This window comes from Lynx rufus, unplaced genomic scaffold (assembly GCF_022079265.1).
Source record: "Lynx rufus isolate CCGP_SWC_20201006 ecotype Redwood Valley unplaced genomic scaffold, mLynRuf1.p SCAF_6, whole genome shotgun sequence".
Taxonomy (NCBI): domain Eukaryota; kingdom Metazoa; phylum Chordata; class Mammalia; order Carnivora; family Felidae; genus Lynx; species Lynx rufus.
In genome coordinates this window covers 6,400,660-6,890,000 of record NW_025814878.1, presented here as the reverse complement: position 1 = coordinate 6,890,000, position 489,341 = coordinate 6,400,660, and the positions used below count along the sequence as shown (strand labels likewise).

Below are 489,341 nucleotides of genomic sequence, written 5' to 3'. Positions count from 1 at the left end.
TGCTGTGTTCTCCACAGACAGATCTCTTTCCTAATAAGGGAAAAGTTCCTTATGATCTGGAGGCCAGGGGCCACATTTTCTGCATCTACAGAAATGATGCCCATATTCCATGGTGCAAAGTGTTACAGTCAATCCTTATAAACCCTTTGCTAAATGAATTTTCTTTATTTTTAGTAAGCGTTTTTGAGTGCTTGTCATTCAAAAATCTTATGTGTGATCCCTATCCTATCTCAGAGATAAGGAAACTGAGGCTCAAAGAGGCTGAGTCACTAATGTGAGGTCCCTTGGTAAGATCTCAGTCAGATTCACACAGAGGCGGGTAACTCCAGAGCCTGTGCTCTTAAGGACTTCACTGTATGCCCGTGTCTTACTGGTTTGTTCAATTAAAGATATGCTGAGCACCTTCTGTGTGCCAAACTCTGTTCCAGGTGTTGTAGAGACAGCAGCAACCACACACAGCAGACCTGGACTCTCACAGGGGTTATTCTAGTGCAGGGAGTCTGAGAGTACACGTGGAGAAGGGGGAAGGAGAGTGGGAGAAAGAGAAAGAGGAGTGGAACCGCCCACTCCCGCAGTAACTCCAGGCGTCACTGTTTAAGGGAGTGTCACTGTTTTCCGAAGCAGCCGCACCATTTTGCATTCTGCCAACAAAGTATGTGGGTCCCAACATCTCTGCATCCTTGGCTACGATTGGTACTATCTGACTTTCGTTTCTAATTACAGCCATGATGAGACTCATTTTCAATTTCTAACGTAATTAACTTCTTTTTTTTTAATTTTTAATTTTTTTTTTTTTTGAGAGAGAGACAGAGACAGAGTGTGAGTGGGGGAGGGGCAGAGAGAGAGAGGAAGACACAGAATCGGAAGCAGGCTCCAGGCTCCGAGCTGTCATCACAGAGCCCGATGTGGGGCTTGAACTCAAGAACGTTGAGATCAGACCCGAGCTGGGTCGGATGCTTAAGCGACTGAGCCACCCAGGAACCCCAGACATAATTAACTTCTAAAACACTATTGGATTATGTCACAAATCAACCAGATTAAGAAAAAACGAGCCCTTGATGTCAGCAGGAGAACTCCTCTGTGGCTCCGTGGGGACAGTGGCTGCTCAGGCCCTCAGTGTCCAGGATACCCTCCAGCTATTCGGAGGAAGTTTCCCAGATGGTCTTTCAATGATCAGTTGGGCTACTTTTCATTGCAAGACACACATCTTCCTCCCTGCTGGGCCCATGGTGGGAAAAAAAAAAAAAACAAAAAAAAAAAAACAGGGAAAACACTAACTGTTAAGAGACAGCCAACTGAGAGGTATGTGTTTATTTTCTTTATTTTCTACAAATTTACATTTGACAAGGGTGACCTCTCATTAAGGCAAAAGTAGATCACCAGTGCATTAGAGCTTTACCAGAAAAAAAAAAAAAAGTTACTTCTTCTTAAGTGACTTAAATCAGATCTGGAGTCACTTTTAAATTAATGTAAAATAATAAATTTTTTTATATTGGCCCTACATTTTTCCATCTTAAGTGCAATTTTTACTTTTTAAAGCACATTTTCCAACTCGTATGCATATTTGACAACAGGGCCTAAAATACATAAACAGTGTGTAACATGTAAGTGGTGCATCCATTTCGCAACTGGGTTACCTACAGTACAGAACGTAAGTGTAAGAGCTAACACCCCCGCACAGCCATCTCAGCTAATGCACATTCCTGAAGACTTCTCTGGCCACCACTGTGGATCTATAATAGGAACGAGGAATTGACTATACATTTGGACTTGCCCATTTTTGGTATGACTAAAGAACTGCCTTTAACTCAGTAACACAACCGAGCATATTTGTGTTAAAGATTAAGAAAGGAATAAAGTGGGGGCGCCTGGGTGGCTCAGTCGGTGTGATCTCATGGTTCTTTAGTTCAGGTTCTGCGTAGGGCTCTGTGCTGACAGTGTGGAGCCTGCTTGGGATCTCTCTCTCTCTCTCTCTCTCTCTCTCTCTCTCTGCCTCTCCACCACTCTCTTGCTCTCTCAAAATAAACAAACTTTTTTTTTTTTTAAAAGAAAGGAGTAAAGTGAGATTAAAATCTTGGCCTCATGCCACTTTAAACTATGAAAGAACATTAATAAGATGTAACTGAAAAGTTCTTACCTGAAGAATTCTTTAGGCAGTAGTTTTATAAAACTCTTGTTTCACGGTTTTTCACTTAGTGCTTTGATCTCGTAACTATTTTTCTCATTAGGAACTCCCACTGACTCCAATTTAAATAAATATGGTTTGTTTTGAGACCGGCTTCCATAGAAAGGGACTGCTGAGAGGCCTGTAACGCACTTGGTATCGCAAAGTCCTTCCACATTTTCTTTTTGTCAGAGTATCTCACGTTCTTGTTCCAACAACATTTGCGACTTTCAACATGATACCATCTTAAAATCGTTCTGAAAAATAACTTGTGCTTTCATTTGAAGAGCTCACAGCACTTGGTTTTATTAATACAACACCTCCTTGTTCCATCCCTTCCAATAGCCATTAAAGTACAAAGTGTTAACTTTCAGTTTGCTAAGGTTAAGAAAGTTAAAAACCTTTTGTGTGGTAAAAAAAATCTTTAAGGTGATCTCTAGACTGCGAGTTCTCAAAACGTGGTCCTCCGTCAAACTGCAGATTTACTGGAAAGGCAAATTCGCAAGCCCCACGTGAATCTATTGAACCAGAAACTTGGGGGTTGAGCCCAAACAATTAGTTTTAACGAGTCCTCCAGGCGATTCTCTTCCTAACCACTGATTCAGGCCAAGCCATTTATTTCACAATTGAGGCATCTGAGCCTAAAACTGTTAGTGTCAAAATGAGAATTGGATTCCAAATCTCTTGCAGACTTCAAAGGTGTGAAACACATCCAGACAAATCTCAACTCCTTTTCCCCTTGACACTACTTGGGTTAGCTACATCTAGTTGAGTTACAGGTTCCAAACAAAGCTGGTTCAGGAAAGGGAACTCGGTGACCATTGTTTTCAAAATCCTGCCCCAATTCCCTATATTCTCTACACTTCAACTTTCATATTTTGTTATACAGTAAAAAGAGTATTGAATTTGGACGCTAGGGAATTCAGTTCTAGTTGCCTCTAGCAGCTACGTACCTTCAGATAAATCACCTACCTTCTCTCTTATGCTTGCATTTCTATAAAAATAAGATAGTTGTTTACATAAAATTGTATTAGAATTTAAGATTCTCTCTAGCTCAGAAATTTCATGATTCTCTGACCATGACTTAAAAAATTTTTTTTAAAGTAATCTCTACATCCAATATGGGGCTCAAATTCACAACCCAAGATCGAGAGTTCCATACTCCACTGAGCCAGGTGCCCCTCTGACCGTGACTTCTAAATAATTTTTCTCATTGTCACCATGCCAGATGGAAAAAATACATTCCCTGGTGACTGATCAGAAAATCCAAATTCCCAATGCTTTGACTTCACTTTTCCTCCATCCTAGGTCTGTATTCTTTAAAATAGCTAATGTGCTACTGTTGTTCAAATGCCAAACTATGATTTGGTTGTGGTCATCAAAGCAGAATTTAAAGAAGGAATCATAAAAGTAATCAAAAGAAAAGGACTGACCAACAACACTTGATATTTTAACTTTCCCAAGAATGGGGATTTAGCATGCATAGAAGTTCAGTCTGAATTAATATTTGCATAGTTTACTTTCTGGATTTGACCATAGTTCAAAAATAGCGAGAACATTTTTTTTAAATGCTTGAAGTAAATAGTGTTAGAATATAGGTTAAGACTCTGGCAATTGGCAAGATACTTTTCAGTTTGCCCGTGTGGTATCATATGTTCACAGACATGGCATTCAATACATAGGTGCCATTACAGACCTACGCAAAACAGCTTGCAACTTTATTTAAACTGAAATGGAACAGTCCAGAAAGTGAACCCACCTGGACTGCCAAAAGTCCCAGCACCAGGGAGAGGGTTATCTGGTCCGAGACCATAATTACATCGACCTCTGATCATATTTTAAACCAGGACGCTGTACAGAACATCGACGTCTGGAGTGTTGATGTATTTCTTAGACTTCATATCAAGAAGAAAGCATCATTAATAAATCCCTTACAGTGTCTTTTCCTCTCTTAATGATTCTCCAAATAATCTCTATTTAACAGAAAAAGTTCACTTTCTAAGAAAAGGCCAAAGAGAGCTGCATTACGAAGATCTTTCCACCCATCAGCAAGACATTGTCTCCTAACTTTGACATGAGTCTAAAGTCATAAAATTCATTCTGAGTTTTTAATTTCTGTGTAAGGATGCTTTTTGAAGGATATGAACCTTAACAATTAGACACAGAAATACAGATGTTTTGAGCTCCTAAACTAAATTTGAAAGTATGTGAGAAAAAGGAAGAGGGGGAAATAACAGTACTTCAGGAAATTTCCCAAGTTGTTTCATTACAACAAGCTCCAGCAATTTATAGAGAAGAAAAACTGTGAAATCAATATCACTAGGATTAAATTAACTTCTTTTGTTAATAGTCACATGAAACTACTTCTACATTTTATTTTCTTATAGAAAAAAAAGGAAGTACAAAAGAAGTTTAATTCACTTAGTGACTTCATCCAAAGATGGTGGGCATTAAGAAAAAAAAAAAGCACAATATTTTACTGGTGACATTACATAGAGATTAGTTAAGCAAAGAAAACTAGCTATAAAGAAAATAGAAAACAAGTAATTTTTTAATGTAGGAATATCATATACTTTCAAAATATGGTTTTTAAATTTGTTTTTATTTATTTTGAGACAGAGAGAGGCAGAGAGAGAGAGAGAGAGAGAGAGAGCAAGCTCACGTGCACACAAGCGGGGGTGGGGCGGGCAGAGAAAGAATCCGAAGCAAGCTCCATGCCCAGTGCAGAGCCCAATGTGGGGCTTGATCCTACAACCAAAATATCATGACCTGAGCCTAAATCAAAAGTCAGACACTTAGCCGACTAAGCCAACCAGGCATCCCTTGAAATATGTTTTTTAAATAGGAAAAAACAAACAAACAAAAAAAGACAGAGAATGAACTGAGTATTTAAATCCATTGAAATATTCCCTAATTGGACCTTGTGCATATAAATTGTGTATCAAAATATTGTGTATCATGCCTATCCCTCACTCCTCTTACTGGATGCAACCAAATCCCATGCCCCACATGTGGATTAGACTGGCATAGGCACCATTGCCCCCACCCCCACCTCCCTAATGGCATCCCTTTCCAAGGTAAGGTCAATTCAGAATGTTCAGGTTGGACCAGACTCAGGTCAGTCTGGGGGATTTCAGGGAAGGACAACCCACTAAAGAAAGCCTCCTCCCCATCCCGGGGAAAGTTCCCTTGGGTACTGTTTTCCTGTCAAGTCTTATATTTGCACTGACTTCTGTTGTTCTTGGGCTCTGTACAAAGAGACTTCAGTTTTGGATGAAACCGTTGGCTTAAAAAAATACTTCAGGGGGAAAAAATATCATTGAACCACAGAGTTAAGGAGGACCTTAGAAGTCATAGTTCCCGACCCCCCTCAGCCTCCTCAGCAGCAGCTTTCAAAATGTTATCTCTCTCCTTCCGCCCTTGTGCCAGCAGCCACCCCCAGGACCTTGCTCTCCGAGAATTTTCTCTCCTACTTCACCAAGACAGTAGGGATACCTTCACCACTGGGAAGGTATCCCTGCAGGTGCCTTCATCCTTTAGCAGCATGAGCCCATCTAATCCCAAGGGTGATTCTCTGTTTCACAAAAATGTCTCAGAGAGGTTATGTAATTTGCCAGCATCACAGATCATCTTTTCATTTATACATTCCCCTTCTATGTCTAAAAAGAAGCATCCCAGAGTTAATAACACTGTGCTGTATAATCAAAGTTTGCTAAGAGAATGGAATTTAAACGTTCTCACCATAAAAAAAGTAAATATGCGAGGTGACGGATGTGCTCTGTTAAGTGACTCAACGTGGGGAGTCACAATGTGTATACATCAACTCAGCGTTTGTACACTTCAAATATGTTACAATTTTAGCTGCCATTTATCAATTTTATCCCAGCAAAAGCTAAAAAAAAAAATGAAATGAAATGAAATGAAATGAAATGAAATGCAGCACCCCTGTCCTTCCTCCCAGCTCATGCTCCACCCAAATACCTGGCAGCTCTTGTCTTTTCATGTTTGCACCCCCAGAGCCTACCCCCTGTACTGGGCTATGTAATGTGTTATGTAACATTTGCTATATGCATTTGTTATATAAGCACTTAATATTTGTTGAATGAATCAATAATTAAGTCATCTGACCCAGATTATCACAGAGTCTTTCTTGAAACTCTTTCTTCTTTTGCCTTTCAAAACAATGTCTTGCTTTTCCCAGTTGGCCATTTTACTAACAAGTGTTCTTTCTCAGTCTCCTGCATTGGTCTTTTCCTCCACCAGCAATATATGTTCTTTCTGCTGCGTTCCAGAGAGATCTCATCCATTCCAATCGCTTCTCTTATCACTCACAAATTGAAGACTTCCCAGTCCATACCCACCATCCCAATCCCTTGCTTAAGCAGATGTCTGCAATTTCCAAAATATACCTTGACATTGATAATGCATAATTACACCAAGTCCAGTTCGCAATCCTGCCCTCCGAACTCCAAATCTACTGCAGTCTCATGTGTGTTACCAGCAGCCTCAATCGGCTGCCCAAATTAGAACCTCAAAACATTGCCTTCTATTCTCCGCTGACTTTGTAAACCATTAGAAACAGGAGAAAATGGGGGGCATGGGAAAGAGGGACTGAGAATTTTGTGTTCCACCTTATACCACCACTCCTCTTTGAACTTTGCACATATAGCAAGTGTGCAAAACGTTTCACACACTCCAATTGAGAGGCGAGGAAAAATGTAGTCTTTAGTTTGTCTTTTTCCTAAGTCTGGTAAATAGAAAAGCAAATTAAAAGCATAATCCGATCCAATAATCTAAAGACTATTTAGGGAAGGCCACGTCTTTCTTGGGGAAAAGGGTCTCGTCTCTCAAGAAGCCTCCCCCTCTTCTGCTTCTTTCTTGACAAGCTGTCCAGGTATATAGGAACCAAGGTGTGAGACAGATGTGTCTTTGAGGTTTGGGGGGAGATACTGGGGTTCAGAGCATGATTCCAGAGTTCCTTGTCATCCTAGGTGTCGGTGGAATAAGTGATGGGGTCCTCTTGGCTTGGTCTGGACCAGAAGGCCTCTGTGGCTAATTCCACCTCACCTGGGCTCCCACCAGCTACCTTCCCTGAGCTGAGTGCTCTGGGCTACATCTAGCCCTGGCCAGGTTACCTTGCCATACCTCAGCATTAGCTTCATTCCTGCCCAGGAACTGAGGCTGAACCTCAGAAAGTATCCACACCGCCATGTTTTTCTGAAGCCACAAACTAGCAAGACTGGGGCTAGGTTATACTCTTGGTATAACCCACCGATTTAATGGACCCTTACCCTCTCAGAGCCTTGGCCTGACGTTTGGCTCTCCACACCCCCCTACCCTTTCACACACTCTGTCTCCCTTTTCTTCCCACCATCCCTAGGGCCAGAAAATGGGTGGCCTTTTCTTTCCCTTCCCCCATCCTGTCCTCTTCCTTTCTGACTCCATCTATAACTGGGGGCAGGAGTTTCTCCCGGATACTGTGAGAGAATCTCTCAGCTCACTTCTCCAAGCTAACTTGTTGGTATGCTAAAAAAGGAATTAAAAGAATTTGGATAATACTTTCTCAACATAACCTGGCAACCTGATATAAATTAAAGCTGACGAAGTGAACTTTATCTGGCAGGCTAAGGGGTTTTGATCGATTCTAAGGGCAATATGAAGAGTCACTGACTGTTAGAAACATAATTACATGTTTTCCTTCAAAGATCAATTTGGCTGCCATGTAGACAGTGAATTAGACACCAGTGTCTCCCAGATTTTTCATCCATGACATCTACAGAAAATGGTAATACTATAAAGCACAACAGCGGAACAGAAAGAAGTGGCCCCAGATCCTGCCCAGCTGCCATGAGGGCTGAGGGGATAAACACACTTGGAGTCCACGTAGCCACTGATGAAGTACAAATCTGGAAGGCAGGAAGCCAGTTAAAAGGCAACTAACTGCAATAATTCATACAAGAGATGATAACTGTCTAAATGGTTCATGGTGGTGGATAAAGGGAGAAGGAAATGGATTTGAGGGATGGCAGTCAAACAGAAGAAGGACATTATATTTGCTTGGACAGCGTGGTAAAATGTGGTGCCAATTCATGGAGATTGGAAAGAGTTTCCAAAGTAGTGGGGAAAAGGTTGATGTTCTTGCGAAGTCTGAAGAAAGACATTACTAGGGGGCAGAGAAGTTGCTGATAAGATTACTTAGAAGTTCTAAGTTATACAAGACCCCAGAGATTCATGTTAGCCAACCTGCTCATTTTACAGATAATAATAATTCTTACTATTTACTGAGTACCTCCTCCCACGTTTTAGGCAATGATCTAGTTGCACTACAAATACCGTGCCATAAATTCACAACTGACTCTGTGAGATAGCTGTTATTATTAAGAGTGAGGCAATGAAATCCCTAGGAGATAAGAAACTTGCCTGGACAATTCAGAAATTCAATCACAGAGCCAAGATTCAGATCCTGAACTCTCTGTTGCCAACACCACTTATTTTCCTACATCCTATATCTCCCTAAAGAGAATACAATTTATTTTTAAAACTTGCAAATTTGTGTATGTTTTACAACTTCCAAAATGCTTCCATTTTATGTCTAAAGTCATAGAACCGCTTAATAGCGAGCCAGGATTACATCCGGGGTTCTGCCTCATCTTCAAGTTTCTTTCCATAACCCATGCCTTTCCCTTCCTAAGCAAAATGCATGATCAGAAAAAACGAGACTGTTCATTTGTGACCCACGGAGGCTCAACATTTTAACTTTGACAGCCACTTATATATGCCTAACCTCCTCCGCTAACACTGTGTCACCATGCTATCTCAGAGACTTCGCGTTTCTGGGTTTCAGCATCCCTCTGTGTCGTGGAATCCCCATATTTTGTACTATCAAGAGTATCATGTGGAGGTAAAGGATGGGGAAATGTGGACAACCTCCAATCTTCCCCAAACGAGTTCAGATACAGACCATTACTTCTTCGAGTTCAATTCTAGTAGCCACAGTTGTAAGACTTTGAAAATGCATTTAATTCAATTTAAACACAGCTGTAAGACTTTGAAAATGCATTTAATTCAATTTAAACCTGATGTCTTTTCCTTCTTATGGTGAGAGACATAGAATAACTCTCTCCATTACGAAGGATTGCACATGTGATCAAATGCCCAAACACACTCAGGATGATGTCATTTCTATGTTCAACTTAGCCATGCCCTAGCCCAAGGGGAATGACTCTCTTACTCATTATAAAAAGTTACAACTTTCTACCTGGGTTAAGATACGCTTGGTGATATGATTTCATTTTTACCCTGACATTTCTAAAACATTAGGCTTTTGCTAAGTTAAGCTTCTTAATGATGTATGTTGTTGGTATAAACAGACGCCAACCTTACCACCAGCACTGTCAAATTCCTCAGATGCCTCAGCACAATTAAGAGAACTAAGCTGTTGCAAGGCAATTGAGTTGTATGGATTAATGTGTAATCCCGAAGAGCTAGAATATCCATCCCAAGGTGAACTTTGTTTTGCTACTGTGGGGGAGAAAAGTCAGATGGTTCAGGGAGAAATTCCAAAGCATAGGCTTTTGTCTACAGGCTTAGTGTTTTGGTAACCGAGTATCTAACACTCCTGAATTCTTCAGCTACAGCCAGAACACTCTGGGAAACCCATTCTATCCCTAGGCCTGGCACTACACCAAAAGTGCTCTTCTGAGAGCAGAGAGATGGGTATCCTTATGCAATTTCTTCTAGAGTTTAAATTGGCAACTGTTTCTACAATTATCACTATTTATTTTCTGGGAAGGAGAAAGTTTTTCTGTTTGTCTTTGTTTCACGTCAGCAAAAAATGCTCTACAATATTCTAACCATGTATAAGGTTAGCAAATCAAAGTAAAAAAAAAAAAGCTATAATTATGGCTCTGAATAAAATGCTTTCTGTATCTTACTACTATGTAACAATTCTATAAAGGACTGAAAAATAAAATGTATTCCCCACATTTAAAGGCAGGGTTAATGCAAAGAAGTCATCTTCATAGGGTGACTATAACGTTAGTTCTGTAAGTCAACGTGACTGAGTCATGGCATGCACAGATATCTGGTCAAACGTTATTCTGTGTGTTTCCGTGAGGGTGTTTTTTCAGATGCTGTTGACATTTAAATGGTAGACTAAGTAAAGCATATTATTCCCCCTAATGTGGGTGGGCCTCAACCAATCAGTTGAAGACCTGCACAGAAAAAAATTGCTGGTTCTTTCCTGAAGAAGAGGGGATTTCTCCTGCCTAACTGCTTTTTTTTTTTTAATTAAAAACAAATTTTTTAAATGCTTTTATTCATTTTTGAAGGAGATAGAGAGAGAGAGAGAGAGAGAGAGAGAGAGAGCACGCGCGCACGAGCAGGGGAGGAGCAGAGAGAGAGGGAAACCCAGAATCCGAAGCAGGCTCCAAGCTTTGAGCTGTCAGCACAGAGCCCGACGCAGGGCTCGAACTCACGAGCCGCGAGATCATGACCTGAGCCGAAGTCGGACGCTGAACCGACTGAGCCACCCAGGTGCCCTTCCTGCCTAGTTGTTTCTGAGCAAGGACACTGGTTTTTTTTTCCTGCCATCAGACTCAAATTGAAACATCACCTCCTCCTTTAAAGTTTTTCAACCAATTCCCCACAAATTAGAGTCTACTCTGCAGCCCACCCATTCAATACCTCTGCTTTCAGGCTCTTCGGGTGACTCCAACTTGAGAGCCTTTTAAGGTTCTGCAGTACGAGTTAGCTCGTTGCTGACTGACTCCCACCCACAGCAGACACCTAGCTTTCAATGTTCCCTAATCGAAGTCAGTTACAACTCACCTGTTCACTGTTCAGTTCCCACAGTCATTTAGAATCATCTACGGGTATCTCCCCTCTTCTTATGTTTGTCTTTGAGTTTTATGGGTTTTTTTTCCCCAGACATAAACACATGTATTAATCTACTGAATTTAGGCAGAATTTCCAGGGCTATAATCATCATATACAAAAAACTGCCTGCGGGCTACGAATGGGTGTGTGGTTTCTTCGGGGGGTGATGAAATGTTCTAAAACTGATGATGTTTATTTTTGCACAGTTCTGTGAACTTATTAAATGCCACTGAATTTTACACTTTAAATAGGTGAACTGTATGAATCTTAAGCTATATGTCAGTAAAGCTATTATATTTTTCAAAGAACTGTCCATGGAGCTGAAATTCTTAACCTATATATACCAAGGAGTGAAACTATATATACCAAGTTGAAACACAGATGAGTGGTCACCTTAATGAATCAGCAAAAAGAATTATAATTCAACGTCTCTTCTATAATTCATCAAAACTCCCAAGAAAAACATGACTAACCATTTCTGTACACTTTTGTGACTGTAATACCAGATAAATATTTCAGTTTGAAAATGTGAACTCACAATGAATGAAATCAGGAGAGGCAAATTCGTACCATCTATCAATGTAATAATATAAAACGTAGGGTGCTGGAGTAGGTTTGTTTTAGGTGTCAAAATCTTAAACGGCTGTCAAAATAGCATTTTGTGGCAAACACTTTCGAACAAACTTTACTGAATGATATTTTCAGATCTTGCTGTATAAGCCAGCTGTTAGCTATCGGGGGAAAGCATCTTGTAACTTGAGGACATGTCAAAACCAGAAGGCATATTCAGTTCTTATTTCTCCGTCAATTAAATTGCTGCCAGGAAGTAGAAGAGCGTCCAGGAAAATTTCAATCAGGTACCAGAAATCTACAGGGATAGCTTTGTGTTTCAGTAACCGCTTTGTGGATACAATGAGGGGAAATGACCCACTAGAAGAATAACATCTGGAGTTGTCCCAATGCATTACTCCAGACCTGGCCAGTTAAATGTCATGAGAATGATGATACCATCAGTTAAAAATATGTTTCCATTTAGGTGCCAAATGAGGTTGGACACAGTATTATATTGTGCAGCATGGAACATTTGCTCTCCTATCATCATGGAAAGTGGTATTTATTTTTTAGTTTGTGTTTTTATGACTGGCTGATACTATGTTCTTACTTTGTGGGTCAAAACCTCACTACCCCAGAAACAAAACAATAACCCCCAAGCCCAGCACTAAACACACCACTTGGCCCCGAGTCAAGTGGAAAGCAAGCTAAGATGGACGCCCATGACCGGCTTCCAGCTGGTGGCACATTCACTACATCATGTGAACTTGATGTGGTCACAAGATCTCTGACCTTTAGTTTCCTCACTTATTAAATGGGTATAGTTGTGCCAGCCTGACTCACAGAATGAGGTCGAGGAACAATAAGATAATGCATGTGAATGTGGTCTGTCAACTCCAAAGTACTGGAAGTCTGAATTATCATTTTAAGTGGACAGACGTATGTAGGAGAAAAAAAAAAGAAGAAGAAATAAGAAGTGGAACATGGCCAACGAAGGAAATTCTCTCCTCCAGTTCTAACAATTTTAAGATAAGAGAGATACTTGCATAGTGTCCACGAGGGAAACTCTCTCGATGGCTGGTTTCTACATTCAATACCCATCAACAGTGACTCACTCAGTTTCAGATGCGCTGAAGTGGTTCCCTGAATGCAGGTTGCTTCAGAATCCACAAAAAAGCACTTGCAAATCTTTGGACATAATTTGACCATGGCCACAACAAGCAAGTCCGCTTACAGCCAACACTACAGAAAGTAATTTCTCTTACCCGGTTCTGAACTGCCTGACACTACCCATGCAGCACCTTCAGGGGCGTGTTGAGGAGATGAGGTGCTTCTCGCTTGTGGAGAGTTTGGGTACCTCAGTCATGTGAGAAAAGGTTTCTTGAGTCAACAACCGGCATGCTGGGCAGGGTACCAGGGGAAGGCTTACCCAGGCCTAGGAGACATGACTACACAGTTTAAAACCAGGCACTAGAGAACTGAACTTAAATTTTGCAGAAACACAGAACAGATTTGCTTTATCAAATACAATCATAGTCAAGTAGCTATTACATTTAACGTTCGTTTGGCTTTTGATGACTAAACCGTGATGCCTTCAACAATGGTGGACTTATTTAATTGCGCCAACTTGTCCCTTGAGAACATTCTTTAGGAAATGGAAGAAATAATGGCATTGGTATATTCTGTATCTGCTGCTGGAGTCCTGTGTGAGGCAGTCCTACTCCAGATGGTCAGAGCCTCAGGGGGAGCCCCGGTGGCCCCTTGAGTTAAAGGACCATGCTCTCCTGGGAGAGCCCAGCAGCCGATGCCATAGCTTAACTTGGGATGGAGGAGGGAGATCAGAAGAAGGTGACAAGATCAATGTAGTGAAATATTAATAACAAGTAGAACTGTCTGCACACAAACCTTAGCTCTCCCTCTCTCTCTTAACAACTCAGCTTCCCATCACTTTTACCCTGCTGGCCCTCCACCACTATTGGTACCTTTGATTCAAAGGAGCAATCTTCGCCAGGATAAAAATGTCAGAAGTGGACAAGGGATCTCCCACACAGTGCTTTTGAGCAGAGAGAGTTCCTCTTACCCTCTTAGGAAGACTTCTTGCAGTAAAGAAATAAGTGCATGAATTCGAGCCCCATCTACTTCATTTCCACGTATTACCCAGATGCCCGTGAGCAGGTCACTTACCGTCTCCAAGCTTCACTTTCCTCACCCATAAACAGGAGTCTGCAGGTAATAATATCCATCTTAGAGGGCTCTGTGTGTGTGTTGTGTGTATACATTAAATAAATAACATCATAGAAGGCAAGTACTCAGTGTGTCTTAAGAGTTATTGTTCTTGTATTTATTAATGGGTTTTGTATTAGGGGATTATTTTTCAGGAAAAAATCAAACAGGGTGTTAGAGAAGAGTTATGGTTTCAAACGTGAAGAAAAGTGATTTATTAAAAGTGGGAGGGAATCAACATTAGCTTTGTCAAGAGAGCTCTGTATCTCAAACAATCAGCTTCTTGTTCATTGTCAAATTCAGTGGAAGTACACAAAGTCCTAGAGACCTGATAATAATTAAGAATATTCATAGGCTTCTTCCTAAGGCTCCTTTTAATCACTGATTCAATATTTGGGTGGTCTTTCAATTGGCCACTTTTGTTGTTTTATATAGGCTCTCATCCTCAACCTGGAATACGTGGGTTAGAACTTCTAAATTAGAACATTAACTGCAACAGTTGTCTTTTTATGTTCTGATTTTAATAATGAGATGTGATTATTTGAGAGAAACCTTTCAAAAACTGAATACTGTTTCAAAATCTGCTTATTTACATTACTCGTGGAACTTTCTGTGGCACGCTGTGTTCAGTAGGAAACATCTGTCTTTGGAGCTTTCATCACTGAGAGGTGGTTTACTACTGGGCTTGGCATGCCTGGGTGCACAAAGATAATTCCCCAGCAGGGACGGGCCCATGCACATGGGTCCTGTGACAGCCACAGCCATATCCTCAAGGGAACACTTGTGCTCACGAGCACAGAACATACAGAGGTGTGGTCCAAGTGGAAATGCCCCCTGAGTTTCCAAGGAAAGTGTCTGTGAGCAGTAAGAGGTGAGCCTGTTGCTAGGACAGACCTTTCGGTATTTTGGTGATACTGTAACACTGGGGGCTCTTGTTGAAGTGAACTCAGGTCCTTTGAGGGATGAGCACATTGGGAAATTCTAATTAATCAGAGTGTTAACTTCCCATTGACATCTCTTTTCCATGGAACTCCTATGTGAGGAGTACAATGAGAGCCTCTTCTGTTTTGCTTGAGTAGATCTGGCCTTCCTCTATCAGACTACCAAGTGAAATCCTCTATTTGTAATCTATAGTATCTCACAGAGACCCAGGATTTTAGGGGGAAAAATCCATAAAACTACAAAGCTCAAAACCAGAAGGCAAACCTCCCCAAATATAGACCAACACGCAGTAGATGGGTTTTTTTTTCCATCTCTATATGTTGCTAGCTTTTAATTGAATGGGTTGACTGAAATTTCCCAGTGTTATTGCCCACCCAACTCCCCGGAGCAGCACTTGATGAGAAAATACAATACCCCTCTCTACTTGGAGAAGGGTGCCGCTTGCTGTAGAGAGCTGTGGCTGGCCCCAACCTGCTCCAGAGTCACGGCTGTGCCTCTCTCTCCAGCTCCACATTCAGTGCCCGCACACTGGGAGCCTGAAATCCACTACTATGAGAGTATTTACACCACAGAAATAGGCATATGCTACAAATTTGGGCTTGATTTTCCTTTAGACAGCTGGACGCTGAGCACTGACAGACAGCCTGGTTCTAAGCCTCCTTCGTAAAACTGATGCCATGCAAAGTGTGCTGGCCACAATGAGGCGGTCTAGACAGCTGCAACCAAGTGTTGTGTAAAGAACCAAGCAAGGGCCACTTAGCATTCAGGAACTGCCACCTAGAATTGGAATATCAAAGCTGCTTACTGAAGAAAAAGCACCACAGTGAGGGATGGGTTATTTCTTTCCCTTCTATATATGTGTATATGTGGGATTTCTTTTCAAACTAACGCTTGTCTTTTATAGTTGTTCCTATTTGATTTTATGTCTTGAATTTAAATCATTTTTCAAGATACTTTCAATATTTTATTTGGAACATGATTCTACTAGGCAACCTGTTATTCAACCTGGGTGAAAGCACTTGCAACTATAAAACCCAATATGAACATAAAATATTATTAGCATTTTCACGTGAATCTGACAAATAATTCCATTGATATTCACATCTGGATCATTGATACAGTGTTGAAAAGGGCAGTCGGGTTTCCCGGGTGCAAGGACTTGAAGGCGGATGGAGTAAGAGGAAGCCAGAGAGCAAAGGAGCAGGCAGAGTGAGGGGAGGGACAGGAGCATCATGAAAAGGGTTTACAAGCTACTTATCAGTGGGGACACACGCCTGCTGAAGACAAACTCTGTGGAAGGTACAGAATCATCCCTCTGAAGGAGGCCACCCAGAGCATTCATGCAGACCGTCTTCCTCCAGTGGTTGGAGCTTGCCCCTGGGGATTACAACTCCCCGGCATTTCCAGGCTGTGGGGCAACTTTCCAAACAACTTCGGAGAAAGCCTGTTGCAGCACAGCAGGAGACTGTCCTCACATGAAGCGAACCAGCAGTGACACACACAGAAATTGTGCACAGCTTCAGGCCGAGGTGGACCGAGGGAATGTGACACAGGGCACTATGGGCACCCGCTACAGACAGGGATTGAGGGGCACGCTCTGAGAATTGTTCATTAATTCAATAACTCTTTACTGAATTATTTAGCAACTGATTAGATCATCACATATTTACTCAGCACCTACTATTTTCCAGGCACTGTTTTAAGGCCTGGGGATGCAACAGTAAATGAAACAAAGTCCTTGCCCTCAATAAACTTATAATGCAGGAGAGGAAGACAGACTATTTTTATAAGTAATAGTATAATGCCAGTCAGTGATTTGTGCTAGGAAAAAAATTTTTTAAGTTTATTTATTTCTTATTTATTTTTGAAAAGATAGTGAGGGCAGGAGAGGGGAAGAGAGAAAGGGAGAATCTCAAGCAGGCTCCACGCTGTCAGTGCAGAGCCTGACGGGGGGCCTGAACTCATAAAACTGTGAGATCATGACCTGAGCTGAAATCAAGAGTCACACACTCAACTGACTGAGCCACCCAGGTGCCCCCTCACAATTTTTTATTTAAATAAAAAAAAAAGCAAAGGACTGGGAGGTGATGGACCCAGGGTAGGAGCAGGGAGTGTTATTTAGAAAGGGTGGTAAGGGAGGGCTCTCGGATGAGGGACCGTTTGACCGAATCTTGCATGAAGTGACACAGGGGCATGCAGGCATTCTGGGGAATGGCTTTTCAGGCAGAGGGAACAGTCGGCACGAAGGTCTGGAATCAGGAACAACCCTGATGTTTAAAGGACCGCCGACGGGTGCTGCGTTAAGCAAGGCATCCAGGGCAAAATGAGAGGGATGCTCCCTGCTGTGTCAAGCTAAGTGTCGACTGGGAGAGACTACCATTAACTTAAAAAACAATCACACAGATGAACACAAACGTATACATCCACATAACTGGATTTGTGTTTTCAAATGATTGCCCTGGCTACTGTAAGAAAGACTGGCAGGGCCCATCTCCCATGTGACACTGTCTATCGTGCTATGCTTTACTTCTCACCATTAATAATCTCAGCATAGCTCTGGATGCTTAGGGTGCTTCCTGACAATCTGCTTCACAACATGCTTCTTAGAAACATTTCAATTTGTAAAAACTGGAACCACCTGTACCCTATCCTCCACCCCTGCATGGAAAAGCTAACGAGAACCTAGCTAACCCAAAGCTCACAGATAGTACTGACTTCCAACATCATGCCAACGACTAACCCAAGATTCAAGACCCAGGGTGGTTTGGTGGAAAGAACACAGACATGGATTTAAATTCACCCACGTTCCAATTCCAGCTCTAATGATTACTAACTGTGTGGCTTTAAACAAGCTATTATTTCCTCACATATGAAAGGAGAATAATAATGCCTACTCTGGAGCAATCTGGGGATTAAATCAGATCACATACACAAAGCACTTGATTCATAACAGAGTCTGGAAAATGGATTACTATTATTATATTGATCATATGCTGGAAACCCTGTGATTTGTATGTTTTTGTCTCAGCTACAAAAAGTATTAAAATAGTACACGTGGAATTGAAGCTCAGTAAACAAACTGAAAGGAACCTGTCAATAGATCTGGTAAACCAGTTTAGGCCAATTAGTACAAAGACCAGTATTTAGTATTTGTAAGTAACTGTTGGGGTAATGAGACGGGGATTCAGTAGAAAGTAAAAGTCAACAGCATGTGGATGATTTCCTGGAAAAGTGTCTTTCCAGATCTCCTTTAAAGAGAGGTCAGACTGACAATGAAACAGATGCAGAAGCCCGAAGCCTAGGAATAAAGGTTCTACAAGGTCCTATCCCCAAATGGGAAACGCATTTTGATGATCCAGCAAGAAATTCTCGTTAGTGCAGGAACACATGCCTGCCATCTGTCAGGGAGGCTGTAATCGCATCACTGACTCCCACACAGCAAGCAGAACCATAATCATGCTTTACTAGGTTGCAGAGATCACAGGAGCAAGCATGCCCTCTTAGCCCCAGGACAGGCACCACCCTGCAAGGTAAGTAACTCACAGCTGCGCCTGGGTCTACTTGAGGATGGGCAGTTTGAGACAGCTACACAGGGACCTCCCCGAACCCGCAGGAAGTCAGCCCCAGGCAGAAGCTCCCATACTAATGAAGGGAAGCTGGGTACTGTGTGCAACTACATCACTGTATCTTGGGCACCAAACTTAATCACATTAGACTCACGCACCATAACAGCAATGCATATGCGTACATAGTACTGTGTGGCTTTCAAATCATTCTGATATACACATTTTCATTACAATCCTTATACCAACCCCCAGGAAGGTTACTGTTGCCCTTGTTTTAGAGTTGGGGTCACTGATCCACAGAAAAACATTAACTGGTTCAACCCAGGACCCACATGAAATAGATCCCGAGTCAGGGATTTTATCCTGGAGCACCTGACACCAAGTTTTGTCTTTGTGGCTGCACATTCCATAGTTTTAGATCTCTCACTTCTCAGTGTGATCCCACACTAGTATTACAGCTGACTGGGGGCAGTGGAAAACATGTGTTTTACCCATGACTCTGGCTGAGGCCCCATCAGAGAGCAAGTAGCCCAGAGAATCAGTCCAAACAAGCCAAGTGGTCATCGATCCAGAACTCAAGTTGCCAGATCTAAGGAAGTGTGTTCTGTAAGTGAGATCTCAGCCAACCCAGTAATTTCTCGAAAGCTAAGGTGATCCTGGCAAATGACTTCAGTGAGAGAGAAGGCCTCTTCCTCTCTCTCAGTAAAGCATAAGGTGTGGGTTGAGCAGTATAATTTGGAGATCTCTTTGAACCTATTAATAGAATTGAAGCAAATCATCCAAACTTTGCCTGAGGGTCTGGTCTTCAACTTTCATGTACGAAGTCTTAACCAAAACTTTCGTTGGAGGCTTTGGCTCTCATTTTGTAAACTCTACTATTCTTGTAACTTGTTGTACTAGTTAACGGAAATGTGTGATGCAGAAACGGTCGTTACAATTTGAGAGAAATGTGAAGCATTTCCTTTGGTAGCCACCGTCTCTCCGTCATGAACCTTAATAAACATGTAAGCTCCTGGAGGGCAGGCATTCTCATCTGTTTGGATCGCTAATACAGTCCCAATGCCTGGTATGTATTGGAAGCTCAATAACTATTTGTTGAATGAATTAATGAATGAATGGCAATGATGTGGGGGGGGGGCATTTTGCACTGCATTTTAGAGAAAGAGTCATTTCTTTGGAAGGAGAACTAAAAACAGATTCTCTCATTGTAAAGTACCATGATTATCTTGGTAAAACAACATTAAGTATCTTCCCCTCTCCCTGATAACAGGAGCTACAGCTAAGATATAACTTATTAATTGCTTTTCTAATAGCATGTAGGTTTCAAAATTACTACAAGGTTATGCATACAACAGATAAAATATGTGAAGTGTGAAAAGTACTAATTATGTACGCAATGGTTTCCGATAAGGGTCAAGATGCCACACCACAGGTCAACACAAGGGATTGTGATCTCATATCCTATGTGACTTTTCTGTAAAGGGAAAACCTGCTTATATTATCTGAGCCCAGAACCTAAATCCATTTTACAGGTAAACACAAAGTATTTTTCTCCATTTTAATATATATGGGATTCTCTAGGAATACAAGTATCATGTAACTTGAGGGAAGACTGAGGCTTGTGTTTGGAAATATACCAAAAGTAAATGACCACTGAAGAAAATCACCATCAAAAAATGCTTCTAGCATTGGAGGCATCAGTAAGAGACCACCTATATCAGTTTGCTTTTGTAACTGCTGTATTCGCAGTGATGCTAAATTAACATGCAAATGTACTTATTTAGACTTTCACTTCCATTCATGAAGAATTACTGGCTACAGTAATTATCCTCCTACTATGCACAAAGTGAAAACCGAACAAACTATATGAAACAACTGTTTTCAGACTTGGACAACTGGCAGTACTAGTCAGACTGTGATCCCTGAAAGGAGAGATCAAATAAGGTTAGGGCTCTAGATGCCGAGCTTACTGCCTGGAGGGTGTTTCCAAGCCACAGCCTGGAGCCAAGGTGTCTTAATGGGGTAAGATCAGGGTTAAGGAGGCCAGGGTAGCTAGAGTTTGTGAGGCAGAGGACAGGCAAGGAGGAAGCAGCACTGAGAGAAGGAGAGAGAGATTCCAAGATCTGCGAAAGAGTTCTCTTGAAACTCTTGACTAAATACTGATGATAAATAAGATTACTTACATGGAAAAAAGACATTAGATGGGATTGACAGCAGACAGACAATGCAGAAACAAAGATATGTAAACTTGAAGCAACAGTATCTTTCTAAAATGAAGCACAAAGAAAAGAAAAACTGGAAAAAATACAGAGTATCAGTGACCTATGGAACAACATCAAGTGGTCTAAAGATAATAACGATAGTACCAGATAGAATGAATGGGAGAAATAGAGAAAATATGTAAAGAAATAGTGGCTGGGATTGTCAAAATTTGATGAAATCTATAAACTCTCAAATTTAGGATTCTCCAGGATTTCAAAGTAGAATAAACATAAAGAAACCAAACTAGGAGACATCATAAAATCAGTGATAAACAGAAAATATTAAAAACTCTGGAGGACAAATGGTAGGACACATTACATACAGAGGAACAAAGACAAAAATTATAGCAGACTTCTTATCAGAAACTTTGCAGGTCAGAAAGCAATGGAGTAACACCTTAAGTACTGAAGATAAAACTTTCTATCAAGAACTTTATACCCAGAGAAAATAGCCATCAAAAACGAGAGCAAAGTAAGTCTTATTCGGGCATACCGAAGCTGAAAGGATTCATCACCAGAAGAATGTACTACAAGCAACATGAAAGGAAGTCTTTAAGACATAAGGAAAATAATATCAAATGAAAATCTGGACCTACACAAAGGAATGAAGAGTATGGAAACCTCTTTTCAATGCCTGGTAACGTATTAAAAAAAGTTTCCTTTTCCTCATTTCCAATCTTCTTAAAATATAAATGACTAGGGAGCCTGAGTGGCTCAGTAGGTTAAGCATCTGACTCTTGATTTTGGCTCAGGTCACGATCTCACAGTTTGTGAGTTCAAGCCCCGCATCAGGCTCTGTGCTGATGGCACAGAGCTTACTTGGGATTCTCTATCTCTCCTCTCTCTGCCCCTACCCCACTGTGCTCTCTCTCTCAAAATAAAAAAAGATAAACTTTAAATAAATAAATAAATAAATAAATAAATAAATAAATAAATAAATAAGAATGACTATTTTAAACCACAATAACAATATGTATCATGGGGCATATATAACAAAAGTAGCACAGTGTATGACAACACTGTGTACAGAACAGTAATGCAAAAGACAGGAGGAAGAAAATGGAGACACTCCATCATAAGGTACTTACATTCTATGTGCAATAGTATAATGTTATTTGAAGGTAGACTGTAAACCTTGGTGCAACCACTAAAAAAATAAAACGTATCAAAAAATCAAGAAATAAGATAAAACGTATCACTGATCAGCCAACAGTGAGGAAAAAATAAAATCATAAAAAACAATAACTGATTAAACCATAAGAGACTCTTAAAAACTGAGAATAAACTGAAGGTTGATGGTGGGTGGCAGGGAGGGGAAAGTGGGTGATGGGCATTGAGAAGGGCATCTGTTGGGATGAGCACTGGGTGTTGTATGGAAACCAATTTGACAATAAATTTCGTATTAAAAAAAAATATGGACTCAGAAAAAAAATCCAAAAGAAAGCAGGAAGCAAGAAAAAAGGGGAACAAAAATCAAACTGGACAAATAGAAAATAAATAACAAGGTGGTAGATTTAATCCCAACCATATCAATATTTACACTAAATGCAAATAGCCTAAACATTCCAATTAAAAGACAGAGATTGTCAGGTTAAAAAAAAAAAAAAAAAAACAAGACTGAACTACAGAGCTGTTTATGACAAAAGCACTTTAAATATAAGGAAACAAAAAAATAGAAAGGGAAGGAAAACTTCCAGACTCATTCTATGAAGCCAGTATTACTTTGATTCCTAAACCAGAGACCCAGTAAAAAAAGAGAACTACAGGCCAATATCCCTGATGAATATGGATGCAAAAATTCTCAATAAGATACTAGCAAATCGAATTCAACAGTTTATAAAAAGAATTATTCACCATGATCAAGTGGGATTCATTCCTGGGATGCAGGGCTGGTTCAACATTCGCAAATCAATCAACATGATACATCACATTAATAAAAGAAAAGATAAGAACCATATGATCCTGTCAATCGATGCAGAAAAAGCATTTGACAAAATTCAGCATCCTTTCTTAATAAAAACCCTCGAGAAAGTCGGGATAGAAGGAACATACTTAAACATCATAAAAGCCATTTATGAAAAGCCCACAGCTAACATCATCCTCAACGGGGAAAAACTGAGAGCTTTTCCCCTGAGATCAGGAACACGACAGGGATGCCCACTCTCACCGCTGTTGTTTAACATAGTGCTGGAAGTTCTAGCATCAGCAATCAGACAACAAAAGAAATCAAAGGCATCAAAATCGGCAAAGATGAAGTCAAGCTTTCACTTTTTGCAGATGATATGATATTATACATGGAAAATCCGATAAACTCCACCAAAAGTCTGCTACAACTGATACATGAATTCAGCAAAGTTGCAGGATACAAAATCAATGTACAGAAATCAGTTGCATTCTTACACACTAATAATGAAGCAACAGAAAGACAAATAAAGAAACTGATCCCATTCACAATTGCACCAAGAAGCATAAAATACCTAGGAATAAATCTAACCAAAGATGTACAAGATCTGTATGCTGAAAACTATAGAAAGCTTATGAAGGAAATTGAAGAAGATATAAAGCAATGGAAAAACATTCCATGCTCATGGGTTGGAAGAATAAATATTGTCAAAATGTCAATACTACCCAAAGCTATCTACGCATTCAATGCAATCCCAATCAAAATTGCACCAGCATTCTTCTCGAAACTAGAACAAGCAATCCTAAAATTCATATGGAACCAAAAAAGGCCCCAAATAGCCAAAGTAATTTTGAAGAAGAAGACCAAAGCAGGAGGTATCACAACCCCAGACTTTAGCTTCTACTACAAAGCTGTAATCATCTAGACAGCATGGTATTGGCACAAAAACAGACACACAGACCAATGGAATAGAATAGAAACCCCAGAACTAGACCCACAAACGTATGGCCAACTAATCTTTGACAAAGCAGGAAAGAATATCCAATGGAAAAAAGACAGTCTCTTTAACAAATGGTGCTGGGAGAACTGGACAGCAACATGCAGAAGAATGAAACTAGACCACTTTCTCACACCATTCACAAAAATAAACTCAAAATGGATAAAGGACCTGAATGTGAGACAGGAAGCCATCAAAACCCTAGACGAGAAAGCAGGAAAAGACCTCTCTGTCCTCAGCCGCAGCAATTTCTTACTTGACACATCCCCAAAGGCAAGGGAATTAAAAGCAAAAATGAACTAATGGGACCTCATGAAGATAAAAAGTTTCTGCACAGCAAAGGAAACAATCAACAAAACTAAAAGGCAACCAACAGAATGGGAAAAGATATTTGCAAATGACATATCGGACAAAGGGCTAGTATCCAAAATCTATAAAGAGCTCACCAAACTCCACACCCGAAAAACAAATAATCCAGTGAAGAAATAGGCAGAAAACATGAATAGATATTTCTCTAAAGAAGACATCCAGATGGCCAACAGGCACATAAAAAGATGCTCAACGTCGCTCCTCATCAGGGAAATACACATCAAAACCACACTCAGATTCACCTCATGCCTGTCAGAGTGGCCAAAATGAACAAATCAGGAGACTATAGATGCTGGAGAGGATGTGGAGAAACGGGAACCCTCTTGCACTGTTGGTGGGAATGCAAACTGGTGCAGCCGCTCTGGAAAACAGTGTGGAGGTTCCTCAAAAAATTAAAAATAGATCTACCCTATGACCCAGCAACAGCACTGCTAGGAATTTACCCAAGGGATACAGGAGTGCTGATGCATAGGGGCACTTGTACCCCAATGTTTATAGCAGCACTCTCAACAATAGCCAAATTATGGAAAGAGCCTAAATGTCCATCAACTGATGAATGGATAAAGAAATTGTGGTTTATATACACAATGGAATACTATGTGGCAGTGAGAAAGAACGAAATATGGCCCTTTGTAGCAACGTGGATGGAACTGGAGAGTGTGATGCTAAGTGAAATAAGCCATACAGAGAAAGACAGATACCATATGGTTTCACTCTTATGTGGATCCTGAGAAACTTAACAGAAACCCATTGGGGAGGGGAAGGAAAAAAAAAAAAAGAGGTTAGAGTGGGAGAGAGCCAAAGCATAAGAGACTCTTAAAAACTGAGAACAAACTGAGGGTTGATGGGGGGTGGGAGGGAGGGGAGGGTGGGTGATGGGTATTGAGAAGGGCACCTGTTGGGATGAGTACTGGGTGTTGTATGGAAACCAATTTGACAATAAATTTCATATATTAAAAAAAAATAAAAATAAAAATAAAAAATAAATATAAGGAAACATATGAATTAAAAGGATGGAAAAAGATACACCATGAAAACATTAACCAAAAAAAGTTGAAGGGGATATATTAATATCAGCAAAGTAAACTTCAGAACAAAAAATATTCCCAGGAATACAAAGGGCACGTTTCTGAGCGACAAAGATGCCAATTCATCAAGATGACATGGAATCTTAAATGCTGATGCTCCTAGTAACAAAACAGCATAATACATGAAAACTGACAGAACTAAAAGAAGTAAAATAATTTGAGATTTCAACACTACTTTCTCAGTAATTGATGGGACAAATAAGCAGGAAGCCAGTAAGAAAACAGAAGATTTGAACAACACTATAAACAGAGTTGACTACTGTTTATAGAACACTCCACATTAGCATAGAACATTCAAAGATAAATGATATCCTGGGCCATAAAACAAATACATTTATTTAGCCCTTAATTCAAAATATCAAATATAAAGACAAAGTATTGGAAATATTCAGTTGAATATTGTTTTTATTTATAAATCTGAATGTATTCATTATAACAAGAAGCAAACATCTAACTACTTGTGCCTTCTTTTATAGCAACTGAGTCTCTATATTGAATTGCTTTTTATTTTTCTTATATATTATTTATAAGGTATCAAACAGAATTGTGTGAAATTATCTGTGTAAACTACTAAGAAATTTCACCTCATGACAGAGACGTATTACAAAGTGGTTACAAAAAGTGGCACGGGGCATACTAGAGTAGAGTCACTGGTCTGGAGCAAAAATGAGAACGTGCTGATGCCCCTCTGGTCGTCACCAACAGTCTGGTAGAAAAGCAGCAGTGAAATAGACTGTCCCATAGGTACAGGCTACAATTTCTTCCACTTGCCCAAATGATATTCTAAGGTACATTTCTATTAATTTGTATTTTGTGGGTAGAAAAGTCACAGTTAAAAAGGAATTAGTAATACCACCAATGGGATCTAAACAAAATAGAGTACAGTGGTGTCATTACCCTCCTAGATATGGAAGCCATATTCTTGTTAATGTAGCCAGCAGTTGTAGCTAATTATTTTAGAAGCCTCTTCATATGGCTCCTATCACATTTATAGTTCGTAAGTCTCCCATACGTAAAATGAGTGAAACACTTGGGAGTTTTTTTAGTGCAGATGAAAACTTTGCATTTACTTATTCCTGTTAGATTGCATCTCATTAACTTGTGAATCCTAGTTCTAGTCGACTGAGAAACTTTTGAATATTAGTTCTGATGAGCTTCTTAAAGTTGCCTCCTATCCCCCATTTTTGTGGCGGGGGCGGGGGGGACATCTGATTAGCATGTCTTTAGGCAGAAGGTAAACTGTCTCTGACATATTCACATTCATGCTTTTTAATCAAGCAGTACTGTTTTGCTAAAAGGCTCCAATATATTTAGCCCTATGGATTCCAACACTGAGAGTTCCTAGAAGTCTCAGCGAGTGTTGTCTCTCTGCTCTGTGCCCAGCTCCCTGTACCACTGAGGCTGGAGGTCTGCAGCCCACAACCTGCAAACTCTTGTCAGCATTTTTGTTGATTGTATGTTTATTTGTTTTACAGAGAGAGAGAGTGGGGATGGGTGGTGGGGCAGAGAGAGAGGATCCCAAGCAGACTCCACGCCCAGTGCAGAGCCTGAGGTGGGGCTCAATCCCACAACCCTGGGATCATGACCTGAGCCAAAATCAAAAGCTGGAAACCCAACCAGCTGAGCCACCCAGGTGCCCCTCTCACCAGCTCTCTCATTAGGTCTGTCAGAAACAAGCACTAATCTGAAGCGGAGAGAGAAGCCTTTTGTTTTAGTGGCAGCTACTGGCAGTTTTAGGCAGTTGCTGAAGCATCGGGAAGACGGAAGCTACTTGGGCAGCACAGGAAGTGACCGCTTCTCTAATGGTGGCAGCCTGGTACAGAAGACCTCTCCGGAACATCCAGAAGCAACAGTGAAACAGCAGGCGTTGTCTCCAGATCATGGGCTTAGATCACCCCAGGGATATTTCCAACTTCTGATCTGTGACCATCACCTCTTATTCCTTGTTGTTCTTCCAACACTTCCTCTTCATTCTTCCGCCCTTCCAATACATGTGAAACCAACTTCCTGTACAAAATCTGTTCTATTTGAAACACCCAGAGTGGTCTCTGCTTTTCAGTTTGGACTCTGATTGATATAGCGACCTTTGAACAATATTCTCAAAATCAATCACTTTTCAGGGAAAAAAATCATTCAGTGGGCAATTATGACATGCCAGGCACTTTGTTAAGCACTGAAAACACAAACTCAAGTTAAGATATGATCCCTAGGGGCGCCTGGGTGGCTCCGTCGGTTGAGCGTCCGACTTCGGCTCAGGTCACGATCTCACAGTCTGTGAGTTCAAGCCCCACATCAGGCTCTGTGCTGACAGCTGGGAGCCTGGAGCCTGCTTCGGATTCTGTGTCTCCCTCTCTCTCTGTCCCTCCCCCACTCACGCTCCGTCTCTCTCCCTCTCTCAAAAATAAACATTAAAAAAAAAAAAAAGGTATGATCCCTACCCTAAAGGAGATTTTACTATGGCCAGTGAGAAAGAAAAGTAAATAGGTGGTTACAGCTACTAGATGCATGTTAAATTAGAAATATGTGTAGGATTTGGAACATGGAAAAGGAGTATCTAAATAAAAATGGTGGACTTGGGAAGTGAACCAGGAGTAGGCAATGCTCGTGAAGGTTAAGTAAGACAGACATCAGTGAAGAAAGTGGGAAGGGCATTCTAGGTAGGTGCAATGTTGCTATGAACTACCATGAAACTTGGGGAGGGTTAGGTTCTGAATGTCCTGTTCTGAATAACTGGATTCCACAGACATACACAGAGTAAACAAGGGAACAATCACCCACTGAGGAGCCCCTGCCTTCCATGAACTGCAACACTGTTCAAGCCCTGGTTTTCTACTCTTGTTCTGACATCAACTCATTCGAGAGCTTTCCTGAAGGCCTTTAGAAAACATACTATGATATATTCATTTATACTCCTGCAAACATACAAACACCACTGGAAGAGCTTTCCGTCTGTAAGGAAAGATTTTCATTAATCCCACCAAAAATTGCCCATGTTTGTAGAATAAAGTCAGTATTTCTAGCCTACCTCTGTTACAGGTGCTACACAAATTAATAAGGAAACTACTAACAATCCTGTGGCCTGCAATTTATTATCTGTTTTCATCTAAATGGGATGATTTTAATGTGGGCACCCTTGAAGATGGAGAATAGACCTCTTTTGCTGCTTATAAAATTCAAAGATTAAGAAACAATGGCAATGGGATAAAACAAGCATTGTTTTAACTACAGTATTTTGTAAGATGAAGATTTTTCATTTGGTTATAAATCCCTTCAGGCCACGAACTCTGTTCATTAATTCAACAGGTATTTAACTGACAGCCATTTCATGCCAGGCCTACTCAGGTGCTTGTAGTAGAATACTTTAATTCTTGAACAAAACAGTAACCTTAATTTTTATCCAGTTTAGGGGTTTGCAAATCTTTTTTTAAAAATATTTATCGTTACTTTTGGCCTTACACCTCTTTCATCAAACGAAAGTGCACACACAAGCCCAGTAAATCTAGTAGACACAAAGAATATTCTCCATTGGGGCAGGTGGTGTGGGAGCCCAGACCCCCAGCAGCATGTGCCCACTGCCCCTACCCTACCCAGTGGTCCCCAAGAGTAGCCACAGTCACACCAAGACTTCATAGAGAACAATCTGAAAACCACTAATGTATGTATGCAACCCCTCAATTTATAGATAAGGAACTGAGCACCAGACTGACACAGATTGCTGTCCGAGGCACACAAGTAGTGAGTGGTGAACCCACCCAGAACAGAGTCTGTGACGACTGAGGTCCATGGAATCCCAGATTCAGCAGGGCCAAGTCTAAAGGGATTCGAACTTCAAGCCTGACCAAAAGGAACACAGGTTATATATAAGAAAGTAAGAATTTTTTAAATTAAAAATATAAGGTATTTTGTGGGGTGCCTGGGTGGCTCAGTCAGTTGAGTCTCGGATTCTTGATTTCAGCTCAAGTCATAATCCCAGGGTTGTGGGATCGACCCCCACGTCGGGCTTCCTGCCGAATATGGAGCCTGCTTAGGATTCTCTCTCCCCCTCTTTCCTCTCCCCCGCTCTCTGAAATTAAAACAATACATATAAGACAGAAAAAATACATAAGATATTTTGTATGTTGTAACTTATATCTGGATCCTGAGACTCATTTATATGTTTTCATCATATATGTAAGAAGACCTTAAAAAAATGTAGTGAGCACATAGGTTTTTAGGAATTAAGTTAGAAAAACGAATCCACAGCTAGTATCATCCTAAATGGGGAAAGTCTGAAAGCTTTTCCTCTATAGTCAGGAACAAGACAGGGATGTCCACTCACCACTTTTATTCTACGTAGTACTGGAAATCTAATCATAGCAACCAGACAACAAAAAGAAATAAAAGGCATCCAAATCAGCAAGGAAGAAGTAAAACTTGTACTATTTGCAAATGACATGATATTTCATATAGAAAGCCTGAAAGACTCCACCAAAAAACCCCAAAAAACAAACAAAAAAAAAAAACCTGTTAGAACTGACATATGAATTCAGGAAAGTCACAGGATACAAAATCAATGTACAGAAATTTGTTGCATTTCTATACACCAATTATAAAGCAGCTGAAAGAGAAACTAAGGAATCAGGATGCCTGACTGGCTCAGTTGGGCTCTTGGACTCTTGATTTCAGCTCAGGTCATGATCTCATGGTTTGTGAGATCAAGCCCCGTGTCAGGGTACAGAGCCTGCTTGGGATTCTCTCTCTCTCCACTCTCTCTGCCCCTGCCCCCAAATGAGTATGCATGAACACACTCGATCTCTCTCTCTCTCTCTCAAAATAAATAAACATTTTTGGGGGTCTGGGTGGCTCAGTCAGTTGAACATCCAACTTTGGCTCAGGTCATGATCTCACAGTTCAAGCCCCGTGTTGGGCTCTGCAGATTCTGTGCCCCCCCCCACCCCTCCTCCACTCGCACTCTGTCTCTCTCACAAAAATAAATAAAAACCTAAAAAAAAATTAAAAATAGGGGTGCCTGGGGCGCCTGGGTGGCGCAGTCGGTTAAGCGTCCGACTTCAGCCAGGTCACGATCTCGCGGTCCGTGAGTTCGAGCCCCGCGTCGGGCTCTGGGCTGATGGCTCAGAGCCTGGAGCCTGTTTCCGATTCTGTGTCTCCCTCTCTCTCTGCCCCTCCCCCGTTCATGCTCTGTCTCTCTCTGTCACAAAAATAAATAAATGTTGAAAAAAAAAATTAAAAAAAAAAAAATAGGGGTGCCTGGGTGGTTTAGTCAGTTAAACATCCAACTTCAGCTCAGATCATGATCTCACGGTTTGTGGGTTTGAGCCCCACATCGGGCTCTGTGCTCACAGTTCAGAGCCTGGACCCTGTTTTGGATTCTGTGTCTCCCTCTCTTTCTGCCCCTCCTCTGCTCATGCTGTGCCTCTCTCTCTCTCTCAAAAATAAAATAAACATTAAAAAAATTAAAAAATAAATAAACATTAAAAAAAAGAAATTAAGGAACCAATCCCATTTACAATTGCACCAAAAACAATAAGAAACCTAGGAATGAACCTAACCAAAAAGGTGAAAGACCTGTGCTCTGAACACTATAAAACACTGATGAAAGAAATGGAAGAAGACACAAAGAAATGGAAAGACATTCCATGCTCATGAACTGGAAGAACAAACACGGTTAAAATATCTATACCACTGAAAGCAATCTCCAAATCGCCAAAGTAACCTTGAAAAAGAAAAGCAGAGACGGAGGCATCACAATTTCAGACTTCAAGTTATATTACAATGCTTTAGTTATCAAGACAGTATGGTACTGGTACAAAAACAGACACATAGATCAATGGAACAGAATAGAAAACTCAGAAATGAGCCCAGAGCTACATGGTCAACTAATCTTCGACAAAGCAGGAAAGAATATCCAACGGGAAAAAGAATGTCTCTTCAACAAACAGTGTTGGGAAAACTCGACAGCAACATGCAAAAGAATGAAACTGGACCACTTTCTTTTTTTTTTTTTTTAATGTTTATTTTTGAGAGAGACAGAGAGAGAGCAAGAACAAGTGTGAGCAGGGGAGGGGCAAGAGAGAGAGGGAGAGAGAAAATCACCAACAGGCCCCACACTGTCAACACAGAACTCACATGGGGCTCAATCTCACAAACTGTGAAATTATGATCTGAGCTGAAATCAAGAGTTGGACACTTAACTGACTAAGCCACCCAGGCACCCTGAAACTGGACCACTTTCTTATGCCATACACAAAAGTAAATCCAAAATGGATTCAAGACATAAATGTGAGGGGCGCCTGGGTGGCTTGGTCGGTTAAGCGTCCGACTTCGGCTCAGGTCATGATCTCGCGGTCCGTGAGTTCGAGCCCCACATCAGGCTCTGTGCTGACAGCTCAGAGCCTGGAGCCTGTTTCAGATACTGTGTCTCCCTCTCTCTCTGCCCCTCCCCTGTTCATGCTCTGTCTCTGTCTCAAAAATAAATAACCGTTAAAAAAAAAATTTAAAGACATAAATGTGAGATGTGAAACCATAAAAATACCAGAAGAGAATATAGGCAGTAACTTCTCTAACATCAGCCATAACAACTTCCTCCTAGATATGTCTCCTGAGGCAATGGAAACAAAATAGAAAACTATTGGGACTACATCAAAATAAAAAGCTTCTGCACAGCAAAGGAAACAATCAACAAAACTAAAAGGCAACCTAGGGAATGGGAGAAGACATTTGCAAATGACATATCTGCTAAAGGGTTAGTACCCAAAATATATAAAGAATTTATAAAAATCAACACCCAAAAAATGAATAGTCCAATTAAAAATGGTCAGAATACATGAATAAACATTTTTCCAAAGAATACATCCAGATGGCCAACACACACATGAAAAGATCCCCAACATCACTTACCATCAGGAAAATACAAATCAAAAACTACAATGAGACATCACCGCACACCTGTCAGAATGGCTAAAATCAGCAACACAAGAAACTAGAGGTGTTGGTGAAGATGTAGAGAAAGGGGAACCCTCTTGAACTGTTGGTGGGAATGCAAACTGGTGCAGCCACTGTGGAAAACAGTATGGAGGTTCCTCAGAACATTAAAAATAGAACTACCCTATGATCCAGCAATCACATTTCTAGGTATTTACCCAAAGAATACAAAAATACTAATTCAAAGTGATACTTGCACCCTGATGTTTATAGCAGCATTATCTACAACAGCCAAATTAAGGAAACAGTCCCAGTGTCCATCGATTGATGAATGGATAAAGAAATGGTATATATATGCATGCCATGGGATGCTACTCAGCCATAAAAAAGAATAAAATCTTGCCATTTGCGATCACACGGATGGAGCCAGAGAGTATTATGCTAAGCAAAATAGTCAGAAAAAGACAAATACCGTATGATTTCACTTATATGTGGAATTTAATAAACCAAACAAGCTAAGGGGGAAAAAACAGAGAGTGAGGCAAGCCAAGAAACAGAGTCTTAACTATAGAAAACAAACTGATGGTTATCAGAAGGGAAGTGGGCGGGGGGTATGGGTTAAATAGGTAATGGGTATTAAGGAGTGCACTTGCTGTGATGAGCACAGGGTGTTGTATGGAAGTGTAGAATCACTATATTGTACAACTGAAACTAATATACTGTATACTGAGAGTAATCTAAATAAAAACTTTAAAAAATAAGTTAGAAAAACCAAGCATATGTTTCATCTTACCCATAACTTATTGGTGATTAAACGGTATATCATCTCTGGTTGGTCTCAGGGAAATTTACCAAATTTGTGGATTATAAGAATGGTTGAACATGTTTTCTAATTTGGAGGTGGATGAAGTTGCATCAAAAATGTAAAAGCAGGGCACCTGGGTGGCTCAGTCGGTTAAGCATCCGACTTCGGCTCAGGTCATAATCTCGCAGTTGGTGAGTTTGCCCCACATCGGGCTCTGTGCTGACAGCTCAGAGCCTGGAGCGTGTTTCAGATTCTGTGTCTCCCTCTCTCTCTGACCCTCCCCCATTCATGCTCTGTCTCTCTCTGCCTCAAAAATAAATTAACGTTAAAAAAAATTATTTTTAAATGTAAAAGCAATTTAAAAACTTTTATTGTATGATATGATTAGAGATTTACTTTGGAAGTATTTCCATGTGCTGAAACTTGCTCCATGTAGTAAAGCTTTCATAAAATTTGAATTATGCAAGCATATGAGCTAGAATTGCAATTATATGTAATTGACTTTGCCAATGTAATTGAAGTGCGTGGCCTTACTATTTAATTTACAAATCTGTGCACAATTAGTTTTCTGTGATCTTTTTGATCTCTTTTTATAATGCTATACTTCTTCTCTAAGTTATGTGAAATCCAAAAGCCTATTACTAAGGGCATTTGTAGATTAGTACACATCTCTGACACCCTTAATAAAATAACCATTCCCTTGCCTTTCTGGCTCTTGGTCTGACTGATTAGGCAACGGCTCTAGTGAAGAGAGCCAAATTGGTTCTCTACTTAAAAGAGAAATTACCTTCTTCTTCATAATTATCTGTACTCTCATTGTAATCCTCAACCACCACCACCACCACCACTATAAGGCAAAGCAAAGATTAAATATTTCTCTGTTCATTCCATAAAAAAGGCTTCACAAATACATATTTACTATCCTCCAGAAAATAATACCTTAAGTGGAATATATATTTATTATCTGCCTGAACCTGTCAACATTAGCCAAATCTTTAACGCCTCTAATTTATGCCCAGATACAGTACTTGAAATTTTAAATAACAGTTCCAAAAACCAAAAGCTTTTTGACCACATGTATACCACAGGGAAAGGATTTCCTAAATTCTGGCCAAATGTTGACGTCTTAACAATGTACCAGAATCAAATAATTACTAGAACTTCTAGGTCTTTATCTTAGGCACATGCTCTTCAGTGATTTCAGTTGATCATAACATGATCATTGTCTCATGGGGCCATCAAGGATTGGCTGGGAGGAGTCTCTGTCATTTGTTTGGAGCTGTTAAGGAGTTGGCATGTTGCAGCTTGTCTTTTTTTTCCCTCCACTTCTCTTGTTAAAGTCTTAAAGTCCTGTTAAAATGTTAAAGCAACTGCTCTCTCTTCATCGGCTATAAGATTTTATGCAGCTATCTTTTATCCCTTGAGTGTGGTCATTAGACCCTTGATTATCAGAAACAGAGATTTAACAGGCCATGTTAAGAAAAATGGGAACACACAGAGATATGTGAGTGCCAGATCTTAAAAGCTGTGAGAATATGAGGCACATCTTGAGGCAACTCTCCTCTCTACCTCTCTCATAGCTCATATGGTCTTTCAAAGGAAGAACCATTGCTTTAATCTGTGTGTCTACTCTATCCTTTTGTGAATTTACTCTGCATTCCCTAGAAATAATTTTGAAGGGAACCAGTCTGGTTGGCTTAGCTAATTATCCTCCTATAGGGCAAAGTCCTTCCCATCTGGCCTTGGGTTGGGTGCTCAATGTTGATCCCATCAGAGCTGACCCCTGAATACTTAGAGTCACATACTACTTAGGCAGTGACCAGGGTGGTTTCTGCTATTAAAAAACAAAAACAAAACAAAAACGCATGGTAGCAGGCACTGTAATTAACCTGCCCAATACATGTGTAATCAGAAGGTCCATGTGCCTCACCCTTGCTTAGCTAAGAAAAGATCTTGCAGAAGCCCAATGCTTCCTCCTTTTTGCACACCAAACTGGTATATCCTAAGCTTTGGGCTTTTACTGAGCTTTGGCAAAACCTGACTCTGCTTTACTTCGAATGATCCATTCAGAGCTACCTTCTTTGTCCAGTTACTCAATTGTGGTTTGAATAATTCACTGGAATTTGGGTCTCAATGTTCTAGCCCTCTCAAATTCCACTGATTTATCTATGTAGTTAAAAATAATTATACTTATGCGTTTAATAAATAGATCAGACTGCTTAACAACATTCTCTCCTCCATTCAGAAATTTGAAGGGTAGACTGCCCGCTTTTGGCTAACTTCAATGATGTCAATTTGGGGAACGGATTCTACAAACTTCAAGTTCTGATTCTCAGCTTTTAGAATGTCTTTAAATTTACCATCTGAACAAATAATAATCATCAAGATTTCAGAAAGATTAAAAACAAAATATATTTAAACTTTTCTAATCATTTTCTCCCTCAGTCTTTTCAGACTCTTGCTAACTGCAGTGAGTTACTTCAGGACTAAAGATGCTGTCCCGAATTGTTCAATGTCTGCTCAGTTAAAAAGGACATCGGAAAAAATGACCTTGCACACTCATTAATGGGAGTTAGGAAGTAACATTTCCTATTCATTATATTACCACTATTTTCCTTAAAAATGTGCGGTTAAATATGTGGTATTTCTCAGCTCCAAGAAAACTAAAGCTGACATAAAATAAACTGAGAGTTAAAAATAGATCCAGTATTGTGGGGTCAACAAAGCCTGTTATTATTCCGATCTGATGATAGCACCACCGCACTCAAACCCTATGCATCTGTCTCTATCTAATACGTACACATATTTACTCTGAGGAAATGGCAAAGCTCAGCTCAGCCAAGAGCAGTAATGTAAACAGCACTGCACCTACTCTCAGCAGGAATAGTTTGCACACCTGTCTTTCTTGGAAATGTTTCAGCTGGTTGTTTTCTCAGGTTCATGTACAATTTCATTAGGCCCTGGAAACACCTTCACTGTGTCAACTGTGCTGGCCATTAGAGAGAAGGGGAGAAAGAGAAAGAATATTATTCATTAGGTTTGGTTTTCTAAGTGCTTGTTCCACATAAGACACAAATATGTAAACTTGTAATCATAAAATAACATATCACATACTACAGAGAGTTGGAACCGTATTAAGGAGGCAAAGAAAAGGAATCCTAACGCAGCCTGGGGAGGAGAAAGGAAAGGAGTCAGGGAGGGCTTTCTGGAAGCAGTGACCACTGAGTGGGGAAAGAAGAGCAGGAGTGAGGTAGAAGGAAACACATTCTCTACAGAGAACACAGCCGTAAAAAGGACTTGGGGATAAAGAACTCTTCTTAAAGTCTTTAAAGTCTTCTGTGTGGGGTTCTGGGAGTACAACAGGGAGTTTAATATTCTAAAACATAAAGTGTGAGTTAAGCAAGGATTGAGAGATGAGGCTAGTGAGATAAGCAAGACTAAAATCACATAGAGCCTTACACACCACTGCGTTGGGAAAAGGCTGCTGTGTTAGGAAAAGCTGTTCAATGTGATGTAATAAAAACTAATCATTGTGGACTCATGAGAGCTTATCCAAGAAACATCCTGTCACTTTAATACCCAGGCAGGATATTAAAGATATTTTCATATTGAGAACCTTTCGCTAATTCTCATGTCTGTGACACTGAGGTCTACTCTTTCATCTTCAAATTTGAGCTACTTAGGTCTAGTGGCAATTCTTTAAGAGTGCAGAAAAAGGAAGTGCAAACTATAAAAAATGTTGTAATTTTTTTTTTAAAAAACAAAATAATCAAAAGAGACCACTTAACTGTTGCTTTCTGAGCTGCAAAGATCCTGACAGACTTAGGAGGCTGAACTGAAGAAAAGTCCTATTTGTCTTAACCAATGTTTTCTTCAAATATGAGGGGCTGCATGTGTTGCCATAAGTGCTCATAAGGATCAACTGGTCAGAGTCACCAGTGACCGAACTGCATCCTCAGAATCCTTGTAAGTAATCCCCACCCCCAGTTCCCTCCTCAGCTCCAAGGAGGCAAGTCCAGTGGGCAAACTCTCCTTCGGCCCCTTTGTCTGTGTGAATGTTGCTTATGCTCCCTAGCAAACAGAAAGGGTGAACTGGGCTCACTGATTTCTACTTTTTTTTTTTTTTTTTTTTTGAGACAGGAAAAGAGCACAAGCAGAGGAAAGGGGCAGAGGGAAGAGAGAGAATCCCAAGCAGACTTCATGCTCAGCGCTGAGCCCGACATGGAGCTAAATCCCATGACCCTGAAATCATGACCTGAGCCTAAAGCAAGAGTCAGATATTCAACCAACTGAGCCACTCAGGTGCCCCTGATTTCTACTTTTATAAAGGTCAAGGAGTCTGGGGCACCTGGTTGGCTCAGTCAGTGGAGCATGTGACTCTTGATCTCAGGGTTGTGAGTTCAAGCCCCACACTGGGCATAGAGATTACTTTAAAATAAAAAAAATCTTGGGGCGCCTGGGTGGCGCAGTCGGTTAAGCATCCGGCTTCAGCCAGGTCACGATCTCCCAGTCTGGGAGTTCGAGTCCTGCGTCGGGCTCTGGGCTGATGGCTCAGAGCCTGGAGCCTGTTTCCGATTCTGTGCCTCCCTCTCTCTCTGCCCCTCGCCCGTTCATGCTCTGTCTCTCTCTGTCCCAAAAATAAATAAACGTTGAAAAAAATATTTTATAAAAAAAAAATTAAAAAAATCTTTTTTTTAATTAAAAACAATTTTTTTTTAATTTTTTTTTTCAACGTTTATTTATTTTTGGGACAGAGAGAGACAGAGCATGAACGGGCGAGGGGCAGAGAGAGAGGGAGACACAGAATCGGAAACAGGCTCCAGGCTCTGAGCCATCAGCCCAGAGCCTGACGCGGGGCTCGAACTCACGGACCGCGAGATCGTGACCTGGCTGAAGTCGGACGCTCAACCGACTGCGCCACCCAGGCGCCCCTAAAAACAATTTTTTTAATGTTTGTTTATTTTTGAGAGAAAGAGCAGAGCACAAGTGGGGGAGGGGTAGAGAAAGAGGGAGACACAGAATCTGAAGCAGGCTCCAGGCTCTGAGCCATCAGCACAGAGCCTGACGCAGGACTCAAACCCACAAACTGCAAGATCATAACCTGAGTCAACTTCTGATGCTTAACCAACTGAGCCACCAAGCACCCCCAAAATAAAAAAATATTTTAAAAAACATTAAAAATAAAGGTCAAGGAGTCTTATAAAGAGGGTGACCAGATGTCCTGCTTTACCAGGCACAATCCCAGCTTATGTCTGTACTGTCAACCTAAATACCAATAGGGGTTCTTTTCACTCTCAAAAATGTCTCTGTTTGGGGGCACCTGGGTGGCTCAGTTGGTTGAGCATCTGACTCTTGATTTCGGTTCAGGTCATGATCTCACAGTTGGTCTTTGAGCCCTGAGTCAGAGTGCGCTCACAGCACAAAGCCTGCTTGGGATTCATTCTCTCTCTCTCTCTCTCTCTCTCTCTCAAAAATAAACAAATAAAACATAAAGAATGTCTATGTTTAGATAATAAATTATATGGTCCCCCTACCTCTAACCAGCTTCAGCAGGAATTCAACGTGTGCTTCTGAGCCTCTTCCATTTATTCCACATGAGCAGCTGGTCTGATGGAACTCCAGCAAATTCCTGTGAAATACAACAATTTGAGCAGCATCTCAAAAATGAGAGGTAAGAGTTTGAGCTATAATTTATATGTTCCAGGAACCTTCAGAAAAAAATCCAGAATTACATTTAATAAACATAAATGCTTGCTACACTCCTCTGTTAAATAAATACTTAATGTTTGAAAACATAAGGAATGTCCATCTACAACCTCAAGTGAAGATGGTCAAGGAACTCGGGAAACCAAGGGCAAAGGGTTTCAGGAAAGCAGAACTGGGAGGGGCCATCAGAAGCACCATTCCTGAGGATGGTGCATCTGGTCCGAGTGGGCAGCGTGTTCCAAATAATGCTTCCCTGGTCCTCTTCGGCCATTGAACAGCACGTTCCGCAGTTTCTGATCTCTTGGCTCTCCCTCCTTCCCCCACTCAGAGTCTTTTTCAGAGGATTTTGAACTTTTTTTCATTTTTTTAAATGTAAGAAATGACTCTGTTGAGGTATGACTGACACAGAACGAACTGCATATGCTGAAGTGTACAACTTAATTACTTTTGACGTACATTTGCTTCCATCACGATAATGAACATACCCATGATCCCCCAAATTCCTACCCCTGGTATGTCCTCCAGTCAGCCCCTCTTGGTCCCCAACTCCCATCCCCAGGCATCTTTCATTTGGCTTAAAAAAAACAAAAGAAACAAACAAATAAAACTTTCAAAAAGTGATTCTTCTCAAATACTTTTTTAATTGCTTAATTTAAACCTCCTGAAGATCTACGGTTTCTTGCTAATCCATGTGAAATGTACACAGCAATCTGCTTAGTTGTCTGGCACACTTTTCACATTAAAAAATAAATAAATAAAATGCAAGAAAATTCCAAGACAGCAAAGAACGTATTTGGCTTGCTTAACAAGCATACGGAAAAGAAGCATTTGCTTTAGCTTAAAGCCATTAAAAGCATTCTTTCCTATGGAAAAGTGAATGCCAGGAACAGCGAGACACTGAAATGGTCCAAGTTTTTATTAAAAAGTGAGAGATGGCATTGCTAAAGGAAATACACACTCAGATAATAGAAATAAATCATATTTCACCCAAGTGGAATGCCTTCTGTTTCCACAAAGGTGTCAAGGAAGTTATTGAGCAACTTCCAATACTTTATCTAACAAACTGGTAACTTTGGCTTTGGGAAAAAAAAATGCTCGAAGTTTATTCTTGGTTTGGATTGCATTTGCTCTAGGCTAAAAAAACAAAAAAACAAAAAAAAAAACAAAACAACAACAACAACAACAAAAACAACCAACCTAACCAACCTTTTCTTTTTAATGATGGGAGACTTCAGGAAAAGCACAGTTCTGAATGTCTTAGATTCTTCCATTAAGTAACTACGTGAGTCTTCGAGTCATTTCAATTAGGCTTCTTATGGTATAATGAAGAATCTTCAAAGCCCCTTCAAGCTCTCACTTTTACAGTGTAACCTTTTCAGGAATATCTTTGTCCAACAAAGGGGTGAGGGGTGGTTCAGACTCGCCCTCGAGTAGAAAGAAAAGAAAAACCAGGTTCCCTTCCCATAGCACTACTCACTATAGCTGTTACAGTGGCTATTGCTGTATAGCTATTCTAGAGCTCTGACTGACTTAAATAGAAAATAAAGTCATTAAAGATCAAAAACATGAACCGAAGGAATAAAGAACTATGTCACAGAAATGGTCCTAGGAGAAAACAGCCCAGGGCGGCCGGTGACGTGCCGTCTTGTGGCCACGACCATTACGCCAGAGAAAAACCCTTCTGAAGTCTCCGTGACTGTCACCAGCTCCCAGTTCGGTTTCCTAATCCTGTGTTTCCCAGCCTTTGGCATGCCACAGCACTACAGAAAATTATGGGTTTTTAAATTTTTTTTAATGTTTATTTATTTTTGAAAGAGAGAGACACAGAGAGACAGAGCATGAGCAGGGGAGGGGCAGAGAGAGAGAGAGGGAGAAAAAGAATCCGAAGCAGGCTCCAGGCTCTGAGCTGTCAGCACAGAGCCCGACATGGGGCTCGAACTCACGAACTGTGAGATCACGACCCGAGCCCAAGTCGGACGCTCAACCGACTGAGCCACCCAGGCGCCACAGAAAATTACGGTTTTACAGTACACTGAGGTAAAGGAGGATGCTGGAGGCCTGGGGAGACAAGTCCGGGAGCTTTGACTACCCCAGTCCCTCCACGCATTTCCAAAGACTGAAGAATTCCATATCTCAACACTCCTGGGACCTGGCCACTGTCTCCCACTGTGTCACAGCACTCTGCAGTTGTGTCTACTTGGCTGACCCAACCTAGGTTATATTCCCTAGCTGCAGGAGGCTAGGAAAGCAAGTATCAGTTTTCACATTTATTCTATAATAAGAGGCAGGGCCCATAAATAAGGGAATTCCCCAAACAGATGCAGGCAGGTGAGGCGGGGAAGGGGAAGTGGTGGGTGTCGGGAAGAGCTGCCAAAAACCTATTCATGTACGCAAATTTATTTCAGAGGACCTGGCCCAGACCAATTGCGGCCATCTGACAGAAGGAAATCTTTTTGGGCTTAGAAACATGATTTCAAGAGAGCTTGATACCTCATAATTCTGAGATCTGCCTGCCTCCCTTGGAGCAACTCAAAATAGCAACACTAAATTTGATGAGCCCATTCTTTCACAGTAATAATTCCGTGCTGCATTCCACAAATAGTATTGCCCACAGGCCCAGGAGAAGGTGCCCCTGCTTTAGAGGGTCCTGTTCTGGCCCTTCTCTGGCCACACCTCTCCCCTTCACGTGAGGTGACCAGGGGACCATTCAACTTCACCTGATGTCCCCATTCTGGGTGCATACCACCCACCCTTTCTAGACTATGTTCTGGGCATCCAGGATCCAGAATTAACTGACCAAATGACCCTGAGCCCGCTTCCAGGGCCAATACAAGTTTTTTCCCAAGGGAGAAAACACTGCACACACTCAGGACCGGAGGGTGGCCGATGGGTGACTCTTTGGGGCGAGCACACGTGTAATTGGAACATGTGGGCTGGGGGGTCTGCACTTATGTGTGAGGCCCTGACAGCGAAGGACAGAGCCAGAGTGGAAAGAGACGGGGAGTGCAGGTGGAGGGCCTCTGTCTCTGTTCTTGTCCCAGACCTTACATCTTCTTTACCTACTCAAAAGTCAAGACAGGCCACCGCCTGCCCTCAAAGCCAGATCATCTACGTCGTGGGGCCTTCCTCTGTTCAGAACTTGGGAGATCATTAGCCCCGTTCAGAACTGAAAAACCAAAGAGACTGAGTCACCCCCATGCCCCAGCTAACCGGGATAGGGTTCAAGCCTTCTGATATCCATATGACCAACTGCCTCTCCTGACAGGCCAGGGCACAGCGCTCTGGGAGGGAGGTCCACAACACTGGGGTTACCTCAAAGTATAAGGAAGTGGAAAGGGCACTCACCAGGACCAAAGACAGGCTGGGACAACATGAGGGGCAACAGTAGTCCCCGAGCCTGAGATCCTGAAACCACTCATTTCCACATGAGTCCCTTCCTCATCCTATAGCTAAGAAACCGTATGTTTCCCGTCGGGCCTACCATGCTAGCATCAGCCTCTGTCACTCTGCTTCCTACGGGGACAGTCAGAACCGGCGTAACCCGCCACAGCCAGTGTCATCATTTATTCTGGCCTCTGGGAGGCGCAGTGCTACATCTACGTCACCCCACGTGGGACAGGACTGAGGCTGGGCACCTGATCCCAAGCCAGCCAATTCAACAGCTTCCCAGCGTCCAAGTGATTTCTCCCTTAGAAAAACGTAACTGATAGGGAGCCTCAGCCAGTGATGGTCTGATATGGCACGAGGGCTGGCAGCCGGGCTGGCCGATGCGCAAGATGAAAAAGCAGAGAAAGTACATTCGTTGAGGAGAAGGCATCTGATACACAGAGAGAAACAGAAGCAAGAGACCGTGTGTCCCCGGAGAGACTGAGGGAGCACTTTCAGGCTCCTCATGGCTCTCCGGGCTTCAATCTGGTGGAAATAACTGCAGTTTCAGTTATTTTTCCTCCTGAAATTTTTCCTCCCGTGCACGGAGCCAATGGGATTTCTGTAACCTTAAACACACTGTAAGACAAAAACAAACAAAAACACCTGATTTCACTTGAGCACACTGGTATGTGTCTTAGCGTGAAGCCGGACGAAACCTAAGCAGAAATCTCTACAGTTCAAGATCACTTTTTAAGAACCCATTCACAAAAATAAACATGCCTGACATCTGTCATTCAGGTTCCACAACCATGTGGCATCATGAACCACACAGCCCCATGAGGACTTTTGGCCCCATGCCCCTTGCTCAGAGGATGGCTGAGTCGTCCGCCTTCCAACCCTGACTCTCCTTGAAATGCCATCTATACCTCCACACTGAGCTTCGTACCCACATCTCCCCCACTTACCCTTACTCAACCACCATGAGAGAGAATGGAGTCCAACCCTAGCGTGGCTCCTTGGGGCCTGGCTCTGTGACACACCAGGCATCAGGCACATGGCACCAGCCAGTTCTTGAAGAACTGCCCAGGGCAACCATTTCCCACACTGTGCCCTGTTCTGCTTTAATCCTCAAACTTCTATACTTTTGATATATGTCCTGTTCTGGCCCTTATACTTACACCAAGCACTATCCTTCTGGATACATCCTTGGCTTCTCAACATCTGTAACTGAGGTTTATGTCGGCTACTCTCGTCTGAACACCCTTAACAAACCCCCATCTCAGTAGTGATCTGCACCTTCCTTGCAGATCAGAAAGCAGGTACCCACCACCAGACTTCACACTTCCACAGGCATAAAACTGGAAATCGTTTGGCTAATGTAATAAATTCATCACTGCAAAACTGTAGAGAATCAAAACCCTGCGAGTCACAGCTGTACTGAACACATTTCACACCAAACTTCAAAATCCCATCAGACACACAGTTTACATAAATTCACCTTTTAAATATAAGCTGTCACAATGGTGTTCACAGAAGCAACAGTCCAGGGAAAATGTCATTATGTGCGGTGGAAGGTCTTAATCTGACTGGGCAGCGAGTGAAATTATCCACAAAGACTAATTCTCCAGAGAAGGTCCCTAAGGACCTGAGTAAAGCAACCAAAGAGAATTCTTTTTCCTGGAAGAGAAGCTAAACATAAAATGTCCAATCTCTAACGAAGGGCATACCTCTCCTTAGCAGTGTAAAAACTGATTCAAGCATTATATAGTTAAACAAACTGCCTCCAAAAACCATTATTTCTCTTCCCGCTTTTCAACTTAGGTCTTCAGAAAGCTGCCAGTCATGCTTATCTGGGAACTCAAATTTTACTGTAACACAATGACCACCTGAAAGCAATGGAGGTTTCTGCCATATCAATACAGCTGAAGCTCTTTGATGTTATCCAGACGAGGGTAGCTCTCACCCCTGCGTCTTTGTTCATGCCATCAACCCTGCCCCTGCCTGCTTTGCCCCTCCTGGCTTCCCACTGAAATCCCAACTCTTCTTCAAGGCCCAGCTCAAATTCCTCCCCATTGCGCAGTGAACTTTCTCACAGCTCTGAATTCTGATGTGCTTACTACCCATATCACTAATTTGGTGTCTGTTATATATTGCAAGATATTGCTGATCTCCTAAAAAGTCAACTTTCTCATTCTATTTAGCCTCCTTGGAGCTCTGATACGTAGTAGCATCTTGCTGATGAACTGCTAAGCAATACAAGACCCTTAAATATTAAAGAAAGACTCAATTCAATACACCGCAAATACATAAAGCTGAAATAGATACGTACACTGGAGAAAGATTTTTTAAAAACAAGACTTGAAATAAATTGGGTTTGTTCAAATCCTACTGTTGGATTTGGGATGGCCCCATAAAGTGGCTATCATCCGGGGCATCCCCAGTCTTAGGTCTGGCTGAACAGGGGCAGTCTGGACAAGCATAGTTGAAAGAAAAACTCTGATTGTGGTCCAGAAGAGCCTAGGGTTTGAACACCAAGTCCAAGATTCACGGTGTATCTAACAAATGGAAAACCAAAGGTACGAAAGAATGCAATGTGTAGAATAGTTCAAGGTAATTGTTTCAAAATTAAAGTTGTAAACAGCTGGAAAATTCTACAGAAACTCTTTTATGTGGTGCCTAGGGCATGACTTTGGGATAAAATGGAGACTTAAAGCAACCATACAAGGCTGAGCAACGATTCTTAAATACTAACACTCAAGGAACTAGAACACCCTATTCTACAGAACTCACATTCCCTCCCCCTGGGGGTATATCCCTTTATTCCCGAATTCTCTGTGCAGCCGTAACTCTTAATTTCTCTTGGTATATCTCTAGAGTATAGCATAACACCTGGAACCTTGTATGTTCTCAGTAATGGTATATTTAACTCAAAAATTAGCTGCTTTGTTCACAGTTATATGCTTAGTACCTTAAAAAGTAACTGACAGTAGACTCGATATTTGTTGAATTAATGGGAATGAATGAATTGGTAAATGGATGCTTGCTTGCCAATGTGCCAGACACTCTCTAGGTGTTGGAAAACATGGGCTTTCCCTCTCGTAGGTTAAAGGAATTAAAGTCTCATGATATAATTTATTCATTGTCAAGTGAATATGGGAAGGATGAGGGTACCTCATTAAGCAGAAATGAATATGAAATGACCACTGAATCATCTTAGACTAAATGCTCCAGCTAATCTCGTGCTGTAAACAATGAAATAAAAGACTACCAGTCGCCAATCCACTGCAGACACCGAGAGTCTAAAGTACTGCTGTTTGCTATGCAAGGCAATCAAATTTTAGGCGTGGAAACGCTGGGCTCCTTGTCATAGCTCACTCCCCCAATATTTGTGAGAACCAAACACCTCTCCTAATAACAAACACATGCCATAAGAATCAGGTCGAAAACCACCCCCCCCCAGCACCCACAGCCTGACCACAAAAACACATGTGCCTCTCATTACATCTGTATCACTGGTAAAAAGGTCACTGTCCGTCCAGCTTACACCGTGACACAGACAACAGCCTTTAACCTCATCTTCTAAAGATGCAATCTTCAGCACACGTGTGTGCACTGCACTTATGTACACATAACACACGTGTACACACACACATGCACACACCACAATGTGGCTCCTAAAGGCAAGAGTTTAATACTTACTTCCCTGAAGACCAACAGTTTAAAGACTATCAAATTCGGGGATATCGGCTAATTGCTCATTTAGCAAACCATTCATTTCTTCTTTCTTCATTCATTAAACATTTATTGAGCCTCTACTCCTGAAAGTATTTTTCTAGGTATTGCAGAAAATTCAAAGATAAAAAGAGACCCGTTCCTTATCTTCAAGGATACCGCCTTCAGTTTGGGAAAAGAGACCATCAAAATCACTGTGGAGTGAGGTCTATGCTAACACAGAGAAGTCAAGGAGGCACTGTGATTGCACCGGACAGGAATGATGTGCTTTCCAGCGGGTGTCACACTAATTCTTACAACAGCCCTATGAAATAGGTGTTCTGTCTGTTTTCCCAGTTTTAAAAAGGAAACTTGAGGAATCTAAGTATTTGTTCCAAGTCACACAGCCAGCAAGTAGCAGAACCAGGATTTTAATCTAGTTGTATTTGACTCATGAGTGTGTTGCCTGGAGTATTGGGGCACGGCTTCACTGAGGAGATAAAAATTCCATTAAATATTGAAAGATTAATGGGGTGCCTGGGCGGCTCGATAGGTTCAAAGTCCAACTCTTGACTTCAGCTCAACTGCTTCATTCCAACTGCTTGACTCACAGTTCATGGGATCCAGCCCCACGTCAGGCTCTGTGCTGACAACATGGAACCTGCTTAGGATTCTCTCTCTCCCTCTCGCTCTGCCCTTACGCTACTTGCACACGTTCTGCCTCTCTCCCTCTCTCTCTCTCTCTCTCTCAAAAATAAATAAGCTTAAAAAATAACATTAACTTAAAAGTCATTTAGCAGCCAGAACCACGAATGGATCCAAAGGCACCACGAGCAGCAGGAACAGCGTATTTGCAGCCTCCTCACGGGAGAATATATAAGGACCAACAAGTAGACCAGTGTAGTCGGGCAAAGGACAAGGTAAATGACTGCATTTCATCCGGATCACTTCCTGACTTCTTTCGGAAGTTCTTATTCTGGATCAAATATACCATCTCCTCCGTGACCAATCTGCGTCTGCAAACATGTGTCCACTGCCAACCAGAGGAATTCTGTCACCGCCCCCCCCCCCTTTGCTGGCAGCTTAGATAGTGTTTATTTTTCATCAATACCTCATTAGCCTCACTGTGAGGAATTCGGGTTCATCAAAGCAGCATTACCAACATTTACAGCAGTTTTTAAACATAATTTCTCAGTGTGGAAGAGGAACGACATAGTTGTGGAATGTTTTTATTTCATGAGCACAGAACTTCTATAATTGCTTCTCCTTTGGACTGTGGTTGAAGATACCTCCCTGTTTTTCCATTCAAACAGTAAACACTTCCTTTGACTTCCTGGACTTCCCGAGTAAGAAGATAAATAATGGTGACTCTTACACATTTCATTGTAAGGAACTGCATTTCGAAGCTCGTTGCCAACGCTGTGTCATACATCTCCATCTCCATATTACATGACTTTCCAGCGTGATTCTTTGCCTGATGCTCCAATTCGATCACCATCCCATCCCCTTCCCAGGGGTTGGTCTGTCTCTGGCTATTTTCCAAGAGTACAGATTGGGTATAGGTGGAGCCTGTGATAGCCCAAGTCAACTCTGCGTCTATATCAGTATCTCTCCTCATTGACTATGAGCTCTTTGAGGGCTGGGTCCACCTCTTGTTCACCGTTGTATCCCCAGTGTCTGCCACAGTACCTAGTACTTAGTAGGATGTTGGTATTGTTTGTTAAATAAATGATTCAAAAAATCATCCCCAAATGGTTCTTTGACCATGGCTGTGTTTGCCAAAAAGTTACGTTATTAGCACATTGAAAGAACGAATAGGATAATTAACTTAGGGCAGACTCAGACAGGGAAAAGGCCAGTTTTGTCAGGGACGGATGAAAGAGAATTGTGCTTGGACAAAATTTTATAATACATGACTACTCCTGAGTCTCACTTCCCCATGCAGTGTGCCAATTCTCTGCCCTTACATCAGTGTCTTTGTGCGGCTCAAATCAGGGCTGACAGCTATACCCCCTCCAAAGTACCTGACCTTCCTGAGTTGCTTTCTTCTCTTCAGTTTCCCCATCAATACTCTGCGTTGACCCACTGCCCCACTCTCAGCTGGGCGGTGAGGAAGATGGGATGCTAACAGACACATGACGTGCTGGAAGATAGAGGACAAGCAAGGCCCCTGTGGACCGGATTTGGGGTATCAGGAGACTCTGCAGAGTAGTCAGTAACTGTTCCCAAAGCAAGTGGGGAGTAAGGGTCCCCAAATATCCTACATGCTAATGAGGCTAAGTGGTGAGAAGCAGGATTGAAACAAGTTGCCCAAATGCCCCCGTGGTGGTTGTTCACTCACTCTTCTCCAAGCAGACAGAGGAAGAGATAGTCTCACGACTATGGGGCAGCAAATCTGTGGCTGAGAAGCAATGCGGTTGTGGCTGCTGAGTCAAGGAATCCCCCAAACTGTAAAAAAAATGATGCTAGCAATGAGGATCTTGCCATTCATCATATACTTTCGGGTGAACCAAAAACATCAGAAGTGTGCTCTCTCTGAGCCAGGAGCAAGCAGCTGCTCCAAAACAGAAGTGGATGCGTAGCCTTGCCAAGTAGAGCAAAGCCGGCCAGGCTCAGGCTCAGCCCAACCTGGCCAGCGACAAGGATGGGGTACTGGGTGCAGTGGTAGTCAAAGGTACCAAGACCGTGGCGACATGCACAGGCCCAGAAAACGCAGGGACTGTGGGCCCGACACCCATCCAATGGCACGAGGGACTTGAGGGAGGAAGTAGCACCAGAGCTTAGGCACTGATGCCAGAGCAAGCAGTCATGGGAGAAAAAAGCCACCCCACTTTGCCCACAGGCTGACCTCCCCTCCATTCTCGAATCCTTGAATTCCCAGAGGGATAGCAGTGCTCTCCTGGCTGCTGTTGCTCTAGCTCCTAACACACACACACTGGACTCTGTCCACATTCTTACAGGGGGAAACAGTGCCTGATTTCAACTAACGGATTCTGGACACTAGGGAAGTGAAACTAAAGTGATTTTGTGGGTGAGGGCCTCTGGGTCGATTTGATGTATTATTGTGGCTTCCACATCTGAATGTATATGGAGCTGATGTGTTACATATTTGCATTCCCCTACTCCTGAAGTATCAGAGTGTTTCCCCTATTCAGGGTCTGTGACACCTGGAGAGGTGCTAATGGAACATCATCCTCACCACCCCACCCCCACCACCACAACAAAGTAGCTTGGGTAGTCCAGTAGAAGCACTATAAAATCCTACAAGGGGGAGGTTAGGGCTTACTCGTGCCATTTCCCAGTGCAACATCACCACCTGTACTAGGCAGTCTGGTACACTTCTTTTAAAAATAAAGCATCTGAAAACTATAAAACGTTGATAAAAGAAACTGAAGATGACACCAACAAATGGAAAGATACTCCATGCTCATGAATGGGAATAATCAATATTGCTAAAATGTCCATACTACTCAAAGAAATCTATAAATTCAATACAATTCTCATCAAAGTAACAGCATTTCCATAGAACTAGAACAAATAATGCTAAAATGTATGAAATCACAAAAGATCCTGAATACCCAAAGCAATCTTGAGAAAGAAGAACAAAGCTGCAGATATCACAATTCCAGATTTTAAGAATACACTAAAAAGCTATAGTAATCAAAACAGTATGATACTGCGATAAAAAAGAGACATAGATGAACAGAACAGAACAAAGAGACCAAAATAAACCCACGCTTATATCATCAATTAACCTGTGACAAAGGAGGCAAGAATATACAATGGGAAAAGGCAGCTTCTTCAGCAAATGGTGCTGGGAAAACTGGACGGCTACATGTAGAATGAAACTGAACCACTTTCTAACACAATACACAAAAATAAACTCAAAATGAACTGAAGGTCTAAATGTGAGACCTGAAACCATAAAAATACTAGAAAAGAACACAGGCAGTAATTTCTCTGACATCGGTCATAGCTACATTTTTCTAGATGTGATTCCTAAGGCAAGGGGGAGAAAAAGCAAAAATAAACTACTGGGACTCTATCAAAATTAAAAAAAAAAAAGCTTTTTTGGGGCACCTGGGTGGCTCAGTTGGTTGAGTGTCAGACTTCTGCTCAGGTCATGATCTTGTGGTCCTTGAGTTCGAGCCCTACCTCAGGCTCTCTGCTGTCAGCCTGTCAGTGCAGAGCCCACTTCAGATCCTCTGCCCCAGTCTCTCTGCCCCTCCTCTGCTAGCACTCTCCCAAAAATAAATAAATATTTTCTAAAAAAAAAGCTTTTTCACAGGAAAGGAAAACATCACCAAAACAAAAAGGCAACCTACTGAATGGAAGAAGGTATTTAGAAATCATTCATCCAATAATTGGTTAATATCCAAAATGCATAAATAACTTATCAACTCAACACCAAAAAAGAAAAAAAAAATTTGATAAAAACTGGGCAGAGGACCTGAATAGACCTTTTTCCAAAGAAGGCATACAGATAGCCAACAGACACATGAAAAGATGCTCAACATCACTAATCATCAGGAAAACGCAAATCAAAACCACAATGAGCCACAACTTTATACCTATCAGAATGGCTAAAATAAAAAAAAGATAAGACATAAGAAGTGTTGGTAAGAATGTGGAGAAAAGGGAGTCCTTGTGCACTATTGGTGAGAATGCAAATTGGAGCAGCCACTGTGGAAAACAGTATGGAGGCTCCACCAAAAATTAAAAATAGAATTACCATATGATCCAGTGATTCTACTACTGGGTATTTACCCAAAGAAAATGAAAACACTAATTTGAAAAGATATATACACCCCTATGTTTATTGCAGCATTATTTAGAATAGCCAAGATATGGAAGCAGCCCAAGTGTCCATCAATAGATGAATGGATAAGGAAGATGCGGTACGTACACAGATGCCCGCACACACACCACTGGAATGCTATGCAGCCATAAAAAAGGGTGAGATCTTGCCATCTGTGACAACATGGGTGGACCTAGAAGGTATTATGCTAAGTGAAATGAGTCAGACTGAGAAAGCAAATACCATATGATTTCACTCATTTGTGAAATCTAAAAAAGCCACAATGAATAAGCAAACAAAAAAAAAGGAGAATGAGATCTATAAATTCAGAGAACAAACTGATGGTTGCCAGAGAGAAGAGGGGTTAGGGCAAAATGGGTGAAGGCGAGTGGGAGATACAGGCTTCCAGTTATGGAATTACTAAGTCACAAGAATAAAAGGTATAGAATAGGGAATACAGTCAATGATATTGCAATAGCACTCTTTGGTAACAGACGGTAGCTACACTTGTGATGAGGCATACCATAATACATAGAGAAGTTGAATCACTATGTTGTACACCTGTAACTAATGTAGTATTATATGTCAACTAGAGTCAAACTTAAAACCTTAAGTCAATTAAATTAAAGAGTAGCTATTAACCTCCTACTAATCTCTTGGTGAAATTGTAGGTCTTATGATATTCCCATTTGGAGTTGAGTCAACTCAGATTCAATGAATAACACAATGGGAAGGGCCCAACAAGCCTTACTTATGAAGTAGAAATGGTATATTCAAGAACAGAGCTGCCCTGGCTTTAGTGGCATCTTGGGTTTATGTGACAAAGTGGCAGCAACACTTTAAGGAAAATTTCATCCCTCCACTCTGCCATTTGAAGTAAAACTCACTGGCTCAAAGGATACCTCAATTTACAGAGGTTCTCTTAAATACCTAGGCCTGGTTCAATGATGGTTTGTCTAAGCTGAAACCCAATAGTATCTACTGGGCTGTTACGGCTACTCAAACCCAGTGTCAGGTATGCAGAACTGAAAATAGATGAGGTTGCTTCATTCAGTGGGCAGAACTCAAGGCAGTCCTCACAGCTCTAGCCAACAATCCATTTAATGAAATGTGCTATATTTTTATTGACTCTTGGTTCTTGCCAATGGCTTAGCTATCTGGTCTGCCACCGGAAGACTACAGCAGACAGATTAAAGACACCCTTCTTTGTGGGGTGAACTGTGGAAACAAGTCATGGTTATTAATCATGTAGTTTCCATAGGGGCCCATTTTCTGATAAGACTAACTAGAATCAAGTTGCTGATCAAGACTGCACCATTCAGATTGCCACTTAGATCCATCACTGCACTGGATACGGCAATGCATCCACCATCATAGGCTAGGCACGCAACAAAAAGTGATGCAGAAGCTAACACTGTGACTTCAACTCCTGCCAAAGTCGGTCCATTTGTCTTCTGGTAAAAGAAGCCATACTACATGGGATTATTAACCCCTTCTGCTCCTGGTAAATTGACTATGTCAGACCTTGACTTCCTCCAAGGGATACTATTGAACCTCACCACTGCTGACACTTTTTCAGAGTACAGTGTTGCTGTTCTAGTCTAATCAGTCAACTACGATCACATCCTTATGACTCTGGAAATTAAACTGTGTCATTTTTTTCTGCTTTCTGGATCCATACAACCTTTTGTTGTAAAGACCACCCAACAAGGGCCAATAGGTCAAGATATTTGATGGATATGCCATGCTCCCTCCAACCCACAGGTCTCAGATTGTTAAGCACTGGACTAGCCTCCTCAAAAAATCATTTCAAAAAGATTCTGACTCAAAAAAATGCTCTTTAATACTTCCTGGTCCACAAGTAAGTAAGGTAGTTTGGCCATTAAATGCAGCAATCCCCAAAAAGGATTCGCCCTGGGTAGTGATCAAAAAGCAAGGGGTTACACATGATGAGACACCTCACACCTGTCAGAATGGCTAAAATTAATAACACAAGAAACAACAAGTGTTGGTGAGGATGCAGAGAAAGAGGAACCTTCTTGTACTGTTGGTGGGAATGCAAACTGGTGCACTCTGGAAAATATGGAGGTTCCTCAGAAAGTTAAAAATAGAACTACCCTACTATCCAGCAATTACACTACTAGGTGTTTACCCAAAGAATACAAAAATACAGATTCAAAGGGGTACCCATACCTCAATGTTTATAACAACATTATCAACAGTAGCCAAATTATGGAAAAAGCCCAAATGTCCACTGACTGATGAATGGGTAAAAAGGATATGATGTACACACACACACACACACACACACACACACACACACACACACGTACAATGGAATATTACTCAGCCATCAAAAGGAATGAAACCTTGCCCTATGCAACAACATGGGTGGACCTAGAATCTATTATGCTAAGTGAAAAAAAATCAGGCAGAGAAAGACAAACACCATCTGATTTTACTCACATGTGGAACTTAAGAAACAAAACAGATGAGTATATGGAAAGAGGGGGAAAAGAGAGAGGGAGACAAACCAGAAGAGATTCTTTATGATAGAGATAGAGGGTTGATGGAGGGAAGTGGGTGGAGGATGGACTAAATGGGTGATGGGTATACAGGAGGGCACCTGTGTTGAGCACTGGATGTTATATGTAAGTGATGAATCACTAAGTTCTACTCCTGAAAACAACCTTACACCATATATAAAGTAGAACTTAAATAAAAATTTGAAAAGAAAGACAGAAAGGTAATATATACCTTTCACAATATACCTATTGTGAAAATCCAACATTCCACCCTAACCATTTCTGAGCATGACATGTCTTTCACCCCTAACAGCAACCTCAGGCCAGCCTGTTTGGTATATCCTCTGAGTGGCAATCCCACCAAAAGGGGACCCACAATATCCAAACCTAAATCTGATTCAGCTACCTGAATTCTCTTATTGAATTACGATGGTCTTAGATCATGAAGACAATGACCACCTGGTTGGGTACACTGAGTTCCCACACAGGCTGGGAAGAGAACATAATTGGTCTCTGCAAATTTATAAAGAATGCTCTTGTTCCACTTGTACCTAATTTTTCAAGACAAAAAGTTTGGGTTCAATTAGGGAATGACTGGGGTAGGGGGATGTGCCATTATAGCCACAGACATGGAAAGCACTGATTTTGTGGCCATGGAGGGAAAGTAACAGTCCAGGTAGGGAATACATCAGAACCTTATTCCCAGTGGAAGGATATCCTATGGTGCACTCTCTCATACAAATGTGCCTTTGGTGATTTAGGTCACCATTACATAGGTTTTGTTAAATCATGGGGGTAGACATGGAGGGGAGGAATGATTAATGCTCTCTTAGTGCCCTATATCCAACACTATAGCCTAATAAAACAACCATATGGCCCATCTGAGTCAAGCAGCAGCATCTGCAGCATCTAACACATTGCTGGATTTATCCTTCCCATCCATGGGCTTTAAAAACAGAAAGGCTCATGTGGACATGGCTGGTCATCAACTATCCTACTGGGCCTGACAACACAGGATACCCCTTTACTGGGAATATGACTGACTTCTTGGCCCATCTATTGCCATCTGTAACTATTCAGTAGGTTGGTCTAAACTCCCTTGTAATGGATAACAGAGTGGTCTTAGACTATATCCTGGCTATATGGGGGGGGGGGAACATCCACTGATTCCCCCTAGGACTTATTTGCAGTTGACTGAGTCCTGGGGAGATGGTTGAGGTGAATACTGCAAGTATCAGTCTTGTTCCCCATAACCTTAATGAAATACTATATGAAACAAAACTAATGAATTTGGCTCTAGCATCTGTTAGATTAATCAGAATAGACAATATAGTGGCATACTTAGGTGAAAATTTGCCAAAAGTTAAGATAGTATAGGACCAAGGGGTTGCTTATTAGGAGAGATGGTGCTTGGAGGCGTTCTCACACTCCTGAGAGTGCCAAGAATGCAAGGCACTCTCTTTATTCAGATCATTCTCAGAGTCATATTCTCAGTGAGCAACCTTCAGGGTGAGGTCCTGTCTCCCTCCATATAAAAGAGTGATCTTGCTTCCTGCTTGCTATAAAGTGGTGGGCTCCTCAAGCTCAGTATTCTCCAGCTCTGACTCAAACCCACTGCCTATGTAGGATCCACCTGGACCCTCCACATTGCTCCCTGTGGGACTTGGGAGACAAAGGAATGGGCACAAACATCCTGATGCCATGCTGCTTACTGTGCCATGAGTAATATGGTCCTTTGTTTCTGATCCTGGAGTTTCATGTCTTCTGCCATTATCCACAAAACTATACCAGGCTAACATTAACTTGAAGGGAGAGTTAAACCTCAAATCATCACAGTTTTGTTTTTTTTTAGTTTATTTCTTTGTTTTGAGAGACAAAGAAGGTGAGTGAAGGAGGGGCAGAGAGAGAGGCAGAGAGAGAATCCCAAGCAGGCTCTGCACTGTCAGTGCAGAGCCCAACAGGGGGCTTGAACTCACACACTGTGAGATCATGACCTGAGCCAAAACCAAGAATTGGATGCTTAACTGACTGAGCCACCCAGGCACCCAAAATCATCATAGTTCTTGACACTAGTTAAGGGCAGGGGTAGGAGGAAATGGGTTGACATTCACTGAAGTGAGTGACCATACTGACATGGTATTCCTTTAGGAGCCTTTGCATTTTAAAAGGTGACAGGCTGAAGAGAGATCATTCTTATTAACCTTAAAAAAAAAAGTATGTCTAATAATAAAATTGCTACTACACATCAAGTAGACAGATGGAAGACACTTCCCCACTGGCCTTCTGCTTCCAGGACTGAGAGGGCTGTTTAAGCATCACTCAAATAATACAGAGTAGGTCATCACAGAAGGCAATGTAGGCAACTGAAAAAGCGTGAGTTATGAATTTGGACAGGTCCAGCTTTATATCCTGGCTTTGTCATTACCACTGGAAACTAAGGTACATTATTTAAGGCCTCAGAATCTCCTGTATCTTCATCAATACAACAGGAATATTAACACCAATCTCACGCAGATCAAATAAATTAGATGTCATATAAATCACCTAGCCCTGAGCCTGATGACTGCCCCTTCCCTCACTTAGTCTACCTCTACAGACCAGGTGCCCCACCTCACAGGTGCCTGAGCTCACAGCTTGTCTCTTTCAGTCATTCATAGCCACCCCTCCTACCCAAATTCATGAGGCAATTTATTCCTCATCAGCACAGAAGGCCTCTTCTTCACAGGTCCATGCTGAGGCTCCACCCATTTTACTGTCTCTGTCTGAGACACGTTGATGCTCATGTCACAGACACGCATGCCAGGGACTTTCCCTGGTCTGATGGTGGCAGCCCCTTATCTTCAGTCTTCCTCCTGCAGCTGCTGGTTCTGAGTCTGGAGGCCACAGGACAGAAAAACAAAGCTGTAAAAGGCCTATGCTGGCCTGAAGGGGTTGGATTCACCTTTCTGCAGCCCAACAACTATTGCCAAATGGAAAAATATGCGGCACTCAGCCCTCCTTACCGGAGCCCCTCCTCTCTGCTCCCCACCTCCTCCCCTCCCACTTCCTGGTAGAGGAGCCCAGCCTAGTATTCCAGTGAGTACGCCAGGGAGGAGCCAGAATCCTCCAGCTGCTGCTTTGAATTACACTTGTTTCTCATGTCTGTCTCCTTAACCAAGTTGTTAAGTTCCTGGGGATTCTAATTTACTTACCTCTCCTCGGTAATGCTTAGTATAGCACTTTGCACGTCCTAGGCACCATGCAAACCTGAAACTGTGTTGACCTTAACAGCTTTTGACCTGCCGTCCCAGGAAATACGGACTTGGAAGAGACCTCCAGAGGCCACTGATGTCATTTGGGAACAGGCAGGCAAAATGTTCCTTGTGTTCCAGCAGAAGGAACTGTAGCCTGGAGTGGGCAACTGACAATAGGAAGGGACGTGAGGCAAGGCCTGGCCTGGGATCCTCTGGTTTTTAAATTATGCTAAACTATGATTTACCTTGACAACTGCTGAATTTACAAGAACAAATCTTCCCAGAAAACACTACAAAGAACATCCATAATAGCATTTGCAAGAAATGCATTAAAAGACATTCGTCAGTGAAAAGAGAGGCTACAGCTGCCCAGAAAAGCCTGAATAACTTTGCAAAGGCCCAGAATAGAAAAGTTACTTCTTTTCCCTAAAATGAAGCCAAGAGCCAACTGGCACTCTACACTGAGACCTCCTCCTAGGGCCTCCTTCCTTTAGGCCAAAGAGGAGCTTTGTAAGAAGCAAGTAATGAATGTTTATATTTATATATTTTTTTCAAATCTAAACAATGCTTTTTATCCTCAGGTTTCACCCGCTTTTCTCACTTTTTCTTGTATTTCTTATTTCCAACAGAGATAATAGTGAGGAAGAGACCACATGAGCCTTTCCTTGACTATACCACCTCAGTCTGGGATTAGAATAAATTCCAAACTCCTTTGCTTCATTTTTACTCCATGTTACTTTTTCCATAGGTAGTGGTTAGAAACCATAAATCCATAAATTTGCTAATGGTCTGGCATTTTCTTCTTCGTCATAAAATATATTACTAACAAGGTTAATTTCACCCATTGGGTATTTTTATCGTGTATATATATTTTACCTCTGAGTCATAAGAAAATAATACACCAGACAAAAGATACATTCCCTGAGGCAAATGACAAGGATTATTTTATACACAGAATTCATTTTGAGTTGGGCCAGCCCACTGCAAATTTTAATTATTCCCTTTTGTAGACCATTTGAAGCCTATTTCTACGAGTATATTATGTAATCCTCTGATTTTAAACCTGGAAAAAAATGTTAGAATTAATCACTTTCAACCATCTACTTTTCCAAAAGGAGACCCTGAGGCTTGGATGTGACATTACTTGCATGAAGCCTCCTTGCAAGGTAATGTCAAAAGCAAAGCAGGAAACCAGATTCCTCCATTTTTAAGCAGTTGTTTCTGAGAAAATCAAAATAAGTAGCATTCAGTAAAAATGTGTTATTAATGCCTTGCATGTAGTGTCTGTTGGCCTTCAGTAAGTATCTGTTTACTGAGTACATGATTCATGGTAATTCAAAAAAATCACTGATGATAAATAAATGAGGGAGAAGAGACAAATGTCCTGTGCAGATGAATTCCAAGTAATTTACATAGATATTCCGCCCTCAAGGAGGTGAAGCATAACTCCCTACTCCTTGAAACTATGGGCTGCTCATAGTGACTTCCTTTCCAAAGAGGACAGTGTGAAAAGGTGGAGGAGCTAGGATAACTTCACTGTGGAGAAACTGACAAATACTACCTCAGCAAGATGACCAAGGTCAACACCAACAGTGATAAGTCATGATGGCAGTGTGTACCAACAACATGATGTCGTAAGAATGGTACTTCACATTTGTGGTCTTCCTTCTGAAGAACTAGGCCCCAATCTAGTCATGAGAAAAACAAAGTGAATCACAATTGAAGGGCATTCTAGAAAATACCTCACTAGTACTCTTCAAAACTCTCTAAAACTAGGACAGTCTGAAAAACTGTCCAGCCAAGGAGAGCCTAGGAGATGGCCACTAAATTTAATGAGGCATCCTGGGTAGAATCCTGGAACAGGAAAAAAGACATTAGGTAAAAACTAATGAGATCTGAAAAAAGTAAGAACTTAAGTAAATAATAATAGTATTGATATTGGTTCATTAATTGTAACAAACGCACTATATTAATAATGTAAGGTGTTGATAATAGGGGATTAAGAAAACTAGAATACACAATGCATGAGGACAGGCATCTTTGTTTTGTTCACTGATGTTTCCCAAGTTCAGAGAAGAGTGATACATGGTAAGACCTCAACAAATATTTGTAAAATAAATGAAGAAAGCTTTAGGGTAAGAAATGACCCTTTTTAAAAAACATATATTATATGAAATGAGATCTAAAATGCTATAGCTGATTTTTCAAAATAAATATACCAAAACTTAAACACTCATATGATCATGGGCCCTCTAAAGTAGTACTCTTGGCAGGCACATACTTAATGCAATCCTGCTGTTATTCCTCCAAATGGTTTTAGAATTCCTCACTTGGAATCCATTAGCCCTCACAGAATCAAGTCCAAACATGAAAAATGAGACCTTCATGATCTAGGCCCTGCCAAGCTCTCAATACTCATTACTATTCATTCCCCTCTAACAGTTTCATCTAAACCACTTCCCTTGAGACACATGTCCTCCTTCCTAAATCTTCTCCCCTTCACCCATCCACTGAAAAAGTTCTGATTCCTCCTTAAGACCCTGGCCTGAGGGATACAGTCTCTGAAAACCTCTTCCTTACTGTCACATCACTATCAACCCAAGAGAGAATTAATCTTTTTTGGGGAACCTACCTCTTTTCCTTACTATTGCCCTTATGATGAGCTGTGTTTATGTGCTTATCTTTGTTTTCCATATTAGCCTGTGAGCTTCTCAAAGGCAGGGACCTCGTACATCTCATCTCCATATCCGCAGCTACCTACAGAGCTGCTAACTCAGTAAGTGCCTACTGAACTGAATGGAATGGAACAGAACTGTAATTAAATCCAGAGTCGTATGACACAATGTCTTTTAATAACCTCAGTGGTGGCAAATCTTAATGCTTTGAGGATGAATATATGATTGAAAAAAGATCAAAGCCATCTAGAACCCGGTTTGATAAACAAAGTGAGTAATCACACTGAGTAATGCTATTTTAAACAAAGAAGGTTTCTAAATAACGAGATTAATGTCCTTATATGTCTCATAAGGTAAATAGGTTTAAAAATCAGTCTTAGTAATCTTATCACTAAGTCTGTGCCTACCTCAAAATGCTTTCATATGCAGATAATAGAAGCTAGTTATTGCAAGGATTTGTCCCTTCATTTGTTAAACAATGTGCTTTTAAGAAAATGTACTAAAAAAAAAAAAAAGAAAGAAAAGAAATGAAAACATACTCAGCATCTGTGAGGACATATCTACCCAGTCTCTACACAAGTCAGACTGTGATAAATGACAAAGATGTGAACACTATACTTTAGGAACACAGATTCTGGAGCAGGTCTTTTTTTATTTGGCACCAGTTTAAGATTTTATCATTTTATTTTGTTGTGGTAAGAACGGTTAACATGAAATCTACCCTCTTAAAAAAATTTTTAAGTGTACAGTACAATATTGTTGACTATAGGTCCAAAGCTGTAGAGCAGATCTCTAGAACATATTCCTCTTGTTTAACTGAAGCTTTATGCCCATTTCCTTCTCCCTCTAGTTTCTGGCAAGTGCCATTCCACTTTTCAATTCTATAAATTTGATTTTAGATAACTCACATAAGTGGAATCATGAAGTATTTGTCTTTCTGTGATTGGCTTATTTCGTTTCACATAATGTCCTCAAAGTTCACCCATGTTGGGACACCTAGCTGGCTCAGTCAGCAGAGCATGTGACTCTTGATCTTGGGGTTGTATGTTCAAGCCTCACATTGGGTGTAGAGATCACTTAACAATAAAATCTTTAAAAAATAAATATTTTTTAAAAGTTCATCCATGTGGTTACATACTGCAGAATTTTTCTTAAGGATGAATAATATACCATTGTATTTATTAACAAATTTTCTTTACCCATTCATCTGTCAATGGACATTTATGCTGCTTCCACATCTTGGCTATGGTGGATAGAATGAACGAGGGAATAGTTCATTTTGTTTGAGAAGGTATTAAAAAAGCATTCTCACTGAATTGTTGTCTTTGGCCACCTTTAGTGCTGGAATGGCTAGGGTGCAGTTGATATGGTATATGGTGGGAGACAGAATTGGAAAGGAAGGTTTAGGCCAGATTGTGACAGCCTTTACTGCTAGTCTATGGTGTCATTCTATTTTTTAAAATGTGAAATCTTTGGAAGTTTCTAAGTTCAAGGCAAGTACAAGCCCTATGTTTCAGAAAGGTGACCCTATTGGCTGCATGGAGGACAGACTGAGATGTTCAAAGTAAGGGATGAGACTAGAGAAGCATGAGAAGAAGACCCTCAGACATGGTATTCATCTGGGCCAGTGATTCTCACATTATTGGTCTCAAGACCCCTTTACCCTCTTAAAAATTACTGATGACATCAAGGAGCTTTCATTTACATGGGTTATATTTATCTATTTTTACTGTGTTACAAATTAAAATTGAATTCTAATTATTTATTTTCGAAAGAGAGAGAGAGAGAGAGAGAGAGAGAGAGAGACATAGCATGACTGGGGGAGGGCAGAGAGAAAGAGGGAAACACAGAATCCAAAGTAGGCTCCAGGCTCTCAGCTGTCTGCACAGAGCCAGATGTGGGGCTTGAACTCATGAACCATGAGATCATGACCTGAGCCAAAGTAGGATGCTTAATCAACTGAGCCACCCAGGCGCCCCTAATATTGAGGAATTCTAAAACACAAGATTGCATAAGCACATATTCCATTAGCCATCAGAGATGTTTCTGGTTTCTGTAGCTTCTGAAAAATGCCACTCTACACTCCTTTTTTAACAAAATTTTTATTTTTTATTTTTTGAGAGAGCACAGGTGTGCACGTGCACCTGTGTGTGAGCAGGGGAGGGACAGAGGAAGAGGAGAGAAAGAATCCCAAGCAGGCTCCACAACCAGCACTGGACTCAGGGCTCCATAGATCTCAGGACCTGAGCTGAAATCAAGAGTCAGATGCTTAACCAACCCAGCCACCCAGCCACCCAGCTACTTTCTACTCCCTAAAGAATGAGAGTGAATGAAGAAAATGTTTCACTCTTACAATGAAAATATTCTGATCTCACAGATCCCCTGAAAGGGTTACCCCAGGGATCTCAAGAGCATACTTTCAGATCCACCGACCTAGGCAACAGGACCAAGGCAAGAGACAACAGGAAAGAAAAAAACACAGATTATATTTCAGAGGTAAGACCAAGTAGATGTTGGTGACAGATTGAGTTGGTAATGGGGTTAAGTGCAGTGGTTTGAGAACAAATGAAGGAGAGGGAAGCCTAAGAATGAATCAGATTGGTATCTTGGAACACTAGGTGGATGGTGATTCTTTCCCCCAATCCCTCTCACATTTATATATGTGGTTCATAAAATAAAATTTGTATGTGCTTACATAATATTTAACAGTGTCCCTTAACTTTGTATTAAGAGGTACAAACTTCCAGTTATAAGTCATGGGATGAAAAGTACAGCCTAGGGAATATAGTCAAGGATACTGTAATAACTTTGTATGGTGACGGATGATAACTACCCTTATCTTGTTATTTTGTAATGTATATAAATGTTGAGTGACCATACTGTATACTTGAAACTAATATTTTTGTGTCAACTATACTTCAACTAAAATTTTTAAAAGTGTCCCTTTATTTTCCTTACCTTCCTATTGAGATTCTTGAGCAGACTCAGGACATTCTAACTCTGGACACTGTATGAATCTCTTCCTCCCACCAACAGTCCCTACTAAGCACTCAGTATAAATGCTGTGTGAATGAATAGGCATTGACTAAGTGAACTGAGTCTAGTTAATTAAATATTCTGAGCCCTCAGATAAACATAAAAATGCAAATGTCTACTCTTAAACAATGAATCACCTTTTAAATATTTATTGAAATTATTTTCCTAAGGGGACAAGCTTCAACCCTGCCAGTCCAAGAACAATAGCACTACATCAGCTTCACTCTAAGAAACACCCACCATTTAACTGCCTTTAAGTAGGGCATGTCCATTTAATTAGTGTTAAGTCTAATTAACAAGATTTCAACACAGAACAAGGCAAAAGTCAACTTTTTATTTCCCGAACTACTGAATCAATTGCTGATGATTCTGACTCAACCTGAACTCATTTTTTTAAATATAATTTCATTCCAAAGTCTTTATGAACCCTTCTGTTTTCAGCCCATTCACTTCAATAGATGTGTTCAGTTTGCCATTTGATTTCAATCAGCCACTTCATTACATTTTTTCTGACCTGTAACTGTTGCAACAAACCCAGACACATTCCCAGAATCCCACACTAAGTCTCAGGAGATGATATGGTAATTAACGTTTTTAAACCTCGCTTTTTTCTCAGAACATGCAGAGCTGTCGTAAGACCTTACCTCACTCACGTCCAGTTTTGTTCTCCAACTCTGCATGGACTGCTCCTGCCATGCCCATGGGTCTTCTCTTCCCTGATCAGCTTGAGCACATCATTCTTCTGTGCCTTTCCTTGTGCTGTTCCTCTCATCTGGTTTGCTTTTCCCTCCCTCCTCTTCCTTTCTTTCAAGGTATAGCTCAATCATCCCATCCTATAGGAAGTCTTCCCCCCTCTCTCTGGCCTGGTTTAATCGCTCACTTCCCAAAGCCCCATTCATGTTCATAGTATTTCTCTAGGAGTTTCATGCCGTTTACACTATGACTCATGAGGCTGTGGGCTGCTTTTATCCATAATGCCATGCGTATAATCAACCCTTCATAATTGTTGCTTGAATAGAACTGAACGCCCAGCAAAGATAATAGGAGAGAGAGGCTTGAACCTCATAACCCAGCTCACATGCAAGAGCTTCCCAAGTTCCTAGTCCACATTTGATCTCGTCAATAAGAAAAGGCTTCTCTGTAGCATTTAGCATGTATTCTCAAATATGTCATCATAGTTTAAGAATTATTAAATTTCCAGTTCACCTTCTCAGAGTGGGTAATAAGGAAGCTTTTAACTGGAGAAAAAATGAGATGTGATCCAGAACAATGAGTGGGATAACCATGGATCTCCAAGTACTTCCCACCTTGGCATTTCTCCTACCTGCTGTCCAAGCACTGTACCCTGCTTTATGAGTGAACGTATGAGGTGTATTACTGTCCCTAAGATTACAGCTTATTCGAACTAATCTCTAAGCTTAATTGACTTCCCCCATTCTTTCGCTTCTTCCTTCAACACCAAGTTCATGTGGTCTTCCTTCCACATTTTCCTGACAAGAATCAGAAAATATTAGTACCTGAACTTCTATTTCCATTGATCACAGCCTTAATTAACAGACGGGAGAGACTGAGGCTAAATAGGTTACGTGACTTGTCTAAACCCACACAGCTGCCACAGAATCTGAGTCACTTGGACTTGTGATGCTACCCCCCTTTCGCCATTTCCACTTCAATATTTACTCACCTTATTCTTCTCTCAGCCACGCTATCTGATGAGAGTCTTTTCATGCTGGATAGAGACAATTCCCACTAAATGGGCACAGGATCGTGTCAGTGTGAATCAACAGAAAATATGTGGCATTTGGAGCTAAACCTATGCAGGCTCTACCACTCTGACCTTGGGCAATTTATATCCTCATCAGTAAAACGGGGCTAAACATAAGTGGGACTTAGTGGGGTGTCAGACGTTTGGACTAGCCATGGAGAAAATCAACACCTACCACAGCCTGCTGTGTGGGTGAGGACAAGTGCCCTATGCAGGATGGCCTGGAGAGGGTAGGCTGAATCTGGATGGCCCCCTTTCAGTTCTGAACAGTTCCTTCATTCTGGGATCCGGGGTAATGTCTACTGAAGTAAAACACCAGCTGGTTTTTAAGAAGGGAAACATTTATGCTGCCTCTGCATACAGTCATAAGAAAAAACAACCGATAGCTTTCCAACAATCTAGTCCAAAACATAAAAATTAAAAACTAGCTCTCTGCCAAAATGCTTCAAAATATTCTTGAAGAGTTCAAAACTCTAAAGCCTAACCTTACGGTCAAGGGCATCAACCTCCCAATGCAGCTATTTTCGCCCTCTTACCCTGTCCAAAGGCCACATTTCCTTCTTGACCAGTTATTATATCCTTTAACCCTTACCTCTGGGTCCCTATGCATGGGATTCAACTTTTTATCATTCCAAAGCAAAGCTAAGCACAAAGGCTGCTCACTGAACCAGGGCCAGAGTATGTCATAGGCCTATTTTTTATAAAAAGTACTCCCTTTTATTATAAAACAGAAAAGGGAGCCCTAAGTATGGTGTGTGTTTTGTGTGTTTACGTTCACACAGTTAAAAGAATGGAATGAGAGTAAACCTTTAACAGTGGAAACCTTAGAAGGCTGGGTTCAGAAATGGGCAGAGATGAAATGATTGCTTCGTTCTTTAAATACCTCTAATGTTTTGAACTGTACCAGTCAGCATGTAGTTGTTTCTACATCTTATAAAATGAAGAAAATAATTCTTTTTTTAATGCATGCCTTTCAGTTTTTAACAAAATGAGTGTCGGTTGTTGTTATTTTCATTCCCAACTAGTCTTCACTTTCCAAAAAACAAAAACAGTTTAGAAAATTGGGGACAATTTAATCTTAGATTTACTAAATTAGCAATAAACTTCAAGTTCTCAAAAGTCTGATGGTAAGACTATTCAGTTCCCCATTTTCTTTTGATTTACAGATGTAACTCTGTACAGATTCACTTTCTTTGATCAATAGTCAATTGATCAGAGTGAAAAATAATTCCACATCTCAAAAGGTGACCAAATCAAAGTGTTTTGGGGTTTTTTTTTGTTTGTTTCTTTTTGAGATTAACTACTGATCGTTCCCTATACAGCTTCTTTGGAGGCTGTAGTAGACAGTGTTGGTGACTTGTCCTGTCCCCTTACCAGGCAGGTGCCCCCAGTGAGTAAGTGCTGGCTCAAAGCTGCACCCTTCTCTGGAGAACTGTCCTTACCAAGAACTCTCTAGGGGGTTAAGTGCCTCCCGCCACTGCCCACTGGGTAGGGCACAGCCACTGGCTGAGCTAAAAAAAACATACTCCACTTGCTTCAAGGTGAGATTACCCTGGAGTACCATTCACAATCCAGAGCTATCCATGGGCACTTCATCAAAAGCCATGTCTTTGCTTTTTTTTTTTTTTTTTTTTTGCCATTTCCTCACTTCCTTACAAGTTTCTCTCTCAATAAATTACTTGTACTAGATAAATAAATCACTCTCATTTCAGGGAGTGCTTTGGGAGATGCTAATGAGAATATTTATATAATTATAAATACATTTATAGTTGACATATACATTTATATAATTCATACAATTTATATAATGATTTCATATAAATTTCATATAGTTTATAGTCAACTGAGACCTACATTTTTTAAAAAACTTAACAAATTATTATAAAGAAACAGCCAGCTCGCCACTCCCCATATTCAGGTATGATGAAATCCAAAATTCTGTCCAGGTTGACAGCAAGATCTACTGCTTGGAAGCATAGAAATCAGGATAAAATGCAATTATTATGTATGGCATACATGGTAGGTGTTTAAGACACACTTAACAACTGAAGAATTTTTTGCCAAAATTTACTTGATTAGAAAGAAAGAATGAATGAATGAATGAATGAATTCAAGAATGAAACTGACAAATGAATGTCTGTAAAAATGTTCTTGAGGCTTTTATGTGATTTTTTGGATCCTAGACTACCCACTTAACATATAGGGGTAACTATACAGTTTTGGGGAATGGAAAAGGGAGTTTGGGCCACATGCCAATGTTCAACCAGTCACTGCAAATTGCAATGTGATCCTGACACTATTATCCTGTCCTGTAGCCCAGAGGAAAGGGTGGAGCCTGGGGGTCCCAAAAGAATCCTTTACCTCTGAATGGAACTGGAAGGCAGGGCTGACAGCTACAGAAAATAATGAAAATACACATAAAAATGTATTAATGTCTTAACTGAGCTTTTCTAAATCTTAGCTGACAAACAGATTAATAGAAGCAACTAGAGAGAAAAAAACTGGCAAACTGGCCAATTACTCAAATAGAATCTATTTGTAATTCACAGGGTAAGTTGGAATTTTCCTTCTTTCAGGAGAATCTATTTTATAGCATGATCTTAATCCAGAATAAGTACATGTAAATAGAATTTTAAGATATAAAAACAAATAATATCCTTACCAACTATGGACTCAGAGTCATAATGCTAAAAACCAAAAGGAAACTGTATTACATCACTTTCTGTGAAGAATTCAAGCAAATAATAGAAATGTAGTTTCATCATTCTACAATATACAAAGAGGTCAATCCTATTTTAAGTACTCTATGAACTCCAATCATAAAACAAATTATATTTTGAAATAGTTATTCAGTGGAGGTGCCTGGGTGGCTCAGTTGGTTAAGCATCCAATTTCTGCTCAGGTGATGCTCTCATGGTCGTGAGTTCAAGCCCCACGTTGGGCTCACTGCTGTCAGCGCAGACAGAGCATGCTTCAGATCCTCTGTCCCCCTCTCTTTCTGCCCCTCCCCAGCTTATGCTCTCTCTCTCAAAAATAAATGAACATTTAAAATAGTTATCCATGACTTGAACATCTGAAGAGCATGTCTACATTTAAATGTTCAGTCCAAGAGAATATATACTTTTTCCCGTGAGGTTGCTGTTGTTTGAACAATTCAGGAGAGCTTCTTTTAGAATTACCTCCACAGGCTACAAGATATTCTTTTGAAAATTTTCAGTGGGGAAAAATCTTTGCCCTTTGAGGTTGGATTTGAACCTTCCAAAACAGCCAGCACCTATTTTCAGACAAGTTTGAGGAAAACTGAATAGTAGGGCTGGATCATTAAGGCAATTACAGGTGTGTGATAACTGACAAGAACACTCAAACATAAAACAAGGAAACATGAAGGTGCTTGCTATATTCTGGTCTTCCACCTCCTGGCCCAGGTGTCTAACTCTGGGTGTCATCATAGTGTTTTTCAGTGGGACACTAAAATCGGTTGAACTTTTCTTATAACCCTGAAGTTCAGATGTCAGGATATAAATTTAATCATATAATAACAAGGCTCTCAGCAGTAGTCCCTCAGTGGCATTAGCTTGAAGATTGACTCCCTGTAGCCTGTGCTTGTCAATCATGTTACCATACATCTTTTGGTGGCAGTGATGAATGGTAAGAGTGTGGACCCTGGAGTCAAGCTGCTGGGGTTGAAATCCTTGTTCCAATACTTAATATTAAGGCCAGTTATTTCACCTCTCTGGGCTTCAATGCCATCATCTGCCAAATAAAGAGAGTAACTGTACCTTCCTCATACAGTTGTTATGTAGATTAAGTAATTTAACACATTTGCAGTTCTTAGAAGAGTGCCTGCTACATAGTCAACACTAAATTAGTACAGTATTAGCTGTAATTATTTTGTGTGGTGGCTACAACAGGCAAAGAATGAGAAGCTAGCCTTATTTAAAAACAAAAAAAAAAAAACAAAAAACAGCCCTTTACTGATTCAACCGCTATACTCTTCTAATTTAAGTCAGAGAACCTTAAGAGGATGGAAAGCCATATAATGATTCACAGGGCTCTGAATATAAAGGACACAGATAGCCCTTGAGAGGCATTTTCAAGCACCGTAACTATAGATCCCAGTGTAATTTTAGGAACTTCCAAAGACATGGTGTTAATGCTGTCACCAGAAAGTGTTGGCTGTTACACTGTATTTTATTGAATATATGATGCCAGCAGATTGAAACAAGCATCTGTTTCAGAGATACTAATATGAAAAAAATGTGTGCCTAAGAATCAATGACATATGGTAACAAGTTTCCAAGAGGACATGTAGCTGTCCTCTTCCAGGTGAGTCCTAATCCTGAAAAGGGAAGCCTTCCCAGGATGCAGTGTGACAAAGGGGACACCTGAGCTTTGTGTTCAGAAGTGAGAATGGGAAAGCCCCCCAGGGAAGACCATGGTTTATACGAGGTGAAGAAAACATAGAAGAATGTGGACAGTTTCGAGTTCCTAATGCAGGTGTTAAAAACTACCCAAGTGAATTCTGAAATTCAGAACTATTTTCCCATCTGTGGAAAGAGTACACTGTTCCCGTCAAAAGTGAACCACCCACCCAAGAGGGATGAACTCCCGAACTTGTCTTTCCACGTTGCCCTCTGGGTTTCTGGTAGCTCGGGGTTTGGACTGCAACCATAATTACCCTCACCTGGGCCGGCTGGTCTAGCGTCCTCTAATAGGACCAGAGCCAAAATACTCTGTAAATAGCATTAATAAATGAAACGGGTCAGTAGGCCTCAAAGGCCCAGATCCCCTTTGTAATTTATATTCGAATTCAACAAATATTAGTGAAAGAATCTGGACTAAGTGCAAAATATTGTTTAAAATGGGACCAGGTGCAGAGTGTTTTGCTCTAAGGGATGAGAAAGATACTCAAATTTGGCATCCACCTGGAATTCAGGGGATGAAAGGAACATGAACTGGGAGTGGGAAATAAGAGAGAGGAAGAAGGTTTACATCTGTAAAACAGTCTAATTTTCTTAGCGTCTTGGACTGTCCTAGAAAGAACTTTACACAGAAGTGTAGGGAAGCCTGCCTTCTGGTAATCCACTATGATCCATCCATCATAAACTTAAAAGAAACTGAAAAAGTGGTTCTAAGTTTCTTTGCATAGCACACTCTCTCTACTCCACCAGCTCATGGGTCTAATTTGCAAAACGTACCATATTCCCTATGCAAGAATGTGACTTTTCAATCTATCTTCTCAAATGATTTGGAAGCATTTTTGCATAAAGTTTAGTCAGTGGAGCAAGCCCCTGAGTGGACCTACTGCTTTTTTGCAGATAATAATTATCATTCAAGTCTGATTCATTTCGTAGTATAACACCTGGGAGGTAAGCAGCAGCATAATTTATCCTTATTTTTAAAATTAGGATTGGAAAAAAATATATCTTATTTTTACCCACTAAAAACAACTTACTGGATGCCTGGGTGGTTCAGTGGGTTGAGCGTCCTACTCTTGATCTTGGCTCAGGTCACAACCTTGTGGTTCATGGGTTCGCACCCTGTGTCGGGTGGTGCAGATCAGATTCTATCTCTCCTTCTCTCTGCACTGCCCACCCCCCACTTGTGTGCGCTTGCTCTCACTCTCACTCTCAAAAAAACAAACTTAAAAAAAATAACTTTTTAGAGCAATTAACAGTTGAGTTATATTTCAGTACTTTCATAGTTATTTAGTAATAATATTGCTCATACCCTCTTACAAGTAACTCTAAATTGTTTAATGTCTTCCATTAAGATCTGGATCAAACGTTACTCGAATGAGATCACTGAACATCTGGGACTTGGAAATATTACATTTACACAAAGATTTTTAGAAACTAAGATTGGCATATATTACAGCAGGAATTGGCAGGGATCTATCAGGAGACCATCTCCAGTCATCATTTACCTAACTTAAATCTTACTTGTGCTTCCATCTTATATATTTTTAAAAGGCAACTGTCCAAAATGTAGAAATGAATGTTTGGTTGAATTGTCTCTAGTCTCTGTCATAACTAAACCATCAATGTCATCGTTAATATTCCTGTATTGCATGTTCTCACTGACGAACCCAGGCGGCAATATTTTCACAGCTGGTCGCCTCTGACTTATTGATTATCTTTCAAGCTGATGACCCTGTAGCAGTGAATCTGAAGTCTTCTCTACCACTCCCACTCTTCCTGGCATTTTTCTGAAATGCCAGAGCTCCGAAGATGATGCCATTGTCTACATATCTAAAAGATGGCAATGACAAAGCACGTGACGTCATGTAAACTATGTTATTTTGACTTCTAACTTTTCCTTAAATATAAATCCTGGCTAAGGCTGCCAAGAGGTTTGGCAAAGGTCAACCTGGTTCTATTCTCCCTCAGTGGGTGAAACCGGAAGTCCTTGGCCTTAAAAATTCTTGTGGTCTCCACAGACAGCTCCTCCTTTCTAAATCAAGTTCATCTTCAGTGTTTACTCAAATGTGTTTGGCCCACTCATACTTCTTTTAATGAGAATGCAGTTCCCTGCCAGAAGTCCCATTTGGATCATTTACTTTTTCTTTGTTGATCATATCAAGCAAATCATTACAAATAATAATACTGTAATAACATAGTTCTTTCCAGGAAATGTCTTCTTGCTGATGACATCTAAGACTGGATATTATTAAAATCTGACTTTTTTTTTTCATCCTGACTACACTGCAATGTAACACCTCTTGAAGGGAGACAAAGTGGGGAGATTTTCTGGCAGCTGATCAGCGTTTCAGGTTGGCGGTCAGATGAAAGCTCTGACAGAACTCTTTCCAAGGATCTGCTGTGCATGCTCAAGTTCTTTGTTCTATGTTGACTCAGGCTGTTTTATAAAATACCTCTGTAAAGACAGGCCATTGGGGAAGTTCAGAACTAAACAAAAAAATAATAATTTCATTTGTTTTTCATTTTCTGAACATGTATAATCCGAATAACCTTATTATCCCTTAATAGCAAATTAATGCAAACTTTACCAAACTTAATGCAAAAGCCTTATAAAAAGTTGCATTTTGAAATAAAAGCATTTGCCTCCATCTTGTATCTCGTCTACTCATATCCCATCTGTTCTGATATTCTACAAAAGAGATTCTCCAGAATTAAAGAAGGAAACAGTGCTGGTTTTGATGAACCACACAAAATCTTTCCAAAGTAATATTTGTTTCCACCAGGACTCTGTACAGCACACTTAGTAAATCACTTTCCAAAAAAAGTGGCAAGAAGTACTTCTTTGGCAGTAGATGGATAACAATAACAAAAAAAGGTAGTGTCTATGGGAAAAAACATTTAATCTTAATGTTAGGATGTATTTGGCCACAATTATAGAATACCAACTAAAAAACAAAAAATAATATACAAGAATTTCTATTTCACTTAAACCAGAAGCCTGTTAAAGGGTTCACAGCACAGCTCAACAATGTCAGAACTCTGAGTCAATAATATCTATTGAATACTCCATCTACTGATTCTTTTCTTCAACATGCCTTTCTATTTTCCACTGGCCCATGTGCTAGCCAGGGTGGCACCTGCTGGTCCTGGGCCCAGTACCTGCAAGGTTCTATGCTTGATTCAAACAAAATGCAAGGTAAGGTCTTTGTAGTTATGTTAACTTCCTCTTTATCAAGAAAAGGCCCACATAAAGGAAACCAAACTAAAACAGTCTAACACAACAGTCAGGCAGTCACTTGACCGTCACCGACTACATCCATCTAGGTATGAACTCTTACAAAGTTAAAGCTGAAAAAGAATTTTCTGGACAGTTATTTAGTGGCTCATAAAATTGATTTGAAGGCTGGAGGACTAAGATTGGAAACTAGAAAAAATCAAAGGAATCCACAACCAGGGTCACGTAAGAGGAACCACTTGACCGTAAAGGCACCGCCAGAGTGCAAGTACAAGGCACAGCCCCTGCCAGATGAATCTGAAATCACCATTTCATTGCACCACTGGCCCCATGCTCACATCTACCATGAACTCACTACCTGTGAAGCCCCGTTCTAAGCAAGTTGACTTTGTCTCACTTAATTCTCAGGATGACACCCTAAAGAGAGTAATTGTCCCACTTTACAGGTGAAAATACTGAGGCTCACAGAGACGGAGCACCATGCCTCAGGTTACAGAGCTGCTATGTGAGGGACTAGCGTTCAAACCCAAGCAACCTGGCCCCTCCACGTTATCTGCCCTTCAAAGTCTAGGTAGGAGCCTCTGAGTTTCTGAGCCAATGGTCTATATCCCAACCGCCAAGAAAAGCATATATATGACCTTTATGGCTTCCAAAACTCATGTATGGCCAATTCTCTAACATGGGAAGAGAGATCAAACACTGGCAAAGAAAAATTTACAAATACCACTTCAAAGACTACAAAGAGAGACAAGAAAGAAGTAAAATAAGTGTAACGTCAAAACCTGGAAAGAAATATCCTAATTATTCTCAGGGTATAATTTCCTACATTCAGCTATATTCAGAATGTTTGTTTCAGCCTAGGAAAAACTCAGTATTTTGTTATAATTTATGGGAAGACAAATTAAAGTCAAGCGTTATATTTTTCCTTTTGCTCTCTTTAAATTATGTCAAGAAAACTCTGATAAAAGATAGCTTGTCTAATGTCAGTCCTCAGATCAGTGGAGATAAAAATGTCCTTACTTCATCCTACTTCTTAATATCTACATGATTTTCAAGAAATCATATACTCAAGCATGAACTCAGAGTTTTATTAAACACAAAAGAAGGAAAACCAAAGCAGACCAAAACAAAATAACTTTGGATAATTTTATTCTCCTCTATATCCTTAGCAATGGAGTACAAGGGGTGGGGGGCAATATCCATTTTAGTAAGGCAGGGGTAAGCTAGCCAAGCTGAGGTCATCTTTCTTTCTAATGGATATACAAAAATAGTTGTGGCCCGACTCATCTTTGTATCTCCCCTTAGCACCCTGAAATGTGGTCCATCTCAGTTTATACTCCAATAGTGGTACAGAGAAGACCCTATTGTCAATGTTGACAATGATCAACTCTAAGGAATAGTGACTACAACTTACTATTTTGCTCCCAAATATAGAGAAAAAGAAACTGTGCTGTTCCCAAATTACTTCTTGGATTTATGTAAGCAATATCTAATAACCACTACAATATATACAAGGGTGAAAGAGTGATGTACTTTGATAGCAGGGGTGGAAACAAAAGCAGGGAAAATGGAAATTTTAAACTCCTTAGAAATAGAGCCCTATTCTATTCATGTGGATTTCAAATCATAAGAACAAAATTTTAAAGGAAACTCTAATGTCTTCTTTGATAAAAGTATATAACTAGGCATCTAAAGTATATAAATGTCTAGTATTTTTGCTTCAGAAAAAAAAATCTGGCTTGATAAAATTCAAAAAGTGAATTATTTTATTTTATTCAATTCAATTCTCTTATTTTATTTTATCCTATTCTGTTCTATTCTTTTTTTTTTTTTTTTTTGAGAGAGAGAGAGAGAAAGAATGCATGAGCAGGACAGAGGCAGAAGGAGAGGAAGAGAAAGAATCTTAAACAGGCTCCAAGTCCAGAGCAGAGCCCAATACAGGGCTCAATCTCACAACCGTGAGATCGTGACCTGAGCCAAAATCAAGAGACTGATGCTTAACCAAATGAACCACCGAGGTGCCCCCATATTGTGAATTTTAAGGGACACACGCCACAGGAGTTGGCTCAGATAAGAACAAGAAAATAAAACTAAGAACACATCTCAAAGACCAATTCTGCTCTCGTATTTCATTTCTCATATTTTGTACACATCTATTCTCAATTTCCTGAAATGTCATCACTCTCCATTTAATAAACAAATGATAAAGAAAGCTCAAGTCATGAAATCAGTGGCACAACAATCTTCATTTGATTTGTTTTTCAATCCCACAGTTAGCTCTAAAGGCCATTTTGATTTAAAGCCTAGAAGTCAATGACTTTTTGAGAAGTTTCCTGTTTTCTTTCTTCATACAACCATATGAATGATAAGAATTTGTGGCTAATTCTAAACATAAAGCCTTTCTGCATTTAAATATTTCCACTGGTTTTAGTTTTCACCATAGGACTCTGACTCTCAAAATATCATTTCTTTTATAATTCCACAAATGTAAATTTTCCTGAATTTGCTTCTTGACAGCTTTCCAATAGGCAAAATGTGCAACTGACTTTATTGTTTTTCTAATAACATGCGCAGTTAGGGCAAAAGAATCTCATTCATCTCTGACTGTTCCTAATACTTGTTTTTTATTTGTAAGGATAAATACTCTGACAGGAAGTTTTTGGTGACTGGGAGAGACATAATGTTATTTCTATTTAAACTGACTTTCATTAAGAAAACTCCATACTGAGTTAAACCAGCCTATTATCCTGTCCCTGACAGGAATGTATTCTGGAAAGCCACGATCATGTTCCATGAAGTTAAACTCAAAAGGTCAAAAATGTACTCAGAAAAACTAGTTTTTCCTCAATAATTACAATCATCCATAAATTCAATCTCTTTGTAGTTTAACAGGGAGAACTTTCTGAGGAAATATGTTCCATGAACTTACTCTTCACCTAGTAAAATCATCCTTGTTTGTTCTAAAATGACTTAGTTGAGCATTCAAGGCTGCCCTCTAAACTTTTCTGATATTTGAAAACTTGTTTCAAATATTTTCTTTATAAGGAACACTTTTTACCTTCTGTTAGGAAGAATGATGGATTAAACAAGTTTTATTTTCTCTCCTTACTTTCTGTATTTTTATGTACTTCTACAAATCACTAAATGCAGTTGGACCCTTGAACAACATGGGAGGGGGTTAAGGGTGCCAACCCCCTGCCCAGTTGAAAATTCACATATAACTTTTAACTCCCCCAAAACTTAACTACTAAGAGCCTACTGTTGACCAGAAGCATTGTTAAAAACAAAAACAGTCGATTAACACATATTTTGCATGGTATAGCTATTATATAATGTATTCCTACCATAAAGCAAGCCAGAGGAAAAAAAATGTTATCAGAGAAAGTCATAAGTAAAGAGAAAATACACTCACAGTACTGTGAAACCCCAGGTAAGTGGACTTGTACACTGCAAGCCCATGTTGTTCAAGGGTCAACCACTCTTTGTTTTAAAGATGTTCACTAGGGATATTGAGTGTGTAGACATGTTATCAGATCTTACTGATCCTTGATTTCTTAATCAGAAAAATGAGAAGACTCTAACATGGGATAGAGATCATCTCTAAAATAACCTTCTACAGTTAAGCTGAACTTCGGAAGAAAAGTCATGGTGCAAACTCCACTGCAGTCTTGCCCTGCGCTTCAACCAAAACCTAGTTAACGTCAAGGTCACGCCTAAGTAAACATAAATCCAAAATGTCTTGCTCAGTTGAATTATCTGTTTTCTTCAAGTTCCTTAATCAGGTTCAATAAAAGTTGCCAAAGTCATAGACAAAATCAATTTTCCTTCTGCCTTTGGCCCTGAAACCTGTACCGTTCCTCTGTGGCATCCATCCAGAGCTGTCATGCTGGTGAAGGCACAACTGGCAGAAGTTTCTGTATGGTCTGAACTTACAAAATGACCAAAATGACCTCTTTCGTGTCGAAAAAAAATCCTGAAATACATCAATAAGAATTACTTTACGCAGTACATTAAACATGGAGACTTTTGTGGGGCGCCTGGGTGGCGCAGTCGGTTAAGCGTCCGACTTCAGCCAGGTCACGATCTCGCGGTCCGTGAGTTCGAGCCCCGCGTCAGGCTCTGGGCTGATGGCTCAGAGCCTGGAGCCTGTTTCTGATTCTGTGTCTCCCTCTCTCTCTGCCCCTCCCCCGTTCATGCTCTGTCTCTCTCTGTCCCAAAAATAAATAAACGTTGAAAAAAAAACATGGAGACTTTTGCAAAAACTGGTATTTGTTTTTAAGAGGTGTAATTAAGTTCACCTTCAAATTATGCAAAATAAATATTTCAAGTGGTAATATTAAGATTTATTTTAATGATATAATGGAGAACTAATACCATGTAAAACAATATTTATACAGTTAACAATCTACTAGGTAGTGCATTAAATGTTTAATGAACTTTTTAGGCAACCTGATTTATTTCTGTTACTAGGTAGAAGCTTTGTTCCTCTTAACAGCCATTGTTGGCTCTATACACATCACTTACAGGGTAACTAACTTTATGACAATGCAGAACAATCATCTAATACTATAACAAATTTAAATTAAAGGATCTCATAAATTATAGCAAAATAAATTCCAGATGGATCAAAGACGTAAAGGTAAACAAAGAGAAGAAACAAAGAAAGCCTTAAAAAAAACTTCATAGTAAAGAAAGTGTTTTTAAAAATGACTCAAAATACAGAAACCATGACATAAAAAACTGCTAAACTCAGCTACATAAAAGCAATACTAAAATGGAAAATACTTGCAATTCTTAACACTGACAAAGGGCTTATTTCCCTCACATACCAAAATTTCCTAGAATCAATAAGAAAAAAAAGTACCCCAAAAATGGGTAAAGGATATTACCAGACAGATCACAGAAAGGGAAATACAAATACCTTTTAAACATATGAAAGGATATTCTACTCCACTTGAAATAAAGGAAATGCTAGTTCAAATTTTACTGAGATACTTTTCTTCAAAGGTCAGATTTGTACAGATGAAACATTCAATGACAGGACATACTTGTACATTCTCATACGTCACTGACGGGAATGTCATCAATACCTCTACAAAGCGAGTTTGGTAATAACTACTAACATTTACAATTTGCATATCTTTAACCTAGCCAATTATACACACACACACACACACACACACGCACGCACGCACACACACACACACACACACACATCCTACATACAAACTCACACCTCTGTAAAATAATATAGTCTTAAGGTTATTCATTAACTACAGTAAAATTTGAAGTAGCAAAATAACAAGAGTAGCTTAAAAGTTGGCTGATCTAAAAAATTATGACACTTAGGGCACCTACATGGCTCAGTAGATTAAGCATCAAACTTCGGCTGAGGTTACGATCTCACAGTTTGTGTTTGAGCCTCGTATCCGGCTCTGAGCTGTCAGCACAGAGCCTGGAGCCTACTTCAGATTCTGTGTCTCTCCCTCTCTCTGTCCCTCCCCTGCTCATGCTCTGTCTCTGTCTCTCTCTCTCCCTCTCAAAAATAAACTTAAAAAAAATTATTATACTCTATACAGTGGAATAGAATGCTAAAGACCTTTCTAAAGAAAGGATTAGGAAGCTCCTTATGTTCTCATGAGCAGCAAAAATTAAGATATATTTTCAGGTTAAGAAAAGCAAAATGCAGAATATCATTTGGGTAAAAATGGGGGCAAGGGAACCACACATGTAATCACCTGAATATCAAAGATTATCTCTGGAAAGACATTCAAGAAACTAGTAATGGTTGCCTCTAGCAAGGGGAACTGGGTGGGTGGGGAACACAAGGAAAGTGTAACTTTTCAGAAGTTGTGGGATCAAGTGAGTACTTATTGTTTACATAGCACTGCCAGGCACTGTGGCACAGGGTTTCTGCCATTGTGAAGATACAGTCTTTTAGAGAGAAAGCTAGCAGATATGATCCATTAAAGAACCATGTATTCGAACGCTTGGCCCTAATCATAAATGCAACTGACATACAGAGGAACTGGAGACAGAACAGAAACGCTTGTGAGCCGGCCTGGAGACTCAGTCTTCCAGGCAGAGGCAAGAGCACAAAGGTGTGGGGTCCAGCCTGCCTGTGCCAGGAATTTGATTAGTAGGAAGCAATTTTGCTTTTCTTTCTTTCCCCCACTTTCTTTCTTTTTTTCTTTCTCTCCTTCTTTCTCTTTCTTTCTCCTTCTCTCTCCACACCCCATTTTTCCCCTTTCTGCTGCTACTGCTGCTTTCTCCTCCTCTTCTTCTTCCTCCTCCTCCTTCTATTTGAAAATGGGGTTCTTACCATTCACATTTCATGACCATGGATCTTTCAGGCACTTTAATGATAGGCAAGGACACCAACTTTCAGTGATCTTGCCAGTACATTCCCAGGTATAGAATGTACCCTTTTCCTTTGTTTTCATCAAGTGTTTATCCAATGAGCATGATATCATCCTTATACACCTAAAGCACTGGATGTGGCCAACTGATGTATATGTATATGATGTATATGTATATGTGTATATATATATATATATATATATATATATATATATATGATAACAAATTGATTACAAAGCAAATATAAGGAAATGTCCATATTTATAATATCAAGTTTACTTCCACAGCAATAGGAGTGCAATGGGAACTTTCTAGTTCTCTCTCTCTCTCTCTCTCATAACCTATTGTAAACAGGAAATTTAATTAAAATGCATGAATTTTATTTTTTTTTAATTTTTTTTAATTTTTTTTTTTTAATTTATTTTGGAGACAGAGAGAGGCAGAGCATGAGCAGGGGAGGGGCAGAGAGAGAGGGAGACACAGAATCTGAAGCAGGCTCCAGGCTCTGCGCTGTCAGCACAGAGCCTGACGCGGGGCTCAAACTCACGGACTGTGAGATCATGACCTGAGCCGAAGCTGGACGCTTAACCGACTGAGCCACCCAGGCGCCCCAAAATGCATGAATTTTATACACGAACACTGAAAGTTACAGAATTAAAATTTCAGCAGATTAGAGTGGCAAACTTCTGGGTTTTACCTTTTTTCATCAGAAAGTTTCTCCCATTTTCCCACAGTTCTGAACTGAAAATTCTTAAAAACTGCCCAAGTCTGTCACAGACACACACACACAGCTTGCTTCCTACTCTGGAAGTCTTCCCTGTGCCTTTGGCTGGAAAGTACAGAGGAATCAAAGCATTTCCTCAAACAATGGAAGCCAACATAAATGCACTTATTCTAAGAAACAATAGAAATGAAATTTCCACTGGGATCAAATTCAACAGAGCTGATTAGCATTTCTTTCATGCTAAATATTTGGCTTAGATGTCAGGTTAGGGGTTAGTAGAGGTGAATCCATTAGCCGTTATATTAAACATGAACATTCACCAAAGAGTAATTAACTTGTGTTTTACTTCTTCAAATGTCCTTTCTCATTCTTAATGATTGTATTAAGTATCCTATCTTGGACACAATTTTTGTTTGGTTTTCACATTTTTCCAGTTTGACAGTAAGAGGCTTATTCTAGAACAATTAAGAAACCAGACCACCCACCAACCGCCAACTGGCAATATTTTGTTGCATTTTATGTTGGGTTTTTACTCCATCTTCAGAAGCATTTATATCCTCTTAATGAAAAGACTCTTGTAGTGGTTGTTTCTATTCAGTATTTAACCTAAGTAGACAGGAGTGGGAACCTCAGAAAATACCAAAAGATATATGTTCTCTGGAAAAGATCACTAACCTTGTTATGCACCCAGTATTAGGCAATTAAAACTTTTATCATCTTTTCAATAAATCTGGTACTTAAAACAAAACCTCAGTCTGTTGCTATGATAAAGTTAGACCTAATCATGGGTTCTTGTGGGTTGCAGAGTTATATCACCTTTATTGTACATATTTTTGTTTTGTTTTGTTTTGATCTTGACTGTCTGTTCACTCTTTTCTTCCCCTGGCCATTTTGCCCAATGTACTCACTTCAAATGCCAGCAGTTACCTGTGCTTCTATTTATCTTCTTTCTTCTCTTTCTTAATTCACCTGTCACCTTCTATCCCTCTTTTTATAAATGAGGCCCCAAATTTCTGACTTCATAATTTGGCTTCAATGTCTTCTACTGGCTTGCTTCACCTTCTCCCAATCTCCAAATGCTTCTTCAGGTTTTTACACCTCTGCTTCTTTTTTTTTTACTCTAACAATACAAATCCCTCATTTTTGGCCATCACTGTCCCCAGTGAGACTGCCCTAGTACAGCCCTCCCCCTTGCACAACAATCACAGAATCGGGAAACATCCATCCTGGAAACTTGCTTCAACAGGGCACTCAATGCTCCACCTTCCACTGGACTGTGTTCACTGAGGTCCAATATATATGCCATATTCACTGTTGTATCCCCAGCAACCAATACAATGTCACACACATCAGCTTCTCAATCAACAAATGTCCACTGAATGAACTTGTAAGATAGTAACAGAAGTTATTTCTGCCCATTTTCCCACATAACTAAACCAACAATTTTGATTTATTGAGAAGATGCAGATTACCTTCTCTGATACTTATTTTCCTGCTTTGCAGACATAGCTCCATTGGGTAGTACAGAATACTCACACAGGGAACTTCATAGGTCATCTAGACCTCAGAAAGTGGCCTTTTACGTGAGAAAACTGTCTGATGGAAACCATGAAACTACTCTCTAAGACTATGATGAAATTCCAAGATCGCCAATTTTATAGAAAGATAAATTAGAGAAGGCTCAGAAGACTGACTTAAAAATAATCAAGAAGTTAAAAAATAAGAAATATAGGGGCACCTGGGTGGCTCAGTTGGTTAAGCGTCCAACTCTTGGCCTCAGCTCAGGTCTTGATCTCAGGGTCATGAGTCTGAGCCCTGCGTTGGGCTCTGTGCTGGGTGTAAAGCCTACCTGAAAAAAATCAGAAGAAGCATAATTAGTCTGGGATGCTGTGAGAATGCCTATTATATTCTATCCCTAAAATTTCTTTTCTCTTAAACCAGCTTTCGTAAGATTCTAAAACTTGCCATGAAACATTCCCTAGGACAAAGATGTATAGGTAAGTGTACTACTGTGGAAAGGGTTCATAATAATGTGTTCCCTGAGGAAAGACTTATCAAAACAGCATGGATAATACAATTCTGTTTCTGTAAAATTAGAAAGAGAGAAATATCTGGAAGACTTGTTATTATTTTTTTAAATATTTATTTGTGAGAGAAAGAGAGAGAGAGAATGAGCAGGGGAGGGGCAGAGAGAGAGAGAGAGAGAGAGAGAAAGAATCCCAAGCAGGCTCTGCGCTGTCGGCACAGAACCCAATGTGGGGCTCGAACTCACAAACTGTGAGATCATGACCTGAGCTAAAATCGAGTCAGACCCTTAACTGACTGAGCCACCCAGGTACCCCTCGAAATTTTTAAATTGATATATAATACACATACAGTAGAATGCACAAATCTCGTACAGCCTGATGAATTTTTACTTTGTATACACCCATGTGACTACCAACCACATAAAAAAATATGGCCATTCCAGGACTCCAGAAGGTGCCCTCATGCCCCTTCTCTGAAGAATGGCTCCCAAAACATTCCGTAGGTACCCAATTAGTGAGATTTTAGGTGATTCTTCTTTACGCCATTCTGTTGCTAGAGTTTTTTACATGAGTTTTACTATATAGTCAGAAAAACAAGAATGTCATTTTCCTTGTTGACCTGCTGGGCAGCAGGAGTACCAGTGAGCCAATCTCAAGGAAAGGGACTAGAGGTACCCAAATTCCTGATTTCAGCATTCGTGTCATTTTCAACATTTAACTCTCTTATTTTTCTTTGTATATTTCTTGCTTTTCTTTTTTTTTCTCCTGAAAACTTAGCAAAGCTTTCTGTTCTTTTTAACAGTTTAATCTGCTCAACTGTACAAGACATACTGTTTTCTAAGCCTTGTGGGAAGAGTGGCATACTCCTGGGCATTGTGTGGTGCTACAGACTGAATGTGTCCTCCACAATCCATGTCAAATCCTAGTGCCCAATGCGACAATGTGTAGAGGTGGGAACTTTGGGAGCTAATTAGGTCATGAAGGCAGAACCTTCATGAATAACAGAAATCCTAGAAATCCTAGAAATCCTTTCCCCCATGTGAAAATACAGCCCTTACCAGACACTAAATCTACCGAAAACTTGACCTTGGATTTCCCGGCCTCCAGACTCTGAGAAACAAATTCTTGTTGTTTATAAGCCATCCGGTCTGTGATCTGAACAGACTAAGATATGTGGCCATCTGAAACCAAAGTGGAATGAGCCCAATCAAAAAGACACATAGAAATCAAAATAAAATATTTATTAATGGTAAAGGCATACTGAAGACGGCGACTTAAATCTGTAGCTACAATCGACCTTCCATTACCTATGAGCATGAGTTCAACTTATACACAAGCCCACCTCACTGCAGAGACAGCACCCTCTCCAAGAAGTACTTCACTTGATGACAGATAAAGGCCTACAGCTTCAGAACCTAATGCTCTAAGAAAGATAGGGAACCAAGCCACAGAGTGCTCAGTGCTCTCAACTAATCTCACCAAGCAGATAAGTCACCAAGTAGAAGTGGATGAGAAAAGAGCAGAAACTCTCCTCTAAGGAACTTGAGCGGAAGTTTTCTTTTATGCAAACAAAGCAATTCAGAAATATGCTCTCCCCTCAAACGTTCTGGATACATGGTTCACTGATCCAGATTCCTTAATTCCAAAGGAAAAGAATTTGGTCTTCCATTTCTTCTGTATCTTTCACGACAGGTTTTCTTAAAGCAAGTTTATAAATAAATGCACAAGCAAACAAATAAGTTCAGTGAGATAAAAGGAACTTTAAAGGTCTGTATGAAATCTTAAACTTAGAGGATATCCTCAATCACACACAGGGTTGAAACCCACTAATATGTGCCTCATTGAAAAGACAAAACATAGAAATTGGTGTACTAGTAACTGATATCCCTGGTGCCTGAACTTCCAAACGCATCTTAATCTCACTGTCACTACCTGAAATGAGGAGCCACTAGTCTCTATCAAGTGCAACTGGCAATAGCTGAAATGCTGAAGCTGAAATTCCCACCAAGCCTGTTTTTGTAACCTGTGAAACACATTCACACAATTAAGGACCCATTTCCTGAAAGGATAGTCTCAACTTTCCAGCTACTCTGCTAACTTAAAATCAGACCCAGCCTTTGGCTGGAAAGTGTGAGGATCCTGAAAAGGAAACAAATGTTTTCAGGTAAAAGGCTTCAGGGTGGGGTGGGAAGGGGAAAAGTTTACAAGATAATCTTTCAAAGATGTCTGAAAAACACTTCATGCACATTTACTTACTTATTTTGTAACTTTTTTTTTTTTTACTAAATTTAGCAGACATGTAGGAAAGTGCACAAATTGTTGAGTAAAGAACTTGACGAATTAGTTTAGAAGGAATACATCTGTGTAGCCAGCCCCAAATCAGGAAAAGGAAAGAGCACCACCAACACTGACAAACTTCCCATTGCCCCCTCCTATTCATTATCATCCCCAAAGGAACCACTAGTCTGACTTTTTTTAAAAGATTTTATTAAGTAATCTCCACACCCGATGTGGGGCTCGAACTCACAACCCCAAGATCAAGAGTTGCATGCTCCACTGACCAAGGCAGCCAGGCACCCTCCACTATTCTGACTTCTAACATCATACACTAATTTTGCCTATCTTTGAGCTTTATGTAAGCAGAACCACACAGTATGTACTTTTGTGTGCCTCGATCCTTTTGCTCCAGTTACATCAGGGAGTTTCATCCATGTAGTTACATGTAGTAATAGTGGTAGTTTCTTCATTCTTACTGCTGTTCAGTATTCCATTGCATGAATATGACACAATTTATTCATTTTATTGCCCTTGGAAATTTACATAGTTTCCAGCTTGGAGCTATTATAGAAAGTGCTACTGTGTGAATTCTAGTATGTCTCTTGAGTACTGGTATACATTTCTATTGAGTATTCCAAGGAGCCAGTCATAAGTCACTAAGTTTGTGGTAATTTGTTATGGCTATAATAGGAAAATCATATGATCTCCTTTTTGTATGTTTATTGGTCAAGTGGATATTCTTTTTCATGAAGTGCCTGTCTGCCTAGGTCTTTTGCACACTTTTATTTTTTATTTTTTTTTTTAATTTTTTTTTCAACGTTTATTTTATTTTTGGGACAGAGAGAGACAGAGCATGAATGGGGGAGGGGCAGAGAGAGAGGGAGACACAGAATCAGAAACAGGCTCCAGGCTCTGAGCCATCAGCCCAGAGCCTGACGCGGGGCTCGAACTCACAGACCGCGAGATCGTGACCTGGCTGAAGTCGGACGCTTAACCGACTGCGCCACCCAGGCGCCCCTTTTGCACACTTTTAAAATTACATTGTCTGGGGTGGAAGGCAGGTGGATTTCCTTATGTATTCTGGATTCAAGTGCTTTGTAGATAATGATATTTACCACGTATTCTCCCAGTCCATGGCTTATTTCACTCAGGGCTATCTTGATAAAGCAAAGTTTCCAATTTTAATCATGTCCAATGTATCTATCTTTTCCTTTATGGTTAGTGCTTTTTGTGAACTTTTTGAGACACCTTGCTTACAAGGTCATGAAGACATTCCTCAAGTCACCTTCTATACATTTTATTATTTGACCCATCTGGAATGGATATTTGGATATTGTGTAAAGTAGGTGAAAAGGTCTACTTTAGATAGGTAACCCAATGATTCAGCATCATTTATTAAAAATGCCATCTTTTCCTCACTATATTGCAATGACATCTTTGTCATGTATCAGGTTAACTACAGATGTGTAGGTCTACTTCTGGACTTTTTTCCTATTCTATTGCTATATTTATGTACTTTTGCATTCGTTCAGAAAAGAGTTAACAGAGCAGGTCTGAGAATGTTATCCTTTGATAGGCTGGCACATAAGGACAGCCCTTGGATGGAATGCAGGAATTTAGATCTGGAGAAGGTTCCTACCATTCCCAGAACTGATAGGAGTGTCTCACTTTGCCTAAACTGTTTATACAAACAATATAGATTATGCTGAACACTTGTTTTCCTTCTAGAGTTTGGAACCTGGGTGTGTGCTTTGCAAAATATGAAGCCCCCAATAAAAACTCTGGGTACTGAGTCTCTAAAGAGCTTCCCTAATAGACAATATTTCACATGTATTGTCATAACTTGCTGGGGAAATTAAATGTGTCTCCACTGGGAGAAGACTTTTGGAGGTTTGCACTTGATTTCATCCAGACTTCACCTCACGTGTCTTTTCTCTTGGCTAATTTTGCTTTGTATCACTTCACTGTAATAAATCATATCTACGAGTATGACTATGTCTGGAGTCCTGGGAGTCCTCCTAAACAATCATCAAATCTGAGGATTTTTTACCCTTTGAATTTTCACATAAATCTTAAGATCAACATAACGTTCACAAAACTCAACCTGTAGTTGAATTTTTATTGGTTTTTTATTTGATCTATATATCTATTTGAGAAAATTGGTATTTCTACAGTATTAAGTCCTCCAATCCATTCACATGGTATATATTGGTCTTCTTTCATTTCTTTCAACTTTCTAAATAATATTTTGTGGGGTTTTTTGGTGAGAAGGTCTTATACATCACTTATTAGACTTGTTACTAGGCATTTGGTGGTTTTGATGCTAATGTAAGTCATATTTTCCATTTTTATTCTCTAATGGCTTTCTACTATTTTATAGAAACATAAATGATTTTTGTATATTGACCTTATATCTAGCAACTTAATAAATTCATTTATTAATTCTGATAGTTTAAACTATAGAGCCTTTTTATCTGTTATGTAAACAATCACATCATCAATAAATAACGATTTTGTTAATCTTCCTTGTTGTTTAATGTTCACTTATTTATTTTGAGGAGAGGGGGCAGAGAGAAAGGGAGAGAGAAAATCCCAAGCAGGCTCTATGCCCAGTACGGGAGCCTAATGCGGTGCTAAATTGCATGACCACGAGATCACTACCTAAGCCAATATCAAGAATCAGACACTCAACAGACTAAGCCACCCAGGTGCTCCTTTTTCTTCTTTTTTAATCATTGTTATGAGCTGAATTATGTCCTTCCAAAATTCATATGTTTAAGTCCTAACCTCAACCTCGGAATGAGATAGATCCTTTAAAAAAGGTCATTAAGTTTTCAATTTTATGAGGTCATTAAAGTGGACCCTAATCTAATATGACTGCTTATAAGGAAAGATTAGGACACAAGCACACACAGAGGCAAAACCCTGTGAAGACAGAGGGAGAAGACAGCCATCTATAAGTCAGGGAGAGAAACCAATCCGGCTGATACCTTGTTATTGGACTTCCAACCTCCAGAAATTTAAGGAAATAAATATCTTTTGTTTAAGCTAGTCAGTTTGTGGTACTGTGCAGCTCTAAGAAACAAATACAAATAATGTTTCATAACTTGGTTATACAGTTATAAAGAAGCATGCACTATATGCTAGGCACTGAGCTAATTTATTTTCATACACCATTTCTTTTATTCTTCACAATCTCCAAAAAGATATGTAGTATTGCCTCAATTTTACAAAGGGTAAAATAGACCCTAAGAGGTTAAGGAAGGTACCTAAATAAATAGAACTAAAACATCATGAACCTGCTGCTTTACTCTTCTGCCTTCTTAGAGTTGTAAAACACAATTGTTGTGCCTTCAGTCACTTACTCTTAACTGAAAAAAAAATTTTTTTTCTCAGTAGGGGAACACACACACACACACACACACACACACACACACACTACAGAGACCTCCAACTCTGGTCCAGACCTATCACACAGAGCTATCTCAAGATATAATCAATATCCAAAGTGGAGTATCAAACAAAATGCGAATCTTCAAAGGATTTCACAAACAAACAGGCACATAACTCTTGAACCCCTCACTTGTCTGTGGACATAAAAGGATAGGAAGAGAGCAGACTGGAAGATTTTAGATGTCAGTGTTCTGTGTCCCCCCTGACATGTGGAGGCATTGGAGGTGCCCATCCCTCTCTTCAAGCCTACTAAGAGGGGTCCAGTGGAATCTCTCAGTTTGGGGTGACAGTGAACTGTTGGTTCTCTGGTTCTAAGCTGGGAAATCTCACGTGACAGAGAAGGGATTCATCAAAGGGGCCAAAGGAATGATGGCCGTGTTAGGCTCTCGGAAGCTGCAAAAGTGATGGCGGCAGAGATGAGTTAATGTTGCCTAAGGACCAGATGTGGGCCTCCCTCATAAGGGTTATTTAGGTCCTAACCAAAAGGACAAACTATAGGGGCAAAAAGACCTCAGCAAAGAGAACCAGAAGCTATAATTCAAGCTCTAGCTGCTTAGGGAATAAGCAACCAGTCAGTTTGAAAATGTATTTGCTGCATGTGAGGGAGCAGGAGAGGTAGGAATATCAAGTACTCACTCAAAAGTCAATGAAAAAGTCAGCGTTAAACACCTGCAGGCCCAGAAAATGTTTGGTCACCTCACTACACTACCAGAATAGACTTTTCTGTTCCCCATCTTTCCCCTAGCTTTGTTCCTTCGCAGCAAAATACAGGGAAAAGCTAAAAGAAGAGTAAGAAGGCAAAAGAAGAAAGCCAACTACCAGCTTCCCCTTCCACCTTGCCCCCACCCAACACCTCAACTTAGGCTTTAGCTGAAGATGGGGGGTAGGTGCCTCACCTTTATATCAGTTAGGACATTTTGACAAAATCAAGATTCTTTGCAATACTTAAGAGCAACCGGAAAAGTCATCTGGGGCAGAGGAAGAACTAATCTCATTCAATAAACTTAACATTTAAGAGATCATTAGAAAGGACAATGAGACACCACTATGCACCCATTACAATGGCTTTCATAAAAAAGACAGGTAAAACCAAGTGTTGGTGAGGATGTGGAGATCAGGAGCCCTCATACTGCTGCTGAGAATATAAAATGTTACAGCCATTTGGGCAACAGCTTGGGAGTTTCTTAAAGAGGTAAATATTAAACAACCCAGCAATTCCACAAATAAGGTACCTACCCAAGAGAGATCAAAACACATATTCCCACAATTCACACATATTACATGAATGTTCTTAACAACATTATACGTAACATAAAAGCCCAAAAGTAGAAACAATCCTAATGTTGATCAACTGATGAATGGTAATGAAAATTGAAACATATCCCTACGATGAAATACAATTCAGCAATAAAAAGGAATGAGCCACTAGTACGTGTGACTGCACTGATGAACGTTATATCAAAACACTCTAAGAGAGATGCAAAAGATTACACACTGTATGATTCCATTTATATGAAATGTGCAGAAAGCAGAAATCTATAGATTTTGCAGATTAGTGGTTACCTGGAGTTGAGTGTGGGAGTAAGGACTGCATGCAAACAGGCACAGGGAAACTTGTTGGGATGATGGAAATATTCTAAAACTAGACTGTGGTGATAGCTTCATAATTCTATAATTAATTTCAAATCACTAAATAACAAATTAGTGGAAGTGTACATTCACTTACAATGGGTGACTTTAATGGCATGTAAAAGTTATACCTCAATAAAACTGTAAAAAAAAACCAACAACAACATGGAACCAGATGGGGATTTACAGATTAAAAAATGTCTGACAATATATTGATAATTGCTGAAGCTGGATGATGGATAATGCGGTGTCATTATACTATTTCTTCTACTTTCATGTACCTTTGAAATTTTTCAAAATAAAAAGTGTTAATAAAGCAATGAGAGATTAAATTAAAACTGCTTTATAAAGATGTTTTCCTAAGTATTTGATATAGCTCAATTGTTACACCTACAATTTTCAAGCCATTACATTAAATGTGGCAGTACTGAACAGAAAACTGGCCAAGAAGATGCAAATGACTTCTGTGTTAGCTAGATCTGTATTTATATGTTGTATCTAACAACTTTCATAGGCCTAACTCAAAAATCATGGTGTCAAGAAGTCAAATAGTTAAAAGAGACTTAGAGAGATCGCCAGATGACCTCTGCTTCTGAAAGGGTCTCACACAATAAAGCTATCTTTTCCTTTTTAAATATTTAGAGATGTACATGGGAGAGTTATTCAAAATCCCTTTGGTATTTTATTTTAGGTCAACACAATCTGGCTGTTTTGATGAATTATCTTCCTTCAATACGTTGATGGCCAAGTCAAACAATGAATATTAGGAAGCCAGAAGTAACTTATGCATCCATTTTACATCTGGCTTTTAATAAGCTAATAGGAAGGATGGAAAGGAAAACTACAAAAAAAAAATCAAACACATTTATTATGAAGTTTTCAGGAGACTTTACGATATTATGATACCCAACTGGTGCGTAGGACAGATGTACGAGAACCAGTAGTTGGTATCAAGAAAGGGACTTATCTGGAGGGTTTGCCACAGAACAGCTGGCAGCTAAGAGAGCACCATCTGTTGGAAAGAAGAAATGTCAATCACCAATAAAGCATTTTTGATATATGAAAAAAATGTTTTTAAGTCTTTCCAAAATACTTGATAAAGAATCTTGTTAAGAGTTAGAAGCTTCAAGTTCAGTGGAACAAGTACTAAATTGTGTATATATATCATATCTCCCATACAATCTTTTTGTAAAGGTTGAGCTGTTATATACACACACATTAAATTTACATTATTTTATAATTATTTTTATCTATAAAATAAAAAAATCTTCATTAATGTTTGTAGCCTTGTAGATATCTTTGAAATGTCACAACCTTTACTTCCTTCCACTGCCTTAAAACTCTGAAACAACTACACATAGCCACACAGAATCTGTTCCCATGACTTCCTGGAAGTTTCTGATCTTGATAATTATCATACTCCTACAAACCACTGCCAGGTTTGAAAGAACCGACAATAAATTTTGTGTAGTATATTAAAATCCCCTATCCAAACAAATCAATTTAAACATAAACAGACATTCCCATTGTAATACCAATCCTTACTTAGGAAAGATATCATGCTTATTTTGTATTTTGAATAAAATTCCTGGCCTGTTATAATGCATAAACATCTAAATACCAGAATATCTGGTACTTTTACTTGAGTTCAATAGGCATAAGGTATTCTTCCTCAACCTCTCAAGTTTCCTAAAAACTCAGTGTTTCTAAAATCATTATCTGTGCTGGGGCGCCTGGGTGGTTCAGTCGGTTGAGTGCCTAATTCTTGATTTGGGCTCAGGTCACGATCCCAGTGGGCTGAAGCCCCGCATCAGGCTTCATGCTCAGCAGGGAGCCTGCTTAAGATTTTCTCTCTCTCTCTCTCTCTCTCTCTCTCTCTCTCTCTCTTTTTCTCCCCGACTTATGCTCTAAAATAAAAAAATTAAAAATTAAAATCATTTTCTGTGCTAAGACAGATAAAACATGGGTAGTTCCAGCCATGGGCACAGAAAGTTCTCCAGTCCTTTCCTGGAAGATATCATCTATCATTCAAAACAAGATATTTTTAAAAATATGTCTGGCACATAGTATTTCTAAAGCTAGTAATTCCTGCCCTTCAAATTTGTGAGCACTACATTCGTAATTAGTTTTGAAAAAAAACAAAAAGTCTTATAGGAGAGTCAAAGTTCATATACTACAAAAAGTTCAGGCACCTTTCATACTAAAGAAACATATATAAAATCTTCCCATGATTTTCTGGATATATAGTTTCTGGATCCAGTTTGCTAACCATTGTCTCACTCCTTGCAATTGTGAACTTTCAGATGCACTGTAGTTTCCTCTGTTCAATTATCCACTTAGTTCAGCTTCGGAAGGACTTATTTGAATCACTGAAAGACCTGTGAGGGTGTAACTTTCCATGATCTAAAAATGGAGACCGGGGCGCCTGGGTGGCGCAGTCGGTTGAGCGTCCGACTTCAGCCAGGTCACGATCTCGCGGTCCGTGAGTTCGAGCCCCGCGTCGGGCTCTGGGCTGATGGCTCAGAGCCTGGAGCCTGTTTCCAATTCTGTGTCTCCCTCTCTCTCTGCCCCTCCCCCGTTCATGCTCTGTCTCTCTCTGTCCCAAAAATAAATAAACGTTGAAAAAAAAATTTTTTTTTTAAAAATAAAAAAAAATAAAAAAAAATAAAAATGGAGACCTGGGGTAGGATGTCTTATGGCACCAGAAAAGAAGCAAAAATTGATGTAGAGTATCCAACCGTTGCCAACTCCAGTCAAAGACTTCAACTATCTGGAACATATAACATCCTTCTCTCTTTGCTCGGCAGACACTGCTACTAAGAACCGAGCCTTGGCCTAGCCTGAATATCCAGCTCAACAAGTGCTCAAGGACATATGTCTCCAAAAGGGACAGATAAGACAATTCTTTGTGGGGAAGGAAGGAAATGACTGCTTATTTCTAGATTTAATTTTTTTATTTTGGAAAAAAAAATTTTAATGTTTATTTGTTTTTGAGAGAGAGGCAGAGAGAGAGGGAGACACAGAATCAGGAGCAGGCTCCAGGCTCTGAGCTGTCAGCAGAGCCTGATGCAGGACCTGAACCCACAAACTGTGAGATCATGACCTGAGCTGAAGTCGGATGCTTAACCGACTGAGCCACACAGGTGCCCCTCCAGATTTAATTTCTATCTTTGTAAACATTTTCTAGTATAGGCAATAAATTATTACAGTAATTGATAATCAAATAAATATATATATATATATATATGGGAGATGAAAGCAAATAAATTGTATGTTTCACCAATAGAAGAAATCAAAGAAGTTTAGAGTCCACTATTTTACAAAAATTATAATTGTTACAGAAGATAAAATCTAATTGCTATCACTATTCTAGAATTTCTCTAATATATTGCATCTTCTACTCAAAACAGACAAATAGGGGTGCCTGGGTAGCTCAGTCGGTTAAGCATCCCACTCTTGGTTTCAGCTCACATCATACATCGTGCTCTGTGCTGACAGTGCGGAACGTGCTTGGGATTCTCTCTCTCCTTCTTTCTTTCTGCCCCCCCCCCGCCATGCTTGCTCTCTCTCTCTCTCTCTCTCAAAATAAATAAACTTTTAAAAAAGTAAACAAACAAAAAATACTTGATTTACTACTATACTTCCTGGTCCGAAAGAAGAGCTTCCTTATTTCTACGTTCATGACCAATATAATAATGACTATGTTAAAATTCTGTTTTTTTCTCTCAACCTTAAATCATATTTCTCATTTAGTGACTATAACTATGAATAGGCATTTGGGAATACTTCATTCTTTAAATAATTATATCATCAACACTATTAGGAAAAAAGATTTGATTTACAGGATTTTATTTACCAGGGTCTCACCTATTTACATATGAATTTGGATGGCTATTAGTGCTACCCACCAAATACGTCTAGTTCTCTGCCTTCTGGGCACAAGATAGGACTACACTTCCTAGTAAGGGGGGAATATGAACTAATCCAGCCAGTGGATTATAAGCAATGTCACTTCCTTTCTGGAGCATTGGACGGTATAAGTGAGACCTTCCAGGGTCCTCCCTTTTCTTCCTTTAGCATAGTGACCAGGTTTCCCAGTCGGCCTGAATACCTGAATGACCCCTACCAGCAAAGCCCCTCTGCCAACCTGCTAGGACACAAACCATGACTAAGAAAAAAATCTTCGTTGGGGGCTGTATGTTACCAAAGCATGATCTGGGCTGCCCCAAATGACATCCTAAGGAGTAACAGAAATTAAATTCAAAACCCAGTAAGTCATAACTCAAAGTTTTGGTTAATAAGCTTTTGTATATCACAAGAAATCCAGCCTTAACATAAAAACTATAGGAAGTTCTCTATTAATAAATTCCCTCAAGATAAGTTGGTCCTACCTATTCCTATAGTTTTGAAAGGAGTCTTTTAAATTTCAAAAAGGAGTCTTTGCTCCTTTTGAGGTGCCATGTTGTTCTGGTCAGAGGGCAAAAAGCAGAAAACTGTTCTCTTCCACCTGTCTTGGAATATTCCACCTTGAGACCTAACCTCTCAAGGTGACAGCTGTAACATTGGCAGAACCAGTTATTCTTCCAATTTTTCCTTAATTTCACTTGAAGTGAAAGGAGAATTAATCTGATATAATCAATTCCCACCTTTCCCCAACCCATCTATATTTCACAAGGGATTGGTGTCCAAACATATTCCCATACTGTTCTATTTTCCTCCTAAGCGACTATGATATTTTCACCCCAGTAGAATACAAAAGAAGAGATCTACTCCAAACTATTCCCAAAAGCCTCTCTCGGGCACAGGAAGCAGGTGGTTGAGTGTGTGAGTATTCAACTTAGAATCTCTGTGTTCAAGTCACACCTCTGTCACCAACGAGCCGAACGACTATGCAAGCAGCTAACTTCTGTCAGCCTCTATTTCCTCACCTATAAAATGAGAATAATAGTGGCGTTGCCTCTCTGGAGCTTGTCAGTTCTTAAGAGTCGTGACATCTAAAAACAATTCAACAGCTGAGTTCCATCAGTGGAAGGATAATCTGTTTATGGATATTTATGAATCAACACTGATTTGCTGTCACCTCTTAACAGTTTTAGATAAATTAGTTTTGACACTGCTCTATGGTTTCTAGTTTCTATTTCCCCTAATTTTTCTCATCTTCATTTACAGAACCAGAGACTCAAGTTTATGCCACACAATTAGGAGAAGCCAAGCCAAAGCAAACTTGTAAGCTTCTTCCTCTCCACCTCATACATTTCCCTCCTCCTCTAGGCGCTTTCCTTTTCTTGCATTCAATTTCAGGCACCTGCAGTCACCTGAAGTTTGTTGTTTCTTCCACTGCCATCCATTACTTTTACATCTTAGGATATGGCTTTCCGTATTAACCAGCTTGCCAGTCAACTGTGTGTGTGCAGAAATGAAGGGCCTATACTGCCTCCCATGGTGACTTTCTGTCCCCTACATCACTAAACAGAAAAGAAATTCTATAGTACAGGTTTTCGGACAGATAAAAAGGGAGAGCAGTATTTTGGGAAAAGCACACTTGAATCACGTTCTGCAAACCACTGCTTTCACAGCCCGTAAACTGAGGACCAAAGACCTTGGCCAGGAACCAGGGCTGAAATAAAATTCTGCACCAATTACTGGTGAAAACGAAAAGAACGACCCCAATAACTTTCTGCAAAAACTTTTTTTTTGTGTGTATAAGGGGCTGGAAAATAATGTTTGATGTCTGCCTACCAAAGGTAACGTCTGAAATTTATGTTGACAGCCTTGAGCTTCAATCTGTCGAAGGAAATGAAGGGAAAGTGTGCATGCGTGTTGGTTTTCAAATAAACACTGTATTGGAGCATAGGTGAAGAAGCAATGAAAAAACACGGAGTCGTTTCCGAGGATGACACACGACGGCAAGAATTGCGAGGCGGGAGGTCTATGCCTACCGTGAGAAGACACAGCGGGGTCTCAAGCTACACCACCCAGAACGTTCCACGGAGCCAGGGATGACGTCAAGGACTCCGACTGCTGCTGCCTCTTTCCACAGATGTCTACCTGAATGAGCGTGAGGCAATCCTGGATACACTTCGGGCCAGAAGGCACTGGCCCTGCAGACGAAGGCAGATGAGAAGCAGGAGGGTGCCCAGGCATGCGCAGCAGGAGGAGCGGCGCAGAACCAGATGGGGGCTTCCTGGAGAAGGAGGCAGCCATCAAGAGCCGGTCCCTCCACCCCTTCTCGCCCAAGACCGCCTCAGGGAACGGCCCCGAGGATACGCAACCCAGGACCACTGCAGGGCCTGCAAGCAAGGACAACGACAAGGCGCTGCCCAGCCCCTGGATCCCATCACTGACTCTGGAGGCCGAAGCCCCCAACCGGGAGAAGCCGTCGCGTACAGCAATCCACCCACTGCGCATGTCAGCCGGGATGCGCAAGCGCCTCTCTGCTCCAGGGCTCTGGGCCCCAAGGGGACGCATCACGCACTGTGAGCGCTGCGCGTGCGCCGTGACCCACCACACCCTGAGCTGCTGCGTGCCTCGCGCCGTGCTGCAGTCCCCCGGGGCCAAGGCCGCCCTTGGGCCCACGGAGTAGCTGACTTGGAAGGACATATTGGACCCCAAAACGGACGGTGACACCATTGTGCCACAGTGGGGCGACTTGGGCTTCGGGGCTCCTGAATGAAGCTGTGGGCCGACAGTTCGCGGCCGGTGGTGCACGCCTGCACGCGCAAGAGACCGCATAAACGGCCTTGGACGTGACTGACTGGGTGGCACCTTCATGCTCCGAGCACTGCAGCCGTGGGGACGCGGCGGGCTAGGAGGCCGGGCCATGCACTCTGTAGTGACTCCAGTTTGAAGGCGTGGGCTAAGCATGTTTAATGTGGTCTCACTTTAAGAGTAAAACCTGAATTGAACGCGTACACACAGACGCAAGGATCACTGTGGACTAGTGAAGAATTTACGGTTCTGTGATGAGTTGTCCTGTTGTCATTTTTTTGGTTTGGTTTTTACGTGGAAAACGTGACATTTTCAGGGAGGAGAGCCTGGATAGGAGGGAGATTCAGGAAAGAGGAATCAAAACAAGACTGGAAACTCCCCTAAATGTTCAAGCATCTCAAAACACACGGAGGCAGCAGCAGCGGAGAGATCAAGGCAGGCTTTCCCGTGAGTCATGTGTTTCTCTGTGATCACAACAGCATTTCCTGTTGGGAGTCAAGAGTGCATTCAGGGTGGAGTTCATGAGAAAACCTGTCTTAGTCATGAAATACCAATTTTCAACTCTTTAATACAGCCAAGCCACATTCTGGAAGATTACCATGTACAGAGTTTACCAAAAGATTCTTGAAGAAGTTTAAAATTTTGATATTAGAATAATTCATCTTGTCAAAACAAAGGCACTAGTTAACCTGTTGTGTACCTATTACACAAATACAGTTGGGTTAAGCACAGAAGGAGGTACCGGGAAGCCTGGATGGCTCCTTGGTTGAGCGTCTGACTCTTGATTTTGCCCAGGTCGTGATCCCAGGGTCCTAGGATTGAGCCCACATTGGGTCCATGCCGAGTGTGGGGTCTGCTTAAGATTCTCTCTCTCTGCTGGGCTCCTGCGTGCATTCTCTCTCTCTCTCTCTCTCTCTCTCTCTCTCTCTCTCTCTCTCTCAAAAAAAAAAAAAAAAAAAAAAAGAGGGGGGAAGAGGGTTACAAAATTAATACAATGCATGTCCACTGCCCTGAAAAAGCTTTTGGAAGATCTGATAGGTGTGGGATCTGAGATCAGCAGTTTAAGGATTGGGCAGACAGCCGGGATGAAAGGCATTGGATCTAACTTGCTCTTTGCAGCTCCCATGGAATTACAAAGTCCATCAGACCCTCTGAGCCTATCCGCTCTGCCTGCTGATCCCCTGGTTTGCTTTCCCAGCAGAGAAGGACATGTAGTTCAGCTGTCAACCACCCAGGGCCAGCCTTAAATGCATTGACCTGCTTAGATGACAAAATGGATGTTGGAGAGCTCCCTACCCAAAAATACCGACTCCTTGCTTGTTAGGGAATCTGAGGCTCTATAATTAGAGAATTTCTCCTGTGTAGACAGTGTGAGAAAATAGAGCTTGCACTTGTATGTCAGGCAGACCTGAGCTCATATCTCAGCTCTTCTGCATGCTATGGACCTTAAGCAAGTCACTTGTTTTGTGAAGCCCTATTTCCACATCTGTTAAATGGGGATAGTGTACATGAAAGCGGTGAGATAATAGGAACTCAGTACATTATTTCCTTACTTCCTTTTGAAAATCTAGTGGTGTAGAGACTATAAAGCTGTCCTAAGCTCTTATGATCTGGCAATTGAATGTCTCTGTAGGGAAATTAATTACCACCTTCAGCTGTAATACAGAAGATTGGTGCTACAACCACTCAAGGATGCAATGCCTTTGGCAAAGATTTCTCTGTTGTGATCTTCCCCGCTTATTCTCACAATGTTCATTTTGCTAGACTATCCTGGACAGCAAGGACTATATCTTATTCATTTTTGTATTCCTGATGCATGGCATAGAAGGTGCTCTATAGATGTCTGTTGGATAAGAGACTAAATGAATGAACAAATTTTCTAGGGAGAAGAGAAGAAAGGCAATGTTGGCTAGAAGGGGAACATACCCAGGACTAAGAAGGGAAGGTGAGAGGGCCTCAAAACAAAACTGTCTTTTTGCCTAATTTTAAATTATATCTAGAATCCGAACTGCTGATGCTTTAGAGAATAAATTACTCCTCCAGCTCCCCTCCCTGACAGCCACATGTACAGTTACAGCTTCTGCCATTGCTGCTAGTGATAATGATCCTATGGGAAAGGATTAGAAAACCACCTTTTCTTAAAATGGCTTTGGCAATTTTTACAGCTATTTTTCTGCTGCATTTAGGAAGGGCTGATACCTATTTTTCAGCTACACTTCAATGTCTTAAGTAAGTATGTATCAGGTCTGACTGACTTTGATGCAAATATGGCTTCTCTGAAGGGGACATGAAGGGTATGTGTCAGGCTTCATGAACTTGCCCACTGCTCCTGAACACCTGCGCTGGCCCAGGTACCTACACAGGCTGAGTTGTGCCTGGCACTGAATGCCAACACCTCATTTTATTTGTAACAGTAACTCCCACACTCAGACACTACGTCCCAAAACAGAATCACTGCAACCAAAGCAGGTGAGCCTAGAGGACTTACCACTATCAGCACTCTGTGCTAAACATGAAATTTTTCTCTTTGAACCCCCAGATTCTCCACTAAGAATGGATCACCAAGCAGACCACAACTTTCCTCGAAAAAATTTTATTTCAGTCACCTTCTTGCCCCACCTGGACACTGGTTCATCCACAATCTCCTCTTAATTTTAAATTTCAGAGAACGGGTTAGGTGGGTGGGGAGTCTCTGAACTCTTTATGCAAATTAGCCCAACCCCTCCCCAGAGGACTGCACACCTAGAGGAGAGGCAGGTTTTGCTAAGCTCTAGCAGAGTATCTAAAGGTACCTAATTATACACTGTTGTGTAACGACAGTGTTACAGAGGTGACCATAAGAAGACATATCCAAGACCGAAGGACAAAAACGTTCTGCTCATAGCAGCCTTTTCTTCCTGAATGTATATAGGGAACAGTCAGTGGATAACCCTAGTAAAGCACCAGCTAATATATATAATACTGCAGGGGCACCTGGGTGGCTCAGTCAGTTAAGTGTCCAACTTGAATTTGGCTCAAATCATGATCTCACGGTTTGTGGGATCGAACCCGACTTAGGATTCTCTCTCTTCCTCTCTCTCTGTCCCTCCCCCACTCCTGTGCATGGCTTGCACGCCAGCTCTCTCTCTCTCAAAATCAATAAACAAACATTTTTTTAAAGTACTGCAGATATACATAAGATATAATGCAGGCCACAAATGAAACCCCACATGTAATTTTAAATTTTCTAGCACCCATATTTAAATAAGTAAAAAGAAAAAAGGTATAATTGATTTTCATAATTTACTTAATGCAGATTTCCAATGTATTAGTATTTCAACATACAATCAATATAAAAATATTGAGATCTTTCACATGATTTTTTTCATACTAAGTCTTCAGAGTCCAATGTATGTTTTATACTTAGAGTACTTCTCAGTTCATAACCAGCCATATTAAATGTTCAAAGCCTCATGTTGTTACTAGCTACCATAATAGAGCAGCTCTAGATTTTTTTAAAAATCTGTATTCCATTGGGTCGTCTGGGTGGCTCAGTCAGTTGAACGTCTGACTTTGGCTCAGGTCATGATCTTGCGCCTCATTTTTTTTTTTTAATCTGTATTCCATTACACAGACCAGATCCAATGTCTCATCAAAGTGATCTTAGGAGTTCATGTACTGACATGTGCCATCTGGTCAAAACACATAACTATAATAAAATAGGAAATGAATGTGACTATATGAATGCTTCTCTAACATAATACTATTTCTAGCTCAACTCCAAAGCCAAGATTTACCCTAATAGAAAAAACACTAAAAACATTTCCATTAAAAACAGGAAAAGGACAAGGGTGTCCTTTACCACAATAATTATTTAACACAGTACTGGAGGTACTAAACGGTCCAATTACACAAGAGGAAAACATAGTAAGCCCTTTAAAATTATCATTATTTGAAGATTATATAATTCTTGACCCATAAAACCTGAGTGAATCAACTATAAAGCTATTTAAAATAAGAGAAAGCAATAAGTTGACTAGGTACAAAAATTAATATGCAGAAATCAATAGAATTGATACATACAAACAACAACCCTTCAGAAGCTATCATGGAATAAATAGTCCCATTAAAATTAACAAAAATAAAATACTGAGGAATTAATGATGAAATGCGCAAGACCTACATGAAGAAACTCTTAAAACACTATAAGAGATTAAAAGAAAGATTGAAAACAAAGGCAAACCACGTTCACAGGTAGGAAGTGTCAATATCACACAAAAAAACTCCATAATTCTCTATTAGATTAAAGAGATGTAAGAGAAATGACATAATTTTGCAAGTGGCGACACAGGGTTGGAATGCATACCTACCTGAACATGAATGACAAAGACAGGATGAATCATCTGCTCCCCTCCATCCCATGCCTGGGGGCCTAATTCTGATTACAAAAAAAAAAAAAAAAGTCAGGCTGTATGCCCTCCATTCCTCTGGTTGCCTGTGTATGATGACAAAAGAATATGCACCTTTTCCCAAGTTCTATCTCTGCTCTAGCAGTGAATCCACGTAGTGAGATGAATGTAAGGAAAAAGATCAAGCTGTAGAAGCTAAAGAGGTCAACCCTAATCCCAATGCTCCCACTTAGAAACTGTTAACTTTATATAACTCACTTACTTCTCTGAGCCTCAGCTTCCTTATCTGTAAAACAGAGATTAAAACGAGCCTGCCACTTACTTCACAGGGTTGTTGTGAGGATGGGAACTGAGGTTTGAAAGAGCTTTGGACCATAAAACTCTTCACTGCTATGTAGTTTATTATCCGACAAGATGAATCCATGTGCCAATTCATGTTTAAGTGACCATCATTAACACAGCTCTAAGCCTGACATAAATAAAATCAATGTAAGCTAATTCCTCAGGGTTGTTTATTTTTAAGAAGCTTCAAGGAATAGACCTTCTCTGGAGTGAGCCATTCCCAACCTCTTGAAAGGCTCCCAGCTGTGGTTTCAAATAATTACCCAGAAACATTTGGATTTTCTTCTTCCTCTCCTGTTGTCCTTTTCTCCGAGAAAATGCAGAATTGTTTACCAAAGAGTGGATGTGAAACACACTGAAGCCACTCATTTGTATAGAATATATGTGTCCTTGACTCGCCACTTGGAAGAGAGCTGTGTCACCAGCATCAGAGTAGGCCCACAAGTGAGACCTAAAATTTTTGTTGCCTTGAAGTCTCCAGATTTTGGGGTATATTTGATTCCACAGCACAGTCTTTCCAGTCCTGCCTCCTACCACTTGGGTTTTATAAATGAAGCGGTGATCAAAGAGAGGACTTAAGAGCTCCAGATCTTGCACGTTGGAACAGATCCGTGAGATAGCCAAGTCTGAAGTATGACCACCTCTACAGGTTGCTGACAGGAAGTGGGGACATATAGAACTCTGATGACGAGTAGAAGCTTTTTAAAAATTTCTTAAGGGAAGCCTTTTTTCAAGATCTATTCAGAAAATTTCTGCATAAATGGCCATTATCACATAAGGGATAAAATTAGATTTGGTAACTAGGGAAAAGTCAGACTAACAATGGGTGGGTGGAGACATTTGTGACTCAGTGTATAAAATCTTTTCTTTGGGAGATTGTCTATGGATGATGCCTTACATTTTGGACATAGCAAAATAATAGATGTGAAATTCGGCCCACATCTTTCATACATATGATTGAGTGAAGCTATCGTTTAGAAGAGCCAGTGAGACTTAACCGAGGTCCACACCCCCTTCCCACCATGTGGCTTAAGGGACATTAAGCTGAAATGGGGGGACAAAGGGACAAAGAGCTGAACTATGGAAGGAAATGACAGGATGACAGGATTTCCTATAAAGTGCATGAACAAAGCAATAATACACAAGGTACCTTTATAAACAGCACTAGTAAATTTTACATAAATGCCTGACATCACCTTTTGTGCTTTTGAACTATTTCAGTTACAGTAACATCAGAGACAGCAGCCAAAAACATTTGCTATAATTTCAAAATGCATTCCTATTCATGTGAATCAATGCATGAAAATCAATGCACACCTCACATTCAGGAACACTCAGAAATTGTATGCACAGACATCACACAGAGAGGAAGAATACACGTGTCTTATCTCATTTTCTTTAAAAATGTTATATTTTGAGAGCACCAGCAAATGCATATAGTCTTGGGAAGGAAACAGCAGGCTTCCTTAAGCAATTATGAAATTCAAGTCACCAAATTAGCATACCTAAATCATGCAAGTCAGAATAACTTCACTGAGATTTGTCCTAAATAATTAATAAATTACTTTGTGATATTAAAGAATTATTTCATTACTTCACCATTAAAATTCATGGACGCCTCTATTATGTATATTAAACGTTTTAATTTTAAATTATTTAACTCTTAGATGTAGGGGAACTAATATTATTGTATCCTGTATTCTCAAAAAAAATTTCCCTTTATATTACTTTAATCACCTAATGGCTCTTGAAGAGAGCAATTTCCTACAACATTTTATTCTACTCAAAATGCTTTTCCTGTACTTTATCTAGAATGTACTTTATGATGTCTCTACACCAATGTGGGAATGACTGAAAGACAAGACCCTGATGAGTAAGAGAAAGAGAAATCATAAACCTTTAAGAACTTGAGTTTGTTTGTTTGTTTGTTTTTTAATGTTTATTTTTGAGAGAGAGAGAGAGACAGAGACAGAGTGCGAGCAGGGGAGAGGCAGAGAAAGAGGGAGACACAGAATCCGAAGCAGGCTCCAGGCTCTGAGCTGTCAGCACAGAGCCCGATGTGGGTCTCAAACCCACAAAACACGAGGTCATGATCTGAGCTGAAGTCAGATGCTGAACTAAGCCACCCAAGCGCCCCAAGAATTTGAGGCGTGAAGAACACACATCAGAACAACATGAAAACTATTTTTAAAAACACGTGAATCCCATCCTCTGAGATTCTAGTTCACCACAAAGCTTACTGGTGGGCACATGCTTCTTTTTCACATTAGCTATCAGAACACTTGGGACCTCTGTCTGTCAAGTAGATAGAAGCAGGTGGCATAGTGTGTGCATCACACATGGACATGGCCTGGACATTGTGGGTGGACATCCCCAGCCCTGCCTTATTTTTCTGCCTACATTTTTCATTTGCCTCATTGTTTGTACTTATTTTTAGTTCATCTTGCTAAATTGTGCATATCTTTAGAAGTAGATTTGAATTCCTTTCACAGTGTGAAGAATTTTAAGTGAGTGAATAATAATGGGGAAGGATAAATCTTTTAATAGGGAAATTTTATATTTTGTACCCTTTACCCATTTAGCCCATCCCCGCTCCCACTACCCCTCCAGTAACTCTCAGTTTGTTCTCTATATTTATGAGTCTCTTCTGTTTTGTCTCCCTCCCTGGTTTTTTATTATTTTTGTTTCCCTTCCCTTATGTTCATCTGTTTTGTCTCTTAAAGTCCTTATATGAGTGAGGTCATATGATTTTTGTCTTTCTCTGACTGACTAATTTCACTTAGCAAAATACCCTCCAGTTCCATCCACATAGTTGCAAATGGCAAGATTTCATTCTTTTTGATTGCCAAGTAATACTCCGTTGTATATATATGCCACATCTTCTTTATCCATTCATCCATCGATGGACATTTGGGCTCTTTCCATACTTTGGCTATTGTTGATAGTGCTGCTATAAACATGGGGCTGCATGTGTCCCTTCAAAACAGCACACCTATATCCCATGGATAAATGCCTAGTAGTGCAATTGCTAGGTCGTAGGGTAGTTCTATTTTTAGGTTTTTTTGAGGAACCTCCATACTGTTTTCCAGAGTGGCTGCACCAGCTTGCATTGCCACCAACAATGCAAAAGAGATCCGCTTTCTCCGCATCCTCACCGACATCTGTTGTTGCCTGAGTTGTTAATGTGAGCCATTCTGACAGGTGTGAGGTAGTATCTCATTGTGGTTTTGATTTGTATTTCCCTGATGATGAGTGATGTGGAGCATTTTTTCATGTGTCAGTTGGCCATCTGGTTGTCTTCTTTGGAGAAGTGTCTATTCATGTCTTTTGCACATTTCTTCACTGGATTATTTGTTTTTTGGGTGTTGAGTTTGAGAAGTTCTTTATAGATTTTGGATACTAACCCTTTATCTGATGTTATTTGCAATATCTTCTCCCATCCTGTCAGTTGCCTTTTAGTTTTGCTGATTGTTTCCTTTGCTGTTCAGAAGCTTTTTATTTTGATGAGGTCCCAGTAGTTCATTTTTGCTTTTGTTTCTCTTGCCTCCGGAGACATATTGAGTAAGAAGTTGCTGCAGCCAAGATCAAAGAGGTTTTTGCCTGCTTTCTCCTTGAGGATTTTGGTGGCTTCCTGTCTTACATTTAGGCCTTTCATCCATTTTGAGTTTATTTTTGTGTCTGGTGTAAGAAAGTGGTCCAGGTTCATTCTTTTGCATGTCGCTGTCCAGTTTTCCCAGCACCACTTGCTGAAGAGACGTCTGTATTCCATTGGATATTGTTTCCTGCTTTGGCAAAGATTAGTTGGCCATACGTTTGTGGGTCCATTTCTGGGTTCTCTATTCTGTTCCGTTGATCTGAGTGTCTGTTCTTGTGCCAGTACCATACTGTCTTGATGGTTACAGCTTTGTGGTATAGCTTGAAGTCTGCGATTGTGATTCCTCCTGCTTTAGTTTTCTTTTTCAAGATTGCTTTGGCTATTCGGGGTGTCTTCTAGTTCCATAAAAATTTAGGATTATTTGTTCTAGCTCTGTGAAGAATTCTGGTGTTATTTTGATAAGGATTGCATTGAATATGTAGATTGCTTTGGGTAGTATTGACATTTTAACCATATTTGTTCTTCCTATCCAGGAGCATGGAACCTTTTTCCATTTTTTTGTGTCTTCTTCAATTTCTTCCATAAGCTTTCTATAGTTTTCAGCATATAGATTTTTCACCTCTTTGGTTACATTTATTCCTAGGTATTTTATGTTTTTTTGTGCAACTGTTGGTGTATAGGAATGCAACCATTATTGGTGTATAGGAATGCAACCATTGTTGGTGTATAGGAATGCAACCAATTTCTGTGCATTGGTTTTATATCCTGCAACTTTGCTGAATTCATGAATCAATTCTAGCACCCAGGTGGAATCCTGGGTTTTCCATACAGAGTATCACGTCATCTGCAAAGAGTGAAAGTTTGACCTCATCCTGGCCAATTTGGATGCCTTTTATTTCTTTGTGTTGTCTGATTGCAGAGGCTAAGACTTCCAGTACTATGTTGGATAACAGTGGCGAGAGTGGACATCCCTATCTTGTTCCTGACCTTAGGGGGAGAGCTGTCAGTTTTTCCCCATTGAGGATGATATTAGCATTGGGTCATTCATATATGGCTTTTATGATCTCGAGGTATGATCCTTCTATCCCTACTTTCTTCAGGGTTTTTATCAAGAAAGAATGCTGTATTTTGCATGACCTTTTCTTCTCATTTTAGAGTTCCAACTGGTGGTATTTGCTCCTCACTCCATCAACCCGATTCTTGGGACAGGATATCCTATCCATCACTTACACACAGAATAAACTCAAACAATGTGCTACTCCTCCCAAGGGCACTAACCTTTTCTCTAACTGCAAAATAAGATTTATTACCTCTCAAATCAATTTCAGATATCAAGGAAATGGGAGAAAGTGAAGGAAGTAATCAAAGATAGAAAGGTGTTTTCCCAATTCTGTGAAAATTATACTACCCACCCAGGATTATTTCTACTCAGGATAGTTTAAAGGAAAATGTTAGGGTTTCAGTAACAATTTTAATGTATTGCTTTATTGATAACCTTCTACACATCATGTGAAGAGCCAAACTAATAAAGATGCTGAAGAGAGAATAAAAGAGAGTAGTGTGGAAATTGGAAGACAATCCAAAGGGAGTTAAATGGCCACTGACTGTCCATTTATATGGAAGGGAGGCAGAAGCAAAGGTTAGGCAAAAATAATTTGATTGTTGTTAGTCTTGGATAAGAGTTTGAGGGTGGACCTTAAATCACAGGCCATTTGTGTGAGAGGCTATGAGGGCATTTACTGCTTGCTCTGCATTTTGGAGGGAATTTTGCCCTTTGTTTGGACTCCCGTATGTGAACATAGAATATCACTGTCCCTGTTATGGATTGAATTACATCCCCCCCCCCAAAAAAAGATGTTGAAGTCCTAACCCAAAGTACCTTAGTTAGAAGTAGGTGACCTTATTTAGAAATAGGGTCTTTGCAGATATAATCAATTTAAAATGAGGCCATGCTGGATGACTGGTGTCTTATAAGAGGAAGGAAATTTGGGCTATTGTGAACGGTGCTTCTATGAACATTAGTGGATTTATTAATTTTTTAATCTTTTTTTAACCATATGAGTACATGTAGGTTCATGAAAAATTAGAATAATACAGCAGAGATTATGAAAGGGTGTTTGTAGACTATGGAGTCAGGCCACCATGCTGCACTGACAAGAAAGCAATGTCACAGAGGGATCACACAACACTTCCCAGACTTGCAAGTTCTTCATAGGAAAGTCCATCTTTGTTTTCTTTGTTTGTTTGTTTTAATATGGAATGCTTCACACGTTAGCATGTGCAGGGGCCGTGCTGAGTTTCTTTATATTGTTCCAATTTTAGTAGATGTGCTGCTGAAGAGAGCACCACAGCAAAGCCTATCAATGAAACCCACTAAACCTGGTAGTACGGCAAGTATGTGGGGGTCTAAGCAACAAATCACCTAGCACATATAAAATATTTACCAGAAAAAAAGAAGGGTCAAAAATCTAGCCCTAAAGCAAGTTTGTATTCCAGAAGGCTGAAGTCGTACAGACTATATTCTCTGACCAAAATGACATTAAGATGAAAGTTAATAACAAGCCATATGTTAAAGTTAACCATCTATTGAAAAGTAATAAATATGCTTCCGAATAACCTATGGCTCAAAAAAGAAATCAAAAAGGAAATTAGAAAGTATTTGTAACTGTGTGATAATAAAAACATATCAAAATATGTATCAAAAATGTTTAGCATTTAAAGCAACACTTATAGTCTTTATTATATCAGAAAGGAATTAGGTGGAGGGGGTGCCTGGATGGTTCAGTCGGTTGAACGTCTGACTTAATTTCAGCTCAGGCCATGATCCAGGCAAAGCCCTATGTCAGGAGCCTGCTGAAGATTCTCTCTCTCTCTCTCTCTCTCTCTCTCTCTGCCCCTCTCCCCTGCTCGTGCTCTCTCTGTCTCTAAAATAAAAAAATAAAGAAAGAAATAAAGAAGACAGAAATTAAGTTGAAAGGCAATGAGCTGAACATCTATCTCAAGAAACTAGAAAAAGAACCAAAAAATCTACAAAAAGTAAAAGAAAGTTAATAATAAAGACAAAAGGCTAATAAGTAATATATAATAGAGAATCAAGAGAAACAAAAGGTTGTGTTTTGGAAAGATTAAGAAAAGTGAGAAATACTTGGGAAAACTGTTAAGGGGGAATAAAAAGAAGGCACAAATGACCAATACAAAGAATATAAGGAAGACGTAACTACAGATTCCACCAACATTAAGAACATAATCAGAAGATATTATTAATAGCCCCACGCCCATGATGTTGAGAATTTTGATAAAAATGGATGAAATTCCAGCAAAATAAGCCTTACCAAAATTAGTTCATGAAGACAGGGAAAATCTACATAATCTGTTCAAAGTCTGTGTCTGGTAACTGACATTTGAGTCATTTGCAGGTCTATTCTCTCTCTTAATCCTGTTTCTTGAAACAAGTAGTAACTTTTCATCAAATAGTAGGCATTATATATGAAAAATCACAGAGGCTCTGGGTGATGTTATCTTCTGTCAGAGAGGATTCACCCTATTCTCTGGCAGGTGACAGATGTGGGTGCAGAAAACCCCAATACACAGTGCATTTAGATTTGAAGCTGCCCTACAGTCTCTTCACGGTCTGACTTTTCTCTTAGTTGTACCCACTCCTAGACTTTAGCTCTCCAAACAAAGCCTGGGGCATTTACTAGAGCACTTCCTCCATGGCTTCAATTTTTATCTTCTTATCTGGCACTGTGAGGCTACCAAAGACTCCCACCTGGCTTTTCAACCACTTTCTGCTCAATTTCTCTTTTCAGCTTAAGAATCAGTAAATGAGGGGCGTCTGGGCGGCTCAGTCGGTTGAGCATCTGAGTCTTGATTTTGGCTCAGGTCGTGGTCTCGTGGTTCGTGGGATCGGGCCCCAAGTCAGGCTCTACACTGATGGTGTGGAGCCTGCTTGGGATTCTCTCTCTCCCTCTCTCTCTCTTTCCCTCCCCTGTGCTCTCTCTCAACATAAACAAATAAACATTTAAAAAAAGAATCAGCAAATGCCTCAAGGAGAAAACTAGCCAAGTGTTGGGTTAAATTCTCTGTACTCCCTTTTTCTTTCCAAGATTTTGTCCCCTCAAGTCTTGGCTGTCTTGACAGCCCCCACACTCCAACGTTCACCACCTCAGCCTTGCAAGATTGCTGACTTTTGACCGGTTCTGATTCTTCTTAGCCTTCACCTTCTACCCAACTTCTCAGTCTCGGTCCCCATGCCCGGAACTGGCAAGTGCCCCGAGGTATCAAACTTCAGGCAGAATGGGAGGCTCCTTCTCAGTAACATGTCTTTCTCTTCAATATACTGGTACCTCAAGTCCATATTGCCTCAGATGCCTTCAAACATGTTTTTGGCACTGAGTTTTTCAGGTTTTCTTGATGGGAGCATTGGTATGCTACAAGCTATATCCTTCTAACTGAAATCAGAAATCTATGTATTAAATAAAGCATGATGAAGCATTGAAGACATAGTAATGGCTTTAGAAGTTATGTTTTTAACATTGACATTTCAGGAGTTAAATGCAGATGGCAGCAGTTGAGGGAGTGAGAAGCTTATTGAAGAGAAGAATAAAGGTACTAACAGCCCTATCTTGTGAAGTGGTCTGTGATGGTTCTAGAAATAAAGATACAAGTATCAATATTCTAACCAGCACAACTCATGGGACATGACCAAAATACAGCTTTATTTTACTTTTCCATTGATCCTCACAGATGCAGCCAGGGATGCTCCCCTCTCCGTTCCCCTGGATAAAATTCCACCAACGTTAAGAACATAATCAGAAGATATTATTAATCTTCTTGGCCAGATCCCATGATTTTCTGCTAACTGCCAGGTAATAGATGTACCTCTGTTACTTCAAACTGCAGAATCTTAAGTCAGAAATCTAAAATCCCGGCCTCAAGGCACCTAGGTGGCTCAGTTGGTTAAGCATGCAACTCTTGATGTCGGCTCGGGTCACAATCTCACAGTTTAGGCTCTGTGCTGATAGCTTGGAGCCTGCTTAGGATTCTCTCTCTCCCTTTCTTCTGCCCCTCCCCCCTCAAAATAAATAAATAAACTTTAAAAATGAGATAAAATCCAGCCCTCAAAATAATCAAAAATTTCAATTGACTGAACCTCAGATCCTCTCTCCACTTGTTAGTCTCATCATGGGCTGAGTGTTGCAGAAGAAAAGGGATGTGTGGTCTTTCTCCAGCTGCTTTTCTTCTCCAAGCTAGTGCTTCTCACCTCTCCGGGGTTGGAGCACAGAGAGGAGGGAAACGGGGGCAGGGGGATTGCTTACTTAAATTGCTAACACTGTAAGTTAGGTTTATTTTTTTTTTTCAACGTTTATTTATTTTTGGGACAGAGAGAGACAGAGCATGAACGGGGGAGGGGCAGAGAGAGAGAGGGAGACACAGAATCGGAAACAGGCTCCAGGCTCTGAGCCATCAGCCCAGAGCCCGACGCGGGGCTCGAACTCACGGACTGCGAGATCGTGACCTGGCCGAAGTCGGACGCTTAACCGACTGCGCCACCCAGGCGCCCCTGTAAGTTAGGTTTAAAGACTGTCCCAGATGTCTAAAATTGTCTCTTTCTGCCATGAGCGCTGGCAGAGGCTTACCTACTGGGTTGCTCTGGCCGAAGTACCTGTGACAGGGGTGATGCATCCCTTTCAGTTGGCCTCTCCCCCCCACCACTTGGTTCTCCAGCCATTCACTGAAAAGGATGCTGGCTGCATCACACCATCCTTCTGCAGGACTTCATATGGCTCCGGAGCATCCCACACTTTTCTGTGTGGTCCCCATTCTGTCCATTGGAAATATTCACACCCCTTTGGACTGGCCACTGAACAGGGGTTCAGTTATTCCCCACTTGCAATAGCAGCTTCCTTGCATTCTACCATCTAAGCTGCTCAGTGGCCGACAGTATCACCTTTTTTGTCCTCCAGATTTCCTCCAATGCGAATTAGACCTCAGTCTGCTTTGTATCCCAAATCACAGGGGCACATATTGGACATCTCATTTGGTCCACGTAAAGCCCCCTCATGCTCGCTTTGAGGCAGTGAAATAGGTGATCTCTGCCCCAACCCCCGTTGCTGGGATATGCAGATGAGGCTCCCAACAGAATCTTCTCCAAAAAAATCTTTCTCAGATAAAGCGCTCTCTCCATCTACACTGCAACATATTCTTGAAGTGTAGCAGGTAAAGAAAAGCTCAAGAGTCAATAAACTGGTTCTTGACTACTTCCTTTATAGTTCTGCCTTTGGGAGTTTGCTTCATATCTGTCATGGTATATATCCTATTAGAAGTTCAGTCAAAATGAAGACAAGACACATCCCATTTTCATATGCTGTTTCTAGTGTATTGTTTATTTAACACTGTAAGGATAGAGCAGTCAACAGTCCCAAATACATGTGCATGTAGAGGCAAGCAACTAAAGCAAATGAGTAAAACAGGGCTGAGATAAGAAAGATTATTTGGCCTGCGTGGTCAGTTTTTAATTTTCCCATATGGGGTTGAAGAAATAGCTTACTGCTATCAGAAGAAAAACAGGGACAGTGATGTTAAATGGCAATACATATCCAGCCTCGGTACTAAAGACCCATACGAGTGCTAGAATCTGGGGGAAACTGGAAATCGGAGTGACGGGCAGTCATGACTCAACTCACGCCAACTGTTTCGTAAAAGAATGCAAACCCAGTTTTGAATATTTGACCATTTTTTTAAGAGAAGCAGGAAAATCTATATTTTTGTGTTATAATTATATTTGATCCTTTACATTTTGGTTCAAACTTTTTTTTTCGAACAGTGTGGAGGCCAAATACAGACTGCCAGTCTACACCCACTAGCAAGACACTAAAATGGTGAACTGAAAGCTCATGGATCAGAGCAGAAAGTCAGTCAATATTTTCTTAAATAGATATATTTATGAATAGTGAGTTTAGTACATTATTCAGACCTGTGAAGGTAACCAAGGGAGTAAAAAAAGCGAAAAGGCTTAAAACTGGTTATCTTTAGAACAACATCAGAAGGACTATAGTTTTTATTAGTCTAAGCATAGACTAGTTTTTATTTGTTTTCTTAAGCTTTTTTAAATTTTCTTTATTTTGATAGAGAGAGTGAGAATCCCAAGCAGACTCCACACTGTCAGCGTGGAGCCCTACACAGGGCTTGAACCCACGAACCAGGAGATCATGACTTGAGCTGAAACCAAGAGTCAGATGTTCAACAGACTGAGCCACCCAGGTGCCCCACTATTTTAGTCTTTAAATTTTTGCCTGTATTACTTTGATTAAAAAATTAAAAGTAATTTTAAAGTAATTAAAAAAGTAATTAAAAAAATTAAAAAGGAATTTAAAAATCCCTCCACAAAATCCCAACTCTGATTTGACTTCCCTGGCTGGAAAATGTATTCCCATCAGAGAACTGAGGCAATTGACTCTCCACCACCGCTTGCTCTTCCAAAGCCCTAACTGCAGCTCCAGAAGTTTTGCAGAAATATTAACTCTGCAAGCGTTCATCAAGTTCTGTGCCCAGCTTCTGTATCTGTGCCTTCCTCTCCAACACTGGCTTGCCTGAGATCTTGTTCTTTGTGCATACCCTGTATATAATTCTTGCCGATGGCTCAGGGAGGACAATGGCAATATCTGAGGACCTGCAGAGCATACGTCCAATCCAAGGACCAAGCTCAGCAGACCTGAAGGCCTCTCCAGCCCTCTCTAGTACCCAATGGCTCCATGCCATTTTATCATTGAGCTTCCTACTCCGCCCCGACCCCCACCCTATGGAGATAATCCAATGCCATCCTTGTGACTATAAATCAGCTCACAAAAATTGCACTTCCTACAGTAGCCACAACCACCCACATTCATACCACTAGAATATCTTTGTCTCCATGGATTCTCCATCCAGATTTTATGAGGCCATGGGCATAAATTTGTATCTTCCCTTCTGTTGAATGCCTCCCCTATCCTTGGGATGAGTCATTTGTCTGCAGCTTACTACCAACAAAAAGAAGGCCAAGAGACTAATCTGATCCAAGAATGATAGAAATTACAAGGAATTTTTTTATCCTCTTTTAATAAAAGCAGCTAATTTCATGTTTTACTTTGTATCAGGTATGACACTTTGTATACTTGATACTTTGCATTATACTACTCTATGATGTAGGTACAATTATCTCCATTTCAAGCCAAGGAAACTGAGGCATGGGAAAGTAAGTAACCTGCTCAAGGCAAAAATTTAGTAATTGACAAAGCCTGTGTTTTAATCCTGGCTCTGACTCCAGAGCCTATGCTCTAAGCTACTATACTAGATAGCTTTTTGGTATAAAATGATACATGAGAGCAAAATGGAAAATCCATAAAACAGGCTATAGTCATCCAAATATAATTCTATTACATATAGAAGATTTCTCTTCACAGGGAAAAGAATTCAACATCATCAATGAGTTTGAGTGTACTCAATACTTACACTCTTACCTTTCTTTCCTGTAATTGTAAACTGTCTAAATGGCATTCTGAGCTTTTACAAATTCAAATAAAAAGAAACTTTCTAAGGCTTGTTCGCTAGAGGTCACTGTCCTCACTCTGGAGTCTGGTTGGTCTTACTGCACAGGAAGGCAGAATTGGGCAACAAATGATGGCTGCCATTCATGTGTCCAGCAGATGTCACTAGAAACCCGTGGATCCTGAAGTTGATTCTTAGCTAAACAGTTACACTTCATGAAAATAAGCGTCTCGTTCTGTCAAGGCAGGTTATGCTAAGTTTGTTATTTTAATAAAATTTAAAATATAAAGCTATTTGGTTGTCAAGACAGTCTACCTAATATTCATACACAATTCACTTATCTTCTAGGAAAAGAAAACAAAATAAGATATCTTGCTTGACATAACAAGGTAACTGAGGGAAAAACAAGAGGGTTAATTGACAGGAATGACAACTCAGACTGGGTTCAAAGTTGTCTTCTCAACAGCTCTTACCAAAAAACATGCCACACCTAGGATTAGGGATACAAATGAGTGCACACAGCTTTCCATGCTTCCATTGTTCCTCATCAAGGTGCTCTCAAGAGTCTTAGCCTGCTGGAGCTCGAGCTGCCATAACCAAATCCCAAAGACTGAGGGGTATTTATTTATTTACTTTAAAGTTTATTTATTTATTTTTAGAGAGAAAGAGTGCACGCGAGGGAGAGTGGGGGAGGGGCGGAGAGAGAGGGAGAGAGAGAATCCTAAGCAGGCGTCACACTGTTAGCACAGAGCCTGATGTGGGGCTCGAACTCATGAACCATAAGATCATGACCTGAGCCAAAGTCAGACACTTAACTGACTGAGCCACTGAGGCGCCCAGACTGGGGGGCTTTTTAAACCACAGAATTCAGGGACGCCTGGGTGGCTCGGTTGGTTAAGTATCCTACTTCAGTTCAGGTCATGATCTCACATTTCATGAATTTGAGCCCTGCCTTGGATTCCATGCTGACAGCTCAGAGCCTGGAGCCTGCTTCTGATTCTGTGTCTCTATCTCTGCCCCACGTCGGTTTGTGCTCTGTCTCTCTCTCAGTAATAAATAAACATGATAGATAGATAGATGGATAGATAGATAGATAGATAGATAGATAAAAATAAAAATGAACCACAGAATTCATTTCTCACAGTTCTTGTAGCTGGGAATCCAAGTTCAAGGTGCAGGCTCATTGGCTCCCTGGTAAGGACTCTCTACCTATCTTGCAGACAACCACCTTCTCAATGTTTTCTCACATGGCGGAGAGAAAGAAAACAAGCTCTCTGGTGTCTCTTCTTTCAAGGGCAATAATCCCATCAAGAGGACCCCACACTCATGAACTAACCTAAACCTAATTATCTCCCAAAAGCCCTATCTCTGAATACCCGTCACACTGGGAGTTAAGCCTTCCGCACGTGAATTGGGGCAGGGGAAGGCAGACACAATTCAGTCCATAACACCAAGTTTAGGGGTAATAGAGTTGATCAGTACAGCCTCCAGTGAGGACTTGGCTATGTCAGAGGAACCCAGAACACAAGTTCATGGTCATTTATACCACATTAGGCCTTGGAGGCCACATCAGCCCCTGCAAGGATACACTGTATTACCTTAGGAATTTATTGCTGCATGATTTAGTTACTTCAGAATTCTAGTTTTTATGCTGTCAGCATGCCTAGGGCAGGCCTACCCATGCCTTACCTCTGGGACTTTGATTGATTTATCAGGAAAGCAGTATTAATCTATCACTTCACAGACAGATGCAGCCTATACGAAACATTCATGGAGGTCTCTCAGCCTCAGAATCTGGTGTATATCATCCAGTTCCATTTATCACCCATTTCATAAATACAACATTCCAAGAGCAAAAGGCTATCTAATAAGGATGAGTATGGAAATAAACATTAACATTTTTGTATTTATAAAGTATTATATAGTAATACTATGTATTACATATTATATATATATAGTATATAAAGTATATATATATTGTATTATAAAGTATTTATAAATACTTTTATAAATATAAATAAACATTTTTATCATTATGACTCAGCTGAAATAGTGATAACTTATAGTTCCAGTTAGGAAAATGCTATTTTAGCTATGGTAGAACATACCCCACTTTATCAACACTGTAGGGAGTGTTGAGAAGCATACTGAGAACAAAAGTCATGCGCTTCGGTGACCTGACCAACACAACGCACAAGTGCTTCTACTTGTACTCTTATTCATTTTGGTTCAAGATGTTTAAATATATTAAAATAGATCTTTATATCTTGAAATATAAAATGAGTGTTAAAAGCACTGAGGAAAAGCATACTTTTTAGGTAGGCTGGGATACTGAGGATAGATCATTCAAAGACAAGGGTTTAAAGTGACTGCAGAACCCAACTCAAAAGACAGAACATATTTCTGGAATATTCCATGCATAAATTTTGAATGCCTTTGCAGAGAATGTCTCTTCTGTTTCAACTGTCTTCTCTGCCTATAAATCCTATTCATCATTTAAGGTTAAGTTCAGATAGTTCCTTCACTGTAAAATATTCTCCAGCCTCCTCAATCATGGTCAGAATCAACAACTCTGAGCTCTCTTCTCTCAGTACATTTTACAAACTGGCACCACTAAAAAGCTTATCAAGTTAAATCACTGTCAGGCAGGTAACTCGAGGCAGTACATGCAGAAACACAGGCTCCAGAGCAGATCGTGGCATTCATTTTTCATTCTCCCACATACTAACTGTGTGGCCTTAGATATGTCATTAAGCTTTACCCTGAATCATTTCCTTATCCATAAACTGGAGGTAACTAGGGGTGCCTGGCTGGCTCAGCCTAAAGCATGTGACTCTTAATCTTGAGGTTGTGAGTTCAAGCCCCATGTTGGATATAAAGCTTACCTAAAAAAAATAATAAATAGGGGCACCTGGGTGGCTCAGTCGGTTAAGCATCCGACTTCAGCTCAGGTCATGATCTTGTGGTCTGTGGGTTCGAGTCCCGCATCGGGCTCTGTGCTGACAGCTCTGAGCCTGGAAACTGCTTCAGATTCTGTGTCTCCCTCTCTCTCTGCCCCTGCCATGCTCACGCTCTGTCTCTCTCTCTCTCTCTCAATAATAAACAAATATTACAAATAATAATAATAAATCAATGGAGCCATTCTCTTTAAAAAATGGAGGAAACGATACGTTTATCTTACTGGGTTATTAGAATAACTAAATAATATAAAATATGAGAACAGAATAATGCCTCGCATAAAGCTGTCCTTAATAAATGTTAACTTTTATTAACTCACCTATTAGATTGGTTGTTCTGTACTGTATGTTAAGATCACCTGGGGAGTTTTTTTAAAATTTTGATGCCCAGGACCCACCCAAGACCTATTTTAGAAGATTCTGGATGTGGCTTCCCATGTATTCATAAGTTTTAAGGCTCCCCAAGTGAGGTGAATGCTCTAGAGTTGAGGGCCATTGCATCAGATGTTTACCCCTTTGACAAAGGAAATACTTATCTTTGTATCCTCAGCATTTGGGTTAATGTCACACATATGGGAGAATTCAATTATATTTGTTGTACTGAACTGATGTGAGAAGATCCAACAGGTCATAAAATCAAAGCAAATCTTCAAAGCACTTTCTAAGATCTAAAGATGGTTTTAGGTATAACTGTTTCCCAGAATTACATGCATGTACCCCAGAGTAGACAGCTTACCCGAGTACATCAACGACATTTGGGGGATAAGGGATGGTAGAAAAACACTGGTCAGCAGCAAAGTTTTTCATGGAGACCCAGAATTCCTAGTGATAGAATATCAACAAGTATAAGGAGAGGTTAAACCCTCCTTTGGAAGGACTGAGAAAATATCTTCGACATATTAATGATACTGTCCACTCTCGAAAAACTATTTTCTCGTCATTTCCTGCTCCTAACAACAGGATTGGCAGTGCTCCCAAGAAGCTGAAGTACTTCACCAAGAGGCACGGTGGCTAGTAACACAGAAACTGGTTTGACAGGATAATGCTGAACCATCGAAGATGACGGAAAGATAAAGGATGTGGATTTCAGGAGCTGAAAAAGTGAGCAGCAGTTTTCTCTCTAGAATTTAGAGGTTTTTAGAGCTATGTGGGATCATAGGGGGATTTTTACATTACTTCAAAAAGGGCTAGGCTCTGGGAGTTGTACAAACTGAAAACATACAGATTTGAACTGTTGAAATGAGAAGCTGTTATTAGGTCCTCTTCTTTGTGGGTCTGCTTTGCGATGATTATTGTAACCACAGAGGAGACAACATTTTCCAGCACTTTGTAATTTTTTAGTGTTCTTTCACCCGACTATGTTCAGTTCAGTATAGCTCGGCTTCAGTGAACATTACAGAATTTTGCTGAAGATTTTAGTTGCAATCAATCAAAAAGCCTTTATTAAGTCCCATATACTCAGACCAGTGTACTGGATACTCCAGAGATCAGATTACATACATGATACAAGCTCTCAAGTGGCTCATCATTCCAGTAATTCGCATACAAAATGGTTCAACTGTTAACTCGGAGCCTGAGCAGCCTGAGATCATGTGTTTAGTACTTTATGCTTACACTGCAGTTTCCCTGGCTTAACACCGAGGATATTTTAGAGCATCTCAAGTCAAGTACCATTTATTAGGAGCCTGGAAACACCTTTTCAGTAGGAACACCAAAAGCCATAGTTTTTTCTCCCCCCCCCACCTTAAATCTCCAGTAATAGCCAGTCACATATATGCCACCAAATAATCTTCATGAGTAAATCAGATGGCTGTAAATGCACTGAGTAAAAGATTACTCCTAATAAACTGAAATAGGTCTTTCACATGATAACGGCTGTTGTCTGCGATGAAATAAAAGCCAGAGCTCTCTCACCCTCAACTCTGAGCCCAGTACCACCTTCCTGACCCATTCCTATGTGTGCCTTTTCGCCAACTTCTTCCTTGTCTCTACGTGATCACCAGCCACAGGCAGAAACTGAAACTTCCCTTTTTGAAAGTGAAAAGCATCAAGGGAAGCTCTTGGTACTCTCCCTCTTCAGTGTCTTTCTGTTTTCTTCCCAAGTGTAAGCTTCTGGAATCTTTAAGTCTCTGATAGTAACAATTTCTCCTTAGTTCTTACGGGAGGAATTGCACAGGAGGTAAGAGAGAGCATAGTACAATTACTCAACAATGAATCATTTTGTTCAAACCTAAACCACCCTCATTGAGTATTGTTTTTTTTATTAACTTGTCTTATTTCTTATTCTTTTTAATTTACATCTAAATTAGTTAGTATATGGTGCAACAATGATTTCAGGAGTAGATTCCTTAGTGCCCTTTACCCATTTAGCCCATCCCCCCTCCCACTACCCCTCCAGGAACCCTACCTAGTTTGTTCTCCATATTTAAGAGTCTCTTATGTTTCGTCCCCCTCCCTGTTTTTATATTATTTTTGCCTCCTTCCCTTATGTTCATCTGTCTTGTCTCTTAAAGTCCTCATATGAGTGACATCATCTGATTTTTGTCTTTCTCTGACTGACTAATTGGTCTGACTAATTTCACTTAGCATGATACCCTCCAGTTCCATCCACGTAGTTGCAAATAGCAAGATTTCATTCTTTTTGATTGCCTAGTAATACTCCATTGTATATATATCCCACATCTTCTTTATCCATTCATCCATCGATGGACATTTGGGCTCTTTCCATACTTTGGTTATTGTTGATAGTGCTGCTATAAACATGGGGGTGCATGTTTATAGGGGGGTGCCCTTCGAAACAGCACACCTGTATCCCATGGATAAATGCCTAGTAGTGCAATTGCTGGGTCGTAGGGTAGTTCTATTTTTAGTTTTTTGAGGAACCTCCATACTGTTTTCCAGAGTGGCTGCACCAGCTTGCATTCCCATCTCATTACGTATTGTTAAACTCACTTCCTTCAGTAATTCACAACTAGGGGAAGCCTCCATCCAGTCTCTTCTAGAGACCTATGGATTCTTCGTTCAGTCTCACATTTAAACTGCACTTAAATTACTGCCACACACCCCACCACTCTTGAGATATGGGTGAGTTCAAACTTGGAAAATTCTTCCTGCCACCATGACCTAGGCTTTCATGTAGACCATATATTCTCCTTTTTAATTTTCTTAGAACAGATTTGTGAGGGCTCTGACTCAATTCCTCATTGCTGGAATCTCTTATATGTGTTTCCTTCTCCTCCCATTTCTGGCTTCTTTAACCCTATCTGCCTCCTTTTATTCTCAGCTTTTTTTCCTCAGGTTATGAAATATAACTCATTGTAATTTAAAAATAAAACTTCAAATGTGTTTGCGTCTACTTATGGTCGGTTATAATGATCAAGTCGCAGAGCATCTTTCAAGAAAACATTTGCACATACAATAGTAGTCTTTAAACACACACACACACACACACACACACACACACACATGCACACACACACACAGAGGCAGCAACGGGGAAAGCTCAATCTTTCCAATAAATGGTGCTAGGTCACTTAGATAGCCATACAGAAAAAATATACATAACTTGTCCATATCTCACATCACAAAAATTAATTCCAGATTGATTATAGTTCTAACTATGACAAATAAAGCAATAAAGCTTCTAGAAGATAGCATAGGAAAAAATTCAAACCTTGGGATAGGAAAATCTTTCTTTAAAAGGAAATGAAAAGCAGTCTCAATAAAGAAAGTGACAGAAAAATTAAGCTTCATTAACTTTCTGCTTTGCAACAAAACGCCATTAGGATGGTGTTTTCATTTGCCATGAAAAGGCAAACGAAAAAGTAGGAAAGGATATTTGCAACCAATATAATTGACTCAATATTTCTATCCGTTATATATATAGAACTCCTACAAATTAGTAAAAACAGAGAATTTAATAGAAAAATGGACGAGAGATTTTTTTCTTTCTTTCTTTCTTTTTAAATATATGAAATTTAGGGGCGCCTGGGTGGCGCAGTCGGTTAAGCGTCCGACTTCAGCCAGGTCACGATCTCCCAGTCCGTGAGTTCGAGCCCCGCGTCGGGCTCTGGGCTGATGGCTCAGAGCCTGGAGCCTGTTTCTGATTCTGTGTCTCCCTCTCTCTCTGCCCCTCCCCCGTTCATGCTCTGTCTCTCTCTGTCCCAAAAATAAATAAACGTTGAAAAAAAAAAACTTAAAAAAAAATAAATAAATATATGAAATTTATTGTCAAATTGGTTTCCATACAACACCCAGCGCTCATCCCAAAAGATGCCCTCTTCAATACCCATCACCCACCGTCCCCGCCCTCCCACCCCCCATCAACCCTGTTTATTCTCAGTTTTTAAGAGTCTCTTATGCTTTGGCTCTCTCCCACTCTAGCCTCTTTTTTTTTTTTTTTCCTTCCCCTCCCCCATGGTCTTCTGTTAAGTTTCTCAGGATCCACATAAGAGTGAAACCATATGGTATCTGTCTTTCTCTGTATGGCTTATTTCACTTAGCATCACACTCTCCAGTTCCGTCCACGTTGCTACAAAGGGCCATATTTCATTCTTTCTCATTGCCACATAGTGGACGAGAGACTTGAATCAACACTTTATTAAGAGAATAATTTAATCGCCAACACACATTTGAAAAGGGACCCAAATTCATTGATCACTGGGGCAATACAAATCATAATGGCAATGAGAGAGCACAACATTCCCAAGAAATAAAATATAAAAGACACATCTTTGGTGAGGCTAAGAACAAATGAGAAATCGCCTACACTGTGAGTGTAAGTGGGTGCAAGTTGGAAAATGTTGGCATCACCTACTAACATTGAGCATATACAAATACTCTATGACCCCACAGCTTGGCTTCTACATGTATACTCAACAGAAATGCATGCATCTGTACTCTAAAAGATACGTACAAGAATGTCCAGAACAGCATTACTCACAAGAGCAAAAATCTAGGATGAAACGTGCAACATTAGTAGATAAGCAAAATAAATCACAGTACATTTGTACAATGGCATTTTATACAATGAAAAAGAATGAATTCCTGCTATATGTAACTTCCTTGGATCTCATAAACGCAATGTAGAGCGTTAAGAAGCCAGTCATGAACGAATACATACCATAAGATTCTAGTTCCAAACCAGGCATTAGAAGGCAGACTAGTGTCAACTTTGGGAAGAGGGTAGCGGACGGGGCAGGGAACACAGGGCTTCTGAGGCCTTGTTAACGTTCTATTTCTTACCCAGGTGGTGGTAATTGTGTTCACTTTGAGATAATTGAGCACTTTTTTTCATGAATGTCTACTATGTCATACTATGTATTATAGAAAAAAAATACATATGAGAGAAAAGATAAATGCCTAAATATTAGAACTGGAGATAAGGTCAAAGCTGGACTATTAGCAAGATAAGGAAGGTTCTGCTGAATTCTAGACAGATTGTCTAATACGCTTTAATATATCCTGCTTAGGGATGGCATTAGTCCTAAAGATAGTGCTATGAGATTATAGATGAGGTTCAAATAGTCATAGCCCTGACAAACTAAGGGCTGTAAAGGTGAGGGTACATGCAGAGGTTAAGTTAAAATGACCCTAGAACTTCTTGCCAAATGAGCAACCTGATACAGTGCACACAACTTTAAGATCAATTTTCCAAAACTGTTGACCAAAGATATTCATGGGGCATGTCTTACTGAAAATATTTTGAATTACTATAATTTAATGTCTTGCATCAAAATGAGACAGAATTGTATTTTACCTAGTCTTTTACAGAAGAATATAAGTCATTAAGAATTTGCGAATTTGCTTATATACTGGGGCTCCAGGGTAGCTCAGTCGGTTAAGCGTCCAACTTCGGCTCAGGTCATGATCTCATGGGTTCGAGCCCTGCATCAGGCTCTGTGATAGCAGCTCAGAGCCTGGAGCCTGCTTCAGATTCTGTGCCTTCCTCTCTCTCTCTGCCCCTCCCCTGCTTGTGCTCTGTGTCTCTCTCTCTCAAAAATAAACATTTTAAAAAATTAGGAAAAAAGAGAATTTGTTTATATAATATTAAGCACACATTACACTTTAAATTTTTTTTTAATGTATATGTATTTTTGAGAGAGAGAGAGACAGAATCGAAAGCAGGTTCCAGGCTCTGAGCTATCAGCACAGAGCACAACATGGGGCTCAAAACCACGAACCATGAGATCATGATCTGAGCCAAAGTCGGTCGCCTAACCAACTGAGCCACCCAGGCACCCCAGCACACATTACACTTAATAAATGCAAGTTGTATATTTATAACAATCTGTAAATTTCTAGGTGTCATCTGAAATAGCTTTATTTTCTTCTCATGGCAAGAGCTGAAGTTTTACTTAAACAAAATGTTTTGGGGCGCCTGGGTGGCGCAGTCGGTTAAGCGTCCGACTTCAGCCAGGTCACGATCTCGCGGTCCGTGAGTTCGAGCCCCGCGTCAGGCTCTGGGCTGATGGCTCGGAGCCTGGAGCCTGTTTCCGATTCTGTGTCTCTCTCTCTCTCTGCCCCTCCCCCGTTCATGCTCTGTCTCTCTCTGTCCCAAAAAATAAATAAACGTTGAAACAAAATGTTTTACGTTTCAAAAAGGAAATATGATGCATTCATGTGACTTTCTTTTTCTCAATTAGATTCTAACCAAGAAATTTTCTTTTTGGGGGTGTCTAGGTGGCTCAGTAGGTTGAGCATCTGACTTTGCCTCAGGTCACAATCTCATGGTTGGTGAGTTCCAGCCCCATATTGTATCCTCTGCTGTCAGCACAGAGCCCACTTTGTATCCTTGGGACCCCCCCCCTCTCTCTGCTCCTCCCCTGCTCACTCTTGAGCTCTCTCTCTCTCTCAGAAACAAATAAACATTTTTAATAAAAATAAGAAATTTTCTTTTTAAGTAATCACATTTTAATAGCCTAATAATAAAATAACATTTTGAATAGTCAGTTCTTTCTTTTATTTTTAAAAAAAAATTTAATGTTTATTTATTTTGGAGTGTGAAAGTGAGCAGGGGAGGGACAGAGAGAGGGGGGCACAGAGGATCCAAAGTGGACTCTGCACTGATAACAGAGAGCCAGATGGTGGGGTTCAAACTCACAAACCGTGAGATCATGGCCGAAGTCAGACGTTCAATTGACTGAGCCACCAGGCACCTTGAATAACCAGTTCTTAATCGATCACTATAATTTTCCCACCAGTTATCATTGAGAATGAGGTTGTCAAAGAGACCAGAAGTTTCATGAAATCTCTGTGATTTATCAGGTTGAAAATCAAGAAGTTTTCATTTCAGGGCCATGTAAGACTGTCCGCTAGACTGATTGTACACAGTCTCAGAGGAATCTAAACTCACAAAAAGGGCAGATGCTGATACAAATTGAATGATTAAAGGAGAAAGAAAAGGTTAGGGAATAACTCTAGGTCAATTTACCAGAAGTCAACCAGAAAATAATAGAATGTGTTGGCAAAAGCAGTGACCAAGGAGTCAGAAGACCTACCTTCTAGGCCAACTTTCCTACCAACTAGCTTTGTGACCTTAACTAGTGTTGTGACCTTGGCCAAACCTGCCCTCCCATTGTGCTTCAATAAAGCAGTGGCCTCATACCTGAATGGACTTTGTAGAACAGAACTGGCAATGATGAAATAGGTACAAGATGTTTAGGCGAGGGCTAGGTGGAGTCCGTGCCAAGACTACGCACTAGTCAAATTCCACCTGTAGAAATGTTTAGTTTGGCTCAGAAGGCATCGGTTCTGCGGCGTTTTGAATTTGAATGTGCTGATCACATTTAGAATTGGGAAAACCCTACATAAAAGTCCAGATTTCCAACTTTCCACTGAAAACAGACATACACCAGTGGGCCAGCATACTCATGTTGCAAAAGTTGGGTGATGGGGCTCACACTTCCTGTTGTTACCTTGATGCTGAACTCAACTGATTTAATCTCCCAACTGAGTTCCATTGATGCCAATACTATACCACAGGGAATATCAACAGACTTGTGGGAGTAAACTGAAAGATCTGTATTCACAATTAACTGGAACATGGGAAGCCCGAACCCGCTCTTGTGAGGTGGAGTCCCTCTGGGAAAGAAATCCGGGAGAAACTTGCCTGCCACCTGTCATCCCCACCATGTAAACAATCACTGCCATACTTGGAGGAGGAGGGAAAATTTCAGTGTTTCCTGCTGTGAAGAGAGACAACTGAAGGGTGCCTGGGTGGCTCATTTGGTTAAGCGTCTGACTCTTGGTGTCAACTCAGGTAATGATCTCACAGTTTGTGAGTCTGAGCCCCATGTCAGGCTCTGTGCTGACAGCTTGGAGTCTGCTTGAGATTCTCTCTCTCCCTGTCTCTCTCCCCTTCCTTCCTCCCCCACCTCAAAAATAAATAGACTTTAAAAAAAGGAAAAGAAAGATGGCTGGAAAACTAGGCCACTGGATCTGTACTGTTTTCTTCAATTTGGTTATGGGTTGAATTGTGTCCCCTACTCCCATCCTACTCCCTTCTTAAGAATGTGACTATTTGAGGGGTGCCTGGGTGGCTCAGTCGGTTGAGCGTCCGGCTTCAGCTCAGGTCATGATCTCATGGTTCGTGAGTTCGAGCCCCGCGTCGGGCTCTGTGCTGACAGCTTAGAGCCTGGAGCCTGCTTCAGATTCTGTGTCTCCCTCTCTCTCTGACCCTCCCCTGTTCACGCTCTGTCTGTCTCTGTCTCAAAAATAAACATTAAACACAATTAAAAAAAAAAAAAGAATGTGACGATTTGAAAATAAGGCCTTTAAAGAGCTAATTAAGGTAAAATGAGGTAATATGGGTGGGCTCTAGTCCAATATGACCAATGTCCCTATAAGAAGAAGAGACTGGGACACAGACATGCACACAAGACCATCTGCAAGCTAAAGAGGGGCTTTCAAAAGAAATCAACTCAGCTGATGCCTTGATTTTAGGCTTCAAACCTCCAGAACTGTAAGAAAAAAAAAATGTTTTTACTTAAACCACTCAGTCTCTGGTACTTTGTTATTACGACAGCCCTAGAAAATGAATACAAGTTTCCTGTGGGTTTATTGACATCTTTAGCGTAAAGCTCCATTTTTCTGGGGCGCCTGGGTGGCTTAGTGGTTAAGCATCCAACCCTTGATTTTGGCTCAGGTCATATTCTCATGGTTCATGAGTTCTAGCTCTGTATTGTGACAACAGGGAGCCTTCTTGAAATTCTCTCCCTCTCTCTCTGTTCCACCCCTGCTTGTGTTCTCTCTCTCTGTCTCTCAAACTAAGTAAATAAAATAAGTAAATAAATAAAGCCGCATGATCCGAGCAACAAAAGCACCAACAAATCTCTGGGATTCCTCCTGAGGCCCTCCATACTCCTGCTATCATCCAGGTCAACTGCTCTATGGACCTGCCACACGGCTGGGTCTTCTTTTCTTTCTCTTCTAGCTCCACACTTTCTAGATCACATTTCTTCTTCTTCTTAGTTTCTTCCTCATTTTACTACAGTATACCCTATCTTTATTTTTTTTAATGTTTATTTATTTTTGAGAGAGAGAGACAAGAGTGTGAGTGGGGGAGGAGCAGAGAGAGAGCGAGACACAGAATCCGAAGCAGGCTCCAGGCTATGAGCCCGACGCGGGGCCCAAACTCACAAACCGCGAGATCATGACCTGAGCCAAAGTCGGATGCTCAACCGACTGAGCCACCCAGGTGCCCCTACTACAGGATACCCTAAAGTAACTTCCTAAGAAATGGTGTACTGCACATAAACTTTCTGAGTCTTTAAATGTCAAAACAAACAAACAAACAAACAAACAAAACTCTCATTCAAGCTTCTCCCTTGATTAAGTTTGGGCTAAGATTAGAATTTTAGGTTAAAAATCGGACGGCCAGTCTGCATCCGTTTGCTAGGGCCACTGTAACAAAATATCACAGAGTGGGTGGCTTCACCAACAGATACTCCTTTTCTCACAGTTCTAGAGGCTGGAAGTCTAAAATCAAGACGTCATCAGGGTCAGCTCCTTCTGAGGCCATGAGGGAGGAATTGTCCCATGCCTCTTGCTGAGCTTCTGGGGATTTAAGGACAATCTTTGGGTTTTTTGGCTTGTAGAAGCATCACTCCAATCCTTGTCTTCATCTTTACATGGTGTCTCCTTGTGTGCATGTCTGCGTCCAAATTTCCTCTTGTTATAAGGACACCAGTTGCAGTGGGTCAAGGGTTCACCCTATTTCAGGATGACCTCGTCTTAACTAATGACATCTTTGATGACCATTGAATACAGCCACATTCTGAGTACTGAGAGTTAAGATGGCAACATATGAGTTGGGTGGGCAGGGATCAGGAAGCGCAATGTAACGCACAATACAGTCTTCTTAGCAAATGATTGAACAATTATCATTAGCTTGAATAATTAGCTTGAGCCTTAGCTTGAACAATTGCCAGGTCCTAGAAGATAAGTTTAGATTCTTATCTCACAGCATACATAAAAATTAACTCTAAGTAGATCAAACAGTTACATATAAGAGCTACAACTATAAAACTCTGGAAGAATACATAGGAAAAAACCTTCATGACTTGGTTTTGCAGAGTTCTTAAATATAATAGCAAGGGGTGCCTGGGTGGCTCAGTAGGTTACATGTCTGACTCTTGATTTCAGCTCAGGTCATGATTTCACAGTTTTTGAGATCGAGCCCCGCATGGGGTTCTATGCTGACAGTGCAGAGCCTGCTTGGGATTCTCTCTCTCCCTCTCTCTCTGTCCCTCTCCCCAACTCATCCTCTCTCTCGAAATAAGTAAATGAACTTTAAAAAAAAAAATCTGTTGAGAAAAAATATATGTAATAGCTCATTTATTTATTTTAACTCGTTTTAGCTCATGTATCTGCTAAGGGAGTAGTGTCCATAATATATAAAAGACACTTACAACTCAATAATGAAAAGACAACCCAATTTTTAAAATGGGCCAATCATTTTGTTAAGCATTTTATCAAAGAAGCTATATTAATGGTTAATAAATAAGTGAAAATACTCAACCTCATTAGTCAGTAGGGAAATACAATGAAAACCACAATGAAATGCTACTTTACTTGACTCTAATAAAAAAGACACAATAACAAGTGTTGGTGAGGATGTGGAAAAGCCGAAACCTTTCTACATAGCTGGTGAAAATGTTAAATGATACAGAAACTTTGGAAAACAGTTTGGAAGTTTCTTTAAAAGTTAAGTATAAACAGAAACTTGTTTCTGATACTTGCTACAATATGAGTAACCTTCAAACGCATTAAGCTAAGGGAAAGAAACCGGATGCAAAAGATTATACATTGTATGATTCTATTTATATAAAATGTATAGAAAAGGCCAATCTATGGGGAGAGAAGCTGATTAGTGCTTACGTGGAGCTGGAGTGTGACTGAGAATCGACTGTGATTTGGGGAAATCTTTTTGAAGTGATGGAAATGTTCTAGAACTGGATTTTGGGCATAGCTTCACAACTTTATAGGTTTACTAAAAATCATTGGCATTTTCACTTAATATGGGTGAGTTTTATGATATGTAAATTCTACTTCAATAAAACTCCATAAAGCCATAAAATCATACAGCTTCAGAATTCTTAATGTATCACCCTATATTTTGTAATACTCAATATTGCTGTTAAAAGCCTATGCCAGTCTGATTCATGTTCTTTCTGGATAACCTGGATTGTTTCTTTGCTTTTTTTTTTTTTCATCTCTGGAATTTTTTTTCTATTTTTATTATCAAAAATATATATAGTATCATTTAGATTGTTAAATATGCTAAAATAGTATCTTCTGAATATATCACTTTGTAACCTTTTTCTTTTTTTTTTTTCCTCAACATAATGGTGTTGAGAGTTACCCATGTTGATACGTAATAGTTTTAACTATTATACAATAATCTGTTTTTCTATTATAAACACTGTTGCAAGGTATAATCTTATTTATGTTTCTTTAAGAAAAGGTCCTGGTTTCTTCAGAGAATATATCCATAAGTGGAATTACTGAGTCATAGTCCGTGTGCTTCAGTTTTACTAGATATTTTTCTTTAAATTTATTTATTTTTGAGAGAGAGAGAAAGAGAGAACATGCGGAGGGAAGGGCAGAGAGAGAGGGAGGGAGACACAGAATTCGAGTCAGGCTCCAGGCTCTGAGCTGTCGGCACAGAGCCCAACGTGGGGCTCGAACCCACGAACCATGAGATCGTGATCTGAGCCCAAGTCGGACGCTCAACCAACTGAGCCACCCAGGCACCCGTTTACTAGTACTGACAAAATGCTCTTCAAAGTAATTATTCCAGTTTACACGTCCACAACCGTGTCTTGTAGTTCATGTTTCTTCACACCCTCATATGTATGTTCAGGCTTTTACATTTGGGAGGCAAAACACGTTGGCTGAAAATGGAAATGAAAATAATCTTCCTTTAGCCTCAAGTTTCTGGTATTCACATCTAAAGATGCGCATCTTGCAGCTCTGGAAAATTCTCCTTTCCTTTCCTCTGTTATTTCTCTTCTCTCTCCCCAGATCCGTCTCGTTTGGCTGTTGTAAGTTGTGAACTGCACAACCGCATAATGACAAATGACTCACCTGTCGTTGACCCCCTGAAATGATACTCTCTGATTCCAGCTTTATTTTTCCGTCTCCTTTGGCTCAACTTCCTGAGATCTCTCTTCAGCTTCCCCCCCCCCCCCGCCCCACCCCAGATATTCCATAACATTTTGGTAAAGAAAATCTCTTTCTCCTTCTCTGAGCATTCCCTTTGCAGAGTCTCCTTCTCCTGTCAAACAAAGAGTTTGGAAGGGGCTACTATTTAGAGAAAAACAAAATTATGTTCTCTTCTGTTGCCTGAATCATCTGTTTACTCTCAGGTCAGTTTTCCTGCTTGCTATTTTGTTCTTCCTCATTAATTTCATGATCTTTTCATCATACAGTAAAACCTTGGTTTGCGAATAACTTGTCCTGCAAGTGTGCCCCAAGAGGAGCAAACATTTCTGATAAATTTTAACTTGATAAATGAGTGATGTCTTGCAACACGAGTAGTAAGTGATGCCGAATGTCACATGATCACAACTGAGCCAATGGTTTCTCTCTCTCTCTCTCTCTCTCTCTCTCTCTCCCTGTGGGATTGTGGGTGATCGTCTCCCATGCTCGGGTGCTCGGTCTCAGGCTGTGGTGTTTGGCAGAAATCAGCGATGGTTCAGAACATTGGAAGGTGCCCACAACTGGCACTAGGGTATTTTTTATCACTTCAAAGTCCCTATGGACAGTCCTTTGCTTTTCCATACCAGAGTAAGCTTAGGAATGCTTTGCTTCATTCCAGGTCAGGCTGCCTGCAGATACAGACCCTTTCCTCTGCTGCCTTATTGCCAGTTACATTAAATACAGTATATGACGAAAGCTTATTAATACTGTACTGTAGTCAACATCCGGTAAGTGTATATGATGGCCCCCGTACAGAAAAACGTTGAAAAGAAAGGCGGTAAGGAGATGATTACAGTGCAAGTTAAGAAGGAAATCATGGAGAAGTACGAACGAGGCATGCGAGTGGCTGAAATTGCAAGATTTTAAAACAAGTCTACATCTGCATCACGTCTGCAGAGGAGGAGGAGGAAAAGGTGGAGGAATCCCTCACTTCAAATGAGATTAGGGAGATGTGTAAAATGTGAGAAATAGTGCAAAATTTTGTAGAAAAGCACCACCTGAATAAGGCTGTAGCAGTGTGAGCGATGAATCTATTTAACGACAACGCAATGTCACATTTCCAAGAAATCCTCGAAAGGAGGCAAGCAAATGTCATTGGACAGGTTCCTTGTCAAAGCTGCACAAAAAGAAAAAGATCCCTTTGGGCCAATAGATAGCAATGATTCTGCTAGTGATCATGAAAGTCGTCCTACACAACGACCCTCCTCTCTCTTGTCTCCCTCACACCAGCCAGGAAGGTTTTCAGAGGTAAGTGCGGGTTAATTTATTTTTCTTTATGTTTTATATTTTATTTATTATTTTGTATTATATTACAGTATTGTAATCATTTTTATATGAATAATTTGGGGTTGTGGAATGAATCATCTGAGTTTCCATTCTTTCTTAGGGGAAATTCGCGTTGATATACAAGTTTGCTTTGGATTACAAGCATGTTTCCAGAATGAATTATGCTCACAAAGGAAGGTTTTACTGTCGTATTTATGACTAAAGAATCAGAACAGCAGATTGGAAGCTCTGTATCTGTGGACGAGTTTCTCAACTAGTAGGCATTGCTTTAGAAGGCATGTACAGGGCAGGGCGCCTGGGGGGCTCAGTCAGTTGAGCGTCCAACTTCAGCTCAGGTCATGATCTCACAGTTCATGAGTTTAAGCCCCACATCGAACTCGTTGTTGTCAGCACAGCGCTCACCTCAGATCCTCTGCCCCCTGGCTCTCTGCCCCTCCCCCACTTGCACTCTCTCCAAAAAAAAAAAAAAAAAAAAAAAATGCACGTACAGAGAGTAGCCCCCCATATGCCAGAATGCCAAAGCTGCTATGGTTTTGCCCAGACTTCATTCGAATTCTCCAGATTTTGTCCACTTCATTTAATGCATTTAGAAGAAAAAAGGCCCTCCATTATCCTCTCATTAATTTCTGTGTTTTTAGTGTCCTCCACTGTGCCTGGTTTCTACAAATTTTGAGTGTCCCCAAAATACTGCACAGTAGAGGGCTCTTTCTTTAGCAGCATCTGTTACACATAGTTTCTAAGTAATAGGTCACCTAGTCTGTTTTATTGGTTGTTTCCTCTGTTTTTCATCTTTTCCAAACAAGTTAAAATTCTTACCCGTATTTCTTTTCTATGTTGTGATGACTATGTATACATTTTTATTATTGGTCTTTAAATTTTTTATTATTTAATTAATTTATTTATGTATTTTTTTAATTTTTTTTCAACGTTTATTTATTTTTGGGACAGAGAGAGACAGAGCATGAACGGGGGAGGGGCAGAGAGAGAGGGAGACACAGAATCGGAAACAGGCTCCGGGCTCTGAGCCATCAGCCCAGAGCCCGACGCGGGCCTCGAACTCACGGACCGCGAGATCGTGACCTGGCTGAAGTCGGACGCTTAACCGACTACGCCACCCAGGCGCCCCATATTTATGTATTTTTAAAGTAGGCTCTATGCCCAATGTGGGTTTGAACTCATGACCCTGAGATCAAGAGTCACATGCTCTACCAACTGAGCCAGCCAGGCACTCTTTCTTTTCATTATTGTAAGTTTTGATAGGGATTCAAGAGGGAAAGGTAAAAAAGCATGAGTTCAATTCACCACTTTGAATTTTTTTTTAATTTTTTTAATGTTTACTTTTTAAGAGAGAGAGAGAGAGACAGAGCATGAGTGGGGGAGGGGCAGAGAGAGAGGGAGACACAGATTCTGAAGTAGGCAACTGAGCAGCTGTCAGCACAGAGCCCAACGTGGGGTTCGAACTCATGAACCGAACAATGAGATCCTGACCTGAGATGAAGTCGGACGCTCAACCGACTGAGCCACCCAGGCGCCCCTGAATTCACCACTTTGAACCAGCAGTCTCAAAATTAACTTGAATATTAAAAAGGAAATTTGTTCCCCAAATAAATGAATTAGACTACATTATTTACACATAATTAAGGTAACGTATTGGGACTTAGTAAATTATGTACTATCATGTAACAAAGCACAAATGATTAGTATCTGAACTTTTTCTGATTTTTCGTAGAGAATATTTAAAAATGAAAGGAGAGTACTGCCTTAAGGAGGGGACCCACAAAGACACTGGGGAACTGCTCAGAAAATCAGCATTACAAAGAAGACAAATTGTCCCACCACTCCTTCAATGTGGCCTCACTGGTTTTCAATCTTATTATGAGGACACACCCAGGAAAAATCAGTTTTAAAAGATTTAAGAGGGTTTTTTTTTTAATATGAAAAATGCAATAGAGGCCCTCAGTTACTAGAGGATTTATTGATCACTATTGATTGTCTAGTTTCTACTCATTTGCAATATATTTATTGGCAACTTCTTACTATAAGGCAAAAGACAACTGCTCCAGGCATCAAAAAGAATGAGACAAAACAAAACAAATAAACAGGCCTCACATTCTGGACTTGAAATTGCTTACAGCCTCATGGTGAAATGGCAAGGTAATAGATACACGGCCCCCAGGAGACTCCATGGGACCGAGGAGGAAGGAGCTTCTAAATTTGTCTCGAGACTGGGGGATTGTCGTGGAAGCAATGATGTTTCAGTCCACACTTAGAAGGTTAGGAGTCTGCAGTGTGTGATCTGGGAAAGGCATCCCAAACAGCATTTGAGAAACACAAAGTGTTCAGAGAGCATGGTACACTCGGAGACTGACAAGTGTTTTGATATTTCCGGAGCATGAAGCGTAACGAGAGAAGAATTCTAAGTTGGCACCACATACAGCAAATGCAAATCAGTGTTACATGGACCATTACTGTCACAAAAGCATAAAGAAAGTTATCAAATGTGCAAAAATACTTTGAAAATAGTACAGAAACTGGCATTTCCTTTTAAGCCAAACTCCCTTAAATCTCATTAGATGTATGGTCTCTTAACTTCTTCTAACAAATTACTTTGGTCAGGTCAGGTTTTCTCCCTCTCGAAATGGCATTTTCTCATTCCCTGAGAACATATGTTAAAGCTAAAACTAACTTCTCATACACCCATCCTTTATCAGACAGTCATGGATATGTTCCTGTAAACCTCTAAATAGCCGTGTATTTTAGCATTTCAATTTGATCGATGGAATGGAGAGGATTTGAACAGAAAACCTCATTTATCCAATTTTGAGTTAGAAAAATAGGAGTTTCAAGTTGGAAAATACACCTTTCACACTTTGAGAAACCAGAAGTAACCTCTCTTTTCTCATGATCTTATACAAGGAATGTATGGATTTTGAAGGTTAACAAATTCACTAAAAGACACCCAACAGTAAAGACTTTTGAAATAAAATGAATTACTCATTTTAGAGCTCAAACTGAAGAACACACATTAGTATCAAATCAGCGTCTCAAAGACTAACTTATTTTTAAAAAAATCAGAATTGATCATGGAGTTGAAGATGTTTGGTTCCAATTTCGTGGGCCTCACTCTTTCACTTCACATTTCTGGCTTACTTAAATATTCATGGAATATTGTCTATTTGTGAATTCGTTCCAACATCAGTGCTTAAATATAGAATCTTTGATGAGCAAGCACTTACCCAGAGTTTACTTCTAAACAATCCCATATACCCCCTTTTCACTTTTAACATTGAAGATGTGTAATAGTTTTTTTCTATTCCTTTCTCAACCAAACAGAAAGGAACATTTTCAACTAGAAATGTTTGTTCTTCACAAATACTTCTATTAGGGACCAACGTTCCAAATCACATTTTGTAAAAAGTTTGCCTAGGCAAAATTTTTATCAGATGATCCATTTATATAGATGGAATTTGTCAATCACATACTCCCAGCATCACATTAGGCATGGAGTAGTGAATACAATAAATATAAACATCGTCCCTGCACATCAGGAGCACACTATTTTACCGAGGAGAAATACAGAGGCAACAGGTAACAGTAAAAGGCTACCAATGACTACATGACCAAAAAGGGCTGCAATGTGGCAGTCTCCTATACTTTTCTATCAAAAGTACCCCTGGAGGAGATCCCCAGCCTCCTCCTCTAGAATTTGTTAATTAGATGTGGGGAGGAGCCAAGGAATCTGCATTCACAGGGGCCAGGTGTTGATTATTACTAAGACAAAAGTAAAAGCAAACTAAGGTGGTGTGCCCAAGGAGTATTTCACTAGGGAAATGAGCAACGGGCTAACCTTACCAGGACAGAGAGGTGTAATTAGGTTTCAGCGGTGGACGAAGGCTGTATGTGTGTATTTTAAGAAGTGTGCTAAACGATGGGCTTGGCTGGGGCAGGAAGAGTTATTTTAGAAGGAGCAAGAATTAAAGCAAGATTTTATTTGGGCCAGGAAAATTTTTGCTTTGTAGACAATGCAAAGGTATTTTTGAGCTGAAGATTCACATGATGAAATCAGCTTTTTAGCAATAGCAATCCTGCAGAGGCATTTAGGGTAAATGTGTGGTGAAAGCCAGGAGACATAGCCTACTTATTCATTTGTTCACTTAACAAGTATACATTGAACACCCAAATTATGTGCATGCCCTGTGCTAAGTGGGAAGAATGCACAGCGTTAAGTACCACAGCACCGAGTCTGTGAGTTGTCTGTGCTTAATTTTTTTTGTTCACTAAAATTTCTTCTTGTAGCCTGACTTAATTTAGGACTATCCTAACAGCTTTCAGTTCTGTATTTATGCTAATTTGCCTAGCTATTTGGAGTCACTGCATTTGCAATTAAAATGTTCTATGTAGTTGTTAGAAAACTACTCTGTAAGTGAGATGAAAAACAATTTTGTTCCATCCAAAATATACTTAAAAGACTGAGAGGGAAAAAAAAAATTAAAGCCATATTGATTGGTAGCCAGATCTTGAAATATAGAGAATAGTTAAGGAAAGTGGCTTAATGGTAATGCATTTATCAGAACAGAGAGGAATCAACTGGTATACATAATGATGATTACTAAAAAAGATTTAAATTTATTTTGTTAATGTATATTTATTTTTGAGAGAGCACAAGAAGGGGAGGGGCAGAGGGAGACACAGAATCTGAAGCAGGCTTCAGGCTCTGAGCTGTCAGCTCAAAGCCCATCACGGGGCTTGAACTCACAAACCATGAGATCATGACCTGAGCCAAAGTCAGACACTTAACTGACTGAGCCACCCAGGCACCCCTGAAAACGATTTAAATTTAGAAGTATGCTTAACATTCTGACTGGAGGCTTGGTCTCTGGGGTAATGATTGGTATATGTCATATATTTCACTGCAGAACCTTTGAACTCTTAGTAAGAGGCACACTCAGATTCCAAACCATTAGTTGTGTTATGAGTTATTGTATCACACATTCCAACCTGTAAGAAATTGGCAAAATTTTCCATCTTCTTTAAATCAACTGAAATCTCTTTTCACAAACCCCATTCCCAACTGATGGGAAATTTATTCATATATATATATATATATATATATATATATATACACACACACACACACACACACACACACGTATACGTATATATATATACATACATATGTGTGTATATGTATATAATTATTTATTATATTATATATAAATATATAGTTTATTATTTATTTTGAGAGAGACAGACAGCATGAGCAGGGGAGGGGCAGAGAGAGGGAGAGATAGAATCCCAAGTAGACTCCATGCTGGCAATGCAGAGCCAGATGCAGGGCTTGACACAGGGCTTGATGAGGGGCTCAAACTCACGAAACCGTGAGATCATGACCTGAGCTGAAACCAGGAATTGGACACTTAACCAACTGAACCACCCAGGCGCCCGGAAATTTATTCTTGTCTTTGTTGCTGTGTGTCAGAAGACATGAAAGCTATATGAGAGGTCACAAAATGGTGCCCATCAGCCTACATTTAGCTTGATGTCTTATTGACCCCCAAAGTATACTACAAATAAATAAAATGTGTAACTACCACACAGTTTCTACGTAGTTGTCGGAATTAATGTGGGAAGCACTCATGTAAAATTTGCATTTTGAGCTTCTATTACAAAATCAGTATTAATTAGTCTATATTAGTTGTTGGCAACAATTGACTGGACCCAAATAGCCCCTGACCCTCTTAGAAAGGGTGTCTTCTTATGGTTGCCACAGCCCCCAACATCTTTATGACCTTACACATAATGGCTTCAGTCATTTCATGTTACCTCCTGTCCCGTAGGCATTTGATTTTTTTGCCATTCTAGCCCATTGGATTTTGAGGGGGAAATGTGACCTGTGCTAAATAACCCAATAGGCTAACTAAGCATGCGTTGAGCCTGCTCTGAAAACAGGGCCATCAAAACATGAGACTGGGTTTTGAAATCTTTATGTTCTTAAAACATGAAAGTAACTATGAGAAATGCCAAATTTGTGTTGGATTTTCTAATACCTATTTTATAGCTTAGGGGGTATTTTTAAGTAAATGCAGTGGGGGCACATATGGCAGATCAGTAGTTTTTCAATGCTAGGATCATGCAGATCATTACATGAACCCTACGACGGGCCTCAAGAACTTTGCCCCTGAGATTTCAGGTATGGTGGGTCAGAAATTATGGCATCCATGGGGCGCCTGGGTGGCTCAATTGGTTGAACGTTCGGCTTTTCAGCTCAGATCATGATCCCAGGGTCCTGGGATCGAGCCCCATACTGGCCTCTGCACTGAACTTGGAATCTGCTTAAGATTCTCTCTCTCTCTCTCTCTCTCTCTCTCTCTCTCCCTCTGCCCCTCTGCCATTCTCCCCTACTTATGTGCACTCTCTCTCTACAAGAAAAATAATTTAAAAAGGAAACTATAGCATCTATAATTGAAATTACTTGGAATCCTTTGCCAGAGATCACAAATAAAATCAGCACTGTAGCCAGTGAGCTCTCCTCTTCTATGGTAAGGGTATAAAAGTAGCCCAGGGCAGGTAAGGGGAAGCTCCTAATTTTGCTTCTCATTACCTGGGGTCAAAGAGAATGCACATGAGACACACAAAGCTATACCAAATCCCTCTGTTCGTAGCCTATAGCCACATCTGCCCTCATATTTCAGTAAGGCTTAAAGTGTGTTTTTTGTTTTTTGTTTTTGTTTTTTTGCTTCATGCCCAGATGAAGCCGATTTAAGAGTTCAGTAATGAGTGGTGAGAATTGAAACAACTTAAAATACATGAAAATACAAACTTTAAATTCATTGTAAAGCAAAGCAAATGTTAAAGATTCCTCTCAAAATGAGATTAGATAATATTAAAATTAACTTGAAATGCATCTGAATTAATTTAAGATTATGTTAGAAAAATCAAAAAAAGGAGGAAGGAGGGACGGGAGAGGAGATAGAACAACTTATACTAAAAGAACTTGCCAGAAATGAGGGGAAGTAAAGATTTTGTGTCACTGTTGATGCTGACTATTACAAAAAGTCTAGACAAAAGACTGCTTTTGAAAAAGTTAATGGTCAACATGAGTAAATTTCAAAACATAATACAGTAATATTTCAATAATAACAGCTTAAAAAATTGACCATGAACTGTTTGCAAGGCACTATTCAAAGTTCTTGACATGCATCAACTTTTTTAAGACTCCATAATTGCTTTAGGAAGCAGGAACTATTGTTACCCCATTTTTGCCAGTGAGGAAGTTACAACTTAGAGTATGTGACACACATAAAGTCAACAGAGTAAATGATTTGTAGAACGGGAATTGAAAGCCAGATCTACCTGATTCCACAGCAGAAGCTCAATAGTATTCAAGCTCTATCCAACTGCCTCCCTAAACATTAGAGAAGATACAGCAGAGATACAGAGCAACGTTACAGGAAACAGAACAGAATGACAAAGGGACAGTATAGTAAATCTTTTATTTTAATAAGTTTATCTGGGTAAAATTCCCATGTTAAAAAAAAAAGTTATGTTAGGCCATAAGCTGTCTTCTAACTATATACTATTTATCAGTCAACACATAAGATGAAATGACAGGGGCTCCTGGGTGGCTCAGCCGGTTAAGCATCTGACTCTTGATTTTGGCTCGGGTCATGATCTCACAGCTGGTGAGATCAAGCCCCACGTTGGACTCAGCATTAACAGCGTGGAACCTGCTTCAGATTCTCTCTCTCTGTCTCTCTCTCTCTCTCTCTCTCTCTCTCTCTCTCTCTGTCCCTTCCCCACTCACACACACACACTCTCTCTCTCAAATAAATAAACATTTAAAAAGATGAAATGAGGGGCGCCTGGGTGGCGCAGTCGGTTAAGCGTCCTACTTCAGCCAGGTCACGATCTCACAGTCTGTGAGTTCGAGCCCCGCGTCAGGCTCTGGGCTGATGGCTCAGAGCCTGGAGCCTGTTTCCGATTCTGTGTCTCCCTCTCTCTCTGCCCCTCCCCTGTTCATGCTCTGTCTCTCTCTGTCCCAAAAATAAATAAACGTTGAAAAAAAAATAAAAAATAAAAAGATGAAATGACATAAAATTATTAAAAGTCAAAGGATATTGGAAAAAAACTTTAGTCAAATGAAGAGATAAAGTTTTTACTACTACATTAGCATCAAACAAGGTACTTTCAAAACAGGGGCATCCAAAAGTGAGAATTCTTCTCTAAATTGATACATTATTAAATTATATTATTAATTTAATATACCATGAAATACAGACTTGAAGAAAAAATAAGAAATTTTGTACCAGCAAATGTATATTTCACAACAAATTATAACTCTCATGAAGCTTTACTAAGAAGCATTGAACCAAAAGGCATAGTGTCTACCTATCTGCACAGCAAAATGGTTTGAAATACCGAAAAGACTAGCACACGCAATAATGTTGGGAGAATTTTTTTAATGTTCATTTTTGAGAGAGAGTGAGCGGGAGAGAGAGAATCCCTGAAGCAGACTCCAGTCTCTGAGCTGTCAGCAACAGAGCCTGACATGGGGCTCAAACTAATGAACCGCGAGATCATGACCTGAGCTGAAGTCAGACGCTTAACCGATTGAGCCACCCAGGTGCCCCAGTAATGTTGGGAGAATTTAACTGCCTTCCTCCCTGATATGTGATAGGTGAAGAATAAACAAGGGGATAAGTAACAAGGAGACCTGAAAAAGGCCTACAGATGAATTTAAAGGTGCAAGTACTCTATAACAGAAAATTATAACTGTCTTTGAAATATCTTAAAATCTTCTGTACTGGACCATAAAGAGACTCTCATTGTATAGGCCAACCTTCCAGAGCCAGAAAAAAAATGGCAAACTCCTTCATTTTCCCAAGCCCAACCCAGAAGATGCCTTGGAAGGAGGAAAGAATCGCATTGGTCTGAAAAACTACAGTAAAACTGTGGAGAAACCCTTGGGGAGGCAGGAAGCAGTCATGATACAGTTTGAGAGGCAACAGCAGTTTTTGGCAGAAATAGGCTGGGGAGCTGCTCAGAGAATACCTGGGGGAGAATTTGACTTGCGCTCTGTTCTCTCCACTACATTGTCCTAGAACTTTCTTGCCCACATCCTCACTCTGCAAGGCAAGGAAGGAATGGAAACATTGCAGTGGCCAGGTCGGTTGGATGACAGTACAGTGGCAGCCATTTGAGGGGAGAAGTTCAAAGCCAGTAGTGGCCACCCTGTGGCCTTTGAGCTTCTCTCCTATTTCCTCCCTACCCTAAGCTAGCACTCCCAGACATCCATGGCGTATGGGGTTATGATCCAGGTGAGAAATACTCCTGAAAAGAGCAGTGAGCAGTGTCAGGGCAGAGATATAAGGAGAGTTCCTTAGGACATTCTTGCCTTGGTCAGGGAGAGGCGGGGAGGGGGCAAGAGGGAGTAGTCAGATATAGACTATGACATCAGGGGCTCTTCGTCCTGAGATATAGTCACACACGTACACCTACATGCAGGCGTGTGCGTGCACACCCACACACACACACACACACACACACACACACACACACACGTGCCTATACCTTAAACTAACCCAGAAGGTTAGGAAGCAGAACTTAGGCTTCTGTTCATTACTCTGGACCACAGTCCCAGGACTGTAGTCCTCAGGACTACATCAAACATTGGGGAGGAAGACACAAAAGCAATTTAAGAAAACATTACCACTCAGGGGCACCTGGATGGCTCAGTTGGTTAAGTGTCCAACTTTTAATTTCGACTCAGGTCATGATCTCAGGGTTCATGAGATCAAGCCCCACACTGGGCTCTGTGCTGACAGTGAGGAGGCTACTTGGGTATTCTATTTCTCCTTCTCTCTCTGCTCGTCTCCTGCTCTCTCTCTCTCTCTCTCTCTCAAAGTAAATAAACATTAAAAAAAATTACCCCTTATAGTAGAATTCGTGGAATATATAGATTACTGTTTCAAAATAAGCCTCTCTCAAAGAAAGAGCAAAGGATTTTAGCACCACAAAGTAAGAACAGTAGCAAAGAACACCCAAATAGATATGCAGGCCAGGAAAAGCAACAGTTTAAATCAGGAACTCAATATGCATCATTAAGTCACAAAAATGGGTGCAGCTCATCTTATCTGGAAGCAGAGTGACCAACCATGGTGTTTTGCTGAGTGAAGAGTTTCACGGTCAGTTCTAAAACCAGAAAGGCCTGAGCTTTGGTACCCTATCCAGAAGACAAGAAGTCATTCAGAAGACTTCAGTTAGAAATAAAAGTTAGAAAAAAGTTTTAAATGTTATCAAGTAAAACTGTCAACATTCATGTAATAGGAGATCTAGAAGGAGGAATTATAATTCTTTAATTGTAAAGATTTAATGACTGAGAAATTTTCCAGAATTGATAAAGGCTGAAAAATCTAAGATCGGAAGGGTTCTAAACTGTCAAACAGGATAACACGTTTACTGTAAACATCAAAGAGAGAAAATTCTAAAAGCACACAGAAATTGGGGTGCTTGGGTGGTTCAAGTCGGTTGAGGGACCAACTTCGGCTCAGGTCATGATCTCGCAGTTCCTGAGTTCGAGCCCCGCGTCGAGCTCTGTGCTGACAGCTCAGAGCCTGGAGCCTGCTTCAGATTCTATGTCTCCCTTTCTCTCTGCCCCTTCCCCGCTCATGCTCTGTCTCTCTCTGTCTCTCAAAAATGAATACACGTTAAAAAAAATTTTTTTTAAAATAAATAAAAGTACACAGAAAGAGCAAAATACCCACAAAAGAACAAGCAGCAGATGAATAGGAAACTTCTCAAAAACAACATTGGATGTAGAAAAGACGATGGTCAAATATTTTCAAAAGTATCAAAAGAGATGAACTTCAAAAGTAGAATTTTGTATTCAACTAAACTGCCTTGGATATAGAAGGATCTAGAAGGCCTCAAGAACTTTGTCACACAAATCTCTCTGAAAGCAATCTTGGAAGAAATATTTCAGTAAGAAAAAAAAAAAGAGTAACATAAGATACATGGACGCGACTTAGCGATATGTTCTATGGTATAAAAGAGAAAGGAACAGGGGCGCCTGGGTGGCTCAGTCGACCAAGCGTCCGACTTGGGCTCAGGTCATGATCTCGCGGTCTGTGAGGTCAAACCCCACGTTGGGCGCTGTGCTGACAGCTCAGAGCCTGGAGCCTGCTTGGGATTCTGGGACTCCCTCTCTCTCTCTGCCCCTCCCCCCATTTAGCCCCCTCCCCAACAAGTGAATAAACACCTAAATTTTTTTTTTTTTTAAAGAGAAACTAAAGGAACAAAAAAGTTCATCCAGAACATAAATTGTAAATATCATAGTGAGGGCAGGGGGGTGGCCTGTCCTGGGAAGAAATGGGATGATAAAAGAGAGATCAAGTATGCTAGAAGGCAGAGATGCTTATAAGCTCAAGGAATTGAAAAGTCCTCTAAGTGGGAGCCCCGGGGTATTTCTGGCGCCGGTGCGGCCCCAAGGAGGCCAGGCCGTTTGCACCTTCCGCGGCGGTGGAGGCGGCGCGTGCTCAGCGCCCAGCACCGCGCGTCCGGCAGCCCGCGGCGCGCCCCGCAGGCCCATCGCTCCTCCACCTGCTCCGGAGCGGAGGGAAGGTAAGCGAGCTGAGCTGTGACTCCAGCCAGCCCTTGACCTCCAAGCACGGAGAAGCGGGGGCGGGGCAGGCTGTGCAAACGGCCTCCGGTGAGTCCCCAGACGGCGCCGGGTAGGGAGTCGGGGACCCAGCCAGGTGCCAGCACCTAGAGACCTCGGGCGGACCGAAGGGGAGCAAAAGCAAGGGCACTGCCGAGACTGGAAAACTCCCACAACTCCAGAGAGGAAACCAAGGAGGCAGACCAAAAAAAAAAAAAAACGGATAAAGAGGAAGAAGAGGGCATCTGGCAGTGTCCTCGGAGGAGGAGGGGGAGGAGCAGTGACCGCTGCGCTCCCAGCTCCTTCACCGAGGCGGTTTCCTTCTGGGACTGGCCGGCTCGGCTCCGCTCCCACTTGCCCCTTCCCCCAAGCCCGCGCGTCCCCGCCCCCCACCTGCGCCCTCACCAACACCCTCCACCGCACACGAGCCGCCCGCAGGGCCCCGAGGCGCCCCGAGTGGGGAGCGAGTTTCCTTTGGTCTCGGTTTCCAGCGACCCCTCTCACCCACACACTTGCCCTCCCGGGCAAAGCTGACTTCCTACCTGCCGCTCCCTGCTCCTGCTGAGTCCCACACTCTGCGGTGGGAACACAGGTGACTGGGCTCTGGGTTTGGGGCTGAGGAGGTCCCTTCTGCTTCTCCATTCTTTCCTCTGGCTTCCCACTAAGGGGCCTGGGAGAGCTCCCCTGGCCTTAAAAGGGGCCCAAGCCCCATCTCATCCTGATCTGCCCCCCCCCTCCAAGGCACTGGCAGCAGCAGCAGGTGTGGTCAATGGGGCCCCCAAATGCCCCAACCAACCTGTGCCTCGCCAGATGTGACCCACGCTCACTTTTCTTCCTTCCCCAGTCCTTGTTCTAGGTCGAACAGCCCCTTCTGGGACACGGGAAGGGAGGCAGGAGGGGCTGCAGCCCACCACCCTCTCTAAATGGGCTCCGGCCCACCTCACTTCCACCCTGGAATCGATTGCAGTGGTGGAAATGCAACACCTTATATCCAGCTGAGGTCCAGGAAGCCCAGGTTCCCTGTGGCAGCCACCTGAGCTGGGCTGGAACCACTGCCCAACCCAGCCACTTTCACCTTAGGCCTCAAGTTCCCCTTTCCTCTCCCCGCTAATAACAAGGAGGTAGCCTTGCCCTCCGCCACCCTTCTGTGCCTCCCCACCCTGCAAGGTTCTGGTTCCGTCTTTCCTGGACAGTTGTCCAGGAAACTACTTCTGGACAGTTGTGTTGTTTTGGTTCAATGTTTCCATTCTTTGACATCCATCATTGCTGCTGTGACCAGTGCCCAATGTTCAACCTCATCACCTCCTCCTATTCTGCCCACACTTCCCTCCTCCAAGATGCTCTTAGGGGAAGGGGCTTGGGGCAAAGCAGGTGGGGGTAGGGACCACCCCAATCCCAAGGAAGGCGGGGCCCTGCCCCTAGCATGCTGCAGCAGAGTGAGGAACGGCACTCCTGTGTTGACTGGGGAGGCTGTAGGGACCACCTTCTCTCCCTGTTCTGCCAGTAAGGAGGCAGCCATTATTTTTCCCAGCCTGCCCTCACCCCCAATCTGGCTTCCTATCTGCAGTTACTCGGATTCAAAATAAAACCCCCCGTGGGGCGCTTGGGTGGCTCAGTCGGTTAAGTGTCCAACTTTAGATTGGGTCATGATCTCGTGGTTTGTGAGTTCGAGCCCTGCATCAGGCTCTGTGCTGACAACTCAGAGCCTGGAGCCTGTTTCAGATTCTGTGTCTCCCTCTCTCTCTGCCCCTCCCTGCTGATGCTCTGTATCTCTCTCCTTCAAAAATAAAGAAACATTAACATTAATTAATTAATTAATTAATTAAAAACCCTTGAAAAGAAAAGAAATTGACAGAGAAAAATAACCAAGTAATGATCTTAATAATTTAGTGGCAACCACCTAAAAAAATTAGAATATCATAAATATCTTTCAGTCTGACACTCCCTCTCAAAATCTGGATCTATTCAATAAAAAACAGAAAAGAGAAAAAAGTAGGAAATATGAAATGAGATGGTATAAAATTCTAAAATGTTATTACATTTAACTAATGTAAATAAATTAAAAACAGCAAAAGAATCCTAAAACTGGATAAGAAAGCAAAATACAAAAACTGCCTGTAAGATAAAAATATGCAAAAAGTTTCCAGATAAAGGGATGGGTACAGATACATGTGGAATAATAATGAAACAAAATAAATGCCAGGAGACTAATTTTAATATGGCAAAATACAATTTTTTGAGCAATAAACACCTTTATTACATGACCAAAAGTAGGAGGAAGGAAGATTTATTTGCCTTTCAGGGCTTTAATTTTCCTTGGAGAGAAGTCTAGTTCCTTGCCCTCTAGTTACATAGTCATCTGCTCGACCACACTGGTAACATTTATTACCTTCAGCTCTAAAGGAAAATGGAGCATTAAGACTAACAAAATAATCAAGATACAGTTTATAATGCCTTAAAGAGAGAGAAAGCAGCAACTAGTAGAATTCCAGGAGATAGACAGATGTAGCTGGAAATTTTAAAGGATGGTCACCAAAATTTGTTGATAAAGCATACTAAGAACAAGTGAAGTTACAGATGCTGTAAGTAACATGATTAATAAATTCACATAGATAGCTGCATAATCAATAACAAATTTTCTGAAGCAGACACAGAACCTGAACAAAAATTCCCCAAAACGCCCTCAGCAGGCTTTTGCCTACCTCTTGCTCTCCAGACCTGTGTCTCATGGCCACCATTTACAGTTGCTGTACAAAGCTTGTAAACAGGTATTGGGATTCACCAGCCTCTGTCGGAGAGGCAGGCAGGGGGGAAGGAGGTTGGGAATAGAAATGGACCAACCAGCCTTCAGTATCTACCACATCTTGGTTGTATCATTATTTTGCCCTAACTTGAATGATCAGGAACACCTGGGTCTAAAAAAAATTCAAGTCCTACGTTTTTACGTTCAGAATTTCAGACATTGTCGGCTGGCATCCAATGCATCTAAGGCAAGTTTTATACTTGCCTCTTCCAAGTTCTTTTGTAGTTTTCCTAATTATTATTCTCTGGAGGTTTTTATGAGCTTTACTTTTATTATAATGTTCTGAAATTATGTGTGAATATGCCTAGCTAGGTCTTTTTAAAGTCATTCTAGGGGCGCCTGGATGGCTCATTCTAGGGCCACCTTGAGTGTCTGACTTTGGCTCAGGTCACAATCTCCTTGCTTGTGAGTTCAAGCCCCACATCAGGCTCACTGATGTCAGCCTGTCAGCACAGAGCCTACCTCAGATCCTCTGTCCTCCTTTCTCTGCCCCTCCTCTGCTTGTGGTCTCCACCCCCCCCACCACCAAAATAAATATATATATATATTTAAAAGTCATTCTATGCAGTACCTTGTGAGCCCTTTTAATCTGGAAACTTGAATAATCCCTTTCCAATTCTAGAAGTTTTCTTCTATTATTTATTTGGCAATATTTTCTCTTATTGAGACTCCAATTAGTTTGCAGATGTTGGTTTTCCTTGATTGTCTTTCTCGCCTATTTTCTGTTTTATAATTTTGGACTCACTTTTTTCTTCTCTATGTATGGTTTTTCTATTCAAAGTGTGTGCATAGCCCAGCAGTGCTGGCCTCACCTGGGAGCTCATCAGAAAAGTAGAAATTCAGGGGTGCCCGAGTGGCTCAGTCTGTTAAGCCTCGGTTCTTGATTTCAGCTCAGGTCAGGATCTCACAAATCATGAATTTGAGCCCCACATTGGGCTCTGCCCTGACAATGTAGAGCCTGCTTGGGATTCTCTCCTGCCTCTCTCTCAAAATAAACAAGTAAACTTAAAAATAAAATGTAGAACTTCAGGCCTCACCTCAGAACTACTGAATTAGAGGGGAACCTGGGTGGCTCAGTTGGTTAACCTTCTGACTTCAGCTCAGGTCATGATCTTACGGTTCGTGAGTTCGGCCCCTGTGTCGGGTTCTGTGCTGACAGCTCAGAGCCTGGAGTCTGCTTCAGATTCTGTGTCTCCCTCTGTGCTGCCCCTCCCCTGCTCTCTCTCTCTGTCTCTCTCAAAATAAATAAACTTAAATAAATGTGGAACTTCAGGTCTCACCTCAAAACTGCTGAATTAGTCTTTGCATTTTAATGAAATCCCCAGGTGATTCTTACGTACATTTAAGTTTGAGGGGTATTGTGGGTTTTTCTCCCACCGTCATCCTCCATTTCTATTGAAATATTCTCATTGTGGCATTCATATTTTTTTTTGTTGCTGATAGCCCTTTCTTATACCATTTCTTTTTCAAAGTATTTTATTCAGTTTTATATATATATATATAATATTTCCTTGAAACTAATTAGTCTTATTTCAAGCTCTCTCCTGTTTCATGAGTTATCTGTTTCCTCTGGGATTTGGCTGGTGGGGGGCTGGTGTATCTTGGTCTAGCTCTTTCCTTTTGCTTTTTTTTTTTTTCTTATATATCTGTTGATCCTCGATAGTTTCTTTATATTTAAGGATAAAAGATGTGGTAGGCTATTTCATGCACTTGCTATAGGTTTCTCCTTCTGCTGCATAAGAATAATAAGCGTGTTGGGGCGCCTGGGTGGCGCAGTCGGTTAAGCGTCCGACTTCAGCCAGGTCATGATCTCGCGGTCCGTGAGTTCGAGCCCCGCGTCAGGCTCTGGGCTGATGGCTCGGAGCCTGGAGCCTGTTTCCGATTCTGTGTCTCCCTCTCTCTCTGCCCCTCCCCTGTTCATGCTCTGTCTCTCTCTGTCCCAAAAATAAATAAAAACAACGTTGAAAAAAAATTAAAAAAAAAAAAGAATAATAAGCGTGTTTCCCTAAATGGGAAGCCATTGTATGTGAGAGAGACATGTTGAGCATGCTTTATTTCATCATCAGCCACCAAGGAGCCAAACTCAGGACTCCCCTTGGAAAACTGACGTCTTCAAATACCTTCCTTAGGAGTCGGATTTTTCTTTTTTGTGATGCAGCCTCTCTGGTGGGTGAGGTAGGGAAGTAAGGAGTCGATTGGAACAATTCTTCTGTATTTTCCGTCCCACTTTGCACTGTAGTCTTTGAAGCCTGTGGTTCTGTGGTCTCCCGACTACACCACTACCCACCCCCCCAACCCCCAGGCTATAGTTGAGCTGCATCTTGAGCACAGCTACCCAGGAATGTATCAGCATTGCATGATGCTTTTGTAGACAAGATGATGTGATGTGGGTGGCTTTGTATTCAATGGAATAATCTGAAAAGATTGAAAGAGTGCTGTTTGTTTCAAGCTGGGAGAGGGCTTTACCAGTGAAGAGCAGAGACTTTAGTAACCAGACTGTTTTTATAGCAATTGATATAATGACATTGAGAGTATGCTGATGAAATCTTCAAATGAGGTAAAAGTAGAAGGCTAAGAGATTTGATAGAAACAGAATTTTTTAAAAGGCGGTAGGTTGGAATGATGGATTTAATCTAAAAGAACAAAGTTTAATATAGGCAAGTATAACATCCAGGACTTTGTCCAAGAAACTAACCACACAGGAGTATAGCTTACAAGCAGCAAATGTGATGTGATATAGATGCTAAAAATAGCAAATGGAATTTTAAGTCATACAGATAGAAGTAGCATAGGGCCATTAATAGGTTTGGTTCTCTCTGCATCAGGCAGTCCTTATTCGTGGTATTGTATTCAGTTTGGGGAGCCATTATTTGGGAGCAAACTTATCCTTTTTTTAAAAATGTTTATTTATTTATTTTGAGGGGAGAGGAGCAGAGAGACAGAGAGAGAGAGACAGAGAGACAGAGAGAGAGAGAGAGAGAGAGAGAGAAAATCCCAAGCAGGCTCCATACACAGTGCAGAGCCCAAGGGTGGTCTTGATCCCAAAACCTTTGAAGCAGATCTGAAGACAGTGTTTTGGCTGATGAAATGATCACAGGAAGAATAACTAAAAGAAGTGGAGAGGGGCGCCTGGGTGACTCAGTTGATTAAGTGACCACCTCTTGATTTTGGCTCAGGTCATGATCTCCTGGCGCATGGGATCAAGCCCCACATCAGGCTCTGCGCTGACAGCATGGAGCCTGCTTGGGATTCTCTCTCGCTCCTTCTCTCTCTCTCTCTCCTTCTCTCTCTGTCCCTCCTCTGCTCATGCTCTATCTTTCTCAAAATAAATAAACTTAAAAAAAAAAAAAAGTGGAGGGGCGCCTGGATGGCTCAGTTGGTTAAGTGTCCAACTTCAGCTCAGGACATGATCTCACAGTTCGTGAGTTCGAGCCCCGCGTCGGGCTCTGTGCTGACAGCTCGGAACCTGGAGCCTGCAGTGGATTCTGTGTCTCCCTCTCTCTGCCTGCCCCTCCCCCGTTTGTGCTGTGTCTCTCTCCCTCTCTCTCTCAAAAATAAATAAACATTTAAAAAAAAGAAAATCATCAAAAAATTCACATAGGCATTAAGCATTGGCATATGCTCATATTCTTCTCAACTTCGAGATTTTATGAAATACGAGTGAGGAGGAAGGAAATACAGGTTTGATGCTTCATTAAGTTATAAATGAAAAAAGTCAACTCAGCTATTTCCAGAGAACTGATCAGTGCTCTATAAATTGTGGCTTTGATTTCAGCAAGGCCTACAATATGTCCTGTAGCCTCCCATTTGACTTCTCACAGCCTTGGCAATGGAAAAAAGAGAATAGAAAATGGTGATTAATCAGATTTGTTATTCTGGGATAACCAAAATTGAAGAGGCTTGGGCTTCTGATAGAACAATTATCTTAACTGTTAGCTAAACTTTCCCCATTTTCTGTGAATTTCAATGATTCCTTCCATTCCTGTTATGATTGATGTTGAAGTTTAATAAGAGAGTCTTTAACCACGGCTGCATTCTTGGCTACATGATAATTTCTGGAGACCTAAAACTGTTCAGGTTTGTAAGAATACTAGTAGTTAGTTTCTTTTAATCAGTTAAAAGAATTAAGTGGTTTCTTTGCTGATTTACAGTTTGAAGGATAATCTCTGAAAAGCTAGTTTTACACTAAATTTTACCAAATAATTCTGATATTCTGATTTAAGAGACCCAGGGACACGTTTGATGAGAAATGGTAAATGTTTCTCTTTTTTGCTAAGTGTTAATTTTTTTGGTTAATGCTCTACCTTTATTTCTTTTGATATGCTCAAGACATAGACAAATATTCCACACTTAACAGAGTTAAGTGACTCATGCATGTTTTACAGAAGCGAGGGGTGCAGCCAGCCCCCCTGCTGTGCACATTTCTGTCCGTTTCCAGCTAAAAGTTCACAGTTACCATCATCATCCCCAAAATGTATCCTCCTCAATTGGCTCGTCTTTCTCTTTCTTTCCTTCTCTTTCTCTGTGGTTCCTGCCTGGTTAAATCACAACCCAAGGAAGTCCTGTGTGCCTCTCCCCGCACGGCTCAATATGGCTAGAGCAAGATGCACAAACATGTTGCTGGTTCTTACTTTGAATTCCCAGGCACTGTTCTTGAATAGGCCCTTAATGCTCTCTGCCCTTAGTGCCATCATCCCGTTCTCCTCTTACACTGCCTTCCAAATCCTCGCTCTACGCAGCTTCCTATTTCCCTAAGAAAACAGGAGCCTGTCTATACCAGCCAGCCACCCATCTACCCATCAAAGTGCATCTTGGCCAGCAGGTCTGCGTGTTCATGTTCTCCTGTTACTGTGGATGAGCTATTTGTGCCCCTCGCAAAGGTCAACGCTTGGGGGCCTTTGAACTTGCCACTCCCTCTGCCTGGAGCATGACTCCCTCCTTCACCTTGTTGGGGTCTACACTAAAATACCAGTGAGTGTCTCCTGTTCAGAATAGTAACCTCCACCCCCACCTTCCAGCCTCTTTCCCTGCTTTATTTAGCAGTTATCATCAAATAACATATCATATATTTAGTTTGTTTATTTTGATTATTATTTATCTCTCCATGGACGACTCAACTTCAAAAAGACGTCAGTTTTCCATAATTTATCTATAAATTAGGAGGATCCCAATAAAAATATCTAGGGATATGTACAAGAGTAGGCAAGTGGATTCTAAAGTTTCATATGGCAAAAGAAACAATAGACAGGAAATCTCTGAAATAAAAGAGCGATAAGGTAGAACCAATCGTACCCTAGAATAAAATATATTATAAAAGCCTAAAGTATTAAAACAGTATTAGACAGGCATATTAATTAACAAAACAAAGACAATATGTGGGAACTTAATGTACAAGAAAGGTTGTTTCTCATGTCATTGGGGAAAATATAAACATTTCAGTGAATGAATTTGGGACAAGTTTTCCACCTGGGAAAAAATAAAGTCAAATTCAAGGCAATATGTAAATTTAATGAGAGTCCCTAGAAGTAATTTTGTTAGTTACCACTATGTGGTACGTTTCTAAATTCCAAAAAGGAAATTTAGATGAGTTAGAATTGTCCAGAAATTTGAAAAAGTAAGACTATTAATTAGGGGAACTGACATTATCAGATACTGAAACAATATAAACCTATGGTAACTAAAAACTATGGACTAGACACATGAACAGACAAGTTTGTCCACATTCCTGTTTATCCCTTCCTATTCCTGTTTTGTTGAAGATAAAATACAACATTCGACTGAGTAAAGTATTATCTTTAAACTATCTTTTGTGTTATAGTTTAATCGTCCGTTACTTTATTAATGGAATTTGAGTTTCCATTAATATAAATAATGTATCCATAAGCAAATTTTAAAATAATGCTTTATCAAGTTGAAGATTGTATTCTATCTTCAACAAATGTGTGTATGTATATTTATACACACAGTACCTACATTCATATAATAAAGTTTAAACAAAGTATGTGTGTATACACACATCACACACTAGATACACAGGTGTCAACATGGATGAATCTCATCAGCGTTATATTGAGAACTTGAAAAGTATATTATTCCACTTATATGAAGTTCAAAACATTGCAAAACCAAAAACAAATTGTATAGCAATATATACATATTTAATAAATCTACAGAAAAAGCAAGAGGATAATAAATGCACATCTAATGTGGTGGTTACTTGGTGAACGAGGGGGAAGTGTTTGGGATGAAGGGTGACGGGATTTGGGATGGGGATAGACAGGAAGTGGGGGGTAGAATACATTAACAGCACGTCTGAGCCTCATTCTCCTTAGAAAGACCTGCTTGCAAGTTTAGACCTTGGCTGGTGTCTGGGAGCTTGGATTTCATCTTGGGAGAGTTCCCACCATTGGCCGATAAGCATGTTTCGCTGTGCCTAATGACAAACAATGTAATTTATACCAAACACCTGCTATTTTTTCAGAAGTCTTGGAGCCTATATGTCCAGCCCCCAGTAAAAACCCTGGGCACTGAGCATCTAATATGCTTTCCTGATAGGCAACATTTCATGATAGGCAACAACACATGTTGTCACAACTCACTGCTGGGAGAATGAAACACATCTCATGTGACTCCCCTGGGACAGGACTCTTGGAAGCTTGCACCTGATTTCCTTGTGCCTTTTCCTTTTGGCGATATTGCTTTGTATCCTTTCACTGTAATGAATCATACCGCAAGCATTACTGGACTGAGTCTGTGAGTACTCCTAGCTAATACCGAAATGAGTCGCTTGGTCTTAGGAATCTCTTTCAGAGTGGGTTATATAGGTGTTCACTTTTAAATTTTTATGGGGGCGCCTGGGTGGCTCAGTCGGTTAAGCGTCCGACTACGGCTGAGGTTATGAGGTCACGATCTCGCGGTCCGTGAGTTCGATCCCCGCGTCGGGCTCTGTGCTGACTGTTCAGAGCCTGGAGCCTGTTTCAGATTCTGTGTCTCCCTCTCTCTCTGCCCCTCCCCCGTTCATGCTCTGTCTCTCTCTGTCTCAAAAATAAAAAAAAAATAAAAACGTTAAAATTTTTTTTTAATTTTTATGTCTTTCATATATTATAAATATTGTATGTACTTACCAGTGAATCGAAAGGAAAATAAAGGAAAAATGAATACTTGCCCAAATAAAGATGAGATGCAACCGTGTAGACGGCATCCCAGTAAAATGAAATAGAATGGCAATGTCTAGCATCAAACCATAGATTACTGTATTCCAGGAACTGAAACTGTGAAAAGGGAATCAGGAAACAATGAAACTGGAAAATTAACCAGAAATAGCCATGGCTGTGACTCCGGTAACCTCCCCACCAACCCATCTGCCCTCCGTGTACTGTTCCTCCTCTTCTTAATCTTCCTCTAGAGTGTGCTGCAAGGATTGAAGCATATTCTTATTTTTCTGTACAGATTGCCTTTTTCTCTATTACTGTTTATTGAAAAGACTATGGGGGCATCTGGGTGGCTCAGTCGGTTGAGCGTCCAGCTTTGGCTCAGGTCATGATCTCGCGCTTTGTGAGTCTGAGCCCCATGTCGGGCTCTGTGCTGACAGTGCGGAGCCTGGTGCCTGCTTTGGAGTCTGTCTCCCTCTCTCTCTTCCCCTCCCCTGCTCTGTGTCTCTGTCTCTCAAAAATAAATAAACGTTAAATTTTTTTTAAATAAGAAAGGACTATGAATTACTTTGGCACTTTGTTGAAAATTAATAACCTATATCTGTGTGGAAATATGGATGGATGGAGGGAGGGGATTGATGGATTTTCTATTCTCCTTTTTTGACATATGAGTTTATCTATGCTCCATTCCTACATTGTCCTGAGGCTGTAGCCTTATAATACTTTTTTAGATTAGGCAGCATAAACCCTCCCAGTTTTGTTTAAAATTGTTTTAGGCACTCTACATCCTTTTCATTTTCATAGAAAATGTGGAATCAGCCTGTAGATTCCTAGGGGAATCTACTTTTCTTTTAAATTGCATTGAACCTTTAACTCACTTTGAGAACAACTGCCATCTTAACCATATTGAGTCTTCATTCCACGGATGTGCTCATCATTCTTGTTTGATTTTAATTCAATACTGCTTTATTTGCTTCACATTGTTTCTGCTTTGGTCACTAGGAACTCTTTCAGTCGGTTCTTGTGTCATTTTGACATACACATCAGTGTGTGTGCATGCGTGCGTGCATACGTACATACATGTAGCACTTTCCAGGGAATCACAAGGTTCTCCACTCTGGCTGATGAGAATTCAAATGCCTCCTAGTTCTGGGTCTTGTTTAGCTCTCAGCTCCCAAGTGCTTTTCGTTGCCTGGCTTTGTGTTGTTGTCCCCTGTGCATGTGCTGTTCTGTATTTAGCCAAAACTTAAGATGACCTCTCTGCCAATTTCTGGAGTCCTTTCTCCACATAGCTTACTTCTTTCTCTATAGGACTCTGTTCTGTGAATTGTGCCATCTTTCCAGAATCTGATCTCTGTCTCTTCAACTCAGCAAGATTTCCATGCTTTGTTGGCGTTTCCCCTCCCTGAACTGTGGTCATGAAAGAGCCTCCAGGCAGAAAGTAGAGGTCTCATTGGGAGAATAGTTTTATATCCTTCTGGGTCTATTGTCCGATGTCTGAAAGCAGTTGTTGTGTACAATTTGCACATTTTCTGGTTGTCGATGTGAAAGGTAAAGGGTGCTACCAGTATTCCACTGTAACAGGAAGAACAACACCCTCTACTGTTTGGATGCTATTTAACATGGTATCTATTTTTATAATTGATTACATTTTCTAATATAAATTCCATATGAGGGAATACAGAAATGTAAATGTCTTGAACTGTTATTAATTCCATAATTTATATCTGGAGGTTTTTTAAGCTTTCTATATAGGTAATTATGTCAATATAATATTTTTTGCATTTTTCTTTTCTTTTTTTTTTTAATTTAAAAAAAAATTTTTTTTTCAACGTTTTTATTTTATTTTTGGGACAGAGAGAGACAGAGCATGAACGGGGGAGGGGCAGAGAGAGAGGGAGACACAGAATCGGAAACAGGCTCCAGGCTCTGAGCCATCAGCCCAGAGCCCGACGCGGGGCTCGAACTCACGGACCGTGAGATCGTGACCTGGCTGAAGTCGGGACGCTTAACCGACTGCGCCACCCAGGCGCCCCCTGCATTTTTCTTTTCAATTCTTAGAATTTTTTTTCTTTCTTTTGCTACTTTGCTTTGAGCTTCCAAGATAATATAGACTCGAAATGGTAATAATGGGCATCTTTTTTTATTCTTTATTTAAAAAAAATTTTTTTAACATTTCTTCATTTTTTGAGAGACAGAGAGAGAGCGCAAGCAGGAGAGGGGCAGAAAGAGGGGGAGACACAGAATCCGAAGCAGGCTCCAGGCTCTGAGCTGTCAGCACAGAGTCCGATGTGGGACTTGAACTCATGAAACGTGAGATCATGACCTGAGCCGAAGTCAGACGCTCAACCTACTGAGCCACCCAGGCGCCCCTATTCTTGATTTTAAAAGCAACATTTGATATTTGCTGTGGCTGTTTATTATTTCTTTTTTTAAATTTTTTTATGTTTTATTTCTTTTTGAGAGAGAGAGAAAGACAGAGTGTGAGTGGGGGAGAGGCAGAGAAAGAGGGAGACACAGAATCCGAAGCAGGCTCCAGGCTCTGAGCTGTCAGCACAGAGCCTGATGGGGGGCTGGAATCCACGGACGAGAGATCGTGACCAGAGCCCAAGTCAGAGGCTTAACTGACTGAGCCACTCAGGCGCCCCTCTTTTTTTTATTTCTTATTTATATATTGCGATATAATTGACATATAACATTATATTAGTTCCAGGTATACAACATAATGATTCTGTATTCATATACTGTATACTTGTGAAGTGATCACCCAATAAGTCTATTTAACATCTATTTTTCAAAGCCTGATTGAAATACAAGTTAAGAAAGTTGTCTTTATAATTAGTTTGTGGATTGTTTTTATGGTAAACTGAAAAAAGTGCCCCCTCCCAAAGTTATGTTTTCTTCCTAATCCCTGGAACCTGTACATATTACCTTATACAATCCAAGAGTGAAAACTCATTTGTATGGAAAAAGATGTTATTTTTTTTTAATTTTTTAATGTTTATTTTTGAGAGAGAGAGACACAGACAGAGTGTGAGTGGGGGAGGGGCGGAGAGAGGGAGACACAGAATCTGAAGCAGGCTCCAGGCTCTGAGCTGTCAGCACAGAGCCGGATGTGGGGCTCGAGCCCACGAACTGGGAGATCATGACCTGAGCCGAAGTCAGACTCTTAACCGCCAGACCCCCCCTGGCGAAAGATAGTATTAAATGAAGAACCTTGAGAGGAGTCTACTCTATGCAGGGTGGGGTCTAAATATAATTACATGGTTCCTTATATGAGAAAGGCAGAGGGAGGTTTTACACAGACAGACATAGAGGGGATGGCCAGGTGAAGACAGACAGAGACTGGAGAGATGTAGCTGCGGGTCAAGGAACACGGCAGAAGCTGGGAAAGGCCAGGAACAGATTCTCCCTTAGTGCCTCTGAGATGATCTTGGCCCTGTCAAAACCTTGATTTTTTTACTTCTAGATTTCAGAACTGTAAGAGAATAAGTTTCTGTTGGTTTAAGCCACCAAATTTGTGGTAAATTGTTACAGCAGCCACTGGAAATTAATAGTGCTTTTATTTTTAAAAATTATACTAAATTGCATCAGATGTGTTTTTTGTATTTAGTGAAATAATATACTTTTTCTCTTTTAATCACTTAATATGTGGATTATGTTAATAAATTTTTTTAATTAATTAATTTATTTTGGGGGGGAACAAGCAAGGGAGGGGTAGAGAGAGAGGGAGAGAGAGGATCTGAAGCGGGCTCTGCACTCAGGGTGGAGAGCCAGAGGTGGGGCTTCAACTCACAGAACATGAAATCGTGACCTGAGCCAAAGTCGGACGCTCAACCCACTGAGCACCCAGGCATCCCTATATTAATGAATTATTTAATGTTAAAGTAAGTCTACATTCCTGAGACGAACCCAGCTTGTTCATGATGTATATAGGTTTTATTTGCCCTTCCTGCAGACTCTCATTAATGATATACTGTTTCCTTGTGACTTTAATGATTTTTGACTGTGTGAGCCTTATTTTGGGAGGCCAAATAATGTCCCCCCTCAAAGATGTCCGCATCCTAATCTACGTGGATATATTACCTTTCGTGGCAGAAGGGACTTTGCAGGTAGAGTTAAATGAAAGGTCTTGATCGAGGGAGATTATCTTGTAGTAAGCAGGACCCAGCATGATCCGTGGGGTCCTCAGCAGTGAAGGAAGGAGGCAGGAGATGGAAGGGAAGGTGTGTAAGGCAAGCGATGACAGAGACTTGATGGGAAAGACTGGAATTGTCCTTGCTGGCTTTGGAGGTGGAAGAAGGAGCCAGCAGCCAATGAATGGGGGCAGCATCTAGGGGCCAGGGATGGACAAGGGGCTGGATGCTGCCCGTAGAGTCTCCAGCCAGAGGAAATGCAGCCCTGCTGACAACACCTGATTTTAGCCCAGTGAGACCCGCTATTGACTCCTGACACTCAGAACTGTAAGATAGTAGGTTTGTGTGGTTTTCAGCCACTGAGTTTGTGGTAATCTGTCCCAGCAGCTACAGAAAACTAACACTTCCATTAATCTTGGGAATATACTTGTAGGGCTTCCTTAAAGCCTTAGATGGAGGAGCAATCTTCCAGAGAGAACTCGTATTTACTTCTAGCTGTCTAGGGGCACTGTTAGCCCAGAAACACTGTGAACTACACTGAGGGCTTCAGGGAATGTACTCTTGAAGTACAACTCCAAATAAAGGCCGGTGCTTTTTAGTATTTCCCTCTCTTCTTGCTCCATTAGACAAGGAAAGTTTTCTCATAGTCCCCTGGATGAGGAAGAGAAGTGAGTTGACTTCTATTTCCCCTGAATCCTGGATTAAAACCCTTTGGGGTCCAGCTTAATGTGAAGAGAGCCTCCAGTTAGACTTCCCAACCCGAGTGGCCCTAGGCTTTGACTTCTGTCCCTTTTACCTCAGGAGGCTATCAAAACCCCAAGTTTAAGTTTGTCTGGAATGGAAAATGCCCTCAAGACAAAAACAATTTCACCGTCCTCTCTGGTTCTCACTTTATTTAGGTTTTGCCTTGTTTTCAGTACTTTCAAAGCTTCTTGTATTTTTTAGTTGTAGATAGCATTTGTAATTTACAGTAACAGGACTGGTCTGAATCACCTAATCCATCATATTCCAGGAAACCTATGAAAAAGTTTGCATTCCAAATCTGTCGACACCATCATCTAAACTTCATGTTGGTCTGATTCCACTGTCTTACATTTCTGTTCCTGTTACTCCTGATGCTTTGTTTTTCTGTTTTGTTTATTTGTTCAATTATAATTTTATTTTCAACAGATCTTCACTTGCCAGATTTCTTTGTAGGGTAGGTTGAAGTTGCTTGCCTCCAGAAAGAATTTGCAGTTATTTTCTCAGTTGCCTGGAGGAATGTCGACCTACTACCAACTTGAAATAATTTGCTTGAAGTTTTATACATCACCCAGGTATTATGAATGGAACCAAAAACATGCACGAAGGCTGTAAATTCTCAGGGAAAATTTTCCCTGTCTTTCCTCTGCTCCAGTGTTGATCCAGGCAAATTTTCCTGCTGCCCCTGCCTGTCCCTCCCCACCCTCATCTTTGGATAAGTTTGTGTTTGTGTTTTTTCCCTCCCTTTACATCTTCAACCACTTCACTGATGATGTTGCCCTTGACATTTAAGCATTATTCAAGGTTCTCTTATAAGACTCCATAATGTGGTCATCTCAAGTCCTGTGTACATATCTTGAATAGAGATCAAAATCAAAGCTTAGTAACATCAGGAACTGGCATTTAAATACTATCTTATTTCTTGGCATCTGAGAACTGCTTATTTTATGCCAATTACTTTATATCATTTCAGCGATGCACTTGAAAAGAAAATTTAAGCATTTTAACCACCATTACTAGTTGTTATGGAACAAAAGTGTATAGGGAATCTGATCTGCCATTCTGCTAAAATTCATCATTTTATTTTGACAATGAAATTCATCATATTTATTTTTTTATTTTTAAAATTTTTAATGTTTTATTTATTTTTGAGGTAGAGAGAGACAGAGCATGAGCAGGGGAGGGGCAGAGAGAGAGGGAGACACAGAATCTGAAGCAGGCTCCAGGCTCCAGCCCAGAGCCTGACGTGGGGCTCAAACCAACGAACCGTGAGATCATGACCTGAGCCAAAGTTGGGACGCTTAACCAACTGAGCCACCCAGGCACCCCTGAAATTCATCATTTTAAATTGTCAACTGTCTGAAGGAAATTAAGGGGCTAAAGGACTAAGGAGCTAAGCCTGGAGATCCTAAACTATGCACCAATGTGTTCTGCCTCTAGGAAGCCCTCCCTGATTAGATTCTATATCTACCTACCTACCTACCTACCTACCTACCTACCTATCTATTTAAAGCAGCCTTCATGCCCAATGCGGAGCCCAACATGGGGCTTGAACTCACAGCCCTGAGATCAAGACCTGAGCTGAGATCAAGAGTGGGAAACTTAACCCATTGAGCCATCCAAACACCCCAAATTCCATTTAAATTCAAAATGGATTAAAGACTTGAAGGCAAGACCTGAAACCATAAAACTCCTAGAAGAAAACAGACATTGGTCTTAGCAATATATTCTTTGCACCAGTATCCTCAAGCAAGGGCAACAAAAGCTAAAATAAACAAGTAGGATTACCTCAAACTAAAAAGTTTTTGCATGGTGAAGGAAATCCACAAAACAAAAAGGCAACCTATTGAATGGGAGAAGATACTTGCAAATCATTCATCTGATTAAAGGTGAATATCAAAAATATGTAAAGAACTTACACAACTAAATGTCAAAAAAGCAAATAATATGATTAAAAAATGGGCAGAGGACTAAATAGACATTTTCCCAAAGAAGACTCAGAAGATGCTCAGTGTCACTAGTCATGAAGGAAATACAAATCAAACCTCAGTGAGATACCACCTCACACTGGTAAGATCGACTATTACCAAAAAGACAAAACATAAAAAGCGTTGGTGAGGATGTGGAGAAAAGGGAACTCTCGTGCATTGTTGGTGGGAATGTAAACTGGTGTAGGCATTATGGAAAATAGTATGGAGATTCCTCAGAAAACTAAGAAGGAACTACCATATGATGCAGGAATTCTACTTTTGTGTATATGTTCTAAGGACATAAAATCACTGTCTAGAAGAAATATCTACACTTCTATGTTCATTGCAGCATTATTCAGAGTGGCCAAGATATGGAAACAAACTAAGTGTCTATTGACAGAAAATGGATAAGGAGATGTGGCATATACATATATATGTATATATGTATATGAAATTTTATTCAGCCATGAGAAAGAAGGAAATCTTGCCCTTTGTGACCACATGGATGAACCTAGAGGACATTATGCTAAGTGAAATAAGCCAGACATACAAAGACAAATATGGCATCATCTCCCTTACAGGTGGAATCTAAAAGAAAGTTGAGCTCATAGCAGGAAAGCTTGGCTGACTCAGTTGGAGGAACGTGCAACTCTTGATCTTGGGGGTGTGAGTTTGAGCCTCATGTAGGGTGTAGCAATTACTTAAATTAATAAAACTTTAAAAATAATAGAATAAAGTTGAATTCATAGTAACAGAGAGAATGGTGGTTTCCAGAGATTGGGGAGCAAGGGGGTAAGTATTGATCAAAGGGTACAAACTTTCAATTATAAGATGAATAAGTTCTAGAAGCCTTATGTACAGCATGATGACTACAGTTAATAATAATATAAAGTATATTTGAAATTTGCTAACAGGGGGTCCTTGCGGGCTCAGTCAGAAGAGCATGTGACTCTTGGTCTGGGTCATGAGTTTGAGTTCCATGTTGGATGTAGGGTTTACTTAAATAGATAGATGGATAGATAGATAATTAAATAAATAAACTGAAAAAAAAAAAAGAAATTTGGTAAGAGAGTAAATCTCAAGTGTTCTTACCACACACACACACACACACACACACACACACACAAGTGATAACTATGTAAGGTAATGGATATGTTAATTAGTTTTATTGTGCTAATCATTTCACAATGTATACATATATCTAAATATCATATTGTATACCTTAAATACATACAATTTTTATTGTTCAGTCATACCTCAAAAAAGTTGGCAGGGGGCGGGGCACCTGGCTGGCTCTGCATGCGACTCTTAATCTTGGGTTGTGAGTTCAAGCCTCATATTGGGCATGGAGCCCATTTTATTATTTTTTATGTTTGTTTTTTTTAAGTTTGTTTTCATTTATTTTGAGAGAGAGAGATAGAGAGTAAGCAGGAGAGAGGCAGAGAGAGAGGGAGAGACAGAGCAAGCAGGAGAGAGGCAGAGAGAGAGGGAGAGGAGAGGGACAGGCTCCACACTATCAACACAGAGCCTAATGTGGGACTTGAACTCACGAAACAGGAGATCATGACCTGAGGTGAAGTCAAGAATCAGACACTTAACCTACTGAGCCACCCAGGCACCCCTAGCATGGAGCTTATTTTAAAATAGATAGATAGGTAGATAAGTAAATAAATGAATGCAAGCTGGCAGGGGAAGTACCCTATCTCCAAATTCGGTCCCATTCTGAAGTACTTGTGCATTTGGACTTCAACATATGTCTTTTGGGAGACACAATTCAGCCCATAGCATCATTCAAAACTGATTTAAAAAAAAAAACACCTTGAGAACATTCACATTTGTATTAAAATCTATAAAATTAATATAGAATGGATAGAGTTAGGTCTTCAGAAGACCGTGATTCTGCTAGTCTTACTATAGGCATTAAATTTAGCCAAAAGGGGTGCCTGAGTGACTTAGTTGGTGAAGCTTCTGACTCTCAGTTTCGGCTCAGGTCATGATCTCATGGTTTCATGAGTTCAAGACCTACATTGGGCTCTGTGCTGACAGTGTGGAGCCTGCTTGGGATTCTTTCTCTCTCCCTCTTTCTCTGCCCCTCCCCTGCTCATGCTGTGTCTGTCTCTTTCAAAATAAATAAATAAACTTAAAAAAAAAAATTTAGCCAAGAGATGTCAGCCTAAAAACAAAAGAGATACTAGAGATGTTTGCAGTGTTTATTCAGTACAGTCTAGGAAAAAGGAACACTAAAGCTTGGATATATGTTGTGGAGAAGGATATAGAAGTTCTAGTCACTAAAGTTCCTTTTTGGCATTTACTGATTCAAAGTAACCTTCAGATTATTTGTTTCCCAGGCATCTTGATAGGAAAAACTTTGTCTTGAATAGTAGGGGAATTCTAATCACTTAAAAGTGATATAGTAGGGACACCTGTGTGGCTCAGTTGGTTAAGCATATGACTCTTGATTTCAGCTCAGGTCATGATCTCATGGTCATGAGATCGAGCCCTGCATTAGGCTCTACACTGAGACTGGAGCCTGTCAAAGACTCTCTCTCTCTCTCTCTCTCTCTCTCTCTCCCCCCTCTCCCCTTCTTGTGCATTCTCCCCCTCTGTGCAAAAAAAAAAAAAAAAAAAAAGACATAAAAAATGGTAAATTAACTCACTTGCATTCTGGGGGTGTATAACAGACTCCAGTGTGTTTGATTATCTTTAATTTGTCTATGAGGCACTGATCTACTCTGCATATATCAAGTTAACTTACTAATTTATCAACATATGAGTAACACAGTGATCGCAATTTATTGAAACTCCATGAGGCCTCATTTCAAGGGCCACCTTGACGCCACCCATCATTGTACCTTCTTAAAACAGGTGTTTGGGGGTGCCTGGGTGGCTCAGTCGGTTAAGCGTCCGACTTCAGCTCAGGTCGTGATCTCGAGGTCCATGAGTTCGAGCACCACGTCGGGCTCTGTGCTGACAGCTCAGAGCCTGGAGCCTGCTTTGGATTGTGTCTCCCTCTCTCTCTGCCCCTCTGCTGTTCATGCTCTGTCATAAAAATAAATAAAAAAAACATTTAAAAAATAAATAAATAAAAAGAAACACTTAAAAAAAAAAAAGGTGTTTGTAGCAGAATGTTCGACCATGTCTAGGGACATAAGTCAATGCCTTTTGGGCAATATAACCTCTTTTATCACAACCTGAGCCTTCTCTATAACAGCAAAATAATTTTGTCCCTTCCTCAATGACGTGAAATGAACATAAATTTGTGTAGTCATCACAGGCTCTTTCATTTCACAGCAGTGGCATAAAACTCTAAGGTGGGCAAAATACCCCCTTCTCACAGGCAACTTGCAGTAGTGTTCCCTCGGAAAGTCTGGGGGCAACAAGTGAAGGTTGTGTTTGTAGGCCAAGAAAATAATTTGGATCAGGAGTGTATGTGTTAGAAGTAAGGAAAGATTCATTGTGAGGGCAAAGACGTGAATCTGCTGGTTTATTCGTTGGAAGGGCAAACGTTCAGTTTAAATCGATAGTTACACTATGGAGCCTGGAAATGTAGTTTTCCTTGATCTTTGACTACTACTACTATTGATGATGATATGTTCTGTTTTACCTTCAGCCATTTGAAGAGCCACCCTTTAACACACAATGGAACACACCTACCAAACTCAAAATTGCTACTTAATTTAAGCTGGTGAAAGCAAAATGTTTACTTTGTATCTTCAGTATCTTATGACCTTCTTACACCACTGGTTTCAGTATCAAGTTTGGTGAATTATAGCGTGCCCATTAAAAAAAATGAGATACAAAAAGATTGAATTATTGTAAAGGGGTGCCTGGCTGGCTCAGTTGGTAGAGCATGTGACTCTTGATCTTGGAGTTGAGTTGGAACCCCACACTGGGTGTAGAGATTACTTAAAAATAAAATCTTACCAAAAAAACACCTCACAATCCCGGCACACTAAAATACTTTTCAAATATAGTTTTTCACTTTTTGCATATGTATTTTTAGAGCTAAAATACATTAACAGTTTATCTTACTCCTGTGTACTTAGTAGTCTATCAAATGCATTTCCCATATTTCTTATTCTAACCATTTAAAAAATTACTGTGGTTAAATATACCTGACATAAAATTTATCATTTTAAGTATTTTAAAATGTACATTTCTGTAGCACTAGGTACATTCACATTGTTGTGCAACCATCACCACCATCCATCTCCAGAACTTTTTCATCATCCCCAGATGAACTCTATACTCCCCATTCCTGCCTTCCCCTGGCAACCACGATCTATTCAGTCTCCATGAACCTGACTATTCTAGGTACCTTATATGAGTGGAATCATATAATATTTGTCTCATTGTGTCTTATTTACTTCACTCTGCATAATGTCTTCAAGGTTCATGCATGTTGTGGTGTCAGAAATCCCTCCCATTTTCAAGTTAAATAATACTCCATTATATGTGAATATACCACATTTTACTTGTCCATTCATCAATCAACGGATGCTTGGGCTGCTGCCACCTTTTAGTTATTGTGAATAGTGCTGCTATGAACAAGGGTGTAAAAATATCTGTTCAAGTCCCTTCTTTCCATTCTTTTGGGCATTTACCCATTAGTGAACTTGGTGGATCATATGGTAATTCTATGTTTAATTTTTGAGGAACCACCATGCCATTCCCCAAGTCTAATCATTTCTATTGACTGTATAATATCCCATTTGTTTTCTATACCCTTATTTCCCAAGCCATTCCAGAATGTTTTCTAAGGATCCTCAAGTTTTCATTCCCCCCCCCCCCATTGGATGGGAATGAGTTTTGGTTTAAACAATGCTCCAGGTTTTTGTCCCAGTTAAAAACAAAAACAAAAACTCATATACAGGAGCATCTGGGTGGCTCAGTTAGTTAAGCATCTGACTTCGTCCTAGGTCATGATCTCACCATTCCCAAGTTTGAGCCCCACGTCGGGCTATGTGCTGACAGCTCAGAGCCTGGAGCCTGCTTTGGATTCTGTGTCTCCCTCTCTCTGCCCCTCCCCCACTCACGCTCTGTCTCTCTCAAAAATAAACATTAAAAAAACCCCTTATATACACATATTGTGACTTCTGATAGCTGATAATTAAGTTGATTTTTGCTTCGTGTCATCTCACAACTACTTCCTTGTACCTAGGAAGTGCCCTATCCACGGGAGCAAGTCCTCTCTAGCAGGTCGTCTGCTTTCCAATCTGGTCGTCACTAGCACACATTTAAACTTGAATCAGTTTGGGGCGCCTGGGTGGCGCAGTCGGTTAAGCGTCCGACTTCAGCCAGGTCACGATCTCGCGGTCCGTGAGTTCGAGCCCCGCGTCAGGCTCTGGGCTGATGGCTCGGAGCCTGGAGCCTGTTTCCGATTCTGTGTCTCCCTCTCTCTCTGCCCCTCCCCCCATTCATGCTCTGTCTCTCTCTGTCCCAAAAAAAATAAATAAACGTTGAAAAAAAAATTTAAACTTGAATCAGTTAGAGTGAAATAAAAATAAAAATTCTTTCCCTCAGTTGCAGGAGCCACATTTCCAGTACATAAAAAAAAAAAAAAAAAAAAAAAATTAAAACATAATAGTCACATGGGGCTAGGGCTACTGACTTGGGTGACACAGATGTAGAACATTTCCATGATCCCAGAAAGTTCTGTGGTGAGTGCTGCTCTAGACTCTGACCTTTTGGCTGAATTAGAGCCTATGAGTAATTCCCAGAAATGACTAAATCCGAGGGGACAGGCCCATGATACCCCATTCAGAAGAGAATGTCACCAACTCTAAAACGTGAGTTTCATCGTTTATAATGGGCATATCTCTTCCAGGGGCAGGAATACTTCTGCCTACTATTTCCCCATCATTCTTCTTCAAAATATGAATTAATGGCCTCAAGTTTTTTGGTGATGGTCACCTAATCCAAGTTGGGTCGATTAAATTCCATCTCCTTCCCTTGGAATTTGAAAGCGGGAAAGTGAAGTGTTCAGTCAAGTCCTCTAGGTGTTTAGAACTATAAAGCCAGGAACATAAGTCCTATCTCACTAGTAAAACAGATTTGGATAAAGTAACAGAAAGAAAATGAAAGCAGGTAAGCAGAGATTAGGGTGCTGTTTAGGGTTTCTGTATTCTGGTTTCGTAGGCCCATCTGCATTCCTGACTTTGGAATCAAGGACAAAGCCTACCCACATCCTAATAGTGAATTCTTGTATGCTGAAGTTAACTTAGATTGGTTTGTTTTGTCATACTGGGAATTGGAACCCTAACTAATACACACACGTACATACACTATAGATATGGGTATTGCCATGTTCACATTGTAGAGGTATGCGTGGTTGTGCAAAACATTGTACTTAGTTGTTGCACTGGGCCTCCAGACCCCCTGTAGCTCCTCTGATCTTTCTCTACTTTTCCTCTTGCTTTACTTCCTTCTCATCTCAGTGCTCAGGCTGTCCTCTACTTTTTCCCTCTTCTTTTCCTTCTCTTGATCAAAGTACGTCCTTTGCTATCTTTCCAGCGTGGAAGCTTTATAAAATCAAGCCATGTAACATATTAACAACTGGCTTTATTCTTTAGCTTGTATTGCATTTTACTCTCTCAGGCCTAAGTAATTCAGTCAACATTCATTAATGAATGACTGAATAAATAATCCCCGACAGGCCAAAGCAGTGAATGTTGAGCTTTAGAATCTGGTCTGAATAGAACTGAGTAGGGTAATTATGCAAATTTAGCACACTACTTTTACTTTAGATGGATTGATTAGGAGAGACCTCACCTCTAGGACAGGATGAGTCAACTATGAAAAGAATCCCGGCATCAGCATCCCAGAGGGAAGGGACACATACAAGTGTTCTAGGTAGGAAAATGCTTAGTGTCGCCCAGGAACAGAAAGGAGGCCAGGGTGGACAGAGTGGAGATAGTAAGGCAGAGTAGCATGAGCCCTGGGAGGCAGGGCCTTCAGGCCCTGGTAAAAGGTTATGACAATATCTGAAGAGCAATAGGAAAATTCTAAAGGGATTTAAGCAAGGAAGTGACCTCATCTGAGTTGTGTTAAAAAAAAAAAAAAAAGTCCTTCTGGCTAGTTTGGAGAATGAATTTTAGGACGACAAGCAGGGGACCAGTTAGGAGGCTATAACAATTGTTGGCCAAGAGATCATAAGCGCTAGGCCTATGAGGATTGGAGGCCAAAGGACATGGAGCACTTTGTGACCACATTTGAGGTTTTGAAGGTAGAAATATAAGCTCTTACTGATGAAAAAGTTGCCCTTTTTACCTTTTAAGTAGCCAGCCCCCATGTTAAAGTTGTTAATGAGTAGACCTAGACCCTAGGAAATCAAGAAGGGCATGACTCTCCTTTTCACAGGCTCTGGGCTCAGCTCTTACCAAAGTACCTTGAGACCAACAATCCCCCAGCATAAAATCCTGCCATTTTCCTCCCTTTCCTTTGAGTGAACTTGGGAGGTGACTGCTGAAAAAACTCTCAGCAAGAGGACTGCGGCATTTGGGGTTCGGTGGTACACCCCTAACTTTTAATTTCAATAAATTTTGCTTTTAATTTGGTATTGGTTATTTTACATTGCACAAAGTGAGAGCAGGCATTTTGCTAGCAGCATCTCCCTTTTCATCACGAATATTGTATTCACCGTGTCAACTCCAAACAACCAAGGGCAAAATTCCTTTAAAATAATTCATCTGCCATTAAAAATGAGTTCCCTTTCACCTATACAAATCTCGTGCATCTGGGACCCGCTTCCCGCCGCACAAATGCTCTCATTGTCTGTGCACCAGTCCCCCTGGATTTTATGCAGCGTGCATTTCCTGCTCTGAGCTGCTTGCTGGCTGTGTGCGTGCTTCCCTCGTCCCCCTGCCCCCATCCGGATCCGAGGCTTTTGTTTCTCACATTTCCTCGAGACGCTATTAAAATGCACGGACTCATCGTTACTAAATAAATGAATGACTAGGAACTTTTCTCTTGGCTGTTAACCTTTAGGCCACTGTCCAGTGAAGTTCTCAAAGGCACGTGAACCCAGCATCTCACGTAAAGGGGCCAATCCACATGCAAACAACCGAAACGTGGACATTATTTCCCAAACTTGTCGTGTTACGGGGACACTTTGGCATTTCTCAGAGAAACGCTTCGCAGGGCCCTCCAAGGGCGGGCCGCGGCGCCCCACGCGGCCGCAGCGCTCGCTCCCGCGTCTGCAAGGCGCGAGGAGGGGGCGAGGAGCTGGCCGCCCCGGGCCGAGCGGAGCGGGACCTCCGGGCGGCGACGCTCTGGGCCGAGCTGGCTCGTTGGTTTCCGCGCGGCCGCTCGGGCCCGCGCGGTCCAGTCACCAGGGGGCGCGCTGGCCGGCGCCGCGGATCTCCGAGCTGCGCGGCCCGACTCGCGTCCGCCATATTGGATGCCGCAGCCGCTGCTGCCAGCGCTTCCTCCTCCGTCTTCGCTGTGCGCTGCTGGTTCCTGCGGCCCGAGCGGCGGGGAGGTGAAACAGGAGTCTGACGAAGGAAGAAGAAGGAGGGGGTGGGGAGTGTAGGGGACGGGGCTAGAGGGCGGAGGACCGAGACCGAGCGGGGCTGAGAAGAGAAGGCGCCGCGGCCCAGCCCCTCCCCCGCCCGCTGCCGACCCGCCCCGGCAGCGCCTGTGTTCCCCAGACCGGCGCTCCGCCCGCCCTAGCGGCCATGCCGGAGCCTCGCTGCCCCTGAGGGAGTCTTTCCCTGCCAGTGCTTGCCCTTCCGCTTCGGCCCCAGGGTCGCAGCGGCCGGGTCTCCCGCCGGCGCCCCTCCTCGCGGCGGCGCCGCCGCCCGCGTCTCGCTCTTCCCACCCAGTGCAGTGGCCGCCGCCTCTTCCGCCGCCGGGCTCGGGGCCTCCGCACCGACAACATGGAGGCTGTGAAAACCTTCAATAGCGAGGTTGGTATTGCAGTCTAGCTTCCCCTCCTACCCATACCTCCCACCGGGACGAGGCCCGCGTGAGCCGGGTGGGTGCGGGCCTGCAGGATTTCCCAGGGTGGGGCGAGTGGCGGCCTAGCTGTGTCGGGGAGGAGGGGGAGGGGTGTTTCTCTGCCCCGCGCCCCTCCCCCGAGTCCGAGGGGAGGGCTGGGGGAGGGCCGCCCCGGGGCGGAGGGAGGTTCCGGTGTCTCCAGCGCCCTATTGAGTGGCTTAGGGGTTGGAGGGAAGGCCCCGTTGGGCCCTCCCCCGGAGGCTCCTGGCTGGTCTCTCGGGGTCAGTTCCGCCGAGGCCTGGCCCGCCCACCTCTTTCGTGGGCTTGCGGGATTTTAACTGCACGCCGGACATCACTGCCCAGACTTCCCCGGGGTCCTTAATGAGGCAGGCACCGATGAGGGTAGTACAGGAAGGGAACCTAACAGGGGTGATGATCTATGGTCACGTTGTACGTACTGTTTATATTTGAGATACTGTTGGCTAGGTAACCTGCCAGCTAGGGACTTACGCTAAGAGAATGGTTGATGGGGACGCAGGATTGTTACTTGTCCCTCCTCTCATCATTAGGGCATAAAGACACAAATGGTAGGCAGAGGTCTGCGCTTCAGGAGAGGGAAGATGTTGGGGAAGCATTTCCCACGGGCTCATTCATAATGTCAAATCTAACACTAGATTTTAAAGCAGGTGTCCAGGTTTCACTATTTAATTGAATTCACTAGTCTGAAAGGAGACAGGTTTTAATAAAGTACGTTATTTTTTTTTTAAACCCCGACGTAAATAGATCTTAATGCAAACATTAAACATAACGAGCACCTATCTACATAACCAGAATTATCCTTATCTGTCTTGGAAAGAATTTTAATGTGATGTTAACTAAAGTCGCATGAATTTTATGAACTTCTGATGCGGAAGTGCTGGTACTCTATTCAATAGTGTCATTAACAAAATCTTAAATATTCACCTTTTAAAATACCAGACATGTTACTGTTGATAATATGAAGAGGATAATACTTTTTTTTAAAACTGTCTTACATTTTTTTTCCTTTTATTTCTTCTTCTTTTCTTTTTAAGAATTGGCATTTGGGAAGCTTAGCAAAGAGGCTAAATAAAAGATAACATTCGTGTGAGTTGGGCTCTCCATATTACAGTACACAGCAATGACACAGATGAAAACAAACCTTTTTTTTTTTTTTATAAAGGATTTTCTTTTTTGGTATTGGATTTTCTTTCTCTTTTTTAACCATTTAATAAACAGAGCGGTAGACTTGGGAGTCTTTTTTCCATTTTATTTATGAATTTACAGCTAATCACTACAAAATTTGGTTCTTTCAGCAATACTACGTAGTGCTTAAAATCTAAAAGAAAAAATATTGGTACTGTATGTTCCAATTTATTGCTAATAGTTTCTCAGCTGTGCGGGAAAGAAAACAGCTCTATGTAGCCTTTTTATTTGCTGCATACTGTGTTACAGCACTATGGAATGTTAAAGTTTTAAGAATTATATATTTTAAAAAAAAAAGCCTTTCTTTTATTTCCAGTGCAGTGATTTGACTTACCCCCCACCCACACTTTTTTTTTTTTCTTTAAGTTTATTTTTTAGTAATCTCTACATCCAACGTGGGGCTAGAACTCCCAGCTCGGAGATCAAGAGTCACATGCCTTTCTGACTGAGCCAGCCAGGTGCTCCTACCCCACCCCTTTTTGATGGGTGTTTCTTCTGTTTGTCTAGGGGTTTCCTAATATATATCTTCCCTCACTCCCAGCCCCCCCCCCCACAAAATTTTGAATAGGATCCCTCATGTGATAGTTAGAGAAAAGGTGTTAACTACACTATGGTTGTCACAATAGAGCACAGTGGAATAGAAATGGTGTATCAGTTTTTCAATTGAGTATTGCCATTAAGGATAGGGGGCCTGATATTTACATGGCTAGCTGTATATTTAACCTGTTTTCTCATCTAATCTTTACAGGAATTTGAAATTGGCAGTAGTAGTTCCATTTTAGTGTGTGTAGTGCGCTCCCCTTTCTCCCTACGGATTTCAAAGAAGTTAGAAAATCTTTCAACTTTTATTTACTAATCTGCAAACTTCACCATGTTTGAATGTGGAGTTAGCTTAAAAATAGCAATATGGAGTCGTAGAGTGTTGGGGGAGGGAAGTACTGTCAAAAAAGATTCAGAGGAATATACTTTTTGTTTTAAACACAAAATACATAATCTTTTTTTCTGATTTTGAATATAGTTTCTGTGAATGTAATGCTTGCTGTTGTAGTAATTTTGTTACAAGTAAGCATATAGTCATGGGAAATAGTTCAGTAATGAATATTTTCCATTAAATCATGTATCGTAAAGGGTAAAAATAAAAAAAGAATCTTGAGTTATAGTATTAGGAGAAAAGGATGTTTTAGAATGTTTACTTATAGTGAATTTGGCTTTTAAAGCCTGATTTAAAATATGAAATGCTTAGGTTTTATGGCTTGCTAATTCTCAGGTTATTATTATTTTTTTAAGTTTATTTATTTTGAGAGAGAGAGAGAGAGAGCACGTGTGGGAGAGCTGGAGAGGAGCAGAGAGAGAGGGAGAGAGAATCCCAAGTAGGCTCCATGCCGTCAGCACAGAGCCCAACGTGAGGAGCTCAATTTCACAAACTGTGAGATACGGCCTGAGCTGAAACCAACAGTTGGACCCTCAACTGACTGAGCCACCCAGGCACCCCAGTTCTCAGGTTTTTTAATATTGACCCCCTTCCAGCATTGGCTTGAAAATAGGGACATACAGTACCAGAGATTTGAAAGTTAAGAATATTGATTTTTTTTTTAAAGATTTTATTTTTAAGTAATTTCTACATCCAATGTGGGGCTTGAAATCACAACCCTGAGATCTAGAGTCACATGCTCTATCGATTGAGCCAGCCAGGCAACCCAAGTTAAGAATATAGATTTTTAATTTACAAACCGTGGATGAGTTTCAGTCTGAAAATTCATGCCTTATGCATTGTGTTTCTGAATCATGGTCAACAGGTGCTGCTGCCCCCACCCCTACCCACCATAATCTCTCAAAGGGAGTCTGTGCCCTCTCCTTCCCTGTGTTCAAAATCACTGTCAGAAGATCCTTTATGTGGTAAATTCCTTAGTTATCTTGAGTTCAATGAGATTGAGGTCTAAGAACTGATATTTAAGTGCCCACTGTGCTAGTTTTGTGGGAAAGCCGTAATTTACAGATAAGCGTCATCATTGTGATGAGTTAATCCCAGGAGCAGTAATGTCAGTTCTGAAATGATGAAAGAAAGTTTGTCCACATTGGAATATAAGATTCCCTAAGAGTCAGTGCTTGACCTGGGCAGTTAACTGAGAGAATTATTATCATTACAAGTATTGTAGTTGTAGCTGCTCTGAGATGGTGTCATACCCTTGTTATGGTGGTTTAGAGTTCTCACTTCAGTGAAAGGGGACTCATTGGTCTGCTTAAACTCTATTAACTATTTTAGGACCACAGCCGATTACTGGAATGCAGCAGTTTTATGTGAGCTGTCCCTAAGAATGCCACTGAATGGTGGTCATTGTGGTAGGGTTATTACTTTGTTTTTGAAAAGATGGAAAAGACTAGCAATGCATAACTCTTTCCTCAGAAAATCATAACTTAATCGGAGAGGGCACTTTCATGATAAAGGAACTCTTTTTTTAATTAATTTTTTTAATTTATTTTAATGTTTATTTTTTTAAGAGACGGAGAGACAGAGTGTGAGTGGGAAAGGGGCAGAGAGCGAGAGGGAGACACAGAATCCAAAGCAGGCTCCAGGCTCTGAGCTGTCAGCACAGAGCCTGATGCAGGGCTCAAACCCACCAGCCGTGAGATCATGACCTGAGCTGAAGTCGGACGCTTAAAGGACTGAGCCACCCAGGCGCCCCCATGATCAAGGAACTCTTAAAGTAATACATGGAAAATATAAGAATCTGTTATGCACTGGCTATACTTAGACAAAGTAACTAGAGGAAATGAATTTTACTTGTGTGTTGGATTCTTTAAATTTTTAAGGACTTATTATACTTCAAGAAGTTAACATTAATACTTTAACATAATCAAATACCAGTTAGTGATCAGTTTTTCCCCCTAGATTCTTTGTATAGCTTGGTGAATTACTGTAGTTGTTTTTTCTATCATGATCCATTTCTCTTGCTGCTCAGAAAAGGCTGAGTGGGATAATAAAGAACCAAATATGTAGATTTGAGATGTGTCCAGTAAATTACCACAATTTAAATTTTGGATTTGCCTTGGTTCATAAATTCTGAAATGGTTCTAGTACCTTTTATCTTTAGGATGCCTGAATTCTTGGTGTGTTTTGTCCTTAGGATCCTTCAGTTAGTCAAGATTAGCAGATGTAGACTTTTCAGAGTCAGGTTAACACGTAGGACATTTTCCTCTTCTGTGTCTTGTCTTTCGCATCGGAAGTGAAGTCCCATCTCTGTTTTACTTCATTTCCAGTTTTGTTTCCATAGTGTTCATTTGTCCAACTATAGGACATTTTATAATCTTCCCACCAGTATCTAGTAGTAGACATGGGATGGTGAACAGTGGAAAAGGTAGAGGGAGTAATAAATAAAAAGGTGTGAATTTTGTTTTTATTTGTGTATTTTTCTTTTGTCTGTGGTTCAGGAAAGGAATTTTATGTGAAGCAACCAGAAGACATTGCATTTTTGTTTCATTTTCACCTACCAGGGAATCTGTCTCCTATTTCCTTTCTTTCCTGTTTTAACTTTCTAGTGAGTACTTTGGTTAATTGTATCAATCAAGCCATCTTTTTTGTTTCCACGCTGGGAAACTCTCTTAAAGGTAGGCATACTTAGTGTTATAAAGGGAGGAACCCTCCACTAACGCCTCCCTACAATAGTGGTTTAGATTAGGGTTTTTCACCCTCAGTACTATTGATGTTTTGGGCTGGATAATTATTTGTTGTGAGGAGCTGTTCTGTGCGTTATATGAAGTTTGGCAGTGATCCTGGCCTCTACCCACAAGGTGCCACTATTGTGACAACCAGAAATGTCTACACATTATCAAATGCCCCTTGGGGAACAAAATAGACCTTGGTTGAGAATCACTGATTTAATTCCCATTACATGATCTTAAAAAACTGTACTTTCACTCTTAGTGATTACTATAAGTAATATAATAATAGTTTTTCCTACCAGACGATAAGTTTCATGAGGACAGTGACCATATATTTTCATTGCTTCATATCCTCAGTACATAGCACAGTACCTTAATACATAGTGTGTGTCAAATAAATACTTCTTGAATGAATGAATGAATGAATGAGTGGTATACTATGTACTGAATGACCTGGATCAAGGTAGTTAACATTTCTGGACATTTGGTTTTCTCCTATGTAAAGAAAATGATTGATTTGAGATATTTAGGTTTCCTGTTAGAAGATTCTTTGATTAAATATAAAATTAATGTGGGGGTAGAAATTTTTTAATTGAAACTCCGATCTGTTTGTAATGTTCAGTTTACTAAGGAGAGATCATTGGGAGGGGACTATTCCATTTGAAGGTTCTAGTTAGATTAAACTTCATTTTTTGATTATGCTATTTCCAAACCTTTTTTTGCTTTACTGTTTTTCAGTTTAAAGCAATGTATGATAAAAGTTGTGGGGTTTTTCCTTATATTATTTTAAAAATTTAGAAAACAAGGATAATGGAGATTGATAATAGTGATTTTTGAGAACATGCTTGGGAGTGTTATAGTCTTAATTGTTCAAGATTAAATGTAAGCATTTTTTTTGGCAAGATTGAAATAGCTCTATCATTTTATTTAGGCTAGCACTGAGTTTGTTATAGTAACTTTGGTTGACATTTAGGGGACATCTGTATTCCCCAGATTCCTAAATAGTCATATTTTATGATCACTTGCTTCTTTTTTTAGAAGTATAGTTGGCTTAGAATTAGTGATGATATTACTAGTCGCACATGGAATTTCAGATATCTCTTTCTAGGGCCAGTTTTGCTGTTATTGGACAACTTCTAACTCAAAATGGTATGAGAAAATGTAATCAACCTTGACCTTGAACACTGGCTGAGCTCCTGAACTCGAATGAGCTCATTTTATCTGGTTTTGTTTTCTCAACATCTTTCTCTACTCCTCTCTCTCAGGATTGTGCCTCTACTCCTGCTTGTACAGACTGCTTTTTCCAGCAGCATGGACACAAGAAGCATAGTAAGATGATTATAACGCACATAAGGCAGGCCCTTTGGAAAATACTAGGTTTAAATTGGAAGTGAAATGATGTCTTGATTATATGGGCCATACTTGGGAAGTGGAATAAATTTTGTCACTTCGAATATATTAGTAATCTTAAAGAGAACATCTAGGGAATAGTTGAATTTCTTCACAAAAAATAGGTTAAGTGGAAAAAAAAGTTATTGTGCTTAATAGTGAGCATAAATCATATATACTCTTGCTGCATTTACTTACATTCTGCTCCACATAACTTTACTGTAATGCAAAAGGAATATAACATTACCTATTTAATGTGAATAAATTGCAAACCTGTTAATTTGATGGTTGGAAATAAAAGACATCTTATATTTTGAGGAAGTTCTTCAAACTATAAGATGATAGATCATTGACAGATATACTGCAGGGTTGGAGAAACAAAAAGACTACATCAAATTTTTAGTTTTCTAATTATGAAGGAGCAGATTTTGGTAGAGCTACTGATATGAGAAATAAATGCTGAAAAGAAATTTTTCTGTAGCCTGTAATTTCTTATGTAAGTTAATTCTATCTCAGGTTTGATGATAAACGATGCATTTGTGCTTTGGTTTTTAATTTTATGCATTTGGTCTTCTAATCTGGTTTTACAAGAATTTCTTACACACCATATTTTAAACTCAGGGAAGGATATGTAAATGCATTCTGTTGTCTACTATAGGTCAGGAAGTGTCTCGGTAACTTTGACCTTACCACATTTGGTCAGAATGGAGAATAGAGAATATTTGTTAACGTGTCTTAAACACAGTTATGGCTGTGAAGTTAATGTGTGCCAAATTTGTTTTTAAAATAATTCCACAACTTAATATAATTTATTATGTAGGTTGATTTGAAAGACCTAGGATTTTATTCTTTCATTTAGCCAATAAAGTGCTTACCCATGTACCAGGCACTTTTCTATCTGCTGGGACACAGTGGTAAACAAGACAAGCAGGAAGCATACCCTTTTTGGAGCTGATGTTCTTGTAATCCTTCCCCGCCTCGATCAGCTTTATGTGCCTGAGTGAGGTGGTACAGAGCTGGTGAGGCTGAGCGGGCAGGCCCGACGCTGGGGCTCTGCGCTTTGGGGACCGGCTGGCCGCAGCCCTTCTCACTTCTGCTTGCTCCTCTCAGCATTTTGCCTTAAAGAGTCTAGAATGCTCATCTGTTACTCAAAATAGAGATGAGCAAGTAGACTTATTTCAACAAGAATATGGTCTTATGTTTCAATAGTGGGAAAACAAGATGAGCTACATTAAGTTTTATTTTATACCAAATTTTGTATCATGTATCTATAGGAATCAGTTTTTATTTTGAAATCGTAACTATTGCATAACAGCTGTAGGAATGTTTCCCTTTGTCACTGAAGTATTTGTCTCCACATGCAAATGATTAAAAACTTGTCTTAAGTGGTGACGAAACCTTTGTGAATTTGGAGAATAAGTTAATAAGTATTTTTATTTTTAAAGCAAACTTTTGCTTAAGTACATGAAAAAATCGGGTCCTCTTTCTTATAAACGCTTATTCTTTGAATTTGATTGGATTCCTTAGGGCTAATTTGAGTAGCTTGTCAGTGAAAGATGAAACACTTTGGATTGTGTATCTTATGTCTTGGTATATAGAATTTGGGAAATGATATAAAGATCTTTTTATACTGGGTCACAGTACCTAAAAGGTTTACTGGTACATCTGAAACTAATAGTGTTCTATGTCAGTTATATTTTACTTAAAAAAATAAGTTGACCAAATCCTAGTTCATGGCTTTTTAAAATTTAGTAAGATTTTTACACTGTAAAGTTTTATGGTAAAAAAATAAATAGATTGGGGTGTTTGAATTTATTGAAATATTTCAAGTATATGGGTAAAAAGAATGTTGAGTAAGTGAAAATTTTTACAAACAAAAATGTATAGCAGATACCTACTTTCTGCAACAGCTGTTTGCTGTGATGAAAGATGTGTGGCTTAGGTCTTTTTAAAATACTTTTTGTTTACCATTGTTAAAAGTGAGCCACTTTACAGTATATAGTGTTGTGCTCTGACCCTCTTGACCCCAACCATCAAGTTTCAGTGGAAGTTTGGGATAAGCTTTTGAGAAAAGGATAGGTGCTACTCTCCTTTTACCAACTAGAAAACTGAGGCCACCATTGTGGTTTTACCAACAAAATGTGACTTTGTAAGTATTAGAGCTGAAACTGGAAGAGACAGACCCAGGTCTCAGCCTTTGCTTGAGATATTTTCTTACCCTTGTGTAAAGAACTATCACTCAGTTTTTCACAATTCCTTTTTACTGTCATAATGTCCAAGTATAAATTAGCCTTTTCCTACTTTTGAACTTTATTTTTTTTTCCAATGTTTTTTTTATTTATTTTTGGGACAGAGAGAGACAGAGCATGAACGGGGGAGGGGCAGAGAGAGAGGGAGACACAGAATCGGAAACAGGCTCCAGGCTCTGAGCCATCAGCCCAGAGCCTGACGCGGGGCTCGAACTCAGGGACCGCGAGATCGTGACCTGGCTGAAGTCGGACGCTTAACCGACTGCGCCACCCAGGCGCCCCACTTTTGAACTTTATTTTGACAACTTCAGATTTACAGAAACGTTACAAGAATGAAGGATTTTACGTACACTTCATCTTGATTTCTCTACCTAATTATGTTAATGAACCATTTTTGCTTTTTTGTTCACTCCCTCTTCACATGCACATGAAAACACACAAACTTTTTCTGACATTTTGATAGGAAATGCAATTCATTTTACTTTTAAGTGGCTGTTTTCTACAAGCAGTGACATTCTTTTACATAGCCATAGTATAGGAATCAACATCAGGAAATTAACCTTGATATAATGCAGTTGTTTGCAGATCTTGATCAGATTTTATTAATTATATCAGTAATGTCCTTAATAACGGAAAGAGTAAATGCTACTCCACACCTTGAATTCATTCATCTTGTCTCTTCAGTATCCTTTACCCTGAAACAGTTGGTTATAACTCTTTGTCTTTAATGACCTTTGATTGTATTTAATGATAATAGGCCAGTTATTTTTAGAATTTTCTGTTTGAGTTTTCTTCTGTTGCTTAATGATTAGGTTAAGCTTACACATTTTTCGCATTCTGCAGAAATGATACTGTGTTCTCAGAAAGCACATGGTGTCTATTTATCCCATTAATAGGAATGTTAACCCCCCCCCCAAGGTTTCTCTGTTGTGAAGATACTATTTATCCCTTTGTAACAAGTATCTTATGGGGAGGTATTTTGAAACTAAGCACATACCTTGTTGCTTATCAAACTTTAACCCATTTGTTTAAGCATGTGTTTAATTCTTGCCTTGAATCAGTACTAATGCCAAAAGGTGATTTTCTAAGTCTATCATTTCTTTATTATTAGCATTCTGTAAGAGCTTTTCCTTCTTCCCACTTAATGTGTTTATGTATATGTATGCATATCAGTATGAACTCGTGGATTTTTTTTTTTTTAATCATTGGGGTTTTTTGATGGAGAGTGTCTCAATTTTGACCAGTCAGAGCTATTTCAAGCTGTCTTTTGTGTCCTTTTGATGTGTGGTCATTATGTTTTGAGAATTCTCTTTCTTACATAATAAGATATTCCCACCCCAGCCTTGGAATCAGCCATTCCTCCAAGGAATTCTAGTTTCTTCTCATGGATATTTATTAGTGGATTGATCTAGAAATTATACATATATAATATATAACAATACTGCATATATGTATATATGTATACATGTATACGTATGTACATAAACAAACATATATACACATGAATTTTTGGTTTTTAACTGTCTGCCTATCTAAAAAGCCATGGATTCACCCTGATAACCTCCAGTTCCAGTCCAACAACTGTAGGGTTCATTCTAGTTTTTCGCCTTTCCAATTCTGTAATTACTTTCTCTGACAGCAAGAAAACTAGTTTCTGTTACCCACAGTGTATTTACATATTTGATCAAACCTAAAACACACAGAAAGTAGTTTCAGAATTGCTAAACCATATGTCTCTGAAAACAAACGTATTAATTAGCATTTAATATTTGTTTATAGTTCTCTCTTTTTTTTTTTTAACCTCAGGGTATGTAGTCAAAATGCTATGTTTAAACATGGCTTGGTTAATTTTTTCCCCTTAATGTGGTTCTGCTATTCATTTGAAGTATAATTAGATTGGGTTTTTTTGTATTCCATTTTGGTTTTTTTTCTTCCTTTGTCCATTTTTGGTATTTTATCCCTTTAGTGTGGAAGACATTAAACATAAATTAACTTTATTCTTCCCTTTTTATTAGCTTGAGCATTTGTAACCATTTATGTTGTGGTTTAAAAATGTTTCTTAACATTTTTCAAATCAAAAAGCCAGAATTCAGAAGTTTAGATGTAGAGAAGGTTTTAGGTGAAGGATGTGTTTCTAATATTGTAGATTCATAGGTGAAAGAAGTGTGTATTCAAAAAACTTTCATTCTCTTGTGAATGGAATCTCCATCCACAAGGACCAGTAAACTCTTTCTCTAGAGGACCAAATAGTAAATATTTTTAGGTTTTGTTAGCCACTTAAGGTCTCTTTCACAGACTTTTTTTTTTTTTAACTTATTTTGAGAGAGAGTGAGTGTGGGGGAGGGGTAGAGAGAGAGGGAAAGGAAGAGAATCCCCAAGCAGGCTCCATGCTGTCAGTGCAAAGCCTGACATGGGGGCTGAACTCATGAACCCATGAGACCATGACCTGAGTCGAAATCCAATCAGACGCTTAACTGAGCCACCCAGGTGCCCGTCTTTTACATATTCTTTAAAACAATTTTTTTTTGATATTTATTTATGAGACAGAGAGAGAGAGAGAGAGGAGCAGGGGAGGGGCAGAGAGAGGAGACACAGAATCCGAAGCAGGTTCCTAGCTCTGAGCTGTCAGCACAGAGCCTGATAGGGGGCTGCAACCCATGAACTGTGAAATCATGATCCAAGCCGAAGTTGGATTTACCGACTGAGCCATCAGGTGCCCCTCTTTCACATATTCTTGTTGGTCTTTCACAATTCTTTTAAAATATGAAAATGTTCTTGGCTTGAGGGCCTACAAAAATAGGCCATAGGCCATAACCTTGCTGGCTCCTACTGGAAACTTTGAAACCTGAGCACTTGATTAATAGTATGCTACTTAAATAATTGTAATTGAGCAGGAAGATATATTCCTTGTGGCTTTATAATAGGCTTATTTGGACATCAGCAATAGGAACAAACAACTTAAAAAGCTGCCTTACTGAAAATAATTTATTTAAAATTTTTGAGCACTTACACCAAGTGCAGATGCTATTCTAGGCTCTAGAGATTTAATAGTGTACAAAACAGACTCCACAACAAAACACAACCCTACCCCCCCCCCCCCGCCAAAAAAAAAAAAACCTGCCCTCGTCTAGTTTACATTCACTTTTGTGTGTGGATGTTTTCACGGTTTTATAAAATTCATGTTTTTTGTTTTTTTCATTTAGTGACATTTATCTATTAAAAATTGTTTTCAGGGGTGCCTGGGGTGGCTCAGTCAGTTAAGTGTCTGACTCTTGGTTTCAGCTTAGGTCATGATCTCATGGTTGGTGAGTTTGAGCTCTCGGCTGCCAGCACAGAGCCTGTTGGATTTTCTCTCTCCCTCTCTCCCCGCCCCTCCCCTGCTCATGCTGTCTCTGTCTTTCTCCCCCAAAGTAAATAAACTTAAAAAGAAATACTTACAAAAATAAAAAAAATATTTTCATATTAATTGCAGAGTGAGCATTTTCTTGAAAACTGGATTAAAAATGCAGCAAAAGGGGCACTTTGAAAAGCTTGGCTCATTGCTTCCCATCTACTAATACTACTTTTGTGTGTGTGTGAAGTGTTATTTGAAAATGATTCTTAGTCCTGATGCTTTCAGGTTATAGCTATACTAACTCACTAGAAGATGACAAGCTAAGCCTCATTAATTGGGACAAAGAACCCAGACTTAATTTAGTGATAAATATATGTGTGTTGTAGAATCTTAATTAAAAAAAATTTTTTTTTAATGTTTATTTTTGAGAGAGAGGGAGAGAGAATGTGTGCGGGGGAGGGGCAGAGAGACGGGGGCGGGGGAGAAGCTGGCTCCAGGCCCTGAGCTGTTAGGGCAGAGCCCAACTTGGGGCTCGAACCCATGAACGTGAGATCATGACCTGAGCTGAAATCGGATGCTCAATCTACTGAGCCGCCCAGGCGCCCCTGTTATAGAATCTTTAAAAAATATGATTCAGATACATTAGTCTTTAAGGCTTTAACGAATGAATGATAATGGAATGATTCTTAACATACCGTCCGGGGCGTGCAGGTGGCTCAGTTGGTTAAGTGTCCGACTTTGGCTCAGGTTATGTTCTCACAGCTGGTGGGTTCGAGCCCCGCATCAGGCTCTGTGCTGACAGCTCAGAGCCTGGAGGGAGCCTGCTTTGGATTCTGTATCTTCCTCTCTCTCTCTGCCCCTTCCCCACTCACACTCTGTCTCTCTGTCTCTTAAAAAAAATAAACGTTAAAAAAAATTGTTTTAAAATACTGTCTGAAGTTGCTAAATGTAGTTTTCTTGAAATAGGGAGAACATGTCCTGATAGTGTATTTATTTATCTAATAAAAGCTCCAGAGCTATGTGCAGGTTACCTATCTAGTCCCTGGCTAAATACTGAATAAAACTCATCACAGTGAGTTTTTACAATGTTGTAAGTTTGTTGTAAAAGGACTTTTACCTTTGAGTAGTTTTTCTACAAGCATTTAATTAACCAGTAAGTGCCCTTTTTAAAAACTTTATTGAGGTATGAGTAACTGCTTTTGTAAGGATTATTAACACCTTGAATTTTTTACACCAAGAAAAATATTATGGTAATTACTCTTATTGAGCAAAATTTTCCAAATTCTTGTTTCTATTTCTGTCAGGAGAACTCAAAACCTTTTTTAAAGGCCTGTCTCTGCTTCTGTGGCAATTGTAAGAACAAGGGTTGTAACCAACTTAGCTGAAGGGTATTGACATTTTAAAGGAGTTGGCCAGAGATACCACATCATTCCTTGTACAGAATTTCCCAGTTTTTTAATTCATTGCATAATCAAAGGATTAAGATGCCTTAGGCCCCTTAGAGCTGTAATAATTAATGATTCGAGATAATTCTGTGAGAACTTCTTTATTTACAAGTCCTTCAAGATCGTTAGACCATTTTTTCATTCTATTTTACTTAGAATTTTCCAGTTGCTACAATGTAATTATAGCTGATGAAGGTTTTCATGTAATAGGAACTAGTGGTTGGAAAGAATGCTGCAAGAAGTAGTTGCTGGTTGTTTGAGCTTTATTTTTTATGCATATGTGCCAGCTATCAGGCGTTGTATTCTGCAGAGTGGTTATCAGCCTTAACTTAGATACCTGTGTTCTGTTTCTCAATTCATATTCCAATAGGGGTGGGAACGGGAATGGATTACTACAAAGAGTAGTAGGTAGTGTAATGAATATTATGTTACAGAAAATAGTGATACAGCATGTGTAAACTGTGTGTAAGCTCTTTATCGTGTATGTCATGGTGTATACAGAATGAGAGAGGAGATGTTATGTGATGCAAAGGAGAAAAGATGATTTTCAAGAAAATAGAAGCTTTAGGTAGGGGATGGGGTTGGGTAGATGATGGAAAATGGGCCAGGGATGTTCTGAGGAAGGGCCTTTGTATACTGTATGTAAGACCTCATTTTTAATCAAAGAGGATTGGAGATTCTGAAGGGTTTTGAAATTGTGTTTCAGAAAAATGAGTAGTATCTTTGAAACAGGGCAGGACAATGGAGGGATGAGATTAGAAGGGAGGCTAAATTAGTATAGAGAAGATGAGGGGCTCAACTAGAGTGATAATAGGGAGAAGAAAAAGGGATGAATGCAAGAGAAATTTCATAATAATAAGGAGCTAGATATGAGGACAAAGGTGGTGCCAGGGCTTTAGCTAAGTGACAGTAAATAAAGGGGTATGGTATCAATCACTAAGAGGGGCAGATCAGGAGGAGCTAAAAACTTGAGAAAGATAATTTGGTGGGTTGGGTTGAAGGGAGATCGTTTTTAATAACCTGGCATAAAAGAAAGATCTTTACTATGGAAGGACTGAAATACTACCCATATCTCAACCACCAAAAGTTACTTTTACTATTTTGCTGACTACAGTAGTAATTTTGAGAGTTTTCTAGGGAGATGATACAGAAAAGAGAAGCAGGCTTAAGGCAAAATCTTGTGGAAGCTTTATGTTCTTCAGTTTTTTAATGTATTTTTTTTTAAGATAAGACTTCGATCCATTCTGTTATATTGTATTTGTGAATATGAGGACATTTAAAAGCAACTCTGTATGCATAGGAGATGCTTGATTTTAAACTCTGCTTATAATGCAATTGCTGTTCTTCTGTGCAATTAAAATATAAGTTGTATATGGAGAGATCTGTGAGTAAGATTGATTTAATTTTCTTTAAGGTTTTTATTAGAATTTCTTAACATTAAGCTTACTCATATCATTCAGCATTTTATTAGCTCCTGTTAGCCACATAATTCTTTACCTTATTTAACTATGTCTATAATAACCAATTGTGAATGTGAAATTGTAAAGGTAAAGACTATATCATTAGAAATAGAATCCGTTATTTATCTGAGAAATTTCAGCTAATATGGTTTGTGGGGATCTGTTTTGAAGAGGATTTAAAAATGAATTATTCTTTCTCATGGTTTTTTTTTGGCCATTTCATTATTACTAGTACTTCTAAAATTAAAGGATATAAAATTCATATCATTTTATTTCAATGTTTCACAAAAGACATAGGGAACTGAAATTAAAGAAAGTTGGATTGTTTGGATCTCAGGGAAAATTTAAACTAAAGAGTTACTTTTATATATGTGTATGTTTGTTTATATTTATGGATTTTGGTTTCTCCCATGGGGAATCATTTCTGTTTCCTTTGACTTTAGGGTAGTCAGAGACCATGACAGTCATGTGACACATTTGTAGCTATCGGCATAACTGAAGTGTGTGGTTCTATGATTGGGTTTCTTGTTTACTTCCGTGCTTAAACTTGATTTCCAGAAATTACAGATTTTAGACCTGAAAGATGTATATCACTTAACAAACAAAGATGTGTATCACTTAACAAACTCATTTTATGGATGAATAATCAAGACCGAGAGACGATGAAACTTACTTAGTATCAAAGACACATAGTCAGCAACCAAATTAGAATTTCTGCTCTTGTGACTCATTTTAGCATTCTTATTTTTTCAGTGTGTATTTGTTTAGTGGGATTTTGGTAGTACTTAATGTGTGTGTGTGTTGGATGTAGAGGAGGAGTGGAAATAGGGTATTCTTAGTTGATTATTATCATTTCATGCTGCCCCTGGGTCAGGATAAGGAGTGAACTATTATGTTATACTGCTGCTCTCCTGCCCATAAGATAAGGTGCCATAGGAAAATATGCATACCTTGGCAAAGAAGTACCACACAGTAACACCCCTCTAGCCAGCAGTTTTCTAGCAATTCAACCCTCTCCAGAAAAGTGAAAAAGCCATTGGGTCAAAGCTCACATATCTTACACCTTCTTTGTGGGAAAGGAGTACAATTACTCTGTAAGCCTTTATCCTTAGCATCTTCCTAATGTTCACATTTTAATAGTGGTGGCTACTTTGTAACTACCTTTAGATTTTCTGGGACTGCTGTTTTTACAAGGCTTCTGGTTCAGGTATTTTAAAGCAAGGCTGCAGGGTCCATGTGGTTACTGTCACAGTAGGATGTGATTGTAGTTGACAAGGGAAGAGATAGTTGTTGTATCATTTATAAAATGGGGTTACACAAGAAAACCTTTAGGATTTCTTTAATATTAACCCTGATGAACATGGTTTCTAATTAATTTTTCTTGGCTTCAGTTTACTTATTTCAAAAATAAAGATAATGATGCCTTCCTTGACCACCTCTAAGAATTTGTTTAAATATTTAAAATATTGGCTTGTTTTAGAATGTTTAGAAAAGCTCGTTTAAGTAAAATAGTAAAATTATTTTTTCAGTATTTGCGAAGTTAATACAAGTTCTAGGGACACCTGGTTAGCTCGCTCGGTTAAGCGTCCGACTCTTGTTTTTGGCTCAGGTCATGATCCCATGGTTGAGGGATTGAGCCCTGTGTTGGGCTCCATGCTGACCGCACAGAGCCTGCTTGGGATTCTCTCTCTGCCCCTCCCTAGCTTGCTCTCTCTCAAAAATAAACATTAAATAAATACAAGTTCTAATACTATGTTTTTAAAATTTTTTTTAAGTGATTATTTCAGACAGAGAGAGAGAGGGAGAGAGTGTGTGTGTGTGAGCAAGAGAGGGGCAGAGAGAAAGGGAGACACAGAATTGGAAGCAGGCTCCAGGCTCCACACTGTCAGTGCAGAGGCCCATGCAGGGCTCCGTCTCACGAACTGTGAGATCATGACCTGAGCTGAAGTTGGATGCTTAACTGATTGAGCCACTGAGACGACCCCAAGAAAATCTATTTTAAAGTTATTAGGAGTATAATTTTGCACTAGAACGTATATTTATTTTACACAGATACATATATACACACTTACAGTATTTGTGTATGTACATAGGTGCGTATAGAAAATTCTGGAAGGCAATCTACCAGTCTTTTAACAGTGGTCATTTCTTAAGAGAGCAGTAGGTGGATAGTGTGCAGTGAATGAGATCTTTCAATATTTGGAATTTTTCATTTGGAATTACCATGTTACATTTATAATATCCCTCAAACCCAAAATACTATGTTTCTTAGCTTTTGTGAGAAAGAGGGAGTTAGTCTATCTTAATAATAATAATATTTTTTTAATGTTTTATTTTATTTTTGAGAGAGACAGTGCAAGCAGGGGAGGGGCAGAGAGAGAGGGAGACACAAAATCTGAAGCAGGTTCCAGGCTCTGAGCTGTCAGCACAGAGCCCGACGCGGGGCCTGAACCCATGAACCGTGAGATCATGACGTGAGCTGAAGTTGGACACTCAATCAACTGAGCCGCCTGGGCACCCAATGATACTACTACTTTTCAATGCTAATTAATATAATGAGATCACGTTTTGTATATATCAACTGCACATTTATTTTTAATATTTATTTATTTTGAGATAGAGCACGCGCGTGAGCAGAGGAGGGGCCGAGAGAGGGGGAGAGAGAGACTTCCAAGGAGGCTCTGTGATGTCAGTGCAGAGCCCAGTGAGGGGCTTGAATTCATGAACCATGAAATTGTGACCTGAACCAAAATCAAGAGTTGGATGCTTAACCAGCTGAGCCACCCAGGTGCCCCTGACTAAATCCTTTAGAGAGTGAGCTTCCTTGTTAAAGGTTGGAAGATTGTTAAACCTTATTTGACGATTGCTTAAAATTCATATTTAAATGAAATTTGTTTAGCTGTTATTTGGTCAGTAGATGCATAAGCTTCATAATCTGTTGTCTTTTGATCAAAGTCTTCTTGGTTATTAGTTAGGTTGATGCTGTTCAATGGCGTGTCTCCACAAGCATCTACCATTTTACTCAGTGACTCACTTGTGTGTGTTTAGTTGGTTGCTAGCTGGTGGGCTTTTTTGTTTGGTTTTTGGAAACCGAGCATCTGGGTAGGCAGAAGAACTGGGTTTGGGACATGGTTCTGTAGCTTACTACCAATTTGAATTGAGTTAGGTTACTTACCCTAAATTTATCCGGCTATAAAATGAGAACAATATTAATGTGTCATTCTGAAGATAAAAGTGATACAGCATTTATGATAGTACTTAATAATTGACAAAGTATATGAAAAGTAATTATGACTATCTTTCTTCTTTATCATGCTACTGCCTGTCCCTTGTTTTAATTCTGTATATTTGTTGCTCATATTTCTGGAATCATTTCACCCGAAGGCCTGGTAGGCTCTTGTTCTTATTCTCTCTGATACTTAGTCTTTGGTATTTATTCTTTATTTCTTTAACTGTTATCTCTTCAGGAATGACTTGTATTTTTGCTTTTCTCTTCTGGGATTCAGTCTCATGTTTTTTAGGTATTTTCTATCCATGTGCACATGAAATTATATTGTTATCACTTGAATCCAAACTTGTATTCCTTCCACAAACTTCTTTTAGACTTTCTCTTTTTTTCTTCTCATTTTATATAAAAGAATATTTTAATTCTTGCCCTTAGGAACTGGAAAGACTATACATATTTGGAAATGAGCCTGTACCAAACACTGGCCAAAGAAAAATCTGCGACTCTATGCCTTATCTTTGTCCTGGTCACTCAGAGATACAGTGTTATCAGCTGTGATTGTTGTTGCTTTTTGCCTCACATTATTTTTGTCTGTGTGTTCAACGTAGTCTACTTTCCCATTGGCATAGATACAGGACCCCCTTTTCACATTCTAATATGCCACATTTCTGAGGCCTGATGGGAATACTAATATTCTGTGTTATGTTGTCTTGTGACTGACATCACCCATCTGGTATGTTTCACTTTCCCCTGATTGCCACATCTTATTCATTGTTAGAGAAAATATTGTGACTGGGTTTTTCTTTTCCACCTGTCTCATGACAGGGTTCTGACCCTCTTGCCCAGGTAACTGCGTACGATTAAGAGATGTTTCAAGAACGAAGCTGCTAGCTATTTCAGATTCCTGTCTTACAAAGTGATGGAATAGCTCTGATGCAGGTTTTCAAAACATGGCTTTTATTTGCTTTTCCTACAGTCTAGTCTTCCGTCCTCCCCGGATGCTCTAGCCTGAACCTAGACTTCCTCTTTCTGTCAGTAGTAAAATCATACTCCCAAATACCCAGACTTGAGAACTTGGAATTTTCCTAGGTGCCTCTTTCATTTATAGCTTCTCAGTCATAAAATCCAATGAGTTATTTTTCAAAATGTGTTCTGCATCCTTCCTTTTTATTCTTAGTATTAAATAATAAAAATAAAATGTTGATACTTTAGTCCAGGTCCTCATTATGTCCCCCCCTTGGTTTGTTATAGTTAGTTTTGAGTTGGCTTTTAATTTACTATTCTCTGTTCTCTCTAGTTCATACTGTAGAACTAAGTCTTTTTATATTATTAGATTAATTTTTACTACATTAATCTTTTCAGACAACTGTTTTGCTTGAATCGCTTTATACTTTTAAAAACATTTCATATTACCTTTGCGTTCAACTGTGCAGACTTCTTAGCTATGGGTTTCAGGCTTTTTATAAGACTATATTTTAGAAATGAATAAGATATTTATAAGAAAATGTAGAAGTGTGCTTATCATATACATCGTATATACACAATCCTATGAAATGGGAACATTATAGTAATATATGAAGGTATGCGTTATATATTCTTATCTATGTGTCTTATTGTTTTGGTACTCTTGATTCTCCAGTAGGAAAGCACAGCATTCTATTGATATTCTAATGCATTCCCATTAGGAAATAGCCCTCTTCTCCAATCCTTCTTGAAAATTGCTGTTTGTAAAGAGAGATTTATTGATGAGTGTGTTATGAATGTAAATAGTGTGGAAGCAGAGTCACAGCTGTTAACAGAAATGCTCTCTTTTTCCAGTCAGCGCATTTCACTTCCGTTTTCTTTACTAAACCTTTTCTCTGTTAGCAAATGCATATACATTTCATTTGTTTGAATGTAGCATTTTTTATCCTGGCACTAAATTATGCCATGTGTTTTGTTTTCATGAGGCAAAATCTTCAGTTTCTCATGGGTCCCCCAAATTTTAAATACCACTTTAGTATATTATTCCTCTGTTAAATGCAAATGAGAATTTGGGAGAAGAGAAACAAAGATCCCCAGCCACTAATAGTTAAGTAAATTGTTTTCCCATACATCAATTTTTTAATATATACACCTCAAATTAGTGTCTTCACAGAATTACCCGTGATTACATTTTAAAGACATTAGGGATAATTAGCTGACCATGGTGAATTTCAGAATGCTAAGAATCTGCTATGTCATAGTAATGGTATGTCACTGACCTCCCCTTCTATGTCAGTAGATTGTTTGTTACATATTTGAGGTGAAGTTCTTCAAGGTTTTTGTTGTTGTTTTTTTGTTTTTTGTGTGTGTGTGTTTTTTTTTTTTTTTTGTTTCTTAAGGGCTTAATATTGTGCATATCTGCAGATCTAGTCAGTGACTGTTGGTTTAATTATATTTAAATCATTGTTTGGCTTTGACCTATTAATTGGTTGAATTTGGCTTCGTATTTCTCAGTTCTTTGTTTTTAGTTGATAACACCTTGATAATAAGACTTTATTGATCTGAGTAAGAATATTGAGTGGTGATAGATTAACTCTGAAAGTCAATTTGAAAATTGTATAGAAGAATGATTATTATACAATATTGTAAATGATATTGGGGATTATTTCAGAGTGAAGCATTCTTCTGCTTTGAAATAATTTCTTATTTTCATGAATATTGGCATAGAATTATAAATAAAAGGCTGCAAAGATTTTTTTTTTTTAATGTTTATTTTTGAGAGACAGAGCCAGCAAGCAGGGGAGGGGCAGAGAGAGAGGGAGGCAGAGAATCTGAAGCAGGCTCCACACTGTCAGCGCAGAGCCTGACATGGGGCTTAAACTCAACAAACCATGAGATCATGACCTGAGCCAAAACCAAGAGTGGATGCTTAACAGACTTGAGCCACCCAGGTGCCCAAGGCTGGAAAGATTGAAGTTCAGGGGGGAAAAATAAATGTATATCTTTACCTGTGGTTTTCATATTCCACTTCTTTGAGCAAAATAGATCTGTTTCATTTGAGTGAATTTAAATATGAAGAAGCCTGATAAATTTTTGCTGATTTGTATTTGGTTACTTGATTACCGTTGGAACCCAGTAAGCTGCTTGATCAAAGTTGAATCTGCATATATGTGGATACCTGATATGTTCAAGGAACTATTTTAGACATTGTGGAGGATATGAAATAAAGGATACTGATATTGGTTCCTGTTTATTGAAGGTTTACAATATGTGAGGTCAGTGCTTTCCAAAGTGGGTGGATGAATGGAAAGATGGGTAGCCAGGTAGGTAGGTAGGTAGATAGAGACAGACAGACAGAGGGACTAAACAGAGAACAAATTAATGACCAAATAAATTTACCCTTGTGATAAGATTGCTGTGAAGGTAATAAGCAGGGTGTATAACAGTTGCAGGAGGATATATATACATCGCTAGTGGCACAGTGTGATTTAAGATATGAAAGTTAACTCCCTTTTCCCATTTTACTGATTACAACTAGGAAGAAGTCTGAGTTTTGTATCACTATGTCTTTTACATTTCTAGGTATTTGCTAACTGTCTTTAAAAAAATAAGAGATTGCACTTTAGACTCGGCCTTTGGCAAGAATTATCCAGAGAGAATTTAATCATGTTTTACTTTCCTTATAATTAATTCTGGTGTTACCTTCTACTTATGACTGTGGGCTAGCTAGAACAGTGTCTCAAAAAATTTTTACAACCCACAATAAGAAATATAATTTGTGGGGGCACCTGGGTGGCTCAGTTGGTTGAGTGTCCAACTCGTGATTTCAGCTCAGGTCATGATCCCAGGGTCGTGGGATCAAGCCCAATGTCAGGCTCCACACTGAGCATGGAGCCTGCTTAAGATATTCTCCCTCTGCTCCTCTCTCCTGCTCGTGCGCTCTCTCTCTCTCTCTCTCTCTCTCTCTTGTTCTCAAATTAAAAAAAAAGAAGAAATTTAATATGTGTCATGAGCCAATAGTCACATATGTAAATATAACAGGACACAAGTCTCACCCAAGATTAGTCAGTGTGTACTTCATTATTTTCTATTTTATTCTGTTTTATTTTAATTGGGCTAGAATTACCATGAAAAAGTTTTCATCTAGTTGATTAAATTATGGTTTGAAAAAAAGTAAAAGAAAAAATGCATGAAATAGAAAAAGGAATGTGTGGTAGGACTTATGTTTAATTGTAAGAAAATTATGTGTGGCTAATAAATTATATTCAGTTGTTATAACACATATTTTTCTGAATGTTTTTCTTATCTTTACATTTAATTCTTACATTTATGAAACTAGTTATTACAGATATTTTATATTTGTCATGTAATATATTAGGTGTTTCCATATTTCTATGTTAATAATGTATGTATGTTAACTTAATGTCTCTTAGAATACCTTACTACATTTTTATTCTTGAACATTTTTTAACTGTTATATAAAATGTTGATGTGGGGGCGCCTGGGTGGCTCAGTTGGTTAAGTGTCTGACTTTGGCTCAGGTCATGATCTCGCGGTTTGTGAGTTCGAGCCCCACATCAGGCTGTCTGCTGTCAGCACAGAGCCCTCTTTGGATCCTCTGCCCTCCCCCTGCCCCCCTCTTCCCCTGCCCCACTTTTATGCACGCTTGCTCTCTCAAAAAAAATACACATTTAAAAAAATGTAAAAATTCCATGATTCTGACTTTTTGCTTCTTAAAATATATGAAGTCACTCATAAACATTTTGTAGCTCTTGTATTTAGCACCATACTACCTTTTCCTTCCAGACATTAGTTTTCAGTTCTAAAATTTTCAAATTTTCAGTTGGTTCTTTTTTGTAGTTTTTCTTTCCTTGATGAAAACTTCTGTTTTTGCATTTATTTCAAGAATTTGCTCCTTTACCTTATTGGAGATGGTTATAATTTCTTTAAAGTTTGATAATTCCAACATCAGCATCTTCCTGTGGTTGGCATCTGTTGATTATCCTTTCACTTGAGCGTTTTCCTGGTGTGTGTGTGCGTGCGTGCGTGCGTGCGTGCATGTGTGTGTGTGTGTGTGTGTTTGTATGTCCAGGAAGTTTGGCTTGTATACTGGGCATTTTCAGTATTATATTGTAGGACTTTATTAAAATCATCTTAAGAGTGTTGATTTGTTTTCTTTAGCAGGCATTCAGCTTGGTTAGGTTCAGGATGCAATTTCTGTCTTCCCTTTTTGTAGTGGTTTTAACGTCAGTTCCATCTTACAAGCATTTTGCGTTTTGCTGTTTAGGTGTACTCAAAGCATGTGCCACTCAGGAGTTAGTGGTTTATACAGATTTTTGTTCTCAGAGCCTTTGCTGGGTTTGTTTTGGGCCTGTTTCACGCAAACACAATTCCAGAATGAGCCCAAGACTTTTAAGTTCCTGCACAGAATTAGAGGATCCTCCTCAGATCTCTGTGCAATTCCCATACTCTCTCTCGATCCCAGGGCATCCTTTTCTCTGTTCTCTGGCCAACAAATCAGGTTTCTCTCCGTGTTGAGCCTTCAGAGATGAAGTGGTGAGAGAAAAAAATGGGGATTCCTCACCGTACTTTCTGGATAATAAAGTCCCCTTTTCCTAGTTCCTCTATCTGGAAGTTGCTATTCTTTGGGGGGTTTTTAGGTGCTGGCAACAGTTGCTTCTCTCCAACCCATCGCAGGGCCCAGGGGGAAATGGGAGGGGGGAAGAAAAGAAGATTGCTCCTGATGCCCAGCTCAGCAGCATGGAAGAGGCCTTTTACCTAGTGTTCTGGCTGGACACGAGGGGTTTCCTCTAGTGTTTCTGCCTCTAGCATTGGCTGCAGTGATTCTGCCTACTCTCGGGGATCGAAGCCTGTAGATAATACAATTATTTACAACATAAAGCAATATGAAATTTACCTCAGTCCCTTCCCCTGCCATCACTGGTTATTCTACTCCAGTTTCTGGTCAGCTTCCTGTTGTTTTTACTTCTCAGTCCTCAGGTAGCCTCAGGTTGCCTTTGTGTGTTTAGTCTGGCATTTTTAGTTGTACTCAGTGGGGGAGAGAGGCTGTATTGGCTTGCTACATCTTGGCTCACTGCAACTCTGGTATACCACTTTAAGAGGTTTTTGTCGTTGTTTTGAGAGAGAGAGAGAGAGAGGGTGAGCGAGCGTGAGTGCGAGCAGGGGAGGGGCAGAGGGAGAGAGAGAGAGAATAAGCCCACATTGTGCATGGAGCCTGACTCCGGGCTCAATATCACAAATGTGAGATCATCACCTGAACTAAAATCAAGAGTCACTCAGGCACCCCAAGAGTATTGTTTTATCCACTTTATCCCAAGAATTTGGAAAGGATATGTAAATTTTTGTATTGAATTAAGGGACTACGCAAATAAATTTTTGTTGTCTAAATTTAGTTTTTTAAGTAGTAGTTTTTGGGGAGAGTTGATTATAGGTTTTCTTTGTTACTAACTCAGTTTTATTTATTAAAAAAATTTTTTTTAGCGTATTTATTTATTTTTCAGAGAGCGCATGAGCAGGGGAGGGGCAGAGTGAGAGGGAGACACAGAATCTGAAGCAGGCTTCAGGCCCTGAGCTGTCAGCACAGAGCCCGATGCGGGGTTTGAACTCACGAGCTCTGAGATCATGACCTGGGCCGAAGTCAGATGCTTAACTGACTGCCCCCCCCCCAGGCGCCCCACTAACACAGTTTTAAACTGTAAGTTAGATTCTAAAATAAATGGCTTCCTTTTTATAAGAGTGTTCAAAACTATAATATTAATCTTAGACCCCTGCCATGGTTGAGAAATAGAATGTTCTCCTTGGTAATATACAAGGTTAATTATTTATGTGAAAATACTTTAGCCCATAGGAAAGCATAATTAGTTACAAAGCATGTAAACATTTATGTTTGTCATGATAATTATGGTAGCACTTATACATATCAAATTCTGGCTTTTTAAAAAATATTTATTTTTGATAGAGTGCATATGAGAAAGGGGCAGAGAAAGGGTGACAGAGGATCTTAAGCAGGCTCTGCACTGACAGGCTAACAGTAGCGAGCTGCTGAGTTGGACTCTCAACTGACTGAGCCACCACCGCCTCACCAAAAGCGTAGTGTGTAGGTTTGATCTTACTAGACAGATGTTTGCGTACTTCACATTTATAATTTTAAGAAAATAGGCATCATTTTCCCGATAATATTTTATACTTCTATATTTTCTGTTTTTTATTTTAGAAGAGAGCATACGTGAGCTGGGGAGAGGGGCAGATGGGGTGAGAGAAGGAAGAGAGAGAGGACAGCGAGAGAAAGAGGGAATCTTAAGTAGGCTCCATGCTCAGTGCAGAGAGTGATTCAGGACTTGATCCCAGGACCCTATGATCATGACCTGAGCCAAAATCAAAAGTCAGATGCTCAACCTACTGAGTCACCCAAGTGCCCCACTTTTTTTTTTTTTCAAAGGGGTTCTGGATTTGAGATCCTGACAAAGGTATAGTTTTGCATACCCTTCACTAAATAATAATTACTTTCGTTGTATACTTAATTATACTTTGCAAACTGTTTGTTAGAATATTACCTGTCTCCTGGGGCGCCTGGGTGGCGCAGTCGGTTGAGCATCCGACTTCAGCCAGGTCACGATCTTGCTGTCCGTGAGTTCGAGCCCCGCGTCAGGCTCTGGGCTGATGGCTCGGAGCCTGGAGCCTGTTTCCGATTCTGTGTCTCCCTCTCTCTCTGCCCCTCCCCCGTTCATGCTCTGTCTCTCTCTGTCCCAAAAATAAAATAAAAAACGTTGAAAAAAAAAACTTAAAAAAAAAAAAGAATATTACCTGTCTCAGAAGCATGCTGTCTGTTCCATGAGGACAGAAATGTTGTCAGTCTCTTCTATTGGATCCATAGTGCCTGGCACTAATGAGTATTTTTGGATTGAGTAATGAATTGTTGGATTATAGAGAATTTGCATTTTCTGTCATCTTTGGGCTTTTTAAAATATTTTCCAATTTTTCTGTACTAAAATATAATCACAGAAAAGGTCTTAAAGCCTAAAAGCCTTTAAGGTTATATTTTAAAGGAAAAGATTATTTCTTAATTTTGCTCATTGATTTTTAGATTTATAACATTTTAGATTTTATGTGCTGTGATGTTTCAATTACATATGGTTTATTTCAAAGATGCACTTGAAACATTGGAAATTTTTAAAAAGTTTTTAAAAATACTTATTTTTGACAGAGAGAAAGCAAGTGAGGGAGGAACAGAGAGAGAGAGGGAGACACAGAATCCGAAGCAGGCTCCAGGTTCGGAGCTATCAGCACAGAGCCCAACTCGAGGCTTGAACTCACAAACCGTGAGATCATGACCTAAGCTGAAGTCGGATGCTTAACCGATGGAGCCATCCAGTCACCTCAAAACATTGGAAATTTTTATATAGGCACATTATTTAAAATCAGGAGCTGTGCCTTTGTTAAAAGCTTGATCTGGGGCGCCTGGCAGAACATCTGTAACATATCTTTTGCTCTAAAAAGTTCTGATTGTTCAAGAATATTTCTACTTCAATGGAAGTAACCCAAGCTTATGTATAGTTTTCATTCAAACATTTGTTACAAAGAAATTTACTTTAAAAAATCTGAGGTAGGGGCAACTGGGTGGCTCAGTTGGTCAAGCTGGGTGGCTCAGAATTTGCGGTCTGTGAGTTTGAGCCCCGCGTCGGCCTCTGTGCTGACAGCTCAGAACCTGGAGCCTGCTTCAGATTCTGTGTCCCCCTCTCTGTCTGCCACTCCCCTGCTCACATCCTCTCACAAAAATAAAAAACATTAAAAAAAAAATCTGGGGCGCCTGGGTGGCTCAGTCAGTTAAGCGTCAGACTTCAGGTCAGGTCACAATCTCGCGGTCCATGAGTTCGAGCCCCGCGACGGGCTCTGTGCTGACAGCTCAGAACCTGGAGCCTGCTTCGGATTCTTTGTCTCCCCCTCTCTCTCTGCCCCTCCCTCGCTTGTGCTGTTTCTCTCTCTCTCTCAAAAATGAATACATGTAAAAAAATAAAAAAAATAAAAATCTGAGTATAAAGTCACTGTTGGTCGCATTATTCTTTTAGAACATGCTTTTAATGTTGCGTTTTCTTAGTGTTGAATCTGCTACTGTTAATTCTGTTGTTACTTTCTGGTCACATTCTGCTGTGTCAAGTGCAACTGATTTTATGTTACTTCAGTACATGCTTATTGTATCTAATATTTCATTGTATCTAATATTTATCTCAAATCAAAAAATAATTTGGAAGATCCTGCTATATAGGAGAGGAGAACTTGTATATTAGGGAGTGACAAATTTTGGATATAGTTGAAGTAAACCTTGTAGTAAAGTATTCGTTCTCAGGTATTGCAGTTGGAGAATAATCTCTTTAAAGTGACTATCAGTGAAACAAGTCTCTTACTTACTTTTTTATTCCTATATGCAAAACACTGAATTTCTATTTTTTTATGTTTCAAGTTATTTAGGAAATTTTTTTCATTTTAATTTTGACTTTGAATTATAAAAATAACTTTCACAAAAATATTTTGCGAAAGTTAAAAAAATCTATACAGTCAAGATATAATGAAGAAAAATCATTTACAGCTTTTTTAACTGTGTAAGTTTTCTGTTGCTGTGTAACACATTGCCACAAATTTAGCTTGTGGCTTAAAGGACCACAGATTTATTTTACAAATTCCATGGGTCATGACCCAAGCACTAGTTTGCTGCCTTTGCTGATGGGCTCACCAGGCAGAAATCAAGGTGTCATCTAGGCTGGATGCTCTCATTCAAGACATGGGTTTCTCTTCCAACTTCATTTAGGTTGCTGACTGAATACAGTTCCTTGCTGTTATAGGGTTGAGGTCTGGTTAGTTCGCTAGCTATGGGCTGGGGGGTTGCTCTCAGTTCCTACCAGCTACCTCAGGTCCTAGTAGTCATGTGGCCCCCTCACACGGCCATGTGAGAGAGCTAGATCTTTGGTGTCTCTTCTAATGACACTAGTCCTGTTGAGTCAGTCTTACGATCTCTTGTAACTTTACACTCTTACAATCTCATGTCGCTTTACCACCGTGTAGGCTCTATTTTCAAATACAGTCACATTAGTGGTTGGGGATTCAACATAAGAATTTTGAGGGGAGAGATACTGTGGAGGGCCATTGTGGCAAGTATAGTTAAAGCAAGATTGCACTAAAGTATGATTATTATATTTTTCAAAGTAACATAGGCATGTAATTTTTTTAAGGACAAAAGAAATTTTATTTGAAGCTCATCCTTCTCACCTTACACTGGATCCTCCAAAGAGAAAAATGTTTTAGTTCTTAATACTTTAGTTCCTTTGCTGATTACGTTCATGTATCTAAGCAGTATTTTTGTAATACTGTTTCTTGAATAGTCGATTTTAGATGTTATTGACTTTTTGCAAGAATAGATGAGGTATTAGTTCAATTGTGTTGCTCTTGCTGTCTTTAATACCTCAATTTTGCGTGGTGGGACTCTGGAATTAGGCAGGACAAATTATTTTCCTCTGGGTGTATCTTCTGTGTGTACTGTGGCTTGTGGTTTCCTCTTTATGTCCTCAGTTACTAATCCCCTTAATAATATTTCCAGTTTTTGTAAATTTGTGACATCTTGTTTGCTGATTGTACTCCCCTTCCTATTCTGTTTTCATTGTGAGGTTTTGTTTTTTGTTTTTTTTTTTTTTTTTTTTACCTGTTTAAAAAATTGTATTCCTTTATTGTCCCCCTAATAGGAGGAAGAGGAGAAAAATGTCTGTAGTAGCTTGCTGTCTTGAATTTAAAGTATCAGGATTGTGTTTGTTCCACAATTTCTGATTTTCTGATTTTGGAGATTTGAGGGATTCTAACTAGTACTATCAAGACAGTAAAGGACCATTGTTGGGAAAGATGGATTGATCACTGTTTTAGTTATTTTAGGTTTACATAGTGGGTTAATTCCGTTGATCATGGAGCCACACCCTTGAAGGTTTAACAATTAACCTGTAAATGAGCAAGATTTTCCCTAAATTTGATTGTTGTCCTGGGGGGTCAGTTAAGTTCTTTTTTGGGCTCTTCCAAGGTAATGATAGAATTCATGTAATACCTATGCTCAAATCGGGCAAGGCACTGAAGTTTTTGAAGTGAGTTCCCTTAAAATAACAGCATGAAGTACAACATTTTGTTAAGTTTTGGATGATGAGTCACACTCAGCGTGTGGAAGAGGGTGGATCAAGGAGGACATGAATATGCTTTCCAGAGACATGAGATTGCAGTGTTTATCTAAAAGGAAAAAAAGTGCACAGTTCTAGGATTGAGAAACATTGCCCAAGTTCAGAGTTGGCCTGCTTTTGTAGGTAACTTCTCTTGGAACATACTCTGCCCATTCATGTGTGAATTGGTCCTCGGTTGCTTTCTTGCAACAGGGGTAGAGCTGAGTAGTGTGATAAGAGACCATGTAGTCTTAGAGTGTAAAATACTTACTGTGGTGACTATTCCTTGGCCTAATCAGTAGTTGACAGCTAGCAACTTTAAAGATCTTTATTCTGAATAAAGCAGCCAGCAGCAACTCACATATCTCAGTGTAGGTAAAAAATTTCTCAAAACTTGATTAAAGTCATTAGAAACTGATTTGATTAGTTGTTGTTTTCATATCTAAAAAATACATTTGATGTGCCTACAAGTTCCTGAAGGGAGTGAAACATAAGGAAGGAATTAATTAGACTGAAACCCAGGCTATTGTTTAATGTCTTTGTGTAAATAAGTCTTGAGTAGCCAAAGGAAAGGACAGGTCAAGACTGGGACTTCATTTCAGTCAGAGGTCAGACAGATACGGAGAGTTTGTATAAATAAAGGATTGTCACATGAGATTAAATAACATTAGAACATAGCATTTGAGGGGAAGAAGCTTGGTTTTCAGACACAGCAGGTATCAGTAGCCCTAGAAAAGTTAAAATAGTCTTAACAAAGGGAATAATTTGATGGAACAAACTAACAGGAATCAGCAGCCACTTTAGACTTTAGAAAACACTATAGCAGGGAGCCAGCCAGACCCCAAAAAATTGATGTGTAGGATTAAAACATATACATGAGAAAACTGGATATCTAGAGAGCCCAAGCTTAGAGTGCATGCAGCCCCGATCTTCTTACCCAAGCATAGTGGTGGGAATCATCAGGCAAATGGAAAAAAAAAAAGTCCCAGAGTAAACTTTCATTCTTCTCCAACATTTTCCAGTATAAAACCAGATCACATTTTGAGAATACAGGGAGAATAACATTCCCAGTTTTTGGTGAGGGATTGGTATTTCTGATTAGAATGAGGATTGAAATGAAGCTTGGCACTTCCTAATGGCAATATTGTAGCAGAATTAAGTTATCAGTTGGGTATTACAGGTTTATTACTGTCTATCATGCATTATGTCATATCTTGTAGATTTAAAGATTAAATATACTCTCTTGATATACATTGGATTATTTATAGAAGTTTTTTAAAAGCTTTGAATGGTCTGATAGTGTATTTCATCACTATTTTCTTTTTCTAAAATACTGAATGTTGTAGTGATAATCGTACAATTCTCAACAAATAGTCTTTAATGCAGGTCCTAGAGGATTGAGTTTGATGTTGAGAGAATTGACAACAGTGAAATATATAGAACACTTAAATTGAGATAGAAGTTGAATAGAAGGAAAAGTGGATAATGACAAGCTGTCTCTGAAGTCATGTGCTTAGTTCACATTAGTTCATTAAATGTATAAATTTATACTCCACCTACTTCAAAGGAACTTTGAAGCAGCTTATCAAAATTAGACACCCATGAAAATACATTTTATTTTTAGATCCAGTAAAACTAATAGTTAAATATAGCACAGAAGTAGATGTCAATAGACATTTGAGATTTATGTTCAGACAAGTAAAAGAAACATCAGCAGGCTCACTTAGAAGCCAAGCCACAGGATGGGAGAAACATTAATTTTTTTTTTTTTTTGATTAAAAAAGTAAGCACATGAAAAGTAGCTGAATCATTATCCTGTTTCTGTATTCAAGGAGAAAATACTTTGGGAATTCTTGCATAGGGGATTTTGGGGGGGGGGTTTAAAGATAATTTCTTTAACAGATTGGTAAAACACAGTGTACTTACAGTTTAGTAAAGGCATTTGGTGGGGAATTAAATGAAATGATCTGTGTCCATATTCTGATGATCAGATTTAATAAAGAAATGAGATTTTAGAGAATCCAGAATAATGGTTAGTTGAAAGTGTATATATTAAGTGAGCCTTGGAAAAGTACTTTATTATCAGTATTTCTCTGAGTACTGCCTTAAATTTCTGCAGTAGCTGCATTTAAAAAGGGGGAGGAGATGTCTGGTGAAAGATGCCTTTTAAAAATGTTTTATAGGTCTAAATTGCATGTCCCCTAACTCACCCTCCAGCCCTCAACACACACAAAGAGAAAAAACGAAGCTTTGGTGTGCTGTGATATGGACGAATACTTGATTGAGACTTGGGGGCTTTGCTACACGCAATGTATAGTCACCTTTGCTACATGCAATCTATAGTCAACGCATAGAACCTGATGCGTTTTCATCTCCCTAGTAATAGAAGTTATTTTAGAATGGACTTGCAAGTATTGGAGTGAATAGATGTTTGATGGATCCCTTCATATTGTTCATTTAGATGGAGAACACCTACCAGAGAGAAGGATTTTAATTTTAATAATGGCTAGCCTTGTTGAGTAACTTTAATATGTTCTAAAAGCTTTATTATATGTGATGTTTCTGTGAAATGAGTTTCTACTTTGTGAATGAGAAAATGAAACTTCAGAGCTTTAGCAACTTGTAATAAGGTGACATAGTTGGAATTTCTATCCAGGTCTTTCTGTGCAAAGCTTGTACAATGTTGTGTCTTATGTGTATTCATTTTAATTTATTCTTTACAAATATTTATTTTTTGAAGATACTGAAGGTACAGTTTGGAGAAAAGGAAAAAATCTAAACAAAAAAGACACAGTTTCTATTTTTGAGCTTACTCTCTTGTAGGAGAAGGCGAGAGTGGGTCTCAGACAGGCAGCAGCCAGAGCCTATGAGAAATTCTGGGAAATTGACCTTTACTTTTTATATACAGCTTGGTGTAAGCACTGTAGAATGTGTTGATGTTATTTTGTACCTGGTGAGTAGACTGGCATACGGGTAAGAATTGAAGACAGAACTATATTAAAATTCCCTGTGAGGGGCACCTGGGCAGCTCAGTCGGTTAAACGACTGACTTCATCTCAGGTCGTGGTCTCACGGTTCATGAGTTCCAGCCCTGCGTCGGGCTCAGCATTGACTGCTTGGAGCCTGGAGCCTGCTTCAGATTCTCTGTCTTCCCCTCTCTCTCTGCTCCTCCCCTACTGTGCTCGCTCGCTCTCTCTCTCTCTCTCTCTCTCTCAAAAATAAATAAATATTTTAAAAAATTTCCTGTAAATTTGACAGAGGTAGTTTCTTATATCATCTGATGGGATCTTGACCCTAATGGGTGGCAGTGTCATCAACAGGTGGGTACTTCAACGGAAGGGTATTTGTATGCCTCACAATTGATTTCAGCTTGAACAGCTCTTGTACCATTAATGTCATATTAACATAAACTGTATGAAAGGAACTTACATTCTTTGTCCTTGGTGTTACTGTCATTTGTGACAGTTCTTTTAAAAATCAAGTATTAGTTAAATGGTCAACAAATAAACGTCAGAGTGCTATGATGAGTGCTTCAGAGCTGAATGACGTACAGTAAGAGCATGAAAGGGGAATTATTGATCTGGCTGATTCCTCATTGGGTGTTGCTTAAACTAAGATGTATGACTGCACATTAACCGGCAAGGAGGCCATGGTGAGGAGTATTCCAAATAGAGGGAATGGGTCCGTTTTAAAGGCTCTGTGGCAGGAAACTGAAAAAAAAGACCATTGTGCCTAGAGCAAAGGGCTCAGGATGGGAGCATGGGGCGAAATGAGACTGGAAAGGTAGACAGGAATTGAACCATGTGTTTATTCAAAGCATGGGAAGTCATTGACCTTTTAAGGGGTATTAGTCAACTGATCAGATTAGTTTTTGAAAAGATAGGCGTGCACATCCATTTAGAGGTGTTGTCTGTGTGAGAGATGAAAATGATTTGAGCTGTGGTTGTGATGGTGGTAGGAGTAGGAAGAGGAGGCAAATATGGGGGAAACTGGGTAAAAATCAGTAGAATTCATTGATAGATGAAGCAAAACCTGTAGAGGACTCCCTAAATTGCCAGTTGACTAACATTCTGTTTAAGTTACTTTTAAAGTCTGTTCAGATTTATTTTGGCCGTATTCAAATAGCCAAAGCTTAGTTTTCAGACTTGAAATTAATAATCTTGTAGCATTATAGTTAAAATCTTAGCATCACTGAGTACAATGTAAATTTTAATCAGTATTCATTTAAGCTTAGTTATTTGTTCACTGCCTGATTTTTTTCCCACCTTTTTTTAAAAAAAATTATTTATTTATTATGAGACAGAGCGAGAGCAATTGCGGGAGAGGGAGGGAGAATCCCAGGCAGGCTCTGCATCATCAGTTCAGAGCCTGATGCAGGATTCGAAATCACAAACTATGAAGTCATGATCTGAGCCAAAGTCGGAAGCTTAGCCTACTGTGCCACTCAGGTGCCCCCTGATTTTCCCACCTTTAACTGATTTTCTCTCTAAGCAGTTTTATCATCCTTTGCTTATATGAGAAATTTCAAAACAAAATTATTTTTTTTGGCATGGGGGATTACTGCTAAACCTTAAATCCTTTGATTTCTAAAATGTTTTGAGATATAATTTATATACCATACAGTTAACCAATTTGAAGCGTATAATTCAGTGGCATTTAGTATGACTGCACAACATTACCACAATCAACTTTAGAATATTTTTATTACTACCCAAAAGAAATGTTGTACACATTAGTAGTAACATATCATTTCTTCCAAATTCCCCCAGTTGTAGGCAGTCACCAGTAGATATGATTTTTCTGAACATATCATATAAATGGAATCTTGTAATATCTGGTCTTTTTAATATAGTTTTTTTAACTGAGTATAATGTTTTCAAGGTTCATCTATTTTGTAGCATGTATCATTCCTTTTTTGATGGCTAATATTCTGAATGGTTTTAACATATTATGTTCATTAGTTGATGGACATTGGGTGGTTTTCTGCTTTTTTACATCACTTTTTTATGAGTAATGTTGTAATGACCATTTGTGTACAGTTTTTATGTGAACATTATTTTCAATTCTTTTGGGTATATACCTGGGAGTGGAAATGCTGTGTCATATTATGTATTGCTATGTTTCACTTTTTGAGGAACCACCAAGCCATTTTCCAAAGCTGCTGCCCCATTTTACATTCCCACTAGCATTGTATAAGCTTTCCAGTTTCTGCACATCCTTGCTCACTCTTGTTATTATCTGTCTTTTTGATTATAATCAAGTAAATGTGAAGTGGTAACTCATTGTGGGTTTTTGTTTTTGTTTTTTAATGTTTATTTTATTTTGAGAGAGAGAGAGACAGCAAGCTGGAGCAGGGGAGGGGCAGAGGGAGAGGGAGAGAGAATCCCAAGCAGGCTCTGTCTTGTTGTGTACAAAGCCCCACACAGAGCTTGATCCCACAAACCGTGCCTGAGATCATGACCTGAGCTGAACTCAAGAGTCAGATGCTTAACTGACTGAGCCACCCAGGTGCCCCCCTCATTGTGGTTTTGGTTTGCATTTCTCTGATGGCTAATGTTGTTGAACTTGATTTTTAAGAGAAACCAACACTTTGATTGTATTGAGACTATAAAAATGGAAATGTTTGGTAATTTTCTGTAATTGCTTAGAGACCATTAGTTTTGCTGTATTTAAAATTTGTTCTTTTTTTTTTGTCAGTTGTATTCCCTGAATGACTATAAACCACCGATTTCTAAAGCCAAAATGACCCAAATTACTAAGGCTGCCATCAAAGCTATTAAGGTGAGTAATAAATTTTACACTTGAGTTTTCAGAAAAAAATACTATACTAATATTTTAGAGGAGGAATAATTGTTAAAGATTATATAGTTGACCATTGAACATCACAGATTTGAACTGCACAGTCCTCTTACATGTGAATTTTTTTTTTTGTTCATAGGTACAGTGCAGGTACTGTGGATTTTTTTTTCTTCCTTAGGAGTTTCCTAATTACTTATCCTTTTCTCCAGGTTACTTTGTTGTAAGAATATGGTATATGATACATACAGAAAATATGTGTTAACATTTTGTTATTGGTAAGGCTTCTGGTCAGTAGTACTTAATTTTGAGGGAGTCACAGTTCTGTGCAGATTTTCGACTGTGCAATCAGTTGGTTGCTTCTATAACTCTCATGTTGTTTCAGGGTCAACTGTGTATTTTCTTCCTCTTTACAGAGTTAATAAGTGTTCTTGGGGAAAAACACAAAAATGAAAATCTGGTTATCACCTGCTAGCTCGCCTACCTAGAGCTAAACATTTAACATTTTGATAAATGTTCTTCCATGAACTTGAAGCTATCATTTTTCTTTACTTTTCATAAGCAAGATTTAAGATAGGGCCACATTGTGGAGAATGTGTTTATGCTGTTGTTTGTCACACTGACTTTACAGAATCTTGGTAAAAGGTTTCTAAATAAAAATTAATGTTTTTTTTTAGTTCTATATATTTGAAAATGAGACATTATGAAAAATAATTGAGCCTTATTGTTTATAGGACATTTGAACTGGGGGTAGAGGCCACAGGCATTTCGCCATTGCTCTGATACAGTGGTTTTGAGCCAATCTGTGTTGACTCATGGATATTCTGAAAATCTCAGAGAAAGGTTGGACTTTCTGTAGAGAAATATACAGATGCACAAAATTTTGCATAAAATTTCTTGGCCTTAAGGACCTTTTGAAGTTCAACCAGACACCTCTTTCTAAGAGGTTCTTGTCCCCAAAGTTAAGACTCCCTGCTTTAGTAAGCTGTTAAAATTGAGAATGAATGAGTGCTTATTTTTAATTAAGTAGGTTTCAACCTGTGGATATTTGGTGATATGTTTTCCTACTATAAATAAGAACATCAGCCATAACCAGAAGCACCAATTATTTGAATAAGTTGTCTTTGAATAACCGCATTATCTATTAGATTTAACAAATTCCTATTTACAGAGAGAATTGCCACTAGGAAAAAATTGACATAGTTGATTTTTCAGTGTTCTGATGGCCAAAGCTTAGTTTTCAGATGTACAGTTAATTTCTTACATCATTATGGTTAAAATCCCTGTTTATATGTGGAAAATCAAAGAGGTGATAAGCGATAAGGACAGTGACCAGTAAGCACTTAGCCAAGAGAATTTTTCCAAAAAAGTGATTTTTCAGGATATCTGATAGGCTTAGTATAGAATATTTAGTTTCTTGGACTTTCTTTATCCTATTTTACATTGTGATCTGATTTTTATGATCATGATCTGGAGAGTGTACAAACATGTATATTATTACCATTTTTATTCTGTGAAAATAATTGATGTATTTTATGTAAGTTGAGCAAGAATACTTTTTAAAAATTGTTTTCAATAAAGTATAGTTGGCGCATGATGTACTCATTTCGGGTTTACAGCTTTGTGATACAGTATCTCTATTCCTTGTCCTGTGCTCAACACGAGTAATTGTCATCTGTCACCATATGTTGCTATTACAGTATCATTAATTATATTTCCAGTGCTGTACCTTTTGATAACCTATTTATGCCACAACTGGAAGCCTGTCTCCCACTTCCCTTCACCTATTTTGCCCATCCCTCCACCCCCTTCCCTCTGAGAATACTTTTTAATTAAAATACTCTGTAAGTATTGGCGTCAACATTATTTCTATTTTTCAGGTGTAGGAAGGACCTAAGAGAAATTAATTTGCAATAGTCAGCATAAATACAGCTAGATTTGAATCCACGTTTCTCTTAATCAAGAACCTAAATATTGATATACTATACTATTTTGATTTATTGTTATTGCTTTAAATTTTTTAATTTTGAAAATTCAACATCGATGTTGCAAAATATAATGAGCAACGCAGAGTCTTCTCTTAGATTTGCCAATTGTTAATATTTTGCTACATTTGGTTTGTTTCTGCACACACAAACACATTTTTTGGCTGAATTGTTTGAGTTTCAGATTTCATTCATAATAACACTTAAATCCCTAAATATTTGATTTTGACTCTCCTAAGAACAAAGACATTTCCTAAGTAATTATGTGGTGCACTGATCACATGCAAGAAATTTCAGGATCCAGTAAGATCGTGCATTACATTTATTTGTCCTGTCACTCAGCCTGACCCAGCTTTTTTTGTTTTGTTTTTTATGTCATTGACATTTTTTAAGAGTTCAGACCAGTTGTTTTGCAGTACTGTATTATTTTAAACTGCATTTAGTACATAACGTAAATTGAGATTTGAACTGCCTTTTAAATCAGATTTAAATGATACTGTGGTTCATACTGAGGTAAGTCATTGTTTTTCTTTTTTAATCAGTGTTTAGAGGCATGATTATTTTGATGGGCAGTTAACATTGCACACTGTCAGAAAAATCTCACAGATGAACCTATTAGGGAAGAAGGCCTATGTGAATTGATAAACTTTGAATTAAAATTTAGTAAGCAGTTTTACTCAGAATTACATGTAGTAAAATGGCTAGAAGCAGGAAGCATTGTCAAGATGTTTTCCAGAAGAATTATTATTTAATAACAATGATTCAGTATGCAATTAATATTTTATATGTTAATTTTAAATGCTTAAGTAGTGCTTAACTAACTTTTAAGTAGTTGTTTTCCTTTTTTTTGCTTAAGCAACTTAAACTTGTGAGTAAACTATTCCTTTATAGTATGAAAATTTTAGCCAAACTTAAATTTGGATATTTTGATTTGATGACAGTTAGTAATGAGGTTTTCCTTTATTTTTTATTTTATAAATATTGGATTTCATGATGCAGTTCAGAGGAATGTTCTTGTGTCTCTCCAGTCTAGGAGGATGGCCCTTAAAAATATAATTCCTGAGATGAAAGTATAAATAGAAGCACAATTGAAGTTCTTTAAACAAATATGCTAATATGCAATTGCCATAAACTAAAATATATTACACACAAATTGTAGATACCTTTTGTTAAATCTATAATTTTTGTTTTATTCCTTTTTAGGCGAATTGTTTCTAAAACTTACATCTATTTTCTTATAATTGATAGTAGCCCATTACTCGTTTTTAATCTGTGTGTTTACTTCACTTCCTTTGATTTGTGTTGGCTGATCCATGAGAACTTAATACATCTCTGTATCTTATTACATATACTTGTTGTTCCATTTTCCAGGAGAAGCAGAAGGAGATAATGAAGTTGAAAACAACTCCCTTGCATTCATTTATTAATACTATTCATTATTTGATTTTTCTAGTATTACCCTAATTTAAAGATACTGTAGGAGGTCTTTCCCTTCCATGAAAGTAAGAATATACCTTTGCCTGTGTGCTTATTACCAGTACTTTGCTGTCAACATAACCACTTGGGAAAGTATGGTTTTATAAGGACCGCGATTGAATTCTTTTGTATCTCTTAACACGCTTTGGATACATAAATTGGCAATTCAACATCATGGGGGGTGGGGTGCTGATCCCCCCACACAGTCGAGAATCCATGTATAACATTGGACTCCCTCAAAACTTAACTACTGATAGGTTACTGTTGACCTGAAGCCTAACTGGTAACATAAATAGTTGATTAAATACAGTATATGTACTATATACTATATTCTTACAATTGAGTAAGCTAGAGAAAATAGGATATTATTAATAAAATCATAAGATAAAATACACTTACAGTACTATATTTATTGAGAAAAATCAGCGTGTAAGTGGACCCACACAGTTCAAACCTGTGTTCAAGGGTCACTTGTACTGACCATGCATGTATGTATGTATGTATGTATGTATGTATGTCAAGAATTCTTTACTAATTAGATGTCATAGTTACATGCTTATGAATGGGAGTGACATGTTTGTCTCAAAATTCATGATTAAAAATTATTGTTTAGGGGCGCCTGGGTGGCGCAGTCGGTTAAGCGTCCGACTTCAGCCAGGTCACGATCTCGCGGTCCGTGAGTTCGAGCCCCGCGTCGGGCTCTGGGCTGATGGCTCAGAGCCTGGAGCCTGTTTCCGATTCTGTGTCTCCCTCTCTCTCTGCCCCTCCCCCGTTCATGCTCTGTCTCTCTCTGCCCCAAAAATAAATAAACGTTGAAAAAAAAAAATTAAAAAAAAAAAAATTATTGTTTAGATAAACCTTTGAAACTATGTTAAACCTATGTGTAACAGGAAAATTTGAATCTAATTGAACAGATTTTATTTTTTTTTTTAATTTTTTTTTTTCAACGTTTATTTATTTTTGGGACAGAGAGAGACAGAGCATGAACGGGGGAGGGGCAGAGAGAGAGGGAGACACAGAATCGGAAACAGGCTCCAGGCTCCGAGCCATCAGCCCAGAGCCTGACGCGGGGCTCGAACTCACGGACCGCGAGATCGTGACCTGGCTGAAGTCGGACGCTTAACCGACTGCGCCACCCAGGCGCCCCTAATTGAACAGATTTTAAAAGTACACTTCATGTTTTTTCTTTCAGTTCTATAAACACGTGGTACAGAGTGTTGAGAAATTCATTCAGAAGGTAAGTATATAATTTTCCATATATACACTAAATATACTATAATTCTAGATTAATGCCTTGTGCTCTACTCTTTTAAATCAGATACTCAAGTTTAAATTGTTTTGATGGGCTATTAAAAGTGATTTCACTTATTTTCTAATTAATAAATAAAATGGTAGTGCTTTTTGTATAATTCTAAAAACAATAGCTTTTATTCAGGTAGATGTTATTGTCAATTTGCAGTGCCATAGTGAGCATCTGTCACTTGAAAAAAATGGTGTGCATATGATTGATTTTAAATAGCATTCTAAATTTGTTGCTTTTTATAGCTTTTCAGGAAATTCTTGCTGGTCATTTTAAGCAGAATGCCTAGATAGCAAGACTTTTAGATAAGGTGTGGAGAAGACATTGCCTACCGGCTACTTCTCTTCGCTAATTCATTTTGTCTCATCCATTAGGACATTATACATCTCAACATCTTATTATGTAGACTTGAAATTCCATTTTCCAGGGTAAGCAGAGGGAGATGAAGTTGAAAACAGCTGTCTTACACACATGTAGTAGTGCTTTTTATAAGCAGTCTTGGTGATCAGTGCCCTATTCATGCCACAGTTTGGGACAGGAGTACATAGTGCTTAAAATTTTAAAAATGGTATTATGTTTGTACTTTACTGTAATTGAATTTAGGTTTTGTACTCTGCCCATGTCCATGTGCCTAGATGTAACCACAACCAGTTTGAGAATCAGTGGTATATGGCATTAAGGATTCAGCAAGGTAGCAGTGTTTCTTAAAAATAGTTGACCGAGAGAAGGATATGTGAATCAAAGTGAGGTGACTGTGTCACTAAACTAGGTAGGTAACCTTGAGTAAATCAATTAACCTTTATGTGATTCAGCTTTTATCTAATGTCTTGGTTTCTCAATACTTAACGGTATTAGTAAAACATATTTTGAGATGAAGAACTAGTGAAGTGAGGCTAAGACACAAGGTAAAATAAAATAATAAGTGTGCCATGTGTTTTAGGCAAATCACAGTATAAAATAAAAACGTTGGTGATTTGGAAAATACCCCTGTTCTAAAGCTTTTAAAAGTTTTTTTTAAAACATTTTCAAATGTCGGGGCACCTGGCTGGCTCAGTTGGAAGAAGAGCATGCAACTCTTGATCTTGGAGTCATGAGTTTGAGCCCCACATTGGGTGTCAGGATTACTAAAAATCGATAAATAGATGAACTTACAAAGACATTCCAGATGTATAAAGCGGTGCATCTTAAACCTTTTTGTGCGTAGGATTTAGCTAGGGATCTTTTTTTTTTTTTAACTTTTATTTAAATTCTTGTTAGTTAACATATAGTGTAATAGTAGAATTTATTGATTTATCATTTACATGTAAAATCTGGTGCTTATCACAAGTGCCCAGGCCTTAATACCCATCACCCATTTAGCCTATCCCCAGCCCACCTCTCGTCTAGCAACCCTTGGTTTGTTCTCTGTCGTTAAGAGTGTCTTATGATTTGTTTCCCTGTCTCTATTTTCTGCCCCCCATGTGTTCATCTGTTTTGTTTCTTAAATTCCACATATGAGTGAAATCATATGGTATTTGTCTTTCTCTGACTTATTTCAGTTAGCATAATATACTCTAGCTCCATCCATGTTGTTGCAGATGGCAAGATCTCATTCTTTTTGATGGCTGAGTAATATTCCTCTCTCTCTCTGTGTGTGTGTGTGTGTGTGTGTGTGTGTGTGTGTGTGTGTGTGTACACACACACCACATTTCTTTATCCTTTCATCAGTTGATGGACATCTGGGCTCTTTCCATAATTTGGCTATTGTTAATAATGCTGCTATAAACATCAGAGTGCACGTACCCCTTCAAATCAGTTTTTTTGTATCCTTTGGGCAAATACCTAGTAATAGCCGAGTTGTAGGGTAGTTCTATTTTTAGCTTTTTGAGGAACCTCTGTACTGTTTTCCAGGGTAGCTACACCAGTAGCCACACCTAACTCCTAACTCCTGGGGATCATTAATCTGTTCTCTCTCTCTAATTTTGCCATTTCAAGAATGTTATGTAAATGTACCCTTTGAAATTGGCTTGTTTTGCTCATTATAATTTTATTAAGATCCATCCAAATAGAGCTTATGTCTAATGGTTCCTTCTTTTTCATTTTTTTCCCCCTTCTTTTCATTTTGAGTAACATTCCATGGTACTACGCATGTACCCCGGTGTGTCTACCCCATCATCTGAGTCGTTTCCATTTGGGGGGGCTGTTACTAATAAAGCTGCTAGGAACATTTGTCTATGGATTTTTGTGTGAATGTAAGTTTTCATTTCTCTGGGAAAGTAAGTGCATGTTTCATTTTATAAGAAATTGCTTCTGTTTTCTAGAATGGCTGTACCATTTTATAGTCCCACCAACAATGTATGATCCATCCAGTTTCCACATTCTTGCCGTCATTTGGTGTTACCACGATTTTTTTTATTTTAGCTATTCTGATAAGTGTATAGTAATGTCTCATTGTGGTTTCATTTGCATTTAGCTAGTGGCTGATGACATTGAACATACTTTCACATGCTTATCACTTGGCATTTTCAGTGAAATATCTTTTTGTGTCTTTTGCCCATTTTCTAATTGGATGTTTTTTTTTACCATAGGGTTTTCAGAGTTCTTAATATTCTAGATGTAAGTCCTTTGTCAGTATTATGGTTTGTAAATATTTTTTTTTACTAGTTGGTAACTGGTCTTTTCATTCTCTTAACACGCAGGTGTTTTGCAGAACAGAACAAAGATTTTTTAGTTTTGATGAGGTTCCAGATTGCATATAATTTTTTAATACTAGAGGAAAACTTTTTTTCATCCTGTTCATTTAAAATAAATTTTTTTAATGTTTATTTTTGAGTGAGAGAGAGAGTGAGAGCGAGAGAGCATGAGACGGGGAGGGGCAGAGAGATAGAGGGAGACACAGAATCTGAAGCAGGCTCCAGGCTCTGAGCTGTCTGCACAGAGCCTCACATGGGGCTCAAACCCATGAACTGCGAGATCTGAGCTGAAGTCGGTTGCTTAACCAACTGAGCCACCCCAGGTGCCCCTCCTTCCTATTCTTACTTGAAGTTTAGTATTGGGGGTGGGAGACAGATAAAACTTAAGTAAAAATGTAGCAGTAGTGGTTGTGGTAGGGAACCAGAAGCCCACTTCACTAGTTTTGTTTTCTGCCCCATAGCCCTTGAGGCCATTGCATAGATACTTTGTTCTATGGAACCCAGTTTGTAAAACCACTGAATTAGAGTATTGCTTATAGTCAGAAGTACTATTTTAACAAATTTGTGAGAGGGTCCATTTGTCAATGTATATAGTCAAATGAGAGATCTAAGAAAAATTTGAAGTATGAATTAATGATATTAAACTTGTAATTTTGGGTATCCTCCAACTCCAGAACACCACATATTAGCTTCTCTGTACTGTCCCTTCACCCACCATAGACAGTGCAAGGAAAGGAGAAGTCTGGCAATAGTTTGATAATGTGTTACCTGTGAGTCTAGGTTTTAGCTGTGAAGGATTTATAGATTAATGAGAGATAGTAATAAATGAAAAGATAAATCAACAATATATGATGGTATTCCACAGGCTAGAAATACTACTTGAAAGTTTACTCTGGCCTCTGGCCTCAGGTGTAGGTTACACAAAGATTTGGGCACTTGGCCAGAGAGGGTTTGAAAACAAATTTTTAGATTCTCACTTTCCTTGTGTACTTGTTACTAAAATTCCTTTGCCCCAGGATATTTTAGATCCATTCTTTTTCCCATACACCTTATATATAGATTTCAAATATATCTCGAGCTTATCAGTCCTTGTTAATGTTTTGCCTATTGTTTTTTAGTTAAGAACTTGAGGATGTTTATATAAATGTTTCTTTTTTAATATGACATATTTTAACACGTTTACAGAAAAGTGCAGAAAACACGTAAAGCTAAATTTTTTAAAGTTACCTGTGTAACTACCACTCAGTTCAAGAAATAGAGCTTTGACTAAAGTCCCCAAATGTCTCTTCTTGATCATATCCCTTTAAGTGAACATAGTCTGAATTTTATGTTAGTCATGTCCTTGTTTGGCCTTACAGTATTACTGTATAAGTCTTAATTCTTAAACAATGCTGTTTAACCTGTGTTTTACTTTTGCATAAATGGAATCCTGTATTATGTATTCTTTAGTGCACTAACCCTTTATCTGATAAATCATTTGCAGATATTTTCTTCCATTTGGTCAGATGCCTTTTAGTTTTGCTGATTGTTTCCTTCGCTGTGTAGAAGCATTTTATCTTGAAGTCCCAATAGTTCATTTTTACTTTCCCTTGCCTCTGAAGATATGTCAAGTAAGAAGTTGCTGTGGCCAGTGTTAAAAGGTTGTTGTTGCCAGTTTTCTCCTCTAGGATTTTGATGGCTTCCCGTCTTACGTTTAGGTCTTTCATCCATTTTGAGTTTATTTTTGTGTATGGTATAAGAAAGTGTTCCAGGTTCATTCTTCCGGATGTTGCTGCCCAGTTTTCCCAGTACCATTTACTGAAGAGACTGTCTTTTTTTCCATTGGATACTCTTTCCTGCTTTGTCAAAGATTAGTTGGCCATATGTTTGTGGGTCCATTTCTGGGTTCTCTATTATGTTCCATTGATCTATGTGTCTGTTTTTGTGCCAGTACCATACTGTCTTGATGATTACAGCTTTGTAATACAGCTTGAAGTCCAGAATTGTGATGCCTCCAGCTTTGGTTTTCGTTTTCAGGATTGCTTTGGCTATTCAGGGTCTTTTCTGGTTCCATACAAATTTTCAGATTATTTATTCTAGCTCTGTGAAGAATGCTGGTGTTATTTTGATAGAGATCGCATTGAATATGTAGACCGCATTGGGTAGTGTCGACATTTTAACAATATTTGTTCTTCTAGTTTGTAAGCATGGAATATTTTTCCTTTTTGTTGTTGTTGTTGTTGTCCTCTTCAGTTTCTTTCATAAGCTTTTCTGTAATTTTCAGTGTATAGATTTTTCACCTCTTGGTTAGGTTTATGCATAGATATTTTATGGTTTTTGGTGTCATTGTCAATGGGATCGATCCCTTGATTTTTTTCTGCTTCATTATTGGTGTATAGAAATGCAACCGATTTCTGTACATTGATTTTATATCCTGAGACTTTGCTGAATTCATGTATCAGTTCTAGCAATTTTTTGGTAGAGTCTTTTGTGTTTTCCACATAGAGTATCATGTCGTCTGTGAAGAGTAGAAGTTTGATTTCCTTCTTGTCGATTTGGATACCTTTTATTTCTTTGTGTTTTCTGATTGCTGAGGCTAGGACTTCCAACACTATGTTGAATAACAGTGGTGAGAGTGGGCATCCTTGTCATGTTCCTGACCTTAGGAGGAAGGAACACTCTCAGTTTTTCCCCATTGAGGATGTTCTTAGCGATAGGTCTTTCGTATATGTCATTTATGATCTTGAGGTATGCTCCTTCTATCCCTACTTTCTTGAGGGTTTTAATCAAGAAAGGTTGCTGTATTTTGTCAAGTGCTTTCTCTGCATCTATTGAGAGGATCACGTGGTTCTTATTCTTTCTTTGATTAGTGTGATGTATCACATTGTTTGGTTTGTGCATATTGAACCAGCCCTCTATCCTAGGAATAAATCCTACTTGATTGTGATGAGTAATTCTTTAATGTATTGTTGGATTCGGTTTGCTTGTATCTTATTGAGAATTTTTGCTTCTGTGTTCATCAGGGATATTGGTCTGTGGTTCTCCATTTTAGTGCAGTCTTTGTCTGGTTTTGGAATCAAGGTAATGCTGGTCTCGTAAAATGAGTTTGGAAGTTTTCCTTCCATTTCTGTTTTTTGGGACAGCTTCAAAAGAATAGGTGCTAACTCTTCTTTAAATGTTTGGTAGAATTCCCCTGGAAAGCTATCCAGCCCTGGACTCTTGTTTGTTGGGAGGCTTTTGATTACTGATTCAATTTCTTTACGGGTTATGTGTATGTTCAAATTTTCTATTTCTTCCTGTTTCAGTTTTGGTAGTTTTATATGTTTCTAGAAATTTGTCAGTTTCTTCCAGATTACACAATTTGTTGGCGTATAATTGCTCTTAATATTCTTGTATTGTTTGTATTTCTGCGATGTTGGTTGTGATCTCTCTTCTTTCATTCATGGTTTTTATTTGGGTTCTTTTTTTCTTTTTGATAAGTCTGGGTAGGGGTTTATCAATTTTGTTAATTCTTTCAAAGAACCAGCTCCTGGTTTCATTGATCTGTTCTACTGTTATTTTAATTTCAGTATCATTGATTTCTGCCCTAATCCATTATTTTCTTTCTTCTGCTGGTTTTGGGCTTTATTTGCTGTTCTTTTTCCAGCTCTTTTAGGTGTGGGTTTAGGTTGTGTATTTGAGACCTTTCTTCTTTAGGAAGGTCTGGATTGCTATATACTTGCCTCTTATGACTGCCTTTGCTGCCTTCCAGAGGTTTTGGGCTATTGTGTTTTCATTTTCATTGACTTCTGTATATTTTTAAATTTCCTTGGGGCGCCCGGGTGGCTCAGTTGGTTGAGCGTCCGACTTCAGCTCAGGTCATGATCTCACGGTCCGTGAGTTCGAGCCCCGCTTCGGGCTCTGTGCTGACAGCTAGGATCCTGGAGCCTGTTTCAGATTCTGTGTCTCCCTCTCTCTCTAACCCTCTCCAGTTTGTGCTTTGTCTCTCTCTGTCTCAAAAATAAATAAACGTTAAGAGAAAAAAAATTAACAATTTCCTGTTTAATTTCTTGATTAAACCATTCATTCTTCACTATGGTGTTCTTTAATCTTGAAGTATTCATGGTGTTTCCAAATTTTTTCTTGTGGTTGATTTCGAGTTTCATAGCGTTGTGGTCTGAAAATATGCAGTGTATGATCTCCATCTTTTTGTACTTGTTGAGGGCTGATTTGTGTCCCAGTATGTGATCTGTTCTGGAGAATGTTCCATGTGCACTCAAGAAAAATGTGTATTCTACTTTAGGATGAAATGTTCTGAATATATCTGTTGAGTCCATCTGGTCCAGTGTGTGCTTCAAAGCCATTGTTTACTTGTTGGTTTTCTGCTTAGATGATCTGTCCATTGCTATAAGTGGGGTATTGAAGTCTCCTACTACTATGGTATTATTGTCAGTGAGTTTATGTTTTTGATAATTGATTTATGTATTTGGGTTCTTTCACATTGGGGGCATAAATGTTTACAATTGTTAGGTCCTCTTGGTGGATAGACCCCTTAATTATGATATAATGCTCTCTTCATCTCTTGTTAGTGTCTTTATTTTAAACTCTAGTTCATCTGATATAAGTATAGTTACTCCAGCTTTCTTTTGATGACCATTAGCATGATAGATCCCTTAATTTCAATATGTGGGTATCTTTAGGTATTAAATGGGTCTCTTGTAAGTAGTATATAGATGGGTCTTGTTTTCTTATTCATTTTGATACCCTTTGTCTTTTGATTGGAGTGTTTAGTCCATTGACATTAAGAGTGAGTACTGAAAGATATGACTTTAGTTGAATTTTGTTGCCTTGTAGACTTGGTGTTGTTCTCTGGTCCTTTCTAGTCTTTTTTATTCTGTTTGTCTTTTCTCCACTCAAAGAATTCTTAAAATTTCTTACAACCTGAGGCGCCTGGCTGGTTCAGTCAGTGAAGCGTCCAACTTCAGTTCAGGTCATGATCTCAGGGTTTGTGAGTTCGAGCCCTGCACTGGGCTCTGTGCTGACAGCTCAGAGCCTGGAGCTTGCTTCAGATTCTGTGTCTCCCTCTCTCTGCCCCTCCCCAGCTTGCACTCTGTCTCTCTGTCTTTCTCAAAAATAAATAAATGTTAAAAAATTAAAAAAAAAAAAAAGATTTCTTGTAGGCCTGATTCAGTTGTCATGAACTCTGTAGTTTTTGTCTGTCTGGGAAACTCCTTATCTCTTCTATTTTGAATGACAGCCTTGCTGGATTAAGAATTCTTTCTGATTCAGCACATTGAATATATCCTGCTACTCCTTTTGGTCTGCCAAGTGTATGTGGATAGGTCTGCTGCGAACCTGATTTGCCTTCCCTTAAATGTTAAGGACTTTTTTTTCCCTTGCTGCTCTCACAATTCTTTCCTTGTCTGTGTATTTTGTGAATTTGACTATGATATGCCTTGGTGATGGTCGGTTTTTGTTGAATCTGATGGGATTTCTCTGTGCTTCTTGGATTTTGATGTCTGTGTCCTTTCCCAGACTAGGATAGTTTTCTGCTATAATTTGCTCACATAAACCTTCTGCCCTTTTTTCTCTCTCTTCATCTCTGGGACTCCTGTGGTTCAGATACTATTCCTTTTTAAAAAGTCACTGAGTTCTCTAAGTCTTGTATCATGCTCTTTTGTCTTTGTTTCCCTCTTCTTCTGCTTCATTATTCTCCATAATTTTATCTTCTAGATCACTGCTTTGCTGCTCTGCTTCATCCATCCTTACTGTCGTGGTGTCCATTTGATATTGCATCTCAGTCATAACATTTTTAATTTCGTTTGGACTAGATTTTACTTCTTTTATCTCTGCAGAAAAGAATTCTTTGCTTTTTTTCAACCCCAGCTAGTATTCCTATTATCGTGATTCTAAATTCTAGTTCAGACTTCTTGGAACTTCTGAGGTTGCACACTTTGGGAAAACTTGAATCATCAGAAGTCTCAAAAATGACAGAAAAGTAGTGTGTTTACCATCTAAAAGAAGATACCACTTATTCTTTACACTTATTTTGTGTTTCCAATTTAAGTTATGTAATTAAATGTTGTTTCCTTAAGTAATATGTAGATTGGTTCATAGCAGTAAAGATCTTGTAGGCTCAATTATATATGTTTAGTATTTGTTGAACCTTCCTTCCCAATCTTTGTAGCTTTTATTTCCTTTTATTGTCTTATTGCATTAGCTAGGACTTCCAATATGATATTGAAAAGCATTGGTGAGAGGGGCATCCATACCTTGTTGTCATCCATACTTGGTCTTAGTGGGAAAACTTTTAGTTTATCACCAGTGAGTATGATGTTAGTTGTAGGTTTTTTATAGAGCCTGTATCTCTGGATCATGGACTTAACACATGCTTCTTAGTTTTTCTTAATCCTTCTTAGGCAGGACAGGATGGCTATAGTAGACTGGAGTTGGGTATTCTTCCTCCGGGTCATTGAGGCTCTGGTTAAATAGATTCTCCTGAGTGCATACCTTCTTAAGAACAGAATGCTGCTGGCTATCTCAAAATGGTTCCTTTTCTCCCCCTTCTGCCAGAAACAGGAGAGGATTTTTCTCTGGTGTTCACTTTGAGAACTCATGTAGTGTCAGGTATGGCCGTGTCCTGGGAACAGCCCTTTACTACATGCTTTTGTCAGCATCCTTCAGTGCTTTGCAAGTACAGCCACGTGCTCCTGGTTTTACCATTCTAGCTTTGTTTCCTTTAATGTTAACTTTTTGATTTTTTTTTAATGTTTTATTTATTTTTGAGATAGAGACAGAACATAAGCAGGGGAGGGGCAGAGAGAGAGAGGGAGACACAGAATCTGAAGCAGGCTCCAGGCTCTGAGCTGTCAGCACAGAGCCCAACATGGGGCTCGAACTCACAGACTGTGAGATCATGACCTGAGCTGAATTTGGACACTTAACTGACTGAGCCACACAAGCGCTCCTAATGTTAACTTTTAATAGCTGAAAATGGCAGCACAAATTCTAATAATAGAATTGTTATATAAATGCTATGTGTTATATAGTACTGATCTAGCTGCGTTTCAGGGAGGAGACAAGCTGAGAGTCTCCATGCTGCTCTGCCATCTTGATTGCAGTCTCAGTCTAATGAATCATTAGATTATGTAATAGTTCATATATTGCAAAGTATGTGGTCCAAGTAACCTACAGAGTATTTTTGTCAAAAAACCCTGACTTTGATGGTATTCACATAATAGCTTAGATAACATTAGAATGAAAATCACAAAATATGTTCAAAGATGCATTCTCCCTGTGTTACTGCCTTTCTCTCCCTTTAAAAAGGGCTATTTCTGAAGCACAAAAAATTAGAAATTACTAGAATGTAGTTTGAAGATGTTATAACTGAAAACTCAATATGACATAAGTTTATGCTTATTATTTAAAGAGTAAAAATTTCTCATACCAGTGGAAAGCCTTAAGAATTACTGCATTTTTAGTACTGATAGAACTTGAAGAGAAAATTGAAAAAACATTTCACATTTTTGTTTTTAATTTTTCCTTAGGTTTCTAGTTGTGGACTTAGCTACGTTTAACAATTATTAAGTTATTTTAAAGCATGAGGTCATACTTAAGAATTTTTTGTCATTTTATGTGACTAATAGTACCTAATCTATAAGTGAGGGAAAATCTGTCCCACAACATTTTAATGTATAGTATATCTAAAGATCCTGTGGATGAAGAAATGTTTTTTCCCTTAGGCCTTACAGCTTATTACTAAACTGCTAATATATTTTTGAAGCTTTGGAATCTTCACAGTAGGCCATAAAGGTCCATTTATTATCTTATGCACTCATGATTCTTCTGTGTTGTGAGTTTGTAATCTGAGTTTTTGTACAAATCAAAGAAAAAGATGCATTTCTTAAAAATTTAGTACATTCATTACTTAGCATTCAGTATTAATTTCTGAAGTTCTTATGAGCAACTTCTAAATTCTCTTCAGTCTTACTCTCAGGGTAGTTATTTATATGAAATTTCAGATTATTTTGTCTTTAGGAAAATTAAAATGCCAATAAAATATTTAATAAATAATTATTAATCACTTATCTATATTTGTGGCATTAGGGAATAGATACATTTTAACAAAATGAATATCCTGCTTTTCATTAAATTTAAAATTTTTCTTCTCTTTACTAAGATACATTTTTTGCTTGGTTAGGTTTCTGTTTCTTTGAATGTATAGTAATCAGGAAAATAGCCTTGGCCAGATACATGAGCTGAAGGACAAATAATGCTCAATGTTTTTGGAACTTGAGGGAAAACTATTTCAGACTTTCAAAAACCTTAACTTTCAACCTTTAGGTAGGTTCACTTAAAGCTTTAGTATCCAAACACCAACATTATTGCCCTTCTATGAAATATTTCAAGTTCTTAACAGTCAGAATGTTGCAATAGATACTGTGAACTGGTGCTAAAGGACTCCTCATTTTCTTGAGTAAATAAGACTTTAAGGATAATGTTCTTGAAGAGTATTTGAAAGGAGGTGCCTGGGTGGCTCAGTTGGTTAAGCGTCCAGCTCTTGGGCTGTGCACTGATGGTGTGGAGCCTGCTTGGGATATTCATTCTCTCTCTCTCTCTCTCTCTCTCCCTCTCCCTCTCCCTCTCTCCCTCTCCCTCTCTCCCTCTCTCCGTCTCTCCCTCTCTCCCTCTCCCTCTCCCCCCTCCCCCCCTCTTGCCCCTCCCCTACTCACACTGTCTCTCTCAAAATCAATAAACTTAAAAAAAAAGAGTATTTGAAGGAACAAATGAAGCATCATCTTGTCTTTTTGCAGAATGGAATCACTCATTGTCTCCATTGATAATGCCATTAGAAATGTGTGTGTGTGTGGGTGTGTGCGTGTGTGTTGGGGGTGGATTGAGGTACTTGAGTTTCCAAGGATTTTTCAAGAATGTAATTGTACTTTAGTGCCATATATGATTGCCAGGAAGTTACTTTAGGTGAAATACTTAGCTAATTACACCCGAAAGTTGAACCTTGCAGCCATGATTCCATGTTAAGTAACATATGCTTGAGAAGCAGGTTTTCTTATGCTTCTGGATATAGGGACAAACCAGGGGCAGTAAGCTTAATAGTAAAAGGATTCTTCATTGTGCTCACCTGACCAGATAGGCTAGAAAAGCTTCTGGCAAGAAAGTAGGAGGCTTATATTATATTCCTCAATTTGGGTGGTGGAGAAGAATGTTCAGAAACATTTATCAGTGGAGTAGCTAAAAAATATTTTTATAGGATAGATTCTTGTAATCACAATGGTAGTTTCTTATCTTTCTTACAGGTGTGGTAGTTGAGAAAACTTTTGAGACTTTAGGGTCGGTGTATATACAGTGTTATAGTTTGTCTTGTTATTTGTTCCTTCCTTAGTACAGAAACCCCTTTGTTACACATTTCAGATGAAGTTTAATACATGTTGGCCGTGCTTTTTTCTAGAGCTCTTTCCTAAATTTGCTGCTTCCTTCCTTGTGGCTTTTCAAAATCATTAAAGAAAAAAATTTTTCTTATAACAGTGCCTTATTTATTCTTTTATTTGTCATCCAAGCTAGTTATGCAGTACTATTACAGAACTTAGGTGATTGGCAGTTGAACTGGGTGTCTGGAGTAGCCAAAGTAGATTGTTTAAGATGCTATTCTAGAGACAGATGGTGTGGAATAGTCAGTGTCTGAATATTCATTATGCCTACATAAGCATTGTTTCTGTACTTGTATAGGATTTATAATGAAGGTTACCTTCCTTCTCATTATTCCTTCCCTTCCGACTCTTCTTTTTTCTATCAGTGTAAACCAGAATACAAGGTACCTGGACTTTATGTTATTGACTCTATTGTACGACAATCTCGACATCAGTTTGGTCAAGAAAAGGATGTGTTTGCACCCAGATTTAGTAATAACATCATTAGTACTTTCCAGAATTTATATCGTTGCCCTGGGGATGATAAGGTATGCTTTTTTTTTTTTTTTAAGTCATTATATTACCTTTTGGTCTTAATGAGACTCTGGATTATCTTAATTTATGATTTTGTTACCCTTAAAGTAATTTTGAATTTAAATATTTAGTTATTACACTATCCATGTTCTGAGATTCTTAGAATCTTCTGAAAGTGGAGAGATGTAGATGATTTTGCTAATTTTTAACTTATTGAAGCAGTTGGTTGGTGTTAAACTGGCTATAATAAGCTTTTGGAAATACACTAAAAGCTTATTTATTTGCACACAAAACTAATTCAGTGTTTTGATATTTGACCTGAGCTGATATGCACCTATTAAGTGTCTATGAAACATGGGTCTGCCAAGCAGTTGATAGAAAATAACTGCATTTATTTTGTTATGGTGGAGTTTCACCAGTGCCAGAAACCACACTGCTGCCTGCCAGTCTGAGTGAATAAATATTCCATACCACATAAAAAGAAGGCTTTGGAACCTGACAGAGAATAAAAAAGTTTATGTGTGTCCAAAGATGTTAGAATTTTACTTATTTTGCATGCTAATTTGGAAATTTAGTAATCTCTTCTGATAGGTTGATTGCACTGTTAAATTTTTAAAAAGTCATGTAAGATAAGGACTTTGTCCTGAAGTTCGTTATTTGTTTAAAAAATAAAGTTAAAATGACCTGTAAATACAGCCTTGGTGCTGAGATGAATCCTGATCACCTCAGCAGCCTGAACGCAGTCTCCAGCCAGCCCTAACCAGCGATCTCCTCAGACCTCACATAGAAGCTGGAACCTAGTTGCCATTCTTGCCTTTCGCTAAATGTGGCTTTCATTTGCCTTGTATATCTATCCAGATGAACCTTTTTTTCCAAGTGTGTTAAGCAAATGCAAAATTACAGAAACATGATTTCAGAGGTGGAAAGGACTATAGAAGTATTTTAATCCGTCCTTCCCGTTCGCTGCTCAAATAGTCTCTGAAATGACTGTGCTGAGGCTCTGAAAGCAAAAAATTAAAATGTCATTTTTCTTTTTACCTCTAGAGTAAAATAGTGAGAGTATTAAACTTATGGCAGAAAAATAATGTGTTTAAGAGTGAGATTATTCAGCCTCTTCTGGATATGGCAGCAGGGATTCCTCCCCCGGTTGTCACACCTGTTTTGGCCAGTACTACTGCTGCTATGAGCAACACCCCAGGTATGTTCCTTCCTTAGAGATTTGTTCTCCGAATATTCTACTCCTGTTTTTCAGGTGATTATTCATACGTAAAATAACTGTTTGACAGTGCAGGAGAATTTATCTAGCATTAGATAACTGAAAGGAAATGTAATTTGAAGGAAAAATAAACTCAGATTTTATGTTTGTGTGTAATTCTTTTCTAAAAATGTTTTAAATCCCTAGTAACAAATATAATGAATGTTGGGAAATTGGTTTGTCACTTAGGTTTTTTTCCTGGTTTAGGCTGCCTGTAGTCTTTTAAACTTGCATGTAAATCACCTCAATATTCACAGTTTAGTAGGGGAACTTAATATTTATAAGGAACCCTGAAAAAAATTATTTAATGGAGCCAAGAATACTTTCATAATAATCTGAAAATCCTGTTTTTTGAAGTATATTTAAATGACATTTAAAATTTATAATAATTTAAGTATTAACATTTGGTTTATATTTAGTTTTTGTTGTGTGTGTCTGTGTCTATACACCTATACATCCTTTTTTGTTTTTTGTTTTTTAAGTTTATTTACTTAGAGAGAGCAACCAGGGGAGGAGCAAAGAGAGAGGGAGAGAGAGAATCTCAAGCAGGCTCTGTGCTGTCAGCACAGAGCCCAATATGGTCCATGAGATCGTGACCTGAGCCGAAACCAAGAGTTGGACATTTTAACTGAGCCACCAAGGTGTCCTCATATACATCCGTTTTAAACAAAAATAGCTTTATATTATACATACTGTTTTATATTTTTTAAAATTATATTTTGAATATTTCCTCCTGTCATTGAATCTTCTTCTGTAGTAAGATTTTTAATGACTTCTAAGCATTGTAGGCTCCTTTAAAGTAGTAGCTTAGTTAATGAAGACAAGTATGGACAGATCCTTTTGGTATTTTTTTTCAACCTACCTAATTCTGTAATTATACAATAAAATAAAAACATTTATTTAAGTTTGTATATATTTTATAAAAGTGACAAAGCAAATCTCTCTACCTTTCCAAGTCTTATTTATTTACTTTACATATTTGTTTGGGTGGGTATGTCTTTTTTAAAAGGAACGCCTGTGACACCTGTTACTCCAGCCAATGTTGTTCAGGGTCTGCCAGATCCATGGGTATCTCAGATAACAAATACAGATACACTTGCCGCTGTAGCTCAGATCTTACAAAGTCCTCAAGGCCAACAGGTGAGCATTTTTTTTGTTACATGAACAGTGATTTAGAGCTCATTTTCATAATGTACCACCTAAATAATATGTGTTTTCTTATTTTGTAAAAATGAGATCACACTAGTACTCGGTAGCTTGCCTTTGTTTTAAATTTAGTAAAACATCATTATATGTGCTGTTCTATAAAAAATGCATTTTACGCTAAAATATTGATTTAGCACCTAGTTTTTGCCAAACATTATTAGAGCTATTGTTACTCCGCTGACAAGACAGGGAGGTCTTCTGTCTTGGGAAAGATGTCTTTCTTAAGCATAAAACTTTATTTAGATAGTGACACATAAGTTAAAACAGAGTGAATTTTTAGAGGGACTAGGTTTCGGAGAAGGGGTCAGAACTAGGGAGGGTAGCCAAGAGAAGGTGTTTTTGAGGAGTGGCATTTGAAATGAGACTTTGAAATGGAACTAGTCATGGTAGGATTTGAAGATAGCTCATTCTTAGCATCTCCTTTTTTTTTTTTTTAACCTGTCCTTTAAAAACCAAATTTATTATGATCTGTGCAATAAAATCCCCCAAACTCTTTTTCCAGATATTCATGAGATTTCAGCCACCTGTAAGTTTTTGTTTAAATGTCACCTCACTAAGTCCTTTAAAAAGTGATTTAAAACTGCACATTCTTAACGGCACATTCTTGCACCCCCATACTTCTTTTTCCTATCAGCTGCCTGCCTTCTTTCTTTCTTTCTTTTTTTTTTTTTTAAAGTTTATTTTAACTTATTTTGAGAGAGAGCATGTGTGCAAGCAGGGGGTGGGCATGGAAAGAAAGAATCCCAGGCAGGCTCCACACTGTCAGTGCAGAGAGCAGTACGAGACTCGATCCCACAAACCATGAGATCATGACCTGAACTGAAATCAAGAGCCGGATGCCTAACTGACTGAGCCACCCAGGCGCCCCTTTTCTATTACATTATATAATCTATCTTGTATTACATTATGTAATTTACTTATTTTGTTCATTCTCTGTCTCTTCCCACTGGAATGTATGAAGGACATACATACAGAAGGACGAGGAGTTTTTTGTTGTTTTGTTCACTCATGTATCTCCAGTATTTAGGTAGCAGATGGTCAGTACGTTTTTGTAGAATGAGTGAGTAGTGAGTGTATAGAGCATAGCAATGCTGGGTACACAAAAGATCTTTTAGAGTTGAGATGTCTGGAGGATAAGATGGCCTGTGTATATAAGTTAACGATGACAGATCTGAAATGGTAGACCTAAATGTGGGACATGGGTTTCAAAAGACAGAAATGGTGGGCTGAAAAAGAAAGGGCTTATCAGTGTGGAATCGCCACGGATTTTTATGTTGAAGTCACATGATCTGAACGGTACTTTAATGGATGAGGGGGGAAAGAAGCCTAGAGATAGCAAGTATTGGTAACAGTGATAAAGGAAAGGAAGTAATGAATATGTGAAAATAGAGTAGTAGACTCTAAAAGGACAGTCTCAGAAAAAAGGGACTATTCTAGAGTTTTAAACATGTAAAAACAAATTGGGAAACTGAATTGGGTATTAGATAAAATTATCAAATTATTAATTTTATTTTGTGATAATGATGTTTTGAAAATAATTCATAAAGAAAATGTTCTCATTTAAAAGACACCTATTAAAATAAATAATTTTGGCAAGAGAAGTGATTTTTCCAGAAGAAATAGTACAAAGAATTTCCAGATGAAACAGTACAAAGAAAGTTAAGACACAGTAATCGGTAGAATATGAAGTCTGAGTAGAGGGAAAAGTAGGGTGCTGCGGTGCTTTGAACCTGACTGAAACAGTAACAGTGCTGTGTGGAAAAATGGGGATGTCAAAAGAGATGTGTAAACCAGAAAATATGATGTTAACCCCCTTCACTCCCCCCCTCCCTGCCCCCGCCCCACCCTTCCTCCTCTCCCTACCTTTCATCCTCCTTCCCCCTCCCTCCCTCCCTCCGGCCTGTGTGTTCTGGAGCAGTAACTCAGCTGTCATATATTTTTGTATTACTTTCTTTGCTCTCCCATTACTAGCTTGTAGTAGTTGTTTATTTGATAGCCAGATGACTCTAGATTGTTTCTTATGTTGCTGTTTTTAGATAGGCCTGAAATTACTTACCTTCATCTTGGAAGGCTTTTGTACCTTCTCCCACTGTAAATTGATCCTCACTTAAACAGTATACATTCATTGTTTCTATTTTGAAGTGATAATTCTCAGATTTAACCCAGGTTTAGTTCTTGATTAGGAAAGTATTAATTACTTACTACATAAGATGTACGTAGGGTTTATCTAACTATGAAATATCTTCAGGATCTTAACTGTTGTTTCTGCTTTTTCAAAGGATGAGTGAATAGGGGGAACAGGGATTTGCTTTCAATAGTTGTTGGCACTATTCACCTTTAATTTCCTTACTTCGAGACTGCTCCAGGGGACAGATTTCTTACTTTTTCTGCTTTCAGGAGATGTGTTATCTGATGAGAAATCTGAAAGATAGCAGAAGCAGTTGTCACTTGTTCTTTTACAGAGATGAAGGAGTTTATTGAAGAAGGAATGAAAAGCTTAATGAAAAAAAAATCAGTCTGTGTATGATGAGTTCTTTACCTGTTATGATATGACCACTTTATTAGGCTTAAAGTTCAAGACTTCCCAGAAGCACAGAAGACCTGTTAAGGATTTTTTTTAAATCTTTTTTTTTTAATTGTTGTTTTGAGTTCATATAAATTTTTATTTTTCCAAAGACTGTAGGATGTAGAATTTTATTGACTGAAAGTTTTAGGTGGGTATTCTTACAAATAAAACTCAGCATGTGTTTGTAATGACTTTTCCTTTTTTCCCTTCCAGCTTCAGCAGTTGATACAAACTTTACAACTCCAGCAGCAGAAGCCTCAGCCTTCTATCCTGCAGGCCCTGGATGCTGGGCTGGTTGTGCAGTTGCAAGCTCTCACGGCCCAGCTGACGGCGGCAGCTGCAGCGGCCAACACCCTGAACCCCTTAGAACAGGGGGTGTCTTTCAACAAGGTAGAGATTACGTTATCGGATCTGTTCTGTATGAAGTGTTCAATTGTATATGCTATCGTGTGGATTCTAAGTCTGTAGACTACGTTTTATTATAGAACTATTATAATATGCATTGGACTGTATAAGACATTATGAATTTTACAAAAAGTTTAGGTTTCCGAAAGAACTCCACTTAAAACATTTAGAATATTCTCTTTTAACTGAAGTTAACTAGTTGGTAAAATTGTTTTTTCACCGTTGAGGCAAATGATAATTTTCTGAATTTTTGAATTTCTTTTATGGATGTTACAAATACACTAATTTTCATGTTCTATGTTGTAAAATTTTAACTTGCTAAAATTATAATTGTTCAAAATGTGGAAATTCAAAGGAGCACTTCTCTACAAGTTGTCAGTATGCTGTAATATTATGATAAATTGAGGCCTGACTATAAAGAATAGTGGTTTTAAAGTTGAAAATCATTCATGTGTAATTTATTGTGTTAGCCTCAATAGTCTTGTTAATTATGGGACTATTAAGATATCTTGGAAGTATTACCCATATTATTTGTGTTTCTGCTGCTGTATTTTTTAAGGAAAACAAATGTTGATTTGTTTTGTTATTAGACTTTTTTAGCTAGCACCTTAGTCTGAAAGTAAATAGCTAAACCACATAAAAAAACCTTAAAATCGGTCATGTAAAAGATAGTAGAGCATCCTAAGAAGAGAAATGTACTAGGAATATATCCATTGATTATAGTTGCAGATGTTTTTTAATCAAGCTTTATTCTCATTGGGAAGCCACTTAAATATTTTAATCCCAGTCTTTTATAAAGCATCAGTATTTATTCCGTGTGTTGTGATTTGTTTTGTTACATAAGGCAGTGTATGTCAGAGTACTTTAAAATAAAGATCCACTCAGTTAAATGCTTTGTTATAGCATAACATAAGATGATATAAAACATTTTTGTATTAAATGGTACAGGTAAATTAATGGGATGTTATTGACATTCATAATAGCATTAGTAACATACTTTCATGTGAAGCACTTTTTAATTTGTCTTTCTCTTTTTTTTTTCCTCCCCCCGCCTCCCCACCACTTAGAAGTTGATGGATAGGTTTGATTTTGGGGAAGATTCTGAGCATAGTGAAGAACCCAAAAAGGAAATTTCAGCTTCTCAACTGTAAGAATTCTTTCTTTATAACTATAAACTTTTCCCATTACTGCGATAAACATTGGATGGGACATTGCCTCCTGAACCACCAAGTGTACTGTGAATAAGTTGGGATATAATTTCAGGTTGTTGAGCACTCACACTACAGAAAGATGGTGGGGTTTTGTCTTGTTGCCTCCCTCTATTATTTGGACTCTCAGATCTTTGCAAATATTTGGGATATATCAAAATTCTTTACAGGGAAATTGATAGATGTTGATAAATCTAGTTGTGATATTTTCTGTCTGTATTAGGCTTTATGTTACTTAATTCAGTTGTAAGAATATTTTAAATAATAGGAAAGAAGCTTGCTTCTAATGTCAATGACTACTTCTAGGAAGTCTGCCAGATTCTGGGAGTGTTTCTGACTAAGCAGGAGTAAGGATTAGGACTGTAGGGACTTCGGTTTTTTTTAAAGATATGGATTGTATATTTTTATTTAGATTAGTGTTTTTTATTTTTCTCAAACAGTTCTGTGCAGCCCTAGGTTCTTGTGGGTTTGAGAAAGGACCAGTGGGGAAGAGGATGTTGGAGAGTGGGGGTGTAGAAGTTGGGGGTTTGGAGGAGGGGTGATGAATGGGGAGAACACCTCTGGGAATCTTGTTTTAAGCAGAGGTTATTAATTTTATATATTGGGATAACATTTTTAAAAAACATTTATATACATAAAAATACAAATATATCCTTTTGGTAAAGATATTCTACTTGAAAAATTAAAAACTAATGTTTTAGATTGTGAATTATAAAGTTAGAGGAGAAATAATTTAAGATCATGTTAGATCAGTGTCCTGAACAATGTAAGAATCTCCTTTAATGGTTCTGATAAGGTGTTTTGTAATGTTTCATTTTTATGCCTTATATGATGAGAAGTTAAATAATTTCTTGTTACTGAGTCTTGTATGATTTACTAAACACACACTGATCCGTTTGGCATTCTGAAGCAAGGAAACAAATTTGCTCCATTATCTTTTGAGACATAGCCTTTCAATATTTGAAGTTAGGTATCATTCTTCCCCTTAGGTTTATTTGCTCCAGATGAAGTACACTTTTTTTCAACTGTTTCAAGACTTCTCATCATCCTGATTGCCCCTTTTGGGATGCCCTCTTTTTTGTTCATGTCTTACCTTGTGGCACCCAGAATTCCAGGTGTATTCCAGGTGTGAATTTCCCAGAGTATAGTTAAATTATTATTTCCTCTTACCTAAATACTGTTTCTGTTAACATACCTAATAATTTGAATGCTTTTCTAAAGAAAGCAGATTAGTTTTATAAAGTTTATGGTCAATTACAATTGTAGATTTCACATGTACTGATTGATAGACCATTTCTCCCGCTATCTTATAGTTAGAGAAGGAGTTAAAGTGACAATGTTTAAATACATTTAACTGTTTTTATGTGTTTTCATTGAGACTTTCTTAAAATGCTCTAATGTAAAAAATACTAATTTATATGCATTTAATAGCTTGAGACCATAATAACAGATCTTCCATCAGAGTATCTTTAACATGTTATCCATCTATTGAAAGACTATTGGAGAGGATCTTTCTATTTTAACATATTAATGTTCTGAGGTATTCCATTTTCTCTTAATATTTCAAAAGTAAACATTGTAGTAGAGTATGCTTCATTTAATTGGCATTGGGGGAGTTGAATATTCACTTATTTTCATATTATCTTTACTGGGTTTTAAAATGTATTTCCATTTATTTTTTTCTTCTAGTTCTCATGTTTCAGAATCCGTGAACAATTCAATTTTTCATCAGATAGCAGAACAACTACAGCAGCAAAACCTTGAACATCTCAGACAGCAGCTCCTGGAACAGCAACAGCCTCAAAAGGTTTATAACTCCATCTTGTGGTCTTTAGAGTTATTGCTGCCTGTGTTCTGTAAAATGTTGTTTCTCAAGGATGGTGGTTTTTCTTCAACTTTATTACAAGATCAGCCTTTTCAGAACCTTTATATTTTTTGTTACCAGAATGTGTTCTGGATATATGCATGTGCTCGATACACTCGAGGTGGTGTTCTCGTATTACAACTTGAAACTTCACGTGCTTTCCTCTCCACTCAATTCCCAATCAAACAAGGTCATGATGATTTTGCTTCTGTTGATGGTGATGATGGCAAAATAGATTGCTATTTTTAATTAGGCTATTATCGTGTGGCAGGAGGTTTGTGAGGCATGATAACGTTTAATGCTGTGAGATAGATTTTTGATGCCCATTGTACATTACAGAAAGTTGTACCTTAGTGAAATGAAACATCCATTGCAAAAATATACAGCTGATATCACATATCATTAGTCCTAAGATGCATCATTATTTTATGTGTGGCTAAGAATTTTTAATCCCTTCAAAAGTACAACATCCCATGGAGTTACAAGAACCCTATAAATTACAGGGATAATATATGAAGAAGAATCATATCTTAGAATTGATAAAGTGTCAAAGGCAGGGTTAATCCATTACAAAGCCTATTTTTGCTCTGTATGAGAAATACAGATATAAACTGTTTAAATAAGACTGTTTTCAAATCCCTCCCCGCCACCCAATCACACTTTTTCCTAGTATCTAAAATGTTTTGGGGGCGCCTGGGTAGCTCAGTCGGTTGAATGACCAACTTCGGCTCAGGTCATGATCTCACGGTTTGTGAGTTCGAGCCCAGTGTCGGGCTCTGTGCTGACAGCTTGGAGCCTGGAGCCTGCTTCAGATTCTGTGCCTCCCTCTCTCTCTGCCCCTCCCCCACTCATGCTCTGTCTCTGTCTCAGAAATAAACAAACATTAAAAAAAAATTAAAACTTTTTGGCACTAAAATAATAGTATAAACATTTTTAAAATACGAGTGATACATTGTTAGACAAATGATATATACGAGATGAACAAAAAAGCATCTGGCCTCAAGTAGTCTCTAATGGAGCACATACATCTGTATGAACATAGGGAAGAATTCTAGTTCCTGTGATGGTAGAGGTGCAAGTGAAGGACAGTAGAAATAAAGAAGACAGAAGAGTTACTTAAAAAAAATTTTTTTTTAATGTTTATATATTTTTGAGAGGGAGACTAAGCACGAGCAGGGGAGGGGCAGAGAGAGGAAGACACAGAATCTGAAGCAGGCTCCAGGCTCTGAGGTGTCAGCACAGTGCTCAACGCAGGGCTCGAACCCGTGAACTGTGAGATCATGACCTGAGCCGAAGTTGGATGCTTAACTGACTAAACCACCAGGTGCCCCAAAGGGAAGAGTTATTTTAGATTAAAGGTATGGCAAACATTTGAGACACTGCTGGGATCTGAACTTGTCTTTTTCATGCAAACAGTAAACATAAAATGGACATTAATGGTATTTGCTAGGTTGGAACTTACACCTGGAGTTATGAGAATGGAATTCTGCAGTATTTTATGTCAGGCAGATAGGTCTGCCTGAGCATTCAGAGACTTAAAGGTAGAGTACAATGCAGAACATTTGGATGTTGTTTAAAGAAAAGCACAAGTTGTAAATCAATGGAAAAAAACAGGTTGTCAGTGATATAATAAAAAATCACAGAGCTGCCAAAGAGACGGGATAATAGTGAAGGAAAAGTTTATCCAAACAAGAGATTTGTCCAGCTATAAATGTGACAGTTTTGATTGTCTTAGATCTAGTTTCATTTTAGAAGGTTTAACAGAAGCAGTAAAAGGAAGGTAGTACTTTTAAAATTAACACCCAAATTATTGAAGTGAAAATTACTAGAACTTGAGAGAGGGCTATTCTGTCTGAAGAATCTCACCAACTAAAGAAAAACAGAACTCTGGTCTCTTAGTTAATTATCCTATACATTATCTCCACAATTTTATTTATTTGTTTTCCTCCACAGTTTTAAAGGATACAGTAATATCCTTTTTTTAAGTTTTTTTTTTTAATGTTTGTTTATTTTGGGGGGAGAAAGCGCGAACAGGGGAGGGGCAGAGAGAGGGAGACACAGAATCCAAAGCAGGCTCCAGGCTCTGAGCTGTCAGTACAGAGCCTGATGCAGGGCTCGAACTCAAAAACCACAAGAACATGACCTGAGCCCGAAGTCCAACACTCAACCAACTGAGCCACCCAGGCATCCCAGTAATAACATCCTTTTGAAAGAAGTAGATGTTCTTAAAAGCTTCTGTTGTTCAAAAATGAGTGTTAAAGAAAGGGAGTAGTGGAATAAAAGCAACTTTTCTAATACATCAGGTGGATAATGTGCAAAACCTATGGCAAATTTAGAATCAGAAAGTGTATCAACAGAGTAACCATTCAATTTAATAAAGTGTGTAATTGGCAAACCAGTTGCCTTAGTGTGTTTAAGATAGGGTGACATGTGCAGAAAAAGGAAGCATTTTGTTCACCAGTGAGCTCATTATGGCGGCCTAAAAGTTTTTATGTCTCAGAGAAAAGAATAGGATTGCTGGTGCCACCCCATTCATTGCAGCCCTGACCACACCTGCATGCAGGTTGAGATCTCGTGTCCCTAACAAGAGAAAACCACTGAAAACAGAGCCCTTCCAGGGAGTGACCGAATTGTGAAGGGAGTGATAGTCATGTCAGAAAGGGAATGATTGCTGTTGTCTTGAGTAAGTTGTAGATCATGATATTGGTAATTGTTTTATCAGGATATTCAAAAGATGTCAGGACAGCTATAGCTCAAAATGAAATGCTGACAATGAAAATAGTATGACTAACAAAAAGGGCTTTTAGAAGAATGTTAGGAATAAAACAATTATGGAAGATTCAACAACTTAATGAAGAGCTGTCATTATGTAACTTACTTTGATTCAGTAATTTTTTATATAGGAGAATATATGGACAAAGTAAATTGAACATGATGAAACCTAAGATGGGTGATAGTATTAAGAGCCTTGAGTTGATGTCTTGGCTCACATAAATTGCATTTCATGGTCCTGAGGTTGTAGGATTATAGCATAGCATATGGGGATTTCAGTAAAGCCTTTGATGAAGTCTTGCCTGTCACTTATACAGAAAAAAGTGGAGGAATGGGGATCTATAACTGATTAAAATGTGACACTTAAGTTTTTATTTTTATTTATTTTTAATGTTTATCTAGAGAGAGAGTGTTTGCAAAAGTGAGGGGAGGGACAGACAGAAAGGAGAGAATCCCAAGCACGTTCCACACTGACAGCTGATCAACACAGGGCTCGATTCCACAAACCATGAGATCATAACTTGAGTCGAAATCAGCAGTTGGACGCTTAACCCATGGAGCCATCCAGGCATCCCTCAAAATGTGACATTTAATGAGTGTTAATCCAACCTCGAAAAAAGTCTCTACTAGCTGCCATTAATCCTCTTCTATTTTTTTAGTATTGATGCTTTACATGAGGACATCATTGAAGAAAGTAGAGATGTATACCAGGACGTATACTAAAGATGTATACCAGTATATCAGAAAAACAGTCATTTGCCACCTGGGTCCAATGGATCCTTTTAAAATATACTTGGCATCATCTTACAGATAATTTACAGAAGTGAGGCTAAAAGAGATAGGGAAGAAAACTTCATGAGCAATTTTAATATATGTAATTGAAATGCTACCAATTAAATTCAAATGTCCCATGTTCTTGGGGCACCTGGGTGACTAGGTTAAGCATCCTACTCTTGATTTCTGCTGAGGTCATGATCTCAGGTTTGTGGGATTGAGCCCCACTGCAGGTTCTGCACTGACATCAAGGAGCCTGCTTGGAATTCTGTCCCTCCCTCTCTCTCTCTTCACCCCTCCCCTGCTCTGTCTCTCTCAAGATAAATACACCTAAAAAAAATGTCACACGTCCTTTTAGCAAAATAGAACAGTCCAGGTGCTTGTTGCACAATGGTGCAAGATAAAGTTCTTCTAGTTATGTGACTAAGTAGATGAAAAGACCCTAGTTTTGTTCTTAGAGACCATTTTTCTGCCATTAGTTTTGGAGTTTGAGAAGTACATTTAGGATGTGGTCGTCTGAAAACTCATAGTCTCCTATTTCACTTAGATACTAAATTTCACCATCATCATTGGAGTCTAGAATGCTGCTCTTTCTTTGTATTCATCTTTATTTTGTGTAATAATTATGAACTATGTTCCTCTATCACTTTTCTTCTCTTTGCCATTATGTACAGAAATGGAAAAACCTAAATATTCAACCGTGTTCCAAGGAGAGCTTAAAAGCAGACTACAGAGATAGTGTCTCCATTTTTATTTATACCTTGAAATATACAGTATTTTTAGTAACGCAGTAAAACTGGATGATGATTTTATTGCACTGTTGAATTACCCTTCTTGACAGTTAATTTGCTTTTGCTTTTGTGTATTATTTTAGTCTTTTTTTTTTTTTTTTTTGAGAGAGAGAGAGAGAGTGAGAGAGAGCACGAGTGGACGAAGGGCAGAGAGAATCTTCAGCAGGATCCATGCCCTGCATGGTCGATCTCGTGACCGTGAGATCATGAGTTGAGCTGAAACCAAGAGTCAGATACTTAACTGACTGAGCCACCTAGGTGCCCCTATTTTAGTCTTTCTTGAAATAATTGGGAACAATTGATGAATTAGAATAATTCTTAGGATGATGAAATAGCAAAATGTTTCAATATATATAGGAATATAAGACCTCTAAGATCCCAAAGTATATCTTAGATATAAAAAAGGATCTAGTGGACTTAATGCTGCTAATTGCAAGATAATAGGATGAATTTTAGTTGAATTTTTAATGTAAATTTTCTCTTCATTCTTCACAAGACCTATAAGAAAGAATAAAGGTCATGAAATCACAGTCTTTCCAAATGGGTAAAACTCAAAAAAGCAACTCAGAAACTAAAATTCGTTGTGGTGGACCTTGGTGGTTATACCAAGAATTAAGCATAAATAGAAAAATAGGGTGAAAAACAAGGGTGGGTGGATACAAAGCTTAAGATAAATGGAGAAGAAAAATCTGATGTGAAGAAAATATGCGTACTGAATCAGGACCAAATAAAGACTCAGGATGGAATTGATTATTCCTTGCTGTGTTAAAAATTCTATTGTTAGTATACTGTTGTAAAGACCTAAGCCAGGACTGTGCTTAAAAGGTTTTTGTTTGATTTGTTCTGGAAGAATATGCTTGCTTACTGACATTTTGGCCAGTACTGTGGTATGTAGTAGGTGTTTCACAGAAGTCTTCTAATTCCAACTTCAGCTTTATTTCTCAATCTTGAAAATGTTATTCTTATAGAACCTGTTCTTCGTAAAATAAGAGACTTGGAACGGTTCTTTAAATGCTCTTTTTGGCTCTTAATTTTTATGTTTTTTTTTCTTTCAGATTAAATGTCATTAGAGTAAGATTTTTTTTTTTTTTTTTTTTTTTTTCCCCTTAACCGTTACTCAGGGTGTGCCTGGTTGGCTCACTCAGTTAAGCATCTGACTTCAATTCAGCTCAGGTCAAGATCTCGGGTTTCGTGGGTTTAAGCCCTGCATCAGGCTCTGTGCTCACAGCTCAGCCTGGAGCCTGCTTTGGATTCTGTGTCTCCCTCTCTCTCTCTGCTCCTCCCCTGCTCATGCTCTGTCTCTCTTTCTCTCAAAAATAAATAAACATAAAAAATATTAAGATATAATTGACATATAACTATGTAAGTTTAAGGTCTACAACATCATGATTTGATAGATTTATGTATCCCAATTAGCTGACACCTCTATCGTGTCATAAAACTGTCATTTCTTTTTGTGGTAGGAATGGTTAAGATCTAGTCTGTGAGCAACTTTGAAATTTATAACGTAGTCACTATGCTGGTATTCCTCTTATAGATGGGACTGAAGTTCACAATTCAAGTAACTTGTTCACAATCACAGAGTCTGTAGCAAGGGAACAGACTTTTTGAGTTGCTCTTCTCTGTTAATTATTACAGTAACTCCCAGCTTGTGTACTGCCAGGAATTGTTTTTACTGATCTTCAACACCTGTGAAGATGTTTTAGGAAAGTTTATGTAGGGAGACGTTTTCATAATTAGTTTCCTCATATTTGGTTAACACCATAGTATATGTAATTGCTGAATCAGGTTCATACTAATAAATATCACATAAGCAGTGTCGCTATATCATGTTGCTGTAAATCTAGTCCCAGCAAAAAAAAGGGGGGTAAGAAGTGTTCAAATTAAAGTGTTCCTTTAATTAGTCTTCATTGCCTAACTTTTATTAGTTTCAGAAATGTTTTATATATCAGAGTAATTCTTAATATTATTTTGCAAATTTCTAGAGATGGAGGTTGAGGAAGGCCCAAGTTAGGAACTGTTTTACAAGATCAGTTAATTTGATAATGGTATTTGAGCTTTGCTTTTCCTTTATACATGTAATATATGACTTTGTTCCTTAATATACAATATTTTAATATTAAAAGTATTACAGCATTTTAATTTATAGCATTTTATAAAAATGCTAATTGCCATTGAAATTCTGGATTCATTTAACTTAGTGGCATTATATATCATTCATGATATAATCCCTTTATTTTTGAGAGTATAATGTTTATATTTTTCCACAGTTTAAAAATTTGAAGACCTACTTGCTCTTACCATCCCATTCTAATATATTCTTTTCACTCATTTTTGGAGATGTCCCATGCTCTTACGTAAACTTGGATTTCTACAAAACTGTAATTTTAGGTTGATTAACATGGGATTTCTATATGTGTTGGGCTCCTTTTTAAAACTTTAATTGTGTTTGGGGCGCCTGGGTGGCGCAGTCGGTTAAGCGTCCGACTTCAGCCAGGTCACGATCTCGCGGTCCGTGAGTTCGAGCCCCATGTCGGGCCCTGGGCTGATGGCTCAGAGCCTGGAGCCTGTTTCCGATTCTGTGTCTCCCTCTCTCTCTGCCTCTCCCCTGTTCATGCTCTGTCTCTCTCTGTTCCAAAAATAAATAAACGTTGAAAAAAAAATTAAAAAAAAAAAAAAATAAAACTTTAATTGTGATATTTGCATGTCTAAATTCTTTTGTAATAATATGCATACTTTCCTAATGTTTGTGTGTTTGTATCCATTCTCAATAGGCAACCCCTCAGGATAGTCAGGAGGGAACATTTGGATCAGAACATTCAGCATCACCATCACAAGGGAGCAGTCAACAGCATTTCCTCGAACCTGAAGCAAATTTGGATGATTCTATAGATATTCAGCAACAGGTAAAAAGTAAACATTTCTCTGGGTCAAAAATTTTTTTAATTAGAGAAAAATATAAAATGTAATAATTTTTATTGTATGTAAAATATTTTTATGTAAAATAATGGTACTGTCCTAAGTATTTTTTCCTCACACTTAAGCTCCACACTAACCATTTTACTATTAGGCATTGATGCTACTATGGTGAATATTTTGTAAGGCAGAATTGTCAATATATACTGAAATTTCAATCAGGCATTTTGTTTGCCCTTCTTTTGACTTTCAAGGACATGGATATAGATGAAGGGCAAGATGGAGTGGAAGAGGAGATCTTCGAACAAGAAGCAAAAAAAGTGGCTGTTCGCTCAAGATCAAGAACACATTCACGATCTCGTTCAAGGTTCTACAATAATACTTAAGAATAGCTGTGTGTGAACTTTTAAAAGTTGGCTCTGTTTCCTTGTATCAATAGTAAAGGAAATGTATTTCTTAGAGTGACATCTTATATTCTCTCAGAAAGGAGTAATTAGAATATCAAAAACAGAAAAATACTTTTTTCTCTTTTTAATCAGATATATCTGTTGCCATTTATTTGAATAATATACATTAATTGCAGCCATATCATAAGAATGGGATTTTGGATTATACCTGATTTTAGTTAGTAATATTATGATGACACCCAGCTTAGGATATTATTGCCTCTGAAAACTGTTAAATCAAACTATAGAGGAACAGTATTAGAAATTCCATTATAATCCTTATATTTTGTTTCGTCTTATAATAATACCAAAAATGATCATAAAAATAAAGCTATAAGAATTATCTTTGTAAACATTAAACATAGTATCAAATTGTAAAATATATAATTTTTCTTTGTGAGTTTCTTTTGTGGGCTTTTCAACATAGCTGAGACTCATTAATGTACATGCTTATTCAGATTTGAGTTGAAGATTCCTTAACCTGTTAATTCTCATGTACATATACATTGTTTTTACTACATATTGTCTTAAAACTTAAAGTCATTAGTTTCCAATATAATATACCCTATTTTTTGCACATTAATACCCCTGAGAATCTGAACAGTATATGCTGGAAGAGGGGCAGTATCTGACAACTTTTTCAGTCATTTCTTATATGTTTCAAGAAGTTATTTGTATTTACCTCTTATAAACGAGAACCTGTCAGTTCACCCTTCTCTAGACCCATCTCAGTCATTGAATAATCTTGCTAAAGCAATGACAGTGTTAGAGCTGAAATCTTAGCAGATAACTTTGTCTTAATAATATCTCCTTATTAAGCATTTTGAAGTGGTGCAGTGGCTATGGTTGATAGGAAAAAAAGAAACAGTGTTTCAGTAACACCTTATATTCTAAAGTCAAGCACCTTGAAATTTGAGAAGTGAAAAACTTAAAAGCAGAATTCTTTAATAGCTAATGGTCTGTTGGAAACATTCTTCTCTCATTTTAAAAGTGTAACATCTTACTCACCTAAGGAATCTTTTTATTTCTTCAGACTTTTATCCCTATTCTTAACTTTTGTTTGAAAAATGAGTTGGAAGAGACTAAGGAAAGTAAGGCCCTTAGTGGAGTCTCATTCTTTTCTTCCCGGTCTCAGTAAGAATCATTGCAAACAAACATCTATTACTAGTGTGGGCCTGAGCAGTACATAGATTTGAGAAAATGCCTGTTTACTTCACTATACTTAAACATTTTTTAAGAGGTAGCTAAATATAAGACATCCTTGTGTGTGTATTTTGTTCTTACCTAGAAGTGAGAAATTTGATAGAAGAATAATACTGTCATTAGAAGTAAAATAAGATTTTTTTTTTTGGTAGATCGCCAAGGAAACGAAGGTCTCGGTCGCGATCTGGTTCTCGAAAGCGTAAACACAGAAAGCGATCACGCTCACGCTCAAGAGAAAGAAAGAGGAAATCATCACGTTCATACTCAAGTGAAAGGAGAGCAAGAGAAAGGGAGAAAGAACGACAGAAGAAGGGATTACCTCCAATTAGATCTAAAACATTAAGTGGTAAGTGACATGCTTTTACAAAGCTTTGGTTTCAACAAATATTAAGAAAATAATCAACTGCTAGAGTTAGACTAAGAAACCAGAGAGTTGTTTGGTAAATGAATAATTTTATCCTTGGTTTTTGTAACATGAGAGAGTAGGAAAGAAAAGAGCAGGTTCTACTGAAACATATCACTGAGAATTCATTTTTTTTTTTTTTTAACGCAAGTTAGAAAATTTAGAACTTTAATGGTATATAAAGTGGATTCGGCCTACTGTCTATTACTTGGACACTGTGATTTCTATTCATAGTGTTGTAACCAAGTATGACCACCAGGTTTGGGGAGTAATTATTGAAAGAATCATGTAAATTTTAAATTTAATTATAAACTTACTGGATCAGCTCTGAGGGAGAGGTTCCCATTGTACAAACTTTCCCTCCTTTATGTATTAATCTATAATGTATAATTATAACAAATTTGGTGATTGTGAGAGTTTGTGGGAGAGTTCACTTGGTGGGCATGTGAGTAGTAATTAGTGCCAGATTCTTCCTGAAGATTCCTAGTGAGTTATGATTTCTAAGGTGAACAAACAGACTGCAGAGGGGCAAAGTACATGAAATGGAATAAATTATTCTCTTAACATCAGAGAATCAGCTGAACACTTATCTGGTTGTCTGGTTTCTCGAGGTTTCCAAATAAATTCTTTGCCATGAGGTAAATAATTGGTATAACTTATCCCGGAGCATTCTGGAAATCTAGGCTTATAATTAAAGGCAGCATCCATCTTATTAAGTTCTGGCAGTTTGAGCAAGCTGATCTTGCCAGAATCTTACGTGATTACAAAAGTAGGTATTAATTTAATCATGTTGATATTCCTAACTCTAAAAGTTTCTGTTTGTCACTTCAGGGTGAGAAACCAAATTCAAACATTTTAGTGCTGTCTGATAAATACCATCTAAAGGTGTGACCATAAAATCTCTGTTGTGCCTCCTCCTGTGATTAGTGTTAGGACATTTAGAATCACCAGTTTTAGGATAGGGCTTTTACATTCAGTCTCTTTCATTTAGTTCCTCACTTTACCTGTCATATTACAGCTGCTACCATTTACATAGTTAGTGACCATGGAGTTTATTTTCTATTATGGTGGGGGGTTTTTTGTTTGTTTGTTTGTTTGTTTTTATGGGTAAAACACAGTAAGAAGATTCAGAAAGTACATAAGAAAATACAGTGAAAAGTAGGGGCACCTGGGTGGCTCAGTCGGTTAAGGGTCCGACTCCAGCTCAGGTCATGATCTCACAGTTTGACAGTTCGAGCCCCGCGTCGGGTTCTGTGTTGACAGCTCAGAGCCTAGAGCCTGCTTCGGATTCTGTGTCTCCCTTTCTCTGCCCCTCCCCTGCTCTCTCTCTTTCTCTGTCTCTCAAAAATAAACATTAAAAAAAAAAAAAAAAAAGGAAAGAAAATACAGTGAAAAATATGTCCCTCATTTTTTTTTACCTGAAAACTCTCCTTACCCTGAAGCAATCTCAATTTCATGTGGCCCAGCACATTTTAAACACTTAAGATAGTATTTCCCTACCATTGATTCTTAGAACACAAGCGTATTTGTGACTAGTTCAGTGGATATGAAACATCAACAGGCAGTAATGTTCTAGGAATCTATGTCCTCTCCTCCTGGGATGAGGGAGATTGATTATTGCTTTTTGGATTAAAAAAAAAAAAAAGTCTGTGGGAAAAATTTGTAGAGAGACTACCTTGAAACAGAGGAAACATGGAAAATATGTCAGGGAGATTAAGTTAAAGCAGCTGTGATGTGGTAGACAGAATAATGAAGAGGTGGGAACTCTTCAGTGGAAGAGGTCCAGAAATTTCCTGAGGGTTTGTGGTGGGTTGAAAAATGGGCCTCCAAAGATACTCACATCCAGATCCAGATCCACGTGGTAAAAGGGACCTTGCAGATCTGATTAATCAGGATCTTGGGGTAAGAAGATTAACTCGGGTTATCCAGAAGGACCCTTCTGTGTAATCCAGGGGTCCTTTTAGGAAGGAAATAAGAGAGGCAGAAAAGGTGATGTGAAGAGGGAAGGAGAAAGATGAAGCTAGGTAAATGCTCAACTGTTGGCTTTGACGATGGAAGTTGGAGTCATTGAGCCAAGGAATGCAGACAGCTTGTAGAAGCTAGCAAATTCTTCCCTAGAGTCTTCAGAAAGAATGCAGGCTTGTTGACGCATTTTGGACTGCCAGCACTGTAAGAGAATACATTTTTGTGTTTTAAGCTACTAAGCTTGTGATATTTTGTTACAGAAATAGAATAAAAATAACATATTGCTCCTGGAGACTTTTGTTGAATATTATGTGTGTATAGGGTGAGAGTATGTGAGGGAAAGAATGCTACCAGGGAGTCCGTTAGCTGAACGATTCCTAAAGCTAACACTGGTCTGGAGAACATTTGAGTTCGAATAAACTGTAATAAAGAGACCTGGTTGAAAACCTTCATTCAGCAGAGATCTTGCAATGGTCACATCTTAGGGCGGCACTGAAATTAGCTATAGAGTAAAACCTGCTGTAGGCCTGCCCTGTAATAGATAAAAAAACGCCTCAAAAAGCTGGAAACTTCGTGTTTAAAAATGACATTGGTTTAATCTAAATTTATTGAAACTCCACAAACACATCAGCTGTTGTTAACGTTTTACAAGTAAGTGTCTTCAGGAAAAGAAAATGTTCATGGACGCGTGAACCGTACAGCTTAAAGTAGGTAAGATGTCTCATGTGTAGCTTTGTTTCTTAAAGGGAAGTGGTTTCCCATAAAGTATCTTTTAAGTTTTTCATGATAACAGGTTCTAATTCAGCCTTTTCCCTTTTATATCTCCATGCAAATTATTTCCTTAAGGATAAGGTGCCATCTTCAAATTCAGCTGTTGATTAGAAAGAAACATCCACTTAATCATTCCGGCAGAGAAAGATTAAAGGTACACAGCTAGGATTGCAGTGAAGTGTTTTTGTGACTTTGTTGCACATTAGAATTACCTACAGAATTTTAAAACTCCCAGTACCCATCTGTCATGCCCCATAGCCCTTCATCTTTTAGAGTGAGACCCAGGTATCCACAGGTGATTAAAGTGTACAGCCAAGCTTGAGAACAGGTAACACACAAGAGGTTGATTCATAATAGATGTGAATGGATACCTGGGATTTTAGTTCATTTTAAGTGTAGCAGATAAAAATGTCACTTAAGTTTTAAATATCCATCTTAAATTGTTGTTCTTAGTGCTTTTTCCTCAGCTGCTTGCAAGAAGTAACTGTGTCTGTGTGATTTAGAACGTTTGTCTCTTTTATGTCTTGACAGTATGTAGTACTACTTTATGGGTTGGTCAGGTGGATAAGAAGGCAACCCAGCAAGATTTAACCAATCTGTTTGAAGAGTTTGGACAAATTGAATCCATTAATGTAAGTATCACTTCTTATACGATAGTTTATATAGAAGATTTTCACGCATACAAAGACTCACTTTGGTTCGTAATTAGCCCAATAGTGTCCTTTTTAATATTGCACATCTTTACAAAGATTATTTGACTTTAATCATTTCGTGTTTATTTCTGCTGCTTTGTTTACCTCAATTAATTTTGCCTACGTAGTGGAATTCTAACAAAATATTCTTAGGGGTTTTATAGCAGTACAGCACTTGGTTCCTAAAGTCATCAGATGTTTGGGTTAGCAGGAACCCTATGTGTGACCTAGTTTAATTCCTTTTCTTTTCTTTTTTTAAATAATGAAAATGAGGAAACTGAGTCCCAGAATTGTAATCACCTGCACATGAGCACATAGCTAGTACTGGAGACACAGTTGGACTTGGGGACCCAATCTTTTGCCAGTCCATTCCCCTTTCCCCATCTCCCTCTGAGGCAAGAAAATCTGTGTGGCCACTGCATCTCCAGTAACTTGACCATAACTCACTCCTCAACTCGATTCTTGCAGTGCTTTGGCCCCACCCAGTCTCCCTTCTTTGAGTATTTGCTTCTTCCTGGAGGTCTGTTGTGTTTCCCTGGGGCTAAAACTAAGTAATGGAATGTTTTATATTTATTTGCTTGTTTAAGGAGCTTTCTGATTCATTAGCCCTCTGATTTTATTCACTGTTCTACTTTTATGTCTGTTTGAACCTTTTATCATTATTTACCGGGAAATTGGCTGATTTTCCTTTCTAGTCTTAGATCCCAACATTTTCTAAATGGCCAAATTTGACTTTTCCACATTAGTAACAGCAGTCTTCATATGAATTGACCATTTCATATACTACTTTCGACTATATATGATCTGTTTGGAATCTCACAAGAAGCTGGTTAAGTAATTCCCATGTTGTTATTTTACCAGTGAGGAATCTAAGTGATTCGCCTGAGTTGCACAGACAATAAATAGATGATTGATTGATGTTTCAACTTAGGAGTTTCATATTCCTCTTTCTACACCATGAGAATGTTATAGGCATTTCTTAATCTTTTGTCTTTTTAAATTTCACCTGTCAAAACATGACTGTCATAGCCCTTCCTTGATCATATAGCCTCTGATTTTGTTTCTGATTTTCTCTTAGCCGAGATATCAGAAATGTATTGACATTTGAAAAAATAGGGATGTGCAGGATCAGTGTCTTTAGGTTCTTATCATGGTGTCCCAACTTAAACAGGTGATTCTAATGCAGAGTCAGGAATCATTGCTCTGAATAGATCGTGAATCCAAGTAGCATTTGGATTGTCATAATACTTGCGACATTTGTAGTCTTTCTTGTTCCACACTCATTTGGGCATTAGTTTGCCTTGTCTCTTCCCCTCTTCTTTATTGCCTTTTTTTTTTTTAACATTTTTATTTATTTTTGAAGAGAGAGAGAGAGAGAGCTCGCGTGCGAGTGGGGGAGGGTCAGAAAGAAATGGAGACACAGAATCCGAAGCAGGCTCCAGGCTCTGAGCTGTCAACAGAGAGCCCAACATGGGACTCAAACCCACGAACTGAGAAATTATGACCTGAGCAAAACTTGGATGCTTAACCTGCTGAGCCACCCAAGGCGCCCCTGTATTACCTTTAAAGAGCATACTGCTTATAAACAGTAGGCACCAAGTTATTTTGTGAACTGGAATATATTGAATGGCTAGTGATAAAATCCAGGATTTGAAAATTTGGTGAAAAATTTATAAACCTTTCACTTGGTTTTGAGAGAGTTTGAGAACTGAGTAGAAAGTCTGTTAGATTTATCATATCACTTAGTGAAGTTGAAGAAAATTTTTCAGTGCATTGATAAAAGTGTTGGATCTATATTGTAAAAGATGAAGAAATTTGTAAGGGCTTAGATAGACTTCTCTTTTGAGAAGTTTGGGATTGAAGTTTGGAAAGTAGCTTGAAGTGAACTCTGATTGAAAGTGTAAACACTTAAGGCTATTTTCTTATTCTGGTAAAGCCTTTATCCAGAAGCAGTTGGACAAAATGAAGTTTTATAAAATTGAAAAACTTTAGTTTTATCATTTGTTGTAGATTATAGATTTTATATTAAGGACAAGATACTTCCCTAAACAAAAATCTTTCTCACATTACTAGGTGTAACACGTGGAAAAATTGAAGTACTATAAATAAATTCTGTGCTTTCAAATATGTTGGCTATACAATATTATTTTCTTTTTACCTGGTGGTGTATCCATATCTTTTTACATTTTTAAAAATTTCTTTATTGTGCATTAGAAAAACTTTAATTGACATGTGATAATCAAGATTTTGCTTATGTTATGGCTTAGAGTGCAACCCAAATAAGTTTTGAATTTTTTTTAAACTAAGTAATTAGTTGTACATGGATTGTACCAGTAAACAGCCGTAGGAAGAGAAGGGAAAACCATTCAGTATTAGTAATGATTTGTTTCATTAAAACCATAAAATGCCAGAATGAATTGCCTTACTCACACCTTATCTAAAGAAAAAATTTTTCTTAATAGATGATTCCTCCCAGGGGCTGTGCATATGTCTGCATGGTTCACCGACAAGATGCTTTCCGGGCTCTTCAGAAACTTAGTTCTGGATCATATAAAATTGGGTCCAAGGTCATTAAGGTAAGATTGGAGGGGAGGGACCCATGCTCTTGTTTTATTGAATTATTAGAATGTATATTAGAATTATATATTTGATCCATCTTCATTTTTTAATGTTACGGGAAAACCTCTAGGAAACTTTATTATTTCAGTGTTGTTGGGTTATCGAATTGGATATAGGTAAAACAATGACTAAAACTTTTAGTCCAGTGATTCTTTGAAATCACACTTGTAGTTCTCTTAGTCACCCAGGGCACCATTTTATGAGCAGGATTTTTTCATTTTTTATTTTTTATTTTATTTTATTTTTTTAACGTTTATTTATTTTTGAGACAGAGACAGAGCATGAATGGGGGAGGGTCAGAGAGAGGGAGACACAGAATCTGAAACAGGCTCCAGGCTCTGAGCTGTCAGCACAGAGCCCAACGCGGGGCTCGAACTCACGGACCGCGAGATCATGACCCTAGCCGAAGCCGGCCGCCCAACTGACTGAGCCACCCAGGCGCCCCAGAACTTTTTCATTTTTATAAGGCTGCCTGCCTGCCTGCCTGCCTGCCTGCCTGCCTTCCTTCCTTCCTTCCTTCCTTCCTTCCTTCCTTCCTTCCTTCCTTCCTTTTATTTTTAAATACTCTCCACATCTAAAGTAATCTCCACACCCAACATGGGACTCAAGCCTACAACCCTAACATCAAGAGTTACACACACCACCGACTGAGCCAGCCAGGCGCCCCAACAAGTTTATCTTTTATTCACTTCTCCCTCCCAGTGCTTCCTAATCATACTTCTTAATTACATTATTATTTTCTCCTTTTTCACATCTTGTGTTATACATCAAAGGCCACTGTGAAGGACTTACATGTTTTGTTTCCCTCTGCCTTTAAACTGTTAATTGTGTATTTTTCTGTGACTAACATTTTATTTCTGCTACTTGGAGATAATTTGTTCCATCAGGTTCTACAACTGAGTTAAAAACTTTTAAGATATCTACTTTCAGGGTTATTATGCCCATGCTTTGTCATTTCATGGCAGTGAGTTTCTTTATGTAAACTAAATTGTCTCCTTTCCTGGATTACCAAGATTTTATTTAAATTATTCTCACTGTTCTAATTATTGCTAATGTAGGTTGACATTTTTATGGTGAAAAGTAGATTTGATTGTTTCTGGAAATGTGATTTTTATTTTATTTTATTTTTATTTAAAAAAAAATTTTTTTTAACGTTTATTTATTTTTGAGACAGAGAGAGACAGAGCATGAACAGGGGAGGGGCAGAGAGAGAGGGAGACACAGAATCCGAAACAGGCTCCAGGCTCCGAGCTGTCAGCACAAAGCCCGACGCGGGGCTCGAACTCATGGACTGTGAGATCATGACCTGAGCCGAAGTCGGACGCTTAACCGACCAAGCCACCTAGGCGCCCCTGGAAATGTGATTTTTTAAAGTGTTAGTAAGAAGTGGAATAAATCCCACGTTAGAAATACCATTGCTTTCTAGTGTAGGCTTTATTTTAAAAACAAAAAACAGGACATACATGGAAAAACTTTGGCTACTATTATTTTTCTAGCATCCAGTGAGGCTTTGCTCTCCAACTAATTTTATTCACATAGTTTACATACAATTTTGAACATTTTACCTTGTCTTTACAGTATACCTGAGCTTTCTTTTTTTTCTCTTCATTCCTGATAGATTGCTTGGGCTTTAAACAAAGGTGTAAAAACAGAATATAAACAATTTTGGGATGTGGATCTTGGAGTTACATACATACCATGGGAAAAAGTTAAAGTGGATGACTTGGAAGGTTTTGCAGAAGGAGGCATGATTGACCAGGAAACTGTAAATACTGGTAAGAACATTAAGGGTAGTTTTATTGTTTAACAAAAAGTGTGCTTAAAAGGTTGTAATTGATTAGAGTTTGGATCATAAGGGAACTGTGTGTATTTCCTGGATACTGCCCTCCCCAGAAGGAAAAGAAAATGGAAACACTGCCTTTTCCAATGTATATGCTTAATAGGTCTTATTTCATAAGTGTCTGAGTATTGTGTTTTAGAAATCTATAAATGTAGTATTTTTCTTGTATGTCTTTTAAATTTGCTCTTTTAGAAACTAAATATTTCAATTCCTTGCATTTAAATAAGAACTGGGGACATAAGATGTTTCTTTGAAAAACTTCCTAGATTATTTTGATTAGTATCCATGTTGAGAATGACAGAAATAGAATGTTTAAAAAGCTGTAGTTCTGATGTATGTACTTCTAGAATGCTTATAACTAAATGATCATCTCGCCTATTTTTTTTCCAATTTGTATTTTTATTTTTAAAAATACCAGTTATAAATCCACAAAATGATTAGCATTTGTAACCAGTAAGAAATCTTAAAATGGATACTTGAGAAAGTAATAGAAGTGTGGTATATGTAGCTTTTATTTCTTCATGTCTTAGCTCTTTTACCAAAATAAGCTAATTTTCAGGGTATTTTCATTTTCAGGCCAATGCACATATTTTCTAAACGCTTTTTTTTTTCTTGTCAGTCTTTTTTTTTTTTTTTTCTTGATGGATATTCCTCCAAAACATTCATTCATTCAGTAAATATTTTAGTTTCTATTGTGTGCCAACCGTGATTTTAGGAACTGAGATTATAGTAGTGAGACAGACAAAAATCCTTCCTCTGATTGCATGCACATTGTAGTACAGGGGATGACAGCCTGTAGGCCATAGGTCAAATCCTGCTGGCCGGCTATTCTGTAAAATTTTTTTGAAATACAGCTGCACTAACTTACATTTACTTCCTTTATATGACTTTTTTTTTCAACAGCAGCTGAGTAGTTGCAACAGAGAACGTATGGTCCACAAAGTCTAAGATACTATAGGGAAGCTTTGCCAACCCATGTTCTAGTGAAATGAAACATACAATAAAATAGGTAAACTATATAGTATTTCTATGTTGATAAGTTCTAAGAAGAAAAAGCAGGGAACAGGGAGGGAGATATAGACAGTATTGCTGTGGAGCAATGCAGTTTTACATAGTTGAGGAAGATCTAATGGAGAGAGTGATGTTTGAAGGAGTAAGATGTGGAGCTCTCTGGAGAGAATGCATTCTATACAGAGGGAACAGTAAGTGCAAAGTCTCTTCAAAAATTATAAGACACCAGCATGGTTTGAGCAAAGTTAGAGACAAATGAGGAGGAGGTGAAGTCGGAGAGGTGTACAGAGAGACGCAGTCATATAAAGTCTTATTAGTCATCATAATGACTTTGATCTTTATTCTGAAGGAGATGGAGAACCATTGGAGGAATGATGAGAGCTTCTTTGCTTTATTTTTGCGCAACTATATTTTTAGAAAGATTTTCCTTAATTTTTTTTTAACATTTATTTATTTTTGAAAGACAGAGCATGAGCAGGGGAGGGGTAGAGAGAGAGAGGGAGAGACAGAATCCAAAGCAGGCTCCAGGCTCTGAGCTGTCGGCACAGAGCCCGACGCGGGGCTCAAACCCACGAACCGCGAGATCACGACCTGTGCCGAAGTCAGATGCTTAACCAGCTGAGCCACCCAGGCGCCCCTGAAAGATTTTTCTTTATTGGGTTAATAATACCTTCCTTGTTGGTCTCCCCTTGTATCTTGTGACACAATATAGAATAAGATTGGTTCCTCTTATATCAGATAGTCTTTGAGGTCTGTATCTATTATGTCCTTTCTAAGTGGTCTCTCTAGACTAAATATTTTAGTGTCTTTCGTTTCTGTCATGTGTCATGCTGCTTTGGATTCCTTGGTGTTCTCATCAGATTTATCTGGGCAAAACCTAGGTTGGCCCTTATAGTTGTGGACACATCTTAAAGATGTGCCAAGGTACATGGAGGACTTAGAGATGAAGTAAATGTATACACAGAAATAAAGTGAAAATTTTGCACCTACACAGAGGAATCAATTTCAAATATTTTGTTTAGAGTGGGAAACTGTGAAAAGCTCAGAACCTGTTAAAGAGACGGTCCAGACAACTCAGAGCCCAACTCCAGTTGAAAAGGAGACAGTGGTCACAACCCAGGCAGAGGTTTTTCCTCCACCTGTTGCTATGTTACAGGTTAGTGCTGGATGTTTCTGTTATTATTAATGTGTTGTCTTACATTTCTGTTTTTACTCATGTATTTACTTTATAAAACTTGGAAGAAATTGTCCAAAATAAAATAAATAGCAGTTTAGTCCCAACAGTTTTTGGAAAAGAAATTATTTTTAGAAATGGTGGCCTATATATTTAAATGTTCATTTATGACATGCTGTTGCCTGCTTCTATGACATTCACTGTTCTAGGCACCCAGGATAAGGATACATCAGTGGGGAAAAAGCACACAAGTCCCTGCCTTTATGCAGCTTTGGTTTTCAGTAGGAGAGACAGAAAATGCAAGATGAGTGGGTTTGTGAGATATTATAGAAGGAAAAGGGAGAGAGTATAAGGATTGTCAGGAGTACCTGGACAGGTGCTTATCATTTTAAGTGGTCAGAGTAGATTTAATTGAGAATGTGGCAACAGTTGCTGAGGGAATTAACCATGTGGCTACCTGAGGAAGAGCATTCCAGGCAAAAGGAACAGCCAGTGAAAGGCTCTAGGCCAGGAGTGTGCTTGGTGCTTTCCAAGAATAGTAAGTGGGCTAGAGTGAAGTGAATGAGAAGCAGCTTAGCAGGAGTGTGATCTCTGATAGGACTTTGGTTTTCACTCTGAGATGGGGTGCTGTTGCAGAAGTTTGAAGATGGGAGTGACTTCATCTGGCTTTAAAGGTTTTAAAAGATCTGGTTTTAAAGGATTGTACTGGCTATTATTTTGAGAATAGACTAGTGGGCATTAGTAAAAGCAGGGAGACCAGTGAAGAGACCGTTGGAGCAACTGAGATGAGAGCGGATGGTGACTCGTGGACTGTTGGTAGTGCAGGGAATCAGAAGTGCTCAGATAATCGGGGTATAGTGATGGTGTGTTGAGTGGGACTTCATGGCATGATTAGATTGGAGTTGTGAGAAAGAGAAGAGGCAAGGTTTTTGGTTTGCAAAATTGGAAGATGAAGTTATCATTATCTGAGAAGGGGCAGGACAATGAGTTCAGTTTTGTGCATGTGAAGTTTGGAGTCTTTCAGACAACGAAGTTGAGATGTTGAATAGACCACTGAGAAATGTGAAATTTAGGAAAGGGGTACACCCATGGTACAAGTAAATATTTGCGAATTATTGTACCTAGGATGAGTATAAAATATTTATGATAGGAGTAGAAAATTAACTTAAGAGAAATTCAAGCCATTTTGAAACTGTTACTGACAGGTTTCCTAATGGTTAGGTTGCTTACCATATGTAGGTATTATAAACTTAGTGGGGGATGGCAGCTGAAAACTGATCACGATATTCGCTCTTCAGGTCGGTGCCCATTTCTGTACATCACTTGAATGTAAAATAGATTTCAGCCTCTATGTATACTATCTGTTGATAATACTGCCTTGCTGTTACTTTAAGTTAGGGTCACTTACAAGTGTGCAAAAAGGAAAATAACAAGACGACTTAATACAGTGGTTTTTGTTACCTCCTTAGAAAGAAATAGAAATAAGTTACTTCTAGTTGTTCCAAGATGTATTCATTGCAGATGGATAGAATAATTTATGGGCTTTTTATTTTCTATTCACAAAAGATTCCAGTGGCGCCAGCTGTGCCTACAGTTAGTTTAGTTCCACCAGCATTTCCGGTCTCCATGCCGGTTCCTCCTCCTGGATTCAGTCCAATCCCTCCACCTCCTTTTCTGCGAGCGAGTTTTAACCCTTCACAACCACCTCCTGGTAAGGACTTTTCATCTTATGTGTATTCTCCGTAGAATATCATTTAAATTGTTATTTTTCCAGGTTAAAATGCTATATAGAGCATCACTTCTCAAGCCTTAGCATACGTTAGGGGTCCCTCAGAGAGCATGTTAAAGTAGAGTCCTGGGCCTGGCCTCCTTTTGCTTCCCCAAGTCTGAGGTGGGGCAAGACACTTGCATTTCTAACAAGTTCCAGGTGATGCACGTGGTTGGAGGACCACACTTTAAGAAGCACAGATGAGAAAAAAATGGAATCCTTTAAAAGCATTGAAGTACTCTTAAAATAATTTAAAGTTCATATTGAATTTTTGGTATCAGAATTGTCTGTAGTTACCACTCATACATCAGGAAGTATGTATTAATGTATATAGATTGTTATTCCTAAAAATCATTAGGTTTTCATTTTGACATTAGAAATGATAATGTATCTTAAAATGCTAATTGAATTTGTAATACTTTTTTTGACCTAATCTTTGATAAAAGTTTGTTGAATCAACATTTCTAGTTTAGAAACTATAGATTACTTGACACTCGTCAATTAAATATAAATAATAGCTTGTATAGCTTAGAGATAGAGTTTTTAGTATTAGCCCATGGGAGGTTAGAAGAATGAGAGGAAAGCACAAAGGATTAAATGATATATATTATTTTCCAAAAGCTGTTTTTATCTTTCTTTGAACTTCATGGATTTGCATATTGTAAGAAAAGAAGTACTTTGATTTCTATAATTTAAGTTCTTAGCCATTGTACAGAATTCCTAAAACTGTCAACAAGGCCAAAAATAAATTCATTGTCTGAGAATGGTTGTAATTTATTTGCTATGTAACATAAAATTTTCACATTATAATTAAATACATAATTTGAAATTAATGCAGGTTTTGTAAGTATTTTATCTTTTTATATTTTAAAGATTGGAAGATTACTCTTGTCAGTTATTTTCTGTATTTGAAATCTGAATTAAAACTTTTTTTCAGGGGCAGCTGGGTGGCTCATTTGGTTAAGCATCCAACTTCGGCTCAGGTCATGATCTATCTTACAGTTTGTGGGTTCGAGCCCTTGTATTGGGCTCTGTCCTGACAGCTAGAGCCTGGAGCCTGCTTCAGATTCTATGTCTCCCTCTCTCTCTGTCCCTCCCCCTCTTGTGCTCTGTCTCTGTCAAAAATAAACATTAAAAAATTTGTTTAAAAAAAATTTTTTTTTCAGAAGATAATTTTCAATGATTAACTCATATCATCACATAGACTTTGTAGTATCATTGTCTAGCATTTATTTGTTGATAGTCACAGTATTTTTAGCCACCTTTTCTTTTAATGTTTATTGAATTTGAGAGAGCATGCTCAAGAGCAGGGGAGGGGGCACAGAGAGAGAGAGATTGGGAATCTCAAGCAGGCTCTGCACTGTCAGCTCAGGGCCTGATATGGAGCTTAATCTCCTGAGCCATGAATCAGATCACCTGAACTGAAAACAAGAGTCAGACACTAGCTGACTGAGCCACCCAGGCACCCCTTTAGCCACTGTTGTTTTTAATTGAATTTAATGGTAGCTCTGTATTTTTTAAAAAATGTTTTGGAATGTTTATTTATTTTTGAGAGAGAGAGAGAGACAGAGTGCAAGCAGGGGAGGGGCAGAGAGAGAAGACAATAGGCCCCAGGCTCTGAGCTGTCATGTCAGAACACAGTCCGACATGGGGCTCAAACTCACAGATGGCGAGATCATGACCTGAGCCGAAGCTGGACGCTTAACCAACTGAGCCACCCAGGTGCCACTGGTAGTTCTATATTTTAACAATGCAAGGAAACAGATTTATTGTTTGATCATTTGACATTTAAATTTATTAAAAGTCAATATTTAAGTTGAAGATTTATTTCAATGCTCAAAGCATAATATAGTAACATCCAAGGTTATTAGAATAATTTGATCTAGCACATAAACAGCATATATAGCAAAGAAATACAGCAGCACATTTTATAAATAACATTATTGCATATAGTATTATCAGCAGCTTGAAATACAATATTTAGGGGCACCTGGGTGGCTCAGTCGGTTAAGCGGCCGACTTCGGCTCAGGTCATGATTTGCGGTCTGTGAGTTCGAGCCCCGCATCGGGCTCTGTGCTGACAGCTCAGAGCCTGGAGCCTGTTTCAGATTCTCTGTCTCCCTCTCTCTCACCCTCCCCCATTCATGCTCTGTCTCTCTCTGTCTCAAAAATAAATAAACGTTAAAAATTAAAAAAAAAAAAAGGAAATACAATATTTAATTTCCCATGCAGTTATTCTAAAATACAAAACAGGTTGTCTGGCTTATGTTAATTTTGATTGTACAGCATCATAGAGAGTGCCATAGGACTTCCACAAATGAGCAAATAAATAGGAAGTGATAGTGATAAGAATTTCTGTTCCTAACTTATTAAGGATCAAATATAAGACAGTGTTTATAAAAGTGATTTTTTTTTTTCAATGTTTATTTATTTTTGGGACAGAGAGAGACAGAGCATGAACGGGGGAGGGGCAGAGAGAGAGGGAGACACAGAATCGGAAACAGGCTCCAGGCTCTGAGCCATCAGCCCAGAGCCCGACGCGGGGCTCGAACTCACGGACCGCGAGATCGTGACCTGGCTGAAGTCGGACGCTTAACCGACTGCGCCACCCAGGCGCCCCATAAAAGTGATTTTTTAAATGGTATATTCACAAATAAAAGGTCATAGTAGTGGAAAGCTGTTTTAAGAATGTAGAATTTCACGTATAGCTGTTGAAATCTTTGAGTTAAAAGAAGTAAGTCTTCTTTTATTTCTGGTCCTTTTTTCCCTTGTAGGTTTCATGCCACCTCCAGTTCCACCACCTGTTGTACCGCCACCTGCTATTCCACCAGTAGTACCAACATGTGAGTTTCCTACTTTGAGACTTTTCTTTATTCATGGTAGTGTTAACCTGTTGGTTCTCATTCTTGTGAATTACAAATTTTTTTATGAAAGTTTTAATTTTTTATTTATTTTAATAAAGCATAGTTTTTGAAAAGTTCATTTATTTACTTCCAGAGAGAGAGAAAGAGTGTGCATAAGCAGATGGGGGGCAAAGAGAAAGGGAGAAAGAGAATCCCAAGCAGGCTCCACACTGTCAGCACAGAGCCCCATGTGGGCTGAGATTATCAACTGAGCTGAAACCAAGAGTTGGACATTTAGCCAACCAACTGAGTCACCCAGGCCACCCCTATTATGAAAGTTTTTAGAAAAATACTTTTTTTTTGCTAAATGATTTCCAAAAAACTAACATTATTATATGATAGTCATTCCATATTCAGATTTGCTCTGTTGTCTCAAAATGTCATTTATAACTGGTTTGTTTTAGTTGAAATTCAGAGAAGAGGCCCCAGATCACATTTGTGTGATTTTGTTTTGTGTATTAAATATCTCAATCTAGAGGAGTCCTGCTTAGACCTTCCTTTCTTTTTTAATCTTGATTTACTGAAGAAACACTTCACTTCTCTATGCAAGATCCCAAACAGTGGATTTGATTTTTGCTCCTTTGTGGTATTGAATTTGTTCCTGCATCTTCTGGATTTTTCTGTACATAGGAAGTTTTTTAGTACCAAAGGTTTGCCAAGGATCTGCTCCAACATTTTTAGCAACAATATTTACCTGGTGGAGTGTTATATAGACTTGATATTATATCACATCAGGAGCCATGCAATTTCTTTTTCTGTTTTTGTTTTTTTTGCCATTCAGTTTCTTCTTATCCCACTTCTAATGATTTTAAGATGGATCAGAGCATTCAGAAAATGGAACCTGGTCATTAAAATCCCTCCCAATATTCATCTGATCTTTTCATCCACTGATTATTATTGCTTTTTAATCTATTTTCCATTGTTTGCAAAGTGGTAATCTTTTGAATTTTGTAAGTTTTCTACATTTCTTACCTAGAATTTTTTACTAAAGAAATCTTTCTCGTACCAGCTGGTAGTAGTTACTTATCTTGAGGTACAGTTGTATGGGAGAACTGTGGTAGATGCTAAATTCTTGCCCCTAAGTGCCATTTTTCAGCACAAGTTTAGTTCTGTGGGCATTTCTAGTGATATCCAGTGACTGAAGTGGGGAGAAGAGGCTTTCTCTTACTTCTTCTCTTTCTCTACCTTTCCCTTTCACTTCTTTCTCCTTCAGTTTCTGTAATGTTTGTGGATTAATAGACTTTTACTTTAGAGCAGTTGCACTCATTTTTCATTTTGAAGTTCAATTTGTTTTATCTTTAGTGAGTAAGAGACCTTTCATGTTGCCTTTTTATCCTTTTGAGACAACTACATGAGTTTTGGAGAACTTCTTAGCTTTCTGGCCCATTACTGGTTCAAAGGATTTTATTGTAAAGGGAGTTTATATGATAGAGAACTTACCTGTAACCCACTTCCCTTATATTTATAACTTCTTTTCTCTCCTTTAGTGTTCAAACAGGATTAGGATCCTTCTTTTTTATTGTTGGTTAATTAGGAAGCATTGTTTATTTTTTCAAAAAATTAGACAAGTATTTAGAAGCCGTTTTTGAATTCAGCATTCAGAGACTCATCCTAGAGCTTACCTCCCCCAGTCATTTCCTTAGCTTATTCATTTTAGAAAATCTGGGATCAGTTTAATGGAGAAGGAGAAATATAGCCATGTGCCAGGTACTGTCCTCATTGTTCACACTGTACTGTTTAATTCTCATAATTCCTACACATGATTGCAGGTGATTTTGTTGCTATTTTATAGCTCTCTTATGTGCTAGCAGTTTGTCCAGATAAGTTAGAGTCAAAATGTGAGGATAAAACAGTTCTTAAAATTCCCAAATAAATGATGTAATGGTGTTGTGACATAAATTGGACTAAAAATTCTGATGGCTTAGTTGTGATTTTATATTCCTCTAGTTCTGGTTTTTTTAAAGATATAAATGACATATACACTTAACAGAGTTTTCTACTCATTCTTTAAAATGGAATGTTGGGGCGCCTGGGTGGCTCAGTCGGTTCAGCGTCCGACTTCAGCTCAGGTCATGATCTCGCGGTTCGTGAGTTCAAGCCCCGCGTCAGGCTCTGTGCTGATGGCTCAGAGCCTGGAGCCTGTTTCAGATTCTGTGTCTCCCTCTCTCTCTGACCCTCCCCCATTCATGCTCTGTCTCTCTCAGTCTCAAAAATAAATAAACGTTAAAAAAAATGAAAATAAAATGGAATGTTCATGGGGCTCTGGGGTGGCTAAGTCGGTTGAGTGTCCAACTTCAGCTCAGGTCATGATCTCATGGTTCATGGGTTCGAGCCCTCCCCCCGCCCCCGCCGTCGGGCTCTGTGCTAATAGCCCAGAGCCTGAAGCCTGCTTCTGATTCTGTGTCTCCTTCTGTCTGTTTCTCTCTCTCTCTCTCTCTCTCTCTCCCCCCCTCCCTCCCTCCCCCCTCCCCCCCTCCCCCATTTGCCCTTAGTGTGTCTCTCTCTCTCTCTCTCTCTCTCTCTCTCTCTCTCTCTCTCTCTCTCAAAATAAAAATAAACATTAAAAAATTTTTTTGGAAAAAAAATTTTAAAACATGGAATGTTCATACCTTTTTATTTGTAGTCCACATTACCACTTATATGATGGGTTTCTAACCTCATTTGACAAAAGTAGAGAATGTAAGGGCATTAGTACATTATAATTTCAGGGGGTTTGAGCAGATTCGTATTGTTGTGTGTATTTGTCATTCTGCATGAATCATTTCTGTATATTCAGAAATTCATGTACTGACATTCTTGGAAATTATGATTTTTTTTGTATTACTTCTAAAGTACTGGTCCATATTTTACTAAACACTTTAAAATATTTCCAAAAATTGTTTTCCCTGATTAAAAAAAAGTAAAACTTTCTAAATGTAACTTAGCCTCTTCATGATGACTGATTTGTCATTTTGAGCATCAATTATTATATAATGTGCTAGGTAATAAAGAGATGCCATAAAATGAAACAGACAAGCTGAGAGAAGTTAGTTTTCATTATAAATAGAATAGAGGGACCAGAAGAGAATTCAGTATGTCACAGTAACTGAGTAGTCTTACCAAACTGGGGAGAGAGGAGAGGAAGTCATTGAAAACTTTGGCAAGGGCAGTGTTGGTCATAGTTAATATTTTAACTTAACACATGATTTGCTTGCCTAATTAAATCTGAAATATATTTTCTCGCTCTTTAAACAGCTTTAGTGCAGCCGCCATTATCCATGACTCCAGAAACCGTGAAAGATGTTGGATTTGGTAGTCTTGTTTTACCGGGTGGTTCTGTTGCCAGCAATCTTGCTACTTCTGCTCTGCCAGCTGGAAATGTTTTTAATCCTCCAACTAAACAAGCAGAGCCTGAAGAAAAAGTACCTCATCTTATAGACCACCAGATTCCTTCTGCTGAAAACACCAGATCAGGTAAAACAAACAGATTCCCCAGAAATACAAATTAAATCATAAGCACTACTCCTCTACATTGGTGTTTAATTCTGAGATGCCTTGCACATTTGTACCCAGTTCAGTGCACCAGTATTGAAGTGTTGCAATGTTTCAAAAGAGATCACTATCTCCTAAAATTTCTGTTAGAAAAAGTTGGCATTCTGTTCAGGATAGTGTAGATTTTGGCATGTTGAAGACCTTTCCCTTCCCTTTTTTTTTGGCCTATTGGGACTGCATCAATGTGTTGTTATCAAAATACAGTTTCACAGAATATGTATCCTTAGAGAAAGATTAGAACAAGCAGAGATTAGGTATAAATAACTTACTTCTTCCGGTATTTTTCAGCCAGGTCTAAAAGAGAAATATGATATTTCAAAGTAGCCAGTCCTCTTTTATGGCAGCACTGTTAGTATATTAAAATTTGTTTGTGCTTTAGAAAGACTTTTGTTAAAGGTGGAGAATTACTACAATACCTGACATTTTTATTAAACTTTAAATGTTTTGGGGCGCCTGGGTGGCTCAGTCGGTTGAGCATCTGACTTCTGCTCAGGTCAAGATCTCACTGCTCATGAGTTTGAGCCCCACGTCAGTCTCTGTGCTGACAGCTCAGAGCCTGGAGCCTGCTTCAGGTTCTGTGTCTCCCTTTCTCTCTCTGCCCCTCTCCCACTCATGCTCTCTCTCTCTGTCTCTCAAAAATGAACAAACATTAAAAAAAAACAAAACCCACCTTTAAATGTTTTATGTAAAGATCTTAGGTAACACCCCACTTATGTCTTAATATTTAAATTTCACTATGCATAGTAATTTTAGCTTTAAGTTTTGTTTAGTATCTAGTGCATCTTGATTGTTGGGGGATATAAGCAGCTAACTCTAGACTAACTACTGGGAAATTAAAGCATTAGTAACTATAAATATAGTTTCCTTTTACATGAATGATTTTTATGTGTGTTATTTTTCCTTTTTCTGTTTTAGTGATTCCAAATGATATTTCAAGTAGCTCTGCAATTTTAGGAGGACAGCCACCAAATGTGACAAGCAATTCTGGAATTTTGGGAGTCCAAAGACCAAATGTGTCGAGTAATTCTGAAATTATTGGAGTCCGGCCATCTAATGTTTCCAGTAGTGCTGGGATTATTGGACCCCAGCCACCAAATATTCTAAATAACTCTGGAATTTTGGGACTACAGCCACCAACTGTGTCAAGTAGTTCTGGACTTTTGGGAGTGCTACCCCCAAATATTCCTAATAATTCGGGACTAATAGGAGTACAGCCACCAAATGTTCCAAACACTGCTGGACTTTTGGGAACACAGCCACCAGCCGGGCCTCAAAACTTACCCCCTTTAAATCTCCCTGGTCAAAGGATGCCTGCAATGCCAATGTTAGACATTCGTCCGGGACTAATACCACAGACACCTGGACCAAGATTCCCTTTAATACAGCCTGGAATCCCACCCCAGCGGGGAATCCCTCCCCCGTCGGTACTTGATTCAGCTCTTCATCCACCACCCCGTGGTCCGTTTCCTCCAGGAGATATTTTTAGTCAGCCAGAAAGACCTTTTCTGGTTCCTGGAAGACAAAGTGTAGACAATGTTACTAATCCAGAGAAAAGGATACCACTCGGGAATGATAACATTCAACAGGAAGGAGATAGAGATTACCGGTTTCCTCCCATGGAAGCCAGGGAAAGCATTAGTAGACCTCCCCCGGTGGATGTTAGGGATGTGGTTGGACGGCCTATAGATCCAAGAGAAGGTCCTGGAAGGCCTCCGTTAGATGGTAGGGATCATTTTGGAAGACCTCCTGTCGATATTAGAGAGAATCTTGTGAGGCCAGGCATAGATCATCTTGGTCGAAGAGACCACTTTGGCTTTAATCCAGAGAAGCCCTGGGGGCACAGAGATTTTGATGAGAGAGAACATCGGGTTCTGCCTGTCTATGGTGGTCCAAAAGGCTTACATGAAGAAAGAGGTCGATTTCGGTCTGGAAGTTATCGATTTGATCCTAGAAGTGGTCCTTGGAACAGAGGATTTGGACAAGAAGTTCACAGAGATTTTGATGACCGCAGAAGACCCTGGGAGAGGCAAAGGGATAGGGATGACAGAGATTTTGATTTCTGCAGAGAAATTAATGGAAACCGTCTTGGACGAGATAGAATTCAAAACACCTGGGTCCCCCCTCCTCATGCTCGGGTTTTTGATTTTTTTGAAGGGGCCACTTCTCAACGAAAAGGTGATAACGTGCCTCAGGTTAACGGTGAAAATACTGAGAGACATGCCCAACCACCGCCTTTACCAGTACAGAATGATCCTGAACTTTATGAAAAACTGACATCTTCAAGTGAAATAAACAAGGAGAAGAGTGACACAGTTGCTGATATAGAAAGTGAACCAGTGGTAGAAAGCACAGAAACTGAGGGGACATAATCATCACTCAGTAGGTAAAAGATACCTTTTGTAAAGTTGTCATCTCTCTGTAATAGATTAATGGCTGACTGGACCATAGTTGTTCACTTTTGTCTGCCAGAATTAAGTTAATCTGATGTTCATGTTCACCTTTCTCTTAAAATAATTGTACAACTGACTTGTATAGACATTGTTCTTAATATGAACATGGTAGGTAAACATTTTTTTATTTTTCTGATAAAATATAAATGTTGCCCCCAGATTCTTTTAACTTCAAGGAAATGAATAACAGCTTGTCAGAGACTTCCTATGGAAGAAAGAATTTTTTTAGATACTACCATTAGGTTGGATATGGTAATAGATATATTTCAAAATAGCAAGTGGTGGTATATCTTATCCATATCTTTAGGCTGCTGCAGAATTTTAAAGTAATAGACAAAGCTGTGATATTTTATGCAAAGACTGGCTCTAGATATTTGAGGAGCACAATACAGAGATTTTAAAAAGTGATTTTGTAAAATCTACACTATGGTCTCTGTTTCTCCAAAGTAAGTGTTTGTGATTTGTTCCTCATACTGCAGTGAGTAAAAAAGAAAAAAAAAAAAAAAAAAGAAAACAACATAAATATTAAAGTACGTTTCAATGTTGGGTGAATTTTGTTTTTAGATGCCAATAAAACTTATTTGTTTGATAACAGTGTTCTAGGAATTGTATTTTTTTAATCTACAAATTCTTAAAACGTTGGATCATTAGCAGCATGTGCTTAGTTGTTGCAGAAGTTTTTTTATTACTCTTGATAACAATGAAGAACTGTGTGGTGGAAAAACATGTACTTTGATATAAAAATCATGCAGTCTCATTAGTATGTATGTAATATCTGTATATATTTATTGTGTAAATCCTATGTAGATTTTTCTGTTTCTCTGTATGTCTGTCTTCATGTACATACAGAGAAAAATAGTTGATAGTTTAGATTATAAAATATTCTTTAAAATTGGATAGAAAATTAGAGAAATTTGGCTAATTGACAATGCTCATAGTCAAAACTCTTAGCCTTTATGAAGGTAAAATAAGAAATATTGTAAAGAAATGCATTGACAGTTTGGCAATTCTTTTTTAACATAGTTAGGCATGAAGCCAGAGTTAGCATGGAGCCAGAATTCACTTAAATGCTTGCATTGCTTTGTTTCACATTATATTTGCTATTCTGCATAGATAGTGCTAGTACTAAAGTACTTATCGGTCACTTGCCTGAGGTGAATTTCTTAATTGCACAGAATATATAGAGGTGTTGATGGATTTAAAAACATTATATTTCAGGAACAAAGTGTCCATCATGTGTTCTGTAGGCTGTGGGTAACACTGTTCAGATTAGCCTCCAAGGTAAACTGAGTAGCAGAAAAATTGGGGATTGGTTTCCTATTTATTTATTTATTTTTGCTTTTAATTTTCATTTATTTGCTATTTGTTTCTCCTTTGGGTTTTACATATATATACATATATTAAAAACCATTGGTGTTTTTTTATTTTTCATTCCTAATGAAGGCTTTTATTTGGTCCTATGAATAGTCCTTTTGTTTCCTATGCATTCCCAGCCACTCATCATTTGCTCTATTTCTCTAAAATTCTTAAGCTACATTTGTCAAGCCTGCCTAAAATAAGGATAGAACACACCAGCCCTGTAAAGTTGGATTTAAATGTAAATTTAAAATGGGATTGGTTTGGCTTACCTCTTGATAATCTAAACAGCTGTAAGAGCTTTAAGGTTGGTTCCTGGCCAAAAATCAAGTCATTTCTTCTTAAAGGTTCTGAACAGAAATAGTACATTATTACTTTTGTTATGTGAAAAAGTGGGTAAACGTGGAAATTTGGTGTTTATTTTTAAGGTAATTCAATATAGTCCAGTAATTTGAGTTGGTTTCAGATCTTTTCCTTAGGGTAACAGGAAAAACTGTGACAGTGGTGCAAAGTATTAACGTTCAGGAATGATTAGCCTTGTCCTTAAGGAAATTATATTGACTGGGATTTCAAACTACTTTAGTTGTATTTACCATTATTAAAATTAAGTGATATTCACTTGGATTAAGTAGCAATAAAAAATGTAGACTTTTCAGTGACTTTTGATCCCAAGTTTTTAATCACTGCTGGGCCTTCATGTGTAAACTTGAAAACAAAATATGTAGAAGCATCGCACTGGTTTGAAGATTCTGGTGGTGACAGTTAACCTAATCAGTTGTCAGTAGTGTATCTAGAAACCTATCTTGGGAGTGTGTGACACTCTTAAAATAGTTGAGAAAAATTTATGTCTACTTGTTCTCACTTTGTCCTTATTTTGTAGTATAGTATTTAAGTGAAAGGATATTACTCATCCTTATACTGGATTTCCGAAGTTTATATTTACGTTCACTAGTTTTTTGAATGATGGAGAGAAATTGTCTTTGATTAAGTTTGACGTAGAACCTATCGTGTTTTTGATGCGTTTGATCCCAGTGCTGTCACTAGAATACTAGCCAGTAGACATAGCAAGGAGTGACCTGACCACTTGAGTACAGTTGTTCGAAGTGCTGCAGGCAGTATCTACATGAGCCACCAAATCAATAGTGTCTTGATTTGTGATGTGTTAGAGAACAATATGACTCTCAGTATAATAGACTACAGTTTTAGTAGATGCTTTCTAAATGTTTTTTTGCCTTTAAACATTTCGTTAATCATTGGCTTCTGTTTATAGCATAAATACATACAGTGCACTTTGATCATTTATATTGCAGTTAGAAACTTGTTTTACAGCACAGCAGTCATCTGCAGCACATTGTAGGTGGAATGCTAAATTTATTTCAGTATGTAGGATGGGAAATGTTTAGCATTGGAAGGTGGAATAGTATAAAATTATTTGTTTAAAACTCTGGAAATGACTTTAAATAATATTTAATTGATAACATTTGTTCATTATTTAAGCTATTACATTCTTACCAGAGTTTCTTTTGTCCTGATAATTTAGTGGTCTCATTAAATGTATTGGCCATTTTCACTCATATAAAAGATTATAGTTTATGGAGCCACACGTTTAAGGTTGTTTTGGGGTGGGTCAGTTTTATTACACTCAAAAAGAAAAACTTACCTCTTTCAGTTTGAAAAAGTATTTTTTTTATAAACACCATTGTTCATCAGATCTAAGGTGCCATTTATTGTAAGAAGCATCGTTCAGGAATAAAAACTGTTTCCAGCATGACATGCCAGTGATTACAAGACCCATCCTATTTCGGAAATGTCAAATCTAATGGTGTCTTAGAATCAAAGAAATGCGGTATTCATTATGAACTTTATATAGATATATATATATAATCCCTTATTCATTGAGTGATTTAAAGAACATTTTGATGTTTTTTGGTCATTGTATATATTTCAAATGGGCACAACTTTAAAGAAAAAGTAAATTTTAATATCCAATTAAAAATAATTTTGTTATACCTTATGTGCCTTTATTATTACTTTATGGGGTGCTATATTAATAAAATGTTTTAAGGGCTTTTAACTTTCAGAGAAAGGAAACATTAAAATTTTTCTCCTTAAATGTTTTACGTAATGTAGAAGAGGAGAAGCAAGTATCTTTATATTCATTTTTAAGATAGGCAAAATTAAAAACTAAATATTTGTAAATATAATAAATACTGCAGTGTGGCAGAGAATTATAAATGTTTCCTTAATTGAGGATGCTGTGGTTTTATATAAAACATCTTTTAAACTATAACTTAAGTTTTTTAAGCACTAAAATTTTAATTTTCCACTTCAAAAGAAATCAAGGTTACTACTTTTTAATGGGAGATTTAAATACAAGACACCTTGGTTTAGCAAAACTTTCTGGAATTAGAATTCAAAATTAATGGCCCAGATTGTTTTCTTTAGGGGGGTGTATACTTTAAATAGGGATGTACATATTGAAAACAATTTGAAATACTCTGTCTCTGTGGTTCTCAGACAAGAAATATACAACAGAATCACCTGTGGAAATAGGAGGTGGGGGGATGTCACCACAGACTTACAAATACAGAATCCCCTAGGAAGATACATATTTTTATACACACACACACACACACACACACACACACACACACTCTTCCCTGGGTGTATATGTATGCTTTTTAGAACCCCACAAACTACCACTTCAAATAGATTAAAACATGTAAATACTTAATATGCCATGCACTTGAGATTCTTCAAAAATTTTTTTAAGTAAAATACTTAATACAAAAATTATTTTTAATGTTTCAATAAAGTATATACTTGTGGCAGTTGGCATTGGAGTATGAATAAAAAATAGAGAAGTCATTATCACAGTTCTAAACTCATTAAAGCATTAAGAATTAATCTAAAAGATGAATTAAGGGAAGAAAGGCATGGAAGGAAACATCTTGACATGGTTTTATAGGAAGTATTTTTGACTCAATTGAGACTTAGTTATAGGATACCTCAAAGAAAAATTTACTTGATTTAAATGCTTTGATTATGGAAAGGGACCCTTTGGGACAAGATTGTGAGTGTCAAATTTATCAAGGACTAGTAATATTTCTAGTAGGACTACTTAGATGTGGTTGCATGTCAGAAACTAACACAGATCGGTGGTTCTCAGACATTTTTCTTCCCCTCTACTTAATTCTCTCCTGTTTTGGGGTTCTCTTTTCATTCTGTATGTACACTTAGAATTACTCTGCCCTGTTCTAATCATGCTATAGAACAAATAATCTAAGTAACTTGTAAACTATAATAGTAGATCAAGGGGTAGAATTGTGCTAATGGACTAAGTTTACATCATAGAAGTGGTAGGTGCATCGGATAGTAGGATTGTAGCAGGATTCTCACACAGAAAGTCATGACACCAAGGCTTTTCTTTCCAGGAAGCAACTTTATTCATGCCAGCATGGCTCAGTTGTGTTCGTACCCTAAGAACTGAGCCCCGAATGCCATGTGGCATAGTCTTTTATGCATTTTTGACTTCTTTGTTTTCCATATATGGTAACACACAAACATGCAGTCTGATTAAGTGGTCTCATGTTACAAGGTCGTGAGCGAGGTTATGTTCCTGTGTAGCCAGGTTGCCTTGAGGGTTTTTGTTTTTTGGGTTTTGTTTTTTCATTTTTTAGGGAGGGGACCCTACCACAGGATGACCTATAGTGAAGGAAGTGGAGGAGGGAGCTCTTATGCACAGAGCTCACTAGATGGTAGAGAGTAAACTTAAAACTTGTGACTTTGAGCCCTGAATTAATGAGAAGTAGAGGAGTTTAATGAGCACGTTACTCTGGCATAGCAATGGCAGATATGTTGCACTTGGTTGACCTGTGTTGTTTGGCCCTCTCCACACTCCATGGGAGCTATCACTATTTTGTCCTGCTTTTCTGCCTTTCTCAGAATTCTCCAATCCTTCTCGGGGCACCTGGGTGGCTTAGTTGGTTAAGTGTCTTGACTTCTGCTCAGGTCATGACCTTGCAGTTCATAAGTTTGAGCCCTGCGTCGGGCTCTGTGCTTGACAGTTCAGAGCTTGGAGCCTGCTTCGGATTCTGTGTCTCCCCCTCTCTCCCTCTGTCTCTCTCCCTCTCTCTCAAAAATAAATAAGCATTAAAAAAAAAATGTAAAAAGCGTCATCATAGCACTCCAGCCTCCTTTTTGACCCTTTATTCCAAGCAAGGACTATCAGTTGGATATAATTGTATTGAAAGCAGTTTGCTGCCCCTTGGCTTAGCGGTTTCTAGGGTCATTTCTAGTGTTTAAACACCTTGAGTATATGAAATAAATTTTCTCCTCTGTAAAAGACCACTTGAGGAAACCAGAGGAACAAAAGGAAAGACTAACAACATTGGAACTTTTTAAGAGACCACAGATTTCCATGCCATTAGGTTTTCAAAACTATTTTTAACATTTGCTAGATATACCTCCAAGCATCATTTCTTAATAACTAATCTGCACGGTTACATTTTTAAAATGGTCATTGGTGATGTTAGCTAGTACTTAACAGATGTGTACTATGTGACAAGAACTGGGATAATTTTATTACCTGTATAAGACTCATGACAATCTTGTATTTTAATATCTATTTTGCTAACAAGCCTGTCACAGACTTGTTTCCCAGGGTCACACAACTTGTAAATATTTGAGGAAAGATTGAAACCCAGGTCTATCATTTTGAAAAGTTAGTGTGTAGCACCTGCTAAGGTTCGAGACATACATGGCAGAGGCTTACCAACTGTTAGCTCCTCTTCTCTTTAAAAGGCAAAAAAAAAAAAACAAAAAAAAACAATAAAAAGATAAAAGGCAAATAAATTTGTGCAGGCAGACATAAACTTGAACAGCCAGTCTTCTCCTTATAGGATACGGCTTCATTTAAACACTAAACTGAATTTGTATTTTCCTTATTACAAGTACCTGTGGGACTCTCTCCTTTTCCTATAGCTAAATAATCACTCCAGCTGCATTTTCTTAGATTCTGTTTTCAGGGTTTGGGTTTTTCTTAAGGTTATGCTATAATATAATATGGTTAACTTTCTTAAGATGGTATTTTGAGGTTTTTGTTTTTGTTTTTTTTTTTAATGTTTTATTTATTTTTGAGAGAGACAGAGACAGAGCACGAGAAGGGGAGGGGCGGAGAGAGAGGGAGACACAGAATCCGAAGCAGGCTCCAGGCTCTGAGCTGTCAGGACAGAGCCCTACTCAGGGCCCAAACTCATGAACCACAAGTTCATGACCTGAGCCAAAGTCAGACGCTTAACCGACTGAGCCACCCAGGTGCCCCAATAACATGCTATTTTGGAGGCAAGTTTGTATTGCACTGATATTAAGTAAGATTTTTTTTTTTACTGCAACTTTCCCACAAATAACATATCAAAACTTACTTATCTTTTAAAATGTTTAAATATATGTAAAGCGGAGCCAATGGTTGCTTGCAAGTTTATATTTTAGATTGTGGCTGTAGGAGCTCCTGTCAAAATTCGGCATTTATACACTCTATGTATTGACAAAACTTAGTAATCCGTTTTCTTGTGTATAAAGCTCCTATATTAAGAATATTCCATGGCTTGAATTAAGTGAAATATGTCAGGTTGTCTTTACACATAGTAAGCATTCAGTATTGGTCTTTATTCACCACTTGAAATCAGGCAGTTTTAGAGCCCAGCTCTGTTGTCTTTGATAGCAGTGGATAATTTGCAGTCATTTTACTTTTCTCAAATATATAATCTGATTCTAGGTTTTCTTTCTCTTCAAGTCTTCTGTTCAAATCACGAAACTTAGATTCATTTAAGTTTTAATTCATAGCATGTCCTGGTGCTGGCCTTTGATCACCTTTTCCCAAGTCTTTGGACAGATGACTTTAAACATTGTGGCCATATTACTGGCTAATTTGCATGTCAGGGGAACATGCTTATTATATTTGTGAGATTTCTATTTCTACTAATCTTGTCAAAGGTAATTATTATTTTACTTATGATTATTACATGAAATAAAAAGTTCTGCATTTGAACAATGAGTTTTTAGTAACAGGAGTCTTGTGTTTATTACTGAACTTGGGTCAGTTTGCATATTAATAAGAATGTTAGTAAATCAGAAGACTTGTGATGAGTAAAATTAACCTTTGAAAGTATAAAGGATAAAACTGTTTCAGAATTGATCTTTCTGTGATGACTGAAATTAGTTGGGACGTTTTAAATAGGAGAGGGTAGCATTTACCATCTCCGCAAGTTCTGAAAAGCATCACATCTTATATAGTGTGGTCATACCCAGGATAAGGATTTAGAGATTGCTAAGTAGTTAAACTATCAGGGCTTACGTTAGGACATTTTTAAAAATTTACTTAATAATATTTTAACTATAGCCCTTTGTTTTTATCATACTACTTTATGAATTGTTAGCCAAATGACCACAAGTTAAAATGCATTCTCACTGCAGGGAGAGAAGGGCTTCGGTACGGAGAGGCTTAACATTTTTGACCTCTGTGTTGTGAACATTGTACATAATTTATCTTCAGAAATACACTGTTTGGTAGGATTGTTACCTCTTTTTTATAAATGAAGAAGCAAATTCAAGTCCAGGGTTAAACGGATTTAATTTGCACAGGTGTTTGATGCCAGGTTTTGCTGACTCTGAAGCTATGCTTTACTTTAAAAGATGCTGTTTTGGAAAGGTAGATTTTAATTCAAGATCTGTGTAATTAGTTTCCTGCTGTAACAACATTGCCAAACATTGGGGGTCTTAGAACAACAGAAACTTAGTCCCTCACAGTTCCAGAGGTGAGAAGTCTGAAATCAAGGTGCTGGTAGAGCCATGCCTCTCTCTGAAGGCTCTGGAGGAGAATCCTTCCTTTCCGCTTCTTAACTTCTGGCAGTTCTAAGCAGTCCTTGGTGTTCTTGACTTGGAGATGCACTTCAGTCTCTGCCTCTGTTGTCAGATGATGGGCCGTCTTCCATCTCGTGTCTTCACATCATCTCTGTGTGTGTGTGTGTGTGTGTGTGTGTGTGTGTGTGTGTCTAAATTCTCCTCTTATAAGGACATCAGTTCTATTGGATTAGGAGCCCACCCTACCCCCGTATGGCCTCATCTTAGCTAATTACATCTACAGTGACCCTATTTCCAAATAAGGTCACATTCTGAGATACTGGGAGTTAGGACTTCAACATATATTTTTGGAGGACATAAGTCATAACAGCCTAGGACTGAATTCTGTAACTATTTAAGATCTAAGTAAACAGACCTTGAAAAATTTAAAACACACACAGTGGGAAAGGTAGTCACATTTTAGAGTGACAAAACACATCTTTATTGAATTCTATTTTTAAATTACTTTGGGTATTACAACAGTCAAATCTCTAGTACAAGAATTGCAAGCCGTTAAAACGCAGTAGCACTGCCTAGCTTTTTAGATGAATTTGTAATGCCCATAGTATAAAAGTTAATTTCTTTAGTAATAATTGAATTAAAAGAATTTGGAAAGAAAATGCTGTACTATTAGTATTATATAGCAAAGAATCTTTTTACTGCAAATTATTCTTGTATTAAAAAAATTGACTTTAAAAAGTGGAGGTTTTTTAAAAACTTTATTAAATATAGCTACCCTGAAAATTGCTATGTGTCTTTCCGTTTCACTTCTGTTTGTTTTAAATAGTTTGGCATTTTCTTTTTTGTCTACTCATTAAAAATTTACCTTAAGTGATAGGACTGTCACTTTGCCATTTCAGTGGTTTATTAGAAATTAGTTTTATTATTTGCCAAATAAATAACCAATTTATTTGCTATTTTTATTTAGTGTTACAACCTTAATACATTTCTCTATTTCTTTTGGTAGAATTAGCACAATTTGTATTTGATCAAGTAAAAAGAACTTTGTATCAACTGAAATCAAAGTTACATGAATATATAGGTCTTTACTAAATAGGTGTCTTAACAAAGGCCCCTGTGACTTCATAGAAATTTGGACAGTTCTTCTTGTTTTTGTTTGAAGAACACCAAAGCACTTAAAACACTGCCTGGCATGTCATATTACGTAGGTGTTCACTATTGTAATTGTGGATAATGGCCAGTAGAGACTTCGGGACATGCAAAGTAGTGTTGTATTGGTTGCAAATACTTAAGGGATTATTTGTACAGATTTGAATATTCAAAATGAGGAAAGAGAGGATAGGGGAGTTTTGTGTGGTTCTTGGAGCTTTATAGGTCTTTTGACACTTTTTTTTTTTTAACCTCCAAAGCTTCAACTCCTCGAGTTTATTTGTCTGGTGCTTTAGGCTAGTGGCAAGCATCCTGTTGGCCCAAGTGGCTTGCCTGTCATGAAGAGGTGGCTGTGGTCTAATAACAGGAAGAACAGTTAAAAAGCTTCCTTCCTGGGGCACCTGGGTGGCTCAGTTGGTTGAGTGTCTGACTCTTGATTTTGGCTCACGTCATGATCCCAGAGTCATGGGATCGAGCCCTGTATCAGCCTCTACACTGAACACGGAGCTTGCTTGGGATTCTACCCCCCCCCCCCCCGCCCCGTCCCTCTCCCCAGTTTGTGCTCTCTCTCTAAAATAAAATTTTTAAAAAGTCTCCTTCCTTTTGTTAATTGCTTAAATATGTCCAGATAGTAGTAATTCAGTGGTTAAAAATAGAGCATTCCTCATTTTTTTATTCAATAAAGCAGGAATTCGAGTTTTAAGAGTATACATTTTTCATGAGACTTGAGAAAGGCTAATCAGAAATGAAGAAACGATTTACACTCCTATGAATATATTCATGCTAAAAATATTGTTAATCACTGAAATAAACTAAATACTTCCTTAAATTGTGTCTGACTCAGTCCATTGAATGGGAAACCACAGTTAGAAAAATGATTTTCCAGATCTCCTTATTTGATACTAAGAGTTTGAAAAACATTTAATCCCAAAATAAGTGTCAAATAAAATTTGAGATCCAAGAGATTATCTGTTGGAGGAGAGGAGTAAAATTACTTAACTACTGCCAATTCTGAAATCTCTAGTCACTCATAGTAGCCAGTTTAAGAAGATACATAGGATTCTTGACTCCATTAGCAATCACAAAATGCAACAGTAACTAGTTATCTGTACTTTCAAATGTGAAGCAGTAATTTTTAAATCATAGCTTTACAAAAATAACAGCTAGACTCTTTTGGGGATAATGTAAAATTTAATTGTTACCTTGATACAGAAAGCTAATTTTGGAATGGGGCAATCCCTTAACATGTTAAAGCTCTTACCTTTCTTTGCCACCTTGGTCATTTTAAGTTTATTTGTTGGACTAAAGATACAGCTGTAGCTTTAGTCTTTATGTGGAAGAGTCGAAATACATTGTATACCTGCTGCCAAATTCACAATTCAAAGCCTTTATTTTCTTTTAAGCTGTGTATTTCAAGTTTTCTCTGTAATACAACTTCTATATTCTGGGCAGGTAGAAATAAGTAGTTCACATTTTAATCAGTGGCAGACTAAGGTTGATTTCTAAATTACTATTGGTTTTCAAAGCGTGAAAAAATGGCTTCCCTCACTGCAAAAACAATTGTATTTAACCAATAGTAAAGCTAGGGAATGTGGAAATACTCATGGATGAAGAGAAAATTTTGATCGGAGGGTTCACCTGAGAAGCTATAGGGATAAAGGCACTAGCCTTTAGATCTCATGAGCCTCTAGCTATCTAAGGGTTATAGACAAGGGTATGGCCCTGATTCTTTCTAAGCCACTAAACATCAGATGGAAAGGATTTTAAGAGTATGGAAATGGTGTGACTAGGTCTTGAAAACAATGGTGATATCTAGGTTCAGAGAATTAAAGGAGGCTGACACTTTGTGATTAGTCATTAAGTCCTTTGAGGTGTAATTGTCTCAATTTTTCCAAAGGAATACTTGCTAATTTTCCCTTCGTTCTTAGCAATTTGGATAGCTCTCCACTCCTTTTTGTAGCTCTAAGTGTCTTTTTGTCTGATGGGAAAAGAAAGTGATTACAGAGCAAGGCCTTTTGTTGGGTTTGGCCTTTAATGTTGTGTTTGTCCTCAAATTATCTACTCAGGCACACCTTACATAGAGCACTTATTCTGACAGGAAGTAGTTAAGCCAGGTTGATTTTTCTTGGTAAATATTTTTGCTATTGTTCAGTGAGTAGTCTGACTTTACTTTTGTTTCTGTCTTGGCTGTTTACCTTTTTAATTTAACATTTCAAATAGTTTCTGATCAAATACAACTCATAGTTGGAAATATGTGTGTGCACACTCATATACACATGCATATATCAGATACCTTCTCCTCAAAGAATCTTCAGCAAACGTAAATTTTCTTTTGATCTTTTTGTAATGGCACTTGACTGTTCTCTCCGGAATCAGACAACTTAAAATCAGTGTCTTGTCTTTCTCAGATTTGAGTCTCACATCTGCTTACCAAACTTGTACTGCTTTAGGAATTAGATCTTTAAATTCTTATTGTCTTATCCGGGCCAGCTCAGTCTTCTTTAAGTGCTCCAATAACCAGAAATTAATACTAAATGGGTACTCAGTACTAAATATATTCTCAGAGAATGAAGGTGAGCAAGAGCCACCTTTGTATGTAGTCTTTAAAGCAGTAATATTGGGGCACCTGGCTGGCTCAGTCCGAAGAGCACGTGACTCTTGATTTCAGGGTCATGAGTTCAGGCCCCATGTTGAGTATAGAGATTACTTAAATACAATTTTAAAGACATAAAGCATAATATTTCTGACAGCTGGCTAAAGTACTAGCTTTAAATCATTTTTTAGTTACTCATCTTCTAATTGATGATAGCCTAATAATACTCATTTACTATCCGGTGCTCTTAATGCCATCAGTACTATGGGTCACTTTGTGGATTTGCTTCAGCTTTTTTCTTGGACCAGCTGAGTCCAAAGCTGCCAAAAGTCAGCTGAGGCTGAACAGGACTTGAGAGAGGAGCCAGAGGGGTGCGGCGGTGAGAGTGACTGCGACAGGGGTGGGGGAGTGGCCCTGTCAGCCTTTGACCAGATGCTTTCTGTTCAAGCTCAGAGCCCTTTTCTTTTTTTCTTTTCTCTTTTCCTGTATGGACATATTCTTGGATGTCCTCATTGATGAACCACTATTCTAAACTCCTTTTTATCAAACTGATAAATTCAAAGCAGAGCACTTCATTGTATTGAGCCGGTGTACCTAGGATTGATTCATAGGAATAAAGATGGCATGTTTGGCTCATCATGTATCACAAGTACATATTTGAAATGCCAAGCAGTAGACCTCTTGGGATGATGATTAAAAAACAAAAAACCCAGACATTTCTCTGGTTTTGGAATTTAGCCCAGGAAAGAAAACCCCTCGGGTGCTCCTGCTCAGACAGCCAGATACACACCCTTGAGCCCTCTAGTAAATGAGCACTCATGGCCTATTCATGGCATTCCCAATGCCTTTGTGCCACCGTAATTATTCATACACCCTTATGCTTGCTAAGCATAACGTAATCTGGAATTTACTTCTGTTACAGAACCTCTGAAGCCTAGCTAGCACTCTTACTTCTGGCTTTCCCGTATCTTTCTGATCTTATAGCTTTCGTCTACAATTTAAAAAAATCTTTGAAGCCATAGGTGAGGGACTCACGTTATTTTTAACTGTAACTTGCACAGTAGAAAGAACCCGGAGCCTGAGGAAAGTTAACATTGTAATTGATGAGTAATGGAATTTGTTATCTTTTTATGCTACAGCATTTGGGTTTGTTTGTTTTTTATCTAGAGCCAGAGTAAAAAATATAGAAGGCGTACCAACATTTCCTTCCCCCCGATGGATAGACACATAAACTTTTACTCCCACAACTATGACAGATACCATTACGCTCCTTCCTACCGACAGACTCCTTCCTACCGACAGACTCCTTCCTGCTGAGTCCCAGATTTTCCACATTGCTGCTCCAACAGTCGCTGCGAGTCCGTTGTTAGCTTTAGATCTGAAACGTCTTCCTGGTCCTGAAGGAAGTTACCAAAAGTTAAGGGGTTAATTGTATGCCTTTTTAAAGCAGTTATTCTGGTGTCATCCTCTCAAGGTACAGGGTACAGGTTTTTGCTTCTTAAGGTGACATTACGTGATGTTACTTGACATTAACACTGTAACGATAATATCCTGTCTTTGCCTTCACTGGCCTTGAGATGCAGTCTAATCTTGCATAAGTTAGTGAATTAAGTGTTTTGTTCTGAATTCTTCCAAGTATTTTTCAAACAAAGCTAGGAATATAAAGTTACTTACTAACTTTTTAACTTTATTAACTTTTAATTTCATGGGTGTCCTAATGCCCTGGTTATATTTTGGCCTTATTTTAGCTTATTTTTACCTTATTTTAGGGCAAAGAATCCTTAATGAAGATGTTAAATGGAATAATTACATCTTTTGCCATTTGTTTTAGGTTGGCTTTAACCTTGTCAGTAAAATGGCTTTCTGTTACTGGAAACATGCTAAGGCATGACTTTTGAACCCAGTTAATTTTTGTTTCAGATATTAAAATAAATTTTTATTTTTTTAAAAAAGTTAAGGGGACAATTATTTTTATTGAATTAGATTAGAGGAGGAGGTTTGAGAAGGAAACAGAATTGGAAAGAACTCAGAGAATGGAGTTAGGATTAATATATTTGCATTATTTCCCAGAGAAAATAAAACGAGTAAGAGTCCAATGCTAAGATTATTTAAGAAAAGAGCAGGAATTGTTTAGCACCTAAGTAACCTAGATTTCTTTTTGAAACGAAAAGGTGAAGTGTAACATTAAGCTTTCATGATTATATAGTCCAAGTTGTTAGTATAAAATATTTTAAGATTATGGGTGATCATGGAAATCAATGCATATGGCCTTACTGACTTTGATGTTGAGCACCCTAAAAAATTGGATCCATTTTGTTTATATCAAGAAAAATAAAAGTTTCAGAAATTTGTCCACTTTGGAACTTGACTGAACTCTGTACTTTGAATTGATTGAAGCGTCTAGTAAAATCTGATTTGTCTAATGTTGGCTTTGAAGTAATTTGATTTTTAATGTGTAACCATACATAGACTTGTTTTTCTATGAGTAGCTTAAGACTTGAGCCAGATAATTGAAATCCTTAGATTTGCTAAACTATAATTGAATTATATTATGTCTAGACTGTCCTTTAACTATACTTATATTCCCTTTCTTAATTCTTACGCTTTTTTGCATGTTTCCAAAGCACATGCAATTTCTGTTCCTTTTGGGAGGAATGGAGACATAACCTAACAACCTTAGACATAACCCTGATTGCTGTATGAACATGTTTACCTTAGGTGAATTCTTTTGCTTGGTTGTAATCCTAGGTATCATTTTGTAGTTAGGTTTTGGATAAAGTGCATGGGATTTTCCTAATATGCCCACTATCAGAGATCATCACATCACAGGCCTTAAGTGTACAGATCAAATTGCAATCAGAGATACACTTGAATGATGTTCACAGTGGTCTTTAAAATATGGAATTTCAGCTTAATTTTTCGTCCTTTGATCAGTCTATACAGCAGACCTGAAAGTGAATCCAACTTGAATTTTCTTTCTTTAGAAGAGAATGGATAACATATCCAAAGCACTTACTCAGTATTAATATTAACTTCAGATGGTTGCAAAGCCTAAAGGAATTCTGTTTAGCGAGTGAAGCTAATCAGAGTGAGATTATAACCAACACTGGTTTCTCTCTAGTGGTTGCTCTCATACTCTTGAACATGTTCTTGTTTTGCGGTTTAGTTAGTGTGGATGAGAATTGTTGCCTATTATATCTGGGACTTTTATTTTAACATATTTTGGTGTGAGATGTGTTTGGTTCTTGAGGAAGATAACTGCTTAATGCAAATCCAGTTCCATTAGCTACACATGAAGGTGCTTCAGTAAATTTATGGATCCAGGAAAAAGAAAAAAGTTTCTGGGGCAAGTTTCCTTGTTTTTTAAAGGATGTTTTTAAGAAGATTTTTAAATGAGACACATTTCTTTGCAGATCACTTTTCTTGGTAATTTTGACAAATATTGCACATGTGGTCTCTTTTCCTTTGTATGAGGGCAACTGCTTAAACAAGTAACCTTTTGATATTTTCAGGAAATTATAAATATAAATATGTTATTAAAACATAAATCAGATTTTCAAGTTGTAAAGACTCTATTTGGAGGATAAAATATCTAAAATGGCTAGTTAAAATGTCTTCTGAACTAGTCACTTAAAAAATTTTTTTTTAACGTTTATGTATTTTTGAGAGAGAGAGACAGACAGAGCATGAGCAGGGGAAGGGCAGAGAGAGAGGGAGATACAGAATCTGAAGCAGGCTCTAGGCTCCAAGCTGTCAGCACGGAGCCCGATGCAGGGCTCGAACCACAAGCCATTAGTTCATGACCTGAGCCGAAGTTGGACGCTTAAGTGACTGAGCCACCCAGGTGCCCCTGAACTAGTCACTTTTGATAGTGTAGAGCAGTGAAGCTTTTGGGGCCCAGGTATTAATTTTTTCTCTACACTGAGCATAAATGTAAGGTGGACTAATGCCCAGCAGCATATGAAAGTTAATAGGACAGTTTTTCAAATGTGATGACTAACTTAAAATACTAGGTTGTTTTACTTTCGTGTCTTAAAGAAAAGTGTTGATTGTAATGGGTAGGATTTGGGACAAATAAAATACAGAAACTTTCCTATTGAAGACTTTACAAAATTATGGTAAAATCACATATTCAGGGGGCACCTGGCTGGCTCAGTAGGTAGAACATGCAACTCTTGATCTTGGGGTTGTGGGTTTGAGCCCCACTTTGGGTGATTACTTAAAAATAAAATCTTTTTTAGAAATTGCATCTTTGGCAGAAAAAAAGATCATTTTTTACCTGTAAATTTTTGTTCTGGCCAAAAAGAAGATGGTTCTTCTAAGAGAATACTTTTTACGGTTATTCATTTCCTTAAATTGTTAAGATATTTTATTAAAGATCCTTCAGTGTAATCCTCAAGCTCAGGTTCCTTTTGTGTACTGTTTTCTGGAGAGCTCATAAAGGGAAGTCACACTACTTTTGAAGCCTGGGAGAATAGACAGTATTTCTTAGACAGATTGCTTTCCCTAGTTACATGCCTCTACCATTCTCTGCAGAATGATTCCAAAACTTTTCCACTCAACACAAAACATGCTTATTTCCCCGTGACGGAGGACCTTCCTCTTTTCTGGTGGTACAGCTGATGGATGGGAACCACTTGTTTCAGCCAGTATCTCTAAGCTTACTTAAAATTATCTGATCTCTGCCACTGGACCATTTGTTCTCAACCAGGAAGATTTTGCCGCCCTCTTTTCCCCAGGTGACATTTAGCAATGTCTGGAGACATTTTTGGTTGTCATATTTGGGATAAGGTTGGGAATGCAATTGGTGTCCAGTGAGTATTAGGAGCAAGGATGCTGTTAAATATCCTGCAATGCATACAACACCCCCTATGACAAAGAATACTCTCTCCAAATGCAAAAGTGCTGGGGTTAAGAAACCTTACTGTAGTCTTAGGAGCACGTGTCACTCCTTGCCTCCCTCCTGTATTTTTAACTTTTCCCTCTTCACTTGCCCCAAGTTTTCCTATTAATGTGCTTAAGTCTCTCACACAAAGTAAGTGTGCCCTTGACCTTTTCTTCTTTTCTGGTTTCTGGCCTCCATATTTCTTTACAGGAAGATCTTTGGAAAGGGTGTTTCATTTGTTTCCATTTCTTGTTCCTTCTCCTCCTCCGTGCACTGTAGTCTGCTTTTGACCTCACCAATCCACTGAAATTGTTATTTCTAAAGTCATCACGGCCATGCTGGACTCCCATGATCTGTTTACCTTTCCCTGGTGTCCTTATCTGGTCTCTACCATAAACATTGTGTTTCATCGATTTGATATAATTTGCAGCTCCTCCAGAGTGTTTGACTGCTTGTCTTCAAGTTTCTTATGCCTGCAGTGGGATCCTCCCCTTCTCTACTGTGCAGACTCCTGTTTATCTTCAGGACTGAGGGCAAGAGTGGCATCTTTAGCCTTTTCTCCTTTCCCCTGGAAAAGTAGCCATTCATGCTGCATATCTTTATTATTAGAACTTTGTGGTTATGGTGCAATTACTTGTTGACATGTCTGCTCTTCAGAGGCTGAGATCAGCTCTTATTTGTGCTCCTGGTGAAGTGTCTGAACCAATACACATTTAGTAAAAATTTCTTGAAAGAATTTATAATTTGGGGTGCCTGGGTGGCTCAGTCGGTTAAATGTCTAACTTCAGGTCAGGTCATGATCTCACGATTTGTAGGTTCAAGCCCCATGTCAGGCTCTGTGCTGACAGCTCAGAGCTTGGAGCCTGCTTCAGAATCTGTGTCTCCCTCCCTTGCTCGCACTCTGTCTCTCTCAAAAATAAATAAACATTAAAAAATTTTTAAAGAATTTTTAATTTTTTGAAAGAATAATTATTAAAAGAAATTAGAAGAGCCAAAAAAAAAAAATCAGAGATCTGGAAAAATTTGTTCTTAGCAACATAAAGCCTTTAGACTACAAACAAGTTCACACTTGGAAGCTTGTTGGAAACTCAGAGTCTCAGGCTCCATCTCAGATGTACTGAATCAGGATCTGCATTTCTTTTTTTTTTTTTTTTTTTAATTTAGAGTATGAGTCGGGGAGAGGGACAGAGGGAGAAAGAGAGAATCTTAAGCAGGTTTTACGCTCAACGTGGCACCTGATGCAGGGCTCAGTCCCACGACCCACAGATCATGACCTGAGCCATAATCAAGAGTCAACACTCAACCATCTGAGCCACCCAGGCACCCTAGGATCTGCATTTTTAAAAGCTCCTCTGGTGATTTGTAGGAATGATAAAATTTGAGAAACAGGGCTCTAGTTCATTTCTCTTTCCTCTAACAAATGTGGGTTTTCAGTATGTTCAGTTGGAATACACACAATATTTTTGATGTTTGTGAAGATTAGAATACGTACTTTCATAATTATGTTTCTCATAAAACAGCAGTTAGCAGAAGCCCTGTGGGATACTTATTTCTGACAAGGAAGGGAGATCATTTTTTAACTAGAAGTGCTTCTTCTTGGTCGATGTAAGAGTTTTGACACCACCTCTGATAATGTTTGTAACAAGAGCTTTGAGTGTATTTCTCATTCTGTCTGAAAATGGAATTTCGTTAAATCTCGTTGTAGGCACTGTGAATTTGGATTAAGGAGATAAATGCATAGACTTCTTTTAGTCCTTTCTGATTTGGAGACAGAGGTCCCACTTTACCAGGAGATAGGCATTGTGCCCATATGGAGTGGATATAATTTAATAAAATATTTGAAAGGTTTAAAAGTCATTGAAAAATGAGGTGTAGAAATTAGAAACTGTGAAGGCTTTGTTATTGAAAAGTTACTATGGAAGTATAACCCAGCTGTGCTTTTAAGATGAGCATATAATGGTGAGTGCTGTTATATGGCACAGCTTTTGTGTATTAAATATGTAGGGTTTCAACTGTACTATTAAAATTTCTATAACATAATTTCCAAAGATACAAGAAATCTGATTTTTTTGGTTAATGGGTGTGAAAAAAAATGACAGCTCAAAGTTAAATGTTTTGATCAGACATTTAAAGTTCCAAGTCTCTTGTCAAATTCTTTGAAACAGTTTAAAGAAGTGTATTTATTTATTTACGTTTTTTATTTTTTAAGTAATCTCTGTGCCCAACATGGGGCTTAAATTCACAGCCCCGAGATCGAGAGTCGCAGGCCTTTACGAACCGAACCAGCCGGGTGCCCCAAAGAAGTTTAAATATTTTAAATGCTAAAACTCTAAATATAAATGCTCGAGGGGTGAAAGTTGGAGAAAGCGTGTTACCACATGGGTTTATCATCAGATTAATGGAGAAACAAATTCACAGAAAATTCAGCAAATACTTACTGAAGAATATGTATATTTAGTACTTTGATAGATAAAATCGGTGGTGGTAGTAGGTGATGGGAAGGATAGCAGGGGACAGACAGGACACAGCCCTTGCCTTCGAGCAGCTTGCCTTCCAACTGGGAGACCTCCGGTAAACTGTAGTCCGGTATAATGTGCTAAGCGCTGGAACAGAAGGATATACAGGATGCAGTGGACACTAGTTGTTAGATTTTGGTTACGAGTTGCATTTGTATTTCAGCAAGTGAACTCCCTAAGTCTCAATATCCTTATCTATAAAACAAAGGTAAATATATCTTTCTGGAAGGCTTGTTTTGAGGATTAAATGCAAATACACGTCCAGTGCTTTGTGCAGTACCCAAAATAGACTGATGGCTTAATAACCGTTTGCTCAGTGGCAGTTACTGTGTCACGGTAGAGAATCCTTCCTTCTAGCTTTGTGCCTTCTGCCTTACTTCCTTTTTTCTTTTCTTTTTATATTCATAGCCCTTGCGCATGGATTTGAGGGAGGCTCTCTAGAATCGTGGAGGTCAAAATCTAGATGCCTTTGGAAGTTTATTTTCTCTTATTACTCCCCTATCAATGTCAATATAACCCAAGTTATCTTTCCATTTTTTTTTTTTTTAAGTTTCTGGAACGTGAGTGGTGTGGCCCTTTTACAGAATATTGCCTCTCATCAATTAACATCCGCAGTGTCCTGTAAGAAAGTCCCTGGGCTCATGTGGCTATTTAACTGTTAAAAATTAAAAATTCTCGGGGTGCCTGACTGGCTCAGTCAGAAGAGCATGTGACTGACTCTTCATCTCGGGTCGTGAGTTCAAGCCCCATGTTGGGCAGAAGAGTTTACTTAAATTCATTTTCTCGTCACACCACCTACACTTGAAGGCTCAGTAGCTACATGTGGCTTGTGGCTACCAAACTGGATGACATAGTTGTGGAACACTTCCAAACAGTTCTACTTCATAGCGCTATGTAGAGCAGCGATTACTGACAGTATAGGACCCAGGAAGTGGGGTGTTTACCTTAGCTGTTTTATGATAAATGGCCATAATTTAAAAATGTATATATATATATGTTAAAAAAAAAAGGCCCGTTAACTTCGGTTATTTTTCATTCAAGAGTTAAAATGTGGGGCGCCTGGTTGGCTCAGTCGGCAGAACAAGGGACTCTTGATCTTGGGGTCATGAGTTCAAGCCTCACATTGGGCATAGAGCTTACTAAAAAAAAAGAAAGTTAAAATGCTTGAACAATTTTGATTCTTATAAATTATGAATTTTGTACTTTAATTCTCAACTGAAGAGTTTTGCTAAAACGTCTTGAGTTTTCAAATAAAATTCAGGAAAGTTAAAACATTTGTAGCCATCTTTAAAATGTTTTTTATGATTACAGATAACAATGTCTAATGAGACAGACTGCTGTAATCCCTTCTTCTTCACTCTTTCGTATCTTATACTTGCCACTTGTTTCTGTTTTTTTTTTTCTCAACAACTCAGCCTGGTGTTTTCCAGACTGTTCTGTTAGGGGGCTTCATACTGCAGCCACCCTTTACAGCTGCGTTGTTACTGAGGGCAGAAACACAAACACACGTGCTGACAGATAACTTTGAATGAATCCGCAGAAGTAAAAAGGCCAAAAAGCTTCTCTACACACTGTTGCTCTTGGCCAATTTACAGTGAGTGAAAGTGTTCAGTTATACTTAACATTCCAGATCAATTTGCCAAGAACCTGACTGTTCTTCCCCCGAGTATCCTCCTGTGTGCCTATCAGGATCCCCCCAGACAGACCTTTTTTTAAAAAAATTCTGTAGCCCTTAAAATGACATTCTTTATTTTCTGGCTTCTTGCAATAAAAAGAAATCAGATGTCTTGTTTAATTTTTACTGCATGCTTATGATTTGAAGCTATATTCTCTATAGGATAGTAATTATTCTTAAAGATTGGGGATCAGATCAGCGTTGAATAGAAAGGGAATAATCCTCTCAAGTTTTTAAAAACAACTTGTATTTAGAGTTTGAAAGCACCGTAGAGATCATTGGCTATATTTTCACACAAGAAAAAACTTAGATCATGACTTTCACTTACGGTGATGGACCTAGGTAGCAGTATTTTTTTTTTAATCTTTCCTTCATATAATGTGTGCCTATAATTCACCTAGCATTTATAGTTTGTGCGTCTTCATAGGAATGCAATAAACAAATTTGATCAAAGTGACTCAGAGAGGGCACTTATTTCATCTGTTAGGCTCAGGGTTTTTTTTAAATGTAAATGGCCAATCATTACAGCTAACTCAAGTATTGGCTTTGGGGTCTTAAAAAGTAACACAGCTACTGGGGCGCCTGGCTGGCTCAATCAGCAGAGCAGGGAACTCTTGATCTCAGGGTTGTAAGTTTAAGCCCCACGTTGAGCGCAGAGATTACTTTTAAAGAAGTAACGTGAGGTACTAATACATGTTCCAATATGGTCAGCCTGGAAAATGTTATGCTAAGGGAAAGAAGCCAGACACAGAAGACCACATATCGTATGATTTATTTATATAAAGTATCCAGAGGAGGCAAATCAATAGAGACAGAAAGTAGATTAGTGCTTGCCAGGGGCTGAGGGGAAGGGGGAAATGGAGGGTGACTGCTAACCGGTACACGGTTTCTTTTCGAGTGATGAAATGTTCTGAAATTAGATAGTGGTGTTGCTTGTGCGGCTCTGTGAAAATGCTTCAAACTGCTGAATCATACACTTGAGAAAGGTGAAAGTTGTGCTATGTGAGTTGTTCCTCAGTAAGAAAACAAAAACCAGCAATGCGTATAAACCTACCACATAATTAGCCCTCCGTAAAGATTAGCTGCTACTGCTGTTAGGAACCATTTGTGAATTTTAAGAAAACAATGCCGAAAATCCCGGTAGTGTAATATTATTTTATTTCACTGCCTGAAATACTTATAAGTGGTTTAAGCACTGATAGCTTATTTTAATTATTTTTGTTATCACTGGCAGTGCTTATGATATAAAAAAGCTGTTTTTCCGAATGCAGATGTTAACTGTAGCGGTATTTTTGTAGGAAAGGATTCCATGTTTTAGTCAGTATTCCAGTATCATTTCAACAGTTCTCTTAATATAAACATAAGTACCATTAAAATGGTAAGTTTTGTGTCAGTATATTTTACCACAATTTAAAATATAATAATTAAACAAACATGAAGTCTAAAGAGAGTTGTTTATCCTGAATTAGTCTCTATGTGCCATGCTCTAGTCTTGTCTGTTTTCATTAATTCAGAAGAAGATAATCACAGATACAAATCCTTAAAGATAGCAGATTATATATATATATTCAGTTTGGAGCTTTGAAATCATTAACAGCTAACATTTCATGTTTATATATACCAGGTGCTGAATAGGGCACACAGGAAATAAATTCCATACCTTAAATTTATCTTAAAATGTTAGCATAATAAAAGATTCAGTGATTTTGGTGTGTGTGTGTCGGGGGGGGGGGGGTGTTAGCTTCTCACTTCAGCTCCCGTATCAGTTGTCAGTAACTCACACAAATAGAAAGCTCTAAGTTTCAGAATCTATAATAAAGAGGTACTGTAGAGCTTCATGAATGCTGGGAGCAGAAAAAAAAAACCCAATAGTTTCAAGGACTTAACATGAGAAATAGTTGCAGACAAAGACAATTTACTAAGTTGTAGCCCTAGTGCCTGGTAATAGCAGTTGATGCATTAATGCAAAATGTTTACTCTGGTGCCTGGGTGGCTCAGTTGGTTAAACATTCTACTTCAGCTCAGGTCATGATTTCACAGTTCGTGGGTTCGAGCCTGCGTCAGGCTCTGTGCTGACAGCTCAAAGCCTGGAGCCTGCTTCCGATTCTGTGTCTCCCTCTCTCTCTCCCCCTCCCCCACTTGCGCTCTCTCTTTCTTTCTCTCTCTCTCTCTCTCTGTCTCTCTCTCTCTCAAAAATAAATAAACATTAAAAAAATTAAAAGTAAAATGTTTACTCAGATATTTGTTTGATAAGTTGACTTACAGGTCTTCATTGGGGTAGAATTTGTTAATAAATAACATAAATTGTGGTAGCTGTTACCAAGCTACTTCAACAGGACTAGCATTTGGTTTGAGTGTGAGTCTAGGTTGGGATGGAGATAGCAAGAAATTTTCTCAGTGTTATTGCCTTCAAGGAACTTGGAAAGTCATTGAGGGGAGGGAGGGTGTGGAATACGATAAAGAACGGTGTATTAAGACACAAGGCAGAGTGTGGTCCACTGCGTCAGTATTTGGTGAAGATGTGAATGAAATGCTACAGATCATCAAAGTGGTGACTGCACTTATGGTGGAAATGATATTTAGGATAGTCCTTGAAGGACTGCCTTAAGATGAAGGAGTGAGAGGTATTCCAGGCAGGAATATTGACCCAACTTGGTTAAAGGTATAAGCCTACGAGTCAACCATGATAAGACCCAGCTGGCTGGAGCTGGCAAGGTCACGTTAGGAATAAGGTGACATGTGGTTTGATTGGTTAGTTTGACACTGGATTACACAGACTCTTAAGCATCAGGAGCTGAGAAGTTCACATTTCGTCAGGCCGTGAGGGAGCCAGTAATTTGATGATTTGGTGTTCCAGGAGAGATTAATCTGGTGGTTTTATGTAGGATAGGAGAGTGTGAGTGGAGAGACTAATGGGGTTGCTCAGAGTACCCTTGTGGGTAGCATACGCTTTTCTGTGACACGTAAGACTGGTCCTAGGCAGAATTGTTCTAAGTAAGTTGTTACCTTCCTTTTGCCTTTTTCTTTCCCACTTTTCCTTCTCATGTCTCTCTTCAGTGCCCCCATCCTCATAATAGATGCTAGACAATTAGTTGTTATTCCTTCAGTTAGTGATTTTAGATATAATCTTTTTTCTTTTCAAACTCACTTTAATAAGTGATTTTTGTAAGCAAAGCTATTCTTGTCAGATTCTCATTAGGGGTTAATGATGAAATGGCAGGGAATCCAACCTTATGGAAAGGGCGCACCCCCGCCCCGTGGAAGCATGCTACTGGACGGACCACCTATAAGGGTATCTCACTTTGTGAGATTAAGTGTTTCTCAAAGTGTGGGCCAAGGGTAGCCTGAATTAGAATACCCAAAAGGTTTGTTTACAATGCAGACTGAGCCCTTCCCAAGACTGAGCAAAGCTAAAAGCTTTGTGAGGTGAGGAAACGTGCATCTTTAACCAGAAATCGGGTCACTTATTACCCATACTAAAGTTTGAGAACCACTAATTGAGGCATTTGTAATTTTCTATGAAATTATTCTAGCAAATGGTCTTCTTAGATGCCATTTTCTGCATATTAGGTCTGTTCCTAGTGTGATGTTTCCCAGAAGACCATCTTATAGATGGCATCTTATTCTCAGGTGGAAGCCAAACGTACATTATGTAATCTGATGTTTTGGGGCCCAGTGTGGCCCTTTTTCTTACAGTGCAATCGACTTCTTGATGCCTAGTAAAGTCAACAGTTCCCCCCTTAAGGCATTAATACTGCATAAGCAGCCCATCCTGTGTTGTGTTTAATGTGTCAAATCTCATTAAATCAAATGTCTGTTTTTTTCAATGTTTATTTTTGAGGGAGAGAAAGCATGAGTGGGGGAGGGGCTGAGAGCGATGGGGACAGAGGATATGAATCGGGCTGTGAAGTGCAGAGCCAGATCACGAACCGTGAAATCATGACCTCAGCCGAAGTCAGACGCTTAACTGACTGAGCCACCCAGGCAGGCGCCCCAAATTCCATTTCTGTAATAATGTCAACATTACCAGTGTCTGGAGTTGAAGGATTCCTGTTTTGCTGTCGGACTGCTCCTTTCAAATTCCTGTAATTATTAGGCTTGTCCTTAGAGTGTGTTATAATGATCATTGAACCGGTATTTTTAAATTCTAGCAACTAAGCTTTAAAAAAAAAAAAAGTTGAAATAGGAATTCTAGAACACTCAGAAGCTGGACAAGTAAGTGAAAGTAGCCTGTTTTGGGGCGATGAGAGGGATATTATTATGTATAATTTACTTCTTGCTGGGTAGAAACACTTGATCTTGGAGTTTCCCTTTTTATTATTGCACCTGGCTCCCCTTTAGCTTTATTGACCTTTGGTTAGTATTACCATTTTGTTACTTGACTGATAAGCAAATTAAATACTTAACAGATAAACGGATTTCTTTATATTCCTGATAGGTGGAGTAAGGAATGGAACCCAGAAATATTTATTCCCCATGACTGTAAGATACAGCGTGCTACTTTTCATTCTCGTTTCCTGGTTAACATTGAAACTGAAATATCCCTGTCTAATGTGCCCATGCTGATAATCATAACTGAAACTAGAACCTCTTGTTTGTAATATGAGAAGAGCCACAATAGGAAGGAAGCAATTTGTTTATCCATCTTCTAACCAACCTATAAAACCCAAGAGTGGTATTTGTTTTAGAAGATACTTATAAGCAGCAATAATGCACTTTGCATTTTGGGTGGATTAGTTCTCTACCTAAGACGCAAATGTGCATTCTGTCTTCTTTCCTAAGAAAAGCACTTAACAAGGCAGATTTTTTCTGATTTTAACCTTTTTTTTCTGTATATGTAGTTTTTAATTTGGATTGTTTTCTATTGACCTAAAAACATAGTTTTTTTTTTATTAAATTTATTTATTCTTGAGAGAGAGAGAGAGAGTGAGCAAGGGAGGGACAGAGAGTGAGGGAGACAGAGAATCCCAAGCACGCTCCACACTGTCAGTGCAGAGCCTATCGTGGGACCTTTCCGTCTCACGAACCAGAATCAAGAGTCAGGGGCTTACCGACTAAGCCACCCAGGCACCCCAAAACACATGTTTTTTTTTTTAAAGGAAAAGAATTTTGTAGTCATGTTTTTAAGACTCCATCATAATACAGATTCATTATTCATATAACTATATAGTATAGTTTGATGTGGACTGTAGAGCCTTTTGGTTTGCAACTTAGTTGTTTATTTAAATGAGGAATTAAGTAGCTAACTAGATTCCATCAAGGTGGGTGTTAGAGTCTCTCCATAAAAAGCCTAATTAGTAAGTTTCCAAGTAGAAAGATTTTTAAATTTTGATAATTGTCAAAAATAAAATGCTCATAACACAGCATTACTACAGAGTAAAAAAGCCATTAGCCATAGCAAAAAGTAATACTCAGTTTTTCTAGATAGTTCTCCAAAGATCATTTCACATCTACTATAACGTTGCACTGTGCTTTTAGTTATTAAAATAGAGGATCTGCACTCTCTGCTGTGAAACTCCGAAAAGATGTCACCATTTAAATTTGAACTTCGTAATGTGAAAGCTTTTAGCTGCATATAAAACATTTGTAACTCTTTCAAAGGATAATCCTCATGCCTTCAGGATTGTCAATTCATTTTACTACTTATGTAGTTCTAGATGTATCCCCTTTGGGATATACTGTAATTTTTCCTTTAAAGTTTTTGAAAAAATGTAATTTTGAAGGACTTAGTTTGGAAAGGGTTATTAACATTCATCTCATCTGGTAATCTCCAGTAGGATTTTGCCATTGCTAGATGATTTCATAGGTGCAGGATTTTAATTCTGATGGATAGTCATGAGGGGTAGAGTCCTCATTTCATCATCAGCTTTACTAATCATTTGATGAAGATGCGGAATGTTACTGTTTCGGGTCTCCTAATGATACATCTTTGAAAATGGACAAGTGAATTGGCTTCATAATAATTAACAGCCACAAAAACATCTGCATTGTAAAATTATTCTCACTGCTGATAAGATTAAATATTTTCTAAGGTCAGTCGGGACTCAGTGAAAGGCTTGTTTTTGGTTTCTTTACATGTGTAGATTTCTGTATAATTTATAAGGAGTATACACACACACAGGTACTTTGGGAACACAGACTGAATCTGAAAATACGTTGTCAGCCTCAGGTGAAATTGTGAAATAAGTGTTTACTTTTTCCTTGCTGTCTTTTCTGCCTTCCTCTTCCTCTGCCTTCCTCTGTCCATTTTAAAATTCATCTATCCCTCGCACCTTTCAGATATTTAAAGTTAACCATCCCACCCCATGCACTGTCACTTTCTACAACACACATTTTTATACAGAGCAAAATCTACCCTAACTGAAATGCATGACTAATAAACGATCAGTTCGCAAGTCCAAATTGAATTCCTCAGCTTCCACCTCTGACCTCCTTCACCCTCTGTCTTCACCCTTCAGACAAGTGAGCATTAAGTAGTTTTCAGCCACAACTCCACCCTGCCTTTGTTTTCTCCCCCGATTGCTCTGTTCCAGTTGATCTCTACCTATACTAGTTACTAAATTGAAATTTTATACTGTGGAATCTCAGATCATATAGTTGCTTTTACTGTTTGGGTGTTTCTTTTTTTTTTTCTATAATTTTTTTTTTAATTTTTTTTCAACGTTTTTTATTAATTTTTGGGACAGAGAGAGACAGAGCATGAACGGGGGAGGGGCAGAGAGAGAGGGAGACACAGAATCAGAAACAGGCTCCAGGCTCCGAGCCATCAGCCCAGAGCCCGACGCGGGGCTCCAACTCACGGACCGCGAGATCGCGATATCCAGCAAGATCGCGAGATCGTGACCTGGCTGAAGTCGGACGCTTAACCGACTGCGCCACCCAGGCGCCCCTATAATTCTTTAAAAAAGTAAAAAAGAAAAAGTAAGGGCACCTGGCTGACTCAGTTGGTAGAGCATACGAATCTTGACTCGGGGTCACGAGTTCAGGCCCCACATTGGGTGCAGAGATTACGGGGGAAAAAAAAAAAAGCATCTGCCAGAATGCCAGTTATAGCATTGTGGATCCTTAAAACTTGATTCACTTAAATTATTTTTAATGTTTATTCATTTTTGAGAGAGAGACACAGAATTAGAGTGGGGGAGGAGCAGAGACAGACAGAACTCAGAGCAGGCTCCCAGCTCCGAGCTGTCAGCACAGAACCCAACGTGGGGCTCGAACTCACAAACTGTGAGATCATGACCTGAGCTGAAGTCGGACACTTAAGCAACTGAGCCCCAAAACTTAATCCACTTTTAAAAGCAGTGTTGGTGTTTTTGAATTGAGGTTGTTTTCAAAACTGTTTTTACTGTGTTCTTAGTCCCCGTGTAGAATTCTGTCCTGAGCACAGAATTTGTTATCCGAGAGTCTTGAGGACTTGTGCAAATCGTTCATCCTGTGTTATCACTTTGTTTATGCTTTTGAGATGTGTGTAACAGAAGCTTCCACAGGGGAAGGAGAACAGAGTGTTGCTCAGAGTTAATTCTTGGAGTGTTAACATTTGGAGCAAAGCAAACAGGACAATTTGTGAGGAAAACTGTGGAGATAGAAAATATTTTAATTTTTTTTTTCAACGTTTTTATTTATTTTTGGGACAGAGAGAGACAGAGCATGAACGGGGGAGGGGCAGAGAGAGAGGGAGACACAGAATCGGAAACAGGCTCCAGGCTCCGAGCCACCAGCCCAGAGCCTGATGCGGGGCTCGAAGTCACGGACCGCGAGATCGTGACCTGGCTGAAGTCAGACGCTTAACCGACTGTGCCACCCAGGCGCCCCAGAAAATATTTTATAAAAACATAACACTCCCACACTGTAGAACTCTTGTGTGAAGGTTTATTTCCTTTTAGGAGTACTGGCACTTAACCCAGTTCAGTCATTGTTTATTTTTTAAAATTGATTTAGTTTATTTTGACAAATGAGTTTATCAAAATATGCATTTGGCCAAAAAAGAAGAAAAAGAAATAGGTACTCCAAAGGTACTTACTTATTTTTTTTAAAGACTTTATTTTTAAGTAATCACGCCCAACGTGGGACTCAAACTCATAACCCCGAGATCAAGGGTTGCTCACTCTATCCACTGATCCAGCCAGGTGCCCCTGTTTATTTTTTTGTTGTGAAAAACTTCCACACTGACTTAGTAATTCCCCTGTTTTCTTACTGCTCCTCATAGAGCAGCTGTTTGTTTGTTGTCATTCAAGATATTTATTTCATGATTATTTTTCTCCTTTTAAATAATACGTGTTTATCATGAAAAATTCAAACACCAAAGGTTGTAAAAGTAAAAAATTCAAAATTAGCCAGCCAGCCTGTTCTTCTTCTGCAGAGGCAACCACTGTTTTCCCATGGACCCTTCTAGAGATTTCCAGTGCATATAATCATATCATTGTTTTTCATGCTTGCATAATATTGCAGTGTTTAGTTAACCATAATTTAGTTAACTAATCTACTGAGGCATATTTCATTTGTTTCCTGTTTCTCTCTCTCATACTCAGTCTTGGCAGATGTTATTGCTTTTTTGGACATGTTATTTTAGAGGTTTCAGTATTTACCTAGAATTTCTTGACTTAATCTTTATAATTTTAAAAGCCATTCATTCTTTCAGGGAATGAGAGCTGTTTTTCAGAAAATTGCTTTTGTAATGTCAGGTTATCCTGATGTGAGTGAAGCCTCCTCCTGCAGGCTGAGAGGAGGGAGTGTGAAGCTTTCAGGCAGGACTGTGATAGACTTGATGGGTTTTCACTTCGTCTTTTCTTGCTAAAAGCTGTGTGTACCTTCGGCATGTGATTCTGGGGCATATTTTGTTGATATGATTGGTTGAATAGGAGGAGGGTTATGTGGTGGTAAATTGCTTTAACAAGGGTTAGTCTAGATAGGCCTTGGTCCGAAAAGTGGCTACAGGTGTTGCTGTGGGGGGTGAGGGTAGGGAGTTGTGAAGAAATCTTAGATAGCTTTTTAGTGAAAATCTGCATATTAAAGATAAGCTATTTAAAATTTATTCTTGGAGCACCTGGGTGGCTTTGTTGGTTAAGCATCTGACTCTTGATTTTGGCTCAGGTCCTGATCCCAGGGTCGGGGAATCAAGCCCCACATCAGGCTTGCAGTGACAGTGTGGATCCTGCTTGGGATTCTCTCTTTCAACATAAATTTAAAAAAAAATCATTAAAAAAAATAATAAAGCAAGTGTTTATTTGAATAGCAATCCGATTTTCCATATTAGCTGTTAATTCCTCAGAAGCGAGGATAGTGCCTTATTTACCTGTTTATTCCTGGCGGTGCTTACATGTAGTGCCACGAATATTGACTGATAAATTAATAAATGGAAATGGCGAAAAGGAAATATAGAAACTTTAAATCCTAGTTTTTCAAAGTTAACTAGAAATGTCTTCATTTTTTCTAATCCATTACTCTTACTTAAGCAGTAAAATATTTCTTGAACTCTACATTTAATCTGTGTGTATATTCTGTGCAAAACCCAGCTAACTCACTAATCCTCAGCTGTTTTTCTTATGTTTGTTGAAAAAGAAAGAATATGAGCAGAGAGGCTTTATTTCCCCACAGTTGGAATAAAATTTGGCTTGATTATTCATCAGTTAAAAGTATCATTTCAAGGGGCGCCTGGGTGGCTCAGTCGGTTGAGCATCCGACTTCGGCTCAGGTCATGATCTCACCGTTCGTGGGTTCGAGCCCCATGTTGGGCTCTGTGCTCAGAGCTCAAAGCCCAGAGCCTGCTTTGGAGTCTGTGTCTCCCTCTCTCTGCCCCTCTCCCGCTCACACTCTGTCTTTCTCTCTGTCTCTCTCTCTCTCAAAAAAAATAAACATTAAAAAATTTTTTTTAAAAACAAAAGTATCATTTTGAGCTCTTCATTTTCTGCAGTGGAAAGTTATGGAAATGAAATTTCAAAGAAATTATTTCAGCCTACAAGAATCAGAAATATTCCTGTTAGGTTTTTAAAACTCATGCTTTCCTTTGAACTCATGTACATTATTTCAGTCATACTTGTAGGTGCATGTCTGTCATGTAATAAAGCATTATATATAATGTGAGGGCTGTCTTTGAGGTCAAGTATTATTTGACATTTTTTCACATGTAGGTAAAATTCACCCATTGAAAATTTAATAAACTTAATAAACCTATCTACAATTAATTTTATTTCTGATAACCTTTGAGACTTAAAAGGAAAACAACCACAGCTTTACGTCTTATTTTGAAAACGAGAAAGCAAAATATTCATGAGAAAATGGGCCATATACTATTTGACAACTGAAAGTTTCAAAGCATTTGAGAATTTTAAATATATATTGTTTTACAATTGGTACCTTTGGTAACTTTCGTGCATATATATTAGAAGTATTTCCAAAAAGATTTTTTTTTTATTTTCAGAACAGCTTTGATACCATGATACTTTATTCTTGCTGTTACCAGCAGGATTAATTTTTTAAATGAAAGTCCTTCCAGTTCTTTTCATTCTTTTTGTTAAAGTTCTTTCCATCGTATGATATTATATATGTGGACTATTTTAATTGGAATATTTAATACTAGTAGAGGAAGGAATTTTTTTCAGTTCAAGATTTTTTAAAGATGGGGCACCTGGGTGGCTCAGTTGGTCAACCGTCCCACCTCTGCTCAGTTCGTAGGTTCAAGCCCCATGTCGGCTCTGTGCTGACAGCTCAGCCCTTCCCCCACTCACGCCCTGTCTCTGCCTCTCAAAAGGAAAGTAAACATTAAAAAAGACTTTTTAAAGGTTCCAGAAGAATAGGTTTTTTTTCACTTAAATTCAAATTAGTTAACATATAGTGTACTTTTGGTTTCAGGAGTAGAATTTAGTGATTCATCACTTACATATGAGAGCCAGTGCTCATCCCAACAAGTGCTGTCCTTAATGCCCATCAACCCATTTAGCCCATCCCCCCACCCTCCTCCTTTCCAGCAACCCTCAGTTCTCTGTATCTAATAGTTTCTTACGGTTTGCCTCCATCTCTGTTTTTATCTTATTTTATATAATCCATATTTTAGATATTCTTCGTTCCTCTGAAAATTCACTTACGGAGAAAATTGCACTTGGGGGTTCTACATTTATACCAGTAGAGGTCGCTGTGCGCCTATGAAAGGAAACCCAGTGTTTCCTGATGGTGAGCTGGTTATCTGTCCTAGAACTAGTATTCATCATTGGTATTTCTGGGAATTCTTCCCCCACCTTAACAAAGTGGCCTGCCCGTCATCATCTAAGAAATAGTCACTTGCTATTTTTCCATGTAGTGGGAACATATCCTAATGTTTAGTAGTGTCATGGCACATCTTCCCATAGTATACTTAGGTGCATCAGCTAAAGCACCAGAAATTTTGTTTTCACACACAAAAAATCATAGCCTCTCAGTGTTTGAAGGAACTTTAATATTCATTAGATTCAGCAGCTATTATTCTAACATTTAAGTTGCTAATCCAAAATAGTCCCAAAGGAATTCTTTTCAGTACAGTCCTCTGCTAGTTAATAGAATGGAGTTTGACTTGTTGATACTGCTTATCCCTTTGCATCATGGTGTCCACCTTTCATAGTGTTTCATTCTCTGAGTGCATCAACAAAAAGTTTCATAGGAGAATATTGCTTTATGACGTTACTGCTACAGATGTATCTACTAGTAATAACAGAGGGGTGTTCAAGAACTAAACAAATATATTTGTTTGTTGTAAAACTGTAATGGCGCCCTGACCAGAGAGTCGAAGCAAATTTGTAAGCTTTAAACTATCCTTGTCAGTGTGATCCAAGTTAGTTTTCAGGTGATTGTAAAGGTGATAAGGAACGTTGTGAAAGAAGCAAGCAGTTGGGAGGCAAGGAACACTTCTACAGACCACTGTGATTGAGCCTTAATTTACAGAAAGAGAATATTGCCCTTGATGCCTTTACACAGTCCTCCAGTGCTAGCTTCCTAGTCCTCGCTGCTCAGTGTAGACTGCAGTGCTAACAACACGGATCCTGGAGGGAGATTGCCTGGATTTGAGTCCTGGTTCTGCCACTTCCTGGTTCTGAGGTTGGCTTACAGTTATCTCCTCTGTACCTCAGTTTCCTCATCTGTAAAATCGGGTTGCTGATAGCATCTGCAGTATGCAGTAATTAAGTTACTAGACGTGAAAGTACTTAGAATACTACCTAGAATGTAATAAAAACTCAAGCTGCTATTGTTACACACACTCCTTTTTCTAGAACCCATGCTGGGATATGGTAGCTGAAGTCCTAGACTGTTCTGTTCCTGACGGCTCTCTGAGGATCAAAATAGTGTATTCTGTGTTTTCTCTCGCCCTCAATTAATGACATCTGTATCAAGAAACCAGCTAGGTATATCACTTTTAATGATCTGAGCTTTCTTCATTTTTTTTCTTTAAAGTTGTTCTCATGTTAATTCAATGAGTTTCCTTCTTTTGATCTAATATTTTGCTCTGGAATTTTTCCTGTGGAATATATAATCATATTTCTGTTGCTGTTTTTAATTACTCATATTGACACTTTTTTTACATTTAAATAAATGCCCTAGTTTCAGTGAAAATCACAAGACATGAGTTTTTTTTTTCTTAACAGAATTTCTCTGTAACATTTAAATTTGTTACAACATTTCATATCAGAAATTTATTAGGTAATTTATAAGGCATTTGCATTCAACCCACTTAAAAAATTTTAAACAACAACAAAATTAAAATCCGGCCATTTATATAAAAGATCTATTAACTTTCAAATTCTATAAATAAAAATGTATTACCCACATACCAATTCTGAGTGAGAGAAAACAGCATTTGGCACATCAATGTATAGACACATTTTTATAGGTATGACCTTGGTCTTGAAATGTAAGACCAGTAAATATTTTAAAATTTTATTTTCATTATATACTTTTAAGATCTGTGCCCCTAAGCAATTACCCACATAGTCATTGCCTCTTGGTAGGTGAGATAAGTCAATTATATTAAGACATTTGGTTCCAGCTTGCCCCAATTTATTACAGATACATGAACTTGGAGGAGGGATTATTACCCAAATGGGTTGTCTCATAAACATTTGGCATTTTTTTAGGGGGCGGAGGGTTGGAGAGATTCCCTAAAATAGACAAAAGGCCATTAAGAGGCATGTACTTCTTAGGCGAAGTGTGTTAAATACAATGTTTACTCAGCTATTTCCTGAAAGAATACGCCTTATTAATACCCCTATATCCCCCCCACAGTTTTATTTTATTTATTATTTTTTATTTTTTTTTCAATATATGAAATTTATTGTCAAATTGGTTTCCATACAACACCCAGTGCTCATCCCAAAAGGTGCCCTCCTCAATACCCATCACCCACCCTCCCCTCCCTCCCACCCCCCATCAACCCTCAGTTTGTTCTCAGTTTTTAAGAGTCTCTTATGCTTTGGCTCTCTCCCACTCTAACCTCCCACCCACAGTTTTAAACTAGTCATGTGTGTGAACATCCCTTTCCTGTACACACACACACACACACACACACACACACACACACACACAATATCCTGCTCTATAGAACATCACATAGTACAGTATGATGCTGGCTATTTCTTCTATGTAACTGTACTTTAGCTGTTCTGTAAGTCAGCATCAGAGAAGGAGGCAGGCCTTCTTTCTGTACATTTCTCCCAGTTATATTAGCATCTGTTATGAGTGGTGAATTAAGAACGTTGAAGTAATTCAGTTTATCCAGATGGCCCAATGGCTGGGAGACAGAGGAAATGTTTGCTGGACTATATTACGATGTTTTTCTTAAGTTTCAGTTCCAGGGTTTTGTTTTTATGTGATACAATTACCATTAATTTTCAGTGTTTTCTATGTATTTTACAAGTTTAATAAGACTGTTGGAGTTAAAACATCAGTTTCCTAACTGATTTTAGTTTTTCAGAGTGACATTGTAATCAGGACATGTCAATAATCCTGTGATGGATGTTTAGGAAAAAGCCAGGAATACTAGTTAGACCATTTTTCAGTATTTTTTTTATTATACCCTCTCCCTTCTGCCCAGATGTATATATTTCATGTAAAACTTTAGCTAAAGAGTTTTGTTTTAGGGGTATCTGGGAGGCTCAGTCAGTTAAGCGTCTGACTTCAGCCCAGCTCATGATTTCACAGTTCTTGGGTTTGAGCCCCGTGTCGGGCTCTGTGCTGACAGCTCAGAGCCTGGAGCCTGCTTCAGATTCTGTGTCTCCCTCTCTCTCTGCCCGTCTCTTGTTTGCTCGCTCTCTCTCAAATAAATAAACATTAGAGAGTTTTATTTTAAGTTAGGGCATGGTGGGGGGGGTGGTGCCTGGATGGCTCAGTCAGTTAAGCCTCCAACTCTTGATTTCAGCTCAAATCATGATCTCAAGGTTTATAAGTTCAAGCCCCACATCAGGCTCCATGCTGACAGTGCAGAGCCTGCTTGGGATTTGCTCACTCTCAAAATAAATAAATAGACTTAATAATAATAAAATAAATTAGGGCATCAGGATAATGTATAGGTGAAGAACATAACTGTGACATTGGGCAAGTTACTTGGTTGCTCTGTTTCTTCTTCTGAATTTGGGCAAGTCCCTAGTCATGTGACATCAGGCAAGTTATTCAGTTCCTCTGTTTAAGAGGACTTAGAACTTAATTGTGCAACATGACATTTAGAATAAGACTAGCACATGGTAGCGATTATTATTTTCATTATTATCTTAATTCTAGAAAGAAGGGTGTTTGGACTACAGACATCAGGAGTACCAGGTTATAGTTTAATATTCACTGTTAAGATAAAGTGTCCCAAAAATACAGAGAGAAATGGAATGGCGAGGTGTCTTTAAAGTCTCTCTTTTTAGCAGGACTTGACTTTCAGAAAAGCACACATTTTACAAGATACGTGCAGTATATGGTAATGTACTAGTTATAAAGCCAATGAAAGCTACAGTCTCTGCAATCTTATTTATTTAATTTGAGTATAGCTGACACACAATGTTACATTAGTTTCAGGTGTGTAATTTAGTGATTTGACAAGTTTCTACATTATGCTACATTCACCGCAAGTTTAGCTACCATCTGCACCCCCCCCATTACATGGCTATTATAATATTGTATTCCTTATGCTCTCTTGTCTTCACCCATTCCGCCCATCCCCCACCCCCTTTCCCTCTTCTGCCATCTTGTTTATTATTGTACATAAACATGTAGGAAAGTATAGAGGAACAAGGCAACCATTCAAGAAATAATGCTGCAGCCAAGACTGGAGCCGTAGCAGTAAGTGTTTATTACGGCTCACAGTTCATGCATTCTCGGTCTGTCTGAAAAGACAGAGGTAGAGACAAGTCTGTGGAGGAAATAGAAGGTGCTTTGTGCAGACGGAAGCCACAGGGGCCTTCAGAGAACTGGCTCTAGTGTCGTGGGTGACTGGGGAGTAATAATGCGCCAAACCAGCTCTCCAGCAGCCGCACACAACCTGGAGTGTGATGCTTCATGCTCAGGTGCTGCAGGTGACCAGCCGCTGTGATGCCTCTGACGAGCTCCATGGGACTGCACACTCCTTTAGCGTGGTCGAATCTGTCTTGCATGATGAAATAGGAGGAATAGCAGGTTGTGAGGCTGTCTGGAGGTACAAATTCTGTCTGAGAGTCTTGAAAAAATTGGCCTTGGGACTTAGCAACGTTTATGGGTCATCGATCAAGAAAAATTAGAGCAGGAAGGCACTTGACAGATTAGATGATCCGTGAATAAGAACTCCAATATGTCAAACTGGGGAGGAGAGGGGAATTTGAAAAGCTATGTTTAATGTGCTTTGTTCCGTAATACACAATAAAACTTTTTAAATTGCAGTATAATTGACATACAATATCCTGTTAGTTTTAGGTGTACATAGTGATTATCTATCTTCAAGATTATGAAATGATCCCCACAGTAAGTGTAGTTACCATCTGTCACCATACAGTTATTATGTTATTGACTATATTCCTTGTGCTGTCCAGTACATCCCCGTGATTTACTTTTTTTTTTTTTTAATTTTTTTTTCAACGTTTATTTATTTTTGGGACAGAGAGAGACAGAGCATGAATGGGGGAGGGGCAGAGAGAGAGGGAGACACAGAATCGGAAACAGGCTCCAGGCTCTGAGCCATCAGCCCAGAGCCCGACGCGGGGCTCGAACTCACGGACCGCAAGATCGTGACCTGGCTGAAGTCGGACGCTTAACCGACTGCGCCACCCAGGCGCCCCTACTTATCTTATTTTTTTCTTTCCTTTTTTTCATTTAAATTTTAGTTAACATACATTGCAGTACTGGTTTCAGGAGGAGAATTCAGTGATGCATCACCTACATACAACACCCAGTGCTCATCACAAGTGCCCTCCTTAGTACCCATCACCCATCTAGCCCATCCCCCACCCACCTACCTCCATCAACCCATAGTTCGTTCTCTGTCATTAAGAGCCTCTTGTGGTTTGTTTCCCTCTCTTCTCTTCCCTACCCCTTCCCATATGTTCATCTGTTTTGTTTCTTAAATTCCACATATGAGTGAAATCATATAGTATTTGTCTTTGACTGACTTTTTTCACTTAGCATAATATATCATGTTGCAAATGGCATCCACACCATTGCAGGTGGCAAGATTTCATTCTTTTTGATGGATGAGTAATACTCCATTTAATACACACACACACACACACACACACACACACACACACACACACACCACATCTTCTTTGTCCATTCATCAGTTCTCTATGGGCTCTCTCCATAGTTTGCCTATTGTTGATAATGCTGCTATAAACATTGGGGTGCACATACCCCTTCGAATTTGAGTTTTGTATCCTTTGGGTAAATAACTAATAGTGCATTTGCTGGGTAGTAGGATAGGTCTAATTTTACTTTCTTGAGGAGCCTCCATACTGTTCTCCAGAGTGGCTGCACCAGTTTGCATTCTCACCAACAGTGCAAGCAGGTTCCCCTCTCTCCACATCGCCACCAATACTTGTTGTCTCTTATGTTGTTAATGTTAGCCATCCTGACAGGTGTGAAAGTGGTTTCTCATCATGGTTTTGATTTGTATTTCCCTGATGATGAATGATGTTGAGCATCTTTTCATTTGTCCACTGGCCATCTGGACGTCTTCTTTGGAAAAGTGTTTATTCATGTCTTTTGCCCATTTCTTAACTGGGTTATTTGTTTTTTGGGTGTTGAGTTTATAGATTTTGAATACTATGATTTATTTTATAACTGGAATTTATACCTCTTAATCCCCTTCAACCTGTTTTGCCCGCCCCCTAACCCTGCCCCCTCTGATAACCAACAATTTGTTTCCTGTGTCGTTAAGTCTGTTTCCATTTTGTTTTGTTTTGTTTGTTTATTAGATTCCACATATAAATGAAATCATATGGTATTTATTTTTCTCTGACTTACTTCACTTAGCACAAGACCCTCTAGGTCCATCCATGTTGTCGCAAATGGTAAGATTTCTTTTCTTTTTTTTTTCTAAGTAGGCTCCATGCCTACCATGGGGCTCCAACTCATGACCCTGAGATCAAGAGTCACATGCTCTACCAACTGAGCCAGCCAGGGCCCCAGATTTCTTGTTTTTCCTGTGGCTAAGTAATATTCCATCATATGTATATACCACATCTTCTTTATCCATTCACTTATTGATGGACCCTTAGGTTGCCAAATTAAAACTTTTTCATATCCTCTTGGTAGAGGGAAGATAATATGGAATCTGATTATATGCAAAGGATTATAGTAAGAACAGGTTAACTGCAGTTGCTGGGTGATGGCCACCCATCTCTGCCTTGGTTGCCTCATCTGTAAAGTGGGAGTGCACAGACCAGCAGCTGTTTAGAATGAGTATCAGGTGACATCATGGTAAAAATTCCTCAGAAGTTTGGAGAAGCTTAAAAAAAACTTTTGTAAGTGAATAGTGCTGTTTGTTGCACTTCTAGAAACCACATTCTCAGTCTCTGGGAATTAAGGATAAAACAGAATTTCCTCAGGCCGCCTTTAAGTGAACTAGGTAAAGAGAAAAGAGGCAGTAGAATTGGAGTTACCAGCTTCTGCAAATAAAAATATCAGACATGTGGTTGAATTCGAATTTCAGATAAACAGTGATTTTTTAGGATAAGTATATCTGAAATTCAAACTCAACTGGGCATCCTGTATTTTATGTTGCATCTGTAATTAATGAGAAACCTAGAATCACAGTAGAGCCAAGACATTGGCTGATGGCTTGATGTCCTAGAATGTGTAGGGGTTTCACCAGTGGCCTGGTCTCCATGAACTACTGTAGGTAACCTGGAAATGATGTCTCGCTCTCCTGTCTCCTTCCTCCTCATCCTCAGAATTGGGGAGTGTTGGCATTATTGAGCATTGTGTGGCCGTCACTGTAATTATAGAATAATAGTAATGATTATTCTGTATTGACCACCTGATACACTAGACCCTTTATGCAAATTACTTACCCTCTGAGAATAGGCAAAATTATTTCACTTCACAGATGAAACACACGCTCTAGCCCAAGTTACACAGCTAATTTGGATAAAAGGTGGGCTTTCACTCCAGGGTGTGTGATGATAAATCCTGTGTTCCTAACATCCACTCTGCATGTTTTGGATGTAGGTGACTTGTAGCCAACTCGGTGACAGAGAATTGCTGAGAGCTTCCTTCCTTCTCTGTGATGTGAACCTCTCTCCAGAACCCTGGGCTGCGTGTTCAGATGCCAAGCTCGGTCATTCTTCTTTTCAGATTTAGCTTTTGTTCACTTTGTTTGCCGAAAATAATGTTTTATCTTCCTAATTAAAATAGTGCACTGTGATCCCTTCAGAAATCTTTAGGTCCCCTCCTCACATCTGTAGATTTTCAGCATGGGATGAATGAGCTCATGTCCGCCTTCCATGTGACAAGTTGGAGAAAGGCGTACAGGGGCCTACAGAAGCTGCTCTGTGCCCAGCACTGATCTATTCGCCACACACAGCTTTTAAAATGAGCTACATCGAGAAAGAATGGAATCCATTGTTGAAAAATATTTTATCAACCAAATTATGTGGGAAGTTATTTTTATTTTCTTTCAGCTCTATCACCACCACCTTCTCCATCTGATTTCACTTCTGCTGTGTTCTTAGCTGCAGAGATTTTAGAAAGATGACAGTTGGTTGACTATGAAATGTGGGATCTATTTTTATTCCAGATCATCGATTGAAGTTTGACAGACTTAAAGCAAAGGCATGTTCTATTCAATTATAAGATTAGTACCTACCCAGTGAGTTCTGTTAGTCTAGACAATGTTGCGGTCTCTAGTAATTAAAGATCACATTTTGGCCTAATTGACTTTGCAGGGAGATTTTAGTTATAGGAATTTAAAATTCACACGCACCCAACCAGCTTCCTCTGTGTGTGCCCGCTTCTCCCCAATTTATCTCTTCACCCACTTGAAAGCTTCTGAGAGCTTATGTGTGTGTCATGTCCTGCAAAAGCTTGTCTTTGTCATCTTTCTCATTTTTGTAAGCTGTATTTGACAGGTGCATGTGACATTTGGGAAACTGCTTTCAAAGTTGCATTTGGATTTTAGTAGCCAATTTAAATATATGAGAAAGCCACATCTTTTTAAAATTTGAAGCTGAAGGCGTTTTGCATTCAGTATCTTTTAAGTAAGGAATAAAGTGAATGAACAACGATGAAACAGTCCCAGTTTTAAGTATCTTTCAATAACATTTTGGACAAAGGAGCAAGGAGATACTCAAATTCAATACAATCAATTCAGCACAATCCATCCTGCAGTATAAACTGATACTGTTAACTATTTACAGCTGTACATTTGAATTCGCTAACCTTTGAGACCTGGCTAAGATAGATATTTGATATCAGTTTTGCAGAACCCATTTATATGTGGGTTCTTATGTAGAATTAAGTAATAAATCATTCAAGACTGAAATGATCAGGAGACAGAGTTTGCAGATTAATGGTAGTAGGGCACGTGTGGAAATTCCTTCTCATGCTTATGTCAGTAACGATCATGCATCTGGCTATCGATGCCCTTGAGCCAATTTTAAGATATCACTAGCATGTAACTTTTTATCTCTGGTGCTTAGCAATGTGCCAGACCATGCCTAGTTCTCAGTAAGTATTTGTTGGATGAAAATTAAATGTCCTGGTTGGAGTGTGTTCATATTTATTATATTTAACAGAGAAATAAAAAGATCTTTGCTTCATTTCATTTTACATGCTCTCCTTATTGTTAAGGAATGTGGGAACAGAAAATTTGAGGTTCTAAAATATTTCAATGAACAACAAAAATAACAGTTTAGAAATATTAATAAAATCATTTATAAAAGGCTTTTTCTCAAAAAGCACATAAACACACCTACCTCTTCATACACGGACACCTATAAAAATGAGAAAACAATGCAAGAGACACTGATAAAATAGACCTATGAAGGTATCGTCTATTTTTTATTAATAAAATGTACATATGTATATTTTTATTAGCATCTTTTACATCATTTACCTGTTTTTCCCCCCAATACTCTGGTATCCCAAAACAAGTATGACAGAATCTCTAGGTACTTTTATATGATATAATGATAAATATTGTCCCCAGAAGTCAGAACTTCCTATCATTAAAAATTTGCTCTTAATTTTTTTTTTAACATTTATTCATTTTTGAGAGACAGAGCATGAGCGGGGAAGGGGCAGAGAGAGAGGGAGACACAGAATCTGAAGCAGGCTCCAGGTTCTGAGCTGTCAGCACAGAGCCCGACACGGGGCTCGAACTCACAAACTGTGAGATGATGTCCCAAGCCGAAGTCGGATGTTCAACCGACTGAGCCACCCAGGCGCCCCAAAAATTTGCTCTTATAAGCAGGAGTTATAAAATAGCATTGGCTCTGTATTCAAACTTCCCTTGAGGTGTTATTATTGAATACCGTAGCAGTTAACATCTCTGTTCTGGGGCACATACTGTAAGTTCCCTCCTGTGCCCAGTGGCATAACAATAGGACTTTATTCATCCAAATAAATACTAGATACAAATTATCCAGCAAAGTCATCCCTTATATTCTGCTTGTTTCACTGTATTTTTCCAGTAGGAGAAATCCCACTTTTATAATTGAAATCAGTGAGGAAAAAAAAAGTAAATGAAAACTTGAGGTTTTGCTAGAATTTATTCCCTCAGGTAGGAGTCCTGCCTGTAGAGCCACTGTGACTGACTGAAAGAATAGACCCACTGAGTATGAAAAGAGGAACATTTTGGAAAATGTGTTGCTACTCCAAGTTTTATATAGTAGCTAACAATGTTGAGTCTCCTTCTCCCGACTTTTTAATCTTCCTGTTAATTTAACTCCAATGAGGGTACTATACAGGGAACTTTTTGGCTAAAAGGGTCTGGCCTAGGAATCTTTCCTGGTTGCTGAGAAAAGTATAAAGTTACACTGGGGGAAGAGGGAATCTTGTAATTTAATTCTCTAAAAACTATGCTTCCAACCAATGCAAATTGTTTTTTTTTTTTTTAATATTTATTTATTTTGAGAGACAGTAAGAAAGAGAGAGCACATGAGCAGGGGAGAGGCAGAGAGAGAGAGAGAGAGAGAGAATCCCAAGCAGGCTCTGCACTGCCAGTGTGGAGCTCAGCACGGGGCTCAATCTCACGAACCATGAGATCATTACCTGAGCCGAAATCAACAGTTGACTGCCTAACCAACTGAGCCACCTAGGTGCCCCTGTTTTATTTTTAAGCCATCTTGTAGTAGTACCCTTAGAACTGCCAGTCTTGCTACCTTTAACATTTGTGCCTCTGGTGGGATAATCTGAAATAGAACAGGCCACCGCTGTGCCCTTGACCCATTTAACTTGTCCTCGAAATTGCACCAGTCTTCTCTGTTTTCGGTCCAGGATGCGTAGTCAGAATTCACTTTGGCTAAGCTGAGATTCTTTATCCCTACTTAAAATGAGCATAACCGTATGTCCCCGTTTGCCCCAGAGATCCCTAGTTTATGTCTCTTGTCTCAGTGTGATTATTTTTTTTTTTTAATTTTTTTTTTTCAACGTTTATTTATTTTTGAGACAGAGAGAGACAGAGCATGAACGGGGGAGGGGCAGAGAGAGAGGGAGACACAGAGTCGGAAACAGGCTCCAGGCTCTGAGCCATCAGCCCAGAGCCCGACGCGGGGCTCGAACTCCCGGACCGCGAGATCGTGACCTGGCTGAAGTCGGACGCTTAACCGACTGCGCCACCCAGGCGCCCCTCAGTGTGATTATTAATAGTGCTTCTTTTCGATCTTGAAATGTCCTTCCATGGACAAGAAATTATATGGTCCTCATACTTTTAACTGTGAAATCAGATGCATGTAATGTAATAGTCACAAGTCATACAACAACACACGAAGTTTGAATGACTTAGAAGGGAGAATGGAAGTTGTCAGAATTTGGCAGGTTAATCTACCAGCTGTGAAGGGGAAGGCAGAAATAGCACCTTGCTGATGTGTTTGAGGAAGATTGATGGCACAGAGCTGAAGCCCTGGAATGACTTTTAGCCTTGAGTTAGACATTTATCTCAGATTTTTGTTGAGTGCCTACCATATGCCGGGTGCCACGGGGAGCAGTGGTGATACAGCAGTGAATGTGAGAGACTTGGCCGTGTCCTCAAAGAGCCGGCAGGAATTATCCAGTCTGGCTCCGTCCAACCCACAGGAACAGGTCACTATAAAACTTTACTTAGTAAACCAAAGATGTTGGCGTATGTTCAGACTCGGTGAATATGTGCAGACTCTGAACATGTTCTCATAGTCTCTAATCTCATAGTCTAACGTTGCTACTTTATGGGATCGTAAACTCAGGGTAGTGTTTCTGTGTGAGGAACCACCTGTAAGAGCTTGTGCCCCACCAAATCGGTTATGCATCTGGAGTGGCTGATACCTGCCGTGCTAGTATCCTAGCACTTCCTGTCGAGAGACATCAGAATGTCTGTTGTGATACACCTGAGAACTAAACAAACTGGTCATCTCGTTCCCAAACCACTCAAATCGTCCAGTGCTTATAAGAAATCCTGACTGGGGCACCTGGGTGGCTCAGTCGATTGAGTGTCCGAATTGGGCTCAGGTCATGATCTCACACGGTTCACGGGTTCGAGCCCTGCATCAGGCTCTGGGCTGACAGCTCAGAGCCTGGAGCCTGCTTCAGATTCTGTCTCCCTCTCTCTCTGTCCCTCCCCTGCTCACGCTCTGTCTTTCTCTTTCTCTACAAAATAAACCAACGTTAAAAAATCAAAAAAAAAAAAGAGAAATCCTTACTGATTCAGAATTACTTATCCATGATCTCCCATTGTTCTGAAACACAGCCGGTAAAAACCAGGAAGTGGGTACTGGAGGCTCCTGAGCACCCAGAGCAGTAGTGACAAGGCCTGTTTTGGAGGAACACGTAGGACCGGGAGGGCTAAGCCAAGCACGACAGCTTTGGGCAGTCCAGGCCATGGCCAGGACAGCTGGTCAAGATGGATGTGGTCAAGCAAGCAGGCCCAGGGTCTTGTTGTAGGGGGCATCAAGCCATCTGGGAGTTAATGGAGAGAACGTATGCATTCAAGGGCGGCTTGAAGGACAAGGACGAGGGTCCAGCTTACTCCTGGTCTACATGAACGCGGACAAGTCTCTTATGAAACCCACGTATGGACCGTAGAATGGATTCAGGTTGATACCAGACACCGCTCTAAGATTCTTAGCCATCTGGTTTTCTAGTGCGCGGTTAATACGGAGATGAAGCTGATGAGCTGTCCTGAGCGAGACAGTCTGGCAACGAGGCTGGCATCTAGTGTGGGCGGGAGACAGCAGCAGGCAGTAACTGGTAGTAGCATCACATTGTGAGCAACAATAGAAGTCTCTTAACGAAGAGCAAAACCCAGCCAGAGGCCTTGCATTTTGCCGTGTCCAAATACGCCGCTGAACTGGGCTTACATTCCGCGTGCAGATTTGTAGTCCCGACAAAATTATCTTAGGTGGAAGATCCCATTTCTCAACATTGTAGACAACTGAGATTTAATGTTTATTGTAGACAAGGAGTCATCTGTTTTCTTTCCAAGTTAGTTCACACAACCACAAATCCATATTTAACTCTGAAGCCTCTCTTTCTTTCTTGTTTTTTTTTTTTTTCTGGTTGATTTTCAAGGGACCAGTTTTTTAATTTTAGGTATAAGAGGGATGTTGGCTATGGCCTTGACTTTTTCTTGCATGTGTAGAACATTGAGTCCCATCATTCTTCCTCTCAACACCAAATGGCTTTCTGAATGTGCACTGCTTAGTTGTGTTTTCCATTTGAAAACACTTTGAAGTTCTTCCAGTGTAATTAGGAAAGTTTATTTTTGTTGAATGAAAACAGTAGCAATAACTCTGTTTTACTTGAAACTAAGTGCAAAGATGGCGTCCTGTAAAACAGGAGGTATTAGGTCCTGTTAAAAGCAATGAGCCTTTGAGGTTGATCTCATTCAAATCCAGTGGCTCCCACAGAACAGCGTTGAGATGGCAGGGAAGGCACCTGAATTGTCTATGCCCAGATTCCCTCATGTAGAACAGGGATTCCACGAACAGTACCTTCCTCAGAGAGCCATTTGGGGATTGCGTGAAATCATGTATGTGTAGTTGTAGCACGGTGCCTTGTATGTACTTGAGTACTCATGACTATTATTTTATTCAGATTTTTTTTTTCAAAGGCTCCTACATGCTATAGATTTAGATCTCTTTAAATAACGTTTCAGGAGCCACTTTTTCTCCCTGTTCACAGTGTGTCCGCCCCAATCCCCACCGCATTGTCAAGCCACAAGGTGGCGCTGATTTGAGGGAGGACAGGAGGTAGAGAATCACTCTGATGCCCTTGGGCATGAGGGTTCTGGCCCATAAGGAAAAGCCATGGAATATTCGAGAGAGATCAGCGGATGACAGGGACAGGTACATTCCACATTACCTGTTAAAGGAAAGGAGCTTAGTTTTTACTTTGAAAGATAAAAAAATACCATAGCAAACTTTAATTTTCCCTAAAAGTTCACTTCTGACCTTCAGTAACCCTATCAGGAAACAATCACTTTTTCCCCTTAGGTCTTACACTGCTCTAGACTACAATTCTTTGGGTAGACATTTCATTTTTCGTTTTATGTCAGCCTTATAGTTTGTTTGATTCTGTTGTATGTTTTCCTATCTGAGGAGCAAGCAGAAGGCATCTTATATATATTGGATTTGATGGTTCTTCAGGAATCTAAATGGGAAATGGATGTGGGTCGTGTTCTGACTTGTTTCCAAAGTCAGCTCTTAGGATCCCCATTACTCTCCAGCATAGCTGACCAGCGTCCCCTTAGCAGGGAGAACACTTGGCAGTAAGCAGTTTATGAAAGACACTTTGTTGGAAAGCCCTGAACATTCCTTATACTCCCCAAGGAAACTTTCTTTAAAATTACCACTCTTTATTATACTTAGCTAAAAATATTCATCCCATATCGTGCTAAGTGCTCAATTAGGTTGAATATTTACACATACATTAAAACTTAGCAGTGGCTGTATTTACAAAGTGTAAGGGAGCACTAAGTAAATGTACTGCTCCCTTTACTGGAAGCACCACTCGACTGTGGAAAGGAAAGAGTGGTAGGATTGTACAGGTTTGTGTTTGGAGTGGGAAATTTTCTCTTTTCTTTCTTTCTTTCTTTCTTTCTTTCTTTCTTTCTTTCTTTCTTTCTTTCTTTCTTTTCCTTCCTTCCTTCCTTCCTTCCTTCCTTCCTTCCTTCCTTTACTTCTTTCTTTCCCTTTTCTTTCTTTCTTTCCTTCTCTTTCTTTCTCTTTCTTTTCTTTTCTTTCTTTCTTTCTTTCTTTCTTTCCTTTTCTTTCTTTCCTTTTCTTTATTTCTTCCTTTCTTTTCTTTCTTTCTTTCTTTTCCTTCCTTCCTTCCTTCCTTCCTTTACTTCTTTCTTTCCCTTTCTTTTCTTTCTTTCTTTCTTTCTTTCTTTCTCTTTCCTACTCTTTCTCTTTCTTTCTTGTCTTTTCTTTCTTTCTTTCTTTCTTTCTTTCTTTCCTTTTCTTTCTTCCTTTCTTTTCTTTCTTTCTTCCTTCCTTCCTTCCTTCCTTTACTTCTTTCTTTCCCTTTCTTTCCTTCTTTCCTTCTCTTTCTTTCTCTTTCTTTCTTTCTTTCTTTCTTTCCTTTTCTTTCTTTCCTTTTCTTTATTTCTTCCTTTCTTTTCTTTCTTTCTTTCTTTCTTTCTTTCTTTCTTTCTTTCTTTCTTTTCCTTCCTTCCTTCCTTCCTCCCTTCCTTCCTTCCTTCCTTCCTTCCTTCTTTCCTTCCTTCCTTTACTTCTTTCTTTCCCTTTCTTTCCTCTTTCTTTCTTTCTTTCTTTCTTTCTCTTTCCTTCTCTTTCTTTCTCTTTCTTTCTTGTCTTTTCTTTCTTTCTTTCTCTCTTTCTTTCTTTCTTTCTTTCTTTCTTTCTTTCCTTTTCTTTCTTTCCTTTTCTTTCTTCCTTTCTTTTCTTTCTTTTCTTTCTTTCTTTCTTTCTTTCTTTCTTTCTTTCTTTCTTTCTTTCTTTTTATGATATTGCACCTTCCTTGTGGAATGCACAGACAGGGCCCAGAGGAACAGGGAGCAAGGTTGGAGATAATGAGAGGGCAGAACAAAGGGCAGGTGATGGTGGGTGAGGTTGGGAGAAAGGCTCAGTAACTCCTAGGACTCCAGGGGATGTGGGATCTGGCCGAGAGTGCATAGGTAGATGGGGTGGCCGTCGGGAAGGCTCACTGGTAGAGTGTAAGCACACACTACAATAAAGCCTGGATGGTAGGGGCGTGAAGGATGAGTGGAGCATAGGCTACGATTTGTCTAATGTCAGCTGAAAGTCTTCTGTTTGTATTCTTCTAGAGGGGAATAGCCACTTGGGAAGGAAAGAGGTGGTGAGTTGTCTGTGGGAATTCTTAGTATTCTCTATGCCTGCTTTCCAAATTATACTTTTTAGCTCTGATCGCTGTAGTTTGGGGCAAGGAGGTAATGTATAATTTTCACTGAGTTTCCTAACAACCAAAAGTGGGAAGTGGCATTCTTCTGTAACACATGTCACACCCAGGGTCTGGACTTTTCACTGGCAGCTGGGGTACAATGGAAAGAGCATTGGAAGACTGGGGTTCAGATCTGGCCTCTGATACCTACCTTTCACCATTATCACACCTGAGCCCACTTCTGATTCATGAAACTGCCTTAACACCTGTCTTCCCAAAATGTGAGGATAAAAAATGTGCAGAGACCTTGTTCTAGAGACAGTCCTAGCGTATGCTCTATAAATGTTCCATTGGCAATGTTGACCATCATCTCATTGGTAATGAGACCATCATCTCCTTGGTAATGAGACCATCATCACCAAGGTTTTAGATATTTATTTTATTTTATTCATTCATTTATGTATTTATTTTGAGAGAGAGAGAAAGAGAGTAGGGAAAGGGCAGAGAGAGGGAGAAAGAGAATCCCAAGTAGGCTCCATTCTCAGCCCAGAGCCCGATGCGGGGCTTGATCTCGGGACCGTGAGATCGTGACCTGATCCGAAATCAAGAGCCAGGTGCTTACAGAGGAGCCACCCCGGGCACTCCATCCCAGAGTATTCTAAGTGTTAAGGGCTTAGTAAGAAACCATTCATTCAGCAAATAGTGCCTACCTGCCACATTTTTTAGGCACTTCAGTAGACACTGGTTCTACCACGGTGGCAACATACACATCCCAGCCTGAAGTTCAAAAAAAATGAAATTGACCTAGTGCCCATTCTGTACTGGTGTGGATGGTGTTACACAACAACAAAAAGATTTATAGTTTTTAACCGCGCATATATGTATGTATACATATACATTTGGCTTCACACAGTAGAAGTTTAACACTCTCAGAGCTATAAAACATCTGACTGTTGGCTGTCCTGGAGGCCAAGTGACCAGTTACCTACAATGCCTCCCCACCCATTCTCCCCTACAGCTTCTGTGCTGTCCCTGGTGGTCTGTGTGGGGCCTGCCTGGATCAGCATGTACGGAAACTTCCTGGTTTTTTCTTTCCAAGAGGTTGACGTGCACACTATGTGCCCAATTTCCTCCTTACTTCTCTGCTTGTACTTGTGCTAATTCTAGTGATAACAGCCTTTTGCATATACACACATTCTCTTTATTTGCTTCTGTTCTCTCTTTCCCATCTGAGGAGACTAAGCACACGCTGGCCTCCCTCCTAGGCATTTCCCCCAAATAATTTTCCGGTGCCTGTGCCTAACACTACGGTGGTTTTATACTTGATAGGGGATTGGATAAGATACTAGTCCCATATCCATAAAGTTTATAGGCTCGTAGAGCTGACAGTTTATAAACCAGGAGCCGTAGGACAAGACAGACAGTAAATGCCAGAACATGAGACTTTGTCTACTATTTTTTTTTCAGTTTTCAAGTGAAAACAAAAAAAAGCATTAGTATAGATTTTCACATTTTCTGCATTATTATTTGAAATAGTACAGAAAAAGGAAAAGTTGTAACTATTAAGAATGAGCGCATGTTGGTAATCAGTTTGGCTTTAGGTCTTGTTTTATTTGTTCACCCGACAGATAATTGAGTGGCCAGGCACTGTGTTGGGTGCTAGAGAAATTAAGTGCCGTCCTCCATTTAGAAGCTCCGAGCGTAATAGTAACAGAAGGCAGGAAAGCATGGAAACCAAATATGTACCCAGTGTGTTGCATGTGACTCCGTGGATCCAGGTCTGGCGGCTAAGAGGAAGTCGTCCGAAAGGCTTCATAAGGAAGGTTAGTCTCCTGCGCTTTGAAGATGGTAGACGGTGTGATTTTACACAATGAACCCTGTGGGGGTGTGGGGAAACGAGCCTCAGAAAACCGAGTGAACCTCGTTGGGAGGGTGAACGCCTGTAGAGTCTGCTAAGGGAACACACACACACACACACACACACACACACACACATGCACACACGGGAAATTGTATAATTTTGAGAAAGGAATGATGCAGATATAATGTGATGGCGATTCTAAATGTTTTTCCGACTTTATCCGCTAGGGTAGGAAAGATTAAAGGCAGGTCTCGGTTAAACTTTTTTAGGAAGTCGAAACATTTCTTCAAGACGCACTGCTTATTAACCCTAGATGTGAAAAATTTATAAAAGGCAAAAACTACGATGCTTCATATAACTGAATCCCAGGAAATCTTGGCTCTGGACCTGAAAATCTTGAAATAAAATGTTTTCTGGAACATTAATTGGAAGACAGCTTGCTATCACCAAATTGTTAGTCTGCGGTAGAAACTCAAAACTGCTAACAGATGCCTCCTACAGATTTTTAAAATATGGAATTATTTCAGCCAGCCACCAAACCATTGATCTTTGTAATTTTTTAAAACTATGAAATATGCATATAAATCTACATAACTGTTCAACTGAGAAAAAGTGTTCCTCTTTGTACTATATACCGTAGACGTCTGATTTCCAAACTGAGATTTGCTCGGATTAGGATTTAGCTATTTAAATTAACTCAGGAGTTTATCTAAAAAACAATTTACATTAAGTATTTTTAAAAAATAGAGTTTAAATTTTAGTCCTCGACTTCTTTAGTCATTAATTAACCGTGTAACCTTGGACAGGTTCCTTAGCATGCCTAAGAAATGCCCAGGTTCCTTTAAGACCATGCTTCTAATTTCGGCACTTGAGATTCGTACAATGCACATAATAATCTATAGATGTTGGTAAAATATGTAGGAGAACTCCCCAATTATCACATTCGTCAGTTAACGAATTTACTAAGGCCTGTGGGAGCGGGCCCACTCTGTGCCCATCTACGTGAATCATATTTGCTCCCAGGTAGAAGTGAGATAGGGTGGGGGAGGAAAACAGAAGGCCTTTAGTTAGACTCCACTCCTGGACACTGCTCCAGTCAACTCAAAATGGGAGCGCAGGGGGAGACATTAGCTTTTACTCGCCGGTGGCGGAGACAGCGGAGCCCTGAGTTAATACAGACCTGCCACCCCCCCCCGCCCAATCCAGCTGACCAGGTGCCTCTTTAAAAAAATAAACAAATGTATCTTTCTCCTATTTTTATAATAAAAATGCCAGTCGTGAAGCCCCTTAACTTTGCAAAACTTCCCCTTTGGAATTTTTGTTTAACTTTTGCTAAATAGTAAAGAGTATCTGTCCCATTGTACAGATAAAATTGTGTCTCAGAACACGCAGATTCTGTTTTTATTATTATTTCTATTTTAAAAGTCATGCAAGTAATGCATACTGTAGGAAAAAATATAAGATAGAGATAAGTATGGAAACAATAAAATCACCTAGTCCTAAATTTGGGCATTTTTTGTTTGTTTGTTTTTTAGAGAGAGAGAGCATGCAAGTGGGCGAGAGGGGCAGAGGGAGAGAGAATCCCAAGCAGGCTCCACACTCAGCATGGAGCCCAGCACGGGGCTTGATCCCACAACCCTGGGATCACAGCCTGAGCTGAAATCAAGAGTTGGATGTGAAACCGACTGAGCCACTCAGGTGCCCCAAGGCATATTTTTTATTCCTAAAAATAAAGACGATTTTTATTTGCCATATAGAATCTATGAGTATATAGAGTAAAACTTTGCAAAAAGAAGGTTTTCACTACTGTTTCACTGAAACTAACATAATCTTATGTCAACTGTACCTCAAAAAATATATATATAGAGAGAGATCACAATAAACAATGCAGGGGTGCCTGGGTGGCTCAGTCGGTTAAGTGTCCAGCTCTTGATTTCGGCTCAGGTCATGATCTCATGGTTCATGAGATCGAGCCCTGCGTCAGGCTCCACGCTGACGGTGTGAAGCCTGCTTGGGATTCTCTCCCTCCCTCTCTGTCCCTTCGCCCACTCATGCTCTCTCTCCCTCTCTCTAAGTAAACACTTAATAAACTAAAACTAAAAATAAAAAATGCAGTTGGAAAAAAAGAATGAAATAGTAGCTATAAACATTGGAAAAGCAGTAGTTAAATCATCCTCTTAAAAAAAAAAAAAAAAGGAAAACTTTCTAGAGAGTATAAGACCATGTAGGTTGAGGAAACACCTGAGCCCTGGTGTCACCCAGAGCTGTGCTTTTCCTATTTTGCCACTTGCTCACCAGGTTGCTTTGGGCCACAGGCTTAATCTCTCTGTATCTCTCCACAAAAATGGGGATAATGATGCCTGTTTGTCCTGGGCGCTGATGGGAATCTATGGTAAAGGCATCGCGTAAAGCGAGCGGGTAGCTGTTACCCTAAGTATGTGGCCGTGCGTAATACTGGCATCGAGCACGTGTGGCTGGCCTCCTACTTGAACTGTGACAGTTTTGGGGAGACAGATTTCAAAGGGCTCAGAGATAAATTCAGGGGGTAGGGTTTCAAAAAGGGAAGCGGACACGGGAGGGCTAATGAACTCAATAATGTAATCCAGCTATGATACGCAAAGTGACGCCTAGTCCCGATGAAGAGGAAACAAGGTCTTTGTGCAAACGACAGTCTGGGGAAAGATGCACGGTCCAAGGTGGCCAGGAAAAGTAGGGCAACGCTCTAGGAAGCCAGCCAGGAGGCTACAGGTTGGTTTGAGATGCGGCTTATGTAAAATACTGAAGACAGCACCAATGTCTTCTACATGTTGCTCAGGGTGAAAACAGTGAGGAAGGGAGAGTCCCACGGCATGGTGCGGGGGCAGGGGGCAGGGGGCGTTACATTAACAGAGCAAACACTCGACATAAGAGGGAAAAATCTAAGGAAGGTCAGACGACAACGAGAAGACCCCCGTTATTCTCACAGCGGCCCAGGCCTTGAAAAATTACATCGCTGCGAACCAGAATTTATAGGTTGACCTCAAAATTGCTGCAAAATCCAGAAATTGTGGGAAGCAAGAAAGGGTTCCTGTGCTTGGAATTTGCTAGGCGGATGTTTTGATTTTCAAGGAAAGAAGAAGGTAGTTTCCTAGGAATACAGGCCAGTGGACTTGTCATCATTCCCAGCGTGATGCTAAAAAGAGTTAATTGAAAGGTTTGTCAGCTATTAAAAAGGGATTCTGTGTCCCAAAGAACTGGCATAGGTTCACTGAGAAGAATTCCTGCCAGAAGTAAGATTGCGGCTTTTAAATAGGGTGATTTGATTGATCCATGAAAAATGTTGTAGATGCTCTGTGTCAGGATGCGAGGAAGGTCTCTAAGAAAGTTGCTAAAGATCTGTTTAGGGAAAGGATGGAGAAGTCAGGCCTGGATGGCAGTGCAGCCGACTGGCTCGTCCCCCCCCCCCCAACCCCAGATGCTGGCTAGTGCACCAGTGTCAGCCCTACAGGCGGGACCGTAAGGGTGGCCCCCGATCGCATAGTAGAGCACGGGGTCGGGGCGGGGGGCAACCCTCTCTACCTGCCGTTGCCTGACAGTGTGAACCAGAGACAAAGCCACAGCCTCGGTCACAGGGAGGAAAGCAAACTCAAATGGATAAAGAAGAAGCACCAAGATGAAATGAGGGGGGCAAGGGACGAGGACAGCCGGGAACAAGGAGTCACAGGCTGGCACGCGGGGCCAGCGTGGACAAGTCTCCAAGAGGAGGTTTCAGTGCTGTGGCAGCGATGTCTACATTCTGAGTGCTCTTGCAGATCTAAAGAGGCGGAAATGGGACACAGATGTCTAACCTCAGCTTTGCCTTCTTCCACTTCCCTACTACTGATTTGAATGAGGAGATGGATAGCCTGCATGCTGATTAAACCTACGGGTTATATGAAGGTGGAAAAGAAAACTAAAATGTTGCGTGAGTTCTGTCCCTGGGTCCAGAGAACTTACTTGTTGCAAGTGTGAGATAAAGCGATGCTGCTTAATAGTAACCCGTGAGGGGGGCGCAGGCTCAGTCGGTGGAGCGTGCGTGTCTCGATCTCGAGGTCGTGAGTTGGAGCCCCATGTTGGGCGTAGAGATTACTAAAAAGACAAGTAAATAAAACTTAAAGAAAAAAAAGAAGTAACCTGTGAGGAAGAGACAGAGTCAGACTCACGTGGCTGTCAGACACCAAGGAGAAGGCTCAGGTGTCTACAGCAGCAGAGTCTGGTTCTCACTGAGATGGGGGGTCATCCTTGACCATGCTGGCCGGCTCCACACAGATCGCACTCCATCTGAAGGTTCAGATTCAGTTCCAGTTTCCATACCTTAAGGGACGTGTTTCACATGTGTCCCTAGGAGAATGATCCAGATTTGGGGGAGTCTGTATAAGGCAGATGAGGATTCATATACTCACGTTAGAGAATATTTGAAGGGTTTTATGACCACTGGCTTAGAATAAGTGAAGTGCGGTAGAAAGATTGGACTTATCCTTTGTGACACCAGAGGGCATGGATTCAGGCTTCTTAGCCCTCAAAGGTGTCCCAGAAGAAATGGCAGCCTCAGGAGAGGCCCAGCCCCTAGGGAGGCTCCCTGGACAAAGGCCACTTTCAGGGGTGAGAGACAACTCAGGGATCCAAGTGGGCATTGGTCTGAGCCCCTTTGGACTTGAGATTCTGTGGTTCTGACTCGGTATTCTATATTTCTGTGTGGTTGTGGTTGCTCAAAGCATCACGTGCAAATTCTGAATTGTTGCTGTAGAAGATGTGGCTATTTGAGATGGTCTCCTTTTTTTGGGTGTGTGATTCAAGATGAAAAAGTTTAGTAGGAGCACCCGGGTGGCTCAGTCGGTTAAGTGTCCGACTTCAGCTCAGGTCATGATCTCACGGTTCGTGGGTTCGAGCACCCGTGTCGGGCTCTGTGCTGACAGCTCAGAGCCTGGAGCCTGCTTCGGATTCTGTGTCTCCCTCTCTCTCTCTCTCTGCCCCTCCCCTGCTCACACTCTGTCTCTCTCTCAAAAACTAAACATTAAATTTTTTTTTTTAAAAAAACTGAAAAGTTTGGGTTATCTTGTAGAAAAAAGGCATCAGTTTCAACCTGGTTCATTCCCTGATTTGATCATTACCCTTCAGGGTCGAACCTGATTGAAATGAAAGGTAGAAGCAGGTGAAATGAAACTGCAGAATCTAATTTGCATATCGACCCTTCTGGAGGCCAGAGAGCAGCACACATTCCTACACGTCAAAGTGAGCTGTGGATTTTTACTTAATTCTTAAAAAAAACCACCAACAACGCTTTTCTTTCAGATAGGTAGATTGTTAAGGATAGATATTTTGATATACCTTTGTATCTAAAACAAAGTATTTATTGTTGTGGATCTAAAAGGAGGTCCTTCCTCAGAACTTTGGGTGCTAAGTCAAAGGCACAGTGTCATTAACTATAACTGTTAAATGATGGCAAGGTTCCTGGCTCCGGTCAGTGCTGCCGTGACCACAACCAAAGAGCAGATATTTGCCCTTGTCCTTCTGAAAAGAAGAAGGGTTCAGGAGCCATGGGGGCTTTATTTCCCGTGTGGAGACCACAATCCAGTCCGCTAGTTGCTCTGAGCGGGGAATGTTGGTCCAGGTGGTGGTCACACACACATTCCTCCCGACTCCTCGTGGACACGCTGGTAGGACACGAGGGAGCTGTTTTCCTGGTCGCAGGTGTCCTTTCTAAACACAGCGTGTAAACGGCGTTACGGTTGATTTCCTGGAGATGGTCTGTGTTCTTAAAGGAGGTGGCCGCTTCCTTACTGAGGACACTGGTTTCCTGTGCTACAGGGTTCGCCTGAAGGCTCCTTGTTGTTGACACTGAGTGGCTCCTACCCGTGCTTTGCTTTGAGAATGTCGGGTGACCATTTCCCCTCTTATTCTCATCTCCTTTCTCTCAATCTCAGTCTCCCTCTCCCTCTCTCTCTGTCACATACACGCATACCCTGTCACATTTCCACACTCCTCAGATTCCCGCACATTCCGTCTGTCTGAATTTAGACAAAGCTTTGAAGAGCACCTTGTCTAAAGCAGTGCCCACCCTCAGCCTCTGGGACCGTCTTTCACCTACTCCGCTTGCATTTATAGCACACTTCTGTCCACTTGCTTTAATTCTCTTTCTGCCGGCATGTGAACTGCCCCAAAACAGAGGCAGTGCTTTACCACCTCTTTGTCCCCAGGTCCTGGAACATCTCAGGCATGTGGTTAAGCTCACAGTAATTACCCGGTGGAGAGAAAGGAGGGAACTTGCAAAGGGAGCATTCTTATAGTCAGGAATAAGTAGGTAAGGATACACATCCTGAAAAACATCTTCAGTTCTAGATTAACCATGTTGCTGTGGAAATGAACACAACCTGTTATGTTGGCTCAGTGTCCCTGAGGTACCCACACAGTTGACGCCCTGGTAGGGTGCTGAATAAAATGCAGAACACCCAACTCAATTAAATTTCAGATACATAACAAGTGAATTTTAGTGTAAGTTATGTCCCATGCAATATTTGGGACATACTTATACTACAAGTTATTTCTTCAGTGTTTCCATTTGCTATATTTGGCAACCCTACCCCCTGGTTCCCTGATGCGTATTGATTTGCCAGAGTTTAGGATGTTTCCGTGTTCTTTACAGTTTTCCTAAAAGAAATCAGCTCCAGTGTCAGCCTTGCCCTCAATCTGTGGCCCCACCGGTTAGAGCCACGGTGCACTCAGAACCTTTGTTCAACTGAAATGGATGCGATGAACGCTGTTTACACAAGAAACCCCCTTAACTCATCCTCCCTTTCTCCCACTCAAGAAAACCCGGAACATAAATGTTAGTGACTGTGACAGGGATAACCTTGAATCCTTTCAACTTCTTATTTAAAAGAAATAATTTGCAGATTTGCACTTGATCGTTGGAACTAAACCCAAGGAATTACTTGAGACGCTCCTCTCAGCTAACTGCCGACTGACCCTGAGATTGAGGACGAGTGGCTAGAATTTAGTGGTAAAAGATGAGGGTTGTGGATTTTATTCACTTCAGAGATGTGTTGCTTTCTTTGCAAGAGAAAAAGTATCTCGGACCCAAGAGGACCTGTCTAAAGAGACAGAGACAGCAGAGTAAAGGGCTTACTTGCCTCACTACTAGAAACACACCCCCAGCATGGATATCATGAATAGTTGGTTGGCAGTTTCATTTGTACATGTAACAAAACAGAATTGGAATCCATCTAACCCCATCTTGATGCAGAGGGCCATTTAAGTAGTTGTAGTTAAAAGCTTTTTGAGAACACAAAGGACTATGTAAGTGAGAAATGAGTACAGGCGTATCTCAGCAATATTACGGGTTTGGCCACCACAATAAAGCACATATCACAATAAAGTGAGTCAAAGTAAGTTTTTGTTTCCCAGTGCATATAAAAGTTATGTTTATACTACACTGTAGTGTATAAAGTGTGTAAAATAGCATTATGCTTTTTTGGAAACAGTGTATATACTTCATTTAAAAATACTCCATTGCTGGGGCACCTGGGTGGCTCAGTCGGTCGAGTGTCCAACTCTTGATTTTGACTCGGGTCATGATTCCAGGTTCATGGGATCGAGCCTTGCTTTGGGCCCTGCACTGAGCATGGAGCCTGCCTGAGATTCTCTCTCTCCCCCTCTGCCCCCTCCCCTGTTCGCATGCACACATCCTCTCTCTAAAATAAATAAAATAAAAATACTTTATTGCTGAAAAATGCTAACCATCATCTGAGCTTTCAGCAAGTCATAATCACTGATCATAGGTCACAATAACAAATATAATAATAAAAAATGTGAAATATTGTGAGAAGTGTCACAGTATGACACAAACACAGGAAGTGAGCAAATGCTTTTGGAAAATTTGCACTAATAGACTTGCTTGACACAGGGTTGTCACAGATCTTCAATTTGTACAGAACACAGTATCTCTGAAGAGCAATAAAGCGAGGTGACACCAGAATATCTTTTTTTATTTTATATCCACCACCAAATGTTTGGTTACTTAACTGTAAAAAAAAAAAAATTGCCCAGGCAGTTTAAGAAATATAAAAGATATATTTGGGTATATTTGGAATAAACCAAAAATAAAGAATATGTCATATAGCCACTGAGATATTTTTTTTAATAAATGTTTTTAAGTAATCTCTACGCTCAACATAGGGCTCAAACTCACGACCCTGAGATCAAGTCGTGTGCTCTCCTGACTGAGTCAGCCAGGCACCACTCCACTGAGGAAATCTTTAGATTATTACTTTGAGATATAATTGAGGATTGATACACATTTTTTAAAATGTTTATTTATTTTTGAGAAAGAGAGTTGGGGAGGGGCAGAGAGAGAGAGAGAGAGAGGGAGAGAGAGAATCCCAAGCCAGCTCCATGCTGCCAGTGAGGACCCCAGGTGGGGCTCAAACTCATGAACCATGAGATCACGACCTGAGTTGAAATCAACAGCCGGACGGATGCCCAACCAACTGAGCCACCCAGGTGTCTTGATACACATTTTTTTTTTCTAACGACAAACCCTAACATACTACCACTTCTAAATTGTAGCTTGGGTTTCATTTCTTTTATTTCTTTTCATTTCATTTCATTTCATTTCATTTCATTTCATTTCATTTCATTTCATTTCATTTCTTTTATTTATTTCATTTATTTTTAGTAAATAATAAATGAGTAGACATAGAATTTATTCGGCTCCTTTGCTGGTAGTCAAGTATCTGTTTTCAACACTTTCAACATCCCTGACGAGTTAATATAATGCAAACAAAAGAGTGACATTGAATGCCCGTCTCACTGTCACCCGGGTCCTCCTACTTTAACTTAGAACTACCAGTCGTGCGTTGCCTCCTTCCCTGCGTCTTGACTCCGTGCCCTGTCCGCTTGTGGCCTTGTGGCATGTTAGTGTAAGTCCAGCCACGACTGTGTTAACCTTGGACAGTTTCTCCAGCGTGGCACTCTATTAAGCATCCTGGGAGATGTTCCAAAGAGTGAGCTACAGAATGTGAAAAGATGTGTGACTTGTCATAATTCCAGAGGGAAAGAAAGCCAGACATTTTGACAACATTTTTGGCAACTCGATTCTCTGGAGATGATTTGCTCGCATGCTTTTTGCTGGCAGCTTAAACCCAACAGTGGGTTCTCGATGCAGAAGAGCCCTTTGTCAGACCGGGTTTATCTTGGAGCCTTGCAGAAGCTTCCTATCACCCGGCCTGCACCAAGCTGGAGCCCTTGTTGGGGGATACGATGCAGTCCTCTGTTGCGGAGACGTCACCAAAAAGAGGACAGACTTCGGGTTCAAATGTAGGCCCTGCCTTGCAAGAACGGTACGAGCTGAGAGGGTGACTTAGCCTCTAGGAGCTGGTGTCCCCCTCTGTGAAGTGAGGTTAATGACGGCTGCTTGAAGGTCAGGAGCGGAAGTCAGGCCCTCATTCCCCCCACTTCGTACTGCAGTGATAAGTTTGCAATCCCTCTGCGGTCCCCTTGCCACGATTTGCAAAGGCTTGCTAATAAGCTCAAGCAGTCACTTAAGGAAAAGGATAAATAGTTAAGCGCAAGGTTGTCCCAAGAGGCAGGAAAAGCTTCTTTGAAATCGCCAGAGGCCAGGGAGGACACAGGCTTTTGACCCTGTTAAGTGGCAGGTGGTTGGAAAAGTAAGTAGCAGTTTCTTTTGAAGATACAAAGGGACAGTGGAGGGGCGCCTGGCTGGCCCAGTCTGTAGAGCGTTCAGCTCTTGACCTTGGGGTCATGAGTTCATCAGATTCACTGATACTGCTTAAGATCATTGTAAAACAAGTCTTTCCAAACAAAGGTTGTATATGTTAGATCAGTGGCTTCCACACTGTATCCCAGAGGCCGTGGGGTCCTGTAAGGAACCGGGCAAACCGGCTTCTAGCCAAGCAGTTCGGCACTCGTGCGTCTGACACAGTGGACTCTTATAGCTCGGAACTAGGCAACTACCTATAAACTCATGCTGGAGTCCCATAGCACTCCTGACTCTGATATGGATGCTTGGAGCTATTCTAAGCTGACTCGTGGCATGTAACAATCTATCATTTTGCTAAGGCACAGATGTGAATAACCTTCCCTGCAAGGCGAGTGAGCAGGGATGTGTCACTTTGCTGGTGAGTTGGCCCCGTTGACCGCCACCATCGGGGTCTCCAGCCAGCCTTTTTCTACTCATTGTTGTCTACCTGTTTTAGGGGGGAAATGACATACTGTAATGGGATTTGTAATCCGGGGGTCTGGTAACATCTGAGAAGTGTCGCTCACTAGTGTCTAAGGTCTTCCCACTCTGGACAGCTGGATGGAATGCGGGTGGGACGTGGGACGTGTCCTGGAATGTTCTGTGCCACGCCACCTCGTGAGCACGTGAGGGAATTCTGTGTGGGGTACAGAGGCTGTACATATCAGCTCTCAAACACTGCAGATGAAGAGTTTTTCTTATCCCAAATCCTGGTCAAGGCTTCTGAGAATATGGTCGTAGAAAGCCGCCCATATTTTTTTAAAAAGTCACATCCTGTTCGATTTTCTGCTTTCATATTTGCCCAGAACAGATATTCCCTGACATTGTGCTGTTTGTAGAAAAAGAGTATCTATCAGTGGCTCATTAACTTGGGTCATGTTTGGAGTTCTCTGTGAGCTTATTAAATAAGACGCTGTGCCTTCTTGAAAACTATTATTCTGCTCCAAAAAATAAAAAGACATGCAGTTCAAGTATATTGTTTCTCCCTGACCTCAGAGTTACTACTCGGTGCACCGAGGGGGCCTCGGTTAAAGCCAGGCTGATGGCTGTTGACCGTGGAGTCGTGGGGCCAAGTCCTGTCCGCACTACGGTGTAGGTGTGAAGATGACCTTGGCTGTTGCATTTGCCAGCACTGCAGGGTGCTCGTTCTGTGGATGTGGAGCCCTAGCACCATCTTGGTTACTTTACGTGCCCTTGAGACAGACGGAAATGAAGGCAAATTCACGCAGTTCCGATAACTAACCAGACCGCATGAGCCCATTCACTAGTTCTGCCCAAGCGGGCAAGGAGAGTAACAGTCTCTCTCTCTCTCTCTTTTCTTTTCATTTCACTCACGTAACCTTCTCGTGGTTCTTTTAAGCAGCAAATTCCTGATTTTAAATACTTCTTCTAGATAAACAGATAAAGCATATACAGATAAGATAAAGTCAAGAGCTGATACGGACACAGTGGAGTCCTCCATGGCGGGGGAGGGGGCCGTGGATGAGGCAGGCTGGGTCCCCGGAGGTACTTCCGGCCACCTGTCCCTTCCCTCCAACCCTGGGGCCTTGCTCCTTCAGGGCTCACTGTCCCACAGGGCTGTGTGTGGATAATCCTGTCCTGAGAACTCCAGTGGTCTCTGTTCCTGGGGCTATTTAATGGCAGCCAAGAAAAGCGAGTGGCTTGTCATTTCTTTGACTACAGTCATGTCAATTCTTCACCGCGAATTCAGTTTGCAAATTAGTTTCTGCAGCTATTAAAAAAAAAAGAAAAAAGAAAAAAGCATCTGTTCAACTTGGTGGCCATATAATCTCTCCAGTTCAGTTGTGACGACAGCTGAGGACACCAGATTGAATTTGCTTTAAGCAAACTGGATATATGAAAATTGAAATTAAAAAAGAAAAAAAAGGATGATTGTTCACTTTTCAAAAAGGTTTCTTTGCCTTATGAAGAAGGTTAACCAATAGGATTTCTTTAAACGCCAGTTTTTTCCCAGTACTCTAAAAATGAAATTTACTTACTGCCCTGTGTTTCTAGAGCATACTTTATGCGTGAAAGTGGCATGCCTCTAAAAAATATTAAAAGTCTTTTAAGGTTAACTTTTAAAATTATTTTTAAAAAGCTGTTATCTGATGGGTTCAACTTTACTAAATGAATATTAACAGGTTTTGCTCCAGCCTGGGAGAGAGGAAGAATACACCCCACTACTGACCATTTGAATGGGCCAGATTGAAAAACGAGGGTAGTGCAGCATGTGACCGTCACGTGACAGTCTCTGTTCTTGGAAACCCAAACTTGAACCTTTTAACCTTTAAGCTAGAAGGAGAGCTGGCCTAAAGCAAGCTCCCATGGAAAAGTCATCAGCATTTAGCATCAGCCTCTAGCCTGGGGGTCTCCGTGTGGTTGAGGTGATTTCACTGCCAAAGGAAAGAGTGTCACAGGGCTGTTTTTTATTACAGAAGGTCTAGATGATTGAAGGGTAGCCAGTAGACCATCAGACTTGCAGGATGGCGTTCAGTTGAATTCCCTTTCATTCCTTCTGCCCTTCCCTGAGGAGCCATTGAGAAGCCCTGTGCCAGGGAGGGGCCCTGACACAACAGCAAAGCCAAATCTCGGCTTGGCTTGCATGGAGCCTACGCTCTGGTCGGTCTTGAGGCTCTAGAATGGTGCCTTTGATAACGTGCTCTTTTCCTCTTTCTCTTTGTTCTTTTTCATCTCCTCCCCCCACCCAAGTGCAAGGCATCAGGGTGTCAAAGTGCAGACTGACCAGGGCATCTGTGAAATGTTAACACAGATGCTTTGTTTTCCTTTTATCTCAACAAAGGCAAAGGCTTTGAAATTAAAAAAAAAAAAATGTATATAAGTGCCCTGATTCCTAGTTACTTGGGGTGATTCTCTCCTGCAAACAGGAATGGCCCTGAGAGAGAGAGAGAGAGAGAGAGAGAGAGAGAGAGACTGCTGAGCAGTAAAGAGGGAGGAGGGGGGTGGTTTCATGGTTGGGGGAGGGTGAAGAAGGGAGGAACCCTGACTCCATAATAACCAGAGTATGTGGCCTGTGGGATTACTAATGCCCTGATCTATGAGGAAGGTGAGGGGCTCTGGGCCTTTGGTTCACTTTTTCAGTTGGTCACAGAGGAGCTCAGAGGCAAGGACAGGAGAGAGAAGATGATGATGGGAGCCGAGCTCTCCCAGGGATATGGACCATGGGAGGCCGGTGACGGGGCCTTAGCCGCTTGAGAAGGACTCACAGAGTTGCTCCTGTGACCTAACGATGGATGGAGCATCTCTGCTCTCCTCTGTGTCACCAGGGCTCCCTGAGAATATGGGTGGCCAAGAAAGAATCCATATCCCTCCTGCCTCCTCTGTGACAGACACTTTCCACACGGCCCCTCCCTAAACCCCCACAGTTAGCCTTGGTGCTGGGATTAATCCCTGTTGTACAGGTGTCCAAACTCACAGTAACCCAAGAATTGCCCCCCCCCCAAGAAGCAGAATCAGAGATGCAAGCCTGATGGGGGGGTTCCAGAGTGTACCTTAAACAGTGTACTGAACTGCTTCTCCATAAATGAGCTTTGCTAGAAGGGTCTGCCACACCCTGTGACTCCATCCCACCAGCTCACATGAGAGTGGACTTCACCACCAGTGGAAACAGCTCTGTCTGTGATGGTCCAGAAGTCTGTTATATTTGGATCATTCAAAAGTCCATGCATTCGGACTTTTTGATCATTCATGCCAAATGGCATAATTTTCCAGGATATTCTGTCTGAGATATTTGAATGAAATGAGTGTGGGGCATCATAGGACATACAGCGTTTTAGAGGACAAGAGATCAGAGTGTCTCCTAGACTCCAAATCTTTGTGTACCCTTAGACAAATGGGAGACCTCTGAGCTTTGGTTTGTTAATGTTTAGGATGAGAATTTTGTGCCCTGCAATTCCTAAGTTCTGTTTTAGCACCAATATGGTGGTTCTTTCTGTTGTGTTGGAATTAACTATGCACAAAGATTGTATGCACAATACATGTGTGGACATGATGTGATCTCAGTTTAATAAAGGAGCCCTGGGTATCCCCCATCGTGGAAATAAACTTACCCAATAGGGCATAATTGCCTTTATGTTATTTTAATTATTCTTACACTCCGTACTTGGAAAGACGAGACTTCATACTGTTCTAATCTAATGGGACGTGGGACGTTGCTCCACACATTTTAAGTAGGTTTTTAACTACAGAACAATGAAACATTAGCAAATGATGTTAGAACATGTCTGCACACACTGATACTTTCCGATCTGTGCCAGGCATCCTGCTCCCATATGGGCTGACCAGAAGGATCAGCTGGACGAGGCAGATTGGGGTCTGGCATCCCTGAATAACTCTGGCACTTGCCTTTCGACGAGGCAGGGCAGGCTGGCTGAGGCTTGGATCTGAAAGTCTGTTTGCAAGGACCTAGTTTTCTTGGTGCCGCTCCATCACCTCCTTAGTTAGCCCACTGGTGATGAATCCAATGCATTCGTGCCAGAACAGATCACACTCTGGGCAGGTTTTCTGTGGCTGGCTTCATAATCTCACACCTCCTCCTTGTGTAAGCGAACAGGGGAGAGGAAGGCAGTGAATTCTGATCGGTCACTTTGCTGATCATGGGCAATTCTGCCGGGGAAGAAATGAAGGAGATTAATTAAAAAGGGGTCAGAGCCTCTCTGTAGATTCTCTTTCTCAACTGTCATTTAGAAATGATTCTTCAGGCTTTAGGCCATTTCCAGCCTGCTGATTTGGAAATCAGAACACAATTACTTTAGGGGAGTAAAACGTGAAATAGACCACGAAGTCTTTACCATGGAATTAAAGTTAGGTTGATTTCTATTTCTCCATGCAGCTGCCTCGCCTGTCGTGGGCTCTCTGTGGAGATACTCTGCCTGGTCCCTCCTCCTTCTCTCTTCTGTGACACCTATAATTTACCTGGAAGCCTGGCTCCTGTTTCTAGAACAGGGTTTTTGCAAGTAAGAAAGGATATAGCTGTTTGGAAAGCAGGTGTGCTTCCCCTGCTGTCCTGGTGACCACCGGCCCTTCCTCAGCAGTCCCGCACGTGGGTCACAATGTGGGGTGGCCGTTGGCATGTCTGGCACTTCAGATACCTGGGGTGCAGCAGCTTGTGAAAGGAAAGGCATAAAATACTTGGGGTCAGGCACACTTAGCCTGAGGTCTGTTTCTGCCGCCCTGGAGCCGCGTTGTCTTGGCCAGATAGTTTCATTAGTTCATTAATTAAAGAGGTCAGGTAACCTCCTTGAACCTTCTCTGGTTTGCAGCGTGGGATGCATGAAACTGATTTGCAGGGCTGTTTGCACAGATGGAGAGAGCCACGTGTGTAAATTACCCAGAACCAGCAGACCCAAGTGAGTTACATCTGTATAGGGACACCTCTAAGTCCATTTGCCTTTATTATACCAGCTCTATAAAAGAATAACTGCATTTCAGAATTACGTTGCAGCAAAGAACATCATCAGTGGCAACTTGACCTGCAGAAAACTGGTTCTAGAACTTTTACGGTTGCCGTCGACTATTAACTAACTCTCATCTCCAGGCACTGCTGTGTCTCAGTTTATTTATTTAAAAAAAAAAAAAAAATCAGTCGCCTGGGTGGCTCAGTCAGTTAAATGTCCAACTTCGGCTCAGGTCACGATCTCATAGTCTATGCGTTCGAGCCCCGCGTCGGGCTCTGTGCTGACAGCTCGGAGCTTGGAGCCTGCTTCGGATTCTGTGTCTCCCTCTGTCTCTGCTCCTCCCCTGCTCATGCTCGCTCTCTCTCTCAAAAGTAAATAAACATTAAAAAATTAGGGGCGCCTGGGTGGCTCAGTGGCTTAAGCGTCTGACTTCAGCTCAGGTCACCATCTCACAGTCCGTGAGTTCGAGCCCCGCGTCGGGCTCTGGGCTGATGGCTCAGAGCCCGGAGCCTGCTTCCAACTCTGTGTCTCCCTCTCTCTCTGCCCCTCCCCCGTTCATGCTCTGTCTCTCTCTGTCTCAAAAATAAATAAACGTTAAAAAAAATTTTTTTTTTAAATTAAAATAAAAAGTCATCTTCTGTGCCATATTCTCATTGACAAGTGGGCGTTTTGGCCTCCTACTCTTTTCTGTGAAATTATAGCCATTATTATGGGGGACAGTGACGCACATTGGCAGCTGCTAACAAGGAGTGCGCTGGCTCTTTAAGGAGTTTGGGATAAGCCACCCATGCGGAGTGTCTGCTCTGGGGCAGACCTGTAGAGCAGCTGGGTGTCTTTTTTTGTGACGAGGCTTTAGATGAAGGAAGCGGCTTATGTTGCTAAAGATGGGGCTGCACAGCACGTCTGCACACTTGGGCTTAGTGGTCCAGAACCCAGAAGACGCCAAGACGGCACACACAGTGAATGCAAAGAGCAGGAGCTCTTACCGCCGCCGTGGCTTTGATTTCCAGCGCCGCTCTTTGCCACGTGACCCTGGGCAAGGCATTTGTCCAAACCCCAGTCCAAGCCTCTGTTACGAGACGGTTCTATCTGCTTTGCAAGGTTAGGGCTTCTTCATAAGGCACTTAATATGGGAGGGGTCATGGTAGCAACACAACTAGGCAGAAGAGATGAATAATAATAATAATAAATAACGAATTCATTGATAACGCAGTGTTGCTAGCCAGAGACAGCTCGTCGAAAAGATCGAGCACTGGCCAGGGAATCAGGACCCGGTTTTCATTCCCACTCAGTGGCTCGGCCACTCTCGTTCCCACGTGACGCTGGACAAGCTGCCTAAGCCCTCAAATCTCAGCTGCTTCACGTGTAGGCTGGGTCCCCCTTTATAAGAACCAGAAGGTTCATAAATGTGAAGGCACTTTGATAACTGCAGCAGTCTCCAAATACAGGCCTCGTGACCATTATCTCCACCTCTGAATTGTTGTTTGCATGAGTACTTGATGTTTACTTTTTGCTATCCACCCTCTTCGGTGATGGATCATTTTACGTGCTCTGAAGCGATTCCGTCAGGGACTTAGGATATACACATCCCCGAAATCCACCAGCATAGAAATTTTTGCCAGAATCCCATAATAAATTTTCTTCCTCTTTGCTTATTTCAAATGTTTTTGATAAGACAGAAATCTTTACTTCTCTTTCTTGGCAACAAAAGACACAGAAATTGAGCCTGTGTTGGTGTGTATGTGCATGTGTTAAATAGATCATTCTTGTATGTCCCCGCCCTACAATTTGAGTAAATTTGTGTCTTTTTCGTTTTATTCCCCGGTGTGGTCTCGGTGCCTTTTACCACACAGTTGCTGATTTGCTCTGTGACAAGCCTATCCTGTTACAACCTGGCAAATCTTATCCACATTTAAGGAAATGGCTCTGTCCCTCTAGTGCTGTAGCTACTGATAGTCAAAATGAGCGTATTTTCATTGTCGTTTTCTCTCGAGTAGCTTTTAAGTCAGCATTTGAAGGATGAATGCACTAGCAAAATACTTAGAATAATCTGAAGCAATAGGTACCTTGGTGCCTATTTTGTTTTGTGTGGATCGTTCACACATTTCACAAAGTTGTGTCTCCCCTTCTGCCAAACACACAGTAGAAAGATGAAACAATTATTCCGCATTTTTCTTAGCACACGTAACAACCAGGATGCCTTCAAAAATAAATATAACATAAGTAAATGGTTGTTTTGGCATCGTCTAAGTTTTACCAGCCACAGAGGCATAAAGATCAAATCGTAATTACTAAATATAGTTTGTCAATTACTGAAATGTATCATTTTGTTACTAATGGGAACTAATTGCCTGAAGTTTCCAAATATTTAACCTAATTCCTGGTTGTACCTAGGGCATCTATGAGAGTTCCATTAAACTTTCCAGCCCCAGTTCATTCTCATTTTAACAAACTATGGTGAAGTAATTTGGCATAGTGGTTGAAAGCATCAGTTTTAGGGTCAGACTTCCTGTGTGTGGATCCCACCTCTGCAACGTGTACCTCGGTAAAGTTACCAGTTACAGCTACTTAAACACATCCACCCAGTTGAATTTTATGGCTATGTAGTATGTTCTTACAGCAGGCGTCTGTGCTATCCTTTTTAATGTGGTTTTCAGCTTTTACACAGTTATTTCTTAATTTAAGAAAACCAGCAGATACCCCCCCACCAAAGACACTTCTTAGATCTTAAGACAGCAAAAGATGGGGAAATGGGTGCTTTCAGAAGTTTATACCCACTTAGCTTAATCACATTATCGCTCACAGTTTTAATTGACTTCACACACTAACAGTTTGAGACTTCTTTTAAGCCTAGCCGTTGCCACAGACTGAAAAGGTTATACCTGGTTGTGGTCTGTATGGAGCTATGGAGGCAGGGCCGCATGAACCCAATAATGTGGTTGGATTGGCCTTCTTTTTAGAACTCGCCCACTGAGGTCTTCTTGTGTATATGTGAAGGAAGGAAGGCCTGGCAAGGTTAGGTGACATAGTTACTGGTGGAATCGCGTCTGGAGCCTGGGTATGCTCACTTCCAGGACAGGGGGCTCTGCTGAACAATTCCAGCACGAGGAGAGAGATGAACACTGCATACTCTCATTCTTCCTGCCCTCCTGGAAGAAGACATGGCGTTATAAAGCACAGAAATTCATCAAACATTGAAACATTTGCTGTTGTATTGACATCATCTCTTCTTTAGGAATTATCTTGGAAAAAAAAAAAAAAACTAGGAAAAGTTATTCCATTGACCAGTGATGACCAGTTATTGTTCCTTTTGTCAACAGGCAAGATGATGAATGACGTTCTGGCACCTTCCCGTGTCCCAGGCCTTGTAGAAATAAATGAGACGTGCTTCAAAGTTCTAATGTGCATCACATCGGATCTTGTTTAAGGAAGCGTTAAAAGGAAGCCGCCGTTACCTATTGAGAAGGCTCTGTGCTCTCAGACATTGTTTCTGATTGAATCCACGGGTTGCAAGCATGCCTCCCTGTATTACCTGTTGGAACAGGTTTAATTTTATAAATTTTAAACACAAACTCTATGAGTTTCCAGTTCATAATTGTTCTTTTTGAGGATGCACTCAGATGAACAATATTGCATCTGTAAGAGATATGCACCTTCCACAGGACCAGAATTGATTGGAATATATAAATGGCAACCAACTCCAGCTGTAGCGTGATCCAGAACCAGTGATGGAGAGGGCAGATTGCAAGGAAACCCTGCCGGGGGGAAAAAGTCGTATTGTGTTGGAACTACAGATTATTAGAACCATAGCTTTAGCAAACCATGGCTTTTTTCTTGAACACGACACGCATAGACTGTAGTTCTTGACTGGTGACTTTAATCCCTTATTAGTCGTCTCCTCGGACAGTCTCAAACGTTGAAAGTCTTAAGCTTTCATTGAAAGAACAATGCAGCTTGGAGGAAATCCGGGGTTCAATATAGTCTTCTGGGTATTTCATTCCAGCCTTCAGTGACCCGTTATTACAAACAGCAGGTACCCAGGTGGTAGAAGAGAAGCCTAGTGGGAGAAGAAGGAAATGACAATGAATGGGCATATTACATTGTGTTGTAAACATACTTTATAAGTACATTTCTTATTAGCTTCTTATTCAGGCAGAGCTTATCAAAGTTTGCTGCAAGTACCAGACCAGGATTTGCGTTTTGGAAACGATCAGTGTTCACAATACCTGCAGGGAAAAAAACAACAACAGCAACAGCAACTCAAATAAGAGCACTCTTTGCACCGAAAAGAATATTTTTATCATTCTTTTGTTTGTTTTGGCTCTGTCACAAATTAAAGTGCTTGGAATACAGTAGTCTGTGGTCTCTTGAAACTTAATCAGTGAGAACCTAACACTTTCACAGTATGCTGTCTACTTTGGACGTTCATAATAAAAATTGAAACTGATTTTGGTTGTTAGTCGTTTACTTTGTCTTGTAGCTGGCTCAGCGCATCTTTCGTGGTTCCTCTTTGCCCGGCAGCCAAGCCCTTTGTAGCACCCTGTGTCTAGACAGAGAGGTGCATTACGTGGTTTGGGTCTTTCACAGTTTCTTACACCGAACTGCTGTCGATTTCTAGATTTGCACAACCACTCTTTGTTCTTTTTTGGAAAGGCTGGGCTATTTACGAGGGCCAAGGCTCTCTTTGATGATGCATTCTGCGACACGGCTTAGAGATTATTCCTCCCCAGGAATATTACGTGTTTGCTTTCTTCAGTTTCTGACTGTACTATATTTTCTGTTACATTGATTATAATAGAATTATATTTTGATTATATTTTCCAGTAAATAAGTAGAAAATTGAAGAAAGCTGTGGGTAATTTAGCCACAGCTATAGGCTTTTAGATCGCGTCTATTTTGGTTGACTCCCTGCCCAGTGTTTTAGAGTATATTTTTGTGTATTCCACAATATTCTAGTAAGAAATTTTTAAACTCCAAAGAAATCCAAACACGCGAGCCTATTCAGAAAGCTTAGACCTTCTTGGCACTAAATTTGGTATGGAAATAAGCAAAGATCCCTTTCCTTCCATTCTTCTGTGGCCAAAGGCGCAACTGGCAGATAGATACGCCACATATCTGGCTCCCTGCCCCCACCCCACCTGCTCCCCACAAAGGGAACAGCCTGGATTCGGGGATTCGTGTGGACATTCTAGTGCATATATAAGCAAAGGGATTTTGGCACTCTTAGTGTAGAGAAAAAAGACAAATAAATAGAAGGTTCTGGGGTTCCTTTCTGAGGATGGGGTGGGAGGAGAAAGAGTAGGATAGCAAACAAACTTAAGAAATAAGGATCATTCCTTCAGAACCAAGTTCATGCGCAGTCTTAGCACTTAGCTGGAGGTGTACTATCAGGGCAATCTTTTTAAACTCCCAAGAGGCACCCTAACAAGGGCAGACGTTCATGCTTTTGTTCCCTGGATGAATTCCCTTTTCCAAAGCCTCCACCACCCTCTGCCTGAGCATCTGGACAAGTTCTCTTTGTGAAGCAGCGTGAATATTTAACGCTCCACCCTCCTTCCCTTCCTTCTGCATGCAGCAAAGGAAAGCTTTAAAAAAAAAAAAAATTTTTTTTTTTTTGAGCTAGATTTTAAAATACTATCAGGTGACTTTGACAGACTGAAGCTATTTGGTATTTACACAATCAGAAGGAATCGTTGATGTGAGTTGTTTGGTTTCTAAGTAAACGCTGGCCTCTTCCTTGAATTCTAATACCGAGATCTCATTCAAATAAGATGGTTTCAAGCAGTTCCTCTGTGGTTAATAAATTCTTCAGAGAGGGGAGAAAAAAACCCGTAACATCTGCTTCAGAATGGTCTCTGCACAGAAATTGCACGTAGATGATTACTTTTATCAAAAGCAATTTGTTTTAAATGATTTAAGAATACAAGCAGTTAAGAAAGTGGGTGAGTGTGATGCTTTAGAAGAAGGCCTCTTTCCATTCATTATTAGTAATTTTCCTAAATCCCCTATTTCTTGATCCAATTTTTAAAATTGGGGAATATTCCACACTATTGTGGCTGTCATCAAATCACATCGTTTTTATAGCAGGGCTTTCAGAGGGTTGCTTAAAGATTACCAGGAGGGGGGCCTACTGAAGTGCTTAGACTTGGTCTTATTTATTGTCTCATAGGTACTTACTGTACCTTTTAGTATCTATGAGAAACCTTATGTTTACTTCTCTTATTTCTTCTCAGCTACACATCTTTTTCAAAGCATTTAAAAAATTTTTTAATGTTTATTAATTTTTGATAGAGAGAGAGAGAGAGAGAGAGCATGAGCAGGGGAGAGGCAGAGAGAGGGAGACACAGAATCTGAAGCAGGCTCCATCCAGGCTCTGAGCTGTCAGCACAGAGCTCAATTGGGGCTCTAGCCATGAGATCGTGACCTGAGCCAAAGTCAGACGCCTAACTGACTGAGCCACCCAGGAGCCCCAACGCATTTTTAAAAATCTCATAGAAAAAGACTTTACCTGTGGACAATAAGGAAATAAAAGGAATATATATATATATATATATATATATATATATATGTATATATATGTATATATACGTATATATACATATGTATGTATATGTATATATATGTATATATATATACATATACATATATAATATACAAGTTCCAACACTGTGCTCAAATATATTTTCTAAGAAGATACTATGTACAATATTATACCAATTTTAAAATCCACAGAAGGATCCATATTTCTAGAAATAAATGTGACTTTCAGATGGCTAAGACTGTCAGTATGCACAGTTGGGAAGGAACTTGAATGCACCTTTTATAAATTTTGCCTGGGTGATCGTGGGTGAGGGGAAGATCCCTATTGAATGGAAGGAATTCCTATTCGGAGGATGTTTAAAAAATTTCTTATGAAGACTGAGCCAAATTCTTGTTTTATATGATCTTAAAGGACCCTTCGTGAAGAGTTGCATTAATATTTAAAAGCACCACTCCCCATCCCCCACCATGTCAAGCAAGCTCAGTAAAGAGCCCCAGCTAACAGACATCCATTGGCACCTCACTCACTCTCATTACATTATTCCCATTCTTTTATTACTAACGGACAAAGGAAAAAAGCTAATGAAGGAAAGGGAGTCATTTTTGCCAGAAACGTCCATGTTCTAAGAGTTTTGTTTCGCCTGCGTAGATGGAAGCACATGTACATGCACGCACTTCGTGGGCCTGGAGGCCATAGCACAGTGGCCAGAATGCACTCAGGTCACAGAGAAGCCGAACTTCCAAAGACGTGGTCAGCTGGGGAGACCACGGGGAAGGACAGGCCAGCCGGGGGTTCTGTGATAAGAGCTGGGGAGCTTCCCGCCCAGAAAGTGATCACCAGCCCCCAGGTCGAGGCCCGCATCTCTGCGTGGGAGGCCCGGTCACAACTGAGGCCCCATCTCTTTCCCAACTTCTGGCTTTTTTATCAGAATGTTGTACTTCTGTCTTCAAATACCAATATTCCTTCATTCACCCAACACATACTTAGGTAGGACTTACTAAATGCCGGGTGCTGTGTTGAGATCGGAGGTGGGGTGATGAATTAAAATGATGTCTGTGCTTATCATCATGATCTGCATATTCAAAAGGAGCGACAGGGGTGTGTCACATATTAGGATACGAATGCAAAGGAGGCTCACATAGGCAGGTAGACGCCACATGTTTCCCTAAAAATGACTAGATTATTAGCTCAACATTCCAGTGTGGAAAACAGTTTCTGTTTTTTGGCCTTTTTTGTTTTTATTTTTTATTTTTATTTTTTTGCTGTTTTCTAATCAGTAACAAATTTATTGTTCATTTGGTTTTCAGAATCTTAGGATTATATTCACGTACGTTAGTCAAACACTCCTGTTCAAAGGTATAGTATTTCCAAGGACTTACCCGATTCCAGTGGCCTCGCAGCAACATTCCTTGGGGCCAGATTTCACAAATGTGTTCTCAGTGGGCCTTCCTCCTCACAGGTTCCAAACAGGACCCCCTCTTTTCTTCTAGATCCCTAAACATTAGCGAGGAAGCAAGTACCACCACCCAAGAAAGTTGCATTAAATTCAACGTGAGATGTGACAAGTTCCAAATATAAGTGGATGGAAACAAAAACTACTCTCAAGCACAATGACTTTGGCTTTAGAGTCTTGGGAAAATTATAAATAGAACACCAGATGCCATTTCTACTATCAAAACACTAGAATTCAGAGTTTCTTAGAAGAGCTCTTTAATTTTTTTTTAGAAAAACTACACTTGGGGCACCTGGCTGGCTCAGTTGGTTAAGCATCTGACTCTTGATTTTGGCTCAGGTCATGATCCCAGGGTTGTGGGATGGAGCCCCGCGTTGGACTCTGCTAGGCGTGGAGTCTGCTTAAGATTCTCTCTCCCTCTTTCTCTGCCCCTCCCCCATTCACGCTCATGGACTCTCTCTCTCAAAAAAAAAAAAAATACACTACACTTACTGAAACTAAAGGATACATGATAATGAGAGAGTGGGGAGAAATACCTAGAAAGTTCTTCTTGGCCCACATTTTCTCTGAAGTGAGTGTGAATCTCCTGGGTCCATCTTAGCAGCACACAAACGACAAGGTTGGTTTCTGTAGATCCCTGTCCCAGTAAACAGATGCGTAGAAGTAGGGTTGACTTCATGTTTTTGGTCTAGTTATATCGTGGTTAGATATATTACCATTAAGTACAAAAGAGGGAAACAAAACCAATAGAAAACCAGTAAGTTGTGGATTTCATTCATCGTTGGCTCAGATCTTTTATCGGAAGCAGAAAGATCCATCAGATCTAAGTACAGGAATTTACCCAACTGGAATATAAGACTTGTGATAAGCTTTGGAAATTCTAGCATTTCCATTCAGTGACGAACACTAGGCCCTTGCAGGCAATACGTGTTACTAAAAATAAAGCAAACTATGAACTAAAGCAACTGTATGACCACCACTAAATCATTTGCTAATTATCCTTTCTTGGACTTCAGCCAAGACATGGCAGTCATGCTCCATGTGGCCAAAATTCTACTTACGGTCCAACTAAAAGCAGTAATTCCTCAGTATACTTGACCATCAAACATTTCAAATTAAGGTTCCACAAGATAACATCCCAATAAACTCTTCTTCTTAGCATAGTAGAGGACTGAGGCTTCTTCAACAAACTTCAGTGTTTAAGGAATTTGAATACGTTGCATAAATGCACTAAAACGAATGCTCTTCTGGATATAACCCTACCAGGCTTTGCTCTTACAGAAGGGCCATCAGAAGGCTCGCGGTACTGGTGTGGAGAGTGTGGGCAGTGCAAGCCACAGACCCTTGTGCATAAAAAAGCAGCTTCTAGTATAAATAGACACCAACTAAACAGTCACTCTCCCCCCAAGAGTGGAGCAGAGAGAAACCCCACTTAATAGGAGAGCTATGCTCAGTGTATTTCAGTTCATCCCGTAAAACTGAGTTGTTGGGGAGCCTGGGGGGCTCAGTTGGTTAAACGTCCGACTTCGGCTCTGGTCATGATCTCATGGTTCGTGATTCGAGCCCCGCATTGGGAGCCCGCTTTAATCCTCTGTACTGCGACCCCCCCCCCGACCCTCCCTGCTCGTTCTCTCTCTTTCAAATAAGTAAACATTAAAAAAAAAAAACCCACCAAGTTGCTAGAAACCAGAACCCCACCCATTTGAGTTGTCTACTCTTGCGTCAGGGAAGTTACTTCTCATCAAGTTTCTTCCATTACCCGTGGAGAAAACAGATTCCTGTATTCACGCACGTCTCTTCAGCCACTCTTAGCTCATTCTTTAATTTGCTTCCTTTTCATTCCTTTCTCCTGATTTGCACTTGGGTTATTTGGGAAGTGTTTGCAGCTGAAGATGCTTCCAAACCCTTCGCGTTGGTTCCCCAGTTGGCTTGCACATTGGAATCACGTGGCTAGCTTCAAAACAATGCCGATGCCCGTGTCCCTTCCCTAAAGATTGCGATTTCTGGGTATGTCCTGGGCGTTGGGAGTTTTAAAAGATCCCTGGGGGACGAAGTGGAAGGATCCTAATGTGCAGACCGAGTCTGGGAGCTGCTGGGCTGGAGGAAAGGAAAGAAGGATTTGGTAAGCCTATGCCTGAATCCTAGCTCTGCCTCCTGTTCGTTGTGTGAGGGGGGTGAGTTTTTTTAACCTCCATGAGCCCTGGTTTCCTCATCTGTAGAGTAGAGATAATCACGCCCACATCTTTCTGGTCCGCGTCTTGAAAATACCGTGTACATTAACTGATTCGTGACAGCGCATGGAATGCACTTGGCACAGGAAATGGTGGCTGGCATTATTTATCCCCAGGGTAGAATCAAGTTTAATCATTCCCAAGACTGGGACACACACTGCGGGTGATCAAGTGACGTCAGCTTAATGAAAGTGACAAAGAGTGGGGTGGCAGCCAGGCTCACTGCCACACGGGAGGCTCTCCCCTCCCGACAACTGAATTGTTCATCAATTGCTAGCCTGTTGGAAAGAATGATACAACCTTATACTCAGAGATAAGGCTTTTGTGTCCGTCTGTTTTCCCAGGATGGAGTGAGTCTGCCCGGGGCTTTGGGAACAGGATTTGCCTGGCAGATCAATCTGAGGAAATCTGGGAAGTTGACACTTTTGAAAGGCCAGCCTGACTCTGTGAGTTGATGGCACTTTTGCTGATGGCTCCTGGCCACGGCCCCAGGCACATCTGTAAGGACAGAGGTGGGGCTGTCGCGGGCTCCCCACTCCTTACCTATCCTAGGTCGCGGGCTCCCCACTCCTTACCTATCCTAGGTCGTTGCCCATTAGCGTCTGACACCTGATTGTATTTTTAGTCTAATGAGTCTCTCTTCTCTAGTTGTTATTTATTGCCTTGCATTCATCTGAAATAAGTGAAAATTAACTTCATTTAAAAAAAGAACTGGGGTGCCTGTGTGGCTCCGTTGAGCGTCTGACTCTTGATTTCGGCTCAGGTCATGATCCCAAGGTTGTGAGAAGGAGCCCCTGCTTAAGAGTCTCCCTCTCCTCTCCCTCTGCCCCTCACCTGCTTGTACTCGCTCTCTGTCTCAAAACAAACAAACAAAACACAAACACGATGCCTTTGGGGATGAAGGTGATTCCTGCATGCAGGCACCTTGGGGGAGGAGAGAAAGTCTATCTCATTCTGCCTATTGTGACCCTGGGGAAGTGTCTTCCGTGGGGGAGGAGAGCGGAGGTTAACGGTGTGCCTTCCCTCATGACAGAACCCTGGAAAGGTGGAGCGTCAGAGCTGAATGGCACCTGAACCCCAGGGGTTCCTAGCTGTGCACACGCCGAACTTTATGCAAGATCTTAGGCGTATTGGAATGTTTCTTTGGCAAGGGCCATGGCTTTGCATCAGATTTGCAAAGAGCTTGGTAATCCTCCAATACTTAAGAACCAATTTTATTAAGGAAACTCAGAGGAAGGAAGCTTGAAAGCACCCCCCCACCCCCACCCCGGGCAGGGCGGTGAGGAGCACAACGGAATAGAGCTCAGGCGGCCACTCCGTGCTGCGGCCCCCGGCCCCCAGCTTCATTGCATGTCTCAGGCAGCAGGGGTGGGTCGGGGCTGTTTAAGCCCAGGTTCAACTAATCCAGTCTGGATCCCAGCCCAAGTCAGACAGTGCTGACGGGACGCAGGACACAGGTCCCATTTCCCTTGAGCGGAGGACTCCATGTGCCCTGAAGGCGCTGGGAATGAGGTAGACTGATGCAGCTGCTGAAAATTCACATCGTTTTAACCTGCAGGGAAGAATCAGTCTGGCTCAGGTTCCTAATAGGAATGTGGGCAGGTCTAAAAGAATTCAGGCCACTCGTTGTGGAACGTAGGCGTCTTAGTTCAGGCTGCCATAACAGAACGCCATCAACCGGGAGGCTAAGAAACCACAGACATGTCTTTCTCCCAGCTCTGGAGTCTGGGAAATCCAAGATCAAGGCTCTGGCCGATTTGGGGTCTGGTAAGGACCATCTTCCCCCTGCGTCCTCCTCCCTGGGGGGAAGGGACAGGCAGGTAGCTCTCTGGAGTCCCTTTTTATAAAGGTGCTAACCTCGTTCGTGAGGGCTCTGCCCTCACACGCTAACCACCTCCCAAAAGCTTCCAAATAGCATCACACTGGGGATGAGATTCTGAATTTATGAATCGTGGGGTGGGGGGGGGTGGTGGGAGGGTGGAGACACACAAATATCGTCTAGAGCATTAGGCAAAGACCTAAAGGAAGAAGGATGGTTTGTGTTTTCTTTTATGTAATTTAGCTTTCGCGTGGGCTCATTGGCCAAACAGAGGCGGGGCGGGATACAGGAATTCGACAACCATCCCTATTAAATGTTCACCACGCCAGGAGCCCCTTAACAATGAAAGAGAAAACGTTACCACACAAGGCTCCCTTGTGGCTGAGCTGTAAGGGGCAGGACTTTGCGGGATGCACGGAGAGCACTTTATGGGAAAGGCTTGGAGGGACCCCCGCTCTCCCCAGCAGAGGGTACCGTCTAGTGCTGAGCGGCTCAGACTACAGAGTCAACCAACGTACCTGGAGTGAACATCTCAGCTCCGCTGTACGCTGGCCTTCAACCTTCACCTCCTTAAGCCTTAGTTTCCCAGCTGTAAGACAGGGACAGCCGTGCCTGCTTAGTGGGCTAGTTTTGAGGAAGAAAGGACAGAAGGCTTGAAGGCAGCTTCCGTGTCTTGCAGACCCCACCTGTTGGGTTGAAGGCATTCTGCACTGTGAAATCGTGTGACTTTAAATTACAGTTCGTGTTGCTCGGAAGGAGGGAATCACGCCTGACCGTTCAAGTCCTAAGTCTCAGATGAAAATACGAGATCTTGAATGACTGCCTTTTGTTTTCCTTTCACATCGGCTGCTGGCTCGTAGGACCTCCAACTTTTCTTGGTTTGTTTTTTAATGACCCGAGTAAAGAAAGAACGCATTTTTATTATAAATGATTCTAACAAGGACAGACATTTATAGAGTAAAGGTGACTGACTAGTCTGCGTTTTTCCGAAATGGCTAAGAATACACTTTCTAGGGAAACTGCTCTGGCAGAGCCCCCCCCCCCCATGTGGCAAGCCTAGAAAATGTCTTTGATATGCATTTGGTTGCTTTACATGCCTATTGACCTGGCACGATATCACAGCTTTCTTGTGCCAAGGGTGTGAGGAATTTCCGCACCCGGGAAATAGGGGAAATAGCATTTCGACAGGACTGGGGCGTTTCCTCCATCAGAAACTGTCCCAGCTGCTCCGGCAGCGTTGGGCACAAGAGGCTGACTTTGGCAGGAAAGGACGTGGGAGGAAGGAGGCAGGAGATACAGACTGTTCTGGGGGACAGAGTTTCATCATGAGGGCAGAGAGTTTGGTGCTACTCTTGCGGGAGACCAACAGGAGACCATTGAGGGTCTGGCGCTGGGGACCAAGGTCAGGCTGACTCCAGAGAGGGAGGGGCTGCTGCTGGCACACCCTGTGCCTCTCTGCATATTGCAGAAGGGAGCCTCTGTGCTCCTAAGGCACACAGCATGGCAAGAGGGGCACAGCTGGAGTTCAGCTCCTGCTCACCCCCTCACAGGTGCATTTGTGCAGTATGCAACTTGTACAACACGCTCAGCAGCCCCAGTACAGACCATCCCGCCCCAGCCAGCAAGAACAAGGATAATATCGAGGGGCCATCCCTTATGCCCAGATTTTAGAAGCATGGTGAGACGGTGGAGAAGGTACTGGGGAGATGGACAGGTTAAGGACATTCCTTTTCACAGGTCCTGGAAAGCATCTCCTTCAAGCTTATCTAGGGCTTTGTGGGTGCTCTTGACCTCTCCAATCCCCTTCTTCCCTTCTCTCAAATTCTTCCCAAGACAGGATCTGTTCCCTTCTTCCATTCAAAGGCCCTGCGCTCCCTCCCCTAACCCCTTTGCTTCAAAGGGCCACAGAGCGAGCTCTCCATGGGTAGGAAGAGGGTCATGCGGAGCCTGGCACAGGGGAACAGCAGATCTCAGGTCGCGGGTGCCCAGCCTCATGCTGGGGGGCCTCTGGTATGTGAGGGATAAGCGCAGATGAGGAAGGGAGTTTGGGGCACCTCCCGGAGCATCCTGTCCCTGTCTTGTTCCATGTGCCAGTTTCCCAGGGCTGCCGCTGTCCTCCCCTGCCACCCCTCTTCTCTGCGTCCCTTTTCCTTCTTTCTCACATAAGGACACTTGTCATTAGATTTCGAGCCCACCCAGATAATCCGGGTGATTCTGTCTAGAAATCTGCAAGCACATCTGCAAAGAGGCTTTTTCCAAAATAAGGTCACGTCCACCGGTTTCAGAGGTTAGGACGTGAACGTATATTGGGGGCCGCCATCCAAGCCACTGCATACTATAATCCCAAGCCTGAATTATGTCCTAATGGAATTTTCTCTTTTGTCCTTGGGGTCTGCCAGTGTTTTCATCCCAGCCCTGAGGGGAACATGAAATATTCTGCAGTATCGCTTGAACAGTGCGAGGACACTGTCGACTGTGAAACAGAATTCCGTGTAAGGGTCCAAGCTAAGGCCCAAGGAGTGTACCTAGGAAAGACCTAAAGATCCTTAAATCTGTGCTCTCCTCCTTATTTTCATTGTGTTTGCGAATCCAAATGACCGTCCCCTCTCCCCTGAATTATTACAATACCTTCCTCGCAGGCCTCCTCCAGTTTCCTTTCCAGACCTCAAAGGAACCTTCCAGAACGTGCAAAATCTCATTGTGCAAATACACATCACGCACGGAAACACCCACACCCCTGTTCCCATTGCTCTTGAGAATGAAGCCCAGAGCCCTGAGCTGGACCCACACAGGCCTGTGGTGAGCTCTCCAGCCTTCCTTTCCATGCAACCCCTGGCTTTCAGAACTCCAGCCACACTGTGCGCTCCTGCCCTCGTGGCTGTCTCGAGACTTTGGAAGCCCGTAGTTTTATTCTGAAGGCTCTCGGCTCATATCCTATCAGACAGATAAGATTGTGGCTGCCATATTCTAACCAAAAAAAAGGCGACGAGATGTTTTGTTTGCATTTTATTAAACACTAATTTCGACTTTGCCGGGTGTTTTTTTGTTTTGTTTTGTTTCTCTTCAGATCTTGAGGACAGCATATTGTTTTCAGGTCTCCTACCTGTCAGGCAGCGCGTACTGAGATCATGGGAATATTGGTTTAGTGACAGAGTGCCTGGTGTTTAGTCCCAAATATGCCCATGACTCATGTCACCTGGCAGGTCAGGGTCTCTGTTGCTCAAGTAAACGCCAGGAGCCTCGGAGTGCCCGTTCGGCTTTTGACTTGGCGTCTGGACTCTAACCGCCCACAGAAATATTGTTCAATCGTAGGCCAAATTGACAACTTGGCTATTTCTAGAAAAAAGGCAAGACTTAAAAGTGACTTGGTTAGGTAAGGAGGCGCAGAGGCCCTGCCCCGGAGACGGTCGGGAGGGCCATCGTAACACTCCTACAGGGGAAGACGAGGTCACGGTTTGCTAGAGGAACCAGAAAGGGCTGTGCTGCGGGGAGAAGAGTCAGGATCTCGAAGGTGGGGGAGAGCGATGGAACCGGATTCGCGAAGAGCTGCCGTTCAAGCTGCGCTTTGACCACGGAGAGGGGTGGTCTGGGATTTCGGGGGCAGAAAACGCCAGAGCAAAGGCAGGGAGCAGCTCGGAGCCCCAGGCGAGGGGGCAGCGTGCGCGCAGGGGGTAGCCCTCTACCTCTGTCTCCGCCGCCCACCTGGAAGGCGGCGTTTTGTTCATTTCCAGAGTTCCACAAATGTTACCGATTCAGTTACAAGATCGTATGTCATATAGGGCAGGCCCCGTCTGGTACCCGAAACGTAACGGTGTACAAAGCCAAGTCCCTGATTTCGCAGGGCTTCTAATCTAGCGGGAAGAGGCGCGTTGATGTGATCCGCTGGGTGGGTACAGGTGCTACAGAGAGAAGGGAGAAGGGTAAGGGAGGAATGGGAAAGGGGCAGGGGAGGCCGCGGCCAGTACTTTGTGCGTGGAGGGCCGGGAAGACCTCCCGGATGATGAGGTGACATCGGCTCGATTAGAGATCAGAAGGGCTCTGTGCAGAGTGTGGAGCCTGCTTAAGATTCTCTCCCTCTCTGCCTCCCCTCCCCTCGACCCCCCTCACTTGCACACACACGTGTGCACACTCTCTCTCTATTAGGAAGAAAAAGGAGAGGGGTGCCTGGCTGGTTCAGTCAGTGGAGCATGTGACTCTTGATCTCCAGGTTGTGGGTTTGAGTCCCATGTTGCGTGACACCATCGCGTGAGTTTCCGTGGTTTATGGGGTGTGGGTTTTCTTTCCCAGGGCCCCAGGGACGTCTTTAATGCATCGCTTAGAGTTTTGCTTTGCCAGGAGGCTCGGCTGAGCTGGACAGAGCGGCCTCATCATGACTGGCGTGCGCTTTCGGGGGGGCTGTGACTCTCCTGTGTGTGTGTGTCCGTAAGTGGGTTCGAGTCCTGACTTCCGAGTCATCCGATGGGCTCTGTTCCGTCTCCACCGCTGACCAGCTCTGGGATGCAAACATGTGGTTTAGGCTTCTTCTTCTTTTTTAGTTTAATTTTTCACAGAGGGTGCAAGTGAGCGAGGGGCAGAGAGAGAGAGAGAGAGAGAGAGAGAGAGAGAAAGAGGGAGAGAGACAGAATCTCATACAGGCTCCGCGCCATCAGCTTGGAGCCCGAAGTGGGGCGCGAACTCATGAACCCTGAGATCATGCTCTGAGCCGAAGTCGGATGCTTAACCGACTGAGCCACCCAGGCGCCCCGTGATTTAACCTTCTTGAGCCCGTTTTCACACGGCTAAATTGGAGATCAGGAAGGTGGGTGCATATGAAGCCGTCGGCGCAGCGCCTCCGATAAACAAGGCGTCCAGGGAGTGTGGCCAGGATTGTGCAGCAGTGATGGTGTAGCAAGGACAGTGCCCAGAGGGTGCACGGTCCTGGTGGTGTCCGTGGCCCAGTGTTGCTCCTTCCCCCCCGGTGGTCTGGGGCCTCTTTCCCGGCACAGCCTGAAAGCTCACAAGGTCAGACTAGGAGCCCCATCCTTGTATGCCCTCCCCAGTGAGGGCTAAATACCTGTCGATCGGATGGAGACATGAATCACTGACGGAAATTCACCTGGAAAGGGCTCCAGTGAAGCAAGTTTTCCAGGAGAGGAAAATATCGTAGCAAAATCTCAGGGAATGAATTTCTTTCTATCGAATCTGTTTCGCTAAATTCTTCATTGCTGCTTTCAAATCCCATTTTTGTAATAATTAGAGTAGCATTAAAATGATCAAGGATAATTTTTTTTTTTTTTTAACAGTAGCTCTGGGTTTCAATAGTAAAATGCGCCCCGCATGGAGGGTCTGGCATATTTCACGAAAATACCTAGTGTGGCACAGGTGGGGGGTGAGTGACAGCCTTCAGTCCCTCCGCCCTGGCCACTGGCCTGATTGGGAATCTTTGAGGCAGAACCATCGACATGAATCTCCCCTTTGAGGGATTTAAACTTTCCCCTTTCGTACAAGCAACTTTTTGAGACTTTAGATTAAGGGTGGAGTGGGAGCTCAGGGTACCTTATTGTTAGGATTTTAAAAGCCCCGGGGTGTCTGGGTGGCTCAGTCAGGTAAGCGTCCAACTTGAGCTCAGGTCAGGATCTCACGGTTCGTGGGTCTGAGCCCCACATCCAGCTCTGTGCTGACAGCTCAGAGCCTGGAGCCTGCTTCGGATTCTGTGTCTCCCTCTCTTTCTCTCTGCCCCTCCCCTGCTCGCGCTCTGTCTCTCTCTCTCTCTCTGTCTCTCTGTCTCTCTCTCTCTCTCTCTCTCTCTCTCAAAAATGAATAAACATTAAAAGCCCCGGAGCCCAACTCGGGCATCAGCCATAAGGAGACCGATGTTGCCTAGTGGTACAAGGACCCCAGGGTGGGAGGGGGACCTGACTGCCCGACACGCCAGGTCCGACCGCCTCTTGAGGACAGCCTTGAGAGAATCAGAGTGGCTGCTTCAAGCCAGTGTCTGAATATCTTAGTATCTCACCAGCCACAAGGCCCTCGTGATCTTTGCATCCAAGCCAGGTTGACCACAGCTGTATGTCACCAAGACTGTGACGAGGCTCTGACGCAGGGGGAGAGAACCGCTGCTCATCTATAAACCAGTGACCAGGATGTTTATACAAAATGCTGAGCAAAGGCAGCATCTCTCTCTATCTCACCATCATTCCTGCAGCGTGCTTCCATTTTCCACACGTCACTTAGGACGGGAGCGTCCACATCCTGCACCTGAGCAGCCACGACTCTGACCCAGGACAGCCAGAGTCCCTCCTCTTTCACTCAACAAAGCCTGATAGCGTGTTGGGGACTGAGGAAGAACACGGCTATTTCTAATCCTTCGAGAAGGTTGAAAACCTTGCTTTCAGTCAATGTCAAGAAAAAATGCTGGCTTTCGTTGCACATTTGCTTTTTGCGTCTAGCCATCCTGGTATGCAGAGGTGTTGGGAGATCTGGAAGTGGGGGGAGAGGGGGTATAAATGGCGGTCCGTCGTAGCTGTCGGCGTCATCGGGGTCGGCCACGTAAGCAGCCGCTGGACTGCAACCTTGTCTTCATTCACAGGCCACGTGTCGGCCTCCTGACAACTTTAAGTGAGAAGTTCCACCATCTCGGGGGGCCTGGGGGGCTCAGGCAGTTACGCATTTGGCTCTTGATTTCAGCTCAGGTCATGATCTCTTGGTTCGTGGGATTGAGCCCTGTGTCGGGCTCCGCACTGATATTGCGGAGCATGCTTGGGATTGTCAATCTCTCTCTCTCTCTCTCTCTCTCTCTCTCTCTCTCTCTCTCTGCCTCTCCTGCATGCTTTCCCTCGAAATAACCAACACACCTGTGTGAGGAAGATGGGTGCTATTTCCAGAGCACAAATACACGCGTCAATTTAATGCTATTATTTTTAAGGAGCCAAACTGCTCCAGAGAGGTCACCCTAATCAAACCTGGCTTTGTTCATTTCCTTTTCCCTATTTTTCCCGTGACCTCTGGAGAGGGCAGGTGAGGTGTGCTCATCCAGTTCCCAGGGACCCCGACTCCGTGAGAACGCTGATCCTTCTCAAGACCCTGGTAAAAATCTACATGGCCTCAACAAGGTTATATAACGTTCCCACAAAACCAGAATGAAAATTGCTTGGGCCAAATGCCGGCTGGTTGGTGACTTTGAAATCATTCTCCCACCACCACCCCGAGGGAGAAAACAGAGCGCATTGCCAGCCAGAAGAGGTTGTGGGACCACTGAGGGTAAAAGGACTCAATAGAGACCAGCCTCTTGCAGAAGTAGACTCAAGGTTGGAGGTCACCACTATTGGGGCTTTTCCTAAGAAAGGACATACCCCCCCCTCTGCCCCTCACACACACCCAGCTAGTGACACACACACAAGGAATAAACCTTACTTGCGGGGGTACTCTCTAGATGCAGGACACCACAGCAGGCACTTTAAATACATGTTTGCAATCTTCACAACAGATCTACAAGTGTTCTTTCTCATCTGTGTGATGGGATTTAGAAAGCTAGGGTAACTCGCCCAACATCATGGCTAGTTTAAGTGGTCGGGATGAAGCTGAACCCGATGCCTGTCTAACCTACCTACCCTCCTACCCACCTACCAGCGTCACCCAGACAGAGACTAAGAGAAGGACAGGTAAACACATGAAGGTATTAGGTCCCCTGCCCAGAGCCAGACTAGGCTGGGAGCTGGGTGAACGGGAGCAGGGCAAGTTCATGTTTTGGGGCAAGTGCCCAGCCAGGGTTAACTCCCCTTTCCTTTCTGACGTGCCATATATTTTGGAAGCCTGGTGAAGGAAATCATGAATGTGATGTGGGTTTAAAAAAAAAATGTTCAAACCCAATGAATCATTGGAAGCCCTTTATCATTCTGGGGCCTCCAGCTTCAAGATGGCTGATCGCTTGCCTTGCGTCTTGAAGGTGATTTGGCTAGACAGAAACGTGGCCCGTGAATTCCACCTCAGGCTTTAGATGCTACAGTTCTTGGAGGAAGGAACCAGGAACTGAAGTCCCCAGTGGGATGTGTGGTCTTATTCTACTGGTGGGAATGTGCCACTAAAACCAAGAGAGCTGAAAAGCTGAGAGCCTGAGCGGGGTAGGTGGGGTGGAATGAAGGGGCAGGAAGAAAGTCCGAGTACCAGATGGGTCTGTCATTCAACCTTCAACCGATACTTTCTGCAGCGCGGGGATACAAGCACCTTCCCACACAGGACATACGTTCTGACGCATGAGCCACCTGCATGCCCTGTATGTTCTGAGAAAGCCACGAAGACATGGCTGACGTACTTTCAGTTGTAATAGATGTAACCATGAGAGCAAGAGTCTGAAGAAGAGAATTTGGGGGTGGCGGTGGTGAGAGAGAGTAGAAAGTGTGGCCAGGGAAAATCTCTCCCTAGAGACATTCCAGCTGAGACTGAAGTCTGTGTTGCTTGTAGGTGTGATGGGTGGCTCCCGCCCAGTGTGAAGTAGGAGAATGTTATCATTCTAATTACATCACGTCTGCCGCCAAGCACCATGCAGAGAAAAGAGGGGACCGTGGGTGGGTGCGTGGAAGCAGAGGCTCTCCCTCCTGGTCGGGGGAGCTACAGAAAGTTGAGAGAAGTAGAAATGAGAGAAGAGGGTGTATGTTCTCGAAGAGAGCCTTAGCAGGACTGGGGTGGGGGTATGAGAAGGTGGGAGGGGCAGTGAAGGACCACTCAGGGATTTCTGACGGGACAGACGTTTCCTCGATGGAGAAAGTAGTCGCCAGAGCAAATGGGCCCTGTGGTGGTTGTACGGGGTCGTGAAGAGCCCGCGGAAGAGAGAATGAGGAACACTGGCAGGCAGGTGCACGGGTCAGGGGTGGTGGGGAGGCGGGGGGGGGGGGGGGAAGAGCAGAGATGGGAGTTCTTGTAAAGGAGTAATCAAATGAGTCTGTTAGATAAAGCCATTGGCATAGTGCTGGAGCCATCTCGATGACTCAGTAAATGGGAGCTGTTGTTTCACTAGGAACTGGCCAGATGTCTTGTAAAAGCCAGGAGAGAACCGACAGAACAGGAGAGGACGGGAGTGGGGCCTGCAGGTCACTCTCAGGGTCACCAAGGGAAAGCCAGAAATCTCTGTAAGGATGGAGTGGGTTTCCATCCTTGAAAACCTGCAGGTGAGAGACATAGACAGTGGTTGGTCAGCCCTGGAAGGTTCGTGTGTCCTCCAGGCTCAAGGCATGGGCTGGAAGCTTCTAGATCTCTGAGTCTTGACCACAACGGCTCCGGCAGCATTTGAACACGGTGCCCAGCCTGGGTCCTGATGCCCTCAGGCCCGTGACCGCTGGCATCAGCAAGCCAGCAAGCGGTTGCCTTCACCCTGCACTGTCTGTTCTCCGTCCCCCGGAGGAGAGGAGTCCGCCCGCTCCTGGAGGCTTCTGCTGTTCTGTTCGCTGTTCTGTCTGGTCCCTCCCTCTCCCCTCCACCCCAACCCATCTGCATTGCCCGGGTCAGCCGGCCCACTCAGACACAACGTGCTGAGGACACGCCATTGAGGTAATAATAAGCAAATGAGAGCTGGGGCCCAGACGTTTTTCTTCGATCCCAAATTCCTTCTCTACCAAAATATACACTCAGTTTAAAACACTTGCTTTTCAGGGGCCCCTGGGTGGCTGAGTCGGTTAAGCGTCCGACTCTTGGTTTTGACAGGCTCAGGTCATGAGCTCACAGTTCCATGAGTTCAAGCCCCACATCGGGCTCCACACTGATGGTTCAGAGCCTACTTGGGATTCTCTCTCCCTCTCCCTCTCCCTCTCCCTCAAGATAGATAAATACAATTTTAAAAAGTAAATAAAATATTTGCTTTTTAAAACTTCTAATTGGGAAGTGGAACTTCTCTTGAAATCTTTACTCTCAAAGTAGATTTCCACTGACTTTAAACAGGTATCTGACCTGAATAAGTTCCCTGGAGTCACCGTCATCATCAGGAACCAGGGTTAGTCACTGGTCGCACCTGTCTTCTCACCAGAGAAATGGAGATAATCACATTTGCCCATGTCATGGGATGTGAGCTGTGATTACTGATTTTAAATTACTGTTTTTAAACAACAGAACTTGAGTTTTCCCTGTGGGTGCTTTTTAACTACAGACTACCCCTTTTAACACACACACATACACACACACACACACACACCCCTGCATATGCACACCATCAGCCCTTCTTATGAGACCACACATATTTCCACAAGGTTCACTAGCAATCCTAATGAAAGTGGCTCACGCTGGCTGAGATATCACAGCCACCAAGGCCAGTGTTGCAAGCTGTAAGTAATGTGTTCCTGATTTTAAAAGCTTCCCGCTTATCACTCTCCCCTTTTAAGTTTTTCATCTAAGGCCTATCAAGATCTGAAAAGATGTCAGGGTGAAGCCACTGGGAAATATGATGCGTGGCTTTTGTTTCACATTTGGGACCTTCCCAGGCCTTCCTAGGCCCCAAGAGGAAGGTGGGAAAGGACACAGGTTGTCCCTTCTCGCGGCTCGTCCTTACCAAGAAAGTCCATCCTGTCCCTGGGTCCGCTGGCCCACCCTACCTGGTTCCCTGCCCTGAATTCTTTCACCTTTAAAGCCTGGGTTCCAGGCTAGGCAGGAGGGTGGGTGGCTTGCCACAGCGAGGGGCATCAGGAGAGTCACGATCCCCTGCGTGGGGCAATATCTGGAATCTTCCTGAAGGTTCTGCACATCCTCTGCAAACACCTGTTCCCCAAATAAAGACTTGTGTGTCAGAGGCACTTTGAATGGCCAACAGGGCGAGGCTGAGAGAAGTTTCCCAAAACCATACGGGGTGGGGGGCATTCTCCTGATGTCCTTAGGACACATGTCTCACTGGTTCCCATCCACGCACCCTCCCGTCCTCCGGGGGCTGAGGGCACAACAGTTGTCGGTCACAAGCACTGAAATGTCTTATCACAAGACTCCTTCCTGTGTGATGATAAAACGTGTGCGACCTTTGCATTCTAGTCTGAACTATAGGTTTGTTTTAATAGACTAGTCATGGTATAGCTGTATCAAAGCACTTAACTCTGCAGCTCCTCTCTGTCTTTATTTTTTGAGTTTATTTATTTATTTTGAGAGGCGGGAGGGGCAGAAAGCGAGGGAGAGAGAGAATCCCAAGCAGGCTCTGTACTGTCAGCACAGAGCCCGACGCAGGGCTCAATCCCATGAACCGGGAGATCGTGACCTGAGCCGAAACCAAGAGTCGGACACTTAACCGACTGAGCCACCAGGCACCCCTCCTCTCTGTCTCTAAACGAATGTGGGCTCTAGGAGAATGTTCTGGCAGAAAGGCTCCATGTGCCCCCGTGTCCCGGTTTGCACAGGCGAGTGGTGCCCCGAGCCCTCTCTGGCCATGGAGCCTCCTGCAGAAGGGCCCCAGCAGCTTGCAGAGCGGTCTCCACACTGTCCTCCTGTGCCTTCCAGACACTCCTCACTCTTGCTTTTCCCGTCCGTCTTCCTCCACCCTCACCATTGTATCATTGTGTCCACTCTCCTGCCTGGGTGTTCGCCCAGCTCGCACTGTTTCATCTGTGGGAAACCGAGGTCATTACCTCCCTGCCTCTTTTTCCTTCTTGTGTCTCCTAGACCGTTCAGATCGTGCAGACTTCCCTGCCAGTTCCCCAGCTTTGTTTCCTGTTCGAACGCGTGGGCAGAGGTGGAGACCTAAAAGTCAACAAGCACACACACACCAAGAGGGCACTTGGCAGCCGACGAAGAAGTTCCCAGCGATATCCCACTGGTGGCTGCGTTTATAGTAGAGTAGACATCACCTCTCCATGCCAGGCTGAGGTCAGAGGTGATTTAGAGCAACAGCACAAATCCCAGATAGAGAATGTTCCTTCCGTACATCCAGTGTCGGTCCCGTCAGGAAGCCAGCGTCCCCACAGCTTACCCTGGAGATCCAGCACGATTCCCGTGATTTAACGGCCCCTTCCCCCAAAGTGAGTTTGTGCAAGCATCGTAGGCCACAGCATCTTAAAGAAGCTTGTGGTCGCTAATGTTTTCATTTAGCAAATGGTGTGTGTCCCAAATGATGGTGAAAAATGTAGGAAAAAAAATCTTAGCTAAAGTAGAAAATGTGCAGTCATCAGGGATGTAAGAAGCGTCCTAATGATTTTTTTTCTTTTTCAAAAACATGGTGTCCTGTCCCTCATCTGAGAGTCTTGTAAATGTAGGTAGTAGTAGGATCACGTGGCATTCGCACCCACTTCCTGTGCATTAGGCTCTGTACTGTGGGCCCGTCCCAGACTTAGTACTCTTTACTCCCTCTGGAGTAAATTCCTATCTCCCCCATTTTACAGATGGCTTAAGGGGACTTAAAAACTTCCCCAGTCATGTTGCTTCAAAGTAGCAGAGTCCCTAGCCAAACCCTGGTCCCTCTGACTCAGAAGCTCCAGCATTCGACACACCCAAATCCACACCCACCACTTCTTTCTCGGAGAAAGCTTGCTTTTCTTCTCGATAAGGAACAATATCTAAAACTAACAAGGGCACCAGAACTCTGGAATCACATTTATCTTTGGGGTTTTAGTGTGTTTCCAGCTTTCTGTTATTTTATATCTAGGGAATGCATTTCGTGAGGCACTGTGTTTATTTTTCTGCTAGAGGTTATCCCGTCTCTTAGGCGTTGGAATTATTGGAGTTGGATAAGGAGGTATTTGCATCGATAATTTAGCCAGTGTATCTTCTGGATTCATTTTATTAGTTCTGAAAGCTGCCACAACCAAGTCCTTACGAAGACACAGTTTTCAGCATGTTTATAAAACTACCTCAAGAGGGAGCTCCTTGCAAGCCTTAGATTTATTTGGTTCTCTCAGGCCTGGAACTTGGTTTTAAACGTATTTTCAGACTGAGGCACAGGGAACAGAGTGGTGGATTGAGGGGCGCCAAAGGGGGTGAAAAGGATCAAGAGGTATAAGCTTCCAATCATAAAATAAAGAAGTCACGAGGGCGTAATGTACAAATGGGGAATACAGTCAGTAATACTGTATTAACTTTGTATGGTGACAGATGGTAACTAGACTTATTGTGGAGATCAGTTCACAGTGTATATAAATATCGAATCATTATGTTATACACATGAAACAGAATAGTGTATGTCAATTATACCTCAATAAAAAATATTGTTTTTTCAGAGAGTGGATTGCAATCCTATAGGAAGTTCGTGGAAGAGGCATGAGGAAACAAAATAGAAGTGCAGGAATTTGAATTCTTTGGATGGAGGCCATGAAGATTCAGGGACTTAGAGTCTATAAAAATTACTATAAAGAAAACTTGAAGAAAAAGCTTGTATAATTCTTTTAGTATGTAGAATCACAGTACTAGACCGGCTCAAAGGAAGGCAGGGAGAATTTCTCTTCTCTATTGTTAAGTACTTTGGGGAGGACACAGAAGGGAGTTGGGAGGCAGGATTCTCAGTTCTGCTCAGTATCCAAATACATAATTTAATGGATTGTTTTGGTGTCCCAAGGCAGGGGGTGTGAGGGCATTTGTTTTTAACCTTTACAAAAATCATGTTAGCTGTTCTGAAGAAAATGCAGAGACACATCTAAAAAGGCAGAAGGGAAATGAGAATGCAATTCTAAAAATATATATATTTAATTATTCCAGTAAAAGGTATGACAGGAGGAACAGAGGAATTAAAAAAAACAAAACAAACAGTTGGGATAAATAGAAAACAAACCAGAGTTGCAGATTTAAATCCAACCACATCAATAATTAGCATTAAATGTAAATGGACTAAATACTCCAATTTAAAAGCAGAGATTGTTATACTGGGATAAAAGAAAGAGCTAATGATACGCTGTCTTTAAATATAAATACAGGTAGGTTGAAGGTAAAAAGAAGGAGTAAGTATGCCCTATGAACAGTGTGCTTTAGAAAACTGGAGTGCCCATATTAATAATAGATAATAGACTTCAAAATGATACATCTTACCGGAGATAAAAGGGACAATTTTCCAGGAACATATCCGAATCATAAATCTGTATATACCTAGTAATAGAGCTTAAAATACACGAAGAAAACATTGACAGAATTTAAGAGAGTGATAAACCCACAATTGTAATTGGGGATTGCAACATCTTTCTGTCAGTAACTGATAGAACAGCTGGACAAAAAAGCATTTCCATTCGTGTCAGCCAATGGATGCTCGATTCATGATAGGTTTCTATTTAATTTTCTTGACTAATGAAGAAGCAGCTGTCTCAGCATCATCTGTTACACAAAGGATGTCTTGAGATTGATTATCATTGCTGTGAGAGTGAACCTAAGTTCACTTATTGCAGAGGATTTCCTCTTCATTCCCACACTTGAGATCAACCCCATAGTCTAGACAGGATGAGTTTCTAGTGAACAGAGTAAATTGCTTCTGCCCAAATAAGGCAAGGTCCCTTTCTCCAAGGAGGATTTTGTAACGACTAGAACCCAGGCTGTCAGGGAAGTGGGGGTCCTTGGAGGACCCTCCATGTTCAGTGTTTGATTATGCTGATGAGCCCTTGAGTTTAGACTGGATTTTTACCTGTGTAGTTAAGTGGCACTTGAAATCACAGACCCATTGTCTTACAGCCACTCACTTCCAGACCAGACTGTTTTTGGAAGAGCTGCTTAATGGGATTATTGCACACAAAGAGTGGCCTTCTGCTCCCAGCTTTAGGCAGTCCCCTTTCTCCCCCATCACTTACCAATTCTCAGCTTAGCCATCTCCTGAGAGGAGAATTTTTCAATTTCCTGTAGTGATCAGCTGAACAGTTTTCCCAGCCTGCAGAATTATGGATTCAAAAAATTGTGGATACTCCATCAGGATAGTACAGAGTAGTTATTTAGATTACAGCATCTTACGCTTCTGTATCAGTTCAGGTGCATGCGGTTATGGAGACTGGACCCTCGGGACTGGCCTGGAAGTAATTCTTATTTCTGAGTTAATGTTTCCTTAGTTCAATTTAAGCCTTATTCCCTTACGTTCTAACTTATAAGGAGCTGGAAAGTAGAAGATCTCCTATTATTCAGCTCTACAAAATAGATGGAAATAAGGACGTACAAGTTTACATTGAACCAAGAAGCCGATTAAAGAAATTGTGCATATTTGGTGATTTGGGAGGAACTATCCAAGATTAAAATATTAGAGGGGCACCTGGGTGGCTCAGTCAGTTGAGTGTCTGACTTCAGGCCATGATCTCACGGTTTGTGAGTTCGAGCCCCACATCGGGCTCACTGCTGTCAGTGCGGAGCCTGCTTCGGATCCTCGGTCCCCCAGTCTCTCTGTCCCTCCCCCGCTTCAACTGCTCTCTCTCAAAAAATAAATAAGACGTTGAAAAAAGTATTATATTTTGTCAGGCAAGGGGAAGAAGTCTTAAAATGTATTGAACAAACAGGGAGCGAGTCACAGTGGGCTTTTATCTGTAGACCACTAACACACATTACATAAAATTTCACCCAGAACAAGAGAAAGTAAGAAAAACATTAGAGACGAATTCATGGAAAAGAGATAAGACTAAGTACTCAGGCTAATCTATGGCATCATTCAACCTACCTTGCCCTGAGACACTCGGGTGCCCAAGCTAATTCTTTTGTTTTAGAATCAAGATTGTGATAAATGCAGTATTTGTTTCTTTTGTACACGTTTGGCATCTATTGTTCTTTCCATCTGGTTTCCTCAGATAGGTTCGTAATGCTACCTGATGCCAAAGAAAGCCTTTGTGTGCCCCTTAAATCCTTGCTGGTCCCCCAGGTGGAATATGGCATTTTCCCATTTTGCCTTGAGTGAGAGAAGTAGAACATAACAGAAGGACTTTTCACTCTAGCCTCCTGAAAGGCCCTACTGTTCCCCCCAAACTTTTCATAACACCTAGATAATGAAGAGGGGGGAAATTATGGTATCATTTCAGAAATAATCTGATCACCTAAACGAGTTATTTCTCTTCTAATGATTTAATTACATCGTCCAAAGAAGAAACAGACATTTGGAGCCCGTTTATTTTTCTGTTAATCGACGTAAGAAAGTAGAAAATGGGTGAAAAGCCTCTTTTTTCTCTTCTTTTTTATCTTTTTCCTTCAAATTGTTTAATGAGTCAAGAATCATGGCACTTTATTGGAAAGATAGTACAGAACTCAAGTCAGAGAGGTCACTTACTAATTTTGTGACCTTGGGTCTCTTCTGAGCCTCAGTATCCTCCTCTCTAGACTGAGAAGTTTAGTCCTTTCCTCTCTGCCTCTGGAAGGTGTGGGAGGGGGACACGCTACAGGTGAGAGGAGCACGCAGACGGGGGGCTCGGTGGCCGCAGCATAGATGTCAGATAGTTACCAATCTTTGCTACAATCTGGAGCCCTTCTCGGCACCTAGTTATGCCTTCTCGTTACCCGTTTTCCCTTTCCCTAAGTTCAGGCTATTATTCCCACTATAACATCTTCCTCCTTTTCATTTTTCTTTCAAGAGAGAATGTACATGCAAGGAGGGGAGGGTCAGAGGAAGAGGGAGAGAGAGAATTTTTTTTTTTTTATATAATTTATTGTCAAGTTAGCTAACATACGGTATATACAGGATGCTCTTGACTCCAGGAGTAAATTCCCATGATTCACTGCTTCCATACAACACCCAGTGCTCATCCCAACAGGTGCCCCCCTCAGTGCCCATCACCCACTTTCCCCTCTCCCCCATGCTCCCCGTCAACCCTCAGTTGTTCTCTGTATTTAAGAGTTTCTTATGGTTTGCCTCTCTCTCTGTTTGAAGCTATTTTTTCCCCTCCCTTCCCCCATGGTCTTCTGTTAAGTTTCTCAAGTTCCACATAGGAGTGAAAACACATGATATCTGTCTTTCTCTGCCTGACTTATTTCACTCAGCATAACAGAGGGAGAGAGAATCGTAAGCAGGCTCCATGCCCAGTTGGAGCCCAACTCGGGGCTCGATCTCATCACTGTGAGATCATGACCTGAACTGAACTCAAGAGTTGGACGTTTACTGATGAGTCACCCGGGAGCCCCCACCCCCTACTTTTCTTCTTTCTATTTGCTCTTTCGCTTGACTGGTCAACTATCAGGTTTTCCGTTATTTATCATGTGCCCAAACTGCACATTTGAAATTTTTGTCTCCAGGACTGTCTTTAAACACCTCTCAATACCTTCCTGTTTTAAGGGATGAATTCTTCAGGGTCATTTTTCTAATCTTCAGGGTCCATAGCTTGGTATTCCGTGCTGAGAACCAGGATTTGAGATCTGGTTTGGGAACTTGACTTGATGAAAGAATTAAGGACATTTCTTTCTCTGACTCCCTTTCCTGGGGTTGCTGGGTCCCCCTGCCTTTGCTTTACCCTCAGAGCAGCTGACTCCTGCCTCCAGGACAAGCTAATACCTGCTGTTTCCCAAAGCTCCTTTTTTTTTCTTTTCTTTTTTTCTTTTAGCCCCAGATGAAAGCCCCTTTTTAAAGAAGTTTTTTTTTTTTTTAAGTTTATTTCAATTTATTTTGAGAGAGAGAAAGAGAGTACAAGCAGGGGGAAGGGATGGGGAGAGAGGGAGAGAGAGAATCCAAAGCAGGCTCCAGGCTTAGCACAGAGCCAGGCTCAGGTCTCGATCCCACAACCCTGGGATCATGACCCCAACCGAAATCAAGGGTCAGGCTTTCAGCCGACTGAGCTGCCCAGGCGCCCTTTTTTTTTTTTTTTCAACGTTTATTTATTTTTGGGACAGAGAGAGACAGAGCATGAACAGGGGAGGGGCAGAGAGAGAGGGAGACACAGAATCGGAAACAGGCTCCAGGCTCTGAGCCATCAGCCCAGAGCCCGACGCGGGGCTCGAACTCACAGACCGCGAGATCGTGACCTGGCTGAAGTCGGACGCTTAACCGACTGCGCCACCCAGGCACCCCCCAGGCGCCCTTTTTAAAAGAAGTTTAACAACTGATTTGTTGTAAAGCATTCAGCTAGAAAGTAGTTTTATCCTACATTGCTTTTTTTTTTAATTTGAAGATCGAATTGGGTTTATTAAATGATTCACGAATTAGGCAGCATTTCATCTAGCAACTAGAGAAGACCTCCTAGGAGCTGTTTAAAATGGAAGCTTTTTTTATGGGAAGGAGGGTGGGGCAAAGAAATTATTAGCAAAAGAAAAGGTTGTTTTAGGCAAGGTCACCTTCCCTTAGTGGGGAGAGCAGGGGGCCTCTTATAGTGCAGATGACCTCATCTTCCTTTGAGGGATAAAGAGGGCCCATGTGACAGATTACCTCACTGGTATGGACCAGAAAATTCCTGACTGTCCAGTTCGTTCTACATTTCTAGGGGAGGCTGAAACTGCAATTGAGCCAGACAGGAAGCCCCTGTTTGGTGGACGTGACTTAACACCATGTTAGACTCTGGTTTCCTTCCTTCCTTCCTTCCTTCCTTCCTTCCTTCCTTCCTTCCTTCCTTTCCTTCCTCCCTTCCTTCCTTCCTTCCTTCCTTCCTTCCTTCCTTCCTTCCTTCCTTTCCTTCCTCCCTCCCTTCCTTCCTCCCTTCCTTCCTTCCTTCCTTCCTTCCTTCCTTCCTTCCTTTCCTTCCTTCCTTTCCTTCCTTCCTCCCTCCCTCCCTCCCTCCCTCCCTCCCTTTCCTTCCTTCCTCCCTCCCTTCCTTCCTTCCTCCCTCCCTCCCTTTCCTTCCTTCCTTCCTTCCTTCCTTCCTTCCTTCCTTCCTTCCTTCCTTCCAAGTTTATTTATTGGAGAGAGAGAGACAGAGATTCCCAGGCAGGCTCCGCACTGTGCTGACAGCCCCCAAAGTGGGGCTCGAACTCCCAAACCGCGAGATCGTGCTGAGCCACCCGGGCGCCTCTCCCCGTGGTCTTCTTTTCTAACACTTACAAATCACAATATCACGGTCCGCCCCCTGGACTTCGAACATGGATCCCTTATAGCAAAAACGGTCACGACAGTCAAAAGATCCTGGCACGTGACTAGAAGCTCATTCCATCATTATTAACTAGCCAGCCCATTATCGTGTCTCATGAAAATGTCTCCCAGGGAGAGGTCACTCGGGTTTGCGGACTTCCATTCCATCTGGTCGGGTTCTCACAGCGGGAGTGGTCCCCGTAGTATAGGCTTCATTTTTTCAGGCAGGATCCGTAGCGGGAGGAAGACATACGTAAGGCAAGGCGTGGGGAGAGGGCAAGGATTCCCGAGGTTCCGCGCCATGCCCCGCGCTCTCCCCGCACCCCCACATGGTCACCAACCTGGGAGCCCCTATTCTACGTGACTCTCATCCTTTCACTTTTGAGGGTTAGTGACCCGATTCTTCTCTTGAGGATGTGTCTCATTGATGCAATTCTAAAGCAATTTTAAACCCACAGATTAAGACCATGTGTCTCTTCATGTCACAGTGTTAAAGGAGACTTCAACTCATTCTGAAACCTCTATTGGAGAATGTCTTAAAGCAAAATTGCAACTTTATAGCTCTATTAGCTCTACATTATATCAAGTCTGAGTAGAGTGACCTAGGAAGGCAAATGGAGGCCCACCCAACCTAGAATTCTTCCTCTGACAAAGGCCTCCAGGCTGTTTTGTTGGGCTGGGAAGGTGGATGGCGTCGGGAGTGTGATAAGGTGGAAAGATATGCTTTCCCTCTTTTGTGTCAGTCTCAGAATGTCAGGAATGTTCCTCAAAGGTGGATCTGTCAGCCTGACCTTTGCTAACTCCTCCTTGAATCCTTGTGTATCATATCTGCTACCCCTTGGGATGTAAGTTTTATGTTTTTATTATCTACAGTCATACAGCACTTCCTCTTTTTGTCCTCGAATTATCAAGTTTCGAGGAGAGCGCCTTCAGGATTTGGAGGCACGATTCCATCTGCAATTTCTCTGTTCCGTTCCTCTTGATCCTGGAGGCTTTGATGGTATCTGCTCAGCTTTTGTCTGTCAAGACGGAGAAAGCTAATTTTGGTTCTGAAAATGGAAAATTTTCAAAGGAGCCTTCCTCCATGAGGCACATAGTTTGGGAGGGGGCAGTGATCCTCACTGTGGAGCCGCGAGAACACCAGCCGGGGGCTGTTGACAAAGGGTTAAGCATCATGAACAGCATTAGGAGAAGTGAAAAACAGAACTGATCCAAAGCATATAATGTATACTCCAAAGTAAGCCGGGCCCGCCCCTCTTAATGGGATCACTGCAGACACGCCAAATTCTACAGCTAGTCAATTGTATACATATGGTAAAACTTTTCTTACCAGTCAACGTTTGCTGCCATATGATTTTAATTATGTACAGATTGGGTAGCTGGAAGAAAGCACTGGAATTAAATAGAATAAAGTTAAACACAAGCCCTTTTATAAGTGGCCCTGGTTTAGGTTAGGACGTATGCAAATGCCTGCGGAGGACAGGAGAGGAATGTGTGTTTTGGGGGGCTGGGGGGCGGGGGGGATGGGCATGACTCATCTTCAATCTGGGCACCCAGTTGTTTATCTGGAAGGGGAGCAGGTACAGGAACGGGGATTATTCTCCTTTTGAAGTTGAGATTTATGCTGATGCTTGCACCTGGTTCCTCACAGGCTTCCTGCCCAGCTACAGGGTTGTCTCTGCAAGACGAAATTGCTCTCTGGGCAAACACTGCCTTTGGTTTTTTTGCAAGGCTGTGGGTTTTACATACAGCAGATCGGTAGATTTGAAACCTTTTCCTCCCAACCGGACTTTATTCGTCTGTGCTCCTTGTTTCTCTGGAGTTCATTTTACGTAACGAATTAAGATGAATTCAAACTGCATAATGATGCTGTGTAGTTCACTCGAGAAAAGAAACGAAACGGAAGGCCAGTTTTGCCTCAGATTGGCCTGGGCCGGGCGGAGAGGAAACCGCTGCTCTGGAATGTGCTTTTCTCAAACTTCACCGCGTGTCTTGGGTTTGCTCTATAACTTACTATTATGGCTTTCACTTACTGGACGTCTTTTGGGGAAGCCACTCTGAATCCCAGCTTTCTCTTTCGGGAGATGAGGGTGGCTGCTGGCTTGCTGAGCTCACTTCCCTGAGGTTTACCTGGAGGTTTCAGGACACAAAACCTGGCCCACATCACAGGCCCTTTAAACAGAGCCCCTGGGGGTCCTGCTTTGAGCCCCTGAGGGAGCAGAGCCACAGCCCGTGTGTTGAGGGGTAGAATGACCCGGGTCTCTGAAGCCTGTCTTAGGATCACAGCAGCTCCTTTCTTTCTTTCTTTTTCTTTTTTTTTTTTTTTTAAATGTTTTTATTTATTTTTGAAGGAGAGAGAGAGACAGAGCATGAGCGGGGGAGGAACAGAGAGAGAGGGAGACACAGAATCTGAAGCAGGCTCCAGGCTCTAAGCTGTCAGCACAGAGCCCGACGTGGGGCTCGAACCCATGAACCGTGAGATCATGACCTGAGCTGAAGTTGGACGCTTAACCGACTGAGCCACCCAGGCGCCCCCACAGCAGCTTCTTTCAAAGAAGGGGCAGGCTCATGGCCTGTGCCTTCGCCAGTGATACTGGGTACTGGTACTGGGAAGTCAAGGGCAAAAGAAGCAGGCAGAGGGCTAGATCAGGCAGGTAGGGTTCTTCAACCCCCCCCCCCCTTTCTGGGGAAAGGAAGCAGAGCAAGCTGGGAACTTTCACAGTCACAGGGCGACGAGCTGGGGGAATCCCAGTCATTGGGGAGGAAGCCACAGCCCCCACTGCTGCTACCTTTGGCCGAGGCAGGCAGCGTCCACCCCTGCCCCTCGGCTGATCTGAATGGCGAACGTCTCCCTCCATGTTCACCCGCCTCTCTTTATGAGTATTTGTGAAAATACTCATGTACGTGCCCTACCCTACGGACACACACATTCTAGTCTTTCTATTGCTTGGGCTCTGGCCCGAGGATTTTTCTTGGGGAAGTCACCAATTTTAGCCTAGAGGGAGTTATGTTCCCCTCCAAAATAAATGTCCATGGACTGAAATATCTCGGTCGGGGGGAAATGGCAGAACGACCAATGAACTAAATGTCACCACGCCGTTATGAAACTTCTTGAGGACAGCTTCCACATCTTCCCCTCTTTTGTGGACAAATCAAGCCTAAATGAATGACCCATTAATTTCACTTAGTTGAAATGGATTTTTTTTAATGGACTGTGGAATACCATATTTAGAGAGATAAAAATGACACCTACCGTCAGGCAAGTTTCTCTACATTTAGGAAGGAAGGAAGGAAGTCAACTTCAGGTACAGGTCCTCGTGTCTTCTGTCATATTTATCCCAGGAGCCTTAACATGTTGGTTTCAGGCAAAGGAAACCACTTCCAGAAGCCACATGCAAGGAACCCAGATTCTTGGTTTACGGAACGGAACGCAAGAGAAGGAAGAGACTGGAGTTAGCCGCAGGGGGGCTTGGGCTGTGCAGGGTGGCCCAGTGAGCCAACTTTGTTACTAGTGTGGCGACCCTCTCCCGGTGCTTCTCCCCAGCCTCCAGCCCTCTGGGACCTGCGGCGGCCTCAGCCTCACGCAGAGCATCTTGCCCCCACGCTGGGGAGGAAACAGGCTTAGGCGAGTGAAGCAGGGGCTGGGGCAGCACAGGAGGGGTGACTGCTTCCGCCCCTGGCCCTGGGGGCCCGGTTTTCCCTGGCAGAACATCCGCCCTCTGCGTCGAGTGCTGGGTGGTGGGAGAGGGGCTTGCAAAGTCACAGCTCCTTGAAACAGAGGGGCTGCCCTCAGCGTAGCAGAGAGCACAGACACGCAAACAAACGAATGTAGCACCATGAAAGACTTTGTTACGGGAGGGGGATAAATCAACAATAGGCAGCCCTAGTGCGGAAGCAAGTAATTATGCCTAGGAGTATGGAGGGAGACCTTACAGAGGTGGGGATACTGCACGCAGTCTGGAAGGGTGAATAGAGTCATAGGGCAGAGACTCCAGGAAGGCGTTCCAAATAAAGAAGAGTAAACAGTAAAGAGATTAAGACGTGTAGGTATCAGAGAACCTGGCACATTTCTCAATAGCAAAAAAAAAAAAAAAAAAAAAAAAAAAAAAAAAAAATTCAGCGTGGTTAGAATACGGGAAACATGGATGAGAGAGAGTTCACTGGGTACGAGGTTGGTACAGCAGATTGGGGCAAAATTGCACTCACCGTGGTCAATTATAATTTCCACGTTGGCATCTCCCGCCAAAGTATTTACACCTCAAGGACTGGGAATGGGTCTCACTGCTGCTCTCAGTCCTTCTGAGTTCCCCTGTGGGCATGTGCGTGTTGTTGAAGGCATCTTTATTTGTAACTTTGTTTTTTCCAACTTTATTGAGATCGAATTGACACACAACATGTGTAAGTTTAAGGTGTATTGATTTGCTACGTTAATATAGTACAAAATGACTACTGCCATAGCATTAGACAACACCTCCATCCCACTGTGTTTTAAGAATACCCAAAAGATTTTCATTGGATGAATGCATGAATGAATGTTGGTTGGTATTGGAAGTCATTTTAACCCAGACTAATGAGCTGATTAGACTGTACCCTAGTCATATACTACAGAGATTTGTTTGGACTTCATCTCTTGGGGAATATAGAGCCATAAAGTGTACTAAAACAGAGGAGTGATCTAAACATCTGTGTTTGAGGAAGTAGTTCTCACTATAATGTGACAGACTGTCTCATTTGTGAGAGGCTGGAAGTTGGAAGGGCAGTTAGCAAACTACCGTAATGGTCTGGAGAAGATATCAGAAGGCTTGAGTGAGTAGTGACCTGAGAGAGATTTACAAGGTAGAATTAGAATCTAGCTCCAGTTTTCGTGACCAATGGAATGGGAAGGAGGGAAAATCAGTGATCACAGTTGACTCAAATGAAACTAAGCTTGACTTTCAAATAGATTTCTACTCAAAGATTAAAAAGAAAGAATCTAACACTTAGGCACTAAACATAATTAGCTTCTTGATGTTGGTTTAGAATAACAAAACTTAGTGAATAAGAGTTGACTAACCAATAGGATTTACATGGATATGTGATAGAACAGATTTATGTAGAGTATGTAACATAAATATTACTTTTATAATGTACAAAATATGCAAATATACAAGTAAAGAGTATATTCGGATGTTGTAAGTATAATCAGGGCTGCTACGTGTGGTCTCACAGGTTGTGCGCTGCAGAAATCTAGGGGGCAACGGTAATAATAGCAATAGGTCACCCTGTAAAGGTATTGTATATCCCCCTTATGTTTCAGCACAACATATTCCTAGACTGTTGGCTTTAAAGAACACATAAATAACCTGCCTAGGATGGGAATTTGATGGAATTGCAAAGTTTAATCATTGGATGGGAGCCCTCCTGTGGCCAGGTCATTAGTGTCCGATGTGTGGTGGGTGGGTGGGATGGTGATGGTATTTTTTCATGTTGAAAATGAGAGACGTTTTTCTCCCTTTAAAGGAGTCGAGGGGCGCCTGGGTGGCGCAGTCGGTTAAGCGTCCGACTTCAGCCAGGTCACGATCTCGCGGTCCGTGAGTTCGAACCCCGCGTCAGATTCTGGGCTGATGGCTCAGAGCCTGGAGCCTGTTTCCGATTCTGTGTCTCCCTCTCTCTCTGCCCCTCCCCCGTTCATGCTCTGTCTCTCTCTGTCCCCAAAATAAATAAACGTTGAAAAAAAAATTTTAAAGGAGTCGAGAGATTATGCTCTTATACTCCGTTCTGACAGCCACGGGAAAAGTCAGTTTTTTGTTGGTGGTTATGTTTTAAGGCTTCGCGGCGTATAACTGTCCTGTGCCACTGTGCTCAGTGTTTCTGCATCTTGTTCAAAGCAGGCAATGTGGGATGACACGTGGACCTCGCCATCAGAAGGGATGAATTCACAGAAGCGGACGAAGGAAATACAATCCCTTCTGTTCCTTCATAACAATCAGATGTGGCTTTAAAGTTGGTGTGGATTTTGCTCACATGCTTCAGGGGAAATAGTTTCAAAATGTGACTATGGACCAGAATGTAGGTTTGGCTCGCTCTCAGCTGCGGCCTGTTGTGGCTTGCGTTTCTAAACCATTGCAGCATTTCTCCGTGGCCCGAGACCTCGCTGGAAGATGCAGGGGGCTTTGCAGAATGTGTCAGAGAGGAGCATGTTGCTGGATGTCAAACGGCCAAGGGCCAAGGGAAGAGAAAGGAGCCTTGTTAATTTCCAACCCGCCCTGGGCCACTTCGCATTGTAGACTGTCTCCAGATACTCGGGCCCTTGGGACCCAGTTGCCAAACTGGGGTCTGGAATGGGGCCCCGGGCACAGTGCAGGTAGTGTGCAAAGCTTTGTGTTTCTCCACAGTTATTCATCTAGTGGAAATATGTCAGGCTGCCTCCGCCAGGGCCATGCATTTATTTTAAAGAATTTTAGAAAGGAAATCTATCACTTACCATCTTCCTCCCTCTTTGGGCGTGTTTGTTGTGATTGGAAATCATTCCAGCCCACATGGTTGTGGCTCCCCGCCCCCCACCCTTTGTGCCCCTATGTTAAACAGCCCTCCGTGCAAATAAACGGAAAAGGGCAGAGTATTTTATTCAGCTACAGAAACAGGAGCAAAGTTAGACTCCAGAGAACCGAATCGTGTGACCACGGCTTGTGTCCCCTGCTGTGTGCTTTCTTTTCTCCTCCACGGGGCCAGGCCAGGAGGTAGGGCAGAGGCTGAGGCCTTGGCCATGCTGGCTGGGAGCCCAGACCCCGGTAATTCTACTGTAAACAGGACTCCTGGCCCTGGTTTTTGAGTAGAATTTGCCTGGGGTCTATCTGGACTATTCCGATCAGGAGAGGAAATTCTGAGCTCCTCTGAGCTTGATTAAAACCTAACGGGAACATGGGCTTTCATTTTTGTTCTCTTTGTCCTATTTGACCTGAAAATAACAAGCAATTGATCATTGTATTGTTAGTTCCCAATTAAAAGACTTTTTTTAGTGTGTATTTTATTTTTGAGGGAGACACACACACACACACACACACACACACACACACACACACACACGCTAAGCATGAATGGGGTGGGGCCAAGAGAGGAGACGGAATCTGAAGCAGGCTCCAGGCTCCAAGGTTTCAGCACAGTGCCTGAAGCAGGGATGGAACTCACAAACCGTGAGATCGTGACCTGAGTTGAAGTTGGACACTTAACCGACTGGCCCACTTGGGCGCCCCTGTGATATATGTGATTATTATATATAATCATTATATTACGTACAATCATCTGTGTTCTGGACAAAAGAACTAGAAACCAGCTTATGGCTCTGTGTGAAACAGCAAACCAACAAACAAGATCAGTAGCAAGGTGGGGTGCCTGGTTGGCTCAGTCGGTTGAGCGTCCAACTTCGGCTCAGGTCATGATCTTGGGGTTCGTGGGTTCGAGTCCCCCATGCAGCTCTTGTACTGATAGCTCAGAGCCTGGAGCTGCTTCGGATTCTTTGTCTCCGTCTCTCTCTGCCCCTCCCCTGCTCACGCTCTGTCTCTGTGTCTCAAAAGGTGAATAAACATTAAAAAAATACTTAAAAAACATACAGATTTGGAGCAAGGTTAGAAGTGAGAATGCAAGGGCTCTGTTGGCAGATAATACACTCTGTTTCTCTATCTGTACAGTGAAGATAATGTTTACTAATCAGAGTCAATCTGTACTTCTGTTGTGAAGAACAATTACTTCTTAAACGTTCTGCCTTATTATTAACGTTGACCCTTGAAAATGTTAGCAAAATCCGAGACCTCGGTTTACAATTAAAGATGCGTGAAAAACAACATACTCAGGAAGCATCGAATACAATTGTGTTGACTTGTGGCCACTAATACTTTTAATTTTTTACTTGATAATAATTTATTAGCATGGATGATGATTAAAAAATGGTCAATCCTTGCAGAATACCATATAGTTCATGAAGCACTTTTACATGAACTATTGAATGTTTTTTAAGTTTTTAGTGTTTCTTTTTGAGAGAGAGAGAGAGAGAGACAGACAGAGCATGAGTGGGGGAGGTGCAGAGAGAGAGAAGGAGACACAGAATCCAAAGCAGACTCCAGGCTCTGAGCTGTCAGCACAGAGCCTGACGTGGGGCTCAAACTCATGAGCCATGAGATCATGACTTGAGCCGAAGTTGAATGCTTAACTGACTGAGCCACCCAGGTGCCCCCCTCTTTTAAAAAAATTTTTTTTTAATGTTTACTTATTTTTGAGAGAGACAGAGACAGAGTGTGAGTGGGGGAGGGGCAGAGAGGGAGAGGGAGAACTATCTTTTTCTTAATGGAATAAAAACTCATACCCTAGGGGCACCTGGGTGGCTCAGTTGGTTAACTGTCCGACTCTTGCTACCCGCTCAGGTCATGATCTCATGGTCTTGAGATCGAGCTCCGCATGGGGTTCTGCACTGAACGTAGAGCCTGCGTGGGACTCTCTCTCTCCCTCTCTCTCGGCCCCTCTCCCGCTCTTACTCTCTCTTAAAATAAATAAGTAAACATTAAAAACATTCATACTCTGATTATTTCTCCTGCTCTCAACATATGCTAGTATTCTTTCCTTAGCCATCACCTATAGCAAAGGGGAGCTTTGGAAGACTCTGTGTTTTGTAAGGTGCTGTCACACATGGTGGGTGGAGAAAGAGAAAACAAAAACATTTAAGTTGTTAATTGTCTGTATATTGGGGGGGGCTGTTTATTTTGTATAGGACTGAGTTCTTGTCATTATTATCATGTCTGTACAAGGAAAAAATGTGGGTTAAATAGCAGACATGATAATTAAGCTCGACATCATCTCATATCATCGCTTGTTAAAAAGATTACGCAATAACCAAGTCACCAGAATAACGTAATGAGTTTGCCCCCCTGAGCTACGTCTTGCTGCGTGGTCACCTACCCACCCCCCCCCACCCCCACCAGAGAGGCTTGCAACATGAAAGACTCACCTTTTTCTGCAGAAGATCTTTATTTCTCTTGCCCTGAATCCTCACGCATGAAGTGGAGAAGGTATCTCCACGTGGCCCTGTAGCGTATTGCCACGAGTCCTCAAATTATAAATGTGGTATTTAGACTATGTCTGAAGGAAGCTTTATTAAAAGAAGAAAAAATTGGGGCGCCTGGGTGGCGCAGTCGGTTAAGCGTCCGACTTCAGCCAGGTCACGATCTCGCGGTTTGTGAGTTCGAGCCCCGCGTCAGGCTCTGGGCTGATGGCTCGGAGCCTGGAGCCTGTTTCTGATTCTGTGTCTCCCTCTCTCTCTGCCCCTCCCCTGTTCATGCTCTGTCTCTCTCTGTCCCAAAAATAAATAAACGTTGAAAAAAAAATTAAAAAAAAAAAAAAGAAAAAATTTACTGTCATATCCTGATAACAGAGGTAACCTGCCATCCCAAAGGGGGCACTGATCTTGAGAGTAAGGTCACCTACAAGGACCCCCTCCTCTGGATTCCCATCTCCTGAGCTCACAGATTCTAGAGACTCTTCTGTCCTCTCTGGACGGTGGGATGGTGGGAATTCATTCCAGATCTAGCTGGCGCTTGTGGACCTTCCAGAAGCTCCCACACGTCTCGCAATCAGGGCTTGATGTGGGTCCATGTTCTTGAGGTTTAATTCCCTCTTCCCAAGCCTGGCTTCATCATCGTGCAAACACAGAACTAGTATCATTGTGCTTTCTCTCCGCTTCAGAGGTCCCCACCCTCTTCCCCACATTGTGGGAGAAGGGACCCCTGCTTAGTTTTCCTCTCTGGTCCCTGAAACTTCATACCAGTCCTTGCCAAGCTTGTCCTAGTGCTGAGCATTATTAAGTTGGGGCATCCCACCCTTATAAGACTTCTGCTTGGAGAGAAACCAAGATTGTCCCCAGCTCCTTCTGGGGACAGGTGCTAATCAGCAGACAACTTGCTGACTCTCCTCTGCCCTCACCATTTCGTGTGAACTTGTCACTTTGTTCGATAACTCGAGAGCTTTCACGCTTTTTTTCACCACGACCCACGAAAGAAAATATATTAGACATCGCAAACCAGTACACAAAGACATGTGTATGATTGATACAGGTCTGCAGACATCTATCCATGTGAGTTTCCTCACCTTCGCTTCATGCATGCTGATATTTTCCGTTCTGTTCTATTTATTTGTTTATTCATTTATTTTTAATGCTCATCAAGATTCGTTAAATTAATTTTCATGGTTGTCTAAGGAGTCATGAGCTGGGGTTTGAACAACACTGTGTTAATTAATGCATCTGACTCCCTCTCCCCCATTTCTGAGACACTGTGACCTCACTGGGCAGAGGAAAGAAAAAGTGTCTATTTCTTCTTGTATACTTTGCATATTTTGGTGCCATTCACTAGCACATGCTCAGGTAAATACTTGTTGAGGGAAGAACTCAGCCTGAGTGTTTCTGCCCATGCTTATCTACCTTGCAGGGCATTTGTAAGAACTGAGTGAGATCATGTATTTAGGGCGAGAACACAGGGCTTTGCACCAACAGATGCTCAATGAACATACGTTTCTTTGTGGTTTTCTAGACTAGCTCTCCCTCCATTTCACCATCTGATTGCACTGCAGTTTTTGGTTTTTGTTTTATTTTGTTTTTTAAGTGTAATGAGGGTTTGAACTCCATTAGCCTAAGGTCTCAGTCAGCCCAAGGGCTTTATAATTTTCTGAGTTGCCATAGAGTCAGGGCCAAATTGCTCTTCCAGAACAGTCTAAAAGTACGGGAAGGTCTTGGGGGAGAGTCCTTTTGGTCGTACCCTGGCCTGGGACTCATTTCTCCATGAAAAGTAGAGACATGAGCTCATTAGAACTTCTAAAATGAAAATGACTTCCACGTTTTAAAAGATTATATAGTAAGTTTAAACTTAACATGAACTATAGAGTATTTTGTGAATTTAAAGTCTCCATGAGGGCTCAACATTTCAGAGCCACAACACCTAAATTAAGTCTGATGTCACAGAAAGGTGGTGACTTTTGATTCCACCAGAAACTGGTGGTGGGCTCAGGAGATACCATTTCTTCACCCGCAGAAAGGAGAATCTCACACATCCTCAAAGTTCTGTGACCTCAACCATGAACTTGGGAGTCCTTCATTTTACATTTGCTGGAACGTATTAACCATCGAGGAGATAACATTCCATGAAAACACACATCTCGGTGGCAAAGTCTGAATCAAATACGATGCCTGAAACCTCTTCTGTCTGTTAACAGTTTTCTTGCTGCTCTCATGTAGCAGCACTAACTGGTGTCTTACTGAGCTGAGAGCCAAAGAGTCAGGTTGTTATCTGTATAAATTAAGCCTCCGACACCAAGCTCTTGCATGAATCAGCGCCGTCGTTTGTTTCGAATTGTACTTGTCCATGAAATGTGAGCTTTTTGTTTAATGCGGTGGGAACTGATCATTCGCATCTGGGTAATTTAACCAACCCACTTGCTGCTTTCTTCTAGGTCAGAATGGCTCAGAGGATAACGGAGTTTCAAAGTCTAGCGGAATACGAAGTCTTTCGCCTTCAACTGTCTGGATTCAATTTACGAAGGCCAGTAAGTGAATTCCATCTCCTACCGGCTGGTACCTGTGCTCCTTTACAAGTTCTTAACGAGCAGGCGGTCCTGAAGTTAGAGGGGTGATTGGGACCGCCTGACCTGTGTCGGACCCCTGTGACCGCCTTGGCATTAAATTCACGAATTTTTCAGACATCTAGGAAAAATAAAATGCTCAGTGTGGAGAGGTTATCAGGGCGGGTCTCTGCCACCAGCTGCATAATATGGAAGCTTCGCATGTGCTCTTTCTAGGCATTGCCCTCTACGGAGGTTCTGATGGAGAAGAAAATCGGATAGTAAGTGGTTCACCTTGAAAGCTAAGCTCCCCCCTCCCCCGCCCCCCACCCAGTGTCAAAAGGGACTCCCTTACCTTTGTGGTTTTCAAAGGAACACGCCTTCAGCTTCCATACAATTCGGGGGCTGTGCCGTGGATGCTCGTGGAGAGGGAAGAAGTTCATGTCAGGCAGTGGTCTTCTCTTAGCTCGTCTTGCCCATTGTGTTGACCTCCGTGTCCTACTCTTCCTTCCCTGTAAGATAAGGTGCTTGTCCAGCCGCGTCCCTCCCCTGAGAATGCCCCTGCATGGCCCCCACCTCCTGCAGGATTAAACCCAGCCTTTGAGCCTGGCGTTCAAGGGCTCCGTGACCCAATCCCCTTCCCAGCCTCGTCTCTAACACCCCGTCCTCACCCTTGGCTCTTGTTCTTTATCTGGTGTGATCTCTAGCCCCTTCTTCCCCTGCCTGCTTGCAAGACTCCCTCATGGGTCAGCCCCTCGGGGCAGCCTTTCTGGGACCCACTGTACCCGGCTGCTGCACACACCTCCGCCCTGTACTCACCCCGTCACATCCAGATTACGCTTTTCCTTTTCTCTTCCTCCTGCTAGACGGGCGCCCTTCAAGGGCTCCCTCACTGTCGAGGCAGCATCGTGCAGCAATGAAGGGCACGGTGCCCGGAGCCTCACTCCCCAGGGTCTAAACCCGGTTTTGTCATCTACTGACTGTGTTAGACTCCATCTCCTGCCCTACTTCTCTTCTCTACCAAATGGGGGCCATAAAAACTCCTACACTGCAGGCTTTGTGGGTGTGTTAGATGCACAGCGCATACGAAGTACTCGGGACCGTGGCAGGACCTGGTGAGAGCTACGGAAGCGTTGTCCGTTGTTAGTGTCCACCACGCTAAAGACTAAGTTCCGCGAGACAGCGCATTTTCCCCTTGAAGACGAGCGCCATGCAAATTGCAGCAATGATTTGTAGGCAATGCATACTTTCTGGGAATTTTAGAACATTTGGCTGAAGGAAGCTGAATGAAAATAGGGGCGCCTGGGTGGCTCAGTCGGTTGAGCGTCTGACTCTTGATTTTGGCTCAGGTCATGATCCCAGGGTCGTGGGATCGAGCCCCGCGTTGGGCTCCTCACTGAGCATGGAGCCTGCTTGAGATTCTCTCTCCCTATTTCTTTCTCTCTCTCTCCCGGCTCGTGCTCTCTCTCTCTCTAAAATAAAATTTTAAAAATAATAATTTTAAAGAGAAATATATTTTATGAAATCTTAGGGGTTTCTTCACTTATTCCTCATTTCATAGCTGAATCACCAGCCTGGGAAGCCTGGGAAGCCATCACCGCTGCTTTGATTCCAGATGCTTCTAAGTGTATGAGCCTCTTAGAAGTCTCTTAAGCCTATTTGAGGTTCCTTTAAATCCTGTCATCGTTTGGGCTGCTGTAACAAAAATGCCAAAAACTCAAAGGCTTGTAAACAACACACTTTTATTTCTCACAGTTCTAGAGGCTAAGTCCAAGCTCATGGCACCACGGATTCCATGTCTGGTGAGAGCACACTTCCTCACACTGTTGCCTTCTCAGTGTTCCCTACACAGTTGCCTCCTAGCTCTCCAGGGCCTCCCTTGTAAGGGCGCTAACCCTAGTCCTGGGGGCTCCACCCTTATGACCCAATTGCCTCACAGTGGCCTTCCTTCCTAATGCCGCCAGGGTAGGATTTCTTTCTTTCTTTCTTTCTTTTTTTAAATGTTTTTATTTATTTTTGAGAGAGAGAGAGTGCTCACAAGTGGGGGAGAGGCAGAGAGAGAGGGAGACACAGAATCCGAAGCGGGCTCCAGGCTCCGAGCTGTCAGCACAGAGCCCGATGCAGGGCTCGAACTCACAGACCGCGAGATCATGACCTGAGCCGAAGTCAGACGCTCAACTGACTGAGCCACCCAGGTGCCCCTTGAGGGTGGGATTTCAACATATGAATTGGTGGGGGGGGGGGGGACACAAATGTCCAGATAAAAGCACCCCCGGGGCGCCTGGGTGGCTCAGTCGGTTAAGCGTCCGACTTCAGATCAGGTCACGATCTCGCGGTCCGTGAGTTCGAGCCCCGTGTCGGGCTCTGTGCTGACAGCTCAGAGCCTGGAGACTGCTTCCGATTCTGTGTCTCCCTCGCTCTCTGCCCCTCCCCCGTTCATGCTCTGTCTCTCGCTGTCTCAAAAATAAATAAACGTTAAAAAAAAAAAATTAAAAAAAAAAAAAGCACCTCCCACCCCTGCACCTTCACAATATCCGTGACATGTGAAGACGTCTGCTCCCACTACTCTGCTGGTGTTGAACCCGCCATGAATGACCTTCTTTAAAAAAAAAAAAATGCTATGTCTCTCCTCATGCCTCATTCTCCTTTTCCTTTCTTCCAAGGCTGTTGCTGTCAATGTCCCACTACCCCACCCCTCACCCCTGCTTCTTCAGGAAGCTCTTCCTCCGCTCACCCGAACGGCCTTGCCTGCTTTCCTTGGCTCCTGGGCAGGACCCTCTCCCTTGCCTGGACCCTCTCTACTGCCCCCAGCAGCTGGGTTGGGGGCCTGCCCAGTCACTCTCTCCTGTTCTTCTAGTGATATATTTCTCCTCAGAGAAGTCACTACAAGGGGGATTTCCAGATTTGAATCTCTAGCCCTGACTCCTCTTTTGAGTTAAAATTGCTCTCTGGCCATTTCAGCTGCGGGGGGGGCGGGGTTCTCTTCAGTTTCAGTGTGACCAACCAACTTGGTTTCCCCCACACCCGCACCCAGGGTCTGTCAGGAGAGATCTCTTACAGCCCTCTGGTCTTGTAACTACAGCCATCATTGACACGTTCGTGTCCTTCAGCCCCTTGAAAGTGTCACCAAGCGGTCTCTCTCACAACAGTTTAGATTTGCATCTATTCTCCATGTTTGTCACCTCTGGCAACAGCTTCTGCTCAAGACTCCCGCTCTGGTGCCCCACTGCAGGACTGACGTACAATTTTCCTATCTGCTCAGAAACCTTAAGTGGCTCCTTCTGACTCATCAAGAGCCAAGTCCAGATCCTTCTGCCTGGATTCCAAAGCGCCATGTAACCTGACCCCAACCTACCACATCGAACGTATTTCTAGAACCTTCTCCAGACGTTTGTGGAATACCTGCTTTCTTCCAGGCACTCTGCTAGGTTCCTAGTGGGATCAAAGGATGAAGGAGGCAGGCCCCCTCCTCCAAGACCTTCACAGTGAGGTGGGAGGTTGGAGGTAGAGAGTGTTGCCAGGCACAAAAATTCTAATTATAACATAGGTGCATTGTCCAAAGGAGAGTAAGTGCCAGGAGGACCCAGAGAAAAGAGTTATCAGTACAGATGCATCCTATGCTATAACTTAGATAGTCACTTTCTTTCAACTTGAAACATATTGATGTTTCTTTTTTATTTTTATTTATCTATCTACTTATTTATTTATTTGAGAGAGGCGGGGAGAGAGAGAGAGAGAGTGCATGTGTGCACACACACAAGCCAAGGAGAGGGGCAGAAATAGAGGAAGAGAATCTTAAGCAGGCTGCACACCCAGCGTGGAGCCCGATGCGGGGCTCCATCCCACGACCGTGAGGTCATGAGCTGAGTCAGCCAATCAACCGGCCGAGACATCCAGGCACCCGTAAACATATCAGTTTCATGAGCCATTTTGGTAGCAACAGATCCAAACGATTCTTGGGAAACCAGACTATTCAACATTTTTTAATAGAAAAGTGTAAGTACTCTACCCCGAAATAGGTTGATTTTTGAGGTAGATTGGAAGGGTGTGCTTTCTTGTCACTATTCGGGGGGGTGGGGGAGGGCTACACTTTGCCTGAATTCCTATTTTTGAAAGAGCTCTTTTAAAACGTATTGCTATTGGTAAATCCTCTATTGAATTTTTATATGAATGTCAACATCAAATACTGGGCTAAAATGAAAATGGTCTTCTCAGAGATTAGCTCTTTTGTCAAATGCATAAAAAAGGATGGATTTCAGGGAAGGTGAGACTTGATAGTCAATTCTGCACTCTTTTTGTGAAATGCTCTCATTTTAAGAGCACCCCTCAGCTGCTTCCTGTGTGACCCTCACAGATAAATCTGGGGTGAAAACTCTGACCTGAAGCTCCGGTAAGAAGATCTCACATCAAGAGAATTCATTTCTGTGGAATTTCCCAGCCTACACTCATGGTCTGGCATTCATGAGACTCTGTTGTGTTTGGATGAGAAGAAGAATTCTCTGTGACCTTGAAACTTTTGTTTTGGATGGCTCCTCCTTCTATTACTTCCTCATTGCCTTAATGGCTGCCCATGGATCCAAGATAAACCATCTTCCCATGCCTGAGAGACCGTAGTTTAAACATTCGATGTTCTGTTGCTGCGTTATTAGGCTCAGCCTCCTAAGTTGCACTGTAAAATTCTAGAAGGTAAACAGTTGGGCATATATTTTCATGTGTGTCAAATTACAGGGCACACACACGTTCTGCTACCTCTTTGAACCCTGAATGAGATTTCAAGAGTGTGCACCTCGGGGAGGATCCCTGTCTTTGCATCCCGCCCCAACCCCACCTCTACTTTTCCCCTCACCTGAACATCTGAGCCAGTGGAGAATAAACAGACAAGTGCCACCCCACCCTGTCCTATGGGCAGCCCTACCTTACAAACACACACACGTTCCCGCACACATACAAGCACACATATACATACCTGCCTGCAACCCTCTGCCCCCAAACATGCACATACATCCTGAAGGCTTTATAAAAGGCTCTCTTCAAACACGCACCGGATGTGTGCACAGAGAGTCCAAGGATGGGAAGAGACTGTCTAGAGGTAATCTCTGAATGTTTCTCTCTTTTGTCTTTGCACTGTACCCTTTCACCCTTCCTCTTAGCCAAAACAGATTTCCATGAGACCTTATTCCTCATGGCTCCTGGCTTTCCTTCTGTCACTGTCTTCTCTCCCTGGCAGAGCTCCAGCCTGAGGTGTCCTTCATGTAGATGCTACTGGGATCTGTTTTTCCAGAGGTTGTTCCGAGCCTTCCACACTCTGCCCCTTCCTTTTAGAACCAAAGACATTGGCAAGTCCGTTAGACCATCTGGACAAGAGAGAGCTAAGCCCAGGACGGGGAGTCAGCCCTGAGCCCCATCATTAGTTTGTTCAAACCAGTAGAGCTCTGGTACCAGTGGTTCAGCAATGGCCGAAGCCAGGTACTGATACTGTGATATCAGAGCTCACGGATCTAAATAGGACCCTCATCCCCTAACACTCAGTGGCCAGTTGCACCACTCTCTGAGGAAACCTATGAGCCACACAACCCTATGGCACGTCAGCTTTCATTTGTCAAGTTTGGGCAAGTCACTGTGCCAAAAACCACTGGGTGGGTGTATACACATTTGCACGAATAGTTCTCAGTCATTATTGCAGACAGTCTGGGGCCTCAGCGGTGGGATTTGATTTTAAAAGGATGTGCAAAAATACAGAAAGAGAAGAGTGAGTAAGCAGTGATGGACGTGAGAAGATGTTTAGAACAGCAGAAGCCTAAAATGAGCCTGGGCTTGCAAAGATGCAAAGGGTGGTTAAAAGGACTTTTAAACTATCTTTAGACAGAAGAAAGTGGGAATGGGGATCACAGAGGGGATTTAATGAGCAAAGGGGAGGCTGGGCTAAGGGATCCCTCTAGCCCTGGGAATCAGTGATTCTCCCAGACAGATGTCCGTGTTCCATATGAGGTCCACACATGTCCACGGATGTGAACTAGGAAGGTAACTCTAGAGGCGGAAAGATTGGCTACTGAAACGTTATTAGTGATTATTGCTTTTCACCCAAAATGTTTAATGTGGCTTCCAAAATTATCGAACTGATTCCCAGGGTATAGTTTATTTTCTGCAAGATTCTGATTTGTTCAGGGTGCTCCCTCATGAGCTGATAATACTCTATACTTACACAGTGACTTTCATCTGTGGATCTTAAAGACTTTTATAAGCATCAATTAGTTCTCAAGCGTGACTTTGAAATTATTTGCACACCTGTGAAGTGTGGCTAGTAAACACTTTTCCACCCAGGCAAAGCCAGAATACTGAGATGGACGGTCTCCTGGGTGTCCGACTGCTTGTGGATGAGACCCTGGTACTGATGCCCAAATGAACTCCAACCTCTTCTCACCGTTTAGTCCCACCACTTACGTCAGATCTTTGTTTCGACATTAAACTATCAAATAACATGTGGAATTGGGGAGAAATTTCCAGACTTCTAATCAGTGTGTAGATTTGAGAACTGTGTATCCCTTCTGGCTTTACAAAATTGGAGCTGCTTTATAGCCTGTCACACGCATCAACTGAAACACAGAACCAGAGCTGTCTGGAAGGTTCTGGAAGCTTCTGGGACAGGATCGAACACTTTATTGTTGTGTCTCCACCCCATCCCCTGTCCTACTTCCCAAGCCTGTTAACCATTTAACCCTGTTTAACTAGTCATAGGGAATTCCTCTGGGGTCCAAGGTGAAGGGAAAAGCTTGCACATTAGAGGCTCCCCCCAACTCTTACCCCACGGTTCTGACTCTGGCACTGACACTTTCCTAGTTGAAATCCAAACACTACCTGCTGCCTTAATTTCCTCTGCATTTGTCCCTCCTTAAACCCCTACCATCCAGGGTCTACTCTCTCTCCTCCAATGAATTCACTTTCTAAAAGTCTTCAATGACTTCCGACAATTCCAAAAGGCACTTCTCAGGCCATTCCACCTGACCTCCCTGATGCTATTGCCGGAACTATCCGCCTCCTCGAAAGCCTTTCTTTCTTTGACCTCTGTGGCCCTGAAATTGCCATTTTCCTTTCGCCCCTCTGACGAGTTCTCTCCCTCCTTCTGAGGGCATTTCACAAGGAATCCCACCAGCCTTTGTGGTCCTGGCGCATCTCTGACCCTCCTCGTGGGATCAAGTCTTGCCTTCCCGTCTCTGACAGGGATGGGGTAGCTCTCCCTGTCTCCCAGACTAAACAGCTGCGAGGTTATATCCATACTTCACTTCTTTTCATTTTCTACACCCAGGGGCTCACTGAGTTTTTGTTTTCCTTCTGAAGTAGTTCTTAACATTCATGGCCACCTCAACTCAGGCCCCAAACCTAGGGTGTTTCCCCCAAACTCTTTTGATCGTGCACATTAACAAAACATGGTCATATATCGACCTCAGATTTTAAAAGTGTTTTTTTTTTTTAATGATTGAGATATAATTCACACTTCTGGTTTTAGGTTGCATATGTATTATACACTGTATTAGTCTTCTGATGTTGCCACAGACTAGGTGGCTTAACGAACAGAAATTTATTTTTGCACAGTTTTCGAGGCCAGAAGTCTAAGATCAAAGAGCCATGAGGGTTGGTTTCTGGCAAGAGCTCTCTTCCTGGCTTATAGACCGCTACCTTCTCACTGTGTCCTCACAGGGACTCTTCTCCATGCATGCATAGGAGTCGGGGTGGGGGCTGGGGGCGCAGAGGGAGACAGGAGAGAAAGATCTGGTGCCTCTTCCTCTTTTTATTAGGATGCTAGTCCTATTTAAATACGGCCCAACCCTTATGAGCTTGTTTAGCCTTAGTTACCTCCGGAAGGCCCTATCTTCAAATACAGTTACGTTAGGGGTTAGAGCCTCAGCACGTGAATTTGGTAGGGACGCGTGTCTTGTTGGTAACACACACATTTTCTATTAAACTATTTAAAATATGTAAAATATACACTAAAAAATATGGGCACTTTAAAAGTAAATACACATAAAAATTCCAATATTTTCTTCCCACCATCTTTGTGGGTCACCTTAAGCATACCTGGAAGTACACATTGGTCATTCGAAACCACGGACGGTGATGATCGCAATGTCCTAATGGCTCTGTCCGCTACCAGGCTTCTTCTCTGCCTTCTGATACAGCCTCTGCATTAACCTATATAAAACACTGGTTTCTTCTCCCTTCCTCTGAAAACTTTGGTGCTCTGGGTTGCCCAGAGGACAGGCCAACTTCCAGCTTGACCTTCACGGCACCACATGTCCCACCATGACTTTTGCTTCAAGCCATTATTCTTCCTGATGGCTCACTTGGGCCCCTTTCTCCTCCTCTGCGGGCCCTGGGCCTCTAGCTTGTTTCTGCACAACCTTGCCTGCTCCCTCCAAAATGTTCTCCCTCCCTCCCCAAAGCTCTGTCTCGTCTCTTGGTACATTTGCTGCTCAACAGTGTTCCTCATACTTTCGTGGGTGCCATCTTATTTTTCAGCTGGATCATGAGCTCCCAGAGCTCATGGTCCCGGAGTTTCTTCTCCATCTCATGTCCTTCTCTTCTCGGAACACAGACTCTGAACCTGTCCTCTGTCACTGCAGTTCTTGGTCCTCCTTCCAGAATGGCAAATCCACAGGGCAGCCGGAGCCTTCTCAGTGGGTGTTCTTGGGCAGAGACAATCTTGGAGGCCTTGGAGGCAAGGGCACCATCTGACTTGCTGCTCACATGTGTACCGTGGACTGAACGTGTTTGGGGCAGGCAACTTAACGCTACCACATTCCTCAATTTACTCGAGCTCAGCTTCTTGCAAATGGTATTTCCCAGAAGTTGGTAATGTATTCTCCTAAAGATTTAATAGAAGAAAAGTTGGCTGCTTGTTGAGAAGTATGCTTTTGGCTGCCAACTCGGAGTGCCTTAAATTAATGTTGACAAATGTGAGACGTATTAGCACAGCATCCGTCTCTTTAGTGCCTGATGGGGCTCAAGACGCGCACGTAAATCATTCAGATGACAATTTTCTGGGCTGAGCACTTGGCATTTACCTATCACAAATCAGTGCACCTGTTCACAGATGGCAGCACCGGGACACTGAGGATGATTTGAGATGATGGCCACTCAAGGAGGAAAATGACTTTGAAACATTGAAAAGCAAGCCTGGAGCTATCTCCAAATCTTCTTGAATTCCCCCTTTAAAACTCATCAGCATATGCTGACCTGGACTAAAATGAAGGTATCAGCTTACCTCCTGGACTTTCACTTTATGGCCCTCTGGCTGGCAACGTAGCCATCCAGTTTCCAATGCGTGCCCGGGGACCGTCAGTGCTGGGATGGATGGCCTCCGAGATCTGTTAGCTGAAACCCACCCTGCTTTGTGAGGTGAATGTGTACCGGCTGAAAATTAGTTTCTGGGTCTGTTTTAGGAGGTGATTGTCCAAAAAACTGAACTGGTTAATATTTAAACTACCTATTTTCTTTCCTTATTTGCCTGATGAACTTGGCAGAGTGGGTGAATGTCATAATCGTGTTCGGAGTCCAAAAATCATCTCGCAGTGTGTATTTCAGGTATAATACGGTTCAATGTCCTGAGCCAAGAGTATCCTGCCAACCCCTTTGGGTATCATGCAGTGGCACTGGGGTGTCGCACATGACTTGCACAGACCGTGCAGGCTCCCAGCAGGGGATATTTTGCAGATTAGAGTGTACGTGCCGCTCTCCTATAAGGATCAGTTACTGAATTTCCTCTGTGTTTCTTCATACGTTTTCATCGTAGCCACCTGGGTCTCTCACGTTGACAGCAGAGGGCTGATTTGGTGAGAGTGACAGGTTTGGGGAAGGGCCAGTGCTGTTCGTGACAGCTGTTCACAGAATATTTCTTTGAGACTTTTGATCCTTTTCTTTTCATGAGAAACCCACAGAGAAAGACAGGACCCACAGAGAGAAGGGGGCTGGGAGAGAGGATGGATCAAAGGAAAAAGAAAAGAATGGAAAAAGAATGAAAGGAAGGAAGGGAGGGAGGGTGGGAGTGAGGGAGGAAGGAAGGAGGGAGGAAGGAAGGAGGGAGGAAGACAGAGAGAGAAAGAAAGAAAGAAAAAGAAAAAGAAAGGACAAGAAAGAAAGAAAGGACAAGAAAGAAAGAAAGAAAGAAAGAAAGAACAAGAAAGAAAGAAAGAACAAGAAAGAAAGAAGAGGAAGGAAGGAATGAAGGAAAGAAAGGGAGGAAGGGAGAAAGGAAGGAAAGACAAGAAAAGAAAGAGAAAGAAGGAAAAGGAGAGACAGTCTCGCAGTCAAGCCCACCCAGTTTTAAAACGCTGCTCCTCTGAGAAGAGTTTAGCTCAGGTCACACTTTCTCGTCCAGCCTCCACCTTCCACTGTGGCTGTTGGCACGGGCCACTGGGACCATTACAGACAGCACCGGGGGTGGGGGGTGGCTGGCTGTGCTGGCCTCCTTCTTTCTCCCGGGCTGGTGCTGAGGCCTGAGTGGGGAATACCCACGCTGGCTGCCAAGCGAAGCATTTTCGTAGCCTGAGTCACCCAGACGGAGCTTTACTTTGTGAACACAAAACAGGCAAATCACGAACAGCACCCCAATCCTGGCAGGCGGGGGTGAGGATTATCGTGAAGTGCCATTAGGTGCACTCAGGAGACTTCTTAACCCCGTTGTTCCGTGATTCTGTTTTGCGTGAGGGTGATGGCGAACTTCTAACAACGGGCGAATGTTCTCCCCTCCTCACTGTTTTCTCTAACTCCCGCTTTGAAGCACAAAACCGGCTTGAAGTCTGGCAAGTCTGTGTTCATCACTGGGATTTAATTAAAACACACTGAGCCTCGCAGAAGCTTGTGGCTTAGAGTAATGGAAAAGTTTAGGGAATCGGGAACACAGACTGATCCTGGGAAGAAAGGTTAAATTTCCCCTCAAGCTCTGGATTTCTCGCCTTCCATCTCCTCCCAGATGTGCCATTTACTCCTTCTTAAAAACAGCAGTCAGTTTTCTAAAAGAGGATCAATTAATTTTATTTCAAGTATGTGGCATTTGCATATACAGAAGTTTTATCCAAGTGTTCATACTGTTTCATATTCCTTTGTGTTGGATTAATTCATAAACATCTATATAGATCCTAAAGTTTATTTATTTATTTTGAGAGAGACAGAGACAGTGCTAACAGGAGAGGGGCAGAGAGAGAGAGAGAGAGAGAGGAGAGAGAGGAGAGGGAGAATCCCAAGCCAGCTCCATGCTGCCAGGGCAGAAGCAGATGCGGGGCTCGAACTCTCGAAACCTTAAGATCATGACCCGAACCGAAACCAAGGGCCGGACACTTAAGTGACTGACCCCCGCAAGCGTCCCTATAAACATGTATTTATCGAGCACCTACTATGTGTAGAGCAAATGTGGGGTGCGAGGGACGGCATGGTAAGAACTAGGCTGGCTTGGCTCCTTTCCTCACGGATCTTCTGAAGTCTTTGTGGTGCCTCTTGGTCTCTCCGTCGTGTTAAGTGAGCTTGACTTTCACAAAGTGTCAAATACTTAAGAAAAAATAAATGGTTTTGGGGGGTATCTGGGTGGCTCAGTCGGTCACGTGTCCGAGTCTTGATTTTGGCTCAGGTTATAATCTCAACGTTTCGCGAGATCAAGCCCCGCATCAGGCTCTGAGCTACCACCGAGGAGCCTGTCGGGGATTCTGCCAGTTTTGAATGCCGCACTCGTCACCAGCATATAATTACATATAATTGAATATATCTCTCTAATGGTGATGATATAGCAGTATTCTTCAAAGCATGATACACACGTTACTCCCACACATCATACATCATTTCAATAGCTCCGTAAATCAGCGGGTGGAGACTCCTACCGCGTTGCTTTAGTTGTTGGCTGAGAGAAGGCACTTTGGGACAGTGGCCTGACACACAGTTTTGGATCTGAGTCTACTGCATGTGTTTGTAAAAATTCCCATTTTTTTAAGCCTCCCTGCAGGTCCAACAGAATGAGAATCTCAGGAGTTGGGATCAGACATATGCATTTTCAGCAAGGACTCCCCCAGTCATTTTTGTTCAGAGTAAAATTTAAGAGTATTATTTTCGAGCTTTTCTCATTAAAACCAGTGCAAAAGCAATCAGTCAATTGGTCAAACCAAACAAACCCAATCCAGTGTTTGGGGTGGGGAGCTGATATCAGACAGGTCTATGATAAGTTTCCATCCCCCGCCCAAAGCAATAAATCATGATATGATATTGCTTATGTTCAGCTTGTTGGGCCAAGGACCTTTGTCACGTCATCTGATTTCTCACTTTCTTCATTTGCAGAGTGAGGGCTTAGACCTAATGATCTTTAGGTACCTTTTTTGTTAACATGAGCACACTAAGCAGGTACATGCAGTGGCGGCCAATACTTTTAGCCCTTCCTGTCCACGTGACCTTCCTACATTCTACGTGAACATTGGCCACCAGGAGATTAAGGCAGAGAGGAAGAAGATAGACGATTAGCACAACAGAAACAAGTCTTAGGGAAATTATGCCTTCAGACTTAATTCTAATTATTTCCTCTCGTCTTTTTCTTTCTATGGAATAATGTTCTTTGTTCTGTTAGTGACTGAGTTCATCGTTTTAAGTGATTCGTTCTTGTATTAATTCATTTACTGAACACTTAGGAGGGTCTGGTATGTTCTAGGACAGGGCCACGTGTTAAGGATGTGAAAGTGCACAAACATTTTGACTTCATATGACCTTCCCCCTACTAAAATTGGTACAGTTTAGCCAAAGTAGTCCATTTTCAATTCTAGGCTCTTCTTCCTGAAAGAATGATGTAGAAAATATTTTTAAAAACATTAAGACAAAAAAACAAGACTAGTTTCTTAAATTGCAAACCTAAATTTTTGAAAGGCAAATCCTACCCAGTCACATATCACTGTCATCCACATGAGTGAACGGACAAAACCCACAGCTGTATCATATGTTTTAGCCCTTCCCAGCACTCATATAATCACATTCCCTGGGAACAAAGTAAGGCAGGTAGAATTTTTAAAGTTTTTGACTTTCTTGCCACAGAGATGCTTATGTTTATCTTATAACACCTACTGTATTCCAGATAGTAGGTCTATATGGATTCATTTCCTGCTTTTCCAAATAACTTTTAGAGGCTGACAGTACACCCAAAGGGGGCCTCTAACTCATGACCCCGAGATCAAGAGTCCCATGTTCCACTGACTGAGCCAGCAGGTGCCCTGAAAGTTTGTACCTTTTAATCCCCTTCACCTATTTTGACTATAAGACCTCCTTTAAAAATAATATTTTGCGGTAGAGTGGCACCTGGGTGGCTCAGTTGATTGGGTGACCGATTTCGACTCAGGTCATGATTTCGCTGCTCTTAGGTTCGAGCCCTGCGTCGGGCTCTGTGCAGACAACTCAGCCTGGAACCTGCTTTGGATTTTGTGTCTGTCTCTCTGCCCCTCCCTCCCCCCCCCCACACACTCTGTCTCTCAAATATAAATGAACATTAAAAGAAAAAAAATCGTATTTCAGGGGCTTCTGAGTGGCTCAGTTGGTTAAGCGTCCGATTTTGGATGGGATCATGATCTCACAGTTCATGAGTTTGAGCCCTGCATGGGGCTCTAACCTGATAGTGCAGAGCCTGCTTGGGATTCTCTCTCTCTCTCCCTCGCTCTCTGCCCCTCCCCCACTCTCCCTCTTTTTCTCTCTCTCCAAATAAATAAAAAAACTTAAAAAAATAAAAAAACAAAAATGATATTTCAAATTAATTTCCTCCTAATTATATTGGAATGTTTTTAATGACAAAAGCTCATGAAAGGGTTAGCGTGTTTCAAAATTCTTGCTCAGTTGAGATGACTTACATGTTTTAAACTAAGGGGTTACCTGAATTTATGAGCTTCTCTGTATATCTTGGATTTAGAAGTGGGGGAAAGGATTTGGATTTATCTTCAATTTATGATCAATTTTATATTCAGCAGAGAACTCTACCATGAAGTCGTTTTACTCAACTATTGTAAATTTCACACAATTTGAACAGATTTTTTTTTTAAGTTTTATTTTTATTTATTTTGAGAGAGAGAGAGTGTAAGCAGGGAAGGGACAGAGAGAAAGAGGGAGACAGAGAATCCCAAACAATCTCCACACTGTCAGCACAGAGCCCGACTCCGGGCTCGAACTCATGAACCGTGAGATCATGACCTGAGCGGAAGACCGATGCTTAACCGACTGAGCCACCCAGGTGCCCCTGAACAGATTTTTAATTAAGGTTTACAGGTGAGTCACCATGTAAATTATGCAAACTTTTTCTTCCCCCCACAGAAAAAAACGTGTACAGACCTTGCCCTTGTTTTGTAGGAAGGGCCCATGAATGAGCGTTAGAAGGCTTGCTCCCACCCTCAGCCGGGAGACAGACATTCTGTGCCCTTCGTTTTCCTCAGTTTAAAAAGATTCCTCTGTACTCCCATGTACATCTCCCCGTCACGGAGAGCCAGCCGCCTCTGTCATGGTTACGAAGTTAAAACAACTCAGGAAAAAATTGTTTCTACTTCCTTGTTTGTGTGTAAAGTAAGACCCAGAGTTCTGCAGTACAAGTTCAATGGTGAGCTGACCCCCCACATGCAACTATGAGGTGGGGGGTGGGGGGGGGAGTGTCCTGTCCTGGGGCAGCTAGAAGCATTTTCCCCAGAAGCTGGCAGAAATGTGAACACTCGCTTCACGAGGCAACCGGCAGTGTCTGTGGGGAAGGAACGCCCCTGCTGGAATGCGACACGGCCCTCGGCTCCCACGGAGCACGGTGCACACAGCAGGAGGGCCTGCTGATGGGGCACCTCCACGCTCCTTATGACACAGCCTTCCCGTCTCGGATTTCAGCCCTCTTCCGAAATGTCTCGTGAAATGGAAATCCTGAATGCTCTTTCCTGGTGCATTCTTACAACGTGCTAAATGGCTAATTTCATATAATTGAGGAAGCTTTTTCCAAAGACTAAAAGTACACTCACTGCTAGAGAAAGTGTAAAAACATGTGTCGTGTGGGAGGGGGACCGGTATTGAAGGCCTGGCTGCATCTGCTTTTTATGAACACTTCGCACTTCCCCGGATACACGCAGCACCTCCAACAGGCGGCCCCGGGAAGTGCAGTTTTTAAAAGCTGGCTTGGGCCAGCTTTTTACATTTTTACACTGAAAAGTCACCTCCTCCAAAACCTTTGGGAATTCTCAAAATTCCATATATATAAAACAAATTACATATAATACCAATTATATTTTTGGAAATTCTGATATTTAAATACTAATGTTTAACATTTTATATGTATATATATATTTTCATGTATATATTCTATTTATATATAATATATATTTAAATATATAATATATATTTTATGTATATATTCTATTTACATATAATATATTTTATGTATATATTATATATTTATATATATGTTTTATGTATGTATTATATATTTATGTATAATATATATTTTATGTATATTATATATGTTTATGTATAATATATATTTTATGTATATTATATACATTTATGTATACATATTTACATACATATACATAAATATATATTTTTAAATATATATAAATATATATTATGTATATAATATATATAATTATATATATTATACATATATATGTATACACCAGTCACAGGCAGGCCAATGCACTGAACACCCACGTTGGTCCCCCAGATGGTCCCCACGTTACACATGAGGAAACTGAGGAAGCCAGAGGAAATTGTAGGAATTTGTCTTAAGTCAAACAGCTAGAAAGTAATGGAAGTAACATTCCTGTCAGCTCCATTTGCTCCAAGGTGCATCATCTTTTTTTTTTTTTTAATGTTTATTTATTTGGGGGAGAGGAAGAGGGAGAGAGAATCCCAAGCAGGCTCACGCTCAGCGAGAAGCCTGATGTGGGGCTCGATCTCACGATGAGATCATGACCTGAGCTGAAATCAAGAGTCGAACGCTTAACTGACTGAGCCACGCAGACAATCCTCCAAAGCTCGCGATCTTAATGTCTGCAGTGTTGCCTCACCTCGATGACACAAACATCTACTTTAGTTAATGGTTGACTCTGAGGACTAGCGAGGGAAGCTTTCCCATATAGACCCCATGTATTCATTTTGAGCAGCACTTTTATGGCCTCCCATGCCATGCTCCCGCTTTTCCTTAGCAGGGGCACAAGCAGAGAAGCTATGCGGGCTGTTTGTTCATCCCCTTTATCTGGACTATTTTCTACTCCTGATGTCTAATTTCCTTGTCACCATCTTTCACAGCCACCGAATCGATAGCCACATTTGTCCCTCTCATTTAAATTATGTCTACATATTTGTGGGAGTACCCAGAAGATAAAACTGCATGAAATACGAAAACACAAAGACCACATTGCCTTGGAGATCGTATTGCAGGATTGAGCTCTGAAATGCAACACAGTTTTGTATTTTCCCTTTGATCCAGGCTCTGACGGAAGGCTTTGACATTTTACAAAGTATGCCCATGTCCTTTCGGATGGCAACTCAAACAGGCCTTCAGATAGAGATGTGTCACTTTGGGCATCGAGCTAAGACTGTGGCCATCAGAAAGCCACCAGGCTGATGATGGACAGGTGACTCCGATCCCCCAGGCTGGGCTTGTTCACTCTCCTCTTGTAGGATGACATGCTAAGTAGTAGGTTTGGCTGCCCCCTCTTCCTTGGCCCCCAAATGTCCTCAAGTGGGATAAGCCTAACTCACCATGGTCTGGAACTTCCTCTAAGGTGGGAGCTACGTCTTCATATTTTCAGGGGCTTGGGCTGTGCCTGGCAGGCACAGAGTACATGCTTCTTAGCTGATGAAGAAGGAATAAATACATATACACTATTTGAGCAAATAGGAGATGAATGGCTTCTGCCTCTTAATATCACACCATTTTTGTGACGATGTTCCCGTAGAAGAATGTTTCAGCCCACAAGTTGGGAGCCCGTGGGCCAGCCTTTCAAATAAAGCCTCAGTGAAAGAACTGGAAACTTAGAAGATCTCCAAGAAAAAGTGCTTTGCACGATAAGTGGAAAACATGGCTTGACTCGGAATCTTTCTCACGCCTTCCCCATTTACCCCATTTTGGGACTTTAGGAGGCCCTGAATCTGTAGCCCGTGCTCTAAAATGCAGGGCCCCAAACTAGAGCTGTGCTGGGGTGTATGCCGAAGGAAGTAAACCACAGTGCCTAAATATAAATACAAAAGGCTGAATGTAAACACTGAAGTTTTGGGCGGTAACTTGTAGCAACTTCCACAAATGCTGTATCACAGCAAACATATGACAGTGACAGTGAAGTCATTTATTTGCTTCAAAAGAAAGTTACTATTTTCTCCAGATACTAATATACCCCACAAACATTTATGAAACCAGTCTTTCTCAATTTGCTTCTATTGCAAACAGATAAACTGGTGTCTCTATTGCAATAAAAAGCCATGAACATACCAAGGTCTGAGAGGCATTTGGAGAGCAGGCACATCCTGTTACAGCCCCCCCCCCCCAGCCCCCACCACGGTCTTTTCAGGGTCTTGCACATGGTGCCGAGAGAGCCGGTGGAGGCGTGGCCAGGAGGGGACATCCTAGAGGCACAGCTCTAGCTTTTCAATTCTATTCCACGGATGTCTACATCCAAGATCCCTCCTCTTCAAGGAGGAATTCTGAAAATGTGCGCTCGGCTCAGCCCCACCAGCTGATTATAGGAAAGGCCACCACTTTGAGAATTCAGTCTTTCATCATATCGTAACATGGAGATGACATTTCCCCACCCACCTTAGGACCCCTGACGGAGCCTCCCACAGCCAGAAACGATCCTTGCATTTGCAGGTTCTCTTCCTGTGGCACTTAGAATCTGTCTGGTAAGACAGTTGTTTATATGCACCTCGTGTCACATCCTAGGCTGCTTTCACGACTGACTAGTTCTCTGTGTTCGTGTTTTCCTCAGCCCTTGCTTTGGAGGACAGGGAACTTGGATTTGAATCCTGGCTTTCCTGCTTCTACTAGCCATGAAAACCCAGACAACTTATTTCTCCCGTTTCGGCTTTAGCAACGTAACAATTTCTACCTCCTTGTGTTGATTTGAAGATTAAATAAGGTAGCATGATGCCGGGGGCACCTGAGCGGCTCACTCGGTTAAGCGTCTGACTCTTCATTTTGGCTCAGGTCTTGATTTCATGGGTTTGTGTGTTTTAGCCCCGAGTCAGGCTCTGTGCTGACAGCACGGAGCCTGCTGGGGATTCTCTCTCTCCCTCTCTCCCTCTCTCAAAAATAAATAAACTTAATTTATTTTTAATGTTTATTTTTCAGAGAGAGAGAGAGAGGCAGAGAGAGAGGGAGGCACAGAGTCTGAAATAGGCTCCAGGCTCTGAGCTGTCAGCACAGAGCCCAATGTGGGGCCCGAACACACAGACGGTGAGATCATGACCCGAGCCGAGTTGGACGCTCAACCGACTGAGCCACCCAGGTGCCCGTAAATAAATAAACTTAAAAAGAAAGATAGCATGATGCCTGGCACGCTGTGGCAACCGATGAATACCATCTGTCATTAATAATGAGACTCGTGGGTAGAACCGAGAATTGACCCAGGATCTTTCCTCATCAGGGAGGAATTCTGCGTGTCTGCTCTCAGCCCACCGTTGCAGGAGCTCTGGAAGCCCAAGGCCCTTTTCCCGGTGCCCCTTCTGCTTCGGGACTGCGGCTTTGCCAAAACATCACCCATTCTGCCACTTCTCCACGTGTGACACGCAGACAGGTTTGTATAATGAATCCTTGAGTCACGTGAATGTGGCAGATTTGTGTATTAAAGGGATTAGACTAAACTCAGGATGTTCCTATTCTTCCTTCCTGAACTTTGCCCCTCAGGAGGCCAGCATGGAAAAAAGTGTTATTATCCATCTGATAGCAAATACTTCTGAGCAACAGCTTTGCTCAAGAGACCATGCCAAGGCTGTGGCATTTGAAAAGGAGTGTGGTGCAGCCGCTCTGGAAGACAGTGTGGAGGTTCCTCAAAAAATTAAAAATAGATCTACCCTATGACCCAGCAGTAGCACTGCTAGGAATTTACCCAAGGGATACAGGAGTACTGATGCAGAGGGGTACTTGTACGCCAATGTTTATAGCGACACTTTCAACAATAGCCAAATTATGGAAAGAGCCTAAATGTCCATCAACTGACGCACGGATAAAGAAATTGTGGTTTATATACACAATGGAATACTACGTGGCAATGAGAAAGAATGAAATATGGCCTTTTGTAGCAACATGGATGGAACTGGAGAGTGTGATGCTAAGTGAAATAAGCCATACAGAGAAAGACAGATAACCATACGTTTTCACTCTTATGTGGATCCTGAGAAACTTGACGGAAGACCATGGGCGAGGGGAAGAAAAAAAAAAAAAAGGTTAGCGAGGGAGGGAGCCAAAACATAAGAGACTCTTAAAAACTGGGTTTTTAAGGGGTTGATGGTGGGTGGGAGGGAGGGGAGGGTGGGTGATGGGTATGGAGGAGGGCACCTGTTGGGATGAGCACTGGGTGTTGTATGGAAACCAATTTGACAATAAATTTCATATTAAAAATAAATAAATAAATAAATAAATAGGGAGTGTAAGGCACAGTCCTGCCTTTTAGGACCTACGGTCCCTGTCACCAAGACAGGGTACAGTGTTAAAAGGCAGCTGAGGACACCAGGGAAGTTTTCCGTGGTAACAGAGTGGCACAAAGGGAAATAAGGAAAGGTCAGGGTGGCTGGAGAGGTCAGATCTGGGAGCCGTGGACCTTGGTCTCAGGGATTCATAGGGATCCTGACAAAGAGCTTGGTGTCTTTGTGTCCTCCATGCTGGAGAGAAGAACACTGTGACAGCAAGTTTGCTTTTCAGGGTAGAACGAGTCCTTGGTTGATTGACTGGCAGGAATGAAAGAAAATTCATACCAAATTAAAACAGGCAAAATCTGGAGGTAAGCTCACGAAGATGGAGTGATCTATGAATTTCACCTCAAGACCTTCCATTTGGAGGTGAGGACCACGAACAGGCCTTGCCAACAGGCAGATCTGAACAGGTCTAGTGATGAGATCCAAAAAGCAATTCCAGTCTTGATGTTTATATCCTATTTTACACAAAGATCACGTGCACTAAAAACTATAGTGTCAAGACTTCCAGCGTCTTCCAGTGTCAAGAGTCTGTGTGATAAATGTTTGTCTTACTAACATTTCTATTGAAATTACATATTATACAGAAAAATGCACTGATTGTAACATGCAGCTTTGTGGATTTGCCCAAATGAACACCCCTGTGTAGCTCCAGTCCCGCTCGACAAATAGGACCCTTCTAGAACACCTCCCTTCCCTCACAGTCCCCAGAGGTAACCACTGTCCTGCCACCTACACCACAGATTAGTTTCACCTGTTTTTAACGTTCTAGAACTGGAACTACCTGGTACGAATTAATGTATGTCTGGCTTTTTTTCTCTCAACATTATGTTGTAAGTTTCATACAAAAGTTGATTCATTTACCATGCTATATAGTATTCCATAATAGGAATATATCACACTTGATCCATTCTACTGTTGAGGGACATGTGGGTTGTGTGTTTTTTGGACTATTACATGCAAGTAATGATGCTAGAAACATTCTTATCCCTACACTGAGCACAGTTAAGTGCATTTCTGTCGATGTATGCCAGGGGGCAGAATTATGGGGTCAGAGATTCTACATCTGCTTCATTTTTGTAGCCATTTTCTTAAAAGCTTTTCCAAGGTGATTGTATGAATTTATACTCCCACTAGCAGTGTATGAGACTTATACACATCCTTGCCGACACTTGAGATTATCGCCTTTTTTCGTTTTAGCCATTTGGATGGTATGTCGTGGGGTTTCTTTGTTGTCTCAGTTTTTAGTTTCCTGATGACTGAAGGATAGCATCTTTTTGCATGTTTATGAGCTATTTGGGTATCTTCTTTTGTGTAGTAACCGTTCCAATCTTTTGCCCATTTTTTAATTGCAATGGCTGATTTATTTTTTTTATTAATTGATTTGTCTGAGTTCTATATATCTTCTGGATGCCAGACTTTTATGGGTCCCAATTCTTGCAGATACCTTCCGTCTGGCTGCCTTGTCAGCTTAGCGATTGGCAAATGCCTACAGGAGCAAGGGAAGCCTAAAATTGAGCTCCTGTCTCCAAAATGCCGTTTTTTCAGAGATTTTGGTCCTAGACCTCAGTGTCTGGGAAGTTCTTTAATGGCTCCAAACATGACTGTGTGTACTTAATAGTTTATCTGGATTTACTGTTAGTTTTTCACTTCAGAAGGGTTGGTCTAATAGAATCTCTTCTTCCATCTCTAGAAGCATAAAGTTAAGAACCAGGTTGTTCATTTGGGGCACTTCAAAGGAAAACTGTAGAACAGAGGAGCATGTGTGATATCCTAAGGGCAGTGCCCCCACCCCCACCACCTAGTACTCTGAGACTGGGGAAAAACACTTGTGCTGGGCTCGGGCACAGGGTAGGGGGAGTCGGGGTACAGAGAGGGTCAGAGAGTTTAGCTGGTGGCTGTGCTGGGTTGTGCCCTTGTCCCTGGGGACGGGGATAAAATAACCTAGAGAAGGTTTGGAGATCCCAGAGCGGTGTCGCTGGGGTCAGCAGTGTCAGGGGGGTGCCTTGGTGGCTCAGTTGGTTAAGTGCCCGACTTCAGCTCAGGTCACGATCTCACGGTTCGTGGGTTTGAGCCCCACGTCGGGCTCTGTGCTGACGGCTCGGAGCCTGGAGCCTGCTTCAGGTTCTGTGTCTCCCTCTCTCTCCACCCCTCTCCAGTTTGTGCTCCGTGTCTCTGGCTCCCAAAAATAAATAAAACGTTAAAAAAACTTAAAAAAGAAGAAGAAGAAAAGAGACAGAGACCCAGAGGGAGAACACCATGGGAAGAGAGAGGCAGAGATCACAGCGAGGTATCTGCCACCCAAGGAACACGGTTGGAGGCAGCGACCAGAAGGGCAGAGGAAGGCATGGGACAGGTTCTCCCCTACAGCCTCCCCAGGGATGGTGCCTCTGCTGACACCTTGATTTCAGACTTCCCGTCTCCAGAACTGGAAGAGAACACACTTCTGTTGTCTAAAGCCACCCAGTTTGTGGTCGCTTGTTACAGCAGCCTGAGAAACTCACGCAACTACTGACTGGAAATGGGTGGGCTGGTGAACCGACCTGAGTTCAATAGTGGGAAAGGAAAGACCACTGGGTTTCTGTATTTGTCCTCACATTTTATATTAAACTCGGGATTTGAGCCTCCATTTTCCTTACAAGGGTGATCCAGGCGGCCCTGTGTCCACAGTGTTCAGATCTGCCTCTCCCCGCGAAGGAGTTCCCGAGTTTCTATCTACCCTGTTATCAACTGCCTTAACTGTATCAATATGGCAAGGGTCCGGGGCTTTGCTTTTCTGGCTCTTGTTTCGCTAAGCTGGTCTAAACCGGCTTGAGTCAGAACTGACGCCGACTCAGGAAATAGGTACAGTTTACAACCATGTGTACTTTGCAGCAAGGAAGAACTCAGGCCAAGGTCCCACCAGGAAGGGAAGTATCTAAATGACTCAGTGCAGTTGTGATATTTTCTCATATAAATGTGGACTCTCAGGGAAGATCTGTCGGAGCAACGGAAGGGCTCGGGAGAGTCCTCCTCAATTAAGTTGTCCTCGTTGCTTATAGGAATGTCCGAGATTGCATCGTGTATGATCATTCCTTGGTTTCTCAAAGGCATCGTCAGTGTTTCAATTAAAGCACAGATGTCCCTTGAGAAAGTTCATAGCTTAAGCCCTTAGCAGCAGCCAGGGTTGTGCATGGTGTCACTTCTATCCCAGGACCTAGAGGACATATTGGGGAAGGAACACAGAAGGCCACAGCCTAGGGTAGGGCTCGGTCATTACAATGCTCAGCCAATATTCAATAAACATCCATGTGGTAATGATGATAATTACCTTGGAAATCTGGAACCGTATTTCCAAAATGGAAAGGAGTTCATTAATAAAATGAAGAGTCCAGCTTTCCCCCATACAATTGGTGATCAGCCCCACCTACTCTGGGTCAGCTGGTGAGTAGGTCTATGACCACGGGCAGGTTGCTTATCCTTATAGAGACCCAGGTTACTCCTCATCTGTGAAATGGGACAATAATATTGCCTATTGCAATAGGCGGTTACAAGATGCAAATGGAATAAATTGTTTAAAGCATTGAGCTCACCGCTTGGCGTAGAGTGAACGCTCAATAAACATTAGGTGTATCACCAGTCTGCGAATTTTCTCCCCCTAGAGTAGCATATAGTTGGGTTTCTTTATGCAGTGCGGGTTTTGTGCTGAAATCATCTATGTTCCACAGAGTGATGCAGGGCTGTGTTGTTAATGCGAATTCAGATATCCGTCCATCAAAGAGCAGTAAAGACCTTCTACATTGGACACAGCCCACACTGTGCCACATAGTACATATTTTTCATGTTTGAAAATATGTTGAAAAGAAAGCATCAGGATAAGAGGATTCTGTCATTGCTTTTAGCTTGTATAACACTTAAGTGGTGCTTACTGTGTGCTTTACAGATATGAGCTCATTTAGTCCCCATAGGATTCCATCTGGTACATGCTATCATTATCCCCATTTACACATGAGGAAACTGAGGTTTGGAGGGATAAGTCATTTCCTAAGGTCACAGAACTAGTGTAAGAACTAAAGCCAGGATTTAAACTAGACATTCTGTCTCCAGTAGGGCCTGTTAGGTGTTACACCAAGCTGTGAGCATGAATGAACACACACACACACACACACACACACACACACACACACACACACACACATGCATGTGCACACACACAGGTATGTCGATGATATTCACTTTCCTTGAAAATGTATGATGGTTGGTGCCTTATAGACATTTCCTAGTGTAATCACATCTGGGATGATGCAGCATGGTATGGCTAGGAAAGGAGAGGCCATGGAATTTTAATAAAGGGGAGCCTCTGCCACCCATGTGGCTTCTGGAAAGCAGAGAGGGCTAGGTGAGAGGTGCCATCTCTAAAGAGCTCTATCAGTATTCCTTATCTCCTCCCTCAGATAAAGGTGAACACGAGGCTGCGAGAGTTATCCGTGAGCAGCTCCCAGGTGAAAGGCGAAAAGGGGAAAAGGCGATTTTTCAGAACCTCGTTATTGTTAACGAATGGAGGAAGCTAATGTGACAGAGGGGAAGACGGAAGAGACTCCTGCCCCGTGGGGGGCAAAGCATTGAGCGCCGTCACTGAGCAGGGCTTTGCAAAATGTACGTGCCCAGCAGGAGGGGACACAGCTCCGCGGAGGAAACTGCCCACTCGTGTGGGGAGCAGCCCTGAAGGGGCTATGATGTTCTGAGTCCTGGCCCAGGAACAGCAACACCCTCTCTGTATACTAACCTGGGGGGAGGAAATTCACAGGCTGGTGATAACCTAACACATATCGAATGTTTATTCTGTGCCAGGCCCTGAGCTCTGTGCCTCAGATAAGTTATTTCATTTGCATTTTGTAACCCCCTAGTGAGATGGGTCACATTGTCGTCCCATTTCACAGATGAAGGTGTGCTCCCACCCTCGGGTCCACTCTGCAGTTAGGGAATGAATAGTCATAATGCGGCAGAAGTACAGAGTTGGTCCCCCCCCAGACAGACCCTGGGAGGTGTTCACAGACTCAGGCCACTTCGCCGGTCCCGAAGCGTCAGAGGGTTGCCAGGAACTTGGGGTGCGCGTCTGGGCAGAACTGGTAGGAATGGTGAGACCAGGAGAGGTAACAAGAAGGCTGGAGACCCAGTGGCTGTGGGAGTGGAGGTCAGGAGAGGTGCAGGGCGGCTCCCAGCAGCGTGGGAAACAGGGATGCTCTGACCGAGGCACGAAGCGGGGAGGAAGACCAGGGAAGAGGGGGGACGGGCAAGGTGGGTGTGCACGGGCCGGCCCTCGGTGGGGTGGGAGTTAGGTGGCAAGGACTCGTTCTCTTGGACTTTGTTTTCTGTCTTCCTCCACGAGTCAGCCCTCCCACTGCTGAAGCTGTGTTGGGCTGGAAGGAAATGGGAGCAAAATGTACCTTTTCCGGGGGGAAGAGATGGGGATGGTGGTCCCGGGGGCCGTGGACCGCTCGGGTGGCCCTCGGACACACCGCCTGCTCGTTCGTTTACTCTTGGCGGAGCTGGTAGCGTTTGGGCTAATGGTCCCCCCTCTGTGGTCATCACCCCGCTGCTCAGCTCGCCGCCGGGATGGTGCTGGTGACACAGCAGAGGCCACGTCTCGGGACGGCTCGTTTCTAGTACCGCATCCCCGGGACAAGAAGCCGGATTTCTCAGCCACTTCCTCCTCCAGTGGGTAAACCCGGGATGCCCTTGGCTTTCTGCGTGAGCGGGCAGCAACCGGAGCCCTGCCGGCTCCTAACAGTCCCCGAGGTGGGTGCATTTCTCCGTCACAGGTCAGGTCGAGTTAGGCCTCCAGGCACACGACTAATATCCTCTTGTTGTCAAAAACGGTGCTTTTCCAAAGACATTTTCTGAAACCTGGGACCCGTCGGGTCCGCCTAGTCAAAAGGAACTGGAAGGGCTTTATAGATTCGCTTGTGGCCTTGATGGCAAGGGTACGTGTCTGCAGATGATGGAGAAAGCCAGGCGGTGAGGTGAGAGGAAAAAAGCCGAGTAGCCTCCCGGGCTGGGCTCTTGCTTCGTCTCCGGTTCTCAGGGCTGCTTGTTTAAAACAGGCTGCCTGTTTTTATTAGGGAATTACACAAGGGAAAGCGTGTTTGCCGAGGTTCTCATTCCCATGACATGAAGTCATAAAAATATGCAAACGTAGCTCCCCATACCTTCTTGGGAGAAGGGGGATAGAAGGTGGGGGGAAGGAAGGAAGGAAACTATTCCAGAGGCTTAAAGAATAGACAGCAGCTATGTTTTCTTTCTCTCTTTCCTTTTTGGAAAGAAATGGTAAACTATCACCATTTTAAAAATTCGATCCAATAGCGGAGAAGAATTGAGGGCAGAAAGATTTCATCCATCTCATGCCTTTGGGGACCACAGATGTTGATGGTAATTGTATAATAATCTAGAAGAGAAAATTTTAATGTCAAAATGATTTTTTATTTTTTAGTGGAAACCTGTTGTTCATAGTGTAAGGATACAAATCTAATCTCTTATAGAAAGGTTATAAATAGTCTTACAGAAACCTGTATCTGGTTTAAAAGCCTGAAGCTGGGATTTTAAAGCTTGTGGCTTTATTTAAAGTTTATAGTTAGAAAGTTCGGGTTAAAAAAAGAAAGAGTAGCTACAAGGTCAAGGTATTATTGCTCTAACTTAAGACAATAAAGATTCATTCATTCTGTATCTGTTAATTCAACGAGTATTTACATTATATGTTAGACACAAAGTTTAAAAAGCAGATTTTTTTCTGCATGACACTATTTATCTATTCTCTCACTAAAGTTTGCACATTCCTTTTTAAAAAATGCAATAGGATAAGGCCGTTAGAGAATCAGGTAAGTCTATATGTATTGACATGCAAATATTCCTCATATGCATAAATAGATGTTATAAATGACATATTTGATGAATGTTTACTATAATAGTTATAGGATACCCTGAGACTTTTTCTTTCTTTTGAGACATATTGGACTAAAAAAAATTGACAAGCATATAAATCTCATTTCAAGGTCAGGTTTTAGCTCACTTAGTACCCCAGTTTTGAAACACTGAACCAAAGTTGTGTATCATCACCAAATTATAACTTTTGGAGGAGGTACAAAATAGCTCATGTGTGCCTGTTCAACTACACACCAGTATACCTAAAGAGATCTCATAGCTCTTCTTACTAGGAGAAAGCTGCTACGCTAATATCCTGGCCAAGACCATTCTCTAGGTAGTTTAATTTTAAAAAATCACTTCTCTTCTAAAGATCCTGTGCGTATATCAGAAGACTCCACATCAACCCTCAACTTCAAATGTGGAGTAAGTTGTTGTCAGCAAGCAGAAGTATATCTGTTTTTCCTTTCTTCTGGTCCACTTAGAACTGCGGCATCCAAACCCCAAACGCCGATGCTTTCGATAAATAGCCGCCACAGCACGTACATAACAGAAGGTTAGGAAGACTGTGCTGTTGAAGAGAGAGTGGAAATGTCTGAACATAATGAACGGGGTTGGGAGGAAGTAAAAGGAATTCAGGGAGAGTCCACCCAGAGAGGCTGTGATGAAGTCCAAGAGCAAGTTTAATGGGATGAGGGAATTGAGAAAGTGGAACTTAGGGCCATAAAGGGAAACTTGAGAGGAAAGGCGTGCTCATATTTTGTAAGTTTTGCATTTCACAGAAATTTTATGGGCTTAGCAAACACATTTCCTATGCTGAAGGCTCCAGTGAAAATAAATGCTGGCTGTATAACCACCCTGTGGCAAGAATTGACCAGACATCTTTAAGGTGTATAGCATTATAATAGGTACTATATTCAAGCAGTGGAGCTGAAAGTCTGAAGTTTTGATTCAGAAAATAATTAACTTAAAGAGGCAGCACAGCAAACAGCCCGTGGAGACAGAGCTTAGAAACAGTGGTTTGAAAAACACCTTAGGTATAAGAGAGGGAGATTTGTTTACTGATCTCAGAGCATGTGCTACAGGGGCAGGGATCGTTGAGAGTCTTCTCCGGGAACAGAAGACCTTGCTGGCACCACAAGCCCTGCCACTGCGCTCTCCTGCAGACCTGCCCCCTCCAATACACGCTTGGCTGGAGCCCATCCAAGGTAGCACCACAAGCCTGGCATCGTGCGGGCAGCCCTGACCAGGGCCAGCACCACTCCACAGTGACTCCTACCCCAGGAAGAGGAAAAGATAACCACATACATCAGTCCCACCGGGGCCCGAGCAGTGGGTTGGGAGTAGACATCTGGTCTGATTGCAGGCCCCGCCCACCAACAAAAGCTCCTTGGGGCAGCACGTAGAAAGTGCCCTGCAGTTCGGTGCTGCGGCATCTCTGGCAAACGTCTGGTCTGACTCAACTCAAACCCAAGACAGCCCCAGCCTGGGCCACTGACAACTGCAGGGACCAAATCCTGCCCACAGCAGGCAAAGAGAGCCATTGCAGATGACTTACTAAGGGCAAAACAGCTTAGGCATAAAGGCAGGGCACACACACCACATATAGGAGATACCCTGGAAGCACCAGGTTTGGGTGAACAGGGACATGGCACCATAGGGCACTACGGGACCGCTTTCTCACAAGGTCTCTACTTTTAAGAGCAGGAGACATACCTGACTTTCCTAATATGTAGAGATAAACACAGACAGTTAGACAAAATGAGGAGACAGAGGAATATGTCCCAAACAAAATAACAGCAAGAGACCTAAATGAAATGGAGATAAGTAATATGCCTGATAGAGAATTTCAAGTAATGGTCATAAAGAAACTCTCTGGGCTTGAGAAAAGAGTGGGGAACCTCAGTGAGACCCTCAACAAAGAGTTGGAAAACATAAAAAAGAACCAATCAGAGGGGTACCTGGGTGGCTCAGTTGTTTAGGTGTCCAACTCTTGATCTCAGCTTGGGTCTTGATATCAGAGTCATGAGTTTGAGCCCTGAGTTGGGCTCCATGCTGCGTGTGGAGCCTTTTTTTTTTTTTTAAGAACCAATTAGAAAATGAAGAACTCAGTAACTGAAATTAAAAATACACTGGATGGAATAAATAGCAGGCTAGAGGAAGTAGACGAATGAATTAGTGACCCAGAGGGCAGAGTAAGGGAAATTAATCAAACTGAACAGTACAGAGAAAAATAACAATAAACAATGGAAATAGACTTAGGGAACTCAGTGGCACCATCAAGTGTAATAACATTTGCATTATAGAAATCATGGGAAGAGAAGAGAGAGAAAGGGGGGGGCAGAAAATTTATTTGAAGAAAAAAGAGCTGAAAACTTCCTGAATATGGGGGAGGAAACAGAAATCCAGATGTAGGAGGCACAGAGAGCCCCAACAAAATCAACCCAAGGAGGTCCACACCAAGACACAGAGTACTTAAAATGGCAAAAAGTAGTGATAAGGAGAGAATTTTCAAAGCAGCAAGAGAAAAGAAAATAGTAACATGCAAGGGAAACCCCACAAGGCTTTTAGTTGATTTTTCAGCAGAAACTTTGCAGGCCAGAAGGGAGTGGCATGATATATTCAAAGTGCTGTAATCTGCAGCCAAGAATACTGTATCCAGTGAGGCTATCATTCAGAATAGAAGGGGAGATAAAGGGTTTTCCAGACAAACAAAGTTAAAGGAATTTTACCCAGTCCTTACAAGAAAGGTTACAGAGGACTCCTTGAGTAGAAAGGAAAGACCATAAGTAGGAATAAGAAAGGTAGGAAGCACAGAAGCAGTAAAAATAAGCATACCTATAAAAATCAATTAAGGGATTAATGAAATAAAAGGATATAAATTATGACACCATATACCTAAGATGTAGTGGGGAGAGGAGTGAAGAATGGGTTCAAATTTTTTAAATTTTTTTTTAACGTTTTATTTATTTTTGAGACAGAGAGAGACAGAGCATGAACGGGGCAGGAGCAAAGAGAAAGGGAGACACAGAATCGGAAGCAGGCTCCAGGCTCTGAGCCATAAGCCCAGAGCCCGACGCGGGGCTCGAACCCACGGACCGCGAGATCGCGACCTGAGCTGAAGTCGAGGCTTAACCGACTGAGCCACCCAGGCGCCCCTAGAATGGGTTCAAATTTAAGTGGCTATCAACTACTATATGCATATGATGTTATATACAAAGCTAATGGTAGCCACTAATCAAAAACCAGTAATAGATGTGCCAAAAATAAAGAGAAAATAATCCAACTATATCACTAAAGGAAGCCAGTGAACCATGAGAGAAGACAGCAAGAGAAAAACAGAGAAGAACTGCAAAAACAACCGTAAAACAGGTGACAAAATGGCAACAGGTACATACTTATCAATAATTACTTGTAATTAAATGTAAACTTGTAAATGGACTAAATGCTTCAATCAAAAGACATAGGGTGACAGAGTGGATTAAAAAAAAAAAAGAAGGAAGCAAGGCTCATCTATCTGCTGCCTACAAGAGACTCGTTTTAGACCTAACGACACCTGCAAAGTGAAAGCGAAGGATGGAAGAGCACTTATCATGCAAACGGAAGTGAAAAGAAAGCAGGGGTAGCATCTTATATCAGACAAAATAGACTTTAAAATAGACTATAACAAGTGGCAAGGAAGGACACTGTATAGTCATAAAGGGAACAAGCCAATAAGAAGATATAACAATTATAAATATGGGATGGGAGCACCCAAATCCATAAAGCAGCTAATAACAAACATAAAGGAACTAATAGATAGTAATATAATACTAGTAGGGGACATTGACACCCCTCTTACATCAATGGACAGATCATCCAAACAGAAAATCAACGAACCAGTAGCTTTGAATGACACATTGGACCAGATGGATATAACAGATATGTTCAGAACATTCCATGCTAGAACAGAAGAATACATATTCTTTTCAAGTGCACATGGAAAATTCTCCAGAATGTACCACATATGAGGCCACAAAACATGTCTCAGCAAATTAAAAAAAAAAAATTGAAGTCATACCATGCATCTTTGCTGACCACTATGAAACTAGAAAGCAAACACAAGAAAATATTTGAAAAGAACACAAATACATGGAGGTTAAATCACATGCTAGTAAACAGTGAATGTGTCAGCCAAGAAATGAAAGAGGAAATTAAAAATACATGGAGACAAATGAAAATGAAGACACAGTGGTCCAAAAGTCTTTGGGGTGAAGCAAAAGCTATCCTAAGAGGGAATTTCATAACAATATAGGTCTACCTCAAGAAGCAAGAAAAAAATCTCAAACAACCTAACCTGACACCTAAGGAGCTGCAAAAAAGAACAAACAAAACCTAAAACCAGTAGAAGGAAGGAAATAATAAAGACTAGAGCAGAAATAAATGAAATAGACACTAAAAACACAATGGAATAGATCAATGAAACCACGAGCTGATTCTCTGAAAAGATCAACAGAATTGATAAACTTAAAATTTTTTTTTAAATTATTTTTGAGAGAGAGAGAGAGAGAGAGACAGAGAGACAGAGAGCAAGCAGGGAAGGGGCAGAGAGAGAGGGAGACACAGAATCGGCAGCAGGCTCCAGGCTCTGAGCTGTCAGCACAGACCCTGATGCGGGGCTCGAACTCACAGACCGTGAGATCATGACCTGAGCTGTAGTCGGCTGCCCAACTGACTGAGCCACCCAGGTGCCCCTAGAATTGATAAACTTTTAGCCAGACTCATCAAAGAGAGAGACAGACAGACAGAAGACTCAAACAAAATCAGAAATGAAAGAGGAAAAATAACAACCAACACCACAGAAAAACAAGAATTGTAAGAGAATATTATGAAAAACTTATATGCCAACAAATTGAACAACCTAGAAGAAATGGATAAATTCCTAGAAACATATAACGTCCCAAAACTGATTCAGGAAGAAATAGAAAATTTGAATAGACCAATTACCAGCAAAGAAATTGAATCAGTAATAATAATAATAAAAAAAATCCCAACCAACAAAAGTCCAGGACTGGATGGCTTCCCAGGTGAATTCTACTGAACTTTTATTTATTTATTTATTTATTTATTTATTTATTTATTTATTATTATTATTATTCTTGTTATTTAATTTTTTAACATTTATTTTAGGGAGAAAGGGAGAGAGAGAGGGAGAAGGAGAGAGAGAGAGAGAGAGAGAGAGAGAGAAGCAAGAGAGTGTGTGCACAAGTAGGGGAGTGGCAGAGAGAGAGGGAGACACAGAAATCCAAAGCAGAACCTGACACGGGGCTTGAACTCATGAACCACGAGATCATGACTTAAGCCGAAGTTGGATGCTTAACTGACTAAACTACCCAGGTGCCCCTCAACCAAACTTTAAAACAAGACTTAATACCTATTCTTTTAAATCATTCCAAAAAATGGAAGAGGAAGGAGACTTCCAAATTTATTCTATTAGGCAGGTATTATCCTGATACCAAAACCAGATACATACACTATAAAAAAAGAGAACTACAGGCCAATATCTAACAATACATTTAAAGAATCACTCACCACGATCAGGTGGGATTTGTTCCTAGGTTGCTGGGGTGGTTCCATATTGGCAAATCAATCAATGTCATACATCACATCAATAAGAAAAAAGATAAGAACTATATGATCATTTTAGTAGATGCAGAAAAAGCATTTGACAAAGTACAGTCTCCATTCATGATGAAAACTGTCAACAAAGTAGGTTTAGAGGGAACAAACCTCAACATAATAAAGGCCATACTTGAAAAACTCACAGCTAAAATCATCCTCCATGGTGAAAAATTGAGAGCTTTCCCCTAAGTTCAGGAAAAGACAGGGATGTCCACTCTTACCACTTGTATTCATCGTACTACTGGAAGTCCTAGCCTCAGCTATCAGACAACACAAAGAAATAAAAGGCATCCACATTGGTAAGGAAGAAGTTAAACTTTTACTGTTTGCAGATGATATGATACTATATATAGAAAACCCTAAAGACTCCACCAAAAAATTACTAGAACTGATAAATTAATTCCGGAAGCTTGCAGTATACAAAATCAATGTACATAAATCCATCTCATTTCAATACACTAATAATGAAATGGCAGAAAGGGAAATTAAGAAAATAATCCCATTTGAAATTATACCAAAAATAATAAAATACCTAGGAATAAACTTAACCAAAGAGGTGAAAGACCTGTACTCTGAAAACTATAAAACACCAATGAAAGAAAGTGAAGATGACACAACCAAATGGAAAGATATCCCATGCTCATGGATTAGAAGGGCAAATGTTAAAATTTTCACATTGCCTGTAGCAATCTGTAGCAATTCCAATCAAAATACTAACAGCAATTTTAACAACTAGCACTAACAATCCTAAAATTTGTATGGAACCACAAAAGACCCTAAATGGCCAAAACAACCTTAAAAAGAAGAACAAAACTAAAAATATCACAATCCCAGATTTCAAGATATAATACAAAGCTGTACTAATCAAAATAGTATGGTACTGGCACAAAAATAGACACGTAGATCAATGGAACAGCATAGAAAGCCCAGGAATAAACCTATGAATATATGGTCAGTTTATCTTTGACAAAGCAGGAAAGAATGTACAGTGGGAAAAAGAGTTTTTTCAACAAATGGTTTTGGGAAAACTGGACAGCTATATGCAAAAGAAAGAGAGTGGACCATTTTCTTATACCATACAAAAAAAAAATTCAAAATGGATTAAGAACATAAATGTGAGACCTGAAACCATAAAAATCCTGGAAGGGAGCAAAGACAGTAATGTCTTTGGCATTGGCTATAGCAACTTTTTCTATATATGTCTCCTGAGGCAAGGAAGACAAAAGCAAAAATAAAGTATTGGGACGACATCAAAATAAAAAGTTTCTGCACGGCAAAGGAAACAATCAACAAAACTAAAAGGCAACCTACTAAATGGGGGAAGGTTTTTGCAAATAACGTATCAGTAACCTTTTATCAGTAAAAGGTTAGTATCCAAAATATATAAAGAATTTATACAACACCCCAAAAATGAATAATCCAATTAAAAAATAGGCAGAAGACATGAACAGAATGTCTCCAAAGAAGACATCCAGATGGCCAACAGACACACGAAAAGATGCTCTACATCACTCATCATCAGAGAAATGCAAATCAAAACCACAATGAGATATCACCTCCCACCTGTCAGAATGGCTAAAGTAAAAAAACACAAGAAACAACAAATTTTGGCCAAGAGGTGGGAGAAAGAACCCTTGTGTATTGTTCATGGGAATGAAAACTAGTGCAGGCACTCTGGAAAACAGTATGGAGGTTCCTCAAAAAGTTAAAAATAGAACTGTCCTGGGGTGCCTGCGGAGCTGAGTTCATTGAGCATCCAGTTCTTGATTTTGGCTCAGGTCATGATTTCACCGCTTAGGGGATCAAGCCCCACTTCAGGCTCTGTACTTGACCACATGGAGCCTGCTTGGAATTCTCCTTCTCCCTTTCTGTCTGCCCCTCCCCTGCTTTCTCTCTCTCTCAAAATAAAGAAACATTAAAAAAAGTGGAACTACCCTACAATCCAGCAATTACACTTCTAGGTATTTACCCAAAGAATACAAAAATACTAATTCAGAGGGATACATGCACCTCGGTGTTTACAGCAGCATTATCTACAATAGCCAAATTATGGGCACAGCCCACGTGTCCATCAATTGATGAATGGATAAAGTAGTTGTGGTATAGATATACAAGGGAATATTACTCACCCCTAAAAAAGGATGAGATCTTGCCATTTGCAACAACATGGATGGAGCTAGAGGGTATAACGCTGAGTGAAATAAGTCAGAGAAAAACAAATACCATGTGATTTCACTTATATGTGGAATTTAAGACACAAAACACAGAAAAAAAGAGACAAAAAACCCAGACTCTTACCTATAGAGAACACTCTCATGGTTACCACAGAGGAGGTGGGTGGGGGATGGGTGAAATAGGTGAAGGGGATTAAGAGTAAACTTATCATGATGAGCACTGAGCGATGTATGGAATTGTTGAATCACTATATTGTATACCTGAAACTAATATTATACTGTTAAGTACACTAGAATTTTAAAAAAAGAGGGGGGGAAATTTATCAAAAAAAAAAAAGTTAGACCCTTTGAACTTGTCAGTGGGAAGGGAAACGGGTCAAATGAATCCAGAGAAGGAAGATCCATCACCCTCACGTGCAGGTGCACACACAGACCCCCCCAACTCTACCTCTCAACTACACACCATATACACATTTAAAAAAACTAACTTTTATTTTTTTTTATTTTGAGAGAGAGAGAGAGAGAGTGCAAGCAGGGAGGGGCAGAGAGAGAGAGAGAGAGGGAGAGAGAGAGAATCCCAAGCAGGCTCCACACTGTCAGCACAGAGCCTGACATGGGGCTTGAACTCCCGAATCATGAGATCATGACCTGAGCAGAAACCAAGAGTCGGACGCTCAACCAGCTGAGCCACCTAGGCATCCCTGTGCAAATGGTTTTAAGACAATCGACCTAGAGGGTGGATCTAGAGTTTTGGGTTAAACACAGCTTTTTAGAATTATAATCAACCCTGCTACTTTCTTTCTTTCAGAAGTTTGAAAAATGTAGTGAAGCAAATTGTGCAAGTTCCTAAGCAGGCAGAGGAAAGACCCATTTATATGTGACCCAGTGACCTTCAGAAAGGACAGATGTGGCCTTCCTCGAAAAGGCTATCCTCTCGAAATCTTGACTGTTCCAAAATTAGCCTGGCACACTGGCAGAGTTGCCTGCCTATGCTGGAGAGGCAGCTGGACCGGAGTCACGGTGGTGGTGTTCGCCTCTCTACTGGATCCTGGGGTGCTGGGAGGGAGACGGCGAGTAGCCTGTTAACGTTAAGGGTATGAAGTATAGAAAAGCACTTAGTGGAAGTAACTGTTGCTGGAATCCTCATTCCTGCCCACGAACAGGTTGTAATACTGCTTTTGAGCTCTGTGGAGATACGTATTAAACACAGTCATTTTTTTTATTTAAAAAAAATTTTTTTTAATGTTTATTCATTTTCTGAGAGATAGAGAGAGACAGAGCATGAGCGGGAAAGGGGCAGAGAGAGGGAGGCACAGAATCCGAAGCAGGCTCTGAGCCGTCAGCACACAGCCCGACGTGGGGCTCGAACCCACGAACTGGGAGACCGTGGCCTGAGCCGAAGTCGGACGCTTAACCGACTGAGCCACCCAGGTGCCCCAAAACATGGTCATTCTTGAGTGGTTGTGTGTGTGTGTGTGTGTGTGTGTGTGTGTGTGTGTGTGTGTGTGTATGTGGTGGTTTCTGTGGCCAGCAGGGCCCAGGCTGCAGCAGAGACTTTATTTACATGGCAGGAAGACTCTCTTAGGTGCTGGGAAAGAGAAAAAGGAGCAAAAAGCCATAACTTGAAAAAAAAAAATCTTCCCCAAGTGAGACAGGTGTTTTAAGAAAACTTGTTGTAGAACTCGGGAGGTATGACCATCAGCTCAGTGTCCTTCTATCAGAAATACTGCACCGCACTGGGGAAGATTTTGGAAACAAAATTCAATTCTGCAAACATGGCTCGCACCTTTTACGTGCCAGAAAATGCAGATAAAAAGATGAACTGCGGCGTTTAGCTTTGGGTATCTTAAGTAAAGATTCTGCAAGAGAATATAACAAAATGGGTATCTCTAGGGAGCGGGGTTACAACTAATATTATTTTCAACATTTTAGAAAATAATAGGAGACCGGCTGATTACTTTCGAGGGCTATGAAGTGAGTGGATGGGGGGGAAAGCAAGGTTGCCTTTTTTTTTTAAACCTTCAAGCTGTTCTTGTCTTTGCCAAGCATGGAATTTTGAATTTAATTTTTGGAATCGATTTGCTTTCATGGGGCCTTTGGTCATTCCACAGGGACGCCGATCTTGCTAATGAAGAGGATCCAACGTAACTTCCTGATTGTCCCCCAGCTCGCTGGCTCTTCCTTCCCCATTCTCTTTGCTCACCCAAGTTCACCTTGAGAGAGTTCTGTCCCTCCTATCCACAGTCTTTGCCCCAGGGCACTCCAGCCACACCCCGGCCTATGCTTCATTTCTACACGCCTGTTACTGCTCAGTCTCTATCTCCAGGCCCAGTGTCTGCTCTTCTCTCCAGTCTGTTCTCCACCCCCAGCTAGACCAGTGCTTAAAACCCTCCAGTGGGTCTTCTCATTGTTGGAAGGATAAAATCCAAAATTCTTCGCATGCCTACGCGAGCATGCATGAGTGGCTCTGATGTGCCCCGTTGGCCTCATCTCCTGTAGCTCTGTCCTTAAACCCTTTCTTCAAATGGCCTCAGCTCTTTCCCACCTCAGAGCCTCAAATTCACCATTCCCCTTTTCTGGAATGTTCCGCTTCAGTCATCCTTCAGAGCTCAGCAAAACGTTGCTTTCTCCAGGGGGTCCCTCTCTAATTCTTTAGGACTGTGTTAACCCTCATTATTAGATGCTCTGTGTTCTTTAGCAGAGATAGAAAAAAGAACTACCTGCAAAATGATTTATTTACTATCCACCTCCCTCAGAAGGTAACCGTTGCTCAGATTAGGTCTTTACTGCCCAGTACAGTGCCAGGTGCCGAGTAGGTGCTCCGTAAGTGGATTGATAAATGAGTTCAGGCATTGGGGAGACTAAGTTTCTCGTCCTAACATTAGATGAATGTTCATCTTTACACAGAGCTGTATCTCTGCAGATTATTCTGTATTGAATGGAGCGGGACTAGGATTGAAGGGGAAGAGAAACTTGTCTCTCTCTCGCTTGGGCCTGGACTCTGGTGGGGGGGTGGGGAACACACGCTGGTTCCCTGCGCGGGGCTTGGGCTAAGGAGAGAGAGACAGTGTAGGGAGCCCTTGGGACGGTTTCACATTTGGGGGGACCATGATTAGGCTTTCGCTTTTTTCTTTTCTGTTCTGTAATCCCCTTGTGTTTCCCCGAGGCTTCTGCTAAATTTTGTTGAGTCTTGACAACTTGGTCCTAGCTGTGCTGTGAGGAACCAGGACAGGAGGTGTCCCTGCCTCCACATGGGGCAAAGCTGGAGGAGGGCAAGCTGAGACAGAGGGCATGGCGATCAGGAACACAATGGCCAGCCAAGGACACAAGATTCGCAGACGCGACAGTGTTCAAGTGAATGTGCAGGTGTATTTTGGGAGGGGAATGACTATGCCTAGACTTTTTTTTTTAAATGTTTATTTTTGAGAGAGAGAGAGAGAGAGAGTGCGCTAGCAGGGGAAGGGCAGAAAGAGAGAGAGGGAGAGAGAGAGCATCTGAAGCAGGCTCTGTGCTAACAGCAGAGAGCCTGCTGTGAACCTCAAACTTAGGAATTGTGAGATCCTGACCTGAGCCCAAGTCTGACGCTTAACCAACTGAGCTACTCGGGTGCCCCCCGCCTGGACTTTTCAAGGTTGCCTGGGGTCCTGGGGTCCTGGTTACCAGCTCATTGCTTGTCAGTTCCAAACTCCTCCTTTTTGCCTTTTCTGCAAAAATGGATCTGGGCCTGTGACATACTTTCCTTGCTGGCTGGCCTGTTAAGTGTCCGTACAGGGTGTGTGTATGGGGGGGGGGGGGGATACTGCAGGAGGACAGAGTTCTGCCTGCTGGTTGTCATGCCCTTGCCTGGCCGGCTCCTGCATTTGGGGGCAGCTTTCTGGCACCAGGGCCCTGCAGTGCTGCCAGTCGTGGCTTCTCCCGGCACCTTGCTCTGTGAGTGACTTTGCAGTGAAGTGCTTCCATGAGACGCCCGTGAGCAGCTCTCCTCACAACCCCGGGGGTAGATTACCAGCAAATTTCAGAGGGTGGATTTCCAGAAAGTTCTACCGGCATGATACCATGGTGACTTCCCTGCCGTTCAGTGAGCCATGGCCAAGCCCTCCCCAACAGGATTGAGTCTCAGTCTTGGGGAGCAGGAGGCTCATCCTTTGGGGCTCTCAGTCCTAGGACTCGTGGCTGTTCCTAGATCCTCGTATGTGCTATACCTGTTTTCTGTTGAGTTCTCTTTACTTCTTACTGGCCAATCCTCACGGCTCCAAATCCTGTAGGTAACGATTCTTTGTATTAAACTTTCACTGTTCGTTTTTTTTTTTTTAAGTTTATTTATTTATTTTTGAGAGGGAGAGAGGGAGCATACAAGTAGAGGAGGGGCAGAGAGAGAGACAGAGGCAGAGACAGAATCCGAAGCGGGCTCCAGGCTCAGAGCTGTCCGCACACAGCCCAATGCAGGGTGTGAACCCACAAACTGCAAGATCACGACCTGAGTCAAAGTCAGAGGCATAACTGACCGAGCCACCCAGGCGCCCCTAAACTTTCACTGTTTAATTGCTGTGTGGTTTCTCTCTCCCGACTGGACCCAGACTGATACACAGGGAATGGGGGCTCAGACTCTGATTACTTGGCTATCAAGGGAGGCTGCCCCTAGAAGGCTGGGGAGTTTGGAGACATTTGGGCTGTATGTATTTTTCCAAGTTTGTGCAATGACCATATTACTTGTATAATCAGGGAAAAAAATAAATTTTATAAAACATTGTGAAAAATTGCAATACAAGAAGGGGGGAAAACAGAAAAACAAAAACACACCGCAGTGTGCTGGGTCTGTGGCAGCAGTAAGTCAAGTGCTGAGTGGGAAAAGCTCTTCAGACGAGGTGATGCTGGGATTGAGGATTGAAGGGTGAGTGGAGTGAGGAGGTCCCCCCCCCACCCGGGCCATGTGCGCATGGGGCAGGGGAGCGCCTATGCAGGTGGGGAGGGGTCAGTTGTGAGCAGAGCCTGTATCCGTGCAAGGTGGACAGCCAGGACCTCCAGATCACAGCAAACCCTTGGGGCTTCATTTAAAAACTGTAGGTGTGCGTGCGAGAGTGGATTCCATTTGTCTCTGAGATTGTGGGCAGCTGTGAGGCTCTTCCTCCAGCTCTCTTGGAGCTTAATTGACCAACGGCCCTGGCTTTTATGCTCTGAAATTCATCCCTGGGTCCGTGCCCAAGGCCACACTTCCCAGCCGATGACTGATAGCCATGGACACTAGGCAGGTGGGTCCCAAGGGGAACTGGGAGTAGAGGACTCACGAGGATCCTGCTTAGGCGGCAGGGAGGCTAGGGTGATGGCTTCCCTCGCTCCTTCCCGGGGATCAGGTGTGGGTAATGCCGGGCTCGCTCCTTTTCCCACGTCATCTCACAGCCATTTGCCCTAAGAAATCCTTCCAAGGCTCGTCCGCCCTGGTTCGGCGCCTGCTTCTCGGAGGATCCACGCTTGGACTGCATCTCCCTTCCCTTCCCTGTCCTCTGCAGGGGGATCCTCTGTAAACGCAAGGACCCAGGACCGCGATCGCAGGATCATTGCCGCCTCGTGGGCGTCGTCTTGGTCCCCATCATCCCCGCCCTGGGGATAACTCCGGTTTCTCTCAGAAACCCCGCGCGGCTTCTCCAACTCCGAAGTCCGAATTCTCCTGCGCCCTCGGGTCTCCAGGCGGCACACCTCCATCTCCTTCTTGCCTGGCGCACGACGACCAGGGATTCGGCTTCTGTCCTGGGTGGCACCCCAGGAGCCGTCTGCTGCGCCCCAGCTCTCCGGGGAAGAAGCCGCAGCTTCCTGACGCCTCGATGGCAAGCAGGGCGCCCGGCGCAGGGTAGGCGCCCACGCACAGCTCGCGAGTTGTGGGTCTGCGTTAGTTGGCGCGTCCCAAAGAAAGCGCGGGGGGCGACGGCCAGGGCCGGGGTGGGGGAGGAACGGGGCCGCGGAGGGGCGGGGAGGGGCGGGGAGGGGGGCGGCTGGGCGGCGGGCGGGTGCGGAGGGAAGGAGGGAGGCGGGCCGAGCGGTCCGGGGAGGAGGTGCGGCCGCTCTCGCCTCCACTGGCGCTGCTCGCAGGGCGAGGGCCGGCCGCGGCCGCCGAGGAGGACCGAGTGACCCCAGCCACTTCTGGTCCCCAGCGCCGCCGGCGTCCCCGCGGGGCCCCGCACTGGGGCGGCGGCGGGCGGGGCGGGCACGGCCGTGTGGCCGGCGGGCGAGCGGGGCCCGGCGCCGGAGCCAAGGTAAGGGGCGGCGGGCGCGCACCGGTCCCCCTCCCCGCGCGGCGCCCGGCGGTCCGCCGTCCCCCCCCCCCCCCCCGCGCTCCGCTTTGTCTCCCGGCGCCGGCCGCCTCCTTCCCCGGGAGGGAGCCGGGGGGCGCGGGGGGCGCGGACGGCGGCGGCGGCGGCGCCCGCGCCCCGAGCGCTCCCACTGTCCCCGCGCGGCCGGGCCCGGCGGCGGCGACACTTGCCAAAACTGCCTTCCACGAGGTGCCCGGGCCTCGCGTGTCGGCGTGTCGCCGAGCCGTCGCGGGGGCCGGGAGCGGAGGCGGGGAGGGGCCGGGGGGAGCCGCTCCCGGTGCGGCGGCGGCTCAACTTTCGGAGGCGCGCGGGCCCCGCGGGCGGTGGGAGCCCCGGCCCTTCGGGGAGGACGGGGACGGGGGTGTGGGGTGGGGACAAGTCCCGCGGCGGCTGCCCCGCCGACCGTCCCCGACGGGCCCTGCGCCTTGTGGGGGGGGGGGCGGGGAGCCGAGGTGCCAAGTTTCTGGGAAAGCCGACACGTTGTGTCCCAAATGGATCGTATTTACCAAAACCAGTTAAGGAAGAAAAGAGTCCTTTCTTGCCACAGTTGGCTGCCGACAGCCGCCGTAAAGGTATGGAGTAAGATTGCACGGGGTGGTTTATCTGGAAGGAACGGCGAAACTTAATAGCGATGGGTTTCCATGCCCCTTCTTCCTAAAATCGCAAAATGGGTAACTTTATTTAGTTGGGGGGAGGGGGGAGAGGAGACTGCTTGGTCCGGGAGACAGTTCCATTCAGGAGGGTGGGTGCTTTTCTGCGTTGTCCCTGTGGTGGCCCTCTAAGAGGCTGCTTGGTGACCCTTGAAATCTTCCAGGCAGCCTCGGGTCGTGGTAAGACGTTTATTTCTACGTGGTGAAGGGCTGGGGGTTCTCTTCTGTGTTACTCACTCGTTCTATACCTCCTGTTTCTCAAGTGCTGCTGACATAATTGTTTTAATGGAAAGCACCTGGCCACCTTCTAGTCCTTCTCCAACGGCTTCAGCTGGGGTGTCTCTAGAAGTTTTCAAGCCTTCCAGGTTTCTTACAGGTGCAGACCATATGCTGTAAATATTTCAGACCTAGGCTCTGAATGAAAAGTGTCGATCACTGGGCTTACGCTTTGAGCGTAACTGTTAGAATTTGTACACTTAAAGATGTCTGCTGACGTTCTTTAAGCTTTTTATGTGCTGAAAAGGAAATCTGAAACAAAACGGGTGCCGTTCTAAAAGCAGATTTCTATCGGATTTGGCTAATAGGCTAAGACTTGTCGCTTTGGGGTATCAGAGATTTTTGTGTTTGGTAAGTGTGAAAAATACGGCAAGGTACGGTTGGAGAAGAGTTTATTTTCAGTGGCAAAACAGGCCCATAAGTGATCTCAGAATCAGGTCTTCACACCTTAACCTGTCATACCAAATAAGGTGTTTCATAATCTAGCTCCTGCCTGCCTTTTCAGTCTTGTCTGGGAGCTGTTCCCTGCGTCTCCCCTCCCTCGCCTCCTTACACACACGCACTACACACTGCCAGACACATCACACTGATTCCAAGTTGTCATTTCTAGACCTCTATCTGGAATGCGTGAGCATTCCGCTTACGCTCTCATTCCGATTTCCATCTGCTGTTTACGCACACATCCTTCACGTGTCAGTCAAATAGCTTCTCCAGGAGCCTTTTCTTCCCCATTATCTCTAGGCATTTAAGCTCTTCCTCTTGTTGTAGGCAGTGCCTCTACTAGAACATGACTTTTGTTTTCAAACACATCTAGCGATGCTACCTTGTACAGTTGTGCAAGTTGTTCACTGCGCAAGGCTGTCCTGTCCAGCGGGCAGTTAGAGGCTGAAATTTTGCACTCCACTTCCCAAACCCCTGGTGCACCACTCCTCTCCACCGGAACGGGGCACCCTTTGTAATTCGCCCCGAAACACAATGTGGGCTAGTGATGACCCTGCAGCCTGTCCCCACTACTGTATGCAGCACCCATCACAGACACTGACAGAGCAGGAGCTCAGTTAAGGTTCCTTGCATGAGTGAGAAAAGAAAGGGTCGCTTCTATAGAAGTCTAGAAAGTTGTGAAGCAGGAAAGGGTTTGGGGAAATTTCTCATGTAAGTCAGCGTATAGGAATGTGCTTCAGTTGCTGTATCTTATGTCTGGCTGTTCAGGGTGATTCTTAGATGTCTTCTACTTGATTACAGGGAAGAATCTGGGAGGATGAATTTATAGGTGGGCATCAGAGATGTGTGCCAACACGTAGTGGGCCTCCTTAGCTACTTTTCAAGGCACTAAGGTTTATACGTCTAATCATTTGCTGAGAGAAGGGTGCAAAAATCTTGAGAGTAAGGCCAAAAGAGCTTTGCTTACATAAACGTGTGATGATAAATTGAACGGAAGTGCCATCTCATACAGGAACTGAAGACATTCTAAAAATCACAAAAGTTTATAAAATTGCGGTATGAAATCTCACTTGTAAGCGTCAGGAGAACTTGCGGTGTGTGGAATCCTGGAATCTCTAGGACTCATAGCACAAAATGACTTGGAAGTCAACGTTTAGGACCAATTTTCCCATTTTTGTGGGTCAGGAAACCTAGGACCAGGGACTCGTCTAAGGTCTCGCAGCTTATGTAGGAGCATAGCCGGGATGAGCTCTCAGATTTTCTGGCTTTTAGTTCACTGCTCTTCATTCAGGTACCTATCCGGGTGCCCGCCTTCTGGATCTTCCACCGTTCGCTTCCGTTGGAAAACTTGTATAGTATAATTCTAATTTCTCAGGGAAGGGGAGGGTCTCAGCACCACAGTGCCTGGTGTCACACGGGCATGTGGTAAATAATTGCTGAACGAAGGAGTGCGTGAACGAGCCAGCTGACAGTTTGCTTAAAGCAATTGTTTGACGTAGCACGAACCAAAGTCCTTGGTGTCCGTTGTAGTGGAATTTGGCCTATGTGTTTGTGTTTCAGAGGTGCAGTAAAATAACACCTTTTGCTGGATAAACTTCATGGAAGAGATGGGTAGGAATTGCTTTCTGTAAATATAAACCATGCCAGAACTCCTGACGAAAAGGCATCATAGAAAACCCAGGATTTGGAATCGGTAGGTCTTTCCACAAACGAGCCTTGGTTGTGCAGGCCTTAAACGTCGCTGGCCTCAGCTTCTTCATGTAACCTCGTCGGTCTCGGAGTCTTCAGAGGGGTCCGGTGAGCTCCCGTGTGGGATAGTGCTTTGCACACTTTGGAAAAGTGAGTAGCACCCCGATGAAAGTCAGAATCTATGGCAGGAAGTGCCTCTCAGACCCTGTGCTAGGCTCCAGGGAACGGTCCCATTTATTCCTCTGAAAAGAGCGTGGAGGTTTTTAGTGGAATGCAGAAGAAACTGAAGCCTGAACAACTGTCCCTCAGCCCTGAACAGGCATTTAGTGAGCCCCTAAGTTGTGCTAAGTACCTTAAGTCTTTGAAGTAAGAGAACTTCAAGTAGAGCAGAAAGGCAAGTGACATTGTGACATAAGAGCAAATCACTTTTTGAGGGGTGCCTGGGTGGCTCAGTCAGTTAAGCGTCAGACTTTGGCTCACGTCAGGCTCTCACAGTTCGTGAGTCCAAGCCCCGTGTCAGGCTCTGTGCTGACAGCTCGGAGCCTGGAGCCTGCTTCGGATTCTGTGTCTCTCTCTCTTTCTCTCTCTCTGTCTGTCCCTCCCCGCTCACACTGTCTCCTCTCTCTCTCAAAAAATAAGTAAACATTAATAAAACTAAAAAAAAAAAAAAACGCAAATCACTTTTTGGGCAGAGGAGATTTGCATTTTAGACCGAGCCCCTCTTAGGCTTGCGGTGAGTGGATTTAGCAAGGCCAGGCTGGTGGAAAGAGAGCAGTTGTGATAGAGCAGTTGATGCAAAGGCACTGGCGTGGAGGGCTGGGGACCCTGGAGGAGGAGGTTTCCTGAAACGGGCGGTGGAATGGGCCTGGGAGGGAAGGAAGGAGGGAGGATTGTGTCCAGTTAAGGATGTTCAGGATCTCAGCAACGGGGAGCAAGGTCGGAGACCTGTGGGGGCCCCTCACCCAAGTTCACATAGTAACGAAGTCCCACAGCTGAGATCTGACCCAGGTCTGCCTGCTTCCGTGTTCCTCTTTCGTCCTGCCAGCTGTTGGCATGTCTGTAGCTGTAAGTGAATCGAGGATTTTAATGACAACCGAGCTCATTTGGAAGCTTTTAATTTTATGACGGAGCTCACAATTTTAAGAACGAACAAGAAGTTCCCACATGTGAAGCCCTCCACAGATTAGGGCCAGTAGATGCAGGCTGGTGCCCTGAGAAGGTTCCCCGCCAGGTGCCCTGAGAAGGATTCCCGTCCGCCCTGGGATCCAGCCCGATCCTCTCCAGGCATTCCATCCAGCTGGAAGTGGGTCTGCTTTGTTTCCATTTATGAGGTTTCTAGATTGAGTAACAGAATCTGGACCTCAGCTTTCCTTGTGTTTTTCATGGTGTTGGGTTACAAGGTTTCTTTTTAAATTCTTGCTTAGATTTCTGACTGGGTCTCTTGGACACAGTTCTTCAGCAGTTGCCATTACTGATTCCTTTGCGTTGCAGACAGGATGCAAAACTGAAATTTTGAAGGTTCTCCTGTCATTAGGAGTTTGGGAAATGGCATAGTAAATAAGCTGGCAAATTTTCCCTAAAACTGGTAAAAGGTAAGGATTCTCATTGCCTTTGAAGCATACTGATGGGTTTTAATACAATATTATTTTAAAATTCAAAGTGGTTTAAAATTTTTTCTTTTTAATTTCTGGTGTAGCGAACACACAGTGTTGTTAGTTTCAGGGTGTACATTATAAGGTTCAACAATTCTGTACATTACTCAGTGCTCATCATGGTAAGTGTCCTCTTAATCCCCTTCCCCTATTTCTCCTGCCCTCCCATCCACCTCTCCTCTTGAAACCATCCGTTTCACGGTGTTTTTCCTTATTTATTTTTGTCTAGTAAAGAGGTTCCTATGCCTCAGGATTTTCATCTCTAAAAGGAGGACGACCGCAGTGCCTTCCTTATGGAAGATCGTTTTGAGAATTGAGAAATTAATGAATTAATTTACATAATGTGCTCAGAACCTTGCCTGCCACAGTACAGGAGTTCCAGAAGTGTTCGTTCCTCCCTCTTTGGATGGGTGATGTGGTGGTCTCAAATTCTGTGAAATAAGGATGTTCAGCAGGCTGGAGCCGTGGGGTGGTGTGGCAAAGTACAGGGCCCACTCCTTCGGTTTTCCATCTCCTTTGCGCGCCGTCCCCTATGATGGTTTTTCCCGGTTTGGCAAACACCTTGTTGTGGTCACCCCTTGAGACCCTGCGGAGCCTGCCTCCTGCGTGTCAGCCTCTCTTGGGTTTCCAGTACATGTGGTCTGTGCTGGTCATTGCATCCAAATTGTGATATGTTCACCATCGTGTAGGGAGCGCTTTGCTTATTTTCTTTCTGTACCCCTTCCAGGTTCAGCATGGTATTTTGTGGACACTCTTTTTTTTTTTTTTAATTTTTTTTTTCCACGTTTATTTATTTTTGGGACAGAGAGAGACAGAGCATGAACGGGGGAGGGGCAGAGAGAGAGGGAGACACAGAATCGGAAACAGGCTCCAGGCTCTGAGCCATCAGCCCAGAGCCTGACGCGGGGCTCGAACTCCCGGACCGCGAGATCGTGACCTGGCTGAAGTAGGACGCTTAACCGACTGCGTCACCCAGGCGCCCCTCGTGGACACTCTTAAATGCTGGTTGATAGAGGGAGTGAAGTGTTTTTGAAACTGTTTTTGAGGGTAATATCATGATTGTAAAGTTGAGTGACCCTTGGCCAAGTATTTGGCTGTTTTAAATAGACGTTATCGTGGCACCTGGTTGGTTAAGCATCTGACTTCCGTCACGACTCAGGTCGTGATCGCACGATTCATGGGTTCCAGTCCCGCACAGGGCTCGGGCTCCGTGCTGACAGCTTGGAGGCTGGCGCCTGCTTTGGATTCTGTGTCTCCCTTTCTCTCTCTGCCCCTCCCCTGCTGGCTCCCTCTCTCTCAAAAATAAACAAACATTGAAAATAAACACTGGATTTTACCAGTAATAAAATGCTAAAAATACATGTTTCCCCATCTTTCCTAAGTGTGGGGTAGTAGCAATGTCATCGCATGGGGTATTAATGGATCTAGATTTTGGTCTGGAATATACCTTCTACTCATTTGGCAATTCACCTACACGTAGGAGGGCGTTAGATTTCTCAGGAAGGAAATAAAAATTGCTTTCAAATGGTTCCCCATGTCTTCTGGTAGGTGAGGCATCAAATTCTCCTCGTTAATTTCCCTCTTCAGGCCTCACACTAGGGTGGTGATTCATATGATAGTACTTGTATTTACCCGTACCGCTCTCGATAACCATAACACTGGTTTAAAATGGATATTTTTGTACTTTCAGAAGAGGGGATTTGTACACAGGAGCAGAAACCGAGGAAGAACACATCTGGAATACATTCAGATGAATTAAGTTATCGTTTGTGTCGGTGGCATTTGAAACGTCTGGGATTAATACTTAACTGTATGAAGACGTGAAACCTTGATGAACGTTTGCCAAATCAAAAACCGAAATGTTTTCCCATTTAACTGTTTCATTTTGAACTTTGCTTCTGGAAAAACGTAATCGCTGCGAAACCGTAGTTTTCTATAATAACTCTCCCTTCACAGCTGTCTGCAGAACTTGTTGAGAAATGCCCCCGCGTTACATTGTGGGCAGATAACTTTGTTGTACATAAGACTTGAAATCAGAAACGCCTCTGATTGGATCCATTTGTTACGTACACATCCAACGCCTGCCAGCAGCTCGCTTCTTTTCATTTTCTCCCGTGTGCGTCGGAATTGTGTTGTTTTATCTGGAGAACACTTAACCCTCCCAGGTCATCTCAAATGTCCTCCTTCTGAAGTGCTCCTTGACACTTTCCTATCCCCTTACTTTTTCTGGAAAAGTATACTCTGTCCTCTGCACTCAGAGGGTCCATCTGCTAATTGGTGGCATTACCCACATAGAGGTTGAATGTGTGTCTGTGTCCTTCCCTCTCTCAGTTGGATTCCTTATTAACTTTTTTTTTTTAATGTTCATTTTTGAGAGAGAGAGAGAAACAGACTGCCAGCAGGGGCGGGGCAGAGAGAGTGGGAGGCACCAAATCCGAAGCAGGCTCCAGGCTCTCAGCTGTCAGCACAGAGCCCGACACGGGGCTTGAACCCATGAACTGTGAAATCATGAGCCGAGCTGAAGTTCGACACTTAACTGACGGAGACACCCAGGTGCCCCCCCTTCTTAACTATTTAAAAGCTGTCATTCCATGCTTGTTGTTTGTAATGTTTTGGGACCCATATGCCTCTTTCTCAGTGCCTTTTTCTTCCTTCTAATGGGCAACAAAGAATGAACTATTTGAAAGATACTTGTATGTGTTTGACGGAATTGTTCTTGGTATGTGTCCAGTCAGAGGTAATAATCCGGCAGTCAGCATACCATATTGAAGAAAGACTGGAGCTTGGGTTTTGGATAATTTAAGAGCCTCGGTTTTGGGTAGTTTTGCCAAAAATAAGTGTGTGATCTTAAGCGAAACGTGACCACCTCTCTGAGTTTCCATTTCTGAATTTGCGACTTTGGTGGCCGGGGGGAGTCACAGTGGACTAAATGACTTAGGGATCCTTTCAGCTATAAAACTCAATGCTTGTATTCAGTGTTGAGTGTAAGAAAACAGAAGGAAAAAAATGTTACGAGAATTTAAAAGTAGCCTATTTGTTCTTTGCTATTATGCTCCCCGGTGTTTGAGCATTCATTTCTGGAGGGCCAGTAGCCATCAGGCAACACTAGGAAGGAGGGCAGGGCTGGGGAGCGTGTTGAGTCCTGGTAAATCCAAAATGAATGATTAGATACAGCAAGGAAATAATTATCTGTGATCTTGGGGGCTGTGGATAACATGAATTTCAAGGCCTCTGGAACTGGGTGGGGGGGAATTCAGTATTGAACTAGAAGGGCTGGGGAAGAAACAGATAAGATCAGTGCCTCAGTGGAGTTCTAGAGTGCAGGGTGGGCTGGTGTAGGTGTGTGTCGAACAAAATAGGCACATCGGTTCCCAGGTGGAGATGCTATGAAAATGTCCATATAAAGTGATGCCATTACCGAGTCTTCTTGATGTTTGTTTGTTTTTGAGAGCGAGTGAGCGCGTGTGGAGAGGGGAGGGACAGAGAGAGAGAGAGAGTGAGAGAGCGAGAGAGCCTCCTAAGCAGGCTCCATGCTCAGCGCCATTTTGGGGCTCAACCTCACCACCCTGGAGACCACAACTTGAGCCAATAGCAGGAATTTAGTGCTTAACCCACTCGGCCACCCAGGCACCCCTGGCATTGCTGAGTCTTAATGGGATGGCTTGTGAAGACCAGTCAGGAGAGGATTTAGGTAGCGGTCAGGTCTCGTTACCTTCTCTTACACGTGGAGAAACTGAAGCCAGAGATGGCAGTTCTCAAACTCGAATTTGCCTAATTTGCCTATCCGTTTGGGAGTTCAGGTTAACTTTAACTGCAGATTCAAGTGCAGGTTCCTGGAACTTCCTTTGACCTGGTGATTCTGGAGACCCAGGGGGCACTTTACCAAGCACATCAGGTGTTGGTGGTGGCTATTTGTAGTTTGAGAAACTCTACCCTTTGGGTGACTGACCATTGCCCTTGAAGGACACCCAACCTGGAGAGCAGGTGGGGGTGTGCGGGGTGGGATCCTGGCACCCTTTATGTGTCCTTCCCTGCGTGGTGCTGGCCTGAAGTGGCTTGGCCAGGATTGGGAGACCTAACTGTATTAATTTGCCAGAGAGGGACAAGAGACTTGGAGGTTACCCACCTATAAATGCAGCAGTTTTTTCCATATTTCTGACGGACCTGTGATGTGCTGTTTGACAGGCACCATTTTTTTTTTTTAAGAAATGTTTAAAGAAAACATTTGTTAAATATATTAGTCGTAAGCCTATTAAAAGTGAACACCAGGGGCACCTGGTGGCTTAGTTGGTTAAGCATCTGACTTGGGCTGAGGTCATGATCTCATGGTTCGTGGGTTCAAGACCCGCGCCAGGCTCTGTGCTGACAGCTCAGAGCCTGGAGCCTGCTTCAGGTTCTGTGTCTCCCTCTCTCTCTGCTCCCCACCCCTTCCCCCCTACCACGCGCTCGCTCTCTCTGTGTCTCTCTCAAAAATAAACATTAAAAAAGTATTAATGTAATACTTTTTGTATTTGTAATGTAAGTAATAAGAACACCTATTTTGTAATGACTGTTAACGAAAAAGCATTTCTGTCTCTTCCATAAAGGTCATTTCTCAAGAAACCCTAACAAGCAGCATTTTGCCAGTTCTATTTCAGGTTTCCACGTAACCGAGATTTTCAAATGACCTGTCTAAGCGTTGGGGGATGTCACCATGTCCGACTGTAATAAGTTCCGCCTTGGCCATTAGTCTCAATGTGTGAGGAAATTGGGTCCAGAAGGATGGTTGACGTTGCTGGAGCCCGTGTATGTGTTGAGAAGAGAATGTCATTGCAGTATGGCATTTTCTGAAAAGCTGTCTGTCACAGAAACTGAATTTTGGTGGCTTGATAAATCTCATTAGTTAGAAAATTGAGTAAAACTTGAACGTGTCTACACAGTTGGCAGCCAACACTTGGAATTTTCCGCAAATCAATAAACGGGTAGTTCTGCAAATGGATGGGCTCGTACCCATTTTATCGTCAACGTGAAGTAACACCTCCTGTCATTTCCGTGTTGTCTAAAGGAAAATCTTCAAACATTTATAGAATGCGTCAGAGATTCTTGAAGAATTTCAGTACATTTATATCTCTGGGTGCAGCAGGCAGGACCAACTTTGAAAAATGATAGTGATACAGACATGAAGATTTATATTCACAGACACATATTAGGAACGTCTCAGATCACCAACCGCTGTATAACGCTTTCATAGTTTGTCACGTATCAGTAAGCCTTTTAGAACAGAATAGCCTTTTGAAATCTTGTAATTCAACCCATTTCTCAGAAGAGAAACTTGATGTTTGGGGGAAGTTAAATGACCTGCTTTAATCCTCTATTCTCAGAAGTTAGTGCAAGCAGAGCGAGGCTTAGATCCCAGGATTCTTTCTGCTTCTCTTTGTTAGCAGGAGCTGCTGGGAGTACTCCATCAAAGAACCAGGAAATGTTTCAGATTTTCTGTGGGAGTGGACCCAAACCTATGACTTCTTGGAATTAGCAGAGGCAACAACAACTTCTTCATTTGTGTACCTCAGCGCTTCCCCAAAGGAATGCGCGACTTTACAGAGAGAGAATGGCCTACAGCCCGGGCTTATTGTGTTGGTTAAGGCAGATTGTATCATCTGCACGGAGATAAAGGGACTTTTTCCTAGCAGTTTGTGAGCGGGGGATGTGAGGACCCTGGATACATTATTGGAGCCGAAAGGAATGTGGGGAGGCATCTCGTTCACCCCTTTATTTTGTGTAAGGAGAAACATGGCTTTGTCTTGCCTCCATGTTTATAAATAGCCATGACGTTTTTGTGGATGGTTTTAAAAAGCAACAACTGCTATCTTAAAAGTCTATCAACGTGGGCTGATTATAAACAAGATCATGACAAAGCAGTTGTCCGTGTCATTCACAATACATTTTGGTTTTGACGACCATCCTGCTCCATTAGTCTGGATATAACGGGTCTATAAAGATGGCGGTTTGGGGGAGGGGTCAGGGACTGGTTTTCCGTGGGAAGGCGGCGGGCCACGCTTCCAGAAGGGGACTCTCGGTTAAGAACAGTTACCTATAGCCTTGCAATGGCAGTGAATGTAGTCCAAGGAAAGGAAGCTTACCCTCCAAACAGAAACCACCCTTAAATTGTGGTCTGGAGCCTGGCTTTCAAGTTTTGTGTCTTTGCTCTTGAGGTATCTCTTGGGTTTTTGCAGGTATATGCAAACGGTGGGAGTTTGTGCGGGGTGGGGATGGAGGAACGTTGCCAGGAGACGGGGAGGGCTTTGCCTGTCAAATCTTCGTTATTGCAGTGCATCCCTTTATACTAATTAATCTGAAGCGAATTAATGAGCGGAGGCCCTGGAAATGTTCATATTCTTTGGGAGCCGCTTACACTCTTCACATGAGTTCTGGAAGTTGGCTAAAGCCTTCCACCTCTTTTCACCCCTCCCTGAAGCCTCTCCGCTTTGGTAGATGCTGTATTTCCTTTTCAAGATGAAAGTTCATCTACCGAGTGCTTCATAGGACCTAGTTTGGAAGATTTTATTTCCTCAAGGAAAAGATAAGTAGGGGTTTGAGTAGTATGAGTCTCACCGTGGCTCTTAATTTTAGATGTTCAAGCTTCATGTTGTAATTTGTCATTTGGCATTCTTGAAATTTGTGAAAATAGCCTGAAATTGAGGGGCGGCTTACAACGGTTAGTCTGTGTAGTGCCTCTTGTATGTTTATTTTGCAGAAGGTCAGCAAATTCACCTGTGTAGGTGATGGATTTATGCCTCAAACCTCACACACCATGAGGCCTGGTGGAATTAGTCACCTCAGGCTGGGGGGGAGAAATGGTTGTGTTTCTACTTATTTTTGAGAATCTGGAAATGAGGTTTCAGATATGGGATGTAATGGGTCTGTGAAGTCTATGTAGACCCATCTAGGTTTTTTTTGTTTTTTTTTTTTAGAAGGAGCTGTCTCATACTTTTAAATTTTTTTTTTCAACGTTTATTTATTTTTGGGACAGAGAGAGACAGAGCATGAACGGGGGAGGGGCAGAGAGAGAGGGAGACACAGAATCGGAAACAGGCTCCAGGCTCTGAGCCATCAGCCCAGAGCCCGATGCGGGGCTCGAACTCACGGACCGCAAGATCGTGACCTGGCTGAAGTCGGACGCTTAACCGACTGCGCCACCCAGGCGCCCCACATACTTTTAAAATCTTCCTGCGTTTTATCTGTCTCTTTTTGGTGTGTTCTAAGATACAATATATTGATTACGGATCATCTAGGGTACCGTGACTGGTTTTCCAAAAATAAATTTTTTAGCATTTCTCAGCCCTTTTGAGGTTTAATCTCTGAGATATTAGTAAATCCTACCCCCTTGAATTACTCCTTGAAGACTTTAACTTGTATCTGACCCTCTTGGATGTGGATGTTCTTATTGTGAAAAAAGAAAAAAAAATATTGACTGCATCATAGCTGCATTTGAAGACCTTATCACAACGTTGGTCTTTCTTTTTTCAGTGGGTGAATCCGTAGTTAGGATCAGTATTTTGGGGCAATTGTTTCTTGTGTGATTCAGTAGAGATGTGGGATTAGAATAGGAGGAGGAAAAGAATGACGGAAAGAACAATGGGTTTCGCTCCAGAACGGAGATCCTCGAACTTCCAGGCATCAGAATCACCTGGAGAGTTTGGTAAAAAGCACCATTTCTGGGTCCCACCCTCCCACGCTTACTCGTTCTGATTAGGAGCTGGGATTGGCCGGAGAATTTCCATTTCTGACAAGTTTCCAAGAGATGCTGCTTCCGTTGACCCCACACCACATTTGGGGCACTCCTGTTCTGGAGGTCCAGTTCTGGTCGGCACTTGATAGGGTTGGAGATCTATGGACACCATTCAGCCTCTCCAGGTTTGTTTGCCTGTTTGTGAAAGGTACAATATTGGTGGTTTTCACACCTTCAAAATTAGAGGAATCTTGTGTTCCAAACTACATCTTTTGTGAAATTCCAACAAACAAAAGAGATACACTGGAATTGTGTGAATTACAGCCAGGGTAGAGGACAAAAGGATTCAAGTGTCCTTTTGTCTTACTCCCCTGGGCTGGGAGTGGGGAAAGTCCCCGGGGCCCCTCCAGAGGACTGAATGTAGTCCTGAATCTGGCGGAAGAGATTTTCTAAGGCCCTTAAGCATTGGCACCTTTCTGTCTGAATGTGTATGCTCTTGACTCTGTTGCACTGCTATTTACAAAGTTGAAAGAATCTGATCTGTGCTTTTTAGAATAAGAAACTGTGTTTGGGATACATGAATAGGTAGGAAATAAATGGGTTTGAGACTTCCATGGTAACAGAAGCTTTACAGCTCATTTCAAGTAGAAATGGAGAGATGAAGGGCGCCTGGGTGGCTCAGTCGGTTGAGCATCAGACTTTGGTTCAGGTCATCATGATCTTGCAGTTCGTGGGTTCGAGCCCTGCGTCGGGCTCTGTGCTGACAGCTCAGAGCCTGGAGCCTGCTTTGGATTCTGTGTCTCCCTCTCTCTCTCTGCTCCTTCCCCACTCATGCTGTGTCTCTCTCTGTCTCTCAAAAATGAATAAACGTAAAAACATTAAAAAAAGAAATGGAGAAATGAGTAAGACAGGAAACAGGGAGGGGAAGGGGGAGGGGCCGATTTGGACAACAGGGATGTGCCTTGCTGCCTTTCTTTTTAGCCAGTATGTGTAATTGAATTCATAGAATTTAACCTGTTCTTGTAAGTCTGATGGTCAAGCCTGAAATTGAATTTCCTAATCTTTACTGGAATCTTTGCTGGAAAATAGTTGGGAGGGAGAGCAGCAGTACTAATGTTTCAGTAAAAAGAATGAAAGCTCTCATAAGTCACCGATGTCCAGAGAAGATGTCTGCCTCCTATTCTTGGTTCCTTTTGTTGTCTACTGTATGGAAACCCTAAATCAGCCTAGGATTAAATTGTGAATGAGTTTAAACTTGACTTTGGTACTCTGCTTTGGGCTTTCGGAAACCTTCATTTTCACTCTGCTTTTTTTCCTTATCTCACTGTCCCTATAATAAAAAGTCTATGTAGAAACAAAATAAGTATCCATAAATATGGAATGATTTCTGTGCTATGTTAAGAGGATATTCAGGTACAGAACACTGTATACAGTAGGCAGCCTTTTGAATAAAACAGTATCCCCCCCAAACTATCAGTCACGGGTAGTGATGTCAGTTTAGTGGGTCAGGTTGTTTTCTTTAATTTTTGTTGTCCTTTTAATTCTAAGGATATATATATATATATATATATATGTTTTTTGATTCCAGCAGCTTTCTGACTTTTTTTTTTCTTTTGAGTGGTACCCATACTGAGACATACATGAGGTGTAATAACAAAGCATAATGTGGAATAGAGGGTATCCAAGTATATTGCAATGTGGTAAGGATAACTATTTCTTGAAACTTTCAGTTCTCTGTATATCAGTATTTATATACGTGTGTGTATGTGCACATATGTATGCATTGTGTGTATCATATATAGTATTTTAGGGTTCTATAGGGTATATTAGGATATATATGTATGTATATCCACTCAAAAAAAGTTTTATTATAAGGAAGTGGCTCATGTGATCATGGAGGCAGGTAAATCCAAAATCTGCACTGTGGGCAGACAGCCTGGAGCCCCAGGAGAGCTGATGGTGCAGATAAAATCTTGTTCAGGCAGGTCTTCTTAAATATTTTTTTTTTTTTTTAAGTTTTTAGTTTAATCAGCCGGTGCTCATCACAAGTGCACTCCTTAATCCCGATCACCTATTCCGCCCATTCCCCCACACACTTCCCCTCTGGTAACCATCAGTTTGTGATCTGTAAGTTATGAGTCTGTTTCTTGGTTTGTCTCTCCCTCCCTGCCCCACCTCCGCCTTTGCTCATTTGTTTTCTTTCTTAAATTCTACATAAGCGTGCAATCATATTGTACTTGTTTTCCTCTGACTTATTTCTCTTCTATTTTCCAGCTCCATCCATGTCATCACAAATGGCAAGATTTCATTTTTTAATGGCTGAATAATAATATTCGATTGTACGTCTTTACTATGTTTTTGTTATCCGTTCTTCAATCGTTGGACACTTGGGCTGCTTCCGTGTTTTGGCTATTGTAAGTAATGCTGCTATAAACATAGGGGTGCACATACCTTTTTGGATGAGTGTTTTTGTGTTCTTTGGGCAGATACCCAGTAGTGCCATTGCTGGATTATAGGGTAGTTCTATTTTTAACTTTTTGAGGAAACTCCATACCGTTTTCTATGTGGCTGCACCAGTTGGCATTCCCACCCACAGTGCGTGAGGGGTCCTTTTTCTCTACATCCTCACCAACACCTGTTGTTTCTTGTGCTGTTGATTTTAGCCACTGGCAGGTGTGAGGTGTTACTTCATTATGGTTTTTATTTGCATTTCCCTGATAAGTGATGATGAGCATCTTTTTACATATCTGTATGTCTTCTTTGGAGAAATGCCTGTACATGTCTTCTGCCGGTTTTTAAATTGTATTATTTTGGGTGCTGAGTTGTGTAAGTTCTTTATATATGTTGGATACTAACCCTATTGAAGACATCATTTGCAAATACCTTCTCCCATCCCATAGGTTGCCTTTTAGTTTTGTTGATTGTTTCCTTTGCCTTGCAGAAGTTTTTATTTTGAGGTAGTGCCAGTAGTTTATTTTTGCTTGTGTTTCCCTTGCCCCAGAGGACCTATCTAGAAAAAAATTGCTCTGGCCAATGTCAAAGAAATCACTGGATGTGCTCTTTTCTAGGATTTTCATGGCTTCCTGTCTCAGGTTTAGGTCTTTTATCCGTTTTGAATTTATTTTTGTGTATGGTGTAAGAAAGTGTTCCAGGTTCATTCTTCTGCATGTTGCTGTCCAGTTTTCCCAACACCATTTGTTGCAGAGATGTTTATTTTTCTATTGGATGATGTTTAATACTTCGCCAAAGGTTAATTGACTGTATGACCATGGGTTTATTTCTGGGTTTTTTATTTTATTGATCTGTGTGTCTATTTTTGTGCCAGTACCATACCGTCTTGATGACTGCAGCTTTGTAATAAAACTTGGAAGTCTGGAATTGTGATGCTTCCAGCTTTGTTTTTATTTTTCAAGATTGCTTTGGCTCTTCAGGGTCTTTTGTGGTGCCATACATATTTTAGAGTTGTTTTTTCTAGCTTTGTGAACAGTGCTGTTGGTATTTTGATGGGGATTGCATTGAATGTATCAGTTGCTTTGGGTAGTATAGACATCTTAGCGATATTTGTTCTAATCCATGAGCATGGAATCTCTTTCCATTTCTTTTGTTTTCAATTTCTTTCATGAGTGTTTTATAGTTTTCCGAGTACAGATCTTTCATGTCTTTGGTTAGTTTATTCCTAGGTATCTTATTATTTTTGGTGCAGTTGTAAATGGAATTGTTTTCTTAATTTCTCTTCCTGCTGCTTCATTGTTGGTGTATAAAAATGCAACAGATTTCTTTACATTGATTTTTGTATGCTGCGACTTAACTGAATTCATTTGTCAGTTTTAGCAGTGTTTTGGTGGGGTCTTTAGGGTTTTTTAATATACAGTATTGTATCATCTGCAAATAGAAAAAGTTTTACTTCTTCCTTACCTATTTGATGCCTTTTATTTCTTTGTGTTGTCTGATTGCTTGTGGCTAGGACTTCCAGTACTATGTTGAACAACAGTGGTGAGAGTGGACATCGTTTTCTTGTTCCTGTCCTTAGGGGAAAGCTCTCAATTTTTCGCCATTGAGGGTAATGTTTGCTGTGGGTTTTTCATATATGGCCTTTATTATGTTGAGGTACATTCCCTCTCCCTCTAAACCTGCTTTTTTGAGGGTTTTTATCATGAATGACTGTTGTACTTTGTCAAATGCTTTTCCTCCATCTACTGAAATGAGCAAATGTCTCTTATCATGTCTCTTACTGATGTGATCAATGTGTGACATGATTGATTTGCCAATATTGAACTACCCGGGCAACCCAGGGACAAATACCACTTGATTGTGGTGAAGGATTTTTAAAAATATATTGTTGCATTCGTTTTGCTAGTATTTGTTGAGCATTTTTGTGTCTGTGTTCATCAGAGGTACTGGCCTGTAGTTCTTTCTTCATGGCATATTTATCTGGTTTTAGTATCAGGGTAATGCTGGCCTCATGGAACAAATTTGGAAGTTTTCCTCCCTTCATATTATGAAGAACAACCTGTTTTACTCAGAGTTCATTGATTTAAATGCTAATCTCGTCCCAAAACACCCTCTAAGTTGACAACTAAAAATAACCATCACATACAGGTATATTAAATTATAAGGCAAAATATGTCATATATATATATCTGCATGTAAACAGATATATATGGGTATATTTATATAAAGGGTTATATATGGGGATATGTATGTATATATGTGTGTGTGTATATATATACATATATATATATGTACAGGGTTATGTCTGGATGTGTAATTACTACGGGATATATGTATACATACATACAGAGGTATATATACATATGGTTGTGTATGTGTATGAATGAATGATATAGACCGATAGATACCATGGAATGTCTCTGAAGGATTCACAGAACACGTCAGAGCCTTAGAGCAGAGGGTCTCTGTCTGGGGATAGGGTTCTTCTTAATTACTTTAGGTGCGTTTCTATAGGTATGTCTGTGTCAGGCCTTCCTTAACACTTTCGTGCCTTTCCTTCAAGAATGACTTTTAAAATGGGGGGACAGGGGATAGAAAGCAGCAGAATATTTTCTGGAGAAGGTTGGCAGGGCTGAAGCACAGACGGGACTGCTGCCCTGAGGATGAATTTTAGGCACCAGCCAGTGGGCAGGTAGTGATGGGCTCTTGGGGACAGAGGGCCTTGCTGAGGTCCCTAGGAGTCCACGGCGCTCCTGTCATGGGCGTAGTACCTGAGGCTCCTGGAAGGTAAGAGACACTCATGTTTGCTTGGTCTTAGCTCTGTGGAAGCCAGGGCCACCTTAACTACCGTCTGCACTTCACCCAGGCACTAATGTTCGTGCTAAGTGACTGACGAGGTAAGGATGCCTGTAGTTTGTAGTGACCTGTGCCATGTGGGAGTCCCATGACCATCTTTAAAGTTTTACACTTGTGTAATCACAACAGATCCTTTAAAACATTGTGGACCTACCCTTTGAATCGCGGGTTATCAGTTTTGTTTTGGTTGGTTTCCCTAGAGGTGAGGGGCTGGGGGGACCTGGGAGCTACTGTTACGTATATATTCGTAAATCAGTAGGCTGCTCATTTTCTTAAGCCTGGGAAGTAGGTAAAACAAACAAACAAACTTAAGAGCAGTTCCTTTCAGGCCTTATTCATGTTGGGTGAGCACTCCATAACATGGAGTGATGTAAAAAAAAAAATATTCCCTAGATATGTGAGGTAGCCGCTCAATTTGCAAGACATAATTTTCATTTTAAGGGGTTGGGACATTGTTCTGGAATTGACCTTAGTTAGGAAACTTTGGGACAGTTAACTCTTGCGTCTGTGCTTGATCATTTGAGTTAGAAGCCCTCTCCCTTGGACTTCACCGTATGCTGCTGTCGGCCGAGTGTCTCAACTTATCATTCAAATGAGCTGAATTCTCAGATTCTTCTTATCATATTAAGCTAATTGGGTATGAAATATTTTGAACGACACAGTTGCTTCAGCCAGTCTCCATACTGAACCGTGAAATGGCTTGCCTCTGTGCACACACTGCTGCCTTCAGTCGTATTGATCTGTTTTTCTCCTAGAGTGTGTCTGACAGTGACCTCACGACTAGTGTGTGATTTAAACATGGACAAAGCATAATTTTGGTTCCTTTGGGATCGTCCTCAGTTTTTATACCTTATCTGCCTCTCAGCAATCCATTTAATTACAGCTATTTTGATATTTGGCCAAGTCGCTGCAACCAGTGAACTCTCCCTGGGGAGACAATAAACTTTTGACGGGCACACCAGTAAAAATGGAATTCGTCTGCAAACACACACTTTTTCAGGATTGTTCTTGTAAATGTGTAGAGTAGCTGGCAGCCTTTTGATGCTTCTGAAGGGATTCTGGTGGGCACCAAATGGTGCACAGCTACTGTCTGCTTCGGAAATGTTAACAAGAGGCTCAGCTTTTCTGGACGGTGTGCTTTGGCTTTCTGAGATAGCTTCCATGCAGGAAAAACCTTCTTTTTAAAGCCAAATGTAGGCTCTGGCCTTTCTCCAAGAGAAGTCTTATAAATATATCAAAGCTGATACTGTGCTGAATTTCTTTATAGAAAGAAAAAAAGGAGTGGTTAATAAATAACATGTAACGTTTGAGTAGAGCTCAAATTCAAAGAGAGCATCTTCTGTTCTGGCCAGTTTATTACAAACCTTTTATGTCCAAGCCCTGATTCCCTCTACCCCCTCCCTCAATTGTTCTGTTCCATCTTACGCCGTATCTCTCTTCACATTTCTCATCCCTTTTTTTTTTTTGTTATTTATTTATTTTTTTGCTACAAGAGTTTACTAAGGCAAAAGGATCTCACAGAGTAGGAAGAGAAAGATAATCCTTACATATTTGGATTTATCCTCCTTTTGAGCATTTGTTTTTTTTAAAGTTCATTTTATTTGGAGAGAGAGAGAGAGCACAGGAGGGGCAGAGAGAGAGAGAGAGAGAGAGAGAGAAAATCCTAAGCAGGCTCTGCACAGTCAGTGCAGACCCCGATACAGGGCTTGAACTCATGAACTGTGAGATCATGACCTGAGCTGAAATCAAGGGTCGGACGGTTAGCCGACTGAGCCACCCAGGCGCCCCACCTTTTGAGCCTTTGATTGAATGTAGCTTTACAAAAACTGATATTTTTTTCCTACCTCTGTGCTGAGTGGGTGGGTGGGGTTGTTAGAAGCAAAAACAAACCCACCAACTAAACCCCTTCACGTCCTAATTCTATAACGTAGGATGATATTTTATAGAATTAAGCATAGGCCGGTTTGTGATGCTACTACAGAAATACTTCATATATACCCACACCCACCCACCTCACCTTAAAATCTTATGCTGCAGAATTTGGAGCCCCTGAACTATTCGCATCCTAAAATACCAGGAGAGACCCTAGAGTCGTTCCAGACTCCCTTCAGAAGACAGAGGCGAGAGAAATTACTTGGCTCCCTGGTAAGTGTGGGCATCACACCATGGCTTCTCAGTTTGCTCCCTCTTTCCTTACTCCTTACCCCTTGGGGGGCTGGAGGCCCCAGACTTTCTCAGGCATAGTAAGAAAGCTCCCGTGGCACCTCTAGCACAGCTGGGGTTTGGGACCAGCAGCTGGTTTAGATCGCATGTGCCATGGAAGGGGCGTGTACTGTAGGTAATTTGGAAACATAGTATGAAATTCCTCTCTGTTACGTGTTCGATATTCTACGAATCCCCACATTCATTTGATATTCTATCAGTTCCCCATACTTGGCGTAGAATTTTGTCCCTGTTGCTTTGGAATTTTGCTTTAAGGAACGGCACCTTGGGAATGGTGTGCTGTGAACAGTTGAGGGAGCTCCAGGAAGAGGGGAAAGGCATGGTTAGTGACTCAATCTCTTTTCTGCGTCAGGCACTGTGCTAGGTACTTTCACATGGCTTTGGAAATGAATGCTCCCCGCTACTACGTGAAAAGGACTTTGAAAATCCATATCGTAGCTGAGGATATCGTGAGGCATACAGCTGGGACTGGATCCCGGTGTGTCTGACTTCACATCCTTCCTCCCGGTTCTTTCTTGAGAGGGGGCGGGGTGCAGAGTGTGTGTGTGTTTTACAAGCCAGATGGAATTCTGAAGAGCTGCTCAGCTCTGACAGCTGTTTAAATTATCTGTGATGCTGCATCCCGCCACGAGAGTGGGTGATGGATTGGTGACAGTTCCCATCAGAAGACGCTGGAACTCTTGTTGGTGGAGCACCGCTCACGGTCTTTCCAAAGTGTGAAGTGTGGCCGGAACTTGGATTCTAATCGTTGCTGCTAGGCTAGGAAACATTTAAGAAACCGTTAGGTGGGCGTAAAAACTTAGGTGGAACAGATCGCTTTTCTGTTTGCTTTGACAAAAAAAATGGGGTCTTTTCCACATACCAGAGTTCAGAAAATCTATTTTGACTGAACTCCTGCTGTTCGTATTCATTTTCCATTTGCATTGACTTTTTGCCCTTGAGAGTCTCTATTTTTTCATCCCTTATCTCCCTTCCTAGGTTTCTTCTCTCTAGCTGGTGCATATACTCTTTAAGGCCCCTGAGCTTATCTCTTCTTTATTGCCCTTCCTTCCTCAATTACTCAGGACAAAGTTGAACTCAGGCATCAAGTAAATGTTTATTAAGTCATTTTCACTATTTTCTAAATGACTAGTTTAGAGATGAATTATCATGCCAATTTGTCTCTTCAAGTCGTATTTAGTTTAGTAAGCTTTGTTCAGTTCAAGCTACCGATTTTTTTTTTCTATTATAACGTGACCGGGCCCTCCTGCTTGAGTTTGAATGCCAGCCGGTTATGAATATCTGATTCATGAAACTCTATCAGGAGGCAGATGTGACTGTGAAACTCTTCTCTGCTGTTTGTGTACACGCAGGAAGGATGCTTTGGAGCAGGGTGGTTTTTCTGTCCTTCCGTCCTCAGTGTTGGGTCACTTTCGAGTACACACATACGCCTTCCTGTAGTTTCTTGTCAGTTTACTTTCTGTGATTCATTTACTTATCCAGTTTCTTTTATCTAATACCTTTCCTCTTTAAAGCTAAGAAAGAGAGAGACATTTGCTTGGCAGGGCCAGAGTGGCGGAGGAAATTCCAGTAAGTATCTTTTTACCTTCTCTGTTCCTTGTCATGGTTTTTTCTCTTGTCAGAAGAGAATCTCCTCGTGGCTGCAGCAACCAGACACGCTTTTGTTGAGTGTGGAGTCTGAGGGAGTTGTCCAGCGAAAGGCCGGGAAGGAGATGGGAACAGAGCTTGGAAGGCCATGAAAGTGTGGTGCGCGAGTTTGGGCTCAGGTTCACCTGCACCTGGGAGGTGTTGCAGGGTCTCACTGACAGGGTCGGGGTGCATGCTGGAGCTGGGGGTGTGGGGCGGGTTGTTGCAGGAGTCCTGGAGATCCGGGAGGGCCTTGCGCCCGGTGGAGAACTGCCCGGATGTGGGCAGAGCATAGGGAGGAATGATATAGGACCCTGGCGGTTCAAGCCTGGGTGCCCGTCCTGCAGACAGCACTACAGTGGCGTGGGGGGAGGACTAGATTTGGAGCGAGCCTAGGGAGGATTGGGGTTTGGGCCTACTGAGGTCTGGGGTGTCGGCAGTCTCTGTGAGAAATGTCTCATGAGCAGTTAGAAGTCTGGAGCTCAAGAGCGAGGTCTTGGCTTGGAGATGCACATTTGGATTCAGCCCCTAGAAATGATGACTAGAAACCCTGGGAAGGAATGGTCTTGTCAAAGAAGAGCATGTGAAGGGAGGGGAATGGCACGGGACACAACCTTGTTTTCTACTTAATTTTTGGAGGTAAAGTAAGACCCGGAGACCAAGGAGGTGGCTCCGAAAGGGCTGCCAGGGGCGGGGGTGAGTCTCCCGAATGCCGTGGAGCTGGGTGGGAGGCGAGGGGGAGTTTTTCAACCGCGTTCATCAGATTGTCAGACTGGCAAACTTGTCGAGAGTGACAATGTCTCCTGCTGGCAGGAGTGCTGGGAAGAGGCAGTCTTCCAGCATGGCTGGTGGGAACAGCCGCTGCGGAAGGAGTTCTGGCAGAGTCCATTAAAATTTAAAATGCACGTGGCCTTTGACCCAGCAGTTCCTCTCCTGGGACTTTATCCCATAGAAATAAAAGCAGCTGTATGTAATTTGTTTGTACAAGAATATTTATTGCAGCATTGTTTGTAGTGGCAAAGGACTGGAAAGTGAGTGGATGCTTTCTCAGCAGGGGGATGGTCGGCTAAAATGCGGCCCGTCCGTGCCTTGGGTCTCTGTACCGCCCGGCTTGGACGGATTCCCACGAGAAATGAAGAGGCAGAGAACCATGTATAATATGATCTCGTTTTTGTGGACTGGAAGATCGTAAAAGGCAATCTCGTACGTATGTTAATACTGCTTGGGAGGAGAGAGGTTGGCACCATGGGAGGAGGTGGGTGGGAGGTTTAAAAAAAAAAAACCACGCAAACTGCTTACAGAACGTCTCAGATGAAGCGCGGTGGAAAAGGACTTGTGCGTGTGTGCCTGTACCGACAGATGGCGGAAGGGTCCAACCGGGGGGCGGGGGTGGGGGTCTCAGGGTGTGGAGATGTAGGGTCACTGGTATTTTACTTGTTTTCCCTCATGACTTTCCTGTGTTGGGTGCAAACCACTGCACAGAGGCCATCGCATTTAGAGTTTAGAAATCACTGGAAACCATTCCAGGAGCCCTTGGGAATGGAAACCCCATCTGTCACGGTCAGGAATAGAGATAGTTGGAAGGTAAGTAAAAAAAAAGGAGCAGAAAGTAGAGATTTGGGGAGAATACCTCAGGCGGCAAAAGAGAGAAACAAAGAGGTGATTTGAGGGGGCAGGACAGAGGCAAGGCTGACTCGGTGCAGGGTTAAAAGGCAGGTCTGGAAGCATGGAAGGAAATGGGTGCGTTGGAGGTGGAGACGCTGGATGCCAGACGCCCCCGGGGGGGTGGGCTGGACACGTGGCTCATCTCGGTGGGAGCCCCGGCGGGTGGCCTGGGAGGTGAGAACCTCCTGTCTTCGGAGGGGGGCAGGTGGGCCAGTGAAGAGACAGAAGGATTGTGAGGTTTGGAGGACAGAAGTTGAGGGAATGGGCTCTTAAATAATATGGGGGGCAGGATTATATAGGCTGACTGTCGGGGTCCCCTGAGGTGCTGGGGTGGCTGCGACAAGTTCGGAAGAGCCTCTGTGGGGGATGGTGGAGAATCGGGAACACGGGAGGGAAAAGTAGGCAGCCGCAGAGATTGAAGTTCGAGCTGGGGGTGCTGGTACCCACCCGCCACAATTCAGTGACCGTCGAAGGCATACTGCGGGGGGGGGGGGGGGGACTGGCTAGTCCAGGACCGGGGCTGGAAAGGTGGGAACTCAGAACTTACTTCCAGCAGGGGCGAATACGGCTTGTTCGTGAAAATTGAGGGATCAAGAGGCTTCAGGTTGGTAATGACATCATTGTGGAGAGGGCTGCGAATAAATAGTGTCCAACCTATAGAGCGAGACGAGACAGAGGACCCCTCAGAAAGGGACAGAGGGGGGGCCAGGACCCTTTGAGGGCGATGGATGGGCCGATGGAATGGAATCCAGGGAGTTGCAGTCCCCGGGGGGTCTGGGGTCTTGGGGGCAGAGCCAGCAGCTGTGTCACTGTTTGATACTTCATGTTGTCTGCCCTAGGACATTACTGGCATCCTTTTGTCCAAATTCAGCTTAAATTTAAGCTTGCTCTTTAGGATTTCTCATGAAGTCATTGCTTTGGCTTAATTGGCTGAGTCGTTGCCCCTCAACAACAACCACACCCCCTCGTCCCCCTCTTCCTTGATTTGCCTCTAGATCTGTGTGTCCATATCCGTAGCCACTAGCCGCACGTGCCTGCTGAGCGCTTGAAATGTGGCCAGTGCCACGAAGGTGTGCCGTAAGTGCAAAGCACACACTGGGGTTTGAAAACATGGCATGGGCAGAGAGATGTGAACTACCTCACGAATAAGTGTTTACACGTTAAAATGAGAATAATTTGGATACATTGGGTGAAAGAATATTAAAATTAACCTCACCGGTTTCATTTTATTTATTTTTTACTTTATTTATTTTTTTTGAAAGATTTTATTTTCAAGTAATCTACACCCGACATGGGCCTAGAACTCACAACCCCAAGATCCAGAGTAGCATGCTCTGCTGAATGAGCCAGCCAGGTGCCCCCTCTTTTTACCTTTTGAAATATGGTTCCTAGAAAGTGTAAATTACGTGGCTCCCGTTTTATGTCAATTGGGTGGCACTGTTCTAGGGCCTTCTTTGGCGTAGTTTCTCCCTGCTGGATGCCTTTCCACTTTCTGGCCACTTAGCCGTATCTTACCCATGTTTCAGGGGCAACAGTGGTCTCTCTTCTGCCTGTGACGCTGTGTGTCTTGTCTCTTATCACTTATTCTTAGCTCACACTGGGAATGTCCCAGGTCTCTGTTTGGTATTTTTATTTGAAATCTGCTTGCATCCATTTCTTATCTCCCTTGCTAGAATCTAAGATTGGCATCGCCTTTACTAGATTGTAATCTTCTTGAGAGCAGGACTGATAAAATACGTGTAGTTTTGTCTTAACTTCTGGCAACATGCCTGGTACTGGGTTCTGTCTTTAAGAGAAGCTCAAAAGTTTTTGAATGTATAAATAATAAATTTGCATTCCCACTGGTCTTAACCAAATGCACTTTAAAATCCAAATCTGGGGGCTCCTGGGTGGCTCAGTTGGTTAAGTGTCAGACTTCGGCTCAGGTCATGATCTCGTGGTTCGTGAGTTTGAACTCCGCGTCGGGCTCTGTGCTGACAGCTCAGAGCCTGGAGCCTGCTTCAGATTCTGTGTCTCCCTCTCTCTCTGCTCCTCCCCTGCTGTGCTCTGTCTGTCTGTCTGTCTGTCTGTCTCTCTCTCTCTCAAAAATAAATATTAAAAAAAAAATTTAAATCCAAATCTGTGATTTTATAATACTACTTGTGTGTTTTATTTCTTAGACATCACTGAATCGTAGGGCAAGTAGGATATTTGAAATTGGACTGGCCTGGCCTTGAATCTAGAAAGATCATCTTTTGCTTTGTGACCTCAGGCCGGTTATTTGATTCTTCCCACCTTAGTGTTTGTAATTGAGATACTGATACTTCCTTGAGGATGAGCCTTAGTGCTGTGCTCAGTAAATGTTCACTCCTTGCCGCTTTCCCCCTTTTAGAACTGGGAAGGTTTGTTTGGAATGTTGAGACACTTACATGGAACTCTTTCTCCTCTCGCCTGCTGGAAATCTTACTGGTGGTGCCATGTATCTTGGCCCTTGATAATGTTCTGACTGTGTCTTTGGTAGCTTTGTGGTGATTCTAAAGAGCAACCGTGTTTGCCGCTGCTCATTTCTTAATTTATTTAACTTATTTAATTTTGGAGAGAGAGCACGCACGTGAAGGGAAGGGACAGAGAGGGGGAGAGAATCTTTTTTTTTTTTTAAATATATGAAAGTTATTGTCACATTGGTTTCCATACAACACCCAGTGCTCATCCCAAAAGATGCCCCTCTTCAGTGCCCATCACCCACCCTCCCCTCCCTCCCACCCCCCATCAGCCCTCAGTTTGTTCTCATTTTTTAAGAGTCTCTTATGCTTTGGCTGGGAGAGAGAGAATCTTCGGCAGGCTCTGTGCTCAGTGCGGAGCCCAGCTTAGGGCTCGTTCCCATGACTCTGGGATCATGACCTGAGCCGAGAAATCAAGGACGGTCAACTGACTGAGCTACCCGGGTGCCCCATGCCACTGTTTAGAAGTTAATGAGTGATTAATGGTTCCCTCCTCTCTGCTGGAGTTCTTGAAGAAACACATGTTAGAGCATCCATATTAGTAGGCAATTAATAACTACCTGCTGATTGAATCATGAATGGTAGCCGTAAGGGAAAACGTGTGTCCAGAGGACATTTAAAAAAAAAAATTTTTTTATGTTTGTTTATTTTTGAGAGTGAGAGAGACTGACCGTGAGTGGGGGAGGGGCAGAGAGAGGGGGAGACACAGAATCTGAAACAGGCTCCAGGCTCTGAGCCGTGAGCACAGAGCCCGACGTGGGGCTCGAACTCACGAACCGTGAGACCATGACCTGGCCGAAGTCGGCCGCTTAACCCACTGAGCCACCCAGGCGCCCCCCAGAGGACATTTTGAGAGAAAAATTAAGTTCTTACAAATGATTCATTGGGTGAATGGTAACATGAAATAAATGAAATTTAAAATTACCTACGCGAAGTTAAATGAAGAAATGAATGAGGAAATGACTTTGTTCACGGGGGAGGGTTGAACACCGTGGGGGTGGGTTGCTGCGGAGATTCCAGCGGGACCCCAGGGCTACCGTTTCTCCCCAAATATGCTTTTGTGTGGTGCACAGGAAAGAACTTGGGACTGGTTGACCTGACTTCTTGCCCATGAGCCTCCTGGCCGGTTGTGGATCTTTGGGAAGTTACTGGATCTTTCTTAGCCTCTGCTTCCTCATTTGCAGGGCAAGAGGGGCCGATCAGGAGAGGCAGCAAGGTGGGGGAGCGTGGCCTGGGAGTCAGGTGGCTTCTCCACGCCGACTTTCCCGCACCCCGGCTGTGCAGCCCGACCTGTGCTCCCCTGTTCCTTTGATACTTCTCAGGGGTGGGAGTGAAAGGGGGTCCCCTGTTCCTGACAGAGGGGCTCCTAAAGCCTGTGGAAATCAGCTGTGGGCCAGTGGGGGATGGAACATTTGCTGATTTGAGGAATGAAAGGGTGACTCTCAGGGGAACTTCTGAAAACTAATTGGTTAATTTTTTAAAAGGAAGCTCCATGACCAGCATGAGCCCAGCATGGGGCTTGACCTCACACCTCTGAGGTCAAGACCTGAGCTGAGTTCAAGAGTCAGATGTTCAACCAACTGAGCCACCCGGGTGCCCCAAAAATATTTTTGTTTTAAAATCAGGTGTTTTGAGGTATAATTTGTGTGCCATAAGCATCATCTTTTTTTTTTAACTTAAAAAATTTTAATGGTGGTAAAATACACATAACAAAATTTCCTATTTTAGTCATTATTGAGCGTAAAGTTCGGTGACACTAATAAGCACATTCACATTGTTGTGCAACCATCACCACCATCCCTCTCCAGAACTCATTTCATTTTGTTTTTAAATTTAAAAGAAAAGTGTATTTTTGAGACGGAGAGAGAGCTTGAGTGGGGGAAGGGCAGAGAGAGAGGGAGACACAGAATCCACAGCAGGCCCCAGGCTCTGAGCTGTGTGAGCACAGAGCCTGACGTGGGGCTCGAACTCACAAACTGTGAGATCATGACCTGAGCCGAAGTCGGATGCTTAACTGACCCACCCTGGCGCCCTTGAACACATTTCATTTTAAACTGAATCTCTGTACCCATTAGACGATAACTCCCCATTTCTCTTCCCTTCCCAGCCCCTAGCGTCCACCTTCCTACTTTCTGTCTCCGAGTCTCATGGGTCTAGACACCTCATATAAGTGGAATCATACAGTTTTTGTCCTTTTGTGACTTGTTCCTTTCACGTAGCATAATGTCCTCAAGATTCCTCTGTGCTGTATGTAGCATGGGGCAGAATTTTCTTCCTTTTTAGGGCTGGATAACATTCTAGTGTATGGATCTACCAGATCTTGTTCATCCATTCACCCATACATGGACACCTGGATTTTTCTACCTTTTGGCTCTTGTGATAACGCTGCTCTGAGCATGAGTGTATATACATCTTCGAGATACTGTTTTAGTTTTTTTGGGTGTATACTCAGAAGGGAAATTGCTGCATCATACGGTAGTTCTATTTTTAATTTTTTGAGGAATTGCCATATTGTTTTCCACAATGACTGTACCATTTTACTCTTACACAGACAGTGCACAAGGGTTCCAATTTCTTTACAGACTCACCAACACTTGATTTTTTTTAAATAGTAGCTATCCTAATAGGTGTGAGGTGGCTGTGTAATCACACTATTTTTTTTAATATTTAGTGTTTTTTTTAATGTTTATTTTTGAGAGAGAGAGAGAGCGTTCGTGCATGAGGCAGAGAACGAGGGAGAGAGAGAATCCCAAGAAGGCTCACCACTATCCGAGCAAAGCCTGACAAGGGGCTCAAACCCACGAACCATGAGATCATGACCTGAGCCGAAATCAAGAGTCAGATGCTCAACTGACTGAGCCACCCCGACTCCCTGAACCAGACGTGAGATAATACAAACTCATGGGATCTAAGAAGTATTCTTTGATATCACCCATTCAATTAACCTCATATAAATAATGAAACAGTTCCTGCTAGGTTAAGTGACTTGACCATGTATCTTGTTGTATAACTTGTCCGGGTCAAAGACAGGACTGCAATTCAAGTATCTCCGCTCTCATTGTTGCATGAATGATGCAATCTGGTCACTCATTTATTCCCTCGCTCAAAACACAACACACACTGGTACCGCGTGAGGTGTAGGAGTTGAACCTATAGGTGGTTCAGATAAAGACCTGTCCCCCCCAACCCTCCCCACCACCCCATCTCTGGCTGCTGCTTCCCCCAAAGCTGCTCAGTGCCGTCTAGCTGTCAGTTGAATGACCAGCTAGTAGAGCCTACAGAATCATGCTGGAGAACTCCTGCTTTTACTTCCCTCCCCTATTGTATTACCAGTTTAGAGGAGCTTAGGAAAACGACCTCACTGGTCTTCACGTAGCTCTCAAACCTTGCGACTTTTCCACCAAATCATTTGAGAAGCTGAGACGAAGGGGAAAGGTATGGGTACGGTGAGCTCTCGAGCAGCAGTTGTAGAAGGCTTACCACATGGAGAGGTGATGAAACCGCGTCCAGCTTGCTGTGTGGACCGTGTGCCTATCTGGTTCTTGAAGAACTGCTTTACGTCATCGCTGATGTATTACACCGACAATGTGATACATTCTTAAACAACCAGGTTCTTAGCAAGTGGTTCTTAAACAACCAGGACGCCTGAGCTGTGTTCGCACAGCTCCCAGCTCGGGGTGGGGGGAACGTGGCTCGGGGCGTTGCGTGAGCCGTCCAGCGTCTTTCCTTGTCAAATTCCTTGAGTTATGAGAAGTTAAAGCTCGCTGAAGTTAGAGTATGGTTACCGCTTAAATACAGGCTCCTGTTGCAGAATGTTAGAGCTGATGATGGTTTTTAGTAAAGCATTATTACCGGGCTTACTTGTGTCGTGTTCCGGGTTTGGTTTGGGCCGGGATGTGTATGAAGTGGATTCGTTTTCGTGTCCGTCTTAGGTTTCCTCGTTTCTGGCTTCTGTGTTGAAGAAGCGGTTTTTCAAACTAGGGCATTGGGAGAGAAGGAGGAACCCGGTTCTGTTCTATTTTTTTTTTTTTCTTTTTTCAGTTTCCTGGCCAATGGTTTTACTTCATCTTGAAATCTGCAATCCTTTCCTCTTTGTTCCAGGTGTCTAAATTTGACTTGGACTTACTTCCAGCCACTTCAGGAAGTTGAATTTGGAGGAAAATCTGAGCCGGGTCGGGGGAAAGGGGGGGGTGCATCTCAGCTATCAGTGCTTCCTGGATCTGGCACCTGACTCTTTAAGCCACATCTCAGCCTGAAGTGAAATCCGAGGTGCCAAACTGCCAAGATGCAGATTGTTGGGGGGGGGGGGCTTGGTGTGAGGGGGCCTTTATGATATGAAGCAAATGATTTCTTCAGGAAATTTACATGTTATTAGCCAAGAGACAGCTTTCCCTGTCGTGTTGAGCTGCTTCTGCGTGTTCTGTGAACGGTCTCCAGTGCAGGTTAGAGCCGTAGCACATCTGCACGTTCTCTGCTGCTCTCGCAGCCGTGAGTTGTGGGGTGACGTCCCCTCCTGAACCCGGCTGCTCACGCGAAATGGTCTTAGGTGGCCGAGCAGAGATGAAGAGATACCGGAAATTGCCTGTAGCAGAAGTTACCCATCATCCCTTGGAGGCTTCTCTGCTGGGGAAGGTTCTTATTTCTGTGTATACTCAGCAGTAATGAGATGTAGCAGAGCCCCTGGCGCACAATGAGTAGGTTTGTGGTTTTGTTCCTCATGTTTCAAAGTCCTGATCATACGAGCAGCCTCGCTTACCTGCTCCCTGAACCACTCGCTGAGCTGCGGATTGTTGGTTTGTACGTGGTGTCTCTCTGGCCCTTGCTTTTCCTCCTCTGAGAAACCAAGACGTGGAAGAAAGTATCCTGCAACCTGCTTCGTCATCAGTGGCACCATCACCTCGTTGACCTTGTAGGAGCCCGCTGATGCCAGGGGCTCTGCCGGGCACCTCATCAACATGTTCTTTAACTCTGAGCGCTCCAGAACGGGTCCCCTCCCTATCTGCAGAGAAGGATGTGGGCTCGGAGAAATGAGGAGCTAAGCCCTAAGAGCTGGGTTTTGACCTGGTCTGATTTGGGTCTTGACCTGGTCTGATTCCAAAGCCCTCGATCGCTGGGCTGCCCATGCTGTTACCTACAGCTTCGTGGTTCTGGAAGAGAACTTCCTGCCGCCTCAGTAGGAGGTTAAGTAATCGAGGAACAAAAGTGGATTCTACATTTGCTTTCTGAGAATTCTTTTTTTTTTAAATTTTATTTTTTATTTCTTAAAATTTACATCCAAATTAGTTAGCATATGGTGCAACAATGATTTCAGGAGTAGATTCCTTAGTGCCCCTTTCCCATTTAGCCCATCCCCCTTCCCACAACCCCTCCTGTAACCCTCAGTTTGTTCTCCATATTTATGAGTCTCTTCTGTTTTGTCCCCCTCCCTGTTTTTATATTATTGTTTCCCTTCCCTTATGTTCATTTGTCTCTTAAAAGTCCTCATATGAGTGAAGTCATATGATCTTTGTCTTTCTCTGAGTGACTGACTTCACTTAGCGTAATACCCTCCAGTTCCATCCACGTAGTTGCAAATGGCAAGATTTCATTCTTTTTGATTGTCGAGTAATACTCCATTGTATATATATACCACTTTTTATCCATTCATCCATTGGTGGACATCTGGGCTATTTCCCTACTTTGGCTATTGTCGATAGTGTTGCTATAAACGTGGGGGTGCATGTGTCCCTTCGAAACAGCACACCTGTATCCCATGGATAAATGCCTCGTAGGGCAATTGCTGGGCTGTAGGATAGTTCTATTTTTAGTTTTTCGAGGAACCTCCATACTGTTTTCCAGAGGCTGCACCAGCTTGCATTCCCATGCTTTCTGAGAATTCTAAGCCATCTAGAATAACTGCTTTTCTAACTGTAAGGTTTAAGCACCAATATTTGAACCGGAGATTAGAAGAGCTAACAGAAATGAAACATGACGTAATTTTAAAAATCTTACAGAATTTGCAGACCACAAATTTCCTGGAAGAAGTTGTGCATTTTTTTCTGAGAGTGTCATAAAAACTGGGCTTAGGAATTGTCTTCTGGTGGCAGTTGGGCAAGTTATCTTTGATTATTTTCATAGTTTTGCTTTATAGGAAAAGAAGGTCCTCTTCCTAAATTGTTCTATTTAGGTCTTCAAGGGTGGATCCTGTGCGTTTGCTATTACAGTAGACTGAAACCTATATATAGGGAGACTCAAATGTGGTGTGAATCCACGTCTTTAAAAAAAGAAAGCAATTACTGTGTTTGAAAGCCAGGCTATAAAAAGTAAGTGAACTCATAGGAGAGCCAAGATGGGATTTCATTTTACCAAGCCAATGGCCCTGACTCTCTTTTTGCTTTTGTGTCCTGCAGGGGCAGAGTGGAGACTGCACATGTTTCAGAAATAGGATGGTAGTCATTCATATTCGTCAGCACTTGTCATACGTGGATTAAGAGACCTATCTGGAAGAAGGAAGTGTGCAGACACTCCTCTTGTACTTTGTTAAATGTCATTTTAGTTATCTAGTATCCCACAGAACCTGTTTTTTTTTTTTTAAGGAGTTTATTTAATGTGTACTCCTACCCATCATAATATATATTTTTTAGTGTTTGAGAGAGAGAGCACAGGTGGGGGTGGAGGGGGAAGAGAGAGAGAGGGAGACCCAGAATCCAAAGCAGGCTCCAGGCTCCGAGCTGTCAGCACAGAGCCGACGCGGGGCGGGAACTCATGAACTGCAAGATCATGACCTGAGCTGAAGTCAGGTGCTTAACCAGCTGAGCCACCCAGGCTCCCCCATAATATTTTTTAATATTTTATTTATTTTTGAGAGAGAGAGAGAGAGAGAGAGAATGAATGAATGAATCAATGAATCAATCAGTCAATCCCAAGCTGGCTCCACGCCAGTAGCCTGGAGCCCAGTGCAGGGCTCGAACCCATGAACCGTGAGATCATGACCTGAGCTGAAACCCAAGAGTGAAACGCCCAACTGACTGAGCCACCCGGGTGCTCCTAAAAAATGTATTTTCAGTCCACATACACGAATGCTGTGAGTGCTTTCCCTCCCCTCCTCTCACTGCTCCCCCCACTGCCAAAGAACAGAAGGGAAAGAAAAGGAACCTTCTGAAAAGTACTTGGATCTTTTGGTATTGAGTGGCTGGATGCAAGGCTCTTCTGGTGATTCTGAGACCTCAGAACCCTGAACGTTAATTGGTCTCTATACATTTCTTCGTAGTCCTGTCTCAGAAATGCAGTAGGCTTCTTTAACCATTCTGCCTTCTCAGAGGTGCCGTGTAACCCTGCTGGAGGCCTGATAATGACAGGTTGGTTTCTCTGTGGAAACACAAAACAGCTTCCATCCAGACATTTTGCTTTGTCTTCTGAAAGTGCTGCCTGGCTTTGGTTAGATACTGGATAAAAAAGGACTTCTAATGAGAGAAATATTTAAGACCCGGGAAAGCTGTCACATCATGAAATGCTAACCAGTATTCCCCTTAGGGACAGATTCAGAATTTCACATGATGACAATCTTTGTTTACTCCTCAGCAGATACAAATGATCTTGGCATCATTTCTGACGTGCTTTCCCCAAGTTCTTCCCAAGGTTCCCATTAAGAATCATCCTTTTGCAATGGGAATTCAGAGTTCCTCACTCCCCGCCCCGCCCCCATCCCCCGTCACCGTGGAGGTAGCATGTTTTCATGGTAAGCAATTACTTTTCTTTGCCAGACTCACTGTGGTCACTCGTCGCGTTCTGAAGGGAATAGACCGTTGCAGAACACTCAGTGGGGAGTGGAAATGTTTTTGTAACAAAGAGGCTGCACGCTAGAGGTGGACGTAGTCAAGCAGGGCCTGGCAGACTCAGAGGGGCTGACTCATCCGTGACTCACATGACAGCCTGTGTGGCCTTGTGGCCCTGGTGCCAGCCTCTGTGAGTAGAGAGGCGGTGTCTCGGCTCTCCCATGAGAACTTCAAAGTTGAAATAATCTGACTCTGATTTTGGCTTCGTCCAAATGTGGGCTCACCCTTTGTTAGGAACTTGGTGAGAAGCTATAGAAACTCACACACACTCCTTGGCTTTGGCAGCCTGTGTGATTTAGGAGAGACTGGAGCCCCTGGTTTCGCACACCATGAAAGCGTATGACAGAGCAGTGGGCTGGGAAGAGAGAAACTCGATGAAGCACCAGTTGTTACGGTGCTGATCTTTCCTCTACTTACTGGGAATGCCACGTTTATCATATTCTAAATTTCCGTGTTAACTTGTATCTCTTTCTGGACTCTGATGGTTTGCTACTAAACAGAAATATTCAAAATTACCATAACTTTACAGGATATTTTGCATTGGATGGGGCAGATACTCCCTTGTTGATGTATATGTATATTTTTCTCAGAATACTTCCTCTTGGCTACTCTACAAAGTTACTCTTCTAGATCCACTTTATTTATTTATTTATTTAATGTTTATTTATTTTTGACAGAGAGAGAGAGAGAGAGAGAGAGACAGAGCATGAGCGGGGGAGGGGCAGAGAGAGAGGGAGACACAGAATCCAAAGCAGGCTCCAGGCTCTGAGCTGTCAGCACAGAGCCCGACGCGGGGCTCGAACTCACAGACCGCGAGATCATGACCTGAGCCGAAGTCAGACGCTCAACCGACTGAGCCACCCAGGCGCCCCTAGATCCACTTTAGAAGCAGCCTATCACATTGTTGTAAAAATCAATTTGGGATTGCAGTGAATGCGTGCTAATTTAAGGAGAACTGAACTGTTGATTTGAATCTTCCTATCAAGGAACGGAGAATATTTCAGCGTTTTGTTTTTTTTTTTTTTTTAGGTCTTTTTATGCCTTTCAGTAAAAGTTTTATAGTTTTTAAATATAAATATACATTGTTACTCTCTTCCTAGTTTTTTTTTTTTTTTTAGTAATTTTTGCAGGTGATAAAGGATTTTTCACTCAGTTTTTAAGTGGTTATCACTAACGTGTAGAAGCCTACTCACTTTGTATATTCATTATATGGTCCTCTTACTGAACTTGCTTAATACTTCCAGCAGATTTTCAGTTGACTCTTTGATTTTCTAAGTTGATATTCTGTCCATTACAGGAGGAACAATATTCATTCCTCATTTCTTGTTGTTTTTTTGTTTTTTTTTAAATTTATTTTTGACAGAGACAACAGGGGAGGGGCAGAGAGTGAGGGAGACAGGAATTGAAGCAGGCTCTGTGCTGACGACTGACTCAGCCACCCAAGCGGCCCCCTCATTTCTTGATTATTGCATTAGGATTCCTGAAATGGTAAGCTTTCCAGCTTTTTCTGTGTACTCAGAAACTTTGTGAAATAGGGATTTGCTGTTCTTTGTAAGTTTCGTAGTTTGTCACCCATAGAAACAGGTAGGCTTGAAATGGTTTCCATATTACTTTCTTTTTTTTTTTTTTAATTTTTTTTTTCAACGTTTATTTATTTTTGGGACAGAGAGAGACAGAGCGTGAATGGGGGAGGGGCAGAGAGAGAGGGAGACAGAATCAGAAACAGGCTCCAGGCTCTGAGCCATCAGCCCAGAGCCCGACGCGGGGCTCGAACTCACGGAGCGCGAGATCGTGACCTGGCTGAAGTCGGATGCTTAACCGACTGCGCCACCCAGGCGCCCCTCCATATTACTTTCTGATAACTTTCCTTTTATTTTCTTTTTATTATTTTTTAACCTTTTTTTAAATGTTTATTTATTTTGAGAGAGACAGACAGGTTGTAAGTGGGGGAGGGACAGAGAGAGGGAGACCCAGAATCCGAAGCAGGCTCCAGGCTCCTAGCTGTCAGCACAGAGCCCGATGCGGGGATCGAACCCACAAACCGTGAGATCATGACCTGAGCCGAAGTTGGATGCTTAACTGACCGAGCCACCCAGGCACCCCCTTTTTATTTTATTTTAGAGAATGTGAGCAAGGGGGAGAGGGGGAGAGAGGGAGGGAGGGAGAGAGAGAGAGAGAGAGAGAGAGAGAGAGAACCTTAAGCAGTCTTCCCACCCCTTGTGGAGCCTGACACAGGGCTTGATCCCATGACCTTGGGATCATGACCTGAGCAGAAACCAAGAGTTGGATGTTCAACAGACTGAGCCACCCAGGCGCCCCACTTTATGATAACTTTCTGAAAGCGTGACAGGCTGGCAGCTGGAGGGATGATCAAACATGGGAGGTGAGGTAGGGAGATTGGCTGGAATCCCCAAGGAAAGAGGATGAGCCCCTGGTACAAGACCACCCTTGAATATCCTTATTTCTTGTAAAAAGGAAAACACTTCATTCCTCAGATATCTCACAGCCAAGTTGTGATGAATCTTAGGGCCTTTTTCCTGGAAAACAAGGGAGGTGGCTTAGGGTGTCAGCGTTAAAACCGAACTTCCTTCTTGTGGTAAACTTGGTTTTGGAAGTCTTGTGATGGCCGCTTACGTTTTGTTACTGTGACCTGGAGGGATTAAGGCTGAGAAGCAGCACCAGCTGAGGGTCCGCCCACGGCTGGCTGCGAGAAGGAGTTCGCTGCCGATCTCTGCTTTCATTCCGCTTCCAGATCGCAAGCCTCCTGGTCCTGTCCACCCCACTGCTGAGGGGCTGTCTGCTCAGGCGTTTGGTCCCACTGCGGGGGAATGCTCACCGCCCCTTGTGTGCTTGTGGAGGACTGTTTTTGCTAATTTCCCGCACTTCTGTGCAGTAAATCTTGGAAGAAAGCTACTTTCCTATAAGGGGGGGGACATTAGATTTCGGATTCTGTTGTTCGCTATTAATAACTTTTGGTAAGTGCCCTGCCCTGAGCTTATGGCTCGACAAGGAAGCATCTGTGGTTCCAGATAATGAGATTAAACCTCTCATTTTAGGGAGCTGACTGTGTTTAGATTAAGATCTTTACTGTCTCTTGCTAGAACACCTGAGGAATAACAGGTAAGAAAGTTTCTCGCACGGTAACGACGCCTTAATAGCCATAAAATTGTAAATTTGAGAATGCGTTCATGGATTTGGTAAAATGAGCTCCCATGAGGGTCTTTGTCCTCCCTGACCATTATTATGTTTTTTGTTACATGTGGATGAGAATTTTCATGAAATGCCACCCACTTGGTATTCACAGGATACCTTCTAACATATTTAACTCTTTGACCAGTGTGCCGAAAATCCCAGTGTGAATGTGCACTTGCATAAATACTTCTCCTTGCTAATTAAATTAGCTGATTAAAAGTGTGACTTAATTGTCCCGTCATTTTGTTTTTGTAAGGCTAAATATATATATGCATCTGTATGTGTTAGGTACCAGGGTTAGTCTAGTCAAATCCAGGTGAGCCTTTGTAAGTGATTGAGTCACTATCGCTGATATTTTTTTAAGTAGGCTCTATGCCCAATGTGGGGCTTGAATTCACGACCCCAGGATCAAGAGTTGCATGCTTTACTGACTGAGCCAGCCAGGCGCCCCTGTTGCTGATATCGTAAATAATTTTTTCCTATTTTATAGTTTGTCCCCAGCTTTTTAAAAAAATTTTTTAAAATCTTTATTTATTTTTGAGAGAGAGCACAAGCAGGGGAGGAACAGAGAGAGAGGGAGACGCAGAGTCCGAAGCAGGCTCCAGGCTCCGAGCTGTCAGCACAGAGCCCAACGGCGGGGCTTGAACTCACGAACCGTGAGATCATGACCTGAGCTGAAGTCAGACACTTAACTGACTGAGCTACCCAGGTGCCCCAGTTTTGTTTTGTTTTTTTTCCATAAAGATTATTTTAAGTAATCTCTACAGCCAATGTGGGGCTTGAATTTATAATCCTGAGATCACTGACTGAGCCAGCCAGGCAACCCTCCAGGTTTTTTTGTGTTTTTTTTTCCCTCTTTTTTTAGTTTTCTCAGATTATAAGAAAAGGCGGTTCATCTGGGTATTGTGACTTTCATGTAAAACTGAACAGACTGCCAATCCTGTATTCAAATAAAAGGAACTAAATGTATCAGATTTCTGGGTCATTGACTTAATGATTAAAACATAATATTACTGGGGCTCCTGGGTGGCTCAGTCGGTTAAACGTCTGACTCCTGGTTTTGGCTCAGATGACGTCTCACAGTTTCGTGGGTTCAAGCCCTGCATTGGGCTGTGCTGATAGCACGGAGCCTGCTTGGGATTCTCTCTCTCCCTCTCTCTCTCTCTGTCCCTCCCCCACTTGCACTCTCTCAAAATAAACTTAAAAAAAAATTAAAAAAAACCCTCCATAGCATTACTCATTTCAATGATCTTACTCACTTTTCTCACTTACGGGTAGAATCGAGAATAAAGAAAACTCCTAGGACTGAATATCATGTTGTATCTTGAATTTGAGGGCTCTATGAAAAGTTGCTTAAATTCATATTTGGAAGGTGTCTAGAGTGAACCCAGGGGCAATTCATTGAGGTAGAAAATTCACTGTTCCCATAAATACCAGAGGAGATAGACAAGCCTCTCAAAATACCAAATATACTTCATTGCATATAGAAAAGAAAATGCTTAATTTTGCACATTTGTTGGAAAGTTTGCACCAGTGTGAGAAGGGAAATTGTTTAGGTTGAAGAGGTTAAGCCATTTTGCCAGAATGGTTTCTTTACTGTTTCTGTGTGTTTGCTTCTTGTACATGCACATGTCTTCAGCCTGTGTGAACCTGTCATTCTGTGAACAACAATTACAGCTTAGAAAGATGAATGGTGACCCTTTCCCTACCACCCGCTCACCATGCGGTACATGGAGTGGACCACTCAGTGGGTTTACATTTGAAAAATACAGATGCTGCTAGGAATCTGTGTCCTGTGTGGTATTAATCATTAAATCCCTGTCCACACAGAGACAAAATTAAATAGAGAATTGAGGCATCTCCAAAATAATTCAGGGAAAATTCTCTGAGGGCAATTAGGGTTTGTTTTCTTCATCCTGTTCTTTTGTACTCTGTGCCTCTTGAGGATGCAGGCAACATTTTTTTTTTTTTTGGTACAGTGTACTTTATTGATGGTACATGACAAGGTAGGGCTCCCCAAGCCCCTCTCCTTCTTCAAGGGGTTTGGGATGGGAACTGTGTGAAGATTGGGAGATTCTCAGTGTGTTGGGGGAAGGGGGACAAGACTCCTCAGTAGCTGAGGGCCTCTCTCTCCCTCTTGCCGTCACTGGGGCTAGTGGTCCAGGGGGCTCTTAGAGGCAGTGTGGACCATAAGGTCCACCACGTGGTTGCTATAGCCAAATTCACTGTTACAGCAGGAAATGAACTTGATAAAGTGGTCACTGAGGGCAATGCCAGCCCCAGCATTGAAGGTGGAAGAGTGGGTGTCACCGTTAAAGTTGCAGGAGACAACGTGGTCCTCAGTGTAGCCCAGGATGTCCTTAAGGGGGCCCTCCTATGCCTGCTTCACCACCTTCTTAATGCCATCATATTTCGCACCTTTGTCTAGGCAGTAGGTCAGATCCATGTCTGACCTTTTGGGGGTGGGGACATGGAAGGCCATGCCAGTGAGCTTCCCATTTGGCTTGGGGGTGACCTTGCCTATAGCCTGTCACTGCCAGTAGGAGCAGGGATGATGTTCTGGGCAGCTCCTCGGCCATCATGTCACAGCTTCCCAGAGGGGCCGTCCACGGTCTTCTGGGTGGCAGTTGATGGTGTGGACTGTGGCTGTGAGTCCATCCACGATGCCAAGGTTGTCATAGGTGACCTTGGCCAGAGGGGCCAAGCGATTGGTGGTACAGGAGGGATTACCGACAATGATGAGGGAGTTACCATAGTTCTCATGGTTCACACCCATCACAAACATTGGGCATTAGCAGAAGGGGCGGAGATGATGATCCTCTTGACCCTACTCTTCAAGTGAGCCCTAGCCTTCTCCCTGGTGGCAAAGACCTCCATGGACTCCACAACACAGCACTGGCATCACCCCTTTTGATGTTGGTGAGATCTTGTTCCTGGGAGATGAAGATGGGCTTTCCATTGATGACAAGTTTCCCCATTCTCAGCCTTGACTATACCATTGAATTTTCTGTGGATGGAATCATATTGGAACATGTAGACCCTATAACAGAGGTCAGTGAAGGGGTCTCTGATGGTTACGGCATCTACTTTGCCAGCGTTAAAAGCAGCCCTGGTGACCAGATGCCAAATATGGCCAAATCCATTTACTCCGACCTTCACCATCATGTCTTGGGGACATGGCTGGCACTGCCCCAGAAGATGCAGCTGTCTGTCAAATGGGGAGGAGTAGAGACCCAGGAGACTTGTTTTTGTTTTTTAACATTTGTGCTGTATATAGACTAAAATAATTTTGGTCTAATATTTTCTGTCTATATACAGATAACAGCTATGTGTTAACTTATTATAGTTTGAGATTCCAGGACCATAGCTCATTTGCGTTTTCTATCTTTGTTGGCCATGATGGTGCCTTCCATATGTGACTGCTATGTTGTACATTAAGCATGTCCGGTCAAACTGTTTTTGATTTTCCTTGTTCTCAGGTCTTACGGTTTTATTTCTGGATGTTGGAAATAGGTTAATACAGCTGGGTCCCATTTTGTGTACTTGCATATTTATTGCCATAATGATGGCCTTGGAACCTCTGCATCCTTGCCTCAGCCCTTTTGGAAGGTAGCCCTGAGAGACCAAGTTTTGTGTTGTTACCACTGGGCCACTTCTGTGGTCTTTTAGGAGCCATGGCTAAGTTTTATACTCTTGATTCCTGGAGGGCAGCTGGCTTCTTTCTCCCAGGCAGCAATGAAAAAGATTAAATTTAATCTTATGCTTTTGAGCAATATTATTTATGGTCTATAATATCTTTGGTTTAAAAATATCTATTTTATGATATTCCCTAATCTTATAATTGGTATAGCCCTTTGGTTCTGAAATCCAGAGTAGAAACAAAGCAAGTGTTTTATGTTTAAAAATAACAAAGAAGTTTTAGAAAGACTTAGCTTCTTATTTAATTTTTTTTAATGTTTATTTATTTTTGAGAGAGAGAGACCAAGTGCAAGCAGGGGAGGGGCAGAGAGAGACACATAATCCGAAGCAGGCTCCAGGCTCTGAGCTGTCAACACAGAGACTGATGCAGGGCTCGAAGCCACGAACCATGAGATCATGACCTGAGCCGAAGTTGGATGCTCAACTGACTGAGCCACCCAGGCAACCCGACTTAGTTTCTTATTTAAAAGAGAAATATGCCAGATATGAATTACACTCAGAAAAAGAAATTTTGCCCAAGAGATAGTTCTCATGTGCATCTTTCTTAGAGCAGCTCTGTTTCCTTGAACACTCTTGTCTCTTTTCCTTGAAGCATCTGCTGCCATTGGTTTCTAGCCTAGCCCCTTTCTCTTGGGTTTCTTCTTTCTTTGCTCATCATTCATTTCCTGTTGCCCTTTAGATTCTCTTCCCACTGTCAGGAGATGATGTTCTCTTTAGGGGACCATCCTGGGTCCTCTTTATCCTCTTAAGATAATGCTGTGTTTGCCCCTGCCTTCAACTACCGTTCATACATGCCCATTTCTGCCCAGTTAATACACCTCTAGTTAGAACCTCTTTTGTGAGTCCAGAGTTGCTAGCTTCCAATTGGACATTTTCATTTGGATGTTTGCTGTATTCTTGCAACTGAGTGAATCAAAAAAAATGAAAGAAGCTTTTTTTTTTTTTTAAATTTTTTTTTTTCAACGTTTATTTATTTTTGGGACAGAGAGAGACAGAGCATGAACAGGGGAGGGGCAGAGAGAGAGGGAGACACAGAATCGGAAGCAGGCTCCAGGCTCTGAGCCATCAGCCCAGAGCCCGATGCGGGGCTCGAACTCACGGACCGCGAGATCGTGACCTGGCTGAAGTCGGACGCTTAACCGACTGCGCCACCCAGGCGCCCCGAAAGAAGCTTTTACCAGTTGCTTCTTCATGGAGCTTTTGGCTCAAAGCATATGACAGTCTGTGAGTCCCATGTTTGAATCCTGGCTAGGTTAGTTAACCAATTTTTCCTGCCTTATCGCATTGGCTAGTACCTCCAAGACAATGTTCGTTTGCTCCTGGTCTTAGGTAGGAAGTACTCAGTCTTCACCATTTTAAATATAATGTTAGTTGTAAATGTTTTTATAGATACTCTTTTATATGAAGATTTTAAGTTTAGAACAAAGTTTAGAACATTTTTATTAGCTAATTGTAAATATTTTTATTTATTTTATTTTTATTAATTTTTAATGTTTATTTTTGAGAGAGAGAGAGAGAGAGAGACAGAGAGAGAGGGCACGAACAGGAGAGGGGCATAGAGAGATGGAGACAGAGGATCCAAGGAGGCTCCACACTGTCAGGGCAGAACCTGATGTAGGGCTCAAACTCACGAAGCCTGAGATCTTGAACTGAGCTGAAGTTGGGTGCTTAACTGACTGAGCCACCCAGGTGCCCCTAATTATAAGTATTTTTAATGTTTAAAGGATCCTTACTGAAAATAAGCAAAATAAAAGTCCATCTTAAATAAATATTTTTAAAAAATTGTGTCTTATTTATTTATTTATTAAAAATGTTATTTTGAGAGAGAGAGAATGCACATGATGAGACTAGCAGAGAGAGAGAGGGAGAGAGAGAGAGAATCTCAAGCAGGTTCTGTGGTCAGCATGGAGCTGGACATAGGGCTTGATTTCACAACTGTGAGATCATGATGTGGGCCGAAATCAAGAATTGGGCACTTAACTGACTGAGCCACCCAGGTGCCCCTATTTACTTATTTTTTAAAGTAATCTGTACACCCAACATGGGCCTCAAACTCATGACCCTGAGATCAAGAGTTAGATGTTCTACCAGCTAAGCCAGCAGGGTGCCTCTACGTCAAGTAAATTTAGGGAAATATAAAATTTTAATCAGTGAAACTTGAAGGGGTCAAAGAAACTTTCATAGCTGAAGAGAAAAAGGTAGAGATCTGGTTTGGAGGAAATGAGCCTATTATTTTGTTTAATCATGGTAGGTACTAATTTCTCATTTGCTGGATGGGTATGTAAACGGTAATTTAATTTTCTAACTTTTTATTTTTGGCATTAAACCTTATTTTCCTGTGTTTAAATAAATCAGACTCAGAATAATTTTGGAGTTTTGCAGATACCCTGTTATGTGTGTGTGTGTGTGTGTGTGTGTGTGTGTAGGAGAGAGAGAGAGGGAGAGAAAGAGACATAGAGAAAGAGATGACCATTATCACTGGAACTGTAAGGTCTAAGCGATCTGGAATTGTATTTAGCCTCTTTTTTCCTCCATTAAGAAAACTAAACCTGGTTTAGTCCCAAAGGAGGCCTCTAGAAAAGTCTGGAAATTCTTATTCTTATCAGAATCATATGTTAAAACACTATGAATCTTTTGAATACAAATGACCATCAGTGGACCGTGATTATGGGACAGAGTCATACACACAGTCCTTGCTTAACTGAAGTAAAAGCTTCCTGGAAGGTTATGATGGTATATGTATATACACATATACATATACATATATATATATACACACACACACACACACACATATACATATATATATACATATATATACACATACACACACATGTATAAGATATATATAATGTATAATAATATATAATATATGTTAATATAACATATTTATATATATAATATATATTTTTTCCTTCTTAGGCAAGACTCTATATTATATATATTATATATTATATATTATATAGTTAGTATATAATATATATATTATATATATTATATAGTTAGTATATAATATATATATTATATATATTATATAGTTAGTATATAATATATATATTATATATATTATATAGTTAGTATATAATATATATATTATAGTACACCCAATGTGGGGCTCCAACTCCTGACCCTGAGATTAAGAATTGCACGCTGTAGCCAGTCAGGCATCCCAGTATGAAAAGTTCTAGAATTTTTAGAATTAAACATCTTTAAATTTAGAAATTTTACTTTTCCTAGGATTTGGAACTTCCATTCGATGCTTCACTAACAATAGTTGATCCATCTTTTGGTAAATCTGGGCAGGTTGAAGAAAGAGTAACTGTGTATACAATGTGCATCATTTAGGTCTTTTTGGTGGAAAGTTCAAGGAGACAATTGATTAGAATTTTAAAGATGCCCTAGCACATAGTAGGCACTCAGCAAATATTTGTTGGCCAATGTTGAATGAAAAAGAGAGGTGGGGGAGGGGGAGATATGTTGAAATATGTTATTTACTCTTCTTTTTTTCCATGAGAAGTGAGTTGATCTCAGTGTCCCTATTAGCTCTAAAATTCTTAGAGGTCAGAAATCTAAAATTAGTAGTTGTTAAGTTCAGGGCTTTATTCTGAGAGATTTGCCTTCTTCCTTAGGCAAGCCTCTCTCTCTAGAACTCTCTCAGTTCCTCTTCACCTAATTGTTACTTCACGGTTTTTCTGTTGTTTGGAACTTTCTTCCAAGCTTCATGATAATCCAGGGTAGCATACTGGAAGGAGTTAGACCTGATTCAAATCTTTTCTCCATGAATTATTTATGCATGTATGCCCTTTAGTAAATTTAATGAGCCTCCACTTTCTCTTCTGTAAAATAGGGGCAGTAAAATACTCCCTCAAATTTAGTTGTGTGCCTTAAATGAATGAATTGCTTGTCACCATACCTGGCATATGTTAGGTCCTAAGTAAACTAGAAATTACTGTTTTTTCCCCCTTAGTCTGATAGTTCTGCAGTTATCTCTCCAATGACTAAGACTTTAAAATCTCTATTGTCCTGAAAAAAAAAATCACAGCTCACTCCCATTACCCACAGCTAAATGATTTTTCCCCCGATACTGTTGGTCAGCGTGAATAATTTTCACTGTGTTCCTCAGAGTTTCTGGCTGAGTCCTTACTGTTTTCTGTATCCATTGCTGTTCCGAATCCTTATCTGAAGCTATGGCTGGCTGGATCTTTGTTCTCTATCCTGTTTTTGTACTATCTAGCCGACCATATGGAATTCTTTGTTTCTCCATTTTCACCGTTAAGAAGTAAAGAGGCTGTCTTTTTCTCCTGTCATAGGAGAAAGTAGAGCTTGATTTGAAGAATTTTCTCCTTTGAGATTTGCTAAGTATTAAAAAAAAAATCTCTTTACAGAAGTATAAAGAGCACAAGTCATGCTGGGAGCTTGGTGAATTTTCCCAACGGAAACATACCCATGTAGTAAGGATCCTAGTAAATTTAAGGGAAGTCTCTAACTGCTCCAAGGTTGATTAAGCCTTCTTGCCGTCGTCATCCTGCAGATTACCCACCTGTTGTGAGAGGCATTTCAGCTCCCTCGTGCCCTCTGACCCACCATCTGCCAGCTGGTTTTGTGTGGACTGGGTTTTGCCGGCCCCGCCCTCCCTCTCTTTTCCCTGCGATGGGAAATGGGGAGTTAAAGAGACCGACATTTTGTTCTTGATGCCACATGCATTCGAGGAGACGGCTTAGAGAGAAGGCCGTGTTTCCACTTCCCCTTAACTGGTCTTCCTTTGTGGCCAGCAGAGGTGGGATGCAAAATGCAGAGAAATTGCTGAGCGAACCCTGCGTGTTTCCTTTGCTTTTTTCTGTCTGTTCAACAAAGCATTGAAGATGTTGAGTAAGACGATGCTGACTTAAGAAGCGAGTGTGAAAAAACCACTATGTTTATGAATACAAAACTAAACGTGGGGGATGCCTGGATGGCTTAGTCGGTTAAGTGTCCGGCTTTTGGTTTGGGCTCAGGTCATGATCTCACAGTTCGTGAGATCAAGCCCGTGTTAGTCTCTGTGCTGACTGTGTGGAGCCTGCTTGGGATTCTCTCTCCCTCTCGCTCTGCCCTGCCTTGCCTCTGCTCATGCTGTCTCTCTCTCTGTCTCTCTCTCAAAATATATAAACATGGAAAAAAAGAAGCTAAAACCTTTTTTTTTTTTTTTGAGAGAGAGAGAGTGAGAGAGAGCTCGAGCAGGGAGGGGCAGAGAGGAAGAGAGAGAGAATCTCAAGCAGGCTCCACGCTGAGTGCAGAGCCCGATGAGGGGCTTGATCCCACGACCCTGTGATCATGACCTGAGCTGAAATCACGAGTCAGATGCTCAACTGGCTGAGCCACCCAGGTGGCCCGAAAAAAATTAAAGTTAGACTTAAAAAAAAAATTTTTTTTTAATGTTTATTTATTTTTGAGAGAGAGACAGAATGTGAGTGGGTTGGGACAGAGAGAGAGGGAGACACAGAATCTGAAACAAGCTCCAGGCTCTGAGCTGTCAGCACAGAGCCTGACGCAGGGCTCAAACTCACGAGCTGCGAGATCATGACCTGAGCTGTAGTCGGACGCTCATCTGACCAAGCCACCCAGGCACCCCTAAGTTAGACTTTTTAAAATGAGGAGCACGTGTTATGAATAGTGGGTGAAAAGTTATATGGTCTATAGAGCAGAGGTTAGAAGGAGATGGACTTAAGTTGAGGCGGAGGGATTTAGGCTACATTGTGACTTCCTGTTGGAGAGGGCTCCAGAATACTGCAGGGTATGGTTTGCTGAGATTTTTTTATCCATCTCCTGGACAGATGGGGTAGTGCTTACGGTAGCCGTAGTCAGAGTTTGGAGTTGACCTTCCTTCAATTACAATTCTTTTGTTATTAAGTAGTTTCCTGAATATGATGAAAGATACCGGGACTTTCCACTGCCATTCATTCAATAGGAAGACATGGATTATATAGACATTCTGGTATACTACACTTGATCTTAGCCAAAAGGCCGAGAAGCGATAGACATTCTGGTATAAATTAGAGATCTTTCAGAAGTGCTCTGCTAAATTTTTTCAGACCAAAGGCGTGAGTTGACATCCCAGCTCTACTACTTAGTGGTTGTGGAACCACAAATTGAGGATTGTTGCGAAGATGCGGGAGGTCATGTGTATGAAGGGCTTTGTAAATTGGGTGTGATGTCCTGTACCAGAGTGAGCGGTCACACTTCCGGTGGAATTTCTACCTGTGTATCAACCTCACGTCTGCTCTGGCTTCTCCTACTTCCAGACCTCCTCGTCTCTCTGTGACTTTGGGCAGTTGGGCAGAATTCCCTTGTTTGTGTTTTGCTTGTTCTAGTTTTCAGTGCTGTCTCTCTCGATGAGTGATGCTGGTTGAGACGTTGGGGGAACTGTGGAGTGGGGAGGTTTTGCATTATTTGAGAGTTAGGAAGCTTTCTGAGAAACAAGATTTAGAAAGGGATGGTAGAGGTAAAAGACGAAAGTGGGGAAACAGAGTCAGGCCAGGTGTGGTGGGGTGCGGGGAGGGCAGGGGTTTGGGCTGACCGCCATGGTGCTCCTGCACCAAATAGCACCCTGACCCCCATAGGAAGGGGGAGAAAGGCCACCAGCCTCTCGCCATCTGCATGGCCAGAGCCCTGCCTCAGGACAGGACATCAGCACACTCCTCTCTGCCATGAGGGTACTGGCTCCGGGAGTGGATGGCCAGTTCCAACTCCAACTCCCATGACCTCCATTCCTCTTCCCCCTGTGAACTGGGTGTGGGGCCGTGGACCTGAGATCCTACCTTGGTTGCCATCTTCAGGAGATCTGGGCGGGATCTGTTGTGGGGATCTTTGCCGGGATGCCTGAACACGTTGCTTCCATCTTGGTAGATTATCAGATATTTTCTCAATAATATCATCTCATTGATAATGATCTCATTGATATTATCTCCTTTTGTGTCTTCAAATTTGCCCTTTAATAGAATCCTATTTTGTTGTTGTGGCTGGCTTTAACGACATAAGTTTACTTGCTCTCAGTTCTGGAGGCTGGAAATCCAAGATCGAGATGCCAAAAGGTTTGGTTTCACGTGAGGCCTCTCTGCTTGACTTGAGGACGGTCACCTCCTTGCTGCCTCTTCCCACAGTCATCTTCCATATAGGCACAGCCCTGGTGTCTCTGCGTGTATCCCAATCTCTTCTTTCTGCCTCTGGTTTTTTTAAAATTTGAATCCAATTTTATTACGTTCAGTTCAGTTTTTTACAACATTCATAACAACATAAATTCAGTTCCACGTATTAAAGAATATTTTAGTCTACAATGGAAACTTAGAAACTGGAAGAAGTGGAAGCATTGTATCTTCATCAGTGTTGAGATAATCTTTAAAAGGGTAACTATATTAGTTGCATGTTGTTGGGTAATAAATTACCCCAGCACTTGGAGGCTTAAAGCTTTAACAGTTACTCTCCCACACCTTCTGTAGGTCGGGAATCTGGGCCCAGCATAGACTGTGGCCCAGTGCCACAGGCTGCTGTCACTCTTGGAGTTCCCTAGGGGAGGACCTGCCTGGAAGCCCTGATAATTTCTGAATTGTTAGAGTTTCTGATAATTTCAGAATTGTCTGTGAAGTCATCTCTTTTTTGAAGAAATTGAAATGGTCTATTCTATTGAAATGGTCTATCCTGTTAATCTCCTTAATGTGGGTCACTTGGTCACCCTCTCAGTGTTCTCATTCTTTGCAATATGGATAGGCTGAGAATTTTCCAGTTCTTCAAGCTCTGGTTCTTTTTTTGCTTCAAAATCCCACATTTAAGTCCTTTTTTTTCCCCTCCTCAAATTTTACTAGAAGCAATCAGGATGATCCAACCTGTATCTTCAACATTTTGTTAGAAGTTATTCAGCATATTCCAATTTCATCACGTCCAAGAAAACCTTCCAGAAAACATGGGAACACCAATGCAAGGCACCCAAATTGCTTGATTCTCCATAGCAAGGGTTGCCTTTCCCCTGGTTTTCAATAACCTTGTTTCCATCTGAGACCTCATCAGAATGACTCTGACCATCCATATCTCTACACTCTGTTCATGGTTACTTAAGTATTCTCTAAGAAAACGGAAGCTTTCTGTCGTGTTCCTTTCAGATTGGTTGTAACAAAATGCCATAGACTAAGTAGCTGATAAGCCACAGAAATGTATTTCTCATACTTCTGGAGGCTGGACACCAAGATTAGGATGCCAGCAGTAGTCATGGGAGGGCCCTTTTCCATGTGGCTGAGTTCTTGTATCTTCGCTTGGTGGGAGGGCTTAGCAAGCTCTCTGTGCTGTCTTCTATAAGGGCCCTAATCTGATGCATGAGGGCTCCATTCTTGTGACCTAATCACCTTGCAAAAGTCCCACTTACTACTACCATCACTTGGCAGATTAGGGCTTCATGGTGTGAATTTTTGGGGAGACACAAACATTTGGACCACACCACTTTCTATATAGTTCTTTTCTGAGTCCTCACCAGAATCATCCTTAATGGTCGTGTGGGATCTTTCTTGCATGCACCTTTAAACTCTTCCAGCCTCTACCTGTTACCCACTTCCAAAACCACTTCCATATGGTTAGGTGTCTGTGACAGCAGCCTCCCCGCTTCTCAGTCCCAATTTGTGTCTTAGTCTGTTCAGGCTGTTATAACAAAAGTACTGTACATTTTTTTGTCACAATTGTTAAACTGTATAATTTATAATTTTGTTAAACTCTTTGTTTAAGCATGGCACAAACATGTCTCATAGTTCTGAAGGCTGAGAATTCCAAGATCAAAGCACCAGCAGGTTCCGGGAGAGCCTGTCCTGGATTATAGCAGACTTCTCGCTGTGCTCTCCCCTGGCAGGAGGGAAACGGGGCTCTGTGGGGCCTCTTTTATAAGAGTGCCAATCCCATCCACGAGGGTTCCACCTTTATAAACTCTTCACCTGCCCAGACATCAACTCCTAGCATCATCACATGAGGGGTTAAGATCTCACCATACGAAGAGGGTGGGGTACTAACATTCAGTCCATAACAGATGGTCCTAAAAGGCTTTTGGGTTCTACTTTTTACCCTAAAGTGTTGCTGTTTGCTTAGCAGTCCTGTTCCTGGGCTTTGTGTTCATGTATCGGATGCACTAGGATAGCAGCATGTAGTGGCCGGGAACTGTCGCTCCCTAAATTCTACAGGGCTGGTTTGAATTCCATTTCCTCAGCTCCCTCTCTCTGTGATTTGCAGCAGAGTACTTTAGCAATATAAAACCCCAGGTTTTCTCATCCTTAAGCAGTGTACTGATTTGTGTCCATAGTCTTATGGTGAGACTTAAATGGGACCATGTATGTAAAAAACATGGAGTACCACGCATGGAACCCAATGAAATCCCAGTGCTCGTTAGCTCTTGTTGCAATTAGAGAAACAAAGACCTCTTCTTGAAGAATAAAATCAAACCCAGTTACTGTTTATAAGCAAGGTCAGTTCCTGCTTGCCCACTCCTGGATGTTTGCCCCTAACTTGCAGTGTATCTACTGTAAGTGGATTCAGCAAGCTGGAATGGACTGGCAGTCATGGGGCATCCGTGACACTGAGCAAGAAATGATGTGCCCCTCGGCGAAAAACTAGAAAATGTAGAAATGGCCAATAAGCATGGAAGAAAATGCTCAGTATCACTAATCACATCAAACCACAGTGAAGTACTGCTTCACCCTTATCCGGATGGCTAGTCACCCCAAAACAAAAACCCATAAATTGTTGGCAAAGATGTGGAGAAATTGGAACCCTTCTGCACTGTTGGTTGGAATATAAAATGAAGCAGTTGCTATGGAAAACAATATGGCGGTTTCTCAAAAAAATGAAGAATAGAATAACCATCTAATCCAATAATTCCACTTCTGGGTATTTACCCCAAAGAATTGAAAGCAGAGATTCAAACAAGTGTTTGTAGCATATTCAAAACAGCATTGATCACAGCGGCCAAAATGTGGAAGCAACCCAACTGTCCACAGACAGATGAATGGACATTTGTATAATACCAAATGTGGTATATACAGACAGTGGAATATTACTCAGCCTTAAAAAGGAAATTCTAGGGGCGCCTGGGTGGCTCAGTCAGTTGAGCGTCCGACTTCAGCTCAGGTCACGATCTCACGGTTCGTGAGTTCGAGCCCCGCATCAGGCTCTGGGCTGACGGCTCAGAGCCTGGAGCCTGCTTCCGATTCTGTCTCCCTCTCTCTCTGCCCCTCCCCCATTCATGCTCTGTCTCTGTCTGTCTCAAAAATAAATAAACATTAAAAAAAATTTAAAAAAAAGGAAATTCTGACACTTGCTGCAACATGGAGGAACCTTGAAGACCCTACACTAAATGAAATAAGCCCATCACAGAACAATGTATGATCTCTCTTACACCGCTTACATGAGGTGGTTACAGTAGTCAAATTCATAGAGACAGTAGAATGGTAATTGCTAGGATCTGGGAGGAGGAGGAATGGAGAGTTTGTGTTTAGCAGGCATGGAGTTTCAGTTTTGTGAGATGAAATTGTTCTGGGGACGGAAGGTGTTGATGGCTGCACAGTGGTGTGGACGTTCTTAATGTCACTGGACTGGGCACTTAATAATGGCTAAAATGGCAATGTATTTACATATATTTTACCATAATTAAAAATAAATACCGTTTTTTAAGAGAGCTATTTCCCCCTGTACATGGTTTTTACCTTGGGGAATTAAATTAACATACACTGAGTTTTCAGCTTAAGAGTACTGTTTTGGTCAGTCCTTCAAAAAAGTTTTGATGGCCAGAATTGTTTCTATCCTCTTCAGCAATAATCAGGTGCCTCCCTCACCCCCTTTTTTTCTGCTCTTCCCCCATCCTGAGTAGTAAGAAATTACTTGAAGTCTTGCCTGGGCCGTGTCTTGAAGACAAAATCCTGATGGCCGTGGTGGCATCTTGAGAATTCTGTTGCTTTCTTTGCCTCCCCTGACATTTTCAGAAGCTGTTGGATAATGAGGTAAAGGATATGAGAAATGGAGTGTGGGGCCAGGGGAATCCAGATTTTATTGGACTTCAAGCGCATTGAATTTGGGGTTCTCTTGAAAACAAAAACTTCTTTTCCATAACTTCTAATAGAGTGCATGTTGTGGACACATTTTGGGGCCCTTCCCAGGGCCCTGAAGGACCCCTGAAGCTTAAGGTTTGTTAGTTTAATGTATCTTGTCTCTATTCCAAAAGGTGAGGTGTAGAATAAAGCAGGAACTGTGTATAGCAAACTACTTACTTCCTCTGAGTTTTATTCTCAGAAGCAAAAATAATCTGGAAAAATGTGTTCCATTCAGAAGACAAACAGCCGGGAAGCCCCTGAGGATAGAAGATGGTTTATGCAGTTTAAATTCACTCTAGTCCACGTTTAATTTAACCATTTTTCCAAACTGCAATTTGGCAATAATCTGTACTGTAATTTAGTATTACGAAGTGACTTACGACCAAAACCAATTAATTTTGAATTTCTCGCCCAGAGTGTCGCAGTATAAAATTTTAGAGGCATTTTCTGAGAAATTGTATGAAATTTCCATGATAATTATGACCTTGAGGTATTCCTGTGTCAAAGATGATGCACAATCTTCTCTTCTTTGTCTGGTAATTACTTTCTCATCCCCTCCCCCACCATTAGTCTTCATATCTGTTTCCTTACTTAGAAAAATACTTCATCAATCAGAGATTAGAATAATCTCATTACCTTTGAGAATTCCTCAGTGTCACTCAGGCCTTTGATGGAGCTGTTAGGGAGCCTTTGTCACTGATTGCATCGCTTAGTGACCAGATGGACTCATTGGGAGCAACTTGGAGAATGTCAGACAGGAAGACATTTAATGAGGCGTGACACATGTAAAGTAAGCAATAGCGGATTTCTGGTTTTCTTGTTGCTTTGTTTTGCCTCCAGTAATCACATAAATTCTTTTTTTTTTTTTTGCATGCAAAATGGAGCTTTCAGAAATAAAAATAATATCTGTTTATTCCATATCATGAAAATGGAGCAAAAAGCAAAGAATTAGACCACACGCTTTTTTGTAGCAGAATTCATTATGAGGACAGAGCACGGTACTTGCAATGCCCAATAGGGTCCGGGCAGCTGCTGTTCAGACTTTTCAACTCGGCCAGATCCCCTACTTTTAAGATGTAGATTTCAGGGTCCAGATTGTCTATTGTTCAGATGCCAACTGGGCACTGGGCTGTATCTGCCAAACTCATTTTCACTTCGTCGTGGGCAAAACTAGAATTTGGATCCTAAATTAAAGGTGAAAGACAAGGTCTCTAAACCAATTAAATGCTATTATCACTCAGGTAGGGATTTTGTATGGTTTCGGGCCACTTGAATAACAGAAAATGATTGACAAACATTCAGTTGCTTTTTTTTTTTTCCCCCAGAGGTTTTTGGGGAACCTTTATAAAACTTGTTTATGGTGAATTGAGGCCACCTCTGCTTATTTTAGACTCTGGAAAGATGAGATCAAAAGGAGTTCAAAATCTGTTCTTTTAAGTGTCGAAGCTATTTCCATTGGATGGGATTTAGCCAAATTATTTTTGGCTTGATCGGTGCTCCAAAGAAAAGAGGGTGTGGTGGAAAAAAACGATACTGAACATGAGTAAAACAGGGAGGAATTTTGTATTGTTCTGAGTTTCTGATCAGTGGAGGAAGAAAGACTTTTTGGAAAAAGAATAGGGGCGCCTGGGTGGCTCAGTCGGTTGAGCCTCTCTCTGACTCTTGATTTCGGCTCAGGTCATGATCCCAGGGCCGTGGCATCCAGCTCTGTGTCAGGCTCCACACTGAGCATAGAGCCTGCTTACGATTCTCTCTCCCTCCGCCGTTCTTCGCTGCTCACGTGCTCTCTGTCTTTCTAAAAAAAAAATTTTTAAAAATGAAGTTTTCCATACGTTCCTTCTTCATCTGAGGTATTCATATTGCTGGGGTCACGATAATTCTAATTAGGTCAGTTTGGACATTATTTGTGGCAGGAGAGGAAAACAAATGGTGTGCTGTCACCAACTTTCGAATAAATTAACAAATAGTCTCAGTTGAAACAGTTTTGTATTGGAATCCGTTGGCAGATTGGCTGGAAGCCAGTGTTACAGCTTTATTCTACTCCCCCCCACCCCCGCCCCCATTTTTTATCGACAGGGTTTGTTCATCTGGGGGAGGACAGCTTTTCCTGTGGGCTCCTGCACCATCCTGTTTCGGGGGTCCATCCCTCCATGGCCCACTTGGCACTTGTGACCCCCCAACTCATCCCCTCCCTGCTGCCTCCTTAGCAGGTTTGCACATGCAGGCAGGATCCCATTGGTTAACCTTTTCACAGCAGGGAACTTAAGGATGTCACTGACCCTTGTAGCTCACTTGTCCCTTAGTTACCTGAATTACAGAGTTGTTATAATTCCATTTTGTGATCACCTGCTAGGTGTCACTTGCTGTATCCACGTTCTTTTCCTTGCACGAGTTTTTTAAAGTAGGCTCTACGCCCGACATGGGGCTTGAACTCACGACCCTGAGATCAAGAGTTACGTGCTGTAGCATCTGAGCCAGCTAGGTGCCCCTCCTTGCAAGATTTTGTTTCCACCTTATCACGTTATGGGGGAGGGCATTATGCACTCCATCATACACGTGAGCAAGGCCGGATTCCAGCAAGATGAGAGACTTATTCAGAATCACGCGGATGGGAAGAGGCCACAAGTGGATTTACACCCGGGTTCTGCTGACCACTCTTCCCCACGCCCTCTGCTGCCTTCCACGGAGCCAGAGGGCTTTTAGAGTCCATCTTGTCCAGTGGTTTTCAGCACTGGATACACAAGTCATCTGGGGGAATTTAAGATGACTCTCCGTGGAGAGTCTGCCGTGCGGGGGGCAGGAACGACGAGGGGGGTAGAGGAAGGAGGTGCGTAACACCCCCTCCACGTTCAGGGAGTCTGAAGGCCAGCGACCTCTTCCCGGTCAGTCAGCTAGCTAGTCACGAGCCGGGACTTGACCCACGATCTTCTGACACCCCTTGGTCTCTTCCTCTTGCTCTCATTCCAAATCCCGCCAATGGAGTCTGGGCACAGGCTCACCTCATCTTTGGTTTCTGAGGGGCCTGTCGCAGAGCCCTCTCTGGTGTGATGTTCACGGAACTGGGTGTCCCTCATTCACCTCCTGCAGGCTGGTTGGCCCTTAAGGCTTGCTGCTCGTGTGTTTGGTCAGCTGGGGGAGACTCCCTTCCTCCCTTCATGCTCTTACTTACTTACTTATTTATTTACTCCCTCCTTCCCATTATAGCTGCTTCTGAGACTCCTTTTGGATGGACGTTGGACCTCTGGATATATCACCCCTCTGTACTTTCGGTTCCGTGATGTTTCTCAGTATTTTCTTCCAGTTCACAGCCTTGGTGCTTAGCATGGTTCGTGTTATTTCTCAGGTCCATTGAGGTTTCTTTTAAGCGATCATTTAAGATTTATTTCTTTGTCTCCTGTTGCGAGCTCTCTCTTTCTGATTGCTTCTTTTTCACAGCAGCCTGGTCTTGCTTTACGGACACACTACTATTTCAGATCTGTCTTAAGATACTAGAATTATTAACACGTTTTCTCCTGTCCTGTGAATTATGTTTCTTCTGGGGCCAGTTCTGTTTGTTCATTATAGCCCTTTCTTTCATGTTCTGTGTTTTCCTCAGATAACTTGTGATCCTCCCTTGCTGCTGGGTTTCCATGAGTGAACTCCACTGATAAGCCGAGAAGGTTGGCTTTGATCTTCTCTGCAGGTGTAGAGAGCGGCCTCTCTAAGTCGCAGGCAGACCCTGCTTCCCTCCATAATTGTCAGAGAGAGGCGGGTGGTGCCCCTAAGTGCATCTTTCCCCTGGGTGGAGGGGGGCTGCCTTTTCCTATGTGGAGGTTCCAAGCTGCCTTTGATTCCTCTCCCACACGCACGCTGGGGTTTCCTCCAGACGTAGTGCCCCTTTTCTCGGTTTTAATCAGTGGGTTCAACCCTCTGCTGTGGCTCCCAGCCCTCACACCCTATTTTCTTGTGGGAAGGAAAAGGGGAGGGGGGTGGTTGGGGAGGAGCATGTTGGGCTCAGCCCCTCTGTATTGGGTTCTCTGTTCCCTCCGTCCCGGGCGGTGCCCACTGCTGCCTCTCATCTTTGCCTCCTCCCCAGGACTCCCCGGAGGGTAGTGCTCCCCTCTGGAGGAAGCGGGCTGGCTGCTTTCCCTGTTTCCAGCACCGCTGTGTGTTTGGCTGGCTGGCTGGCTTGCTTTAAGAGAATTGTTGTTCCTGTCCTGCCAGCGCCGGCGTGGACAGAGGTGGCCTTGGCTCTGCCCGCTGCGTGGAGCTGGAAGGCTGTCAGAGGATCTGAGTGCAGGGCGTCTGCTCCCTGTTGTTCCCTGAGTGGCCCGTCGACGCCCCTGCAGGCTGGGCTCCCTTCTGCTGGCAGCCACTGCCCCAGAGGCCTGCCTCTGCCACTTCGATGGTGATGGTCACACGGCCCGTTCTCGCAGGAGGTGCAGGGCGAGGGGGGCGGTGGCCGGGGGAAGGGCAGGCGGCTGCGGGTGCGTCTGTGGAGGTGTTTACCAGGCAGCCTGGTGAAGCTGTGCCTGTGTGGGCAGGGAAGGGGGAGAGGGAGCAGAGGCAGGCTCCAAGTTTCAGACCCGGCCTGGGCCTGGTGCCGGCGTCTTCACCTCTGCCCCTTTGTCCCGGCCACCTTCCCCAGGTGATGCTTGTCCCCGTCAGCTCCTTGTCCCAGGTTCATCCAGGGGCAGCAGCCAGGCTGTCCAGCACCCACGGGCCTTCACACCCCGCTCCAGAGCCCGGGGAGGAGGAGAAGTCCCCGGGCCCCACTGTCTGGCCCTTGTTGTCCCCTTCTTCCGTCTGTCTGTCCACAGACCTCCTGAGATCAGAAGCAGAGTTTGGAGAGCATGAGAGAAGGCACCGTCCCCACTCAGGCGGAGTAGAGACGCGTGTGGGCCGTCTTCCGGCAGCGTCTTCCCGCTGCTGTTCCGGCAAGGCCCAGGGTGACGGACCGGTGCCTGGTGCCAGGACGTGCCCGCTTGGTCAGTGCTCTGGTCGTGCAGGTGACCGGCTCGCCCCGGCAGTGGGTGACTGAGCCAGGGTAATTACAGATTTCCGATTCGTGACTTAACTGCTGTGCTTTGCAGTGAGAGATTTGGAGCAGACCGTGCATGGAGAAGGAAAGGGCAGAGGAGACACACGAGGCTGCCTGGAACAGCGTGGCCGTGTCCGTGAAGGGCGAGGAGGGAGTAAAGGGGCGAGGTGAGAGCAGGCCATCCTGGGTGAAGGAGTCAGCAGCCGGCCTCTGGCGTGGGGGGCACGAGGGCGAGGGAGCTGGCGCTGGCAGGGGCGACTCCGCAGGCCCTGGTGTGTTAGGGAAGGTGCACAGACCGTGGGAGAGTTTGGCCGAAACGCCGCAGGATGTTTTTCTAGCACCGTAAATGGCGCAACAGACGCATCAACCTGGCACGCTTGAACAGAAACACCTCAAAATCCTCAGCTTGCTTATGGAGAGGGATCTCGGCTCCCTGTTTGAACGCAAAGCTAGGGGATGCGTCACCATCCTGACCTGGCGGCCAGACACACCTGCGAGCTCGGGTCAAGGCCCTGTGCCGCCCTTGACCGCCAGAGCTTCTCGGCCCGGGTTGCCGCCAGGACAGGGCTGCTGTCTTCTGGCCCGGAGGACCCAGCGGTGGGTGGGAGGGGGCCTGGCATGGGGCGGCCTTCACACAGCGCTGCTGCTGTAGCTGGTTCGTCTCACACCTGGACTCGGTCGGCGTCTTTAAAAAAATCAGGTAATGGAATGGTACGGTTCTGCGTAGTTTCTGTGTCTTCCGAAGCCTTGCCTCCCCACTTGCCGAGCTTGCTCATTAGCGATGGGCCATTAGTGCCGTGACGGTTGTTGGATTTGGCTGTGGCTGGAAGCTTTGCCCCACTCTACTTGCTGTGGAGTCTTGGAACGTCTGTTGCATTAGCAGCAGCTAATCTTGTTCTGAGTGTACGTTTTAGCAGCTGTTCTAACCTCCGGTTTTATAATTGGTTCACTTATCAGAACAGTTCTAATTTGAAATAATAGCAGTCTGTAAAAAGCATTAATTAAAAAAAATTGGTATAAATGGTTGGTTGGAAAGGAAATTGGGATAGTTGACTTCAGGGCAAGCAAGAGACTTTCATTAAAATGTTTCTCTTTAAGTGAACAAAAAATCTGGTTGGGTAGAGAAGGAATGTCATGGCTATAGGGGAAAATGTTTTAAAAATATGTCATGATAAGAGAAGTAACACTGTTGAGAGTGTTTTATTTGGGTAAAAATGGAGTTGTTCTAGCCATAACACGTTCTCAACCCATCACTTAAGCTTTCTCCGAAGCACGTGGTCTCTCCGGTCGAGAATAAGAAGACTGGAGATTCCAGATGCCAAAGGCAAAGTCTGGATGGATGAGCACACTCCCCTCCTCTCCCCCCCCCACCCCCAAAGCTGCAGGTACATGGTGGAAAGAGAGAGCTTCGTAGAGAGGCTGCATCCCCAGAAGTAGTTCCCACGTAGACTCTCCATCGGTGGCCAGTGACAGAGCACACGCTATGTGCTCGTTCGTCATTTCGAATCCATTTTCCAATTCAAGTTAGGTTTTCTCCTCCACATTTGTTTTCCTTAGAGAAGGAAAGAATCATTTGTTTTCCTTAGAGAAGGAAAGAATCTCGCCCAAGGGCAAAAATGCACTATTAATAATGAGTAAGCCAAAATTGAGACCCAGGTCCGCCTGGTCCGAGAACATGCATTCTTTCTACTAAAACCATTGTGTTTCCTGTAAGTCTACTGGCAAGATATTTTTGGCCTGAAATGCCCTCTTTTCAGCTATGAGTCTTTCCTGTCAAATGATTTCTGAAATCTTACCTCTTTAGACCTTAACAGATTTAAAATGAGCTGGCAATTTCCCCCATGCTATTCTATTTAAAGAGGTCACTCTCCCAACTCACTTAGCATTAGCCACCATGGAATGTAGATTTACTTTTTAACTTGTTACCCGTGGTTTGTGTGGGGGGGAGGAGAGGGGGGAATAGGGGAGAAGGGGCAAGGGAGGACAATTCAGTGCTCCTATACAGACTAAATTAAGATTCCCCCCAAAAATGAGGTATATGATTTAAATCTGTCTGTCTGTTGTGATTTGCTTGTATTATTTTACTTGTACCATGAAAATAATACCAGTGATCGATTGATGTTTCAGCTGGCAAGATAGTATTTTACATTAATATGCCATTTGAAATGATGTATGTTACTTGATCTATTGATTGGTCATAGGCAGAACTTGTAAATATTAAATTTTTTTTTAGTGTTTATTTACTTTTGAAAGAGAGAAAGAGAGAGAGAGAGGCTGAGTGGGAGCAGGGGAGGGTAGAGAGAGAGAGAGAGAGACACACACACAGAATCCGAAGCAGGCTCCAGGCTCTGAGCTGTTGGCACAGAGCCCGAAGCGAGGCTTGATCCCATGAACCATGAGACCATGACCTAAGCTGAAGTTGGATGCTTAACCAACTGAGTCACCCAGGTGCCCCAGAACTTTTAAATATTTAAGAAAATTAATGTTTATTTATTTTTGAGAGAGAGAGAGAGAGAGAGAGAGAGTGCAAGCAGAGGGAGGGGCAGAGAGAGAGGAAGACACAGAATCTGAAGCAGGCTCCAGGGTCTGAGCTGTCAGCACAGAGTCTGACATGGGGCTTGAACCCATGAGCTGTGAGATCATGACCTGAGCCAAAGTCAGACTCTTAACTGACTGAGCCACCCAGCTGCCCTGGAACTTTTAAATATTTTAATGCTCTCCTGATTATACTTAATAAACACTGAAGTTTTTAAGGATGACAAAATTGACAGTGTGAAAGGCAACAGAGGAAAATCGCTCCTCTCCATGATCTGATTAGCCATGAATTCGATGATAGAAGTAAATCTTAGGAAATACTGTGTAAGTTCCCTAAGTGCTGGGATCGTTTTTGTTTTATTGACTGCTATAAATTTCTATCTAGCAGAACGGTGTTATTAATATTTGTTGAATCATTAATGTATGTTGAGTGTGTACATAAACGAGTTATAGACATGTATTTCTAAATGCAAATGCCAGAATATATCCCCCGATTGCAGATCCGTCTCGACCTTCTATACCTTTAACGGTATAATAGAAGAAAAATGGTTGTTATCATGACGTCGGGCATCCGAAGTACTGAAACATAAAGGAAATAATATTTACACTTAGGAAGTTCAGATGACAAGAATATCATAGAGTCATCAAGATATTACTCTAAAGCCTGTATATAATGAGAGAGCAAAAAGTGGGGGAAGGGAGGGAGAGAAGGAGAGCGAGAAAGACGCAACTATCGTAAATTGGTGATAATTGGAGAATCTGGATATCTGGATGAGAGGGATGAGAGAGTTCTTGAAATTATAAGAACTTGTATGTAGACTTGAAACTATTTCAAAATAGTTACTACAAAAACAGTACATATTTTATCATTAGTGGAATGCTAACAAGGTTGGCAATATTTACGCAAAAAATTGACGATCATCTTTCTCAGTGACTTAGAAACAAGGAGAATTCATTTCTCTTTGACGGTTAAACTGTAGGGGCGCCTGGGTGGCTCAGTCGGTTGAGCGTCCAACTTCGACTCAGGTCATGATCTCACAGTGTGTGGGTTCAAGCCCCACATCAGGCTCTGTGCTGACATTAAATCAATGTTTTTTTTTTTTTTTTAAAGTTAAACTGTAAAACAGCTTATGGTGGATCCGAGCAGAGACATGCAAAATCACTTGGTAGAGACAGAAAGGTCCGTAAGATCTGAGTATGTAACCTAGCACTAGTAATCCATGCAGTGAACTTTAAACATTTATGTTTCATTGGCCAGGAAGGGTTGGGGAGGTTGGATATACCAGGTCTTTAGCCTAATAGCATTAAAATTTCTTTTTATCCAGCTAACCCCCCTTCTTTTGTGTCCAAGTTTGGCAAATACCCTACTGATGGTGATTTATCACACCCGTGTTTATCTGCTGTGCCAGTCCCGCTGCAGCAGATACCCTGGTGGGCTGGAAAGCCATATTTTTCATCATTTGTTAAAAGCCTGTGGTCTCTGAGCTCGATTGTATGCTTCTTTCAGTGGGAGGCACTTCCACTTTCTGTATACTGGTGACATTTGATGTTCTCACCTTCTAAGCTACAGTCATACTCTGGTGTGTGGGGAATTCACTAAGATGATGGGGCCCAAGGAGGCCTCGTGGGTGAATTACAGTTGGCCTTTCCCAATGATATTCTGGTTTTTTTTTTTTTTTTTTTTGCTTATTCCTTTTGACTTACTCAACCAAGACTTAACATTCAAGGGACAAAAAAGAATTAGAAGCTGAGTAATGAATGTAGATAGTATTCACATCCACCAGGTTCTCTCTTTTCATCAGCTGTGGATAGTAGGAAGGTAATAAATTAAAGGCTGGCCTTAGGTGAAATCTCGGGTACAAACAGGAGAAATAACATGAGATGCAGAGAAAAGTATTCTGAAGATGAGTTCATGGTCATAAATTGCAAACATGAAGAAAGAACCCACTCTGAAGAGACAGAAAACACAATAATGAGGAATGTCTGTACTCTAAGAATTGAAGATACTAAAATGCTAGGAATTATAAAATAATATGTTAGAACTAATCGTTAAGAATAAAAATAATAGTACACTATGAAGCGAGAACAGAAATATTTGAAAAGGAACCAAATAGAACTTGTAGAAGTACAATGCACTTACCCCCATTACAAACTCAGTAGACCATTAATAGACTAGTCAAAGCTGAAGAGACATCTAGTGAGTGTGAAGAGAGATCTAAAATAATTCCTCAAAATGTAGCATAGAGCAGCAAAGAGATTGGAAACCTTCCAGCGATTGAAAGACTTTCAGCTAGAATGAGATGGTCCAAAATGTCTAATAAGAGTCTAGAAGACGAGGATAAAATGGGAAAGAGCGGATACTCAAAAAGATAATAGCAGATAATGTTTTCAGAACGGATGAAGGGCACATTCTAATTTTGGGAGAATCACATTGCAACATGGGCAGGAAATACACGAGCAAATCTACAGAAAGTTCTGTGAAACTGTAGAACTCCAGAATTGAAAAGAAATCTCCTAAGAGAATCTGGTAGAAAAACCAGATTTAACTACAAAGACTGGACAGTTCTGGACAGTAGGCTTCTCCTTAGCAGTAAGTGAGGACAGAAGTTAGTGGAATAATACTTTCAAGTTCCACATAGATATCTAAACTCCGTTAAAATTGTCACTCGAGAGTGAGTGCCAGACATCTTCGATTCACAGAGAAAGAGTAGGCTTACCACACACTAACCTAAATTGGATTAAATTTAATTGGGATTCAAAAGAAGAAATGGAACGTAAGACGCCCTGGTGAGCAAAGAATGGGGAACAAGTACTCATTTTTACAAGCATTAGTTTGAAAAAAATTGCTTTTTGGGATGATTAAAGCAAGCCATGTCTATAATAATAGAGGAACAATGTTAAAGGTTGGAATGAAGATACTGGAGTGAAAGTGTTTTCAGTCTGTGTGTTTGCAGGAGGATAAAGGTACTGATCACTTTCTGACTTTAAATCAAAGAAATGTGTCACAATATTTTGAAAATACTGCCTCCCTAAATCCTTTTTCCTTTTTTTTTTTTTTAAGTTTATTTATTTTGAGAGAGAGAGAGAGAGAGAGCGACCGAGTGAGCAAGCACATGGGCAGGGGAGATGCAGAGAGAAGGGAGAGAGGGAGAGCGAGAGAATCCCAAGCAGGCTCCGCACTGTCAGCGTGGAACCCGACATGGGTCTCGATCGCACGAACTGTGAGATCATGACCTGAGTCGACATGGAGAGTCAGACTCTTCACTCACTGAGTCACCCAGGCACCCCATGTTTTGCCCTATTAGGAGGCTCCTGGGTGATTCAGTTGCTTAAGCATCCAACTCTTGATTTCGGCTCAGGTCGTGATCCCACAGTTCATGGGGTTGAGCCTCGCTTGGGATTCTCTCCCTCTGTCTCTGCCGCTCCCCTGCTGTCTCTCTAAATAAATAAACTTAGGGAGTGCCTGGGTGGCTTATTAGGTTAAGCGTCCAGCTCCAGCTTGGGTCATGATCTTTCTTTCTCTCAAAAATATTTAATAAACTTAAAAAAAAATTTGGGGTGCCTGGGTGGCGCAGTCGGTTAAGCGTCCAACTTCAGCCAGGTCACGATCTCACGGTCCGTGAGTTCGAGCCCCGCGTCAGGCTCTGGGCTGATGGCTCGGAGCCTGGAGCCTGTTTCCGATTCTGTGTCTCCCTCTCTCTCTGCCCCTCCCCCGTTCATGCTCTGTCTCTCTCTGTCCCCAAAAAAAAAAAAAAAAAAAAAAGTTGAAAAAAAAATCTATTACTGTCAGCTCATGCTAAATAATGCTTAGAGACAGGCTCAGAAATAGAAATTTGGAGAGGGTGGAAAAAGGAATTGGGAAATTATTTGGTAGTGGCATACCATAAGTATTCCTAGGTATAAAAGGGGTGTCTAAGAACAAAGTTTTTAAAGTGTGGTTGGAATCGCGATAAAAAGGATCTGCTGAGGTATTAGCGAGGTGCTTAGGATTGTGTATGTTACCAAGTGCCATTTCAGAAAGCTTCAGAAGACCACAGAGCATTTGTGTCAGGGAAGGCAGGAGTGTACCTCTCAAAGTCTATAATGAAAAGCGTTGCTTTAATTGCTGTGGTCTGTGGGTATATTGAGGAGATAATTTTGAGTGTCATTTTTTTGTAGTTTTCTGTGTGATGTGGATGAGAACATCTTGTGGCCGGCAGCCCTAGAACAGGATTATTGGCTGTGGGATTACCATGGTGGGGCTATTTCCTTCACCTGGGGAATCATTTTTGGCGTGTGTCTTGTGTTAAAAGAGGTTCGTCTCCACCACTGACCGTTCCAGAACACATTTCATTAGAGTAAGAAATGTGCCTTTTTGGGCTGTGGATATTTTGTAAGCATTGGCTTATTCTTTGGTGACACATGCTGAAATTGAAGTATCCTACTTTGACAGCAGCTTAGAGATCCCAAGACCCTCTCCTGTGTTAGAAATATTACTGATTTCTGGGCCAGAGTTTTCCAAAGAAAACTAACAAGGACGTACTGATTACCCATAATGTTTCTGAGCGATCAGTTTTAGGAAGCAAGGTGTACTATAAGATTGAATTTATGTATTTTAGCATTATGTTATGTCTTCAGAGATGAAAACAAAGTTAGTAAGATATTGACTTAAGTTTGGGCTCCATATGATGAAATCTGAAACGGCTTTTGATTTCATACATGAGATTTTTTTTTTGCCCACTCTCCTTTGATACACATACAGAATTTGAAAAGATGTTTAGGGAAAGGGAAAATTTGGGGGTGTTAATGAACACGTTAGAGAAGTGTTTGGTGAAGAAATGAGCACCCGTGGCCTGAAAAATCAGTCAAAATGAACCTTTTTCTTCCAGTGTTTTTTATTCCACAAATTGTGCAAACTATGTTTTTATTTTTTATTCCCCTGCATGTTCTGTGCTCTTGTCTTATTGGTTCTAATGGATCTCCTTGTTCCTTTCTTGGGTCCTGGAGATTCTGATTTTTTGCCCACACTTGCCACTTCCTATATCTGAGTCCTGTTCCTTACTGAAGTTTTCCGTGACTCTTGAGCAATTTCTTTGTCCTCTGACCAATGACAGTGTAATGATGCTGCCCATTTATCTCTTGGCCAGCTTTCTTTTCCTTTCAGTAAACTTTTTATCAGAACAGTTTTAGATTGACAGAATTATTACAAAGATAGCGTAGAGAGCTCTTGTATAACCCACACCCAGTTTCCCTGTTGTTAACATCTTACATTATGACTGTACATCTGTTACAATGAACCAATATTGCACATTATTATTAACTAAAGCCCTCACTCTATTCAGGTTTTCTTTGTTTTTCCCTTAATGTTCCTTTTCTGTCCCAGGACTCCATATTACTTTAAGTCATTACATCAGTCTCCCCTTCGCTGTGACGGTTTTCCACACTTTCTTGTTTGCGATGACCTTGACCGTTTGAGGAGTACCAGTCAGATATCTTGCAGAATGTCCCTCAATTTTCTGATTAGATTGGGCTACTGTGTCTTTAGGAGGAAGATCACAGACGTGAAGGGCTGTTATCACAGGACATCAAGGCTACGTACTATCAAGACCTATCACTGTCGATATTAACCTTGATTACCTGGCTTGAGGTAGTGTTTTCCAGATTGTTTTACTGGAGAGCTACTCTTTTTCTCTCTCTTTTCATACCGTACTCTTTGGCAGAAAGTCCTGTGTGCAGCCCTCACTTGAAGAATGGAAAATAGGCTCTCCCTCCTTGAGGTCAGAGGATCTACATAAAGTAAAGTTCTGTGTCGGAGGTTTATCTGTTCTCTCAACACCGATTCAGTCATTTATTGATACCAGTATGGATTTGTGGGTATTTATTTTATACTTCAGTTTATAATCCAATACGGTGTGAGTCACTGGGTGCTCTTAGTTTTTAAAGTTTATTTTGAGAGACCATAAGAGACTCTTAAATACAGAGAACAAACCGAGGGTTGATGGGGGTGGAAAGGCGGGGTGGCAGGGAAAATGGGTGATGGGCATTGAGGAGGGCGCTTGTTGGGATGAGCACTGGGTGTTGTACATGAGCGATGAATCCTGGGAATCTACTCCCGAAGCCAGGAGCTTCTTGACTTTCTTGCATATTAGCTAACTTGACCATAAACTATATAATAAAGTCACTGTAAAATATCAAATACTTACAATAAATGCTATGTATTGGGATATAGAAAAACGTGTATTTTGAGAGAGGGAGAGAGTGTGTGCACACGTGCATGCACGAGCAGGGGAGGGCAGAGCAAGAGAATCCCACTAACAGAGCAGAGCCTGAGGCGGAGCCTGAACCCATGAACATGTGAGCTCATGACCTGAGCCGAACAATCAAGAGTCAGATGCTTAACTGACTGAGCCACCCAGGTGCCCCCGGGAGCTCTTTCATTTGGCCCTTGCATCCCTTTGATCTACGCCGTCATGGTGGTTTTTCCTGCCCCAGCCCTAGAATCAGCTATGTGTTCAAGGAGCCTTCGTTTCGTTGTCTTAGAAACCAAGAACTGGGTGCTCCTTGGGCTTGTTGTTACTGGGAGGTTGTTACATGTGTATTTCCTTTTCTTCCGAGTAGATTAGTGGCTCAACCTGCTGTACCTCAGACCAATTAGAATTTCTGAGGGTGGCACTTGGGCATTAGGATAGTGTTAGAATTCCCCAGGTGATTGTAATGTGCGGCCAGAGAAGCGATTCCAGCCCTAAAACCCTTGAGGGTAAAGGCTGCTAATCATGTGAAGTAGATAACTGGATACATGTTTGTCAGTGTTCATGTTAGTCATTCATTCGTTCAGCAAACATTGGCTGAGTCCTTATCACCTGTCAGGCACTACACCAATCATTAGAAACTCAACCCTTGGGGCGCCTGGGTGGCTCAGTCGGTTGAGCGTCCGACTTCGGCTCTGGTCATGATCTCGCGGTCCGTGAGTTCGAGCCCTGCGTCGGGCTCTGTGCTGACAGCTCAGAGCCCGGAGCCTGCTTCCGATTCTGTGTCTCCCTCTCTCTCTGCCCCTCCCCTGCTCATGCTCTGTCTCAAAAATAAATAAAATTATAAAAAAAAAAAAAAAGAAACTCAGCCCTTGACAATGATGATAAATGATTAGTAACATTCACCGCCATGACTGAACACATGCTATATGCAAGTGGAGTTAATCATTGTCCATTGCTTGATTAGATCATTGAGTAACTGTTTTGAGTCTGTTACCACTGAGCAAAATTGAGGGTCTGAAAGATTACTCAAGATCACATGGAAAGTTGTGGATCTGGGGGGGTTGAACTGAGATGAGGCAGGTGTCCAAAACTCATGATCATAATCACCAATTTTCCTGTCTTCCTCAAACCCCTGTAAGATGCTGGCCAGGAAAATACAGGAAAATATTGAGTGTCTTGTGTTTTCATAGAAGCACAGAGGAGTGGTGTCCAACAAATCAGAGACTGTGTAGTCAAGGAAGACTTCCTGGAAGAGCAGGCATTTGGCCTGTGTTTTGAAAGGTTGTTAGGAACTGGCTGTGCAGAGTGGCGAAGGAGAAGATATTTTAGGGATCAGTGCTAGGAAGCTAAAATTGGTTTGATACTGTTAACTACAGACTTCTTTGGGCTTCCTCAGTTTTTCCACCAATGTATGTTTTCTGTCCCGAGGTCTGTTTCGTGGTTGTACATTGTGTTGAGTTGTCCTATCTCCAGTATTTTCTAATCTGTGTTCATGTCTTAATTTTACGACCTTGACATTTTTGGTGAGTAGTGATTTGGAGTTTTGTAGTATGTCCCTCTGCTTGTATTTGCGTGATGTTTTCTCATATTAGATTGAAGTTATCCGTTTTGACAGAACATCATAAAGGTGATGCGTCCCTCTCTTTGTGCTATATTAGAGGCTCATGATCTCGACGTGATGTATGGTTAGTGACGTTAACCATGAGAAGTCGCTTAAAGTGCTGTCAGCCAGGGTTCTCCATCATACAGTTATTATTTTTCACTTGCCTATACTTCGTTAGAAGCAGGTCATGAAGCCCAGTCCACGCTCTATGGGAGGGACTTTGGTTCTACCTTCTGGAGGGAGGGGTATCAAGTGATTTGTAGTACTGTCTGAAAACCACAGTGTTGAGCACATTTTGTACTTTGTACTTTGTGACCTTGCCGACAGCGTGTTTCTCTGTGGTTAAGCCCACTGCTTTTTGGTAATTATCCAGCCTGAGAATATGACTGCTATTCTAATGATGATTTTCTATGTCCCTCATTCTCTTTACATTTAATACTTGCGGTTCGCTTGTCAGGAAGGCTTGTTTCTTCTATTTACTTGTTTCTTCGTTTATTTATCACAGTGTGGACTCACAATCATTTACTTTATTCTTTGGGTTATGACCCAGTCCTATCATTATTACGTTCAAAGTGTTCCAAATTTGGTGATTGAAAATTCTTTCGGTTTGGCTCCTGTGTCCTTTTGGCATTCTGGAACTGTAGGATGTGCCTCGTTCATCTTTGGTTTATCCCTACGCTAGCTGTGGAGTTAGCCATTTCTCCAAAAAGCCTTGGTGCCTTTTAGTTGAAATGGTATTTAGAAACCAAGATCTGGGTGCTGGGTGTGCTCATTGCTCCCAGAGTGTTGCACCTGCTTGTGGGTTCAATGAAGAGAACTGGGAAATATTTGTATATATACTGACCCATGTATACACGCATCTGTAATTCTCTCTGTATTAAAATAAATATGGGTTCATGCTGGTATCTCTGACTATATAGGTCTATATTTCTGTATCTGTATATATATTAAAAATAAATACGAGTTTATACTGAGATAGCAGATTCTATATACGTAATCTATATTTTTGTATCTGTTACATATATATTCTAGGATATATGTAAAGTAGTTTCAGAATTGCCAACTGATACTCCTAAGAGCAACAGATTTACCAACAGCACACTTTTTATATAATTTTTTCTATCATTAGTTAATAGTATCAGAGTTCTGAATTCCAGAGTTATTTTAGGTTAGCTTCTTTCCCTCACCCACTGCAGCGAAGTTACGTCATCCACTTAATGATAAAGTTGCATTGCTTTTTTTGTAGTCTGCATCTTATCATTTTTAATCTTTATTATTTTTGAGAGACAGAGACAGAGCATGAGCAGGGGAGGGGCAGAGAGACAGAGAGAGGGAGACACAGAATCTGAAGCAGGCTCCAGGCTCTGAGCTGTCAGCACAGATCCAGACGTGGGGCTTGAACCCATGAACTGTGAGCTCATGACCTGAGCCAAAGTAGGACACTTAACCAACTGAACCACTCGGGTGCCCTAGGACCTTTTGTCCATTTTAAAAACTGGATTATTTTCTTATTGTTCCTACTGTTGAGTTTTGACAATTTTAAATATATATTTTGGATACAAGTTCTTTATTGGCTATGTGATTTGCAAATATTTTCTTCCCGTCTGTGACTTGTAACTTTTTTTTTTTTTTAAGAAAATAACGGGTTCAGATTTAGCGGCAGGGCAACATGATTTAATAAAAGGGGTAATGACTCATGACTTACAAATGCAGTAGCAAGATCTCTGCATCAAATTGTAAATGATACTTTATTTTTTTCCACCAGCAACTAAAAGGCGGTGTTTGGGCAGTTGATCATACTGTGGTCGATCTCTTTCCTGTTTGCTGATACCACAGCTTTACTGGGATTCCAAGGATGGAGGGGTGGGTGGGTGTATGCATGTGTGTATGGACAGGAACAATCATGTGTACATTTCCTGCAGTGTATCTGGACCTGGGTGAGAGTCGCATGAAGTGTGTACATATGTAAGAAGTTCTGGACCTGTGCAGTTAAGATTTGTGCACTTTACTGCATGAATCTTAGAACTGAATAAAAAAACAACGTATATGTGACTTCAAGGTGGTGAAGCATTAGATAAAAGTAATAGCAGAAAGCAGAAATTATGTAGCAAGAACGGACGAATCCATGGGGCAAATTACTTGTCTGGAATCCCATAGAAGACAGAAGAAACAGAGCTTAGAAGGAAGGCGAGAGACTAGTATATGCCTCATGCAGAAGACTATAATCTACCTTTGAAAATGGATAGTTTTTCCCTGGTGCCTATGAATGCCTGGAGTCTGCCAACTTACCTGTAAATTCCTTTCAAGCATCTTTCACTGTGTGCTGATTTGATAATTACCCAGATGAGTTCCTTTCCCAGTGTGGGAGTATGGATGTTACTGGTGAGTGTTCGAATAAATTCATGTGAAATTCAGTACCTCACTTTTAAGGACCGAACCTGAACCTGAACCCTGTAGTCCGGCTTTTGCTTCGCTGGGATGTGAACACCACACAGCTCGTAGAAAAGTGGATGGTCTCATTAACACTGCTGAAAGCATAAAACCCTGATAAGTTTATATATCTGGCTTGTCCACGCCTTAATTGTGAATTGCGACTCTATTTGGGGCTGGAATTTGAATATTTGACCTCCTCAGAACTTTCGGTTTGGCCCAGAGCCAAATGTAGTATGAGAACTGGCCGGCGTAGCAGGAGAGTGTCTCGCTGGGGAATTTTATTACCTTGGCGGAGACTTTGTTTCTTTGTTTCTCAATGGGGGCAAAATGCTTTTGAGTAATTCCAGGTGGAGGCTTGACAGGGTTTGAACGTTAAAACTGGGTTACATAATTACGCTGCATGGCCATGTGATTAATAACTTGTGTGCAGGCATATGGAAAATAAACAAGACCGCCTTCCTTTCGGGTGCCTATTTATCCCGAGGTCTAGGTACTACTGTAGAGAAGATAAATGTCTCATCTCATCCTCCCCCCTTTTCCCTCCCTCCCCTCTCCTCTCCCGTTCTCTCCAGAGTAGGATATTAGCAAAGTTAATTTTGTTCATATATACACACTATTAAACCATTTTTTTTAAATTTTTTTTGAATGTTTATTTACTTTCAAGAGAGAGACAGACAGAGTGGGAGTTGGGGAGGGACAGAGAGAGAGGGAGACACAGAATCCGAAGCACGCTCCAGGCTCCGAGTGGCCAGCACAGAGCCCGACGCGGGGCTCCAACTCAGACTGCGAGGTCATGACCTGAGCGGAAGTCAGAGGCCCAACCGACTGGGCCGCCCAGGCACCCCACTGTGACACCATTTCTTTCTAGTTTTGCTTACATTCCAGCAATGCGAATTCTGTAGACAAGCCTGTAGAAATCACTGTGTGTTTCCTTTCTTCTTTTCCCTGTGTGACCTTATTTTTCAATTAAAATAACCTTTTATTTTTATTACAAAAGCATAGCTTCCTTTTTATGCTTTCAAGCGTGAATTTATATTTGAAGGACAATGACGACATACATAATGTCTTATCTGGCACGGTAACGTTGGTTCCACATCTGGGCAGGGACAGGTGCTCAGCCAGGTTGGCGGCCGCTCATGCTGCCGCTGTGTGTGAATACCTACCCTGGTTGGGGACCGACCCAGTACTGTTGATCTGGAGACCAGGAATTTGGCGCATCGCTGGAAGTCTCCATGCTGGTCTGGAGGCTGGGCAGCGCTCGACGTTGGAAGGCGGGGCCGCACTGTGAAGGGATCCCAGAGCGAGGAGCCACGCAGAGCGGTCCTGGGCCGCTCCCCACCGCGCTGCCACTCTTGCCCTCCCTCTCCACCTGGTCCCCAGTCCCCGAAGACGCCTTGCGTTTCTAAGCCCGAGCCTTTCTGTCGGATTCTCATTTCGTTAACCTCACATTTGATCGATAGTTGTGGTCTCTTGCTGACATCACGTCACCCGGGAGACCTGGAAGGCCTGGCGAGTGGGCAGAAATGCAGGGTTCTGCCGGTGCACAGCTCCTTCCCGTGGAGCGGGCTGTGTGTGGGGGTGAGACCTCGAGAAGGAGCATGGAGGAAAGCCTGCAGAGGGCGGGCTTCGGGGTCTGCAGCAGACTTCCAGCCTGTCTTCCTGTCTGGCCCCACCTTTCTTTGTTTTTCTCTTCTGTCCAGTTTTTATCCTTTGTACTAGACTTTGATTTCAGAAATGGGAAACAAGCACAGGTTTTAACAATAAACCTAAGGATATTTGGTGACATTTTTTTTTGTTGTTGTTGCATTCCTGATGTCTGTTACGTCGACACAAAAACTTTTTGATGAGTTCTTTATAAGCCTTTCTATTTACGATCGTCCCAACCCTGCTGGATGCGGGGGGTTTTCAGAAGGGCCCTGCAGATCTCTTGCATGCGGCCACAGCACCGTAGGGCCGTGTTAGGGCCCTGGAGACCCAGTTGGGTTGTGGGGAACCCGCTCTAGACTCGGCACAGAGGACGTTCGTTTTTACCTCGGTTACACGCAGCAACGTGACATCTTGATATTGAAGGTTACGCCCCTCAGTTCTGAAAGACCTCTGGCCATCCCACTGCTGGGATTTCACTGCCACAGGTGCCTGAAGTTTCTGGTCTCTTGTCATGCAACTTGACCTCTGTCTGTCTTTTTTACATGTTTGTTTATTTTTGAGAGAGAGAGAGAGAGCAAGACGGGGAGGCACAGAGAGGGAGACACAGAATCTGAAACAGGCTCCAGGCTCTGAGCTGTCAGCAGAGAGCCCGATGTGGGGCTCAAACTCACGAACTGTGAGATCATGACATGAGCTGAAGCCAGACGCTTAACCGACTGAGCCACCCAGGCACCCCTGGCTTGACCTCTCTTTATGTTAAGACTTGGCAGGGGAGAAAAAAAACAAACCCAACAATTTGGCAGGTGTTTCCTGGCTTCCTCCCCTTCTTGGAGACCCCCTCTCCATTAACAACTGCCCGAGGCATAGGACTCTGTCCACCTTTGACATGTATGGAAAATGTGAGAGCCTGCCGTTTCTGTCTTTCCTTTCTCTTCCCTCCATTAGTCTCTAGCTTGATCTCTCCACAGATCTGAATCATGCTTCCTCTTGAGGAGACAGAAGTGGTGGCAGTTAGTTTGGGTTTTAAGTAACATTTTGCTTTATTTTACTCTGCCATTTTTATTTGTATCTAGGTCCATCTTCCTGTCCTACAGGTACTAGGTCATCTTTTCATGACCGGAACTGAATCCGTTTACTGGTTTTCTCCACATAACCTTAGCGGTGTCTTTGTGCCCAAGAAACATTCCCTGAATTTTTGTTTGATTGGTGAATCTTAAGCAGATAAAATCCTTAAGTTGAAGCGTTTGGCAGAACGGAGCTTTGCATGTAAGCGCCCCATTTTGCAACACTTCAGTAGTTTCTGGTGGTCATCCATAACCTTATGGAATTTACCGATCCTTTAGGATTAGGAAGGGGGCTATATGTATACTCTGTATCATTTAGAGAATGCCGTGAGGCTGTTTTCACCTCAGGGTGTCCAATTATTTTGGACATAAATGTAATCTTCACCTTCCAGTATCCCGCCAGTATCTTTATTTATGCTCTGGAGGCAAAAATAATGCTCGGGGATGGTGCTCAAGTTGTTAAGTATAGCTACATACACAAAGGGCACACTACAGACGTAGTTACTCTTCTCATTGTCTCAGTGTAACAGTGTAAAAATTTATGTTCTTTTTGTTATCAGAACCCCTCTCCTGCAGTTGTGATTTCCAGTGCTCCTTTGTGGAGAGACCTTCCGGGACATCATAGTGGAATTATCTGTTTTTTTATGTATGTATGTATGTTTGTAATCTCTACACCCAATGTGGAGCTCAGACTCACAACCCTGAGATCCAGAGACATAGGCTCCTCTGACTGAGCCAGCCAGGTACCCCTGGAATTAACTTTCTTTTCCCGATTAAAATAAATAAATAAATTCTACCAGTGTTATTAGAAGTTATATTTGTGTGAAAAAAGAGCAATGTTGAGAACCCCTCCTCCCCCCCACTACCACCATTTGTGGGGTTCTGTGGTACATCAGGCACCGTGCCGGGCACAGGGACATACGGAGTAGCAGCTGCCCAGTCTCTGAGCCACATCATCATGACTCGCTTCCATTTTCAGACACCTCTTTGAGGGACAGTCAGTGTGGTGTTGTTGGAAGTGCCTTGTGGTGACAGCCTTGCACCTGCTGTCTGCCCTCGTTCCGGTGCCGTGGGGGCCGTGTGGTGTGCAAGCACAGGTCGAGATGGGAGAGTTAACTCCCCTGGGCATGGCCTGAAACTAGGAGGGGACAGAAACCAGGGGACACACGCTTCTGCCTCCTTCCCCCAGGGGACAGTTCCAGGTGGCATCTCCTGGTGGGATTGATGCCCTGTTGCCCACAGTAATGCCCTTGATAACGTGCCCTTGGGCTGTTTTTCCCTTCTATGCCCTTGGACTGGTTTTTCTTCTCTCCTGTTTCACTCTCCCTACTCTCTGTCTTTCCTTCCTCCTGGGATCACCTCCCAAATGAACCATCTGTACCCAAGTCCTCACCTCAGGCTCTGTTTCAGGAACACCCAACCTAAGATAATGGTAAAATTCGTTTGTTCCTTGCCATGCTTTGAGTTTAGAGTGAAGAGAAAGAGAAATACGTTGATTAGTCACACAGTAAAAATATGCTTCTCTCAACCATGAAGAGTTCTTTGAAGGAAGAAGCACTTGATTCTATGAGGAGTGGACCCAACCTAGCTTTGAGGATGAGGAAAGGTAATAATTAGGCTGGAATGGGGTCAGGGAGAAAGAAGAATTTCACACTTCCAGCAAAGGTGTAGCGTAGGCAGAAGTCCCCTGGCAGGAGAGAATGTGGCTGTAGTGTGAGGAGGGAGGAGGAGAATGCAGAGGGGAGGCCAGAGGGGTGGGTAAGAGTTGACCATGCAAGACTTTGTATATCATATTTAGATCCTGGTGTTCAAGAGTATTGGGAAGATTCCAAAGGGGTTTTACTTTATTTTATTTTTTTGAATGTTTATTTTTGAGAGAGAGCTAGCGAGCACGAGCTGGGGAGGGGCAGAGAGAGAGAGAGGGAGACACAGAATCCGAAGCAGGCTCCAGGCTCCAAGCTGTCAGCACAGAGCCCAGTGCGGGGCTTGAACTCCTGAGCCGTGAGATCGTGACCTGAGCCGAGGTCGGATGCTTAACTGACTGAACCATTCAGGGACCCCGGCTCCAAAGGGGGTCTTAAAAGGGGCTTTGGGGAAACAGTTGAGATGCTGTTGCATTAGTCTAGGAGAGTGATGGTGATGTTGGCTGGGTGGCAGCCCGAGAAATGGAGAGAGCTGGGTGCCCCGGGCCAGATACTGAGGAAGAACAGTCAGCGGGCCTTGGAGGTGGACTGAGGGTGAGGGAGGGTTGTCTTTCCGTTGCCCTCAGACCATCAGGTAGAAGTGGCAGGTAGGCAGCCTGGAGCTGGGAGGAGAAAGATCTGTGCCGGGTGCTTAACACACCTTAACCATCTAATCACCGCAGCCCCGTGAGGTGGGTCGTCGTCTCAGCCCCGACTAAGACAAGTGGAGTCAGATTTAAATCCAGGACTGCCCTTCCCTCAGAGAGTACTTTCTCTCTCTCTCTCTCTCTGTCCCCCTCTCCCCCTCTCTTTCTCTCCTCCTCTCCTCCCTCTCCCCTTCCTCTCCCCCGTCCCCCCTTCTAGACTTCTAAACTGCAGGCTGCCCTATTCTGGTTCTGTTTGCTTCTTCAGGAAATTCTGTGAGTGAGAAGAACCCGCCTGGTGTCTTATAATCCTTTAGAGCCACCCGCAGCGGTTAGTAAACATGAGAGCCTGGTTTCCCATTGTTTGATCAAGTTCAGCCCGAGAATGTCTAGAGCTCCAGTCACTGGAAGGAAATAACACACCTTTGGGGAAACTTGGGAAAGTCTAGAAAGCAGCGCGTGTTTGCACAGAATCTTGGTAAAGCGTCGTTATCCACACCTGTTTTGTTAGACACCAAAAGGAAAGAAGAAATAGACTTCTGCAGGAATTACACTGCAGGAGCATGAAAGAAGTTGATGGCCTGTGTGGGCGTACGTGGTAATTTCAGTAGAGAAGAGAAAGCCTACGTTGTAGCACTCGTGTACAGCCGCTAGAATAAATAAGATACATGTGTCTATAATATATGTGAAACATATAAGAAAATGAAAACAAGTTCAGATGATTCGCTTCATCCACAGTTTTGAGTCCTTATGTAGTTTCCCCCGATTAAGATGATTGAAGTCATGGGATGTTGAAGAAATATCTTTGTTTTTCAAGGGCGCCGGATTTTGCCATCCGACGTACCAACTGCAGTGTGCTCTCTGGACAGCTGGGTCTTTTTAAAGCTGAAGTTTGGGTAATTTGGTTATTTAAAAAAAAAAAAAATCCTACACTATGTGGTCCGTTTCATTAAGAAATATTTCTGGCAAGCATATCCTTCCTATCTTTAAGGCCATTTCTCAGGAATTTCTTTATGATGAGTTAAATGGGGAAATGATAAATAACCTAGGGTAAAGTTGCTTAAAAACATGAGGTAAATTAATTCTTAGTCTTTTAAAGGAAAATTTATGGCGGGGCAATGAATGCCCTGGGGTGGTTCCCAAGAAAGCGCCTTTATTTAAGTGTGTCTTTACTGCCAAGCCTGTGGTTCAGCTCGGGCTTTGAACGCATAAGAAACATTAAAAAAAATTTTTTTTTATTATTTTCTAACGTTTATTTATTCTTTTTGAGAGAGAGAGACAGAGTGGGAGTGGGGGAGGGGCAGAGAACAGGAGACAGAATCTGAAGCAGGCTCTAGGCTCTGAGCTGTCAGCGCAGAGCCCGACGTGGGGCTTGAACTCTGACCGGTGAGATGGTGACCTGAGCCGAAGTCGGACGCTTAACCGACTGAGCTACCCAGGCGCCCAGAAAGAGTTTCTGAAAGTGTGTTCGCACATTATAGAAATGAATAGACGCACTTTGGCTTTCCAGACAGCTTTGGGGCATGTCCCTACGCAGGCTTCATCGAAATGTATAGACTCTTGTACCTGAAAGAACTTTGGTTTTCTGGAGGACAGGAAGAAAGTGGAAGCAGCATTTTCAGGTGGGTTCATTCGCTTAAACTGCGGTATTCCAGAACATGTATCTGTCTGTCATTGCTCATACAGACTTGTCCAGGCTCCCTGTTAGGAATGTTGGAGAAAGACTCACAGAACAGAGTCTGTGCCCTCGAAAAACAGGTGGGCATGTGAACAAGAGTTTCTGTGCAGGGTAGTAAGGGCTCTGACAGAGGTTTGACTACGGAGCAGTGATACATCTGAAAGTGGAGGTGTATTATCCCTCGTATATGATGTTAGGGAAGATGTCTCAGAAGAACCACGGAAGTTTGTCTTGAGAATGAAGACTGATTTGCTGTTAAAGCCGAGGGAGGGGGCGTTTTAGTCGGGAGGGGAGACAGAGGCAGTTCGGTACACAATATGCTGTGGGCTGCAGGGGGCCCCCCTGGGGGCCAGAAGGACAGGGGCTGGAAGGGTCAGTGGAGTTTTCTATGCCACGAAAAGAAGTTTGGGACTTGTAATCATCGGGAGCTTGTAATCATACTCGAAGGTTTCGGACCAGAACGTGATAGGAGCAGACTCGTGCTTTAGAATTTTCCTCTGACTCGTGTGTGGAGGAGAGATTTGTGGACAGAGGAAGGACCAGAAGAGAAGAAGGACAGCAGGTAACAGTAGAGGCAGGGCCAAGGTCAGCCGGTGCAGGCTGCCGAAGGGCAGGGAGGCACCTGTGAGGGAGACACTGAGGGAGGAGCCAGAAGATATACTGAGAGCTGGATTTGGAGAGCAGACAGCGGCCACCCTGGGATAATTGATGGGCTTCTGTCTTGCGAGACTGGCCGGATCGGGGCCCGGGATCCCGGTTCGGGAACCTAGAACTGGTCTTGGGGGGCAGGATCGGGTTGGGCATAATAATTTTAGTTTGAGTCTCCTTTTCATTTTTCTTTAATTTTATTTTTTATATGTTTTTAAGACTTATTTTTGTGAGAGAGAGGGAGAGGGGCAGAGAGAGGAGGGGACCAGAGGATCTGAAGCAGGCTCTGTGCTGACAGAGAGAGCCCGACACAGGGCTTGAACTCATGAACCGTGAGATGGTGACCTGAGCCAAAGTCAGTGCTCAACCAACCGAGCCACCCAGGCGCCCCTAGTTTGGGTCTTCTTGATTTTGAGGTGGCCCATCCGGTAGATCTGGAAGAGCCATTTACCCTGGAGCCGGGGCCGTGGCTGTCCTGAGCAGTGGTGAGAGCCATGAGGCCGCCCAGAAGGAGAATGTTGAAGGCAGAAAGAGGCAGACCAAGCTCGGGCTGAGGAACATGGTGGAGATGGGTGGAGGTGTGTGTGTGTGTGGGGGGGGGGTTGAGAGGGAGGCGGGAATTGACGGGTGGGGAAGTGAAGGAATCGAATAGAGAACACACTTGGAAGCAGTTCTGTAGGCAGCATTTCTTACTTAGATTTTGTGACAGATGAAAAATGTTCCTAGAGACACAATGGTCTATCGTGAGAATTAAAATCCTTGTTTCTTTCTAGGGCCTAAATCAGCTTTCTTTTGTTTTTTTATTCTTTTCAAGTTCATTTGTTTATTTTGAGAGAGGGAGGGAGGGAGAGAGGATCTCAAGCAAGCTGCACGCTGTTAGCACACAGAGCCGGATGCAGGACTCCATCCCACGACCTGAGCCGAAGCCAAGGGTCGGACATTAACCGACTGAGCCACCCCGGCGCCCCAAATCGGTCTTCTTTTAGGTACCACTTCTAAGTAGGTATTTATCATGCCTAAAATCTGTTAAAGTTTGTAAGTTAGAGGACCGTACGAAAACCCTGTAGGAGATGGCATTATTATCCATTTGTAGTCGTCCCTGGTCCTGTCCTGGTTTCTTACGGACCAAGCACTTGTCCTGGTTTCTTACGGACCAAGCACTGTGATAGAACCGCCTGAGACTATAGCCAAGCCCGAGCTTATAGAAGTGCAATCCTATGTACATATATTTCCACTTCAGTTGATTTCCTCTGATTGTAAGCCCTGCTCCTCAGAGGGGCTCTGTGTGCTTAACCTGGATTTACAGAGCCAGAAGGTGAGGCTCAAGGTCGCACCCACCGTGGCAGCTGAGGCAGAATTAGAACTGAAGGGCCTCTGGTCTCTGGGGAGCAGCGAGCTACCCCCGCGTCCCCTTAATGAAAAGTCTGTCCTCCTTCCCTCTTCAAACGTAGCGTTTTCCTGCCTGCAGCAGACACCCTTCCTTAGAAGAGAATGCTGAGACTTCCCGTAGGGCAGAGTGGGAGTGCTTCCCAACAAATACTCATTAGCCCCTTTCATCCCCAAAGATGAAAGATCTTTCAGACATCAGTAATCCCCACAAAATCCCTTTGAGTCTGGGAGGTGGAAAATGCAGTGTGAATCTGGGTGGAGAAAGAGACCTGATCTACCCTAGAACCAAGATGCTGGATTTGGGGTGCGGGAGAACGCCCACAGCAAGTACGATCCCACACTGATGATGCCTTTATTATACCAGGTCCTACATAAATCCTCCTAATCCATGCTGGATCAACAGCTGATATTATTTTTGATTTGTTGATGTGGGTACAGGGATTCCAACCAAAGACATTTACTAACAACAGACTCAGTCATGAGCTCCTGTCCATATCAGAGGTAATTTACTTCGCATGTTCGTCTTTCGCAAGAGTGTAGTGTGCTGTGACTTTAAAATATCTGCATAAGGTTTACACGTGTTAAGCTTTTTTAAAGTTTATTTTTTTATGTTTTTATTAATTTTTTTTAGCGTTTATTCGTTTTTTGAGAGAGAGAGAGTGCGAGCAGGGGAGGGGCAGAGAGAGAGAGAAGGAGACACAGAATCTGAAGCAGGGTCCAGGCTCTGAGCTGTCAACCCAAAGCCTGACATGGGGCTCGAACCCACAAGTGGTGAGATCATGACCTGAGCTGAAGTCGGACGCTCAACTGACTGAGCCACCCAGGCACCCCTAAACATGTTACATGTTAATGTAGGGATAACTTTATTAATGTCCTCTCTTTTGAAGATAATATTTTTTTTTGCAGATAATAGCTTTTCAAATTATTATCAACAAGCCTTTTTCTTATATGTTTATTAAGTTCTTCCTAAGGGACAAAGATGTGAGTAGTTCCTAAACTGTGATTGATGTACTTCTGACTTGAGAGCAAATCCCAGTACTATTCAAACTAGTAGATTCTCTGAGAGTTGCCTGTAGAGCTGGGGATGGGGTCCCCAGTGTTCACCTCATGACCAGGGCCTTGGGGGGGCGGGTTCGAGGGTGGAGGGGAGGCTGGTGGAACGGTGAGAGAGAATTGGATCTCAGAGCAGCTCCGGGCAAGGACAGTGGGGTGCAGGAGTTATTAATAGTGGCTGGTTGGAGGTATGAGGCGTGGGGTGTCAAGTTCCTGCGGGGGCTTAAGAGGCCGAAGGAGGTGGCGCCTTCGCTCTGGGCCCTGACCTGCGTTTGTTGCCGTCCTTCCCCACCTCCTCTCCATTTGCAGTCACTTTCCCACTGAAGTTTTCGTTTTTCATCCTCATGAAATAGGCAATAAAATACCCTTGGGAAATATGCTGCTAATTCCATGCTGAAGTAATTACAATGAAAGGTCTGAAATACTGTCAGCGTAGGGAAGTTCTGTGGTTACGGCTGTTTAGGGATGTACAGAGAGGTTAGATGTAGTAAGTAATTGGAGGCTAGTTGGTGCGGACTCTGATTCGGGCCCGAGAGAGGGTGGAGGTTGAATGCCAAATGGACTGCCGCAGGGAGAGCAAAGTCCGGAAGACATAACGTGGCAACGCCTTCAGTCACGTCCAACTACTGGGTATTTGAAATTCCCCCAAACTCTTTTTTAATTTTGCACACACAGAGTTCACATTTAATACATTTGCCATAACCTTTGCTGATTTCTTAACAATTCCCTTAGTACATGGGGCTCCGAGCACAGGTGGCGGTTAATTCTACAAACTCCGAAAGCATGCTGAGTCCCTTTCTTCATGATAGATCATTTGTTTTTAAAGAATAGCAATCCTGGGGCACCTGGCTGGCTCAGTTGCTGGACCATGTGACTCTTGATTTCGGGATCGTGGGTTTGAGCCCCGCGTTGGGTGTAGAGATTTCTTAAAAAAAAAAAAAAAAAAAAAAAAAAAAAAAAAAAAAAAGTTAAAAAAGAAAAACCACAATCGTATAGGCTTAATCTTAAGACTAAACTCAGAAATAGCCCTGTGGTCGATAACCTGCCCCATCAGAAGGCTCCCTTGCTTGTCTGTGATTAGGAAGGGCCTCAATGCCCTAATTAATTTAATTACTATTATTTTAGACTATGGAAACAGTATCAGAATATTATGATAGATCAGGAAACACAACGGTTTTTGGGTCTAACTGTGCAAGTGTCTCAATTCACATTTTCTTTTCAACTTATAACTTAGCTACCTACTCGCACGCAGTTCCTAGAGAAATATTTTTTGAAAAATGTTTTACGGTGTTTGTTAGTAACGGACATTCAGGCCTGGCCTTGGCATTACTGAGTCATCTTGCTAGCCTTGCGCTAGTTAAAAATAATTCCGAGTTTTTATTAGGGCTGTTCCCTGTGGAAGAAAGCCTGCATTTATTTCTGCTTTACAGAAACCAGGACAAGAAGAGAGAACTAACATTGTTTAACCTTTCTGAACTTGGACCAGGCCCTGTGTCAGGTAATTTAAAGATGTTTTCTCATTTTGTTTTCACGACAGTCCGGGAAAGGTGGGTGCAATCCTTTCCATTTCACGTGGAGGGAAGTCAGGTTTAGAGAGGTGGGTGTATGACCGAGGGGCATGTCTGGGCTTTGTTCCGAACTCGTCGCCCCGTACTCCGGCGTTCTTGGGACTGAGCTCTTTTCTATTTTGCAAACATACTCTGGGATTTCTGGTTTATTTTCATTGTATGAGCCCCTTGATGTTAATGCTCATTCAGGACAGGTGGATGGTGCTGGTCTGGTGTCAGCCGGAGGGGCTGACTGGCCGCTGGCCTGTGACTTCTCTCCCAAGTCGTCGTCTTACGACTGAAGCCCAAGTGACAGCTCGGACTTGAGGGATGTCCTGATTTGCTTCTCTGCACTCACTTTCCCCTGCACTGTCTCACGCTCCACTCGATGCTTGTCCATGCCGTCCGGGCCTCAGGTCCTGGTCTCTCCTTCATCTGTGCTGTCTTCCTCTTCTCACGAGAATGCAGGGCCTCCCTGCTTCCTCACGTACGTGTCGGACGATTCCTCAAGGCCAGGTCCACCAGCAAGGCTGCCCTGTTCTGCCCAGCCTGGCCTTGCGTTGTCCTGGTCCAAACTCCCAGCCCGGTTCTGGGGGGAGTCACCCCGGGCCATCTTTCTTGATCCCAACCTGCTCTTGTCTGCGGCTGTAGTATCCACCTTTTATCTCTGGAAATAGATTCCCGGCATCCTCCAACCCTTTTTAAAAAGCTCTGTGGTTTGTTTCATTGTAGAGGGTGATGTTCTCTTGTAGTTGTGTTTTGTTTTCTTCTCCTTTTAAGCTGTATCCAAACTGCATCCCCCTCTGGTTGGGGGGTTGATGATGTTGGTGGCTTTGCTGCTGAAAATGTCTGCTTGGGTGGATTTAATGGATTTTTTTTTTTTGGTGTTTTTTTTTGTTTGTTTGTTTGTTTTGTTTTGTTTGTGTTTTGAAAACCAGGGGAAGGTTCTGGCATTCTTTTTCACAGCACCGTCTTCTCTCCTCCCAGACGGCTGGTTTGTCTTGCGTCTTAATATACTTTCTGATGTCTTTATTGTCTTTTCTTCTAGCCCTAGGCCCTTTGATAAGTGGTGCTGTGCCCGATTCATTCGCACATCATGCATTCACAGTGCCCGGCACAGCACCTTGCTGTCAATAGGGACCTAAATGTTCCTAAATGTAAAATAGACTATGGCAGTCAGTACACAGCTGGAGGTGTGGTCTGGCGTGAACCTGGAGGTTGAGTTTCTATGGATTTCTATGGATTCTAGGATTTGCTTTGTTTAAAAAGTTCCTGGTGTCGGTTTGCTCCTTGGGTCGTTTTGATTTGCCCCATAACCTAGGATGAAGCAGCAATAGCTCTTGGACCACCGGCATGCCAACATAGGCTCCTTTCTGTGCAAGTAGCTGATGAATCCAAAACCAAAACGGTGCCCTGGCAAGCGTTTCTCTCACCTTCCGGAAAGACACCATGATCTGTGCTGTGGCCGTCAGGTTTGTATTTGTTGGCATTGTTCCCAACCTTATCTCTGGTTTCCATACCATTGCCACAGGGCCCACAAGAGCCTTGCTTCTGTGGGAGCTGGTACCTTTTTGTCCCACTTGTGTTGTCTGTCAGTGGGAGGACATTAGCACGTCTAGGAAGGGTGTCTCAAGGAGAATCTGCTACAAAACCTACACATTCTTTAATTTCAGAAGTGAAAGTACCCACTTTGAGGGCAAGGTGCGTGGCCACAGGTGTTCTCCTTCCTAAACGTTTGACTTTGAACAGAAACTTAGGTAAAAACAACATGGCCTCTTCAAGTGTCAAGTGTGGTTGGTGACATTAAATGCTGTGTGTTATGTCGCTATAAAAATAGCGTCTGAAGTAGTGTTTCATGCCCTGTCCAACACCCCCAGCCTTGGGACGAATCTGTGAGATGTAACAGTTAAAGCAGTCTTGGAATGAGCCTTGCCTGGGGCAAAGCTGATGCTCTGCTGGTGGGTTCTACAGCACAGACTTTCTCGGCCAAGCTCATGATTTTGAACTCATTGTTTCCTGGAGGTCTACAGGGAGGGGGCCCGTAAGAAGATGTTTCTTTGTCCATTGAGACATTAGCTTGTGCTCTGTATCCGGGCATCTTTGGGAAGTTTAGGCGGATGAAATATTTCATTTATTTAATTTATTTTGAGAGAGAATATCCCAAGCAGCCTCAGCTCTGTCAGCGTTGTGGGGAGCCCGCCGGGAGGCTCCAACTCAGGAACCATGAGATCATGACCTGAGCTGAAATCAAGGCTCAGATGCTTAGCTGACTGGGACACCCAGGCGCCCCGGGAAGATGAAATATTTTAGTCATCTACAGTGGGACCTAAATGTCTACAGGAGCCTGTGTGGCAGTCTGTAGTATTAGAGCACGTGGGAACAAATCTTTGCACGGGTTATTTAAACCCAAGCGTTCTTGAATCACCTGCCACTGAATGTCGAAATCACTTACACTACCGTTTGCTCATTCCTTCCTTCTTCCTTCACTCATTTTCCCTCATCGTCATTCAGTGGTTATTTAAGACACCAACACTGAAATCATTTTCTTTTGTCTTGGCAGAGGGCCGGAATAGGATCCTCAGTGTCTTTGCATCTGTTGGAAAATATGGTGATAAGTGTCAGGTAAATATAGGGATCAAGGAACCCAAATACGATGCCAGATACATGCTCCGCCAGGGCTTCAGGTCAAGGGCTCCAGGAAAACCAGATGGAAATTGATGGCCTCTTCTGACCTGCCCTTGGAAATCCTGTAGTGTCAACTCTGCTGTATTCTTAGTGGGTTGAAGTGGATTCAAGGGGAGGGGGCTTAGACTGGTCGCCCTGCCCCGCCCTGTAGCGGGAGCGTCAAAGAATACGTACACATGTTTTAAAACATCTGTGGAATCCTAGTGGAGAAAGATCCCATGTCGCCGTACCAGGGACACTGAATATAGGTCATTTTTATGATGTGGGCATATATTACTGAATTTGGATCTGTCTTTTTTTAAATGTTTATTTCTTGAGAGAGACAGAGCATTAGCAGGGGAGCGGCAGAGAGGGAGACGCAGAATCCGAAGCAGGCTCCAGGTTCCCAGCTGTCAGCACAGAGCCCAACACGGGGTTTGAACCTACAAACTCTGAGATCGTGACCTGAGCCAAAGTCGGACGCTTAACCGACTGAGCCACCCAGGCGCCCCGGATTTGGATCTGTCTTGAGGGCTGGACACAGGACCACTCCTGTGTGCTTCCCCACTACCTTACCCCTCTGGACCATGCTGTCCCCACAGTGTTTTGTGGCTTCTGACTTACTTGGTTATAGGCTTTGCAAGAATGTGAGGCTCCCAGTCAACATCATATTCCCAACGCTTAGCATAGTTCCCGGAACACAGTAGATGATCAACAAACACTCCTTGAACTGAAATAACCAACTTAATAAATGTCCTGCATGTCAGGCACTCAAGTCAACTTTTGCATCCTTAAATTTTTTCCCCGGACACATAAGCTTTTTGGGAATCCTCGGGAAGGATTATTCTAAACAGAAACCAGTCTGGGAGATACAGTGGCCCAAGTGGGCACACCTGTCCTTCCAGCTGTCCATTGATGTTTTTGTTTTTTGGTTTTTTTTTTGGTGTTTCACATGAGCCGTTTTATAAATAACCAGGACCTTTTCGTAACTTGGTTCATAATAAGCAGTAAACGTACGCTGTGTGTGTGTAGAAGTCTGTCATTTGGGGAGGGTAGCCTGAAACTTCTTTTTTCATTTAATTAGTCCTCCCTTTGTCAGAAATGATGGATTCTCGAACATTCTCTAGTCTGCTGGGCGACTGTACTGTCTCTTTCTGTTAAGAGCAGCATCTGATTCCATTAGTTCTTTGTGCAGGAACAGTGTGCTAATGTCAGCGTGGCCGGGAGGTGGGGGGAGTTGTCATGGAATGAAGGCCTACAACGTCCGGTCTCACCTACTGCCCCAGAGTGAGAGCCACACAGTGGTTTGTTCGTCATGTCTCTGAAGTCTCTGTGGGCGGAGAGACTGGGACAACAGTCTACCCGTGAGCGGAGGTCCAGGGCGGGGGGGCAGGCAGGCAGATG

The 489,341-nt window shown here is 41.5% G+C and overlaps 1 protein-coding gene, 1 non-coding gene and 4 pseudogenes across 9 annotated transcripts; 1 reads left to right on the top strand and 5 right to left on the bottom strand.

Annotated features, from left to right (window-relative positions):
- Positions 1 to 104,893: 104,893 nt before the first annotated feature.
- LOC124529496 (uncharacterized) lies at positions 104,894 to 104,991 on the bottom strand (annotated as a pseudogene).
- A 21,305-nt stretch (positions 104,992 to 126,296) lies between these two features.
- On the bottom strand, positions 126,297 to 126,381 carry TRNAP-UGG (transfer RNA proline (anticodon UGG)). Its single transcript has one exon. It is a non-coding gene; the product is annotated as a tRNA-Pro (tRNA).
- Positions 126,382 to 164,972: 38,591 nt separating this feature from the next.
- On the top strand, positions 164,973 to 404,109 carry SCAF8 (SR-related CTD associated factor 8). Of its 8 annotated transcripts, XR_006966251.1 has the most exons (24): positions 165,376 to 165,480; positions 200,367 to 200,450; positions 205,119 to 205,163; positions 217,668 to 217,829; positions 218,860 to 219,013; positions 220,080 to 220,210; positions 223,056 to 223,232; positions 224,315 to 224,394; positions 226,145 to 226,262; positions 233,431 to 233,562; positions 233,827 to 233,939; positions 235,374 to 235,567; positions 238,892 to 238,992; positions 241,515 to 241,628; positions 243,290 to 243,446; positions 245,545 to 245,678; positions 247,263 to 247,407; positions 250,239 to 250,307; positions 253,602 to 253,820; positions 254,814 to 256,281; positions 305,976 to 306,170; positions 363,782 to 363,874; positions 382,507 to 382,656; positions 403,791 to 404,109. XR_006966251.1 is itself a non-coding variant. In XM_047102746.1 (22 exons), exons 1-21 carry the CDS (start codon positions 164,973 to 164,975, stop codon positions 256,265 to 256,267), a joined length of 4,065 nt encoding a protein of 1,354 aa, XP_046958702.1. In that variant the 3' UTR covers positions 256,268 to 256,281; positions 324,721 to 325,847. The 8 variants fall into 8 exon arrangements, 3 of the variants coding, with proteins under 3 accessions (XP_046958702.1, XP_046958699.1, XP_046958701.1); XR_006966250.1 differs by lacking the exon at positions 403,791 to 404,109 and having other exon boundaries at positions 382,507 to 382,941; XR_006966248.1 differs by lacking the exons at positions 382,507 to 382,656; positions 403,791 to 404,109 and adding an exon at positions 372,978 to 373,382.
- On the bottom strand, positions 184,004 to 184,450 carry LOC124528888 (single-stranded DNA-binding protein, mitochondrial-like; annotated as a pseudogene).
- A 39,354-nt stretch (positions 404,110 to 443,463) lies between the features above and the next one.
- LOC124528540 (glyceraldehyde-3-phosphate dehydrogenase-like) lies at positions 443,464 to 444,344 on the bottom strand (annotated as a pseudogene).
- Positions 444,345 to 450,894: 6,550 nt separating this feature from the next.
- LOC124529551 (uncharacterized) lies at positions 450,895 to 451,022 on the bottom strand (annotated as a pseudogene).
- Positions 451,023 to 489,341: the final 38,319 nt, after the last annotated feature.

Bases quoted from the DNA above. Each gene is read 5' to 3' on its own strand.
- SCAF8 (XM_047102746.1), top strand. From the start codon at position 164,973: ATGCCGCAGCCGCTGCTGCCAGCGCTTCCTCCTCCGTCTTCGCTGTGC. The intron at 226,263-233,430 runs GTTTATAACTCC...CATTCTCAATAG, and splicing joins AACAGCAACAGCCTCAAAAG to GCAACCCCTCAGGATAGTCA. The intron at 250,308-253,601 runs GTGAGTTTCCTA...CTCTTTAAACAG, and splicing joins TCCACCAGTAGTACCAACAT to CTTTAGTGCAGCCGCCATTA.